The sequence below is a fragment of the Ammospiza nelsoni genome, chromosome 6, assembly GCF_027579445.1.
Source record: "Ammospiza nelsoni isolate bAmmNel1 chromosome 6, bAmmNel1.pri, whole genome shotgun sequence".
Taxonomy (NCBI): Eukaryota; Metazoa; Chordata; class Aves; order Passeriformes; family Passerellidae; genus Ammospiza; species Ammospiza nelsoni.
In genome coordinates, this window is record NC_080638.1 from 8,160,624 (window position 1) to 8,618,123 (window position 457,500).

Here is a 457,500-nt window from a genome sequence, read left to right on the forward strand (position 1 = left end):
GTTGCTCAGCAGATAAGGCAAAATGCTCTTATGAAATGCCCACGCAGAGGTGTTGATAAGGCTGCCTCTCAGGAATCAGCATTCCTCTCTGACCACTGGATTTCATAAACACAGGGAAAACAGCAGTTTGTAGCCTGTAGCATATTCTAAGCCTGCAGAAAGAAAAAGAAGCTTAATTCATCATCATAATTGCAGTTTCTTGGCATAAAAAAAGTCCTGTGAAATGTAACACTAAGGCTTGTTATGGGATTTTTTTCATTTAGAAGAAAACCCTACTGACGAGTGTGATTTGTTGTAAATGCCTTTTTGTCATTTCAAGAGCTCTTCTATAGATATTTCAGACATGGTTCCCCTGAAAAAGCCACCAAGCTGTGTTTTTTAAAGGAAGGCAAGAACTGGAAACAAGACATGCTTTCAGGCATCTTTGTGTTTTGGTGCTGTTACACCATGTGTAACAATAGGGGAAGATTTTTAACATAAGTGAGAACAGAGAACAGAAAATAAAAATGGAAATTAAATAAAAACAAGATTGTATCTATTTAATAAATGCAAAGTTTGGGTCCCTTCAATCCCAGTAGCCAAAGAAAGGATAGAAAAAGGAAAGTCCCTCAATTATTCATAGATATAAATCAGCAGCAAGCAATTATTGCCTTTGGTTATAGGAATTCAGTTGGCATTGAGCAATTAAACCAGATGTCTTTTTCAAAAAGAAACTATATAACTTTGACAAGACATTAGCACCTATCCCCTCCAATTATGTCTTATTGGATCCAAGCTGTCATCCAGGAGAAGATTTGTGCTAGAGTTGTGATCAAATAAAATATAGTGAGTTATAGTTGTGTATATGTGGAATGTGGGTCCCTATACAGATATATCTCCCCTCTGCTGTGGTCTAATTATTGTTTCATTTCAATAAGGTTCAACAAGGCATCATTTTAGGAGAAAATTAATTTTGTCCCTATTGTGGAGGTCTTACTCCATTTTCCTTTCTGACTTGGAAGAATGTCTAAGTATCTTTAAACTGCCATAAGAGTATTCCATAAACACATGAAGGGAGAGGAAAACAAACAAAACAATCTCTCTGCTTACTGAGGGTGATAACAAAAGAAATTAAGTTCAGTTAGTCATTTAAATTCTCCAGTATGTTTCTTTCTAATGTGTTTGCAGGAGGCTTGCATTTCTTCATATCTTGGAGTAGCTTATGCACTCTTATCTAAGCTTTTGTTTTCACCCTCAGTTTTTTCTATATCCAGTTTTAGTGTGCTTTGACACTCCTTTTCAAATAAAAATGAAAACCACTGGATTCATGCATTAAATGAAGTGTTCAGCTTCTGTGCACTCCTGTCTGTTGGGAGTACACTCATTGAAGACTGTGGTGGTCACAGACATCACACAATTTTAATGTTGAGTTTATATCTTAAGTTATGCTTTGTAGAATAGGTGAGTACCCCTCCCAGAACCAAAAGGCTTGCATGTTATCAGGCATTTGGGCTTACATGTCTAATCCAAAACTATGAGATTATAAACAATGCTAAAGACTGCATTTATGAAACTGTTGGAAAATCAGTCTCAGCTTGACAGTTAGATCCTTTGGCACATTGATTTTACCTTTGATCCTGCTTAGGACCACAAGAAACACAGTGTCAGCCAGCCACAGCAGATATCCAAGCACCTTCAGAGCATCTGATGGTCTGTGTCATGCTGAGAGAAATGGGAAATTGTGACTGCACAGCTAGAGATTTATAATTCTGGTATAGTTACTGAAATTGTTACTGCACAGCTAGAGACTTATAATTCTGTCTAGGGTGTTTAGGTTGACTAATGAAAGGGATGACAGGTCACAAGGAGCTTCCACTGTTGGTTAAACGACACACAAAATAGGCCAGATATGTCAGAGGGATGTTATACCTGGTTCTAATGTAATCCTTGAGGACTTTTTCATGGAAGTTTAATTAATACCCCTGGTAAACACAGGGCCCGGCAAAGGTTATTTGAAATATCTACTTCTGCGAGCAACTATATGCCAAGGGATGCACATTCAATATGTTCTTGCCTGAACTATTTCAGAAAAATGTCATTTGGGCTTTGGGGATAGACTGCTGCCTCATTAAGGTTCGTGAAATGGGAAGGACAATGAAAAAAACAATGCACATTTTTACTCTTTGGTCCAAAGTAGAAGATCTTTAAAGTATAAGTTGAACCTACTGAATTAACAAGCATCTTCCTGAAATTTGATTAGTAAACCCTCACTAAAGTACTCCAACAAACCAAACAATAAATTAAAACTAGTTGAATAAACAAGATCAAAATATCCAAATTCAGAGTGATAAAAACCTACAAATGCAATTCAGAAAAGTGTTGTGTTGCAAAAGATGATGCTATGGTAATAAACACTAGAGGATCCCAGGTAATTTCTGACTGTGACACTTGGGTGACTCACAGCTCACCCAAATTGCAAGGCTGTGAGCTGGCTCCCTGAGGAAAGGTGCAGTTAATGTGGCTGCAGTCCCACTTCTCAGAGAAAGTGAATCTGCTGGATTGACAAACTCAAATCAGGGAATTCCATAGCCTGGCAATGGTGTAGACCTGCCCTAGAAGTGTGTGTGCCCAGATAGCCAAGAAATCAAACACAGCAGCCTTCTGCCTCACAGCACTTTTCATTGCCTTGGAAGAATCAGCCCAAAGCTGTGTTCCTCCTGTGCAGGGCATCCTCTCTTGTTTCTACTCTATTCCCTGGCACAACAAAGGTTAGAAAGATTTTTTTGTAAATTTGATTTAATTTTATTTTCCTTTTGGAGCATATCCTTTCAAGAAATAACTGAGCATTCAAGAAAGCAACACTTTGCATTTAAAATATAGCTCTGGAGGGGGAAAAAAAGCAACACATTAAATCCTCCTCTTCTCTAGCAGAGAATACAGCTTTGGCTTAGTGAACATCTTTTATCATTCAGATATGCTGTTGCAGCACTCAGCCATGCCAAATATTTATTCAAAAGGAATTCCTTTTGATTTTCCTTTTATTCTGTACCTCATAGAATGTTCCAATGCAGTAATCATTATCTAAATGATTATTCAGATGGATAGTGCCACCATTATCTTAATTGTACATCCAACCTTGCTGCAATCCTTGCAACCACATTGCTTATTTCAAAAGTCCATTTTTAGTTGTTGCATGGAAATAAAAATCTTTAACCTTGGGATAGAAGCAGCAAAGGAAAAATCTTACATTAAATATTTAAATGGTATTTAAAAGAGTGAAGAGCAGGGGGAGGAGCAAATGATGTTGTTACTAGAAACCACCTTCCATCAATTGTAATGCTGAATGAACAAATACTGTAAGATGCTAATAGATATGCAAATTACCAAGCTAAAAGTTTAGAATATTTTATTTGAGATCTTCCCTAACTTGTGTAGGAAAGGACATTTCTATTATATATGTATATTTTATGTTTATTTGGTATATATTGGGTGTTACTTGAGTATTTATTTATTGGGCATTGCTGATGGTTTATATGTATATTTTATAAAAGGATCATATATTAAAAAGTATATATTGCTCCTAAAAACATATTAGTTGTGAGTTAACAGCATATTTTGATGAAAAATCCATCTACAAGAATAGAAAAACAGGGCTGCCCTTAACAGGCCAGAGCTGTGTCCAGTGAGGATGAGTGCTGTAAGAGAGCGGGTTAGCTGGGTGAGGAGGGAGATGGGGTTTGTTGGCTGTGACAAAGAAGAGGATGAAGAAGAAGAAGATGATGATGAAGAAGATGAAGAAGAAGAAAAAGATGAAGACAATGAAGAAGAAGGAGAAGACGACAAAGAAGAAGAAGAAGAAGAAGAAGAGAGGAGTCAGTGATGTGAGGTGATGCACATGAGAAATCACCAAGAAGGTATGGAACTTTTGCAATAAGATGACAACAAATAAAACCTATGGAAAAAGCAAAAAAAAAAAAAAAAAAAAAAAAAAAAAAAAAAAAAAAAAAAAAAAGAGAAACACTAAATTAGTGATGTATCCATTTCTTCTGAAGGTTAAGCAACTCAAGGCAGCAGTTTCAGCTGAGGATTGCAGAGAAATACCATCAGCTGAACCCAGGTGAGCTGCACCTCAAAGCCACCAGATTTTGGCTGCAATACATGCACACAGTTCACTGCACCCTTGTGGCCAGCTGCCTTGCTCTGCCTTGGGACTGATTCCAGTGCCTGGCACCTGCCAACACTGGTGATGCACGGGCACAGCTCCTGGGCACACTGTGGGGTGTGCCTCCACTTCTGACAGATAAAGACAACACAAATAATTTTAAAAAGAGAGGGGGAAACACCACTGTTTTCTCAGGATCTGCTGATGGAATGTGTCTCCTTTAGTCCTGGCAGGATGCCAGAAAATCCATCTCCACCCATAGGAGCAGTCCTTTGAATGCTTACATATGTACATATATGCATCCCTAATATCTCTGTCATTCCTGTCTCCATACACAATAACACTCTGCAAGTTAGTGCATTTTTCACCTGAATTCTGTACTCCTGAATCTCCTTTCCCATTGCTTGAATAAACCATCAGATTTGTGCAAGGACCTACAGCACTGGACTGGCAGAAGGCACTATTGTAAATCTGGTAAATCTGTGATCATGCAAATTCTCATTGAACTCCAGCAGGCTGACAGTGCCAAATTGACCACAATCAGAAATTAAGGGCAGCCACACCCAGCCCCTCTGATTACGAAGGACCAGCTGGGACACAAGAGGATTTATTTCCTGCCACATTTCCACACCCTTAATGCAGCAGAAAAATGGGTGAAAAACAGTGCAGAGAGCATTGTGCAGCCCAGCCCCAGAGGACACCATTAACCCACAGGTGATTTGCTCTTCATTAGAGGGAGATTGCCTCTGCAATGATGTGGTCTCATTTCTTCACCCTAACTTCTACTTCCCTTTTCATACAACTCCACAGAAAACTCTGACTTTAAAGAAGGCAACATCTGTGCATAGCATTTTGTCATTTTCTTTAATTTTCTGTCTTTTCTACTACCAATCACTACCAATGCTGTCTTCTTCTCAATTGCTCTATTTTTTTTTATCTAAGCCTATACAAGCTTTTTTTATGGTAGTGTTCTGTTCATTTCCCTATTATTTCTTAGCTAAAACTTTCCAATTATTTTGTCTTTAGTTAAAAGACTTCACTTCTTCAAATTCACCCTGGGCAACTTCATTATTTTGCTTTCCAGCTATCTATCCAGTGTCAATTATGGGACCATTTTTTGCTGTGTTACTGAAGCAATGATAGTCCAGTTCCCTAACAGAGTGATAACAGCATTTCACTCACATTTTTTTTTAATTGCTCATGGATTTCAATCTACTTTGTGAAATTCATTTCTATTTTAAACACAATGAAGTAGAAATGTGATGAGCTTTTAAATGAGTGGAGGCTGGGAATACAGACATCATTGCCCCTCTGTTGGCTTTGACCTCATTTTGCTGGCAACTAGAGCTACCCACTACAAAAAGGATTCAAAACAAATGGCTGATTTTTGTTGATAAATGTGCCCAATTAGCAATATTTTGAAGGCACTTGACACCACTGAATGAAAGAAGTGATCTTGATATCAGAATATTGTGCCTCATTACACTGAGAAGGATAATCAGAATGAGCACCTATTTTATGAATTATTATTTCTCATATTATTTTTTATCTTTAAAATGTATAAGTTGCCATTAAAAGCACACCTTAACCAAAATAACAGCTTTGGATATTTTGGAGATACTTAGGTCTTGAGCTGGAAACAATATTTGTGTGTAATAATTGCCTAATTAATCAAACCTAAAGTTCAAGCCTAATTTCCTTGAAAGTCCAATAATCCTTTTAATCTGGACTGTCACTTTTTAGACTTCCCATGTGGTTTTCATTGAGAGGCTCTGTGCTGCAGGGGGATGGATGATGCTGATTCACGCTCCCTGGCCCGTGTGCTGCACTCTGAGCTAATTCCCATTCCCATCCTTTCTGCAGGAGCCATTTATGGCAGTCAGCAAGGAAGGGCAGAGGGAGATCTTGGGGAAGGGAAAACTGGGAGAGACCCAGCTGTGTTTCCCCAAGTCCTGAAGCCTTCCTGTAGAAAAGGAGGCAGAGTCATGTCAGTCATGGGAGGATGTGACTTCCCACATGCCCATACACAGAGGGGCTTCCTGAACTACCATGGGGCTCATACAGCTGGAAGTCTAAATTAAATACATGTTCAAATTATTATTATTATTATTATTATTATTATTATTATTATTATTATTATTATTATTATTATTATTATTATTTAGATTTTCAGATATTTCTTTAAAATGTTGCTAAAACCTAAAATAAGGACAGTATGTTTTTCATATAATAACATAATATTATATTTTTATTATATATTAATTATATATGATTTTCAAATAATACTATATTATACTTCATATAATGCTGTATGGTTTTTCATATAATACTGTATGTATTTCATATAATACTATATTTTTACAATATATATAATATATTAGCTATATATAATTTTCATATAATACTATAATATTATACTTAATATAATATTGTATGTTTTTCATATAAAACTTCATATAATACTTTTTTCATACAATAATGTATGTTTTCTCATAGAATATCATAATATTATATTTTTATAATATATATTATATTATATATAATTTTCATATAATACTATAATATTATACTTCATATAGTACTGTAGGTTTTCTCTCATATAATACACCATATAATACTTTTTCATATGATACTGCATTTTTTCATATACTATATTATTATACTTCATATAATACTGTAGGTTTTTTCATATAATACTGTTTTTTCATATAATACTTGGGGTGTTTTACCTTTTGAACGATATATCTCCAATTCCAGAAACTCTATATTATAAATACTATACTAAGGTAGCATGAAGTTTCCACAGGTGTTAATTTCAGTTTTTCTGAGATCCTTTTTAGAACAAATGGCATTCAGAAGATATTTTACCCCATGGCAAAAAGGAAAACAAGATAGGGGAAATGCATTTGCATTTTGGAAATTAATCTGCTTCATAAATATACAATAAGAGAAAGTTACTGCTCAAAGTCACTGCATCCTGAGTAGTCATAAGAGCTCTTTAGAAAATAAGGAATTTGTTGTAAGTTTTCTTATCCTTTTGATTCTAGTGTCTAATGAAAGAATGGTAAATTTTCATTATGTGTAGAAACTGGTGATAGAGTCAGACATCTGTGACAAATCATGTTTAGCCAGGACAATGTGCTGTTTTAAATGTGAGAGGGATACAAAGAACAGCTCTCTGCTCATGGCTGCAGTGCATTGCTGCAGCCAGACCATCAACCCAAGAAGGGGTTCTTCATTCCCTTCTGAGTTTTTATGAAGATATAAATATATGTATTTATACATCTTTTTCCATGTTCAGAGTCTCATGAATGTATTGAAGCTTTCCAAAAGTCTTTCTGTTGCTGATAATGAGCTACTTTTCTCTCCCTTTCAATGCAAACCAGTTTGCAAGAAGATTTAGCTCAGAATCTACCCAAGTTTCTCTCTTATTATTCTAAATGGAGATAACCAGCTCACTAAAATTATCTTTCACTGAGAAACTTGGAATAATTTAGGAGAGAGTTGAAGACTGTGTCATTACTCATATCTGGAGGAGTTTGTATTTGAATATTGCCAATTAAAGGTGCCCTTAGAAATAGCTGAAAGAGGAACGACTCCTGAGGCTTGTGTTGCTTTCTAATTATATCTTACTCAGAACTCCAAGTCCCACAGCACCCAGCACTCACAGGAGTTAGAAATGGCATGCACTGCTTAGAGGACTTTCACCAAACGATTTTTCTGGCTTGCACTGAATTTCTGGTGATTCCATAAATTTGGCTATTTCATCAATGTTTCCAGCATTTTGTGTAGTAAACAGCTTTCGTAAACTTATACTGGTATTTCTGTCAGAAATGTTTTCTGCTCCAAAACCAATGCTTCACCACTTTTTAATATCATTCAGTGGTTTCTAATCATCTCTCTTTAATTGTATTTTTAGCTTTCTGAGCTCTCTTTTAGGCCTTTTTTACTTAGTCACACTTATTCTGTTATTATTAAGTAATTCCTGGCTCCTAGTAAGTTTTGCTGATCTTTGAATAAACACGAAAGGTTCAATAGCAGCTTTATTGATGCAGGAATAGTAGAGAAGAAGAACCAGCTATTTTTGTGTTGGAGATACCATGGTTTGACTGAATTTTCCATATATCAAAACGTTCTTGTAATATGTGAAGGGCATCCCACATCCCTAGGAAAATTCCTCTGGATTCCTATCCAGGCAGGAGAGGAGATGGGAGTTTGTGTTGCTGGAGTTGTCATCACCAGTTCTCATCCTCTGGGATCTCTTAGCAGGCATTGGAGCCCAGGGCAGCCTTTCAGGTGCTCTCAGAGCATGGCAAAGGTGGGAACTGCTGGATCCACTCTCCTGCACATCCTTCTGTTCCAGCAGCTGGTGCTTGCTTAATAGTAGAAAAATATGCTTTGAATATTCCCACTTCAGTCAGTGAGTACATTTAAACTGAGGAGAGTTCCACTCTGCTTCTTCAGTGAATATTCTTCCCTTCACATGCCTGACTAACTACAAGTTCCCTACTCACTGAATTTGCTTTTCCATGTGTCTTCCACCACAGTTATTCCCTTTGCCTTGGCAATGTTATGGCATTTTGTTTGAGGAACTTGGTTTAGGCCTCAGCTCCTGCAGCTTGAAATATCAACACAGACATAGGCCAGAGTCCCAAAGGAGAACCTAGGATTACCAAAACATTAAATTTCCATAAGATGATAGTTCTATAACCAGAGTTCATGGGGCACATCTTCTCCTTGGCTCTCTCTGTTGCATAAACACAACTCTGTAGGGAACATTGTATGTTTAAGGCGATTTTTTTGTCTTCTCATTTAATTTTCAGCCTACATGGTGTCTGTGCAGACATGGGAGGAGCAGCACTGCTGAGCCCCACCAGGAAAGGGGCTGTTGGTCAGTCAATGGGACAATTCAAAATTACATTTTTTCATGGATGCTTGTTCTTCAACCAAGAGGTACCTGCAGTATTTCAGGTGTTTCCACCCAGCACAGACTCCTCACACATACAAATTTCATCTGGCTGGAGGCTTTGCTGTGAAGGCAGCACAACTGCATGGAATTTCCAGCAGCATTCCAGGCTGACAGGCAGGATGCTGGGAGCTGAACATAACTTCTGATCTGCTGACCAGGTTGGTGCTCACTCTCAGCTCCATTGCTTCTCCCTTCCACAAGTTCTCCTGGGTACTTCATTACTGAGTTCTAGGGAAAAGAATAAAAAAAAAGGCATGCCAGAGAAAAGCAGAACATTTATAATTTAAAAATAAATAATAAAGTTGCTGGAGGCTAGAAAAAGCATGAAAGTTATTAACTATGGTGGTAATATCTGTTTTAAATGGTAATGAAAAACAGCCTGCTCTGAAAGAAAACTATTAAATAAAGGCTAAAAGAACATTTTAAATCAGGCCAACACCACTGCTATTACCTAACCTGCCCAGAGTTTACCTGAGGACCTGGTATTTTGTATTCTGGCAGACTCAAAGTTCATGGACTCCATCTGATGCTCTGCTCTGACCATTGGTTTTGACAGTCACACAAGAATAAAATTTTTCTGAAAGGATGAGCAAACCCATTAAACACAGAGTGGGGACTGAAACCGGGAATTGATGGTGTTCTATAAAACGGCTCTGTACTGGTTGCAGTTGTTCTAACACTGTTAGAAGGAGCAGGATCTGGTCTTTTGCCCTGGATTTTGTTGCAGGGCAACACCAAGTATGGGTTTATTCAGCCTCCAAGAGGCATCAAAGAAGTGCAGCACCACTATTTGCTGCCTTTATTGTTGTTTTGCCTCTAATTTTACACACATGGTTGGTGTGGGATGGTGCCTTGTCCCTTTCTTGTCCTGTGCTGCCCCAGTTCTTTGCTGTGTGGGACAATCCTGGGGGTTTGCTGGTTTTTGTGGTCTCCTTCACGTTTTTCAACAGGTTAAAGCCAAATGGAAGCATCTTTAAGTGCGACACAAAGGAGAGTTACTGCTGGGGACAGGGTCAAACACATGATTATAAAACCACAAAACTTATTTTATACCGTGGTTATTAATTTCAGAAGTCACAGACATGTTCACTATCTCTCCAGCTGCTCCCATCCATTGTTTCCAATTGACCATCCTTTCCAGCCATCCAACACTATTTTAACACTGTATTTTCAGCTGCAATATGATGTAAAAGCAAATGCCTGACTTTTTCCTAAAAAAAAAATAAGGGCAGGAACAACAGATAGGAATTAATACTTATAATCTTAGTGAGAATTATTTTTCCCAACCATCTACCTCCTTAACCATGCTCTGTTTAACAAAATGTGCTTCCTAAACTTCATGGCCTGCTGTGTCCTAAGAACACAAGGTGTACAGGTGTCATAGGTGGCTGTATTTTGAGCAGGGGAGGAATGGCAGATATCTGCCATCTATGCAATGCTACATGCAAGGCTCTTCTCTGTAGCACAGAATTCAAACCACATTTTTCAACCATAAGGAAGAAAGCCAAACCTTGCTGTGTTCAGACCTTCTTGTCTTTAGCCAGGGTTTAGCAGATACATTGGAGATGATTCAGTTTCAGTGGAACTGTGCAGGGATGCAGAGCAAAGAGGAGCCCTCTTCACTGCCTCAAGGCAGAAATGGATGCAGCAGTGAGAATAAAGGTCTGTCTGGAAAGGACAAAATTGTTTGATCAGATCAAAAACATTTTTCAGAAGAAAACTCAGAAACCAGAGAACAAAAATAAAAACTCCTTTTTTAATCATCCAAAATGAGCTGAGTTCAGCTTGGCCTTTAAAAGGAAGGAGTAAGTAGCTAACTCTGCAACCAAGACACGAGGTATGATTCTTCACACCTTCAGTTAACCACAGCATGTTCATTTGTGTCAGCTGGAACACAAACAGGCCTCCAGCCTACAAACTGCAAATCCCAGAAGGAGCTGCTGCTTAAGCTGGTTTAGTGTAGGGGGTACAGTATGGGTGAATGAAGGTAGTATAGAATATAATCTTATCCCCTAAAGAGTTGCAGCTGGACCAAGTACTAAAGATTAGGAGCAGGCTGATGTTAACAGGCCACACCTGTAGCCAATAAGAACAGTGGCATAAAAGAGTGGATTGGTAAGAACTGGAGTCAGATGGTAACAGCAAGGAATTGGAGTCAGTGCCTAGAGGAGCAGCTGCCTACAAGAAATATGGAACCCTTGCAATGTACTGACAATAGAACTCTTGTATTATAATGACAACAGTTTAGTGCTGAATTAATTAATTGTAGATGGTAAATAGCCAATGAAGAAATGCAAAGATTTAAATCACATTTAAAGTCACACCTGTGCTGATGTTGGGCAGATGGGGGTGTACTCCAACTCAGTGATCCTGGATTTGCATCCTCAGTGTCCTGGGTTGACTTTATGATGCTTTTATCCCCAGTCCTCTGTTCTGTTTATGCTGAATAATAAGTTTTGAACCTTTAAGCCTTGTTCTGGAGAGTGAAGGGGGGGAGAGAAGAAGCAGCAGTTTGTTTTCAGACACTGCACTCACTCCTCCACATTCCTGCTCCTGGACTGTGTTGTCTGCGGATGGACAGACAGCAGGACAGAGCTCTCCTTTGCTTTTAGTTAGTTTAGCTAGCTGAGGCAGAGAAGTTCCCTGGACTGGGGTTTTTTTCCCTTTTCTTTGGCCCTGTTTAACCTGCTCTGGCCTGAACACCCAGGGCAGCACCGGCAGCTGCACCTGAGGCCCACCAGGCCGGGCCTGGCCCGCGACATTTCCAGCACTGAGGGACTGATCAGAACCTGAGTGAGCTGAGCTGCACCCCAGGGAGGGACTTTCTCAGTCTGTCATCTCTCTTGGAGTAACAAGGGGTTTTAGTGTTTAATATTGTTTAGGTTTTATTGTTTAATAAACAAGTTTTTTTCACTTTTCTCCAAGGAGGTATTTTCTCCCAGACTAGCTGGGAGAGGGACCGAATGAATCTGCTTTCCTAGAGGAGCCCCTTGGGGGTTCTCTCCAAAATTTGCCCTGAACCAGGACACTCAGCCATGAGGATAACCTGACTCTTCAGATGATGGCATACTCTACTTGCCAAGCCTCCAGTGAAATTCTGCTGCACAGTAGCAAAATGTCATCCCACTGAGAGCACAGCTACTCACAGAAACAAGGTTTGGTTCCTGTCCAATAAATAGATTCTGCCTTCCACTTGCCCTCTATTTCCTTCACAGCTTCCTTCTTTCTGCACTGTTCTCCAGCTTTTTTCCTTGGAAACCAAGCTCTTCCACCTCCTCTTCTACTTTGGGCCACCACATTCCTGCAGTGGGAGCAGGGGCCTAGATATGAAAAAATAATTCCTCCCAAAGGAGGGAGTTACCTGCAGGTGCTGTGCTAATGAAGGGCTGGGGCTGACAGAATTGTAATGCTTAAATAAAAGCAGAAAAGGCATACAACCATGTGGCATGGGGAACTGGGTCGCTTTATAGAAATAAAGGAGGGGATGAATAGGTGAGACAGTCTCTCTTCACTAGACATGAGCTCACATATAGGCCATCCTTGTGCCTCCCAGCAATGCCACTGGCTTTCTTTCATAGCAATTCATGCATTTCAAAGGGCCAACAGCATAAAAGGATTCCAAAAATAGGTTAAAGCCTGAAACCAAAAAGCAGCTGTTTCATTAGCAACAAGAGAGACAGAAGGGCAGAGAATTGTAGGACAGAGCTCCCTAAGTGTGCCAAATGACTTCCATTTCATGTATTTTATGCTATCTAACAGACATTCTTCTGGAATTTGGACACATTTCAGAGGTACAGTAACTGATATAGCTAAAAACCCACTGTGTGTGCTCTTTTTTCCTTACACCAAGAAGGATTACTGAGAATCAGAGTCCTGGGACATGAAACATATCAGCACTCCCTGTTATAGGAGATCCTACAGGATCCTCTTGCACTGGAACAGGAAGCTTGCATCACTGCTGTGCTCTGATGCAACAGCTGGACAAAGTATCAGTGTCACAAGGCGGATCCTCTGCATCCCTGGACTTCTCCCACAGTGGAGAAATACTATCCATGAAGATCCACATTCACCCTTTATCCAAAGCCTCTGCAATTCATTGCAGGCCAAGTTCATCTGCTATGAATTAAATTATCATCTATCATCTTGGGATGACAGCCTGGAAACAAAATGCAAATGGTGAGAGAACGAAGAGTGACTCAGTGTCCTCAGCCCAGGCAGGATTCACTGGGCTAGGTGGCAAGAGAGGATACAGAACCCCATCCTCTGTGTGTTAGTGCACAGATATTCCAGTTTAGAACAGGTACTCAGACTGAGTAGGAATGGCAGATCTCAGAGCTCATGACATCATTAGACCTGTGCCAGAGAGCTTTGTTTCAGCAAAGGGTAAGTGGCACTGTCTTATTTTCTGAAAAATCCCTTCTCCAGGATTTCTTCTGGGAAGCTGAGAAGCCTCAGAGAAAAAAAGAAAACAATATTATCTCACTTGCTTCTCCCTTGTTTTGCTGCTTTGGAATGTGGTTGGAGATTTTTTTATCCAACATGTGAATTGTTTTTATTTAATGACCAATCACCATCCAGCTGTGTTGGGGCTCTGAAAGCATTCCCAAGTTTTCATTATCATTCTTTGTAACCTTCTGCCTGTATCCTTTCTCTATTCTTTAGTATTGTATTCTTTAATATAATGTAAGTGCATAAAATAATAAATTAGCCTTCTAAGAACATGGCATCAGATTCTCAATTCCTCCTTTGTCCTGGGGACCCCAAAAATACCAGAGGTAAGGAAGGTCAGCAGCCTCAGAGGAGTTACAGAGAATTGCCAGGTCTGGCTGCATCAAGAGCAGCCCAGACACAGAGCCATAAGGAAAAGGAGGGCTGGGACAGGGCAAGGGAGGGGAAGGAATTTGCCCATAAAACAGCAGATACTTGAGAAGGAAGGCAACTGAAACTCCTTTTCTTTTTCAGGCTAGATGGAGCTTGTACAGATGGAGACCAAACTACTCCTAGACAAGGACCAATGGTACTTGTGACAGTACAAAATGACCACAGCCAATTCAAGTGTTCAGCTGCCAAAGTCATACCTGAAAATATGCTGCTGTCTGGGCAAAGAAAGCAGAAATGCTTTCTGCACTGCCTCTCTCACTGTTTGCCTCAGTTTCAGCCTTGGAAGACACCCAGTGCTTTAAAGACCTAGGCAGATGGGGTAGAACTGATCCAAATAAATCAATTAAGAGGTCCACATCAGAGCTACTTGGATTAGACTCTCTCCTGAATTGTTAATGGACATCATGCAATTCATCATGCACTAAAATAGAGAGCTAAAATAGGACAGGTGACTCATGCCTAAAAATAGATAATCTCTTCCATTAACTGATAAGGGAAGCCTGGAGTGCTCAGTTCAGCTGCAAATGCATATAGAGCACAGGTGTCTGAGGTGGAGAGGAGTGAATCCCATCCCAGGTTGTTGCCAGTTGCAGGAATGACTCCTTTTCCAGCAGTGCCTGCAGATCCACAGGGACAAAGCCCTGGCTGCCTCCCCTGCCTGAGCACAAAGCCCAGGAACATGACAGGGCTGAGACACACAGCACAGCTCCTGCCTCTTTAAGGTACTTGGGGGAACCCAAGAAATTCCTCTGACTGCCCTGGAGGACTCCAGACAGAGAGCTCAGAGACCTTGGCACAAAGTCACAAACACCTGTGCCTTTGATTTTAGCCCTTAGAAAAAACAATTACCAACCTTATATGAAGATTCACAAGCCATGAAAGTTTAAGTAGAATGATTGTTACAAGATAGAAAAGGAGAATTTTGAGTTTTTAAAATGAGAGTTCAGAAGCCAAGATAGAGAGCTTTAGGCATGCCTTGTCCTTCTTCTTTCTTCTTCTTAACCTCCATCTTCTAGGTGATGTTGAGAGTTTTAGATTAGTTTAGAGTAGAGATAGACTGTCTAACATAGGTAAGAATTATTAGAACATTATTGTAAATAAAGTACATGTAATTTTTAGTATAAAAAGATAACACTGCCCTGAAGGTGGTCAGTGTGCTTCAACCCAACCTGCTGGAGAGACCTCAGCAGATCAGAGAAAGAATAGTACAGATAAGCATAAAATAAACCTTGAAAAGCAGAACAGAAGAATCCTGACTCCTTTTTACAGCTGCCAAGCTAAGAAAAGAGATTAACACATCTCATGACCACAGAGACTGTGAGAGGCACCTTTGAGCTGCATGCCCCTCCTGGAGATCACAGACACTAAAACAAGGCTCTCAGCCCTGGCTGCACACCTGCAGCACTGCAGAGGAGCTCAGTGCCATGTGTCAGGTGAGTGCCCATGGAACACGGGGCTCCTGTTCCTCCTGCCACTCCCCGGTTTGTCAGAACGCAGGACATCACTCTGGGTGTCCTGAGCAGCCCAGACCCTGCCAGGGGGCTCAGAGACCCTGGCACAGAGCCCAAAATGCCCCTGTGGGTTTGATTATGACCCGTGGAGCAAGTTACCAACCTTAGATGAAGATTTGCAAAGCCACGACAAATTAAGTAGAATGATAGTGAATTTACCACAAGGTGAAAAAGTGGACTTTGAGGTTTTTAGAATAGGGGTTCAGGAGGCAAGATGGAAGGATCTAAGCATGTCCAGCCTTTCTCCTTCTTTCACTGTGATCCTGTGGGGAGAGGAGCTGTGGGAATAGGGATGCTTGCCTTGTGTGGGTGGGGAAGAAGAGAGAGGGTCCCAGTGTGTCAGGCCAGGTGGCTCAAGGACAAAACCACCTGGCGGTGACAGGAGGGTCTTTACTGGCAGGAAAGTCACCTTTGGGGCTGAGAAGAAAATGGTGCTCTTGGAAAGAAATGATCTAATAACAGAAGAAAAGACTGAACCTTGCAGGGCTTGAAAAAAATCATTGGGAAGACTTGCATGAATTTGAAAGCTTCATTTACCCATGTCACCTCCAGGGGGGCTGCAGTGGGGAACTGAGCTGCCAGAAAAGAAGAGGAAAATGGTTTGGACTGCCCAGCCTCATCCAAAAACCATTCCTGATTCTGTGTCAATTCCAAGATTAGCAGGGTTCCTTTACATCAAATCCTCCCACATCCCTCTAACATCACAGCATTTTTCTCATGATCACTGCTCCTCCATGGGTACCTAAGGTCTGTTTTTACTGGGTGACAGAATGACTCCCCTGCTCAAGGCACAGTGAGTGCTACTGAAAAAGCCCTTGGTTCACTGTTAGCTCTGCCCAGCCAAAATCCTTTCCTTCAGGGAGGAGATGCATGATATTTTCACTGTTAATATTAAAAGCAATATTAAAATATCGAAATTTTGTGTCTACCATGATACTTTTGGATGTTCACACCTGATAGACAATCTGTATTAAAAGCTGTATTAAGGTTTTTATCTGGAGTTACTATGAATAATAAGCTTTCCTCCTCAGCATGCCTGGACAACTGGTTGTCAGAAAACATGTATGGCTACTGTGTGTCCTCTTTACCCACATTTCCTATCACCCAAGATAAGCAATCTTTCCCTGACTTTGTCCCAGAGCAGTGCTGCACTCATCCCAGACAACCCTGATGCTGGCCAGCCATCCCCTGCCACCATGCAGAGGGAGCAGCTGCTTAACTCACTGTTTATGCACCCAAAGCACCTGTGGCCACGATCACAGATCCACTTTTAAGTACCAGAATATAAAGAATTTAGTCAAAGATATTCTGGAGCCACCAATAACATAACATTGCAAAAATGTGAGCCTTTTGGGTGACTATCCCAGTGAGTGCTGTGCAGATTCTTGGTAATTAGTCCTACAAACACCACCATTAAACTTTAAACTAATATTAAGAAAATGTGCAGCTGAGCATGCTAATAACAACACCAGCCAGTTTGTTATACTGAATGTCTCCATAAAGATATTCTTTATAACACCTTTGGCACAACTGGGACCTTGCATAATTAAATTTGATTTCACTTTCTTACAACTCTAAGCATAACTGGAGATTTCTAATTAGCTACAATTATTCTTTTAGAAATGTGTTTCTGTTGAGTATAATCTTGTATTCTTCTAGCCAAATGCCATGTATATTTATTATTATTATTATCTCCTACTGACAGCTTTTTTACTGAGACACTTTGACCGAGATAAATAACTAAATGCCTCCCAACCACAGTTCTTTGTGTGGCATCTGCTTTGGGTGATAAAATAATTGACTAAGTGAAAAATAGCAATTTATGGAGATAAGATAATTTTCCATTCTACTATTTTAAGTAGAGATAAAAACGCAGGCTGATTATCTTCTAAATCTAACATTTCCACGCCCCACCCTACCAAAAGCTGCTACTAAAGTGTCCTCATTAATGAGACTTCCTCCCCTAATTGTGTTTCCCTTCTGCCCAAAACAGCAGACAAGCAGGCTGCAGTTTCAATGTCTCCAATGCCTGCCTGGCTGGCGTGCCCAGAGCATTCCTCATGGCATTCAGTGGGAGATGCAGCACCAGAAACACCAAGAAACCCAGCCCATCACCAGTCAGATGTGTCCCAGCAAAGGGCCAGCCCTCTTGGTGCAGTAACCCACACACCTGTGTGCTACCTGTGCTCTGAAGCCATGGGCTGCCAATTACAAAAACAATTAAGCACAAAATGCCTGTTTTCTGCACAGTTGTGCCCCAAGCTGAAAAAGCCCAGATGTGTTCTCTCACAGAGTTCATTCAAGCAAGAGGGAGAGGTGGAATTACCAGCTAAAATGGAAACAGACAAAAAGTGATAAATTGGAGAACAAACCAGCGGAACTTATTTACTTCTTGAGAAATTAATGAACCCCATGAGCTCATAGGTTGCAAGGCAAATTAAATAAATGTCTTTCCCTTTTAAAATCTGGGGAATTACAGCAAGTGGAATTGACTTTATGCTTGTCTTCCCCCTAAATTCACTTCAGGCAGCAGTCTGGTGAAACACAGAAGGGAAATGGCAAGAGAAATCTACATCAAAATGAAAACAATATTAAGTGAAGGAGCTGGAGCAGGTCAAGGAACAGTGCATAACTTTAAACATTATATGAGTTATTTTGTCATACTTACCATTTCCTTTCTTTAAATTCATAGATGTAGGCCACAGTACACTTTAGGAGCTGATTCTATCACAGAAGATTTTGAAAGGACCGACCAGCAAGTTAAAAGTAAATAAAGTTAGAAAAGCATTTGTACTTATCACATATAGTGCAGGGTCTCAGTGCTTTCCAGGTCAGTGCTGTATCTGACTCAGTTTGCAGTTTTCTCATCACCAAGCATTCAGAAATTCTATATGTAACACATACATCATGTTACTAAAATAAATAATGAGTTCATTTTACTTACTTACAGATTTTGATGTGTACAGGTTGTTTATTCTCCATGCTTTCCACATTCCTGTTTCTGGACAGAAGCCTTACCTTGGGGGTGGGGGAGAAAGAAGCTAAAGTTTGAGTTACAGCATTTCAAGAAGCACACCAATGCCTTCACCCCAGCATTTTTACCTTAATGATAAAATTATAGCAATTGTCAAAAATTTGAATATTAACAACTGAATAGGTTTTTGTAGGCTAAGTCTCAGTCTCTTTTCTCCAGAAATATACCTGACAAAATTGGTATAAAGAAATAGTATTGAATAATGTAAATATACTATAATATAAATATAATAAAAATTAATATCGAAATAGTTAAAATATTGAAATTTCATGTCTACCATGATACTTTTGGATGCTCACACCTGAAAGACAACTTGTATTAAAAGCTGTAAAAATTTAACTAATACAATAAAATTTTTATTTTTAAACCTATTTTGATACCAAAAATGACTTGATTATGGAATCCAGCAGAATCCAGCTCACACTTTTAATATGCCAAAACCACTTATGATAGATTAAACAGGAGGTTTCACTTTTGGCATATAAAGCTGTGTGTTCTAGGTCACTGACAGTAACCCTCTGCCATAAAGCAGTAATAAGCTTTATAGTTTCATTAAAATATTACTTTTCCTTTTGTGTATTAACGATGGTTCCTTATGCTGTTCTCTTTATCTCTTTGTATTTGGCACAACTATTTCATTATTGATGTAAAGCAGCAATTCAAAATTCAATTATTAATTTTCATGTAAATCTTTCTTGTGTAAATAATTGATGGGAAAGATGAGCAGAGCCGTTTGGAGCCAGCAGTTGCTATTCCTTCTGCCCCTTCTCATCTCCCTCTGTCAGCCCCCTGGAAAACAAAGCTTTTGGGGGAGGTAACTTGAATTCCCCAGCCTTGTATCAGTCCAGATGGGGAGTTATCTGAATCCAAATCTCTGCTCTGTCCCCCAAAGCTGTGCCTTCCCCTGCCTTGCATATGGTGAAGGACCTGCCTTTGCACCAACTCCTCAATCGCCTGCATCATGAAGAGGCTGCAGAGCTCCAGATAGCTGCCCCTGCAGGAGCCTCATTTGCCCAAATGCCTATCAAAAAATGCAAAAATTTAGGAAAAAGGCCAGGCAGCAGAATGCTACTGCCCTAGAGCATAAATTGTGCTTGACAGTGGGAACTGAGCTGTGCTCTGCTCCTTTGCAAGGATATTTATCTGCTGGCCTCACAGATGTTACTTCGGGTTATCCCAAACTACTCCCATGGCACTCAAAATGCACCATCTCCATCTGCATCCAAACCCTCCCAACCCTGCACTTCATCACCCAGAAATTCCTCTTTCCAAGCCTGCATTAAACCCCTGACAGCCCCTAAACCCAAGGGAGAAGCTGTCTACATCTACCCGGGCATCTCCTGAGGAACACCAAGTCTTTTCCATGGTTTTAATATGTGATTTTCACAGCAATTAATATGCTAAACAAAATCATAGAATGACCTCCTTTCATAATATTTAGGTTTTAAATTTCATTACAATCTAAAGGAAATACTCTGGAGTAGAAAACAGGGTAGTCTGAGAAAGAAATGTCAGCAGCTTCCTCCTACTTTGCCCTGCTAATATTTTAATATATAAGTATTTTCTTTAAAAGTTAAATAGAATTGTAAGCTGTAAGAGGGAATAAATGTTATAAAGATAGAAATCTCTATTGCCATTTATGTGATAAGTTAAAAAAAAGCAACCCTCTTTGCCTGCTTGGGGGTATTTTTCCCTCAGAAGTCACTTTTTAATCTGATTTAAATCCAATTAAGTCTGAACATCTAAAATGAAGAGCAAGTCTTTGAATTTATGTATAACTGATTTAACTAATCACTGCTTTACTGCAGAGCTACTAAGCAAACAAACTATGAAAAATAAATGTGAAATTAGATCCAAATCGCAGACAGCCTTGATTTTGTTTTTAAAATTAATAAATAATCATCCTGCATAAAGCATGGGCCTCTGATTTCTACCAGCCAGTCAAAGCTGCAGTCATTTTAAAATTAACGGTGAAAAATTATTTTGTAGTTGAAAGGAAATGATTGGTTGTTTTTTAACCTCACATTTTGGACAGAAAGCGCTTGAGGAACCTTCCTCCAGACAAACTGAGGACAGCCAAGCAGCTGGGGAAGTGCAACTACTTCAACAGCTCTGTCTTGATGTAGGATGTGTAGGAAATACAGCCCTTTGGGACACAAAAACTTTTAGGAAACACAGCCCTTTGGATACACACAGCCTTTTGGGACACACAGCCCTGTAGATAACACAGCCCCTTGGGACACAGAACCCTTTGATCCTCCCCTGAGAGCTCCCTCCTCACCTGCCAGCTGGTGCTGGATGCTAATCAGCACCTCAGGCTGCCTTCTTCAGGTAATTAGTCCAGGTATCCCGTGCTTTACTCCAACTGCCTCGTAAATCAAGCAGCTTTGGTAACCCAGTGATATTGCAGAAGCGTGTCTGAGTCTGGAAATCTCAGTTCCCACCACATCTTATCTGCAAGCTGAACCAAAATTGTGTTACTGTCATTGTACTGCAGCATGGTGCACGTTACAGAATTCATAATTGTATAACTACGGGGAAAAGAGTAACTTTAAAGCTCCCTGGCATACAATATCTCCCTTTAAAGTTGTTTCCTGTGTGCAAGCCCCTGTTTGATCAATGAGAAGCCCCTGGAACACTGCCAGGAGCGTGTGGCTCCGTGCCTGGTAAAGCAGCTCCTCGCTGTGCATCACAGGCTGCAGAGCTGCAGGCACAGCTCCTCCCAGACAGATTAGTGCAAATTAACGTGTGCATCCAGCAATTTTGCTGACATTTTCCCTTCCCCTCTCACACACATCCTCCCAGCCGCTGGAGCTGGGCATCTCAAAGAGCTCAATGCAGAGCAGCTCATTTGTGAAACACCTATCAGCTGTCTATCACAGCTCAGAGCCAGCTGCTAATGCTGTTTGCAGCAGCTCAGAAACCCTGCAGCTATTCAGCCTGGGCACTAAGAGCAAGGATGGCAAGCCCAAAATGACAGCTCTTAACTCATTGCCTCGTTCCTTTCCATGAAATAAAGCTTTTCCTCCTCCCCTTGTGAACTGTGCAACAGATTGAAAAGTTTTCAGAGAGCAAAAAGTGGGAAATCTCACACATGTGCCTTGGAGATATATCTTAGGTGTGCATATGAGAAAAGAAACTCACTCACACTGTGTCTTAAGCCCCAGCAGAGTTCTGTGCATCCACCTCAGTGCTGTGGCAATGGGCAGCAATCAGCTCCTGCTGTCATTTCTCTGTGCTTTTTCCCAAGGTTTAAGGGAAAGCATTGCTCAGCTAGAGGTCATCTTCAATTTTTATAACACTTGTTTTGATAATCCAAATTTTACCACAGGTTAAAAGAAAATCTCCAATCATTCTTAAGCCACTTGAGGATTCTCTCATTCATTCCACAACATACAAACGTTCCAATTTCTCATCTTCTTTGCAGTCCCTTCCTAATAACCCTTGGCACTGAAGAGGATTAAGGAACAGACGATTTTTGCAAATCCCATGACACTTGCCAAGCATTAACTGAATGCAATTAAAGGTCCAAGCACCTCACTTGGACTTGCAGGTATTTATCTTCCTGCACAAACAGCACTGAAGAGCTCACAGCCAACAGCAGCAATGCAAGAGATTGCTATACAAACAAAGTCCAGGTGAGATCCCAGGGTTTTGTCAGGGCTGGATTTTAGTCCTGCACCTCTCCATTCCAGGAATCAGCCAGCCATAGGAACTGGTTTCCTAAATCACCTTGGTGCACTGTGAGCGGCCCCAGCATTGCCCTTTTACCTGGTATCTTTGGAAATATTACAGTCCAGTTAGCCAAGGTGCCATGAGGAACACATTTCTGTCCTTTCTTTTAACAGTGATATATTACGTGATTTTTTTCCCCCTAAACATTTACAACCAGAAAAATTGAAAGAAAAACATACCATCAAGAGATTTAAACTATTTCCTCTCGGCTGTGGAAAAGGGTGAATTAGTTAAAAGGCAATAAAAAGTGATGGATTTGTGGGAGAGCAGAATTAGCTATGATATATTTTAAAGTACTTTTGATATATTTATTAAAAGTCAAGATGTGCTTCAAAAGAAATCCCAGTACACTTCCAAAAAACTGCATGGCTTAAAAAAGATGCACTTAAGAAATGAATTAACACTTTTTTTACAAATTTGCATTGGGATTTATCAATGTTGTACCAGTAGTATGGAAGTTTTGGCTGCAGCATTCTAATTAGTACAGATCTTATCTAAGTTTGAGCACTCTAAATTCACAACAATAGATGAGATGGTTTATTACAGTATTATTATTTTATATCACTTGCTTTCCTGCAAATTGGCTACTACCAGGAAAAGTAAAATATATGGCTGTCTAATTTTACAGTATTTACATTTTACAGTATTTAGAATGGAATAGTTTTCCCCTCTCCTGCCTACACTGCAGTCCCTGTAGGAAATGCAAAGAAAATAGGGTGGGCATTGCTGATGGCAATGCACCAGTAAGGTGGCATTCATTAACTTCTCCTGCATAATTAGATTTGGGTATGTCACCTTTTCAAATATAGTGTAAGCAGTTGATTAATTCTATTTCCTACTTATAAGCCCATAAGCAGACTAAAGGAAAACAGATGGGGGAGGGAGGAGTGCTGAGGGAGTGAGGCAAGGAAGAAGGAAGCTACAGTTTAAGAATTGCTTGAGACTACAATAGATTAGAAAAACAAGCTAGGGAAACTCATACACACACAAATGCACTCCTGTTATTCAGGCTCAGCACATCCTCCAGAGGACAGTTTAATGGCCACTATCTACCCTGACCAGATGAAGTCCCTTCTCTTAATCCCCTGTCCTCCTGAACCTGAATCCACTGCTATTTAAGTTTGCCATAAAATATTTTCCTTGCTTTGCCATGCTATTACCTAATCAGTGAGTATATTATATCCCAATAACTTGTATGTGTTCCCTTTGCCAGGAGCAGAGCACAGGTAACTCTGCCTTCCTGAGCTAGCTCTAAACCCTGCTCCTCATTCTGGATTAATATCAAGAAAAAACAGCTCCTTTCTCCTTTAGCAATCCCAATTTTTTTCCTCTTCTCCCCATTATTTACTCAATGCCTCATTAACCTTCACAATGCCTATGCCACTGTGACATTTCCTGGAAAAATCCCCTTGCCAGGATTCTTCTCCTGGGAAGCTGAGAAGCCCCAGAGTAAAAGGAAAACAATAATTATCTGATTTGCTTCTCCTGTGTTTTGCTGCTTTGGAATGTGGTTGGAGAGTGTTTATCCAACAGGTGAATTGTTTTGACTGTCCAACTGTTTTGACTGACCAATCACTGTCAGGCTGTGTCGCACTCTGAGGAGAGAGTCACAAGTTTTGATTAATATCTTTTAGCCTTCTGTCTGTATCCTGTATGTATTCTTTAGTATAGTTTAATACAGTATGAGTACATATATACTATATATACTTATATACTATAGTATATATACATATATATACAGTATGGTATATTATAAGTATATATATGTATATATACACACTATATTTAGTATAGTTTATTATAATAAAGAAAGTATATTATAATAAAGAATATATTGTACTCTTTAATATAATATAGATCATAAAATAATAAATTAGCCTTCTGAGAACATGGAGCCAGATCCATGTTCATTTCCTCCCTTCACTGGGGCTCTTAGAAAACTCCACAAGCCTGTGCCAGGCTGCAGGAGCCACTTTTACCTGTCAGACACAGGAGCCTCACCTGGGGATGCCCTGTGGGGCAGAGGGAGCCTGGTGTGTGTCACTGACTTGCAAGAAGACTGTTTTCTTCAAAGAACAACAGCCTGAGTGAAAACCACCTTGTCAAGATATAATGGCCTCCCTTTCCCCAGCCTGAACTGGGGAAAGCTATTAAAAACTACTAGAATATAAAAAGGGAAAATATTTATTGCATGGTTACTTATACATGCTACATAGTCACCTTGAATTATGATAGTGCTCCTGCTTTTAGCTGCATTTTTAACCTTAGCTGCATTTTTAACCTTCTTTCTTCAAGCCAAAAGAGAACAATAAAGAAGATAATATTTCATTTTATGCTCAGTTTTTGCTAAAAATCCTGTGATTTCGAGTTCTGCTAACACAGAACATATTCAGTATGTATTAAAAGTATTAAAAGTAAATGGTAAAGCAACAGGGCTCTGACTACCTCTGGTATTAGGAGAATTGTGGACTTTTGGAGTTTTTTGACAGAGATAGAAATTATAAATATCAGCAAATATTCCTCAGTGCTTCAACAATGCTTCCTCTGAGCAATTTGTTTACTGCTTCAGGATATCACACAGCCATATATTTCACTTTTCCTGGTAGTAGCCAATTTGCAGGAAAGCAAGTAATATAAAAATAGCTATTTACTCAGTAACAAGCAGTACAGTACATTATCACTCGACATTGATGTTGTTAGAGGATAGCAAATTGATAATCAGTTCTTATTCTGTAACTCTGTAAACCATCTGCTTCTATCATTGCAAAGCATGCTCAGCTGCAGCAAAGCCTTCACTGCCATACTAACAAATAATTTGCTTTATAATGTCTAAAGATAATGTTGTATCAAAAGCTTTCTAACTGTCTCACCATTTAAATAAGTGGATGGTTGGGGTATACAGAGAGGCATAAATTGTAACTCCCTGTTACACCCTTGCCAGAAGAGAATTTTGTTTACCTTTCAAACACGTAGTTTGTGATTATATGGTCTATTATGTTATTAGATCCTACATGGCAATTTTATTAGCACTTATCAGAGCTCTGGAGCAGGCTCAGCATGGGAGGCTGACAGCAGCGTGCTCCAGCCCCACTGCAAAGAGCTGCTCTGCTCTGCCCCGCTCACCTGTGTGTGTGCCCCAATCCATGCAGCCAGGATTGCCTGCAGAGCCCTTCACCAAACACCCAGAGACCCCAGCACCCCTCTAAGGGACAGGCTCATTGAATATCTGACACCTGGGAACAACTGTGCTGTCATTGTGCAGTCCATGAATGCTCAAGAAACGTTCTGCTTTCATGGGCATGAGGGGTGAGAAAGGCAACCATGCACAAAGCTCCAAGCCTCCAGCAATCCCTTTTAAGCTGCCACTGGAGCCATTGGTTTCCTCTTTGAGTTGGCTGCTCACTGGAAAGAAATGGGCAGGGCAGGCTTGGGATCCCAGTCCTGCTCTGTTTCATTCTCCCAGTGCCTAGGGTCAGGTTCTTTTCTAAATAAAATCAAAAGGTAGAAGTAATTTCCAACCCTGTGTGTCCACATTCTAAAGACAAATTTTAAAAAATCTAATTGTATTTTAGTATGTTGACTTCTTTGGGCTAATTTTCTTTGCTTCCTTGGCTTAGGAGCATTTCCTATAAATCACTTCCACATTTAGTGTCACCAGCTTCATAAATTCATTTGTCTTTGCTAAAAGCATCCTTGCCTGTGCTGGTAACACCTGGCTCTCCCACCCATGTGTTTCTCTTGCATGCTCCTCTTCTAATTTAAACTGCCCAATGACATCATATTTCCAACATTAATTAATATTAGTTTTATTTGCTTGATTTCAGCTCCCCTTTTCTCTCATGCAGAAAGCCATAGGAATATTTATAACCTAGATCACTCAGTGATGTTCCATTACATACTTGATAATGGCTCTCCAGTTCCTCAGCTGCTACCTCTTCTTTGCATTTGGTGCCAGCCTGAGATTAATAAACCATTTATTTCTGCTATAGGCAGCACTCTCATGTCATAAAAAATGCAGAAATCTCATTCTGAACTTCCTGCTTACTTGGCATAATGCTTTATTTTCCTTTTGGTTCTCTCTCTTCCATTTGCAAGCTTTGTCTTGATGATTTCTTTTGCCTTGATTACCAAACATCACCCCACACACATAGAAAATTTCATCAACCAGGATCTTTTTTACAATTCTGCAATTGTAAAGGCTGCAATTTTTGACCACCTCTGATTCCTCAAATGGAGCAGAACTTATAAAAGCAGCAGACCTTGTGACTTGTCGCGCATTTTGTGACCATCTTGGTTCATCTTGGGTGTAGCCCTGGCTGGGCTCTTGTGCTGCCCCAGGCGGATCCATTGAGGACTTTTAATAAAACCCTGCTTGTTGTATTTGTGGGGTGCCCCGTGGCAGGGAGGAATGATGAATCTGACTCCATGTTCTCAGAAGGCTAATTTATTATTTTATGATCTATATTACATTAAAGAATACTAAACTAAACTATATAAAGAATACAGAAAGGATGCTTACTGAATGCTAAAAAGATAATAATGAAAACTCCTGACTCTTTCCAGAGTCCTGACACAGCTTGGCCCTGACTGACCAAAGAGCCAAAACAACTCAAATGAAACCAATGAAAAAATCACCTGTGGGTAAACAATCTCCAAACACATTCCAAAGCAGCAAAACACAGGAGCAGCAATCAGATAATTATTGTTCTCATTTTTCTCTGAGGCTTCTCAGCTTCCCAGGAGAAGAATCCTGGGCAAAGGGATTTTTCAGAAAATATGATTATTTTTATGATTATTATTATACTAGCCTCTGTTCTAGATCAGCCTTCTCAAAGCACCCGTTCAGTCTTACTGACAAGCACAATCTAAGTTCAGCACTGACAATCCTGAATCACTGAAAAATGTACATTTTCGAACACACACGTTTCCCTTAAACTTAGCTCCTAATTTTAGCACAGCTAGGGTATAATTTTTGAACGTGTAGGACTGACATTTCTCATTGCTATCCTTGCACTGGATCAACTAATCTGAAATAGATGACATCCATCTATTTTCACTTGAAATAGTATTACTCACACTAGAAAAGCTCCTCTGTAAATAGTATCTCAAACATTTGACAATTGACTTAGGATGAGATGGCTACTCAGAGGTGAAAAAGTCATCTGGGGTAATTTCTTTTTTCCCCAATTGTAGAGGATATATATGTGCACACCATAATCCCATCTATCTTACAAGAATGCTTTAATTCAGGAAGTGAAATAGCTTTGAACTTTCATGCTGAGCAATACTTAGAGACAGGAAACCTTCAGCTTAATTCCCCTGAACTCCAGAGGCATACGGAACTGCAGCCAACCTTTGTGACTTACACCGTCCTGCACACCCCAAAATACTTCTGGAGTCACTCCTTCAAATACAGCTCCCTTCTTCCCTGAAACAAGATACCATTAAAAAGCAAGACACCATTAAAAAAAGGATGCATGAAAGGCAGATAACTGGTTTAGTCTGCCTTCCTTTAATAATAAAAACCAGGTATTTTGAGACTGAGGCCCAGATGATGCATTAATTCTAGCTATGGGTACTATGAAGCAAAGTGACATGTAAATGAAAAAAAGATAGTTACAATTCCAAATTTCCTTTTACTAGAGGCATAAAACCAAATATTTCCTTTGCTTAGTCCTCGTGTTATCTGCTCAGATTGTAAGACTGCAGTGATGAGAGAGATCAGAAAAATAATAATATATATATATAATTATAAAAATTATTATAATATAATTATTTATAATAAGATATATATTCTATAATTATTTATAGTTATATATAATAGATAATATATATAATTATATATAATAATATATAATATATTATATATTATACATTATATATGATAATATATATATAATAAATATTATAAATAATAATATATAATATTACTTCTCAAGGAAAGTAGAGCATAAACTGCAAAGAAGGGAGCAATCACTTTTTGTTAATTAAAATACTTCAAAATTCAAAAGACAATTGAGTGCTACCTGCCGACATTGTTAATTAGCCCACTGAGAAAAGAACTGCTTTGCTCTACCCTTACTTATCATCCAGCCCTGGGAAGCTCATCCTTAACCACTGCTGTACAAAACACTAAGAAAAGCTGATACATCCTGGCATTTCTGCCATGTTTAAGACATCAGCAGAAGACACCTTCCAAACAGACTTTTCCTGATTTTTTGGGGGAAGATGCAGAGGAATCAGGCTGGCTGCTGTGCTCTGCTTCAGCCATGAAGGATGGACACACAGCTGTGCCACAGGGCTGCTGCCAGGCCCCAGCACATCCCCCTGAGCACATCCCACCCTGGCACCCCTCCTCTGCAGGCACTGGGGGCTCATGGCTTGAGTTCTACAGCCCAGACCCTCCAAAGGCTTCCCATGCTGTCACAGCAGAAAAAGAGAAAAATACAGCAAAAGTGCCTTGCCCAAACCATAGAAGAGACATTTCCCCCTGATTTTGAGAAAGTGCTGGTAGCAGTTTCTAATATTATTTTTGTATGGATACCTGCACAAGAACTAACTTCATTTAGCAGTTCTCAAAGCTGTCTTCTGTCCTGCAAATCATAAATTAAATTTGTGTGGCTAATGTGCGTAGCAATGATATTTTATGAAAAATCCTTTCCTTAGGATTTTTTTCTCCTGAGAATCTGAGAAGCCTCAGGAATACAATGTGAACATTGATTATCTGCTGCTGTGGAATGCAACAGGTGCAGCTGTGATTGGTCTCATGTGGTTGTTTCTAATTAATGGCCAATCACAGTCAGCTGGCTCGGACTCTCTGTACAAGACACAAACCTTTGTTATCATTCTTTCTCTTTCTATTCTTAGCCAGCCTTCTGATAAAATCCTTTCTTCTGTTCTTTTAGTATAGTTTTAATGCAATGTATATATAATAAAATAATCAAGCCTTCTGAAACATGGAGTCAGATCCTCGTCTCTTCCCTCATTCCGGGACCCCTGTGAACACCATCACAAATGTGTGCACTAATCAGCTAACTATTTAATACAAATGTGAGTAAATGGACAAAACTGTGTTCAGGTTGAAAAACCACCTCTCCAGCTGCATAGGTACTTTAAAAATACATATTTGGTTTTTTCTAATCCTTACCTTAACAGGTAAGTTTATAATTAAAATTAGTGCTCACCTGAACATAGTTTGGTGATTCTCTGATTCTAATTTCATAGACATTAAGTAAGGATTTCCTATTTTGAGTCTAGAGACACAGCAGTAGCAAAACACACACATTCTATTACCTGGATGAATATCTTGCATAATACTCAGGTAGAAAAAAAAATCTGCATATTTAATACTGCCAAAGGGAAACCAGTGCAAAGAAGGATTGGATTACATCAAGCACATTTCCAATTCTTGCTCAAGGAAAAGCAGATTTAGAGTTAATCAAACAGCAATCAATCAACTGCATTATTAGAAGACAGGATTTTTCAGCTCTGGTTTAAATTAATGGAAAGACCTTGGTGTCTGTGCTGTGTTTGAGTGATGGTGTGATCGGCTGCAGGACCTCTCAGCCTGTCCTCCCTAGAGTGGATCTGCATGAACAACCACCAGGCCCTCAATCATAAAGAGCTTTGGGACAGGGAAATGTGTAGGGATGACGTGAGGAGTCCTTTGAAAGAAATGACAGAGGAGAGAAGGGCAACCAAAGCCCACCATCAGCAGGGGTGTGTATCTCCTGTAGAGCTGGCCAGCCCTGCAGAAGCAGTGGCTGTAAGCACTGACAGCATCACCTGAGCACCAGTGAACACCAGAGCCCTGGCCAGGTCACCCCGGGCCCTTCCCAAAGGGATTTTGGTGTTTTCCCCCACCAGGGTAGAGGCACGCACCAGAAAGAAGCCTGGATCAGTCCAGGTCCTGTGGCAGCTGCTTCTCTCTCAAACAGAGCACAGGAAGGCTTACTCCCCAAAGCACTCAATTTCAATCAAAACACTTACACAAAACAATCTCATGTAAAAATTTAGGAAATCAAAAATTCAAGTGTAAGGCACTGCTGAAGCAAAGATTTGGCTCCCAGTGAGAAATCCACCCATCATACTGCACACCTGAAGTAGCAGTAAAAAAACTTGAATGACAGATAGGTGGTTTTGGGAATCTTATTGTAGGTTGTTTGTTTGCTTGTGGTTTTTTTTCCACTGGGCATGATTTTTGGCATTATATATGCATGTGCTGACAATCTCCTGATGATGGTTTAATTTTCAAAAACCACTGAATTTGCCCTTTTTATCAGCTTATTGATACACATCCTTTTCACATAAACCTAAACCTATGCAAGAGGGACTATCCACTGGTAGCAAGCAGCAAAAATTAATCCTGTTAGCACCTGCAAGTAATTTGAAGATTACATGCAATAGCAGCAGCTCAGTAACAGCTCCAAGGTCAATGACAGCTGAGCCAGAATTATTGCTGACTTCTACCAGAGAAGAATTGGATACGAAGCATTCAGACACCCCAGACTGGATCTTTTAAATTTCTTTTTATTTTTTTTTAATTTATACTCCCATGAATCTTCCTTACACCAATTTAAATTTCAATGAGCTCCAAAGATGTACCTTAAGAAGAAGAGGAGCTTGTTGGCAGGCACATTTTTCCACTGGCAGAATATGTTCCTCAAACAATTATGTCTTATCACAACACTCACTTAAAATTTTACATCAAACTGTATCATGGGGCCCTTTTAAAAACCCCTCATTAATGATGATTATGTAAGTACCATTAGATGAGAGACATTCCCATATTGCTCGTAGGAGTTATGATTTAATTCTGCTAAAATCTACTCTACCATTTGTGTAATCACTCCTGACATTTTACCTTTTGTTTTGTAAAACATTATTGTCTGTCAGAGGAAAAAAAAAAAAAGATGATATTTTGGTTGTCATTGAAATCTGATTGAAAAGATGTTATTAATTAAATCTTGTACATAGTTATACCTAAAAACTCACTGACAGCTCTTGGGGGAAGATATATTACTGGAAGACAGTTGTTATTTAGGTTTCTGAGGCAACACCAAGGCACTAAGAAATCCCACGCACACTCCTGTGAGTTGGGCTGATATTGTTCAGCATTTGTGGGGAATAATTAATTCAGCTTTGCCCTTCCTAGTGGCCAGCAGGGTTCAGAGTGGTCCATGACCCCACTACAAAGGAATCTTTGCACTTGCCTTAACTCAGGAGATGAGTCTGCAAACACTCAGAAACAGAGCTCAGAACTCATTGTCCTCACCAGACATAATACCAGGTTCTGGTTTGGACAACCTGGGCTGAGTTTTCTACCAAAAGGGGGAGGACAAGGACATTTACCAGACCTGGAATTTTCATTTTCTGTTTGTCACTCATTGACTTTTTTTTTGTCATCAGAAGGGTTACAGAGGAAATACTCTTTCACAGGATAACTAAACAGAAATAGCTAAAAAATTCCAATTGTCTCTAGCCAGAGCTTTGACCAAGTCCCTTAACCAGCAGCACAGAGGTTAGTGGTAGTCCTCCTCAAGTTAATACTACACTACAAATATGCACTACATATATAAAATATCACTACATATATAAAATATATACATTCTCCTGAGCAGAGACATTGTCTATCTCCCAAACAAAGAGAAGAATTTTCTCAAATTATTATAATAAACATTGGGTTTTTTTCCTAGCATTTAATTTTAGTGTCCATATCTTTACAGGGAATAGAGAATTTCATCAAGAAAGAAGTTTTGAAAGTTCTTACTCACCTTGGTCACACAGGGAATTAAGTTTTCCTCCATAAAGTGCTCTTTGAGCTGGGGTTGGGGCTTCTGAGTGCTCTGAAGGAACATGGGATGTGACTAGTGATCAAATTACTTCATGAGGGAAAGCTCATCACAGTCAGGGCAACTGCTTAAAATGCAACATAAACAGGTCTGTGTCAATATTTTGACTTTGTGTAAACAATTCAAGCTGCATCACTCTGGAGATAATGACACGTAATGCTGTATAAAATGCTCTGAAAGGGTTTTATTACTGAATTAATTTGCATTTGAGCTCTGGAAGAAAATTGGTCTGCAGTGGAAAAGTGTGAACTTCTGTGGTCCTGTTAAATATGATCCTAACAAGATCTGGAGCTCCAGAAGCATCCTGGGAAAGGGCTTCACTACTACAAGGTAAAAGGGATAAGAATGATTTTCAGAGACTGCACTGTCTTTAATCCATTTACAGAGCGTCAGAAATTCAATATGACAGAGTGGAATATATGATTCTGCCTGAATATAAATGACATATTTCTTACCACTCTGATGCTATACCTCTGGGCAAACACTTTTTCTCCTTTTTTGCAACATCATGAGCTCAGGCTGGAAAGGACATTGATCAGTGTTTTAGAATCCTGCTAATAAAACTAAGGGAAAGCAATCTGTACACAGGAGTTTATTTAGATGCCCACAGACTTTAAATCATTCCCCTTCATATCTCAGCCCACTGGGTATCTTATCCAACTGAATTACCATTGGGTTTTACAATGTGATATACAAAATGAGCTGACATGATTTACAAACATCCTTTGAGTATCATATAAAACACAACTCTTTCCCTTATTATACAATCATCAGGGCAATGCAAATAGACTCAATACATTATTAGCTGAAAATGATGGGGCCTTTTAAGAAAATAAATTTAACTTTACCACACAAAGTTGTTAACTAAAACAAAACCTGGTTAAAAAATTGGAATAAAGTTATCTGAATGACTGAAAGTAATTTTATATTCTCTGTCCCCTTATAAATGTAATAGTACTTCATTTAACTACTAATATTTTCACTGTATAGTCACACTTCTTTCATAGTGATCAGTTTCACATTTTCTTCATGAAACTATGAAAAACTCACAAATGTAGACTTTCCAAACTGTAGCCACTATAGTTATTTCTGCAATCTTTTCCATATATTCAGTGTATTTAATTAAATAAACAAAAAGAAAAAAGAAAACAACACTACACAAATGAGCAGAACAAAACACAACAGCACATTAAAAATGTGACATTTAAGCTGTAGATGCATTGCCATAGAAATATATTTTTGTTCTAATGCCACAAACTTTCTAGCCTCTTGAAGAAAACTCAGACATTTGCTGAAGAGAATCTAAGCTCTAACCTCCATATAGGGCTAAGAGTCTTGGTTTCAATTCCTGTCTAAACTTAGGTCCTCAACAGCACAGTAAATTTAAGTATTTTTGAATGTCATAAAATATGAAAAGATAAAACCTGCTTCTGAGCTGTTGGTAATGGAAGTTACCAGGCTTTAAGGTCTCCTGCTGCTGGAACAGGTGCCTCTGCACTTTGTCACTATGGCAGCAGTAACTGAGGATGACAGACATCATTATTAAACACAAAAGAGGAAAAATTCTGAACTCATCAATGATGTTGCAAATGCAAGCAAATTCTAACTACTCAACTTAAACTATATAATCTTAAGGATCTCTGGCTGTTTTTAGCACTGTATAATCCAGAGGAATTATACTCAACACAATGCTGATAATGACTTGTGATTCCTTCTTGAATATGTGTTGAATTGGCAGTGGGATGGGGTTTTAGTTCCATTTCTCACTGTAGAAGTCTTGTTGCTGCTCTGCACATCTGAAGAAGAAAGTGCTTATTCTGCCATTTCATTCAGTTCATGGCATTTAATTTTATAGTTTAAGACAGACTTATTTTGATTACTTTCATTATGTCCATACCTTTGAATGCTTTAAAATGTTGGATAGCTGTGAAATATAAGTATTATGCAATCTGACTGTACATACATACATATTTTCATAAATACATCTAACAGGGACCTTGGAACCAAGTATGTGATATCATGGGACAAAATCACCACAGGCTGTCGTATTTGTAAAATCTAGATTCAAAATAAGAAGAGCTGAATTCTATCAATGTTGTCAATACACAAATTAAAACAAAAAATACAGCATTAGTTTACCCATGAAATAATTTAAACATATTTGCAAATTTCTTGACAGGAAAGGTGTGTAATTTACAACACTGAAAACTTGTAGCAACCACTGATCTCTGCGCAGCACTGGAAGTCACCCGACAAGGCCGGCAGGGATGAGCATAATGACAGCTCCCAAAGGCAACTCCCACACATCTTCCTCCTTTGGAGACTTTGGTAAGTGTCTGGTGTATAAAATGCCAACGCACAGGCTTCCTTCAGGTGGTAACTCCAGCAGTTTTCCTCCCCTGGCACAGTCCAGTCTGGCCAGGTCAGTTATTGTTGAGACACTCTAAATCCACCGAGCAGCAGACATTCCCGTTCTGCACGGACAGACAAGCACAGCAGGTCACAGGGAGCAAAGGGCTGTGGCATGCAGACACAGGGGCACCCCTGACACACCTAAAAACACCTCAAAACACCTCCCCCAGCACCCAGGGTGTTGACATTGCTCCCAGCAGAGTGGCTCTCTGAGGAGGCCAACCTTGCCAAATAGCACTGGACAGCCACAGGAACTTGAAACCTGGATGTGATACCCATAATAAAATACAGCAATGGCAACAGATGACTGGGGTTTCTCTCATGCAAGACGTTAATGGAGAGAATTTTGATGTGATCCACACAGGGAAGCTTTCAGCTTGTCTGAAATTCAAAGACAGGTCAGGTTCTTGGTTCATGGCAGATATGGAGGGGATGAGGGCAACATAAACACCATACAGCTTTGGAATTTAATGTTAAGTATCTTTTTCTAACCCACAGTCATTTATAAAGCTATCTTATGTAATAAAATAAATTTAGCAGCTACTAAACGCCCAAATGAGCTTTTTTTTTTTTACTTTTCTTTTTTTTTAATCCATCACAAATCTACAGAAAAAAAAGCTCAAAAGAATGGCAGAAATGCTACCTTCAATAATTTAAAGCCCTGAGGCAATAGCTTTCTCTCCTAGAGTGAACAGAAGAACATTTATATAACCCTAAACAACATTTTCATAATTCTGATATTAGCACAGTGGGGTCATCACTGCACAAAGCAAGGGAAATAGACTGCACTCCTGCATGAGAGCCATTGGATTAAATACATCTTGGTGAGATCAGGGGACAGAAACTGTGACATGCCCTTCCCATCACTACTGTGGGAGTGCCTTTATCTCTGAGCTGCAATGCCTTTTAACTTGTGTACTTGCTGGTGAAACTTTTACAGCAGTGTTTTTGCTTCAGCTTACCAGCTCTGTAATACACATTTTCATGAACATCCACACTAGGTAATTACTGAAATGTTACTCTTGACTCATACTGAGAATGCCTGAAGGGCACTTCAAGAGAATGTCTGAAAGTTGCACTAAGATAGCAACGTATCTGTGCTCAACATTCTCAACAAGGAGAGAACTGTTTTGCTTTTACTCTGCCAGACAGAAAACACATGGGTTCTCTGCTGGCTCTCAGGTCTCATTTACCTCCCCAAAGATTTTAATGTGAGCCTCCAGGGGAAGAAAAGGACCCCGATTTTATCAGGTACATTCCACGACCATTCCACCGGGCCCACCATACCTTGCATTTGCAGGTTGTACAGGGAGATCCCACCATTGTCCATACAGCACCACTGAGCCTTGTGATCCCATAGCCATCTGGACAGGTTTTCCTGATGTCATAGGTGATGTTGTCAGCCAGGCAGGGGTCACTGACACAGTGGGGACAGCACTCTCCCTCTGAGATGGCTGTGTACTCGCAGCTCAGGGTCGGGCACTGAAGGGGCCAGCAATCCACCTCTCCTTCCTATAAACATTGAAGCAAGTGTCATTGTACCTGCCATTTATGAACCAACAAGAAACTTTTTACCCTTTGAAAGCATTGTTTTCCCAAAATTGCAACAAACTGAATGGTTCAGAACTCAGTTTGCTTGATCTCACAAATACACGTTGAATATTGAGCTGAATTTTCCTAAATGTAGCAGATCGTAATTTGGTTGATTTCTGACTAAACAACAACAGTCATCATTGTAGCATGAGCACTTGAGTTCTTTGGGGCTTCTGAAGGCAGGGTTAAATACTGGGTACTAATATTTTCTACAAACTATAATTTTTGCTGTGATTGCCTTGCAGACTCATGCACTCTTTCTACTCCTGGTCACATAAACATCTCTGCAGGATCACAGCAAGTGTTTAATAGCAAATTAAAACTGCAGATATAGAAAATTAACACTGCAGATAGATGTAGTTTAGTATGTTGGAGAAGCACTGAACATTGATTGAAGTAGCAACTGCCAATATCAACTTTATTATCAGCTCCTAAAGGAATTGTTAGAGCAATACCATTTGTGTTCCACTGACTTACTTTATTCCATCATTTATTTATTTTTAATTTTATTATTATTTTTATTTGAAAAAAAACTGAAACAATTTAGCAGATAGAGACATGGAGAAGACAAAAACATCAGGTCACTTCTGCACAGTGTTTCTCTGCGTGTCTAAATTTATCTTGGAAAGTTCTTCAATAACTTGTTTTATACTGCTCTGTAAACACTTCAGATGCTGAGAACATCACACACTGCACAGAACCTTACATACAACACTGATTTAGGGCATCACTGTCTTACAGGTTTGGTTGTTATCCCAATAATAAAATTAGGCAAGAAACTGCAAGCCACAACCTCAATACTTACTCTGTGCATTATGGATAATTACCTCATGACAGCAACTTAGCTTTGAATGTAATTTCCTTCCTGATTCTCAGACACCTCTTGATTAGTAACATATATAAAGACTGTGTTATACAGACAGCTAGAAATAGAAAACTGATCATTTTAATGAACTTCATTGATGCACTAATTAGCATATCTATGGGAAACCTAAAGCTTTAAGGGAATAATCTATAGTGTCTAATGAGAAAACAAGTGATTGTTATTCTCTATGTTTTTCTAGTAATTTCAGTCTTATTTGGTTATTTTTTTCTAATTTACACAGTGTCACCCTGGTTTTTTAAGATTTTCTAAACCTTCTGATGTTGACATTCTTGTAGTGAACTTTCTCACACACTTGCTGTAAATAACTCATTGTTTTGCATTCCTTTATGGAGGAGGAGAAAGTTGATGGACTGTTGGTTTGTCCAGTGTCATTGGAGAGGTGGCACTGACATTCTCCAATCCAGGGTCACTTTTGGAAATCTATAAATGTTGGAGTCAGAAAATAAACTTCCCTTTTCCTTCACCTTGAGAACAGTGGTGTGCACTTGTGTTTTTTCATGTCCTATAGTGACAATACAGTGGCACTGGCACTCCATGTTTCCAGATTTACAGAATTCAAACAAATAAATAAATATCTAAATTTATTATTCCTTTTGACAAGACAGATATAATTAAAAACTGAAACTTCTCCAACCAACTCCATCACATGCACAAAAGGTTTGAAGAAGTCATTAAATATCAGACAACCTCATAAAAGTTCTCAAAAGCAGACTAATGCTAAAATTAATATAGTGTTGAGGTTTCCAAGGTTTTTGTCAAGCTCTCAATTTTTCTCATTAGACCTGATTATTCAGCAGTAAGGCAAAAACTGATGATGTAGATTTCAGCTCTCTGGGGCTCTCTAAATGCTACATTATCATCCCAATGCACATTCACTGGTGAGCAGTACCTGAAAGGGACCTTCCCACTGAGGAGTTAGACACTGATCTCTCCATCACTTAATCATCACCCAATCCCTGGAATTAATATTATGGATTCTGAAATCCATAATATGGATGGGTGGTAGTTTGAGGAATTGCCCTTTTATGTCTTAGCCCTTCTAAGGTTTGTGCTATGGACACAACTTATTTCTTGGCATTGGCTTCCCCCTCCTCATAGGTGGCAACCTTCTGGGGTGAGGTCAGGAAGGGAAACCCAAACATCATTTCATAGGGTGACAGCCCCAGATCTTGCTGGGGTTGAAAAGCGCGTGACGGAAGAGCCAGGAGCCTGCCTCCGGGTGTGTGCTGCTAAAAGCCACAATCCTGCTTGCCCTCCCCACCGTGCTGTGCTCCTACCAGGCAGCGGCAGTGCTGGCAGCTGTAGGTCCAGTTGTCCCCGCTGCGGTAGAGCCGCTGGCCGCTCTGGTGCAGGCACTGGCTGGTGACGCGCGTGTCGCACTCGGGGCAGCAGAACAGGTCGGCGCTGGGGCTCCCGCAGTCACACGCTGTCCTCCGGCAGAAAATCCTCCCGTCCTGCAGCACACAGGGCCCGCCATCAGCCACCGCCCAGCCAAGGGCACGGGGCTCACGGCAAAGGGCACGGCTTCGGTTAATCAGGAAATGTTAATTGCTTAGTGCGCTCCACGCCAATAAGGATGGGCTGGCACCATGATGCTTTTTGAAAAATCCCTTCCTCGGGATTTTTCCCCTGAGAAGCTGAGAAGCCTCAGAAAAGAAACATAAGCAATAATTATCTGATTGCTTGGAATGTGGTTTGGAGGTTGCTCACCAACAGGTGCATCTTTGATTGGTTCCATGTGAATTGTTTTAATTAATGACCAATCCCCATCCAGCTGTGTCAGACTCTCTGGTCTATCACGGGTTTTTATTATTCATTCTTTCTCCAGCCTTCTAATGTCTCCTTTCTCTTTCTTTAGTATAGTTTTAGTATATAATAAAATAATAATGTAATATAATATAATATAATATAATATAATATAATATAATATAATATAATATAATATAATATAATATAATATAATATAATATAATATAATATAATATAATATAATATATATAATATCATATATCATATCAGCCTTCTGAGAACTCAGAGCCAAATTCTCATCTCTCACCTTGTCCTGGGGACTCCCAACACCACAGCAGTGGATCTTGCCTGTTATAATACAACAAATACCAGTACTATCCCAGGTTCTGTCAGTGCATGGATCCAATTCTGGCTGAACCTGACAACACATTTTTTCCTGTCTCCAGCCAACTGAATTTAAAAGCAGTCAGTATCTCAGTGAAATACAGTGAAGCAATTTTATATCTCATTGGTTACATCAACAAACTCTTCAACCAGTTGCCACTCTAATACATATAGTATTTATTTAGCACTATTTTGACTGAAGGTACCACTGTGAGGAAAATAACTTGAATAAAGGTGATCCCTTTGACTGAATCAGGGCAAAATATAGCATAATCACAGTAGCATTACTTGTTATTTATTCTGACCTCTGTATCTCTCCCACATCTGGGTCTACAGTACACTAGCTTAAAAGATAAAAGAACTTATAATTCATTATAATTTAGTGCATTATAATTTAGGCACACATTACTCTACAAGCTTTGTTCAGCCTTGTATCAAACCAAGGTAAGTATTCTGTACTAGTGGCTAGATTGCCACTTCAGCTGTGGGAGCAGGGATAAACAATCTTTATCTCCTTACTCATCAGTCTGAGTAAATCACAAGGCAGAACGGCAGGAGCCCATTTCCTTGGCTGTGTGTTTGGCCAGGTCCAGCTGCACATCAAAAGCCAGCCTAGCCCAGCAGCTCTGTCAGGATGAGCAGCACCAGGCATGCAGGGCTGTGACAGGAATCCAGGGACCTTTGACCGTGGCAGTCTCTCTCCTCTTCTGTGCTCATTAATAATGGCTAACAACAGCCCATCTGCTTAAATGCAATTCAGTTTCTAAAACTTCAAGATCAGTTTTCAAAATTTCCCTTTTGGCTGGTGACACTGCTGGTAACTCTGTGTTTCCCTGAGCATGTTCTATGTTGCCTCTACTCTCCATATTTCAGAACACTGGAAAAATCTGATGATTTTGCCAGAGAACTTTTGGTAATCATAATATACTGCTACTGTGTTTAGTCTCTAAGCACCTGTGTTTTGTGTACAACCTCATCAGCTCTGGACATTCCAAAAAACATTTTTATCCCTATACTGCAGAGGCAGAAAGCCTCATAAGCTACACTATCTCATGTGCATCTTTGCAGTTCAGCAGTAGCCCTGAGAAATTTGAGAAATAGATACAGAAAACCTTATTTTCTTCTTTCTAATAACATATACCATCTCATTACTACCTCCTCCTTCCCACCTTACTCACTGAATCAGTTCTACATTCTTCAAAAGCATCAGAGGTATGCTCATAAAATTGTTCTTATCAAAGCAAAAACTGACACAGAAGAGAACAGCTGTTAAGGCTGGTCCAAGTTTTCACAGAGCCCCAAAGCCAGTTTGAGAAGAAATCAGGCCCTGCAAAAACCAAACCACCAAATGGTTCTCACCCTCAGGAACACACATCAGCCTGGCAGATCCCCCTGCTCCCAGTGGTGTGTGCCTCTCCCAGGCCTTTTTTACAGGCAAGGGAGGGCTGCCTTAACCAGAGACAGACTCAAAAGCCCAGACTGCACAGCCAGGCTTTGCTCTTCTCAAGAGAGCACAATAGCTTCCCATCCAAATTCTAGCCTTAAATGTGATGGTCTATTAAATCCACAATCGTTCAAAAAGATGACTATACAAGACATGTCTAATGTACTAAAAGAACAGTGTTAATTTATAGGTTTGAGAATTTATGATTTTGTAAACTTTATGTACATTTCGATGAACAAGAATGGTTTGAAGACACTGGGTCCAGTGAAACACTGAAATAGCCTGTGCTTCAGTAATGACACTTTGCTTCATTACATAAATGAAGCAATATAATTTCCTCTATTCTATAGTTTTCTTCTTCACAAATAGCTTTGTAGTTCATTTAGTAAGGTTAATGTATTTCCTTTGTACCAGAATGCAAGTTAAAATATTTTAAAGCTGGTAACTCTGTGTTTCAACCTGAATATATCCACCTGTCCTTTGCCAGAGTAACTACAGCAAAACAAAAGCCAATCTTTTGGGTAAAACAAGTAAGCAGGATCATTGCAAAGTAGTATAAGGAATGGTTTAGTTACATTCTGCTCTTTTCCTCACTGCAAACTGAGCAGGCTGCAAATATCAAGCAGGGGCAGTTTTCCATGCAACTGCATGGAAGGGAGAGGTTTGAGCAGTCTGGTGTAGTGGAAGCTATCAGGATGTATAAAAATGTATTTCATTAAACACAGTGAAGACTTCCCATTCTGCCTGAGATGTGATATATAAGGAGTTCTTCTTTTCCTTAAGCTGTAGACAAGAATTTGCTCTTGAATCAAGCAGCTACTGGAATGAAATGAAATGCAAGTGTTAATTCACAGAGGGAAAAAGTGAAGTGAGGAAGACACATAGTAAGAGTCATAACAACAGTGTCAGGCTCAGTTTAAACCATGTACTAGTTAATAATTTCTTTATTTTCATATACTAGTAAGAGCATTCAACATAAGATATACATGCAATGAGAAATGGTAAATAACATAAATTGCAAGTGATCTAAAATGTGAATACTAATAGTTATAATTCTGCAAAGGCAGACCAGATGTCTCCACATATATTAAACTGCTTAGCCTACTGACTAGAAATCCTTTCATAAGCTTGCCAGCTCCCCCAGATTACCATAAAAGCTTGATGTGTACTCAGTAAAGTTGTATACTTCAGTTTCTAAAGGAGGAGTTTTAGGGAGCTTGAGGCTACTTGAAGTAAAAAATATAGCAACTCACAAGAACATATTCCCTACTGAGCCCAAACTAGCAGTGAACTTTTTAGGTTGTGCTCACTCTGAAGGCTTAATTTTCCCTTCTGCTACACCACTGCAAAACAGAGAGGATGAGGCCTTCAGCTTCCTGAAACTTCAAAACTCCTCCTTCCCTCTGATCCCCTCTGCTTCTCGGGCTCCCAGGCACTGAGATATGGAGACTGATAGGCCAATTCCATGCTCCATCCTCAGCTCCTCACAGAGGCCAAAACCTAATCTTACCTGATCTCATGTATGGGCCTATAGTGCTTTGCCGTGCCTTTGGACAGCTTTACCCACACTGTGAACAAATCAGGTCAAAGTGACCAAAAAAGACCAACCACTTCTCAGATTAGGGTGCTTCTAAAATTCTTCTGATTTCAAAGAGAGCATTCCTCTGTTCACTAGTGAAAATTGAGAAAGCAGAGCCAAATGTTCTTCTAACTTGGTTATGATATGAAGAAAAAAATTTAAAAAAAGGGCAAAGTTCAGGGAAAAAAAAAAAAAAACAAAAAACACAAACCTACAACAAAAAATTCCCACCCTGATCTAAACGTTAATTCTTTAAGGTACCTCCATTGGTACCAGACCTGGCTTCTCCAAACAAGCAGAGAGAGCTGCACTGCTCAGGTGGAAGACCTGCCAACACAGCCAAGGAAAAAGCTGGCCTTCAGCCTTCACTTCACCCCTCTTCACTTGGAGGAAACTAGTGCTTGTGCTGGGTCTTTTGACCTTTCACTCATGCTCCCACCTTTCTTCTCACCCAGTTAACTCAAATGCATTCCAAGCACAGGGAAACACAGCCAAGAGGAAGTGGGCTGACTACACTGCTGAGAGGTGCATATTCATAGAAACAGAAATTAAAGTCAGTTTTCAGCATTTCCAGGAAGCATGCTGGAACCTGCACATTGTGTTAAAAGGTAATGGGTAATGGGTAAAAAACCCTCTCTAAGGCACACTCTGAAATGCTCTGGCCCACAGGGCGACATGGTAAAAGCTCAGCAGGGCTGACCACCAACAAGTGTCTGGTTGAGCAAATCAAGAAAATAAAAGCCTTCCCAGAAGAACATCCCCATCCCAGCTTCAGTGTCCAGCTTCCCTTTTGCCTTGGGCTTAGGCTAATACTTCTGCCACCAACAGCATAAATAGGGTTTCTGACACGAGCCCAGAGGATGAAAGGCCCCTGGAGCCCTGGATCTCACCTTGCAGGAGCACACGGAGCACCTGTCCTCCCGCAGGGTCCACACCTGCCCGTTCCTCTTGAAGCCACCCTCGTGGGGACAGTCTCCAGTGCAAGATGGCCCAGAGGGACAAAGGCAGTCAAAGCCTCCTGGCAGGTTCACACAGGCTGAGTCATTCCAGCAGGTGTGGATCTTTAAGGCACACTCATCGATATCTGCAAAACAGCAATATAAAGGTTTATAAAAGCTTTGGGCACACGTTTCTTGGGTAAGCTTTATTTCTGAATTAGGTAATTATTGCTTATTGTTGTTGCTGGATGAGGGTGCATTCCTTTTTATAGCTTCCATATTTACTTGGTAGACTTAAAGCACTGATGGTTTTTAGGTTATTCTTCAGCATTTACTTTGATTCCACAAAGAACTCTTAAATAATCTCATCAGGCTGAATTGTAAATGCTGAGTCTGAGGTACCTTGGTGAAACCATATATCAGTGACAAATTGGAACCTTCGGATAAACATGCATATTCATTTCCCAGTGACTGGAAACTAGCAAGCAGAGTGACTTTCTGTTAACGAGACCACTCTCTGTTCTGGGTTTTACATCAAAATAGAATTGCATTACTCTTTATAATTTCCTAGCACAAGCAACACTCCCCATAATAAAGCAGTCAGTTGCATCCTTTCCCCATTGCTAGAAGGTGTAAATGAATTGGCAAAAAAAAGGAAAAAAAAAGAACTTGGAGGCACCTTATACACAAAAAAATATGTCTTAAAGCTATGCAGTATGATTTAGCAATGACACAAAGAATAGGTGACAAGAGAAAATGATTATACACCAGAGAAAAACGAATTACAGTATCCCAATAAATTTGCTCTTGGAGGGTAAAATATAATTATGCAATATGAATTTATCTAGAGAGTTCATGCAGTGTTCTTTTTCTTGCAATGAAAGCTATTAGATTTTTAAGCACATTGCATTACTAAAAATTGGTGTTTCTTTCAGACAATAACTTTGGATTTTTCTTAAACAATATATTGGCAAATTGTCCAGATGAAATACCAGTAAATGGTGGGTCTCTTTTGTTCCAACATGAGCAATGAAAACTGTAATCAACAGTGGAAGGAAGGGTGGAAAATAAAATCCTTTAGAAGTATATGATGGTTTCTATCATGATAGTTCCAGAATAGCATTAGATAAATCCGGAAATTACAAGGAAGAACCACATTGCTAGGGTGAAATTTTAACTGTTCGTTATCACTCAACAGTACTTTTAACTTCCCTCTAAACCAACAAAGTCAGAACTTACAAACAAGAGTTACCTAAAGTCTAATTTAGGTAGGATGTGATGTCCAGTGGCTTTACTTTTAGGACAGCTGCTACAGGTTCATAATTCATCACCTCAAAGTGTCCTATCTTAAAAAGACTAAGGATTCTGTCATTCTGCTGAAGGAAACTCTTTACAACAACCATATCGCTAACTTCAGTCTGGTGTGGCTAGTATAATTCCTGATTTTAACTCACAAATACTCCAGGAACAAGTGGAAATGTGCTCACATCCTTGGATTTGATGAAATGTGAAAATCAGCCTGCACAACCGAGTCAAAGCTTTGGGCTGCCAGAAAATGACTTTTCATTGTTGTGCTCATAGATCCAAAGGGAAGCTGGAGGTTATTTATTTCACTGCCTTCCCAGGGCTTCACTCCTGGGCTAACCTGTGGGCCAGTCCTTTGCACAAAGGGTCCCAGTGGCCTGACAGCCTGATTCAATTGCTCATCACTCACACTTGCCTACAAATGGTGCATTTTGCTGTCCTGAAAGTCTGAACTGCCAGGAAAGAACATTGTTGCTCTAGTGCACAACTTAGCCATAACTGAGTGCTTGAAATATTCACTACTGGTGGTGAAAAAGATGCAGCACTAAGAGAAATTAAAATTTGTAGTTCATTGTTTAACATGTGCCACAGTACTGCAGGAGGTAAAAAGCATGAAGACTGACATAAAGAGAACTATGAATGAACTGGTATCAAATGAATTATAACCAAACAGCTACTGTAAAACTTAAAACATTCTCAAAGATTTCCCATTTTCCTTTCAATATACTTTGACTTGTATTTTTTGTTGAAAACAAAGGTATAAATGAAGTATTCACGTTGCCTTTGGTGGTTTCAACAAGCACCATCAATACTGCCTTCCCTCCCACATTAAGAGCTCCTTGACTATAATCTGTATAGGATGGAGTAGAATAACAGTGCAGATCGGAAGGGTAGCTTTCACAGCTCAAAACTAAAAGGATTTCACAGATGAAGATAAAGCCATATTGCCTACAGAGTTGCATTTAATTGCTTTACTTATGGCACTGAAATCTAATTCTGTTTCCATGTAATTTAACAGATTTATGGAAAGCCAGATGTTAGCAATTATAGAAACTAACATTATTCATGTTTTCAGTAGTACAGACCTGTTCACACAAAGCCAACTTAATCTCTAATGTGCATGCAGAAGGGGAGAACCCCATTTATGTACCTCTGCTGCTGGTCCCCATTCAGCACACATAAAAAGGATGTCCCCATTAAGAGCAGCCCAAACTGGTAAATGGGTGATTCTTGATGAAGAATCAAGCAAAGCATGAACATAAATTCCTAATTGCTATGCACCTTTTTGGTTCTTTCTGAAATAATAGTTTATTATTCTTTTTATGGTATTTATTATTTAAAAGTTTTAGCCATTAGTCAGATATAAAAGGTTTGGATTGGACATGCACTCATTTCCAGCAGAACTTTTAACAGAACTAACTTTTTGAGAACATCCCTTTGGCAGTTTTTTTGTCGATGTTGATTGCATTTCCTAAAGCCAGAACAAACAGACAATGTTCCTAATAACTTGGGGGAAAAAAGTTACAAGCATGACATGTTTTTGTCCCTGTCTCTCCTTCAGCCTAAAACCAGACCGGGGGCATGGGGAAGGAAGAAGAGCCCAGCCAAATGCTCCCACATGGTTAGTTCTCAGTTAGGTGCAGAAAGTATTTTATTTAATGAAGATCAAATGTCCATATGAGGGTGAGATCAGCATGTAGATGGCTATGCAAAGCATGAAAAAAAGTACTTGTACTTAGTGTGAAATTTCTACTCAACAATTGGAATCAATGGTTATTCTTAGGTTATTCTTCAGCATTTACTTTGATTCTACAAAGAACTCTTAAATGATCTCCATCAGACTTAACTGTAAATGCTGAGTCTGAGCTACCTTGGTGAAACCAAATATCAGTGAAAAACTTCTTCAACTTAGGTGTTGAAAAGTTAACCTAGTTCAGCTGTCCAAAACAATAATTTAGTGAGTGTGAAAACTTTGATGAGACTTTTGCATTTAGCTTATTTTTGTAGTGTTCAAATCCTTGCTTAGCTGAAATTCTCCACGTCCCATCACATTTCATTTGCTTTCCCACACCTGTGCTTGGAAATGCAGGCCCAAAACTGGAATATTTAAAGATGGGCAAGGCAAAACTGCACACAAATCTCATTTCCAATTATGCCAACACAAAGGAGGAAAGAGATAAAATATTAGTTTATAAATCAAGCAACTTTGAAGAACACTGGAAATAGCAAGGAGACTCCTTATTCTTTCCTCATATATAAAGGACAAGACCAAAACATCTGCCTTTATGTCTGGAGGGATCAATTCTTTCATGTATCCTGTCAACCCATGGAAATGATCTGATTTTCACACTTGAAATAGGATTTTGCAATTTTATTTATTATATACTGAGATTCTCCAAGGCAAAAACTACTAATTAACCCCAATAAAAGTGGCAGAGCTTTCCTTACCCTCTCCAGACAGTTCCTTCTCAAGGAGAGGTGAGGGTATAGTGGTAACACCCATACTGAGGAGAAATTTGCTTGTACTGCAAAGTTTTACGCAATTTTCTATCAACAACACAGCAGCAGCAAAGGGATTGCTGCCAAGACCTCACAGAAGTGATCAAAATTTTCACTCTTCAAACTCTCCAGCCAGTGTTTCTATGAACAAATGCACAGCCACAAGTGACCCTACACATTTTAGCAATCAGTCACATTTTGTGGATGAAAAAAGAAAGAGAAGGAAACCACCCAAGAGGTGCTCATTCCCAATATATTCCCAAAGTACATGGATAGCTCAGTAATGTGGGCAGGCAAGGAAACAGAATCAAAATGGAAGCAAATAATCCCCTGAGATGCAATTTCCTTTTCCATCCTTTTTGGCTGTAATGAGAACTAATTTGCCTCAGATATTGTGAGAGGTCCCACGGCCACTGCATTTGAATCAGGTAGAAGACAAGCATGACTGTACATATCAACACAAGTTCATTAACTTGCTTTCACTGAAATTTGAAATCAATCCCCAGCTACTTCATTTCTTACTTTTCAAGGCTATCCAGGTTTTAATTGTAAGACTTTTCCACAGCACCTTAATAAATGTGTGCAAGCAAGCCATGCAGTGTGGAGTTCTGTATCATCATGATAAGCTGTTGCAGAAGAAAGAACCACACTAATGTGCTAATTTTAACTGTTATGGTACATTAAACCATTACAGTATATTGTTAACGTGAATAATGTAAGCTGGGCTCCCAAACCAATGTATGTACAAGTTACCTAAACTCTGTTTTGACAAATCATTTTTCACAGACAACTTGTCACTTAATGATTGTTTTGCCTTCTTTCTAAATCAAAGTTATTTGGAGTTGTCCTTGAAAAACTATCACCAAATGGATTCATTGTTAGCTAGAAGATATTTTATGATAGTACTTTTATTCTATAGAGACATAATGGTCTATTAAAGAACAGCGCATAATAAATTAGATCCTGAATGAAGAATTTACTAAAGCTTTCTAAAAATACAGAAATGACTAAACACAATTACCGTGAAGATATGTAACACAATTTTCTGCCAGAATACAAAAATTAGAATTTACTAGATGGAAAGTAAATAAGATAACCTTTATTTTACAGGATAAAATCCACTGACACCAACTCTGATACTGTGAGCTTTAAGAAATTCTATGAGCAGAACAGAAGAAAGCTGTGAAATAGCAGGTTCTGTTTGGCCTTGGATATTCTGTACCACATGCAAACCTTCCTGCCTCCACAGCACTTCCCTACCAACAGATAGGAAAGTAATTCTCAGGCATATGGGAAGATTTTCCAGGGATGGGTCTTTTCCTTTTGGTGTGAAACAGAAAGGGGGAAAATAAAATCTAACCTCCTTTGCTTTTACTTTCTAACCTAGATAAGAGACCCCACTGCAGCATACCGTGGAATACATGAAAGCTTCAGGAACAGATTTAAAGCCCATTCAGATCTGACCTGCCAGCACTGCTGCACCCAGCTTTTGTGGGGGACTAATACTTGTGGGGTTTCCTTTCATGAGCTCTTCAGTCCTGCCTTTTCCCAGCTCTCCCTTCCCCAAACCAGCAACTCTCACCCTGCAGTGAGCTCTAGTTACGCTACCTTTCAGGCTGGAATAAATGGTGAATCCCATGGGGATTTGGTGGGAGGAGGATCCATGTTAAGCTTCCCTACAAAATTTGTAGTGGTTCCTAAAGAAAAAAAAAATAAACAAAACCTGACAGGCCCTGCTGCCTTGGTGGTTGTTCCTTCTGTGAGTGCAAGACCCAGTGCAGGGACCAAGAAACACAAATCATCATGAAAAATCAGTAAATCTGCACTCCAGGGTCTGAACAGCACTCTACAGACTGAAAGAATCTCACTCAGAGATGGAGATTGAAAACTATAATTTGCTTTGGATAGATAGTCACAAATGCTGTATCACATGACAGCCCATCATTCTCTATGAAGTTTTATTGTTTCTTTACTTCAGATTGCAGCCAAGCTCCTATTACAAAATTTAAAAAAAAAAAAACAAAAACAACCAAACAACACAGCAGCTGTAGCCTACAGGTTTTAATTGCCAGGCAAACTTTGGTAGCAACTTTGTACAGCAATTGTCTTTTGTCTGCAAGCAGTTTTTCTTAATAATGCATTGTGAAAGACCAAGGGCTCACAAAACCACTACTGTGGGAAATCAAATTACATTCTCTTAATTTGAGCCTACTCACCATCACTATATGAAGCTGACATCCCTGATAAAAGCTGTCTTTGGTTGATATTTTGAGCAATAAAAGAATTTTCCCAATCTTGAAGGGGCCTGGCTAAGCCACACATCCTTATTATCCAAGCTCTGGCACAATATTATGACCTTCTGTGCCACATCTGCTGATTTACTCAATTGTCCCTCACCAGGAGACAAACTTCCCTGTTTTCTCTTTGTCAATGAGAATTTAGCTTTCAGAAGCACTGAGGTATCACACTTCCCAAGCAGATGCTATTTTTCTTAATGTTTTGCAAGCACTGCAGAGATAGTGCAAGCAATGACTCAGCTCCATAACATCCACATAAAATGGAGGGAAAAGGGGTTAACCAAAATGTACAGAAATGCATCCAACAAAAGCAACTGGCTGCCTGGGCTTTGGGCAGCCTGTCAGAGCAACTCCCTCCCACTGTCCTGTGATATTTAAGACTCTGTGTAATATTTGTTGTTATTATTCTGTAGAAAGGTGTTTAATCTTGTTTCGTATGTTTTTAGTCTATTTATTGTCCTCCAAGTTTGTCCTTCAGGGAGGAAGAAGAAATGTTTCAAAACACACTGAAAGCCTATGGCTCATACCCACCTCATGTACACAAATTCAATAGACAATACAGCAGGAAAAAATACTGTTGCTAAGCAGATGAACCCTCTTTTATCTGAAACAGAGTGAAAGACACCAGTTCTGACTCTAAATGTTCCACCATGCAAACAAGTTCTGTAATGTGACATATTAGCTAGAAGGTGCAGTGTTCTCTCTCTGCTGTTTTACCCAATTCTTAGTTGCATTTTGAAATAAACATCAGGGTTTGAAATTTGTCAATATGGCTTAACAGAATCTTCCAATTAATTTTTAAATTATTTCATTTCATTATACTGGTGAGGCAAACTGGTTTATTTTACTTCCTCACTGGTACCCTGCAGCAGATGGTTCAGAGAAGCTATTTCATTAAAATAACCCCACTAATTTCTCATTCTGTTTACAACACCTCACAGACTTCCAGCATGCTGCGCAGGTGAAAATGAGGGCAGTGTGTTTGCATGGCATCTTATTCCTCCAGTCTCCATCAGCACATCTGGGGCTGCTTTTTGCAGCGCCCAACCCTTCAAAAGGGATTCAGTGCAAGAAAAGCTGGCCTTTCCAGAGCTGAGCCTGCCTGGGGTCAGCCAGAGTCTTGCCTGCGTGTCTGTCTGTCTTCTGACATCAGCCTGGCTCTTGATCTTCTGCTTCCCAAACCAGGCACACGAGGGATGGGGCTCCCCATGTGCGTGGTACAAGCACCAGAAATGATAAAAATGCCTCTGACCCCCAGCTGCCTCAGGGCCTTCTGAAAGTTATGTCATGTTGCTCTGACTTCTCACAAAGAAGCTGTTTTCAACATTGCTCCATTCATCACTCATTTTACAACATTCAAATGAACCAGAGGAGGACTCTTAACATTTGAGAATTCATTTAGAAATACATGACTTTCATCTATTTTATCTATGGAATCCTGAAATGCTGTCAAATTTGCCATTTTTTACACAGACACCCTCTGAAGAAGTTCACTGCTGTGATTTTACTGAGCTCCCCACCAGCTTAGGACAATGTGTAAAAAGCTAACTTAGCTGGACAATCTACAAAATATTGCTTTGAAAATCATTATCATTGCTCTGCATTTTTAAATTATGACACTACCTTATCCTTAAGGACTTCTAATAGCCAGAATTCATAAAAGATGGTAATGTTTTTACAAGAAAATTTATGTATTTTGTTACAATTTTTACATTTTAATTATAGATTTTTAAAAATCTATAATTAAATCTATAATAATCATATAATTATATAACATATAATTAATATAACATAATCTATAATAATCATAGAAAACACCCTTTGAAGTTATGGACATGATAAATTAAATTTACAGCATTAAAAAAATAAAAAGAAAAAACACAAAAGGAGGAAAAGAGCTTTAATAGAAATCTCATAAATTTGACTGGAGATGAAGTAACTGAAATGCCAAAGAAAGGACACAGTAACACTGGGAGCCAGTTGATCTCTACCTCACAGAAGTTACAATGGGGTCCCTTCTAAAGAGTTTTAAACTCACCTGATTAAATACAACAGAAATAAATTATGTATAAGGCAAACAACTGAAAAGATGGGGAAACTGTAAGGCAGGGGAAAGGCAGAATTACCAATAAAAAATTACCAATAAAACCATTTTCACCATGGTTTTATTGCTCTAGAGCCAGTGAGGGCACACAGACTGCAGGAGCCAGCATTAACTGCTCATGGAGCCCCATCCTTTGTCCTCCCATAGAAACACTACAAACTCTCTGCACTCATTAAAAATCCCTCTCTGTTCATGCTCTTGGGACCTTATTCTGCAAATATGGTGCATAGAGAATTGGATGTTATTTGTATAATCCTAAAAAATTAACGATGAAGATGCTGAAAAATGGAGAACGAGCAAACCAAAGCAACACAGACATGCCACAGATAGGTTCTTCTATCACTGGGTTGAAACCTTGAATTGGAAACCACCTCTTCCCCTTTTGTGGGCAGTTATGACCCAAGGCCACTTTTACTCCAGGTTTCCGAGCCCTTTGCTCTGATAAAGGGAGCAGAGCAGTGGGTCAGGCTGGGGATGCCCCTCCTCGCTGGGGGTGCTGACAGACAGACAGACACCTCGGTTCCTGATCCCTGCTCAGGAACGCCCCAGTCCCTCGGGAAGGCCATGCAGAGGGATGAAAAGAAAGGCTCTCTGAGGATGCTTACCCACACAGGACTCCCCGGCAGGAGAATAGCTTCCATTGTCATGGAAACCGCTTCTGCACTCACAGTGGTACCACCCCGGGAGGTTAACACAGCGAGAATGGCTGTGACACGCAATGATCCCCTCTGCACACTCATCAATATCTGCCTCAGAGAAAAACACAAGCCAGCCGGGAAATTAATTTCCTTTGACACCAATACTGTAGGTTTGTTTTTTTTTAAAAAAAAATCTTATTGGTTTGGAGTTTTGTTTTTTTTAAAGATTTCCTTTAATAGATGGATCAAGGTTTATTACAGTTCCAAACAACAGACATTTAAAGCGTGACTCACAGAATAACAATAAAAAATAACAATAATACATCATGTAATCTGTTACAGACAAGACATCCTTTTACACCATGATTTGCTGAAAATGCAAAGCAAACGTGCAGATTTTTGTTCCTTGTTTGGTTTTTGGTGTTGGGGATTTCTGTTTGCTTTTTTACCTCAGAAATTACATTTGTCTGTGCATTTAAAGTGCTGCAGAACAGGCTTTCCACTGAAAAGGCAGTTTCAGCAATATTCCTGCTTTACAAACTGCATGTGCCAGGACACCTTGGAAAGAAAAAGCATTTTTTTCAAGATTTGTGTTTCCAGCATTCAGCTGAGATATTGGCAGCTCTCTGGAATTGAAGGTGCTCAGACCACTTCACAAACCCTGGTTAATCTCTTTTGTTTATGTGATCCAAATAAATACCCAGTACAAGTGTAACAGCGTGTGACAAACAGAAAAAGCAGTCCACGTTTCAGCTGCAATAAAACATTTAGCTGGAAAAGAGTGAGGCAAATAACAGCAAGTCTGTAGCAATGGAAAGATCCAGCATGATGAACACCCTGCTGAGTTTCAATAAATGGGATGTTTTCAGAAAGGGGTTTCTCAAATTTCTGTAACACGTTTAATAGAGATTTCTTAATTGCCAGTAACCTTGGCTAATCATGGCTGGCACCTGGCTGCTTCTCCCCTTTGAGCATTTTTCAGCACATTTTGTAGGGTTGTAATTAAAATTAGCAAATTAATTATATGCTAACCTTGTGGTAATTTACGAAGCCATTATATTTTCATTCCTCTATTCAGCTCAAGCTTTTTTTTTTTTTTTTCATTTTGGACAGTTTTCAGCTGGGTAACTTATCAATTAAAAGGAGACTCAAATTATTCCCAAATAATTCCCACTTTCATCCACTGAGATTTTTTTCCTGGCACACTTTAAATGTGCATAAAAAAACCAAAAAAACTTGGTGAAAATAGGTTTGGAAACAACATTTAGCTCCACAAGCATCAAAGGACAAATGACTCATGATCCTGATGCAAGACTGAGTTAAGGTGATTAACTAACCACAGAATGTAGCTTCTATCTCCATTTCCAAAATACATACACCAATATGGTTTCATGGAATGCACTGGAGTCATGTTGATGTTCATGGAAATCGATTTGAATGAAGTACCCTTCAACACAATCCCATTTTCTTACATCTTACAAGCAATACCATAGAGAAGTTCGATTTTTCCTCATTTCAGTAACAATATTTATTCCTGTTGAAATAGGGCTGAGAAACCTAAAAAATGCCATTTTCCAAGATTCGTGTTTGCCCTCGCTCAAGCATGAACCAAGTTATCTACATAAAAGGATCATAAACACTATTTATTTCTAGCTTTATTCAGCTCCCATCTAACAAAAAAGTCAATTTTTAAATGCTTTAAGATCTGTCACTGCTGTCACCTTTTCTGTACTTTGTACCTTGTGGAAGCTAATTTTAGTGTTAAAACACTGCACGAATGTAGCTGTCCATCAACAGTGAGTGCTGCTTGCAAACTCAGACACTTCCAATTCATTACAGCAAATGGAATTTATAACCATGATCTTTTCACATGTCATGGCTGATGAAACAGGTTTAATCCTATTTGGAAAGTGAATGACTTTGCTACTGCAGGTCAATAGCAAATGAATCCCTCCTCTTACTTTCCTTTCTTTCCCAGTGTTGGACTGGAGAATGTTTCTGTTTAAAGACCGCTTTCTTGTGTCAGTCCTGTACTGGGCTTCAATCTGTTCAATCTTACATTTTTAATTTACAAAATTAATAGAGAGCTCCTGAAGTTCATTTCTAAGCTTAAGCCCTTTCAAAAGTGTACGATTTAGGCTCATGGCAAAGGACACTAACTGACTAGCAGTCAGCTTTTCAGAAAGCCTGTCTGCCAGCGTACCAAAACTTTCCTAAGGCAGCACTTCACTCAGTGGAAGAAGAGCCATTAGGTCAAAAAGTAAAATAATACACAGAACTCCCTGCAGACTAGATGACTTTACTGTGGCAGTACCATACCTGTTCCAGCTTTTGTTCCCTGATCTGTAGGGAGACACTAACCAATTTCTTCAACCTGCAGAGCTAGGAAAAGAAGACTTGCTTTCAGTTTTACAGGTTCTTCCTTTACTTACTCATCTCCTTAAAGCAGTGGGGCTATGCCAGCATTGTCCTACACAGGCTGGGGGCAGTGGGCAAAGGACAAGAGAAGCTATGTGGGCTTTTTGGGAAAATCTGCCCTGACAGATTTTCAGACACCATTGGTGTGGAAGCAACAAGGAAAAATCTCTTCAAGCTCTACTTCACCACTACCAAGGTTAAGCTCAGCACTCCTCCTTGCTCCCCAGCCCAGCCTTCTCCTGCATGCTGGATCCAGGCTGGGAGCACGGTGCAGAAAGGAGAATGGGGAATCAATTCTCCCTCTGCTTCTGCAGCAGGTTAGGATTCCTTTGGGAGCACACCAGCAGCAGCACCATGAGATGGAACGTGCATGAAGAGCTGTATCAACGAGGAAAACCCTTAACAGCATCTCTGCTTATCCAACACATTCCTGTTCCTTGCACATAAACACTTTTTAAAGGGTTGGAAATACCATGATGAGCTCTGCAAGCTTCTCCTATCATCCTTGTTTGCAGCATGTGTACAAACACGGGTCAGTGGGAATAGGAAAATACTGTGGATGTTTTAGAAATTGAGATTTATGATGCTCAGAATACCAAGAGGGAAAAGCAAATAACAGCTTCATAAAATGGTGTGTCACACACCATGACATTATTTAGTTCAGTTAATAGACCATTTCCAGCTGGACATCCTAAGTCCTCAAAACCCTTTTTTTGAGCATTTTTTCTGCACAGAGAAATGTTGATAGAGATAAGAGCCAGTTCAGGGAATAAGAGATTAATTCACTTCTCTTCATCATTGCTTTTCCATCTTTAGATTCTAGCACCATATTTGCATATTTGCCTCAGGATAAAAGTCTGGTTTGGTGTTTTGCTATAGAATTTGAGTTAGAAATACACACTATTTTTGTATGTTTTGTGTGTGAAGATGCTTACCAGAATGTGCTATATGTACTTTCTTCTTAAAGGTATATTAAGCTGAGATGAAAGTGTACAGTTCTGACCTGTGAGTGAGAACAGTGTAGAAATTATATTCTTTTTCAAAGGAGCACATTAAAATCTGATCAGAAATTCTGTCACTTCACACAGACCAGAAGAAATAACTGGTGGGCATCTTTTGGCTGTGCTGCCATGCTGCAGGTGTTGCTTGCCCTCAGTGCTCCTGGCAGCAGGATGGGCAGTTTTGTCTGGGCTTTCTGCATGTCTGCATTAGTGTCTAGATAGCCAAAAATAGAGTGCTCATGAGAAAGTACCAATTTAATGTTTCCTTGGGAAGTGGAAAGTTTCATAATCTAAATTTCCCTCTGCAGTCTCTGGCTAAATATCTGCACTACCTTTCCATTAAGGGTAGTATTTTTCATTTCTTGCTCTAAGACATGCTGCTTTTACCACCATGACAATGTTTTTGCAGGTTTTTTTCATTCAAGCCTTGTTATAACATCCATGTAAAAGGAGATCTCATACAAGCCATCCTGTTGCCTGCTTTTTCCCCACTCAGTCATTTGACTGCCATTAGGGGACAACTGTTAATGGATCTGGAAATACTCCATTATAGTGGCTCTGCAAATGCCCATAAATAGCACATGTTTGCATTGGAGAATAAAGGCACCAGTTGGTTTCATATAAGCTCTTGCAAGATATTAATCCTGCCCTTTAAGGACAGGTCTGTAATTTTTACTTTTAGCAGCTTCTTGCATTATTCATATAGGTATTTATGCAGACAAGATAAATAGCATAATTTATCTCAAAATAAAACACAATGGCTTCAAAACCCTGTGAAAAAGTAAAATTAAAATAATTCAATCTTTTCTAATGCCCCACCACATTTAAGTCACTGTGTGATAATACTGAAAGGAAGCCTGTTCAGTGTCATGTAACAGCCAGCAATCTACAGTTTCAATGAGACAGAAGAGCTTTACTGTAAAAGTGTCTATTCATCAAACCATTACTGTATTCTTTTTCATGCAAAAAATATACATTCCTTATCTTTAGTTTCCACTGACTAGGAGACCTATAAGCAGGAAAAGTGTGTACTAACAATAAAGGATCGTACAGGTATCAGGCTTCCTGAATTAAAATTCTACCTTGAAAGCTGACTCCATTGCTTCCAGAGCATTTCAGCTTTGTTTCCCACATCATAGTATTTTTCAACATAAAAACACCAGAAAATGCACCTAGACAACTGAGGCATTAGCTATACTTAAAACACAGCCTCTTCTCATCTCCTACTCCAGCCTAAGCCTCACTTCCACAAGACAGAGATAGCAAGGAAGGGATGGCACTGACAGCTCTATGCAAACAGTGTCCCTGCTGCACAGGGTTCATTCCACTATTTCAAATAAACCCTGAAAGCAAAGACAACTACTTTGGATGAGAACAGATGAAAAAATCTCTTGCTCTCTAAAAAACTCCAACAAACCCTCCCATCTGCCTACCTCTTCAGTTTCACATAAACTTTTATAAAGACTGAATTTTATCCTTTATTTTTATCCTGTGTAGTTTTTATATCATTAAATCTCTGTATTAGCTTTGACAGCTCACTACAAGAGGGGCCTGCCTGTATTTTTAAACATATGCAAATGTTATATGCATAATACAAAGCACAAATACAGCACCAGCAGCCACCCTTAAAGTCTGCTAGATGTTGCCAGTGCAAGGAAGAGAGGCTAAAACAGTCCGACCTTGTCACAGGTTTGCAACCTGGTGTGCCTGGAATAGCAAGGATCCAGCTGGAACTGCAATTTAGCTGTTAAACAAATGGTAACTTAGAGAACACAGATAACTCTGTAATTAAGTACATTTGAATAATGACTGGTGGCTGTTGCTCAGCCTCATGGGGCCACTTCATTCTTAAGACAACAGAGATACTAAAAACCAGGATGGACAGGAAAGGCATCTGTCTGAGAACTATCTGCTGGCATTTTTAATCATCACTTTTTAGTGTCACAGCTTTAGGTATCTCAGGTGATAAAGACTGCTCCCACCTCTGCCTGAAGCCAGCAGCAAGCTTTGGAATAACTGCTTAGGAAATTTTTCCTTGACATTTAGCCTCCTTTTTAATTAAGTTCATTTTAACTCATTAGGAGACTCTGGGCAAACAATTAACACCAAATAACATATTCCTCTCTCTTCAGTAGTCATGGCTGTTTTCACAGACTGATTTTAATTGCTTTATATTTATATTGGCCTTTGCAGCTCCTTCTCAGGCAGGAATAGTTTTCCCTGCATAAATGGTACAGGCTTTGGTCCATTTTCCTATTTTGAGGATACAGTGGTAAACCATAAAATTTTTAATTTGTAAGATAATGAATGAAACTCACACTCATTAATAATCAAACCCACACAAACAGTTTAATAGTACTATATGGCTTTCAGGGATGAAATGTACGCTCACCATCCTTTATAATTAAAGAACAGCTGTAATTTGCTTTATTGTGTAATTTTGGACTGGTATAAAGATTTTTAATCATTTGAAACTCACGTGTAAATCCAGAATGATGAGCTCACCAAGAATAAATGGAATTAAACCAATATCAGAATAATAACACAGACTAGTTGTACCAGCATTTTTTAAGATTAATTCTTTTAATATATAACATCGAATTTATGGAAATTCATTTTAGTGCTTTATATACTTAAACAGTCCAAGGTGATGTCTTTATAATTTTTGTGCATCTCTCTCTCATAGCCTCATATTCATTGATTTCCATGCTAAGTATGCAGCACACTTGGAGTATGCAACTGAAAGATCCTGGTTCATTCAAATACATCTCACTTCACAAGAATGGAGCTGAAAGAATTTTTTCTTCTCATATCTAAAGATTACTGGGTGATGTAGGACATAACTGGAATGAGTATGCTTTGGCCTGCGCCACCCACGCCGCAGACGGCACCACTACCCAGGGGTTTCGAGGAGAACCTGGAGTGGCAGAACTTGTGGTCACCTCTGGCCACACCTAGAGTGACCAGCTGGCATTTGTCCCGTTCCCGTGGCTGCAGAGCAGGCTACAGGCCCATGTGAGCATCAGGAAACACCCTGCAGTGTGGGGCTGCCCAGGGAGGCTACAGCCCCATGTGGACATAAATAAACACCCTGCAGTGTGGGGCTGCCCAGGGAGGCTACAGCCCATGGGAACATAAATAAACACCCTGCAGTGTGGGGCTGCCCAGGGAGGCTACAGCCCCATGTGGACATAAATAAACACCCTGCAGTGTGGGGCTGCCCAGGGAAGCTACAGCCCCATGGGAACATAAATAAACACCCTGCAGTGTGGGGCTGCCCAGGGAGGCTACAGCCCCATGTGGACATAAATAAACACCCTGCAGTGTGGGGCTGCCCAGGGAGGCTACAGCCCCATGGGAACATAAATAAACACCCTGCAGTGTGGGGCTGCCCAGGGAGGCTGTGCAGTCTCCATCCTTGGGGATACTCAACATCTGGATGTAATCCTGGCTCCAAGTGCCCATAGCTGAGCAGTGGGGTTGGACAAGGTGACTCCCAGAGGTCCCTTCCAGCCTCAGCCATTCCTCAGCCTGTGATTCTGCCTCAGAAAGAATGCTCACTTGAATGAAAACTGATGAACTACACGGGCTGCAGCTGCAGATTGTTTCATCAGAGCTACAAAAAGATGAATGAAACATCTTATAAAAGAGGACACTGACAAACAGCATCCTCCACCCAACTTAGCAACTGCCTGCAACCCAGTGCACTGCACAAAAGGAATCATTCAGGTGACACTGCTCTGTGTATAAAAGCTTCATGGATGAGCCTCAGCATTATTACCCAGTGCCATCAGACATCATGCACAATCTCTAGGTACAATGCATAAGCAATATATCACTCCATCCAGCACTTGAAATGCTAAGTTCAGTGATAGAACATAGTGATAACATCAGTGATAGAGATAGCCTATTATTTTATCTAGAACATCCCATGACAGAGAATAGATGTTCCCTTCCATAAATTCTTTGGTGATTTGCCTCAACCAATTTTAGAACAACTCACATGATGAGTCCTCCCCCACTTCATTGAGAAGATAATATCACAGCCCAAGAGCGCACAGTGGTAGGAGGTTCTTTTGATTAGTTTGAGCCCTTCTATAAATGACTATATCAAAACAGCACTTGTAAAAAAATTTCACTGCTAACAGGAGGCAGCAGCTGATGAGAAAATAATAAAGAGCACATTTTCTTCACTGTGGCTGGGGTGGCTAAATGTCAGTCATTCTCCTTGAAATTCCCATGTATGCCATTGTGCCAAAGGGCACACGAAGCAAATCCAAATTACAGGTTTAGATTATAATAGTGTGCACACCCTATAGCACCCCTGAGAATTTAATAATAATGAGAAATAGTCTCAATTAGTTTTTTAAAATCTTGAACTGATTAACAGCTTCAGAAAAGCATTTTCATTCATACAGTAATAAATTCTCCCAAGGAAGCAAATCCCCAAACAATCAGTATAAAATGAGCTCTTGAAATCATAAGCAGAATAATGTAAAGCTCTCTGCATCCTTAATTAGGGATGAAAATGGTTCATGAAGGGCTGATCAATAACGTACAAATGATAAAAATGCATACTTTTGGAGAATGTGTGAACACAGTTTCATAAAAAGATGAAATCTGTGGTGGATCTTCCATATAGCACACTGAATTGCAACTGCTCTCATCAAAGGAAGATCCCCAGCCACTTAGGAATAGATATATATATTTGTTTCTGATAGTAAGAAGGGTGAAGAAAAAAAACCCATAATGATACCAAATTACAGAAGCCTGAAAGAGCTGCTTAAGAGAAATCAAGACTCTTGCAGCACTTTGCCTACCTCCTTGTGTTCCCCGCAGTTCCATTTCCCCATGTTCCCAAACATATCACACCACAGGCACAGTCACAAAAAGCACTTTGGTGTCATCAGTTCCATGCACAACCCAGGAAGTTTGAGAAACACAGAAAAAGTGTGTTAGAAACACTTAGAAACTAAGTGTTCTTTCCCAGTTAAACCTGGGCAGTGCCATGTCACTGTGATATTTCCTGAAAAATCCCTTCACCAGGATTTCTTCTCCTGGGAAGTTAACAAGCCTCAAAGAAAAATGTAAATAATAATTATCTGATTGCTTCTCCTTGTGTTTTGCTGCTTTGGGATGTGGTAGGTGATTCTTTCATTGGTTCCATGAGAATTGTGTTTTCATAATGACCAATCACAGCCAACTGTGTCAGACTCTCTGAGGAGTCATGGGTTTTTATTATTCATTCCTTTCTAGCTTTCTGATGTCTCCTTTCATAATCTAATCTAATCTAATATAACATAATGTAATATATCAGCCTTCTGAGAAGAAGAAGTCAAATTCTTACCTCTCACCTAGTCCTGGGCACTCACAACACAGCAGTGCCACATTGCACTTCACTACATAATCAGAGTCAACATGTTGCAAAAAAATCTACAGAAGTTTACTAAACCAACACAACATATCCACTGGCACCTTCAGAAGGAAGGTGAGAATTCATCCCAGATGCTCAACTGTTCTGTGCATCCTCAGGGGTCAATGAGCTGAAGCAGACTTTACAATGCCGACTGCTTAATGTCTTCTGTTTTCTTCTGCACCTCACATCAGAATTTGTTCCAGTGCTAAACTTATGTGTTCAATGTAATACATTTAAAAATGGTAAACACTTATATATACTTTCAATCAAGCTAGAAAGATTTTCCCCAAGAAGACTCAAAATTCCAGAAGTCTTAGAATCTTTCTTAGGGTGAACTTCCTATTTCATATGCACTTCTAAAGCTAATTAAGGAGAGAGAAGTATATCAGTGTCTGTAAACGCACAATGTTGCATCCAGTGTTTCTTCCAGGTGAAGCACTCAGTCATTACTGTTACTCTTCTTTTTAAATAGTGTAATGAATATTTCCAAATAAATAAAAAGTAACTTTTTCCTTAGTATATGCTTTTTGAAAGCATATGCTTTCTCTTTCAATGTTAATTACAGATTGAATTTTTAACTTCACTAAACCATTAGTTGTGACTTTGATCAGACCCCAGTTCCCCCAGCCTGGGTGCTGCTTCAGACATCAATAATTCTAATTAAACCAACTCTGAGATATGACTACATCATTTCTCTAAGCAATTAAAAATGTGCAACTGAAATAAGTAGAAAATCTTAAAAGGAAAGCCAGTGGACTCATTAAATAAATAAATAAATAATAATAATAATAATAATAATAATTGCACTTCTACATTATCCTTCATCCTTGGATGTCAAAATACTTCTTAATAGCACAATCTTTTTTTAGGAAAAGAAAAATATAAAAAGCCTCTATTTATTTGCCTATCTGAAAGGGGTTTAATTATTCACGATGAAGATACAGTCACTGCTTGCTGCATGAATAAGACCTCCACACACTAAAACTACACATTTATCCAAATTGATTTTGTGCCCTTCATTTCATTAAATTAACAAAGTTTTATTATACCTAAGTTGAATTCAATGGTTTTCAATAGCATTTCCAAAGGAAGGGCTTCCTCATAGCAGTTGTTTTTACAATTTGAAGACTACAATATAATTTACTCTCTTCAAATGCACTAACCTATAGAAGAAGTGTCCTCAAAAAATGTATCTACAAGAGCTGGAACATGAGATTTTACTGCACTAGGAGGATTACCTTGAACTTTGCAGGATCTCAAACAGCTACATGGGCTCAACATTAGTGCTTGAGGGCTTGGGGTGGCTGGAAAGCCTTGGTGAATCTGGCTAGATAAATAAATTTGGGATTAGAAGCAACAGCTACTTGGGGTCTAACACAGGTATTACAACTGTCCCTGTGTTTAACTGTCACCATCATATTTTGTGAAAAATCTCTTTGCTCAGGATTTCTCTCTGGGGAAGCTGAGATGCCTCAGAGAAAAGGAAAACAATTTTATCTCATTTGCTACTCCTGTGTTTTGCTGCTTTGGAACGTGGTTGGAGATTGTTTATCAACATGTGAATTGTTTTGACTTAATGACCAATCATGGTCAGGCTGTGTTGGGACTCTGGAAAGAGTCACGAGTTTTCACTATTATCTTGTTAAGCCTTCTGTAAGTATCCTTTCTCTATTCTTCAGTATTCTTTAGTATGGTATTCTTTTATATAAGTTCATAAAGTAATAAATCAGCCTTCTGAGAACATGGGTCAGATTCACCATTTCCTTCCTGCCATGGGACACCCCAAAAACAGCACATTCGATCTTAAAAAATTTCTCTGCATTTCTGTTTATCTGCAAGCCAATATTTTTGATACTACAAAACCCTTTAGTAGCTCTTCGCACACACTTCAGACAGTATGTAGATGAAAGAATAAATATACACAATGCCATCATTTCACAAAGAGATTTCATATATGGATATAAGTATATGCACAGTCTGTGTTTCAGAGCTTCATTGTCAGTGAAATGAGGTTGATCTGCAGCACAGGGAATACCGAAACATTAAAAAAATCCCAGCTGTCCTATGCATATTTATGCATTTAGGAGCAAGACTAAATTCAAGGGGGGGGAAAAAAAGTCAGTGTAAACAGAGCACTTATCCTGTCCCTTTAGATTTCTGTCCTTAATTGAATCTTTCTTCAGAGAGTGTGGTCTCCATCCTGCACAATAGATCCAGAGCAGAGACTGGGTGAGGTGAGCTACTCCAGGCAGTGTGACAGCTGTGACTCATGTCATGAACAAGGACAGCAGCAGTGGTGGCTCAGCCACGACCATCAGAGGATGTGAGCAAGAAAAGGGTTGTAGGGGAAATGGTTCCACGGTAGAAAATTCCACCTCAGCTAACAAATGGCAACAGACAGTGCAAATCACTCTTAGGGCCACGTGAAATCACCTAATATGTCTCAGTCTGTAAGATTTAAATCACTCAAGAGCCAGTAAAAACGATGCTTACTGCCTGACAGTGACTTAGGACAATGGTGGCTCTGAAAGAGATGAGCACTAAGTACCAGTAAAGCTTGTGGCATACAACTGGCAAGGACCTGGGACGACCAAAGCAGAATATAAAACATCTGGCTTTCCAAAACAAGCTTTTCACAGACTGTGAAACACCAGAGAAAAGGAAAAATGAGAGATGTGCATTTTATTTGGTTCTTAAAATGTGCCAACTTAGAAATCCTATAGACTGTCACCCAAATTTATGAAATATAGTAAAAGAAGATGCCTTTACTTATCCTTCAGTTATCGAACATATTACCCCAAAATTCACCAGTCGTTTAGATGTATATCTTATTTTCTGTAACATCTGGTCAAAATAACAATTTTGTATTTTCCTTTAAGATGGGGTCATTTATTATACCCCTATGGATACTTTCTTAGTAAAACTACATTATTTTCCACTAACTGAAAATTTAGTCTTACAGATTTTCAGGTTTAGGAATAATTTTAGTCCAAACCAAATCATCAATGAAGAGCTGGGTTGCTTTCAGGCTATAATTCATCTAACACCTCCTTCAGATGCTTCCTCAGGAGAAGCATCACGCTCAGAAACCCCCACTTCTCTCCACTCCCTGTAACAAGAGGTTTAGCTGGCTACCTCAAGGCAGCCAGCCATGAGCTCTCTCATTAGAACAAGGTAAGAACAACTCTAGCTCAGCTGGCAAAGCACGAATCTGCATGAGAAAGGCTCAGTGAACTGTGCTGAAGGGTCTGCAAATGTAAATTAGGTGTCAGAATCTCAGACTAATTCAGACTGGCTGGGGTGTCAGATCTCTGGACCAAGCTGCTGCATCCAGCAGGGTCCATAGTGAGGGCAAATTGTCACTCTGATTTTTTAAGTTTTTGTAAGCCTTCTTGAAGGCTTTACATTCTTGTAACGAACTTTCTTACACTCTTTATGTAAATAACTTGTTGTTTTGCATTCTTTCACAGAAGAAGAAAAATTTAATAAACTGTTGGTTTGCCCAGTGTCATTGGAGAGGTGGCACTGTCACCCTCCAATCCACTGTCACTTTTGGAAATCTATAAATGTTGGAGTCAGAAGGTGTCAGAATCTCAGACTAATTCAGACTGGCTGGGGTGTCAGATCTCTGGACCAAGCTGCTGCATCCAGCAGGGTCCATAGTGAGGGCAAATTGTCACTCTGATTTTTTAAGTTTTTGTAAGCCTTCTTGAAGGCTTTACATTCTTGTAATGAACTTTCTTACACTCTTTATGTAAATAACTTGTTGTTTTGCATTCTTTCATAGAAGAAGAAAAATTTAATAAACTGTTGGTTTGCCCAGTGTCATTGGAGAGGTGGCGCTGTCACCCTCCAATCCACTGTCACTTTTGGAAATCTATAAATGTTGGAGTCAGAAATTAAAAATTCTCTTTTCGCCTTGGAAGAGCTGCATGTCTACGTGGTGTTATTTCATGTCCTGTGGTCCCATCAAACCAGAGCTGCTCACTCAGAGCTGCAGGAGTGGAAAACCACCCAGTTCCAGTTTAGCTGTGTCCCCTGGAGGTGTCCTGCCCTCCTTGTGCAGGAGCAGCAGGAACAAGCGCACAGAGCTCACCAGCTGTGGGGAGCAGCTCCACACACCCACGGGAGGCACTTCCAGAAGGCTGAACAGAAATTTGAAAGGCTCATCTTCAGGGCATGGAGAGTAAGCCATGGGGCTGTTTTGGCCTCTTTAATGGTCCAGTGGGAAGCCTTGGACAGAGGAAACAGTTTAAAAGCTATGAAAACAGGGTTTCTAACAGTGCTTTAAGGGAGATATATTTTACGGTAAGCCTGCTTTTTATTTTTCTTTTACCCATTTTTATATCTTCCTGCTTTCTTCCTTCCTTTTTATATTCTGATATAGAATAAAAAGTTCACGTGACAATATAAAGAAAAGTTAGCACAAGTAAGAGTATTCCATACACTCAGTAACACAAACTCTGCCATTTTGCATACCATGCTTTGAGCTTTGTCCTAGGCTGGCTCTTTTTTGGTTGCTTTGACTATTCCAGAAAAGTACTCCTACCCTTTCAAAGTCAAACAACCCACACATGCTCTGCTGGCAAAACCCTGATCAAGTTTCTTGCTTTTTGCACCTGCCAGTGATCATTCACCACCTCCTTTGAATTCATTTTTTTTCCCACTAACACCTATGTAACAGAGTTTTTGGCCTAAGCACACATGGAACATTCCTCCATTTCCAAGATGGGACTAGAATCTTCTGAACTACTTTAAGAGTTTTCATATTTTATAATCTTTTCCTTCATTTATATTGCTTTTAGTCAAAGGCGTCTCTTTTAGCTCTGTTAGAATACTGAAAATATTAAATGAGAACTGGGTTTCCTAGGAAGAACTGAATATTTATGTCTTTATTTTTCAAGTTCACTATGATGCTTTAAAAATATTAAAAAAACAGAATTCCTTCCTCCATTAAAGGCCATCAAAATAATAGATAGTGTACAAAGAAATCCCTTTTCCAATCTCTGCCAGCCCTGGAGCAATGTACAGCAGCTATTTCCTGACACATGGTTACACAGGCAAGGACAAAGAGAGGTGTCCTTGACCACAAACATTAGACCTACTTTAAAAGTCAGAATTTTCCAGAGAGAAGTTTTCCAAACACCTAACCCTGGCTGTGTCAATACCAGAGACCATCTGGTGGTGAAAACCAGTTCAGCTTCTGATTTCAAACTGCTGTGCATTCACCTTGACATAACAATTGCAAAGGTACCATTTTCCCTAATGCAGTTCCCATCCTGATGTGCAGATACAGAACCACATTTGAGCTCCATGGACTGCAGTTTCAGGAAGGACATGCAATCCCTTCCAAACAGCTCATGTCAGAAAAAATAAATACAAAAAGTCAGGATAGAAAATTTAATTCTGAATGAAAATTCCTTTTTTTTTTTTTTTTTTTTTTACTACATCAAAGCATGTCCCATTTGTTGCAAAGGTGCAGTTTGGCACTTGGATCAAAGCATCTCCTGGCTCTGTTGTATTAAAGCTGAGGTGTCAAACTGTTCCACTGCAACCCTAATAAGAAATGCTTTGATGTACTTACATATAAATGTGTGTGTCTGTGTGCAAAGCATTTTAGTAATTACTTAGTAACCTATAATATTTTAAAACTAGTTTACCCAGCTATAATTTCTCATGATGGTATGTCACTGAAGTTACCCCAACCATTACATGACTGTTACTGACCTCTTATCAGGCAAGATGGAAACAAAGTCTAAAGCAACCTTTTGAAATGCAGACATTTCCAGGGGAGGGGTATTTGGTGTGTCCATCAGAGAATGCTGTGCAGGGGAACAATGACAGGGCTAAAGAAGATCACTCAGGTGCCTTCTGATTAAATTAGAGTTGTGAGACATGCTCATCCTGAGCCAAACACCAAGAAGAGAAGAAATGGTGCCTTCTGATCAAAGTAGAGTTGAGGGACATGCTCATCCTGAGCCAAACACCAAGACGACAAGAAATGGCGCTTTGAGAAGAGCTGGCCTGGAGCCTGCCATGAGATGCCCATCAGCACAAGTCCACAGAACGATCTCCTACCCCTGGTAAATTGTGTCTCCACAGGTTAATATCAAATCCTACTGATCTCATTCCAAAACAAGCACTTCCAAAAGATGGCAAAAAACCGGGATCCCCAATTCCCTCCCTGGACAGCAGAGTCCTGGCTCTGCTTCCCAGCACCAGGAGCAGCTCCTGATCCCTCCCAGAGCACAGACTGCTTCCCAGCCCCTCCCAGCTCTGGGGGACCATTTGCCTTCCCATCAGGGCTCTAGAACAGGGCACATGTTCAGCTCCACTGGGATGTGCAGAAAGGGAAATCAGAACGCTCAACTGAACATGGGTCAGCCCTGGATCTCTGGGGAGAACTGTGTCCCTGATTTTTTAAGTTTTTCTAAGCCTTCTTATGTTTACATTCTTGTAACGAACTTTCTCACACACTTTGTGTAAATAACTCATTGTTCTGCATTCTTTTATGGAGGAGGAGAAATTTGTAAAAAAAGACAAGAAAGTCAATTTCAGGCTTCAGATTAACAGTCTTGAAAATTCTGTTAAAAATAAATCCAATATCATAATATTGATAACACTATTGATAATAATTCTCCTAATTTTTTAGTTCTGCTTCATAGTTCCAACACATGACTAGAGCTGAGGGAGAGCAGAGAACATTCTTGGTTTAGCTCTACAGAGGACTCCCTCTGAAGCTGCTGAGAAACAAAGATCAAGTTGACAATTTTTCCTTCTAACTTGAAACAGTTTTTACCATTTCCAAGAAAACTGAATAGACTTTCACATCAAATTATTCAGTTGGATTGCTCAGATACACATTATTGTTCTCATTATTCACTACCTTCTTATTTGTTTGCACCACCCTTTTCAGCAAAACTCAATATAATTTTTCTTCTGATTTTAGACATCCCCTTTGGTTCTACAGCTCAAAAAATTCTGCTTCTTGAACAGCATAATGCAATTACTTCATCTTTTTCTCTATTTCTGCATAGCTTATCTCTAAAGCTTGTGCTCTCCATTTATTTATAATTGCTTACCATTTACTATACTGATAGTTAGAGACAATTTACTGATACACATTAGCACAAGGACAGAAAAACAGTTGTCTATGTCAATAACTTATTGCAAATATATCTGAGGAATGTCAGAAAATAACTGATCTATATTCTGAAGCACTGGTTGTCAAATGCTGCTTCTGCTTACATTAAAAGGATTGATAAATCATGTATCTCATCATTACCTTTTAAAAATTTATTTTATGATGATTTTAAACGTTCATGTTTTCTTTTTTTTATATTACTTCTTAACACAGTATGCAGTCTTTGTGCAGAGATAAAGGATTTTAATTAATTTTGGTTTCTCAAGATAATTTGGGCTGTTGCTACTTGTTACAGCTTCTCCAATTTGTACTATAATTTCATGGCTTAACACTGATATCTGTGCTAGTACCACTGTTAAGCCATGAAAAAGAAATATATACCAACAGCAATTCTGAAGATGAAGTTTTAATATTCACATTCCTGAAGAACTTCTAGAAGTTTTTTCAGATTTACAGGACAAAATACTACAAAACATACCAAAACTTATCTTTTGACACATAAACATTTTCTCTAAAAGTAAATTCCAACTTAGCTGCATCAAGAATTTGTCACTCAACATGTTATAGGTACTTGCTGCAATATACATTTCACAGACACAGAAAAACGAGCCTGGAGTGATGAGGGAAGCACCTCCAGTCATTTAAGTTAGTGGCCTAGTCAGGACTAAAATCTATATTCCATGGATTTATTTCCTGACAGTAGACATTAAATTACACCAGGCAGCAACACTTCGTAAATATGACAGCTTGGATCAAGCTTAATAATTAATATATGACTTGAAACTCTATTAAGCAGCCTGAACAAAATTTGTTATCCAGAAAAGACTGAGCAATTTCATAGAGAGAAGAGAGTACCTTTCATTCCTGCTATTTGTACTAAATTAAATGCCTTGTCTTTTCTAAATATAAGTAGCTTCTTATTTGCATTATAATTATACTGTGAAACTTTCTGTGGATAATGAAGTAAGTATAGGGCACAGCATTTTGGCCCTTTAATCTCTTGGGAAGCAGAAAGATGGAAGCAAGGTGGCAGGAAAGAAAAAAAGAGAAAATGAGAACAAATGGTTAGGTTACAAAAAGCATGTGTGAAATGATGATAACAGTTCAGACCAGCCCCAAAGAGCTGATAAAGACATATTTCCATGTATTAGTACTTCTCATAAATAACAAATTTCAGCTCTGAAATGAACCTACTTGTAAAACTTGCTTTGAAGACTGTTCCATGTCTCACTGCTTCAGCTCCCACAGCCACAAGCTATTTCATCCACACAGAAAGGACCACACTTCAGGGTAACTAGGAACACCCTCTTTTCCCAGCCCACTGGCTTTTCTCAACATTTTAAAAATGAGAAAAAAGCAAAAAAGGAAAGCATTCGGGCACTCAAGTCCTACAGTGGCTGTGCCACTGATCTGCTGGTAAGGATGGACATATTATTGGAATTTATATCCTGCAAAGACTGTTTGGGGATGGGGATGGGGAGAGGAACATCACTCTCAATCCTTGAGCAGGATGTGAGAGACAGGGAGGTGTAGCCACCCCTGGATTAAACAATTATTGGTCCTGAAGGCCAGGAGAGACAGCCCACCACCCTCCTAGGAACCTGTGTCCATGTTTATCACCCTGGCCTGACCCTGCTCTGGGAGGAGGGGAGATGTGCCACACCTCCAGCACAGGGAGTAATCCTGAATCAAAAATTTGAGATTAAAAATATTAGTAGGCATTCTGTAAGCCACGTACAAGCACAAACAGAAATGCTCTGCCCTATGCCTCTGACCAACAGCAGCAGCTACAGCTGGGTCAAGGGTGTGCCCCCAAGAGCCCAGCTCCAGGGCAGGATTCTTGGAGCACTCCAGTTAGCTGGGGCTCAAAAAAGCTTATTTCAGAGTTTAGTATCAATGGCTTTAGCATGAAGTGCAGGGCTGGCTATCCCTGATAAGGTAGATAAATTGGATTCATACAGAAGCAGAACTTGAGGCCTCCACGACATTGTACATGTGAATGTAGGAGCATTCACAGACACACAATTACAGAATTTAATGAGGGGCCACACAGTAGGACATTGCATTCTTCACAGCCTCACTACAAGTGACTAAATTGCCCTGGAGAACCAAGCTTTTCCAACCATGTCATCTCACTATACTCACCAATAAAAACAGAGTAACAACACCCTTAAAGTTCATGGAAGCTTACTGATTAAAAAAAAAGAGAACTGGGGAAGGTAATTTCTTTAAACATTTGCCTCGGAGCTCATCTCGTGTTTTTATCAAAGACATGAAAAAGGAGGCACAGCTTTGCTTGGTTAGACTGGTATAGCTTTGGAAAGCACTGCCAATGCCAGGAAATACTGGAATTTCATTCTGAAAGAAAGGAAAAGTCTTGCCTAATAGAAACGGAATGAAAAGTAATGATATAATGTACTTTGTGGTTCTTACGCTCAAGAGCCTAGCAATAATAAGTGTTTCTACTAAAAGTAGGGAAATTACCAGTGAGAAATTACTGGGGAGGATGAAGATCATGTTAATCAATCAGAGGATGACAGAATAAGGAAGATTAGCTTTGTTGAAAAAGGCAAAAGCTATCTAGAATTTATCAACAGAAGCATTTGTAACAACAACATAAAGCTATTAATGCCATGAAACAAGCCACAGTGATGCTTATCTCAATACAATTCTTCAGCTCTGCTCAAGGATTAAAAAAAAAAAGGCAAGAAGTGAAGAGAAGCACTAGGACATCCAACAATCTGTTTTATGAAATGCAGTGTTCCTCACTTATTTTGCCCGGCAAATTCAAAGCCAAGAGGAGATGTTATTCCTTTATGTAAACTCATTAGAAAAAGTAATAAAAAGGGTGTTTTTTTTCATTTAAGAAGAAGAATGACAAGTGGCAGAACATGAATACAAGTGAGTATTAGCTGTCAGGAGTAAGTCTTGAACAGAAATCAGTGGAGGACTCCTAGCCATAAGAAAGCAATGTCTGAAATATCATTTTAAACTGAGGGGCAAGATGGTAACTTTTTATTTTTAAAGAAATAGCTATTTTTAGGACAGATCTGACAAATCCACAAAGAGGAGTATGTGACACAGTCTCCCATGGAAAGTGGGAAGAAAATTAGATCATCTGAAAGCTCCTTATGCAGCTATAAAATGCTAGAGACCTTCTTATTTTATTAATCGTATTTCTTAATATGCAATAAAATTCTAAAGGAGACATCACTGTTTATTCTTCATGATATGAGATACCACATGGCAAACTGAGCCATTTTCCCTCTCCTGTCTAAACAAAACTTGTCTGATTTCCATTGTAATTTTATCCTTTGTTATCAAATCCTGGCCATCAGGTACCAAGAACCCTTGCTTCTTGCCAGACCAGCCAAACCATGGCCTTCCTTCAGACAGCAGGACTGAGGAAAGGAAAAATAATGATGATTTAACATGTATTTTTCAAAAATGTTTGTTGCAAGTGCAACTTCTGCAATGCTGCTGGGAACCAGCCAGATCTAGCTGGATATAAACCTCATCCCCTCCAAGGAACTACCTTCCCCTTCACATAAGACCCAATAGATCCTAAGAGCTAATTTAAAAACATTACAATTTCTTGTTCAATTGTGCAATTAAGAAGAGAAATGAAGATTGAGATTAGGAATGGCAGAAGATCTCTAAACTTTATATTACACAATTAACATTTTAAATAGAGTGGGTCAAAATAACCAGGCTTTTTAGTTGTTTGCAACATTGGAAAGTAAAACAGCCATGCTTCAGGTCAAACAATGCTTCCTTTGTTTTTTAGCATTACTTTAATGTTTTCAAGGGTTTGTAAAAGCTGTTTCACATGGAAAATGGGAAACATTTGCAGAGGTTTCCAATGCTGCTCCCAAGCTTACAAACAGATACAAAATCACACCAGACTCTCACATCTGGAATAGCCACACAGGAAATGTTGGTGTGCTGTCAATTACTCTCTCTCTGTGTGCAGGGAGGTTTATTCTCCTGGAAACAGCTCATTTAATCAGCAGTACCTCTGACTACTGAAATTAATGAAAGTTCAGGGCTCAGGGTTACAAATGATCATCTCACAATGCTCATTAAGAGGACTGCTGAGCAGCAGTGTCATACAGAAATATTCTGATTTATTTAGCAGAAAGTGGGTAAATAATGCAGGCCAATTCTCAAGAAATCGGTAGAGATGGAATAGAGTTGAGTCATTATTCTCAAGGCTGTTGTTCTACCTTGAACATTTCTGCTGGCCCAGCTCCCCTTCCCTGACCATCCTTGCCAGGAGAACCAAGCAGCAGAGGAAGAGCTGGAGCAGATCTCAGCCGGAATGTGATGCCAGAGTGAAATCACAGCCATCATCACCTTGTGTATCCTCTCCTATATTCACATTCCTGAAGGTCTCACCTACTGTATTGTGTCCACCAAAAAGCATGTAACAGGCTTAATGGCAACGTGGATCAACTCAAGATCCAGAGGAGAGGGCAGCAAAATAGATAAGAAGTCTAGAAAACATGGATTCAAGGCATTAAAGGGGAGGGGAGTAATAGACAGGTGAATATAAACTGAAGATACAAAAATAGGTCATAATTCTGAAGAGGACTGAACTACTATGCTAAATTACAGCAAAACAGATTTAAGATATTAAGTCTCAGGTTCCATATTCTGTCACTGACTTCAGCAAACTCAGGGAGTGAGAAAATTCTAATTTCCTTCCACATCTCTCATTGCTTTGGTGCTCTGGTAAAGGCAGCTGACTGGGGAAGAAGAGGAAGCAATAGAAATTCCTGAATTCAGATTGAAGAAAGGAGGAGCCAAATGCCCTAGATACTGGGTTTAAAATTCTTTCTGACCCACTGGGAGATACATTTATACATCCTACTATGAATTTAAGCACAGTTTGATACTTGTAAAAGCCTTTCTAATCCTCTTCCTGGCAATAACTCAGTAGCCTACCACAGCCAGCTTGACAGGATTCTTTTCTATTTCAGCTCTTTACCTTGGTTTTCCCAAGGTGTCTCACAGATCACAAAGCATCTGGAATTTTGCTGAAGAACCATCCCAATAAAGAGTTTTACCTCAGAGAACTAGAGTTTGCCAGCTCCCAATAAAAAGTTTTCCCTCAGAGAACTGGAGTTTGCCAGCTCCCTGGAATCAGCACCTTAAAAATTTCCTGAGCAGAGGATGACACTTTGTTCAGCCAGATTCACAGCTGAAGTATTAATTGTGTCAAGGAGAAACACTGGGAGTTGGAGATGAGGATTTGAATCCTTTCTTCCTGAGATAGGGTGGTGGGGTAACTCTAAGAAGGGGGTTAGTCTTCAATCTTTGGCTTACAAGACCAATAGAAGAAAGAAAAAAATTAAGTCACAGGTTCCAAGGAAATGTACTCAACTCCAATTCATTACTGCCAACTAACTCAACAAAGCTACACTATGGTAAAACCAGAATTGATTTTATTCTGATCAAAGGCAGCAATTGGATTTTATTCTGATCAAACACAGCAATATGTTTGATCCCATTTTAAGGCAGTTCTTCACATTTTTTATTTGGTAAATAGCAATCTTAAGGGTATTAAATGCCAAGTGCCACAAAGCATACATACATAGAATGGAATATATAAATTACATCACAAATATTGAAGGATATCTCCATGACATTCTCACTGAAGAAACTCACAGCTCTGTTATTGCCTAGAAAGCTGCCTGTTAACTCCTAGGTAACATCTGATTCATAATTAAAATAACACAAGCATATTCCATTTATATTTTTAATGAATCTCCAGAAACACTTTGGATATTGGCTAGCAAGGTGATATTGTGGTGGAAAGAAACACAAACTCTTGTACATGAGTAGCAATGAGTGAGAAGAATCAGACAAGCCAGTGAACTTTAACAACAAACCTGGCCAGCACAGAGGCAGTGTGGAAAAAGGTAAAGAAGAAATCCATCCCCCATATTCCCACCTACATTTCTCAACTGCTAGAAGGCCACTTGGATTTTGGAGTGCAGCAATCCTGTAAAGGTGGAGTTAAGCATGAGTTTATGCCCATTCTCATCACCACTCCTATGAGGAACATTTGAGAGTTGAAGTTGCCCAGCCTAGAGAAGAAAAGCCTCCTGGAGATCTTGTTGTGGCTTTTCAATAATTGCAGGGGGCCTGTAAGAAAGATGAGCATAAGCCTGTTGTGATGGGACAAGGAGTAACAGTTTTAAACTAAAAAAGGGTCAATTTAGATTAGGTAAAGGGATAAAGTTTTCTATGCTGAGGATGGCAAAATGCAGGAAGAGGTTTCCCAGAGGTGGTGGATGCCCCAGCCCTGGAAACACTCAAGATCAGATGGGAGAGGGCCCTGAGCAACCTGACCTAGTTGAAGGTCCCTGCTCATTGCAGGGGGTTCGGACCAGATGGGCTTTAAAGACCTCTTCCAGCCCAAACCATCCCTTAGCTTCCCAGTGAAAGCACTCAAGCCACACTATGCCTGCCAAGCAACCCTAGGCTGGTTGAAAAGGATGCCTTTTTTGAGAGGAGGTTTAGGAAACGCCTCTTGCTGCTTCTCTACTGTTATTTGTCTCTTCTAAGCACTGCCAGGAGGGGAATTCAAAATTCTTGCCCCTCCCTCCCACCTCAGAGAGGCCCCAGATGCTTCACTTGGCTCAGAATGCCACTGCCTCTCCACAGGGGAATGGTGGGGAGCACCAGTCCTGCCGTGGTTCTTGGCTTGGCTGAAACAGAGCCCCAGCTCTGCTCGTGGGAGGGGAAAAGGAGGAGCGGTCCCAGCTCCCCAGAACAGCCCCCAGAGCAGCACATCCAGAGTGGCTCTCTGCAGAGCAAAGGAGCCAAACCTTGTGAGGTGTCACTTCCAGCTGGGCTGGCCTGGCCTTACAAGAGACAGAGAGAAAATTCAGTGTAAGACAAGCCTGAAGCACAACCAGCTACTGGGGCTGCTCCTATAAAAGAAGAATCACTGTTATGATCAAACCATCAAAACTTCTGGTTACAACTTGGCAGTGGTTTGTGTATGAGCAGGTGATACCTTAAAAACCAATGCATTTTCTTCTTTTATTATGGAGGTAAAAAAGGTGGAAGTACATACTTTGGACTTTGGTATGAGTGAAAGAAAAAAGGGCTCTCAGGCAGAAATGGACCTGAAAACCAGAGGGTTTTAATAGAAGTGTCAGTCACAGTCTGTAATTACTTCCACTCCAAATTATGACACAGGAGCTGACTGAGATTTTTAAAGCAACATATGCAGCAATACCAGGTGGCTAATCTGCAGATTACCAGGACCAAGAAAATTAATTCAGGAACTCGGGATATTGCCATCATTTATGCCTCCTGCTGTTCATGAAGTGAACTGAACATATTGTAAATGAGACTCTTGCTTGGCCTTATTTTAATCACTTCTAAATTGGATACGGTTCTCTTTTCACCTTGTCCTTTTACAGTATTACCTAGTCTCCTAAAAATCATCATAAATCACCTGTGAAGGTTGTGCATGAGAGTGCTTTCACTCATAAACCTTGTCAAAATATGCTGCAGGGTGGTATTTTGAATTAGAATATAACCACTGCCTTTTAATCACAAGACATTTTTCTAAGAAACTGTTTTATGTGAAAGAACAGTGCTCACATATGAATTAACAGCTGAATTTCTATCATATCTCTCCATGTTGATTTTGTCAATAGAGCTACATTTTCCTTCAGCCTATGGCTGAATGGTCCTAAATGACAGTAAAAAAAGCCCTGATTTTCCCCAGACATCTGGCAAGAGCAAAGGAGTGGGAAGGTCAGCTTTCATGGATGTTTCCATGGGCAACCCACAAGTGGATGTAGGGAACCTTGTGGAGATACTGATTTTTAACAGCAGTAATGATAGCACTGCATTCTCCTGTAACGAAGCAGCACTTCTGACCTTGCTCCTTTTTGACACCTAAAATGTGTCACATTGTTCAATGCAGGCAGTTTTGAAATACTCACAAAATCAGAACCGACACAATTTCTTGTAATTAAAGGAGTGAAAATATTGTGCAACATTCCAGGCCTCAGATCAGGTCAGAGCTGTGGAACATGAGCTTTGTGACCTGCCCAGAAAGCAGCTCTGCCCTTTCTCTGCTGCCTGCTCAGGACTGAATTTCTGTGCAGCTCACCAGAGACTGCCAGCCTGCTCACACCCTGAGCCTGAATGGCACTTTGAAACAGAAATGGGCTGAGCAGGGAAATAAAACTGCACTTAGTCAGTGGCTGGGCATTCTGCACAGAGTGCAAAAAATTCTGTTGAAATTCTGTAGAATTTTCAAGCTAAAAATACACAGACAGCATATAAAGAGTGACAAAATGTACTGCCAAATCTCTACTATTATTAGCACACTTAATAGCCTACCATTCAGCTGAAGTGCCTGTGTTGACCATGGTTTTCTAGGGAAGTATTTGTATTTCTCCAGCACAGGAGCAGATGAGGTTTGAACCCAAGCTATGCACCCACACTGAGCAGCAGCTCTTACCTTTCCCTCAGATCTGTGGGCAGATGGAAACAAGGGACAGAATGCAGAACTGCCCACCTCAGGGAAGGCAGCACATTCTTCACCATTCCTTCAGCTCTTCTGGTGCTCAAGTGCTTTGTTTAGGGCTTCATTAGACTCAAAAATCTCCCCCCCGAAAAAGAAAAAAGGTGTTTCATAGAAAAGGTTAAATCACCCTGTGTTCTCTGGGTGAGAGAGCTACCCATAAAAGAACTCCATTCATACCTGCCATGAACAAGAACAACAGTATTAACTGAAGAATAACATTTTAGCAGCCAAAATATTTAACTCAAGGCACTGGGAGAAATGATCTAATATTCAGAAGATTACATATGTCTTTTGATTAGCACAGTCAGTACTCCTGTTTCATATCCTGGACAAGAAAGACCAAATCAGCATAATCTTACGGTATACATTTAAAAACCTGTAAGGCTTTTTTTATAAAAAAGAAATGCAAGTTTTGGTTTTCCATAAATCTGAGATCATTCTCCTTCCTCAAAAAAAAAGTATGTAACAATGATAGAGTAATGTGACATGGCAAAATACAGCCTTCTTTTCTTTGAAGGAATGGAATTCATCTGCAATGGTTATCAACAAGGAAGTACCTGCTGAAACCCAGGACCTACAGATCAAATTGATATGGCCATTTTTCTTCTCTGTTACACTGTCTCAGACCAGATAAGGAAAAAACAGGAGAGAACACACGGCAGTCAGGGAAACACACAATAATCTTCAGCAGAGGATCAAAACAAGCTTTGAGAAAACTAACTCTGGGCTTCATTTTCTCATAAAAGAAATGCATTTGTTTCCCAGTGTGCTTGAGCAGCAGGAGATCTATGAGTGAACCAAAATAATGTGCACCTCAAGCCCCAAAGTGCCATTATTTATTTTAGTCACAGAGTGTAAGAAGCTGTCTTCACAAAGCAGCCTCTTCCCACCCTTCCCGATCAGACTACTTGCTGCATTTTAAGAACAGACACACAAACCCACATGGAGGATCACATCTAATTAGTTCTTGTTGAGTTGCATGTAGCATTCCCTGAGCATTATGTGGATTTCACACACTCTGAGACTCTAGTTCAGCTGTCTGTTGAAGTTGAAAATATTTAAGGTCTCGCTCCCTTTTTTCCCTTTCCATACTGATCCTGTAAGACAAGACAAATGCCAAAGAAAACCACTGTTTAGCTACAGAGATTAACAACAACAGTCAAGGGCAGAGGAGGTGGGAAAGAGAATGAAAGAAACCTCCAATGTCCTGGCTCAGCAAGAATAAAGCACAAATAAAATCAAGCAAAAAGGGCAGTAAGAGCTATCATCACAAGGTTCTTCATGCAGTCCCAAGCAGGCCACACTACAGTTGAAAGCTGTCAATCACAGTGCTTTAAAGTTGATTAGGAGCCTCCTTTTATCAGTCACACCCCAACCCATTCAATCTTTTCTCCTAAACCTGGAGAAAGCATCTGTTTTCTCTCCTCTCTAGACAAGCCCATCTTCCTGCACCAAGACAAGAGCCCACAGAAAAGGGAGCCACAATGAAGACTGTTGTTTTTTCCTTATCTTGTTCTTTCCTTATCAGCTCCAGGAAAAGCCATGGCCTGGCTTGAGCTCTAGCTCTACCAACACCTTCCTTTCAATAAAGCCAACAATTTCAAACAACAGCTGAGAAATTCACAATTTCCAGTTGCTCAAAAACCACTCTCACAGGGCAGCTGACTGCCATTGGATTTATGAGATGCACAATTTCCAGGTATGTCCATAATATCCACCACAAAGTTTGCAGTACAAAGAAATGGGGATAGAGGTTAAGAGACCTCTGTTGACAAGCAAATTGCATATTTTCATTTCAATTTTGGGACTATTTTTCATCTATATTCACAGAGGAAAGTAGGAAGAGATAAAAAAGAGCAATTGTACTTAATGCTTGTATCAAAGGGTTTTAAACAACCCATTTTTGTTTGTTTGCCTGTTTTTGTGGACTGAAAGACAAAAGCAGTATTTCAGAAGAGTAGCTGCCATCATACTCATGGAGGTGCATGATCTTGTTTCAAAGAATTAGACAGTGAGAACAGTTCCAAACTTACTGTTCTTATTCAGACTCCCAGCAGTGAAACCACTGATACATTCCCTACAGTTTATTCCTCACAGCATCCTGTTATAAGTTAAGGACAGACAGTAACATCTGTCTCTCACACAATAAGAGGGGCTGGACAGCAGTAAGTGTTTTTGGAGAAGTATGTCCCACAGTTTTGATGTCAAGAAAATACTTGAGCATTCTCACGTGGGTATTCTGTAGGTGGAGGCTCTTTTGTTTGGATCTCTGTTATTTCTCACTCACACAAAACCCAGAACAGACTGTAACAGGCCTCAATGAACAGAAGGGGTGACATTAAACATGCCTGAAATTTGCTGCCCCCTCATTGTTACTCATCCACCTGTTATATCAGAGGAACTGAACAACCAGAAAAGACTCTTCTCTACCAATATGGTGGAAAGAAGAGGTCACAAGAGTTTTCTTTTGGAGAGAAGTAAAAAATCTTCATATTTGAAACCCAAAAGTTTGCTCCAGCCTCTCTCTGCAGCCTGGTTATTTAAAATTCTTCCCCTTTTGAGCAGAGATTTATTCAAGAATTGCTTCAGCCAGCTTGAACTGAGCAATGCATGGGCAAGGACAGCTGGTTTCTGTCCTCAGTGCACAAAACGTGCCATGAAAGATGGCTCAGGTGACAAGAAGCATGTGCAGGACGTCCACCTGCCACTTGTGCACATTATATTCACTCCTCACCATTTCCAGAGGTACACTGCTGTCAGAAACCTCAGATCTACTCCAAACAGCAAAACAAAGGTCTCCAAAACACTGAAGAATAAGGAAAATGAATGCAAGCAACTGCCTGCACTCCTTGAAAAGGGAGATGTGAAACAAAGTATGTGTTTCTCTCATAAAAATATGCAGTCAAAAGAATACATCTTTTTCTGTGAAAAATTATATTCTTTTCAGAAGCCTTGGAAGTCAATTATACATTGTATTTTAATATTACAAACAATATATAGCATTTGAAAGCATGACTAAGTAATAATAGATGTCAAGAGCAAATTACATGGAGGAAGAAAATCTGCCAAAATAGCTTGAAGTCAAAGAAAAGGCTCATCAGAGGAAATTTATGCCTTTGAATTGTCAAATCTTGAACATTCCCTGCAGAAGTATCTCCAGCACAAAGTGCTCTCCTGGTTTCTGTGCAAAAAGCAACATGGGCAGTGTAATCTGAGGGTGTAACAGGTCACACAAAGATGTACACACACAAACTGCCTTTGCTTCTGACATCTTTTCCATGACATGAAATCCTTCATTATTGCTATACTTCTGCTGCAAGCAGCTTTCAGCAATGAAGACACCAAACAGGGAGGTTAGGTGCAGGCTGGAGCTATGTGTATCCCTCAGAGGGAGCTGTGAGAATCACATTCTATAAAATAAATTGCATGACAGTGTAAACTAAATTTAACCCAGGTGAAATGAATAAAGCAGAAAAGGACTGAATTAAATGAAGATGACAGAGTGGAAATGTTTTCTATGAAGATATAGATCCATAATATATTCATAGCCAGAGGCATTAGGACAGTTTCACACCAGTGGATTTTTTTTTATTTTTAAAGCTCTTTGCTAAAACAAATAATCACATCTACTCCTTGATTTTTAGAGAAAATACTCTCATTTTAAATATTAATAAGTTGAGGTTTATATTGAATTTTAAATTACAGTAAGAAGTCCAACATAGGTGTGGTTTGTTTTTGAAAAATCTCAAATTATTTCCATGGTATTATTCACCTGATAATTGTTACAGCTGCAATATGTTTACAACATGAAGCCAAATTTGCAGTACATAAATTTAAAAAACCTCACATCTAAATGCTGTGATGCTGTCAGAGAAAATTAACAATGAAATAAAGAGCTTGATCTATGAAGCATCACAAGAATAGAACTAGCTATGCTACATTATCTACCCATGACCCACATCCATTTAACCAGAGGCAAAAGGAAAAAAATTAAAAATTCAAGAGCATCTCAATTATTTTCACCATTTGGTTACTATTCCTTAAGCACGAGACCCCCTCCTCAGCTCCAAAGAAAAGGAATTCATGCAATCATTGAAAGGGATTTTATATTCTAATTATCCAATTTATATTATCTAATTATCTCTGTAAAATAATAAGTCATGGAAAGAAGATAAAATATGTAACTAGAAACTGTTTTGCACCATATCAGGACACTGTCTTCTTGCAGAGATGACTTACTCCTTCAGAGGTGCAATTAGAGAAATAAAATTGTGGGAAAACAGCACAGGTCTGGTAAAAGCCATGACACAAACACTGCACCCAATGGTGCTGCCCCCTGCACCAAGAGTGACCAGACACAAAATACGAGGAGTTCTCTTTTCCTCACTCATTTTTACTTGATGTTGCAGCCCTTCCATGCTCTGCCAGGCACCCACTCCCACCTAGGCCACTCTAAATGTACACATGTGCACAAGAGTGTGCCTACACAGATGAAAAAACAGAATTAGAATAATGAAAATTCAATTTTTCTTCCACTTCTTCACTGCTGTATAAGAATCCTTCCCCATGGGTGCTACTCAGAGTCACCTGCATAATTCTACAGATCTACTATATGTTGTTCCAGCACAGATATCCATTATTATAAAACACAAGAAAAATACATTGAATATGTGTAACAATTTATGGCTGGATTTTTGTTGCTGGGTTTTTTTCTTGCTTATCTCCATAGAACAAGTGAACACAAAAATCACAAATGGTGGTTTAGAATCAGTAATGTACAATTTAGACACTGAAATCCTTGTTTTCTGAAAACAAGCAATGACCTACACCCCACAGTACACACATAATGCTATATTAGTCCTGAAAGCATATTTTAGCAGTATTTACAGTTACACTGAATTTAGATTAGATTATCTCACTTTCAAATTAATTTCTGGAAGTAACAGAATGCTCACGACAACACTGGGTATTTTTGAGAAGGAAGTAGAAGAAAATTAAATGAGAATTCATGAATACTATGATTATCCGCCAACATTTACAAGCAATTGTGGCAGTCCTTCCTTGGGTATTCTTAAAAGACATCACTTGAGGCACATTTAAGCTGTGGTGTACATGTATTACATATCCACAAAATATATAGGTGCAGTAAAGAGGTGCATGTGATTTTCTTTCTATAAGTAGGAGGAACCATATGCAGCCAAGTCAGCCCTTAATAACAGAGCAATCATTTCATCTTTAGAGTATAAACTCATCTTTTAAGGAGGCTTTACCTTGGCTTTTAATAACCCAAAGGAATAAAATCCTCTGTCTGGCTGTTTTAACACAGCTGTGTCCTTGGAGATGACTTTGCCAAAATCTCAGGATCTTTACCCACAGAAAGGAACCCTGTTGGGACCCAGGACATTGCTCTGGCTGCCCTGGGAGATTCCAGACCCTGGCAGGGGCTCAGAGACCTTGGCACAGAGTCACAAGCACCTGTGCCTTTGATTTTAGCCCATGGAAACAATTACCAACCTTGTGTGAGGAGTTACAAGCCACAAGGGTTTGAGTAGAATGATAGTGAATTTGTCACAGGGTGAAAAAGTAGAATTTTGGGGTTTTAGAATGGGGGTTCAAGAGGCAGGATGGAGCAATCTGGGCATGTTCAGTCTTTCTTCTCCTTCTTGTCCTCCATCTTCTGCTGTGATGGTGACACTTCTGGGTTGGTTTAGGGTAGAGACAGACTGTCTAACATGGGTGATGGGTATTGGAAAATTATTGTAAATAAAGCACATGTAGTTCTTAGTATAAAAAGCCAACACCACCCCAAGGGCAGGGACTGTGCCACAACCCAACCTGCTGGACAGACCTCAGCAGGTCAGAGAAGGAATGGGATAGATAAGAGAAAATAAACAACCTTGAAAAGCAGAGCTGAGGAATCCTGACTTCTTGTTTGGTCGCACGGCTGGGAACAAAAATCTCTTTGATACCTCAGGAGCCATTTCAGCCACACAAAACCCAAGAGAACCCAAGACTTGTGATGAGTTTATACCAGGTCTTGCCAGGTTCATCCCTTGCCTTACAATGCCTGTGCCTGGTGTCTTGGGGAACAGCTGCAGCAGATTTCCTAAAATAACTGATTATTAGGGTCAGTAAACAACTACAATATCCCCTCTTTTTATATGACAAATACTTAAACAGTTGTTTCCAACTAGGAAACAATCTCCATGGCCACAAATTACTATTGCTCATCATATTAGTGCTATTTTATACAGCACCACAAAAAAAAAGATCCTCTTGTAAATTAATAACATGACAATTAAGATAGATTGTTATGGTTGACCTGCTCAAAACTGGAATCCATTAGAGTTTGTTTGAATTACATAATTTTCAATGTATTTTTTCTTGCTTATCCTCTCTACACTGGGTTATAAAGGAAGTGTATCATCATACCAGATGCAATGCACTTTATAAAACACATTCTACAGCAACTCCTCAATCAACTTTCAGGATTTCAAGAGGTTTTTGGTTTTCCCCCTGCTTCTATGCTGGAAAAACAAACTAACAGCATGTACATTCAAAGACTGTATACTTTCCTACACAGCCTAGAGAGAAGATGCTCTGTGCTAAGTTCTGCTGCCTCACTTGTGGCAGCATTCCCAAACATACAAACATTCCCATCACATGCCAGTAAAATACACACACAGAGAAAGGCTGGAATGACACCCTCCATTCCAAAGTTTTGTTTCTGTGCTTACATTCCTCACATTTCTGCATGTGCATTATCTGGTATGTAAGACTGCCAACATTATAATCCCTTCGCTCTGTCCACCTTAAACATTCTATAACACTGTACACTACTACAAAGTTTTTTTCCTGGGAAGATTAAAATTCATCCAGCCAAAATCTTCAGAGTGACAAAACCAAGATATTCCTATCCTTCTATGTCTCATCAGGGTTTATTCATTCACTAGAACAATCTGGAACTTGAGGATTGAACAACAGCTTCATCCTGAGCCCAGAAATTTAGAATCATCTACTGCTCTGGGAAGGAGCCAGCTATAACTCCTATGGGTTTACTTTTTTTTTTAAATAGACAAACTACAACCTTATAATATACCCCAATATTTATAAAGCTTTATAAATATTGGGGTATATTATAAGGTTGTAGTTTGTCAGATAAGTGACTCATATATTCTGAATCAAATGTTAATTTCAAAATGTTTTCTGAATACATATTGCCACTTAATGTTCTTTTTATTAATTGCACTTTTTGGATTAATTTTCCCTGGCTAGCATTACATTGAGCTGTATTTTACATCATTATCAGACAATTGAAACATACCTGACTACTCATAGTGGGAGATAACTTTCTGTGGTAAAGACTGACAAAGCCTTTTATCACTCTGTCAGATAAATCAGGTTCTCACAAAATCCCTTTCCCCAAATTTAATAGGTCAAGGTTTTCAGCCTGCTTCAGTACAACTAACAGTATCAATGAAAAGCTTATGAAACCAGAAATCCTATGGGTCTTTACAGGTTGATGAAATATTTTGATTTTTAACTTATGCTTCTGATATGGTCAGTCCTTCACATTATTCTTAAAATCTATATTCAAAAGTAACACATTCTAATAGCGAAAGGAAAAACATTTAGGGACTTACTCCCTGGTTTGGTTGGACAGTCAGTCCTTCACATTAGGTATCATTCTTAAAACCTGTATTCAAAAATAACACATTCTAATAGTGAAAGGAAAAACATTTAGAGAGTTACTCCCTGGTTTGGTTCGACCCTTTTCTTCATGACTCTAAAAAAGCTATTTTTCCTTCAGTGGAAACCAGAAATTGGTTGTTGCACATACAGGCAGTTATTTTTAGCTTTGACTGACAAAATTCTTCCCTCATTTTACTTCTCAATTTGTCTTAGAAAAAATGTCTATGCCCTTTAAGTCTGGCACTTAATATACAGAAGTGTAAAGACGAGTGGAACATGAAATCTAGAAATGTGAATATATTGTATATAAGTTTCTTTAACTAGACTGAATTTAGCATTCATGAAAAATCACATTAAATGCAATGAGGAGACATGTCTTCCATTTTTCCCCAAGTTAACAGAGTAGCAATGTCAACTATATCACATTTCTCGCTTTGGATGTTCCTTCTCCCTGGAAGAATTTCCTCCAAAGGAGCTATTTCAATTTCTTTCACAGTGAATCAGTTCCCTGTTGAAGCCATACAGCAAATGGACTAAGTGACTGATTTAATTCTGTGGATTGCAGCAAGAAGATGTGATAATGGATTTAACACAGCAGTTAATTTATTTAACACACAGTGAGGAAACTTTTAGCACAACTAGGACAACCTACAACTGTAACAAAAAATGTGTCTTTTTATAGTGGCTGGACAAGGGAGTAGTGGACTACCTCCTTCTGTAATGTTGTATTTAATTCTTTTCACATTTGCAAATTATACATATAATGGAGAGGTTCTGAAAAAATCTCCCACAGTCAATTCAGTGAGACAGACATTAAACACAGAGAAATTCTGCTCAGTATTGATCAGATTCTGCATCCTCAGTGAGCCACCACCATCCATCTACACATTAAACCTGCTTTCATCTTATTCAGTAATATATACACCTAATAAATATAACATTAGGTATATATAATATACATCTCTGCTGAGAAAAGATAAGGGGAGAGGAGATTGGGAAAAAAAAAAATCAAATCTCTCTTCAAAAAGAAACCTATGGCTCAAGCCATCTCTAAAGGGGGCCTTAGGATCAGCCAGGCACTATCACACCATATCTGACTCCCCAACCTGGAAATTACTCATGGCATCACTGAGGGACTTGTTACTGCCATCAGCACACACACCTCAAACAGCATCAGCTGTGACCTCCATCAAAGCTGGAGATTTCTCCATAAAAGAACAAGATTTCAGATGGGAGAATGGAAGGAAACTTCTGAGGGATGAATAAAATCTTTACTTTCTCCACACAGTTAATGGAAAGAATTGAAAACTCTGTGTTGGATATTCCAAGCGTGAAAACCAAAACAATAAAAGGTGGGGGACAGAAAGGCTTTTTTAGAAAATTGAAGTCCCATCTCAAAAAGCACCATCCACTCACTTTAGAATTCACAACCTGCCAGGGTAGTAACAGACAAGAACCAAAAGTCTCTTGAAATACAGAGATTTTCCCCCCATTTTTAATTTATTTTGGACTGACTGATAGGCTTGCCAGAGCTCTGGCTGTCACAAGAGGGGGACAGGACAGCTGTCCTGGAGAATGAGCATCAGGGAAAAAGGCCCCTGTCTGCTCACACTACTGAAATGGGTGACCTGACTGGATGCCAGACATGCTCCAAAGCCTCTCCATCACTTCCCCTCTTAGCTGAATGGGGGAAAAATACAGCAAAAATTCATGGGATGAGAAAAGGACAGGAGCGATCACTTACCAAATACTGTCATGGGCAAAACAGGCTAGAATTAGAGATATTAATTGAATTTATCAATAAAAAATAAAATCAGAGCAGGATAGTGAAAAGTAAAACAAACCTTAAAAACACCTTCCCTCCATCCCTCCTTTCTTCCCAGGCTCTACCTCCTCCCCCTCAGCAGCACAGGGACATGGGGAATGGGAGCTATGGTCAGACAATCACAGGTTCCTTCTGCTGCTGGGAGAAGCATCCTGCCCCTGCTGCAGTGTGAGGTACATCCCATGGGAGACAGCTCTGCATGAACTTCTCCAGTGTTTGTCCCTCTTCCACAGTGTGAGTCCTTCCAGTACACCCTGCTCCAGCATGGGTCCCTCACAGGGTCACAAATCCTGCCAGGAATAGCAGCATGGGCTCCAGGTCCCTGCTCCAGCATGGGCTTCCCACAGGTTCACAGCCTCCTTTGGGCATCCCCTGCTCTGCTGTGGGCCCTGCATGGGCTGCAGGTGGGTCTGTGCATCCCTGTGCCCTCCCTGCATGGGCTGCAGGTGGGTCTGTGCATCCCTGTACCCTCCCTCCATGGGCTGCAGGTGGGTCTGTGCATCCCTGTGCCCTCCCTCCATGGGCTGCAGGTGGGTCTGTGCATCCCTGTGCCCTCCCTGCATGGGCTGCAGGTGGGTCTGTGCATCCCTGTGCCCTCCCTGGCTGCAGGTGGGTCTGTGCATCCCTGTGCCCTGCATGGGCTGCAGGTGGGTCTGTGCATCCCTGTGCCCTCCCTGGGCTGCAGGTGGGTCTGTGCATCCCTGTGCCCTCCATGGGCTGCAGGTGGGTCTGTGCATCCCTGTGCCCTCCCTCCATTGCCTGCAGGTGGATCTGTGCATCCCTGTGCCCTCCCTGCATGGGCTGCAGGTGGGTCTGTGCATCCCTGTGCCCTCCCTGGGCTGCAGGGTCACAGCTGCCTCACCAGGGGCTGCAGGAGAATCTCAGCTCCAGCTCCTGCAGCAGCTCCTGCCCCTCCTTCACCCTGCCCTGGGTGCCTGCAGGGCTGTTCCTCTCATGTTCTCAGCCTGCTCTTCTCTGACTGCAATTACTTCTGCACAATACATTTCCCCCTTGTTAAATCTGTTTCCAGAGGCGTTACTCCCATCACTGGTTGGCCTGGCCTTGGCCAGCAGCAGGTCCATCCTGGAGCTGTCTGGTCTTGGTTCTGCTGGACATGGGAGAAGCTTCTGGCAGCTTCTCACCAAAGCCACCCTGCAGCCTTGACAACCACCAAAACCTGGCCCCTCAAAGCCAACACAACTGCTGGCCTCACTTTCTGCAGGGGCTGACACAGCTCACAGACATTCTTTAGCCAATCTATGGTAGTGAGAAAACAAGCAAACCAACCAACACCCCAGAAACCACTAGGTCTCCTTCTAGGAAACAGGCAGGCTGTTATACAGAAGCTGAGTGGCTGCAACACATGCAGGAGTGATGCAGGGGATCCTCCCTGCTTTTCTCAGCTCCAAAAGCACCTCTGCCCACCAGCTGTACAACCAGAGGATGTGGTAGGGCTGCAAGAACCTGTAAAAACCTGGCTGAACTGTGCTGCCCAGTTCAGAGATAGCTCTGCTTCCAAGTCAGGGCAGTGAGAACAGTGGAGGAGCTCACCCTCACACACCCAGACTCCACCTAAGTGTCATTCACACTTAAAACCACATAATCACCATCAAAAGCTGTAAGGATCCATAACCTCTCACAGAAACATGGCCATCTATGACATTTAGCCATGGGTGCCACTCCATGTTAGCCAGACAGCTATTTCAACTGAGTGACTTCTCTGACATTGCCAAAGAAGGCAGAATTCAATTACACAGGCTGAAATAGGATACAGGTTCAACTGGATCTTTGATGACCAGCAGTGTTTAGGGCTTTCATTTCACGTCTCATTCAAAAGATAAATGAGTACCATTCCAAAGATGAGATTGCCAACAAACAGAGAATGTTTCTTCAGAAAAAAATCAGCTAAGAAAGGTAATTTCACTCTTTCACACATAAACTTTACCATTCTGTTTGTCTCTGAAATGACTGATGTACTTAGTAGATACTACACGCTGAAAGAAATAATTCAGATGTTGCACATTTTAAGCAGTAGGAAACTCCAGCTATTGAACTGCCTGAATTGCTAAATCAGAAGTTCCTTTTTAAAAGCAAGAAAATGATTGATGTATTTAGGAAGAACTCAATTTCTACAAATGTGAAGGACTGAACCGATTTTTATCATAGCATTATAAAAAGTTTGAAAATAACTCTGACATACAGTTGCTGGAGGTTGAGCATGACTGTTATTTTAAAGTTGCTTCAATTATAATGGAACTAGCAAAGGAAATATTCAACCACAACCATACCAGTTTCCTGTTATGCTTCATACCTACCCTACCTTAAGCACAGTATTATTTTAACATCTTGTATAGTCTTTCTCTGGGGAATGAGGGCATGAAAAAATGCCTAACAAAAGCAACAGGAATCTGCAGAGTGAGTAAGTGAGCACTGAACCTGGAATGGGCTTTAATGCCACACTGACGGATTAGCAAGCCTCTTTCAAACACAGCAGGTATTACTCCATTGATTTTACTCACTTATTCTTAATATGTTACCAGGTATGGTATGTTGGATTATCCAGAAAAAGTCCACTGTGAAGGGAAGGTTTTGGGTACGTTAGGTACTTTCTGCATAAAACTGACACATCACTAGCAAAAGAAGGATAGACTACAAAAATGTTTCATTTGATACACAAAAAGCCTGGGAGGGAAAAAAGAAAGTTTCTAAGGTTCCATATCAGCAAACCTTCCTATTTCATGTCTTCTCTGCAAATAGATACGAGTACAATCCTAAGGATAAACTTGTTTTCTTGACTCCACACACTGCATGTAATTGAGCAGGTTCTGCCAAGAGTCACCTCCTTTAGCTGTGGCTTCTTTGCTGCACTGTAGTATTGTACAATTTGTGAGCTCTTCCTGGAGCAGACTGTTGGAAACCATGGGTGCTACTCTGCAAAAACAGATACTCTGACTGAAATTCAACAGAATTGTGGATGTTACAGAGGAGATGCCAGTAAAGAGGGGATGGCACTCCATACAGCACAGGTTTAACTCACATTTTCACCCTGACTCCTTAAAGCAAAATAATTGGATTAGTTATCCTCATTGTACATAAGCTACAATCTACATAAGTCACCTAAGAAAGTGATTTATCCCATTTTATTCACCTCCCAAGGATTACATAAGTGGGGACATGATCTCTTCCTCCAGATGTCAGCCCAATGCTTTTGTGGTGATTAATTCTGATCAACATGGGAAAAGCTCTCACCCAAAGACCTGCATATATAACAATAAACTACACAGGAAGGTAAAATATTCCATAAAAAACCTAACAAAGCACCACTAGCACAAAACCACCACCCCAAACCAGGTTAGTGTTTTTTCCTGGCTTGTAAAATCAAACTATTGCATATACATGTATAAGGCAGAGTAAACTGCTGAGTTGTCTCCTTGTGTGAGGGTCAGCTGGGTGATGAACAGTGCTCTTGGTCTGGGAGACTGACACTGAGATAAAACAACTTTTTCTTCCACTGACAGTTACTTGTTGATTTGCAGACAGATGTCCCCTTGATCCTCAGAGACGGTCTTACTCAGATTTTTCTAGTAAATATTCTTTGATCTATTCCCTGGTATCTTTACAAATGACAGCTTTGTTTTTTCCATCACATTAAGATGTCACCCTTGCCATTTTGCAGTAAACACCGCTGGGGCAAATGCTGCAAACAGCTTGGCAGCAAATGGAGCAGGACAACCTCAGCCACCTGGAACATCTGCCATCCCCAGGTCTGTCACACCCTCAGGAGTGACACATCAACCACAGCCACTGTTCTCTGGAATAAGCTGAGCATCACTTGCTTTTCACCCCTCTTGTCTCACTCTATCCTGGCTTTGCCTCACCTTGAAATTAGGGGCTTTAGGAAAAATCACATGCAAAGCCTTGTGCCCACAGCTGCACAGCTGGTTTGTTTCCCAAAATAAACCTCATTTCTTATTGCACAAAAGATCATAGATAGAGAAAGGCAGGGAGTTTTGACATTTAGCTTACTGTACTCATGGAAAAATCTCTTTCTCTGCTTTGCTTTGGTTTTTGTTTGCTCTTTTTTAAACCAGGCTCCTCGACTTTAATAGATACACACCTAAAGATTAATCCAGTTTAAGAATCAAAGAAACTGCACACGTAAATAAAATTCTCACATTTTTCTAACTGTCGTGTCCACAGGAATAGACTACAGGGGGTTTTACCCAAAGGACTGCAGAATACAATATATTCCAGAAGAAGTGATTTAAGAGACGAGAACACCAAGACATTCTGCAGCTTCTTAGACAACAACTGCACATACTGCCAAATATGATGGAACAAATCAGATAAAGACCTCCTCATTCCCATGATATGACATCACATACTGAAGATGTAAGCACAGCAACATTTCATTACACACCTGTGAAATCAGTGAGGTGCTGAAGAATCCATATATAACAACCACTACACAGCAAGTCTTGATTTACTTGCTTGCAATATAATTAATAGAATTCAAAGCACATTTCTCAGCCATAGTACATACTGAAATATTATCTCTCACCCCAATATTAGACAATTCTTTGCAGGCCCAGCTCAAAACAACATGAAAAAATAACCCTAGTAATTATCACATCCTGAGATCTGCTGCCATATTTTACCCTTGCTTCTGTTCACAATCAGCAGGTAATTCTTTGACATCTCTCTCTATTTCTATGTGACGTGAGAACATATTTTTCAGTGCTTTACAAAGCCTAAACACACATGTACTGCTATCACAGATACATCCACCTCCATGAGCTCCAGCACACACAAAGCCCCTCCACTGTCCCAGAAACATGCTCCCATTTATTATGTACCACTTTAGACAGCAGCTGTCACAAGACAGGGGAGAAAAGCTATGGTGCGCTTGCGTTTAATCTGTTTTGGGGGCAATGCTGTCCCATTGCCAAAAGCCCTCCTGCAGCTCCTGGAAAAACACTGCACTTTCCTTTCCATGCCCCTAGTTGGGAGTCCACTGCTTCAAACCCTTCTGCAGCTTCCAGCTCATCACCCAAAATGATAATTTGTACAGACAGACACTGTAAACAAGTCCCAGCACTGGTCAGATCCCAGAATGTTCAGATGCATCTCTTGGACCCACACACAGGACTCCAGCACACGCAGGCAGGTGTTCAAGGAATGCCTGCAATTTCCAGGCATTCAATCATCTGTTTACTCCTGTCTTTGACATTGTAGGTTGTCCTGTCTATCCCATCCTCACCAATGGTGACTACTACTCCACAAATACAGAATAACTGTGAGCCTGTCCACAAAACCAGCATTAAAACTCCACTGACCTGCCACCCATCTACAGACAGAAAAAAAACAGCTCAATGAATTATCCAGAGTTTTTCTGTTGTAAAGGTTGCAAAAAGATGAGATGGATGCAAAATTGGGGCACTTGAGTTCATGCTGCCAGCAGTTCTCACAGAGTATATTTGCACTCCTCTCTGCACATTAAAATGTCTCTCAGGGGCTTTTAACAGGGATCCCTGCCAAGGATGCACCTGGGTTCAAGCCCACAGTGTTACACACAGTTACAGATGCCTATCTGCAGCTCAGCCACCATGCTGCAATCACACAGCAATGTCACTAAAAATTCCAACAGCAAAGGTTTCCCACACAAGTATCACAACTCTGTTTAATACGATCAAATGGTAATGATCACAGAGCTCACAGATTTCAGCCCTGGCAGAAGAACACAAAATGAACAAAAAAGAAGTGATTAGAAGATAAAATCAGATCCTAAATATTACAAAAATTCAGTTAGAAGCATCAAGCACATACTTGAAGAAACAGCATTATAAAGAATGGGTGGAGAAAGGAATTACTTGACAGTATCTGTGAATATCAATTTGCAGTTCACCTTCAAAAGGAAAGGTAGCCCTAAACTGTTATGATGATTTCTCACGTCAACCAAAGCGAATGGCACGAGGTAATTCTTCTTAGCAGCATGCTGAATTATGTATCTGTACATAAGCCTTAAATGTGTATTTTAATTTCACCTCAGTAAATTACTGGTATAAATCCTGCCCTTCTCAAATATCTCTGAATTTTTAATTAACTTAATATCATAATTTCAACCAGGCAGTCAGAAACTATGAGTAACATATGATTTATACTCAGAAGTAAACACACCTGCTTTTCAACAACATCTCTAATTACTGCCTCATTTTACCCTTTTCATGGCATTGAAGCCAATTTGGGTCATACTGTTTTTAGCTGGTGACGAGTCCTTTCAGCTCACAAATAATGTACGAGATGTTGCTGTGTTGTCAGTTTGAAGGACATTTTCGAATGTACTGTGGCAGATTTAATACATGACCAAAACACATCACTTTACTTCTGACATGCCTCACTTCACTACGAGCTTCCACCAGCCAAGGCTTTGCCAAGAACATTTAGGCTTTGGTTTGAATCATTGCTCCACCACTTTATTGTCTTAGGTCTGTCGTAATTGAGGGAGTGGGACCATATACTGAATAAAACAAAGTGCTTATTTTCTAATGTTAAAGAAAACAGGAGGACAAACAGACATGGGGTTAGAATACTTAGTGTGCAAACCCAGGGCACCACAGGGAATATTTCCCTGTCTGCTCTGGGTGCCCTGACCCCCAGGGCAGCACTGACTCTGACCCTCATCCATGGAGAAAGTTTGCCAGACTTCAGGACAGACTGGAATCCACAAAAGTGTGAAATAGATTATAGAGAGCAGTGTGGGTGTATCACTGGGTGAGAAATTGAGGGTTTGGGATTTTTAGTGTGTTGTGGATGGAAGCAAGATGGAGGGCACAGAGTGTCATCCTGGGTTTCTTCTTCATGCTTCTTCTTCCTCCTTCTCCATGGGTTTGGGTGGCATTTTGTGATTGGGCAGGAAAGTCCCCATTGCAGCTCTTTGGGATCAGTTTTTGGGTTAAAAGGGAAAATAATCCAGGTGTCAGTGCTTAACTGGATAGTTTAGTCTTAAAAGCCCTTGTACCAAGAGATTGTTGGCCATTTTGTGCCTTCTAATGAAAGCTGCTGAACTCACAGTAGTGAGACTGTTTCACTGATAAGAAATAATAAACACCTGAGTCTGAACATGAATTACTGTCTCAAGTGCCTTCAGTCCATACCCAGAGAAACCCACAACTGGAACCCCCACAACTCAGGTGTCCTTTGGGGGAGAATGAGGAAAGCCTTTCCTGAACTGCCTCCTGCTCCTGAAAGCACCATGCCTGCTAGGGGTGATCAGTGAAGCAAAAGGAGCCCTGCTTCACAGGTGGCTCATCACCTCTCTACTCTGAGCATTCAGTCTGGCCAGGACATGCCCCTTCAGAAGGCTGAAGCTGTTCTCACAGATCTGATGTGCACTTAGCCACTGAAATATGCATATGACACAAAATGTATCTGCTGAAGTTTTTAAACCCTCCAACACAACTAAAATGTGACAAATTCTCATACACCAAGCCCTGCTCATTCTCAAACCAGCCTGTATGTCAGATTTCTCAAAGTTAGCATCATTATCTTGATTTGTAGCATACTAGTAAACTCTATACATCTTCAAAGAAAAAAAATGAACTGCTTCTGGCTCCAGTTGTATAGATTTTATTCACAGGAGCTATAGCCTTCTGACATCTACCTCTAAATTGCTTGATAGAATGAGAGCACCACACCTGCCATGCTTCCTTTGCCTGGTGTGCTAACTCATATTGTAGATCAAAACAATACAAAAGCCATGAAAAACACAGGAGTCAAAAATGGTTATGTCCTCCATTTATCAATTTTAAACCATCACTTCAACAGTTTAGAGAATCTGTGCTCTAGATGTGAAGGTCCCTTCACAGCTCTAAGAAAAAAGAATGTTCTGAGATCCCTGGGTGAAGGAATCCCAGGCAGAGGAGCTGAAATGTGGCCTGGGTGGGCAGGGCCCCTTTGGGCAGTGCTGGCAGTTCCATACATCACACACAGAGCACATCTCCAGCATCCTGCATCCCTCTGGGTGTGCTGATGCCTCTGAGCAGCAGATGTTTGAGGGAGGAATGAGCAAATTCCACATGGGTTAGCAGCAGGAGGGATTAGCAGCAGGGCAGGCAGGGCTCTGAGGTGGCAATGCCCTGCATTTCTTCCCTGTGATACTGCCAGTGCTTACTGCTGGATGGCAGGAGACTTGGGAGGGTTTTTCCTATTTAAAACAAGGCTACAGGCAAAAATAATTAAGTACTCAGACTTATTGTAGGTGAGATGAAAATATTAATGTCTTAGTTCATCCTTAAATAGTCATAAACAATGCTGACAACTAGAAACTGTGGGCTTTTAGTGTACACTGATGGACTACATCCACAGAAGTATTTAGCAGTTTTCAGAAACTATTTGAAGCAGATTTATTGACAACTGGGCTTAAATGACTTTAACAAACACACAAATTACTGCACAATCTCTGGGTTACAAGTGGTTCCACTAATTCAACTGTGACAGTTATTTTTCTGTTTTCATTTATTTCTTCCTTAAAACATTCACCAATTATGATCTCCTCCACACTACAGTAACAATCCACTTCATATCCAAAAATAAATACATGGAATAAATACATAGTAGCAAATATGCAGTGCAAAAACATCTCCCATCCTTGAATTAGTTAAGTAATATATGACCTCAATAAATGCAAACCAAAATAAAATCCCAAATCTGCAAAATAAAGAAAATAATAAGAGTCTTATATGAGTTTGATAAGATCCCTTTGTCCTCATTTAAGGTAGAAAAGGAACCAGCTCTTTGTGAAACAAACTGAAAGGTAGAACTGTGAGGCTGTCAGAAGCAGATTTTGAAAAAGAAAAATCTGGGAACAGACAAAATCTAATCATGACTAGTGAGATATCATGGAATAGGCTGTGATTCTATAAAAACTGTGACTTAGCAACAAATCAAATATTAATAATTCAATAACTTGAAGTGAAAAGCAATCATCTGAATTCTGGTCTAATTTGCACAACAAATTTAGCAGAAGCAGGAAACCTTGAGCTTGCACCACAGGAAACTGGTGGAGCAAACATTTTTCATTTGATGTCCCTTCTCATTAACTAAAAGTGCATGCTGGAAGCAAAAGCAGATACATCCCTGATAAAATTCAACATGGAAAGTTTCAGACAAGACAAACTTTAAGTGCAGAAAAGGCAGAAATGGAACAGTTATATCTTCACTGGAGAGAAAACATCAAGCAGAATGAAAGAAGGAAAGGAATTACTTCTTCCACATACCACACTTCTCATTACCAAAGAAGTTGTTTTTCAGTAAAGCTTTACCTTTCTCACAATGACTTCCAGTGAATCCAGAGGGGCAGAGACATTTGTTAGGAGCTACACAAGTCCCACCATATCTGCACCCTTCTTCACAGAATGCTGCAAGATAAAAGGAATATGTGGGTAATACTTCATTTTTTAAAACATACATTTGAAGGGTAATTAGAAAAACATCTACATTGTAAGCAATTAACAGAATTTAGCATATTTAAATTCAGTCCACCTGCAAACACAGAGAGAAGCAACTCTAAAATAACAAGAGAAAAAATCTCAGATTACACCGTAGGCAAACCCCCTCACCAATAAAAGATTAGTAACCATCTGGAAGAAGAAGAGAGGAAAAAATATATCATGTGTTTTTAATGGGGCTGATCATCTTTCCATTATATTGAATATGCAGATGACAATTAAAATGCTCTGCTAATCCACAGAAGCCAGGCAGGTTGGATGGTGTTAAATACTGTGTTCCTCACTTCAATCAAATACTTCACTGAAATGTCTGTGAACACATACTATTTTGCTTTTGATTTTTTTATTGCACGGGCTAAAGTATGTTTTGTGGAATTAAGAAATTAAATAGAGTGAGGATCATGACTGAAAAGATGAGAAGGGTTCAAGCCCAGTAAAAATGTGATGTGATTTTTGATGGAGCAATGCTGAAGTTCTCCGTAAGTGTATGTGCCCAGTAACTGGGATTTCAAACAGCTGATGGGTCTCATCTTTTCCTGCCAGCACTGGGTGATGTTCCTCTTGCTCACAGCCAGGTTGGCAGAAAGTCCACTGAGTGTGCAAGAAGGGCTGCTCACTGTTTAAAGTTATTGCTTTTATTTCTTTAGGGGAGAGAGGAGAAGAGAAAGAGAGAGAGAAAGAGAGAGAGAAAGAGAGAGAGAAAGAGAGAGAGAAAGAGAGAGAGAAAGAGAGAGAGAAAGAGAGAGAGAAAGAGAGAGAGAAAGAGAGAGAGAAGAGAGAGAGAGAAAGAGAGAGAGAAAGAGAGAGAGAAAGAGAGAGAGAGAGAAAAGGCATCAGGACACTTCTGCACCTTGCACTGGTACCCTGAGTAGGACCCTTGCTACACCTAAGAGTAGCCCCTACCCCTGACTCACTCCCTCCCCCTCAACACTGAACTTCCCAAGTGCCTGAGTGGGTCTGACTGCACTTTTGAGAGGAGTTGCAATTAATATTTAAACAGCAGCTCTCTGCATCTAAGCTAATAACAGATTTGCAAAGTGTTTCCTGCAAGCTAAAATCACAGATGGAGTGTTGGCAAAGAGATGTTACAAATGCTATGAAAAGGCTTAAAGTGCTAAATAACAGAAGAAATGTTTAAGATTTATTTTCCACCACACAAAAAATAAAAATAAAGTGAATAGATTTCTAGGCATTAAAAAGAACCTTTTGCAGTTGTTAACCACTTAGAGGCAAAACCCCACATCACTGTATCTCGTGACTGAACTGACAGACACATCTGCTTTACTGTAAATACATAATTCATAGCATGCCATGCTGTTTTATGGAGGAGAAGAATGCTAAAGTGTTTTAGACAAGATCACAGCAGAATATTGTAAGCACCCCTGGAGCAAGGCAGTGGTGTGGAGAAAGAACAGTCACACTTCCTCCCCATCAATGCACACACTCCATATGGGAATCTTCTAAAATATATCTATTTTGAAACCAGCCAATTTCTGAATGAGAAGAAGAGAAATATGGTGTAAGAGTAGTTTGGAGGGGGTTTTTTTGCATATAAATATTTGTAAGAAAGTGTAACTGTGCAGAAAGCTGAAAATACTGGTAAGAAACACAACTCAAAGTATACAAAAACCATGATGAGAATCAAAAAATTCTTTCCAGAGCTATTGAAAGCATATTTACTCATCTCTAGTCTCAGCATTCTCAGAGAAGGTGCAAGTTAAATTCCACATCTACATGTTTTCTGGTTTGAAATTGCGAGTAAACAGAGACTTTTGTGAAGTAGTAATACATTTCTGCACAACATCAAAAGAAGCAGAATTTGTGGCAGAGCAGATATAAAGGAAAAATAAAAAAAAATATATTGGCAAAAAAAGCTAATAGCTCATCCTTAACATATCCCATATTACACTGGGAAAGAACCACATGGGGCTCTTAAGAGAATTCATAAAGGGGAAAAAAAGATTATGTTTATTGCCTATAAAAATCATGCATGTCCACTGAAAGTTATTAGTGCTGATAGGGACAGGCGGGTAAGAAGGGCTCAGTGAGAGCTCTCGTGCACTTTCTTTGCCACCATAATGGATAGTACCAACTTAGTACTCTGAAACATCTGCTTCTTACTGTAAATCCTGTTAGGAGGTCAGCAGAGCGAGGTGCCATGTCCTTCTGTTCTCTTAAAAGGATTTCTAGCAGGGGAAGATGATGTGCCAGGGCTGGTGATGTGAAAGGTTCCCCTTAGAAGCTGTATGTTGTGTGAGTGTAGCAGCCAGACTGACAGCCACAGGCACAGCCAGGTGTGCATTCACATCTGGGGGAAAGGCTGGCATGCCTCTCATGGGCCAAAACTCTTCCCATTCCTTCCTTCAACTGTACCTCCTATATGTGTACTTGTCCCTGACATATTTTATGAAAATCCCTTTGCTAGGATTTTTTTCCTGAGAAGCCTCAGAAAAGAAATGTAAACAATGATTATCTGATGGCTGTGGAAGGTGGTCTGGAGATGCTTTACCAACAGGTGCATCTTTGATTGGTCCCATGTGAATTGGTTTTAATTAACGGCCAATGACAGCCAGCTGTGTCAGACTCTGAATCTGTAACGAGATTTTATTATTCATTCCTTTCTAGCCGTCTGATGTCTCCTTTCTCTTTCTTTAGTATAGTTTAATATATTATTATCATATCATATCATATATATTATAAAATAATAAATCAGCCTTCTGAAACATGGAGTCAAGACTCTCATCTCTTCCCTCGTCCTGGGAACCCTCAAACACCACCACACATATTCAAATGTGCTAGCACTTACTTGTCAATTAATTCCAAGTGTCACTGTCCTTTATATTTCCCATCTTAGCAACTGACAGGGAAAAAAAACAAAACCAAAATATTTGCTCTGGGATGCCCTAAGGAACTTCACCACCTCAGGCTGCTGTGAGAAAGGCCTTTGTCCTGCCCAGGAGTTACCCAGGCACCAGCTTGTTCCACAGATGTTGGAGGATGAAGCTGAGGAAGAAGCTGAGAAATAGCTGCAGGAGAAAAGAATCCAACTCTCCTTTTCAATTTTTGTAAATGCTGAGAGATCCTCTGCAACACAGACTAACTGTGCTTGTCTTTGTCACTCAGGCTTTGCTGGATTGATGGGATGTGCTTCATCCTCCCATTTTTATGCAAGAGGAGAGAGCCCCAAGGAAAAGTGCCAGCACTGTCGTGCTGTTCCCCAGATGGTTCTTGTACAAACCATCTCATTCTGCATTGTAGAGGCTTGCAGGATATAGAACATCAAACCCACGACTCTCAGAACAGTTAAAAATCACACTGAAGGCTGCTGTCCTTAACTGCTAAAAAAGAGCTCACAGTACTGCATGCAGTACTGATGGCACTACTCTGAATTATAAAAATGCTCAATACCTCTAATAATAGGTTTCAATTACATTTCAATATACAGTTCCAGTTGCTAGCAATTTTACCAAACTTCATTTATCTGAACTCTTTTCTCTAATAGCCCTGCCTTTGGCTGCTGCCTTTTAACACATTTTCTCAAAATTAATTCATTTCCAATAATGAGATTTTTTTCCTTTACAGTTAGCAGAAGAAATTAAGTAAAATCCTTACATCCCATCTGCACCTTTGCCTTATGGACAAGAGGACCCAACAGGGAGCTGCTCAGCAACTGAGGAGGAAGCCAACTGGAGTGCCCATGCTCTCCTGAAAATACTTGCTTTGGGGCTTGTGCTTTCTTACATCTCATAGGGGCTCTGTGATGCAGATTTCCACTGGGGTTTGGACCCCTCAAAATCAGGGGAGGTGGAATTACCAGTACCACAGAACCAGCAGTTCTAAATGTTGATTGCAGACTCCCTCCTACTCAAAGTTAACACAAGAAAGACAAATCATGGCTGGATCAAATATTGCTAATGTATTCCCATGAGTAGATCCTGTCTCTGAAATCATTTGCAGGCTGGAAACTTTGATAAGAAGGATAGGGGTTACTGAATTTACCATAAAGTTTTTATCAGGAAAATTAAGTGAAGATGCCATTAGGGCAAAGTCTACACAAGTAAACTTCTATTGTTTAGAGGCTTATTCAGTATTCTGTATGTGAAAGAAACAATCTGTTGATTTCAGGAGGCTTCTGCCAAAGTCAACATATCTCTGTAATGCCAACAGATTTCTTCCTCCAAAATAAAAGCCTTTATTATATAAAGATCTTTCCTAAAGAGACATAATTTCTCTGTAGAGGAGGAATTTTATTTCTGATGCACAAGCTGCACTATTCTGGTTTTTGCAGGGCAGCACAGTGCACTACCTCACTGGGCTATCACAGGAGAGCAGATACTGTAGCACAGAACCCTCAAGTTGAGCAAATACCTCTCACTTTTCACTGCAATCCAGTAGATACTACAAAACATTTATACTTGAACATACAAAATTGTTTTTGTAAAAGAAAATAAATAAATAAAGCCAAATAATTACCCAACAAATTTAAAGGAATGTTAGTTTATTCTGAAGAGATGCAAAAGTCCTTCCTTTGTATCCTTCCCAAATATTACCTTCCCAAATAAATATTATTGCATTAAATAATGTATTACCTTCCCAAATAAATATTATTTTTTGATTTGCTATATGCCTGTGAAGTTAAAAAATGAACATTCAGGAAAGGCAAGGAAGGGGTCAGGCGCAGACTGCCTGGGTAAACAAAAACATGCAGTGTTGGAAGACAGACAGGCTGGTGTAAGTGTACAAGGAATTGGATAATCAGTTGATGGAAGGAGCAGAATTTCATTAGCTGATTGGATTTACTCAGACAAGTACACCGAGGGGTGCACTGGTAACAATCCAGCTGTGTAAGCTGAATACCAGAAGAGTCAGATGGCACCAGTTGCTCAGGTGGCTTTACAGGACAGCTGGGAAGGTGGAGAGAAAGCCCACAACTAAAATAAACTAAAAGAAGGGAGCAGTAGGGGCTCTGCCCTTTCTCTCTGTACTCAGGTGTGACACCATCATCTATAAAAGCACAAAACTCTTTTTGGTTCAGTGAGCTACATCCATTGGACACAGGGTGTGACCATTTCACACACAGCCTGTCAAATGCCACTGGAGACCTTTCACAGCTGGCTGCAGTCAGAGAAGGACAAATCTGCCAGGAATGAACCTTGGCCAAAAGAATGGTCCCGGAAAATTTTCTTCCAACATGTTGCAGCATGAAAGGGAGTGTGGGGCAGTCTGGCACTCAGGATGCAAACACATCTGAGAGGGGAAGACAAACTCTCTCTGGGCAGCTCTCACTTTTGTGAGGGGCTTGCCACCCAATTTATGCTTCAGATTTGATGAGCAGTCTGTAGGAGGGTTATGCAGTTTGGAAAGAGCCTATAAATTTCAGATTTTCTATCAGCTGATCATAAAGCTGTTATTCCTGAATTATTTTAATAGAAATTTCACATAGAAAAGGTACTTTGCAAATGTAAGTAGGATAATTTCTGCCTAGTGTAGTCACAATTCCAAATCCTGGCAGTACAAAATTTGTAAGTGTATGAGAGCTAAATTTGAAAAAAGATCAATGAATTCCAAATTTAAGTTGGGAGATGAGGGGTTTTCAAAGTACTCAAAAAAGCATGAAGGAATTCCTTCAAATTTGGCAGGCAACACACAGTGAAAGACAGAAAAAGGGCAAAATAGAAAATTCCCTAGCAGGATTATGAAGAATAAAAAACACATCAGGAAAAGATTATGTCAAATATAATAAGCATACACACATACTGTATGTTAGTTTGTGTGTCCATGTATGCTACATAATATTTATTGAAGTGGTGAACTATTATTTCAGAGTTTGTCAGTAGGCTATTTCAGCTGATAAAGCAGTGAATCTTTTCAAGTTTCCAGTGCTCTGTCACACAGCACTTGCACAATAAAGATTTAGGTGAATTTGGAAGGCTGAGCATATCTCTCTAAAGGCTCTAAACTCTGAGCCCCTTCTTTGCTGTGGTGTGATGCTAAATTCTCTTGCTGCTCGGTGTTTTGCTTGACTGATATGTAATCAAGCTGTGGCCATTTGTAGGCAAGCAGCAGGCCATTCATCTGGATGCTTTCAGGGTGGGCTCAATTGCTCTTTAGCTAGAAATGCTGAATTATTTTGAAAAATGAAACCTAAACTCCTGAAAATTAGTACAATGAATCACAGTGATAAATACTAATAATTTCCTTTGTACTACCCCACTAATGGAGCTTACTTTTGAATGTGCAAGTTACCCACCCTGATTAATACATTTTCACCTAAAATCTTTTCTAATGAACAAACAAGCTATATTTAATTAAATTAATTCAGAAGGCCTATTGAAGGGACAGACAGAATCTGTCCCCTTCTGCTCTCTTGGTAAAATGGCATCCATGAAACCCTTATTAATGTCAACTTTATTTTATGGCTCTGGAGAAAGATATGTGACAATTTTGAAAAATTTATTTGAAAAAGATCAATAGAAGCAGTAAGGGACAAAAGCAATATAATAAAAATTGTCCTGTGATATATTATGCTTTTGAAAGCATCTCTCCCATCCCCAGATAACTGTGCTAAATGAATATTCTTGTTGCCATTTTACTGCTCTGCTTCCTCAAGGCTAGACTCTCCAATATTTTTAGTGCACCATTTTAAGCCAACTGCAGCTGTCTCTCTAGCAACCTAATAATAAGCATGACAAAACAGGGCAGAATACTTCTTCCACAGACCAACCCAACATCATCTTTCAAAATTCAAGTCAACAGTTTAAACTGCAAAATCAAACTGAAATTTACTTCAAGAAATGACATGACACATGGCACTACTGCAGTTTTTCTTTGCATCACATAAATGTGCTTATTGTACTTGCTGTTTGTTTTAACAAATGGGGGTACAATATTTCATATTTACAAACATAACAGTTTCTTTAGAAATCAGTAATGCTTAAAGAATCCTAAGTTAAGGATAAAGAAGCGTGTTCCAGAAGCACAACAGTGTGGCATTTACATTTTCTGAAAAATCCCTTCACCCAGGATTTTTCTCCTGGGAAGCTGAGATGCCTCAGAGAAAATGGAAAACAGTTTTTATCTCATTTTCTTCTCCTGTGTTGTGCTCATGTGGAATGTGTTTGGAGATTGTTTACCCACAGGTGATTGTTTCATTGGATTCTGCTGTGAGTTGTTTTGGCTCTTTGGCCAGTCAGGGCCAAGCTGTGTCAGGACTCTGGAAAGTGTCACGAGTTTTCATTATTATCTTTTTAGCCCTCTGTAAGTATCCTTTCTCTATTCTGTAGTATAGTTTAGTGTAGTATTCTTTACTATAATATAGTATCATAAAATAATAAATTAGCCTTCTGAGGACATGGAGTCAGATCCATCATTCCTGCCTTCATTGGGGCACCCCTCAAATACAACACAACAGAACCATTTTCTCGTGCTTGATCTATTACCACAACTTTGTAAAGACCTTAGCTCAAATTTCATTGAACTCACTGAACAAAACCCGAATTCAAAACCAGCAAATGCAATCTGAGCTCTGCTTGGCCCTAGTACAGTATATGGAATATACAGACAACGTTAAAACCATTTTTCAGCAACATATATATTACAGATCTCTCATCCCAGAGTTCCAATCCATACAAGCACACTCTGTAGACACATTCAGCAGAAGAGCAGCTGGATTACCCCTGATGTAACAGGAATACACTTTTAAGTCCCTTTCCTTGCCTTGGCTTGCAGCACTGACAGGCATCCTCACCAGTAAAACACAAGCCTGGTTACCAATGAGAAACATTCCCTCTCAGTGTGAGATTTACTCAATATTGCTAAATAAAAAATCTATCCAGGCGCTCTCAAATAACTGTGTGTTATGAAAAACACTGGAATGTTCAATAAGCTATAACAAAAATGCCTACAATGTTAATAAAACATTGGATTGAGGTAATTCTCTATATGAGAAACACTATCTTTTGAAATTGTAGAGAAACTTTAAGAAAGCATTTTCAGTCACGGCTAGAAGTGAGGATGTTGACTGTGTGCAATCATAGCCTCTAAAGTCTCAAATTCAGCAATATTTTTTTAAGGTTGCTTGTACCTTATTGCAAACATAATTGAATCTGAAAAAAAATCCCTTGTTTTGATAGCTGCACAAAATATGCAATAGGAAACCAAGGAATTATTGATAACATTTAACCATCTGAAGGTGACATTACTGGGAGGAATTGGATGAAAATGAGAAATAAAATGGCAATGGGACTTTCAGGTCTGGATGAGGCATGTGTAAGGACAAGTAACCTACAAATCATTTATAAAGACATTAAGAGACCTTGAGGTGTTTCTTTTTAAACAAGCACACTAAAATTCAGGTGCTCTCTCTCATTGTCTTTGTAGCTAGTAGCAGCTACAGTGGTGTCTCTGAAAACCTTTTCTAAAGGGCCTTTTCATCACCTTTCAAATCTCACTCATTCTGCCAAGATGCTCCACTCAAAAAAATTTCAAAAAATTTTTCAAAACTGGATCCCATTGGACTGACCAGCACCAGAAGGACAGGAATTGTCAGCCCCAGAGATCAGAGGCCTCTGCTTACACAACAGGAAGGACTTCAGCAGGTGAAACTTTCAGAGCTCCCCCACAACACCCTCCAGCCCTCACTCCTTATCAGGAGAGATGCCACCTCAGATACAGACATTTCCCCATTAAGGAACAGAATTAACAGTTAATCTCAATTTACAGAACCTGCCTCACCTTGCAGTCTCTAACAGATAGAGGTCTGAATTCACTAAAGGGGCTGCCAAGAAGGCAATCAAGAGATGAAAAGCCCTGAATCCCATAAGCAATGCCCCAGGGCATTCTGTCTCAGTTCAGATCAGGTTTATATAAAGGAAAGAAAGAATAACAGAGAAAACCATGAGGAGGGGTTGGAAAGGTGGAAGAAGAGAGAGTCAAACACAGTGCTAAAACATATTACACTAAATAATGAATTCTCCCATATAGGTATGGATAACTTTTGCACTTCTGCATCTCTTCTGACTTTTGCAATTGATGAAAAGAGAATGCAAAATAACCATAAACTGGATCAAAAAGAGAATGCAAATAACCATTAACTGGAGACAATTAATCTCAGTTCCTATCTGCATTTTTAAAGATAAACGTTTTTGGTAGCTAAAATATTACCACAATAGCAGATTCTTCTCAAAACTTACAAAAGCATACTTTTAGTAATTATTTTAATTTTCCCAGTGGCAAAAGGCATGTTCATCTCAATATCAGGATTCACCTGATATAATCTTACCAAATGGGTTCTATCCATTAGAAAAGAGACCAAACTTCAATATTTTGCCTTCTCAAAGAGACACCAGATTTTTTCAATAGCAAAAAACAAAACCTGGAAAAGTGATATTGTTCTCACCATTCCAGAGAAATTCCAGTTAAAAGCAGAGATTGATTTTGCTCAAGCTTGTGTGACAGCAGGTGTTATACACATCACCATCAGTTTTATAATCATCATAATATGTTGCTTTTAAATAAATCCTTTGATCTCAAGCCTTTATACATGATGAACAATTAAACTTTACAACCCCCCAGTGAGGATGATGCATTAAGAGCCTGAACCTGCCAGGCACTTCTACAGAACAGAGTTAACTACAGAAATATAATTTAATAAAGAATGCATTTAACAAGTAAGAGCAGAAAAGCAAATATAATTTTTGTGTGTATAATCTTTGAATCAGCCAAGAGTATTTCAGAAACCCAAGGGGCCACCCCCTCTGCTAGTGTCAATTAGGAATCTATACCAATTTACAGAGAGTCTAAGAATTTACCCTCTAAATTCTTGGAGCTGCAAGACTCCAAGGAGTGCATCACTGTCACTGCTTGTAAGACCAAACTGCTGACTGGTGTCTTTGCATGCACAGGTAATCATGCAAATATTTCAGCTGATATCCAGAAAACATGCAGAACTTTGACCTGATTTTGCCACTATTCCCTGTCTTTATTTGTATTTTTCTGTAAAGAACTGAGTAGTAACATGGCAGGCAACAGCAAACCAGCATTGGAAAATGATGTACAGATCCTTAGTTGCTTTTTACAGAGCAGTGACACCTTGGTCACCAGTCTGACTTCAATGATTCTGCATTGTGCCCGTGCTCACAGGGGTCTGAGGATGAGGGAAGAGACGAGGATCTGACTCCATGTTTCAGAAGGCTGATTTATTATTTTATGATATATATTATATTAAAACTATACTAAAAGAATAGAAGAAAGGATTTCATCAGAAGGCCAGCTAAGAATAGAAAAAGAAAGAATGATAACAAAGGTTTGTGACTGGGACAGAGAGTCTGAGCCAGCTGACTGTGATTGGCCATTAATTAGAAACAACCACATGAGACCAATCCCAGATGCACCTGTTGCATTCCACAGCAGCAAATAATCAATGTTTACATTTTGTTCCTGAGGCCTCTCGGCTTCTCAGGAGGAAAAATCCTAAGGAAAGGATTTTTATAAAATATCATGGCTACACTGCATCAGTGCACTCTCTATTTTGCCAGACAGGCTCCAGCACAATGTCTTGTCCTTCGCAAAACTGAAGTTATGAGAAATCCCTGCAGCTAGCTCAAGCGTGCCTTTAGACTGGACAAACTGGGGAAAATTTTTTCACTAAAAGGTTGTCAAGCATTGCAGCTGGCTGCCCAGGGCAGTGGTGCAGTCACCATCCCTGCAGGTACTGAAAGGACAAGGATGTGGCACTTGGGGATATGGTTTAGTGATGGGAGGGCCAGTGCTGGGTCAACACTTGGACTATCAGAGGTGCTGGAACTTTCCAGAAGCACAGTACTCAAAGCTTGGGGTGTCTGGACAAAATTTTCTTTCCCAACACATGCAAAACACTCCAGCTAGTGTTTGTTTGCCTCCCAAACTGATAACGGCACTTCAGGAGCACCAGGGGACAGATGCTGCCTAGGTTTTTTTTAGTACTTTGGAATCATTTAGGATGATATAGTTCAACATCAATTTGAAATACCTTTCTTATGCATTAGTCTGCTAACAGTACACAGTTCAGTCTCAGTGTAGGAAAAATAAAGCACCATAAAAGACAGCTGTAATCCTTCCATAAAGTACAGTGTGCCTTCCTAATGGAATATGATTTCAAAACAGATTTCCAGTTCTACCTTCTTAGGGGATCTCGTTACAATGTTTAGTTTGTGAAAACAGACTATAGAAATACTTCCTATATATCTTGGTAATGCAGCATTTAATTTTATAGTGCATAAAATGCATTTCTCTTAACAGATGTATCCATTCCCTGATATCATGACTAAACTGCTTCATATCCATAAAGGCTGTGTGGGGAACTGGGGAAGCTTTGGCATTTATCTTTGTTGTTGTGGCACACACTTCTGCTTGGTTCTAACATCCTGCTCCCCTGAAGAACAACAAATTTAATTCTGAATACTCTTAAGAGATTTGATCACTTGCATGCCATATATATTCTTACATATATTTTTTGATTATGCACATGAATGTCCCAGCTATGCATTCTAAAGTCTGTAAGAATTACAAGACTGTTTGTAGATAAGAAATTACTTTAAAAAAAAAATTGTGGTATTTTCTGGGGTCCCCCATAATGGGAGGGAAAGATGAATCTGACTCCATGTTCTTAGAAGGATAATATTATATTATATTGTACTAAAACTGTAGTAAAGAATAGAGAAAGGCTACTGACAGAAGGCTAATGGATAATAATGAAGACTCATGACTGCTTCCAGAGTCCGACACAGCCTGACAGTGATTGGTCATTAAATCAAAACAATTCACATGTTGGATAAACAATCTCCAACCAAAGAAGCAAAACACAGGAGAAGCAAAAGAGGTAATATTGTTTTCCTTTTTCTCTGAGGCTTCCCAGCTTCCCAGGAGAGAAATCCTGGGCAAAGAGGGTCAGAGCATGGAGCAGGCTCCATCTGCTCACTGGTGCCAGGCAATGAGAGGCAATGGGCAGAAAGGGGTGCACGGGAAGTTCCACCTGAAGATAAGAACAACTTTCCTGGGCATTGTATATTGGAGACTGAATACTGGAGCAGGCTGCCCAGAGAGGGTGTGGAGTCTCCCTCATGGAGATATTCAAGCATTGCCTAGTTGTAATCCTGGGCCCTGTGCTCTGGGATGACCCTGCTTGAGCAGGGAGGTTGGAACAGATAACCTGCTGTGGCCCCTTTCAATCTTGTCCATCCTGTGATAGTTTCCAATTACATAATGTGAAGTTGAAAATATGCCTAATTAAACCAGGTAGGAGATAAAAGCAAAGCACCACAAGTACTTCATTACTGTATTGTTTCACTCATACAAATTCCAGCAGACTAAAGCAATTTTTCAAATATCTTCCTTTCCATTCCAGTGGGGAAAAAAAATCACTCGTGAGATCTTAAACTTTAAGTGTTCTCACACAAGTGGCTATGTACAGAAGTAATTTCTTTTTAGACACTTTTAAAGTATGATTTGACTTTAAAAAAATATATATGCTTTCACTGAGCAGCATCAAGTGGACATTTCTAATGTACACTGGCAAAACAATTCAAATTGTGGGGAACAGCTCTGTGGAACTTTATGCACTCTACTGTTATATTGTTGCTGTTCTCTTCTTTTTTTCCAAAAAAATCTCCCAGTAAAATTACCCAGTGTGTTCTACACTATGGATAATAGTGCATATCAAAAAGAAAATAAATCTCTTACAGTGTACATAATCTGTCATTAATAGCAAACAAAACTACTGCTGCTAGATAGCACTGGAATAACATTTTCTGTTGCTGTATAAACAGAAAACTTGAAATAAAAATAAAGACTGAACAGAAAGCAAGCTTCTGCTTAAAATTACTATCACTCCTGTGCACTGCAGCTGACATGCTGACATTTCAGGAACTGACATTTTATTATTAGACCAGAAATCTGATAATTTCACAGCCACCAAATGGGCTTGAAGAAAGTAATGGGCAGCAGCACCCAACATGTACAGAGAGAAATCTGCTGCACAGGAGTGCACAGCCTGGCAGGCTGGTACTTCTGAGAGGTAATCCAGAGTCTGAAGTCATCTATTTAACCACCAAGGAGTCAGCAACAGGGAAAGACAGACTCCTCAGCCTGCCCTGCCTGCAGTGTACTGCCACAGACTATTGCATCCATCTAAAACAAACCTTTTAAACTGTGGTCTGCAGGGCACATTAGCCTGCACAGTCATTCTCAAGCTCCAGGGGGCTGGCAGAACACCAAAAGCTCTAGGGCAAGATAAAGACAGTGCATTTTTTACAGTGGAGTGTCAGATACAGGTAACACTGGGATGTTGCTATTGCCATGAAAAAGCTCTGCTTTCTCAGGGTCCACAACCCCATTTGCTCAATTGACCAGTGTCAGGGTGTTTAAATACACATTACATTAAGAAGCTGAAAGAAGATACTTAAGAAAGAATTGATTTTTGTTGTTTCCAAAAGACACATAAAGGAATAAGATACTTCTATATCAGTTAAATATCAAGGGAATTCAGCCTAGGTAATTCACCTGTTTGCTTATTGTTGAATAAATCAACAAATCCAGCATCACATTATCAGTGACTTAGTTCTACCTCTGTTGTGCCACTGAGGAGGTGCTTCAGTGAAATGGGAATGTTCCTCAGAGCTGTGTACAAAGTTTGGTGAACCAAATGAGATTATAAGATTTGCCATTTGCAAACTTGTAAGAAATCTGAGTCAAATTAAAAATCTTATGACAGACCAGGAGCAAGACAAATAAACAAGGTACCCTCTGGAACAATAAACAGTCAAAACATTGAGGGAAAATGATCCTGTTCACTCATGAAAAAGCGAAACCTCACAGGGAAATAACAAAATGTAACAGCCCCCCAAATAATTTTAACAGAAAGATAAATAAAGGTAGTTTCTCCAAGCTGAAACATCTTAATCTATTCTCCAGCATATAAAAGTCATATATTGAACCTTGGTGCTTCAGTAACATGTATGTGCCAGATAAGTCTGTAGCAAGCACTGCTTTACATTGATAACTACAACCTGCTGCTGGCAGTGTGTTTGAGCAGAGGGCAGGAACAGTTGATAATGTGATCTAAAACAATTCTAAATATACCCGTTTTATACCAGTATTAGAAAAGTGTTGCAGTAAAGTTCACGTTTACATTTGATTATTATAGCAAATACTTGCCTGAAAAAACCCCAACCCAACCCCACCAGCACCACTAACAACAAAAACCAGGCCCTACACCAGGGCCCAGAGAGCCAGTGAAGCATAAATGTAACACAGGAGCACCTTGGTCCTGTGCTAAGATCGTGCAGGTCAGGTTCAGAGGGGTTCCCTCCTCCACTGTCCTAACCCCCCCCGGGGGGTTTCAGTCTCCAAGAAAACAATGTGAAGATGCTTAGTGCTGTAAGGAAAGCTGAATGGGATCTCAGCTGGGCTCTAACAGCACTGCCATCACATCAGCAAGTCTTTCTAGCTCCTTGCAGTATTGAAGAGGGGTTTTAGGGATTTTTTTCTGTTTTTTTTCCTGAAGACAGTCTCTACCTCTATTACTATTAACTTGTGGGTAACAATCTTCATGAGAATATCCATACTGGGGGGAAGAAATCCTGAACCAAGATATTAGTAGAAGAAACAGTTTGAAATGTCTCCAGGGTGAGAAAATAAGTCCACGGGACAGCTACTCAACATACAGTTTTTGTTTCCACTTGGCCAGCCTCTGAGATTTGCCATTTGGAGCAATCAGAATCTTTGGAGGAACTCCAGTTTCTTTAATACACTGAAAATCCATCCTGTTGTTTCTCTTGTTTTAAATAGGCAGAGGCAAATAGAGCATCATCAAGTGTCCTAATTGATCCAAATGCAGTGCAAACTAAATTAAGGGGGTTGGAAATGCTGGAAAAATTAAACACAGCATTATTAAAGCTGGAAACGGTTTAATAAAGCTGAAAGCAAGATCATAACAACCTAAGGCAATTTCTGATATTTCTTTACTTCTCTTTAAATAGATGTCTTCCTGTAGACTGTTATCAGCTCAGCAGGAGCCTTTCCAGAGAGGCATTTTTCTCATTCTGTGCATTTTAAGTTAGGTTTCTATGAAATTCAGCCTGTCTGTAAAAGCTGCTGCCAATTCATATTAAAATCATAACTGCAGCTATGTAGTGATAATATGAGAGCATGTGAGCTGCAAATTCAATCCAAGCCTTTATCTGAAATTCAAAATCTGCTAGCTTATCTTGCAGATAGGGAGTTACAGCACACAAAAGCAAGAACCCATCTGAGCGAACAGAAAGAATCAATCCTCATTAGAAGGATTCTCCTCTACATAAATTGATGTTGGAGTCCTTGGCTGGCAGCAAGGCACTGATTCCACCTTCCTTCTCTGAAAAGGGTCCCTCATCAGTGGAAGGTGTGGAAGGGGAATTGCTTGAAGGGAGCACTGCTTGGTAAGCACACAATAAATGAGATGAGAGAGGATGGAGCACCCCAGGTCCAAAGGACAAGTGGCCAAGGGGCCTCTGAGTAACATCTCCTGATCTATTTCTGAACAGTGCCAGAGTGAAGGAATGCCAGCTGGGCTTCAACAGGAGGGACAATCACGAGCAGGAAACTGGGAGCTTTGCTTAAATGCCATGTGAGAGAAGGGACAGATGCATTTTATCTTTCTTGTCTAGAAGTTCCAGGAAAAGAAACACAAAAGAAAGTAAAAAGGAGCAGAGAAAGAAGAAAGTAAATGAAACAAAACACTTGGGATGTGTGAAAGTGTGGAAGAAGTGAGAAAGTGGAAAAACACCCAGAAAAATGACAGCACCCCTAGATGTAAATCTCATTGACAATCAATCACCAGGAAAAGGGAATGCTGCTGCTGCACAGGAATTCTGACCACATCTTTTAATATTTAAATTTTAAAAATCAAAAGAGAAGTGCCTGCTGACTTCAAAAGACAGAAGAATCCCATAAAGGGAAGTACTAGCTTTCAACACCTAAAACTGTACAGAAATTAAAAGAAAAATCTGTTATCATTGGAAAAAGCACCAAAGTCACTGTGTCATTACATATATGATGCACAGAAGAGTCTGAAAACAGATTCTGATGATTAAAAGTTAACCTTAACAAACACAAACCCACGGTCCTGATTCAGTTTAAAAACCATAATTCTTAACTGTACAGATTGTGATAGGATTTCTGTAAAATTAAGAGTAAAGATACTGTCCCTCTACTTGTAACACAAATTGATCATTCACTCCAACCATTACAGCTCCTCAAGATACTTTGTAGCAAATTTGTCACACGTACATGAACTCAGTGAACCATCAGTGCAAAGGCACTTCAAGTCATTGAAAAATAACATTCTGCAGGTCTGGTGAAAACAAAGTGTATCAGCCCAAGGCACTGAAACCTCTCCCAGATAAGCATCTGAGTTGGCAGAGCAGTCCAAGGCATAATGCTTTTAACTCCAGAAGGTTATTTCATGCTGTTGTCTTCCACACTGATGCCACTGGCACATCCCCAGCACTGTTACAGCACTGTTTAGTTACAGCTTGGCCTTTTGCACATTTAACGATGGCCACAGATGTAAGGGGAGGCAATTTGAGTGGTACAGCTCTGCAATAAAGCCAACATCATCTATTTCCAATATTCATCACAGCTTCTCCCCAAAGTCTGCTGCAGCTTTGACAAGTGCATGCATCCTCAACAGACATTTCATGTCTAATGTAAGTCAGCATTGAGACACAAACACCAAAATGTTTGAGTTGAAAGGAGAAAGGTTAAATATTATCCACAGAAATCTACAATCCAGCTCATTCTGTCCTAGAAGAATTGAGGGGGCAGGGGCGAATCTTGAGCCATTAGACAAGAATTATTACAAGTAAGAAAACAAGGCTTATACAGAATTCTGCTTGTTTAGGACTTCCAAGGTCACACCTAGAGCAGCCCTGCCCCAGCACATGGCACACATCTGGGGCCACCTTGCACATAAAGTCACGTGAAGAAGAGGACACAGAACATACCCCTGACTGCACAGGGATTGTCTTACCATGAAAAGACGAACTAAACTCAGGAATAAACAGCAGCAAATTCTTAGTCCCTAACACACTGAAACAAACAAAAACTCCCAACTCTCACAGTAAGATGAACTTTAGTGAAACTGAACAAAATGCTCAGTGGTATGGATCTTGGCTGGTATGCTGCTATAAACTTCTAAAAGTAGGAAAGGAGTCACAAACCACAGTTCAGCTGTTCTAACCAGACTGCTCACAACCTCTTCTGCTTACTTCCACTCTGACCTTGCTTCAAGAGTTAAGGCTTTCTAATAGGGGCTCTCATTTAAAGAAAATTTTTCTTTCTTCCAGGACACAGCTGCTGCCCAAACAAGCCAATCATACTGTCAGCAGAAGAATGAACTCAAAGCCTGGCAGCAGCAGTGCTCCCAGTACTGGAAGAGATAGGAGCTGAAGAGAGGCTGAAAGGGCATCTCTGAGACATTCATTTACTACAGAAGTTCTAACAAATTTACCACACATCATCTTAGCAGTTTCCATTGAGGTTACCAGCTGCTCTGAAAACGAGAGGAGTCACTGGGAAGTAGCCAGAGCTCTGATGAAATGCTTCAGTTCCTCTCCATGACCAGAATACCCAGGACAAGCACCATCTCCCCAGCAGAAGTATTGACCAAGGCAATCAATAAGGTTATTTAAAAGGGGCTTCAAAAATTGATTTTTTTTCCAAGGGTCCTTCTAATTTGCTTCTGTGATGTCTCTCAGGGAGCTACATTTTCTTTACCAAAGTGGTAGAGAAATTACACAGAAGGACAGTCACTCAGATATAAAGTCAAATGGATTCCATCTTATTGCCATGGAATATAAGTGGAATAAAGGAGGTTATAATCACTGAGTCTCTATTATTTTTTGAAAGGTGCCCTTACTGAACAGGTGCCTGAACATTTTGCATTCATGGTTTGTCTCACCTTGGCTAGACTTGAATCTTTTGAGAAGATGGCACCTGGAAATACAAGAAGCCATCAGTGTGTGGGTAACCCTCAGGATTTGCTGTTCCCCACACAACTTCCAAGGAGCTCATTGTCCAGACACAAGGGGAAGACTCCAAGGGTTAAGTTAATATTACAAACCATGGAACTTGTAAATGCTGCATAGGCAAAAACACAATTAACCTGTAGAAACTATTCCTATCACAAAATACTCCTAGTAATTCTGCAGAAAGGCTGCTTATCATCTTCTCAAGTCCAGACCTGAAACTTAACTGAGGCTTTTCCTCATGCTCCCAGAAGGAAATGCAGGGAGTTCCCAACTTGTGACAGCTTTGCAGGGCCAGGTCAAGGTCGGTGTGGAGAGGAAGAATTTTGATGCTATTTGGCCAATTCCTGTCACTCCTGCCTCAGCCCTGCTTTTCCTGCTGCTTTTCTCCCATGGTTTTCTCCCAGCCCATCCATTTGTGAGCACTACACACCCAAGTGCTCGTATTCCTTCTGCTCAGGTCTGTGATGGAGCTGCCATGGCATTGTGTGAAGCAGAAAGGAAAATCTTCCTCTAAGATGGATACTGTGTTTGCATGCTTTGAGCTCTGGAGGAGAAACTGTATTCAGAAGGGTGACTGGAATTATACGAAGAGATTTGGCTTATCCAGTCTCTTAAATAGCAAAAATGCATTTTTCTGAACACTGACATTTTTCCCCAAAAGATGACGGAATCCTCTTTGTTAACCCAACTGCAGCTGCAGAAAGCACCGCTGGCTTTTAGAATTTCTGTACAACAATTCTGAAATCTCTTTTCCTGTCACTCTGCCGCAGCTACATTCCATTTAGCAGATATTCACTTGATGGTCTCTTTTGCAAGAGACATTCATTTACATCTATTTTACATGAACTAAATTTGGCATTGACTGCAGCAGACCAGATGCTTAAATGATACAAGAGCTAACTGCAGTGCTCATCTTTATTTACTGCTCTGGCTTGAGCTGTATAGCTTTCTAAGCATTTGTATATGTGCTGCTGAGATCAGAACTGTTTTCAGATTAATTTAATTTTTGATCATTCAGGTCAGGTCACTGACTTTGATTTTGGTTTTAGATTATATAGTTCAAAATAAATTTCATGGAGAAGCATAAATTTAATCCATACATTAAATTGGTATTTCAGGTACAAACAGGAAGGGTGTAGGGGGTTTGTTTAGTGAGTTTTTAAGCTTTTCTCAGGCCATTTGTCCTCATTTCTCTCTTTCAAGGCTGGTGCATATGATGCATGTATAAACGCTAGATTTTATCAGTAGATAAGTGAAGCTTTTCTGATTGAAAGCTTTCTTTCAGTGAAAGCATTTTCTTACAATCTTTTCCCTAGCCTTTTCATTTACCCACTTGGATACTGTGGGTATCCAAGAGATCCATATGCCAATCCTGACACACAAACAGTAACAGCACAGACTACAACTACCATCACAGTGATCAGTCTGAGTTAATACACAGAGCACACCTTCAGGGCAGAGCCAGAGTTCTGTTACATGTGTCCTTGTGCTCCCTCACCCACACATTTATTTGTGCCATGAAAACAAACCTCTGTACCTCTGAACTTCTAGCTTCTGCCTGAAATAAGATATTAATGTTCCTATCTCTTCATTTACTGCTTACCCCAAATAGCTTCACTCTCATTTTTGACTCAGTGCATTAACTGCTAGGTTGGATTTCTTATTCAATAATCCAAGTATTAAATGCACATAGAGATTTTCTGGTTTTGATCCTTTTCATTGAAATGCTAACTGTGTCTTTATTATGTCTTTAAACACCCTGAAATAGAACAGCTTACCTAAAAAGCCCTCCCTTTTGTACCTCCTCCTTAGTAAAAGACCTTGACCTAGTAAATACATCATAACTTATCAGTGTCAGAAAACTCTTCCCTGTGTTTTGGAATCATGGTCATGGTCTGACAGATTCTTGGCACTCTCTTGGTCTGGCCAATCAATCACTTCAACCCCTGATTTGTCATCTGTGGTGGTGTTCGCAGGGGTCCCAGGATGAGGGAAGAGATGAGAATCTTGACTCCGTGGTTCAGAAGGCTGATTTATTATTTTATGATCTATATTATATTAAAAGAAAATTATATATTAAAACTTACTAAAATAATACAAGAAAATAATTTTATCAGAAGGCTTGCAAGGAATAGAAAGGAACGATAATGAAAGCTCGTGAATGTCAGAGAGTCCGAGCCAGCTAACTGTGACTGGCCATTAATTAGAAAGAACCAACATGGACCAATCACAGATGCACCTGTTGCATTCCACAGCAGCAGATAATCATTGTTTTACTTTTCCTCTGAGGCTTCTCAGGAGAAAAATCCTGGCAAAGGGATTTTTCAGAAAATATCACGGCGACAGTCATCAAGTAGGAAACATGACATGCCAGGGAGCCATGGAGAAATTGTACGTGCAAGGGTGGATCAATCCACGGTGCCTATGGACAGGGACAGGTCATTCCCACACCCAAACCACCTGCCAGAAGGACATCACCACAGGTGGGTTTGCTCCTCCATCGTGCCAGAGGATGGGGTGGTGCCTGTGGGTGCTGCTTGGTGCCAGATGGCAGCAGGTACCACCACTCGTGCAGAGGATGCCCCACTCCCCTTCCAGGGCATAAAAAACTACAACCTTACCTATAAACACCTTTCATTAGCACCACAGAGACCTTTAATGCTGATGCCCCTCCTTCCATTCATACACAGACAACTCCCATCCAGTTTTGCTCAGAAGTGCAGCTATGGCACAACTGTGGCAGCACAGGAAATCACCAAACCCTTGCAGCCCATCTCAGCACTTTGTGCTCCCCAGGCTCTTCCCCTTTGAGATCTCTGTATTAAATAACTGTATGTGGAATCAGTCATTAAGAATTCTGGTATTATTACATTTTAAATGCTCAGGAATTTTCTTACTTTCAAGCTCCAATATTCTTTAAAATTTTGTATCATTTGCTCTTGTAACTATAGTGTCCTTTACCACTTTTCTTCTTCTCCCTTGATGTTTATCTCTCACTGGATTTGTCCTAGGTTCAAATAAATCTTCACAAGCTTCATGCTGCTAATGCTAAAAAAAGCAACTCTCTTTAATCCATTTTTATCAGATAGATTCTGCATTTCTGCACACATGCTCACAGTCATCACTGAACACGTTCCCCATTTAAAATCATCTTTCTGGAACAAACATGACAGAAGTACATACAATATCTTCAATGAGATCTTATATTAATTTTTTGTACAGTATTAAAGCTTCTTTGCCTCTAGTAAAAGTATCTCACCTTTCACTGAGCTGGCTCACAGTAGCAGCTCACTCTCTCACCTAAAGCAATACACCAACACCACTTCACTTTCTATGCTACTTTAAAATGAGAAGCCCCAGCTGTATAGGAAGATTCCCTGTAATCAGCTTCTAAGACTTCTTAGGCTATTACAGTATTTAAAGTTGATGATTACATTCATCCACAAGACCATATAATTCTTCCTGGAGGAGAACTCAGGGTGGAAGTCCTCTTAACTCCTCCTTAAGTCACCATTAATACAGAAATTGTTACGATTATTGAGGCCTTTTTGGTATTTTGAATGGTGACCTACCATGCTACCCACTAGCTTTCACACTGAGTTCTCAGTACTACCCAATAATTGAGTAACAACACCTTGCAACACACCCAGCTCTGCCCTGACTAATTCAGCACCGGCTTCTGCTGAATTCCAAAATTGAACGAGGCCCACAGTGGTTTTGGCCCAGTCAGCATTGCTGAAATAAGCCTGTTCATTTTGGTGCACAGGAGCATCAACATTCCCAGGAAGGATTTTGCATTTAGAGACTGCTCCAATAACTTCAGAGACCTCATCAGACTTTGCTTCCTGGTCATTCCAAAAACTGCATGAAGGACTTGTCCCAGTGAGAGCTGCTCACAGGGTAAGCAATGTCAGAAATCAGGGTGGCTGTGAAACCTGCTGGGAACCAACCAGGCCACTGCAATATAAGCAGCAGATACTGAGCAAGCGTGTTTTATCAATGCCAAATTCCCAAGTTGTTATTCAGGGCAGCCACAAACACATCTCCAAACCAAGGCAACATGCTTTCATGCTGAAAGTTCCTGCCTCAGTTCGGGAGCAACCCAAGCTTTCCTAACAATGCTCTCTGTACTTGTTTATTTTAGCAGAAGTTGCAATAATGAGGGAGCCTATTGAGTAAATTTTCTTTCCTACAGCATCATTTGTTGACAGAGATTGCTTTTTAATATTATTGTCATGCTGCTGATAGACAACAGAAGTCTGGATTCTTTTCAGTTCCATATAGACTATACCACCAACAAAAAGTGCTGCTGTCAAAAATCTATCATTTCAATTTATGTGTATCAGCATGCAGCAATACCTAATTTCAGGGCAAAAATCTCTTCATAGGGAAAGTGAATAAATTTTCTATTATTTGAAATTTGTAATCTACAATAAACACAGCTACTAACATGTAAAACCATGATAATGAGTGACTAAGCAAAACAGATATTGCAAAAACAGGAGAAAAAAGGGATAGTTCAACTTCAAAGTTCCAGATGGGGAGAAGGGTGAGGTACTCAAGACTGTTTTTGCCTCATTCTTCAAAGGCACCCTCTGTTCCCACATCTTTCAAGTGGATGTACAGCAGGATGGGGACTGTGGGAGCAAAGTGCTCCCCACTCTAAGTAAAGATCAGATTCATGAGCACCTGAGAAACCTGAATGTACCTAAGTGTGACCCAGGGAGTGCCCCCAGAGTCCTGAGAGGATGGGCTGATGTAGCTGCCAAGCTACTCTCCATAAGAGCTGAAAAGTCATGGAGTCAGGTGAAATCCTACGTGACTGGAAAAGGGGAAACACCATACATGTCTTCAAAAAGGGCAGAAAGGAGGATCCTAGGAAGTTCCAATCTGTCTGCCTCACCTGTGTGCTGCCAAGATCATGAAACTGATCTGCCCAAAAGCTGTGCTGAGGCACATGGGGGACAGGGAGGTGATTTGGGACAGCCAGCACAGCTTCACCAAGCACCAGACCTGTCTGCCCAACCCAGGGGCCTTCTGTGGTGGGGTGACTACACAGTGCACAAGGGCTACAGATGCCATTTATGCAGACTTCTGTAAAGCCTTAGAGAGAGTACCCCACCACATTGGAGAGAGATGGGTTTGGTGGATGGGCTGTCATATGGATGGGAAAGTGGCTGTACAGTAATATCCAGAAGATTGTGGTCAGTAGCTCAGAGTCCCTACAGACATCAGTGACAAGTGGTGTCTCTCAGGACATAGTGCTGTTATTTAAAATCTTCATTAATAACACAGGTTAAGGGATTGAGTGCACCCTCAGCAAGCTGGCAGATGACACCAAGCTGAGGGTGCAGTGACACACTTGAAGGATGGGTAACCCAAACTTGAAGCATGGATAGCAATCCAAAGGGACCTGGCTAAGCTCAAGAAGAGGGCCCCTGGAAATCTCACCTGGGTCAGGTTAGCCCTTGGTATTGATGCAGGCTGGGGATGAACAGATCCAGAAGAGCCCTGTGAGAAGGATTTGGGGGTGCTGGTGGGTGAGAGGCTGGACAGGAGCCAGGAATGTGTAAGTGCAGCCCAGAAAGCCACCTGTGTGCTGGGCTGCACCCAAAGCACCGTGGGCAGCAGGAGAGGGAGGGGATTCTGCCCCTCTGCTCTGGTGAGACCCCAGCTACAGTGCTGCATCCAGCTCTGGGGTCCTCAGCACAACAGGGACATGGAGCTGTTGCAGTGAGCCCAGAGGAGCCACCAAGGTAATGAATGCAGCACCTCTCCTGTCAGGAAGGGCTGCAGAGAGAATTGGGATTGGCCAGCCTGGAAAAGAGAAAGCTTTGGATGCGCTAACTGTGGCCTCCAGTACCTGAACAGAGCCTGCAGGAAAAATGGAGAGGGACTTTTTCAAAGAGCAGGGAGTGACAGGGCAAGGGGGAATGGCTTGGATTTAGATTAGATATTAGGAAGAAATTTTTTACTGCAAGGAGGGTGAGGCACTGGAACAAGTTGCCCAGAGAAGTTGTGGATGCTCCATCCATGGAGGTGTGCAAGGCCAGGCTGGATGGAGCTCTGAGAAACCTGCGACAGTGAAAGGTGTTCCTGCACATGGCAGGGGGTTGGAGATAGTTGGTCTTTTATGGCCCCTTCCAAACGAATCCATTCTATGGTTCTAGAAACAGACTGAGCAGTACCTCTTATCCAGAGGGGAAAAAAGCCAACACAAAACCCCACAATAATATAAAATTGATACATTCCTGCACTAAAAGTCTGGCTAGATCTATCTTTATGTTGATTGCACTAATTAACTCACTAACAACATCTTCAGATAAGGCACTTTTTTACCTGAATTTCTAAAATGAAAGCGATAGAGCACAGTCTGTAAACATGTCCAAGACTCAGATGCTATAAATGGGAATCATTTCTCCAGCAATAAGTTATTATTACAAGAAAGCTTTGAGCTATGGACATTATCAAGGACAAAGTTTTAACCTTGCTGTAACCCCCTGAAATCTCTGTAGGATTCAATGATGGAGTTTTAAAAAAAGAAACATCATTTGTACTACAGTGGGTGGTGCTGTCACAACCATGTGTAAGCTTTTCTACCAATTTTGTGCATGAAACATAATTATTTTACATAATGCAAGCATAAATTATTCTCCATTTACAACTGCTAGATATACACAACACAAAGGCATTCCGCACTGGTAAAGATGACAAGAATTAATCTGAAACAAAGCCCAGATCCATGAAGAAACTTTCAACAATTGCAAGCCTCTCATTAAAAAACATATTCTAGGTCAAATTTTGGTGATCTGCAAGACCTTACTCTTTAGGTGATTGCTGCAACAGGAGGATGCAGAAACCACTGCACCTTACAAACGTGCAAATGCCAAAAATTCAGCTGAATTTCTGACCTTTTTTCCCCCACAAACTCCTGAACTGCTATTTGCTATTCAATTGCAGTTTAAACCAAGCCAACACAGGAAGCAGTAAGGTCCTAAGGTTTATGCTACTATCTTAAGCTACAGTTTATGCTACTATCACTAAAATGTGGGGTTTATAAATATTGGCTCTACTTGTTTTTCAGCAGTCATCTCCAAAACAATACCTGCACTTCCAAACAACCACTTTTTGTTTCCATGTGTCTGTCCTGCTCTCCAGAGATGCACAGACTGCTGCTGTCCAAGCCAAACCCAGAGACCCTAAATAGAATAAAACTGCTCATTCAATTCCGTGCTCCCAGGAGGACCTTATTGTTCTTCTCTGGCCTTTATTCTCTTCCCACATGTCCCTGTAACAAACAGACTTAATCCAACACAAGTTTTATCAGCATATTGCCTCCGTGGAGTATGAGACTATTGTTACATACTGCAACTAAGAATGGCATTTCATGGCCCCAGAGAGAGGGACAGTATGAAAATGACAGTGCAGAGATCCAGAGGCAGCAAAGAGATCTCTAAAGCACACCATGGTGTTGGGGCTTATCAGTTTCCCCCAGTGGTACACTGCTGCCTTCCACGTGTTTCCCACAACTGAAGAAAGCCCCTCACAATCCTACAGGCACGTCAGCCATTCCCCATCACCTCCTGAGAGCTCCCGTTTGCTCTCCTCCTCCACCCTTCCCTTTCCTGCCCAACTCCACCAGCTGTATGAATGCAGCTGAAATGCTGACACCCCACCTCATGCTCTGTTCCTGGGGATTTTTTTCTGAATAAAAGATGTATTAGCACCTTCATGCAACTGAGAATCCTGACCTATCCTAAACACAGACCTTCCACAACTTGAAGGCCAGAAACAGGAAAAAGAACAAGCTGAACTTGGTTTATGTGAGGAGTTGCTGAATTTGTGCCATTTTCATCCAGACTCCAAGGAGGAATAAACACAATCTCTCACAACATAAAACAAAAGCATCACTTGAGAGGGGAAAGCTGCCAAGATACAAAACAAACCCCAGGGAGATCTATCCCAGTGGTCTGAGCACCACAGATAAGTGAGTAGAGCTGTCAAAACAGAGAGAATTGCTGAAATGGTCTGCATTTATCACCACCATCAGCCATGCTGGAGTGGTAAACTCCTTTCAGGAGAGATTAAAATGCAAGAATGAATGCTGAGACTGATCACTGAAGTTCATACTGCAGTGTGTGTTATCTTTATTACTGTATTTTCTTATCAAGAGTAATTAGAGTAACCTTAATAGCACTTTCACCAATCTAAGTGTGCATTTCCCCATATTATTTCTTCATTTTCACTTTGAATTTGTGTGCTTTGTATCATCTGCTTTATCTCACACAGCATCTTACTCTGCAGCACTGCTAAACTTGTTATCATGCTATAAAAGCCTAGCAGAGGAATAATTTCATCCATATATATATAGGTCCCTGGAGCTCACCAGTCCTGAATAGCAACTGGAATTTCCCCAGGACACTCAGGGATAACATCTGCATGATTCCAAATGTTCTCCATACTGGACCTTCCATGTTCATGCTTGACATCAAAGATGGGACAATCAACAGCACAGAGTGAGCCCATGACAGCTCAGAATTAGGATAAATTGCTATTGGATCACACAGATACTGGCTGGAGTCCTGCCAAGAAGCCTAGCTTTGTACACTATTAAAATTCATTTCAATTCTTACAGGTCAGATACTTAAGCTCACCTTTCTTCCAGCTTCCTCAGCTTCTACCACTGCTTTCTTTGGTTTTGCTTTTTTTTTTTTTAATATGGTATTATGTAGAAAATGTAATTTCTTGCTCTTGGTCTTCCCAGACTGTAAAACTTAAAAGCTTTCTACTTACATTCATGCATTTTAATTAAAAGAAAAAGTGTAAAATATTAGACTTCCAGACATAATTAAACCTAATACGCTGTTCCAGATCAGAAACCTTAATTAAGTTTCAGTATTTCCTATTGCTAATAATCACCCAGTCAGCAAATACCACTGACAAATTCCTCTCCCCTCTTGCCTTTCTGCCCACAAGGCATTGCTGCCCCAATACTTAATTGGAAATTAAACATTTTTTCACTGTACAAGTTGGCCACACTTGTACTCCCATTTAAAGTTCACAATTAGAGATGCTTCTAATGTTGAAAAAGAAATAATCAGCATAAGAGAAAAATATATTTCTTGAATGTGTAAAATTGACATTCTGTGACCAATTTTTGTAGCAAAGAATTCAGGAATATAAGTTTCCAAGCAGAGTATTCACAAGTTTCTTGCGTGCAAAGTGAATGAAGAACCAAAGATGAAAATGCATGAGACAGACAAAGGTTCACATATATTGGAAGACACAGACACTAACATTAAAACAGACTGCAAAAATAAAGTAATCCATATATTCCAGTATAAAAATAACAGTGGAAATAATTGACCATATTTCATAAGTCTGCAGCTGGTCATTGAAGATTCACCTCCTGGAGTTTATAGCCTCCCTTTGCCAAGGGAACAGTGCTTTCCCTCCTTAAAGTCAATGTTATATTCTACCTACACCAAGCTGAGGACTTCTGCCTTTAGCACTGTCAATATAGATTTTGTTCAACCAGCAAAGAAAAAAAGAAACCTTTTAAAATAATTGTCTGTTTAGACTGTGGTGGTGTGCTCAATTCAAAATTGGAAGCACTTTTCCTGATAAATTCTAATCTAAGAGACACTAAAGGGACATTTCTTCCTAACAGTTCAGTATTTAACTATTAATTTAATTTCACAGCATGTATTTTTCAAAAATCAATAAACCAAATACATTGAGCAGCAGAAAAGCATGCCTAACCCCCAGCATTAGATGACAGCAAAAGAAATGCTGTCCTAGTGGCAAAGTAACATTTCATGTTGCCAGCTGGGCAACTTGGGGAGAAAAAGTGTCCTTAATGTGCTTCTTTTTAAAAAATGCACTAAAACTGTTAATATTCTTCATATTCTGTGGCAGAGCAAATCCAAAGCCCTTGCTTTACAACTCACTTAACTGGCTGTTCTATCAATATAAAGGACACCCTCAGAACTCTCCACAGGTCCTGCCCTTTCAGCAGCGGCTCCCGAGCAATGATGGCAGCAATTTGGAAGTCAGAAAGAAATGAAAGAAAAAAAAAATTTGTTACAGGCAATCCAAAATAACTCCAAGGGCTAGAACCTGTCCACTGGCTCTGTCATTAAAATCAGGAAGAGAGGAGCCAAGAAGGGACACAGACAATTGCGTTGTTTGAGTCGCTCTCTGTTCTGCTCCTCAGCAGCCCTCAGGCCGCAGCCATGGCTGCAGGCAGGGATAGGCATCAGTCACGCCCTCGTTCCCCTGCCCTTATGAACTGGTGCTCCAAGACACTGTCAATGATTTGTACAAAGCTCTCCTGGTTCAGGGCAAATTTGGGGGAGACCTCCCAAAGGGGCTCCTCTAGGAAAGCAGATTCATTTGGTCCCTCTCCCAGCCGGTCCGGGAGAAAATACCTCCTCGGAGAAAAGTGGAAAAAACCTGTTTGTTAAACAATGAAGCCTAAACAATATTAAACACTAAAACCCCTTGTTGCTCCAAGAGAGATGACAGACTGAGAAAGTCCCTCCCTGGGGTGCAGCTGAGCTCACTCAGGTTCTGATCAGTCCCTCAGTGCTGGAAATGTCGCGGGCCAGGCCCGGCCTGGTGGGCCTCAGGTGCAGCTGCCGGTGCTGCCCTGGGTGTTCAGGCCAGAGCAGGTTAAACAGGGCCAAAGAAAAGGGGAAAAACCCCACAGTCCAGGGAACTCACATATGGTTGGACTCAATGGTCTTAAAGGCATTTTCCCACCTAAATGACCCTATAATTCTACAAAATCCACCACAAAAGCTGGTATCAGTTTGGGAAAATTTGCCAAACCCAGAATATGTTATCAATGTATCATACATATGCAAGCATAGGAAATGTCTCAGTGAAAAATAAAAGAAAACATTAATAAATGCTTCTTTTAGCATTGTTTAAATGCAGAACTGCATAATGAGATTAAGAAATATGATCCACATCTGCTGAGCATCAGACTTGAACCTTCCAAATGCCTGCACTGACTTTGCATTTGGAAAACAATTCCCATTAAGGTTTGTGTTGGTTCAAACTTACAAGATCTATTTGTTTTCACGTCATTTTATACCCAGTACTCACTTCCCTGCATCCTTGAAATAAGGCAATAAAAAGAGATTTCATGTCAGCTACGCAACATCACGAGTGAAATGCAAATAACCCTGCTAGCAGAAGATATTTTTATTTGATCCATCACCAATATAATTATCACACATACATGACAAAGCCTCATCTGACTTACTGGAAGAGAGTTCACATTATTATGGTTTAATGAGAAATACCTAACACAACTGAAAAAAGTTGATGATTTAACAGGGGACTTTAATGAAAAGGTGGGTAGGCTGGGTTCAACAATAATTCTGGCAATTACATTGGCATCTTAATTGCATAAAAATAATACTGGAAACATGACAGAAAGTGTTATATTGACTGCAGGTCACCAAATGCAAAAAAATGAATCTTCAAGATATTACCATGTTAAAGCCTCTGCATGTATGTACAACAGTCCTCATGAAGAAATGTCACTATCCACAAAAATGTGGATATTGCCTGCACAGGCACCAACCTCAGCATCCTCCATCCCCTCCATGTTTATAAACTGGCATGTTTCCAGCTGTAGGATTAAAATAACTTCCCTTAAATGTTCACCCTCCTACAGCCTATGGATGAGAGAAGTGCTTAAGTGGCACAGCTAAGTACAGATAAATGTTGCTTTTGCTGGATGTTGAAGCTGCTAATACAAAGCCCATGGGTGCAACCTACGACACTCCAGAGCAATGAGTCCTGCTGAGCATTTCAGCACTGCAGTGTGCTCCAAATAAACAGTGGGAACTGTCAAAAGACTACATACATTCTTTAGTTTGCAGAAGTATCTTCAGGATTTATTTTTCTCAGGATACCTGCAAAATTTCATGAGAAGTAACAGGCTACATTCTTGTAGCAGTTTGACATATCATCTGTCAAATGTAATTGTTGAGGCAAGAGCAGACTGTCCCCATGCATTACCTCATTAACATGTTCCTAGCATGCCTGTCTAGAAGAGATGGAGCCTGACTGGACCTGTCTAGTATGACCTAGGAGACAGTTTATGAGGTTTATCAGGGTCATGGTGTCAGAAGCACATTAAGGTTTAAATAACAATCAAATAACTATATCCAGATGAAAATACCACATTTGCTAATGTTTAGTCACATTCTACAGTGCAGTTTATTTGCACTGAAGGCCAGCATATTTCTCACCAACTGTTAGAACAGAGCAATATAAAAGAATTTGAAGCACATACAAAAGATGCATTTCAGACCTTAGTAACACATCATAGAAGTACCCCAAATCATATTTCAAGATATGTATCATATTTCTGTTTAATGTGCAAGCTTCAGTTTCAAGTGCAAGACACAAAGAAATAGTGCTTACAAATTTCTAACATCTACCTTTATCAGTGACAGGTAATTACCCTCGTTTTTATGCAACAGATTCCATGAATTAGGTGTAACTTACACTGTCACAAGGTGTAATTCTCCCCAGCAGACAAACCAACCACTGACATAAGTAATACACAAAGGAAAACAATGGAGGGAAAATTAAAAAGAAAAAAACACTTCATGCCTCAAAGGCCATGTGGACAGAATTTAGGTAACTACATCTGAAAATGCTATTGCATCATTTTAGTAATGGTTTAAGAATGATATTGCCCAAAGGGTGTTTCCACTAATACACTTGACATCACGAGCTGCTCACTCACTCTCTCCTTCCTCTGAGGCAGGATGGAGAAGAGGACTGGAGGCATGAAAAGCAGAGATCGGGGAGTGAGGTAAGGCCAATTTAATGGAAACAGCACTGAGATGAGAAAATGAACAGTAGCAGCAACAATATTAACAGAAGAGAGTACAAGAGACAAACAATTCATACTCCAGTGCTCACCTCCATGGAAAACCCAACTGCAATGCCCTACTCTGCAACCCAAAGGGACCCCTTCCTCCCTTCCCAGAAAGTGATGTGAGCCAGTATGAAATAACCTTCCTGTCCTAGCCAAGCCCCCTCCTGGCCACTGTAAAAATTAACCCTGTCCTGGCTGGAATCAGGATATTAACCACCTCTGACTCTGTACCATCTATGTCACACACCCATTTCCTACACCTTCCAATTAGCTGGATATATATAAATATACACAATCACAGGTATCATTTCCATATCCATGCCCCTCCCTCCAAGGTGTCTGTGGAGCTCATTCAGTCCATGGCTGTGGGTTCTACCCACCCTGGATGTCTCCCAGGACAGGAGGGCTGCTGCCCCAGAGCTCAGGTTGGTGTGAGTGGAGCAGCCCATCCTCACTGCCTATGGCAGCCATGGCACACAGGGACAAGTGCCAGCAGCCAATGTTATATGTATAGTTCAACAGCACAGACTGCTCTTAGCCAAAATCAAATCTTTGTGACTACTGGTTACAGCAAGTGGCCATAAGATGGTAAGTACATTGCCTGTTTGCTACTCCAGCTGCATGCAGGTGCTTATTTGATTCTTTTACTTTCATCTGATGAACACTTAATGCAAGGGACACAAACACTGGGTGGATGAAACCTTAACATCTGAGCTATTTCTGAATTTTAGGGCTTTTAGAGCTGTAGAAGTATAAATAAATAATGGAGCACTAAAAATCATTTGGCAATAACCATTAGCAATTGCTTAGAGATTCCCACTCATTTTTATTTTGACTTTAACTACTTCTCTGTGAGGTCACTGAAAATCAGTTTCTAAATCTTCCTCTGAGCCCTCTCAATTTGCCAAGGATTCAAAGACAAGCAATAGGTGGACCTGGCTACTCAGTTCTCTCTTCAGAAATTATGGGTTCAACCTGCCCTTGATACCCTCAGTGGAAGATGAATGCTTGTTGTATGTGTTTATATCAAACACAGCAAAGCATATTCAGCATGAAACAGAAAAACTCAGTGCTAATTACATAAGTAGTCTCATTGGAGTCAATCACTTACTTTTAGTTAGACACATACCTTGCTCAGTGAGGTGTAAAATTACCACATTAACAATTGTCTCCCTTGCCTCTCTCCGAGGGCTCAGGGAACACTGAGCTGTGCAGGCAGGACTGATTTGATTGCCTCCATCTTTTATTGAGAAATAAAGTCTGTCAAGGCAATATCAGATGACTGTTGTTTCCTTTGTTCTCTTCAGAGGGAGGAATAATGGGTGTCAGGAAAAAGTACAGCCATGTGTCTGGGTAATAAAAGTGGCACATCAATGAGCATGGGCAAACCACTACAATTAACACAGGGGGATGGATGCTGCCTGCTTAAACTCTGCAAGAGCTCCAGCAGCTCCACACCCAGCTGCCATTTGTTCCCATCCCAAGGCTTTCCACCAGCAGCAGCTCCTCCACAAAGCGTTCAGACACTGTGAAATCATATGCTCAAGGGAATGGGTGGAGACTTTTTCATAGTATGAGTGACTGCTGAGAACAGTTATTCAGTCTGTTCATCAGTGGCAGCAAATGCATCCCACAATCTACACCCTCAAGGCTGCAATAGAATTACAAGACTACAGAGGAAGACAGGCAAGATGGATGTGCACAAAGGTATGGATGTGTACTGCTTTCACAGTTTTGAAAGACAAAAGGTAAGTTTCTCAATTTTACATAATTTTAAAATTTCAAACCCTGCTTGATGTGCCCGTGTATAATAAAGTCATATAAATAAATATTTTTAAAGTTCAGCTTCAAAAATCCAGATGGACAATTCCCCTCCTTATGCTCACAACCAGACAAAAGAAAAGGGAGGTGGATGGGGAGTGGGGAAACTTAAGGCACCATCAAGGTGACACACTAAGTTGTTTGAGTATTTATTGACAGAAAAACAACACAGGTCACACAGCTCTGGCCCTTCAGGAATACTTATATAAAAACTCTTCAGTTTTATGACATGCAAATTGTTCATTGTTACTTTTGGATGACTGAATTTTAAATTATGTTGAAAAGCAGGACACCTTCAATTCCCACTTCTGCTTGGTTTACTTTAACTTCTAATTCCTTTTGCACATCATGTGTTCTGAGCTATTTTAATTCACATTATTCTTGCAATTTGTGTACTGAGTTCACCTAATAATTCATTTTGATGATACAATCTTCAAAGCATCATTTGTTGTTTTTTTAGTAGGTTCCAGAATAGATTGTTTTTCATTGCAACACTTCTTTCAGGTACCATTCTGAGTATAGAGTTTAAACTTGCTCTTAGTCTTGTACTTAGCATATGCTCACTTAGCACAGCCACATTCATTATTTTTATTGTTGAACACTTTAGATAAGAGCTCCATACACACACAGGGGTGCCTCAACTTTTCAGCATGTTGCAGAGGCTAAAACACCAGCACCACTGTGAAACAGCTGAACTGGAGAATCTTTCCAAACAAAATTATGCAAATTGTCCCATCAAACATCCTGCACAGCTTCCAGATTTGCCATTCCCAGTGTTCAAAAAATAAATGCAATCTTCAAAACTAGCAAGCCAACCAATGTAACTCACACAAAGTGAGCCATACCTACATACAGGGCAATCCAAGCTTTATTACTATAAAATACCATTTTCAGTAATGTGGTCAAGTAAACAGTTTGCAGTAAGTTTCTTCTCTGATATCTACCAGAAGCTGCACTGTAGAAAAAAAGTCCATATATTCCTCAATATAAGTAAAAGGTAGTTGGGGTGTTTTTTGGTTTTTTTTTACTGGCCAAGGACCCCCACCTTGGCACGAGAAATTTGAAGAATATGCCCTTTCCTATATCTGTGAAAAAACTCAGTTTGTAAATGTTTAATCACACACTATTAATCTTACAGCATTCATCATGTTTCAAAATGGTGCTTGAGCCAGGAGAGGACAAATCAAAAGAAGAAAGAACAGAGGGAATGAGAAGACAAGAGTCTGCAGGAGCAGCAGAAAGGAAAGTCAGCTGTAATGCACTCACCTGGGAACCTGGGACCAAGCCCATTTCCCCCACATCCTCCTCCAGAGTCAACAACACAGAGTAATACCCTACTCCTCAAGCCATGGGAAAATGTGAGGGTGAGAGCTTGAAAACCTGGACAGCTGCTCAAACTAAATCACTGCACCACACCAGAGAGCTCTGCAAGGGCAGACAAGCTGCATGCTCACTCCACTGCTAGCATTTGATAAAAACTGTTTATACTGGTTTCTAAAGGACCTGCTAATGTCTTAAATTCAGTACAAATACTGGGACAGTACCTAACAGAAATAGGGTTAGTTCACACAACGAACAATGAAAATAATAAACACAGAACATGTATTTTCAGGACTTTGTCTCCTTGGCTGATTTATGTGTCTGTACTGTGCACTGAATGAGGCAAAGGGACCAAAAACCTCACAACACCTGTGATTTTATTAGCACGGACTGTATACATGGGACTGAACACAGAATAAGTAATCTAAATTTTACATATTCACAAGTGCTTGATTTTGGAGTCCTCCACTTTGATTCTTTAGGTATTTTAAAAATTGTTTTGATAGTTTCCATGGAGAAATCACAGCCCACTGGTTTAAGACCAGACTTATCACACTGGGAACAGAGTCTGAGTCCTGGATCAGGAACCAACCATGGATGTCACATTTGACAAATCACTTAATGGCTTAACTTGGATGCATTGCAGTGGGGGAAATTATTAGGAAGAGGAGGCTGAAAGAAGTTTTCTGGATGGTGCCTATTCAACTGCTATGGCAAAGACTAGCCCCTCCAAAAAAAACTTTGGTACAAATAGAACACACATAAATATTATCCTCACCCAAAAGAGATTGCTGTAATAATAATTTCATCTAGAAAAACATAAAAATCAATCAACCAGGTTATTTCAGAATGCCTAATATCCCAGCACCCTCTCTCCAACTACACCCAAAACAAACATCAAGAAGAACAGGGAAAGGATCTGATGAATAAAGATTACTCATCACCCTTCTCAAACCAACTATGTTGTTCTCCCTATTTGGGCTGTTCTTCACACATACAGCAGTTTCTCTGCCTACCATCCTCACCACCCTGTGACCAAGGACTCCCCAGATTAATCATGCGCTGTGTGAGAGGCTATTTTTTGGCACTAAGGTACCAGCACAGTGTTACCAAAAACTGTTGCCAAAACTAACTGCAAAACCCTTATTTTACATTTGAGTGAGATATTTACATTCAGTTTTCAAAATTGTTTGCTCATGCTCTAAAGGGAGTAGAAACAGTTGCATGTTATTGGGCTTCTCCTTGCCTTTTGTGCTTATGTGCCTAAGATGCTTATTCCATAAACATGAATGCTGACATGGTTGGACACTGTAACTGATTTCACAAAGAGGGAACTCTGCTATTGTACGGTGCTCTGATTGCTGCCCTGAGCTGAGCCCACGCTGCAGTCAGCTTTGTGCAATGATATATTTCAAGATGCTCTTAATGAACTGGTTTTTCTCAGCCACCATCAAAAAAACCCATAATTTGTTCCAAATAACTGCATGTGAAGTTCGCAGGGCAGGCCAGGAGAATCTCAGACATAGACAGGGTTTCACTCATGAGGATTACAAGTTTAGGGCAGTCAGTACTGTCCATGTGTCTATTGCTCTCCTGTTAAAAAAGCAGCAGAGCACAGAGAATGAGTTCTTTCAATAAAGGCTAATGATTGATAATTTTAGATTTCAACACTACAGGAAGAGAAAGAAAAGTATGAGGTTGTGTAACACAAATGAACCATTCCAGTAGCATTAGAAAGCTGCATCTTGACTTCAGGAGGCTCCGTATTGGGCTCCTCAATATTTTGGCGACAGTGACCTGGGAGGAGATGTGTCTGCTGCAAACAGGAGTTATTGACTAAGGTGATCTCAAAATGAGTACAATGTACAGAGCAGAAATTAATTGTCAAGCGACACCTTCACATTTTTGCTTTTGTTGAATATGCTCTTAAAAAGCACTGACTCCTTCACAGCAAACAAACTCCAAAACTCTCTTCACAGCCAAAAACTCCAACTCTCTTCTAGACCAGCTAACCCTCGCTTTTATAGCACTCTTCCTTACTAGTCACACCTGTGGCCAGTTAAGGACTCTTTTCTAGCATTCATCCTTGTTAGACACACCTGTGGCCAGTTAAGGACTCTTTTCTAGCACTCATCATTATTGGACACACCTGTGGCCAGTTAAGGGCTCTTTTCTAGCACTCATCCTTGTTGGACACACCTTTGGCCTGTTAAGGGCAGGGCTGTTCCTAATCTTTGGTGATTAGCACAGCCGCAACTCCTCAGGGGTGAGATTGCCTTCTGCACTATCTTTATTTTCTTACATTCTATCCCCCCACACCTTTGCACTTATTCATATGGGCAGAAAAACCTGTCAGATTAAGTTTCAAAATATTTCGCAAAACTATAGCTTTTCCTTTCTTTTTTACAGATACAACAGCTCTCTGGACTAGACCGCTTCTCCAGTAAGCACAAATCACTGCTACACTCCTTTTAAATTAGTTATAAATATACAGCAGTAAGAAAGTCTGTGACAGCAGAGAGATCAGGATCTGGATTCTGACAGGTTACATGAATCATTGGTTTTAAATGAGCTATTTCCATAACTGATGTGCATTCTAAATCACCTTGAAGAGTCTCATGCACACAGCAGAGCACTGTGCCCCCAGAGAGGCTGTGACACTGGGCTGCACACTGCAGATGGGCACAGCTCAGCCTTCAGTGTAATAACAAATAAAAGGGGGTCGAGAGGCACCCACCCAGCAGAGCTGCTCTGTCACTCCCTCTGGACAGGGGAGAGAAAATAGAACCAAGGGCTCATGGGCTGAGGGCAGGACTGAGAGAGAGATCACCCCCTGAATACCTTCATGGGCAGAACAGACTCAACCTGCAGATACTAACTGAATGTATTACTAATTACTGAATATTTATTACTAATTACTGAATTTATTACTAACAAAATCAGAGGATAATGGAATAAACCTTAATAAATCTTTCCCCCAATCCTCACTCCTTCCCAGGCTCCATCTCCTCCTCCCCAGCAGCACAAACACATGGGGAGTAGCCCCCAACTTCCAAGGCCTGCTCACACAAACCCAACACTTACAAATATCTGAATTTCAACACCTCACACAACTAAATCTATGCAATGAAACTAAGAACAACACTAGAAAGAGTTTAAAAAGTACATGGCAAATTTACAAAGTGAGTTGATATAACTCAAAATCCAAACACAAACATAGCCATTGCAATGACTGTACCACATTTAATAAATATCTAATCATGAACAAAAATACAAAGATTCTTATGTTAAAATTTCAAATCCTCGTTTTTATTAGTACAGTGGATTTAGGACTAAAGAAAATGTAGAGGCTTCAAGAATACTGTCTTGAGTCTTTGTCCAGTTTTAGAATGAAAAAAAAATTATAATAATTCTAATTGCACTGCTGTACAAATACATATTGGTTTAAAATTATTAAATCAATTACATCTAGAATGCCTCACCCAAAAAGTGTGACTAGCCCAGCATCTTACACTAGCCATGGCATTTTCCTCGTGCGCCACATGACACCAAAATGCAGGTGAATGCACTTGCCTACTTTTGCAGTGATTTATTCATTATACATTAGATATAAAAAATAGACAAAGCTCAAGACTGTGAAGAATGAAGATAAAAATCTCAGCATGAGTCAAAACTCCCATATTCTTTCATGAGACCGGTGAATATTACACTGGAGCAGCAATTAAAGCCATAATAAGGCACATCAACCATTCAGAGCCTTATAGCCACAAAAATTCCAAGGCTATAGGAAAGCCATGTTTGTTTCTTTCCATCTTGGCCTAAATTTTATTCATAACTCACTCCAATGCTTCATAAAGGCTTCCAGCAGACACACCTGCATGCAAAAAATATAAACCTAAGAGGCAGCAGGAGTGATCTGATCTGCTTTAATATCAAGTTATCAGCACGTCTGACTCTCTCCCACTGCTGACATTTAAAGTTAATCTACCTTGCCTTTGCTGATGTCGGTATAAAAGGGACCCAGAAAGGCAGGCTCAGTACAGAAATAACCAAAGAGAGTGGGGTTTTTTTCTTCTTTAGCTCTTACTAAAAATACTCTGGGGTATTTTTCCTATCAGGAGAAATTCTATAACACATAAAAAATATCTTATCTTTAATCATGTGTTTACTACACCGTTACTATACTGCCTACACATTGGAAGACACACAACTTCTTTCATGGACATACCTTTCAGATTATTAAATATATTTCAAACAAAAATACCTGCTCTGAAACAAAGAAAACAGCAGTGCATGACAGCTCTCAGAGTGCCATTGGCTAAAGCAACATGTCCACCCATTTATAATTTGTGATTAAAGCAATGTAAAAGAGGCCAACTTATTGACTGATATCAAATACAAGCAATTGTTAAAGTCTGAGAGGTACTCTTGTTGCCAGGAAACATTCCATGTGTATTATGAATAAAGACTGCCTATGATTATCCCCACTACCATAAAAAAAATAAGAGTGATATTCAAAATCTGGTTGCTTTTTATATTAAGAATCCAAAGAATTTATTCCTGAATTAAGCAGTAAGTCCACCAGTAACAATCCCACTCCTAAATACACATCCCAAAGCAAAAATCCATAAGGACCCACAGTGCAATTAAGAAACCAAATTCCAGATTACACCAGAGTTGAGTCACTTAGAAATAGCAGCTCTATTCTTTAAGACTCCACCATATATTGAGTTTTAATCCCTTAAGTGTCTTCTGTGTAATGTTGCAGAAAAATGTAGCAGGGAAAAAAAATCATAGTCTTTGCCCTGGCAGAAACAGGCCATTATACAGCCTAAATATTAATTAGAATAAACACTGTTTTGATTTTTATTTCACAATACCTGATGGTTTTCTGCCCAAGCATCAGTCACATGGCACACATTTGCTTTACGGTGTATGATTGTAACTAAATCCACCTCATTTAATCATTCCAATAAATCTGCACCTCAGTAGAAACCACTAAATGAGATGTTAATAGCACACTAAATATACCTGTTAGACAGATTGTACATGTAAAATGTGAAAGTACAGTGAACATTATTTGCACTTGATTAAGTGCTAGGCTTCTGTTCATTCTCCACGAGAAAAATTAGCAAACACACCTCATCCATGTTTCTGAGGAACTTCTCTTTAGCATCTGAATATGTTCAAGGCCACTTTTGTCTTTCTGACAGTATATAAGGATGTCTGTGGGTAGAATTTATGCTTTAAAACAAACATTTTCAATAAAATAGCAAGAGTTAGGACAAGGTATGTATACCAACTACATCTAAATCTCCTTGTACAAAGGAAAACAACTAATTGCAACAAAACCTGGGTGGCAACTTGCACATTGTTCCTGGTAAAGTATGATGGGTGGGGGCTTATTTAAGGCATTTCATCCCAAATGCTGTCAATTACTTTAAGAAACCTTATGATGCTTCCTTGGTTCTTTTGTTCGGCTTCAGTCTGTGGTACAGGGCACAAGCTCTGCACTAAATTCTGCTAAGCTGTAGGATGTACATCCCACAGCAAGTGTTCCCTGCCTGCCCTCTCACTGAGCCACAGGAGACTGTGGGGCACAAAGTCCTTTATGCATTACACAAATGGAACATATTACTTCAACATGGCACTGCCACAGCATGTGGTGCAAGGCTGCCAAGCAGAACTGGAACTTAGCAGGACAAAGAGCAGAGAATGACATTTTCCCCTGATAGATTTTCCAGCCTCCCAGATTCAAGCCTCATCAAGATTACACAGAGAAACACTGCAACAAAACACAGAACAAGAGCCTCTAAGGTCTAAAAATGGTATTTATATCTGTATTCACTAGCCCTGGCTTTTCAGCTGAGGCCATGACAGTGAGTTTTACTCATTTTATAGATGCCAGTGTTTTATGTTCACACACACAGTCCTATCCATGGGTGAAGAGTTATTCACAAACCTGGTTGTTCCAGGAACCCCAAACTGGAAACTGAAACTTCTTTCCTCTCACTGCTGCCACAAAGCACTGACTCCCCCAAGGTCCATCCTGACAGGTATACTTCAAAGCACCATGCTGTACCAGGTAGGCACCATTTGTCCACCACAGCTCTTTTTTAACTGGAGCACTCAGTTGCTAAACCAATTTTTATCACTTTTCCCTTCCACTTGACATGCAGCCTTAATGCTGCACTATTACATCCTATCCTGAAGTTTAGTGAAATTGCTCCAATTGTCCTTATTCTACCCCCACCCATGAATTCTATACTTCATTCAGAGAATTCAAGTCAAAGGGCATGACATGTCTTCCACTACCCATCTATAACATTTCCTATGTCCCAAATCACTCTTCTTTTTATTTTTTCCCAAGTTTCCTTCACAGAAAAGAGCCATTTAACAAATCTGTAGAATCAGAATCTCTCTCTTTTCAAGTAGTTATACCTCTGTCCTCTGCTTTTTATGCTGTAATTTTTTTCCAGAATGGATCTCTGCTTTACTTACCATTTTCTAAAGAAATCCTGGTATTTAATCTACCTGATTCTGGGCCCACTGCTCTGTCCAGTTTACTGATGCTGATGGCACAGCATTATCCTGCTTTGTCATTTTAGCTCACCTCAGCTTCATTCTGCTCTCGGCTATTACCCAAATTTCACTTCTGCCTGAGATGCTAAAGCTTGCTTCTTAAAGTGAAATTGAAAGTATCCACAGGAAATCTTATTTGTCTCTAGTTTATTGTCTCACTGTCTACATATAAATAACTCTGTGTTTGTAGAGTTTTTATTGCATTCATCTCCACTTCTCTCTTTCCATTTTCAGTGTCACTTAAACTATGGCAGTGTCTCTTTTAATGCTGAAACCCCTTCAGGTCTTGGTCTGTGCCTTTTCTGCACCATCCTCCTCCTTGACCATTTCCACATCTTTGACACAATTTGGTCTTTAATTAAACAGCCCAGTGTCCTCCATTTACAGTAATGCAGTTCCTTATGCACAAGATATTTTGTTAGTCAAGACGTGTGATTGTCTGATTATACAGGTTTGGGAGTTTTTATATATTCTATTTCCTCTTAAATACTTGGGGTTTGTTTGGTTTGTTGGTTTTTTTTTTTTTCCATAAATCCCAGCAATCATTATATTCGTGTCCATATTATTTCTGCTCCTTTTTATTTTTCTGTGCTTTTCACAAAAATGGCAAACAACACAAATTCCTGCCAGAGTAATTGAGTTGTATTTGCCAGTAGCCCACAATACAATTTAATTCAACTACATATGTATTCTTTTCTAAAACAAATATAACAGTATGCTGGTTTATTTTATAAAGACTATCAGTGTCGTATTCACTCAATCCAAAGAGCATCATTAGTCTGATTTTACTTTTTATAACACTGCTAAAATAAATTGTTGAAATGGAATGCAAAATCATGCACAAAGTCAGTCCTTTTCTCTCATCATAAAACCATCATTTTTATTATTAATCAGATTTCCTACTGAACCACAGAGATCTATTATTTCAGCAGTAGTTGGAACCACTGTCTTGTGTGCGTGCACATCTCCAACATGTAAACATTTATAAAGCACTTGCAGATGTCTCAAGGAGAACAGAAACATTTATCTTATCTTCAGGTGGTATTACAGCAAACATATCACCTTGACTTTAATCTATGTTTTTCCAATCTGTGTTGCCTGAAGATAAAGCCCTAAAATACTACAAGCCAACAGCAGTTTATAGCTGTCCTGACATGCTCACACCTTTCTCCTTGTGCCAGCATTTGTGCAAGGAAACCCTGTGGCAGGTGAGGGATGACATATCACTGGTGAGCTCAGTAAAAAAGAGGCAGAAGTGCTGTTTCTGCTCTCATGGGCAAAATGGGAACATTTCTTCAATTAGCATCCAACTTGTGAAAACCTCATAGAACCACAGAACTACAGGCTCAGAAAATCAAACCCAGTACTTCATATTGTGTGTTTTATAATTCACTAAAATGCAGATGATTCTAATAGTAACTCGTTAGCAGTAATGACTATTCCATGAAGTGCTGGATTATTCTTGTCCTTAGTGACTTCAGTAATTATTAGGCTGCAAACCCCTTTCTATAATCTCCAGTTTTCTTCCCAATTTATGCTTCCTAGTCAGAATGCAAGAACACAAATCCCTGTATTTCCATGCATAGCTTTCTCAAAAAGGCAACTGTAACTACACTTGAATGTGCAATTCAAGGCATACTAAACATATATGCATATACAATATGCAATATTACTATATACAAAAATACATATTTTAGTAGCTCAGGTTTCAATAGAACTTTGAGAGTAAAAACATTATCCCATTTCTCTAGTGCAATTACTAGAACATTACTAGATTAATAAATATGAAGTAGGAGTTTCACTTTGAGTTTTTGGCACATTAAAGGTATGAAAATGAAGAAAACCAGTGTGAAAACATAGATTTTATTAACTAATCCAAACATCCCAATTTCAAAGAAATATAATTAATATAATAATGTAATAATAATAATAATAATACAGTCAGGCTGTTCAGTACCCAGGCTTCCCTGAAACTCAGGTTGTCTGTGCTGCATTTCATATTTACTGTAAACCAGGAGTACAGTGAGTTTCTCCCTGGTATCACCTGTTGATCTTCAATACAGACAGGCCAAGGTTTTTTAACTTGCCCAACACTTCCAGTACATTTTTCTACTCTTTATTCAATCCTTCACTAACCATTTTAGTTTTAAGTGCAGGGATGTTCTGGCATTCATGGAAAGTACCCAGATAAAAGTCATATCAAAACCATTCTGATGGTTGCTAATTCAGCAGCTGACAGGACAATCTTGGTGAAGGACTTCAGCTTGAAACAGGAATGATACCAAAGCTCATTGTCCTTTAAGGAATTGTTTGGCCCATTTACAAGAGTCTGAAAAATTAATATTCAGCCTCTTGTGCCCAAAATTGTACAGAACATTTTATCCAGTACATACCTCAGTTTCAATTGTTGTCGTTTAAAACAAAAATTAAAATTTAGTTTTCTATTACTGTAATTCTGTTCAGGAAGTATGAAAACCCAGAAAAGACAAAAACCAGCTTTCTCTGAGACAAATATAATTCATAAATGCATGAGTTACAACTCAGTAGCCCTCACTAATCCAGCCCTCCTCTGATCTTTCATGAGATATTTGCTTCTCTTTCTACTGAAAGAAAAACATAAAACCAATCCTAAATAAAGGACATGCCATAAATGAATACTTCACAGAAAGCATGGCTGGCTATCATTATTTCTTGTTTACAAAAATAAGAAATCTTTAAAATACACATTTAAAGATTTATATGTTAAGAAAGTTCATGATTCTGATGCAGCCAGTCAAATAATAACCACACGATGCTAGCATGAAATGCAATTATCCTAATTTAAAATGCATCTCATTAAAACTTAAAAGCCAAAGGTGACAGCACATAGCATCCAGATTTTATAAAACATGAACAACACTCAAAAGCTGCATACTGGCTCAAATGACAGTATTCAGTGCAGCAAATATAAAGTTCTTTTCCCCTTCCATTCCAAAAATATTTCCTTCTTCCTAAGAACTCATGCACAAACCAATTCCCATCATTGGCCAGAAATGTCTGAAAGCACAGCACTGCAAAGTGCAGCCCTGCTCAGTTCCCAGAGTGCAGGTGAGTGGCGGCAGATGTGATATATGGTAAATAACGAACTGGCAGGTGTGTGGTGTCCCACGGGCACACACTCACCTCGGCACACGGTCCCGTTGCCCACGTAGCCGGGCTTGCAGGTGCAGCTGTGGCCCCTGATGGTGTTGGTGCAGATTGCATTCTCATCACACCTGTGCTGCCCACTGCCACACTCATCGTGCTCTAAGTGGGGAGGGGAAAAGGAAAAAAAAAAACTATTTACAAGAAGCATTTACAACAATTTACAAGATTTATTTATGTTTTATATTTTATGATTTATGTGGGGTTTTTTTATGTTTTATGTGAAAAGCGCCAATCACTTGTTTTTAAAATTTTAAAAGTTTAATAGTAATAAAATGGTTATAAAAATAGTAATACAATTAGAGTAATAATAATTTGGACAATTTGAATTAGGACAATATGAGACAATAAAAACAAAGAGTTATGGGTGGTCCGTGTACCTTTTCTGGGCAGCACGAGCCCAAAAAAGGACCCACGTTAACAGAAGGTTAACCCTTAAAAACAATAACATGTTGCATATTCATACACCTCATACATGATGCATAAATTCCATTCAAACACAGGATTCTGTCTGACCACCCTCAACTTCTTCCTCCCAATCCTGACAGTGCCTTCGAGGCAGGAAGAAGTTAATTTCTTCTGATAAGGGAGCAATAAATTCTCTTTCTCTGAAAGATTCAGGTGTCCTGTGGCTGCTATCTCAGTGTGAGTCCTTTCTTTAAAAAAAGTATCTTACATAGCATAGTTTCTACTTTAACATTTTTTATAACCTAAAACTATATTTAACACATTACTTAAGAGAATTAATACAGCATAACTTTCTAACATAACACATATAATATTCATTTTAATACTTGCAAAAAGCCAATCATAAAATACATGCATTTTTCACGTTTTATGTTTTTCTTTTTGTGAGCTTTGCAGTGAGCTGATGTGGCATTTGGAGAGCAATGGGAGAAGCAGGATGCTGCAGTGGCTGAGTGCTGGGGGCTTGGCATGGGAGTCAGCTATGGGCTTGCTCTGTTCAGAAATCCAGTATGAGCATGGCAACAGGAGATTATTTAGGGTTAAAAACAGAAAAAAAAAAAGAATGGGTGAGGAGGCAAAGTAGGGCTGTGACAAAAAGCTATGAAGAAGATTATCAGGGAAGAATATATGCTGTGAAGATTAACCTTTACCTCACTGTCCATCAGCAGCAGCAATGATCATAAATACAAGCTAAGTAACACAAGAGGGGCCCTACCAGGCTGCCCTTTAACTACACAGTTCAGCTGTCACAACTGCTTGCTCTAATTCATGTTGAACTGACTCTTGCTCTAATAGCATGTAGTAACATTTCACATTTTTACAGCACCAATCATACCATGGAGCCTCGAAGGGGTTCCCAGACAAACAGGCCACATTTTGCTTTCATCCAGCAACTCCAGCTGCTGCCCAGAGACAAATTTGTCCCAGCTCCTGCACTTCACTCTCCAGCTGCCTTTTTGTTCTTGTAGAGCACCAGTTAGAGGCGATGAGCTACCCGACCCCAAAGCTTTCTGCTTCTTCCTGTAATTATAAGAAGCTTCCCTCATACAGGATTGCACAAAGGAAGTCTGAATCTTTTACACTTTTGCACCGGTGCCTTTACACTTTTGCACCGGTGCCTTTAGTTTTCTTCAGTGGAGCCAAAAGAATGTAATGAATTATCTTAAAACCACATAAGAAAATCAGAATCTGGAACCCTTCTTTGTAGCCTTCATTTATGCAACTGCCATCATCAGGCTGATATCCATATGCTGAGAGGTGAAAGCTGTGCTTTCCTGGAATTGGGATTTGCTTAAGCTTTTTACCAGTGCATCAAGGTGTTCGAAGGACTAGAGACTAAGTGTGGCCTTCTACAGATCACAGAGAGGCAGTGCCTCTAAAACACGAGCAAATACTCATTTTTGCAGCCTAAACAAAGCCCTTTGGAAGAGTCTCTCCATTGAGAACAGCAGCATTACAGGCTCTGACAGGCTGCAATTAACCTCTGCAATGCTCTCACTCTGCCACAGTAAAGAACAACAGCCAATTTCAAGATCATTCAAGACATGTAAGATTTGGATAGTGAATTCTAAAGAATCCACTAAACCAAATACTTCTGGAGCACTGTTGATAACTATTTGCAGAACATATATCCAACATGTTTTCCATTTTTCAAATACATTTGACAGCAAAATGATATGGATTGCAAGTATTTTCTCTTAAATAGCATCAAAGCAATACATCAGCCTCTCACTCTTTGCTTTTAGCAAGAAACACACACACTCTCATATGTGCCTGGCTTCAGCTGATAAACTCATGCTTGAATTTATACTTGTTAGTTTATGCTGGTCCCTAGCTCTGCTTAGTAATTCACTGCAGCTTCTTGCCAGTTTTCAGAGGCCTTACATATTCAGAATGCAGGGTTCTTGAAAGGCTGCCTGTTCTCCCCTTCATCTTTAAGGAAGCTGTACCACAGGCTGATTCTTTGCTGCTTTGGTCTCATGGTGCTCAGGCTGCTGGGTCAGACACAAAAAGGATCAAGCCATCCTCCAAGGAGGCATTCCACAGCAGCTGAGCCTGTATTATGCTTTTTATGAAAAGAGACACCCTCTCCATAATCTCTCCCTCCTCTTCCTACTTCTAATTGCCCTGAGCTTTCCTGTGTCAGTGTTCTCTGTAATGAGCGTGCCTTTGCAATAGGCCCATGTGTGTACACAAGATCATTCCTACTCCAGCAATTGCCAAAATTAGTCTATTACCTTCTCAGCACTTCAAGTATAAATAAAGACCTCACAGGGTGCCAGATGTGTTTTTTTCCAAAGTACACAAGAGACAGGATAAGTCTGCTATGTTGTTCTAGGACTCTGACAATGTAAATCACTATTTAGCATTTCTGCAGACACACAGATGCTGGAAATGTCAAAAGATTGAGCACTGGCAGAGCAGCTATCCCACAGTAATATTTTGTAAACAGAGGTCAGTTGTATCTAATCTGATATCATTTAAAGAGTCAGCAACAAATCTGAACATGGGAACCTGCCCTTCATGAGACATCCTGGCACTGCTAGCACAAGGAGGACTAAGGGAGCTTCATCTGCATGAGAATCCCAAGATTTCTTAGCAGCAATATGGCTGCAGGGATGGGAACTTCAAATGAAGTTTTCCCTGGAGTAGAGATGTCTATAGCTGATGGTGCTACAGGCCTAATAAGAATGAGAAAGCATTGATTTCCTGCCAAGGTACAAAACTCTTTTCATCCAGATGAAAAATCCTTAAGAATCTCCCAGTACTAAGTTTTCCTGGGTTTTATGTGCCCTCACAGGAGCTCATCCTTTGGAACACTTGTGTGTTCACAATGGGAAGGGAGCATGGAAATGCTCATGCTCTGTTTTAACTCAAATAAAATTGTGACTCATTTGCAAAGAATACTGCTTTCATACACACACTGCTTTCCAAAAATCCCCATTCAAGCACATCAAACAGAGCCTGCTTTTGCTTTAATGTTACAGAAAATACTGCCCAGACACCAAACAAAACTGGCAGAGAAGGACCCTGCCCAGCAGGAGAAAGGAGTCACAAACAGCATCATTCCAAAGCACCAAAGGGGGCAGAGGCAAGACAAGAAGCCCAAAGTTGTCCTATTTTGACTATTTCCCTTGTAGCTGGAAATGAGAAGCACAAGAAAGGGACTCCAGCAAAGGAAAACAAAGTAACTTTTAGTTTCTTATGCACACATATATGTGTATGTAAACAAATGAGCTGCCATGCTCAGGAATGACACTGTCACCATGAAATCTGACTGAAGTCATCCATCTCCCTGAGCTCTATTTGCTGTACAGTACACACCAAATGAGTGCATGATCAAAGATGAAAAGATAAAAAGAACAGGCATACTGAAAAGGACAGAATTCCTTGATCCAACTATCATCCAGCTGGATTATTAATGTTTATTTCAAGAACAGCCACAACAGCAGCACCATTCTTTTCTTACAGGCAAGTCAATTTGTTTATGAAATTTCTGTGACCTGCCTTCAACATCAGCATCTCTGTTTCTCAGGATTGCTGCATCCATTTTATGCTTTATGGCAAAGCCACAAGCTCAGTTAGCTTATTGAGCCTTTTCCCCCCTCTCTATAAAAAAAGGATATTACAAGATTTTGCTTTTTCCCTAGCATTTATCATTCTTCTGAAATCCTCAATACTGAAGATTTTACAGAAAATTAAAGGATATCAATCTTCTACTGCAAAAAAAGGGAAGAGTCAAATGTCCACTGCTCATTTCCTTTGCACTTTATTTATTCTTCCTGTAACTAGAGATGAGGGATGGAAGGATACATCATCTCTGATGCTTCAACTCTCCTGGCCCTATTTCCAAGCTACTGCTAAGCCAGAAATATATAGATAATATATAAAAACTTAACATTTTCTTTCTGGACAAAAAAATGCCTACAATTTTCAAAAGATTTAATGATTTTTTTCTAAAATGTTAGAGAGGATCTTCTGAGAATTTTCTGAGTTCAACACCTAGGTCAGGCTATGTTGTGAAGAAATGACTATGAAGTTCATTTCTCCTTTAACCTTCACCTGAGAAAGGCCTTTGTAAGAAATTAATGCCTCCAAAAGCATTTGTAAGAAATTTGAACTCTAGAATTTGTATTGTTTGTGCTTTGTCTAAAATATTGAATTGAAAATTAGAACTCTATGTTGAAAATATACAGCAAAAAACACATAGTGAAGATAAGAATCTTTTGGTCAAGAGTCATAAAATCAGGATAGTTTTCCTTTGTGCAAAGGCACATAAAGGATTTCAAACCTATAATTTCTAAAAGGTATACTTAACACAGGATTTATTTTTAAGCAAGAATGCTGAAATTTTTATCTTCATTTTCTTTAAATAAAGATGCTCTTCAAAAAAAGATGGGATGGAATTACAGGAGACATTCTATTGCAGGGTCTTTCACTATAGCTACTTTCACTTCTCATTACAAGAAAGGCCCCAATTTAAACTTGCTTACAAGATGGAAACAATTTTCTTATTGTAAGAATTCTCTTTCATTACTTCCTCAAAGCCTTCATACTTCAATAATACAACATTCATCTTTGGAATACACTGTGCAAAAATGGTGACTATCCCTTTATTAATATTTTCATAGCTCTGAAAAGAAATCTAAGTTGTTCTGTAAATTGCTGAGATAACAGCCAGCTTGTGGGGCGCAGAACCACAAATGCAGCAAACATTTCTATGACCAAGAGATTTAAAGGAGACAACTCACAGAACAGCAAGGTCATTGGATGCCACCATTTTTTATTAACACTGATACCATTTGTAAAGAGTACATGGCCCAATGTAAAATTAATTATCTGGCAGCCATTAAGCAATGGTCTTTGAAAACTCAGAAAGGAGAAAGTCATCTCTCCAAATACTTGTGAAAAACCAGTACTTCTAAAAAACTAATTCTTTGTTACACGTCATTAGAATTCTATGTAATAACTAAGGCTTTTAAAATGATAGATTAAAAAAAATTAATTTAGGCAGAATTGTGGATTTAGTGGAATCAGGATTTCAGCTCATAAGAAGTTGAGAAGAAACAAAAGAAATAGCTTTTAAACAGATTGAATAAAAGGAAGCTTTACTCTGAACACACAGGAAGAATGTCCCACAGAAAACCAAGGCAATTAGAAACAAGATGCATACTTCAAACAAGAAATTACATTGGAGATAGATGGTAAGCTGGTGAATGATAATAGTTAATTGTGAATTCAGAAAACTCTGGGTAAAAATCCAAAATCAAATGTGTTATTCTACTCAAGAGAATCAGAGAAACAAATTAATTTTATCTATACCCATTCCCAACTTCAGCATCCAAGCTCACCCTGCCCATTTCCACAGGGAAACAGAAGAAGGAACAGGGTGCAGAACAGAAAAGTCCCACTTTTTCCTTCTTCCCACTGTGTCCTTCTGCAGCTCTGTCCCTATGAGCACTTAAACATCCAAAATGCTGGCTGAAGCACCCCCTTTGCCATTCTTTTAATAAGAAACCAAAATGCCTTTGTAATTTATGACACAACAAACACCTTCTGGTGTTAAACATGAAATTATTTAGGCTGCATTCTAAAAGAGTAGGCACATGCTACTCTTGGGTAATTAGGAAGAAAAAGTGGGATTTAATTTGAATATGAAATTCCAAATGTGCCTGCAGTTGCCTCTTGGAATCCAAGTCCTCACAACCTGAAGGGGTTGTGCTCTACCACATCCCCTCTTGCCCTGAAGTTCTCCATGAGATCCCTCAGTGTGGGAGATGGGAGGCCAGAGGCACACAGGGGATTCCAGACACCAGAACATCATGAATTTATACAACAGCATAATAATATTTATCAACCTATTCTCAATGCCTTTCCCAAAGGATCTCACTGTTCTGCTCAGCTCTGACCAGCTGACACTTTCAGTATCTCTTCTCTGAATGGTAATGGCTAATTTAGAGCATTTGTGTATGTGCCTATTTTTTTCCCCCCAAGGGAAAGGTACTTTATACTCTGATCCTCTGTTCTGCCTCACTACTTGATAAAAACAACTGCCAACAGTACCCATTTGAATTTCCATGAGATGAGTTCACTGAGCAGTGAAGAAATTCTAAATTGTTGTAATAAAAAAGTTTATTTTTGACTAAATCAAGATGAATAATAGGTAGCCTTGCTGACAGCAACATTGCATTTGTTTTCTGCAAGAGGAGAAGGAAAAAACCATTGATCTCTTGCTAGCACACTATAAAATATTTGCACATATACCTTAAATGCCTATATTACGTTTTGTAAGGAAGTGAGAAGAGAGACATTTGGTTTTACTGTTTTCTGAATACAACCATAAAAAAGAAAACAAGAAATCAAAGTAAGAAGTAGAAAAGCTGAAGAAGTGAAATCTTGAAAATCCTTGTTTTAGATTTAGACACATTTCACCCCAATCAAAAGCTCACCAAGGTTAAAGAAAAACAGCACTGAACAAACTAGATCAAATGTCTGAAAATGCAAGAATCACTGGAAGTGTACATGGTTGTTTTATCTCTACAGTTAAATATTATTTCCCTAGTCTTTGAGGTGCATTTAAATTGAACAGACATGTCAAATTAGTAAATAATAATAAAATTATCAAAACCAGTTAATAAATTATGTGAAGAGTCACAGTATAAAGGGTAATCTTTTACATTGAATTTTCATGCCCTATATAATATAAATTTATATATATATATGTAACAGTATATAGTATAATTGTAGTATAATATAGTACATACAGTATATATATTATATATATAGTATATATAGTATATTGTATATATAGTATATATATTATATCATTTAATATAGAATATAGTATAATTAGTATATATATATAAAATATCAATTAGTAATATTGATATACACAGACATTTCAAAGCAGATTATTATCAGAGGCTGATAATAAAATGGCAGTCTGCATGACATACTCAACTGGATACTCTGCTGCAGTTTTGTGGACTTATTTTTGAAAGCCAGATAATTCATGTCATTAGCAATGTACATCTTTAATCCCCAAACTTGCCAGCAAACTTTGAGCACAATTGTGGAGACAGGCGTTGGATGTAATTCAGACAGGATCTACACAAAATATTCATTACAAGAGTTTGAAGAGCTGCATATTGCATACTTAGAGATGCAAACAAAAAATTCCATAAGGGAGAAACCACACTTCATTGTCAAAAAAATCTTGTGTTAGCTTTTTGATGGCAAATCCTACCATCAAAGGAATGAGCTCTTCTGCAAGAACAGTTTGGCACTGAGCAAAGAGCTGACATCTGCAACCACTCAGAGTCTGCAGAGCGAGGCTGAACTCCACAAACACCAGATGACTTTTCAGAACTAAAATTTAGTAAGGATTGCACATAACTACCTTACAGACCCTGAGTAATTCCTAAATTGTGATAGAGTGCACAGGAGCTTCACTTCTGGTCCTGCAAGCTCAGAATTAATCTCTCAAATCCTTCCACAGGTTGAAGGAAGTATACAACCTATTGCTCCAACATAAACCCATTTTTAAGACTAAGGGATATCAATTATTAAGACAAAGCCTCGGAGGAACAGGAAATGATTCACAAAGTCAACAAAAATGTGATACTGTACACATGGGAAATGTGTTGAAAAGCAAACAGATATATTCTCATCTGCAAGAACAAAAACATCTAAACACTGTTTCTCTTTACCAGATGTATGTATCAGAATAACCAGTTTATATACTGTTACCTCTAGAGATATGCAGTAACCTAGTGTGCATGTCTTTCTCTAATTCACTTCTTTATTTACTTAAGGAATCCCAAAGAAATTCCAGATTTCATAAGAGGCAAGGAATGGCCTTAAGGTGCAGTGGTCAGAGCACATGTCCATGTGCTGGGGTTCTGTTCTGAGCTCCCCCTCACACAAGTCATCCTGACTGAATTAGAAAGCAGAACAGGGGTTTTAAATTGGAACATGCTAAGCAGTGTGATCACCTTGATTACTACTATGGGATGTTAAACTTCTAATACAATCCCTTGCTTTTTCATAAACTGGTTAAGCATCAAGGCACTGGACTTTTATGAGGCATCTTGATTGCACATATAATATTGTGTATTTATAAACCACTAGTTATTCAAAATTTCTCTATGCAGTTATTGCTTTTCTTGACATAGTTACAAAGTTGGTAATTTCACATAGAAAGCAAATAAAGCCTTGAATTCCATGTGGTGTGCCATGCTGAAAGAAAGCAGCTCAGCAGCTCCAACTAGACTGCAGCATGGCATTATATTGATAGACAAGAACAACACTGTGAAGTTCTCAATTTCTCTAAATCATAGGACATTCACTTAGAAAAATAAAGAAATCACACGCGATAACAGTATCTGAAGTGCCTGAGACACCAGCAAGTGCCACTTGCCTAATTTACAGCTTTCAGGACAGATGCTTGTTAACATTCAATCTTAAAATACCGTGCTTCATTTATTTTGCTTCCTTGTTGTAAAAAGCTGAATATGTTCCAAGCACCTGCACTGGGTCAGGAAAAAAGCCCTCAAGCAATATGCTTCATTTTATTTATATAGCAATATAACAAATGTAACAGGACAGGCTGCTTTTTATCCATAAAATTGTGAAAGCTGCATACTTCTGTCAAGTTGGTATCAGAATCTAATCTTTCAGGTGTTTTCAGTTCAACAATACCTGAAAGCTTTACTCTGCAGAAATCTCCAAATCAGTATTACAGAAAGAATGTAATAGACCTTTGGATGCAATTTTTAGCCAACATTTCATCATGGCTTCATGAACTCAGATTGGTGATAAAAGTTCTGTAGAGCTTCAGTTTCCAGCACTCCACAATGCTTTAACTACCATATGAAAAAGAATTTCAAAAAGCAGCAAATAGCCCATTTCAAACAAGCACAAAATTCCCTTAGTGCTATTGCAATACAGAAAGGTGGCATTGTTTCTCAGTGAACTTGTACGTGTGACAAATGTGGCAATCTGCTGACACATGAGCTCATAAAATCACACGTGGGGTTCTGTAGCAGAGCTCAAGCTAATCAGAGCTCCTGATTATTCATGACAGGACATGTATTAATTCTCTGCACCCATCAGAGATGCAAAGAAAAGGCTTTAGGAGTGCTGGAGTGGTGTAACAGGTGATGTGAAAGTCAAAAAGATTTAGCACACTCCTGATTTTCTGGTCACAAAGTTAGACATAATTGAGCCGTTAAGTTTTCCTTTATGTTTTAGCTACTGCTTTTTAAATAGGCAAATGCTGCCAGTACATTCTAAGCTTTTAACCGAGCAAAGATGAAATCTTGCTTCTTACTGAAAGTAAACAGGAAATGTCAAATCATACAATCATTTAGGCTGGAAAAGACCCTTAGGATCAGTGAGTCCAACCATCCACCCAGCATTGCCAAACCTACCACTAAACCATACCCCCAGGTGCCACATCTCCCCACCTTTTAAATACCTCAATACCTCCAGGAAAGTGACTCAACTCCTTCCCTGGATAAACATCATCATAAAAATACATGAAACTGACAAAAAAAAAAAAAAAAAAAAAAAAAAAAAAAAAAAAAAGAAAAAAGAAAAAAGAGAAAAACCCTGGTGTCACATTCACATATTCTGAAAAATTCCTTTGCCCAGGACTTGTCTCCTGGGAAGTTGAGAAGCCTCAGAGAAAAGGAAAACAATTCTTATCTCATTTGCTTCTCCTGTGTTGTGCTCAAGTGGAATGTGTTTGGAGATTGTTTACCCACAGGTGGTTGTTTCATTGGATTCTGCTGTGAGTTGTGTTCACTCATTGGCCAACTGGAGCCAAGCTGTGTCAGGACTCTGAAAAGAGCAATGAATTTTTATTACTATCTTTTTAGCCTTCTGTCTGTATCCTTTCTGTACTCTTTAGTATAGTTTAGTTTAGTATTCTTTACTATAATATAGTATCATAAAATAATAAATTAGCCCTCTGAGAACATGGAGTCAGATTCATCATTCCTTCTTTCATATGAGGGCAACCCAAATTACAATACCCTGGTTGTAATTACTTCAAGGAAGCCAGTGAGTACTGATTGACATTCTCAAAGTACTGATTGACATTCTCAAAAATGGATGTTGAAAAAATCAATTTTAGGTATTTAGGTATCTAAATTACTAAAGGGTTTATTATCTCAGAGTGCTGAAAATCTAACTTCCCCCAATGGATTTAAATAGGATAAATGGGTTCTCAGCACTTTGAAAAAAATTAAAAACAGAAAAAATCAAAACAAGTAAGGTTAATTCTTTATGTCACTCCTGTGTGCAAATCTTCAGTAACTCCTTTAGCCTCACAAAAATACTGCAGAGCTTTAACATGGAATGAAGTGATCAAATTACCCCTCAAGATGTGAAAATTCAGCATCATATATACTCTCAACTCACAGAATTAATTTTTATTTGAAAGCAGGAATAGAAACTAGTGCATCATCATTTAATCTGTTTTTCCCTGGAGATATTCTACCACAACAGTGATCACAATAGGCCCATCCTTGTCTTATGAGACCCGACAAGATCACAACCTGGGCTCCTTTGGCTGCACCTACACCCTCTTACATCAGCAAAACAGTGCACAGCTTGAGGATCCTGCTGCTAAGACAAAAGATGGATCAAACATAATTTATATACCACACATTGTACAGGCTTCCACAACTAACTTACCAGAGGAGAATCAAGTAGAACAAAAAAAGGCAATTCAAATACAGGATTTTACATGGGACCTGATGATGAGGCAAGAAAGGAGTATTTTCCCCAAGAAACTTAGAAGATAATTTTGGGGATGAAGAGGCAGTAAGTTGAAGTACCTAAAACCACCAAACACCACTGAAAGCACTGCAGAAATGTGCTGGAGGTTCACAGCAGGAGCTCCCAGGGCATGAAGCCACATTCACTTCCAGGCTCCCTTGTCTGTGTTACTGCCCCAGAGAGTGCTGCCCAAAATCTCTGTGCTAGGGTAGCACAGGTGACAAACTGGGGCTACATTATCACAAATCCCAAAGGAAGCCTTAAATTCAGGGTTAGAATGTTTCTCCAGAAAATGTGACCTAAGTCAAACAAGAGAAAATATGAGAGATGAGACTCAAGTAAGGGTGAACTTGGAAAGAACAATTTTCATTTTCACAAGGAACAACCTCCACAAAACACTTGTACCTATGCAAACCACATGGTAGTGTGCTGCTTAAAATTTAATTCCAGCACATGTTTCAGCAAAGAAAAGCAGGATTACACAGAGCATTTCAGTTCATAAAAGGGAGAAATTATTCTGTTAGCTAAACTCAGCACAGGTCTTCCTGTAGAGCATGCTCAAAGGAGAAAGCACAATCTAGGGATGAGAACATCTAGCCCAACCTGAATTCCACCCTCCCTCTCATTAACTGACTGCTTGATGGAGATACTTTCATGAAGAAATGGTCACAAAGGTGTCATGTCACTGAAAAGCTCATCTAATATAATTAAATGGTTCACCAACAGACAAAAAGAGATTATATTTGGAATACTTGAACCATTTGAAACAAAAGATTGGAATCCAAGAGAAACCAGACATTTTTCACTGTTGGGTGACAGGTAAATATTTTGACATGCTGTCGCACCACTGACATTTAAGGGCTGGCTTGCAAGGACAAGCACTATAAAATAATCAAGAGACAATTTGAAATGGGTTGCTGATAACCACAAACAAGGAATGCCTGGAACAAATCTGATAAAAGCCCATTAGGAAAAGGATAGATGTAAACTTCCTGCCACAGGTTAAGCATCAAAAAGACAATCACTGGAAAATTACTTGGAGGAAGGTGTCAGGAGGTACATGCCCAGACATCACCCTTCACAGAATTTCAAGAAATGAAAAGATCAAACTAATTAAAGCCAGAATCAGAGAACATGCAGTGTTGGAAGGGACCCACAAGAATCATCCAAGTCCAACTCCTGCACAGCACCATTCCCAAGGGTCACACCAAGTGCTGGAGAGTGCTTTCCTAATGCTCCCTGAACTCTGCCAGGCTTGGTGCCCTGACCACTTCTGTGGGCAGCCAACCAGAGAAGCTGGGCAGTTCCAGTGGCCAGCAGCCTCTGGGGGAAGAGCCTTGTTTGCACATCCAACCTGAACCTCCCCTGACACAACTCCAGGCCATCCCCTGGGCCTGACACTTGTCACCAGAGAGAAAAACAAAGGTATGTCTTACACATCAAATCACATTCCTGCTCTAGTACTGTCCCTAATCCCTGCAAAGGCATTTGGTGCCTTCACTCTTTCCCAGAAGAACACCCCTATGGAGAGAAGGAAAGGCAAGGTTCCTTGGTCCCCTGCCTCTCCTGTCCCACAGACAGGGGAAGGCAGGAAAGGGATATAAGTATGGCTTGCACATAATTTTGATAAAGACTGTAATTTCAGTCCTTTTAACATCTCCCATTTAGGGGCTCAAATCCAATTACAGTCATTAACAATCAGTATCTCATGTGTCACTTCTTTGACAGATGACAAATGTCTACAAGTAACAGCAAATACTGTCACAGGAGAAGAGGAAATTGTCTTTCCATCAGATCCCTGAGCTGTGCTGCACAATGCTGAAATCAGCACTAAATTAGCATTAGAGTAATTGAGTAACTTTGCCCACAGAGGACCATGGAGCTTTTTAGTTTCACCTATTCCTCAGAAAACCTGAGCACACAGAGAGCCTGCAGCATCACAGTGACAAATTCCCTGGGGGAAAGCTCCTGCCACCAGCTCCCATGCATACAGATGGGATGGCAGGAGCCTTCAGCAGAACAGTCACTCCAATGCCACAGAAAGAGATCATTCAATTAATATGTTAAAAATTAACAGCAATTTGAATAATTAAATATTAATAGTTTAATTTAGAAGGAGAAAAAAGGATTTCTTCTGATACTAATTTGACCCTGCGTCCTAGGTGACAGCATGAAAAAGATGCCAGGTGAATAAAATTAGTGTAACAAAACAATTGCCTGGAACCACAAATTGAATTTCAATGGGATACCTCATGCTGCTGCAACCCAAGGAAGTCATCTTGTGAGGCACACCTCGCTGGATTCACATGCAGCTCAGAAAATTAGGAGGACAAAAATGCATTTCAAATATTTATTAGAAGCAAGATAAGGTCAACCAGGAATAATCTTATAGCTGAAAATTATACATATGCAGTATAGTTTCTTTTTACTCTCCTGTTATAAGAAAAAAGTCAGAAAAAGCTTTTCTAATTGATAGGGTATTCTAAAGAGTATTCACATTGAGAAAGATGAACAGCATGTCAGCAAGTCTTGTCACCAGTGGCCACACCAACACTGACAAAACTGTATTTTCCAAGAGCTTTTGGAAAGCAGCTACAAAGAACAGAACAAAAACCTTCAGTGCAGTTAACCCTGTAAGAGGCCTGAATTACAATGCAAAGTTCCTATCCCTACTCACAACTGAATTATTCAGAATTCCAGCGAGGTCTGTGTGAGCCTTTGGAAACAGCCCAGCAGAGCTCAGCAGATCCCTGCTGGAGCAATGACACTGGGGGAATACAAGGGGAAAATGAGCTTTGGGAGACCCCTCCTCTTCTTTTCAATAAAAACTGTGAACAAATAACTATGGCATAATGCAGAGAAAACATGTCTCACAAATGGAGTGTGTTTCACATGGACAGAGGGCACCTTGAGACCAGCCTGCAGTGAAGAGCCAGCCAAACAAGGCATCTCCCAGACTGGAATTTTCCCCTAAAACTTCACTGGTCCCCATGGGAAAGGGGCACATTTGCGCTGGGTGAACCAATCACTAGCTCCAGACCCACAGCAATTCCCATCTTTTGTTTCTAACCTAAAGAACAGCAAGTATCTTAGCTTGTGATTCTGTTTTTCATTCATTGTGATCCTATTTTTCATTATTTTTCTGAACAATTAATGGGCAAGGTTCAGATTTTAGGCTTATTGTCTTTGAAACCCTTACTTGGCATTATTACAACCCGTGACATTGTGCTCCAAAGTTTTCAAAACCCTTTGAAAGGGAAACACTTATTATTCTGTGATGCTCACTGAGTGCCATTTCTTGCCTGAAATGTAGGTTGTAGTATAATAATAACAATTATTATTGGGTTTTTAGAGAGATGGTTGTTGAGTACAGCAGCATTATCTCCTCATCTTGGACAGTTCTTTCTCATTTTCTGTGTAGGCTGGAAGAGATCGCCACATCTTAGATCAGTGCTGGTATGGTCACCACTGGGCCAGGCACAGAAATACAACAGGGATTAAAAAATGATGAAGAGCAATAATGGAAATAAACCAAACCAAACCAGAAAATGGGGGGAGTCTTGAATCACATGTACAGAGGAAGAAAACTTGCAACTCAGACTTCTATCAGCTGTACGCAGAAGGAGAAGGCAGCAGGGGAATAAGATTTGAACTAGTTTCACTTGCCAGTGAGAAAAGATACAGGAGGACAAAGACGTGGAACATAACACAATAGCATGCTAATAGCTTTAGATTCTCTGGGAGAAGGAAACAAACAAAAAACCTCACTGAGGAGAAACAAATGTAACTCAGTTCTGGAAAATAATTAAGAGTTAATATTGGCACTCAGAAAGAATGAACTCTACAGAAAATTTATTGAGATTAGGTAGAACATGACATTTAACAGGTTTTTTTCTGTAAAGCCAGGAAGTGTATGCTTCATATGTTAAATAAATAATTTTTAAATAATTTTATTATAAATTTATAAAATAATAATTTTTAAAAAGCAAGAATGCAACACTACAAGAAAAACTGTAATTTTTACCAAGTTTCTCATATTCTTTCCATATTATATGAGATGAGCTAGCTTTTAAATGGTGGAGGAGAACCAGGAGCATCATGGTCCGCACCAGATCACAAATGTCAAGAAAATACAGAAAAAAAAGTCAATGTCATAACACCAAACTATTCTAACACTCCTCGGTGCATCTACCAGACTGGTTTCAATCACAGCAAGCTCAGCTAATCTAATTAGATTAGATATTTCATAATAACCTGACTGCCTTTCCAGAGACAATCTCATTTTTATCATCTCTAAAGCAATCACATTTTTATATTAAGCTTAAAATGTAAGGACATTGGAAATAATGTATTGTGGCCATTTGAAATAATACCAACAAATAGCATTTGAGGGATTTAAACAGATAGCAGCAATTATCCTCCTCTTTGTAGAGCATGGAAGTGATAAAAATTATTATTTCTTCAATATCACTACAATATTCATGTATCTGCTTAACTTTCTTCCTTGGAAGGTCCCATTTGTTTTCTTTAGAATTGAATAAAAATATTTTAAGGATTGTGATTATTCAGTACTTATGAGAAAATTAATAGCAGCTATGACAAAGGTATGTGAAATGAGTAACAATGTAAAATACTCTTACCCAGTATTAATAAAAATGCTCTCTTGCTTAGGGAGATTAAAGGGGAAAAAATCAGGGGGGACAGATAAATAGAAACAGTAATTTTACAGAATAGGTCCAACTGATAAAATACTTTAGGCAGTATTGAATTTAAGTCAAATAATATTCAAAACAGTAGTCCCTTAATGAAAATGAATAGCACAAATCATCCTGCCAGCTAGAATTTAATTATGAAATTATTGATTCTTATGGTTCAAGGCACAAAATCATCATTAGATGAAACCAAGGGAAGGGTTTCCTTCTATGATATATTATAGTTGCAGGGAGGCCTGTGTTTTCTCTGAAACAACCAACTCTGCTGACAGAGAATAAATACAAGGTCAACTGCAGGTGAAGGTGCCAGGTTCTAATAAAAAGGCAATTAATTTTATCTGACAGAAGAAACCCATGGAGTTTGCTATCTGAAGAGATCTTGGGCAGGAGGGTGTCCAGGATTGCTGTCTGCAGCAGTGAGCATCCCAACTTACACCACTTTAATTACCTGCTCTTCCTGAGTTCAGCTGATAAAAGGCCACATTTACACTCGGTTTGGTGGTGGGATGGAGGGAGAACGGGCAGCTGGCCCTCCTGCCTTCCCCTGAGCCAGCTCCTGCAGGGGGGCAGGATGGCTCCCAGCCAGAGCTTGCACCCCATGCTGCTGCTGGACGGGCAGTGTGGGTACCATGGACCAGCACACACACACCCCTGAGGGCTAAAGGATCTAAAGGATGGGATGGATACCCTGCAGCTGCCGCTCCTTCAGTTCTCTGTGGCAGGAACACTTCAGTAAAGGATGCTCAGAGGGCTGGGGCACCTCCCCTCTGAAGACAGGCTGAGTTGAACCAGGGCTGTTCAGTCTGGAGAAGACCTTGACTCCCTTCCAGTACCTCAGAGTGCCACCAGACAGCTGGAGAGGTGTTGGAACCCAAAACATTCCTCTGACTGCCCTGGATAGCTCAAGACCCTGGCAAAAAGCTCAGAGACCTTGGCACACAATCAAAGACACCTGTGCCTTCGATTTTAACCCATGGAGAAAATTACCAGCTCTGTGTGAGGAGCTACAAGCCACAAAAGTTTAAGTAGAATGATAGCTAACTTGTCACAAAGTGAAAAGGTAGAATTTTAGAGATTTAGAATATGAGTTCAAGAAGCAAGATAGAAGAATCTTAGCATGTCCTGCTGTTCTTCTTCTTGTCCTCCATCTTCTGCTGTGATGGTGACACTTTTAAATTAGTTTAAGATAGAAACAGTCTAACATAAGTGATAAGTATTGGAAAATTATTGTAAATAAAGCACACGTAGTTCTTAGTATAGAAAGCTAACACCACCCCAAGGGCAGGGACTGTGCCACAACCCAACCTGCTGGACAGATCTCAGCAAGTCAAAGAAAGAATGGAATAGACAAGAGAAAATAAACAACCTTAAAAACCAAAACAAAAATATCTCAAGTTCTTCTTCAATCATGGGGTTTAGAAAAAAAAAACCTTTAATACCTCAGAAGCCATTTCAGCAACACAAAACCCAAGGCAGAGGGACTGTGCACCAGGACATGGAGTGACAGGACACAGGAGAATGACTTCACACTGAAAGAGGGCAGGTTCAGACTGGGTGCCAGTAAGAAATTCTTTCCTGTGAGGGAGGTGAGGCACTGCAGCAGGCTGTCCAGGTAAGTTGTGGATGCCCCATCTCTGGAAGTGTCCCCAGCAGTGTTACACTTTTAGCAGCAGCAACAAGAAAAAATGTAAAGGAGCCTACATCATCAGATGCCATATAGAATTCAGTTGATCTTGGAAAAGTTTGAAACCCCAGATCCAGAGAAAGAAGAGCCACCTGGACTGTGGATTTTGAACTTCCTCTGAGGAATAGAGTAAATCCAGTTTCCTAAGTGTGGAGTGAATCAGTCAAAACATTTTTGTACATGCCAGCCAGAGAAACAGGGAATGTGGTGTACATACATTTAACTACCCTCCTATCAGAGGGTTTGTGAAGTAAAAGGGTACTGAGCAGGCACTACCAGCACATTCAGAAAAGTCATTTTAGATGTTGTGCTAGAATGGAACTACCTTTGCAATGTCTTTGCTTTAGTGCAAAGCCATTTCTGTGGCCCAATTATAATAAAGGATGCAGTTCAGAATTGGATAAATACCAAGGAATCTATCTGAGACCAAGTCTCCAAAGATCAGAGGATTCCTCTGCCCCACTGGGGAGTGTGTGTGCTTAAATATGCACATCCTTAATTTACTGTTTGAAGAATTTGCTGTGTCAGACCTTCCACAGAACACCACTTTTAACATTTGTGCTATTTTGAAAGCATAAGGCCAACAACAAACCAGCCAAAAAATAGCATAAAGGACAATAGTTGGTAGATAGCTCGGCATTATGAAAAATTCTATTCATTAAACTTTATGAAATAGAATCCTCTGTTATGACAAGCACAAAGCAGACTAAACCAAATCCCTAGGATCCTGAAAACATGGAAACTTTTCTTCTTCATAAATAAATAGGAAAAGCATATTTTTCCCTTAGAGGCCATTAAGCTGCCTCTCCACTGACATCCTTATCCTTTACTTGGCAGCCCTGTTTTCTGGCCCCTTCTGCAAAGCCTTCCCCAAAACACCTGATTATCTCAGTCTATGAGCACGAACTGCATTTTGTAAAAATGAACTTTATTTGTAAACTCTGACAAGGGAAAGAAAAAAATCTAAGCCCACAGAAATTGCAATAGACTGTTCTAATGGGAGCACAATTAGCAAGACTGTGTCATTCATTTGCCCAGCTCTGTCTCACTTCTCTGACAATGAAGAATGAGAGCTATTTCTGTGAGAGCCATAAAAATCCCCAGTTTGAGCAATTATTACATGCAATCATGTAACTAAATAGGAAGTTTCATACTGGGAGGCAAAAAGCCTACAGTGGAAAGGATGAGAATATTAACTACAAAGTGATAGATCAAAGCACCTCTCCTTTCCCCCATCCCTGTACTATTCCCAAAGGCTGTATTTCTTAAGGACCAAGCAAGTCTGCCTGCCAGTGTCAGCTCCTGCACAACCTTTAAAATTATTTCACAAATACGTCAGGAAGGCAGCACTACCAGATTCATGGTTATTGACTAATGTTTACAAACACAGAAATAAATGTAGGAATCCAGGATATATATCTAGTTATCAAATACACTGACATTCACCTGCAGTATTACCCACACTGTATCTCAATATTCTTGCTCACAGACAGAACATAAAGGTCCTCCAAAACCAGAATTAGGCTCTCCATAAAGAGACAAATCACACTTCACACCTTCAGAGCCACAGGCACTCTTCCCCATCCCCTTAATGTACATTTTTCTCCTGAAAAAAAGCATTTTTAACTTATCTGTGAACATGCAGAACCAGCAAAGCAAGAGTTGGATGACCTACAATGCATTTCTAAACAGTGCTCACACCAAACCCCAGCCACTTGAAACAAATTACAGGTGCCCATCATTGAACCAGGGTCCTGAGGTCTTTTCAGTATCTCAGATTGCTCAGAAGGTGATCCTTTGATCACCTGTATACAGTAATAGACATTCAAGAATCAATAGTTGTTAATAAAATATTAGCTTTCTCCCAATCAATATACACACAGCTATGAAATATTCAGCACAGGTATAAAAATGAGATCATAGCAAAATGAGAAGTGTTAATATATTGTTTCATGGTGTATAAAGTGCAGATTTAGATTTGAAAAAGGAAAAGCCCAAGACATGCTAAAGCCTTTGTCACACATATTTCTCACTGTCAGAAAAGCCCATCAGATGTAAGAACCACAAACTTCATGGAAAATTTTCTGTTCAGCTTAACAAGTTTTCTGGAATTCCTTTGTTTCATAAGTAAAAGCCTGACTCTGGAAATCATAAATCCAAGCAGCAAACACAAAGATACAACAGCAGAGCAGCAAAGTGCTGCACATTTCACAGACATGTCACTCCTAACCTGCCAGACTCTTTTCATCCACCACAACACACTGCCCTTCAGGAGATACACACCTGTCAAATCCAAATAAATACACTGCAAGTTCTTGGCCTTCCTACAGGTCCAGTGATTGCATCCCAGAACATTTCCACCATTCTTTAAATTGAAGTAATGGGAATTTGGCACATTTCCAATGTGAATGGACTCCTCTCCCTGTGTAGGGGGTTTCTCTGGGAGAAATGCACACGTATGTGCCACACCCTGCAGTGACTCCTTGATCACTGTCCCAGACTGCAAGGCAAGATGGATTTATTCTATTTGCCATCTGTATGGCAGTTGGCTTCTGTTCAGTGGGCAGTTTTCCTTATCTCTTCCACAACTGGGGAGACACCTGCTGATAACAGCTATTGAATGTCACTGCATGGCTGATAAGAACTACAGCATCCCATTGGGAGGAGCCAAGAATTCCTACCTGGATGTAATCTGGAGATTCTGGAACACCAGCCAAGCATTGCTACCCAGATATAATCTGGAGATTCTGGAACACCAGCCAAGCATTCCTGCCTGGATATAATCTGGAGATTCTGGAACACCAGCCAAGCATTCCTGCCTGGATACAATCTGAGATTCTGGAACACCAGCACAGCTTCTGCACTGGATTTCCCAGAGGAACAGCAGCTGCCTCCTCTTCCACTGGATCTTCAGAGGAAGAGACTGCACCTTTCTCCAGGATCCCTGCTCCAGCAGAACCACCCCTGACACTGCAGGAGGGCTGAGCCACAATTCCAATGGGACTGCCACCAACACCCTGACCCACAGGGTGTCAGGTTGGGTTCTGACTGTCACTGTTGGCTCAGTTCACTGCATTGTTTATTTTATCCTTTTATTTTCTTCCCTAGTAAAGAACTGTTATTCCTGCTCCCATATTTTTGCCTAAGAGCCCCATAATTTAAAATTTATAGCAATTCAGAGGGAGGGGGTTCACATTTTCCATTTCAGGGGAGGCTCATGCCTTCCCTAGCAGACTCCTGCCTTTCCAAACCAAGACAGTCACACAGGAGACACACACTGCAAGACACACACAGGCATACTGTGTGAGAGAGAGCATTGGAGCATTTTCTCCTGACATTTTTCAGCAGCCATGTGCTCACTCTTACTCAAATCAGACAAGCCACAGAATCTAATGGAGCACCAAAATCAAACACCAGAGATATTCTGTACTTGACAGCTCTTCTTTGTATAGCTGAATGATGTTTGGACAGAAAAAGAGGACACAGCAGGGCAAATAGAGAACTACTCTCCAGCAAGGGCAGCACTGGGCGTGGCTCCACCAGCCTTTGGCAGCAGGCTCTAACACAGCCTGGGAATCTGGGAATCAGCATGGGAAGTGTAAGCCACATTTATCCATCTGACTTGCCAGCCTCACACACATTGCATCTCCTCTTACCTGGGACCATTCTTGAGAGCATCTTCCTTGACACACATGAACAATCTTGCTGTTCAATGTGAAAAATATTCCTGTAAAGACATTCTGAAATTCTGGGGACAAAGACCCAGAATCTTTTCAAAAGAAGATGTGAAGTTAAGAAGAAGAGTTAGAGTATTGCTGTACTGCTCAGCCCCAAAACTAAAAATAGGCTTTTAGGTTTCAGATGAGAAGATTAAAGCATAGTCATGAAAGGTATTTCAAATATTAAAATGGAGTGCAAATAGAAAGGTCAAAGTGTTCTCTGTGTTCACTGAGAAAGAATATGACAAGAGGTGACAGGCTTAAACTGTGGCAAGAGAGATTTAAGGGAGCCATTAAGGAAACCTTTCTAAAGGGCTGAGGAAGGGGGACACATACAAAAAGGGAATTAAAGTGTTTCCCTCAGTGAAATTGCCTGTGTTTTTTAAGAATAGATAAGACAAAGGATGTTTCAGAGTCCATGGATCCTGCCTTGAGGAATGGTGAGCCTGATGCCCTTCTCTATGATTCGGTTACTTCCTTGATTTAGAAGGAGAGTTCAATTCTGTGTCTGAAGAACAAAGAGTTTGTAACAAATGGTATCTAGAAACAGAATAGAGATTGGGAAACTTTTTACATGTTTGGACAAAGGAGATGACAAACCCTGGCAGTTATATCTCCAAAAAGATCAGAACTTGATTGAGTAAACTCCTTCTGAAAAGCAAGTTGCACTCCTGAAGGCATTCACCCTTACTGTGGGAGCAGATGACTAAAACATGAGAGCTTTTTGCTTCCAGCCACTGGCATCGATCCTGCAGCTGCTGCATGTTTGTGAGATAGCACATTCCCACTAAGAAATGAGTGTGGTGGCTCCCTTTCCATCCCTCACCTCCCTGACTGTTTGTAGGAATTGCCACATTTGGGAATTCTTATGCCATAAAAATGGATTTAGTCCTATTGATCAAGGAGAAATCCTGCAGTAAGAGAACTCAGGACAAATGCTGGCCAGGAGACATGGCTTGTCCTAGATGTCTCTTTAGATAACTTCATTCATTAATCCTGACTGAGTATTAAATATATAATATTCTTTTTTTCTGCTTAATGCTTAAGTTTATGCATAAGCATATGAACACACATAGGCAAAACAATTTAAAATACTGCATTTTTATGACAGTTTATACGCCAGCGCTAAGAAATAATGTAAAAATGCTAATTATGCCTAAGTCAGGAAATACAACCATCAGCATGATTTGTGGTCAGCTGTTTAATTAATTTTAGTATTAATAAAGTTACAGAAAATCAATGTGTCAAAAGGACTTGAAAGGATTACCAACTACTCTAGACAAATTAGCAACATTTCCATGCCTAGAGCACAGGAAAGCACAAAGATGTTTAATTAAACTATTTGCCAGTGAGGAATTTAAATCACTGTAAATATTGCATTTTTACTTTTTTCCCTGATATTGAAAGCACTTAGGAGGAAGTAATATTCCCTTTTCTGATGCCAGTTTTTTAAAGGAAGGAATGTAAAAAATGTTGCAGTCAAACGCAGTAAGCCCACAAAATGAAGGTGAAGTCAGGAACAAAAGAATGTAACATGGCATTTAAAATTAGAGGACTGGGGAATAATTCAGCTCCAAAGCAACAAAAGATGCTACAAAACCACATGGAAAAAGGAAGGAGAACATAACACAAAGGCCACATGGTTACTCAGGGCTCATGCACACTGTGCTTCAATGAACTGCTATTGTTTCTTGTGAAAATGTCAATATCTATAAAAATAAACCTCACTGTTCACTGAATTCTTGCTGCTATAAGTCTGTGTTTTTCCCGTATCTAATTTATCTGACTCTTTACCAGACTCCCCAATGCTTGCCACTGTGTCTGCATGAATTTGGCCAAAACACTCCAGCTCTCTGTGCCTCAGCTTCCCTTTTCCAAAAGAGCAATTAAATACTTCTCAGGCTTCAAGGGATGCATTGAGGAGCCACATTATCTGTGTTAGTACAGCATTCTCTGACAACACAGAGGAATCAGCCTTTTTAGTATTGTTAAAGACACAGCTTCCCCATGGCAATAGTGCAGCAGTTATCTCTCTGTGGGACTTATCTAAAGCCAAAATGAATGCCACTGAAAGCTTTCTCCTGTGTTAATGGGGTTTGAGCCAAAACCTCTGTGGCTGTCAGTCAGCTGGTGTGCAGCTGCTCAGCCTTGTTGTGCTGGGTTGATTTAATACACTTCCAGTCTTCTGCTGACTTGTCCTGCAGAGCAAAGAAATGCTCTCTGATGCAGGCAATGCCCACCAGCACACACATTACCTGCTGCTCAACTCGGCCAACAGCCCTCCAAGGGACTTGGAACAAATGTTCCTGCATTTCCAGGCACCCCAAAACTAAATCACATTTCCCCTCACAGGTCTGGGAACAGAGCTGCTATTGACTGCTGCTCAAACAAAGGAGTCCTGCTTAGCACCAGGAGCTGGGTCCTGCCTTGCCTCAGAGCACCTGGCATTAAAGGACTCAGCTGAGTAGAGATCAGCATAAAAATACCTTCTGTCTGCTGAGTTAACACAAGCAAAGCATCCTCCATTCAGGATGGCTTACAACCAGTGTCCAGGTGCATCTGGAAATGCCTGAGTGCTGTCCTGAAGATGTGCACTGATATGAAAGGGCTCCCAGAAAGACCATGGTGTGTGTTCAGGGTGGTGTGACACAGTGGATTCCAAAGAAGGGAACATATTTTGGTTCCAAGCAGAATCAGGGGGGTCCAGATCTATCTGAGGTGCTCAGCTCCAATCTGTGGTGGTGTTCACAGGGGTCCAGGATGAGGGAAGAGATGGGAATCTTGACTCCATGTTTCAGAAGGCTGATTTATTATTTCATGATATATTTTATATTAAAAGAAAATGATATATTAAAACTACACTAAAAGAACAGAAGAAAGGATTTCATCAGAAGGCTTGCAAGGAAAGGAGCAAAATGATGACAAAGGCTTGCGACTGACAGAGTCTGAGCCAGCTGACTGTGATTGGCCATTAATTAGAAACAACCAACATGGGCCAATCAAAGATGCACCTGTTGCATTCCACAGCAGCAGATAATCATTGTTTTTCTTTTCCTCTGAGGCTTCTCAGCTTCTCAGGAGAAAAATCCTGACAAAGGGATTTTTTCAGAAAATACCATGGTGACACCAGTCAAACCTATTGTGTTAAGTATCTGACCCCTATTGTACAAACAGTGACATCATTATAACCCCAACCCAATTGATATTTTCAGCATTTTTCTAGGAAAGTTTGGCAAGCTTGCTGATGACACCAAACTGAATGGTACCTGTCAGAGGGAAGGGATGACATTCTGGAGGACCTTGAGAGGTGTGCACCACAGAACTTCATGATGTTCAACAAGCCCAAGTGCCATGTCCTGCACCCAGGCCAGGGCAATCCCAAATGCCCTCTCTCTGGGCAAAGAATGGATTGAGAGCAGCCTTCAGCAGGAGGATTTGGGTGTGTTGGTGGAGGAGGAGCTCGCCGTGAGCCAGCAATGTGCACCTGCAGCCTGGAAAGCCAACCACAGCCTGGGCTGCATGAGGAGCAGTGTGAGGAGGAGGTCGGGGGAGGTGGCTGTCCCTTCCCTCTGCTCTTGTGACACCCCAGAAGGAGCCCTGTGCACAGCGCTGGGCCCAACATGAGAAGGACAGACCTGTTGGAGAGTCCAGAGGGGCCCCCAGAGATGCTCAGAGGCTGCAGAACCTCTCCTATGAAGACAGGCTGAGAGATTTCAGGTTGTTCAGCCTGGAGAAGAAAAGGCTCCAAGGAGACCTTCCAGCACTTTCCAGCACCTAAAGAGGGCATGTAAGAACTGGAAAGAGAGTTTTTACAGGGAGATATAGTGACAGGACAAGGGACAATAGCTTAAAACTGAAAGAGGGAAGGTTTAGATTAGATATTAGGAAGAAACTCTTCACTGCAAGGATGATGGGGCTCTGGCACAGGCTGCCCAGAAAAGCTGTGGCTGTTCCATCCTTGGAGGTGTTCAAGGCCAGGTTGGATGGGGCTCTGAGCAACCTGGTCTAGGGGAAGGTGTCTCTGCCCATGGCAGGAAGAGGTGGAACTGGATGATCTTTAGGGTCCTTTAGAACCCAAACCATTCTGTGATGCTATAAAAAATTGTGTGGTTATTAGGCAAGTGTATGGGATTTGTGAGGCCAGATTTTGGTAGCAGGGGAGCTACAGGGGTGGCTCTTGTGAGAAGCTGCCAGGAGCTTCCCCCATGTCCAGCAGAGCCAAGGCCAAACAGGATGGACCTGCTGCTGGCCAATGCTGGGCCAGTCAAGAATGATGGCAATGCCTCTTAGATTAAAGCAGAAAAACAAAAGTTAGTGCTCAGATGTAATTGCAGCTAGAGAAGATCAGGGTGAGAATATGGGAGAGGAACAGCCCTGCAGACGCCCTGGTCAGGGCTGAAGGAGGGGCAGGAGCTGCTGCAGGTGCTGGAGCAGAGATTCCCCTGCAGACTGTGGGGCAGCCCAGGGTGAGGCAGCTGTGGAGAGCCCCAAGGGTGCAGAGATCCACCCGCAGCCCATGGAGGAGCTCATCCCAGATCTTTGCCTGAAAGCCCCTTATTTCAAAATTATAATAATTTGGAGGGAGGGGGTTTGCATTCTCCATTTCAAGGGAAGCTCCTGCCTTCCTTAGCAGACACCTGTCTGTTCAAACCAAGACAGTGAGTGATCTCTCCTGGTCTTTATCTCAACTAACTTTATCTCTGCTATATTTTCTCTCCCCTGCCCACTGCACAGGGCAATGACAGAGAGGCTTTGGTGGGTACCAGGAATGCAGGCAGGGTCACCCCACTACAGCCAGATCCTAATGACATCCTTTAGAACAGCGAGATCTAAAGAGAGCTCTTGCACAAAACAAACCTGAAAGCTATTCCACCACAGACCTGTCTGCAGGGCCTGCTGCCCCAGAGTGCTGTTTTCAAACAAATCCATCAATTCTCCAAGCCCACCCATCACAGGAGCAGCTGTAACATTTCTTTACTGACCTCCCTGAACACCCAGGACCCTGCGCAGCACTTTGAAAGTGCAAGTGCCACACCAAAAATAACAATGTTGCTTTCTGGAATGCTAATTCACTTCACAAAGAAGGAATAGTGGAAAAGAAGGTCACTGGATTAGATTTCAGAAAACAGCACTATCTTTCAGAGAGTGACCATATTATCAATTGCCTGCCCAAAGGCTTTCATTCAGCTCTTTCACAAACACACACACTGACTCTGGATGTGAGGCCAGTGACCTGCCCTTGGAGATTGCCACTCCACTCTAGCCAAACTTGCTGCATTATTAGCATTATTATGGGGTCAACTGCCCCACCTTGAACCTGACAGGTAAAGCCCAGCAACAAAAATACAAAGGCATCAATTTTAGTAATAGCAAACAATTTCAGCATTTGTTCTAACCATAGCAGGGACCTTCTGCAGCCTTTCACAGACAGGGGAGGGGAAGAAGGGAAGAACAGAAGAAAGGGTTTTCTGTTTTTTTCCCTTGAAAATGAGATTTCTCAGAGCTCTTACATTCTTCTATGCTTTAAGCACAACTTTTCTAATAACATGATGGAGAAGGGCTTGTTCTGAAAAGTGCAGTACATTCAAAACTGAATGCTGTCCCAGAAACCACACAAGATGGAACTGAAGGGACTTATGGGATAACCAGCCAAAATCATTAGCTTTTCTTACTTCCTCTTCTCTACCCATACTGTAAATCAAATTAGAATATAAACTCAAGACTAAGATTTACATTCTAAGACTATAAGTATATAAGTATACTTATATACTTATACTATATTCTAAGTATATAAATAATATACTTCTAAGACTTCAAAATAATATATTTCTCTGTAACATCTGTTTTTTCACAGAATTAGAATACTGAACTACGTGTTTTGAAAATACTTCCTGATTCTCTGGTGGATAGACTTATTTTTTGCAAGTAACACAAAAATATTTTAGTGACTCATTGCTGTGAGAAACCAAAGGTTAAAGAAATTCTGGGAACGTCATCACAGCAAATGAGGACTGAAAGAGGGTAAAAGCACAGTCCACTATTGAAACACCATGCAGACCAGTAAAATATGGAGATGGATTATTTTCACAGAGAAAAACATTTGCCAGCATGGCTCTGGTGCATGAAGAGGGGGATGCTTGCACAGTCTCACCCCATTTTGACAGAATGGGTACTCCTGACATGGTGGATGGACAGATAACTTTCCATGAAAGTTCTATTTCTACTTCTGGAAAAGACAAAACCTGGACAAAATGGGCTGAGACATTCTCAAGTCCAAAGGAGGCTTCTTCAGTTAGAAGAATGGCCATGAATAACACATGGAAATAGAGAATGAAAAACCTCCTGGCACTCCATTTGAAAAGGTCTTCAAGCTTAATTACATAATCATAGTAAATTAAAAAAAAAAAAAAAAGACAAACAAAAAACAAACACAAGCAAACAAGAAAATCCCAAATCAAACAAAGTACAGTGTTCAAGCTCAGTAGTGACCACATAAAATGAAACTCACTCTTAATGACTGCAGGATTTGAGACAGTTTTTGGTGTTCCATGCAGACACAAGGAGAAAATTGCAAAATGAGTAATTATTTTTTTAATAGCTACCGTAGCTGTTAAAGGCCAGGAATCTTTTCTGTGATCATTGTCTTCATAGAAAATGCCAACCTTTTGCAAAGAGAGATGAAACCTACCCACACTGTTTTCTCTTCCTAGCAAGCAGCATGATGTATGTGGTCATTACAGGTAACTTATAGCTTATTAAGATGAAAAAGCATTAGCATACTTGATTGAATGGCAGTGAGATTTAGGCAATATGTATTCCAGTTTCAAACAAGAGAAAATCATATGCATGAATTTTTAACATGACACCAGAGAACAGATGAAGCCCATCAAAAATAAAAGTATTATATTCTTATTGTGTAATTTGTAAGGATTTTAAAAGCACAAAATGAAATAATGCACTTCTGAAGCAAACTCCCAAACTGCTGTGTTATAGGAAAGCAACCCAAGAGAACTTATTTTTCAACAAGCAACCAAGGTAAAAACATGTGAGAATCAATCAAATGCTTTAAATCAGTAGATTCCAGCAAATGAGAACATCTGGAGCAGCAAATCTTCCTGCCAGTTTCAGAATGGACAAGACTGTGATTTACTAGAGAACAGATAAACAACCTGTCAGTGCCACAGGAAGAGACTGAAAAGCAGGTTCCTATTCCAGGGTAGCTCTTCTTAATAAAACCATCAACAAGTTAATTAACATTCAGTGCACAAAGCCCTAGGAACAGGTAAGCAGAAAACCACTGATGTTCCTTTCTTGGTGAGCACAGGCTGAAGTTATTGCTAGGCTGACTAATCTGTCTCATCATCCCAGGTCTTTTCCTTACATGAGACTGAACACTGATTATTTATCAAAATAGTCAGCACTTGATTTTCAGTCATAGGTGAGAGTTTAATATCATGGTAGACTTCATCCAGAATAATGTTTTAGTCACTCTGTTTGTATGAGTGCATTTTCTGTGCAATCAGCACATCTTCCAGCACAGCAGCTCCTTATTGATAACCACAGAAGTTTCTACTGCACAGTTGGAAACTACTATGCAAAATTTGTTTCAGGAAAAAACTTTCAGCAACATCAAGCCTGTACAAATTAGTTTAATTTCACTAAGATCCAGTGCTCTAAAGAAAATACTGGAAGCAGCATATATAAAATTCAGCAATATCCAAACGAATTTCATTTTGCTCAATTCAAATTGACATAGCATTTCAGCAATCACTCCATTTCCTTTTACAAAGATAAAACCCCCTCAATATCAAATGGAAACATTTCATTCAGCTTAAAAATTGTTTCTGATCTACACCATCCACATAGAGATTTACACCTTCCATACTCTCCACCTTTTGAAAGCTTTGAGAGCCGGAGTATCAGCCACCAAGCATATCAGCCACACTCAGGATCTGCTCAGCTGCAAATGCCTTTATACCTTGATGAACTAGACTCAGGCTGCCCAAAACAAGAGATCTCCTGCTCTGTAGAAAAACTCTGCTTTAGGCTCAGCAGTGTACAAAATACCTGCAATGCCATGCATGTGCCTCAAGCACTTTCATCTGAAACTTCATCTTTATCCTGAGCCCATCGGAGCCTTACCCAATACACACACAATTTTATTCAAAACACCAACCCATCTCAGGCTTTCAGATTTGTCTTCAAATACATGGTTCAATAGCAAGAAGATTTCTCATCTATTCGGTTTGAACAAAGAGTAACAAAATTTTAAAGACCTGAGTAATAGCTACAGTCTATGGTGCCTGCTAAACATTTGTTGTCAGTATAAGGGGAAATTACTTAAGTATTTGCTGCCTGGTTTTCTTATTGCTTTTTTTTTAATCGTTACTATTACTGCAAGAAGTCTGTTTAAGCATAATGAGAAATACAAAGACAGGATCAGTGCTTCTATTGCACAGTATTTATCTTAATTCTATTTAATACTATAACAAACACTTACTTCTAAATACAACAGGCAATGAACCAAGTTTCTCCTGATCTATGCAACACACTTGCTGTGCTTTTTAACGACCACGTCAAAAATGAAGTGGTTTTTGCAAGACAATAAACCTGCAAGAAATAGTTCTCTCTCTCTCTCCATTATCTGTTCTTTTACCTGCTCTGGATTATTTGTGTGCATGCACTTTAAGTGAATGTTCTCTCATTACTGTCAAGCAACTTGTCTTGCTATTTCACACTCTCTGGGTGTATCATCACAAATACCTTTCCTTCTCAACCCTTTGCATGCCTAATGATAGTGCCCTGCTGGAAAGAAAGGCACATTAGGAAATTAGTTGAGCATAGATGGAAAAGAAAGAGTCAGATTATCAAAAGCAGTCTCCCTGTCACTGTGAAGGTTGATACCTCACACAGCACAGAATTTAAGGTTTGAATCTGTCATGTCACATTGTAAAAGATCAAGAGAAAGTGAAAAGAGACAGATTACACAGAAATAATGACTCTTTGGGCAAAATAAAAATCAGCTTCTCGACAGCTGTTTAGTATCAGCATCTCTGAAGAGGTGGGCAGGACTTTCCTACAGTTTCATAAAGCATATAATATTAGCTAAAAGACATGCTGTCATCACGAAAGTCAACGTTTCCTATGACCTTCCCTAAGGATAACATGCATTACAATGTAGTTATTCCAGGCTGAAAATCATTCTGATATTGAATATTCCTGTTCTATCTTTCCACTTCAGAGAACAGCTCACCCAACACCATTCTAAACATGTGTCAAGCTGATTTATATCCATTTCAATAAACCTACCTAATATTTTCCTCCTTTGCATGACAGGTGTACCATCAAAATAATCCCAAAATCAGACTTTCTGGAGCGTTGTCATTGAAAGATTTTATTCAAATAAATATTGGGATGAGCAGTTCAGCAGCTTCTCACATTTTTCTGAGACTCCCAGAGAAGGTCTCTTAAAAACCCCTAAATGGAAATGAGGCCCTACCTACTTTCCACTGGGAATTTTTGGAGCTCATTTTGCAGACAGATACCTTTAAAAACACCAACTAGATTCATTGTCTAATGCTACCCACTTGCTGTCTTTTCTAAACAACATGTCATAGTTCCTGAGACTTTAATTCTCAGCATTAACAATTTCCAAACCACCTAACAATAACTGGATTTAAGAACTTTACACATTTCAGTTTTCCTTTTGTTGCATGTTTGTCTCAGCTCTGTCCAGAAAGCTTCTCCTCCTGGGTAACTTCTCATGTTTCAATCCACTAACCAGTTTTAGACCACAGCTGATGAAGTCTTATGTCACCATCATATTTTCTGAAAAATCACCAGGATTTCTTCTCCTGGGAAGCTGAGAAGCCTCAGAGAAAAAGGAAAACAATAATTATCTGATTGCTTCTCCTGTGTTTGCTGCTTTGGAATGTGGTCTGTTTCAACAACAGGTGGTTGCTTGATTGGCTTCATGTTTTTACTTAATGGCCAATCACCATCAGCTGTGTCGGACTCTGAGCAGTCAGTCACGAGTTTTTATTATTTGTTCTTGTCTAGCCTTCTGTCTGTATCCTTCTCTTTCTTTAGTATAGTTTTAATATAGCATTCTATCCTATCATGTCATATCGTATCATGTCATGTCATATAATATATCATATCATATCATATCATATCATATCAGCCTTCTGAGAACATGAAGTCAGATTCTCAATTCCTCCTTTGTCCTGGGGACCTCAAATACCACAGTTTTCTTTCTCCTCACAGCACATATGATCTCAGCCCCTACCCCTTGCACAGAGGCAGACGTGGGACAGGCAGGGACTGTGTCTTGGCTGCAAGAGCCTTCAGTGGCCTTCTTCAGCCACCTCCCAAGCTAACCCCAAAGGGCCCACACAGGGGAAAGGCACTTCCTACCACATTCGCCCACCCTACCCGTGCCCAAATGTCATCGCGGCAAAGGGCCAGCTGCTGGGTGGCCTTTGGGACTGGACAGAAGGTGGGAGTTCCCCAGGACAAGCGCTGGGCTGCAGCTGAAGCTCACCTGTGCAGGAGAAGTCGTCCACGCGCACGTAGCCCGCGACGCAGTCGCAGCGGTAGGAGCCAGGCAGGTTCACACACACCGTGTTGGCGTGGCAGTAGTGCATCTTGGCAGCACACTCATCAATGTCTGCAGGGCACAAACACCCAGGGAAGCTGCAGTCAGGCTCAGCAAAATGAATAACGTGGCATTACAGAAAATAAAGACCATTTGCAACGCCAAAGGCCATTGCCTTTGGCAGTTTAAACACATTTGTTTAAATTTAAACATATTTGTTTAAATGTTAGTACTGAAAAACAAGGCAAATTTAGTAAAAAATATTCCTTAAAATAGTTTTAATAAATAAATAAATATATTACGTAAAATCTATAAATAACAGATAAATCTATAAATATATCAATAATAATATAGATAATCTATAGATAATAGATTATTACTAAAAATATATAGATAAATATATATAATGTTTCTAATATATATAATGTACTTAATATACATAATGTATCTAATATATATAGATATATATCTAATATATATAGATATAATGCATCTAATATATAGATAATATAATATACATCTAATAAAGTGACATATAATATATATCTAATAACGTGACATTACAGAAAATAAATTCCATTTACAATGCCAAAGGCAATATGTTTAAATGATAGTATTGAAAAACAAGGCAAATTCAGTAAAAAATACTTCTTAAAATAGATTTAATGAATAAATAAATATATTATATAAAATCTATAAATAAGATATAAATATATAAATATATCACTAATAATATAGATGATCTATAAATATATTATTATTAATAATATATATCTAATATATTATATATAATGCCTAATATATAGAGATATAGATCTAATATATTATCTATATAAAGTATCTAATATATAATATAATATTTATATATAATAAAATTACATATAATAGATATCTAATAACATGACATTACAGAAAATAAATTCCATTTCCAATGCCAAAGGCAATCTGTTTAAATGCTAGTACTGGTAAACAAGGCAAATTCATTTAAAATACTTCTTAAAATAGACTTAATAAATAAATAGATTATATAAAAATCTATAAACAAGATATAAATATATAAATATATAGTTAATAATATAGATATTCTATAGGTAATCGATTATTAATAAAAATATATGTATCTAATATATATATAATGTATCTAATATATATAGATATATATCTAATATATTATATGTAATTTATCTAATATATAGATGATGTAACATATATATAATATAGATATTATAATATTTAATATATATCTAATATATAGATAATATATAATACATAAGATAATATATACATAATATAATTTTATCTTATATAGATAATATATATAATATATAGATTATAACATCAATAAATCTATAAATATAGACAAATCTATAAACAATAGATTTAATAATTAAATAAATAAATTTCAGTAAGAAAATTCCTTAAAACTCCTGTGTCATAGCAATGTGTTCCTTCCCACTGTTCTTCATGAAACACTATTTCTCTTTTTTCATTCTGGAAAAGCAACACATACATTTTGGGGTTTTTTTGCAATGTTAAAAACCAAAACCTGATGCGGTTTTCAAGCACATGAAATCCTGTCAGAGTGTGCGCCACTGAAGATGCTAACTCCTCAAGGCACCGTGACTCCACACAGCGTGGTCCCAGCGGCAGGGCTGCTCAGATGTGCCACGCAGGGTTTGCCAGGGCAGATCCCGGGGCCCAGGTGAGCAGTGAGCTCTGCACCCCTCCAGCCTCACCCAAGGGCTCTGGCAATGCCCTGGACACGCAGCTGCTGCAGGAGGGACTGGCCAGGGCTCTGCCACCTCCCCATGTCACACAAGGAGACCGAGCCAGTCTCCTAAGCCCATTTTATGGTTTGCATCATGTCAAACCAAAAGAGAACAGTATTAAGGAGCAGCAAAATCTTGACCTCATGTTTCTGCTTAAGCAATCTCTATTGCTGCTGCAAATCCAAAATCCAAAACTGTTTTCACAACAGTGACTCAAACCTCTCATTTACGTGCCTGTTTAAATATCTCAAAGCTCTGTCATATTGTAAACTGTAACATCTTTTCCCTTCCTTTTTGACAAAACCAGATATTACACTGAAGAATTGTCTTTATTTTTTTCTCAGCAGGATGGATTTTCTGCTTAGCAGCACAGATTTTACATGAAGTAATTCATGGTTTTCAAAATATTAATTCTAGTGTTACATAGGTCCAGCACAAAGAAAGATGAATCAGAGACATTTTTTTCCTCCCATTCCTTTCCTTTTGTTATTGATTGCTCACACTCTGGAAAGCATCAATTGCCAGCACAGCTGAAGAACCCCCTTGGCTGATGGAGTGGTCACCCCACAGTGCAGCCTCCTGTCACACCCCTCTGCACCCCATCTACAGCATCCCTTCTCCCTCCACACAGTGCTTTTGGAAACAGCACCAAAACATCAGCATTAGGTCCCAGAATGGGGTGGGGGAGTTTAATTCTGCACATGCTGAGCTCATGGTTACCTAAAACCAGGTATCTTGTTTAACCTTCCTAAAGTGAGGCAGCTGCAGTTGAGATGCACCCCCACTTTCCAGGCCCTGCAAATGAAACACATGCCAGCTACACTCACACTTTCTGCATTACAGACATCTGTCCAGCAGGAGCTACCAGCTAAATCTCTTCATGCTGGCCAGCAAACAGCTGGCAGCTGGCAGCACTTTCTGACTGCTGCCAACTTGGGATGAATTAGAAATGATGGCTTGGAGGCAAAATACTTTGTATACCACTGCAAACACCTTAAACTATCTCATTCTTGCATTTCTCTTGTTTCAGTTGCAGTGCCACTTGATGAAATGAATTTTAAAAAGTCAGGAGCATCAGTATAGGAAAGATAAAAGCCAGGAAAAATCCTCCCACATGTCTTGTTATCACACCACTGAGTGCGTGAGCCACTTGGGAAACTCTCAGGTGTTGACGTGTGTTCACACTGATCTGCTTGCAGACTATTTTTAATAGGCTTTTGGAGCATAGCTTTGAGGAGTTTTGCTCTTGCATATCTAATAATTTTCCAGCATAAAAGGAAAAGGAATGAAAAGAGGTCTGCAAAGAAAGCAAGAATGTCAAAACAGCAACCAATTCACCTGAAAATTAACCTTATGCACTACCCTTCATCTCCTGCTCCCTCACTACACTTCTCTTTATTCCCCCAAGGGGAAGTGAGAGGATTAAAAGTCTCAAAGGTGAAGGAATTCAAACTTAGATTCATTGCAAAAACAGCCCAGGTTGCTGCAACAAAAAATATGAGAATACCCAGAGATAAAAAGAAAATTCACTGCCTTTATGAAAATATTGCCATGAGAGAGTATCTCAAAAGGAGACTAACGACTTCAAGTGATGACTTGACTATAAATAGAAGAATTGAGAAAATCTGGCACTGGGTCGCTGCAGAAGTTCCAGAACCCAGGAAGAAAAAGCCTGAGCCTAACAAAGGAAGCAGAAGTAAAAAAAAAAAAAAAAAACCAAAAAAGATCTGTCTCTTCAAACTTTGTTCATTTATTTGTCTTTGCAATCTTTAGGGGTTACATTTTCCATAAACCCTTTCAGCATTTCAGATTTTCTTTTACCTTTGCAGTATTAGCCTTTCACTAATACATGCATTTTCTTTAGAGAGAACAATATTGAGAGGTCAAAACTGGCAACAGAATTTTCTTATTAAAGCCTGTAGGGCAACACTAAATCTGTTGCTCTGGACCAAAGTGCTACAAATACTTGTAAAAGGTTAGGAATTCATCACAAAAAGCTTTGGGTTTTTACTTAATATTGTTAGAATAAAATCCATAAAGCACACAGTGGTATATATCAGCTCAGCTGTAATGGAGCTCAAATTGTGATTCATGTGTATGGATTGCTTGTCGCATTTGAAATATTAAAGCTCATCTTCTACTGGTCTTTGGAGGTGACAAAAATACATGATTTATGCTTCTCTCTAGGCTGGTGAAGTAGTTTGTTTTTCTTTTAAAAAGGTATACTTATGGTCTTTAAAATGAGACTTGACACAGCATAATTATCACGCTCATATCAGCAGCTTCCACCTCCATCAGCTCACACTCTGCACCAACAGAGACACTTGGGCTGCAGCTTTCAGCAAGGTCTGGGCTGGCCTGGCAAGGGGCTGGGACACCCCTGGGCTCAGTGTCTCCTCAGCAGCCAGTGAAACAGGGCTCACCATCAGTGCAGAGCTCTCCTTACACACCCTGTAGCTAATTAGCCATCTCCATGACCCTGCTGCAATAAACAGAGAACGTGAGCTCAGAGGCAATAATAAATGAAAATGCCTGTCACTGGTTGTGCCAGGGCACTCTGCAGTGCTGTGAGCACACTGGGATATAAAACACAAGGACACTATCTCAGAGGAGCTGCCTGCTCAGCACCTGAGAGGTGAGCACCTCATACCAACCAACAAAACCAGGTGGGAGGGGAAGGCAATACAAATGGTGTTCAACCATGGAAACCAAGCAAAGAGGTTTTCTCATCTGCAAATGTACTTCACTAACTGTCCAAACCACTTAACTCTCTCTATGCTTGATTTAGAATCCTATTATTACATATCTGTAATGTTTAAATATGACAACAAGACACCAGATCTCAACTAGAGCATCTCTCTACTGTTTGTCCTCCCCAATAGTCACATCAAACCAAACTAATTTCAGCTGTAAAGAATTTCATCCAATACCTATGGATGGCAATGGGAGTTTTGTCCATTCAGCCCAAGGTGAAATGGAATTATTGTTTTTTAAACTGTTAGTCCTGTAATAACCATAGGGAAAAATTTTAAAACAAAGCACTGTCTGCCTCTGGAATTGTACACCACTCTTTCCATGCACTTAACAATAATCCTTTTACACACCAGTTTTGTCTTCACCTGTTGTCTGGGGCTTCCTTTTCAGTTTAACTACTGAAAGACAGTAACATATAAATCAAAACAAAATGAAACAAACTATGAAGTGTTCTAGAGCAGCAACAGATTATGTTTTTTATCATAATCAATTATTCTATTTGCAGCTATCTCCCAGTTACTCACTTTACAGCTGGGGACTATACCAAACAAAATTAGAATTTTTGGGAACTCTGTAGGGAAGCAAAGGCAGAAAATCAAAAACAGGGAAAAAAACCCCAGCTTTGCAGAAAGCTCTGATGTCTGATTCATGATTATTAATGTGGGGGAAGATTCCCCTCCCCTCTTTTGATTCCAGCCAGCACTATGAGTTGACTTGAATAGTATTAGACCTGGTCTACATAATCAGAGTTTTTAAAAATATGAAACCAAACAGTGTTACTATTTAAGTAATGTCAAACCTTAAAGTATGTTCACAAGCTGATGGAATCATATCAATGAAGTGTCCAAAACAGCAGAGCACAGCAGTACTGGAGCACGAGACAGGTCCTAAAATTTCAGCCACCCTGTGCTTATGCTAAAATGAACACATGCCATTTTCACTGCACTAAGATGCTCCTTGGTCATTATACCTGCTGGCTCTCCAGATTCTCCCTGATCCTGCCCTCCCTGCTCTCCTTTCCACTGTCAAACTCACTTGACTTCAGCTCCACTTCCCTTTCTATTTTCCCTTTTCATCCTGCCTCTGCCTGTCTCCTTTCTCACACATCCCATGCATCTAACATACCCCACACCTGGTTTTTATCTTTAGCACAGACTTGGTTTCCCAAATTGTGCCCCAGACCCCTCAGCGAGCCATAAAGCAGCAGACACAGCAGTTCCCCATGGGCTGGCAGCAGCTCAGCCTCCCCCAGTGCCTGAGTAAGAAGAGACTCATTACTGGCAGCAAATGTTTAGGCTAGCCTTAAACCTTTTACCAACAACTGCTTAGCAGCTTCCTTGGTAGCAATCCATCTCCTCCAAGGCAGGGCAGCAGTACAACTCTGCTCGGGGATGGAGCTGCTGCCCATTCAGAGGCAGGCCGAGAGCCCAAGAGAAGAGCAGATGAGCCAAAGAAAAATGTCCCTTTCAGCAAGGCTGAGAAATATTAGCCTAATGTCATTAAGGAACTAACTAGTGAAAAATGCATTCATAAATTAGGGCTGGTGCAGCATCACCTGGGAATCCAAAGGCAATAGAATAACTATCAATATAATAATATCAGGAAGCATTATCACTTTGACTTTTAGAGCATCATTAAAAGGGTGCAGCCTCTTCCTCTGCACACAGCAGAAAAGTGCTTTCCATTGATGTACCCACTTTATGATCAGTGCAAGAGTATCAATATTCCAAATCTGCTTTCTCTCTATTTAACTGCTGCTCTAGGGATGGAAACTGTACAACTATCAGGTTAAACAACTAAAAAAATAAATATTTTAAAGCACACATTCATGTGCAAATCAGACTTGAACAGTCACACTTTCCAGTGCAGACCAGTGCCAAAAAAAGCATTCCCCCAAAAAAGAAGGACAAAAATAAAAATTCAGGTAAAGGTTTCTGTTTTTATTTCAACAGTATTAAGCTTAAATACTTTCACCATCCACACTCAAGGAAGCAATTGATTATTCTCAAAAAGAGATCACAACATTTTGCTACCTGTGTCTCAGCTACAGTAGTGAACAGCCCAGGAACATGGGTGTTTCCTAAAATCTGTCCAAGGGAAGCCTTAGATGTCAAAATATTGCCTAGGTACAACACAATCCCTACTCCATCCTTGTTATTGCTTACAATAATACACAATTCATCAGCCTCTTTACTTGAGGTTATGATTTCTTTGCTGAAAAAATGAACATTTTAAAAAAATTGATTTGCATAACCTGAATCTGCAGTGATCTGACCAATTCCCTGACTCTCTGGAATCAGAGAATTCCATTTATAGTCTTTTTTGGTTATCATTCCTCAAAACAACACAATCCTATCTTGAAGGGCAGCACTCAGCCCTTTAAAAACCTTGCTGTTCAGACAAGCCAGTGTCCCTCTCAGCAACTAGTTTTTTCCTTTTATTACACTACTAAATTCTGCCCTTCTCTAAGGAAAACTGAAAATTTGCAGTTCCACTCTCCTTTGTGCTTTCCATCATTACACTGGAAAATTATGTGCACTGGTTTGGTGGCATGGTCCCAAAGAACCTTGAGATCTCTTAGGATAAAACCAGTTTATTTAAATTGAAGCTCTCCTAAAAGATCATTTCAATCAGCTCAAAAGCTGCCATTGATGTGTTAATGTCAAAGAAAAGTAATGTGGTGTTGTTTTTAACATAAAGGAACTGTTTTCTTAACCCTAAGTGCATTCATTTGATAAATACATTAATAGAAAATGTTCACAGACTTAATACTTTCTTTAAAATGTTTGCAGCTATAGCTCTTAGGGATGGTTGATAATTTATTCATAAGGTATCTCTGACAGTTGCAAATAAGTTATTTTAAAAAATAGGCAGCCAGAATTCACATATGATAACACAGCTTAAGAGAATGCAGATTAAAAATAATCACAGAAAGCAGAATGAAACATTTGGGGAAACAGGTTTTGGCTAACAGCAGCAGCTCAGTCATTCGCTCCAACATGCCAAAGCAACTAGGAAAAACAAGTCAAAATTCTGTTGTTCTGCTGTAGCAGCTGCTGTGATGTTTAGAACTAAGTGAAGTTTAAAAAGATTGCTTTATCCGGGATTACTCAAGCCTTTTCATTTTTTCCTTCTAATTACTCTTTGAAACTACACTGATATTTCTGTTTAGAATGCACAGCAGCAGAACAGGCTACTAAGAAGTGTGCCTGAGTGGGTGTAAGGATTTTTCTTTAAAGACACTGCTGGATTTGCTCTTCCCCTCAGTGGCCTATGAGAGACCAAGCAAGCCCTTTCTCATTTTGGGGTCTGCCTGGCCAGCAGCACTCAGGACTTTTACCCAAGGCAGTGCCACCTTCCTTCCCTGCTCTCCAGCTGCTCCCTGGCCCCTTGCACTCCATCAAGGCAGATCAGTGATGCCTCTGAGGACACTGCTGGGAGGGATTCTTGGATTCTGAGGAACACTCATTGCATCCTCTCATGGACATTATGGCAGACATGCTCTTTAACACCCCCAGGTGTTTGAACATACTCAGGAAAACCAGCAGCTACTTGAAGTAAGAATTTTGTATTTCAGGGAAACGACCTGGTGAAGTAAGAATTTTGTATTTCAGGGAAACGACCTGGTGTCCTTCAGAAAGGAAAAAAAAAAGACAATGATGACTGCTGCCTCTTGAACTGCATTAAGTGCTCTGAAAAGAGCAAGATGTAATGACATGTAGCCTGGGAGAAATACTGAGAAACTGCTTCATTCTGAGCCTTCAAACTGACAGGGTGGGCTTAGATTGGACATAGGGAAGAAATTCTTCCATGTGAGGGTGGTGAGGCAAGAGCAGCACACCCAGAGGAGTCGTGGTGCCCCGTCCCTGGAGGTGCTCTAGCGGAAGGTGTCCTTTCCTGTGACCATGTTCACAGGGATCTTAGGAAGAGGGAAGAGATGAGGATCTGACTCCATGTTCAGAAGGCTTGATTTATTATTTTATTATATATATTACATTAAAACTATACTAAAAAAATAGAAGAAAAAGTTTATCTCAGAAACCTAGCTAAGTTAAGAATAGAAAGGAATGAATAGCAAAGATTTGTGACTGGGACAGAGAGTCCAAACCAGCTGACTGTGATTGGCCATTAATTACAAACAACCACATGAGACCAATCCCAGATGCACCTGTTGCATTCCACAGCAGCAGGTAACCATTGTTCACATTGTGTTCCTGAGGGCTCTCAGCTTCTCAGGAGGAAAAATCCTAAGGAAAGGATTTTCATGAAAGGATGTCTGCAACACTTTGCCATGGCAGGGCAGCTGGAAATAGGTGCTCTGTGAGGCCCCTTCCATCCCAAACCATTCTGTGACCCTTTGCAACTTCTGCTGCTCATTACAACCAGACCACTTGAACTAAAGTGGAGGTAATCCCCTATAATCCCGTATAATCCCACTGAGGCTGGCCCTACAGGAGCTGGTGGGAGTCAGAACTTTGCAGGAGAAGCTGTTTGCTCTTTGTAGAGATTTCAGGGGTCACATGAAATACAGCTGTGGCTGTATCTCCAAGAACTGCACTACACCCTAGACCTGCAGAGATCTGGGCTCTCTCTCCCCACAGTCAGAGCCATGGTCCTGGCAATAGTGCCAAGCACTCTGCAGCAGGGGACAGCTAAATTCAGTGAAAGGTACGAGAGAAGCTCAGAAAAAGAATGCCATTCAAATAGAATGCATTTTGAAAGCTTCTCTCATAAAAATATTGAATGAGAAATAAACCCATGTAGCTGTAAGTCTCATAATGATGTTAGGGTTTTTTTCATACATATTTTATCTTAAAACGGCTCGAAAATTGCTGTTCTTTTTATTATTTTTATGAAAGATATTGTGTTCAATATTTCACATTGTAAATGCTTTCATCCATCAGCCATACTTTTCCAAAGTTAGTAAATAATCATACTTAGACATGTTATCTTTTTTAGAAGAGAAGTTTTCTTAAGGCTACTCTGCAAGTGCTAATTTAGGAATAAATAAACATTTCTACAAATGTGATAAACAAAATGTTGGTGTTCCTAAGCGTCATCCTTGTAGGTATAATAAATGCTTGCATAGGCATTGTGACATGTAGCCAATAAAGAAAATATTGCTTAAATTCACCATAATAATCACATTTGGCAGTGCAACAGAAATTAAACAGCACAGAAAACATCAGAAACCACTGGCTTTCCCTGTCCTGCCTCAGGTATGGTGTATATCTTTTCTAGAAAGCAGGAGATGTTTTGGGAATCTCCCAGCAGCTGAGGAGAAGATAGTGGGGGAAAAAAGGCTTATCACACAAATCCTTTCCCCCCAAGATGGTTTGGTAAGGCAAACAGTAAATGGTGAGCTATCCTGTCACCCTCTGCCAGCACAGCACATCTCTGGGCAGCTGCAGGCTTTGGGGCTTGCTATCAGGGTTTGCCATCAGCTGCAGGTTTTGGGGCTTGCTATCAGGGTTTGCCATCAGCTGCAGGCTTTGGGGCTTGCTATCAGGATTTGCCATCAGCTGCAAGCTTTGGGGTTTGCTATCAGGGGCAAGTTTTGGGGTTTGCAATCTGCTGCAAGCTTTGGGGTTTGCAATCAGGATTTGGACACCTCCCCACCACCCCCCTGCTGAAACCTGGACCAACGGCAGGCTCTGATCTGAGCCTGTTCCCTCACAAACCCATGCAGACCAGCAAATATGTCAATATGTGGGAAGCCCCTTCCCTTACAGAAGTGGTGCTCACAATTTGCTTCCCTGGGACACAGAGGGACCTAATTGCTTTCCCCTGGCTAGAACCCAGGACAGAAACCTCACCAAATTACCCCAGGGAAAGAGGTGGGAAGAGTTATATGTAATAAATCTAACTGGACTACTCTCCCTCAGTAGTACTCTCCCTTAGTACCACTCTTTCACCCATTTTTCTTCTTCAAAGGCTCTTAATGCACAAAAATTCATTCTAAACCAAACTACTGCATGCTTAGCTGTAAGAGTCACCATTACATAAGTCTACTGCAAATAAAAGGTTATGCTGCTACTGCTCACAAATATATTACTGCCCATTAGAAAACAAAGCAAAATAATCACCTCCTCCTCAGGAAAATAGCTCTGTTCCCTAGAATGACTGCTCCTTCTTTACTACATAAATGTACTCCCAAAGCCAGGCTTGCTTTAGCTTTGATTTCACTTTTGAAGGAAACTCCTGGATCTCAGCAAGCACTGATGAAACAAATTCTGCTATCCAAAAAGGCATGCAGGATTTCTGTAACAGATTCACCTCCTTATTTAGTGTTATTTTTTAATCTTTCCAAACACTCTGAGAGATACCAGTGGATGCTTACACAGAGGGAGGGTGGAAGGGAAGAGATGAGGGTCTGTTTTTTTTCTAATCTTCCATTTACCTGTATTAGCCAAGCAGTACAATACATTGGAATAACTCCATCCATTTTCATTCAGCTCATACCTTACCTTTTCAACCCCCTCCATCTTATTTTACTAATGGCTGGGGTTGAACAATGGATTATTATTTCAAAATGAGCAATTCTTTCTTCATGCCACTATACTGAGAGTGATTATCCTAAATATCTCATTCCATCAGCATGTATCTTATGCCATCATCAACCATTTTTCTTTCACTCTCTATTTTTTGCCCAATACTCTTAGCCAGTTTTTCTCCTTCTATATACATCCTGCCATATTGACTGGCTTACTCTTTCAAATCCACACAGATGCTATCTTCAAATGATAAATTGGAGAAGGCTGCCCATGTAATTGATCTAGAATCCCTGTGCCCACAGCAACATTTTATTGTGGCATTTTGAAGGATGCTGTAGCTCTCTGAAAAATTAAATGCTTATGAAAACTGCATGGAGCTTTTTTGGGGTGGTGTCTTTATCATGCTTGAAAAAAGCCCCTGGACAACTACTAGTCTAGTATTTTATAATGGCTTTAGGTATATACTGTTATAATAAATGAGACAGATAATATGTTAGTAGCAAAAATCATTTCAAATGAATACTCCACAATTTTGCACTGAAGTAATTTTTTCACTCAAGGACTATTTGTGCAGAACAATATTGTCCCACGCTGCCAAGCACCAACTGTGCCCTATCTTCTCTATTTATGGCCTTCATTTTCCTAATCATTCTCTTAACATCTTTTCAGCAATTCATTATTCAGCTGTTTCCATCACATCTTGTTCCCCTATCCAGCTCTGCTAAAAAATCCATGAGGAAGCACTGAAGTGGCAGAGTCATCATCACCACTGCTGAACTGGCAGCACTGCCTCCTCACTGCCACATCATTCTAACCAGGTGCTTCCACATGATAGAGGATTTACTGGTTTATTTTCATGGCTCCAGATTACTCCCTGTTCATCAGGTTCCACAGAGGATAGAGACTAATATCATATTCAGATAAGGAAATTATGGATCATTGCAAAACAGTTCCTTTCCAGGATCCCTCAGAGCCATGCTAAACACGTTTCAGTGTTCCACATCCTTGCTATGCAATCTAGTGTTATTGTCTGTGCCTTTTTAAATTTAATTTCATCTATAATGTAAAAATAAACAATGAAACATCAGCAGAATAAAACCACCTAATTTTAGATATTATAAATATTTTTCCCTTATAAACACAATCCTAATTGACATAAGTGAAAAGTGCAAGATGGATCTCTCATCAGCAAATATGATAATCAGGTGTGATTTATAGCACTGGTTACTAAAAGAGGCATTTCTGGTCTGGAGACTGCAACAGTACTGCATTCCTTAGGCATAACCTGGGGTGAAACAAGTAGGAGGGGGTGGGGGGGAATCCAACAGCTGATCATAAAAATATTCTTTACCTGCAACCTAAAGTCCTGCCTCAACACTTAGGATTAATTTTATTTTAATTGCTTTGCTTTTGGCTATGAAATTGAACTGGTAATTTAATGCTTTCCCCTTTGCTAACATTGTCACAGGCTTAGCTGCAGTTAAAAAAAGAAGAAATTGGAACACTCACGTCCTTAATATTTCATTTTTAGTAACTCTTCATCTAAATTACTACATAGCCCATCATCACAGGGTGTTTTACAATCCATGTTTTAGATACATTTCCTTTCTCAGTGTCAGCTGCTGAGGAATACACTCACAGGTTCCCTTGGGTTCCACCAAGGCAAGTGATCAGAGCACCAAGAAAGGCTGGAGCAGAGGGGTGCAGAGCCAGTCACTGTGAGGGATGTGCAGCTCCCTCCATGCTGTAATGGACACCTTGGAGGGGCACCTGCCCTCCTGCAAACAGCTTCCTGAGCCTTCAGAAGCAGGGTTTAATCTGCAGGACACAGCACACCTTTGGGAGTAGAGGTTGGGAACAGAGGCAGCATTAAGTTGCTAATTGGAATAGTGAATTACTATTTTATTGCCAGCATCATTACATAAATTTCAGAGCATGTTATCAGCAATAAGACTCAATTCCAGTATGGCCATGGCTGGCTTTTACCAAAAGTTCTTCCAAAATCCAGTAAAATTCTCTGTGAAATACAGGACTGCACAGCAGGGCAGTGCCAAAGGCATACTTTAACATAGGTTAAAGTAATCCCAGGGAAGGTTAGCAGAAAGCCCAGAAATGAATAATTAATTGTTGAAAGCCCAGAAAATGGGCTTTGAACCAACCTACTGAATAGCCTGTGTGTGTGTGTACTTATTTGTACACTGCAGAGGAAGGTGAATCAACAAAGATCTCACCCTGAATGAAGAGAAAGAAAAGGAGGGTTGAATGAGCATTACTCATTCCAATTGCTGTGTTCTGACTCAAATTTTTATGCTAGATTAAACTTTATTTAATAGCAAAATAGTAACTCTTAAATTGCTGTTGATGAAACCTTCATGTATTTTATCTCTGCAGAGAACCATTATAAAAACCATGTGAGATCCCATTATCAATATAAAGATGGAAACTTCTATAGATATCTAATGCATTTTCACCATCTTGATTAAGAAGCAAATTCTGGCCTGATTTCATTGGTAATTCTACATTAGTTGTAAATAAATGATAAAAAAAAAAATAAAGACAGCAAAACTAGACAAGCTGTGGATAGAAAGTCAATACCAAAATCAATACAAAATACTCCTCATCCCAATGGTTTCCAGTGCTTTCACCTCCCTCCACATGTATTTCAAGCTATTGTTGAGTTTTTATTAACAGCAATGTAACCTCACCACATTGTGGCACACAGCACGAGGTCACCCACAGAGTACACACAGAGTAAAGCCAGACAGGGTGCCATGAAAACACATTCCCACTGCTGGGGACTTCGACAAACATGAAGGGATAATTGTCAAAGCAAACCTACTCCACAGCATTCATGAGATTATATAATAAAGACCCTACTTTGAAGAGTCTCTGAGATTTTTCCTGCACCAAATTCTAATTTTTGTAAATGAAAAAGGTACTGAGAACACAAATCTCTCGTCAATGCAAATCAATGCCTACACCAGCATAAAAGAGGAAATATGAATTTGTAGCTGCCAAGTGTAGAAGAGAGCTAGCAGGCACTGGAGGGACCTGGTCCCCCAACACACCCAGTTGCTGCAGAGTACTACATGAAGCTTAAATCCCAGACAAAAATGTGTTTTAAAAAGTAACTAAGACTTTCTACTTTAGTACATTAAGGCACGCTGTTCCACCAACCTGTGCTCTGTGCACGTGTCCCTATCCTGAATTTTGCTTTCCTCCACAGCATCAAGCAAATAATCACCTCCAGAAAGGCAATGACCACAAAAACCTCCACTTTACCCACAAGAGGAATAACAGAACTTCTAGGATTGCTGCAAACAGGAGTGAGGGGAGAAGCCACTCCCTCTATTTCCCTCCTTATGATGGATGTCTGTCCTTTGACGGAAAGCAAAGGGAGCATCTCAAAAAAGGTTCAGACTAACAATGCTGACAAGTAAAAGACATTTCCATAATGTTGGGAAAAGAAGAGATGAAACTGAGCTTAAGAGGGAAGTAAGGGCCTGGATGTTAACATACACATACACGTTAGAGAACAACATGGACAGGCTAGAGCTGCTGCTGATGGGCTGGAACACAAGACCAAGATGACTGTAAAACTGAAAGGAGAAAAGCACAGAACATTAATTTTCTGTTGCTGTCAAGGCGGTCACGACACAAAGCAGAGACCATAAGCAGTCTCAGATGGCAACTCTTTATTATTGAGCATAACTAACTTTTTATACACTTTCTAATTGTTTATACTTCTTCTACTCTATTAGCCACAATAAGTCAACATAACATTATTAGTAAAAAGTTACAGTAACTTCGACTAACTTTCTAAAACTACTTCGTCTAACTACAAAGTTCTCTAATCTTTCTTCTCTGTCTCCTGAATTACAGCCTTAAAAAACCTCTTCATCAACTTCTTGCTTCTCAGCTTCTTCTCACTCCTTTACCTAACAAGCTTGCCCTTAGCCTTTTCCACACTTTTCCACAACAGTCAAAACCCTTGTATCACATTCAAGGTGGTCATCCTTCTCAAAACAAACAGAACAGCTCCTTCTGCTGAGAAAGTACAGGAAGGGAATTTGAGAATTTACGCCACTGTCACGTGTACCGCATGCCTCTGTCCAGAAAAGAAACCCTCATTTCACTGTACTGAGTTTTGGCAGCAGGGGGTAGACTCTGTGACAAGATGCCAGAATCAGCCCCCATATTCATGGAGCCAAGGCCTGCCAGCTGCAGGACAGACCCATCACTGACCCAAGCTGAGCCCATCACCAACACCAGCAGCACCTCTGTGAGAGTGTCCTTAAGAAAGGGTAAAAACCTTGCACGAGAGCAGTTGGCAGAGAGGACTGAGAACATGTGAGGGGAACAGCCCTGCAGACACCCAGGGCAGGGTGAAGGAGGGGCAGGAGCTGCTGCAGGAGCTGGAGCTGAGATTCCCCTGCAGCCCCTGGTGAGGCAGCTGTGACCCTGCAGCCCAGGGAGGGCACAGGGATGCACAGACCCACCTGCAGCCCATGCAGGGAGGGCACAGGGATGCACAGACCCACCTGCAGCCCATGCAGGGCACTCACAGGAGAACATGTGGATATGCCCTAGAGGAAGCTGTGACTTTATGAACACCCAGCAATGGGGCAGGCTCCTGCTGGGAGCTGTCCCCCCATGGAGAGGAGCCCACACTGAAGCAGGTTTGGTGGCAGGACCTGTGACCCCACAGAAGGGGCCCACACTGAAGCAGCTCACAAGGAACTGCAGCCCATTGGAACAGTTCTCACCTGCAGAAAGGGCCCCATGCTGGAGCAGGGGAGGAGTGTGAGGAGGAAAGAATAGCAGAAACAAAGTGTTATAGACTGAGGATAACTCCCATTCCACATCCTCCTCTATTGCCTGGGGCAAGCAGGTAGAAGAACCAGGAGCAAAGTTCAGACTGGGAAAGGGGAGGCTGGAGAGATTTAAATTGGTTCTTATTTTTTTATTGTCCTACTCTGATTTGATTTGCTGTAAATTAAATTTATTTCCTCAAGTCGAGTCTGTTTTGCCTATGATGTTAATTGCTGAGTGATATCTCCATGTCCTTACCTTGACCCATGAGCCTTTTGTTATGTTTTCTCTCCTGTGTTGTTGAGGAAGGAGTGATAAAGCAGTTTGGCACTCACCTGGCAGGTAGCCGAGGTCAACCCACTTAATTTACTTATTGTACACTAAGAATTTTATTTCCTTCAGCATTAAAAAAATGTAAGCAATTTTATCACCACGTTTGTTATGTCTTATGTACTAAAGAATGAAGAATCAGACACACATTTATTATGGTAAGGCAAAATCAAAATTTTTCAAGTTTCCACTCCACTTAAGACCTTAAGAATGGTGCTAGTAACTGTCACTTAACAGCTGATAGGTGCAATTTTAATTAATTAGGCATTGTTTTTCATTAATGTGAGTGAGGTACTGAAACCTTTTGAGGCATAAACCCATCATTTAACACAACTTTTTTGAGTCAATTCACTTGACATTCTGTGAAATCAAAGGAAAGGAGTGACTTCTATCTAGACTGCATTCCTGTTTCTGGGTATAATAAATGTCAACAAAAAATTAGTAATTCACAATAACAAGACTTGTACGCAGAGCACACGCTGCTTTCTCACACAGCATTGATATTCAAGATTTAAAAAGACTTTTTAAAAAAAAATCATGCACAATAAAGCTTCTCATCCTCCTCTAGTGCTCTCATAAACCCAAATAACAGAAGTGAAATAATCTACTGACACAACAGACTGACCAGCTTAACAGAGCTGAATATGTGTATATATATATATTTTCTCTTAAACAATTTTCTCTTAAACAATCAGTTTCTATTTACCTTCCAGTTTTTCACAGATCTTAACAACTTTGTTCTGTAGTTCCTCCCTCTTATTATCTTGACAGCCCTAAAACACCTCTTTTGTCCAGTCCACAGCCCTGAATGCACCAAAAGCTCTTCTCTGCTCATGCACAGATCTGAAGACACGTTCAGCCCATCTATTCAACCAACCCCTACTTATCTGACTTCTGTTCTTGCCTCATAAATCAGTTTCTACAAGCTGTTCATCATTTTTAGAGTGCTTTCTGAATAGCTTTCTATTTATTAATTTTACATTTTCTAACCCAATGTGTCACATGCTCTGAACTCTGCTTCTGAATCATCACAAAGATTTTGGAAGGGTAAAATCATATGCTGCTTTGACCTTGTTAAACTATCCCAGAACTGTTAAAACAGTTTTAGAGAAAGCATGAAGGAAAAAAACTATACAGGAATAATGAAATCACTGGCCATAAAGACTTCCCAAACAAAAGAAGACAAATATAAATTTCTTATAAATACAATTACATAGCACAGAATGGACACTGATTCTAGGTTATACAAATCTTGATGTTTTCCAATAGGTACTAGATTCTTGTATTCTGATAAATGCCCCATAAATGTGCCATCACTTAAAATAAAAGGAAAACACATCATCATGGATGATGGGTACAGGATATTTTCCTTGGCTTAAGGACAAGACCCTGCTCATGAGGTGCACTAGAACACCTGCACACCGATTTTCAGCTGATAAAAACCCAAATATTCGACAGCCATACTGTCTAAAAAACTGGTATTCATGCACGTACCCATATATAAAAATTCAAAATAAATTAAACCAGCCCCTAGTTTCCCCCATGCAGATCCAGAAGGGGCAAGGTTCCTTGAGCATGCTGTGTTTATCCTGCTTATTCAGGAATCCGTAACAAAACACAAGGCAGATAAAAATTCCAAAGCACCCAACTTCATTCAGTCACAGGCAGTTCTTAAGACTTGACTGGTAAATACCCAAAGCTTATCCAGGGTATCATTATCCATATGCTAAAATCTGTATTTGGTTCTATGTTAGAAAATTAGTGTGTTATAATATCACATTTTAAAACATCTGATTAAGCATGTTATTGATGTAATAACACAATATTTTAATAATAATTCAAATATCTAATAACATGAACAGCTTGTTTCCGAGGTGACCAAAGTGAATCACACTTCTTACCAAATTTCCCTTAGGTACAGCCAGCTTATTACTACTTTGAAAAAATATTTTTTTCTCCTACTGACAGCATCCCTCACTAGCTGTCTTCTGCTGTCAGTGTTGCAATTCATCAATGTTGCTTTTAATCTGCCATTTTATCTGGTGTCTGTGTAAATAAATACTGATCCTTGATGTCTTACAACCCACCCAAAAGGCCCAGACATCTTGAAGACATAAAGGAATTGATGGTTTGACAATATCTTGATGCAAGCTGATGTACAATATGAAGAAATATGTATTCTGGCCTGAAAGAATAGTCTCTCTGACTATTCTGCTGGACTTCTGAATTAACCATACACCACAGAGGACATTTCTTAACTCGAAAGCACTTTTTGGACAGATATAATTGTCATAGTTTCAGCAGAGGTAATTGTAAGCAGTTTTGTGTCTGAAAGTAGAAAGCAGAGCGGAGAGCAAAGCAATGAAGGCTGCCATGAGAAGGGGCACAAAGGGCTGCAGAACACAGCAATGATGTTCTTTGGAGAGAGTCAGGCTCGTCAGCATGGCATCTTCCATCAGCTGGACAGGAACATCCATCCAGCCAGAGATGTTAGGTGTTAGATGTTAGATCCAGCACTGCACCTCAACAGCTCCCCTGCAGTGTATTGTACCCACACAGGCAAGCCAAGATGCGCACAGTCTGGGGTTTGATACCATTAAACATAAAATCATGCCATTGCATCATCAGAGAGAAAAGCTGCACAATTAAAAACTATTTGGTTCACTCCTATGAGCCTCCTGTTTGCCCCAACCAGCACAGACACAGCATAAAACAAAGGAACAAAAGACAAAGTGTAATAACAAACCCACCAGCCAGCATTCTCTCCTTAAATAAATAAAGCCCTGACAATCAGCCTGTCACTGACACATTTTATGAAAATCCTTTCGCTAGGATTTTTCTCCTGAGAAGCTGATAGGCCTCAGAAAAGAAATGTAAACAATAATTACCTGATTGCTTGGAATGTGGTCTGGGGATGGTTTACCAACAGGTGCATCTTGGATTGGTTCCATGTGAATTTTTTCTACTTGATGACCAATCATGGTCCAGCTTTGTCAAGGCTCTGGTCTGTCACGAGACTTTATTATTCATTCCTTTCTTTTCTAGCCTTCTGATGTCTCCCTTCTCTTTATTTCTTTAGTAAAGTTTTAGTATATAATTTTAATATAATATAATATAATATGATATGATATGATATCATATCATATCATATAATAATAAACCAGCCTTCTGAAACATGGAGTCAAGATTCTCATCTCTTCCCTTGTCCATAGTATCATAAAATAATACAATAGCTTTCTGAGAACATGGAGTCAGATTCATCACTCCTCCCTTCACCAGAGCACCCCACAAATACAACACACATGGAATCAAAGAACTGCTTGGGAAATCAGCCTGTAACTCTCCCCTGATGTCTGACAAGAGCCTAGACCATCACTATGGACTGTAAAAGCATTTCTGAACATCAGTCTGTCCCTGCTCACGTGTCTCAACCCTAGTACTCAAGGAAACACCCTATCTGCAATGTCTCATAGAGAGTGACAACTTCTGAAAGCACTTCAACAAATGGTTTTTACACTGGAAACTATTTCACATGCAATGACCAGTCCTTTGGTAAGGTGTATTTGCCTCAGCGTTCAGATGCGATTTTCACCATCAGCCTCTGAAAGAAAAAACTGTGCTCATTTATAGAAAAAGAGGGAGGTCAAGACTAAAAGCTTCAACATTGTCCAGTCCTTCACGCTCACACACTGCCATTATTGCTTTTTTTCAGTGGCAAAGACAGATGGGGAAATTTCTCTCTTCACAGCTGGCGAGTTCTCAGATTCTTAAGCTGACAGCAATTTGTGTTTAGAACACAGACTTAATCTTGGATCTTAATCTTTTTAAGTAAATGCCACTATACACATATGACAGCAGTCAGGGAGCAGCAATATCCTGCTTTATTTCTCCACCTGTGTATTTCCATAGCTTTTCTTCAGAGGCTGTGAGGTTCACAGTCTACTGCAGCACGTGGTACTACAGCTGTGGCAACAAAGTGTGAAAAGATCATTATATTACACTAATTTCTACTTACCTGTTAGTTATGCCAAATGTGCCCATGAAAAAGAAAAGAGAGAAGATGTAGAGGCACAAATAAATAAATAAATACAGGCACAATGAAAAAGTATTTATTCCCTACCAAGCTTATATCCCCAGTTTGTACTGTTGGGAACAGTGAGATTGTCAGTCATTTTCAGACTCCTAAATATTTTAGAGAGCTTTCCAAAGACTACAGATATAACTTGGGAGTTTCTCCCTAAGGAATGAAAGCAGACAAATTTGGTACTAGAAAAGCAGGAGATCAGGAATGCAGAACAGGAAGCTTTTCAGGAACAGAGAGGTCACAGAACTTGACTTGCTCACAAATCAAAAAAAAGCAAGTAATTCCAGTACTAGAAATCACTCATTGGGGTTTTGGAGGGTGTTTAGCAGAGATTGATGACTTGTTTTTATTTTAAATAAATAGATCACATGACAACAATACAGTTTTGACTTACCAGAAAGTATTCATTGATTTACAGCAAATTAAGAAAGCAGAGCTGAGTTAATAAAAATAAAATCTTTTTTGAAGTGTGCGGTACTTCTGAAATGGCACTTTTCAGCTTTGCATTGCAAGGGAACAAGTGCCACACACAGACAATGACATGGAGAGGTCTGAACATGGACCTCTCCCACCAGAAGACCATCCCAGAGTTTGGAGAAGCACAAATAGAGGCAACATCAAAGTCCTGTTTGAGGGGGTGTTTCCTCTCTTGGGATTTTTTTGTTTGCTTGACAACACTCCCCAAACATTTGCAACTCTTCATCCTACTTCTGTCTATTTCATAACATCTTAATACTTGTTAATTACTCTATAACTTGTTAATAACTCTTTAACTGTTAATTACTCTATGAACAGCTGAAACACTGGCTACTGCTTCTGAAGAACTAATTTAAATGTAGTAGCTTGAGGTACATTTTCTGATACCTTTTTCAGAGATACTAATTCCAATGCAAACATGTGGATCCCCAACAGGTTTTATACAACCAAACAAACATAACTCAAATTCTAAAAAAGAAAAAAAATTACAACCACCGCTACTAGAAGTGGGAGTTTGGCCTTCTCATGGCACCAGATTGCAGCTTTTAGAGCACACATGATTCAAGTAATCTTTTAGTTCTTGTTTCTCAGATTTTTTTTTTTGAGCCCACAGAGTCATCCAACATTCCAATCTCTCTGATCCCCCAACCTACACATTACACTGCTTGCAACATCAGTGAGCTTTCACTAAATGGGACAATAAATTCGCTTAGAAAATACTGCATTTCAAGCTCTTAGGAATCATCCCTTTCTTCCCCTCACCCTGAGCCTCTCTTCAAGCCAATCTTGCCCCTGTATTCTTCTCCTTCTTGTCCAATCCATAGTTAAGAGTGTTACTCAAAAATGTGAGACATTCCCTAAAGCTAATGCCTAAAATGTGACTGTTTAAATTCCCTTGAGGAGGCCAAATGCAGGGCACTTGAGCAATTTCTATGATCAGGTATTTCTCTAGAAATTTATTATGTATTTCACTTTGGAAATAAAAAATAATATTTAAACATTTAAAGTTTGTCACTAACTCAGTCTTCAAAACAAGACATGCAGAACAACTGTGGCAAACTTACACACAACAACTTGTGTACATACACTTGTATGATACACAACCCCAAGCAGAAAAATCAGAATTTATTGAGACAGCTTCAAAAAATATCAGCAGAAAAATCAGAATTTCTAAGGAAGACTTTAAAAAAATAAATGAATGAAGCAGTATGTTGGGACACCAGCATGCAATGAGAAAAAGAGCTGTCCTGGTTCTGGGAATGAGCTCCCTTAGGCAGGCAATTAACTTAAAAGGATAATAAGAACCAATGGGTTTTTGTCTTTCTGCCACACTTGTGTAACAGTAACTGATTTTCAAACTGTGACTTCAGAAGGGTTTGGCATGTTTTACAACAGGAAACAAAAATTATGCACTAGAGACATGGAGCTGTTACACCCTGGCTAGCCATGGCCATCCACAGAATTGCACCAAGTCAAATAGTTTGATGGTGGATACAATAATTACACAGAAAGAAGCCATTATAATTCTTTTTCTACTGCACATCAAACAGGTCTGTATATGATTTCTCCTCACTTATCTCATTTTTTTAATGTGTTTCAGCACTAAAAAGCATGCCCACTATATATGTGATGTTTCTCTTCAAAACTACAGGCAGTTCAACCAAAGAGGTTCTTTTGCATGTCCAAAATTTAAAAATTTTTAATCTTGTTACTAAAAATTATTTTAAAGCTAATTAAGGTGCAATAAAATTTGATTAACTATGGTTATAAATCTGAACTAAAATGAAGACAGTTCTAAATCAAATCAAATGCCTTATTAAAAGTTATAACATTAGGCAGTCATCAATCTCCAGAAATAAAGAGTAGAAAACAGAAAGCTATATCATGTATATGTAGCCTGGAGTAATTAATCCTGTCATCGTGTGCTATTGACTGGGAGTAAATCAAAAGACAAAAACAGACTGGAAACCTCATCTTTTTTTATAGTAATTTTTCTAATGTCAGTTTGCCATTTTTTAACTCATGCTGTAAATTCTTCAGGTTTGTTCTTCACCTCCAACCACAGCTGAGCCTCACTGGAGATAACATCAGGGTGAAGAATTTAAAAGCAACAGAAAATTGGACCCTATAGAAAATCTGGTTAAATTAAGAAATTAATCAAATGGTTGTGACCAAGTCATCTTTTGACAAGTTGATATATAGCAATATATATAAAAATAAGGCTACAAAGAAGGTCTGGGACTTAACAGAGCCAACTGTGAGTGCATAAGAAAGTTAACACAACTGATAATCCTACACTGAGCTCAAGAATATAGAGATATAACTTCAACAAAAGGTTGAAACTGTTTGGAATGAAATTAAAAAAGAACATCAAGGATAAGAAGCACTTCAAAGAAGATATCAGGAGTAAGCAAAAAACTTACAAGGACAGAAAAAGAGATTGATTAACAAGGTAAGGCAGGTGTCCTAAATTAGTCACACAATAAAAATAGCACCTCAGCTCAATCTTTCAAAGAAAAACAGACTGAACAGTGAAAAGCTCATTTCACCTAAGCAGAAGAGATTAAAATGCAGAGAAGAACTAGTTAAGGACTTATTCTTATATAGATTCAATGAAAAGTTAACTGTGCATCCCCAAACCTGGACAAATGTTCCATTTTCTCATAAGAATAATGCCACAAGGACAGGAACATTTGCAGCATACTAAAAGAGCCAGAAGACAAAAATACAAATTCACTGGCAAATTTTTTTAATGAAATTTATAACCCAATGGGAACTAAAGTTTTCCCCATGTACCAGTTAGTTTCATAAACCTTTACTCAAAAACTTTGTTCTGTGGGCATCCCTGATGATCAGTGCTAAAGCAGAAATAACACCAGGGAATACTAAACATAGATGCACTCCAAGGAAGGAGAAGGGATAAACACAAATTCATGTGATTGTGACACTGACTGCAGCAGACTTTGGAAGAGGCAGTGATGGAGGGCATGGAGGTAGGCCTGAAGTAGCATAAAAAGGAATATATTCTCATCAGTAATAGACCACCTGAGAGACATGATGAGTTTCTTAGTAAGACAGATGACTACTTAGACAAGGGCAGTATAGTACAACTAATACATCTGTGTCTGAATTAAGCATCTGGCAGTGTTCTCTAAGAAATCTTTATTTAAAAGGCAGACAATGAGGAGCAATATAAGAACACATCCTAATATGGATAGAAATCTATGGGAGGCACAGAGTCCATGGGAGGCACCACAAGAGTATGTAGTGAAAAAAAAAAAAAGCAGTTCTAAAGATGGAGAAATATTACTAAGCATTTCTCAGGAACCAGTCTTGGGATGGATCCTGCTTAATCCATTCATTAGCAACCTTCATCCAAGGACTGGATTATGAAATGCAAAGATGATATAATTATGAGCATGGAGGAGGACAAGATCATCACACAGAGAGAATGAGATGACCTTGTGAGGTATAAAGGTGAATAAGATGAAGTCTAAAAGCAAAAACTACATTATGACAAGACAAGCTAATGAGGATCTCTGCTTTAAACTGAAGGTTCATCAGATTTAAGAAATGAAGAAGAAAGCTGGTGGATAGAATGATTAAGAGGTACCTATTTGTTATCTACCAGCTGTAAAAAGGTCTAATGAATTTCTGGGAATATCAGACATTTTCAGTCAACTCACAGGGTGACACTGTGATGGTTTTATCCCCATTTCTGTGCTCTGCTTTTTGCTGTGTCATGTTCTGTGCCTTCAAGACTGGCTCTGAAGGGTGGGTTTGTTTCTGGAGGAGCCTCCTTGGGAGGTTTTCTCCCAAGACAAAATTTGGCACCCAATGTGAGGCTTGAGAGAGAGGAAAAACCCCTGTTTTGAGTGCATTTTGTTTGCCACTACTCTGTGTTGGTATAAAGCAGTTAATAGCCAACAAACAATCCTTCACACACAGGGTAACAATGAGCCTCTCACAGCAGCTCAAGAGTTACTGAGCACAAAATGGGAACCCATTCTATGATTTTTAGTGATATGCATTCCTCCAAGCAACAGCTTGCATTATGTGATGCAACAGAACACTTTCACACAGAAATATATCCCATGGCAGCTGATATAAGGTTTGTCTCAATAACCTGTTCAGCCATCAAGTGTCACCTTTTTGGCTAATGGTTTATATCAAAGGAAAGAACACACCTCATAATGTACATAACCAACTGTGAAATGCTGTTCAGCAGGGAAATATCCCTCCTGTAACGCTGCAGTGATTACCTTATGCCTTGAAGCATGAGAGCTGATGATCTTTATCTTACCTTTCATAACTAAAAATGCTACTATTGGTCATAAAATTATCCAAGCACTTCAAAAATTCAGCCAGAATATTTGATTTGATGACCCTCTGCACTGGGGACTAGCACAACCTCACTAGGTGTTCAATGTCTGCCAAGTCATTTGTTTGAAATTACACCCTTATTTTCATATTGCAGAACAGGATTAGAATAACTTTTTGTGTAAGTTTCACTACAGCATCCATTAAAAAAAAATTGTGAGTAGCTAAAGCAAACCTTGCTTAAGGGCTTGAGTGTGACTTTTCCTTATGCTGCATGTCATAACAAACCCTCTCACGCAATAGATGCCAACACCTTCCCACCCAGAGCAGGTGGACTGGCAATGTGGAGGATGTGCAGAGACAATGGCTCGTCAGGCTTCCCACAGCAGCCAGCACAACCCTCACAATTTGCTGCAAGTGTGTCAGCACTTCCCTGCTGCTTGCAGAGCCCTGAGACGCAGCAACAAGGTCTCAGGAGGAGAGACAGGTCCCTGGGCCACGACACCTCTTGTGATAATCCTGAGCTTGAGCAGCACTTCTCCTTCAGACAAGTGCCAAAAGGTGCAGTTTAGCCTTAAGCCCTTTCATTTGTATTCCATTTTATCAGATGCTGAGGTGTGAAGAATACCAATATATTCATTGTCAAAAGACATCTTCACATCTTTTCCTTTACTTATTAAGTCACAGCACTACCCAAGACTCTTGTCTGAAGAAAACTCTTTTTAAGTAAAACCAAACAAAAAAAAAAACCCACACAACTATCTTTGGGCCGCTCAGAAGATAAAAAGAAAAAAAAAAAAAAAAAACACAACAAAACCCCCAACCCAACAGAATCAGTTATTAAAGAGCAAGTAGCTCACTTGTCCTCCTACCCACCCTCTCTGCACACACAGGACTGCTCTGCTTTACATCCCAGAACCTGACAAGGAAAAAAGAACAGATTCCAAACAGAATTAAAGCAGGTATTCTCAATAAGCAAAGCACATTTTTGAAAATTAATTTCTGAGTAAGATTACGTCAACAATGCCAGCTAGGGTCAATGGCTCAATCACACTTGCATATCAGCTACCAAAACTGTTTCTAAAATGAGGTTCAAAGATAGGAGGTTTATTTTTTATACTATTTTTTTAAAGTACCACTAGCTCAAAAAAAAAATCATTAAAAAGTAATGACATTTCAGGGGACAGAAAATGACATTTTATCCCCAAAATCTAACCATTCTGTGTAGACTGTTCTACAAAATGAGCATCTGGCAAAAAGATCAAAAAGACACCATTTCTTTGCCAGTAGTAACATATTTAAGAGATTGCTTGCTAGCAAACTGCCATGGCAACAACAGCAGCACCTGGGGTACAGTGCTCTCCTGAGAAACAGCACGCCTTCCCTGGAGAAACAAAGTCATTTCGCAACAGTGCAACAGAAAAGTAATCTTTAAACCAGATAAGGAGCTCCAGTGACTGCAGAGTCACTGAACTCCTGAATCAGGCCTTCAATAACTATTTCTTTACCCAAAAACATCCATATTAAACATCTATATTAAAAATAGTAGCTCTAAATACATCACAGCAATATGCACGCTTTAGACTTACACCTGTCACTCTCCACTTCTATATCTGACTTCCCTTAGAATGGCACAACTGAGGGACAACCCAATATCCTTCCCAAATGTTTTTAATAAATGAATGTCACTTCACTAATAATGAATGTCACTTCAGGGTCAAAAGCAGAGTGAAATGGGTCATAATGAAATGCTCAAGCCCCTCTTCCAGCCAAGACACTGAGCCTTGTACTCCCTAAAACAGGAGCCAGGAGTGTTTGTGCCTCCCTTCGTAGCTGCAAATGGAGCCTAAATTGAAAAATATAAGCTAGACTTCTTTCTGCAATTTAGAAGTTTTATACCCAGAAATAGCCTAATTCAATCTAATTACCAAGGGACAGAGGAAAGAAAAGAAAAAGGGAAATATCAGCTATAGATCTCTCTGCATGTAAGAACATTTTTATGCTATGAAAAAATAAAAACACTGGAATGAGAGTTTTTGATGTCAAATTGACCAATAGTGCACTTGCCTTAGCTCAGCTCTTTTCTACAGAAGACTGCACATAGTGATTAAGTCAACTTTTGAGAAAAAGCAATTCTAAACTCATGTTATTCTGAAAAATAATTTTATATAATGCATTATTTTTGAGTGCACCCTATCTCAGCTATCATTTTAGAAGACTTGCATTATTGTATTTTTAGATACCACCAGTGGCAGGGGAGGAGGGGAGAGGGTTGAAACACATCACTCTAACACATCATCCTTTGCTTTTTCTGCCTTTTCTTCTGTTCTGCTTTCTCAAGGCTATGGGAGAAAAAAATTACACAGATCATCTCCACCAATAAAAGGGAAAACAGAGAAGATAAGCAACACTACTGACAACGGCAGACACCTTATTTTTCTGATATCAAAAAAGCTTCCAGTGCTTTTAACTAGCAATTTAGAAGTGTCACTCACTGACATTCAACTTTTGTGTTTCCAGCAGGCACACTTATTTTCATGCTAATACTTTATTAAGATTTTTTTTCTTTCCCCCCTCTTTCACCTAAACTTTAAACCCTTTCCTGGAATCACTGTGCAGAGGGTAACAAAGACAAACTGGGACCCAAGAGATGAACCATTCCTAGCAATGCCCACCTCCCACCTCCTTTTAGATGAAGCTATTGCTGGTGTGTTTTGAAAAGGTAAAACAATAATTTTCCTACCATGCATTTTGGAATAGCTTTCACTTATAATGGTTAAAATATTTCTTAGCCTTTTTTCCTTCCCTTGGTCTTCATTTAAAACCACAGCTCTACATTCTATTAGACACCTGCAGGTACCATAGATTAAAGAAGATTAATCTATTCAGCTAATGTGTTGGCTGATTCTCTTACTAGTGTCAAAAACCTACAATTAAATATTTTCCTTCAACAATATTATAGTATGCAATTCTTGAATCAAGCAGTCATAAATTAATTTATAAATGGAAAAAGCTTAAGCCACACAAGATGGTGAACACTGAAAAAACTATTTATAGGAACTGCTTTTCATGTAGTTATTATTTTAAATTATTTTTCACACGCATAGTCCAACTTCTGTTTAACTTGCAAGCGTCCTATCTGTCTCACACAATATTAAATATGTCTGACATCTACAATAAAAACTACTTGCTTGTATAGAATATAGAAAGGAGTATGCAGACAAAATTTGCTAACAGACAAAACAGTGCTAACCTGGCAGGAACTATGAAAATGTTGGTGCATTTAAGAATTTGAAGGTGTTCTGACAAATTGGAGACACAATTCTTCAAAAGCAGAATGCAATTTGAAAAGGGCAAGGTTAGACACCTACACAGAAATAAGAAACTGCACTGATACTAAGTGGGAGCAACAAATGAAATTGATAAACCAGTTCCTTTTCCAGGAAACAGCTTAGAAAACAAAACCAAAACACCCAACATCTCAAATACAAGGGTTAAAAAGCATTATTTCGTGCTGCTTTGCAGCAGCCTTTCATGCATTTGAAGATGATTATGGTGCACCCTCCTCTTCAAATGCCTAACACCACCAGCTCTGTGAATGAAGATTATGTCAGCTCAACATCTGCTTATTCCTTGGACTTTCTCCAGCAAATCCAAATCTGTCCAGATCTGAAGGAAATGCTTTAATTGATGCGTGGCAATGCAGAAGGGAACAAAAAATTTACTATGTTTGGTACTTCCTTCACAATGGAGCTTGCCTAATTTTGCAAAAATATGATAGTGACTCATTGGACCCTCAGATAGAACAGTGACTCTCTTGAACACTCTTTTATTTTCTTTTTTGAACCATCCTAAGAAATGGGGATTGAGACTGCAGCACAGGTCAGGTATTATAAAAGGTCTTCTCACGATAAAAGCACCAAAGCACTGGAGCAGCTTACCACATGGAAGCTGCATAGTTTCCATTCTGGGGGAGGGTTTTAAGACAATGTTAGGCAAATTTCTGTCAGGAATCATTTTGTTATTCTAATCTACTGCTGAGCAAGCAAAATGTACTGTACTGATCTCTCAGATCAGTTTTCTACCTTTCAGCACTGGCTTTTCACATAAGAGCATTTTTTAGAGATACAGAAATATAGGAATGAAATGACAAGAGAAACAGGTTAATATTATTTCTCATTTGTCACAGCTACATGGCTGTGCCAGTACATCTGAGCATTCTAATCCTTAACAGGGGAAAATCAGACTCACAACCTGTTCTTGAAATCTTGTACATCTCATGAAAATTTAACCCAAACATACTAAAGGAAAAGCAAATGCAGAAGTAACAGCACTGACCTGAAAAAACAGAGCTTCTATGTAACATTACATAATCACAAACAGATTTATTTTTTTTTCCCTTAACACAGAATTCTGTCTTTAAATTCTCCTTGAAGAAGATCCAAAAGATCTCCCTGAAGAAGATCCAAAAGGTCTTTTGAGGTAATAATTGCAAAAAATCATGGATAACTGTATTCGGCTCCTCAGGACCTAACTCCAGACTCTCAAGATCTACCTTCAACACCAAGAGATTCTGATGTGTGGTGGAACGTGTACTGGAGTTTCCAAAAGCTCAGATCTCATTATGGAGGTGAGGCCACACAAGTAGTGAAGGGTTTGCTAATTTGTGAGAAAAGATACAAAATCTTAGGTGCCAGTGATGGTTCTGCCTAGACACCATTGTAATGGGTAAAACACAGAACAGACAAGAATTCCAGGCTGTAAAATTGTCCCCAGTGCTTTATTACACATGATCCACCAAGAAACTGGAAGGAGTTCTAAAAGACCTTGGACCTCTGCAGGTAGTAACAAAATACAGTTATAAATCTGGTCCTTGGAACCTGCCAGTAAGAGCATTGTGTTCTCAAAGGGAATGAAAGAATTCAGACAACCAAGCTTATAAACTCTCTGAGCCAAAGAATTTTCAATTTTACTTTTGGAGCCTTTTTTTAGGTTAGGATATCAAGCCAGTAAATGAAGCATGAGCTATAAACCAGCTGAATATTACATGATGATGACTGATGAATTTTTTTTTCCCTTTTAACATAACACCACATTCCAGTGTCTTCTATTTCAACATGTTTCTACTTTCTTTTGTTTGCTGGTTCTGATATCACCAACCAGAATACTCATCCACCCATCAGATCATCAAAGCAGGTAATTAAAATCTTGTCTTTTCAGACAAGAAATTCCAGGACATAGAGAATACAAATCTCTTATTTTCTCTCACTGGTTTTAACACTTTTTCTCTCACTGGCACTTTTTATGGGCTGTATGACCAAAGACTGAGACAAAAATGAAGTAGAGCACAGGGCATGTCCTTAACTTTTGCACTAAGAAAGCAACTGGACTTTGTACTTATTTCCCATTACCATCTTCTTTCATTAATATGAGAAAAGATGCCAAGTTACAAGGATCTCAAGGATTTTGCTACAGGCCTTAGAAGTTAAACTAGCAAACATGAACAACCTCTCTCATTGCTCATCACTCATTTATCTGAGTCTTTCATCGCTCATATATAAAGTGGAGGACTCCCCCTTGTTCTTAAAATGGATCTAAGTGTTACATAAAGTTCTAAAAGAAATTATGATGCAGTTTTACTGGGATCTCACATTGTGCACATAATTTAAGATGTTAAATTAGGACTAGTCTCAAGTGCATTCATCTCTCATATGGAAAAAATAGTTTGTGCATCAGCTTATAACATAACACAAATATAAATCACATCTATTGAATGTATGGATAGGTACATTTATGAAATCTTACTGCTGGATTGTTCAGATAACACCTCAGTAAAGGCTTGGCTTGCTTCATCTTGGCTCCCCACCTTTAAGGATATAGACACTCACTTCCCTAAGCCAGTACCCACATTTTGTTCTTTCTTGTGAACTGGGCAAGAGTGACACACTGTGAGATCTTCAAATAATTATGGAAAGCTTACACCTTGTGGTATTAAGAAGGACAATTCATCTCATATGCACATATCTTTTCCAAATATTAAAATTTAGTCACCTAACATAGCTGTAGACATAAAAACTGGGACTGGGGTCCAAACAGCAATTTTAGCTGGCACAACTTCCATAAAATATACAAGTGTCTGGTTCCTCAACCAAAATCTATCACCCTGAGGTGGATGCCAAGGTCCATGTGTAAGAGCAGGACAATCCACAGCATGGGATTCACATCAGTGAGCCTGCTGAGCAGAAACCTGACCATGTTAGCTGACAAAAAATGCAATTCCAAGAGTTTAGCTCAAATCCCACCTCTGCTGCAGGCTCAGAGGTCTTGCTCTATTTGACAGGGAGACACCTCCACCTCACATTTTCCTGAGAACACAGGTACAAAGGGCCAAAGCATGTATGCTCCTAATTCCTGCTTAAGCCCTTAAAACACCCACTAAAGTCAGGAGAATCTCAGGATTTAAATTGGAGATTAAGAGCTGAAGCATCTTTAGGGACTGATCCTCCATTTCAAAAGGAAACAACCTTCTATCTTCTTTGTTCTGGTTCCACTGTATAGCAGACAAAGAAACAGCTTCTTCCCTTTGTGCAACAGCCCAACCATGAAACGTGTTCTGACACACCGAGCACCCAGATCACTCCTCCACTTTGTAAAGGATTCACACTGCCATCTCCCTGGCCACCATCCCAGCAATCAGAGCAAACACCTGCAGGTGAAGTATGAAACATCTGGAGTTTGCTCAGAAAAGGGATTCATCAGGACACAGTGAGATTTCCCTTGGAAGGCCAGTGGTCAAGACAAGGCAAAACAGAGAAGAGCTAACAGCTGGTCTCCAACAGGAGAACTGTGCATTTTCTTTACCATGTGCTTGCTTTCATACCTTGCTGAAACACTTTTGCTCATACTTAACTACTTGTCCTCTCAACTGCAACTTTTACAGGATGCAAAAAGTTTTGCCCTAAGAGGGCTGTGAGCTCTTGGAGAAAGAAAACCAGTGACTGCTTAGCTGAGGATTCTAAAAACACTTTTGCAGAAGTTTGGGGTTTATATAAAGATCCAGACCCACATGTTTCAAAACACTGATGATGAGGGGAAGGAACATAAAACATAACTGAGAATTACTTCATTCCAACTGCCCCATCAGGAAGCTGTCATTAGACATGTCCTCTTATTATTTTAATAACAATTTCTTCTTATATAACACATTCCCACTTTACAAAAAGTTTTCTGACCTCAGAAGCAGTCTGCCATGACTTGTAAGTTCAAACCAACATTCAGTGACCCAGCCTGTCACCTGAGATGTGATGATTGCTGTCATTTAAAGTGCCATAATAAATTCCAGGTAGCTTGATTCAAGTCTGCCTTATTGACTTATAAGAGTCATGCTCATGGAGTGTTTCTTTAATTTTTTGTCACTGCTCAATGTCTGCAGTGGCCATTTATACCCTTAAGTATGGCTTCCTTTTGTGAAAACCTATACTTCACCTGCTTAGCAAACAGCAGAGGTGGGATTTATATCTGTTGTTGGTGAGCATTGCTCCTGCCTCTGTGGCAATGGACAAGTCTGTGAATCATTACAGCTTTATGAAGTTGGCTCCTGGGACCCTGGGAAATGCATTCCTGGGATCCAGCAGGGATAATAGATAAATAGATAACAGATAAACTGTGGCAACCCCACAATGCTGCACCCCAGCAATCAGCTGCTGCTTCTGTGGGCTCACTCTGAGCTCTGCTCCCACTGCAAGGGGAATTTAAGGAGCCCTCAGGGAGACCAGGAAACCTTTTCAGTAACTTTGAACAATAAGACATTAGAAAAATAATGTCAACGCACAGATAAGGGGGAAAAAATATCAAAGGCTCAGGAAAGCACCCCTATTGTGTTTAAACCACTTTCACACCACACCAACCCAGAAGCAGCAAGGCAAGCACAGCTGAAATCTGAATATTTAACTATTCACTTCTAGTTCTAGTGCCAGTAACTGAAACTGCTGTTCTAAGCTTCAAGAAAAACATGCACTGATCACAGGATGCAGTAAAGTGCTCAGAAATCTCAGTGAAAATCAAGGAGCCTATTGAAAAAGTAAAAAGTGATGGAGAGTCTACACAGCTAACATCTCCAAACAAGTAACAAGAATCAACCCCACAGTGAGAGCCTGGGATTTGCATCAAATTTGATGAGACATTTAGGAAAAAACAGGACTGGCACCTTTTGAAGGCAAGATAGTATTTACAGTAAATGAGAATTTAGTAAGCCATGCATGAGTTACCAGGCTTTGTTCAAACAATGCAGCCTCTTAGTACAACAAGACACCAGAAGGGAACAAACAAAAAAATCCAAATATGTGGTGTATCAGTACATGCCACACAGTTCAAGTGCACTTATTGCCTCCTCAATGCACAGTTCAGCTGGCACAGTTTTGATAGAACTCCTATTGTATGCTTTTCATGCAAAAAATTAATTACTTCTATCTGTCAGGCATCATAAGCCCCACTGCACTAAAATGAGGTTTTGTTTGTTTGTTCCTCTGATATTTTAATTATTGCAACATGATTACAACAGACTAAACAACAGCCTAAAGGTACAGATGTAGCTCACATCTAAAATACACTCGTGTATAAATATGTATGAGCACACACAGCTATGGACGACGCTTCTCTCCATAAACAAGGAACTCACATCATCACAGCCTGGAACACTTTTGTGGCACCTTCCTGCTATTAACATCCTCCAAAATTGCTCCTAATCACAACAAAGTGGCTTCCAGGTAATGAATAAACATGAACAAACATGAAGAAACACATTCTTTTACAGGGTGAAAATGTGATGAGGTACCAGGACCCAGCACATTTCTCTGGCTGCCCAGGAGGATTGAGACCCTGGCAGGGGGCTCAGAGACCTTGGCACGGAGTCACAAACACCTGTGCCTTTGATTTTAGCCCATGGAAACAATTACCAACCTTGTGTGAGGAGTTACAAGCCGCAAGGGTTTGAGCAGAATGATTGTTAATTTGTCACAGGGTGAAAAAGTAGAATTTTGGGGATTTAGAATGGGGGTTCAGAAGGCAAGGTGAAGGAATCTGGGCATGTCCTGTCCTCCTTCTTCTTCTGCTGTGATGGTGACACTTCTGGATTGATTTAGAGTAGAGACAGTCTGTCTAACATAGGTGATAGGTACTGGAAAATTATTGTAAATAAAGTACAGGTAGTTCTTAGTATAAAAAGCCAACACCACCCCAAGGGCAGGGACTGTGCCACTGATTAACCTGCTGGACAGATCTCAGCAGGTCAGAGAAGGAATGAAACAGATAAGAGCAAATAAACAGCCTTGAAAAACAAAACCAATGAATCTCGACTTCTTCTTGAGTCATGGGGCTGGGAAAAAAGAGACTTTAATACCTCAGGGTCATCTCAACCACAGAAACCTAAGAATGAGCGAAACACAGGAAACTTGGTGAGAGATACTTGCAGTCATCCAATGGAAATGCACGACACCAACTGTGAAGAACAACAACTGATCATACCCTATCACTTCTCCTCATCCTTCCACCTCACTATTCACATGTCATTCAAGCCAATCTGATGGTTAAATATTAATCACAGACTCATTTAAATAGGGAAAGACCTTTAAAACCACTGAGTCCAGCTGCTGCCTTAGACAACCAATACAGAGTCAGTCACCTCCAGCTGAAAAATCCCTGCCTTCCAACTATGCATATGTGGATATTGAAAGTTGGGGGGGAGAAGGTTGATCAGCCATTTGATCAGGACTCTAAAACCTCAATCTTTTCCACTTTAGAAAGAATTTTGGTACCGAAATATGAACAAACCAATTATCAAAATGGGTAGGATTATAAAGTGGCAATTTAAAGATGGAGAGTTTCAAAAAGAAGTAATGCCTCATCTTATTCTGTAAAGAACAGGCTGGATTTCCAAGAGTTATGATCATTGAAAAATCCTGTCCAAAAATATAATATAGTAATGAACATAATACAGTAATTCTCAGTAATGAAGAGATTCAGCTATTGCAGTAGAGTTAGACTAGATCCAAACTTATTTTACTACTTGTATTATTATTGCCACTGATGTTGGGGTGTCCTGTGTATGACTGTCAGGCCACAGCCTATGGAACAGGCTCTGGGAAAGGAGCAGCAATAATTGTTCTCTGCACAAGAGAGTGGAGAGAACACCTGGAGTTTGTCTACTGAATGTGGATGATGAGCCTCCCTCCCTTTAGAGCTGGTGGCTGCAAGTGGAGGGTGGTAAAAGGTGTAATCCTTTCACAGGTTAGTGAAAACAGTGTTTAAGCTGACAAAATTCCTCTCTGCCCAAAAAGGAATATCAAATATTCTTTCTTGAGCAGGAATATCAAAAAACAGCATCTGATGCTGCTGCACTTACAACATTCCAACCTCAGACTGTAATCAGTTTACCTGATGATCCAGTCTGTCACTCTACAGGACAAAATACCTCCTACAGCAATCTATGTTATTTCTCAGGAAATAACAGCGCCAGCTTTCACGCTAGCTGTAGGATAGTTATTCTCATGTCACAACAGAATATTTTCAAAATCATCTCTTTAGGTAACATTCTTCTCTAAGACTGGAACCAAGAAATTGTACCAATCAACCAACATTTTTCTTCCCAAAATTTTTTCCAACTAATTAATTTGAAAAGACAATAGAGAGCTCATGTTCCCTTTATCCTTAAACCAGATTGAGGGTATAAGGCCCCTGTCCCAACCCTCCAGTCTCAGAAGGATGATTTCAGCCTCCTTTTTCTTTTGAACGGTCAGGAGTTATCACCTGTAACAGGAACTCATACAATTTCAAATAAAGAAAATAATTCACTACAACATCCCTTGGTTTTCCCTCAAGATTTCTGATTTTCTTGTAGTTTCTAATTTTGGCACTTTCTGGCTGTCTCAGGTTTTCTGAGCTTCACCAGTTCTTGAGAATTCTATACACCTACAGATTCCACAGGGGTCAGAGGAAGGCTGTGAAGAAAATAAGGGAGAATTTACCTGGTTTAGTAGTAATATTGAAGGAAGAGCTCTCAAACCAGTCAGTTGAGATTTAATTAAAACACAGGAGAAACTACCAGGGAATGATTTATATTCAAAGGGGATTATGGCTAACACTAAACTGTTTACAAAATCAATGGGAACCCAGCACAAAACAGATATAGCTCAGGGGAATACACATTGATTAGATGCCTCTGTCCAAGATGCAGTCCTCTTTTCCATGTTCCTCATTAATTCATTTCAAGATTTATGTGAATTGCAAAATAGATGTTCCAAGCTGTACCGAGCTCCAGTTATTTATATTCTGTTAAATAAGGGGAAAAATTTTCTATTCATCTGAAACTAAAATTCATTTGTCTCCAAACATTTAATGAGAGAGGATGGTTCAGCTCATCTCCAAATTCATCATCTGCTGCACATTATTGAATACCCAAAAATGCCAATACTAACCAAGAAAGGACTGGCACAATCTGTTAGCTCTCAGACTGAGTTGACAATTTCCTGGTGTACCCAAAACACAAACCTGGGTAGTCCTGATGGCCAAAACAGTGTTTGGTTAAAGCTCTGCATCTTCACAATATTCAGTGTTCCGTAGCCTTTTATTTAAAATTAGCAAGGGTCTAATTGCTAAAAAGGACGCTGGTGCACTGCAGCTCCAGTTTTGTCAAGCCTCAGCTGCCCACCAGCCACGAGGCAGGTCATGTTTGAGCCAAATTTGGTATTGTTTGTACAGAGAAATCATCAGATGATAACCACACACTGTGGCAGTGTCAGGCTCTGAATTGATTTTCATAGAAAAGAGCAACTGAAAATTGTGCCTTGCGTTCTCCCACAAACTAGATGCACTTCATATTGCCACTGACCTTTTCAACAGCACTGATTGAACTAACTAGACTGAAAGTTAGAAAGCAAATAAAGTCACCAAAGGGATAATGGGTTAAAAAAACCTCCAGAAGAGAGCAGAAGGCCTGACCTTCAAAGGTTAATGTCACTTGAGCCCAAGTAAATGGAGGAAATGTTTCATGATCACAACAGTGGTTCTTAAACAGACATTATATAATTCCAGTGAAACAAAGTGCTTCACCAAAAAATGACTCACATGCATGAGTGATGGTCATAACTCCTGGAAATCAAACCTGTTTCTTACAGAATAAGATGAGGCATTACTTCTCTTTGGCACTCTCCATGAACTGGTGTCTTAAGAGACTGAACCAATGGGTTACACAGATCCCAGTTTTTAACAATGATCTCCATCTTCCCACAGGCTTGCCCAGTTTACCATTTTGTCAGTTAAGTGACAATAAAAGTCCATGTGAGTACTGCAAAATTCCTCTTGCTTAAGAAACCCACAGTGGAAAACAATGCCCAAATTCTAGGTAGGGCTTTGTGGAGAAAAACTAATCAGGATCATTCCTACTCCTGGAGGCAGGAATGCATCAGCAACAAACACTGCCATGGCACCCTCAGGTGTGCCAGCTAACAGCTCAGACCTGTCACTGGGGAGGGAGCACCGAATCAACCCTGCACAAAACTGGTTTATTGCCTCATGGATGGGGGACCCAAAAGCCAGGAAACACAACCTCAGTGTTCTTCTCCTGAGGAACAGAAAAAGTGGGGATGGCCACAGCTGCTCCTTGAACAGCCACCAGGATGGCTGGCAGGTCTCAGTGCATCTCCTGCTCTCTGGGAAGCACTAGCAGGCACTGGGTCCTGCTGTCACAGACATGTTCTATGAAAAATCCTTTCCTTGGGATTTTTCTCCTGAGACGCTGAGAGGCCTCAGAGGAAAAGGAAAACAATGGCTGTCTGCTGCTGTGGAATGCAACAGGTGCAGCTGTGATTGGTCTCATGCAGTTGTTTTTAATCAATGGCCAGACTCTCTGGTCAGTCACAAGATTTTATTATCATTCTTCTTTCCTTTCAAGCCTTCTGATGAAATCCTTTCTTCTATTCTTTTAGTATAGTTTTAATATAATATATATCATAAAATAATAAATCAACCTTCTGAACCATGGAGTCAGAGCCTCGTCTGTTCCCTCATCCTGGGACCCCTGTGAACACCACCACACCTGACACCAGCACTGGGCAAGCAGAGTGGCCAAGCTGCCCTGTGGTGGTGTTTGAGGGTCCCAGGATGAGGGAAGAGATGAGAATCTGGACTACATGTTTCAGGAGGCTGATTTACTATTTTATGATATATATTATATTAAAGAAAATTATATATAAAAACTACACTAAAAGAATAGAAGAAAGGATTTCATCAGAAGGTTAGCAAGGAATAGACAAGAATGATAATAAAATCTTGTGACTGCTCACAGCCTTGACACAGCTGGACTAGGATTGGTCATCAAGTGAAAACAATTCACATGCTGGTAAACAATTCTCCAGATTCCAAAGCAGCAAAACATGGAGGAGCTGAAGCTTCCCAGCTTCCCAGGAGAACAGATCCTGGCAAAAGGATCTTTCATAAAATGTGTCAGTGACACTGCCCCAGGAATCCACCCCTGTGCCCAGGCAGAGCCAGCCCAAGGCCCATAGGCATTGCTCATTGCAAACTCTCTGCATGTTCTCTGGTTCTGCAGAACACAGCAGTCTCTGAGCTAACACTAACTCACTGTCAAATAAGATGTTGCTGTGTATTCCTATAATTATCTCAGTTACTAATAGCTACCAAGATGTACAGACACAGCCTCTGGTGAAAGCTTGAAGGGATAATATAAGTCATAAAAATTAGGGAAACAAAATAATAAAATGAAAAAGAGAAGTAAACAATCCTAAGGAAGATGAGAGCCAAAAAGGAGTTTGCATTTTTGCATTGTCAATTTTATCCATCCCAATTATTTTCAAGCACTTCCTTAAACCTGTAAGTGGAGAGAAAATAACATTCTACTATTAAACACAGTGATCCCTACAGGAACATGCCTCTTTCATATCAGGCATGCACAGCTTCAGCAAGTGAGCTCAGGACAAGATAGAAACAACACAAGATACAAACACTGCAAACATTTTCAACAAAAGCAATAAAAACATTAGGTTATTGTAATGCAGTTAGTCAGAAAATATCCATAGCAGGAAGGAAAACCAAGATTCTAATTTAGAAATTAAAATTTTAAAGAAAGTGATATGGACAGATACTGAAAAAGTTTCTACTGAACACCTAAAGAGTATTTTGAAATTTACCTTTAGACATGAAGAACAGATACACCAACTGGAAAAATGAGAAGTTATCGTTTTTGGAAAAAAAACCACTGAATGCTAAAACTATTATAAGAGTCAGCAAATCAACAGGAAACTAACATTAATATACGGATTACCTTTGTAGATGCTGTACATACATTTGTACTGATTTCAATTATTTAAATCAAAGTCTCACTACCTTTTTTTATAACTCTTTTTATCAGCCTCCAAAAAGTTACAGGTACACAGAAGCAGATCATTAAACAGGGGTATTAGAAAAATACATTTTTGAGATTTTTTTAGAGGCAGCTACCTACTTAAATGGAATTGATTTGTCTGTCAAAAATCTTACAGACTAAGAGGAATTCTCTTTCTAAAAATTAAATATGTACATGAATATTTTATAGAATGTCTGCCCTCAGCTGTCAATAACACTTAGAAAATAAAACTGCAAAAAACCCAACAACTTATTTCTTGCTGTGTAAGCAGTTTGATTACTTTTCTACACTTACTTTGGCGGATTTTGTGGTATCACTGTGCTATTCCTCGTGCAATCCTGCACCCAGTAAACTTCACACTACCCTGGCAAAACAACACAGGATGCTGCCACCACTATTATCCCAGATTCCAGGTGGTAAAGCAAACCAGACAAACCTGCCCAGATACACAGCACTAAACACACAGATCTTTACTATGATCAGTAGCCAACAGCATGGCACTGGGTTTCATTAACCCATCTGTCAGATTGTACCCCGTACAATTCAGGAAAATGCAACCCTAACATGTAAGGACATTTATTGATTTGGGGACACAAGATCCCCAATCTCTTCATGTGAACAAAAATTTCAACATCTTTGGAGCAAGATTTTCATCGCCATCCTGCAGGAGTGAGGATTTTTTTTTTCCTTTAATAGCAATGATTATAATTTGTTCAAATGTGAGTTACTAACACAAGAACTGACAGTTGCAAGCCTGAATTCCTCGGGAGCCATAATTATTTATGACACTTTATTACAGCAACACCAAAATATATGGTTACCTTATTAGAAATTAGAATTTATTTTCATATAAATCTCAGCACAACATTACACCAAAAGAACTAAAGTTACTCCAGGGGATGGCAAGTAATTCCACTTTCCAGGTTTCTGTAGCTGGAATATGATTTTAAACTAATTAACTTGTAAATATAAAAGCAGCTTTGATAACAGAAATAATCTATCCAGAGCCATATGAGGCACAAACATCACTTCCAAAAAACTCTTGAATCTTCTTAGGATAAAAATTTTAGTATTTTGCTTGAACTCTTTCTGTTCACTGGCAAGAACATAATCTGTGCCTGGAATTTACCACCATCCAATGAACTTGAGGGAAAGGCTCTATTTTGGGTTTAATTCAGTCTCCTCCACCAGCAGCTCATAGCACAAGGAATTTGCAGTCTCACTCATTAAAGTCCATATAGCCACAAGGGCAGGACAACTGACAAGTGCCTGCCTTTGGATTATCTTATAAAAGATGATTTTGAGTTCGTGTGATGGCTAAGGGTATAATTTTAAATAAAAAGTCTCTCTCTATGGAAACAGTAGGCAGGACACATATATTATTTGTTTTATATCACCAGGAGAAATGACTTTCACTGATAAATAGGATTACCTACATAGTAAAAGTTTAAATTTGACACTGTTAGGTAACTGAAATCTTAAAAAGCAGGTTAACAAGTGTCTGTCAAAGAAAACCTTTTAAAAAGCAACCTGGCATGGAGTTCCATGTTTATAAAAGGCATGGGGGGGTTGTTTGGGATTATGGCATTGCAGGGGGGGGTTGGGTTTTGCTTTGTAAATCCCCATGAGAACTTTGTTCCAGCTGAACCACTGCCCTCTTTATCTTTGAGACAGAGATGATAATTTGACTGTAACATTTTCAGATTCTTCTCCTGCCCTCCCCTTTTCTATGGATTCTGCATAGCGAAAAAAAAACCATCAGTGCATTTAGCATCAGTATTCGTCCCAACTCCTTAACTTCATGAAATCACCTGAAACCTGCCCAGTTCTGCAGATGTATCTGTATCCTCACACCTCTGCACAGAACAGAAGTTTATCACAGCACACAGAACATGTGCAGGACACAGACATCTTGTGATGCAGGTTTTCTTTCAGCAAGCACAAGGATTCTCATTAAAAGCAGATCCAGAAGTCAAGTCAATGGAGCCCATCCAAAAGCACAGTTGTACATCATTGCCACACAGAAGGTTTATATGGCACCACATAATGCTAATGTCACCTCCCAAGCCACGGTGCAGTGAAATTAGAACAGCTGCAGTGAAATCAAGACAGAGGAGGAGAGGAAAACTCAACAAAATTCACCTTATTTTATAGAGCAAGAAAAACAGCAGCTGTGGAAACTCAGTGGATTGCCAGCAGACTTCTACTCTGAGGGCCATATGTAGGACTGGGTTTATTCTTTTTCAGTTCAAATGGCTTGAGAAAAGTTCTGCACACTGAACAGTTATTTATGCACAGAATGTGGTGAGTCAAAGGATTAAATATTAGAGGTAAGCTTTATAAAGCTCTCTCATCTTCAGAACTGTAACAGAAGCCCCACTTTATGATGAATGGTTTTTTTGTTCCACTATGTTTTGCAACAGAACTAAACTTTTTTTTCTCACTAAAGCACACTGATAGTTATGTCTTTGCATTTGGAACTAAATCGTTAATCTTAAAAGGTTAATTTTTCCTGATTTCTGCAATAATGGGAAAAAAACCCCAGCATCTTCTGTGTGTTGTATTTTTTTTTCTAACTGACTTTCAGAAAAGAAACATTTCCTGACAAAACCTACACTAATGTACCTTCAGAACAGATATTTTCAATATATTTACGTATCTATCTTTCTGTAAGGGATTTCCTGACTACATGTGGTATCAAGCTCAAAGGAAAAGAAACTGGAAGCAATAAAGACCACTGTATGTGTCTGGAACATACTTGCAAATTACAAGGAAATTAAATACGGTATTATTTTTACAACAGCTAGCAACCAAGTCCTGAGATTTCAAGCACACCAGGCAGACATTCTGCCAAGCCCCCATGCTGCATGCTTGGATCCATGCTCAGTGGAAAATGAACACTCAGTTTTCTCCCTAAGCTTTCATTCGTCTTTATTTCATCTCCCCAAAATCTGCCAAGCCCAGTAAAATTATCATAACTCTTCCTCAGAGCACAAAGTAGGCAGATTTTCTGGATTTGGCTAGCATTTCAGAGCTTCTGTGACATCTTTTAGAAATGAGCAATAATTTGTTAACAACAGATTAAATAACACTTTGGGAGCACAGAAGGGAAAGAACGACTGAGTCATGTTCCTCCTGAAAGTCATATGTGCTTCTAGAGCGTTCCATCAAGATCAAAAATTGCATAGATTTTCACAAGTGTCAATGTATTTCATTCATCACTCTTTAAGCTGATGTAACAGTGCTAAGGTGAGGGTCAGGTCATACAAGAATTATCCTAGAGAGCATACTTGGGTACAGAGGGAAAGAATACAACATAAAATGAGAATATTCATCTTGCAGGTCCACTTCAGTGACTGGATCTTTCCGTGTGTGACACCTGTCACCACAGACCATTCTCTGGTGACACTGGCTGAGCACGTGCTGTGTAACATGACAAAACACCTTGTGCTATGCCAATGTACCCCTTCCATGAGATGCTTCTTGGGGGTGCAAAGGATGGCTCAGGTTAACACTGATTTTCTTGTTCCGTGCACCCTTGTCAGTGAGAAGAAGCATGCATTTGTCCTGCGCTGTCTACCCCAGATAGATCAGATTTTAGCAGCCCTCACAATGGATCAGATCTCAACAGCACCAAGGTAAAAATCAATTTTGTACCAACATAACTTTGCAGGTAGAAAGGGGCTGTAAATGTTTCAAGTGAAGAAGGTAATAAAGAATGGGGAGCTGAAATGTGGCAGAGAAATATTATTCTTTTCCCCTTCACTGTGAAATATATATGGCAGGAATTCTTTTCAGAAGAGATGGCCCTTTGCCTGTTATCTAAAAAGTGAGCACCAGCATGCTAGCTAGCAGCAACCCTGGCTCCCAGCTGATGAGCCTTGATTTTCCTTTATCATCTCTGAACTCCAGACTCGCCACGTGCTGACCCTTTCCTGCCTCTTGGTTAGTAGTGCTGTGCTATCATTTGCAAAGTAGGCACAGACTGCAGTGTTTTCAGCTCTGAAGAAGTGCATAGGAGTACAAGTATCTGCAGGTCTGCTGCACACATCACAAACACATCTGGGACAATCAGCATCACACAGCTCAGACAGAGTCCCCATTTTGGTGTTGGCTCTGCCACAAGTTGCTGCCCATGTAGTACTAACACACGTGCAACTTCACATTTTGGTGATGATTCTGCCACAAGCTGCTGCCCATGTGGCACTAACACATGTGCAACTTCACATTTTGGTGATGATTCTGCCACAAGCTGCTGCCTATGTGGCACTAACACATGTGCAATTTCACATTTTGGTGCTGGTTCCGCCCATGTGGCACTAACACACATACAACTTCACATTCTGGTCCTGGCTCTGCCACAAACTGCTGCCAATATGGCACTAACACATATATCACTGCTGCTCATGTGGCACTAGCACACCTGTCACTGCTGCTCACGTGGCACTAACACACATGCAATTTCACATTTTGGTCTGCCACAAACGGCTGCCCATGTGGCACTAACAACAAACATGCAACTTCAAAATTTCATGCTGGTTCTGCCACAAGCTGCTGCCCGTGTGGCACTAACACATGTGCAACTTCACATTTTGGTGATGATTCTGCCACAGACTGCTGCCCATGTGGCACTAGCACACATGTCACTGCTGCCCACGTGGCACTAGCACACCTGTCACTGCTGCCCATGTGGCACTAACACACGTCACTGCTGCCCATGTGGCACTAGCACACATGTCACTGCTGCCCACGTGGCACTAACACACATGTCACTGCTGCCCACGTGGCACTAACACACATGTCACTGCTGCCCACGTGGCACTAGCACACCTGTCACTGCTGCCTACGTGGCACTAGCGCACATGTCACTGCTGCCCACGTGGCACTAGCACACATCACTGCTGCCCATGTGGCACTAACACACATGTCACTGCTGCCCATGTGGCACTAGCACACATCACTGCTGCCCATGTGGCACTAACACACATGTCACTGCTGCCCACGTGGCACTAGCACACCTGTCACTGCTGCCTACGTGGCACTAGCACACCTGTCACTGCTGCCCACGTGGCACTAGCACACATGTCACTGCTGCCCATGTGGCACTAGCACACATGTCACTGCTGCCCACGTGGCACTAACACACGTCACTGCTGCCCACGTGGCACTAACACACATGTCACTGCTGCCCACGTGGCACTAGCACACATCACTGCTGCCCATGTGGCACTAGCACACATGTCACTGCTGCCCACATGGCACTAGCACACCTGTCACTGCTGCCCACGTGGCACTAGCACACCTGTCACTGCTGCCTACGTGGCACTAGCACACCTGTCACTGCTGCCCACGTGGCACTAGCACACGTCACTGCTGCCCATGTGGCAGTAGCACACCTGTCACTGCTGCCCACGTGGCACTAACACACATGTCACTGCTGCCCATGTGGCAGTAGCACACCTGTCACTGCTGCCCACGTGGCACTAGCACACCTGTCACTGCTGCCCATGTGGCAGTAGCACACATGTCACTGCTGCCCATGTGGCAGTAGCACACATGTCACTGCTGCCCACGTGGCACTAGCACACATGTCACTGCTGCCCATGTGGCAGTAGCACACATGTCACTGCTGCCCACGTGGCACTAGCACACATACAACTCCCCATGCTCAGTGCAGGTGTCCGTCTGTCCTGTTCTGAGAGCTGCAAGTGTGCACACCCTGCTGCAGCTGCAATGTTGCAGTCCTGCAGGCCTGGGTTGGCCAGCTCAGCTGCATGAGTGCCAGCATTTATCCATGCCTGTGTGACAAGGGACACTGCTTCAACACTTGTGCCTGAGCACCCACAGCTGTAGGCAAACCTCAAACCACGTCTTGTATGCAAGACAAGCAGCCAAATGTCAGAAAAATCAGAAAAAGCCCAACTTTTCTGGTTTTGAGTAAAATATATTGCTTTTATATAATCCAGAGAATCTCCACTTATCTCCTTCATTCATCACAAGCTTCATTTACTTGTTTGCTTTCAGAAACAGTCCTCCCTCAATACATCTGTTATTTCAAAAATGGAATGCATATAGTAAGTGGTTATCTTATATGTACATCTTGACATAAGAAGCTTCTAAGTACTTGAAAAGTACTTGCTGAGAATGAATAGTGAAAGTCTCTCAGGTTTAAATCATTTATTTTACAAATTTGTTGATGCCAATTCTTCGATAAAAGTTAGAATCTTTTTAATTCTTTTTTCACTGTACTGCTAATGTGACTATGCAAAGTTAAAAAAGAGACAAATGCTTATCAAAAAGCAGAGCAGACTCAAACACAGTACTTCAGAGATCTAACAAAATGGAAATGATGCCAAACTCCAGCAGGATAAAACTGTGAGTGAGAGCAAGTAGAAATAAAAAATCATATGTAAGGTAAAATAATACTAGACATCACAATTGACATGCACAACTACTTCACGTACACTGGAAGAGATGAGAAATCTGGAAAGCTCCAAGTTAATGATTTGGAGCACTCTAAACTAAGGTGCCACTTACCAGCACATATCACAGGTCTGAAATAATTTAACCTTCCATCTCAAAGGAAAAGAGTAATCTTACACGTCCGGAGTTTAAAGGCTTAGCAAAAACAAACACAAATTCAGAGCTACAGCTGAGCATGAGCTCTTCCTTGCTTCCACAGGTGTTCTGGATGCTTAGTATTTGTTGCTCAGGTGTTTTGAGTATTTAATCCTTACACACAGAAATTCAAAACAGTAAAAGAAAATCCATACTATTCAAACTCCTGCTAAACTGTACCTTCAGACATGTGCCTTTGCTCTCATTTGTTTAAATCACAGCTTCACCATGCACGTGAGATTATTGTACAGCCAGCTATGAAATGATTCTATTTAGCAGATTAAACACGTAGATGAGAGGAATGAGGTTAGAGAGACATAAAAAGGAATTCTGCAGAAAGCTGAGGAAGGAGGAGTGGAAGGAAGCATTTCACAGGGCTGAAAGGAGTCACCTCTTGGCTAATCAATTTGTCACTCTGCAGCTCCCTTGCTCAAGGGCCTCTCTCTTGTGTTACCTGCAGAGAACTACACTCCTTCTAGCAAATATATCATTTCATAAAATGCAGAAAGCAACACTCCCCTCTATCCCACGGTCTCCAGCAGCAAAAGCAGCTGTTTGTTTTGTTGCCTCGTGTTTCACCCACACAGTGGGTCAAAGTCAGGGATTTAATTTGCCCTTCCAAAAATTCAAGCAACATAGACCCAGGTATATTGCAATTCCTGAATTTTTTTTATTTTTTTTTTAAAAAGCTCTTTTTTCCACCATCACTACCACTAATGTACTGCCAATATCTCCAAAATCGCTTGGGTCAAGATGTTCAAATCTTTTCCACAGAAGAAAGAAGGGATAGTCTGTATCTAGGTAAATAGAAATACTAAGCACTGTAATTATTTAAAACAGCAAAGAAGAACCCAGCTAACACTAGATTATGCATCACAGCTGATGAACAGCCTGTCCTCTGATGCCCAAGAAGTCCCTGCAGTACGTAAAAAGCAGTTGTTCAGTTGTTTGTACATAAAAAGTTTCTCTCTATACACAAAATATCTGCTGCCTACCTGTAAGAACACATGTGGGAACTGTTTTTCCAGTGACTGAAAGTGAATATAACAAACCATTCAAATTAATGTTTGCAGAGAAATTACTAAATACCATAAGATTTAAAGCTACACTTTACTGACTATATTTATAAAATGCTATTTCAAGCCATCCTGTTCACTTGTATACACTAAAAAGCCTTTTTATGAATGCTGGATCATTTAAGCACAATCCACACACATCTTTTTTTATTCTTACATCCTTAGTTGTCAGTATTTCAATTCTTATGCTATATTTTGACATCTTGTCAAAAACGCCATCCCCTTCCATCACCAGCACTATTGCAAAAACAATCAAGGGAAATATTTTTTACAGAGTAGCTCAAAAACTTCCTACGATGGTCAAAAAGTAAAATATTGCAGCCTGACATACAAGAGTATTAAAAAACCCAACCCACAGTACAAAGGCAGGAAGGAATGTGGTACACATTGAATCATCCATTTATTTTTTAAGAACTACTTCACAGCTCTGAATAACAAGCTCTAGAAAACACTGGGAAACAAGAAGGAGAGTAATACTCCACTGCATTCATTCCTGTGATGGCATAACACACGAACAGAAGTACCTCAGCTGCAATCTTCTCAGAAATAGGTCTCTTATGTACCATAGGAAAGCCATTTCAGCAAAGCACCTGTCCCACAGAAATGCTTGAGGAAGGACTGCAGGTCATCATTTTTATATCCCAGCCACAGCACTCCCTCACACTTACCATTCTCACAAATGCCTGCACAATTCCCACCTCCTACATTAACGCATCTTATGAAGACACTGTTCTCTAAGAAACATTTTAGAAGGTAGGTGCTATTATCTGAATAACAGTGGTTTGAAATTTGTCCTGACAGCGTGACCGTGGTGCACAAAGACACAACTGCAGCAATGCAATACACCTACAGACAGGGGGGCAGCACCACCTGGAACCCTCAATTCATGGGCACAGGAAAGACCCTGTCACATTCACCACCATGAAACTGAACTTTGCAATGAAATGCATTCATCTACCATTTACTTCATCTTGCATACTCCATATTCATATGTAATGAATGTTATTTCATATTACATATTACATATTCATGTACATATTTATTTCATGTTTCTGAATAAGTTGTTCAGGGAATGGGTCTTTGAATATTTTGTTTACCTTCACAATATGCTGAGTCCCCTTGGACAGAGAGATAACCGTTCTTGCATTCACAAGTGGCTTTTGTGTTCCAGTTTTTGCACTCTGAGTTTTCACCACACCTGTGCCCCTCTGCACAGAAGTTATGGCCTAAAATACAAGGAACATGCAACAGGCTTTTAAAACATGTTTAGTTCAGATATTCAGCTATTTACATTGACTGTATCACTCAAAAACTTGAGCATTTTACATTCCAAATTCTCTCTATAAACATAGTTGGTGCACACAGACTTTTTTTTTGATTTCTCCATCAATTCATTCTCAGAAAAACCATTTTCTTTGAAAAGATATTTGTATGACTGGTTTTATTCAGGAAAAAAGACAACTCCAAAGCAGGAAGCAATGACAATTCATTACTGTTCAACTGAACCCACGTAGCATTAAGTCTCTGATTGTCAGGAAATGCAATGCTAATAAAATAACTTACATCAAAAGGACAATGAAGTGTAATATAAGAAAAAAAGCCCTCAAAATTCTCTTATTATGCACAGCCACGTGTGCTTTTAGTAGACCAAAATGAGACACTGCACAAAACTGTAGCGGTAGTCAAAGCAACCTCATACACTGCCTTGTAATTCTGTCAGCAAAAACCAGCTCAATTGTTTCTACAGTTTATAATTATTCCATGCACCATGTTCTATCAAGGGGAATTTTTATTAATCTCTCCTTTTTCCTTCACACAAGTTCCCAGTAATTTCTTTGTGAACAGTTTCTCTAATTCCTTATTTCTAGAAATAGGATGAACTTGCCCACCTCCTTCTGTAAAGGTACAAGTGGCTGAAATTCTTTCTTTATGATTTTCAGTATTTCTCAGAGACATGTCAACATCTTTCTCTGCTTAAGTCTAAAGTGAAAGTAATTGTAACTTCATCTCTAAAGGCACTCCACTGGAAGTTAAGAAATAACTTACAGAATTTGACAACAGAAATTTTTTTTCCTCCCTTCACTGATGTATATTCTATGGATTTTCCCTATAATATCCAAGAGTCTATTTCTATTTGTCTGAGATCTATAAGCAGTCATTTTGGTAAATCCTATTTTCTATCCATTTTCTGTCCTGGAAGGAGGAAAAGCAGAAACCCACACATATCTACTGGTATTCCAGCTTGTGCTGATCTGAACACCAGAACTGTTTCTGCCAGTTACACCTGGTCATAAAGGAGCAAACTAAAAGTTCTCTTTCATTGATCATAAACTTCCTAAAACCCCCTAAAAACAGCTAAGAAAAAACACAACCCAGACTTTAACATCTAAATGCCAGATTCAGGTCTCTATTTATGTCCCTTGCTTTGATATCATATTTTAATGTATTTTTAGTTGTCTATCCCTTGCTTTGATATCATATTTTAATATATTTTTAGTTGTCTATCCCTTGCTTTCTATTATATTTTAATGCATTTTTAGTTGTCTATCCCTTGCCTTGATATCATATTTTAATGTGTTTTTAGTTTTCTATCCCTTCCTTTGATATTATATTTTACTGTATTTTTACACACACACTTCAGTTGTGTACTAATTGAACAGTCAGGTGGTGCCAGCTTAGTGCACTCCAGATTTATGTGTCTCATCATCTAATGTTGAGTTCTGAGGTAATTTTTTAAAAATGTTAACACTTGTTAGCAGTGTCAACATCCAATTCTACACTTAAAGTTCAAATTCATTTTACTAACAGCCAAGGTACCTTTCCTTGTGCTCAGCTGGTTCCTTCTTTCATTGTAATCCAGCATGAGAAAAAGAACCAATTCCCTTAATGAAACCTTCAGTTATCCCTTCTAGTCTTTACTCATTTCACAGTCTGGTAAAAACAACTCAAGTATTCCAGATCCAGCCTTGTGGAGCCCAGGTACATTTCAGACTGGTAAAATAGGGTGCCAATACACTGCCTTTAGCCATTTATGCAATCACAGTACTTGACTTCTCATTTCTGCCTTTATAACTATAATTGAAACTGAACACTGGAACCCATTTCCTCCAACTCACCCCTTCAGCATCTGATTTATGGTACCCATGCAGGATTACTATTCTACTGGCATTCCAGATAATATACAAGAGACAGTAACTTTTATAATATTTTCTTTGTTTCCCCTAAGAGTATGACATCCTGGTCTGCTTCCTGCTTCTTTAGAATAAAAATTCTCCTTTGAGGTCATATGCACTATGAGCTTGATTTGACTATTATTGGGTCAGAACCTCTGTAACATAGCAGTGTATTGAGCTGGGCAGTATGAAAATATCACATGGATGGTTACTCTGTCTCAGGCTATTTGGTTTATATTTAGTTCTATTTCCCTCTCATCCAAACCTGTAAAAAAAAATTTCATCTCTATCAGTATGTTTTAGTCACAAGTGTGCTGGTATGTAGCATCATGCAACTTTCTGCAACAAAATTCTGTTTCCAGGCTCTTTTTATCCCAGTGAATCAACATTTTACCTCATGATCAGCCCATGGCAAATTTAAGACAATTAGCCAAGTTGGTGGCTTCTCAGAGTTAACTCCAATCACAAGTCCCAGATCAACCACTCCAACAGCACTTTTTCCCAAGCACAAGCCCGTGAATAATTTTCCCATCACAGCCCTGTGAATCCTTCATTGTTTATTTACCATCTCTGAAACCTATCTGTAGACATGATGGCTACCCCACCTATCCATTTTTTGCCACTAGAGCTGTCACCTGTTTTTAAAAAAATCTCTGGAAAAATCTGCATTGATTTTGTTTCCTTTATCAACTCAAATACAGTCTCCAACCAGAATCAGCTTTTCAAGCTTGAAGACTATGAAAAGAGCATTACATTAAAAAAAATCTAAAAAATTATTTCAATGTCTATTTTATATTGAAATAATAATTTTAATAATTAATTTCGATATTTAGTTTTTAAAATTAAGTTTTAGAAGTAATGTCACTTCTGTAACTTGAGAAAATAAAGCACCTTTTCCCAAGCACAAGCCAGTGATTAATTTTAACATCACAGCCCTGTGAGTCCCTCATTGTGCATTTGCCATCTCTGAACCTTATCTGTAGATATGATGGCTACTCTACCTATCCATTTTTTGCCACTAGAGCTGTCACCTGTTTTTAAAAAAATCTCTGGAAAAATCTGTATTGGTCTTCTTTCCTTTATCAATTCAAATATGAACAGTCTCCACCCAGAATAAGCTTTTCAAGCTTGAAGGCTATTAAAAGAACATTACATAAAAAAATCTAAAGAATTATTTTAACACCTATTTTATATTTAAATAATAGTATTAATAATTAATTTCAATATTTAATTTTAAAAATTAAGTTTTATAAGTAATGCCAGTTCTGTAACTTGAGAAAATCAAGGCTCTAAAAGACATTCCATTTTTCTCCTGTCATTAGGAATACACAATCATAGAACATCCACTATGCTCTAGACTGTCTTGGCATTTATTATCACCAAAGACCTGTGAAACACTGATTCCTCCCTGTTAAAACTGCTGTGTAGAAGTGACTCCACTTCACTTTCCAACAGCATTTCAGCAAAAGTGTTCAACACCTCTGTGAGTGGATAGTGGAAGCCATTCCTGCTAAGAGCACACATGGTGCTACAACATTTCATGTCACCAAGCTTTTACAAAACAACTGTAATTTAAGCTTAACCAGCAGGAAAAAATATACTTGAGAGAACAGAAGAGCAAGGGTTCACTGTGCCTCTGTCTGAAAAAGTACACCATTGCTTGCATCAGAGGTCTGTCCGGAGATACTTTTTTTCCCAGCAGAAATGCAAAATTAGCACTACAAAAGAGCCAAAAGATGATTATCAAGGATGTGTGGTTCTTGGATTTCTTAGACATTGGTCCAGATTCTCCCCAGCATGAGTTTTAGAGCCAAATATCTGATTGTTATTAATTCTTTGGTGTGAAATGGCTGATAGGATTCCTTAAAAATACCTCCAGAGGTGCCAAAAGCACCCACTGATGCTGCAGTGGGATCCCTAAATCCCACATGGGCAGGAGATAGCAGAGGGCATGAATCTCCACTGCCCAGCCAAAATAACAATTCATTCAGAATATTCAGCAAAGTCTTATCTGAGATAGTCAGCTCCTCTCTAAATATAAGAATGGCTTAAAATAGAATCATCACAGCAAGCAGGCAATTGGAGAGGATTTAACAAAACCACAGAAAATCTTAAACAGTTCTGATAATCTTAACGAATTTCAGGCCAGCACAGATGACAAGGCAAGCATGAATTAAAATTACAGATGAATGCATTCAGAACAGATGCCAGAAACCATCTTCCCTGCACATACACACACAATTCCTGCACAACAGCCCTTCAAAGTCATCCAAAACACAATTAGGTACCACCAGGGGAATGAATGAAATATTCAAGAGTGTGTTTAGATTTTTATAGGCCTGATGACCTCTGTTCGTTCCCCAGACATTTCTGATAACATTGCTCTCTTCCTTCATCAAAGCTGCTGAAATGTTTGCTCTTTTTCTTAAAAAATATAAATTTCTTTCCACTCCTTCATTCTGAACATAGAATGACCATTAATAAATGTACTAAGACAATTAGGAAAAGAACCAGACACACGCTAGCAGCCATAAAACCATCACGGTTTCTTCTGCAGCATCAAGAACTGCACAAATGGGTAGGCCTTAGTTGCCCCAAGTCAGATATCTCAAATTAAAAATTTATTCCATTTTGGGATGTTGGGACCCAGGACATTTCTCTGGCTGCCCAGGAGGACTCCAGACCCTGGCAGGGGCTCAGAGACCTTGGCACAGAGTCACAAGCACCTGTGCCTTTGATTTTAGCCCATGGAAACAATTACCAACCTTGTGTGAGGAGTTACAAGCCACAAGGGTTTGAGTAGAATGATAGTGAATTTGTCACAGGGTGAAAAAAGTAGAATTTTAGGGATTTAGAATGGGGGTTCAAAAGGCAAGATGGAGGAATTTGGGCGTGTCCTGTCCTTCTCCTTCTTGTCCTCCATCTTCTGCTGTGATGCTGACACTTCTGGGTTGGTTTAGAGTAGAGATAGACTGTCTAACATGGGTGATGGGTATTGGAAAATTATTGTAAATATTGTACACACAGTTCTTAGTATAAAAAGCCAACTCAGCCCTGAGGGCGGGCAGTGTGCCACTGACTGACCTGCTGAATGGACCTCGGTAGGTCAAAGAATTTTATCGATAACAGAAAATAAACAACCTTGAAAAGCAGAACAGAAGAATCCTGACTCCTTCATCGGCTGTTGGGCTGGGAAAAAGAGACTCTCTAACCCATCTCCGGGTCATCCTGACCACACAGACTCTGACACTGGGACACCTGAACATTGCTCCCATCTTTCCAAGCAACATCTCTCAAGTTGTGGCTCCCGGAACAACTTTTGCAGAGCAGCACACTAAGCTGCATCCAGGTTTTTCATACTTGGTGATTTGGCTTAATTATTGATTGTAAAATGCAAGAACCCAATCAAGACTTCAGCTGCAATCAATACATTTTAGACCCATATCTCTTCCTACTTTTTTTATGGTCAACACTGATGTGCCTCTCCTTGCTTCTGAGGGTTTCCTTCTAACTTCTGGACAATGTTCTGTATTTCTTACAATAGCCTTAGCTGTTCATATCAAAAACTGTAAAACCCCTGTTCTCTTGCTATTCAAGATATCCTCCATTTCACTGTTTTATACTGAGAAATCTCTAAATGTGAAAACAAAACTTGTTATACTGCTTCTGTTAAAGCACCAGCAAATGTTCAAAAATCCAAGGTAGTTCCAATCTCAAAATCTTTTCTACTGTTGGGATTTAACCCCATAGTTACAACATAATTATGTAAGGTAAATCTGAGGGAGAAGTCATGGAAGAGTGTTAGAATTTGCATTACCAATTATGTCTTTCCATGATCTGAATCAGTTTTTAATGAGTCATGTGCGAAGCAGCACTTTGAACAGCAGCTTTCACACCTTCAGAGACTGTGGACAGAACTCAGTTGTCTGACATAAAACAGCAAATTCATACATTCTTTCAAGCTGCTCTATGAATGCAGAGCTTATTACACAGTGCTTATCTGTGTGCAATAGAATAATGGTAACTACACAGCCTAACAAGCTTAAAAAGATTTCTTCTTTTTCAGACAGAAAGCTATTCTAAATCCTAAGTAATGCTACAACTATGTTTAGAAATAAACTAATTCATATTTATCAACTGCCATTAAATCTTAATAAATCTAAAACCTTGAAATAACTCCTACCTCACAGCAATAAATGGGAAAAATTCAATTTCTGAAGAGTCAAACCTCAGTTTCACAGCCAGGCAGGAAGAGATGAGAAACATGCACAACTGAAGAGCCTTCTCACCCTCTAAGTGAAAAACTAACAACCTTCCCAAAGCAGCACAAAGAGGGGTGGCAGAAGCCCCAGTTTTAGAATTAAATGCTGCTCCCTGCTGTAAAATGTATATTTCACCTCATCAATAAGATTCTCCCTTTCCTCCTAACGAGTATCAGCAGGCAATCTAAATCCATCAGTCCCACCATACTGCAGGACAGCAAATAATTCTTTTCTCTAGAAACAAAACCAGTGTCACTACTTCATTATTTCATCACACTCTTTCTTTTAAGAAGAGCACATCTGAAGTTGCTAAGGCTGTTAAGGCTATTTTTACATATTTAAAATTGTGAGCACAACAACATAAAAATTCTCTCATGAAGTTTTATTTGAATCACTCATGCAAAAGAGAAAAGAAATCCACTCTTTCAAAATTATACACTGTCTTTGGCAAGGAGAAAAACAGCTAAAGGGAACAATAAAACACTTTCATTACACTATTTTTTATATTAGTTCTGTCCCTGGGCTATAAAAAATGTAGCAGGCATGCTGTAAGGAAAATGAGTGATTCTCAAAAGTAGCAAAAAATGTATTTTGTGACACGAGTCTTTGTGAAACTTGAAAATTAAGTAAATTTTCTGTAAGCCTAAAAGACAGTTTAATAACACCACATTGTCCTGCTGGAAAGTATAAAGTGGCCACATAGTTAAAGTAGACATTTATATTAAAGCACAGAGATGAAAGGAAAAACTGGATATACTCTACATGGCAGCCAAGGATAGATGCCATATACAGATGTGGGGAGGTCCATTTATAAATTCAGTTCATGAAATCACACAAATAAACTGTCATTTTAAAGCAGAGCTCTTCCATACTGCTCTCACCTGTATACCTCACACAACCACTTCCCTGAAATCCGGAAATTGCCTCTTAGCAATGTGCTATTACCTTCTGCTGCACTATAAACTCACGGGGCAAGCCTGAAGAGGAGCAGGCATTATTTGCTGGCTTTATCTTCCCTACCATTTACAAACAATAATGACCATCCAGGAAGGCCACCAGCTCTGCACATAACAGTATTCAACTCTTTTTGTTGCTGACTCACAATTTCCAGCTCCATAAACACCTCAGATTTATGTTTTACCCTGAAGAAGCTATGGCACTCATCTGTTATTGTGGCAAGTATTTCAGAGGGTACAGTCTCATACCACAGCATCATGAAGATTCTGTATTTCTGTGCTTTTCTTTCCTTCTGCTGATCCCCTCATATGTATCCCTTCATTACATGGAAATTCCTTTCCTCCAGCTAGAAAAGCACAAGATGAAACCCTTTCAACTTTGCCCAATTCAGCAAATATATTCTATAATTCTACAGAACATGAAATTCAGTAGAAGGCTTCTGTTTCCACAACTACAAATACTAAAAACTCACAAATTGCTACAAAGCCCAGAACCCAGCAGTCACCAACATGCACTGACAAAATTAACACAGAAATAATATTCTTCTTTAACACTGCTAGTAAACATTTGCTAAATATTCTGTTGAATAACTTAAGGCTTAGCTAAGGACTAATGTGACAAATTACCCGCATCATCATTCATAAAATGTGGAATTTGCATGTGATGCGCAAATGGTCTGTGTGGCCTTCCAACAAATAATTTTGCTTATTCAGGACAGCAATTATTACAATGTCTTCCTTACTTCTTTGGCTTAGACAAAAAGAAGCTGAACACAGTCTCTGAAAGAAGTCAGTTCTGCAAACAAGAGAAGCCATCTATCCTTTCCCAGTAAAGGATATGTTGGAACAGAACAGGATCACAAACTGTGGCCTGCTTGCTATAACAGAGAGCACCTGTTTGCTGGATAAAACCCATATCAAATATGGAATTTGTAATAAATATCCATTTTTAACAACAGCACATGATAAAATTACATACTACCACTTGGGGTTGCATGCAATTGAAGTCAAGCAGCATATATTCTATTTCAAGATATAAAAGCAACTTATGAGTGCTAAATTGAATTTATGCCTTTGTAAAGTTGACAAAATTAATCATATCTTTAAGCATCATTTTCAAAAGAATTTTAAAAAGCCATGATGAAATACAAAAAGAGGAGGTATTGTTTTAGCAGTCAGCTAAAGCAGAACTGAAGTGAAAGTTTAATGTGTCAAATTGAATGCATCATGTACCTGTGTTCTGGGAAGGGAAAATACAATTTCTTCCCTTGCTTCTAGAGACCATCACATAAATATACATATTCATCTTATATTATAAATAATGAAGCCAGTTTGGGAATGAATATCTAAAAAGAGGACCTATCACTAACAATAATATGGAAGTGAATAATTATGGAACTTTATCTTCCATCAACTTTGAAGCTTTCGTATTTCTAATCCTTTTAAGTAATGAATACATTCTTTTTCAGCACTGCACTACATCAAACTGGGCCATCTGTTAAGAAGTGTCATTAAGACATCCAGCCCTCTGAGGGACACAGAAGCAACATTTACTGCTTGCTTAAATAGTTGCAGATGTTTCTAGAAACCGCTAAACTAATTAATGTGTATATTCTCAGACCATGACCCAAGAGGGAGTCTCAAGCATACTGGTCCCTGCAACCACATGCATGTGTTTTTAAGTTCAAGGCCTCAGTAAATATTTAACCATGTATATTTACTAATTAATATTTATTGGCAGAGGGAGAGGTTGAGAGCCCCTTCATCGCCATCTGCAATGGCACTGCAGGAATTTATCCACAGGCAAGACAAATATTGCAGCAGACCTCAATAACCATCTAAGCCTCCACGTGTCTCATGCTCATTTGGCACCTCCTGCTTGAATTTCTGAGGTGCATCACTAAAGGCTGAATGTGAGTCCTGAGAGACCAGGCTCCCCTTGAGCCCATCTGAGACTCAGCACCAAGGGAGAGATGAGGAACAGAGATACAATACCCAGGGAATGGTTATTCACCCAGCAATGCACCGATTAGAACACATTTTTTAAAAAAAAGCTTGCTCAAGCCTTAACATTGTGATACCTGCATGTTCCTCATTTAAGGGGATTTCCTCAATTAAGGTTTTAGTTATTGCCTGTTCAGTCTGCTCCAGCCTACAACCAGGACTCACGTGGCTGAAAGGAAGAGGAACCTGCGTCTCAATATCCTCTGTAAGGAGGAAAAATGAGGTTCTGGGCTCTAGCACTCATTTTTTCATTTTTGTTTTGCATTGGTACTATTTCATTGTCCAGCTTAATTCATAAATTAGTCCTGAGAGTGCTCAGATCTAAATCAACCTCCTTATATCCATCCAACTAGAATCTTAATGCTATTTTTGAGATTTTAAAATAAAGACCTTGAAAAAACACTGTCAAATGCCTGCAGTTGCAGGTATAAGGAACAAAATATATTTCTTTTTCAAATACAACATCCTTTTAATAGGATGTTTTAGGAGATAATGGTTCCTTTCTCCTCCACCTCTTCCTTTTCTCCCTCCTCCTGCCAAACTCAGTTCAATTACAGCTTTGTATCTGCTAAGTCTTCTAACCAAAGGAGTATCACAGAGTGGTTTTAGAATCATGCTTATAGAGGTACTTAATATCTTAGTAAAAAGGAATTGCTTTTTTCAATGTATTTCCTGTTGAATCAACAACTTGTATTCCTTCCAGGCTGGCTTACCTCTACAAACACTGCAGCACTGGTTCTCTGGAAGAACATGATCCTTTTCTGAGCAGTTCAGTGGTGGACAGGTCTCTGTTACTTTGACTAAAACTCCATTCTGAAAATAAACAACATTTTTTTAAAAATTACATTAGTGAAAATACATGCAGTGGCAAGGATCACATACTTTTCCATCCACAGCACTAGTAATCCCCTGTAACAACACTGGTAAATTAGCAAGAAGCAAGTTAAGTTCAGTTGTTCCACCATAACATCAAATCTGCAGTAATCTACTGTGCATTTCTCTGCATTAAAAAAAAAATTAAAAGGCAAGGCATTTCACCTCAAAATTCTATGCTAGTTTTACCAAATATGTAGTCTCATATTTGGTAAAAGCCTCATTTGGTTAAAGTCTCAATATGTAGTCTCATATTTGGTACAAGTCTCATTTTACCAACATGTAGTTATCTTCTTTTCAAGTATTCGAAGGAATTTAAGAATTTCAATCCAGCTTAAATATAGTCTTCCTGCTTTCTGCAAATCTGAGTTTTATTCCTGTTACTTCCCAGTCCACACACTGCATTGATAAGTTATTCAACTCCAATTTACACAGCAAGACCAGTATTTTCAAGTGTTGTGTTGTTCTGTCGTGTCCAAGAGTCTGCTCTTTAGAATTACTGATCACCTTATTTCCAAAGTTAGATCCTTCAGAGAAGAAAGCTCACCTTGAGCAAGCCCCACAGAAACTGCTGTGGAAAAATCAAGCTAAAGACATTGCTATGATTTTAATTTCTAGATTTAGAATAAGACTATGATAGGAGGTCTAGATGCTGATAGAAGTTTTCTGTAATCACAGACATAGAGCCTTCATGGAGAGATTTTTCCACCAAATTTTACTCCATCTTCTCTCATCCAGCAGATCAGCCTCACTTTGTCTCCAGACCAAACAGCTCTACAGCACTTAGTTCCCTGTTTCTTAACATCTTGTCCCAAAATAGCCTCCTCTTTTACCTTATCCCCCTCTCCAGCCTCCTCCATACCATAATTTACTTGTTCAGCACCCCTTCTGCAGCTATGCCAGCACTGAAAACTAGCAAGTGGAGCAAAAATTAACAACTGGGATTTCTGCTCACTAGGAACTACAGTAACTACCCCACACGACTGCCCACACCTGAGTAATCTCATTTTCCAAGCTATGAAACTCCACTAAGAAAGCAGGCAGCCTGCTATGTTGCCAAAACCCCTTTTAACATCAGTCTAGAACACTTTTCATGGCATCTGATGTCAGAACAAAAAGGTGGAATAAGAATTTCTGCCTTCCTCAAATGAAGAAATTTCACTTTCCAGCTATCATGAGCGCAGAGATAAGTTTACAAATACGATCCAAACATATCTAGGGCTGGGAAAGCAGAGGAAAACCAATAACAAAAATAGACAAAATCTCATTAAAGCGATCATTCTCATAATCTGAAGGACCAGATGTGGTGTTTGTGAGGGTCCCCAGGATGAGGTGAGAATCTGACTCCATGTTCTCAAAAGGCTGATTTATTATTTTATTTTATGACATTATATTAAAAGAATGCTATACTAAAACTATACTAAAGAAAGAGAAAGGATACATCAGAAGGTTTAACAAGAATTATAATGAAAACTCATGACTGAGTCAGAGTCTGACACAGCTGGACTGGGATTGGTTATTGAGTTAAAACAATTCACATGAAACCAATCAAACATTCACCTGTTGGTAAGCAATGTCCAGACCACATTCCAAAGCAATCAGATAATTATTTACATTCTGTTTCTGAGGCTTCTCAGCTTCCCAGGAGAAGAAATCCTGGCAAAGGGAATTTTCAGAAAATATCACGGTGACAACCAGATACATGACTTTGAAGAAAGGATATTGAAATTACCTGTGAGTGCACCCTGCATGAAGAAACACCCAGTGCAGAAGCTTGCCCTCACAGCTACACAACACTGGGCACAGCACACTGTAGCACAGGCTCACACAGGTAAAAACCTCTGCTGGTCACCAGCCCTGCCACCTCACCTCACCAACTCAGCTCTGCCCCTGTAGGCTCCAGAAGGAGATCTCACCTACACGCTCAGGAAATGCCTGCTGAGTCCACAAGGCACAGATGAGGTGCCCAGCAGCTTGCAGAACCTCCAGCTGGGGAGTGCAGCTGAGCCAGGGAATGCAAATCTGTAATTCTGGAACCGCCGCCCGTCACTGCCCTGACATTGCAATCTCCAGGCTAAGCAGGGCCATTGCCTTCACTGGCAAGCTGCACCAGTTGCTGTCATGAATAATGCTAAAATAACCCCCACAGGCATCTGCTTTTCTTATTTTTGTGAGAGAAAGCAGCTACAGAGGGCACACATCATCAGAGCAAGAGCAGTAGAGTTAATGGAGGCGTTCGGTCTCCTCCTGATCTCAGTTCCACAGGGGAGAGGCAGGAATCCCCCACGGCTGTCCGTGCAACTGCAGGATCAAAGGTGATAAAAGAACCAGACACGGAGCCATCACTTACCATCCTGTTATCACACAAGCAGCTAGAGCAGCTCTGCCTGTAACTCATTGCCTATTTAAGCTCAGACAGGACAATTACGGCAGAAAGAGTAAAGTACGTCAGCACACCACAAAAAGTGTTGACTGACAATAAATCTGGCCAGAGAAATATGGCAAGAAATGGTATGAAAGTCAAATGAGTGTCAGGATGAGTCAAAAAGCTAAAGACAAATTTATTCCAAGCTCACCGCTTCTTCAGTGACTCACAAGGAGATTAAACTACACAAATTGAGAATTCCATTAATTTAACGACAGTAAGATTTTATTTCCTTAAGTCTTCTATTTTCTGCAGAATTTGCATCTTGGGAAAACAAATTAAACTTATTTGTAATTAAGTTTTAAAACAATTAAAACATTTCCATGTTGAGTATTCTTTGGGTTAAAATTAATTTGTTATAAACTAGTACAGATCCAATTATAAGAATTATCATCATCAGATTTCAGATTTTATCCACTGAGATAAGTAAGAAGAGTTCACACTTTAGAATTACTGCTTCAGGCAGCCTTAGAAAAATTATTCCTTTTTATATTCAATTCACATATGTAGTAGTCATAGAATGTGAACAGAAATAGATGCCAAAAAGACTTTTTTTTTCTGGAATATATTTATCAAGCCTCAGTTGTGACATACAATCCACAAAGAATGAGATCTGGAGTCAAAAATTTACAACAACATAATTAAATTTCTTGTAATTACCAAGGTAAGTACATACAAAAAAGGATTGGATGTAAGCCTAATCAGTGACATGCAGTGAAAATCTGAACAATAAACAGCACATCTCACATGATCGGTTTCAAAAATTATTTGCAAGATTTCAGATAAGGCTATTTTGGTGGGGTTTTTTTCCTGTCTGAATTTATCTCTGCCCTGGTTCCAGACAAGACAGGGTTGATCTCTGCAGCAGCCAGGAGGGGCATGGCCAGGACAGGAGGCTGTCCTACAGCACCTCACTCTGCGGTGAGGCTGCTGGGGCCCAGAGGGAGCAGCTGGGTCTTGTTGTTCCCTGTGAAATGATCACCTCTTCCCTGTACCCCTTGTCATTACTATTATTGCTGTTACTGTTTATTTTCTTATGTCCTTCCTGATTCCAATAAACTGTTCTTACCTCAACCCATGATCTTTACCTTTTGTACCTCCAGTTCTCTCCATCCCACCCAGGGAAGTGAGAGTTGTGGTTTCAGGGAGAGCACCACATGCAGCAGTATCACTCCTAAGCCCAACGAGCGGGTATTGATCACTCTCTTAGGGCACAGCTTCAAACAGCAGCCTCAGCTGTCACCCTGAAGAAGTACATCATTGTTGCAGACATCTTTTATGGAAAATCCTTTCCTTAGGATTTTTCCTCCTGAGAAGCTGGGAGCCCTCAGGAACAAAATGTAAACAATGGTTATCTGCTGCTGTGGAATGCAACAGGTGCATCTGGGATTGGTCTCATGTGGCTGTTGCTAATTAATGGCCAATCACAGTCAGCTGGCTCGGACAGAGAGCTGAGCCACAAACCTTTGTTATCATTCTTTCTTTTTCTATTCTTAGCCAGCCTTCTGATGAAATCCTTTATTCTATTCTTTTAGATTAGTTTTAATGTAATATATATCATAAAATAATAAATCAGCCTTCTAAACCATGGAGTCAGATCCTCGTCTCTTCCCTCATCCAAGAACCCCTGTAAACACTGTCACACATCGTTCCTTATCTTTACAAAAAACTTTTTAGTCAACCTTCCTGAAAGCTGTGGGCCCTGTCCATCTTGTATGGCACTCTGTGACTGCCTGCTCCCAGCATTAATGAAGAGGCATTTATTTTTGTACCCTTTGCTGTCAAGCATGTCATCTTGTTTATGAACAACCATCATGTCATTCACAGGCAGCTGATCAACTGCAAATTCTCACTCCAAAAAAAGTTCCCATTGACATTCAATCGCCCACATCACCATAGGAGTGAAACCCAAAAAAAAAAGCCCTAAACAAACCAACAAACAAAAAATCAAACACTTATTGAATGCAGAAAGGTGCAGTTATCAAAAGCTCATACACACTTGCATTTTCTGGCCTTCTCACCAAAAGAGAGGGATGGAAAAGCTGGGAGAGATCAGCCATGGACCATGAGGATAAATAATAGACTGGAGCTTCTCACAGGAGGAAAGGCTGGAGAGGAGAAGCTCAGAGGGATCCTGCAGACACATGTGAGTACCCAAGGGTGCCAAGAGGAGGGAGCCAGGCTCCTTTGAGCAGGGCCCAGTGACAGGAGCAGGCCCAGGGCACAAAGTGAAACACAGCAGGGCCCATGTGGCATCAGGAAACACTCCTGCAGCGTGGGGCTGCTGCGCACTCTCCATCCCTGGGGACACTCAACATCTGGACGTGGTCCTGGGCAGCTGGCTCCAGGTAACCCTGCTCAAGCAGGTGAGCTGGACAAAGTGACCTCCAGAGGTCCCTTCCAGCCTGAACTGTTCCGTGGTTGTTAGAAATACCTGTGTGCTCCTTTTGTCATTGTAGACTCATCTAAAGAGTGCTTGTGGGCAGGATTCCAGCTGGGAATGGTTGTTCATTAATAACATCTGTGCTTATGGTTAAGAGGATGTGCATCATAAATATTTTTAGTCTGGATTAGTTTTGAAAAAATTAAAAAAAGGTCTCTCTGCCTGATAAAGAAAATCTTTGATCTAGCTGGATCCATCAGCAGTATTATTTTTTTTTAGATGGAAAAATCAATACAAGTTAAAAGCCCCAATTTTGGATCAGTACCTATGCAAAGAATAAGGAATCCATCATCAAATAAAAATTTAAATGTGAAATTTCAATTTAATCTTGTTGACATTACTCCACTTACAAATATATCCTCCTTTACAGGCACAAAGATTTTTAAGTTATCTTTATCAACACTATTACATTGACAGTAGATGTGTACCCTCCACTGTATTCCTTCATGGATCAGCAGCTTTTGAAATTTGATGTCAGTGTTTCAAGTCTGGAAAATTAAACCATATTAAATTTTGTATGAGAAAAGTCCCTCCTTTTCTCATACAACACCTTGTCCACACAGGACAGAAAACAATGACACAGCCACAGTTTGACTCATCCCCATTCATCCTTCATCCAGGGAGCGTTCCCACCTGAGGCAGCAGACAAGTAGGTCAGGTTTAGGAGGTCATGCTGAAGACATACTGAATGAACCTCCTGCACAGAGACACACCAGCCCACAGAAACACATGCAAGCATCCTCTTAAAAACTCTCCCCAGGCCAGTGAGGTTTAGTATTTTGTTGAAGTACACTTGTGAACATAACTTCAGATTGTGGGGGTTTTTCTGAAGGCATGCATCAAATGATTTTTTATGGTGTAACATTCACAGATGCCATTTTGAATATTTATCAATACTGTCAACTGAGATGCAAATACCAACTCCAATGTTACTGTAATTAACATTGCCATATCATTTTCCTTTTAACAATAAGCAAAATACAAAAGCTGGTTTCATTATTTTACTCATTTGATGGTTGGTATTTGCTTTTAATCTTCCTGAACGTATTATCATACTCCTAATGATGAATATAACACTCTTATTTATAGCACAGAGATGTTCCACAGACACAATTCAGATTCACCCTCTCTGGTTTCACTTTAACTTGAAAATACTCCTGTTCTCATTTTATACACGTACTTCCACTCTCAAATAAGCATTCTATGTCATTTTATAAATGACAGGCATCTTAGTCTGCCTTCCAAGGCAACAACCTTGCCCACCTATTTGTACAGGCAGTGCTGAGCACCCCATACAGCTCCACAGGAACAATAGCAAAGTAATTCTGCATAACAAGCTGTTTTCACAACATCTGCAACCAACTATTGTCCATTTCCATTAGTGAACAGAAAATTGCTACTCTGTACACTGAGCTCCAAGCACAACAATAACCAGATCACTGTAATCTTTTCCAATGCACACTCACCAACACCCCCCTGAACAGATCTAAGGTGATCTCCATTCACCTGTGCTCTTAAATACTGACTGTCATAGCCCAAATGTCATGAATTTGCCAAAAAGAATTCAGTCCACTCCAATATTCTGTAATTTACCTCAGTTACTAGAAGAGCTATATATAGTTTGAACAACAGTAGGGAAAATACAGAGTATCTCACACAATGTAACAAGAAGGTTGCTTCAGATTTTAGCAATTTGGCTGAAAAAAGTAATTTGCCCAAGAGGCTGTTACTTTTTTCTATAGCTCATGAAAGCAGAGATAAGAGAAAACATTCTTCCAAATAATTTTGCCCATATTTCTCTTATCCTGCAAGGGTCATATTCTTGCCTTGTTTTCGTATTTGTGGCTTTCAGTGACTTCCAAGGTCACCTTTTTTGAGACAACAGATGTCACATTTGCATGAAGGAAGCCTAAAGAAATGCACTAACTTTTCACTGTCACTTCTGAACACCACAGATACATATAAAAACAGGAAAGGTTTATACAGCTGAAACTTACTCGACATTCCCTGCAGCTCTTGGTTAACACTCGCTGACCTTCTGCTAGCACCTTGCCTCCATAGATACACTTTGCTGTAATTCAAGAGGAGGAGGGAGATTAAAAATTCATTAAATCAGTGTTTAAGCAGCAAATAAATGCAAGGTATAACGAAGAAGTAAAACCAGTATACACACACACTGAAAAAAAATCAATACATTAAAAATACGATTCATTTTGCTTTCATCAGAAGTCAGTATCACATATAATTACAAACAAAGTAACCAACAATAAATTCATTTTAAGAGAAAGTAGCCTCTTTGCCCAAACTAGAGAGAGGGAATAGGAGCATAAACAATATGTCCTGGACTAAATAACCTATCATTCAATAGAAAATGTTTTCACTACCAACATCATGTAGAGTAGTTACAGTATTTGTGTTACTAGAGGTCTTCATGACTCACTTCAAGAACTGGAGACATTTATTAGCATCCAGTTCATCACAAGAATAATGTAAGCACAGATTTCAATTAAGCCTTCACATTTTTTGTGGGCCCAAAGGTGAACCCTTCATCTTACTGGAGGACTGCACGAACAGATTGGATTCAGTGAATGACTACTGAATCAACAAACTGCAAAAATCTATTTCAGCAAAATATTTTTCAGGCACACATGAAATGTGTAGGACTTTCCCAGAAAACTGAGAACTCCTACTGCAAAACTCCTGCCTGAAGTTTTGACCCTTCTGCCAAAGGTAAGTGGCTCCACAAATGATCCGACAGACTGGAATATTCCTCGCTCGCTTCATGGCAAAGTCACCTGGCTTGGGACTCCTGCCACCATGAAGAAGGCAACGGGCATCAGGGCCACAGCAGCAAACAGCTTGGTCAATTATGACCAGAATTACCACAGTCCCCATGCAACTACAGGTCTAAATTCCAATTGCAGAGAAGGACAGTAAATCCATCAATTAAAGAGAGCAGCTGGACTGTTACGATCTCACACAAATCAAGGATCCACCATAAAAGCGCCCTGCATTACAAAGCAGATCGATGGTAAACACTGATAAAATAACTTTCTGCTGTGCTATTTCAGCTCTTTTTGTACTTGGCCACTAAAAGTCTGACCTGTGACCCTGAAAGGAAAGCTAAAAGGTGTGAATCCTATGCTGCAACTGAACAGTGCTTTAAGGTTTTGAGAGTCAAGGCACTTGCACAGTGCAAGTGTTCAGAGCAGTCTGTTCTCAATAGACACTCTAGGACTGTTCTACCTGAATTTCCCTCCTGTTTTACCTGAATTTCCCTCCTGCCCAGGCAGGGGAAGCACTCAGGTGCAAGTGTGTCCCCCTTACAGGTGATGCCAACAGTTCCACAGCAGCAACTGTCACAGCCAGATTGATTCCCAAATTTTAAGCAGAAGAGACTGACAGATCAATCTTCATGAACCTTTAGACATAAATTTGCTTCTAATGACTCTTTGTGAAAATGCTCATTGCTTAAAAAAAAAAAAGATTTACAATTTTCAGGCTAACTCAGTTTTCATCATCACTAAAGCATTTAAAAAGAGGTGTCTTCCTTTTGGCATCCTAGTTTTCTCTGTTTTTCAAAAGCTGCCCTAGTTTTTATGCCTTACTTGTTGTGATCTCACTTCTAAAGAAAACTTCAGATGAGGAAGCTTTGTTTAAATTAGGAATCCCAGTAACTATTTTTAGGAGAATTTGAAATAGAGACATTTCCTTCTTTCTGTCTGTTTTCCTGACATGACTGCTTTTTACACAGGAAGGGACACACTGAAAAGTTAATGTACAATTCAGAAAAATTATATCTAAAGTTATAGTCTTTTGCCAAATATTATTTGAAATGCTAACACAAGGTGGCAGGGATCAAAACTGAACTGCCTAAACCCCTTAACATATCAGACATTAGAGCTTTGCTCATTAACCCTTAGCTAAGATGGGAAAGTGTTCAATAACCCAGCCACTCAATAATCCCTAGAGACAGCAAATTACAACTGATGGTTCTATCAGAGCTAAATAGAAAAAGCACAGAGAAAATAACACCTGCAGTGCAGCTCTTTGGAAAACCTCTGCAATTACTACTATCTACCTCGAGGTGACCAGCTGTGGTCCTAGCACATCATTTTGTCAAGGAGCTGGCATTTACAATCAATTTCAATCAACTTCCACACGTCCCTTCCCATTGACTGACACGCTGAGTTCTTGTCAGAATAACGAGTCAAGTTTGTGCCAATCACTGACAAAAGGCAAGTTTGATTGTTCATCTTCCCATTACAAATAACAGGAACAGTTCACTCATGAGGGTATACTCTGATTCTACAATTTTGTGCCTTACAATTTCTTTGTGTCAGATTTTGACTCTTGTGCATACATCCAGTTTCATGAAAAAAACCCCTAGACTTTCAGTGTTACAAATAAAAATATTTTGAGACAAATAATACAGGCCAGCATGACCACTTTGCCACCCAAGTACTCTGTTCATGAACATCTTTTAGTATGCAAAATATTCATGCTGACATACAGCCCAGAGAAATGAGATTACATGAGAAACAAGAGCAAGTGCAAGATCACAGCTAAAGGATATTTGTACATGGAACTAATGAATTCAATGACTGAAGAAGGGTGACAGAATGCTAAAAATGTGTTATTATTTTCCTAATAAATCCTAAAATAATTCAACATCCCTGTCCTAATAAATTATTGAAAAGCTCATGCATGAAGTTTACTCATCTTCCAGAACAGATCAGGGGAAAGAGAATTTGTGCTTCTTAAGGTATGGCTGGCATTAGTATACAGCTAAAATTTTCATACATAAATTGCCTTTGTTCCTTGTACTACTATTAAAGTAACAAATATTGAATATTCCTTCCGTGAATGTTACTTAACAGCTTTCATTCCCACTAAAAGGAACTGAAAGCTGATAATAACACCAATCACAAAATGTACTTAGCTTTTCTTTCTTCTCATTAATTTATTTGGAAATTAATTACAGTAAACTACGGCTCCACACAGGGATATTAAGCCAGGGTCTGATATACTGTCATGTTTATTTTAAAGAACAGCCTTTTAACTTGAAATAAAAGACAGGCAAAAAGATAACAGCTTGGTTAGTTACTCATCACAAAAGAAAGTTCAGACCACAGGCTTGATGCTCCTCAACACATCAAGAGGAGATACCAACTGGAGCCAAGTCAGCCTTCCCAGCCCCCAACAGGATGAATATAACAATAGGTAAAAAAAGTACCTTAGAAATTGGCAATGCTTGTTCATTTCTCAGCAATTATTCATTTTCTTCCTAAATCACGTTTGCCACTATGGCTTGTGTTACCTGAACTACCAGGAGCTCTGAAAACCATCCCAAAAGGTGCCTGGGGGCAGGACAAGAAGGCAAAGCAGCCAGGTGTGTGTGCTGTACTCACCCTTGCACACCTTGCAGCACTGAGAGTCCACGTGCACGGGCAGAGCATCGGGGGGACACTCCAGAGGGGGACAGGACATCCTCCTGCACTCCACAGCTCCTCCCTGAGCAAGGGGGCAGGACAGAAATCAGCTGCATTTTATACACACCACTGAGAACAACTCCAGTAAATGAAAACACCATTCTGGATCACAAACCTATCCTTCAGCAGCAGATTTAATCCCACCCAACTGCAAAATGAATCAAAGTGCAGCTGAAGGTGAACTGCCTTCAGTATTTTGATACGTATTACTGATTTTGCCCCCAAACCCAGAGCAAAACACATCAATTGGAAAACATAAGTCAAGAACATAAGCCCTACTTTCTGTATGCTGTTCCAATCATCTTTGGGTTTTTTAACAACCAGGCTTCTATTTTCCTGAGCAAACAAAGGCTCTCTTCAGATATTTATCAAATAATTTCAAAGATACCAGTTTTGCATACTAATCCTCTTTCCGTCCCTTGTATTTTTCAGTCTGATAAACGTTGAAAACGAATCTGCAAGTTGTTACCATGCAAGATGCAACTAAGCATCTATGAATACTATTAAGATAATGCCTCCTTTTTGAAAAAGCTACTGCAGTGAAAACAATTCCAAAGAAACACAGACAATGCCACTCCTTCACCCCAAAACCACAAAGTTCTCACAGCTATAATTAAAACAAGGAAGAAAGCATTGTCAAGGGAAGGCAGATTTTATGTATGAAGCTTACAAATAAGTAATGTCAAAATTTTATTTATTTTACCACTTCCCTCTCTATTGTCCATGCTGCCACCAGACGCATACTAAAAACACAGGAACTCTCAGAATGAACATTATGTATTCAAAGGCCATTTTCACATTTTCATTAGATCCTATCCTTCAAACTCTCCAGAAACTCTTACTTTGCATGTGCAATTCCTGCAGTGATCATCTTCAACCCATGAGTCTTTGTCTCTGTAGATCAATCCATTTACTTGACAAGTCTTCTCACAATGACAGTCTTCCAATTGACTCAGCCTTGTTTCTGCATAATTTAACTATAAATGAAAGTAACTTGATGAGATTTCTGCAATTCAAACACATGATTTCAAAAAGCAAAAACCAGTACATTTATTTTTAGCAAAACCAACTTTGACCACAACCTTTGAAACAGTGAACCAGGAAATCAGCAGGTAAAAACTAATCCTACTGCCCCAATTTTGATGGAGTTGGTACATGGTCATCCAACACTGTGATCAATGGAGAAACCATGCTCCTGGAGCAAACCCTGAGCTTGTGGCTAGCTCTGAACACTCCTTGTTGTTACAACAGAAATACAAGCTTAACATTGAGCAGTAAATATGTGCATTCCTTCCCTGCCTGTACAAATAACTGAAAGATGACAGGCCTCTGTTCAAAAAAATTTTTTTCCGGCAAAATAAATACAAGAAATTTTTAAAAAAATCAAAACCTACCGGGAAAATTTTGTGATTCATGAAAGTATTCCTGGCTGTATAAACCCATGATAAACCAGATTGCCCAGTCCATAAATGAAGTCAAGTGCTTGATTTTTCTTGATTTTAATTAAAGCCAAGTTTGAACCCTCTTGACTTTCAGCAAGGAAAGACAGTAGAAATTTCTGTGCTGGAAGTCTCCATGTAACAAACACATCTGAATACAAAGCACACCCTAGTGGAGGCTCATAATTTACCAAAAGAAGTTATATTCCACTCAAAGAAATGCAGGAGATGCCCAGACTGATTTCAGCAGATTGTTAAAGCCACATGAATTATTTTAGCCATTATATTTAGAGGAACTAACAGTACTCTGGCCCAGTGGGGAATGCTGCAATGTAACACAACCCTTTTCTCCTGCAGCAAATTAACATTTTAGCCAGACTGTAACACCCTGACATACAGTGTGCCTCTATTTAAGGACACAAAATTAAATCAACTCAACATATCTACTGGAGACATTCCGAATTCATTCAAATTATGACAAAAATAAAATAAGCTTTAAAAGCTAGGATTTATTAGTCTTTAAAAGCAATGTCTTCACAAAGCACAGGTAGGAAGAGGAGGTAAGGGTCGTTAGCTTGCTACAAGTCACAAATGCTCCTTTCATAGCCCTCTGTGACAATCTGCTGGACCATTCACAGGGGCCCTGTGTCCCACCCTGAGCCCACCAGACTCAGGAGAGGAACAGCCCAAACAGGATGGTGTGGTGCTTGTGAGGGTCCCCAGGATGGGGTGAGAGATGAGAATTTGACTCCAAATTCTCAGAAGGCTGATATATTATATTATTAGAGATATATTATATTATTAGATTAGATTACATTATATTATATATTTTATATTATGTATTATATATAATGTTATATTGTATATTGTGTATTATATATTATATTAATTATATTCTGCAATATTATACTATATTATATTATACTATATTATATTATAATATATTATATTATATTATATTAGTTATGCTATACTAAAACTATTCTAAAGGAAGAGAAAGGCTATATCAGAAAGCTTAACAAGAATGAATAATAAAAATTCGTGACTCCTCAGAGCCTCACCACAGATGGACCATGATTGGTCATTAATTAAAAGCAATTCACATGGAACCAATCAAACATTCACCTGTTGGTAAACAATGCCCAAGCCACACTCCAAAGCAGCAAACACAGGAGCAGCAATCAGATAATTATTGTTTTCATTCCTCTCTGAGGCCTCTCAGCTACCCAGGAGAAAATCCTGGGCAAAGAGGATTTTTCAGAAAATATCACTGTGACAGCAGGGAGCCTCCCTTTCTTGCTCTCATTCTGCACAACTTGCACAGCTACTAGAATTACTGGAGCCTGAAACCAGTAGCTGGATGTTTCCTTCCCAGCTCTGAGTCTCTATAATTTTAATTTCTATAAACTGCACATACATTGATGGCAACACATTGATGGCAAACAACACTTGCTCCCCTGTTCAATGCTGTGATGCAGCTGGAACCAAACACAGACTGAGAGAGAAGCTGAAATCTGGGTACAGTGGAGCCTAAAGGCAGCAATGAGACACCAAGACACTTTTCCAAACCATGGTGTCCATGCTGTGCATCTCCTGGAGCAGGATCAGAGGCTAGGGATGCCGTCCATGAGCAAGCCTGTTGTAGTGTGCTTTCTTTATTTGGCATTCTCTGAGCACCTGCCAGGCCACACAGCACCTCTGCAGGCAGCCCTTCAAAGCCCTGACATGCAGCATCCCCACAAAATATACCTGTGTCTACATTAGTCACTCCTGCCTGTTGTGGTTAGGACTTCAAAGGCAGATACAAACCTCCAGACCCCCTATTTTTAATTTTATTTTTTCTACCAAGTTAATTTCCTTTCCTGTAGCCTGCATTTTGCCTGGACAACAGGAAATGACTGCAACAAAACAATCAGGGGACTGCTGTTACAGAAAAGGAATTTGCAATGAAGGATTATGCCAGCACCACTTTATGAAAGTGCAGAGTCTTTGCAGTACAAATACTGTGTTATTTGCTTCCACTCATAAAGTACTAGCAAGCAAAAATATAATTAACATCAGAGAAAGCAAGTTACTCAGTACACTGCATAATTGGAACTTGCTCATACCACCAGCAGGGCTCAAAATAATTGCCTCTCTTTCATAGTACAAGCAGAAAACTGAACTAAAAGCTTCACATTTTTCATTTGGATCCAGCCTGTCCAAAGCATGTCAGCTGAGTAAGAGGACTGCCAGCATAATGCAGTCACTCTCAAAAAAAAACAGTTTCCCCTTTCCTGTGGGGAAGGGAAAGAGCATTTGAAGAATCATGAAGCATTAAAAAGAATCATTTTTTTACACAAGCAGCACTGCTATGCAAATCCTGGTTTGGAAATTCCTACAGTGACTACATTGGGAGTAAGGGCATCTACAGGTTGGTTGCATCTGCACTTAAATCTAAGCAAGCAACATGTAAGTGCTGTTTCAAGAGAGACAATTAACATCCCTCTACCACAAACCAGATGGTTCACTCTCCTTCTAACACAGATCAGGGGTTTGGTCACCTCTAAAACACAGTTTCCTACCCCAAAACTTCAGCACAGCCTTGTTGAATGGCCTTGGTTTAACACTGAGGTTGTCTGTATTGTAGGAGCAGAACCTAAAGAAAACTTCCAACATTTCAAACAAACCAAAAAAAAAAAAAAACCCCAACATTATAGATTTCCATACACCCTAGTCATGATCCAAAGCTGGGGGGGAAAGAAGAAAGAAAAAACCACAAACCCAAGCACACACCACATCACCTGGAGCTGATGAAAACTGATACAAACACTGATAAAAGCCATTGATCAAAGGGGCTGTCAAGGGCAGCACAGTCAGCAGGTTCACAGGCATTTTCATTTCATTCATCATTGAGCTTAAGAAACAACCACAGAGCTATGTCCACAAGACTACTGCAGACAGCAAGAAAAAAATTGGCTCCACTGTGAAAATTTAGATTCATTTTCATGGTATAAGAAATGGCATCTAGAATAAATACTTTCATCTTTGTCTTAAGGAAGGAAAGGGGCAACTTAAAAAAAGCTTAGGTACCTACTTTTGCAGTCATTTTTGCCAGGAGTTCTTGCAAATCCATGATTCCTTGCACCAGACTTAAGAAATCACTGCAGGTTGGGCATGCTCAATAGAGAAAGATTAAAAAGAAACAGAAAAGAAGGAAAGACACAATAACCCATAAATAAACAACAATCTATCACACTAGATTTATCTGAACATAAAACGCAATCTGTTTATACAGAATTCTTGCCTTCTGGAAGTCAGCACATGCAAAAATAACAAGCCTGAAAGTATTATTTTTAAAGCAGAGAAACAATCTGTATGAAAAATCTAAACTAGAGACAATAAAAAGATTGCTACTTACTGCGATTCAGATTAGGACACTGTGTTATATATCCATTAGGGATAAAGATGATTTTCACATCTTGAATAACACCCTTTGCAAAAGAAGACAAAACTGGTAATACAGATTACAAACATTCACTTCAATCTGTACAACCTCTTTCACAAGTCATTTCTTCAGTGGATACACAAAAAAATTACCAGCTTACTCTACTTGTGAGGAAAATAACTGAAGGTGAACAAAATAGAACTCCTCCTATGTCTCTGTGTGTTTGGAATATTACAGTGATAATACTGCTTTCTCTTTTGTAATCACCAAATATAAGCTGCTTAAACCCTTTAAGTGGGGTGAGCCTGCTGAAAAAAGCAGTGCAATAATACAGTGCAGTAATATCCGTTGCTCAAGCCGATGACACACTTTTCCAAAAGACAAAATAAAACACGGCAAAACTTTTTTTTTTTTTTAACCAAGTAAGACTGTGAAATCAAACACTGAAAAGACAAGTACCTGGTGCCAGATGTAAGTTCACACTTGGTTCCATGAAGCCCCCTAGCTCTGTATCTCAACAGTGGGGTAACTGTGGCACCAGGCAGAATCAGCCCAGGCAGGCAGAGATGCCCTGGGCAGGACTGGCAGGAGGGCACTGCAGCTTCTCTGGGGCTCCTGAGCCACAGCAGGACAGGGACAGCCTCTTTAGGGCTCCTGAACACCAGCAGGACAGGGACAGCCTCTTTAGGGCTCCTGAACCACAGCAGGACAGGGACAGCCTCTTTAGGGCTCCTGAGCCACAGCAGGACAGGGACAGCCTCTTTAGGGCTCCTGAACCACAGCAGGACAGGGACAGCCTCTTTAGGGCTCCTGAACACCAGCAGGACAGGGACAGCCTCTTTAGGGCTCCTGAACCACAGCAGGACAGGGACAGCCTCTTTAGGGCTCCTGAACCACAGCAGGACAGGGACAGCCTCTTTAGGGCTCCTCAACCACAGCAGGACAGGGACAGCCTCTTTAGGGCTCCTCAACCACAGCAGGACAGGGGCAGCTTCTCTGGGGCTCCTGAACACCAGCAGGGCTGGGGGAGGCAGGACCTAAAGGTCCTTCCCAGGGGAAGCTGCAGATACCCAGTGCCCCTGCACACCTGGGCCCTGAAGCACCCCAGACACTTCAGACAGTGCAGAAAATGCTGAAGATCTGGTTTGTTCTCTTTAGGCTCAGGATGAAACATGCGCTGCATCTGTGGCTGTGCAATGTTCTTACTTCACAGGATCCACTGCTTTAATAATGTCATGGCCACTAAGGGAGAGGAGCAAGGGAATCAAGGGACCTCTAGTGCTGACATTTGCACTTCCCCTGACAACAATCACATGTTGTGACACAGCTCTACCTCCTCACAGACAAAAATTTCTTTAAACTGAAAAGAACTTTATCATGGCAGCAGTTATTATCTAATTAAATTACTGATTTGCCAGACTGTGCTTTAATTTTCAGTTAAATTGCAATACGGTGAATTTTGCAGGGCAAGGACATCATCACTTGCTCACATGCCACCCATAAATAGAGGCCTCAGAGAGTCCTTAAAGTCTGGCAAGGCAAGTCACATTTCCATGCTCATGTGTTCAAAGAGCAGAATGTAATCAGCAAGCACTGTTTCCTGCTTAGTGTCTCATGATCAAATATTAACTGAAAATATTAGCAGAGATAATCAGATCACCCTGTCTTTCTTGCAGCAGTATACACATTTATTAACCTTTTCACTTATGAGAATAATGAAACCATAAGTAATAAGTAATACTGTAACTGGAAATGGAACATCCTGAAAGCCATTTTGCACACTTTCTGTCAGCAGTCATCAGTGAGAAATTAGAAGGTGAGGCATAAAAATACACTTCAACACTTAAGCCTCTGCAGTGAAAAGCTCAACCCAGAGTAAATGAGATTACAGAGTTTCACCACACCATATTGCCTAGCTAATGAGACACCATCCAGAAAGAAGTGACTCTCTTCTTCAGCCTTTTTTTCTTTTTAGGTGCATCTTCAAATGTGTTTGTTGCATCAGTCACACTGCTCAATTGTCTTTTGGACAGATTTGCATTTAGACATAGCCTGAAGAGGAAACACAACTATTTTATGTGTCTTAATTTTTGGCCACATGAAAGCATATTACCATGTAATAACATACGAATATGAACTTCACTAACATAGATGACTTCTAGGTCCACAAAACATCTGAAAATGAATTATTATGATCAAACAAAGAAGTAAACTTTCCAAGGGCAGAAATTTTGCTGATGTATTTTTTTTAATAGAAAAATTTCATTGTAGGCAAACACTTATTAAAGCCATAATTATTGTAACAAATATGAAAAAACTCGGGTTATTCCTGCTTCAGCATTAAGTCTGGGCTGCCAAGAGCATGGATTTGTCCCTAACAGTGTGATGTCAGTAGTCAAAATCTTTCCAGTTTTTCCTTTCCCAAGCAGACACTACCTTTATGTTATCAATGAAAACATTTGGCTAACGACATCCCAAGCTTCAGCTCAGCATCAGGACTTGCTAGCTTGAAGAGCCTTCATCTGGTGCAGGCAGATTACCAGCTACACAATGAAATTCAGGTTCTGCAGCACTAAAAACCAATCCCATCCCATGAGGACATAATGCAAAAAGCCTAGTGAATTGCAGATATCCACCACATAGAACAGTCCTCCCACATTCTGTGGAAAGGCTCATATATTCCATGAGCTCCCCACTTGTGCATTTTCATTTCCTCCATTGCCTTTCATCCTCTTTAAAACCTATTTCTCCCACAGAGATAATATCATCTACACAGCTGTTCAAGTTGCCCTGGCCAGGGCTGGGAAGGCTCTACATGGTGGCACCAGCAGATGTGCCTGAAACTCCTGTGCCCTGGCAAAGCCATGCCAGCAGCTTTGCTATAAATTTTATATTTATATATATTTTTAATATATATCTATAGTTTATAATATATATTATATATTTATATACATATATGTAATATATATAAAATATATATAATTATATATAATTTTATATATAATATACATATAAAATTACATATATATATATATAATTATACATATATTATTATATATATAATTATAGCCATATGACTACATAAATTATACACATGATACTGTGCAATAAAAACAGCAATATGCTTCTCAGGCACCTCATATACAATTCCCAGGCACAAGCAGGATCAATAGAGCCTGCTCTGGTAGTTATGAAAACTACTGTCTTGCAACATAAATCACCTTCTCACCAAGGCATTAATAAGCTCATTTTTGCACTAGCTCTTTGGAGGCACCCTTAGGAGGAAGGCTTCTCCTCAGCAATAAAACAAATTTTGCAGATAATTCTGATCCTGCCAGCAATCAGATCCATCCTAGAGAGTGTTCCATAGATATCTGGCATCAATCTTTTTCTCCCTTTGGTTGCCTTTTCTTAAGCTTCCTTACGTGATGATAATGGTTATCATCAGCCCTTAGCCCTGAAACAAATGCTGGGTTTGTTTGGCTGTCCTGGCTCTGTCCAGCACAGGGTTAATTTTTGCAGTAGCCAGGAGAGAGCATGGCTGGGACATGGGAATTATTTTATATATATTATAATTTACATACAATTTATAATATGTAATATATATATTATATATTGTAATATTATATTATATATGTTATAATCTTATATATATATTTTTTTATATATATATATAAAAATAAAAATTCTACAGCACTCACACCACTGCAGGAGGCAGGGGAAGGGACTCTGTTCCATGGAGGAGGAGTTCATTATGGCCAAGAAAATGTGGAGGAGGGAGACATCAGTACCATCTATTATCAGGAATGTATAAATAATTCATTCTCCTATATCTTTTGTTAATAATGTTGTTGCTGTTACTGTTCATTTTCTTATCTCATGACTCCAGTAAATTTTTCTTATCTATACCCATCATCTTCACCTTTTGTGCTGCTAATTCTGAACTCCATTCCACCCCAGTGAGAATGGGGAAGGGAAGGAGTGAGAGAGAGCAAGGTGTGATTTGAGAGAGTCTTGGTGGAGGGTACTGAATTGGGAAAGCCATTCATAAACCACAACAGCCTTAATTTTCTATAACCCCTTATTCTAACCACTTAGGTCCCACCTGGATCCTCCACCTTCCACTACATACATATATAAATACACAATCACAGGTATCATTTCCATATCCATGGCCCTCCCTCCAAGGTGTCTGTGGAGCTCATTCAGTCCATGGCTGTGGGTTCTACCCACCCTGGATGTCTCCCAGGACAGGAGGGCTGCTGCCCCAGAGCTCAGGTTGGTGTGAGTGGAGCAGCCCATCCTCACTGCCCGTGGCAGCCATGGCACACAGGGACAGTGCCAGCAGCCAATATTATATGTACAGATCAACAGCACATTTTCTCATCCAAAAATCAAATCCCCTTGTGGTACACATTGTGTTTCCCTATCTCTCTGCCCTACCCACCAAGTGGACCCAAGTCCTTGAGCAAAAAGAATTCCTTGGAGGGGTTTGCCTTTGCTTGAGTTGCTCCAGTCTGGAGTCACCACCAGCATTCTTCCTGCAAGTACTGTCACTTTAGCAGAGTCCTGTAGTTGTTCAGGGGTGAACTCCCAAAGCTCTGGAGCAGAGAATTTCTCTAAATACCAGCCCAATTTCTCCAACATTCTATGACACTCGTGATTATTCCCCCTCAAGGCAGATCTCTGAATAACACTCCTAGAAATCTCTGTCCTGACTCTAAACACAGTACTGTAGATCATATTGAGAAAACATGGCAGACATAGCAACAAGAGCATACTTTACTTAACATCCAAATGAAATTACAAATTCTCAAAAGCTGTTTTAACAGGCCTGAAGGAGGAAAAGGGGGTGAAAAGCTGTTGAAAACACACCTTTTGCCTCCTTGGTTATCCAGTAAGACTGGCTCAGCAATTCTTTTCTTCTATATCAAAACTTGCTTCCATCTCTATTCCTTCATCAGTCTCTACATTCAAAAATCTTCCTGCCAAGCATCCATATCTGTGAGACTTCCTTGCCAAGCTTTCATCCTTCCCAACACCCACTGCAGAAGACCCTTGCGAGGGGCACATTAGGGAACAGACACAGGGATAGGCACCACATCCCCATGAACAAGCCAACACTGTGGCCAGTGCTCCACAACTCATACCACAGATGCTTACAGCAAATAAATCATCCACCAGCTCTGACTCTTGTTATTTCCACCCCTCCTGCCACACTTTAGCCACCAGTGAGGGCTGTCCTGGTTAGGGAATGGCACTGCCCAGCTCAGTGTCCCCTCTCCCAAAGCGCAGGCTGTTCCCTCTCCATCCCCCTTCCCGCTGTGGCAGGATAGAGTTGAGAACTGGAGGCACAAAAGATGAAGATCACAGGTACAGATAGGCACAATTTACTGGAATGAGTGGTGAGGTAAGAAAATGAACAGTATCAAGATCAATAGCAAAAGGTACCAAAAAAAATTATTCACGCAACAAGCTTGCTTTTCCTTGCACACATTTTCATGGCTCCAGCACACATACAAAAATGCTAATTCTTTTTTAATGCTCTTATTTCCCTGCAGATCTCTGTTTACATTAAGGAAAATATATCTACTTTTTTATATGCTAAAACAGTGAAACAAATTGCTCTGAAAAAGAAAGGGAAATCCTGCTGAGCATATAAATATATGGAAAGAGATGTGTACTCTTTACAAACTGGCAAAATCCCAAGTTTTGCAACAAGAAACGTAAAAAAGTAAGATTTCTGGAACTCTCAAGCAGGATAAAAAAACACAACCAATTATATTTCTGCCCTGAAGAAAGTTAGTAAAATATTCAAGCACACATAAAGCAAAGTAAGGTACTTGTCTGCTTTCATTATGATCAATAAAAATGGTCAGCTCATTAGCATATCATTAGCTACCCTGCTGTTTCCAAAGTGTTAAGACGTAGAAATATTAATTTACAAACATATAATATCCCAGAGTTCTGAGGCTCTGACTGCCTGCATAAAATAAGAATTTAAGATGGGGACTCCAATATAACTTCCTCCTTTTCCTATGTAGCTATAAACATATGTTTACCATCTGTGGAATAGTGGCAAGCAGCTGAGGTAAAAAACCAACAGCTGTAGGATAAAATAATACTATCAATTTCACTTCACACTGACAGCTCAGCTGCTGGAGAATGAAATGCACTGTAGGTTCAGAGCAACCCTCAGACTAACATTTAAGTCAAACGTTGGCTTTTACCTCTGTTTCACAATTAAAATTCCTAGCTCCTGTGCTGAAATAAGTTCAGTGTAATCGTCCTAGCTTGTTGGAAAACTGGGGACATCTCAGAAAACAGGCAAACTGTAAAATTGTCTTAGGAGCTGAGAGCTTCACATGGAAAGCGAGTGGGTGGTAAATCACCTTGGCAACAAATCCATGCCCAGATTGAGGATAGGCAGATTGGCCTCTTGCTGCTCTATGGACTCCTTTCACAACAAACACTCATACTGTGCCTTGTTAGCCAAAACTGGAATAGACATCAGGAACTTTCACCTTGTAAACAAGCTGTTTACAAACTGTCCACAGTTCCTACCAAATTTCATGTATATCATGTTTCATGAACCTAAGCCAACTGATTGGAAGCACCTTGTTGACTATTATTAATTTCCTTCCTCACATGCCATTTCATATCGCTTACCTTAAAGAAACCATGTTTCCTGTTTCTCTGTCCGAGCCATAAATTGCTTTCAGGTGTCAAATTTGTTTCTGGGGGATCAATGACACGTTCATAAATCCTGCAGAGGGAAGACATTGCATTTACTTGAATTTTCTCTCTCCTCGGAAAACTTCCTTGACAAAATCAGGTAACAATAAAAGATGAAAAACAGAACCAAAAATAAAACCCCTAAAATTTTTCATTAAACACAATATTTATTACCGATTGTGGTGAAGAAAGTATATTGCAACTTTAAAGTTAAAAAAAATTAAAATCACAAATGTATGAAGACTCCATAAAATTGAAACTCTCCTTGTGCAGCTGTGCAGCACTAGACTAAAGAAATAACAGCTCTAGAATCCACCACAGTAGGGCAAAAAGAAATAAAATAGGTCCATCTTAGACTAGGGATGTCTTTAAAAATCTACCCTAGAGAAAAAGTGCAATCACACACGAGATCCAACCAAATCGAACAGCCCCTTGAGGCCTTCAGACTGGTTAGAATTTTGAACAGACTTCACAAAAGAACTTTATGGCACTCCACTCCCCTCTTTTCCCCCTCTACATCTGTGCCATTCCTTGCACATAAAACTTTCTGCCCTTGTTACTGGATTTCCTCAGGCTGGGTGCTCACATGTGGTGCCTCTTCTGCACATCCACCTTGTGTCTGTCACCAGCACAGGTCTGGCACAGAATGGGACCTTTCAATGCAGGCCTGGTATCTAACAGCGACAGCAAGTGATATGAGGTCCATAACAACCTTTATGTACTGCATAAACTTGCACATGACTGCAACAATCTGCATACCAAATCTCTAATATTACCTGATGGAAAAATTGCTGTAACACAATTTAAAAATTAACGAAGTATTTGGAGTTCTAAACAGGTTTTGCTTGGGGTTTTGTTTGTTTATTTTTAGAAAAACTGTAATGAAGTTTCCTTAACAACTTTCCCAGGAACACAGACCGCTACAAGGACATCATTGTTCCAGAACATGAAAAATTCAAGGCCAGAGTTACTGATCCTGGGTTCTCATGTTGCTATGTCACATCAGAGGGAGCCATGAACTTCCTGCTTCATAACAAAAATAGCATGCTCAATAAGAATTATGGAGGAGATGATGAAATCTATTTCTATTACTGGCCAGTTTACAGGGAGTATGCATTGCTATGCAATGACAGCACTGTGACAGCCAAGGGAAGAGAGTCGGAGTCTGACATAACCCCTAGCTCAAAGAGGTGGAATTATCTGTGGTGAAAAAATTATCTGTGGTCAAATTGTTTTTCTTTCTTTAAAGCTATGGCTTTAAAACAAACCTGAAAAACAGCCACTAAAAAAACCAGAAGTGTCGCTGTAGGACACAAACACCACTGTTCTCAAGGTGAAGAAAAAAGGGAAGTTTATTTTCTGTCTCCAACATTTATAGTTTTCCAAGAGTGACAGTGAATTGGAGGGTGACAGTGCCACCTCTCCAATGACACTGGACAGACCACCAGTCCATCAACTTTCTCCTCCTCCATAAAGGGATGCAGAACAATCAGTTATTTACAGCAAGCGTGTGAGAAAGTTCACTACAAGAAAGTAAACATCAGAAGGCTTAGAAATCTTAAAAACCAGGGCGACACAGAAGTTGATCAACTGAACTTCCCTTCACACTTCCACTCCACGTGTTTCTGCCAGAGGCTCGCGTAGTGCAATCAGTGATTTTTCATGTTGCAGGTTGCCATGGCTATTGGGTTTGTACTGACTGCCATGGTGGCTTCTGTGAGAAGCTGCTAGAAACACCCCCATGTCTGGCACAGCCAGAAACACCCCCCCATGGCTGGCACAGCCAGAAACACCCCCCGTGTCTGGCACAGCCAGAAACACCCCCATGTCTGGCACAGCCAGAAACACCCCCCGTGTCTGGCACAGCCAGAAACACCCCCCGTGTCTGGCACAGCCAGAAACACCCCCCCATGGCTGGCACAGCCAGAAACACCCCCCTGTCTGGCACGGCCAGAAACACCCCCATGTCTGGCACAGCCAGAAACACCCCCATGGCTGGCACGGCCAGAAACACCCCCATGGCTGGCACAGCCAGAAACACCCCCATGTCTGGCACGGCCAGAAACACCCCCCGTGGCTGGCACAGCCAGAAACACCCCCCGTGTCTGGCACAGCCAGAAACACCCCCCGTGTCTGGCACAGCCAGAAACACCCCCCGTGTCTGGCACAGCCAGAAACACCCCCATGGCTGGCACAGCCAGAAACACCCCCATGGCTGGCACAGCCAGAAACACCCCCATGGCTGGCACGGCCAGAAACACCCCCCGTGGCTGGCACAGCCAGAAACACCCCCCGTGGCTGGCACGGCCAGAAACACCCCCATGGCTGGCACGGCCAGAAACACCCACCGTGGCTGGCACGGCCAGAAACACCCCCCATGGCTGGCACGGCCAGAAACACCCCCATGGCTGGCACGGCCAGAAACACCCCCCGTGGCTGGCACGGCCAGAAACACCCCCCGTGGCTGGCACAGCCAGAAACACCCCCCGTGGCTGGCACAGCCAGAAACACCCCCGTGGCTGGCACAGCCAGAAACACCCCCGTGGCTGGCACAGGCAGTGCCAGCTGCCTCCAGGATGGATCCGGCACTGGGCAAGGCTGAGTCCATCACTGATGGTGGCAGCACCTCTGGAATAACCCTTTGAGAAGGGAGGGAAGTCACTGAGCAACAGCAATTGCAGCCAGGGAGAGGACTGAGAACACAGAGGAGCAGCTCTGCAGAGAGCCAGGGCAGGGCAGGAGGAGGGACAGAAGATTCCATGGGGAGGCAGGTGCTCCCTGGAGCTGCATTCCCCATCCCCTCTGTGCCAGCTGTGGGGACCAGGCAGAGGAACGTCAGGAGTGACATAAGCACAGGGAGAAGAAAAGGGTGGGTGGAAGGGATTTGGTTTTACTTCTCATTGCCTTACTGTGATTTAACCAAACCAACTGAACTCATTTTCCCGAGTAGTCGGTTTTCAGCTGTAAAGGGTGAGTGATTTCTCCCTGCCCATACCTAGACCCACAAGCCTTTCATTATCTTCTTTTCTCCCTTGTCCAGTTGAGGAAAGCAGTAATGAAGTGGCTTTGTTGGGTGTCCAGCCAGTGTCAAATCCACCATATCACACTATCGGAAAATTCATTTATTTGCAGAGGCCTAGAATAACATCCCAGTATTAAAGAAATTCTAGAAAGATCTACAAAGTTATGTTAAAGTACAGAGTCCTATATCTCACCCACTTTTGCTTATCAAAAAAAAAGGAGGAAACCATTTGTCAAGATGAAATAGAAGCAATATATAACAAAACCAAAGTCTAACACTACTTATATTTTTTAAGAAACAACAAGAAACGTCCCAAACCTAAGAACAAAAAATATAAAAATTACAGCTTAAGAATGTGAGCATAGGAGTCAGACTTCTTGTAATATTCATAATTTCATTGCTAAAGTTTATTATAATTATCATCAGCCCTAACTCATCACATTTCATGCACATGATGCATTCAGAGCTCAAGGAAAATTCTATCTCTACTATTTAATTAGGTCTATCTATAAAATTACCACGCTGAGCTGTTTTACCTGCCCAAACAGCAGAGCAAGCTGATATTCTTTTAAAGCAGGTTCTAACAAGTGTCTCTGCCATAGTGTAGACAATATGCAGAAAATAGAGAATCTTTAAAATAATCATTGTATTCCTGAAAGGAGATATATTTCAATACTTGCATCCTAATACACACATACACATCTTGCTCTGCATAGAGGGAGAACTTCTCTAGAAATCAAGCTCTGTTGGACAAGGAGACAGCTCCCTTCCATGTACTCTATATGTAGCAATATGGTTGATTATAAATAAAACAAAGCAAAAAAAAAAAAGAATAAATAATATACCTTTCATGCTTACCCCTACAGATTAATCAATATAAATTATTTTTAGCATCTTTGTAATGTGTAAATACACAATGGTATAATGGTATATATCAAATATAGAATGGTAGAACAGTCAAATACCCTCATTCTATCCATGAGTAGACTGAAACACAGACAGATTAACCAAGATCACAAAGACAGTGTCTCTGCCCAAGATCTAAGCATTTAGACTGGGCATGACTGAAGCTGAACTGCCTCTCATACTGGGTCCCACTCCTTCTGGAACAAACATGACATGGAATTGTCTCTTGCAGTGAAGATGATTTCTTACACACAACTTTTATAAGCAGAAGTTAACACTTTATGTCCACTTTTGTGGAGATGCAGCTCTACATCATACATACAGTATTTGCCATGCCAGATGAATTTTTGAAACTGCTGAAATATTTAGCAGAACATGAAAATAAACTTTGAAAATAAACTAAATGTCTGCTCACATAAGGATACATCAGCCAATATGGACTGATCAGGAGGCACCACTGCCTAAAATTCTGAACCATAAAACAGACTGCAACTCACAGCCACTACAGAGCAGCACACCAAATCATGATATTTTCAAATTCTTCCGTGTCTAAAATACGAGTGGGTTACTAAACCAGGAACATTCCTTCTCCTGTTTGCAGGCTGGATATGAAAACCCTGAGATCAGCTCAGTTGGTTAGAGCATGATGCTTAACAACACCAAAGTTGAGGGCTTGATCCTCACACGGGCCATTCATTACAGAGCTGGACTCTGGTCCTTGGGGTCCCTTCCAACTCAGAATATTCTCTGAAATTTGTGAACACTCACAGCCCTGAACTGCATTAAACAGGCTTTGAGCAGAGATTTAGACTGTGAGGGTATAAAAGCCATGGGGTTCCTTTGTTTGGGATCCCTCCTCAAGAGGGAAGCTCTAAATTTCCATGTGGAGAACAGGTGTTGAATTCATCACACCCAATTTTAAATGTCTCAAAAGTTCATACCTACAGTGGAGCTAGTCCTCTAGACTCGTTTAATGAAGAGACATGAGTGTTTCTAGGGTGTGATTCATCTTACAGTAAATTATTCACTCTCTAAAGGCCCCTCCAACAGCTGCACAGGAGCCCTTCCTGACATCAGGGTGAATCATCAAAACAGATTTTTGCAATTCAAAGCCTGATGCTCAAAAATTACACTCTCCTGCAACCATTCATTACCCTGTATACATCCATCTGGATCTTCAGATCCTTTAAATACACTGAAGGGCATAGAAAACTTCTGTTCATGGCAGTCTTTGAAAGAAGCACCCTCAACTTGTGTAAAGAAAGGCAGAGAAGGCAGTTCCCTGTGTTCTGCATCAATCTTTTCCCTAATCAAATTTGCAGAGGTGTGGACCACCTTTGACCCTTGCTATCATCTCCAGCTGAGCCTGCAAAAACACAGTACACCTCTGAAATAGCAAATGAGGCCTCCAAACACAGCCCATTGTATAAAAACAATCAGCTACTTCAAAAAGTTTCTCCAACATGTTCTCTGAACCCACCTGCACAGAGAAATTGATTGCTTACATCAGTTCCTAGCGTTCAGATACAGTATTGGCATTTGTCTTTATCTCTATACTCCCACAGAGATTAAGAATTTATTTTTAAAATAAATACTAAGATATCTTTACATATTTCTCTTTCAGCCCATTTTCTATATGCTTCCCAATGAAAATGTGTCAATACCAATGTGATTGGATTTTCTTGATAGTGTTTACAGATAGGACACATTACTTGACATGTATTCAGTTCTGGAGCAACTTCAACTGAATTATTCATTCAGTTTCCAGTGTTTTGTTTCAGAAAAATAAACTTCCTGAGGGAAATTTTGATTTATTTTTTTGGTGCTATCTCCTCTGCCATAATATAGGAGTTCACAATCATTTAACAGAGGAAAGCAATCTAGATTAAAATCTTGGGGTATGAGGGAAACCTTTTCTTATTAAATTTTGAATATACAATAGTAACTGCCGACCATTTAATCAAGTTGTTGTTCAGCTTTGGGAGAAAAAAAAAATAGGTGTCCAGTAATAGCTTATGTCAGGTAAAAGCCTCAAGAGTGCATGCTCAGTTTACATTCTCTTCAAGGTCTGTCACCCAAATGATTTCATTGATTTTCCAGTATAATCACAGAGACAAAGTTAATGTACTCTATTTTTCGCTTTAATTATTCCAAATACAAATCCATCTAAATAAAATTCTGTTTAAAAATCTCTTTTTTTCATTCAATAAAAATTCAAAGTAACTAACAAATAGGAGCAAACTACACAAATGCAAGTGGAGATGGTCACAAGAGCACATTTTCACTGTCAGGTTTTGGGGGTTTACTCTCCACACATAATTGTGTAAGGGTGAATTCACAGAGATATTATCTGTCTGTACAGGACTTTTGTTAGAAAATATATTACACTCCTCAGTTTCCTACAAACTTATCCATTCATTTGGTCAGAATTTCTTAAGCACTAAGCTAAAACAAATCATTCTTATTGACCCAAAGCAGAGGATTGGACCCATTATATGACACAGCAGTGGCCTCACAAAGGGCAGAAATGCATCTGTCAGAGTTGCCTTTATGGCAACTTTCATCTGGAGAAAATCTACCTGAGGTAGATCCCAACACCTTCACAAACAAGGTCAATATTATGAACTTTACTTGCAAATGACAAAACAGATACAAATGGTTCCTGACAGTAACAGTGCAAAGAGTGCCTAAGCCCCAACAGCCTGTCTGCAAGGCTGCAATGTTTGCCCATCTTCATGTAACAAAAACAGCATTTCTGAAAGTGCGAAAAACCCAGAAAATAGGCTGACTCAGACTCTAAGCAGAAATAGAAATTTGGCTATTTGCTTAGGATTGTCACAAGTTATACAGAAAAAATAAATGCCAAACCATGAGGTCAGCTGTACCTTACATGTATGGATCCAGAGTAGGGCTTTTAGTGTCAAGACAGCTGGTTTGATACCCAAATAGTGATCCCATTTCTCAGCTTAGGCAACTGCTGCTTTTGACTAGGACACACTCATTTTCTTCAAAGCAGCTGGTGTGGTGCCCCATGCAGGATTTGTGACCTGTCTTGGTTTAAGGCAAATTTGGGAGAAAACCTCCCAAAGGGGCCCCTCCAGAAAGCAAACCCACACACACAGCCCCTCTCTCCCCAGCCAGGTCAGGGAGGATTCCTTGGAGAGAAGTGGAAAGAATCTGTTTGTTTAACAGGCACAGCAACCCCCAGCACACAGAATGAACAATACCAGGTGACACCACTCTGTCACCGCTCTGAAAAAGATGACAAATTCAGAAAGTCTCTCTTGGGGTGCTCGCTCTGTTCTCAGTCCCTCCAGTGCTGGGGCAGCTGCTGCCCAGAGCAGGCCCCAGCTAAACACCTGCCAGCTGATGGGAGATGGGAATTAATTCTTTGTTTTGCTTTGCTTTACCTGGTAAACTGTCTTTATGTCAACTTGCATCCTTCTGAATCCCTTCCCCATCCCACTGCAGAGGCAGCAGCTGTGTGCTGCTCAGATGCCTAACACCACTAAACCACACAGGAACCTTTTCCTTTTAGATAAAGCTGAGTTCAATAAATAGCATGTGGCTCCTGGCCCTGGCATTGCCCTTAAAACTTGTATATAATCCACAGGTAGCAGGAGCACACAAGAATATTTCTCAAAGGTTTTGGTGAACATGATAACTTTTTGCCACATTCAGCGGAACTTAAAGGTGGTGTCTAGGTCAAAAGAATTCTTCCTCTGAAGTGCTGAGGTGAATATCATCTGCATATACAGATTTTTTTTACAAAAATCAATGTGCTCAACTTCTATGGATTAATGTGAATTCAGGACTTTAAACATCTCCATACAGAGCTGAGAGCTACATAGATCAAATGCCACTTTTCAAACAGATATCTGACTCTCCAAAGGCATTTTAGCATCTCTTTATCACTTGTGAGCAACTATCACTACCTGGCTACCAGAGCAAAAACCACAAAGCAGGAGGGTTTTTATGATGCACACAAGTATCCACTACAGTCAAGGAGACAAATACACTTATTAAAAGAGGACAAAACTAAAACTCACAGGGTCCCTAAAAGACACCCTTTAACCTCAGCAAACTTTGAAGCTCAGGTTCTAAACCAGAACACTGAATAAAGCAAACTGTTAACAAGAAAGCTAAAAGCACAGCACACTCATTTGTTACCATACCAAGCATCATACCAAAAGCCCATCTCACATGAACCAAATGTTCAGAGTACATCCCAGATGCAAAATATCATCAAAACAAGTCTGAGCAATTAAAAGCAGATTCTAGAAATAAGAGGAAGAAATTAATTCAATGGGTTCTTTCAAGATATAAAAAGAAGAAAAGCTCCTCTCCCACAAATGAAACAAGAAACCCTTAGAGCAAGATATATCTGAGATAAAAACTGTATTAGAATATCTATGAAACAAGTAGTAGCCAATTAAGCCTATCTTACAATCAGAAAGCAAAAGAGGAAGAATACACATCAAAATGTGCACAAATAAGGTCTTGCAGCAAAATGAACCCCAAAATAAAATGCTATCAGAACAAAGAGGTAAAACTATGATTAAATGGCTAATGCCATCTCTATTTTGTCATGAATTAAAACCATGATTAAATGGCTAATGCCATCTCTATTTTGTCATAAAAATTAAAAAAAAAAAATCAAACTAAGATTGCTTTTGGGATTTGTCCCAAGGTGTTTATTGAGTAAGAACTGGCAGTTCTGAAACTGCTTCTATTCCACCTGCCTGCCACAGAGTGCTGGTCTCTGGCCCAAGACCTGCAGAACAGCGATCTTCACTCTGGCAGTTACAGAACCTGAGGCATGATAAGCTTTGGAGCAGCTCTTCTTCACAAAATATATGCAGCCTTTGTCTTTCCTTTTGTTTTCCCTTTGTCTCAGGCTCCTCTCAACCCCAAAGTTGATTTATCTAGTACAGTAAGATAGGTGCAATTGTGAAAAGAACGAGGCTTTTGATTTCAACTCTTTCTGCACTGCTACAAAAGCTAAATTTAAAAATCAGTCAATCCACAAGAAACCTTTTTACTAAACAGCTTCTTCCCCCTTCCAAAACCACATCTGCTGAGAAGTTAATTGCTTTACAGGGTATCTTGTCACAGGATCATCTCATCAAGGGGCTCATGTCATCACTGGAGGATTTGTATGTAATCATAAAATAACCTCATCCATATTCCAGAGCCAATTTGCTGCAGAGATGGAAGGCAAGTGCAGGCTGAGGATGGAGCTGTCCTGCCCCTGGTGCTGCCCCAGCTCTGTGCAAAGCCTCTCTGCTCTCCCTGGAGCTGCCACTCCTCTGGAACACCATGGCCTCATTCCCTGCTCCTCAGCTCTTCCTGCAGGTGCTTCCAATAACCCACATCTCCCTTTTCCCGTGGTGTTTTCCAACTGTCCAGTTTAGTCTTGGTTGTTTGAAAGACAACACTGCAGTCCCTCCACAAATAACTAATTGGCCGTGACTGGGGAGGTGTATGAAACAGACAGTAAACACAGAACAAGCCATTATATTGGTCCTAAAATTAAATTTAGATGGAAACTGCCAGCAGACAGGCAGAAAAGCACTCTGCAGGGACAGCACATTTCTCACAACATCTGACACACTGGGGAGGTGAAAGCATGGTTCTGCTCAAGTCAATGAGAGTTCTCACTGCAGCCTGCACTGGGGTGTTCCCCAGGGTACTGCATGGCACATCCTTCAGACAAGTTTAAGGTAAGGAGCTGGTGTGACAGAGAAAAATTCAGCTTGGGCTGAAAAACTCCAAGCTGCCTCAGCTAGCACAGTGGCAGTTATTAGTTATTTGCTTTCACTATTGATGTGCTGAAGAGGATGCCATTAAAACTGCAGCCCAATTAAAAGTGCAGCTTCCACTGATTCATTTACTGCCTGGTCTCAGACACAAGGACAAGTTACAGGACTGGCAAATGCATGTTACCTTACTCCTGTGCCAAGGATTAGGGTACCAACCTCCTCCTTATTGCTTCTTCCATGCATCCTTTCATTGGCAGGACAGATCACACAACAAGGATTCTTCATACCATTAAAATATTTAAAGTGGAAGAGGAAGCCACTTTAATGCAATATTTAAAATATTAAAATATTATATAAAATATTAAAATATTATATAAAAATATTTAAAGTGGAGGAGGAAGCTACTGCCCCAGAGCCCCCTTGGTGTTCCCCAGCCCTGCCACCTTCCACCCCTGAGCACCCCACATGGCTCCAGCTCCTCACAGCCAAGGCACAAATGTGACTGATCCTGCACCACTGCCCTTTAGAGAGCTGTCAGTTTTGTGTCACCCAGTCATGAAATAATGAGAACTATCAGGTTCTGGGGGTATTAGGAAATTCAATCAAGCAGACTCTACCTCCCTGCAGCCAGCTGGAGGATTTTGTCAAGACTGGATTCCTAAAATAATTACCTTGTGGGTAACAGTGCTAAACTGCCAAAGAAAGACACCTCAAGTACTAAAGCACTCCACAGAGCTCTGGGCTGGCTTCACAGCTCTCAGCAGCCTCAGCCTGGCTTGCTCAATCGCCCTCTCAAGCCCCACCACACTCAGGAGGTTTCAGATCTTTTGGAAAGGCTCTGCACTATTTGCTACATGAAGGCTCAGGTCTCCAGTCTGCTGTTGAATAGTTCAGAGGGGTTCTCACCTGTTCTTTGGCAAAGATCTAAAAGTATTTAACTAGAATTAAGCTATCATTTTCTCAATTCAGCTCCAATATTATCCTATGTGACTTGTAGTTCTAAACTCCAGAATTAAGCTAACCACTTCAAATGGAAGAGTTCATTTATTTCTTAGATCTCAGTTAATCTGTCTGGCTGGAGCAAGATAACTGTTTTTACAATCTGAAAGAAAAAAGCTCAAAACATTGGCTTTATCTGGCTGACTCTTAAATTACTATGATCACCCCTCTGTCCATATGACCCCCACATCAACAAATAAAAAAGAAATAGAGCCAAGTAACAGGAGACTTCTCCTGAAAAAAAATCATAGAAAAATTTCCAAGTACATTTCAAACAGTGCAAGCTAAATTTTCAGAGACTGCTCTTGTAACTAACCACACCAATTTAAAGACTTACTGCTTTATACGTGTCTATATGTATATTGGACCAATATACACATATTTGAGAATTTGGCAATACAACTAGTCACACACTTCTGGAAATTACTAAACCATCTGAGGCTTGCCAGTCTTGATTTAAGATCATTTCCCCTGCCATTATCCATCCTCTCACTCTGACACATCCAAAACATAAAAGTACAAGGAATGCAAGATGGCAATGGTAAAGCATAACACAATATTCCTGTCCTGTTGAAGCCACCAACCTGTCTACCAACATTGACAATTCACCAGAAAGCACCACAAGTCCCTGTGGCATTCACATTCTCTGAAAAATCCCTTCACCCAGGGATTTTTTCCTGAGAAGCCTCAGAGAAAAAGGAAAACAATAATTATCAGATTTGCTTCCCCTGTGTTGTGCTCATGTGGAATGTGTTTGGAGATTGTTAACCCACAGGTGACTGTTTCATTGGTTTCATCTGAGCTGTTTTCACTCTTTGGCCAATCAGGGCCAAGCTGTGTTGGGGCTCTGGAGAGAGCCAGGAGTTTTCATTATTATCTTTTTAGCCTTTGTAAGTATCCTTTCTGTATTCTTTAGTATAGTTTACTATAGCATTCTTTAATATAATATAATATCATAAAATAATAAATTAGCCTTCTGAGAACATGGAGGCAGATCCATCATTCCTTCTTTCATCGGGGCACCCCTCAAACACAATAAGTCCCCAGTTCTGACTGGGGGAGGGGGGACCAAAACCATTGCTGAATTTATATTGAGCAGTTTATTGGGATTTGCAGGGACCAAACTCTGCCCCGAGCTCCTATGGAAGACCCTTAATCAAACTCCTGGAGAAGATTCTGCTCCTCTCCTGACACCAGCAGCGGCTGGAGCAGCTCCCACAAGGAGCCCAAAGCAGATTCCATGCTGAGCAGGAGCTTGTGAGGCTTCTCTGCTGAAGCTCAGTGCCCAGGTACCTGTGCAGGTGATTTCTGCCTCCTGGGGGTGGCCAAAGGGTCTAAGACAGGTAGGAACAGATAACAGATGTGGATTGGGATTGTTACCTTTTTTTCCTCTAGTACTTTTTCAGCACTTTCATAAATACTGATGCGTTCTCACAAATCTCTCAATGCAGTATACAAAGGAGTTCAAATTATTTTGGGGGGATTAAAAATAAATTTTCATCGTAATTGAGGGCTGGATTAAAACAGATGATTCAGTCTTTGGTCACACCCATGCCACCATTCTGCTGATGCACTAGCTATTCAGTGAAAAACCCTAGCTATTTAAAAGCTCCTTTAAAAAGAAAATAATGCTGACTGTATCCTCAACATTTCCTTGCAGCTAACTGCAGTACTGCGATGATAGAGACTGATGGCAGCTGATGTGGTGTGCCAGCTGCAGATCTCCCTCATGCTAAGCAATTCACAGCCTTTCTGCCAAACAGAAGAAAAACCTCGTGGGTGACAATGAACCAGCCCACAACACCACAGTTCTGAAGCTGGGGGCACCCATGATGCACAATTACACCACTCTGCCCAAGTTGCCATTTCTCTGACAGCTTTTGCTACAGCAGAGAAGAGAGCAGAGAAGCAATCTGGGTCACAAACTCATATTCAAATAGTGAGACTAAATTACCTAGCTGCACAGCACTGTCACCACACCATTTTCTCTCTCAAGAGAAAGTGTTTTACAGTAACTAAAGCAGCAAATCCCTCTTTTAAATACATCCCTTAACCTTCTTTAAATTTATTACGCCTTAATTAAAGTCACAGAACTTTGTTTAGATCAGTTGAAAACCTCAGGTTGGCAGCCAGAATATCTAATTTATAAGAACTCGGACGTCTTGGATTCCCATCTTTGGAGGATGTTACTTTAATTTATTTATTTTTCCAATTAAAAAGTTCTCACTGCTCATGCATTTTTTATTCCCTAATGCGCTGTTCTAACATAAAAGAAGCAGACAACGTGTTTTTTCAGTTGGAGACTACTTCCAAGCCTGCTCCAGTTTTATAATCTATTCTCTTATGCTCTTACCAACCCCCTCCATCAAACAGCTAAGATATCCATCAAAAACACAGGCTGTATTCACAGCAAAAGGCACTCCAGCACAGATTTTCACTGGAAGAACATTAATTTTTTCATCAAAACACCTTTCTCTCCCTTGTATGCCCACAGAGTTCAAGTAAAGGAAGATGGATATTGTTTGAATAGGTGAGTACCTTTGTAGCAATATGGCTGATGATAAATAAAACAAAAAACAAGAATAAATAAAATACTTTTCAGGCTTATCCCTCCAGATTAATCAGCTACACTGAGAACAACTTAGAATTTCTATTTTCCAAATAGATTTTCAAGAAATAAATTTTGATACAGTACCTGCCACCTCCTAAATTGTAGGTTCCATGCTATTCCCTCACTCTTCTCAACACCATTAAATGCAACATATTTCTGTGCTGTTACTGCCACAGGGGACAAACATCTCAGTGGACAGTCAGGTGCCATGGGAAACTATACAGACTCTACAGCTAAAATTCCCAGAGAACACAAACATCAGATATTGCAGGATTTGACAGCCTCTTGAGGTTGCAAATCTCCTGACAGCACAGGTATGAACAGAGGCCCAAGCTGAGAAAAAGCATGGCAGAGTTAATTTGATCATACTCACATTAATAGAAATATCTATTAGTACTACTGGTTATTTAAGGACAATGATGCAGTTGCTCTAGCTGAATCAAACATTCACCAGAAAATCCTTGACAACCCCTTTTTGCCTAGAGCAGGGAGGCACAGATCCTACCAAAGGCAGCAAAGTTAATTTCCATGTCACTTTGAGCACAGGTTTTACTTGTGCATCAGTAGGACATTCATAATTAACGCGGTCTTTTCATTTTTCTAAGCCTTCAGAACCTTACTAGACTGTGAAATGCATGTTAGCAAGGGCATCCACGGCTTCTCATGTCAGTTTTCTGAGACACCCCTGGCTAGCACAGAAGCTCTTCAAGTCAGTCAGGAGAGTCCAGTGATGCTCAGCAGGTTTGTAGCCTGGACTCCAAGGTATCTTTTTTCTGTCCCATGGAAATGGGCTGAGAAATCTGAGGCTGTTCAGCCTTGGGAAAGCTCCTCGCTCAGATGACCTTCCAGCACCTTCCAGTTCCTAAAGGGGCCACAAGAGAACTGGAGAGGGACTTTGGACAAGGAAACAAAGTGACAGGACAAGGGAAAATGGCTTCAGATCAAAGTGAGGTGGGTTTAGATTAGATAAATAAGAAAAAATTCTTCACTGTGAGGAGCTGTGGCTGCCCCATCCATGAAGTGTTAAGGCCAGCCTGGATGGGGCTTGGAGCCACCTGGGACAGTGGAAGGTGTCCCTGCCCATGGCAGGGGGTTGGAACAAGACCATCTTTAAAGGCCCTTCCAACCCAAACCATTCTATGATTTCTGAGCCAGCAGTCCCCAAGCTCTAACATCAAACTCAGCTGCAATTCCCACTCCTTGTTCTTGAAGGGGCACTAAAAGGAGCCAGTGAGAAGCAGCAGGAGCTGATTTCAAAAGGAGCTGTACTTGGGCAAATAAACCTCCTTTGATACACATGCTTCCCCCTCTACATGGCATCTCATTAGAACAGGGACAACTGCACTGTTTTAAAGGTGATGCTTTAAAGCACTACAGGTCTTTGCTATTTCCCAAGTACTTTTTTCCCTAGCCTACCAAGGTCTGAAAAACAAAGCTGGCTTTGAATTGAATCCAAAAGATAATCAAGTACAAATGTCAAAGCAATTTCACAAATCAGAGTAATGTGGGTGATAGGGCTGGGAAGTGGAAAAGGAGATTTGACTATCTGTTTATAAATTAAAGGCTTCTTCTCCAATGCTTTCTGATCAGCTGCAGTTCTTGGAGGCCAGAGTATCACAGTATGAATCCAGTAGCAGAACTAGGATGTGACTGGATATTTTTCCCAATGCCAACACTTGCAATGCACTCTGAGGTACAGATTAACTTAGGTAACACTGCATTCACAAATCCTTTGCTCACAATAGCCTTCCAAATATATAACACATTACCACAGTCCTAAACAAAAGAAATAATACATTTATGCAAATTCAGCCAAGTCTGTAAGGAAACCATGATGCCAGCCCCTAAAAAAATACAAGTCATTAATTCTGGCAGTCAGGTTTTGTTTTCTTTTCCCTTTTTGTTTTGCTGGCAAACAAAGTAAACAAAAAGCTGAGAACTTTAACTAGATAGGTACACAGGAAGCTAAATTCTTGTTCTGATGACTGAAACCTCTGCAGGAGGTGGGACAGGTGAATATACTGACTGCACTCATATCCTGGTTCCTCCTGTTCATTCAAGTCTGCAAATGCATCACTTCTCATTGTGAACCAGCCTAAACCAGTGACATTTACAGGGAGAGTCCACAGCTCTTCACATGGGACTGGGCTCACACTTCCAGCTGAGCTTCCCTAACACTAACATGAAGAAGGCTGAGGGTTTCCAGTACTGCTCAGAAGTACCCCCATTGACTTGCTCTTCATTTTCAAAGCTTTGACATTTATTGCACTGTCATGAGAAAATGCCATGATAAAAAAGATGTTGACTCCTTTTCTGAGTGCAAATATAAAGGGTTTTAAGATTAAATCAAAGTAACACCCACATTCACAAAATTCTCTAATTAATTGAACAGTGATGCTTCAGCTGACTCAGGAACTTAGACTTCCTGGCTTTTTTCCCTATCTCATTTAAACTTCCACTATGATCTGTCCTCAAGTCATGCTTTCAGAACTACTTCCATTACTCTTCCACAGGAGGTGTCATAAAGCACCACAATACATAAAATACACCACAATGCACAGCCAAACACAGACACCTTGGTGTGGATTTATGCTGTGAGCAACCTGAGGATGTAGCACCTTAAGGGACACGGGTGGATGGATCAGCCCTGTTTAGGGCTACCTGACAGAGATGGCTGGACACATTTGTCACCTCATATGACAGCACAGCTCACTCCATAATTGTATTTATCTATTTGTGCTTGTTACTGTAAAGAAAATCAGGTCACAACCATGGCTCTCTGCAGTTCTCCTGTCCCTGGAAAGAATTCTACACCAGTCATTTTGCATTGTCTTCATTTTAAATGCTGTACAAGAAAGCAGCCAGCTAAACAATCTGCTAAAAAGGGTCTTCCCAAAACACATTTGCTGTTTAAAACAAAAAAAAAAATCAAAGTAGATAACAAAAAACCTGTCCCAAAACCCAGTATATCAATAAACAAAGAAAAAAAGCATTCTGTTGAAAGCAAAGAAATAGTATAACAGATAAATAATGGGAATATAAATAAATCAAATGACTGAAATTAAGAGAATCTTTGCAAACTGTAGATTTCATGCCTCAATGAACTTAAAATTACTCTCAGCATTTAATTGCTTCTAAGGTCCAAATAAGGTCCAATAAGAAACACTCCTTCAGATTAGATTTTTCAGTAGTTAATGGAGTTGCAGAAAATGGTTGTAACATCCTCTCAAAACAGTATCTCATAATTACTTGGGTCAAACTTCAAACTTTTTCAAATGTTCCTTTAACTCCTATAATACTCATCTAGCTTTATTCTGCCTGTCTTTACAAAATGAAGACTTCCAAAAACATATCTGCTATCATAACCCAATCATTTTATGTGCCATGATCCCAAAATGCATATGCTGATCCTCTCACTGAATGTGAAGGGTTTTTTTTCCCCTTCATTTTGGTGCAATAAGATACAACAGTAATGGTTTGTTTTCCTCATTCATAAAGACAATCATCAAATCCCAATTTCAAGCTCTCTGAATTTCTTCCTCATCAGTTGCTAAGTCTGAAGCCTACAATACATTGTGAGATCAAGTCCCAAGGCAAGAGAGATTCTAGGTTTGCTGATTTTCATTCTCTGAAATCCTGGCCATATGCCATCTCACAGCCTCCACAACTTCTAATGGAAAAGACAGAATATCCTTCAGAAAACAAAAAACTCTGGTTCCAGTCATGCAAAAAGAAGCTTCCAGGTTTCTCAGAAGTTTCCAAATGCAGCAGCACATGGAAAAATCAGTAAAAGCTACATTGTCTGATTATGCAAAAGAAAATAAAAGTGTTTCTGATGCATCTATCTATCCTTCAGGCTCTCAGGTATGCTGAGTGAAGCAGCTCACAACAGAACAGACTGCACACCCATCCATCACACTTAAATGCAATCACTGGCAAACATAACTGCTCAGCTACTGCCTAAACTACAGAGATGCATTTAATACTCCCCCATCAGCAATCAACCTTTTCCACATTTGTTCATAATCACAATGAATTGTTCCATTTTAATACTTTGTTTTCCTTCTCTTATCCCACGGCAGTTTAGCATGCTTCTGAATGAGACATTTTCCAATTAGATTCCCATAACTAGAGATTACTTTTCAAAGAATTCCAGATGACAGAAAGTGTTTGCTTACCTGTTGCAGTCCACGTGGAGCAGCAGGTGGGAGGCACTGAGGGACACAGCGATCCTGTGCCACTGCCCATCTGCCAGGCGGTAGGGGAACACCTCTGTCCTCATCTTCCCGTGGAACCTGTAGTGGTACCTGATCTCATCCCGCAGGCCACTGCTCTCCAGCTCAAAATAGCTGCATTGAAAACATGGAGAATCAGTTCCACTTCTGGGAAGTGCCCTCTGAAAGAGACTGTCGCTTTCTTCTGAACTGATAGGGCTTCTTTAAACAAATACCACAATCTAAAGAGGTTACTCAGCATGCAGTAGCTACTAATTAATTTTTTTTAAAAGGAGCAGAGAGACAAGGCCATACATTCAGAGCATACAAAACCAGCAATACTAATTACTGAAAACAGCTCCAAGTACCACTTGTTAGCCAAGGAAACTGAAGTCCTCTTTTCACCCATAGAAAAGTACAAGAAACCAAGCCTTATTCTTTTCACCAAAATATTTTGTATGCCTGCAGGCTTTGAAAGAAATGAAAAATAAAGAACGGTACATATATCACTACCACAAACAAATAAAAAGCCATTAAGGTAAGAAACCACCAGGTAATCATTAAATTTGTATTTACTACTTGGAAATCCAGTTAAAAAACCACAACTGTTTATTTTTAGGACTCCCCTACATGCAATTGTGCTTAACTCATTTTCTGACTTTTATTGTTACTGCCGTGATCGTTCAGCTTTACAAGGAAAGGACAAAACCTCTTGGCTGGATTAGGTGTCTCCACATCAGGCACAAACCATCCAAGAATCAAAACCTTCACAGAGCTGTCAGACTCACAGGAGGGCTAATGAAGTGTGGGGTTATTAACTGGCTTCACAGGGATGTGGGGGGAGCCAGTTCTTTCTCCAGGATGAATTTATACACTGACAGTATAAATAGTGAAGTCTTCTCTTGGACCTCCCCAAGTATTTGCATCATATCAAATCTTTTTCCTGCTAAAATGAAGCTGTGTCTACAGAAACAGGTGATGCAGACCTCCCTCCATGGTAGAAATAGCTCTACAAGAAAGTGAAGATGTCAGATTGTCCAGCCAGTCCTTTGCCCCATCTGCCTCCACAGTGTTTTGTTTTTCCCTGTCGGCCAGCACCAATTTAACATGGCATTTGAGAGATAGGTGCTGATTTGGGGTAGGATGGGAAAAATTACAGTAACGAAATCCACTGCCAAAAAATAAATGTAACACAAACCAATAAATATTGGAGTGCCAATTTTCATTTTCCCACAAGCCTTTCACAGACTGCTTGGCCCTACCAGCCTATGTGCACAAGCATTACATGGGGGCTGTACACTTCTTCAAGATTAGATCTTACCAGTGAAGCTGAGGGTTTCCAACATAACTGGGAAACAGAGTTTCTTGGGAGGAAACTTAGGTGATAAAACACATGTGCAAGACATGACAACAGGCTGGGAAAGGGAACACAAAGACAGTAAGTCTTCACCAAATGTGAAATTCAAGCCCTCCTCCATACTGCCTTGTCACTGTATTTTTCATGCAACATAAAAGCATTATTGGGTCATATGAATCAAAGGCTCGAGTGACAAAGTAAAACACACAAGGAGGTAAAGGTAAAACCAATGCTGAATAAAAACACAGCAGGCATAGGTAGCAACAAAATGCATGCAGTACAGAGTGGAGAAAAAGGCTGCTGTTGTGAAAGAATGGTACAAGGAGAGCAGAAAAGGAGGGGTTTTCTAAATACTAGGGCAGAATGTTGATTAACTACAGCCAACACCCATTAAAATACCTAAATTACATTCACAGGAAATCTGGGGAAGATTTATTATTTCGATGCTCAGTAACAACATTGCCAATGTGCAGAAGATGCTGCTGCTGGTGTTCCCAAGCAAGAAAAGCACTATAAAAGTACTGTCAGTGATGTCATACTTAAACATTTTGTAACTTCTATCTGCTGTCACAGCACAAAAGGAAGTGAGACAGGAAACTGAAAAAAAATTAAAATGAGGGAGAAGTACAAAACATTCACACACAAAGTATTTGTATGTATATACATAGAGATATGTGGCTGATCACAGAGGCTTAAGAGCCCAAAAACAAGACAATCTCCTGTTGCAGGAAGCAAATTGCTTCGTGGGGTCATTCTTCATAATCTCCAACAGCCACAGAGCTGATCGCTCACCACACAATGATTTCTTTGTTAATGTAAAGGAAACAGTGCAGCCCTGGAAAGGTCAGTCAGATACTGCACTTAATCACATCAGTGCTCTATTATTTGTACAGCACAGGGAATTACAAAGCTTCTCACCTGACAAGCTTTAGTGTCAATAGTTAGCTCAGGACTGAGAGCAGCTTGTTGCTTAAGAATCGAGCTTCTTGTCAGCCTCCTGACTAATTTATATAGTACAGAACAGATTACTTAAAATTTCATGTAATAGCTAGTGCTAACATTTTTATATATGTGCGCCTAATGCTGGAAGTGCCACGGGACTGTATTAAACACCATGGTTTAGCTCTTCAGTGGCAGGAAAAGGAAGGTGACAGTAGACAAATTCTGCACCTTTTCTTCACTAGCCTTCAACAAGTGCAAATCACAAACAGTTACACTCAGAGAGACATCAGTGAACAGCAGCCAACATAAGCCCAACAGCAGAAACCCCAACACATATCTCTCTCTCTTGTATTTAAAAAACTAAAGCAATGCAAACCAACACTCTTGTGTTGATTTTTTTTAAAGATGCAGAAATTCACACTGAGACCTTGATTACACAAACACTTCACAATGTTCTGGGTTCAGAAGTTGTCTTTTCTCTACCAGAATAGAAGTCACGTGCAAACAGTTTTCTCCTTTTTTATCTCCTTCCACTAGGCTCAGGGGGAAAGAAGCCTCCTCCAAAGCAATGGCACAAAGGCCACCATTCACAGTGCACCTGCTCTGCTTCAGAGCTCTAATCTGCAAATTGGGGAATGGAAGACAAATGAGGGGAAAAACAAACTCAGGCAAGTAATCATCAACCGGTGAGAAAATAATTAGTAAACACAGAGGAAATAAATGGATTTTTTTTAATCACTATCTCATCTTCAACTTCAAATGTCATTGTACATTTTTTTATCCATGATAAAACAACAGATAGAAATGGGGAGGGAGCAAAATTAATAGAAGGTACCATAGAAGAGACAGGAAAACTGACTGATCTCTACCAGGTGTTTTGAAGGTACTTTCCAGTATTTTGTCAGGAATTACATGAAAACAGAGGATTGGAATGAATCAGCATTCCTGGAAAGACTGCAACACCTGGGACCATCTGAATCTGAACATATGTATCATGGTTCAGTGTGAACTTCCAATGCTGCCATGAAATCCACACCAAAAGCCCAAGAAAGGTCCCTGAGAACTGCGACAATCTCTGATTGTGCATCACACCTGCACGCAGCCTGTGTCAGCCTGCCCCACAGTGAGGGCGCTGCCACCCTCCTCCAGACCTTTTTCAGAGAAAAAAGGTGTGACATAGTAATCTCCTTGTCAACTTCTTAGCACTGAGTGATGGTTCCTTGTGTTATTTGTTATTTCTCAGCAACAATTTATACTTTCATATATTTTAAATAAGGCGTGATCAGAAGTTAACATGTATTTTGACAGATGAAATTCTCAGAACACACGTATTAAGAAAGCTTGATTTTTATGGAACAGCAATACAATTTGACCTTGGCTGAAATTCTCCCACTAGTAGAATTTCCCTGTTTGCTAAGCATGTAAATTACTGCTGGCTTCTTTCGTACAATTATAGAATTCAAATGCTTTTTATAGGTCTATCTGCAGTCTCTCATTCAAACCCCAATGTATAAGAGAAAAACACTGCTAAATTCAGACTGATTTTATGCACATCAAAAAAAGTTGGGATATTTTAAGGTCATACAATGTGCTTTCTGTGAAGGACAGTATTATTTCACAATTGATTCAAGATACTTTACAATTCTTTCTGCCAGTTTTTGCAATCCCTACGTACCTCACACAAAACTATTGTTTGGAGAGGATAAAGCTTGACACAGGTACATTTAATGACAATTTTTTTCTTCCCCCTTTCTTTTAGTCACCACCACAGTGAATAAACTGTACATTTGACTGCTCATTTCACTTCCAGATCAGGAGAGAAAGGTACACTTTCAGTTGTAAACACCTCCTGTGGATGTAATGACCAAAAAATATGGAAAAGTCACTACCAACATTAATAAGTGTGACTGTGTTTGCAGGGGTCTGAGGATGAGGGAAGAGACGAGGATCTGACTCCATGTTTCAGAAGGCTGATTTATTATTTTATTATGTATATTATATTAAAACTATACTAAAAGAATAGAAGAAAGGATTTCATTAGAAAGCCAGCTAAGAATAGAAAAGAATGATAACAAAGCCTTGTGGCTTGGACAGAGAGTCTGAGCCAGCTGACTGTGATTGGCCATTAATTAGAAACAACCACATGAGACCAATCACAGCTGCACCTGTTGCATTCCACAGCAGCAGATAATCAATGTTTACATTTTGTTCCTGAGGCCTCTCAGTTTCTCAGAAGGAAAAATCCTAAGGAAAGGATTTTTCATAAAAGATGTCTGTGACAAATAGGAGTATGTACAAAACCTGAAGCAGAAAACGCAATTTCTATAAAGTGAGTTGGCCTAACCCACCATCTGCATTAAAGAAACAGATTCACCTATTTACCATCTCAACCCACAGAAGAGATCTTACCCTGTGGCAAACACCACCACATTTCATTCAGGGATTTCACTGCTGTTAGATGATGCAAGTGGCCAAAGGAACGACAGCCCACAGACTATGGATCCCAAGGTAGGGCCCAACAAGAACTGTGGAATTGGTGTCCTCCAGAACATCCTTAGGGCACACAGCACTTTATTTCCTGATCTTCACCAACCCAAAATCCATCACCAAGCACTGAAATATTGCACAATGAAGACAGCAGCACAACTGGGTAAGCAGATTAAATGCTCCTGTAAGAGCTCCAGGAACTAATGCAGAACTGCTTTTTGCATTCAATTCTGGCAACCTTCCTCCTTATCACATTCCAACATAAATAAAGCAGAGTTATCATTCTGACTTTACAACTTCCATCATCCTTGATCAAGTGCCAAATGAAGCCCCACACCCTCTTTCAAGGAGCAGCACCAGCGCTTAGAGCAGATGCTCTTACAGCTACTGAACAGATGTCCCAGAGCAAAGCAGCAGGCACAGATGGCAGCCCTGCAAATATGTACAAACTTGGGCTTGCCATCCAGTCAAAACACTGTGCATCTGCTTACCATTGTAAGGGAGAAGGTCACAAAGCCACAGGAGTTCAGGGATGGAAGCCCCATCCACCTCACACATGCTGCAGCAACACTACGATGTGGGGCCTCCCAAATGCTGGGGAAAAAATCATTGCCATAAAAATCAGTGTTATTGCACAGAAACTTCTGGAAAATATCTGTGAGTCTGGCCAAGGCACAGCTTTTAATTTTTTTCAATAACAATGCAAATTCAGGAAAAGTCCAGAGACAGTCAGTTTGATGTCATCAGCTATAAACTGGAAATTCGGCAAGCTTCTGAAAAATCAGTATATTTGGACTTGTTTGTGCACATAGCTTTTTCATTTCACAATAGCATGGTGCTATTTCATGATAAAAATGGCTTCAGGCAAGGCTGTGCTTCTAGCATCTTTTTAGAAACACTTCTTGATGTATTTAGAGACAGGCAAAAAATCTGCATCCATTATCACAGAGATCTCAGGATTTTCCATCTCCAGGGATTCTGTGATGAATCACAGACCATTATTCCTTTGGCCTTTTGCTGCTCCTCACCACCAAGGGAGTGAGTGCACAGTGGGGCACACTGTGCTGGGTGTGCCACGTGGCTCACCCTGGACAGGGGCATGAAATAACTGAGATTTTGTTTTAGCATCCTCAGTGCAAAGCAAACCAGGCCAGGAGCACTGGGCTCTGTGCTGCAGATAAACTGGCAGGCATCAGCCCAAGGCACTGCCCCTGCTGGCGATGAAGCCATGGTGAGAAAAAGCAGTGCCTCTGAAAGAAAAGATCCATCTCCTCACAGGAAAGGAAACACTCACTTTGCAGCTGTCACCGCAGCTCTGAGTGGATGCAAAACCAGAACAAGTTACACCTGCCAAGGCAAATATTTCAAATATTCCAGTCGCTTCCACGGGTGCTGTTCCTGTACCCTAGTTACTATGAAGTGACAGGGCACAATCCCAAGCTCTGAAGCATTAAGCATTGCGAAACACTGGATTTTGAAGAAATGCTCTTAACAGGCTCAAGCACACAGATCTACTCCTCTTGAGGAACAAGTCTGGTGCAGCAAGAGTCTTGTGTGCCATGACTGTCACTGCCACAGTGGCCCTGGATGGTGAGACAGGGAAGTGTCCCTAACATCCATACTTACAAACCGTTCAAAGCTGCTTTTTACAGCTGGTTTGAATAAAGACAGACCCAGAGGCTGCACAGCAAAACCATACCTGGCAAATGAAGCATTAAAGACTCACTGCTGTGGCAGAGATTGCACACTGATATCACCAAAGTCAGGCTGACATCAGGCAGCACAAAAGGTGTCATGAATAGAAGCATTGCCTGGGACAAAGAAATTGGTTGCTAAAATTCAGATTAACTTTCTGCAAAGGGAAACACAAAAGCTGAATCCCATATATTGCATCACCTACTCCATTCCAAAAGTATTCCTTCTGTGCAAGCAAATCCAAAATGTAATACTAAACACTTTCAAACCTCTCAAGTGAAAGCCTGAAAGTGCAACATCACCGTGCTACTGACTACCTAAATAAGGTTCTATGCTTTCATTTCAAGCAAAAAGAACTAAACTCAGTCAATTAAATTACTTTCTTTTTCTATTCAGGCCACTCTGAGGGACAAGAGTAATTGTGTTCTACCAGCTTAGCTTGAAACATTTAACAATAAAACCTCCTACACTGACATCTTCTATTAGTACAGAATATTTATTAACATTTTGTCTTTTGTTCTACCCATCTTATACATGGCAGCTGGGCATGCAAGCTGCAAGACATGAAGGATTTATGATGTTTTTGTGTACCTGCAACTAGGCAGAGGTCACCCTAATACAAATTTACTTTCCTCTTTGATCAGATAAAGAAAAAAGTAACCCCAACATCTGCCTGCCAGGTAAAAGACAGCTGGAGTCAGAGCTGGTACAAAGCAGCTACCTATTTCCATGGCATGTGTTGTGAGGATTGACCTTCAGCATTTTTGTTTTCATTTTATATGTCTAAAAATCTACCTTCACCATGGCTGCAACCTGCCTACTGTCTGAAAAAAAAAAAAAAAAAAAGCCTGGTTTCTCTCCTAGTCCTAATAAACCAAGCAGGAAGTTCCACACTGCACCTAAAAATAGAGCAGCATGTTAGCAGGCTTCAAAGGTAGCCCAGCCAGCAGGACAGAAAAGAGTCTGGCTGGAGTAAGCTGCAGTTACAACTCCTTAAATGTACCTCAAAAAACACCAGGAGGAATTGTTTTCTTACTAATGAGATCTGTCACCTGAGTAAAACTACTCAGTAGAAAAGTATTTGAAAACAAATTACTCCAATTGTGATGTCCCTAGAAGAAAGGTTCTTCCCTCTATTGTCTGAAATTCAGCAGCCCTTCAGTGATTTCTTGCATTATGACAAATTCCACACGTTTGGAATTTGTCAAACATGGAATATGCCAAAATCATCTTAGGCCTGGACTGGTCAGTATTCTTTAGACACTTCAAGCTGGTTTATTAAGACTTTTCTAATCAGCAAGAAAGGACACTTAATCAGTGGAACAATTACCATCCCTTAATGAAGAGCAGGCTAGAACTAATAAACTATAAGGATGTAGCAAATCAGTACGTCCTTGTATGCCTATTTATACATTGCCAACTTGGCAAAAAACCCAAGGTCCATGCATCCCTTAGCTGAACTACCTCCATTGTAACATAAAATAATCACAGCCAGGGGACAAAAAGCCACCCGTCCAGGTGAACACCCTTCCCTCAGGCATGCCCAGAAGTTAGCTGACATTACAAAACCTGCATGGAAACTACTGACCAGTAGTAACTACTAACCAGTACTTGGAAAGTTACCAAATCTGGACTTCTGAGTACAAATAACAGTGTGGGAAGTCCTGATGGTGTGCTTGGCTTGTGTGCAACCACCGAGTGCCCAGGCTCATGCAGGTCTGAAATAAATAACTGATGTCTGTCACTGACATCTTTTTATGAAAATCCTTTCCTTAGGATTTTTTCTCCTGAGAAGCTGAGGGGCCTCAGGAACAGAATGTAAACAATGGTTACCTGCTGCTGTGAAATGCAACAGGTGGATCTGTCATTGGTCTCATGTGGCTGTTTCTAATTAATGGCCAATCACAGTCAGCTGGCTCAAACTCTCTGTCCAAGACAGGAGCTTTGTTATCATTCCTTTCTATTCTTAGCTTAGCCAGCCTTCTGAGAAGAAACCTTTTCTCCTATTCTTTTAGTATAGTTTTAATGTAATATATATCATAAAATAATAAATCAGCCTTCTGAAACATGGAGTCAGATGCTCATCTCTTCCCTCAACATAAGACCCCTGTGAACACTATCACACATGTCTCTCTCAAGTGTGTAATTATTGACTTGTTGCACACTGGGTAACAGACAACAAACACATTTCTCCTGGACTCTCTGAGGAAAAAAAAATGAAAATATTTTCCTTTGCCCTCTCTCAAGGTCCAGTCCCTGATGCCCTCAGTCCCAGGGGGCCTCCATCTTCCCTGCCCACTGCCAGAGCTCTGGCAGCTTTTTTCACAGCCAGCATCCATCAGGGCAGGCACTGCCACCCCTTCCCTTTCTGGAAACAGTGCCTGGAGTGAAGAGAGCACATAGGCATCGTTTAAAAACAGCACATAAAACTGCAAATAAAACCCAAAAACCTCCACATGTCACCAGACCACCATCTACCACACAAAGGAACATTAATAACATGGTGCAGACATCTAACTGTCTTATTAACCAGGGGAGTTCACATTCCAAACCAGCAGCCCAAACTCAGCAGACAGTTTTCAGAAAGTTGCGTTTAGTGTAAGTTTGAGACATTCTGGTTCTTTTCCTGTATCAGAGGGCCATAAAACAATCAAAGAGAATAACTCAGCATGTTGTGTGAGGCTCCTGGGGGACCCACACGTCCTGCTCCTGGCTGACCATAACATTTCTGCACTGTCCAAATTCGGGTTTAAAGAGTTTCAAACTGTCAGCCATTCTCCCCCAATTGCCAGCATGGTCCAATGGACGTGCTCAACAGCTGGTTATGAGCAGCATGTTAATGCTTCAGAGAGACAACAATTGTCAGCCTGGTGTCCATAAAACACCTGCTCTCAGCAGGAAGCCACAGGATGGAAGGTAACTCCTCCAGTAGTAACTCCTCTCTCACAATGCTTACATCAGTGGAAGATTTATAGAACAGTTCTTCCTCACTTTACCCTTTCAGGTACTTTAACCCCAAGAACAGAAGCAGGTGAGTACAATTCTATTTGCATTTGCATCTCTAAAGGCCTTCTGAGAAGGAAAACATGTAAATGCCTCACATATTTCACATCACCTCATTCAGAGGGGTGCAAATAAGGCTCAGTCTTCACCTATTATCTTTACAGCTTTCCAGTTTAGCAACTCCACATATAAATATTCATTAAGATGTGCCCTTTACCCTAAAAGAAAAAGGTTAATGGATACATCTGCAGAATTTTCCCTTCCCTTTCTGAATCCTGGGCATCTTGGAATCCAATATGCAAATACCCATCTTGCAGAGAATAATCTAAAACATAGCAGGGAGTAAATCCAATTTTTCAGGTTTCCTACTAGGGTCAGAAGTCACTTGCAGAGGCTTCTCTTCATCAGCGAGGTTTCAGTGAATAATTTAACCAGCTTATTACTCCTTTGTGTTTTTAATTAAACACAGAATGGCCTGGTAGCCTTCCAGCTGTTATTTGTGAACATACAAATGTTGCTTTCTATCTGCTCCTCAACAGCCTCAGGAGCCATTCATGGTGTCACCTAGGGGAAATATCCAACTGGAGTCTCATCCTATTTCACCTCCCCACCCAAAACTGACCCACAAGGAATGAAAGTCTCACTGTGAGCCTGACACATTTAGCAGACTCCTCCTGAATATTTATATCAACACAGCTTGCTGCTACATAGTGAAGGGGCAGATTTTGGACTCTAAATCCATTTCACTGTAGCAGTACAATCAGCTTCAGGTTTCCAGATATTTGGCATGGCATCAGGTTTCTAAAGTTAAAGGTTACAAGCATATTAAAAAAGGTGGGGGGGGGACAGGAAAATTTAGGAAAAAAGTTTTTAATGCTTCCTGTAACAAAATCTTTGAAACAATCATCTTATGACTTAGCCATTTGTTCTGTCATAGTGAGCTCTCCCATTGTGAAACATTCTTCAGAAAGAATGACATATGGGATCCTGAACATCCTGGACATATTTCTCCAGATGCTGATCTTGGCCAGTGGTGGAGAAGAACCATCAAGAGAGATTAAACTGCTGAAAGGCAATGCTGACTCCATCTAATTTATGCTCTTGGGCTCTGGACCATGCAAGGCCAGAGCAGCTAAGGAGCAGGCAGACACAGCTTCAGGTGAAACTCTATTAAATCACTGTTGAAATGAGGAATTCATTGTGGCTGGCATTTTAAATATCTTGATGGCCTTTTCTAAGTGTTTTGGTGGTCTAAAGAGTCAAAGGTTGGGAGCAAAATAGCTCACAAAGCTCATCTGGGAAGAACTGGCTAGCAGAATTCACTGATCAAAGCAGTTTCCACCTTCTGCATCCCCAAGTAACATGTCTGTCCATTCTATATTATTTTTATTAGCTCTAATTTAGGAAGGAAAACATAATCCTCAGATTTACCACTATATTCCACATAACTATACACACAGACTGCACAAACTATCAGACTCTCCAATTAGAATTTCTCTGCATTAATTAAGATTTTGATTTTCCAAGATTTACTGTAATACATTTGAAGCATGAAAACAAAGCCTTCATCATCATTAAACTGATCCAACAAAATGCTAACAAAGATGCATTATTATCATTGTCCTGTCCATCAAATGATGATTCAAATTAACAACAAACCTCTAATTGCTACGAAATATCCACTTAGAGTAACAAAATAGTATATCTAAATTACTGACTTCAAAATAAGTTTTATTAATCTTATTTTATTATCTTCAGTTTAAGAGCTCCATTCTATTGGAAAATAAAAATCTGCTAAAACTTACTGAAGAAATGAAATTTAAACCAGGCATTCTATGCCTTACTACCTTAGCCCAATCATCTCCACTACATCAAAAAACAGAATATATATACACACATTTTCATTGCTGGGAATAACACCTATTTCTTATCTATTAAATCTGTGTACAACAAAAGACATTTCCCATAGAGATATGAACCCCACAGCTAACAGAGCTTCTTTTTGTCACTTGTTGCTGAAGGCTTGAACTTTTAATTTGGCCACTTTTGGTATGTTGGTAAGTTAAAAAAAGCAAGCCTTTAACTATAATATCACCTATTTTGCACAAAGAAAAGAAATTGAGAAGAGTTCTTGGGTTTTCCATAGCCAAAAACTATACTGGGTAGGGAACAATTGCACCCTTACACTTGTTCCCACACATCTTTCTCCTGATGAAATAAAGATACTCTTTATTGTCCTCTTTGCAGTGTCTGTTTTCATGGACATGGGGAAAATTGAAAAAGATTGACCAAAAAAATTGATGTCATCAAGAACAGAACCATGATAATTATCAGAAGCAACAATTAATAAAAGGTTTGCCCTGTGACATGTCTGCACCCACTTCAGTTCCCATGCAAAGCTATGGAGTGAGTGGAGCTGTTAGAGAAACATCAAAAATTATCAACCTGAAAGTTCTGCTTTTACATTGATCTAATGTAAGCATGGTGCTCTTCAGTAGTGCCCCAAATCTTTGTTCTCTGCTTCTCATCCATGTTAAAAAATACTTTCTTCATTGTCATCCACCTTATTAATTTCTGTCATCACAGCTCTGGGGTCTGAAGCAGGATCCTTACCAAGGTCTGAGCAGCAACCCAACAAACAAACAGTGGCTCTAAGGGATAAACAGTGAGTCCAAAACAGAAGGACAGCCACAGTAAATCCACCTGAAGTAAAAGCAGTCAGGAGCAGCACCAGACATGCCTGTTCTAACTCCTGCATGGAATCACAGAGACTGAAACTTCCTGTTACTACACAGAGCTACAAAGGTTCAACTGAGACCAGCAGGCAATCCTTCAACTCTATGTATTTTTAAGCAGATATCATAATTTTAAATATTACAGATAACCTCAGCACCAGAGAGGACAACAGCAGTGTATTTTGCTCAACCAAGATTACTCCTGCAGAGCACATCTCCCCACGAGCCTCTGCCTGTCAAGATAGAGGGCTCAAGGAGCTGCATTCAGTAGATGCCATATCTAAAAATCCACGTGCTTGCATTGTATAATCACCACTGCCTGTCTAGTTTGACCTTGGATTTTGCTAAGTGCAGGCATGCAATAGCATTTTTCTGTTCCATGGCTGTCCTCAATGTCCTCTTTCTCAAATAAATAATAAACAAACTCTTAACATGGCAAACTGATCCTGTTAACCATGACTTCAAAAGGCCTGAAAAAGCTTGGAGAAATTGAAAAGTAATGCAAATGGAATGATAGAGTAAGAGAAGGAGATCAGGAAGAGATGGAGGGAGGGATCCCTCTCTAATGTAAAACAATATTCTTCTAGACTGAGACAGTGGCCTGAAAATTGTAAAAAGAAATAAAGTAAGAGAAAGAGCAATAAGAAAGTACAGGTGACAGAAAAGTGCAGCAAACTCATCTCCTTAACTGGGGAGCCTTGTCTGGACATCTCTGCTGCTGCACTAGCAAAAGGCACCACTGACAATTTGGCCATGATGAAGTCACTCCTCCTCCTTTCTCAACAAAAAGGCCAACTGGGGTAACAATTGAGTATCAAGTACATGATTAAGACAAATACCAGGAGAACTTTTTTTAATAGAAGTGCTGCAGAATAATTGGTATTAGCTTTGAAATGGGAGCAACCAAGGAATGGCCCATTACTTGAATTACAACAGAAAAGACCAGCACTGGTCTTTTATGTGTCAGACCAGACATAAAAGTCCTTCAAGACGGAAGAAATTACCAAAAAAGCATTCACAAAGTTACAAATAGCAGACTGTTTGATACAACACACACTCTGAAACATCACAACATCATTGGAATTGCATTATGAACCATAATAAAAGTACACCTTTTTCTTTTTTGGCCACAAACCGATGTCTACCACTAAAACAGACAATCAAAGAGACCTCTTTTTCCTCCTACACTGACAACCAGAAACAAAAAAAAAAAAGGGCAGGAGGAAGAAACATACATGAAATAGGAACATAATGTATTTATGTTGGGAAGAAAAGATACACAGTATTGCATGGAAGCACAAGTAGCTTAATTGCTTAATAGCTCAGCTACTGAATCTCAAAGAAAATGTATTCTTTTATAATGTAATAAAACATAGTGAAGCAAGAAAAGTGCAAGTTTAACTTTTATGAAAAAGCAAACTCCAAAGCACATATAATAAACTAGTCAGGAAAATTGCATTACAAGGTTTGTAACTTCCAAAGTGCATTGCATCTACACTACATTGGCTTTGATCTTTCTGTTTAAGTTATTTTACAGATTGGGATACATAAATAATGAATTCCTCCTAGAACAAAAAAAAAAAAAAAAAAAAGAACAAGAAAAAAGTAGCAAATTGCAAACTGTGAAGAAAGGCTCTAACTTGCATGTTAGATTTTACATCTACCATTTCAACACATTGTCCAAACAGAGCACTGAGCATTCAGAATCTTTTATGTTGCTGCTGCAAGAGAGAGAAACAAATTGCTCTTACCTGTGCTCCAACTCTCGGATGGACAATATAACTCCAGAAGTCGATGCCTTTTGTTGCAGAGTGGCCAGAAATGTGAACTCACTTCTGTTCTGGAAGAGCTGTATTAACTTCTCACTCACGTAGGGTGCTGCGTGGATTTCTCTTTCTGTATCTAAGAATTTTATTTTTAAAAGGAAACAAAAAAAAAAGGGAGATAACAGTCTAGTAAAAATGCTAAGTCAGAAAGATTCAGATTACATTTTACATTTTCACACCAATATTTTTTATTTTTGAGAGTCATCTGCCATGGTGCACCACTGCATTTTTTCCAATGAAAAAACCCAAATGCCATCTCTGTCAGCAGGTCCACTTGTCAATTTGACAAGTTCACAACTGGTCAGCTACTGATTTTCTGATGGATTTTTTGATGGGATGCTGAGCCATTTGTGTCTGCTGCGAGCAGATTAAGTTGCTGTAAATAAGGTGTGCTGCAGTCAGATAAACAGGGCCCTAAATTTGAGATCTCAGGCACTGCCTCTCCCAACACAATTCAGCAAGCCCCAGTTTCAGTTTTCACCAGTGACTCTGTTACCACATCTCCCTCGTACATCACAGGAAATGTGTCCTTGCACGGTGTAAGGCAGAGATGTATTATTGCTAATAATGCTATATGGCTGTGCTCCTGCCTGGGAAATAAATACAAGACACGCTTGCAATCCACGGCTGTTTCAGGGATTTCTCACTTTAAAACAAGCAAAGTATGACAGCTCATACAATATTTATTAAACTACAGCCTGACCAGGCAGATGCAGAAACATTCCAGCCTCGCTAGTCCTGACGATGGCCAAGCAGCATCACACCTTCTCACAGCTCATCTTCTAAGATTCAAATGCATCATCCCCCCACCACATTCATCTTTAACTCATCCTTTTATTCACTATGCATCATCATTACAAAACACAATTAATGACAAAGCAGAGAAATCATGGCATTTCACCTTCCTGCCCATTGCCATGTCTCTCATGCTGGGCTTTATTCACATTTTTGCAAGACCTGAGCCACTTGCAGTTCCTGGATGTCATAACCAATTAGAAACCCAGTGTGCTTGCTTTCCAAAGGTTTTACTGTGAAGCCAAAATGCTGGCACAAAGTCTCAGCTGGTAGAAAACCAGAGAAACGCCACTGAATGCTGAGAATCCAGCCCAGCATGCATGATGTAACACACAAAGGAGTGATGAAAATTACAATTCAGAATTTCACTGTAGAAGGGAAAAAAAAATCCCCAACACTTTAAAAAGGCTTCATTGTGTCATTAAATGAGGCTTTGCAGACAGAGAGGAGAGTGAGTGGCTTGGAAAACAACCTAAAGCCTCAAACACACCACTACTGGGGGAATGCCATGGACTGAAACCAAACTCCAAGGAAAAAGCATTCAAGCATGTTTGGTAATTGGGTGTCTCCATTTGTCCTGTGCAACCTAAAGCCCTCCAAAGGAGCTTGCACCCCCAGACTTGAACTCTGAAAGGCTCACTGGTGAAAAGTACTGTGGGATCTCAGCACCTCAGGATGGAGGTGCAGAGAGGCCGAGACCACCCTTGGGGGGCTCGGGAATCCTGGAATGTTGCCAGAAGTGTCTGGTGGCAGGATTTTGATCCTACACAGGAGATGAGACCTGTATGAGGACTGGGAGGAATTCACTGGGTGAATGGTGAAGGGATAAGTTAGTTAAAGTGTAAAACACAGGGTTTAGGATTTTGGTACAGGGGGGTCTAAAGAAGTAAGATGGAGGAATTGGGGCGTGTCCTGTCCTTCTTCTTCTTCTTCTTGGCCTCCATCTTCTGTGGTGGTGGTGGCACTTTGGGATTGGTCATTACTAAAAGTGCACCGGTTAATAAGGGTAGAAGGTATTGGGGAGAAATGATAAATATTGTACACGTAACTTCGGGTATAAAGATAAGTGACCGCCCCGGGGGCTCGCAGTGTGCCCATGGCTGACTTGCTGTGCAGACCTCTGTCGGGCTGAAGGAAAATCTTTTAGATAAACAATTAATAAACACCAAGACCGAGACAAGATCAGAAGTCTCTCCTCGTCCTTTGAAGCGTCGGCTCTTTAAGGCCATCCCTGGGCCTTTCCAGGCCACCTAAACAGCTCACAGAAAACCTTACAAAGTACCAGTTAGACATCCAAAATCACCAGGCATCATTCAAAAATCTTTGCTAGGGGCTCGAATTCCCCTGATAAATAAATACATAGTGCCCACTTTACAGCAACAAACTATTTGTCTGTCCAGTGCCACTTTTACCAGGGCAGAGGATAAAGCTTCCAGGAGCAGAAACCATCTCCACTGCCATCCTATAGTGGAACAGAGGAAAAAACAATCCAGCACAGAACACCAGATTTTGTCTTTATCTATTAGCTTTTTCTATCTGCACCATTATCTTCACCTAGCAGGTGTTATTACTGGTCATAAATATCATGCAGTTTCTTTTTAAAAAGCTGATACAAGAGATACAAAACTATGTCTCCCACAGACCCATAAATTCACCAATATCCAGTGTGCTATCTTCAGAAACAGACAACACACTGGTACTGTGTTCCAAGGCACAAGTAAGACTCAGAGGTAAAATGTCCAAGACCTGACAGATTAAGATTATTATCATTGTTTGAAGGTTAAAAACCTTCATATCTTACTCTTTTTTTTTCCTTAAAGGTGTTACAGTTACCAGAAATAAAATACGACTTAAAAAAGCTTTCAAAAATTCTTTCACATGAAAGAATCTGCCTCTCACAGGCAGTGCTGTCAGTGGAACATATATGTTTAAACTTCAGTCAAGCCTTGCAAAGTACAACAGTTTCTCATTATAGGAAGGCCCACATCCCACCACCCATCCATCAAGTTTTATACAAAAATATAGGGCTCCTTTCTCAGAATCATCCATGGTTCATCAGCGCACTGACTATTCCAGTTCGAAACATACTTGGAAACATTTTGCTATTCTCTACCACCTCTTCATAAATAAGAGTATACCAAAACCACATGAAACACCGATATTCATTCTCTGCTGATTAAAATCAGTAAGATCCACAGTTCTGAAATTCCAGAGTGTTGGGTGGAAACCACTGGGTAACAAATGGTATTTACAAAGTGCTTGCAACACTGTGCCAGTGTAATTGGTACAAAGGGAATTACATAACCAGGCTTTTAGAAAATTAACACACATCTAGCACACAGGCTGGGATTCTGGAGCTGAGCAGAGCCTGGGCTTGCAGCTGGAACCCCAGGACTGGGAAGGAGAGGTTTTGAGGCCAACACTGCACTGTCCATCTCCTGTCCCATGGCACAGCCCCCACAGCAGCACTTGCCCTCACACACAGCATCCCCAGGAACACTGGGTTTGTGTTCTGCTTGATTTCTGCAGAAAACACCATACAAATGAGCTGGGAGTACAGCCCATTTAGAATAAGAGCCTTCTATTTTCAGGTAGACTTTCACACTTCAAAATAAAAAAAAAAAAAAATAGAAAAAAATGAGAATACATACACCCCCTCACCACAGGTGCATGAAAGGTAAAATACTTTTTATGCTCTCTATAAAAATAACTGTCTGCTTGTAATGAAATGTCATATTTCCTACATAATATAGAACAATATAGGTTTATACAGCAATCTTCAGTGAAACATCACTTCATGCTTGAATGATAATGCAATCTCAGCAAAATAAATAAACAAACACAGCTACGACTTTCATATGCCCTTCTATGTGATTATATTTTCTTAATTTGAAATAGTGACTGTCTGGAGGGTTTTTTAAAACATACCAGGGTGTTTCTGAAATTAATCAAGGAAAGAAAGCAAGCATGTTTGCAAGTCCAAGAGACAGAAATCATCTCAGAGCATCAAGTAAAGGCAACTTCCTACCTTCAGCAGAACAAAGGCACAAGACACACCTTTGTCAGAGAGAGCATATGTGTAGCTTGATTTTAATTCTTAAGCTGTGGGTCCAAGGCAGAAGCGCCAAACACAAACCAAAGGTCCAGTCTGCCAGAACAGAAAACAGTAACCATCTAGGTACTGCCTTGTCCCCTCCCTGGCACCATCTCCCCCACCACCAGGGATGCCACTGTAGGGCGATCGAACATAAGTAAACAAAGAAAGTATTAAATGTAATTTACCCCCTAAAGACTTGCAGCTGAGCCAATTATTGAGGATTAGGAGCAGGCCTGATTTTAACAGGCCACAGCTGTAGCCAGTCAGAAGAATGTTATAGAAGAGTGGATTGGTTGGTTGAGGGGAACTGGAGTCAGTTGGTCACTGCAAGGAAGAGTTAGTGCCTGGAGGAGCTGCCTACCAGAAACATCGAGGAGGTACAAAACTCTGGCAATATGGAACCCTGGCACTGACAACATGCCACCTTGCCCTGGCCTGGACGCCCTGTCTCCTGAGAGCCCATTCAGCCCTGCCAAGCCAAAAGGAGCTCCAAGAGGAACCAGCAGCCAGCCAGGGCTGCCCTGCCACAGGGGCTCAGCACCCACAGCACACACCCTGAGCCACACAGAGAGATTTCACCCACATCGGAGCTACTCACAACACTCACCATCAGCACCTTCAAACGAAGCCTCAAATTTAGGGGTGTTTTCACTTTCCCATAAAACCAAAGGAATGGCAATGCTGCTCTGGGGCCAGGCTTTACCTCACTCACACAAACCATTCAGATACTTCAGTGCACACTAACCCTAAATGCCAAATGGAATTAGGCACAACAATGTGAAAAATGCATGTATTTTATGATTGGCTTTTGGCAAATATTACAATGGATATTATATGTGTTGCGTTATAAAGTAATGCTGTATTAACGCTCTTAATTAGTGTGTTAAATATAGTTTTAGGTTATAAAAATTGTTAAAATAGAAACTATGCTATGTAGGATACTTTTTTTAAAGAATGGACTCGCACTGAGATAGCAGCCACAGGACACCTGAATCTTTCAGAGAAACAGAATTTATTGATCCATTATCAGAAGAAATGAACTTCTTCCCACCTCAAAGGCGCTGTCAGGGTTCAGAGGAAGAAGCTGACACTGCCCAAACAGAATCCTGTGTTTGAATGGAATTTATGCATCATGGATGAGGTGTATGAATATGCAACAGGCTGTTGTTTTTAAGGGTTAATCCTCTGCTAATGTGGGTCCATTTTTGGGCTCGTGGTGCCCAGAAAAGGTACCTGGACCGTCTGTAACTCTTTGTCTCTGTTGTCTCATATTGTCCTGATTCAAATTGTCCAAATTATTATTACTCTAATTGTATTACTATTTTTATAACCATTTTATTACTATTAAACTTTTAAAATTCTGAAAACAAGTGAATGGCTGACTTTTCACAATAACTCAGGATCAGCATCAGTCCTTACCCCACCTGATTTAGACCCTCAAGTCACATCTTCGTGTGTGGATTCAACACTCTGTGCATCACCCTCTCTAGCAACTCAAAAGTGAACCTCAGGCTTCTGCCATTTGTAACCCTGAACACATCAGAAGCCCCAGTTAGGAGAAATTCAGAGTTGGCATCAGCTCCATTAATTAAGTGTAATAAAATCACCACCACACAGAAGGAGACAAAATGAGCTGGAGAACGAAAAGGACAATGCTAGGAAAGAAAGCAAAGGTCTTGCCAAGCCTCCTTTGACAGTGACAACAATCCACAGCACAAAGGGAAATACATGACCATTTGGGATGGAATTTTAAGTGATGAGAAATGTGCACCCGTTGTTAAAAGCCGTATCCCAATCCATCTGGGGAATAATTTTTCTTTAATAGATGCTTCCATTAGTGGAAAAATACTAAAATTCAGTTCTGAATCAACTCATTTTCTAAAGCAATAGGTACATTTTATCATTCACTAACCTGCTTGAATACCTTTTACTTCTTGGCAGAGAACATACTGCAGAACACATTGCTTTATTGGGAACTTCAATCATTTTTAAAGCTATTTGCTTCAACATGCTTTCATTAGAACCACTGAACAGTCACTCTGGACAAGCAAGTGGAAATTAATCCTGCAACAGCAGAGAATCCAGATTTAAGCTATACCAATTAAAGAATTGAATATTACCGTTTTTTTGCTTTTACCTTGCTATGGGCAAAACCAAATAAAATGAAAACTGTATTTAAAAAAACAAAACAAACAGAAAATCATGCCGGTGCCCTACTTTTTCTTAAGTCACCAGCTTTACAAAATGAAACCAAGATTAGAAGGATGATCCAAAACTAGCAACACTCAGTGTAGGCAGCTCCTAACAGTTGCTGAGGATGAAAACACACTACAGCATCACAAAAACATTCTTGTTCACTGAAGCAGGTGCTTCACCAAAGCCTCTGAGTCAAGTGGGATCCAGGGCACCAAGCCCCTTCCTGCACACTGGTCTCACAATACAAAAAAAAAAAAAAAAAAAAAAAAAAAAAAAAAAAAAAGAAAAAAAAAAAAAAAAAGGAAGAAAAGAAAAAAAAACACAAAAAACCCACAACACCAACAGTGCAAAACACTAGTGATAAATGCCCATTCCCACTCACTTCCACCCTTCTAAAACCACTCCTCAGTCCACACAAGCCACAAACAGATGCAAAAAGCCCCAGAAAGATGATTACACTAATTATGGGGATCATCTCCAAAAAAGAATCATTTCACTGCCAAGCAGAGAAATGCTCCAGGTACTTGAGCCTGCCTACCTACCAAGGGCAAAATGTAGATGTCTGCAGGTGCCACCAGTCTTTTGGTTTGAGCTATGGGGATAAATTCACAGAAATTTCTCTTGATATGATAAGAAAATAGAAGGCTTCACCTGCCAGGAACCCAAAAGAGAGAGGTCAAAACATCACCCCCTTCTCTGAAAAACTCTGCTACCAGGGAGGACCAAAGAGGGCATGATGTACTCTCATAAGCACGCCTCTGCTTCTGAACATTCTCGCCACCATGAAAAGACACTGTAAATGTTTTTGCCTTGCTAGCTCCACTCAGAGTCAGTAATAAACAGTAGGAAATCATGTTCAACAGCACAGCTTCCTAAATTATGATTATTCATTGTAAATCACTTTTTACGTGTTGCTTCAAACAGTGTTTCTCAAGAATAAGATCCATCTGCAGTGAAATGCTTGGTGATTTTAATATGCAAGCCTCCTACAGAGATGATGTCTCATTTTAATTATTGTTTCGGTTTAATGGGTTTTCATTAAATTAGAGGATGGAGCAATTACCAGGGTGAACAGCTAGTGTCACAAAGGTAAGTTCCCATGACTATACAGCAAAAGCAGTTCCACTAGAGAAGGTGGGAAAACTGTTATTCAATGTAAACTCTGCTTTTGCATCATGCAAAACTACCCCTGGCTATATGTGCTCATTTATTGCTGTCATGTTGATATACATGTTTGTAAACCAGTTTACAAATAGGTATCTCCTAACAAAATTCACCTAGCATTTAAAATTATATGTATCTATAAATAAAAATCCTTTCAGGAAGCCACTGCAAACCCAGCCCTAAAACTCCAGTTGCCAGGAGCAAGAGAATTTTGAGTCACTGAAATCAAACAGAGAATACTTAACAAATCATAGTTTCTCCTCAACCACTAATTTAGCTGATTTAGTGGCTTAGTATCAGACTCTTCACTTCTGGAAAATTGCCTTGACTTGAGCACCAGCTAGAGTGACCACACTCATGCTAATTAAGTAGATGTCAGAGAGTCTTAAGTCCTTTGTTTGCTTTATCGGCGTTTCAAACTGCACCTGGCAGCTGAGTGCTCTGGAAGGAGCAGAGCAGAGCACTCTACAAGAGCTGCAAATGAACATTTGCCAAGAGTGAAGGCAGCCCCCAGTGCTTCTGCACCCCCAGCCTGTGCTGGTGAGGGTGCCCAGGATGAGGAGAGAGATGAGAATCTTGATTCCGTGTTTCAGAACTATTATTATTATTGTTGTTATTGTTATTATTATTATTATACAAATTTATTATATTTTATTTATTTATTATTTATTTATTATTTTATTATGTATATTATATTAAAAGAAAATGATATCTTAAACTATACTAAAGAAAGAGAAAGGAGACATCAGAAGGCTAGAAAAGAATGATAATAAAAAACCTGTGACTGACCACAGTCCTGACACAGCTGGACTGGGATTGGTCATCAAGTAAAACCAATTCACATGGAACCAATCAAAGATGCACCTATTGGTAAACCATCTCCAGACCACCTTCCACAGCCATCAGATAGTTATTGTTTACATTTCTTTTCTGAGGCTTCTCAGCTTCTCAGGAGAAAAGTCCTAGTGAAAGGATTTTCATAAAACACCACAGTGACAGCAGCCAGCCAAAGGTGCCTGACATGGCTGGGCAAGCACAGTGGCAAAGCCTGTATAGAGAAAATGCACATGGGTCTCCTCCCTCCAGGGCTTCCTCCTTGGCTTTTCCACCCACACGGGCAGAAAAAGCAAGGGAAGCTCTGGAAGGAGAGCAAGGGAAGGAGAGCAAGGGAAGCTCTGGAAGGAGAGCAAGGGAAGCTCTGGAAGGAGAGCAAGGGAAGCTCTGGAAGGAGAGCAAGGGAAGCACGGGAAGGAGAGCACGGGAAGCACAGGAAGGAGAGCAAGGGAAGCTCTCCAGCAGCACAAGGAGAAGCACAGCCTGTTCCACTGGAAGCCCAGCTGGTGACTGGCACTGTCACACCCCAAGTGGCTGCCATGGCCCAACATCAGACACCTGCAGGCAGCCAAGGGCCTTGGAGCAGCTTTGCTGCTGCCAGCACCAGCCACCCCTGTGCTGAGGCTACACGTCACCTGTTGCTCAAGGCACCCACTTGAACCTTATTTCAAGTATTTTAAGCAGCTGCTGAGCTCGTCTTCTCAAGTAGGCTCTGTTCCTTCCTCAAGGGATTCATGCTGAAATCAAGACTGTTTACAAATGGTTGATCCCTTAAATTAAACGCTTCGTTGAAATGCTCCAGAAGTTCACTATCACTAAAAGCACATAATCTGCTCTTAAATCATGTGAGTTAATCAAATTACATGTGTTGTCAGTTAATTAGTTCAGGAGTTGCTGATTGTATCAATTTTTCCACTGTTTACCTACATTAGATAAGGTTATCAGGTTACTGTTCCTGTACAGATTGCTCTTTGCCAATCTGGAAAATAACATTTTAACAAAAAGAACGTGGACTTACACCAGCAACCCTGAACAGAGCCAGTGGCAACACTGGGAAAATTCAGGAATCGCCAAGAACCATTCCCAGGGTGCTATCCATTTTGCTGGAGAAATACTGGCCACTCCAGGGACCTATTTCAAGATTATATTAAATACTAATGTCACGCACAAATAATGAGCCACTCAAAAATATGGCTTCATGCAAAAGCAAGCTAAACAATTTTTTCCTCCCCTTCTAGAAAGCATTTTCAAATATGCTTGAAGTCACACAAAAATAATAGAGATTACTTTTTAAAAATGATAATATATACCAAAACTTGACAAAATACATTCTGCTTTGTTTAAAGGAAACTTAAGGTGGTACCAGAAGGTGAGAAGCCCCTAGAACAAAAAATCAGACACAGAAGATAAGTTTTGCAAAAAACTGTTAATTGTAGGTTTGGTCTTATTTCCCCCATTATAACTCCATGTGTGTTTGTAATCCAGAAATAAAATATAAGCTTAATAGAAGAGAGAGACTGATCCACTTACATTTTTGAGCAGTATGTAATAATTCTGATTTCTCATTTAGCACTCTTCTTTCTTCCAGGTAATAATAAATACTAGTCATAATTTATGGCAACAATATTTAGGAAAAAAAAAAAACAAAAGTACTTCTGAAGTGCTTTATGATTCCTAAGTTTACTATGAATTTAACAGATACAGTCAACAAATAACCCATTTCAACAAAATTTTAAGATCCAGCTTCCACAGGAGCAGGAAACAAGCAGAATGCTAAGTTACTCTGACTTTGTTGAAAATCCCAGTCTAACATCAGCAAAGCCATACAGAAATTAGAATTTGCCTCCCTGGTGAAAACCTGCACTCTTAAATGTGTAAATCAAAATAGTACTTGAAATAGTTCATTAAAAGGGAAGTTTCAGCAAAGCAGAAATCTGACTTTGTTTCTTCACTGTGGAGAGAGGTTACACTATCCTAATGCAGCTAACAGACCTGGGTACACCCACACACGGGTTTTAATTTCCAGTCATTTTATCACATGAATAATCCAGCTAAATGCAATGAAATTATCCTTGGAGTTTGAAGCAAGCATTTGCTGGAGTGCTCTCTTGGTTCACAAACTCTCAAAGACTTGACACTCTAAATAGTTTTTTAATTACTTTTAAAGCATAGGTCATGTATTGCTAAAAAGTTATGATTTCAGGGGTTTTTTTTATACTGTATAAATGATTTATACAAGCATTAAACAACACATGTTTCATGAACTAATTCTCCCTTTTGTTTTCTTACCCCAAGGAAAAAAATCACTTCCATGTTATTGCTAAAGCAAATTAAATCCTGGGTGTCTGTTTTATTTATTAACTGCATGATAATAACATGAGGCATAATACATTTGTGAGAGCCCTTCTCTACTGAAGGATAATTTCTGCTGTCAGCCTCTTTATGTTTATATTCAATATTCTAGATGTCTTTGTTTCTTGGAACGTACACAGGCACACATTTATATTTTCTCCCAAAATAAATATGAACACCATTGGTGAAATGTTTCACAACACCCACAACAAAGACCCATAAATAACTAACATACTTAGTCATTCTCCAGGAGTTTTACATGATTTGAGAGATTTCATAATTTCTTTTAAAAAGTCACAATAATAACTGTTTTATCTTTTTACACCATAATTATGATTTGGACCATTGCTTTTCTTATTTCACCCAAGCATACCACAACTCATGAATAAAATATGACAACTTTGATAGCATCCATTGCTGTGGGTTCATCCGTAACAGGAAACGTGATTGGGGTACTAAGAGCTCCCTTTTCTCCATAAGCCTTTGTTTCTGAAAATAAGCTTTTATTTAAATAGATCTGCCTCGTCTCCCTCCCCTTCTGCATTTCTTGCCTTTAGCAGTAACACCAGCAATAATGTTTACTTTTATTTTTAATGATCACATTTTGAAGCGCTTAGGATGGCACGAGGCAAGGTGGGCAGAATATCCCATCTGAAAGCAGCCATTCAAGACATCAGAAAACATTAAAAGCAATGCCAGTACCAGAGAACAAAAAGCTAAAGCAGAGGACATGACTTAAAGATGAGAGAAATATGAGCGAAACTCTTTTTTTTCCTGGCTCCATAATTAGTTACAATGAAGGAAACCTAAATTTCTTCCACCATTTACCAAACAAGATCACTGTAACTAACACTGCAGTGTCCTCCTACCACAGCTTGTCAGTACATTCCTTGAAAAGGAAGGCTGGGATAAAGGCAACACATGAGGCCTCCAAATCATCAGTGTTTATCAAATTATTCTACAAATGTCACGTTTTAAGGCTGTGCTGCTTGGCTTTCCAAACAGCACGATGAGCATCTGTGGAGACCTCCACAGACCACGAAAAATCATGACACATGCACACACAAATCCCACTCCCCTCCCACACATCTTGGCTTTATTTTCCCCAGTCCCCAGGAAGAGGCTTTAAAATTTCAGAATTATTCACAATGAGCTGAAGTACAGAGAGAGAAAGAGAGGCAGATACGAATGTCATCTGTGGCCAGTCCATCTTAGAAGCAACAAGTATTTGAACTCCAAGATCCAGTTTTTATATCTGTTTCTCTCTCTTTATGTTCTGTATATATTTATGTTACATTCCAGTTCGCAAAAGGTTTTTAAAAAATTAAAATAAAGACGTAAAAGAAGGGGGCTACACAATACAGAACTGAGCTTTACAACACAAATTTATCCCCTCTGGGAGTGTCTGTTCCCACAGATGCCAAATGGAAACCTCACAGCTTCAGAGGAGGAGTCACCTGTATGTGCCGGGGAAGACAGGCTCTGAAACAGCCCCTGCAGCTGCAGTGATCCTGTAAAATTCATCCTATTTACAGTACAGGGGACCCTCAGCAAGCTCCACTGTAATTTAAGAAATGTTACCACAAAGGAGGGAGGATGGGGGACAGAAAAACTGCAATGAGAGGCTTTTAAGAAGCAAAACCAATTCTAAGCTGCTGTACTTACTGCTCTAAAATAGGGATTCACAGATCCCTGTCATCAGAACTACAGGACCAACCATGCTATTTTAGCAGATATGCATGTGTAACTAAGGACATCATCCCATGTTGGAGTGGGCATCAGGTACCAAAATCAATTTTTGCCCATTCTATTAAAAAAATAAAAACCTAATGCACTCTGTATCTTTCAATAGGCAAAAAAGGCAAGACAATCACATGATATAACACCACAAAACCAGCACAGTATGACATGAATACTTCATGCCATTGATGTGGTGAAAATGAAAAAATAACAGAAAAAATGTCCCCCCTTGTGTACCATTTATACACCTGCACCACAGGTGGCAGGATTGTTCTAGAATTTGGCATAGGTTGAGGTCTCAAGTAGCAGCTAATCTTTATTCTTGATAGACAGCTCCAAGACAGCAGGATTTTTCATCACAGGAAATGGTCCATTCCTGGCTCCTTCATTAGGTCTGGTTGTATATGCCTTTGTGTACCTCTTTAAGGTACACAGTCTTAAAAAGAAAACCTGTGAAAGTAATTTCAAATAACACTTCTTTTTAGGCAAAAGATGTAGCTGTGTTTAGAAGTAATGTAATCAAGTAGGCCGAATGTAAATATTTTGCTCAGTTATTACCAAGTTTCTACTAAAATTGGTTTAAAATTTAAGATATCACCACCCTTGGGGTCAAAATACACAATAACAGGCTGCTTCGTTTCACTGCCTACAGTAAGAACCCAATTCTTGAGCAGTGCTTTTCCCATCCTCTGCACTTCAAGCAGCTGTAGCTCAGCAGTGCCCTACAAGTGCTCCAGTTGTGCCCTCTCTAAATGCAGCATCTGTCCAGCAGCCCAGAGCTGAATATGAGGTGCAGGATTCCTCACCCAGGAGCACTCAGGGACTGGCCCCAAGGCAGCACAACCCAGGTGCCAGCTTCCCACAGCTCTGACCAGCACCTGGGCCCACCTGACAAGATGCTACAGAATATTCTCACTCCACTTTAATGCTTGTTTAATAAACAAGGAGCTAATTACAGGACGGTACGACTGAAGAGTATCCATATGCCAAAAATCTTTGCATGAAAAAGACAGTTTTTGTCGTGTTCTTATTTTGATGAGGATACAAGAAACTCAAACTGTTAGTCCTGCTTTTATCTGAGTTACTTTCACTGTAAGCACCACATGGTGTACAACACCCTTCCCAGCAGTATCAGAAACTAATTTCTGCATCCCCTCTCAGCCCATTAAAGAGTAAAGAGCTTTTCTTCCTTTTCTGCTTATCTTCATGACAGGACTTTGTCAACAGGTTGCCAGAAGCATTCAAGGCTTTTAGCACACTACAGAAGTACTTATCCCACCTCCCCTCTGCACTTTCCATCGTGGCAAATGAAGATAGATAAGCAGCACAATTATTGTCTCCCAGGAAAGCAAACATAACTGTCAAGGACAGAGGCAATATGTGCTCAGAACTCTCTCTAATCATGACAGACATGATGGGAAATCCAAAAAATGTCAAGGAACAGAAGGCAGCATGACAGCATTCAGGATGGGGAGGGGAAAAAAGGTAAAAGTAGAAATTGGTCACTGTTGTTTAATGTGACTAGGTTTCTATTTTAGTCTACACTTGCTTGGAAGCAGGGGGCAGGGGTGTTTTAAACAAGAGAACACTGAAGGAGAAACTCTGAAATTATTCACAAGCTATACCTTCATATCAGTATGTTGGATAGATTTCACACCTAGACAAGGGTAAAGCAGCAATTCTGTAATGCCCAGGAGAGAGGGGGACTCTCAGAAGGGACAGCCAAGAGGAACAGCCCAAATAAAGCAGCACAGAATGCTACCACACCTGAATGTTACCAAGGATGAGGCAAGAGGCTGATCCACACCTCAAGGTGTTTTTACTGACAAATAAAAAGGTTTTCTATCTGATGGCAGCTGCCTCTCCCTCATGAACTCATGACCCTTGCACTCTGTTGGAAAGGAATTATTATTATATTTGGAACTCATGACCCTTGCACTGTTGGAAAGGAATGTCTGGCGTATTTTGGGGTTTTTTTCACCAGGTATTGCCCACCATCACTTGAAGCCTAGGACAGGCAACATGGGGTAAAACCCCAAATTTACCCACCCCTATAGGAAGCAGAGCAGGGCTACACAGTGGCACATCAATGGCAAAATACCTCACTCTGACCTTTAAAAAGTGAAATAAAAGCTCACAGGTTCAAGAAGCTTGCAGGGTTTCCACAGAAATAAAGCTCTGGTGAGCTGCAGGACAGCTCTGTGAGGGGACACACTGCTGGTTCTGGCCTGCCCCATGCCCAGGCCAGCAGCACCTCAGGCAAAATGCATTTTAAAAGGGAAAAATAAAATCTCATCCAGCTGGAGGGGGGCAGTTGCACAGACATAAACCCAAGTGACAGTGGGCAATACCTGGTGGAAAAAAAAAATTAATAAAAATAGCCATTCCTTTCCAACAGTGCAAGGGTCATGAGCTGCTTTGCCAAGTGTCCCAAAGCAGGTGAAGGAGGGGGCTGCCCAAGAACCCTGGTGTTCCCACCAGAGGGGATGTTTGGATACACCATCATGGGAAAGATACCAGAGCTGCTCTCTCCCATGACACCTGAAGGCAGAACTAAGATTTCCAGCCACCATGCTGTGCCTTCGTAATTTTTCTGCTGCTGTGAGGTTTCTGCTCTGTAAAAACAATACTACTGATATTTAATATTTGCTATAAAGGTAGCAGAGGAGATCCCACAAAAAGCAATGACTCTTGTCTCATTATCTCACGTAAAGAGGGACTGACGCCCCAATTCCAAAATTAAAGTTTATCTCTCCTGCTCACTGGGGCAGGTGGTGGGAGGTCTGCAGTAAGAGCAATGACATGTTTCCTCCCCAAGCTGCTCTCTGCTCCCTCTCACCCAGCCCCTGGCTCTGTTCTGAGCTCTGCAGCTCACACACCTTGCACATCACGCTGCCACAACAGAGTTTAACACTTGGAGAGCATTAAAACCTTGGCCATGGCACCCAGGCTGAGGGTGAGAAGCTCAGCACTGTGTCCGTGTTCACAGGGGTCCCAGGATGAGGGAAGAGATGAGGATCTGACTCCATGTTTCAGAAGGCTGATTTATTATTTTATGATATCTATTACATTAAAACTATTCTAAAAGAATAGAAGAAAGGATTTCATCAGAAGGCTGGCTAAGCTAAGAACAGAAAGGAAGAAAATAACAAAGGCTCGTGTCTCGGACAGAGTCCGAGCCAGTGATTGGCCATTAATTAGAAACAACCACATGAGACCAATCACAGATGCACCTGTTGCATTCCACAGCAGCAGATAACCATTGTTTACATTGTGTTTCTGAGGCCTCTCAGCTTCTCAGGAGACAAAATCCTAAGGAAAGGATTTTCCATAAAAGATGTCTGTGACACAGCACCAATGGACAAAGGCAGCAGCCATAACCTGGCCCTGGAATTCAGTGAGCACAGCTCAGTGCTGAGCTGCTGCCCCAAACAGATTGCCAGGGCACAAGAAGCATTTCCTGAACACTGTCCCACCAGAGGCAGAGGTATTTTGTTCCTGATTAAAAGGGGTGTGTGCTTATCCCATTCCCCCTCTATACTCCTGATCACAAGATCAGTTTAGGCAGTTGTTCTTATCCACCAGCCTAAAACATGGCAAAGTTGGCCAGCATTCAAACCTCTTCTAGTTCAGCACTGCAAAACCTGACTGAAATTCCTGAAGTAGAATCTGGAAACACTTCTACTCTCTAAGTGAGGAATTAGTCTAAAAAAAGCCAGGATTTGTGAAACACTGAAGGAAAACACCAACAGAGAGGAGTGCACTTCTTCTGGAAGCTCAAGGGTCTCCTGGGACTCACCTCCACCCGCCTTGGAAGTGCAGCTTTGATCTCTCTTTTGGCCTGAAGCAGGACACTCCTTTTTTCCCAGGAACTCAATGAGTTTCACTCTTTTTCTCACAAAAACATTGCCTTTCTCTACGCTGTAAGACACTTGTTATTCTTTCACCTTTGCTGTAGGAGCCACGAGTGTACAGAAAAGCACTCAGCAGTGTCTGCTACAAGGTGGGAATAAGGAGCATGACTGAACCCTGCTGCAGCAGCTCCAGGCCAGGTGTTTCTCTTACATCCAGTGCCTGTGTAACACAAGGCAAGAAATGGCCAAGAACACAGCACTGCACATCTCCAGACTTTGAAGTGTACTCAGTGGTTTCTTTTGCTAAACATAGCACACGTAGTAAAAAGACCATTCCTAATTTAAAAGCTAAGTTGAAAAATAGTGCCAGATTGCCAGTAAAGGAAACAGCAAAGCCTTAATAAACTTTCAGGGCTGGGGGAGAACTGTTTCGTAAATAAAGGTTTTAAGTCTCTGTTAAATCCAAAGAGATGTTGCAGGAATAATTAAAAAGAAATAGGCATAGCTGACAGGTTATAAAAGGAATAAAATCTTATTTCCACAACACAAACTAAGCATGGAACTAAAGTCAGACTGGTTAAAGTAATCACATCTTAAACAGCCAGGCTAAAGACTGCTCTCAGTCTACCTAGAAACAGGATGACCAGTTTTGCCTTATTTTTGCCTCCTTGTGCCCCAGTTATCATCAGAGCTTTCCTGTGCCACTGAATTCAAGATCCTGGTAAGCCAGTCAGGACAAGCCCTGTTCTCTGCTATCTGAAACAGAGAACAGGACTGAGCCCCAGCAAGGAAGCTCAGGGTTCCTTAATGCACTATTTACAATATTTATTATTTGCATTAATTGTATTATCTGCAGTTTACAGTATAATCCTGTTCTGATCCTGTTCATTTCTCATGCCTGTAAGACACCATTTGTAGATGTCTCTCATTCCATGTTTGTCAGATGTCATTGTAAGGCACGTTATTGGGTGAAAAGTTTCTATTTTCAGTATATTTCTTTGAGGCAGGTTTTCTACCCAGCCCCACAACCATTTCCTTAACTCCCCTGGCCTCCTAGCTGAAGATGTGGGTCAGACATCAGAGTCTTGGGTGCCCCATTCCCCAAAAGCACCCATCAAGAATCTCCACTCACCCTCCTGTGCCCTTTCATGCTAGAGCAAATCATCTGCCCACAAAGACACCCTCTCCCATGTTTGTGTGTGAAAGTTAATAAAAAACAAATAATTAAGACACCAGAATGTTATGGATCTTAAGAATCAGACTGTTTGCAGAATTGCAATTATGAGTTATACATTTCCTCTAATGCACATTGTCAGCACTTACACTGCTCTGGTTTTTTACTTCCTCATCCCCCTTTCACAGAGAATGGAACTGAAAAATTCAAATAATGGAACTGATCAATCAAAAATCCAGCTGAAATACTCTAACAATCAAAGCCCATGCCCAGCAGGACAACTCAGATGACTACACTTAATTATAGGTTTCTATGCTTTTCTGAATTAGGAACAGATTTGCTTGCCAAAGGCAACCCACATCTCTCAATTGCCACTTTGGTTCTACCACGCTGTCACACAATTTGCAACAGAGCTGGATTTGTTTCTTAGCCTATAAATCTGTTTCACCCAGAAATCTGAGGTTTGGCTGTTCATACCAATATTATTAAAAAATCAGAATACTCCACCAGCTTTACTAGGACGGTCTGTGACTGAAATCACCAACTCTTCAAAGAAAATCCTTTCTGCATCTTCTCTAGGGTAAATTAAATCATGACACCACTCCCCAAAAACTCTGTAACAAACAGTATGTCATTTACCATAAGAGAGCTATCACTGATGAAAAGTCAAATTAAAAATAATATTTTCCCCTTTTTTTGTGTATACCTTCATATCACTCCCCTTTTTCATTTCAAGAATGCTCAAAACTTACAGAGCTTTCTCTTTCAAACAGTTTAATTCACAGAAAAAGAACTGCTTAGGAGAATATTCCACATTTTCCTGGACTTACCCTGGACACAAAACTGTCTGGATTGGGGAAAAAAATTACCATTTCTCTACCTCCAAGATGCAAACTTGCTGGAACACACAGAAGAACACCCTCAGTTTGAACACCTCCAGTATAGCCATTTTAGCAAATTCATCTCACAAGACAGAAGATATTCCACAGAGAGCTTTTCTGTAAGCTCAGAGCCCCCATACATGCTGTCAAGGGTGGCAGGCAGAACTGCCACTGTGAAAATGTGGTGAGGACTGAGCAGAGCTGTGCTGAAGCACCACCTGGAACAGCTGCTCCAAGAGGATAGAGTCCTTTTGAAACTCAGTGCTAACTTCCAGGCCTTCTCTCCTCTGGGAGTGTCATGTTTGTGAAAAATGCATGTATTTTATGATTGGCTTTCGGCAAATATTGAAATGAATATTATATGTGTTGTGTTAGGAAGTAATGCTGTGTTAATTCTCTTAAGTACTGTGGTAAATATAGTTTTAGGTAATAAAAATTGTTAAACTAGAAACTATGCTATGTAGGATACTTTTTTAAAGAAAGGAGTCACACTGAGACAGCAGCCACAGGACACCTGAATCTTTCAGAGAAACAGAATTTATTGCTCCCTTATCAGGAGAAACGAACTTCTTCCCGCCTCGAAGGCACTGTCAGGATTCAGGGGAAGAAGCTGGCACTGCCCAGACAGAATCCTGTGTTTGAATGGAATCTATGCATCGTGTATGAGGTGTATGAATATGCAACAGGCTGTTGCTGTTAAGGGTTAATCCTCTGCTAACGTGGGTCCTTTTTTGGGCTCATGCTGCCCAGAAAAAGGTACCCAGACTGTCCATAACTCTTTGTTTTTATTGTCTCATATTGTCCTAATTCAAATTGTCCAAATTATTATTACTCTAATTATATTACTATTTTTATAACCATTTTATTACTATTAAACTTTTAAAATTCTAAAGACAAGCAATTGGTGTTTTTCACAATGTTGGACCAGGGTTTTTTGTGGATCTCTGTGGAATAAAGTATTACTTCTATTTTAGACATAGCAGTCTCCCATACACTCCAAGTTCTATCCTGGTTTTACTGTATGACAAGATAAAACTCAAAGTTGAGTGAGTTTCTCCTGGTTGCAGCCAAAGGACATGGCCCACAGCCAGGCTGTAGCTGTAAAGTCACCTCTGCTAGTAAAAGGGAATCCCTACAGCTGCCAACACACTGCTGACATTTAACAAGTCACAGATAGGAACAAGGAGGGAAGAAGACAACAGGGCAGCTCCAGATCTCATCCCAACTGACAGCAAAGGCCTCCAGTGTTCCCATGACCCAAGGGCTGATGAGCTTTGCTGAAGGCAGCAATTTTCCTGAGCCACCTTCCACAAGTTTCACACTAGAGGCTCTACTCAAGCAGAGGGCTATTCCTGTGTGCATTAGCAAAAAGCATTTCTGCTCCAGGAATTAAAAAAAGCTTTATGAACCTAACTACAGTCTTCAAACTATTTATTAATTTCATAGTGTGAATGTTTGTTTATTGCTTCCCATGAGCATCTATCCTTCAGCTCATCCATTCATATGGATTTTCTAAATTCCACCTTTCTTATACCAGTCTTAAGTTCTCAAACTACAGAGGGAGAAAAGAACAGAATATCCAAAACATCTTCACCATTAACCTTTCAAAGCTACTTTCAGTATCAGTGGTCTCAATCCAAATCCTGACAAACACATCTCAGACTTCTTCCCTACAGCTCTGACCCCCAGTCTGTGAAAACTCACCACAACCCACATTGCAACTCATCAGTGTGGTTGCAATTAGCTGTGTGGAACAGCAATTGGAATTATTAACATATTTAGGCCACTGAAGTCCTTAGAGGATTGACTATAATGTATTATTTGTCCATAATACACAAATCTGGACTCAGGGTATCAAGAGAAAAAAAACTGATATCTTTAAATGAAAAGAATCAATGCTGCTCTTCTGGACACTAATTTGGGAATCAGTGAAAATTAAGCTACTTGTTGTATCATAAAAGACAGAAGACAAATCCTGAGGTGGTCTCCAGAAGCAGCTCTGCTCTGACACCTGAACTGGCTTTGGCCAGATAAAGAATGAACCAAGATTGCAGACCCACTTCCCTTGTTATTTACAGCAGAGTCAGCCAGCACTGCAGATCCAGAACTGAATGAGATCATAATCATCTGCCTCTAAAAACAGCTACAGAAGACAGATAAGAAAAAGGGTCTTCAACATTGACTAAACCAATTAAAAAAAAAAAAAAAAAACCAAAAAAACAGGAAGTCTTCACAATAAAAATGTTTCCAATAGTGCTTTAACTCACATGTTAATCTCAAGTCATATAAATGTCTTTCCTGCCTAATTAGCACATGGTAGCAACTCAGTGCTTCCACCCCCAGGACACTGTCCCTTAATCTAGACCTTATCTAAATACATTGTAAAACTACATCCAGAATCTCATTCAGTAAAAATACAAAAAAAGAACAACATAATTTTCAAACACTTCACAAACTTTATGTTAGAATACTTAATGAAGGGGGGAAAAAACACAAAGTGACTTATCTTGCCCTTGATACTTAAATACAGAATTTGGCCCCCTTAGCAGTTTTCACAAAGTTGATGAAAGGTTTGTTACATTACCAATCAGTGTTGACACATGAAATGCCTTCTCATAGTTACACAGCTTTAGCTGTGTGTCTCTCTGCATGTATAAGATCACAGAGAAAAAAATCCCACAAGCCCATCCACTGGAACCACTCTGACATATTTAGTGAGAAATAAGTATCAGGGAATATTGAAAACATACCCAAAATTCCCTTGCAACTACCTGACAGCACACACACAAAAAATAGCGTCTGTATTTCAAGAACTAATTCCAAGAAACAGACATAAAAGAAAGCAATAGTTAGGTAAGACCACCATTACAGGGAACCCCTTAAGCATCAAAGCTCTCCTGAGCTCATGCAGACTGAGGCAAGATAAGAAAGCTGAGGATATTTCTCTCACCTTGGAATAAGAAGGCTTTGCTGGCATTGTGCAGTCCTGACACTTGTGTTACCCCCAGGGTTGTATTCACCAGATCCAGCTCTGTGATGATATCAATTTGTAAGTCAGGATCCATTCCAAATCCTACAGCTGTTGGAGACAGAGAGAGTTAGATCAATTTTTATTTCAAATCAGGTAATGGAAAGAACAGAGAAGAATATCTAGCACAGACATTTCTAGTTCCTTCCCACTCACACACTGTACACAGTAATTACTTATAAGACAGTAACTGAGAGGCAGCAAAGAGAAGATATTCTATTCCAAGTCTTTCAATTAAGCTATTTCCTTCTCAGAGATTTTACTGTGCACATTAAAACGTTCTAGAACTGATACATTTATCCAGTATCTTCAAAAGGTTCAAGAGTAATAAATAAAGACAAGCATAACCACCTAGGCCAAACCATGAGAGAGATTTGCAGCATTCATCTGTTAGCTACATTATTTCCAGGGAGATGTAAGGGCTGAAAACTCCTCTCACATTTCCTACCTGGCTGTGACCAACTGAGCAGGCCCACAGCTCATCACATAAACCTAATCCATATTCCCAAGTGGACCAAAGGAGCATGGAGCAGATGTGGCAGCAGGGCAAAGAGCACCCTCCTGTAGGCTAAGAGCCTTGGGTAGTAAAAGGGAATCCAGGTATTCGATTCCCTTTTTGTTTGATACTCAAACACCAAGGTATTTGACACTGCCTCTGCTGCTGCCAAAGCCCACATCCACTCACTCCAGCCAGCTGCACCTCTGGGCTGCAGGAGCACCTGTTGGGAAAGCAGAAATCTAAACCTGACATTCATAAAAGGCTTATGCCCAGGAAAAGCCTGGGTACCCTCAATCTACTAGGGACCTGATGGGATTGACATAAAAGACACAGACTCCAAAAGTTTGAAAATGCTGCGTTGAGGAGTACAGGGCAGTTTGATGGTCAGTACACCAAATTCCCCAGTGTTTCTCTCAACAACAGTAAGAGTGATGTGAGATCTGTGCCTGACACACAGGTCAAATAGCTCATGTGGAATCCAAACACTTTATTAATTACATTTTTCACTAAAAAAGCCTGGGTGCCCTCAATCTACCAGAGACCTGATGGGATTGACATAAAAGACATAGATTCCAAAAGTCTGAAAATGCTGTGTTGAGGAGTGCAGGGCAGTTTGATGGTTAGCACACCAAATTCATCAAAAAACAGCTCATTTTTTTAGGGATGGGAAGAGAGCAGCCTGCCCTCAGTGTTTCTCTCAACACAGCAGTGAGAGTGACGTGAGATCTGTGCCTGAGACACAGGTCAAATAGCTTGTGTGGAATCCAAACACTTTCCTAATTACATTTTTCACTAACATCATTAGTAACAAGTCCAAGAATGAAATCCTGACACAGCTGAAGTCAATGCTAAAAGTCCCATTGACTTCCATGGAGCAAGGACATTACCTGTAAAGCACGTCCAGATTGATTTCCACTAAGTAGACTTCACATTCAGGCCTAAATTGATTGATTTGTTATTCCAGGACTACACTTCTGGATCATTTAAGCAGCAAGTACTCTAGTTTGATTCTTTGAAAGGCTCTGAGAAATTACTGAGGTGTACAGAATGAACAAGAAGTTACATATACTACTCATAAATCTTCTGTACTCCAGAACTTTCTCTTTTCCTCAAGGATGAAAAGTTGATGGAATAACTTGTTGTGCTAACATAGAGGATTCTACTCCACAAGGGACTGAGTACTAAAAAATACTGAAAATACAGCTTTAGGAGGTCTCTAGCAACCTTACTCTACAAGGAAAATTAAGATCTAGAGGCATCGGATGGAACTGAAGCTCCAAGAGTGCTGACACATCCACACACCCAGTGCTTACATAAGGATATGGGGATAAACACATTTTTGTAGAAAATTGGAATTGGGAGAATATTAGAGAACCCAGATAAACTTCTCCAAAGGTAAAAACTTCCCAGATAATCAGCAACATCATCGGGCTTTTTGTACTGTCTTTCACTTTCAGCACAGGCACTGAATGACCGCAACTGACAACATCCACACTGGTGACTACAAACACCTCCCTCTCCTGGAATAAAGACCAGAACCAAAACAAGAAAGCACTTATTATTCTTCCAACGTTTTCATTCAGCAGAAAAGCAGCACAATGTAAATTGTGTGAATTTACCTAGCAGCAAAGACAAGTGTTGGCTGTCCCTATGAGAAACAGAGTATGCTGTCCCTCATTAGGAAGGGCTTACATCTATTCAGATCAGCAATAATCTACTGATATGAAGGGAGGTCAAGTAGGTACTAAAACTTGCTCAACAGAAAGGACAAACTGTTCAGTAAGACAAATCTCAAACCCATTAAAGTAAGTGAAAGCTCTGTCACAGCCATCAACAGGGTGGGGACAGAAACCACAGCGAGCAAGTATAGGCACTCCCATAAATCACAGCAGCTCCACTGCTCTATTAAAGCTGTTTATTCCACCCTGAATACCCAAGGCTCAACAAGTATACATCACTGTAGCTCCACAGGCTTCGATTTATGCCGGCAAAGGGTCCTGTGTGACAGCTTCAGTGTGTTCTCTTCCAGCTTTTAAAATACTTCTGAAAACAGAGACCGTTTCTTATGTCACAGTAACTATTTAGCAAGAGCCTACACTGCTTTAAATACCTAGTCATTTTCCTGAGCTGGGTCTTCAAACGGCAGCAGGCACTCAAATGCCGAGTTAATAATTAATAAACAACAAATCAGCAGCTTCAGTATGATAACCAAGTCTTCCTTTTCCCCTGTGGTCTCCCCCAGTCTATCAGAAAGATACCACATGCATATCAACAACACTTGCATCTAGTATTTCATGCTGTCTCTCTCCAGTGGAACAAGTAGCTGGAAATGCCATCTCTTTCTGAAGTCAAAATTAAGCATGAAGCAGTCTGCTCTCGCTGGAGAGCTGTGCAATGCCTGGGCCCGATTCTGGATGATGTTGGTTTCAATTCCTATTTAAAGTAATTGGGCCATTCCCCTTAAATCAGTGGCTTACACAAGCAACAGTCCAAATGCTTCAGGCAGGTGGGCGGGAGCAGAAATCATCTCAGGACTTGGTGGATTCTGCCCAATGTGAACTGAAGGCACTACAGTAGATTAGAGGATTAAGCCATATAATTATGAATGATGTCACCAGGAAATCCCTAAAAGAAATTAATTCTGCCTTACAGCTCTGACAGCTTTTATTCTCTGCTTCTGCCTTTATCACTTACACCCAAGCACCAGCAATCATGCCATGCTCCATCTAGCTAATGTGCAGCCATGCAACACGTACAGCACATTTATAACAGCCTCGACAAGTGTAACGTGCTGTTTGGGGATGGGAAAACTTTTACTTAAAGCACGCTCAACACAACCAAGCCATTTGCACGTACCCACGTGAAACCAGTAAAATAGTAAAGAAGAGTCTCTAGAACAGGCATTTTGCTCTCTCCTCTCACAACTTCGATGGCAATTGTTGCACACACAGAACTTTCCAAGTAGCAGAGTTTTGGGTCCTGCTGACCATTTAAAATCTCGGTATGCACTAGCAGGGGTAACACCACTGTGAAAGGGACAGGTACTATTTTTTTCCAACTATTTTTATGCCGCATCTCTCTGTAGATTTTGATGAGGTTATAATTACTATAAGAATTCAATTACAAAACATTAATTCCTTCGCATTTTGATAATTGTGCCGGGCGGTTTCCCTGAGAACAGCTAGAAAGGAGAAAGGAGAAACGTGTCCCTCAGCAGCTCCAGCCGAGGAGGAGCGCTGCCCGGGGACCAAGAACAAAGCCTTCGCAAGGAACAAGAAGCGCTACTTGGGTCGCGCAAGGCTGGAGAGACAGCGGAGCCGGCTGGAATAACGCGCTGCCAGCCGCATCACGCCCATAGCGCCGCGCCCCGCGCCCGGCACCGCGGGCAGCACCGCGGGCAGCGCCGCCGGGACACGGACACGGACACGGCCCCGGACCCTCGCCGGCCGCCGCTCCGCTCCCGGTCCCCGCGGGGCTCAGCCCGCTCGCCGCTCTCGCAAAACTTTCCCACGCCCGCCCCGGTCCCCGCGGAGCGCCCGCCCCACCGAGCCCCACAGCGAGAGCCCGGCTGCGCCCCACAGAACCCGGCTGCGCCCCGCGGAGCCCCACAGCGCCCGGCTGCGCCCCACAGAGCCCGGCTGCGCCCCGCGGAGCCCCACAGAGCCCGGCTGCGCCCCGCGGAGCCCCGAGCCCTGCCCGGCCCCTCACGGCCGGGGCGGCTCCCGCTGCCACCGCCGTCGCCGCCTCCCCGTAAAGTTTCCGCCCGCCACCGGCGCGCCCCGGGCGGCGGCCCCGGCCCTCGCTCCCCAGGGAGGCGGCTGGGGCGGACCGCAGCCCCGCCACGGAGCCCGGCCCCTCACCTGCCCCGGCGGCGGCCGCACACGCCCAGAGGAGCAAGAGGAGACCCATCGGCGCGGCGCGGGCGGCGGCGCCCGCTCCCTCGCTCGCTCTCTCCCTCCCCGGCCGCCGGCAGCTGCTGCGGAGCCGCACCGAGCCCAGCGGAGCCGAGCGCAGCCTCCGACGCGCGGAGCGGCTCCGGCAGGAGGCGGCGGCGGCTCCGCCCGCTGCCCAGGCGCGGCCCCGACGCCCCCGCAGCGGGGGCTCCCCGCCCGCCCCCCGCCGTGACGCGCACCGGCCCCCCCGGGCCTCGCCAGCGCCGCCGCCCGGCCACGGCTGCGCTCCGAGTGGAGCGGCCCCGCCGGGAGCCCCGCACTGCGCACCGGGCCCGGTCCCACAACGGGAACCCCTGGGGCTGGGAGCCCCGCTCTGCAAACCGGGCCCGGTCCCATAACGGGAACCCCCCGGGCCGGGAGCCCCGCACTGCAAACCGGGCCCACTCTCATAACGGGAACCCCCCGGGCCGGGAGCCCTGCACTGCGCACCGGGTCCGGTCCCATAACGGGAACCCCCCGGGCCCGGAGCCCCGCACTGCAAACCGGGCCCGGTCCTATAACGGGAACCCCCCGGGCCGGGAGCCCTGCACTGCAAACCGGGCCCGGTCCTATAACGGGAACCCCCCGGGCCGGGAGCCCCGCACTGCAAACCAGGCCCGGTCCCATAACGGGAACCCTCCGGGAGAGATTGACCCCCAGGGCACACTGCCCTTCTTCCCGTGCCTAAGAATGAACCCTCATTAAGTATTTACTCTGAGTAATAATTTATGCGTTGCATGAATAAACAAACAGAAGTTCTGCGTTATGATACAGAAACCTGCGCCGCTCCTCGGCTCCTTGCGTGTCCTTGCTCAACTCCCTCAACTGTGCTTTAAGCCTCTAACGTGTAAAAGGAAGGTAAAGTATTTAAAGATACTCATGAGCCATGAGAATCTGCTGTGATAGCTGTTCTAAAACCTGTCTTTAAGTATTTCTTCGCTCCAGCCTTTTAATTTGGCTCGGTACTTGGCAAGGATCACGCTACCACATGCCTCTGTTACATGCAATACTCTTCCCTGCAGAACACCTGATTTAATTTTGAAGGACAGTTTAGTGGCCCCAGATGACGTTCTCACCCTACAGAACAAGAGCAGAGTGGGATTTCCAGTCGATCAACAGTTGCAAGCTCCAGGATCATCCTCTCTTCTGCTTCCCCTCATCGTGATTTTGTGCTGCCCAGTGCAAATTCCAGCCTTCTTCAATGTTAAACAACAAGCTGTACATTTGGACAAAGTTAGGATGACACCATAAAAATCATGCCCATCTTAGGGGTGCAGTTGGATTCATCCACATTTACATTGGCAAGAGCAAACAGTCTGACTTGGTTGCCTAATTACTTAATTAGTGAGATGTCTGGAAACAGCTGTTCCTGGCTTCCAGCAAGGTAATGCACTCCAGGAAACCTCTGGGGTGGCCACTCAGAAAGCCCATCAGTCATTTATCTCCAGTGTATCGAAACAACTTTTTTTTTCCTTCAAATGTAACTTTGCAGCTTCTCCCCTTTGGCTGCAGGGTGCCCCACCACCAGCCCCTGGGCGAGAGGAGGGGCACACACATGGTACGCAGGAGTGTGTGGCTATGCACAGATATTCTATATAACCATAGCAACAGGAGAAAGAGGCAATGGTACCTCAGCCGGTGGAGACACACCCTTCTATTCCATCCTGGTGACATCAGGGTTCTGCGCAGCAGTTACTATCTGATTTTAGAGGTTTCATTTTGGGGAACAGGTCTGTATGTCCAGTTCCTGTTAGCTTAGATCTGTTGGGGCTTACCTGGCAGTAAAACCAGTTTCTATCTAGACACCAAATTGAATCTAATTCAAGTTTTCCATTTTCCACTTGATGCAGAGTCTTAAGTGGATATACAGTTTAAACTGGTCATAGGTAGATTCTCAAACTGATCTGTTCAACCTAAGCCTGGATTAAATGCTGTTTATAAAAAAATTACTGTGGGTACATGCAAAAATTTGTGCCATTTTACCAGTTTAAAGCACAGTTTCAAACGCATCTTGAGCAATCTCATGGAAAAGAATATCCTAACCATTGCACAAGCAGCTTGGTAAAAAGTGCTCTGGAAAAGCTGGTCCCACAGTTGTAGCTCCTCCTGTAGTCCAGCTCCATGCCCAAATGATCTCACATTTGGAGAGCATTTGGAGAGCATGTATGTTCAGCTGTTCATATGGAGAAAGGATAGGGCAAATGGGTTGAAAACAAAAAATCCCCTTCTTGCAGCCAACACTATTCTTACACCTCCCCTAATGGCAATAAATCATCTCCCTTTATCACCAGAAAATCTGACTTTCTGATATGTTCTTATGGGAAGTATAAATAGCTGAAAAGCCTGACTTCCAAGTAAGAATTAAAACTGTGTTCCTGAGTATTCATAGGCATTTAAAAAAATCTGAAGGTACTTGTGCAAGAGTGAAGCATTTGTCCTGGAAACTGAGCTGGATTTCAGCTCAGATAATATTGCTGTGAATATTGTTCTTGCACTATCCACTGGGCATTGAATGCATCTTGCTTTTGTCCTAAATTATTGTGGAGTTGCTAACTGCGTGGTGTTAAACTGTTAGTCCCGCCAGCCACAAAGCTTGTGACATTTTGTAGTTTGAGGAAGGATTTATGAGTAGGCCCAATGTCTGTCTGAACAGCTGTGGGGCTGTCTGCGTGCCACAGCTAAAATGCAATTAAAGGCGTTGCTGCTGCAAGGGTGTCTGAGTGCGTGTGCACTCGCCAGCTACACTGCAAATGCTGGGAAACAGCAGGGCTTCCACCTGGGAGAAAGAGAAAAAAGAGAAAAGAGAAAAGGAGAGAAAGAGAGGGAGAGAGAGAGAGAGAGAGAGAGAGAGGAGGAAAGGAAAGGAAAGGAAAGGAAAGGAAAGGAAAGGAAAGGAAAGGAAAGGAAAGGAAAGGAAAGGAAAGGAAAGGAAAGGAAAGGAAAGGAAAGGAAAGGAAAGGAAAGGAAAGGAAAGGAAAGGAAAGGAAAGGAAAGGAAAGGAAAGGAAAGGAAAGGAAAGGAAAGGAAAGGAAAGGAAAGGAAAGGAAAGGAAAGGAAAGGGAAAGGGAAAGGGAAAGGGAAAGGAAAGAAAAGAAAAGAAAAGAAAAGAAAAGAAAAGAAAAGAAAGAAAAGAAAAGAAAAGAAAAGAAAAGAAAAGAAAAGAAAAGAAAAGAAAAGAAAAGAAAAGAAAAAGATCCACCACTTGTAGCTCCTGGATTCCCTAATGAGGCTCGCGTCCCCGCAAAGCTTGGCTCCACGGGGACACTCGCCGTCCATCGTAGCAAAGTTTGCTTTGCTGCCAGTAGAGGGCAAGAATCAGCAGCAGCACTCACACCTGAGCGCTGGGAAGAGGAATAGGTGAAAAGGAAGGGGGGATTACTGTATGCCGTGCTTGCCTTAACCACTGACAAGTACTTGGAAAGGACTATACAATCAGTTCAGCAGGCTAAAAGTACCCATTTAGGGTTTACAGCTACATAACTAACTAACAAACCCATCAGAGTGAAACCTTAAGAAGAAAAATCATTTGTCTACTTCATGGAGCAATATTTACTGCTCTATTTTTAATTATTATTTTTAATTCCCAAATGCACAGTTAGCTAATGTTCGAAGACTGAGAATCTAAACTAAACTTTACAACTGGTTAATCAATTTGATATAAGATGTACCCTTCAACCTCCATGCTGACTGTAGGAATTTCAGCACCAAAAGAGTAAAATTATTTCAGACTAAACCCATCTGTAAGCAGTGTAGTAGAACATGTGCCTCTCTTCCAGCTATTAAGGGACATGCATTGGTTTAAATTCTGGCCATGGTCAGTCCATTTTAACTTTAACCAAAGTTAAAATGGTCCTTTTAACTTTAATCCAGTTAAAAGGACATGGATTTGTATCTGTTCCCATGAGTTTAACGATTTGGTGCAGTAGATGCCTAATGGTGACAGCAAATGATTGTCCCTTATTCCCAGAATCAATGTGTTGTATCATTAACTTACACTGGGTGACTCTGGGAGTCTGACACATTCCATCTGCCTCAGTTTCTCCTCCTGAAAGGGCATTCATGGCACTCAGCTTTCTCTCAGGACTCTCACAATGCCCTCTGGTAACTTCAGACTTCCCCAAAATGAAATCCACCTGCACAGGCAATGTGCAGAGAATGATTGTAGCCTTCCATCACCAGGTCCTAGCACTTCCTTCACCCATGCATGCACATTTCAGAGAAACAGAGCAGAGTGGAACATCCTGCCCCTCAGCTACAGAGCAGTGTTCAGGCTCAGACCTCTCCTGGAAGGAATCCTGTTCTTGGCACGAGTATCTCCTGTGACACCACTTTCGGTGACACGTCGGGACATCGTGCTTCAGCTGCTGTATTTGGGGAAAGTTTCTCCACAGCTCGTGGCTGCCAGCAGTGGAACAGCTTGGACCAGAACCATTTCCATGGCGGGCTGGGAAGGGGAGAAGCTGCTCTGCAAACCAGTGTTGTGGCACACGGCCTCACCACATGGCAGGAATTCAAACGCAAGGTACAATAACACCAGAAACTGTTCCTCACACTTTCCTTCCTCACTTGCTCCTGCTTTCAGCCTCCCATTTGCATCTCCAGCAGATATGTACCTCTCTTGTTTTTAACAGTCTAACAACCCTTGGGATAATTGAATTGATAGGATAAGAAGGATTTAAACAAATCCAGTTGGCCCTGTGTTAAGCAATCAATAGTTCCACAGGGTACAGAGCACTCAATAGTTAAGGAACCAGCCATTTAAATGGTGCTTGTTTCTGCAGCTGTGCAACAGCCCCCTTTCCCAGGAGGGCTGTTTCCAGTTGCTGCTCAATGTTTCTAACAATCAAATGGATCAATTCTGAAGACACCTTAAGTCTGTGTGTTAAGTAAGAATGATGTTCGTGGTGTGTGCTGGGGTGGGGAAGGAGGTGGTGGAAAAAGAGACATTTCATTCACCAGGGAAGCTGATGTCATTTCTGTTTTAAAACACTGGACATTTATTTAGAGTCTTTAGAGCCCATACATTATTGAATAGTTTTAATTTATCACATTCAAATATATTAGGCAAATATATAATACAATAAATTGCATTTTTACACATAAATACAAAATCTGAGGTAGGGCCCTCAAGAATAATGATTTCTGAAATTAACAACATACAGCAACATAATATGTACTACATGAGGTACATATGATGCATTCTTTGTAACAATATATCTTTTGCACATACAGCTAATGAAAAATCGTCATGATCTGGTTAGGGTACAAATCTTTATCCATAGGCAGCAGTACCCCATAGAATGCCTGTAAATATATATATATATATATATATTATATATGACATTACGCAAGTAATTAAGATTTAACCCATCAGTGATGGGTCTGTAATAAAGTGCCATAGGACACAGGGAGCAAATTCTCAGCTGGTGTAAATTGTCACAGCTCCAGACAAAGCTGTGACAATTTATACCAGCCAAGCATCTACCTTAGAAGGTAATACTACATAATATAAAGGACAGATAACACCATGTTTTAGTCAATTTTCCTAACAATGGAAGGTAGCTATAAGGCAAATGGTTACCTGAAGATGTATTTAAATGTTATGGGCAAATAAAATATTGCAAGCATTAAGATTCAACCTAGCTCTCACATTATGATACACCCCTCAGGAAAACCTTCTCTCTTTGGTGATAGGCTGCCTGAGGGTGCCAAAGGCAGGAATCCCCACGCCTCTCCCCTCCTGCCCCAGGTCACCCACCTGAGCTCCTCAGGAACACCGAGCTCTCACCATTTCCCAGGTACCTTATGTGCACACCACCCAACTGCAAACCAAGGAACGAGTGTCTCTCACAACAGCAGAACAGAGGAGCTTTCGGGCATGCCTCTGGTCAAAAAGCTCTGCTGCCTGCAGCCCACAGTCCCTACAAGTCTGTCCTTGGTTGCAAGGAGAAGTGGAGCTGCAGAAAAAGAAACCAACAGGAGACCAATGACTGCCATACGTAAACATTGTTTTAACACAGGCAAAAGGAAATCATATTATCCAAACAACTGTACACAATAAAAAGACCAAAGGTATTTCAAATCAATCAGGTGTTGGGATCTGATGGTGAGAGACAGTCACACAGTGTATCAGAAGCAATGATCTTCAGTGTGCAGGCACGTCTAATGTGGTCATTGGAGCAGAAATGAATCAAAAGACTACTTGGACTCAATTGAAACATCATATAAAGACAATCCAAGTCTTTCTCAATTAAAGGTCATTTTGTTAAACCCTTCTTTTGGAAACAAAGTGCTGCCTTGTCTAGCTGAAACACAGGTTTTGAACGTTGCATATTAAAAACACGAGGAAGACCCCAAAAAATCTGAAGATGGCAAGCATTTGCATTAGGTATAATCTTTAATGCATACAATAATGCATCTCAGCTCATCCAGAAATTCAATTTAATTTCAAAGAAAAAATATGCATCATAGTTTCACCAAATTTAAACATTTTTTACTCACAAGATAGATAGATCTGAAAGTACATACATCACATTTTTACTAATATGGCTTTTTCCCCTCCTTGTTTTTTCTTTTAAAGATCTTTACTGTTATGCTATTAGTTACTAAATTTATTTTTAGAAAATTATCAAAGTGCATGCAAACTTTCCTTAGAACATGGTAAATGAAGTGCATTCCCAAACTTTAAGGTTATTTCTCATTTAAAGAAGACACTGCTGGTTAATTTAATCTCAGCTTTCAGATTTGGACAGTAAAATACTTCAGAAAAAGTTTCATGTGACCAAAATAAAACCCTGCCTTTCACATTTAGTGAAAATTTTACATCTTCTGTGATTTTTGTATGCATTTCTCCCCTTTTCCAAAGGTTTTTGGAAGCCTAGCAATGGGGTCAAAGCTGAAGACAAAGATCAGCTAGCAAAAAGTCCCAATCATCTGTTTACAGAGTTTCAAATTCAAGCCTAATCCTGTGCTAATGACTTAGCAGGCACAGGAACAACATCTAAATTAAAAGCAAGCAGATTAATTACATAAATCATGGAAAGCAATTCAGTAGCAATTTCATATGCAGTCTGGTTTGGCAATCCAAGCCAAAAGATCTCATATCCCAGCAGTATTCCTTCAAATGATATCTCTGTCACAGTTCAGGTGGGCAGTGGCTGACATCCTCACCCTGAGGGAGCTCCATGGCAATGTGCAATCCCAGTTCCAAGGCATGCCTTGAGACTAAGGGAAAGGAGTCAGTGCTCCCAAACCATTGGACTGTGTTGTCTCTTTTCAGAGGACCAAACCTGCAGATATATGTTGTTGTTGTTTTTAAATTACAGTATTAGCGAGGATAAATTGGCTCAGACTCCAAAAATCAAACCATGATGGCCGGGAATATTGGTTAAGGGAGACCCAGAGTGATTTATCCCGACAGAAACACAATTCCCAAGAGAGATGCTGACTTGGGTTTTCCTTTTGCATCCAGGGAAGGTCCCTCAGCCCCACCCAGACGTGGGAACCAAATTTCCAGCTCATCCTTATGGACCTTCAAACAGAGCACAGCTTCTCAAACCTGCCTCTGCCAGGAAAATAAAAGCTGGAGGTAAGAATAGCAAGTCTTGTATTAAAATAGCAGGCAAAGCTGAAGCAAGGGGAGCAGCTTTAAGGCAGAGAAGGCCACAGGAGGGTCCTGTCCTGCTGCTGTGTGGGACAGGGACCAACAAGAGCCCATGGAGCAGAGATTCAGGGGTCAGTGTAAGATATTGTGGAACCTGCCCTCCCTGCCCTGCTTGACAAGCCCTGATAGTGCTTCATTGTTCTGAGTGAGGATTAAAGATTCCCAGCAGTGCCTAGGACTGGCAACACTAATTGCCCCGTGAAAGAGGAAGTTCAGCAAAATGATTATTAATATATTTCATATACATATATATATACACACACACAGAGGAAAGGAGTTACAATTTGTGGAAGTGTTACTTTAAGGTTTAGCTTTTTGTTTTCTTCAACAGGATGAAAACAGCACACCTACTGATCTATGGACACACATGAACTGAGGATTTACCTGAGACCCTGTAGTATGAAGACAGACAGACAGAGAGAAAAACGGGATAGAAACAGTCCCCTGAAAGGAAAGAACATTTACAGGCTACTACAGCAGTGTCTGTGGGGAGGAAAAAACTGGCTAAACTACTAAGCTCATTATTTCTACACTGATTGGTAAGATATTAATAGGGACATAAAACATCACTAGCACACACTACATGAACACAGATCACCGTTAAAAAATATCATATATGTATGTATAGGATATAACAAGATAATAAAGGTTAATTTTTGCCAATTATTGAAGATATATTTTTCTCCCTCATTCTAGTGCATTTACAATAAGTTGGGCTAATTTTCTATTTAGGTAAATAAATGTACTCTTTAAAAGCTCTATTTTTTACTCTGTCCAATAGGTAACAAAACTATTTAAGTCTAATATTCATATGATTGCATATATCTGATTTCTAAAATGTAGTGATTTAGGATGCTATGCAATGCTATGATGGCCCTCTACTAAATTGCCCTTTCCCCCTCAACTCTTGCATTTTCTACACCTAATGTTGCACCTGTGTGGATAACTGCAGTGGTTAATTACTGAGGATTTGAGCGGTTTTATTTAATGAAAATGTTTTAATGAAAAAAATACTCTATGCATGTTTCAGAGAGAGTACTGCTTTGAAGAATTGACGTGCTATATATATAATATGTAGACAAGTGGGGTCCTGCTATTTCCCTATTGGCTGAAAGAGAAGAATACACCATCTAAGGGTTACAGGTTATATAAAGGTGCTTAGAGGCAAATGAACGGGGAGTCACGAAGTTGAACAGCACATCCAATAACTGTTTTCAGGTGGTAACTAGACTACACTTACCATTTTGTAAGGATACAAAGTTAGGCACAAATTATATGATGGCTTTTTGAGGAGATACTGTAAACAAAAGCAGAGAAAAAGAAAAATATATTCGGAGTATTGGAGCGAGATGAGTAAAATCACAGTTCACTTGGCGAGGAGCAAGTTGTCAGATACTTTGTGTAACTGAGGCATTCCTAGTTGAAATGACAGATGTCAAATTATCAAAAGAAACATATGAGAGGACTTCAAACAGTGATGCCCATACAGCTCATTCTGACACCATTTCCAAACCACTTCTAAACTCAAATGCAGTTTAGTCTCTCAACTGATCATTTTTAAACACTTTGTTCTTATTTTTCTACAAATGGATTATCATGTTTTGTTCTCACCCCATGCATTGCTTCCTGGTAAGCTGTTTCAAGGTCCTCCACTTGTTTAAATAGCATAACAACCCCTCCAAGTTAGTACAAATCATAAAGGAGGTGTGCAGACACGATGGGTCAAGGTTGGCTGTCAGTGTAGGGAAGCAGCCCCCTTGCTACAGGAGCCTTGTGCTGGATTTACATCAGGACTACAGGAGATCCCATTCTTTGCTCACTTCCATCCTATTTGAGGGATGAACCCTCCTTGGAATGCACTGGTAGCAAAATCCTAGTCCCACCCCAGCCACCTGCTACAAAGGGTGCTTGTGGGAAGGGGGTCAGACTGCACACCTCATTTCCTCTAAAGACTTTTTGGTTTGGTTTTGTTTGTTCCTGCATCACCTGACAACACCTGGCTGTGCCACCTGTCACACACAAGACTTTTGCTGCGTCCCCAGGTACAGAACGTGTCACAGGCATCACCCACCCCTGGAAGTGGTCTGGTTAGGCCTCCCCTATGGCATGCAACAACAAAGTTCTGCTTTCCTAAGCAACCACTTTCAGGCACTGTGGGAAAGAAGAAGCGGTGGGTGAAAACAAAAATGGGAAAATAAAATCAGAGAAGGCTGACAGTGTGATTGCCACCCTTTAGTAATAATCATTAGCACTGTGTCCCCAGTTCCATGTCCTTGGCTGGCAGTTTGAGCCCCAGGGAGGAGGTTCCCAGCGGATCAATCATGTTCCTGTACCGTTCGCCGCGGTGCTTGGCCAGGAAGGGGCCCCAGTCGGGCTGTGGGGAGCACACCAGCTTGAGCCTCTGCCAGGGAGAGAAAAGAGAGTCTCACTGGGTGCCAGGGGCAGGATCAGAGCACAGCAAGGGAGCATGGGCTCACTCAAGGTTAGTGATGGCAGCCTGGCAATGCTCTGCTGCTCTCAGGATCTCTGCTGCTCAGTGACTCAGATACGTACAAGCCTCTTTTCCCAGCCCAGCAGTCGAAGAAGGAGTCAGGATTTTTCCACTCTCATTCTCAAGGTTGTTTATTGTTCCTTATCTATAACATTCTTTCTCCTGTCCTGCCGAAGTCTGTTCAGCAGGACAGACAGTGGCACTCTGCCTGCCCCCAGGGTGGTGTTATCTTTTATACTAAAAACTGCATGCACACTATTTACCATAACTTCCCAATACCCATCACCTGTGTTAAACAGTGAGCTTCTACCCTAAACCAATCCAAAAGTCACCCAGAAGATGGAGGCCAAGAAGAAGAAAGAAGAAGGACAGGGCACATCCAAATTCCTCCATCTTGGGACCCCAAGCCCCCATTCTAAAACCTGAAAAATCTATTTTTTCACCCCATGACAAACTAACTATTATTCTGCCTAAACTCTCTTGACTTGTAATTCTTCATATAAAGGTGGCAATTTGCTCCATGGGTCAAGAACAAAGGCTCAGGGGTCCTGGGCTCTGTAGGAAGGTCTCTGAGCCCCCCAGGCAGGGTCTTGAGCCATCCAGGGCAGCCAGAGGAATTTCCAGGGTTCTAACACACTGCTCAGCATCTGTGTGGCACAAGGTTTCCAAGACTAATAGGGGATCAAGTGGCCAGGTTTTAATGGTACATTCTACCCCACAGCATGTGAGGGGGGCTCGGAACCACTGCCACAGACTGTGAGGCTCTCTCACTGAAGGACATGTGCACAATTACTCAGCCCAATGGTCTAAGCAGTGGGTAAGTGCATTAAAATAATTGGATTTATAGTTAGCATATTTCCCCAAAGTAAACAAATTACCAAAAAGTAGTATATCACTAGGAAAGATTTTAATTTTGAGATGACAAAATGTTTTGTTTCTATCTGCGGGAAAAAAGAAAGAGGAGAATGTCAACCTGGCAAACAACAAAAATTTTCTGATCTTTCCACTGAGTTCTTTATTGAATATATAATTTGATTGGTGCATTCACAGATAAAAAGGAAAGAAAACGTATTTTTGATGACTTAAGAGGGAACAATTATATGTTTATTACCTAATAAAGTGGATCAGACTTCTCTATCAGTTATTTTAATCTCTGCTTAATTACCAGTTTGCAACTTTTACCTCCCAAATCAACCATAATAATTTTATACAGCAGACTCAATATTGAGGAAACACCAGACTACAGCTGAAAGATCTTGAGCAAAACCAGATCCAACTCTTGGGTGTTTCTTTGGGTGCACACCTGGAAACCCAGTAAGGGAAGCACCCTGGTTTTGGGGCAATTTGTGTGCCAGTTTTAGACATGAGAAGTTTTGAAGCATTTGTGTCAGTGGGAGAAGCTGATGAGCCAAAGAAGAAGCAAATCTAATCCACATTAGGTCATTTCCTAATGCTGCTCTACCCAAGAGCTGGATGACCCTTTAGACAAGTGGCCTCATTGCTGCTTGGATGCTCTCCCTAGGCTGTCCCACCACTGTGAAAATTCCTCTCCTACAACATTCCTTTGCTCCATGGGTAGCAGAGAAGCGTGGTCTTTTCCCTTAGGCATGTGTAGTGTGACATATTGAGAGACCAAAGAGATTATGCTATTTTAGTACATTTTCTCTCCTTTTCATTTTTTGAAGCAAGAAACGGCCCCGGTGGGATTTGCAGGGAAGCTGAACTGTAAAAGCAGCTACAGAAAGGGGAGAGAGTGTCTGTTCCTTCTCCCAAGGTGGCAGCAGCACAAGCAGCAGGCACTGATGAGAAGGCAGAACTGAGAAAGCCTCAAAGACTTAAAATAAGAGCACTGAGCTTCTCCAGAAAGCAGGGGCAAGGCAAGGAAGGGATGAAATGCTGACACTGCTCATCCTGCCAGGGACTGAGGGATGGGAACAACCAGGGAGAGGGGGTGACAGGCAGGGACAGGACTCAGGGATGCAGAGAAGGAGGTGGCCACCACATTTCTGAAGCAGTGGGGGAAAGTGTCAGGAATCCAATTAGCAAAATAAACAAAAGGACCTTAAATTAAAAATAAATTGCCACCTGGAATTATTTTAAGCCCAGGTGCCAGAAAGGATCAGCCAATTCAGGAAGAAAAAAGAGCAGAGAGGTGAAAGCAAAGATTGCCAGCCGGGTTTTGTAATGAGTAGATTGAGATGCATGAAAAGCCTTGCTGGGGGACTCCAGGACCCAGCTTTGCACAAAGGCAACCCCTGATTGACATCTGCTCGTGATGATTCCCCTCTCCTGGTGCTGATTGACCTCTCCTGGTGCTCACTGACCTCTCCTAGTACTGAGTGCCCTCTCCTGGTCCTGACTGAATCTCCTGGTGCTGAGTGCCCTCTCTCCTGGTGCTGATTCCGCTCTCCTGGTGCTGATTCCCCTCTCCTGGTGCTCACTGCCCTCTTCTGGTGCTGATTAAACTCTCCTGGTGCTGATTAAACTCTCCTCGTGCTGATTAAACCCTCCTGGTGCTGATTCACCTCTCCTGATGCTCACTGACCTCTCCTGGTGCTGAGTGCCCTCTCCTGGTCCTGACTGAATCTCCTGGTGCTGATTTCCCTCTCCTGGTACTGATTAAACTCTCCTGGTGCTCACTGACCTCTCCTGGTGCTGAATTCCCCTCTCCTGGTGCTCACTGCCCTCTCCAGGTACTGATTAAACTCTCCTGGTGCTCACTGACCTCTCCTGGTGCTGAGTGCCCTCTCCTGGTGCTCACTGACCTCTCCTGGTGCTGATTAAACTCTCCTGGTGCTGATTAAACTCTCCTGGTGCTGAGTGCCCTCTCCTGGTGCTGATTCCCCTCTCCTGATGCTGACTGACCTCTCCTGGTGCTGATTTCCCTCTCCTGGTGCTGAATTCCCCTCCCCTAGTTTTGAGACCACGCTCCCTGGGCACAGCACACACCTGCAGCTGAGGCTTCCTGTGGCTGTGTGCTGCTTTTGCAAAAAGGCCAACGAATCTAGAACAACTTTCTCCCAATAAAGCCATACAAAACCTGGTAAAATTTATCTAGAGCTCATAAAACAAAACACTCCTCAATTCAGGACTGTGTTTTTTGAAAAAATTAGGAATAGAAGGTCCACAATTTAAATCAACTGAGCATCTCTTTGCAACACAATAAGTGGTTTACCAGAAAGTAATCTGAGCAGTATTGGACATTCAATATCACAAAAATCGATGGGAAATGAAAGATACTGTCTCCTGTGGCCATATTTTTAAACAGCAAAAAGACAGAAGGATTACCTCAATAAATTTTCCTGGGGCTAGATGCATTTTTATCACAAACATCACTGGGATCCAGATGACTGAGCAGGCCAGCATCAGCCAGCCGAGCACCATGGACCAGCCTGGGTAGTGGTAGGCTCCATAAGTCATGGGTTCCCACTGGTAAAAGCTGAAGCACAGAATAAACTGGGAACAAGAAAGGAAAGCAAATATGTTTGAGTAAGCAAAACAAGCTGTGCCACAAATTGTGGGTATCCACACTCACAGAGTTGGTGTCTATGGAATACACATAAAGCCACATCCACCTAAGGCAGGGTGCTGCCACAAGCTCTAATCAATGGGTCAGAGCCTGAATCTAATGAGTTTCTAGGAAATCTTGCAAAATCCCACAAAAATCACTGTATTTGTGCCAGAATAATTGAAATAGAATCTTGTCCCTAGAGTAACATGCCTTATTACATGGTCTATTGGCAGTTTTACCTAATGTGATTATGGTAAGTTCCCCATTTCACTTACTGTGTGAACAGCAATACATCTGCTTACATTTGTGCATAATTCAGTAACTTTTGGAAAATGCCTGTGCTTGCAGTAATTGCACACAGAAGATTTATAGAAGTATAACGAGGTGAAGGCACATATAAAAATGATCAGCTTTAGTTCCAGAGATGTGGAGTCTAATGAAAGTCTAATATTAGGCTATCCAAATGTATCAAATATTAGCTTTACAGAGGCAATAATAGAAAAGAATTCATTGCTTGGTTTTGCTTTGTCTGTTTCCATTGCTTAAAAATTGAATGATGACTGATCAGTGTCAGTTTATTTCTCACTGTAAGTTCACTAAATATTGCATTTGCAGGGAACAGCAACAGAACATGCAAGTTTAGAGAGTAAACACGGTCAGTTCCAATTTGTTTTCCTTAACAAACAACATAATTTCCTATTTCCTGGTTGTGATTACTGACAGGAGCTACCAGCACAAGTCTGACTAGTAAAAGATCTGAGCAATTTGCAGAAAAGCCTTACAATTCCCTTCAGAAGTGTGAAATAGGGTCTAAGGCAGCATCTTGAAAACAACCACTGGAAAAAACACAAAGAGCTAAAACAATCCCATGTGCACACGCCTTCATCTTTAAAAAGATCCCCAAGAGGAGATAAATACCATTGATGTCATCCCAACACTATAAACTGGACTATGTCTTCAAACTTTTTCAAAGTGATCTGCAAACTTCAAGCATACATTGTCACAATCAAACTACAGGTGGATAAGATAGATTGCTCTGGTTTTCACACAGAGCAATGCTGTAGTGCAGTGCAGACAGCAGGTAAAGAAAATCTATGCAAGAAAATTCATTTTACCCATTGGAGAAATCGTTCTCACTGTAGAAAATGTCATTTCTTCACAACTCAGGATTCTGTGAGCTCACCAAAACTCACTGGTGCCTTCACACAGGCATTCCTGTCTGTGAAAACTAAACCTTTTCCAGTTTTCAGAAAAAAAATGTCCTCATTTGTGAATGAACAATACTGAAAATAAGTTGTTAACTTCAGCCAGTGCCTTTTTCTTCCCCCTCCAGAGGAAGATTTGCCAACACTTACCCTGCACTAAAGGACAGAATCTTGCTGCACCTGGGGTTCAGGCTTGAGAGCTTCCAAGGGGAGGTACAGGCACTCAAACAGAAGATACTGGTAAAGAAGGCTCTGTTGTTTTGTGCTGATTTGTCAAGCTGGAAGCTTTTGAAATGGCTAAAATAATTATTTCATTCTTGTGCCAAAAAAAATAAATATATATATATATGATTGCAGATTGTATCTGCACAGAGGTTAAAACGTAAAGGAAGCACTGTGTTAGAAACCTAGATGGCAAATGTAGATACAGATATTGGATTCGGTCCCCTGGACTTGAAAAACTTTCATAGCAATGGAGAAATTGAGAACGTGACATTTTTTTTTATTAAATGGAGACCTAAACGACATATTTTTTTATTAAATGGAGACCTAAACGTGAAGCAAATTCTAACTGAATTTGAAGGAAGGTGTTGGGGAGGAAATAAAAATGAAAGGAAAATAGGAAGAATAATAAACATAGACCAAAGTCGCTCTGGTTTTAGATTTCAGGGCTCCTTTCCGGGCGCTGTCCCGCAGCGCCACCTCCCGGGCCCGGGCACTGGGGACGGGACAGTCCCGCTCTTCCTCCTCCTCCTCCTCCTCCTCCTCTCCCTCTGCCACTCTGCTCCACCTCAGCCTTCCCAAAGCATCCCTCTTACACCAGCTTCTGTGGCAATAAAATGGCTTTTGTCCCTAGCTCCGTCTGACAGCGCACAGGAAGATCTTGGTTTTCCCTGTGCATACATAAATATCACACACACACACAGAGATTAGATATAGATATAGATACATAGATATAGATATATAGATACATAGATATATAGATATATAGATACGTAGATTTATAGATATATAGATATGTATTAAATATCATATAGATATATAGATATATAGATATATAGATATATAGTTATGGATATATAGATAAGTATTAAATATAATCTAGATCTATAGATATAGATAGATATACATATCTATATAGATATGTATAAAACATATTGTATTTACATTATATATTTATAAGTATTATATTTATAAATATATTTATATTTATATTCATAAATAGTGTATATTCATTCTATATTTTAAATATTTTTAAATTTTAAACATATATTTTAAATATTTTTAATTTTTTATATTTTTGTATATATTTATATATATATATTTACATACTTATATACAATAATCTCTAATGCTGCAGTGCAGTGGTGTGCCACAGCAGCATTTTGCATGGCCAGGAAAAGGCCACCGTTTTCCTGGAGGACTCACCATCCCTCCCCACCAAAACCACCATTCCTTACGCTGTTTCTTCTACATGCCCATGGCAAGAGCACATGTGCTGTCATCCAAGTTCTAGCTGCTAACAACAAGAAACATCATGCATAATGAACAAAAACCAGCAAAACTCTTTGGAGAAGATGTTAATTTTTTTTTTTTTCCTTACTGTTAAAATAGTTGGGGTCACAAATGCCCAACAGACTCTCCAGAATTTACTTGGCTGGAATCCAATCATCATTTCTATATCTTCACAAAATCTTTGCAGTCCTGTGAACAGCAAAAGAAGGAGCAGTTAGGTGTGAAGGAAAGCAGCTGCAGTCTGCAGCAGAGCTCTGGTGCCCTCCCTTGTGTCCAACTATGAAAACTAACTCCAAATTTTTGTTTGAAAGCTTCCTTGGACGATCTAAGTACACAGTAAAAATGGGACTAATAGAGTGGGAACCATTCCAATAAAGTATTTCCTTAGGGATTAAAGCAATTGAGCTTTTACATTGAGATGAGGTGTTTAATATGTTTTGTGTTAAAGCATTGCTGATATGTACTGGGTAGCTGCAATTGTTTTTCTGTTTGTTTTATTCCCCTGTGAAGATCAGCCTTATTAATATTCAGGCAATATTTCAGCTTCTCTTTACCTGCTACATGACTGGATCACAGCTGTACCCCTCAGCACTGAAACTGGTGATGTCCTGCTCTTTTTCACCTGATGCATAATTGATATTTAAAATTCCTAAAGAGCACCTGTAAATATTTTGAATTATATTCAATGTTGTCTGAACAAAAAGCTCAGCTGATACGTTAACCTTCATATAAGGTCACTTTAGTTAACAAAAGATGCAAGATTGGGAAATGGTATTTCAGCCATTGTGCAGCTCCTCCCTGGCCGTGCCATGTGCCAGGAAAGGTGTGCTGGTCAGCAGCTGCTATTCCTGCTGGTTATTACTAACTTAGTCATTAGCAATTTCATTATCAGTGATTTATCCAAAAGCTTAAAGAAACCCTAAAACTGATTACAGCTTTCCTCATTGTAATAAGAAGGGAGAGGTCAGAGCTCATCTGTTCACATAAAAGTTAAAAATTTGGGCCAATTTAATCTAAATTTTGCAAAGCATTATTCTGCAGCATTTTGTCTAACTTGCATGATGTGGGGAAAGCTTAAATACTGGAGAAAAGGCTTTGAGTAAGGGAAGAAATACTTGTAACCAAAGTAATAAACTTCTTTATTCCTTATTGTATGGAGTCAGCTGCTGCAGCTGCTGACTGTAAGAAGGGATAATCCCAGCCTTGATCCTCCCAGTTGGGAAGCCTTGCTGTTGATGTCAAGGAGAAATAAATCTATGCACCTGATTGTTCTGAGAATTAAGGAAGTGAAACCCTAACACTGCTCCATCATCTGTGCCCTGTGGTGCAGGAGAAGGCAGCAGGGCTGGGGGAAGCTTGGCAGCCCCTCAGGGCCAGCTCAGGCACCCAGCATGGGAGAGAAGGGCTAAAGAACCCTGCAATGACAGGGAACACAGAAGGAAAATACAGAAATCAAACAGGAAAGTGGCACTGCAAGGACTGTATTTAAAACCTGCATTGGATGTAAGCTCAGAACACTGAGCCAAGGTAACTCAGGGGTCACTTTTTTCCTTCTGTAATTTCTTTCCTTCTTTTTCCCTTTTACTGACTGCCACAAGTTTTCTTCTTCAGAAAGCCTCTTACATGTGTAAAACACATGTAATTTTTATGACCCATGGAATCACTGTACTTCAGCACCAGGCTGACTGATTGAGTCCTTCTCTGTTTTATAATAGAAGTTGGAATGGAATGGAATGGAATGGAATGGAATGGAATGGAATGGAATGGAATGGAATGGAATGGAATAGAAGTTTGTCTGGACAAAGTGTGCCCTCCAAGGTCATCGTGTGGTGGAGCTGGAAGGAGGTTTTTGCTGCAGTTGAAAGATTTGTCCCTGTCTTTTGTTTATCTGCAGTGAGTGTGAGGGAGCTGCTCACACAGCAGCCATCCCTGTGCTCTGCTGGGAACAAAGCTGGGCTTTAATTGCAGCAGCACAAGGTACAGGCTGATGGGCATTTCCACAAAGTTTAAATCTCATTTAAAGTGTCCACTTCACCCACACTTGCTGCTGCAAAGAAGGGATACCTAACTGGATTATTACCAAGGGTTTCTGCCTCCAAAATTCATGCTGGTTTCGTGAAAACCTGCACAGATTTGTTTGAAACTCCAATTTAAAAAATCAAATAAGGAATTCCTTTTAGGAATGGTCAGTAGATATTCACAGTGTAAAGCACTCTTAAATATTAGCAATTCAGGAGTCAAATGTATATAACAGATTGAGGGATTACACATTACTTATCTCTTTCCAGTGGAAGTTCCACAGAAGAAATGCACAGGATATTTTAGTTTACAGAACACCAACTTTTTTTCCCAGATCTCAGTAAATCTGATCTCCCTCTCAGATCAGCCAGGCCTGCTGAATAACTCTGGGCAATAAACAACACATGATATTCCATATCTGATTTTTCCCTCTCTAAAGTAGAATGATGTATTCATAGGTACTGACATATAAAATCCATTTAAAAGGAGACTGCAAACCTAGCCAGTCAACTACTTCACTATTCTGCTACAGGTAAAATGTTCAAAATGACTAAAGCTTCCTACAAATACACAGCAGCAGCTTCCACTCACTCTAACAAACCTTCCCAAAAACAAACTGACAAAAACCAGTTCTGCATGGAGCATAAACAAAGTTTCCATCATGTATTTTCAGTTTCCAGCAGTGCTTCGCTCACACACAGGGATTTTTGTCTTTAGCTTAATGCTACAAAATGCAACAGTGGGAATTATGCTGGTGATTAAATTAATACCTCACCTCTAAGCTGTTCTTTACTAATCATTCCTCATAATCTAAACAACTGGAGAATAAACATCTAAAACAGTAAAAAGGTGCATTTGATTGCATCATGAAGCACTGACTCTACTGAAAAATAAGTGATCACAAGGAAATAACCATGTGTCTCTTTTTAATTTAAAAATCTCAGCAAGCTCAGCAAGCAGAACATGTAACAAGCACTAAAGACAAATTTATTTCACCACAACAGCACCTGCCACTGCTTGTGCCAAGCTGCTTGCCATGAAGAGTACAAGTGCACAGAGAAAGGTGGCAGTGGAGTGTAAAACAGCAGTTCTCAGACCTTGAAAATGTATTATGCCAATTCTAAGCACTGCTTGAAGGGATACAGCACAAGCAGCAGCTTTGCTTGTATTTACAACACACAAATCACAAATGCACAGATGTATTCCTGTGCCCAGTCCTTGCTAAAGCAGCTTTAGCACAGTAAAAGCAGCTCTGTCAAACAGGTAATGATTTTAATGTCTTTCCTTTTTATTTAAACAAAAGGAAGCTCCTTAGTCAAGCAAAGGGTTAATTCCTTTGAAACAGATTGCAGCCAAGGTTTTACCAACATCTGTTGATGAACAATCAGTTGTACAGAAAGCATAAAAAGAATAATTGGTAATTTGTCAAACCTTTTCCACATCCGATTACACTGAAGTAATAACTCACTAAAAAAACCTTCTCCTCTATTCAGGCCCTTCCTTTGCAGAGCTATTATTATTTCTGCATTATTTTATGTTGTTGATCAGTGTTAATGCTTTAAGGGATGCTGGAATTGCTGGGCAAGGCAAACACTGGCCAGAGCAGTTTTTTCCTCCAAACCCACTGAGATGTCATTCCACAAATGCTGTTTGCAGTGCTTCTGCCACACAGTGTTCACAGGAGGAACAGAGCCGCTTCTTGCTCCCTGTTTGCCTTCATCCTTATTTGAAATCATGCAGAGCAAATAAATTTCACAGATTTCAGTAGCTTTTAAAATATTAAAAATATTTTAAGCACGTATTTTTTCTCTTTCACACTAATAGCAATGGCTTTAAAGGGGGCAATATTTGGCACAGAGCAGGTGATGCTGTTGGTGCTGGTGGCCATGAGGAGTGAAAACATCTAGCACAGCATGGCTCAGGCCTGCTGTCAGCAAAGTGAGGAGGAGAAGGAAGGCAAAAAATCCCCAGCAAACCCTTAAAATCTTTGCAAGTCTCCCCACTCGTCACTGCCTATGAAATTGCATTGATTTTAGAGAAGCTGGCTTTCATTTCACCTCTAAACCAGCTCTACTTGAACTGTTTACATTCCAGGGACAAAAAAGCAAAGAATTTTGTTCAATCAAAACATGACTGGCCTAAATCAACTTTTCTTTCTGTGTTTTGAGTATTTCCATAATATTCTGTAGCATTTCCTCACTAGGTCACGTCTGGCTTAGCAGCCAATCTCTCAGACATACTCACTGAATTGGATGTCAGTGGAGGTTAAAATACACTGCTGAATTTCCATGAAACCAGAGAAAACAAGGAAGGGCTGATTCCCTGTCCTGTCTATAGCATTGATTTCTCCAGCAAGAGCACCAAATTCTGCATGATTTGGAACCTGTACTATAGTTTAAATTCCCCATGATTTGAAACCCATACTATAGTTTAAATTCTGCATGATTTGAAACCTGTACTATAGTTTAAATTCCCCATGATTTGAAACCTGTACTATATTTAAAAGCACTTATATTACAGAGTGGACTCCACAACACAGGCAGGTACAAGTATTCAGTGAAAAGGGCCAGAACCCAGAGTCAGTGGCTACACAAGCAGCTTCAGCAGAACATCTTGGATTTTTATGCCTAGCTGATTAAACTATGTAATTATTCCTGTCCACAGCAACAGCAGAAACAGCCTTCCATTCCAGGCATAAATTAATTCTTTATGGTTTGTGGGAAGATCTTCACATTTCCAAGAATCAGTCTCCTGAAAACACTGGGCAAGTCTAGGAGCACATCAGCAGCTGGTATCAATTGTGGTAACTACAGCAGCTTTGTGATGATTGCACTGTTTCACACTGAGGATCTTCCTCACAATTTAATGTGCATCAACAGGGATCAGCATCACTGGTGTGACCACTGTGGATAATTAATCACCCTGAGTAGCTGCACAATCTTGAGGCTACATTATGGACAAATAGGAAGGAGGAAAGTTGGGTGTGCACATGGGGAAAAAGCCTTCAGAAATTGTTAAACGCTGTGTTGGGTTTGCAGGGACAGGTTTTGGCTTCTGTGAAAAGCTGTAAAGGCTTCCCCTGTGTCTGGCAGAGGCAATCCCTGGAGGCTCCAGGGCAGACCCACCACTGCTAAATCAGAGCCAGTCAGGAAGGGGAGCAACATCTCTGATAACGGATTTTAAAAGGACAAAAAAAAGTTATTGCACAAAAGTTATTATTCTCAACAGAGAAGAGCAGGCTGAGAACATGAGAGGAACAGCCCTGCAGACACCCAGGGCAGGGTGAAGGAGGGGCAGGAGCTGCTGCAGGAGCTGGAACTGAGATTCCCCTGCAGCCCCTGGCGAGGCAGCTGTGACCCTGCAGCCCAGGGAGGGCACAGGGATGCACAGACCCACCTGCAGCCCATGGAGGGCACAGGGATGCACAGAGCCACCTGCAGCCAGGGAGGGCACAGGGATGCACAGACCCACCTGCAGCCCATGCAGGGAGGGCACAGGGATGCACAGACCCACCTGCAGCCCATGCAGGGCACAGGGATGCACAGACCCACCTGCAGCCCAGGGAGGGCACAGGGATGCACAGACCCACCTGCAGCCATGCAGGGAGGGCACAGGGAGGCACAGACCCACCTGCAGCCCATAGCACCGCACCCCATGGAAGAGTGGCCCACATCACAGACATTCATGGACAACTGTTGCTCATGAAATGGACTCGTATTGGAGAGGTTCATGGAGAGCTGCCCTGTGGGAATCACCCCATCCTGGGGCAGGGGAAGGACTCCTCTCCTGAGCAGCAGCAGCAGGAACAACTGTGATGAACTCACCATAACTCCCATTCCCCATCTCCCTGTGCTCCTGTGGGCATGAGATAGAGCTGGGAAGGAGGGAGGGATGGGGGCAAAGTGTTCTTAGGTTTTATTTTCATCTCATTATCCTGCTCTGTTTTTCTTAGCAATAAATGCAATTAATATCCCCGAATTGAGTGTGTTTTGCCCATGACAGTATTGGTTGAACAACCTGCCCCAGTCCTTATCTCAAACCATGACCATTTGTTATATTTTCTCTCCCATGCCCAGATGCAGAAGGCAGTGAAGAGAGCAGCTCTGGTGGGTGCCTGGCATCCAGCTAGGGCCACCCTAAAATAGTAATAATAAATAAATAAATAAATAAATAAATAAATAAATAAATAAATAAATAAAGTATACGTATCTATTTTTAAGATAGATAGATAGATAGATAGATAGATAGATAGATAGATAGATAGATATAGATATCGTACATATAAATCTCTATTGGCTCAGGAGGTCTCTGTCCCTAAAACTGTTGAAGCACAAAAGCACCCCTGGAAAAATGTCACTAAATATTAGCTCTATTCTCATACTCATATCTTTGAGCTGTTGGTGGAAAATGACTCGAGACTGCATGAAAGTCTTTTGAATACATGCATTTAAAGGGATCCTGAAGTCCTGCCATGCTTCTGTCCAAACTAAGAGTGTTTTGGGGCTTTTATTACAGAGAAAAATCACTCCTTTCCTCAAGAATTTCCCTTATAATTCTCTAACATGTTGCTTTGACAGAGGCTGTCCAATAACGTTTGTTCTTACCGTAGATGTAGGAAACTCCAACAAGCTCAAAGATGGCAATGATGACAAGAGAGTAGGAGGCTGCATAAGTGTCCACAAGCTGCAGCATGTACATTCCACCCTGGGGAGAGAAAGAGAGAGGATTACCCGTGGCACTGAGGCAGGACAGGAGCAGGAGCCAGGGCAGCACCCACACCTCAGCTGGAGCCAGGCTCCTCCTTCTGGCTCAATGAATAGCAAACCCAACAGGAAAAAAGCAGAGGGCACACCTGATTCTGCTACCTAGCACAGCTTGGGAGGACTTTGAATTCAGTCCTTCGAGATGCAGGACTGAACTGTGATCAGAACTCCCACCTGCGGTGTCTCAAACCACATAATACCACAACAAAATCAAAATCTTCATTGGAAGCACAACTGCCATAATAATGAGTCCAGTTCATCTGTTTGGAAAGGATTTAATATCCTGTCTACACGATGGAGTTAAGCAGCACAATTCAAGTGAATAAAGGACTGAATCCTTCCCAGGCTTTAGGACAGCCTAAAAAAGCTGGGCTGGTAGGTGGTGAGGTAAGGGGGAAGAAAAGAAAGAAAAAGGGGTGGAAGGATGGATAAAATCTTAAGATTTTGTCCATCTCATCTTGAAATTATATATCATGCTGAAGGTATTAGTGAAGAAGACACTGAAGTTTATCAGTAGTAGATGGGAATTCCAGTATTAACTCCACAGTTTGCAGAGACCATCAGTATGTGTCTAGTCTCAGAGGAAAGGCACTCAAAACAGGCGTGCATATTCATATCACATTCAAAATTGGGGGTTTTTTTTCTTTATTCATAGAATGGGTTGGGAGAAACATTAGAGATTATTTCATTCCAACCCCCCTGCCATGGGCAGGGACACCTCCCACTATCCCAGGTGGCTCCAAGCCCTGTCCAGCCTGGCCTTGGGGCCTTGGGCACTGCCAGGGACCCAGGGGCAGCCCCAGCTGCTCTGGGCACCCTGTGCCAGGGCCTCACACCCTCACAGGGAAGGATTTCTTCCTAATGTCTGATCTAAACCTGCCCTCTGTCAGTGTGGGTTGAATACTTTATTTATTACTATTACTGTACTATATATATATATATATATATATATATATATATATATATATATATATATATATAGTACAGTAATATATATATATACACACTATATATATACAGTACTATATATATATACACACTATATGTACACTACGTATACATATACTTTATATATACATACTTTATATATATAAAAAGTATAGTAATAGTAATAGTATTTATTTATTACTATTATTGTTTATTTATTACTATTACTGTTTATTTATTACTGTTACTATTTATTTATTTATTGCTATTATTACTATTACTATTATTACTATTACTAATTTATATATTTATGACTATTACAAAATATTTATTTTTCGGAGATGTTTGGCTAGAGAAAATTTTAAAGACCTGATTCTCAGAAAGGCTTGAACAGCAATGTCTTTTAAGAATATCTCAGCCAGAGCATCCTTTTTGTTTGTTTGTTTGTTTGTTTTTAATAACGTTTTCAGACACAGAATGTATCACTTGTGGCAGAATTCAGAACTCAGCCGAACATTTTGCAGCCTGTGCAGGAGAAAAGCAGCCAGCAGAGGGGGACTGGGGCCAGGCAGCGGTGCTCAAAGGCAGTGTGGTTACCTGAGTGATCATAGGAAAGCCCATGATGAAGAAGGACACGCAGCAGCCCAGGGTGAACAGAGCCTTGTGTGTCCGCAGGTACTTGGGGAACTCGTCTGACACCGAGGTCACGATGGTTTCGATGGTGGCAAACTGAAACACAAACCAAAGGGTTCATTCCAATGCACACACAGCAGAGAAAACATCAGAATTTGAACATTATTTTGAGTCCTAGGTGGTAAATGCTCAGATGGCAGCACCAAAGCTCTGCCAAAATGATTTCAGCCTTGATGACCTTACTGCATTCCTCCTTTTTCATGAGTCACTGCTCACATGTGTCACAGACATCTTTTAAGGAAAATCCTTTCCTTAGGATTTTTCCTCCTGAGAAGCTGGGAGGCCTCAGGAACAAAATGCAAACAATGGTTATCTGCTGCTGTGGAATGCAACAGGTGCATCTGTGATTGCTCTCATGTGGTTGTTTGTAATTAATGGCCAATCACAGTCAGCTGGCTTGGACAGAGAGTCTGGGACAGAGCCTTTGTTATCATTCCTTCCTATTCTTAGCTAGCCCTCTGATGAAATCCTTTCTTCTATTCTTTTAGTATAGTTTTAATGTAATATATATCATAAAATAATAAATCAACCTTCTGAAACATGGGGTCAGATCCTCATCTCTTCCCTCATCCTCAGACCCCTGTGAACACCACCACACACATGGGAAATAGCAATCAACTGCACAGTCCTCCAAACAAATAAATAGGAAAATCAAAAGGAAAAGAATGGGACACAAAAGCAGTTTACCATGGTATCTAATCCAAGAGTTAGGAGCATCAAAAAGAATATTATAGCCCAGAAGGGAGAGAGGGGGAGCCTTGTTAAGGCTTCTGGGTAAACCACAAAAGCAATCCCAGGACCTAGAAATAAGACAAATAAAGATTATCAGATTCAGTCTTTCCTATTTACAAAAAAGTTTAAACATTGCAGAGTTTAGCATTACCTGATTGATTTCTATTTACACTGTAAATTTCAAATCACTTAGTCCAACTTTCCAAGCAGAATGCATATTCAACCAGTATACAAACAAACTGATCCAAAAGTTTTTAAAAATAGCAAAAATTGCACACTGCAGCAATGTTTCTGTGATCAAATTCCTGCCACCTCCCTGCCAATTAGCAACCCATGGCAAACATCCACACCTCAGTGCTGCAACATGAATGGAAATGCAAATACTCTTCTTCAACTCGTTGCCACGCTCTTAAATGAGGAGAGAATATAAAATATATGCCCAGAGATCTGACAGCAGACAGAAGGCAACAACTACTGTGATTCTAAAAAAATCCACAAGAAAACCCAAAATAATGCAGAGCGCAAGAAATAAGGAGATGGATTCTTTTAAACTTAAATCAGGAATTTTCCATCCTTTTGGTTGTTTGTCTGGGCTTTTCTTTTGGTATTTTTTTTAATATATATATTAGTCTTTAATTTCTATTGATCATAAAGAAAAACTATTTTTGTAAGTGCTTAGATCTTTTATATATATATATATATATATATATATATATATATATGTGTGTGTGTATATATTGGGCTTTAATTTCTATTGATCATAAAGAAAAACTATTTTTGTAAGTGCTTGGATTTTATATATATATATATTGGTCTTTAATTTCTATTGATCATAAAGAAAAAGTATTTTTCTAAGTGCTTAGATCTTTTTTTAAAATACATATATTGGCCTTTAATTTCTATTTTTCATAAAGAAAAAGTATTTTTGTAAGTGCTTAGATCTTTGTATATGTATATATGTTGTGGTTTCATTTCTATTTTTCATAAAGAAAAAGTATTTTTGTAAGTGCTTAGATCTTTATATATGTATATATATTGGGGTTTCATTTCTATTGTCCATAAATAAAAAGTATTTTTATAAGTGCTTAGATCTTTATATATATATGTATATGTGTATACATATATATTTATATATATATGTATATATGTATATATATGTGTATATATATGTATATATGTGTGTATATATGTGTATATATATATAGGTATATATGTATGTATATATAGGGTTTTAATTTCTATATTTCTATTGATCATGAAGAAAAACTATTTTTGTAAGTGCTTAGATCTTTTTTTAAAATATATATATTGGGCTTTAGTTTCTATTTTTCATAAAGAAAAAGTATTTTTGTAAGTGCTTAGATCTTTATATATATATGTATATATGTATATGTGTATACATATATATACATATATATTTATATATATGTATATATGTGTGTATATATATGTATATGTGTGTGTATATATGTATATATATGTGTATATATATGTATATATGTATGTGTATATATATGGCTTTAATTTCTATATTTCTATTGATCATAAAGAAAAACTATTTTTGTAAGTGCTTAGATTTTTATATATATATATATATATATATATATATATAGGGTTTAATTTCTATTGATCATGAAGTAAAACTGTTTTTGTAAGTGCTCAGCTGTGCCTGGGAGCAGGGGCTGCAGGGCTGTGGTGGCAGCCTTACAGCAGGTGGCAGCTCCTGCCCGTTGATCCCAGCTCAGGGATGCCCCTCCAAGCTCTCTGGGATGTTTCCTGTGAGATACGAATGCCACGAGCCAAATGCCTCATGCCGAGAGAACGGGCTCCCCTCTTCATCTCTCAATTAAAGATTTCTTCTCGGCTGTTGGAGGTAAGGGCTCCGTTTAAACTCGCTGCCTGCATCTAGAAGTTTAATTAAGTCTCAGAATAACGAGTTCCCATTAATCACTCCTCTAGGAAAAGTTAAATTATAGAATATAAGCATGTCTCCAGGTCAGCCCCTCACACCTGGTAGCATCCAACCACAGGAAATAATCACAGGGAGGCAACCTCCCATTCCTTCCATCTTCCAAGATTTGGTGGGTATGAACTCTTTATAAAAGTGCATTAAAGCCAGGAAAACTCCAAGTGCTTTATATGTCTTAAAAAGTAAAATTACCTTGAAGTTTCATTTTAAAGTATAACATCTTTCAACTACACTATATATAAGGAATAATATTTTTCAGCTGTAGCTCTGTTCTTAATCAGAGACTAGAACAAAAAGAAGTTGTGCTGTCTTTCCCTCCAAGTTTCATTTGTTCACCAGATAAACTAGTTTTTCCTAAAAAGAAAACTCTAAATGAAAAAAAAAAAAAAAAAAAGTACTATGTTTTTCAGATTAATAATTTAGGAGAGGAAAAAAAAAGAAAAAAATTTAAAACCCTTTGTATTTCCGTTAACATTTTCCTTCAAGGTTTTGAAAACTTGAAGGGAGATTACGCTTCATCCCTGGAGCTGCTCTAGCAATGACTGGCACTCAGAGCCATGGTTTAGTTGGTGTGGTGGTGCTCAGCTCTACCAGTTCAGTCTCTCAGATCCCCACTAGTGACCATCTCTCTTCGCTAACCAAGGTGTTCCAATCAGCCCTTCAGAAATGTTTGACTTCTCTGTGGAGGCATCTCCTTGCTCCCCGCAGTTCAGGAGCACAATCCACCCCTCGTGCCAGATTTCTGTCACCCAAAATTCCAACCACCAGAGGTAACTTTTCCCTTGGAGAGGATTTGGCAAACAGCAGCAGAGAACAATGAGAAGGCCAATAACCATCGCAGCCTACCCTCCATCAGTCATTTACACAAAGGTTTAAAATGAGTCTCAGTTTCCTTCCTTCTCTTACCAAACAAGTCATTAAGAGGCTTTAATTAAAATCTTGACTTCCAGACTACCTTCTCCTGTGCAGAAATGCCTACACATGGCTTAGCAATCCACAACAGTTTGAAGCCATCATTCCCACCTCCAATACCAATGATACTGGAGTGATCATATATCAGATATCTGTGATCATCAACAACAGAGCTGGAAGTGCCTCGGGTGCCTGTCTGAGTAATGAAATGCCAGTGAGCCCTACCTTGGTCTGCCACAGCTTCAATATTCACTTTGAGCTCGTTTGCCATGAAGCCAATGACTGAGAAGATGACAAAGCCTGCAAATATGCTTGTGGCACTGTTGGTACACGTCACTATCAGAGTGTCCCTGCAAAAAAGCACAAGAAGCCTGTTGGGATACACACAGGGAAGGTTTTGTGTATGTATTTGTATTTCAGGGGTTTCTCATCAGCACACACAGCTTGTGGGGGTGCTGGTGAAGGCACATTTTACACTCCTCAGGAATCAGCTCTGCAAGCTTCCATCACCCACGTGCTGTGCAGGAACCACAGGCCCAGCACATCTGCCCTTGGCCTCTCTGAAGAACAGACAGACATGGTGTCTTGATTTCTAACACATTTTTTAACTCTTTTCCCTCACAGGACATCTGCTCTCCACAGTGGGTACAGACTAACCACTGCTGACCAGGTGAGAGGATTTTTGTCTTGTCCTTCTTGTGCTTATACACAAAATTCCAGGGTTAGCTTTCTGTACAGAGCTTGCTCAATGACCTTCCTGTCTGCACAGGGAGGATTCCTTGGTACCTTTTTCCATGGTGGTTATTATCAAAGGAACCTCAAGAAATCTACAGCTGAACATCTCACTATGCTGGGTATGTCAAGGCTTGACAGCAAACCAGCCCTCGTGAGCCCCATCCATAGTTATTGCATCCTTAGGGATGTAATGGGATCTTTCCGTAGGATTTCTATGGGATTTTTTTTCAATAGGATTTTTCTTTAAACAATATGCATGTCCAGAGAACTTCCCCATAAACTCCTACGTCTTCAGAAAAACAAATCCCTCACTTTAAATGTTTAGGGGGTTTATGTTGGCTAGAATTGTTTATTCCTACTGCTATTGTTTTGTCAGGAAGAGAATGAAACAGAACTTGAGAAGCTGTCAAAGAATCTCACTGAGCTGGCAAACTCCTAGGACATCCAACAGAGCATGTTTAAACGGGAATTATTTTGTTTATTCTTTGGGTCTACAGAAAACAAAAATGATAGTGTGCTGTTTGGAACCATCACGTGTTAACCTTCTTCCAAAACCTAGATAGGTTTAAAATATTTCAGGTATTCATTATGAAGTCAATTTATGTAAATGTACGGCAATTATGGATTTTGGACTATGTTTAAAATCAATGTGTAACTGAAAATTACAATTGATGTATTAAAATGTAATTAATATAGAAATTGAAAGAGAAAATAGTCATACTGCATTTCAATATTCAAGGTTTTGTTGTAAAATTTAAAATATTGGGAGTAACTAAGCTTTTCTAATTATTTCTACTTTGGTCTCTCATATCCCTCCCTAACAGGTAAAGCATCTATATGGTATTAGAACTGTGATATTTTTATACTTCATTACCATGTATTCCCTTCAGTATTTTCATTAAGATCTTCCAAACTCCACAAAAGATTGTTAAGTTAGTGTGGAAAGGTAGCATGATGCTTCCTCCATTTTCTTCCCTGATATTCTGATTGCAATTATTCATAAAAAAAATAAAAAATAAAAAAAGAAGGCTCAGCAATAGCATTTTCAAAAACAGAACCCAAAGGATTGCTGGGTGGGAGTTACTGTGTATGCAACACTGTTAGCTTTCATCCATATTTTGGGATAATTTCATTCAATTACTTTTGAGCACTAGTAAAATATTTTTTAAAATTTCTTTTTAATATCCTCGTCCACATTTCTTTTTTAAGTTAAGTATTCTGAACTGAGAAGCCATAGGAGGTGGCAGTGGAAATCCCAAGGAGAGTTTGCTTTGAAGTCCTGACTGGGGAGAGTTTTTGGGCATCTCTTGGGGGAGTCCCTGTGCACGCTGCTGCTGTCCTGAATCTGCACCTCTGGCACCACAAGGATTGGCAAACTTGGCTCCAGACTGACTTTAAAAACTGTAAAACAGCAGGGAAGCACTCCACTAGTGCCACTTGCTGTTGTGTTTTCCAGCTGCAGACATTTGAGCCAGCGGGCTTTTGCATGAAAAATTATACACTGTGACTTTTTCCCATGAAAAAAATAGCTCTCAAAGAAGTGATTTTAGATTTCATAGCATGAAATAACTTTTTGCATGTAATGGGAAAAACTGGGAAAAGAAAGAACATTTAGGAGACGTAGGAATCCCATCAATGGAAGTTGCAAATTGAAGTCCTGCATGTTTCACTCTGCTGATGGGCAGTCCTCCAGCAGAGCTGCCAAGTGATTCTGTCTCATTTTCCTGACACATCCCAGGCTGCCCTTCAGCCTCAGCCCCCTGATTCTGAAAGATTTATTATTAATAAAATAATCCTCTGAAGTTCCTGAGCCAGCAGGAACTCTAATAAGCCTAAATGATCACCTTGAGAATAGTAGATTAGGATCTGGGGAGAGTTAAAAATACACAAAAATGGTTAAATGTAAACGAAATGCACACACACACAAAATAGGAAAGGAAACAGAAGAGAGGAAAAGAGAAAAATACAAGAGAGGAAAAAAGGACAAAAGGGCAGCAGAGAATAAAAAAGAAAAGGGAGAAAAAGACAAGAGATAGGGGTCTTGCAAACCATATTTCTGGAAGATGAAGGATAACTGGTTTTGGACAAACCTGTTCAATAACACAGATGTATTTCACTCTTACACACCTGTAGCAGTTATTGTGGAATTTGTTGTATGAAGAGAGGGTAATTAGACCTCCCCATGCTGCAGATAAGGAGAAGAAAATCTGAGTGGCAGCATCCTTCCAAACCTGAAAGGAAAGAAAATGAAAGAGTGTTAAACCAATGGATGTCAACAGAATATTTAAAAGCAAAATCCTGCCACTAAATACATCAGGCTCATTTGATAAGGAGCACTGTTCTTGTTGAGTCCATCTGAAAGGACACTATAAACCTTGCTGTACATGGGAGGCACAAATATAAAACCCATATTGTTTGATACTTATCCGTTCAAATACATTCAGAAACAAAAAATACAAGTCAAGAGGGAAAACCTGCATCAGATACTGATGTTTTCCTAACAGTGACCCTAAATAACACTTTACCCATGTAAGATGAAGAACAAGTTTCCACAGATGACAACGCCACTTCTGCACATGGAAAATGCTTGCAGCAGACCCCAAGAGATCTGGGATTTATTATTACTATTATTATTATTATTATTATCATTATCATTATCATCATCATCATGCCTATGTATTATAGATTATTGTATATTATATTATATTATATTATATTATATTATATTATATTGTAGTATATTGTAGTATATTGTAGTATATTGTAGTATATTGTAGTATATTGTAGTATATTGTAGTATATTGTAGTATATTGTAGTATATTGTAGTATATTGTAGTATATTGTAGTATATTGTAGTATATTGTAGTATATTGTAGTATATTGTAGTATATTGTAGTATATTGTAGTATATTGTAGTATATTGTAGTATATTGTAGTATTATATTATATAACAATATATAGCATATATATGAAATATATATCTTGATATAGAATATATTATTTATCCCCCAGCAGCTGTGAGTGCAACAGCAAACCCACCATAGCATCAATGAGCTTCTCCCACTTGGGTGTGATGAAGTACCAGATGCCATCCCCAGCTCCAGGCAGAGTCACTCCCCTTATGAGCAGGATGATGAGAACCACGTAGGGGAACGTGGCTGTGAAGTACACAACCTGCACAGGGCAGAGAAGAGGTTACTGAGAGAGTAAAAAGTGAGGAGGGGAAATGGAAATGCCACTGTTGCCGAAAGAAGGCAATTACTCAATCTCAGAGACAGCACTCAGGGGATAAACTAAGAAAACAGCGGGGAAAATTTCCCTGGAAATCTGAAATTTTACAGCTCTTCTTGCTGCTGGGAGTAGGAATAACATCAATAACAGTGGTAAGAGTTGGAATTCCAGATGGAGAAGGGAAGAAGATTCCTCTCTCCATCTGGAGAGGAACAGTAGGGATTTAAAGCTAAAGGGAAAATCCCACTTTTGATCATTTCCCAGAGGGAACTATCCCAGTTCAGCGGAAATTAAATGTGAAATGCCATTTAGTAACACATTTCTGTAGTTTTCTTCTATATTTTTCTGTATTTAACTAAAAAAAAAAAAAAAAAAAAAAAAAAGCCTGAAGGATTTTTATTACTGTTTGTACCTCTTAATAATTACATATCACCATGATGATAGCTGTGGTCCAAATTCAAAAAAAAAGGAAAGTCTGCAGTTAGCTAGACAGACCTGATCATCATGGAGTCTAAATACACAACAGTGGCTGTGTGTTTAATGTTCTAATAATTATCTGGAACACAGCTCAGATAAAATGGTTGGATTATAGACAGGTAAGCTTTACACTTAGATATTTGAAATTATTTTGTGTTTAATGTTTTAATAATTATCTGGAACACAGCCCAGATAAAATGTTCAGATTATGGCCAGGTAAGCCTTACACTTAAATATTTGAAATTAGTTTTTGTTTTCACATCAACGTCTGGTCCTAAACAAAACAGAATCATACCAACACATGATGGAATTGTATCACAGAATGATTTGGGACCTGAAAGATCATCTCATTCCAGCCCCTGCCATGGGCAGGAACACCTTCCCCTAGGCCAGGATGAGCCAAACCCAGCCCAGCCTGGCCTTGGACATCTCCAGGGATGGGGCAGCCACAGCTTCTCTGGGCAGCCCTGCACGACCTCACCACCTTTACAGAGGAGATTTTCTTCCCAATCTCTTCAAACTCTGGGACCAGCTCCAGAAAATTATTCCCATCTCCATTTCCACTGTCTTTATCCCAGGAAATAGCCACTTGTGTTGATCACACACACACACACACCCACACTGAGCTTTTTTTAAAAATTCAGCTCTGGTTTTCAAATATGTTGCTCAGCATCCTAATTTACATCCCAATTTCCTGGATTCCAGTGAAATGAGAGATGACTGCAGAATATTTATGAAGAAATTAATAAATCCTTCCCATGCAGACTAGGGAAGGCTGCAAAGTACCATTTGTGTCATCCCACTGCTTAGTGCAGCTGAAGAGTTCATTTTAAATTTATTGAAGGTTGGAGAAAAAATATCAAACAAAAATAGTTTCTGTTTTGACTGTAAAGGAAAAGACAGAGAGGAAAAAGGCATTTCAATTAATACTTAGTCATTTACTGAAAATATTTTCAGTGATTCATCCCTTAAATGAGAGTGTGAGTCCCTAAAACCCAGCACCCTGCTTTCCTGTGAGTGTACAGTCACAAACATTGTTCTTACTTTTCCTGATGATTTGATTCCTTTAGCAAGGGAGGCATAAACAATCACCCAGGCTAGGAAAAGAGATAATGCCAAGGGCCATCTAATCTCGCCAGGATATTCAATCCCTGCTGAAATCTTCAATACAAAGTACCTAAGAATAAGAAGGAAAAAAAAAGAAATTAAAAAATTTCGGAAAAAAAATAATGGAAGAAACCACAGGCAGCAACTCAGTGCAAATTCCTTTTTTGTTCTGCCTCAGTGTCCCCAGCAGTTTCTCTAGATGGTTCCAGTGATTCTCACCATGTATTATTTTATTTATCTGCATTGCAGTAGTAGATAAAACTGCCGGGCATGGGCCAACACCCCAGCTGTGCTAAACACCACAGGAACTGAAAACAAGTAATCCAGCATTTCCGTTCAGCTCTCATCATTCCGAAGCACAAAAAGAAAAGAACATCATTTGCTGCCCTTCACTACTGCATTTCTGGTTTTCCAAGCCATGTTCCAGTGGATTTTACAGAAAGAGCAACATAATTTTTCTGAACAAAGAAAGATCTTACTTGAAGTATTCTTCACTCCCACTGACAAATGTTTTGTTTCCTTCCCTGGTGAAGTTAACCATGGTTAGATTTGGATAGGCACTCATACAGAAAGTAGAGTTCTTGATTTGTATTTTTGGGTGGTCGCCAATGATGCAGGAATCTAGGAAGAAATGAGGTGAGGGAACAGAAAAATAAAGCGCACAGATTAGTTGTTGTTGTTGTAAAACGACAAGAATGCATTAGATCGCACCTAATTACTTGAGCTTTTGTTCAGTTGTGACACCTTTTCCAAAAGGTCGTTGACTAGATTAACTTCCTTTCGTTTTCATGCCATCGTGTGTTTGGGACCGTTTGCAGAAACGGGTTTTGTTTTTTCGTTTAAGAGAAGCTTCTCTAAAGACAAATAATTCGTCTTTAGCAGGCACGCCAGGCTGCCAGCTATGGCATTTTGTTGCCTACAATGAGTTTTCCTCCGGGGGGAAAAAAATCGGCATTTTTAAAGCATTTAAATTAACAAATCTAATCTATGCTCAGTAAGGAGAATTTTAAATAAAAGCAGAGGGAAATGCCCATGGGACACAGATCACACGGACTGTTGTTCCCCAGGGCCGTCCCTGGCATCTCCCAGGGGCGCAGCTGAGCTGCAGAAGCCTCTGGAAAACACCACGGCCACGAATTTCCAAACCAAACCCAACCCACCACCAAAAGGAGAGTACAAGCGCGTCCCGCCTTACCCAGCAGAAGTTTGTTTTTGTCCTTGCAGTCGGGCGTGTTCCAGGGGTTGCTGCAGGAGGCCCAGGGCAGCACGGGCACGAAGGAGGCGAACAGGTAGAAGAGGGTGTAGCAGAGGATGATGTTGTAGTAAATGGCTATCAGCACCGAGATGATCAGCATGGCGATGCCGCAGCCTGCGGACACACGGGGCGACAGCACGGAAAGCCATCAACGCGGGCGGCTGCCGAGCAGCGAGGCTCCTCTGGTGCGGGACAGACGCGGGGACAGCGACGGGGACAGCGACGGGGACAGCCCGCTGCGGGAGGCAGGGATGGAGGGAGGGGTGGATGGAGGGATGGATGGATGGATGGATGGATGGATGGATGGATGGATGGATGGATGGATGGAGGAAGGGATGGATGATGGATGGAGGGATGGAGGCAGGAAGGGATGGAGGGAGGGATGGAAGGATGGATGGATGGAGGCAGGGATGGGTGCAGGGACGGATGCAGGGAGGCAGGGATGGATGCAGGGAGGGATGGAGGATGGAAGGACGGACGGACGGATGGAGGGAGGGATGAAGGGATGGAGAGAGGGGTGGAGGGAGGCAGGGACGGATGCAGGGACGGAGGGTGACCCCGGCATGCGGCGGGGCGGGCCCGGGCGGCTGCAGCCATGCGGGAGCCCCAGCACGGGCCATGCTCCCGCCCCGGCGCTGCCCCGCTCACCTTGCAGCGCGGGGATGGCTTTCCACACCGACACGGGGCCCTGACTAGCAAACTGCCCCAGGGACACTTCCAGGAAGAAAATGGGGATCCCAGCTAGAGCCAACATCATCAAATAGGGGATGAGAAACGCACCTTGTGAGGGCGGGGGGAAGAGAAGAGAGAGCAACCTGAATCACCCCGTGATATGGGGACAACTTAGTCAAGACATTTTTCTAACTTTTTAAAAATTTTTTCTATTAAAATGTTTCGGTTTGTTATCGATTCCCGCTGCCGACAGCCTCGGAAGGGGCGGAGGGGGGAAGAAGGGCGTCAGCTTTCTACATTTCCAGCGTTTTCTACAGACAGGAAATCCTCATTATTGCTAAATGAGTCTTTAACACCTCCCACTTGGAAGTGTCTGCGTATAAAATGAAAAGAAAAAAAAAGCTCACAATGTTAAAACAGTTCTTTAAAATTGCCTCTCCCCTCGCAGGAAAGGGCTGTCACGGGCTGTACAAAACTGCTTTCCATGATCACAGCACCGCTCCCCTCGGCTGAGAGCCCTTTGGCAGAGGGAAGGGGTTTGCAGCTGCAGGGCTTTAACCCAGTGACATCCACGGACTCTCCGTTTCAGTAAGAGCCTCTGGTGGGAGAACCCTGCAAATCAACTCCTTCTTCTTCTTCCCCTTGTAACCTGCAAACGGCATAGCCCCTCTTCCAGCTTCTCCTCTGCTCAGCCCACCGACATTCACTCTATTTCAAACGATCCTTTTTCAATCGGATCGTGGAGAGATTTAAAACTATTCCCCCGAGGCTCAGGAAATAACGGGGTGTCTCCACTCGGGATCCCGACCCTGCAGTCCCTCCTGTTTCCCCACGGCCCCGGTCGCGGGTTCGCAGCCCGTGTGTGACCGAGGGAGGGCAGGGGGATCCGGAGCCCTGCCCTGCGCTCATCCCGCCCCTCCGCCCCCCTCCCTCTCGGCCAGCGCCAATTGCAGGTGTTTGTTTAAGGAAAGCGCTCCCTTTTAAGGAAATCTCCTCTGTCAGGGCTTTCCTGCTTCCAGAGGTGACCACCAAAAAAACAAAAAAAAAAAAACCAACCAAAAAACCACCAAAAATAACGCCAACAAAAAAAACCCCAAACCAAATCAAACAAATAAAGCAAAACAAAACAAACAAAAAAAAACCACAAAAACCCCCCACCAAAACAAAAAATTACGCGAACAAAAAACCGCAAATCAAATCGAACAAAAAAAAACAAACAAAAACCACCAAAACCAAAAATAACGGGAACAAAAAAAACCAAATCAAACAAAAAAAAAAACCCAAACAAAAAACCACCAAACCCAAAAATAACGCAAACAAAAAAACCCCAAACCAAATCAAATCAAGCAAAAATTAAAAAAGCAAAAAACACCAAAACCAAAAATAACGCGAACAAAAAACCCCAAACCAAATTAAATTAAAAAAAAAAACTACCAAAGAACACCAAAACAAAAAATAACACACACACACACACAAAAAAAAAAAAAAAAAAAAAAAAAAAAAAAAAAAAAAAAAGAAAAAAAAGACGGGGAAAATAAGCAACAAAAAACCCAAACCCAACCAAACAGAAACAAAACCAACCAAACAAAACCACCCCAGACAAATGTTTCCCCAGGGTGTGTGACGGTCCCAGGTGCCCCCGCAGCCCGGGGCTGGCTGCCCGGCCATGGGAAGCCGCCGGCCCCGCTTCCCTCGTGTTTCTCCCCGCCAAAAGGCCGGGACCGGCTCAGCCCCGCTCGGTAGCGCAGGTAGAGAGACAGGAAAAAGCCATCATACCTCCCCCATTCTTAAAGGCCAGGTACGGGAACCTCCAGACATTGCCCAGCCCCACCGCGTAACCCACCATGGAGAGGATGAAATCCAGCTTGCTGGACCAGTTCCCTCGGGCTTTATTTTCATCCCCCACATCGTCTTCCTAAAAATGGGGGAGAAAAGGTGGGGGGAGAGCAGAGAGAGAGATGGGAGAGCAGCCCCGTTAGCACACACGGGCCCGGTGTGTGGGCGCCCCTGCGAGCCCCGGGCCCCGGCCGCGCACAGGCCTCTCCTTTAGGGAAAAATGCGCGAAAAAGGGGTTTAAACACGGCCCTGCACAGAGCGCTCGGGGAGGGTCTCCCTGCTCCTGATCCCCATCGCCTCCCCTGGGGCTGGAAGCGCTCGGTGGCCTCTGGAGGGTCCGGAGGGAGCGCCCGTTCCCGGCCCAGCCAGGGGCAGTGGGAATGGCTTTTACTGCCCCTGGAGGGTCAGGAGCAGTGAAGGCTCCCGGCCCAGCCAGGAGCAGTGGGAATGGCTTTCACCGCAGGCCTGCAGGGTAAATGCGGGTGGGCAGCAGGAGAGGGGCTGTGGGGAGCGGAGAGCGGCGCCTGCTCGGCCCCGCAGCATCCCCTCCCTCCCGGGACCTCTTGTGGCATTGCTCCGCTTGATTTCCCCCGAGTTTTGGTTACGGGGTGCGAGGCACGCAGCCCCCGGGGGTTTGGGCAGGCGGAGGAGCCTGAGGAGGGGAAGGGCAAGGCGCCCTTCAGGCGTGGACAGGAGCAGCGCTCATGTGAGGATGTGCGGGTCAGAGCCGCGCTGCAGCCGCAGGCAGGGCTCAGGAGCCGGCCGGGATGACACGGGATGCTCGTTCGCAGTTCTAGTACATCGTGAGCACCCGCAGCACCGCAATTCATCCTCAGCGCTGACCGCTGGATCCCAGATCCTCTCCCCGCTTCTTCCTCCCCACTCCCTGCGCCACGGGCCCATGCCCGGCTCACGGCCACCTGAATTCAGAACTTCCACCCCAAATCGGTGCCGAGCGGCGAAGCCTCTCCCACCCGAGAGCCTGCGAGGAGACAACTCACCCCCTCCACTGTGCCGGGGAGGACGGAGGTGTTGCCGTCGGCGCCCAGCACCACGGTGCTCTGGCTCAGGGTCGCCCAGGCGTTGCTGTGCTCCAGCGAGCCCTTGCCGAGGCCCAGGGCAGCGTTCCCGTCCGTGCTCTGCAGAGCGGGGATTTTGCAGTGCGGGATCGCAGCCGGCCCGGCTGTCCCTGCCCCGGGATTGCCCGGCGCGCAGGGGAGGCTCTCCGCAGATTCCCTCCGGACGGCGGAGTTGGCTTGCGCCGGGGTGCTGCTCAGCTTGCAGACCCCCACTTTGGTCCTCTCCAGCTCGCTGGGTTTCGCTTCCTCGGAGAGAAAGGCTTTGCTGTCGTTGGACAGTGACCGGGCAAGGCTGGCGGCGGCGGCCGCTGGCACAGGGGCGTTTGGCGGCTCATTTTCGCCTCTCGCAACTCCCGCACCTTCGTTGGGTCCGGGAGCCACCGCTTCAGGGTTATTCACGAGCTGCTTGCTCATATCCCTTTGACTGGCGTAATCCTAAAATGAGAACGTCACATATTTTACCAAAAGGAGAAGAAAGGGGGGGGGGGGGGGGGGGAAGTGCTGGCGCTGCGGAGATTACACGAATTTTTTGCCCTCGTGCAGGAAACGCATGCGCCAGAAAATCGGGATACAGGAGTGTTGCAGAATTTCAGGAGCCTCCTGCTTGCCCTCCCATTCCACGTTAATACTCTGGGGGGAAAAAGAGCGCGGTACACAAAGAACCCTCACCACAAACCCCCCCAAAAACCCCCAGCAACAAACTTCAAACAAAAACCAACACTGGCATCTGCAAACCCGTAATTCAAGTTTAAAGAAGTGTTTCTACAGCACTGCGCCGCCAGACCTCGTTAGATTTCACATCACGACTGTAGGATGCTCCCTTCCCTATCACCAGTGTAGAAAGATTCTTTAATTTTACGCCCCATTTCCTTTCTGTCATTCAACAATGCACATCGGCCTTTTTTTTTTTTTAATATATATGAGCAAGAGACAAGCTGCCCTGTAGGCAACCGGGGATGTTAAAAAACAAGTGAAATAGTGCTGGTGAAGATTTCTGAGCTGGCTGCTACGCTTCAAAGCCCGCCAGCAAGAGAGTGAAATGCTAAAAAACCCAAAAACATAACCGCACTGCCACAGTGGGATTAACGCCACTAACAGTAGCTTTCCCCCATTCTTTTTCTTATCTTTCCTATTCACATAATGCTGAAGATTTTATTTAAGCTTCATTAGATAGATTACTGACGACACTCAGACACTCACCTCCACCTTTCCCTCCAGTTTAAAACCACAATTTAAAATTTATCTTCATTTTATACATTAAGCAACCTGAAGGCGAGCCTCACCTTTCCCATCAGTTTAATGTTAGCTTCACACACACCCTTTATTTTTTCAGTGTCTCACAAAACTCCCCATCACCATTTCCCCACAAGTTTTTTCTCCATCGTAATCCCACTCTCCCGGCACCGGGGATGCAGGGGCTGGGCCACTAAATGCGGGCATTTTGGGGTGCCCCCGCTCTGCCCTTCCCGCGGCATCCATCCCTACCCTCAGCACCGCGGACAGCTCCCCTTTCCCAGCGCTGAGAGAAAAAACCCCGCACTCACCATGTCTGAAAGAGCCCCAGATGGAGCCGGCAGAGGTGGAAGGAGCAGTACGGGCAATTGTCAGACTGGGTTTTGCCCAGTTCACAGCAAAGCTTTCTATACTTCCTTGGGAAAGACCGGGTTTGCGTCAGTGCATAGCAAGGTGCCCTTCGCGTGACATTTTCCTGATAATAGGAGTTTGATAAATCATTAGGCTCGGTTTGGGATTTTAAAGGGACACGGGGAGCCGGGCTGGCTGTCACTGCCGCGGCAGTGGCATTGCGTGCTGCCTGTGACTCATGTGGGGGCTGATGGCCAGCCCCAGCACGGCACAACTTTGGGAACATGTGGGAAACACGTACTGCTGCACCCAGGGCAGGGAGAAACGGGGACAGACCTTCCATTTCTGCTCCTCTTCCTCCTCCCTCTCACTGCGGCGAAACACAGCTCCCTTTCTAAAACCTGCATTTCCGCAGTTCACAGAGCAGGTGTTATAATAGCTCGTTTGTACAGGTTATCAATCTATATTATATACACATATCATACCATATATATCTATATATATATACATACATATAATCAATATATATATATATACATATAATCAATATATATTATATACATATATCATATATATATGTATATATATACAAATATACATACATATAATCAATATATATTATATACATATATCATATATATCATATGTATGTATACATATACATATATACGTACAAATATACATATTATCAATATATATTATATTGTATATAATACATACAATTTATATATATGGATATTAAAATAAAAACATAAACATTATCGGTTTTGTGTCTAACCACATACCTATACACGGAGCGAGAAGCTCACTATGTATAAAGCACCGAAATGCATTTAGATTGTGTCTTTCTCGGTCTCGTTGCACGAAATTGCATTGTATCGTTTATTTTTACTGCGCCTCATGGGGGAAACTCCAATTAAATTTAAACGATACACATAAGAAAACAAGGTTTTTCTGTCATCAAAACTGTCTGAAGAGCATTTCAGTGTGAGCAGAGATGACGGCATCAGCCCTGAAATTGCTGGTGCTCTTCCCCCACACATCAAAGCATTTACGTTCGATTATTGGGGGAGAAATTATTCATCATTAAAAGTCAGGTGTTGACTGACAATCACGTTTTTGCAACGAAATGTTTCACACCTGCCCACATCTTGTACGTGTGATTTGCTGCTTGAGGGGCTTTCTCAAAGATTTGTTGAGCACGAGATGATTTTGTTCACTCCGACAAAAAAAAAAAAAAAAAGGAAAAGAAAAGAAAAGAAAAGAAAAGAAAAGAAAAGAAAAGAAAAGAAAAGAAAAGAAAAGAAAAGAAAAGAAAAGAAAAGAAAAGAAAAGAAAAGAAAAGAAAAGAAAAGAAAAGAAAAGCGCATTGGCGAATCGGGATGCTCCCTACGCAATCTTCCCGGTTATTTCAGCGTCAGCGACGCTGCTCATCCGCATAGCCCGTGCTGGTGTCAGCTTCTCCGGAGAGTATTTCACACTTTGGCGTAAGCGGAGCGGGGGGCAGGACCCGCCGGCACACACGCCTTCCTCCTGCGTCCTTCAGGCTTCCACGGCTTGCCAGCCTTTGCTTCGGACGGCGGAGTAAATAAAAATATTTAAAAGTCAATAAGGAATTCGCGCAGGCGGTGCTGCAGAGCCGCTGGCTGCGCGGTGCCACCCGGAGCGGGGACAGGGATGGGGACAGGGGACGGGGACACGGACAGGGCAGCTTTGTTCCTGAGCTTCCCCCTGGCAGGCCGACACTGCGGCGGCAGCAGCTGAACCTCGCTGCCGCAATTACTGCCAGCCCCACGGAGAGCGGGGCCAGCAAAGCAGAACGGCCCAAATCGCTTTTTGCCGAGGGGATCGGCCAGCCCCCAGCTGAGGAACGCTTCTGGCTCCAGCAGAGCCGCACATCGCGCTCGCTCGCTCGGCTGGGATGTTTTCCCTCGCACATCCCCGAGCACGGGGCTATCTATACCATGGGTATATAATTACCGTGTGCACGTACAGCTATTTTACACGCACTGCCCGTGCATGGTTGCACGTTCCTGTCTGTAAATCACCTTTCTCCCTCTGTTCTGTCACGCAGAGCAGCAGCCCGGGCTGGGGGAGTGTCCCTGCCCCAGATAACGGAGCTGGGTGAACTTTAGCATCCCTCCCGAGCCAGACCATTCTGTGATTCCGTGCGCTCCCCGCGGGGCTGGTGAGGAACCGAGGGGCGCTGGCAGGAGCTGCCTTTGGCTTTTTAGCTTTAGGGAGGGGAGAGGCTGGCGGTGCTTGGCAGCGTTCCCTTGCCGAGGCACCCTCAGCCGCAGAGCGATCTGCTGCTCCTCAGCTTGGCCGTGCTGACCTCCGGGCACATTCACCCCTCTAAAGGCAGGATTCAACGCCACAGGACAGGAGCCCAAGAGACGTTTTGGTCGGGAAGGCTCCTCGACGTCTTCCAGAGTCGTTGGATTATCTTATTTTGTTTTTCCAAAATTCGGATAACTCACTCTTCACGTTCTCCTCCAAGTTATATTTTTGTTTTCTCCATCAGCAGTAAAGGTGAAATCGAGGTTTCACCCCCTGCAGAAGGGAGTCGATCTCCTTTGCTCTCTGGGAAGTCAGGAGCGCTTCTCCTTCCCCTGTACCCCGGGAAAGCTCGGCAGGGGCACGGCCGGGGCTCTCCCCGGAGCCAGGGATGCATTCCCGGCCAGGAGGAGACCCTGGAGCCACCCTGCTCGGTTTGCAAACATTTCCTTTGTCCCGCCGGCCTCGGGCCGCACAGCCCAGCCCCGTGCCGCCCCTGCCTTCCCACAGGGAATTCGGGACGGAAACGCCTGCGTGGGTCCGAACTCCGAGCTTGGATTTACGGTTCATTCCAAAACCCAACCGAATCCCTCCAGCGTGGGGGGGTTCATTAAACCAGCTAGTTTAATTAACCAGCTAGCCGCCGTCGGGTTCATTGAAATGATTTTTCTGAGCCCCTTGCCACCGTGGCTGCCTGCACCGCAGGCGAAGGGCCCTCGCAGCCCTCATCAGGGGCAGCAGGGATTCAGGAGTAGCAGGAATTCAGGAGCAGAATCCCTGGCGGTTTCTCCAGGGGGGGATGGCGGTGTTTCCACCAAAGGGGAAGGGGGACATCGCTGCTGCCCCCGAGCGAGCCCCGGGACCCCCGCGAGCGCTGCCCCCCGGGACGGGGCTGCCCCACAGCGGCCCCTCCGAGCAGCCGAGCGAGCCTTGATCGCTTTGTCAAAGATGGAAAATAGCGATTGATTGATTGATTGATTGATTGATTTCTCTCCGCTCGCTGGCCATCTCTCCTGCTCCCTGCCCCTCACAAGCGGGGGCACGAGGGGAGGCTCTGGGGCTGTGTCCGGCCCGCGGCCCCGCCGCTGCCTCCCCATCACCGGCACTTTCTGGCCTTGTGCCGCATTCGTGCCGCGCCTCGGCGCAGAAAAAGCCAAGTCACGACAGGAGCGAGGGGTGGCACCTCTCCACAGCCGCCCCGAGCACGCCCACGGGCACCCGGGCAGGTTTAATCCCTGCGCTAAAATCCCCGTCCTGGCATCCCTGTGACGGAGCTGAGCACGGCAGCCGTCGACCTGAAATCGTTCTCGTCCCCTGCCGCCGGAAAGTTGGCCTGAAAGGGACGGAGGGAGCCACAGCAAGGACCAGCACCCTCTTCACGGCTGGGTTCTCCCACGACCCCTTTGCGCCCCCCGCAAATGCCACACCCCAAAGTGCCACCCTCCAAAGTGCCACCCCCCCAAAGTGCCACCCCCCCAAAGTGCCACCCCCCCAAAGTGCCACGCTCTAAAGCGCCACCCCCCCCAAAGTGCCACCCCTCTAAAGCGCCACCCCCCAAAGTGCCATCCCCCAAAGTGCCACGCTCTAAAGTGCCACCCCCCAAAGTGCCACGCTCTAAAGTGCCACCCCCCCAAAGTGCCATCCCCCAAAGTGCCACCCCCCAAAGTGCCACGCTCTAAAGTGCCACCCCCCCAAAGTGCCACCCCCCAAAGTGCCACGCTCTAAAGTGCCACCCCCCCAAAGTGCCACCCCCCAAAGTGCCACCCCCAAAGTGCCACCCTCTAAAGTGCCACCCCTCTAAAGTGCCACCCCCCAAAGTGCCACCCCGTCCCGGGAAGCAACTCCCACAGCACAGGAGGGCAAGTTTCCTTCTTCCCTCCTCTCCTCGGGCTCTTTTGTTGTTGTTTCTGTGGCAGGGAAATCTTGGCAAATCCAGGGGAAAACTCTTCGGCTGAAGCTCTCCGTAGGGACGGCCGCTCACACTCCTCTCTCCCTTAAACCCAAAAGGAAAATCCGATGGTGAGGGTGAGGATGAGTGTGGGGAGCCCGGGGATGCCTCTGAACATCCGCTTCAGACCCCCATGGACAGCCTGAAGGCAATTAGAGCAGAGGTGATAAACCACAGCTGTGAAATCACCGATTCAGGACCAGGTAGATCTGGCTTGCAGTAAAATGTGCTTTTTACATGATGATGCCCCTTCCATCGGTTCTCTAGAGCTGCATTATCCCGGTGAATAAACCTGCCCTCAGCCAGGAACTGGGGATCCTACAGGGAAATTACAGTTTTGAATAACAACAGGGAGAAGCTGATGTGTGTGTGAAAAGGGTTATGCCTTTTCTCACACCCAAAAACAAACCTGCCCTCACCCAAGGCTTGGGGATCCCACAGAGAAATTACACTTTTGGATAACAACAGGGAGAAAATAATGTGAGAAAATAATGCATGAAAAGGGTTATGCCTTTTCTCACACCCAAAAATAAACCTGCCCTCACCCAAGGCTTAGGGATCCCACAGAGAAATTACACTTTGGGATAACAACAGGGAGAAAATAATGTGAGAAAAGGGTTATGCCTTTTCTCATAACCAAAAATAAACCTGGCCTCACCCAGGGCTTGGGGATCCTACAGAGAAATTACACTTTTGGATAATAACAGAGAGAAGATAATGTGTGTGGGAAAGGGTTATGCCTTTTCTCATAACCAGAAATGGTCTTAAACCGTTGTGATGTAGAAATCCATAATGCAAAGCCAGGAGCAATATTGTACTCACTCAGCTGAGTTACACACCAGCAAAAGTAGATGTCAATAAGCCAGACCTTGCAAGGGACACTTCAATTTCCCTTTTAATTCTACCTATATGCAAAAAAATCGTGCAGCCTTAATTCCAATGAATAGTTTTCCCATGCAAAGAGCACGGCCCCTCTCTGAAGGCAAAGATTCATCTCACCAGGCTGCAATATTTTACTTCTCTCAGTTAATTATATTCAAACAATGAAGAGACTGTAAAAAATCTTTCAAGTGATAATTAGCTGTTATTTCCATCCTGTGAAACGCCTCAGTCTCATCCCGATATTTATGAGCTCTCCTGCACACTTTCCAATTGCCTTAACTCACATAACCTGCTGGATGGCCCTGGATTCCCAGATAATTATCCAAGTCTGGTACCCTGTAGTACAAGGAGTCAGTTCCCTGAGATGTTTAACTTCTTCTCTGGAGACCACTGTAAATAACAGAATTAAAAGAAAGAGGGATCATGAGGGGGGAGAGCAGAAGCATCTGGAGGGAGTTTTTGCACCACTGGCCAGGCATTTATGCTCCTGACAGCTATTCCCCCACATATACACGTTTCTTCATTTGTCTGGACATTTGCCTTAATCACAGGGCGCAATCTCAGTATGGGAAATAATAACCACAGCTTTGAACTTTCACTTTGCAGTAGAACAGGACATTAAAGAAAAAAATCCCATCTATTTAAGGAAAAAATGGTAAGTGGATACTGTTTAGAGCTGTAAATAGATTTCCATTATTTACCTGTAAGCAATCAAGTCAAGGGTATTTTTTCCTTGTGCCACAGTGAACTCCAGACTGAGCTTAGCTCAACCACTGAACAAGTCTCCCCTCTTCAGGTAAAATTGCACCTCTCCTAACATTGCAGTTTTGTCCCACGGCCTGCAGCTCAACTCTATCCCATCTCTTTCCACAATTCCCTCTTTTTTGTTCTATACAAACAAGAACCATTGTCACAGACATCTTTTATGGAAAATCCTTTACTTAGTATTTTTCCTCCTGAGAAGCTGAGAGCCCTCAGGAACACAATGTGAACAATGGTTATCTGCTGCTGTGAAATGCAACAGGTGCATCTGTGATTGGTCTCATGTGGTTGTTGCTAATTAATGGCCAATCACAGTCAGCTGGCTCGGACTCTGACCCAGTCACAAACCTTTGTTATCATTCCTTCTTTTTCTATTCTTAGCCAGCCCTCTGATGAAATCCTTTCTTCCATTCTTTTAGTATAGTTTTAATGTAATATATATAATAAAATAATAAATGAATCCTTCTGAAACATGGAGTCAGATCCTCATCTCTTCCCTCATCCTCGGACCCCTGTGAGCACGGGCACAGGCTTTGCTGAAACTTGGCATGTGAGCATCTCCAGGTGCCCTTGTTGCAGCACAGCAACTTTTTGGATTACAGCTACCAGCATGGTGCTTCACTGAGGGACACTATGAAGAATTCTATTAGGCGTTTTTATTTCCCTTCTCCTTTTCTTACTCTCTCTGTTTAAAGTGTGTGACAGTGTTCACAGGAGTCCGAGGGTGAGAGAAGAGACAAGGATCTGACTCCATGTTTCAGAAGGATTAATTTATTATTCTATTATATATGTTACATTAAAACTATATTAAAAGAAAGGAAGAAAGGATTTCATCAGAAGCCTAGCTAAGGATAGAATAGGAAGGAATGACAACAAAGGTTTGTGGCTCAGCTCTCTGTCTGTGATTGGCCATTAATTAGAAACAACCCCATGAGACCAATCACAGCTGCACCTGTTGCATTCCACAGCAGCAGATAACCATTGTTTACATTTTGTTCTTGAGGGCTCTCAGCTTCTCAGGAGGAAAAATCCTAAGGAAAGGATTAGCCATAAAAGATGTCTGTGACAAAAGTGTTTTGAGACTAACCCCTCAGTTCTCTTCAAGCTGATACAAAAATCTGAGAGAAGCCTTTTGTTCTCTTGTGCTGCCTGCATTCTGACAATAACATCTCTCCAACAATCATAAACACATCCCCCTCTAATTGCAGCCGGGCAGATGGATGGGAAGACATTTAGTGAGATGATTGAAGAGACTTTCTGACAGTGCAAATACTTGGATTTCCATTCTGACAGTGCAAATACTTGCTTTTCCATTCTGCAGGGCCCAGTCAGATGAGACAAGGGGGGCTGAGCTGCCTTCTCCCCACTCTGGTCCCAACAAGGGAATGGCCATGAGGGTCAAACCCCAGACAAGTTGTTCCTGCCCAGATAACTGCACTATAACCACCTGGACCAACCAATTACTTCAATGTCAGCACACTCATCTCTCCTGGGCCAGAGGAGATTTTTCACTGCTTTACAGGAATTGTTGCAAAGCTGACAACACAGAGATATCTCAGATCTAGAGGATGGGTCCCATCTCTTTCTATCCAATTTGCTCATCTTTACAACACATCATTATTCAACTTTGAGCAATAACCTTTAGACAGACAAATTAAATTGGTTTTGATGTCTGGAGACTTTAGCCTGGAGAATTTCACAGAACTTGGCCACATATTCCTTTCTCCAACTTTCTGCTGGGATTGACAATTATTAGTGGTTGTTCTTGAGGCACAGGGGAGACAAAGCCAGCCTGGTCAGCAGCAGGCAGAGGAGCAAATTCCAGGTACCACCCTGCACTGATCCTGGGAAAAGGCAAAGAATCCCCAAAAAAGAGAAGGAGCATACAAACACACACCTCATCTTTGAGACAAATTGGGAGCAGGTGTGAAATACAGGGAAAGAAACGCAGACAACAAAACCCCCCAGAATCAGACTGGAAAGGGATGAACTCTCCAAGGACATGAGGTAATAATAATGTGCAAAACAGAATTGTTTCTTCTGCAGGGTGATCTGAAAGCCACCAGCAGCTCCTGGTGTCAGCTGACAGAGGCAGCAGGGCTCCATCAGGGCTGATCCAGAAGCTCTAATTATTTTTTTTAGGCTATCAAGGCCACCACAACCTGCTTCAAAACTCAGATCTGGATACAACAGGCAGGAGGACTTGAACATATGGCTTCACCTTGGATGGTGTCAGGCAGAAAAGGGGCATGTGCATGCCCAGTATTTGCCTTTGCTGTGATGATCACTGAACATACAAGCATGGAAAGCTCATATGTGAGGCCAGAATGGGATTAAAACCCATGGCAACATGGGATTATAATTATAAAAATATATAAAAATATATAAAATTTTAATATATTTTAAAAATTATATACATTATTTTTATATAAATATTCTATATACAAATATATATATTTAATATTAATAGTATAAATATATAAGTAATATAATATATAAATAATAAATAAAAGACAAAATACATAAATATATATAAAATATATAAAATTTTTAAAGTATTTTACAAGTAAATATTATTTTATAGAAATATATTTATGTAAAATATATTAATATTTTGTATTAATAATGTAAGTAAATATATAAACAATATATAAATAATAAATAATAATATAAAATATATTAAAAAAACCCTGTTGTTTATTTCTCTCTCTCAGATCCCACAATCAGAGCAAACCTCAGTGCCTGGAATGCAGTGCAGAAAGATGAACTGTCAGCTGCTCCATCTCTCCTGGCCCTTCATCAGATCCCCTGCAAAAGCCTCCAGGTGACAGCTCATCCCTCTCCCTTCCATTCCCTGCTGCTGGGCATGAAAAATGGCTTTGCATTATGAGCTGCAACAGGAGTGAGGAGGGAAGAGAAATATGACCTGCAGAGGTGTCTGTGAAGCACGGGAAATGTAATGGGATCTGGAGATGTTTTCTTAAACCACACACTGCTCTGGGTTGAGGTAATTACTTTGCCAAGGTGCAGGGAGGTGCTTTACTGGCTTTTATTAACTTTTCCTGTCACCTGCACTCTTGTTATCAGCTAGGATTATGCATTCCCCTCCTTAATTCAGCTCCATGTCTAGAGAAAGCATAAATGACACTTTGCTAACCCCATCTAAGGTTTTATTCCTTACGGAAGACGGGTAGCGGTGAGGCACTCTGGAAAGAGACCCTGTATTTAAAACATTTTATGCAAAAAGCACCTGCTGGATCTCCCCAGTGCCCCGGGCTCCCTGGCTCTCCAGCACAGCACCTTTCCAAGAGCCTGGTGTGAGGTGAGCCTGGCTCCTTAGGGCACAGCTCACCTCAAACAAACCAGAGTTTGGTGCTGGATCACTTCCCCTCCTCCCCAGATAACAGCAGCTGCACATGTCAAACACGGAATGCACACGGGGAAGGAGACCTGAAAATAAGGATTTGTCCTCTTCCAAGGGATCAGTACACCTCAGCACCTTAAAAATACAGCCAGCAACATCAGAGTGTGCTGAGGATTGGCAAATGGATTGGCAATGAGCTGCTGAAAGCAAGGTTTATTGGTAATGCATCAGCTGGGCATTCTGACTGATGGGAATGGCTTCATTTTGCTCTCAGTGCTCCAACATGAGGCACAAACACAGGAATTCATTAAAAACACTCAAGCACCGAGTGGAGCAATGACAGAACTCAGGCAAAGCAACCACGTCCTGGCCGGCATATCAAAGATTAGCATTTTATCAAAAAACCTAATAAACTCCCCTCTAAGCTCTTTGAAAGTCTTCTCTCAACTCTGCAGACTGTCTTGAAAATGTCTTGCTAGGAATAAATCCATGTGAGCAGGGAAATGGTGGCACTGGGGTGACAGCTCAGCATTTCTTGCTCACCCCACTGCCTGAAGTGTTCAGATGGCAGCTACAAAAGCTGTAGGACACAGAGTCACAGGGTTCTCTGGTGTGGAAGGGCCCTAAAGCTGCTCTGGTTCCTGTCCCTGTGCCAGGGACACCTCACACTGTCCCAGGTGGCACAGAGCCCCATCCAGCCTGGCCCTGGGATCCAGGGGCACCCTCAGCTTCTCTGGGCACCAAACGATGGCACAATATTGATTTTGTGGAGGTTTTACTGCTGACAGCTCTCTCGCCCTCTTCCTTCAATGACGTCTCAATTACTGCAGAAGTAATTAAGTGTCACATGCATGAATAAATCAGGCATGGAACATCTGATTCAGAAAACAGTTCTGTGTGAGAACCACAAAATTCCATTAAGGGCTGGGCTCAGCCACAACCCTAACCCCATTCCTTAGCCAGATGTTGCATTTAGGTTTTCACCTCAGAATTAACCAAAACAATGGATTCAAAGGTGACCAAAAGCCATGAAAGATGGAATATTTACTCCTGCCCTTATCATCTGCTTGTGGGGCTTTTTTAACATAGGAAGGCAAGAAAAAACATGACATCTTTTAATATTAAAACACAGATCAACCTGTTCGGAAGAAATGACATTCAGGAAGTCTGTTTTAGAGGAAACAATCTTATCTTTCATTTAAGGCACTACAAAGGAGGTTGACTTCACGTTTTTGAGGAGCTTGCATTCAGAAAGGCAAACTTTGTAAAAATATAAATCTCAGTTTCATCTGAGCAATTGAAAAAAAAAAAGAAAATTAAAATCCCTAGTCACTTCAGAAAATTTTGATCAGAGCTGAATTGATAACTAAAGAAGGAGCTTGTCATACCTCCATATGCTCTGTTTTTGACACCATTGAATGACCTTGGCTAACCAAACCTCCTCTCCTTCCATCTTCCTCAGCTGGCAGTGAGCTCCCTGCTGTGGTCTGCTGTCATTGCCAGGGATGTTAGTTTGTTCCAGGAGAGAAGTTACAAAGATTGGAGATGCCTGTCCCCATAGGCTGCTCAGCCCAGGTCACTGTCACCTAAAGGAGGTCACAGTCCCTGCAAACCAATGGTAACAGCATTATTTGTACCTACAGGAGGTCACAGTCACTGCAAACCAATGGTAACAGCATTATTTGTACCTAAGGAGGTCACAGTCACTGCAAACCAATGGTAACAGCATTAATTGTACCCAAGGAGGGCACAGTCCCTGCAAACCAATGGTAACAGCATTATTTGTACGTACAGGAGGGCACAGTCACTGCAAACCAATGGTAACAGCATTATTTGTACCTATGGGGGTCACAGTCACTGCAAACCAATGGTAACAGCATTATTTGTACCTACAGGAGAGCACAGTCACTGCAAACCAATGGTAACAGCATTGTTTCCACCTCTGGGCACACCACACAGCATCTGTTTTTCTCTAAGCCAAATCCATTTTTTGGGGTGTCCACAAACACAAGGGCTGGGACTGTTCTAAAGCCAAAATGCTGCCAAAATTAACATCAGTGCATGCATCACTATGAGGCAAGAAACTTAACTGTGCACTGCTTTTTCTGCTTTGTGTTAATTCCCAAGCAAGCAGCACTGCACAGTTGAACATCTGAGCCACAGAGCCTTCTCCTTCTCCTCCTCCTCACATCCAATTTTCCAGCTGAGTAGCCTTTGCCTCAAGAATGTCCAGTGCGGTGACAGGAGTCAATACCATTAAGAAATTCCCCCTTTTCAGTGCTCCTCTCTTTGCATAACCCATCAGAAGGTTAAATCAAAATTCAGTTCTACTTACTGAATCCTACTTGTATTTCAGGCTTAATTACCCAAACCATCGTTACCCAACGTGGATCAGCACTCCTTGAAGGAAATCCCTGTGCCCTCCAAGACCTTTGGTCTGCTGCTGTGTCTCCCACCAGGTCACTTTTCCTCCTGTCCCTCTTCCATCCAGGCAGTCTGCAGCACTCAGGGAAATAGCAGCAGAAGCTAAAATTCTCAGCAATACTGACTTCATAATGAAAAGCACTGCAAAAAGGGAGGGATGGTTCTAAAGAGTGAGGCCAATATGTATTAATTTGTTTGGGCAATACTGCATGAATGATGTCAGTTTTACAGGGTTTTGTTCGTTTATTTGTTGGTTTTTAATTCTAGCCTATGAATATCACCTGCTCAAGTGGTGCAGTGATCCCACTGGCACAGATTATTTTCCAGTGGCACTGGCATTATGTCCAGCAGAAGGGTTTTCAGCAGTGGAAATTGCCCAGATGTGGGTATCCTCTAAGCACTTAATTCTTTTAGCATCTGCCAGCTGAATCCAAGGAGAGTAATTTTATTTGGCTTTATTTAGTACTACTTGTGAAGGGCTAACTCCAGCCAGTTTGGGTATGCTCTAAGCACCTGGATCACTCACACCTTGCACATCACTCTGGGCTACAGATGAGATCTCACTCAGTTAATGCCAGCCACTCTGGGAAAATCCATCCCTTCTATGGGAAGGGATCATGTATCAAGATGACAGAAAGGTAAAAAAAAAGCCCTGAAAAAATGGGTATCCCGTTTCATCTGTTTTTCCTTGGAAGAAAACAAAGCAATTTGAAAAGGCCTCTCAAACCACCATGTGAAGGGGGATTATTTTAGCATCTGCCAGCTGGATCCAAGGAGAGCAATTGTATTTGGGTAGTAGTTCTTACTTGTGAAAGGCTAACTTCAGCCAGTTTGCTTTCCAGGGGACATATTTGCTCTCACTCTATTTGCTCTGATGTTTTGAGTAGCACCCAAGTGGAAAATAGAATTAACATGTTGAGTAAGCTTTATTCTTCTTTAATTTGTTATCACTGCCATTAACAGTCTTTTATTTTACTTTGGTTAATTGTTAGAGGAACAGCAAGAGGAATGTTATAAATCCAGAAATTGATTGTTTCATGGTAGTTTTTCCATGGGATGAGTGAGGCCTTTTCATTTAGCATGGAGGGGTTGGGGTTCAGAGAGCTCTGGGACCTGGAGGCATCAGTAATTCAAAGAAACCCAGGAGCACCCTTGCCATTCAGAAAGGGAGAGAAATCTAGGTGCTTCTATTTTGACATATGTATGTCATATTTTGACATATGTATGTTTTGTAATATGGCAATTAGCAAAGATGGTTACAATTCTGAGCCAGTTGGGAACAGACATTTACAAATTACATTCAGGTGCTGAAAAAGCATGAGCTTTTAACATATCCTATTAATTCCTGTGTGCATAGTACCTCACCAGCAGGAAGGCTTCTCCTTCTCTCTTTGCTTCCCAACAATATAATTAAATTAGTATTTAGCAATACCACTTTTCCCTGTGAAGTTAATTATCAACCTGTGAATTTAATATAAGGTCAAGAATTGTATCAAACAGTATGTGTTTAAACTTCATTACTAAACTGGGAGGACTGAACCATCTTCGGGTTTCTGCCCAGTTATGTAAAAGCAATTCAAACTGGATGTTTTCTACACCTATTTAATCACCTAAGTCCTTCTGCAAATTTGTCTGTAGTTCTCATAACATTAAAAGCCAGATTTCCCTCTAATTTCCCTTTCCATGTAATAAGGTATTTGTCTTTTAATTAGATGTCACTACTTCCCCAGCTTTAACATCTGTCAATGCCTGGAGAAACAAAGTAACGTAAAATGTCTTTGCCATTCCTTTCAAAGTTTGTGTACTCAGATAAACACCCATGACTTTATTTTTGGTTGCCTTTGAAAACTCCCAAATGCTGTTACTATGCAGTTAATCCATGTAGTAAAAGCAGTAGTGTCAGAGACATCTTTTAAAGAAAATCCTTTCCTTAGGATTTTTCCTCCTGAGAAGCTGAGAGCCCTCAGGAACAAAATGCAAACAATGGTTATCTGCTGCTGTGGAATGCAACAGGTGCATCTGGGATTGGTCTCATGTGGTTGTTTCTAACTAATGGCCAATCACAGTCAGCTGGCTCGCACAGAGAGCTGAGCCACAAACCTTTGTTATCATTCTTTCCTATTCTATTCTTTCCTATTCTATCCTATTCAGCCTTCTGATCAAATCCTTTCTCCTATTCTTTTAGTATAGTTTTAATGTAATATATATCATAAAATAATGAATCAGCCTTCTGAACACGGAGTCAGATCCTCATCTCTTCCCTCATCCTGGGACCCCTGTGAACACGGGCACAGCACCAGCAAATTGTACTTCTAAACCTGGTTTCTAAAACTAAAATCATCACTTTTTTCACACAAGTCTTTACTTCCAACCCTTGATTTTCCAATCCCCCTCGTCCTCTCCAGCCAGCCACAGCAGGGCTGTGTCACTCCACACACCTGGGGGAAGACACACTGCTGCAATTTCTCCTTCAGACAATTTCAACCATGGACAGAAAATGCAGAGAGTCATTACTGCTGGGAACTTCAGGCACTATTAAACACAGAGCAGAGAAACATCCTTGAAATAAAACCCTTCAAACCTCACTAGCAGCCTACATTTTTAGTCAGAAGCTATATTTCCCAAACCAGCTCTCCAAACCCTCTGTAGAGCTTTATTAGAAATCGAGGCTTTGCTGTTCTCTGGATCTGTCTCATTACAGCACACCCCACAGGACAGAATTTAGAAGGTCAAACCAAGGTGTACACACAAAAATCCTATTAAGAGACCCCAGCATGGTGCTCACTGAAGAGTCATTCAGAAGCTTCCAGGTTTGTCAGTCTTGCTTAGCTGCTCTCTCATGGGCAGAAGCAGCAAAATCATTTTACAGCTTAGCAAAACATTTAAAAGCACTGCAGAAGACAGGATTAAAAAAACCCAAAAACTAACATGCATGTAAATAAGCACTAGAGCTGTGAGCATCCATATAATTTTCAGGTGGGTTATTTATCTTCAAGTACACAGACTTTGGGCACAGATTTGCAAGTAGAAGGCAGGCCAACCTTCAGGTTTTATCTGAATATTAAAAGAAGTTTTGCGAATCATGATCCATCTTAGCTCCTCTGACTCTGGGCTAAGTATAATGCAAATTGCTTCAGCATGAAAGAGATTGAGAACTACTGGTAAAGAACACACCTTGGGAAAAAGGTTAACTATGGGATTAAACATTAAAAACTTCAGAATGCTGGACTTCATAACTAAGCATGGCAAAAACATATTTTCCAAAAACAACCCCCCTGAATGCCCAAAAACCACTCCCACACACAAACTTAGACGACACTACTAATACCTAACACACAGGTTTCCTGGTTTTGCAAATTTTCCCATTAAATTTGTAGTTGCCAGTTGCAATTTGGGTCAAATGAATCCCTACATGCACACTCCCTCCCTTGAACAGTCAACCCCTAAGTGTCCAGTGCCTCTGTAAGAAGCCAAACCAAACAAACTCTCCCAGCTCCAGCTGCTTTTGGTTTGTTGTGTTTTCCCCAAAGCTGCTAAGATACACACTTCCACCCACCTATGGCCCAACAGGTTAGTACAGAAAAAACTGCAGGCACAAATAAATGAGCCATCACAGGATAGACAGAATTTCCAATTACACAGAACACAAGGAAAGCAGCAACTGCATTATATATCACACTGGGTTCATTTATTTAGACAAATGTAACTGAAATGTGTACAACTTTTAAACTGCAGCAGTGTAGTAAAAATACCATCTTTGTTGCCCCAATCTTGCAGCTGGAATTCAAAAATTATTCCCATTGGGATTTTCCAGCTACTGTTGAGGTGCACTCACACATGACTAAGCTGCTTCTTTCACAAAAAAATACTATACAAGGATTCTGCCAGTGGAAGAATAAAACATTTTTGAGAGACCATATTTATTGTTCCTTACAGCAAGACTTGAGGCTCATTTTTCCTCATCTAGCAGTCTCAGGTAACCCAAACCCATCTTTCTTGCTTTCCTCACACCACGTGAAGCAGCAGGATCTGATTTTGTTGTAAACCTCAGCTCCAGGTAACTTTTCCACATTCCTGTGTGCGCACACACACACAAACACAGGAGTTCACTATTTTTGGGTATTCCAGGAGAGTTATCAGCAGCCAAGTGCAGCATTTGAGCGGAGCCATCCCAGCCATGGCCAGGGTGTCACTGGAGGCTGTAGGTCTGCTGGGTGTCCCTCACTGAGAGGCTGATGCAGAGGGAGCGCGGATCCTTCCTGTTCTTGCGCACCGTGACCTTCCCTCTCAGGGCCTCTCCTGGAAAACAAGAGGGAATTGCTCTGGTTACAGTGTTCAAGCACTCACAGTAACAGCAGAGATTCACTGCATCCATGTTGCACAAGGAGCTGTTCTCAATCAGAATTTTAAAAGTCTAGAGTTTAAGTTTTTGAAGCTCTTGACACGAAACCTAAGTCAAACTTAACTGCAGTTAAACCTGGAGAGGTGCCAAGTTGTGGCTGATGCTTCACTTCTCAGAGGTCCACCCAAACTACTGATGTGCCAAATGTTTCACTTGTGGCTGGGGAAAACCACTGTAGCCCTGGGATATATTCACCATCCTGGATTAAAGCCATGCAGCCACAAAAGCACATTCCCTCCCTGCTGTATGGGCCATGTGCTCAGTTTTTGCACTGCATTTCATTTAAATTCTGACCATGTACTTTCTAAATCTAACAGGAAACTACCACAAAAATCTCTGTGGCATTTCAAGTATATATATTATTAATTGCAGGAAGGCGTCAGTGTCATAACATTTGAGAGGCATGTCCTTCAGTTACACGCAGACCTAATACATTTACACAAAAGGCAAAAACCTAATCTCAATTTCTTTTCAGTCCTTACTAAAGCCTTTCATTTAAGGAATACCTGTAAATCAGGAATATGCGACCCAGGAAATATAAACACAGACACTTGTAAATGTCTACATTTAGGAAGTTCACTGCTGAGCCACCTCATCCCATCATTTTAAACCTGCAGGAGCTACATCCTCACAGAGGACTCTGCTGAGCACATGAGAGCAGGTTGTGAGCCCAGTCTAGAGCAGCAAGTTCCCTGCTCCTCTCCCATCAGACCTCCTCTTCATCACTCACACTGCTGCTACTTTTCTATCTATCTCACTGCATCCAAGGCGTTTTCCAGCTGCTCATTACTCACTGGGATTCTAAAAGCCACTGTTAACATCCTGATAAAAAGCTTCCTTATTGCAAAAAAAGAAAACAAATAGTAATTTCAAACTAAGCTGGTTTCAAATTCAGGAAGCATTTTGGAGCTCTCCATTTGGCACAACTGGCATCTGCAAACAATAAACTGACAGAAAGTCCCAATTGTAAATTATAAATGCAGGAAATTTTGTTAAAGGTTGTATTACAAATATCAAAAAGGTTTATCTACAAGAGTAACTGTAGTACCAAGGGTCAGAAGAAAAAAAATAAATCTGATCATTTTGGGTTTTTTTTCATCATGTAACAGTTAGTTGGAGATACCACTACAAGACTGACATAACACAATGCAACTTGCAGAGAATTGTGAAAATGGTTTCACAGATTATTTAAACAGAGAAAGGTTTGCCAGAGAGAAGGACAAGATAAAGGAAAAAAGGCATTATAGTCCCACTCCAGCTACGAAATTTAGCCTGGTTTGAACACATTGATCTTCAAAACTGCTACAAAATTACCTATTTATTTTAACATCCTGTGATAACAATTCAGTAAGACTAAAGAGCCTCTCTAAACTAAAATTCCATGATTTCAATTAATTCACACTTCAATCTTCCCATTTCAAACATTAATAAAAAACAATAAAAATGAAGCAGAAACTTAAACATAATTTCATAAATAGCTGACTTCAGAGAACAGAACCTTCAGACTCTGTTAGTAAAGACAGTTAATGAAACAAAGCAATCCATTCATTTTTCCCAGCTATTCCTCATGCTGCAGCCACATTAAATGTGCTTTTTGGAGCAGCCTTTTCCGAGGGCTGAAGCAAACAACAGCAGTAGCTGAAAGGCAGTTCTGAACAATTAATCAATGTCATGTAGATAGAAAATGACTGATGTTTTCCCCATTCTCTGTCCTAGGAGCTGCCTGGAGGAAGCTGTCTCTGGGACTCAGCTGCATCACCTTGCTCTTATCACGTTCAGCTGAATGCAAGTAAACCACACAGTGCCACTGCAGTTTGATTAGGACAAAGCTGAATCCATTACCATCCCCTCCCTGCATTTTTATTATCCCCCAGAGAGGCTTGAAATTTTCCCCCAAACAGAAAAAGGAGAAAAATTCAGGAGAAGTGCTATGTAAGCTTGGCCTGCACAGGGAAAAAGGCATCCCTGTGTCCATCCTGACTCCCTGTCACATACTGCATGTCTGACTGCAGGTTCTGCAGGGCCTGTGCTCTGCACACTTGAGCCAGTTTATCTGGATTGTGGCTTTTACCACCGTAAAACCATGAGCAACTGCATCTGTCACTTGTGTCTGTGCAATACAATCACACAGGGGCCAGCCTGCAGTCTGTGAGCCAAGGCATCTCCCAGTGCAGAGATCCTGCAGCATCAGGACTGTTCATGGCTTTTCAGTCTATAAAGGATTTGATCAAAACCAAAGATTCTTGGTTTTGATCAAATCCTTTATAGACTGAAATCTAAAGACTTGGTTTTGATCTAAATGCTTTATAGACTGAAATGAAATCCACAGTCCCTTGCATGCATATCCATCACATCCACTTAAAGCTTGGAGTGACCCAGGGCAATGAGTTTGTAACACGAGGAACTACCCTGCCTCTCAATACAACTTGGTGTCTCCTCTCTCTCTGATCCCAAAAAAGACTCAAAAGAGTTGCCAAAGGCAGCCAGCAATCAAGGTCTTTTAGGTTTCCTTCTTTTCGTTCCCTGGAAAAGTTTTGTGAAGCTAACAGTGGGACAAGAACACAGCACTCAAACCACTATTTATTCTAAACACCATTAAAATTTAAGATTCTTATGAAAGACCTCACTGGAATTGTTTCAAAGAGCTGCTAGAAAACTGCAGTGGGCTTTGGGCTGAACACACCTAAAACTACTGCTCTGCTGGTGAAAAGCACCTTTACAAATCCCCTACAATGCAAAGAACCACTGGGGGGGTTCTGCCTTCCCAGTCACAAACCAGCAGGATTTGATATGCTCTGCACAGCATGGTTGTCCTTGCTGGAAGCTGACAATTAAACCATGATCTAGTTTAAATAACTGATGCAACACTGACTTGTAGCATGCAACAGAAAAAAAAAGCATGTCTCAACAGCATTACTCTGGGTAAAAAATGGTTTGCATATTCCACCCATCTTCTGACAATGGAAAACAAGGGAAGACTGAAACAGTTTGCAGTGGGACCAAGAGCATTTCCCTTAAACTCAGGAACTTACCCTTATCTTCCCACTCACCCTCTTGAACTCAGGAACTTGCAGCAGTGCACAGAGTGCCCCCTTCCCCTCTGGGCACTTCTCCCACTGAATCCCCAAGCCAGTGAGATGCAATGCAAGCAGCAGCCACTGCCCTTTGGTATCACCCATCTGTGGTGCCCTTCCTCTGGGCTGGCTGCTCTCATCAGCTGTTTGCCTTCTGCTGCATCACTGCTCACCCTCTGCTGGAACTATCCTGAGGCTCTGTCTACTCCATGCACGTTCTGAGTATATTCCCTGAGGATTTTTTTGTACCAAATTGACACTTTTCAACTGCTCAAGAAAGACGACTGCGGGTTCTTTAAAAGCATTTTCATTTTCCAGAGTAACCCCAGTGTGGCAGATACATATATCCATGATCCCTTTAAACACAGGACACTTCAGGAGGGCTACAAGGAATCCTGTGCAACCACTTGACAAATTTGATACTTCAGAGTATGAGCAATGTCAAAATAAAGAGAATGTCCATAGCAGTGTTCTGGTCCTCCAATTTTCTGCATCAGAAATGCTTTGATACAGAACTTTTCTCACCAAAATTCCAGTATGCAGCTATACAAGTATAAGAGATATGCCCATATCTTGCAAGATACTCATGCATATATTTATGTATAATTTATGCATATATTTATGTATAATTTAAACCAGGAGCAAGGCTGCTGCAAAGAAGTGAGCACTGCCAGCTGGGTGAGGCAAGCCAGGTTTGTGTGGCTGCTTGAGGTAAGCTGTGTGCTCTGCAGAGATCCCCAGACAGCTCAGGCAGCACACAGAGCTGCCACAGGGAATGGTGACAGCCAGGTCCTCCACAGTGCAGAGCTGCAGTGCCCAAACTCACTCACCTACAACTAGCTTAATTCACCACTTCTTGTACTGAGATTCCCAAACTGTATAGTCTTGTCCCAAGCTTTCTCTCAGCACTGTGACAAAATTCTGAGAAAACCAGATTGTTGTTGCTGTTTGAACCATATTCCCTCACAGCTGAAGAACTTGCAAAGGGAGGTACCCAAAATAACATCTGTGCCATCAGTCCATCCAAGTTTTCCTGTCTAAATACGGGATTTCTAGTACAGCCATGAGAAGAGATTCTCTCAATTTAGTGCCCTAAAACACACACCTGAAAATGTTCCTGAAAAGTCAGCATGATAATTTTAAAATGGAGATTTTGATAAACACAACATAAGACTTGCCAGACTTAGTGTGACCTCAAAATTCAGGTTTTAACATTTACTAGATTTTAAAAGCCAGCATCATTTTTGGAGGTGCCACTTGCAAATAAATGCGACAGACTCCTACAGACACCGTGTTGCAGCTGTAGACAGGCAAAACAGACACTAAAATCTTAATTAGGAGCCAAATTATCCAACTGGGATGCACAATATAGAAGTATTTCAATATAGGATCAAAACATTCAGACAGATTAATCGTGCTAGTGTTGTTTTCCTACTTTTCATAGTGCTGTCTAAGTAGACAGATCAACAGTCTTTCAGTTTGTAAATTTACAAACAGCTTTCCAATTACAGAGACGAGGGACTAAAGATAATCAAGGATTTTACACGAGCTCAGTCATGTGAGTTCTGCTCCAGCTTTGCTGTGCTAGCCCCTTTAACACCACAGAAAAACAAATCAAGGTTTTATTTTCACTGCAAGGCAATAGCAAAAGCACACAATGTTGACAATAGGCTGTTTTATTGCTAATAGCATTTGCCTGCATACAGAGCTGGGTTTTAACTTAAGGCATTGTTATTGAAAAGATTCTGTGGGCCCTTTAAAATAATAATTTTTTGTAAGCATTTGATTTATGTAGTAAATTCTTGAGACAACCAAATGAGAATGTCATCATTTTTTGTTTGCTTAGCAGGAGTATTTCAACAAACAACAAAAGGAAGGGACTAATTTTTGACCATTGAGGAGAAAAAGACACTGCTTTGGATCTCAATTTCCATCTTCAAAATAAGGACATGTTCAAGCTATTAAAAGGGCTCTAGGAGAATGTACTCTGTAGGGAGCCTACAATACATCACTGTTTTGTCTGAGAAAACTCAGGATATATTGCTTCTTTCTCCAATTTAATTTTAATTGCTTGCCAAACAGTTAAAGCATATCCAACATGCTGATGCTATTTTGTTTCACTTGGCTGAAAATCAGCTTCAGGTCTCTTGTCACCGTCCATGAGGAAGAAAACTGGTTTTTCAGAACACATGAGTAGTAAGAGGCTATCCCCCCCTCACACATTATATCTGAAGAAGTGAACAGCAATTAGCCATTAAGTATATCAGTTTGCATATTCCCATTATATACAGCTCTACCTACCACAGGTATCACACTGAAACTCAGTGGCAAACAATCAGTATTAATTAGGTGTGGATTTTATTGCCTCGCTGTCCAGACCTTTGGAGCCAGAATGAACCTCTCCCACCTCATCCCAGAGATGCACAAACATCACACCTGGAGTGCAGGAGCAGCAAAGGAGGCAGGATGAGCTCCAAGACCCATCCTTTGGCTTGCAACTGCTCGATTCTGCTATCATTAGAATAGATCAAACATTCCGTCCTTTTTATGGCTGAGAAAATAGATCTATTTTTACAACAAACACCCTGGCATCAAACAGCTGAGAAAATTAGCTAGTTCATACTGCAGAACAAAACAATTTTGCCATGGCATAAAGGAGCATTTTCCAGTTAAATACCCAGTAGGTTTGGATATCTGTAAGCTCAACCTCTTTTACAGAGCAAAACCAAATACAATCAGTGCTTTATAACCACTCCAGGCATGGCCCCAGAAGCCATAAAGCATCTGATAAGGGACTTTTAGCCAGCCTTACTATTTTACTCAGAACTAAAAATCTGAGGGAACCATTTTTCTTCACTGGGGAAAAACAGCCACTGCTCTGTCTGAAAGATGCTTTCAAAACAAGAACACATTTAAAATGCGTTTTCCACTAGCAAATTCTTCTTTCCCTACCTATTAAAAAGCTACAAGCGAACGCCATCAGGGTAACACTGGCCAGATTAGTGTTAGACTCAAGTTGCATTATTTCTGTTTATTTTTACACATTTACTAGAAAGAAAGAAGAGTTTATCTTGACCAATGGCATTCTGGCTTGGATGTGCAGTAGTGCAGCCAGCAGGACCAGGGCAGGGACTGTCCCCCTGCTCTGGGCACTGCTGAGCCCCACCTTGAGTCCTGGGGTCAGTTTTGGGCTCCTCTCCACAAGAAAGGCTTTGGGGTGCTGGAGTGTGTCCAGAGAGGGAACTGAGCTGGGGCAGGCTTTGGAGCACATGTCTGATGAGAAGGGGCTGAGGGAGCTTGGGGGGGCCCAACCTAAAGAAAAGAAGGCTCAGAGCTCTCTACAGCCTTCTGGCTCTCTACAACTCCCTGCAAGGAGCTTGGTGGGAGCTGGTCCTCTGCCAGGTCATGAGCAACAGGACAAGAGGAAATGGCATCAGGTTGCACCTGGGTTGGACATTAGGAAAAATTTCTCATGGAAAGGGTTGTAAAGTACTGGACCAGGCTGCCCAGGGAACTGTAGATGTGTCACTCAGTGACATGGTTTAGTGGTGTGATGGGAAGGATGAAAGTTTGACAAAGAAGTCTCACAGATATGTGTGCTTGGCAGAAAGATTTTAAATGTAGGGTCTGATGAAGGAATAGAGATGGAAGCAAGTTTTGATGTAGAAGAAAAGAATTGCTGAGCCAGTCTCACTGGATAACCAAGGAGGCAAAGGGTGTGTTAGTTAGAAAGCACAGGCAAACAAGTCAGCAAATGTGGCAACTAGGAAAAAGGTCTCAGACTTTTCCACTGCAAGAAAACTGAAAAACAACTTCTGGCTTAAACTGTAATGTACTGACTGTTAGTGACTGGAGAACAGTGACATGAATATGGTAATTATAGCAGTTATGATAGGCTATAGATAATGGTTAAGGTATAGATTGGTTCTACTGCATTAAGATGCTCAGCAAAGAAAAGTCTGTAACGCATTGTAACCTACAGAAAAGTCTATAATGCAATGTAACCAAAACCAAAGGGTGTCCAGGCCTGCCTGCAGCTGGAGCTGACAGCTGTAGGCACAGCTCTGTCACCCACCACCCTGGACTGCTGTAACATCTTGGATACAATAAATTGCATTTTGGAGACCCCTGAAGTCCTGCATCTCTCATTCAGTCTCTTACAGTGGTGTCCTTGGAAGTGCTGGGTTAATGACTTGACTCAATGATCCTAAAGGTCTTTTCCAACCTTAATGATCCCATGAATATATTTAGTCAATATATTTAGTACATATTCTTTGATGTTCCTTCAATTGCCATGATGTATTTCTGAATCTAAGAATTTCTCCAGAGGGCTGATGAACACCAGTAAACACAGGGATGGATGGATGGAAAGGCTTCAAATGATGATGTTTAATCTAATACAGCTACTTTTGCCTCCAGTTCATCTGCACTGAGGAAAGCCCTTCTGAAGACAAGGCTTCCCTAAAAGCTCAGGCACAGTGGAGCTCAGTTCAACATGCCAGGCTCAATGAGGAGTGGTGCAAATTCATTAACAAGTGGGACAGGAGAAACAGCTGGAAGTGCACGTTGAAATAGGCTGCAAAATGAGCTTGAACAGTTTGTTTAGCTGAGAAAATGGAAAGACTGAAAAAACAAAAAAAATTGGCTAATGACAAATTATCAAGATGAATATTCACGTCACTATTTAGACAAAGAGAAGAATATAAAAAAGGAAGATAGGGAAATCTGTACTCACAACAACATGTCTTGAACAGAAAGATTTTTGGAACAATGAAGGAGAAGGATCAAAGTCAAGCGATCAAGAGAGGGAATGGTTTTTCTAGAAAAATCATGTAAATTAACATACATTCCTATGTAAGTACCAGGAAGCACCTTCTGCATGGGCTTATGTCATCAACAACCAACAAATATCCCACAGAAATTAAGACTGGCATTACAAAAGAAAAGGAAATTACATCAGGAGTTTCTCTCAATCTTCTTGGGCACTAGAAGCAAAAGGCAGACAATCCTAGATGTAAGTGGTAATTTCATGTAAGATATAAAAGCAGACAGAATGGGAAAGGGGAATTTAAATAATTACAAAGAGTAGGAGACAGGCAGCAAGAAAGAGAAACAGCTGTAACAAGATTTGTTATGGGAATAACGTTAAGAAATACGAGCTAATAAAGAAGGAAGGAGTTACAGCACAAGTGATCTTGAAGGTCAAGTTGGCCGGGTTCACACAAGCAGGGCACATTGTTTCTGCAGTTGCCTTCAGAAAGTCACCACACCTCCAGTAATTTCACACAGTTGAAAAATGTCAAATGATCTCTGTAATATGAAATAATGTGCATATTTTAATAAATGTCACTGCACTTTTTAAAAATCACTCTATGACATTGAGATTTAATAAGCAGCAGCAAGGAGATCTTAGTCAGGCTTGTCTAGAAAGAGAATCTGCAGAGAACACAAGCCAAGTAGGAATGCACCAAAGCATGGGTGCACCCCAAGAAATTACAGGACTTCAAGTGCAAATAAAAACTGTTTAAGAATAAAAATTCAAAGCATGAAAGACAGAAGTGATATGTCAGGTATCACAAACCTCAGTGCCTCTAGGAAAGAAGCTCCTGGTAAAAAGTTGTCATGTCTGGTAGCTGGAAGAGGGAACTTTACAGTTCAATTGAGTGCAGAAGCATCCACACAACATTTTCTATGCTTTCCCCCCAGTATGCCTGATCTATTTACAAACTGCTCAGGTCAGAGCCTCACATTACCATGAGTTTATTAACTGCCCAGCAAAAATGAGCCCCATTCTGAGGCTCCTCCTTTGGTTCTGCTAGTGTGTAAAGAAAAGGGGCTCCCAAAGACAACTGATTCATCACTGGGTGAGAGTTCAACAGTAAATATCTGGTGGCCAAATGGACACAAATAAAATAACAGCATGAAAATGTAACTGCTCCATTTCCTCGGATTGTAAAAAGTCTGTGAGAGTCTGAAAGAAAGCTCTACAGGAATAAGAGGTTAAGGTCTGTTCATCTGTGGCATGTCCATCCTCTTGCATGGTCATTCAACGAGTCATAGATATACTTGTGTCCTTGCTATAAAACAAGGAATATTTGACTACTTGCACAAAATGTGCCTTCAAGACCTCAAGAACAGAACTAATTAAATCACTAACAAGCATCACTTTATAGTTTTCAAAACCTCACCTCAACAGTTTATCATCTGAATTTTGCTTATCCCTGATGACAATGAAAACCCTTCTACTTGCATCAAATTCAAGGTGAAACTCATGACAGTACTTAACCATTTTATAAAACTTTACAGTGTACCAAGCAAAGCTATTCAATACTTCAAGTTCATGGCTGTGAGTTCTTTAAAAGTGTTTTCATTTTCCAGAATAACCCCACTGCGGCAGATACAACCCATGCATATATGCATGATCCCTTTAAATACAGGACACTTCAGGAGGGCTACAAGGAATCCTGTGCAACCACTTGACAAATTTGATACTTCAGAATATTAGTAATGTCAAAATTAAGAGAATGCCCATAGCAGTTTTCTGGTCTTACATTATTCTGCATCAGAAATGCTTTGATACAGAACTCTTCTCACCAGAATTCCAGGATGCAGCTATACAAGTATAAGAGTTATGTCCACTGGCAAGATACTCATGCATATATTTATGTATAATTTTAAACCAGAATTTTGTACGCAGATGCTTCCCTGGTTTGATGAGACAAAAAAATTCCTTTAACAGCAGCTGAAAGATTTATTTACTAGCTCTTCCTGAACTTGAAATTTATGTAAATTTTGAAGTATTTTGTATCTAGCTTTAATGGTAACAGCACTGTAACACAATTATTGTTGCAACCCAACTGAATTTAGATATACCTGCTTCTACAGGAATTGGCTTCTCCAGGAGAAAGATTGTCTGTTTCCAGTGTGTTTTGGTACACTGGGGACCCGTTGAAAATAAGACCTGCAATGGGAGAGTTCAAGAGTTTGATTAAAAACAATCTTTTTCATATCACACCACATCAATCAATTACTAAACACAGATGCATATGCAGGCTTTGCTACAGCAAAACAGACTCACTGCCAAACACCTTGACACAAAATAAAATCTTCATCTCTCAAAGACATTTTTAAAATGCATAACTCCAAATGCTCACCTTGTTGTGGCAGTTCTTCTCAAAAAATACATCAAAGTAACCAGCAATTGCCTATAAAAAGAGGTGAAAATGTAAATACAATAAAGGAATAACAATGACACTCAAGAAAAAGTCTGTGATTCATATATGCACTTATTGAAGTTTCTACTTCTTGTCAAGTGTTTACCAAGAGGAACAAGCTTATATTTATGCTTTCAAGTATGCTAGAAATCCTAGGTTAAAAAAAAAAAAGCTGCCATTATACTTTTGCTCCATTTGAGAATATTCAGCCCACTGTAACTGCATTTTATTACACATCAGATCTTAGTATGAATTTCCAAAACAACCCACTCACCTTAACTGCAACCAGAATGATATGTGAGAAAACAGCCTTTCAGGTGTGCAAACCCACAAGCACACAACTCAGACCTCCTCCTGCCCATGACCCTCAGCAAACTCACACCAATATCCCTCCCACGAGGGATTCTGCAGGATTTGTTCCCTCCCTGTGTGGCTAAACAGGAATTTCCACAGAAGCTCCCTGCGGACAGAGGCAGAGCACAACCAGGCAGGGAATCCTTTTCTTCCTTACTACACACACAGATGAGGAAAAACACTCACAAATGCTTCCTGCTGGCCCTTCCAGCAGCTAACAGATTCTAACAGCAACGCTTCATATGATTCCTTCTCTGCTCCTCCTGCCATCCCACTCCTAGCATCCACAGCCTCTCTCTTCAGTGCCTAATTCATTAGTGGCACTTTTCTTCCAGTTTGAATAGGAAAAGAAATCATGGACTACTTTGGGTTGGAAGGAGCCTAAAAGATCATGTTGTTCCCAACCCTGTGCTGTGGGCAGGGACAACTTCACCAAGCCAGGTTGCTCCATCCCCATCCAACCTCACCCTGAACACTTCCACAGCTTCTCTGGGCAACCTGTGTCAGTGCCACACCACCCTCACAGGGAAGAATTTCCTCCTAATACTAATAGATATAAAATGTTCACACACAAAACACTATATTGACACTATCACAACTCAGTCTTTTAACGCTGGACTGCCTTCCTGACAAGAAAATGCCTTGTTAGAGTCCCAGAAACCGAAACAAACACCTGGAAGATGCTAATAAAACATTCACTTCAGTTCCACCTGTGAAATCCTGTCCATGCTCACCTTTATTTGCTTTGTCCTGTCCTGTGAAAAGGCTAAAGCACATCAGACCCTGGTCCCAAGGCAGTTGTGCTTTTCTATCACACCAGCCTGAAGAAATAACCCAAAGAGAGTTTTTGAGTGACCACAGTGGGCTGAAGTTACTCAGCTGGGGACTCTCTCCATCCCTGCCATGGGAGGAAGGGTCTCTCCCCTATCAGCTGCATCCAAAGGAAGGATGTACCAGTGCAATGATGGCCAGCCTGTCCCATGAAAACTCACTGCCAGCAACCCACTGGAACCTCTCTCTTACTGCACCAGGGCTCTTCTCCTAGGCCAGCACCAGGAAACTGCCTGTTCTGAAGGGCTAAAAAGGACAGTTTCTATAGCACACCCTTCATACAGATTCACACAAGATAGTGATGGAAAAAAAAAAGTAAAACATGTTTACAGAATTAGGGAATAGAGTTTCATCACTATGTAATATATAATATGAAGAAGTCAATTCTGGTATTTTTCCTCTCTAGTCTAAATCCAAAACAGATGTTGCCAACACAATGAAGAATCAAATGCATTAAACCAGTAAAACTGTGCTAAAGTACCTGCTTTTCAACAAAGCACTCCAGACAAGCCTGGCAAGTTCCAAACTCCAATGTGGCTAAAGGATTAAAATACAAAACAAGCCATGGAGACACTGAGAGCCCTCCATGACAAATGAGCATCACACAGTGGAAACAGCAACTCTTCCTGCCCTTTAGTAAAGTCCTATCACTCACTCTGAGAATCTCATTCCTAAGTGAATTGAAGCCTTGTCTCTAATATGTCTTTTGAGTAAAGACTGAGAAGGTTTTGACAAAGTTCTATTGACCCATCAGACTACTTTTATTGATGCACAATCTTTTCTGGACATTAGTCAGAGATCTAGCAAGTCATAGAAAATATTTTTCAACCATCAGCTCAATACTGCTGATATACTTCCAAATAAGAATTAGGATGTGATTACTGCAGGAGAACAAAGTTGTGACACCAAAAACAAATCGAGGAGAAAAAAAAAAATCTGGCTTCCAGAGAAAACGAGCCAATCCAGCTACATCTTGGATCAAAAAGCCAAGAGCTCCAGCAGACAGACCTAGCCAAGGCGGATGCAAATGTTCATACACTTGGTAACAAGAGGTGACAGAAACACCCTACGTGCTACCCTGACAAAAGGCTCCAGAGAACTATTTTTGGGGGTCAAGTTCAGGTTGAAAAGTTACAAGCAAAGAAAATGTTCCCTGCTGCCTCTGCTGTGTTAAGGGAAACAGGATTTGTACCTTTTGTAAATTACTAGATAAATAACTATTTTATTCTTTACAGTATCAGTGGTTTCCCTATCTGAAACAACCCGAAACACCGACTTTGAATAGCTAATCCAGAGTAGTAATAATAACTATTACACATCAAAAAGATCACCTTAATCAGAGCTCCAGGGATTACAGAGAACAAGAGCTCTACATTGACCCATTAATTTCTTCTTGTTATGTTCTAAAATGGATAGATGTCCTTCAATATTGAACACTGAAATATTTGTTGAGCCAGAAGAAACCAAAAATAGAAAAATATTATTGCTCAAGATACTGAGGCTCCTGTGAACAGGTCTGGGAATTTCTCAAAATGCTGTCAAGTTAATGTCAAGTTAAAACTGGGCAGTGGAGGCACCATCCCTGGAGTGACTGGAGTCATGTCAATGTGGCACCTGGGGACATGGATTAGGCTGCACTCAGAAGTGCTGGGTTACAGGTTGGACTCAATCATCTTGAAGGTCTTTTCCAATTAAAGAATTCTATGTATGCCTCCAGAAAAGTATCAAAGGGCACAGAGGCACAACACAGTTCTAATTATTTGTCCTCTCAGCATTCTGCAAAAAGCTGGATACAAACCATTAGAATTTCTGCTTTTACATGAAGCAGTGGGAGTCACAGAATATTCTGGGTTGCAAGGGACTCACAAGGATCATTGAGCTCATGGCCCATATGGGATTAACCCAAAGCCTCAACCCTGGCATTGTGAGCACTGTGCTCTGACCAACTGAGCCAATGGTTCAGTCTTCCCTGAAAGAGCTCTGCAAAACTAAAATCTGATAGCATCACAGGGAGTCCAAAAACCCCTAAACCAAAACATCACCAACACTCTCCAGCTGTACTATGTAAACCCTGTACCACTTCAGAAACTGATGTGTTGCTAAAAACTGACACAAACCAAAGCTGAAATACTTGGTAACAAAAAACTAGCTGTAATATTGTGGGTTTGCTTACTGTCTTCTTTTAAGGAATTTATACCTTCCCTTCTTTCCTTCTGTAACTTGTTGATGTTTATGTTGAAATGTACAGTTATGTATCTTTTATGTTTAGGTGCATTTCAGAGAAATACTTCTGTAAAAGTGAAGTTCAAAATGTTTTCCTTTCATTGACTTTTGAACAGTATTCCAAATTACAGCAGCTATAATAATCACAAGCATCTATTACATATGCAATACCACAAAGAAAGAGATTTCCAATATCTACCACTTGAAGTACAAGTCAGTCATCCCCTCTTGTTGTGTAATTTATCACACGCAGCAAAATATAAGGAAAAAAAAATTACACTAGAAGCAATCACAGACATATGCATATTAAAATGAAATATAGGGGTGGCCAGACTTCCATTAAACATCTTTTTTACAAGTCAAACTAAACATCTTTTTTAAAAGTCAAGCTAAAGAAAAATAACTTCTCCATAAATTCTAAATGATGCTTTACAACTACTGCCTTTGATTCTTTTTCCTCTTGTTTTTTATTTTTTTAAGCATAATGATAGCTGTTTTTTCTACTACTGCAATTTCTCTCATCTTTTTGTGACACCTTTGACAGCTCATTTACAACTTCACCTACAACTAATCAGTAAGAACTTAAACCTTCTTTGGAAAAATCTTTCAAGTGCCAGTCTCCTGAATACCATGAAAGAGGAAAACAAAAAAATGACTTCTAAACTGGTAATAAAAAATTACAACTCCAGCCTGACACATGCTCAAGCCTCAAAGGACAGTAAATATTAGAAAACACTACCAAAATATTATTGTTCCTGTTCTCAAACAACTTGCCAGGAGAAAAGGCAAGCTATGAGGACAAAAACTCCAAAACAAAGCCAATGTATTTAGCCAGGGAACTAAGGTGGCCAAATAAGGAATGAAGGAAACATTAAGGATTAGATATACATTAATAGATATACACTACTGAGGCTGCAGAGCAACATCCTACAAAGGTCACCAAGAGTTCAAAAGCTAGGAATAAAATATTCCTCAAATTAAAATAGCAGCCACAAACTCCTGCTTGATTTTGTCAACCCACCATTCTGATGAAGAGTTCATGTAGCTTAAGGTCTTCATTCATTACTGAGGGTTTCTAAAGTGTCCATGCAAACACATGAAAAACCTGCTATTTAAGCAGGTCCTTCCAGTAAGATTCACTTGTCTTCTCACTGGTTTTCCTCCCTCCCAAAGAAATTATTTCAAGACTATTTTTCTCCCCATTTATTCACGTAACATGTACCAAATATAATAAAACCAGAAAAAGCTTTAACATACAGTAAATGAGTATGCATTATTTACAATCTTCAACTCAGAGCCTTTAGCTGAAATGCAAAGAAAAATCTAAATTTTAATTCAAATACATCTGAGTACAAAGACTTTTTCCTAAAGAAAATGGCTGGCTGTACATGCAGCATTTTAACAGGACAAAACAAATGAGACTGCTCCTTTCCTTATGAGAACTCAAAGGCAGCCTTACCAATTCACTTAGGAACAAGGAAATTAAAAATTATCATCATCACTATCACCTACAGTGAGTAATTTATCATTCTTGCTCCTCACCAATATCATGTTCCAACAGTGAGTGGCTACAACAAATACAATTAGACAGCTGGCCACAGAAGTGGGAGATAATGTGCTTTTGAGGGAGTTTATCCAAGCATGGAGATGGAATGTTTGTCATCCATGCAGCAGAGCTGCTGCGCTTTTATCACGGGGAAAAGAAACCCCTGGCAATTAAAACCCAGCAATTTTGTGCTTTAAAGATTAATAATCTGGATGTCACTGCAGAGAAGGCTGCAGATAAGTAAAGAGATGAGAAGGATAATACCTGCTTTGTAACATGGTAGAGCAGTATTTCCTTTACTCAGAAATCAGGCACTCAAGGTGGATTTAACTGTGGTACCCACACCAATTTCCAACTTTAGCTTAATAAATTTAGTTTCTCACCGAAGGTTGGAACCAAAGATTCATACGGTAATACTTCTAGTTGGCTCCCAAATGGAAGATCTGATAGTAAGAAATGAAACTGCCAAACACTTAAGAAAAGATTTTTTTTCCTTAGTCAGAATTATTTTCTCTAGTCAACTCAACTTCCTTTTTCCTCCTGAAGGTTTTAACATATCAGTCACGTCCTCCAGTTCATTATCCTTCCTTCACCCCCTTCCTCCCTCCCACTACACATACCCTGCTCTTTGACAAAATCTCCTGGGAGCAATGAAGGGATACTGCCATTTTCCTCTCAGGGGATATTGTTATTCAGCTAGGAAAGATCAACCTTGATGGACTCCCAGGGGAAATGCTTGCAAACAAAAGAGAAAGTTTGTCAATTGATTTCTGTACTGAGGGTAATCACCATTATATTTTATCTCAAAAGCTCACACAGTGATCAACTTAGAATACAATTAATGGAGTATTTTTCTAGCAGCATCTACTAACTGATATTAGCCAGATGTCTCATTAAAATCAACAGTGACAAACTCTAGCTCTTTATTAGGAAAATGCACTTCTGGAGGCTAATTGATGGGGCTTTTTCTGCTATTATCTTTGTAGGACCAAAATCAAGTCAACTTGCAATAAAAGTACTTTGGAACAATTTCAAATAATTATTCCATGCAACCATTTCACACTTTGAAAACCTTCAATCTTTGAAAGCTAAGATAATCATATATAAAAGTAATGCTACAAAATGCTTCTTTGTGGCAAAGCATGCAAGGAATGAAGAAAAAAAATTAACAGAAGCAATATATTCTCAGAAAAAAGCACTAAACTACCTCACCACCCTGTCTCAAAATTTCTAAAAGACTAACCAGCACATAAAAGACCATACTTAGAATGTTTCTTTTTGCTCAATAATTTTTTTATTTCTTGTGTATTAGAATTTTTTGGGAAGACTTATTTAATTTCTTGAACATCTGGAAGAAAAAAAACTATTTAGAGCCTTAATAATTTTTTAAGGCTATGACTCAATGTATTACAGGAGCATCTGAAATACACTCAAGATGCACCACCAGTAAGACATGAGATTAATCTCTGATGAGCATGACCTAGTACTCTGCTAGGGGTTTTTTTGGTCACACAGAAGTATGAGAGTAGTTTCAAATAGGTGGAAGGACAAACAAATCAGATGTGTCAATGTTATGCTCTTGGTTTTGTGAACTGCACAGCTTCTCTATTTTACACACGCTCACCACGATGGCTGGGCATTCATGTCCTTAGTACATTTCATCCAAACCCAGAAAACAGCTGAGGAAAACTAAGGACAGATTTTAGAGGAATTGAGCATTGTTTTACATGGGCAGATAGTGACAGGGCAAGGGGGAACGGTTTTAAACTAAAAGAGGAGAGATTCAGAGTTGGTATTAGGAGAAGTTCTGACTGTGAAGAGAGTGAGGCCCAGCACAGTTGCCCAGAGAAGCTGGGGACGCCCCAGCCCTGCAGTCCCAGGCCAGGCTGGGTGGTGCTTGGAGCCACCTGATCCAGGGTGGCACCCCTTGGCCATGGCAGGGGTGGAACCAGGTGATCTTTAGGATCCCTTCCAAGCCAAAGCACTCTATGGCTTTGCCACAGAACCATGAAGGGCAGCCTCTCCTGCCTGAGGGACCCTGGGGGTGTTCCAAGCCATGACTAAAGCCAGTGTGGTGATGAGCTGCTAACAAACTGCAATCGTGGCTCTGACTCCTGTCAGCCTTTCCAGCGTTCTGTCCTGTTAGCAAAGACAGACAAACAGGCTGCTGGAGGAAGCAGCAGACCCTGATAAGGCTGTTATTTCTAAAGATGCCAGCTGAGAGCTTAGCTATTCAACTCTTATGCTGCACACTCCAACCAGAGGAGCCCACAGCCTTTTCTCTAACTACCTGCTGAATTACTCCCCATCAGTGCAAAGCCTCTGCAAACCCAAGTTCAGTGAGAGCAGCTGTGCACTCCACGCTGCTGACACACCAGTGCAGGAAGGTCTGCCTCCCACTGCTCTGCATGCACACAGGGCATGGCAGGGAGCAGGGAAAGCCACCCACACAGCCAGGGACACTGCAAACCCCCAGCTGCTCTGCAGGAGGGTCCCCGGAACAAATAACAGAACCCTACGTGACATGTACCCCAAATAACATGTGCCCCTACATCTGCTTTGGTCATCTTTTAATGACAAAAAGATGTCTGGAAAGATGTCTTAGAAGATGTCTTAAAAGGATGCCTAAAAAGATGTCTTAAAAGATGCCTAATATAGACTTCCATTTAATAAACCCCAAAATGTTACTGTGTATTCACCTAATTTGGTGATAACGACAAGTAAATATGAAGTATTTGTACACACCTACTAAATAACAATGATAATGATTTGCCTGTTTCTAAGGACAGATTATTCAACAGACAGCCCTAGTTCTGATGGTAAAATTGCTCTGCTATCAGCAATGTTGATGGCAACATCAGGAATAAGAGAACCAAATCTGCTTCCACACTTGCATGGCTGAGGAAAAGCTGCTTTGAAATGAAGAACAAGTATATAAAGATGGATTTACAAATTGCTTTATTTACAAAAAATACTCCACAAAAATAGCGAAGATATTTTAAAATCTTCATATCTAAAAAAACCCTGAAAAAATCTAAGAGACAAGTACCAAATCCTAGAATTTTGGGAAATGTAAGCAACTTTCGCTTTTTGTGCAGAAAATGAAAAGCCAGTAGAACAACAGAACACATGCAAACAAGAAAAACATCAAATATTTTTAAAAGACAAATTGCAATCTTAAAGCATCTCCTCAAAAATTTCAACATAAATAATAGACTTTTATTGTTCATTTACTGCAAGGTTAGGCAGGCTGATATGATGGATGAACTGCCAACCTTCAACTAAACTTCTACAATCCATCATAGAAACTGTGGAAATTTCACTCAAAGTGTCAATAAACCTAAATGATGAAGTGCAAAATACTTTACAGCATTCTGATCATTTTTTAGAAGCTGCATTTGCTGCAAAATTTCAGAAACACTACTCTTACCCCACTTCCCTCCCCTTCTTGGAAGTCATAAAATGCAGGTACACATCTTGATTTATATGCCAATGATGCCACAAAATCACAGAGCAGAAATGAAGTTTTTGTAAGAGCTTAGTGCTGGGGAAAACAGTGTTTATAAAATAAGCTATTTTACTTTACCCAAACATCAGAAAGATGACCAAAATTTTGTAAAGACTCCTGTTTAATCAGTTATTCAAATATGGCCAAATTAATAAAATTAAACCAGGGCTGCAGAGGAGCTTGATCTCAAATCTGACTCTGCCCTGAGGCAACTAGATTTATCCTATGATACATGAAACAGGAGGGGTTCCATTTGTATGCACAGTAAAATATACAGACTTCCATTTAATAAACTCAAAAATGTTATTGTGTATTCACCCAATTTGGTGATAAATGACAAGTAAGTATGAATTATTTGTACACAGCTACTAATTAAAAAATGATAATGGTTTAAACTGTATACATGGGAAAATTCCACTTTTTGACATCAACAAGCTCTTATGCACACTGCTACTCTGCAAAAATGTTTGCAAATGCAGCAGCATGACCTGACATCCAAACCAGGAATGACATTGCCTGATGTAGGCATCCAAGAGTTTGTCATCACCCCAAGCAGCTTCTATCATACAGAAACATATTCTTTGTGTCCATGTCAGAGGAAGCCTGCAGCTCCTCTCTGTATACTCATGCAAAATCCCAATAAACCAGCTGTAGCAGAATTATCTCAATATATTAGAACTAAATTAAAAATTACCCCTTTACACTTGATTTTGTGATGTGACTTAAGCATGAAACTCCCAGAGGTTTCACAACACTCCAGAGGGTAAAAATTTCAGTTTCTACTCTTGATTTCAGAGCATAATGCTCTTTTGTCAAATTTGATGATGGGATTTTAATAAATTATTAGAAAGCATTTAGAATTTGTATTGCATATAAAAGAAAATTACTGTGAAATTGGGCCATCCTGTCTTTGCTTATAATGTAATGTTTGAAAGCTCACTGCATTACTTAGGCAAGCCAACACCAGACTTTCTTGTATTTCAGAAGATGGGCCAGAGAACAGAAAGATCCCAGTGCTCCTTCCCCTTCCCTTTGCTCACCTACCTGCATTGCCCCATAACACCATTACTGCAGTTTTACATCCATCTCTCTTTAGAAAGAGCTCATCTGACACCTCTGCACTGCAGAAATGAATGTTTCAAGGCAAGGACTGATGATAAATGAAGGATAATTAATGGATTGTCTCTTAGTCCAGTGCAATACCAGCCATGGATGAAGAAACTGAAATTGTCTTACCGTACACTGTGTGCTCATTGTAATGCTCAGGGTGAAATCTGAAGAGAATTCCAAGTCTGGAGTGGATGCAGTATTGCAGTCAATATGCTGTCAGAAAGGATAATAAAATTCTGTCAGTAAAGGTGAGGAATGGCAATTAAGATCTCCCTTCAGACTAAGGCTGTTCAGTTGTTCTCATTATGAGACAATTTTTATAAGGCAATACTATTTCAGCTTTCCAAAAAACAGGAAGAGACTAAACAACTACCTAATCCCATGTGACATAGCACCTGAAACTCCTCTTCCTCACACACCCAAATCAATTTTCATGCTGCCCTGTCTTTCTTTAGGGAATGTTTTGCTTCTTGAAAAGTTACATTATGAACTATATAGAATAAGCAGCACTTGATGTGAGCAAACATACCAAAGTGCCTTCTGTAATAATCATAATGATGAATGGGAACATTTTTAAACTTTCCCTACAAAATATAATCCATTTGTTCTGTGGGATGGCTATTGATTAAAACAATTTATCTATAATGCCACTGTTCCTCAACTCATTAATTTTACTACTTTGTACTGTAACTCCAGCAAACAAGCACATGCATTGATTTTAAGTTATTTTAAAAACCACGAGGGCTAAATGAGAACAAATTACTATAAAGCCATTCAGCACAACAGTTATGCTACATGCTGACAAAGTGTGATAAGCCCCTCCATCTGAGCTGGACAGTGACTGCTCATGACAGCATGGATTAGAAAGGGATATGCATGCACTGTTACCAGTAGAGCATTGCCAAAGTAAATTTGGCTTTGGATAGAAGAGATCATAGAACAGAACAGTCTGAATATGGGAAAAGTACCTTACTAAAAGCTCAAAAGTTGGTAAAAAAAGCAGTTAATACAAACCTTCCAGTCTTAGCAGCAAGAACCTCACTGCACTTTTATAATTTATAAATGCCAAAGTTAGTGTGTGCCATGTGAATTTTAGCCCCTCCTCCATAAGCCAAGGAAAATTTTCACCTGCCTCCTAAGCATTAAGTAACCTGCTCAATGCCAATATACCTTAATGACACTGGCTGTAGATATCAGTGTGTTTGGATCCAGCACCTCCACAACAGCTTCTGGAATGACAGCCTTCTTCATACAAGACATGTCAAAGCCATACACATCTTCCCAGAAAAGCAGCTTGTCCACGTGTTTATTCATATCCCCAACAGCCACGAGACTGATGGTGCACAAGTCAGGATAAACTGCAACAACACAAACAGAGCAGTGAAATTTTATTTACACACACAGAGGATTTTTTACTCCTTTGTCTAAAAGTGATAACATCTCAAAAGAATAAAAACAAAACTTTTTTTAGCTCTTGGACAAGACACTTTTTCTGCTGCTTTACTTTCTAGAGTCCCATTTGTCCACGGAAGAGGCTACAAACAAAAATTTAATTTTTACACACTAGTCTGGTACTTCCTATTCATAACAAAATATCTTTGTAGTTGAATCCCACTACTAGGAAATGACTGGAAACTTGATGTCTGAAGAAAATAGTTTGGAGCAGCCTATTCTGGTTTCTATACAGAGACTAACCTTAAATATATTCCATAACAGTAGAAGGACACCCAAACAGAAATTCAGGCAAGGGCTTTGTAATACCAGGAAACCTCTATGAAAAGATCTTATTTTCAGAAAAAAGCATATATTCTTATTCAAGAGCTTTATTCCTGTTTGCTGTCAGCTCTGGCTGATTCTTACCTTACGACCTAAACAATTATTTCTGTGTACTGGAAATAACCACTTTTCTGCCTGCATCTGAAGAGCTGGAAGTGGCCCAACAGACAGAAGAGAACCTCATGGATTCCCTCCCTTCTACTTTCAGGATAAAGCTATCATTTTACACTATTTTCACATTTGTGCTTTTCCTTCTCCCAAGGACATCTTCAGAACAAGGAGCTGTTTACAGCTTTACAAATAGTAGTGGAAAACTGACATTTGCCTTTTGAACAGCTGCCAAGAAAGTCAGTCAATCTCTTGGCAATCTCACCTGACTGCAAAACCCACAAAGAACAGCTGCTATCTACATGGCTGTCTATAACCCTAACAAATAGTAAAAGAAGCTCAATTTATGTTTAGGGAGGTTTCTTGTCACAAAGAAATTCCCATGTTTTGTTCATCAGAGTTTTAAAGCCTCCAAAGTCATATACATTGAATTCTTGACCTGATTTCTGAAAAAAACGTCACCTAAAACACCCTATTGAATTTAATCTTATTTTATATTAATACATGAAAGGAGCAGTGTTAATACAACTGAAGGCAAGTGTCTCTCTTCCTCCCCAGAATCTGGTGAACTGTAAAATTAATTTTATCTTCAGCTCTGCTTGAAATTACAGTTTATCAAAATGAATAAATCATTGCTATAGGATGGTAGGTCAGAAAAGCAGTATTTTCTACCTTGCAAAACACTGAAGACAGAGGGAGCAAATTGAAATTAGACCTTTCATACAGTTTTAGGCCAAAGGAAATATAAATAGTGATTGTAAAGAATAACCTTCTCTAAAGAAGTTTTTTATTGTTCTATGAAGACATTCAAGTAAGTACACTGCGATTTTTCTCACGTGCTGACTGTTTCAAGCAGAATAAATAACTACCAGCAAGCTGAGTTTGGAATCCAATTGGTAAACTACCATCACCCCTGCTCTGCAGCTGAGGAAATGGGAGCAGAAGGTGTCTCAGGAACAGCCTACAACTCACTCAGCAGTTCAAAGCTAACTGTAAGAATCCTAACAGGAAGAGTGCTAAACTGTCCTGTCCCAAACAAATCCCTTGGCTCCAGCTCAGCTGCCAGCTGTCACACAACCCAAAACATCACCATGTGTGCTGGTAGGAGGACCTGCAGGTACTTTCTGGAGCCACCACTGGGTGAAGATTGCTTCTGCAAGCTTTCCCTCCGCTGTTTGACAGTGCCTGTGTACAACACTGGGCTCTGCCCCACAGCACTCACACCCTCAACAGCAACCACTATGTCCAAAAATGAAAAGACAGAGTGATACAAGCAACAAAAGGGAAGGGCTAAGAGCCTTTCAGGGATTATTTTTTAGGGGAATGGGTTCCATAGGATGCAATGGCACAGTGAGAAGAGAGATGAAAAGACTGGCAGTCCTTGGTTACAGAACACACAGGAGCGTTGCAGTTCCACTGGAAATGAAAATTAAAGCCACAACAATATGTGATTACCTATTTTATAAAATTTCTTCTTCTGACTAGCCCTAATTTCATACACATTTTATAAACCAATGAGAAATTTAATCACCTCTATCAAGCATAAAATATTTGAACTGGATCATAATCAGTTTTTATTAAATCTTTGTTCTTACAGGAAATCCTTAAATCAGCAGTGGAACTCATGATCAAGTACACAAGAGAAAACATAAACACAAAATGTTCCAATTTAATTTGCATTTTCACTACTAATAGCAGCAAAAGTAGACAATGTCTATTCAGACTTCACAAAAAGAAATCTGTGTTCCACCAGCAGGGCTCAGGCAGAAGACTACAGAGATTCATTAATTTACAGACCCACCCATGTCCTATACACGGTACTGAGATTTGCCTGAAAATGTGAGCAATGCTATCTGAATCATCTAAACACTGTGGAGTTTTGTACATATTTAAAAGCACCTGCATAAAGCTGCATTTGCCATTTCCCCCTTGATTTCCCTGGAAATCCTCTGCTCTTTCTGTAACACTTGCCCGTGCAATGCTGACAGACTTGTCATTTTTTTCCCCATTAAGCCTATAATTCAGTAATTATTCCTCCTCGCAGGTGAAATGAGGAAAATGCTGATTGGCCAGGAGCAGGCACTGCTCCCAGCTCTCCCAGATTCATGGCTTTGACCATCTGTGTCCTTCTCGACTGGGTGCCCACGGGCCATCCGTCACCAGGGCAGCTCACGTGCTGGGAGAGAGGGATGGGAAACCCTCCAGCCCCAGCAGGGCCTCACAGGCTGCTGCAGGGGGAGAGCAATCCTCAGACACACAGCAATGACTCCACGTGAATGCCACCATCATTGTGATGTGCAGGAGCACTGTGCTCTGGATCTATTATGTTTTGAATGACGCCTTCCTTACCTTTGTCACCCCTCAATCCAAGCATGTGAAAAGATCTCTACCTGAGTAACAGCTCTAAAGAACAAACAGATGGGCCCTGGGCAGCAAAAATGTTATGTTCCCAAGCAAAGCTATTCCATACTGTACACATTACCCCAGACAGTGTAACACAATCCACGCCAGCATGGCAATAAGCTGAGCTGAAGTAATGATGATATGACTGACTGAACATATATCTGGAAATTTGGATTCTATTCCCAGCTCAGTCACTGAAAGATCTGGTCAGATTGCAGCTGCTGCTATTGCTTTTTTCAGCTTTCAAACGTTCTCTGTAATAATGACCTTGGGCTCAATAGTACCAAGTGGCTTTAGACAAAATTAAGCAGATTCAGGAGTTTCTCTGGTAAGGCTTCACCTCAGAGTGAACTCTTAGTTCTGGCTCATCTGGATGTGGGTGTGCAATTCAGCTGTGCTGCAGGAGAGTCTGTGGCACTGAGCAGCTTCTCATGGACCCAGGGCACAGCCTTTCACCTGCTGGACAAGCTGGCAGAGGAACTGCAAGCACCTTAAAGAAACTGCTGGCAGAACTGAAAATCCCATCAGTGCCTGTACAACACTCTGTGCTTTGTCATGCATTAAAGAAGGGCCCAAGACCATTGCCAGACCCCAAAGGATGAGTGCACTGCAGAACCAGGACACCCCATCTCTCAAAGGAATCTCTGGGAGCTACAAATAAGAGGAAACCCACCAACAATACAGTCTAAACAGAGGTCAGAAATTTCTGGCCCTTTTCAGAAGGCTTTGGAAGTAGTAGCTAAACATCAAATGTTTCCTTATGATATTAGGGAATGTCCCCGGATTTAATTGTACTGCAGTGTAAAATTATCAGCACATACGTACACAGAGTGCACCCCATGTTCCTGATGTGGCTGGACTATTACTGAAAACAAAAAAAGCTCTTATTCTGTCACCTTGCTCAAGTGGCTACTAAATATTCTAAGACATAGCTTGCTTGTATGTTCAGCTTTGTGACCAAATGCATAAAGCCCATTTTTCCTGCAGCAGTCAGTAGTACACAAAAACTCACTGCAACCAGAGGGAAGCACTGCAGCAAGCACTGTGACACAGTCATTAATCCAATCATTAGGTCAGCGTAGTGAAACTGTGTGCATGGTTAGCACAAAAGGGGAAAAAAAACCCAGACTGATGACTACAATTGAAAAGGTCAATATGAAATACAATACTGACAAAGGAATTAAGCACATGCAGAACTCATGCACAAAACTGCACCACATGGGGAATAAACACTTACAGGCATTTAAACACTGCCTAAGATAAAAATATCTAAGCTTCTTAAATGTGTAAAAACTCCAAAGCAAACACTTTTGTTTTGTCACAACCCTACCCTCAAGCCATAAAGGTAAAGACCATATTACCACCAGAATAAATATGCTGAACTGAAACAGTGTCATTCCATTCGTTATTTCATGTTTGAAAATATGTCCTGCCTACACAGCTTCCCTCCCTCAGGAAAACACCCTATCCACTTTCCCTCAAATCCACACTAGCTTACTCAAACAGCATCACACATTACAAGATAAAACTTATTTTCCTCTGTTCATAGTTATGCAGAAACTTGGATTTCAGGGGGGGAAAACAAGTACCCACATGAGTGGGAAGAAACAGGGAGGAAAGTCTGTACTTAAAAATAAATAGCCCCCTCTTCTCTTAAAAACATTAACTTGAGACCTTGGTACCCCATCTAATGTTCTCCTATTGCCCATACAGTAAACTAATGTCTTGAAGCTCCTACTAATGGAAACATTTTTCACTGAGACTGGCAACTTTCTCATCCATGCAAGCTTATTCTGAGTCTGAGTTCATTTAGCTTCCCCCAGAGCTAAATTTATTGAAAGAACCAAGCACCAACCTGAGCCTCCCTCTGCCAGGTACTTATCCTTGGCATAGATGACAGAATCCAGCATTGACTCGAAGAGAAGGAAATAACCCTGTTTAGAGAAAAGGGAAAGAATTTAGAAATCTTTGTGCTTCTTATACTTAGTCATTCTACAGAGAGGCTTTATCAACACAGTTTGAGAGCATCATAAACCCATACACCCAGAGAGTTTTACAACAACAGCACTGTCACTCCAAAACTTATTATATGAAGTATAATTGTTAATTTCCCAAACTGCAAGTATGTAGCATGCAGAGAAAATAAACACACTATCTACACCAACAATTACCCAACAAGAGCCCTACAACAAGAAGACATTGAATTCAACTCAAAGTAAGTGAAAAACTGCATGTATTGATTTTTTAGTAATAACTGTGAGGTTCCAAGAAAAATAAAAATAAAATAAAAATAAAAGCCTTTCCGCTTCAGATCTGGAAGTAACACCAGAACTATTGTGAGAGAAAGGTCAGATGGAATGCATCTCTGCTTCTCCATATTTGCAACCTCATGGTGGCCCGTATCAATCCCAGCAGTGCTCACTGAGAGAGGTGGAAATAAATCACGTACCAAACATTAGCTCTCTGGGTGTTCTACACCATCTAGCAGCACCCAGACTTGCAAAGTTTCCAGGATAAAAATGATAACAACTAGATCTGCACAGCGCTTTTTTGTGTTGGAATTAATTTTATGGCATAGGATACTGCCATTGGTGTTCAGAATAATTTATTGTAAACTTCAGTGACTCGTTTGCTGAAACAGGGAAACATTCCTTATTTGAATATTTGAGATACTAAAAAATTCAAATAGAAGTATCAAACAAAATTAGCATTTTACAGAGCAAAGCATTTATCCCCTTTCTCAATTACTTCTAAACATAAACAAACTGCACATTTATGATATATAACCCTTTGTTTTCCCATTGATATACTGATATTATACCCTTCCTGTCCTCCATGTCTGAGCATCACTGTTACTCAATACTGTAACATATTTCATCTACAGCCTCACAACACCAAACCAATTAAGACAAACACCAACAAAGGTTTTGAATTTTCATTTAGCAACCTCATTTTCATTTTACTTAAAACACGGCTTAGCCACATGGCATGATTTAGTTGGCAAGAACAAAATGGACAACTAAAGCCCAGACTTTGGACCTGCAGTAATTTACCAAAGAAAAGCTAGGAAGCTGCAGCAGAAGCGTTTCAGATTGGATGTTAGGAAAAATTTCTTCACTGAAATGGTTATCAAGCACTGGACCAGGCTTGCCCAGGGCAGCCCTGGAGGGATCTAAAAGTCATGTGAATGTGACACCTGGGGACATGGTTTAGTGCTGGGTTGGACTCAATGATCTTTAAAAAATCCTTAAACTTCAGAATTGCTTATAAGTGCCATTTTCTGCAGCCTTCAGAACAAAAAACCAAAACTGAAAACCCCAGAAACTTGAAGTAGGACATATTTGTAATCAAGGAACACAGTGTGTTCATGGCATAATGGCCATGTCATTTTCTCAATCTATTTCTCCTGGTAATACTTCTTCACTGAAAACTTTTCTTCCCAATCTTATCTGTTCTTCTGTTTCACTGCCCAAGTTCTGTACATCTTCAGAATAAATCCCAGAAGGAAGACTACTGTTTTGTGAGCAATTGCTGTTATTAAGCCTTGCTGAACAGCTGAAAAGGCCTGGAGCTGCAGTTGCATCAGGCAGGAATAATGTGATGCCCACAGCAAGCCAAAAAGCACAGCATGGAACCACAGCTTCCTTTTTTATCCAGTTAAAAATAGAATATGCTTAGCTCACAAAAAGTATTTATAGGCACCTTTAAGTGAAAATGAGCTGTTTTCATAGTATTTTAAAGGTAACCTCTAGGACATATTGAAGACTAGTCACTAGCAAGAGTCAGTAATTCACAAATGACATCTTTATGGATTAGGTCTGCAGTTCCTTCTTTCTGCCCACTACCTGTGCCTGCCAGGCTGTGCGTTTTGAGTGGAGAACACTCTCAGGAGAAATACAGAGAAATCCTCACCATTCTTTCCCTGACCTTTTCACTCTGGCACTGCTGGCTTTCCCCCACTCCCAGTTTTCTCTCTCCCCATCCATTATAGCATTCCTGTAAGTTACACAAACCATCAAAGGTACTAAATCAAGTAATTTACTACTTACACCAAAACACTTTGCTCAGTGTGCTGTGATCATCTGTAGTGTAAGTTAGAATGCAATTTCACAGCCTGCTGCCCTACCTGTAGGGGAGCTTTCTGGAAAGAGAATTACACCTGACATCTTATCCTGGGATGCTGTGGGGAACTCTTGCTTCACCCCCAAAAGTGGTCAAGGGTTTATTTTTCCTTAAGCATGTAGTGACATCCTCAAAATCAATCCCTGCAAAGAGATGTCTATGATCCAAATCTGTGAGCTGCATATTATTAGTACAATCTTGATAGTGGCTAAACCAAGACACATCAAAGGTGACCTTCTCTGTTAAAGACAACCCAAATGCAGAGAACTCCTTAAATTTTATGTTGTCCCATGACACGTTTTCTACTAAAGAGCTGGCCATTTCCTTCTCAGAAAGGACATACTATTTTTTGTATTTGCAAAGCTGAAACTAAATGTTCTCCAGCTACCAAAGGCCCAGATGTGGCAGGAACAGAAATACAGCACTGTAACTATGTTCAAGCACACTGCTCTGCCCTGCCTCATGTCAGCCCACTGAGCCCCCTGAATCCATCAGGAATGTGACTATAGCTACATTTCTTATATATCTCCTTTGTATCTGTATTCTCTGTTCCTAACAATTATAAAAGGCTCTTTGATGCCTTTATAGTTTGCATTTTCCCTAATATTCAAATATACTACAGCATTGTCGTATTCATTTTCATTTTAATTCAAAGCTACATAAAAATATTTAACCAACTGATCAAAATATAAGTATCAAAGTTCTTTTAGTTTCAGTGTTTCAGTATTTACATGATAATCTTTGTAGAGAAAAAAAGAGTTCAAATTCTTTAAAAGCATCAAAAAGTGGATTAGCATGTTTACAACAGCAATAATTAGCAGAATTGTTGGTGCAGCTGAAAAAATCTGTGTAAAGACAGAATTTAGAAGCATTGTTTAACTACTTGAATAAGCATTTGAGCTTCCTCTCCACTTGCTATCAAAGACGCATTTTATTATTTCCTATAACATTACTGAACCTGGTCAGGTTCTCCAGATTCAGTAAGGCCCAATCCTGAACATTTAATGAGATGAAAAACAGCTATCAAATCACAGGCCCAGAGACTCGGCTTTATCTTTTGTAATTCCCAGTGGTATAAAAAAAAGTGCATTATTGTCTTAAATGGAAGTTTTCAACTACAAGATTTCCACTGGCCCACACAGTAAAGAAGGTATACACCACAGATTAAACAGATTCTGATCTCTGACACAAAATTTAGTCTGGCATTCACAAATGCACAAAACTGATGTGGTCCACTCTAGGTCATGGAAAAATACTTTTTATTTGACAAAATTCCCTCCCAGCCTGCAGCCACACATAAGCACTTCAGCATGCTCTGCTGCAGCACCATCTCCCACATGCTAAGTTTGCCTTCATGCTGATCTCTCATGTACATTTTAATTTTAAAAAAAAGAGGAAGTAATTCATTACTGACAGAGCAAGCTCACAAATGTCAGTGTCACAGCTTGACTTTGTCATTCTGCACACCCTGTTGTTTCCTTAAAGCAATAAAAGTAAGAACACCAAATGGGAAGATGTGAAGAGCAGAAATGTGATCCCCATTACTTGTGTTGACAAAAAAAAAAAATCATGCAAGGAAATAACTGTGTATCTCTCACAGAAACAGGGGAAAGGAGGAAGGAGAGAGAGGATGCTTTCCAGTGTTTCAGACATCCTCATTTCCTTGTCTTTTCCCTAGATATTGAATGCCTCTGCTCACAGCCCATCCTCATGTATTTTCAAAATTATTGTTAAAAAAAGAGAAAGAAATACAAAGAAAGAGAAGAAAAAGGAGAGAAGAAAATATTAGCTATCTGACAAAAGACATGATTAAAAGACAAGTACTGGGTTGTATCCTAAGTGTATTTTAATCTGACAGTCCATCTCTTCCCCAGTTTTATCTTGGGTAACTCTGCTGCACATTCAGCACCATAAAGCACTGCATTTAAAATAACCCAATTTATGAGTCCATGCTGTACATTAACATTGTATTTGAGACAACCTTCTCAGACAATTGTCTCTCATAGCAGAGCTTTACAAACAAGAAATGCAGATATTCTCAAGTGAATAAAACTAGCAACCTTTAGCATTATAGTTTTAGCTAGAGAAAGGAAGCAAAACCAATACTGATGGCAAGAAGAATCTGCACACAGAGGCAGCTGTGCAAGGACATTCCAAAAAGCACTGCATACATTTTGGTTCTTTCTGCACTCATCTTTTCAATAAGCAGTCTATGAAGTTTACAATTACTCTACCTAAATATGGGAGCAATAATTCAGTCACTTTTGTATGTCATTTTCCTGCCCAGGAATACATGTAAGTCAACACCCTGAATAAGAAGTAAGGGATTTAGAATAAGTAAGGGATTTATCTGTAGGGGACTTGTAACACAAGCAACAAAATATGAGAGCCTGATACTAGCATACAAATCTTTAGTTATACATATTAAGGTTTTTAAAGGTTTCACATATCAGAGCTCTAGGCAGGCAGGATGGTGTGTTGGGAAGGATGAAAGTTTGACAAGGAAGTCTCACAGATGCTTGGCAGGAAGATTTTTGAATGTAGAGTCTGATGAAGGAATAGAGATGGAAGCAAGTTTTGATATAGAAGAACAGAATTGCTGAGCCAGTCTCACTGGATAACCAAGGAGGCAAAGGGTGTGTTAGTTAGAAGGGTATTTATGGCTTATAGCAAAGGATAAACCCACCCCAAACAAGAAAATGTTTTTACCAAGCAGAAAGACAGCACAGGCAAACAAGTCAACAAAGTTGCAAACAGAAAAAAGATTTCAAAATTTTCCACTGCAAGAAAACTGAAAAACAACTTCTAGCTTAAACTGTAATGTACTGGCTTTTAGTGAATGGAGAACAGTAACATGAGTATGATAATTATAGCAGTTATGATAAGCTATAGATAAGGTGTAGATTGGTTCTACTGTATGAAGATGCTCAGCAAAGAAAAGTATAGAATGCATGTAACCAAACTTCAGACACAAACTTCAGATGTCACAAGCTGAATTTAGAATGTTACAAACATGTTCACTATTTCATGAACACGCTAATTTCTTTCACAGGCTTAAATAAAATCACTGAAGGTACAGCTGCTCTTCAGTCAGCCCCTAAACCTGGAACACAAAAAAACCATATCCAGAAGGAATTTAAATTGGGAAACTGATTTTGGAAGGTGGTAAGTATGCATTTGAAACACAAATTTCTACAAAGACACACATGCACTCACACACACCTGCTCATTGTGTAATATTTAAGATGCTTCTCCCATTTTTCCATAATTTAAGGGAACAAATTTATAAATTAAAGAGAGGAAGTAAGAGAAGCAGTTTGTGGCAGTCATAGGTCACTTCTGCAATTAAGTAAATGATCATTAGAAACCATCACACCGAGATGCTCATAATGCAATGCTGTACTTTTTACAAGACACTGCTCTATGTGACAGCTTTTTCAGAAAGCCTGATCTAAAAACAATCCTGGGAGAATGCAGTATTTTTCCTCTCTCTTGCCTCATACTTGTTTTTAATTTTCTGATGTTCCAGACACAGCTCCACAAAAAAAAAAAAAATAAAAGCTTATTGTGTACTGATCTTAAGCAGCATTCTCTACCAAGCAAAACAAAGCTTTGGCTCCACCAAAGGTTTGATATTCACTAATCTAAAAGCAGTTTGTTTCCTAAACAGAAACAGCAACTTTCCATATTTTTATTACGAAGAAAAGCATAAGAATTTTCCTGACAGTCCATACAGATTCTCTGCATAAAGAGGCAAAATCTGACATATACTGAATTCTTTTTAACCCTCATGCTCACATATTAAGAAGTGATTTCACACAATATAATGTAGGGAAGGAAATGAAAAAGCAAATTCACACAAGAAAGGCAGACAAAGAAAAATCTTCATCTGCGTTAGACAACATAATGTTCCTTTGTGGACAGTGCTGGAACATTGTGTACCCTGTCCAGCTATCAATCTTACTTGCACAGCATTGTCCTCTTTATCTCTGTCATGCAGTAACCTATAAAAATCCTAACACTTCAAAATATTTAGAATACCTAATTAACTGAAGTGCACATGGCTATGTAATTTTGACATAAAAAAGGTAAATCAGCACACAAAACAAAAATATCCAACATTCAATACTTTGTTTCTCACAAGAGCTGAGTGTTGAAATCCTTTAGTTCATCTTAGAGGCACCTGATTTACAACATGACCTCAGCTCACCTGTCCAGGTTCTCTATAAAACCAAATCTGGGCTCCAGAAGGAGAAACGTGATTTTGGGAACATAAATCTTGGTGCACATATTAGGAGGCTGATCAGGAGTTTCTCTGAAAAAACTGTAATTACACTTCTAGTAAAGCTACCATACTGTCAGAAATCACCAACCATGACGTGATATTTTTAAATCACTGGTTTAAGCCAATGGCTTAAACTATCCTTGAAACTAGTGACCTCAACACTAAATTAAGCTCATGCTTCAAAGAACACACATCACAGCAGTGCAGGAAAAACTGCAGATTTCTAATTCCTAGTTCACTGACACATGTAATATTTAACAAATATATACAAAAAAGGCAAACCAATTTATTTGCATCTTTCCCTGAAAAACAGGTAGATACATATGGATTCACAGATGAGTGCCTGACCTCCCCACCAAAGGCTGTTGTATATAACAAAACAGCCAGTTTGTTAAAAAAAGAAACAAACCTCACAAAGAAACAAGTAACATTGAATATAAGCTTTCCTTCCCCATCTTAAATTTCAGGCAGAAAGGAATTTTTAAGTCCCAGCGGCTGGAAGTAACATGAAGAAAATCTGGGCATTGAAGTGCTTTTTGAAGGTCTGTGATGTGAGGATCCTGAATAGCAGAAGTTCACAAAAAAACAGTTCAAAGAGACGTTTCCTACCACATTTTTGATAGGCAACAGGCACTCCTATGTCACTATGAAACTCAGACTGGCACTGGGTTTTGTCACACAGATTTCTTTGTCAGGATTAACGGCAGGTAGCAAGGACAGGGGTGTAACAGTTACTGTTCACCACACAAACAGGTAACAGGCCAACAGCTGAAACCCAATGGATTCCAGGAGATGGCTCATTTAGACACTGCTGTCCATCACACTTCTTTTGTACCTTTGAATCAGTGTTTTTACTGCCATGCTGAAACCAGCAATGAAAGCAACATTGTTTTCAAACTCTCCCAGTGTTTGCAGATTTCCAGAGGCAGCACTTCCCCTCCTTATCACCTTTCCTGCACTGTCAGGAGAGTCCTTGGCTGAATTTGCAGACTGAAGGTATTTTACCTATCAGAAGGAGCTGGCTAGGTGACTAATACAATATTTGTCCATTGCTCCCAGCAGTATGATTTAGTGCTTTATAGATTTCCAAACCAACTTCATAACAGAAACCTGCTGCACCTACAGCGGCTCAACTGTACTTAGAAGAGCTTGAGCAAGAGGGACCAGGAATTGTGTCCAAGTACCACAATCAGGACTGCCATCCCATCTCTGACATTGTCAAAGACACTGCTGGAATCATGACAGATGCTTTGGTTAAAAAAATCCAACTTTTCAAATGAAATAAAACACATCTTTTTTTCTGAAAATAACTTGAAAAGAATAGCCATGCACCTTACCATCCACTCAGATATAATTACATCAACTTTTTCCAAAGGCAGATCAACTTCCTCAATTCTTCCTTTGACTAACGTAATAATCTTTTCAAGTTTATTTAATCTGCAAGTCAAAACATAAACAAATTAGTTTATATTTCCAATTTATGCTGTCAAGAGAGCCATACTGACATCTATATTTCACATTCCTCCCCTCACAAACTTTTTGGCTTAACTAATCAAGAAGCACTGGAATGTACTATTCCTCAGTTTTTTTTCAGAGGGAACATTTCCAAGTAGCTAAAAATTGCAGCAGATTTAGTGCTGGGAGAAGATGGCAGGCAGTACCTCTGTATACCTCCAACGTGCTATGCATGCAAATAGGCAAGCTTCAGACACCAGGAAAACAGGGAAGAGGACAATTTAAAACTGCTGCTCCTCTTTATTTAGAAGTTGCTTGTTTCCATTTCTCCTCCTCTGACCTCCACAGCAATCAGAGCCTACTCACCACCCCAGGATGGCAGGGGAAATTAACTTCCTCACAAAGCTGCTTTGCATGACTCGGTTTTTATTTAACCAAACCAGCTGCAAAGTCACTGAGAACAGAGCTTCCCCCTAAATCAGGGCTGCAGTTACTGCACAGTAAAGGCACCCTCCTCACGGGGATTTGGGCAAAAGCACCTGCAGTGTTCAGGACCTGCAGTGATCAGGGATGAGCTCACATGCACGTCACGGTACAGCCATCCTGCGTAAGGAGGGAGGGACTGGGACAGGACACAGCTTTTGAAACAACAACTGCATGATGGGGAAATCAGCAAGTGTGCAATGCTTGAAATGCACTGCTTCTCTTCTTGGCAAACCATATTAGCCTTTCTTGCACTTCTCTTTATCACCATGGCTGTTGTTACAGAGGGCTGAGAAGAACTCTCAGCACAGAAATTTATCTTCCCACTGCAGTTCTTATCGCTGCCCCTTCCCTCCCTCTCCTGATATCTTACCCTTACATTCTGTCTGGCTTTCAGTGCAGACCAGTAATGACATTAAAAATTCAATCCAAGAGACAATGGAAGAACGATTACTATGAAGGGAGGGAAAGGAAAAGGTCAAAGGGCTCCCTGAACACTTGGGCTGTTGCAAAGACAAATTAAATCCTCTACACAAGACAGTTTTATGTTAGAGGATAGCAGTTCATTACTAAAATCATATTCAACGGTCTAAACAGAAGTAAAATCAGAAGCTCAAAGTGAGGAATGTTAAAGAGCTACCACCCACAACAATAATTTAAGAAGAACTAAGAGATCTAAAGATAACTTACTAAATGACCACATCCAAGGACATGATTTAAAACAACAGAGAGAAAAGGATTCATTCACTACATACTTGTTTCCAATTATAATGTTTAAAAAACCCAAACCAACCAATGTAGTTTACACACTGTAGGAAAAATTGAGATGTTATTTAGGAAGTCTATTTCAACTTTCTATTTTAGCTTAACAGTGATGAATGACAAAAATCAAGTAATTCACTGTGCTTGAAATTTTACAGGGACTATTCACAGCAAGAAAAAGAAAAGGCAATCATTTAGTTTAAAGTAAGTTTATTTTTAAGGCTACTCAGGCTATGTATTCTGGTTCACTTACACACATGGGTGGCACTGTTTCCAGTAATTAGCATGCTAGAAATTAACCTGAATTCTGGGAAGGACAGAAGCATTGAGCACACACTTGAATCACAGGTGGAAGTGTGCCTCAACAGTCATTTTTTAAGCTACAGAGCTGTTCAGTGCTCCAATAAATATTTGTTATTCCACTGCAACTTTGTCAGCTTTATTCCTTTAGGAAAAGTAGCTTTAAACAGACAAATATAAATTGTTTTGATGTGAACTGCAGACTTTAATGTGAATTGCACCTAGTATAGGAGAAAGTACCTCTAAATGTGCAGCCTTACTGATTATTTGCTGCATACCTCAAGTGGCAATTCATCACTCTTAAGAGTTTTGATTCATTGCTTTTCTTAGAGGCCTGCCCTTCTCCTCCCCAAAGAATAATACATACTGACTGTTACTTCTACTCTCCCCCAAGTATAAATAACACTCAAAAGACTTTATGCACTTGTTGAAAGTTAAAACAGCCCCAAATTTGTCATCTAGTACATTAGATATAAAACACAATTTCACATCTGCAACCATTCTGAAGATGTCAGGAACTCAGAGGCAAGGTTCTCTCTAAGGAATGACTTCTAGTGCCAGAGAAGTATTTTAGTAAAACATTCACTTCAGGTTCAACATGGTGCTTTTCCCAAGCAGATATTTGAGTAATTTTACAGCACCCAAGTGTGCAGTGCTGCAGCACCAATGTGTGAGTGGTACCTAACAAATTCCCCACAGACAACATTACTTCACTCCCAAGTTCTTCAGTATCTACTTGGATTTTCTTCTCACAGTTGCTCTTACAAAATCATCCTAAATGAAAAAACACACAGGCTTCAGCTATCAACAGTGCACATTGACATTACACTCCTCCTACCTCATCCTAGGAAATCCTTTGTAAGTCTCCAGACATCATTGCTTGATTTTTACACATGCTCAGCCTCCCTAAATATCTTCCACAGGCAAATATGCGACATGTGGAGTGGATAAATGAACAAGGAGATGGGTCTGGGCCATGAGGTTCAAGAGTTGAGAGGAGCACAAATCCTCACTGGTAGCCAGGTACCAGAGGTGTCCCTCAGGGTTCAGGGCTGGTTCTGATGTTAATGAACACCTTTAGAGACCTAACTGGACAAGATGCACCCTCAGCACTGCTGAATTAGGGGAGAGCACTTGACAGGGTAGGCCTTTTATTTTCTGTAACACAGACAAATTATAGAAATGATTTTAAATTCCTATAAAGAAACAGAAAACTAACAACCACGACTTCTCCTACCTAATGATGTCCATGGCCTGATAGATGATTTCAGATTGGTCAACTCCAATCACTTTCTTGGCACCCGCTCTGGCAGCAAACATAGAGAGAATTCCAGTTCCACAGCCAACATCCAAAACCACCTGAAAGGGAGAAACAAAAGCAAAACAATCTCATTTTCCTTGCTATGATTTTTCTACACTTCTGTCTACATCAGTGAGATGGCACATTCCAACAGAAGGCATAAAGTCTTGCTGTTACATGCAGAGACATCCAAGTCACACTGCAGGTCTAACTCCCACTCTACCACCTTTTCCAGGCAGACAATGAAGCCCATGAATTTCAGGTGCAGATTAACCCAGTCCCATGGGAAACAGCAGCAAGCAATTATGTGGGAAACATCTAAAATGCTACATGAAGAGAAAAAAAAGGAAATTATAGCCTGAGCAATTTTCATCACTGAATCGCTAATAATTGAACTGAGAAAATGTATTCTAGCTGCAGTTTTTTAATTAAAAGTCTATTCAGAAACTTTATTTAGGAATCTTATGCCAGACATGGGCACACTGCCTCAAAACAGCTACGGCTCAAGATGTCTAAATTTTAAAATGGTCACTGGCACAGTTTTAACACCTGGAAATATTTTCTGTTTAGTGCTATTGATAATCAAAATAGAGTGAAAAAAAAATCTAGTTAAGATGGAATTTAGAGTTTTCATGAAAGAGTGAATTTCACCACTACAGCTGGAAAAAGTATGCCATAAGATCCATGGAAATGCATGGGGTTTTGTATATCACATATCAGCTACTACAGGAAGACTGAAAAGTTAAAAAATGTGAAGCAACTAGGAAAGAGCACCAAATTTATGACTAAGTGGTGTTGAGCTGCCAGCAGTTTTAGGCTTCACAGATATTTTACCAACTAGCATTTTTCAGACCTTGCTATCACAACAATGTATTTCTTGTAACTGCTGGAAATTCTCAACAGCTACAAACCTAATGAATGTGTTACAGCAGATTTTTAAGCTGAGTTCCAGGATTGTTGTTTTCACAGAATTATTGGAGCTGAAAGGCATCTCTGGAGATTCTGAGGGTGTATTTTACTAGATTGGCCAGATGATCAATGGTCTTGTTGTTAGACTCATATCTGATATAACTAAGCTTTACTAATGGTGTAAAAAAACTCACAGCACCAAACCCAAAAATGTTCTGAAGTCTGAAAATCAAAATAAGTTTTCTAAACACTACATAGAGCCACTCATCTCATGTACAGCATTTAAGCATGAACAAAACCAGAACTGTAAAGAACTTACTTGCCCATACATAAGACCTAAAATGAAAGTACAGCTTAAAACATGCTTAAGTTAACAAGAACACCGAGTCAGAATTACCAGTCACAGCAAGAATTTATTAGAAAGGAAAACTGATGTCACTGTCTTTGTCCTCACAGCACAGTCCTGTTAAACCTACCCTCACAGCTTTCATCACATCAAACATTTTCCCAAAGAAGGCATCCAATCGCTCACTGATCAATACCACATGAGAACTATAATCCCAAAAAATATTTTTAAAAATACAAAAAAATAAAGCAATAATGCACCCTGCTGCTGATACACTTTCCAGCTTATCATCTACTGATCACTCTCGCTTTGGCATAAGAAAACCTGGCATTTCACCTGGCCAAGAGCAGCAAAGCAAATACCGGGATGCTCTGCCCCTCAGGTGTGCCTGCCTTCCTTGTATACAACTCTGTCCATTCTGAGGATGGACACAGAACAATGATCCTGAAGGCAGCATGAACAAAACCAGCTGCTCATCCTCAGCAGTACAGAGCAAGGGAGCTGCTGCTGTGGTGGTCTGGGAAGCAGTGACTGCAGCACTGACACCACCTGTCTCTGTAGAGCCACTCAGAACCTGGAGACAGACCAAAAAACATCAGTATTGTGGCCTTTTACAGCAGCTTGTGCAGAAGGAACTTGTGGATAGAGTTATTTGTTCCACCTGCAACTCTTTTGTAGCCATGTTTCAAAAGGAGCCTACTCTGTAGCTCAGAAATGAGAGAAATCCCTCAACTGTCAATCTGCTGGAGACAGGAATAGAAAATAAAAATCAGTATTCTTGCAGCTGCTGAAATCTCCCACCCTCCAACATCACCTAACATTTCACCTATGGTAGTTAACAAAATCACTGAGCCACGACAGGTGGAAGTCACAGCCAAAAATAAACCACTGTGAAAGAATCATCTTGATGCGCAGTTGCATGAAAGAGAGCAATCACCACAAAGTGGAAAAAAATCAAAACAGACACCATGTTGGACAGCTGCCCTGGTCACTTAAAAACCCAGATGGAACTCATCTAGCCTTAGGCAGGGGATGGGATGGAAAGGAGGCACTGGAGGGAAAACACAGGCTGGAATATGTGTGAGAAGGGAAAGACAAGCAGAGTGATCATCAATTAGCCTGAGGACAAGGGTCTACAGCCCACATGCTCCTGCAGTGATCACATATGGCCTCTCAGCAAAGACCTGAGCAGCTGCACAGGTGATTTCACCACACCACAACACGCAGCAGCTCCACAGGCTCCTCTGCAGCCTGAGCAAAACTGATATCCTGCTTTCAGTGATAGCCTATCTTAAACTCAGAGAAACAGGAGGCCAGGGACTGTGGCCAACTAAATTCATTTCATCAATGAACCCTTAGTGGGAGAGTAGTTTAAAAGCCTATTTTATTCCCTGAATATGGAACTGATGCTTGCCTCAACATTTCAGTTGTCACAATGAAAACTCAAGCATGGCAACAGTGCTTTACTAAATTATTTTCCACTCAAAAATACTCTCATTGTAAAATGGACCACACTTCCTTTTACTGAGTACAGCCACCTTCACTACTCCTGCCAGGTAATCTGAATTGTCCCATTCTCATCTCAAACACATTTGACAGGTTGAAAACAAAGGCAGCAAGCAGGATTTGTTCCAGTTTTAATAGTTTATTTTGAAAGCTGAGACAGAACAAGCTAATTGACTGATTCTGAATAAAATAATAAACCTAGATACTCTGTTATCATCTATCAGCATGCAATCACACCTCTTTAGTATCCTAAATGCTAAGATGCAGACTTGCATCTAAAGTGAGTATAAAAATTCAGCTCTTTGAACAAGCCCCTCCCGAACTACCTCATAATAGTCCACTCAGAAAAAACCAAAAAGCATCAGTAGGTATTTTCCAGGGAGGACTAGCATAAGAGAGTTCTAGGAAATGCAGTATCAGACTTTTTCCTCAATTTTTTTGAATTGTTATTAAAATTAAAGGGAAAACAGCCTTTGGAATTTTCATTCATTAGTATAGCCTGAGAGCATTATACAAATACATTAACTTAAACTAAGTATCCTACACAGCTCCTTCAGCAGAAGTGTGTAACAGATGTCACTTCAAAGCCAGGTTTCTGCAGCAAACTTCATTTATTCTCTAGCAATGTCCCAAGAGAAAGCTGCATCATGTGGCCAGACACACAAGTTAAGCAGGACTCTGGTCACACAGGTGGGGCACACTGAGAACTCAAAGCAATCCAGATTCTGTCTTTCAGTTCAACCTCAACACACCATGACGGGTTTGGATGCACCATGATTTGAGGGAACCTTGATCAACAAACTGCTGCAAAAAGCATGTTCAGAAATCAGTTTGTGAGCCTTCTCCAGAGCAGCTGAGTGCTTTTACACCAGAGTAAGCACACACAGTGCCTGAGCTGTTTCCTGAGCATGGGGATCTCCTCCTGGGGCTGAAGCATCATTGACTCTAACAGTTACTCCATGGTTTGTTTTCAATGCTCCCAGAGTATCCAAAATTACTGTTCCACAAGGCCTCACATTTTGTGTAACTTCAGATCAGCCTTAACCTGCAAAAACCTGCAGTAATCGATTTTGGGGCTAAAATGTGAAACTACATTTCTCTGGGGAAAGTTTTCTTTCCTTTATTGATCTTTCTGCTTTGTTGGATGAGCTGCCCACCCACACAGTCACCTGGTGGCATAATTCTATGACACTTTTGCTTGTTCTCTCACTATAGTCAAAGAGTTCAGGAATGTTTAGTAGAAACAGGCTTGTGACATGAATTGAGGCAAAAAAGGGAAGAAAAATATTTACTTTCTTTTTTTGCTATAGTTGCCAATTGAAAACTAAGCCATACAAGGAATAGAAGGCATAGGCACTGTCAAACACTGAAATGCTTTCTGTCAGGACAGAACTGCTCTCCCACCTCCCCTGCAAAAGAAGGCTCAGAGGATTGGGATTGCTCAGCCTGGAAAAGAGAAGGCTTTGGGGTGACCTAACAGTTGCCTTCCAGTACCTGAAAAGAGCCTAGAAGAAAGATGAAGAGAGACTCTCCACAAGGGCCTAGAGTGACAGAACAAAGGGGAATGGATTTAAATGGAAGAGAGTAGGCTTACATAGGATACTAGGAAAATATTCTTCTCAGTGAGGGTGGTGGGGTCCCAGCACAGGTTGCCTAGAAAAAGTGTGAATGCCCCATCCCTGAAAAAAAAAAAAAAACATTCAAGGCCAGGTTGGATGGGGCTCTGAGCAACCTGGTCTAGTGGAAGGTGTCCCTACCTAGGGCAGAAGGATTAGAACTGCATGATCCTGCAGGCCCCTTCCAACCCAAACCATTCCATGGTTCTGTAAGCCCCAAACACAACACACTCATTAGAAAGAGCCAGCAGAAATACAAAAGGCAAGAGGATTATTACTGTACAGGGGTCATAACCACTGTAAGATCCATCACTGAAATCCCTCCTCACTGCAAATGAAATACCAGCTCACAGTTGCAAGCCCTTTAACAATAACCACCCAGTCTGGAGACAGGAAACAGCACTAATTAAAAAAAAAATCAGTTCCACACCAATTCTTTCCCAGCCCTAATTACACAGGGCTTCCAGGACATTTTTACTGTATCAGGCATACATAGAAATTCACTTAATCCTGGTAAAGAGCCCTCAGAGAGATTGCACATAATATCCTCGACAAGAGAGGCTCAACTTCACCCTGCCAGGATAATGAATGAGCTCCCTGCCACGGCACACAGCACAATGACAATAGAGATCAGCACTGCTCTTATCAGCACGCTGCACCCTCAGCAGCTCCCCACCACTGATACGGCCAGAGCGCATCAGATCAAATCCTGCCACTGGAACCTCCATTCCCAGAGCTGCAGAGCAGCCAACCTGCAGCTTTTCTGCCATTTGAGACAAAACAAACCACAGGAATGACCGGACTGCTGAGCAGTTTACCCACCTTGTCCTTGAAGATGTGCGGGTTCTGATAGATGAAGTCCCGGTAGCTCTCCGTACGGACTTTATCCTGGCAGCCAAAGAACAAAGAGGGTTCACTTTTTCTGCTTAGGTACAGCATAAAATTCAAAAATGCTGAACACCTGGCTTTTCAACCTGGCCTACAGATGCTTTGCACATACTGTACTTAACACAGCACTGCAATCATGACACTTCTGTATGATAATATTGCAGAATTTACTGCAGCAAATGAAGCCACTTGGCTCAGCTGGAGGAAAAATAAGGAACTATTTTATGGTTTCCTGATTCTGCCTTCTCTTTTGAATGTTTCAAAGACCTTAATACCTGTTCATCACTAACAAGGAACAGCAGTAATAGAGTGACAATATTACAGCAACTTAAATAGAAACCAGCTTAAATAGGAAATTGTGAAAATTTGAATCACATGCTCATAAAATGTTTTGTATCATTTTGTTCTCTAACACCCCTGCGACATGGAGATTTCTGTACAAAAAAAAAAAGTTATGCATCAAATTAACTTGGTTTTATTTCTGAACAAGCTGCAGATCTGCAATCCTGATGACAAGCTGGTAGTTAAAGCCCATTTGCTGAAAGTCCAACACAGTAAATAAGTTTGACTGAAATACAACAGGGCCAGAGAAGCTGCAACATTTTCAAGCCTAGAACAAAACAAATATAGTATCTTAGTATAAAAAAGCCTGCAGCATAGCTCAGATTACCAGCAAGGTAATCTGTTAAAACATTGATTCTCTTAACATGCATCAGCAGGTACACAAATTGACAGCCAAGTACAGGTTTTGGAGCTGCTGTCACAGTTCAAGTGTTACAGACAAAAAAAAAAAAATCAGCAATTTTTTTGTCTAGTACAAAAAATGCTGAAGTATAAAATCCTAGTACTTTCATTAAATCTAGAGGATTTTTCTACTACAGCAAGTTAAGAATTTCTAGAAATAACAGAGAAACAGAAATTTTCTACACTGAGAAAGAACGAAGTCTATTTTAATAAAAGAAGATAAACAGTGACAGGAACATTTTTTGATAATAAAAATTTTGGAGGCAAAAAATTATCTTGAGGCTTGGAAATCCTAAAATCCAGTTCTATGTGTAAGAGTACAATCACACACAAAACCCAAAGAAGCAGCTGGGGTTTATTTTAGAAAATTCTGCTTTAAAATCCTGCATAATTGTATTAATAAAAATCCTGCATTAATATTAATAACAGAACCATGACTCTTTAAAACCATATTGCTTTACTATGATGTTCAGAGCAACTATTTTTAGTACTTCACCTCTACTGCAGTATATATTAGGATTTGCTGGGAGGACCAAAAAAGTGTAAAAATAAACATTCAGTAGAGAAAGCAGCCAGCTGGAAAGCTTTCAGCCTTGCAGCCTGCCCCTCACATGGCTTCAGTACTGCCCCAACCCAAAGCAGCTGGAGCCACAGCCAAGCACCTTGGGATTCTATTCACCAATCCCCTTCTCCACTCAACTTTTCCATGTAATGCTTTCCTGGTTTAAGTAAAATGGTGAAAAAAATTAAGATGACAGCCAAGAAATTCTCAAACACAAAGGCAGAGTAAGGGAAACACAAGTGACTTGGCAAGTGTGAAGTAACAATGTTCTTGCTCCACCTCTCATGTATTTGCACAAAAATACCCCAAATTGAAATTCTGTCTTACCACTACCAGGCATAAGGACAAAAAAGGTTTCAGAAATGGGCTTACATTCAGACAGCAAGACTGCTATCTTAAAAATGTTCATGTAGTAAGCCACTGTATTTATGTAAATAAGGTAATCAGGAAAAACAACCACAGTGAATGCCTTGCATAAAGAAAAAAATCTCAATGTGCACACAATAAAAGTAATCCTTTTCCTATGTTTTGGAAAGTCAAAAGTCTCCTTAAAAGCATTCTGACAAACATACCCTTAAATCAGTAAAATACAATTTTGTACCAATCTCCTTGTGCAGAGATGCATATTTACTGTGAACTTTATGTGCCAACTGAAAGGCTTCCTCATCCTATACCTACATTATCTCAAATGACAGCTTTACACAGCTGCAAAACCAAACACCTATCTTTTTATCTTCAAGTTACATTTCAGCTGTATTTCCACACACCATACATTTCAGAAAACATTTTTCTAGTTCTGCAGCCATCCCTGTGCTTCTGTAAAATCTCCTCCCCTTAATAATAACCTCACAGTCACACTACTCTTAACACATACTCACATGTATTTCTGCATTGGGGCCACTGAATGATTTACAAAGCTGAAAGCTTTATATGCCAGCTGCAGGCACAAATTCACTGCACAGCTCTGTATTCTGCCTTGACTTTAGACAGGAATTTTTATTTATTTACGCCTTAAAATGATAAAACTGCTTATAACTCTCACAACTATGACATCTTCTCTGAAAGGAAACATTAGGACATTTTAATTTACAAGTTAATTTGAAGCTGTTGGGCTTTGTGCTTGTTTTTTCTTATTTTAAAGTTAAAAGGGCATACGTAAGTTTGCCTTAGAGAAGTTTTGAGCATAAACTTTTTTTAATCTTTAGCATATGAAAGGAACTGCTCCAGCATGTTCATGAACACGACAGTTTGTTGTCATGCTATCAATACACCTAACCATGTACAAGTAACATTTTCTGTTTAAAATGTGCAAGAGACAACCACAATATTTGAGAAATGGTCCTGCCTAACAAATTTCAGTTATAAGGAAAATGTAAAACTGGAGAAAAATATTCACTGTCTGGACCATGTTTTATCCTTCATGTTTTAAACAACAGGAAAAAGCTGCTTTTGGCAAGGTAGGGCTGTGGCACAGGTACTGTACTATCAACACAACTGTAAATGATTTTCTGTTCCTAATGCCTCCTGTAAACAGAGCTTACACAAAGGAAATAAAACTGAAAAATGATCTCTTAGTCCAAGTACCACCAAAAAACCTCTCCTGGACAGAAAGGGTTAAAAATGCAGCTGCTCTGCAGTATATTTATGGGCACACAGCCCACTTGATTCCACCTCTCCTCTTCAGTCCCAGCAAGGGGCAGTGGCGATGGCTTCCTGACCTTTAGCATCTCCTCGTGTATGCCATAGTGCCCATAGGAGCTGAAGTAAACGCCATCCTCGTCCTCCCGCAGGTCTGCAACGGCGCTGCACGGCGGGCTGCTCCTGACATCCGTGCTCATCACAAAGTCCTGAGCAAACTGCCTGTAATCAGTGTGAAATACACCCTTGAGACGTGTTTATGGCACCACGGGAAGGAGGCTGGGCAGGGGGAAAGGGCCCAGGAGAGGGCAGGAACGGACGCAGGCTGCCCTGGGGCTGGGCAGCACCGGCAGCAGCAGCTTTAGGCGCGCACATCCTCCCTCTGCAGGCTCCTCACGGCTGCTGCAGCACCCCGGCAAGCCCAGCTCCTGCTGGCAGCAAGCAGCTCCCAGCAGTGAAATACTGGGGAGCAGTTTCTGTTTCTAAGGCAGAAGTATCTGTTTTGAACTTGCTGGTATGAAAGCCAGCACTGCAGTGCCAAGGTGCTTCAGGCTGTGCAACGCAGATATGGACTCAACACAAAGAGCACAAAACTGCAGCCCACACGACACGGGGTAACCACTGGAAGGGAGAAGGAAGCATTTTAAAACTGAGGCATTCGGGTGAAAAGAAAAAAAGAGTTTAAAATTCAATTTATTACTTGAATTTTATGCTGCTTATTTTCCCTCCTCCCTGCTCTTGCATTCCTTCAACACGTAAAGAAAGGCTGAGAGAGTTGGGATTGCTCAGCTTGGGGAAAAGAAGCCTCCAGGGTGAACCCACTGCATCTCAGCTCCTAAAAGGGCTACAAGAAATATGGACAGGGACTTTGGACAAGGACAAATGGCTTTTAAACTCAAAGACTGTAGGTTTAGACTGGATATTAGGATGAAATTTTTTACTGTGAGGGCAGTGAGGCCCCAGCACAGAATGCCCAGAGAAGCTGGGGATGCCCCTGGGTCCCTGGAAGTGTCCAAGGCCAGGCTGGATGGGGCTCTGTGCAACGTGGGAGGTGTTCCTGCTTGGAACTGGATGAGCTTTAGGGTCCCCTCCATGTTCTCAGTCCTAAAAGCAGGCTGGATAACAAAATACACAAATCAAGGGGTTTATAATGAAAACACTATTAGACATTAACAAGCAGATCATACTACACCCACAAAGAAGTGAAAAAGGAAACACACTTCAGCCAGACGATATTCCTCCAAGGTCTAGTCCAACAGCAACAAAAGCTGCATCTTAGACCACTCCAAAGCCTCTGACACTCACCTTTAACAGCAATCACACTCCCTTAAATGGGACCTTCACATATAGAAACTGTAGGGAACAATCTCATTACCAATATCTTCCTTAGAGAAGAACAAAAGCAAAAATACTATTTCACTCCTGATATTTCAAATACTTCCCTGCTCAGCTAGTTTGGATGGGGAAGAGAATATGGTGAGGGATTTTGTATTGAAATTTTGTCAGTTTCAGAAACTTCCTATATTTTTTTACACAGAAATGGTCTGGATCTTTTTTTAATATTGCTCTTTACCACAGTACTTTGCATTTTCTTTACTTTCATACAAATATCTACATGATACAATTTTAAACTTCCATAAAATAGATTCTGTGACATACAATTACATATAATTAGCATTGTGTGAGATTTAAATGATTTAATTCAAAATTATTTAAGCCAATAGTTGCCCTAATATATGCATGCAACACAAGCACCAAGGAAATTCCAAAGACAGAGCTGTCCTGCTGGCTTCTTAATCAAGAAAAAGGATAAGTAAAAACAAAAGCCATCACCTCTAAACAGGCGACAGATTAAAAACTCAGCACAGACAAGCTGTGCTGTGAAGTCTCCAAGTTACATCTAACACTAGAGGTGATCTGATTTATAAAAATGTTACTGTCGTTATTTCCCAGAGGTTTACCTGAAAGGGAGCAGGTGATATTCTGTGCAATAACCTCCAGCACAAACCACTGAATTACAGCATTTAGACTGCTACAATGCAACTGACACATCTGTCCATAATTTAAAACCGTGCTGCTTCATCAGATCTACATCTGGCTATTTTTGCTGCCAGCTGACCCCTGCTGAATTGAAGAGGTTGCATTGAGAAAGAAAAACTAAAGGCTCCCTCTTACAAGAGCAGATAACTTGATATACTTACTTAAAATAAAAAATCTGTAAGCCTCACTGAAGTTTAGAGAGCTCAAAAGAAATTGCTACTGATAACCTGTGAGGGGTTTTTTTGTTTAAAATGAGTATGAATGGAACATAAAAAAGCAAAAAGACACACAGAAAATACCCCCAAGTTTTTGAAGCACAATGATAAATTTCTTCAATTCTTGCTGTTTATGATCAATTAAAGCATAATGTATGCAGAGATACCAGAAAAGCACTGTGTGGAAAATTCAAACTCATCTGAAGACAAAATGGATCCTTTTTAACATAAATAATTGTTCACAGCTAGGGGATTTGAATACATTTAATATTTTGGTGTATTTAGTTACTTGTAGCTCCAAATGTGTACTGTCAAAATGTACAACACACACTCAAACTTTACAACACAAGGGTTTTCTGATTAACTTCTCACACAAAAGAACATGAATTATTTTTTCAAGTCTCTTAAATATAATTTCAGTTCCTCAGTGCCCAGTCAGTGATCTCATGCTTGTAGGGGATTTAAATGAAGTTTATATTTCTGTGTTACCCATGAGCATCATCAATCCACATGCAGACATCAAGATTTAGAAGAGCTACAGGGATGTCCTGACTGCATACTCTTACTACCCTCATCTGATACCAAAAACAAAAGTAGCTGAAAAAAGCTGATTTATTAATTCCACTGAGAGCTTCTCCAAACTGCAAATGAACTCTACTGACAACTACTGTTTGAAGCCAACTCTGAACATCTCTGGAGTCCTGTATTTAATTTGCTCTCTCTCCTCTCCCGTGTGTGCATCCTCAGTGTTCAAATGCCTACCTAAAGAATTAACAGAAAGATATCTCAAGAAACAAAGAGCAGTCTGAAGGAAAAAACCTGAGCGATGTGCTTGCTTAGCTCTCCCAAGCATACTTTGTCCTTTCAATCTGTGCAGGTTTCTGTGCAGTTTTTACTAACCATCTACAGGAAATGTACTAACCATCTGCAACAGACAAGTCAAACCTACAGTCCCATCCCAAGGTCAGTTTCATGTTACATTCTGCTACTTCCTTCAATTTCTGTTTGTCTTCCAACACGAACATCTCATCTAAAACACATCAAATAAAAACAGCCCCAAACTTCAGTTCAGACACTTACTTCATCTTCTGAAGATCATCCTGTGCCCTAGCCAAGGCTGCTTCTGCAGCTCTGGCTCTCTGTTCTGCATGCTTTAACTGTTCCAGGAGCACCATGGTGTCACTTAAGCCATTAGAAGGCAAAACTTTCACAGGCTCACAAAGATCTTCTATGTCTGATAAAACAGGGAGGAAAGAGAATACCTACCAATCATGTTTATGATCTGTTTGCAGCAGATCATAAACACTTCATGCTAGTTCTGTCTTTGTACAAGCTGGTTGTTTTACAAAAGGTACAACTGAATTTGACAGGGCTAACTACAAAACACAAAAAGTAATTCTTCTGCCTAGGAAGAAGCAGCAAATATGTTAGAAGCAGGGTCTAAGTTAAGGCAATTAAATCCAGAATTCAGGCTTCCTTAAATACCACTGTTTGATTATTTCTAGAAGAGACATTTGGTTTAGACATTAATTAAATTAGATATAATTCGTACAAGGACTTTCTCAGACACATAAATCGAGTAACAGTGACAATGCTCACCAACTCTGACAATACCACATTTACCCCACAAAGCAGGAGTCATACTGAAGCAATTATTTACCAAACTGAAGAAGGAGATCATCTTCAAGTTCTGGTTTCAAATATTCCTCTCCTTCCCAAGGCAGTGGGCTGCTGAGAGAACTCAAATATGCTGCAGTTGGTTTCTAGACAGGAGAAGAACATGTACACTAAGTTTCTTTGAAAACACCAGCCCTCCAGTTTCATTCAAGGAAACAAGGAAAAGACATGTTCTTTCACACAGTGAAATATGCAGGGTATTAGTGAAGGACCTTTGCAGCAAAGGAATTCTGTGCCAGCAGTAATGCACAGCACATTGACAGATGCTGAAGGATACCAAGGAATTCTGTGCCAGCAGTAATGCACAGCACATTGGCAGATGCTGAAGGATACCAAGGAATTCTGTGCCAGCAGTAATGCACAGCACATTGACAGATGCTGAAGGATACCAAGGAATTCTGTGCCAGCAGTAATGCACAGCACATTGGCAGATGCTGAAGGACACCTGCAGGATTGCATGGCTCTCAGGAACCAAGTCCACTCAGGTATGTGGCTAATCAAAAAATCCAAGCTACTAATCCTGTCAGGTTCTTACATGAACAGTGCTGTAGGAACAGAAATCAGAAACTTCTGTTCTGTCTCTCCTGTTTGCATCCAGTTAATACTTGGTTAAGAAAAGTGAAGTCAGTTTTGGACTTCAGTTTTTGCCTGTGTTTACTCTACACAGTTATGCACTAAATAACTACTCGAGGATTTAAGATATGTAGACTGAAGTAAAAACTACTTAGTAAGATAAGATGGTATTGAGTTTTAACCTAAACTTTAAAGGAATAATGAAGGAACAAAGTCACAAGACACACAAAATATATGTAGGTTCCCATCAGCTTTCCAGACTCAGGTATAATTTTAGAGAGTTTTAAGTTCTGTAACTTGAGGGATCAGCTATTGCCCTTACTAAGTAGGGGTCTGGCCAGCTCACAGCCTCAGGAAAGGTTTTCACATCAACACACATGCAAGGACTGAGAAACTTCAGTTCTTGAGAAGTGAACCCATTTCTGAAGTGAGACAGCAGAGTCAAAGGCCCAAAGAACCTGAATAAAACAAGATGATACTACACAGCATGGAGACTTTATGCAAATCTCAACATCCACTTCTGAAAATAAAATTTCACATTAATTAAATATGTTTACAATTAAAACAGCCTCATATCTAGATAAACAGCTACTTTAATTCCCATGATTTCTTTTTCTAAAACTTCAATACAAAATCTCACACTATTATTAGAAATGGGCAAACTGAAAGCACATCACTATTCTCCAGAGTCAGAACACAGAAGTAATAGGTGGCACACCTACCTTTAATCTGGCAAAGTTTATTAGTTTAATGTATCCATAAAAATCAAGTCCTGAGTGGGAAAAAAAAAAAAAGGGGGAGAGCATTTGTATCACAGAAAAGACCACATGTTTTACAGTTATGTGACTACTAATTACCTGTTCAACTGGAAACTGTTTCAAACTTCCCCTTGGGTGTACACCACTATGCAGTGCACTCTTCCTATCTTAAGTTTGCCATCTGTGTTCTTCCCTTTAGGACTAACCTGTTGTTATCTTGTTGTATTTCATATTTCTAAAGTCTCGTACCTTCTTGGCGATACTTCTTGCGGGCAGTTCTTCATAGCTCTGACTTCTTCTCCTGCTTGTTACTGCTTCCTACTCAGGGCTCCTTCCAGATTCTCCCTGCCTAGCCAAGCTCAGCCCCTTTTATCCCAGTTATCTTCACTAGCTACAGCTGCAGCCCAATTAAGGACATCACAGCTGCAGCCCACCAAAAACAACCAGGGCTTATCAGGGCAAGGCCTATATACAGATATTCAAATACAATACAGATATTCAAATACAATACAGATATTTTACTAGGACTCCTACTATACTAACCCAGGAAATCCTCACCCTCAGGGCAAATACATTTGCCACAAATTAAGAATGGAACACATCCAAATGGGAACTGTGGACAGGGATTTCATTCATTTGGCAAGTAAGTACATCAGGACAGCCACTCTTATCTCCTTCCAGCTACCTTGATGGCATTCTAGGCTGCTGTGCTCCCCTGTTCATATTCTTAGCTTTCTGCTTAAAAGAATGGAAACTGATGCTACTCACTAAGAATACCTACCAATACTGATTTAAAATTGCCACCTTGGCAAAAGTAATAGGAGTTTAACTGTGTTCTCTCCCCAGGAACAGCAAAGATAAACCCAAAATACTTTTTCTTGGATTTTAGACAGAAAACAGACCAGACTAGATCTTAGGATATATAATGACTGCTTCAAGTGACAGACACCCTTAAACTTGACTAAAAAGAATTTAACAGACACGGGACGGAAAGCCTCCTTGTGATCACCTGAAGGACACAAGCCACAGGGCTCTGCTAAATGCTGAGCCCAACAGCATCACTGGTCAGGCAAGAGCTGCCAGCAGATCAGATCAATCATGCAGTGTCTGGTTCAGGTCAATCAAGTAGGCAGTGAGGAATCAGCACAAGCCAGCAAAGATCAATCTCACTTTTGTCACTGGCTGAGAGCTTTACTGGTAGAAAAGGCATGCAGGAAGCAGCCAGCATTAAGAAAATGTATAAGTCTTTTTCTACAATAGCTCATCTTATTCAATCTTGGAAGCTTCAACTGCGAACCAGGAGATCAGTTCTAAACAAAATAATATTTGCAATTTATTTTAAATGAGATACTCATATGTTGTATTCATATTGTTGTTACCATATTTCTAGAGTCCCGTACCTCCTGCGTGGTTTCCTCACACACAGCTCTTCACAGCAGTGTTGTTCCTGCTTCTTCACCAGGACTCCTCCAAGGCTCTCCCTCACCACCCCACCCCCTTTTATCCCAGCTCCCTCCACGGGCCACAGCTGCCCCCCAATTAAGGCCATCACAGCTGCAGCCCATTTACTATAACTAGAATCGGGGCAGGGTCACTTCTACAATACAGAGATCTCTTACTGCAATACATACATTTACTCAGGCCCCTATACTCATACACAAAAGGAAATGACAAATCATGAAAAAAAACTTACCATGTTTCTGGATCACATCACTAACATCAAACTGATGCTCTGTTTTGCAGTGAGAGAACACAGCTTCAGCAGAACTAAACAACCTGTAAACAACAAACTATTAAAAGTGCAATACTGACACATTAAGTTCTAACTTATGAGTGCTATATGCTCTGTTCTGACTTATTGGGTAATGCAGAACACATTTCCTGCCTTTGAGAAAGGCACAGGCTCACATGCCTGAGCTTTTAAAAACAAAGCTTTTACCTTGTTTGTCAAACATTCTGAGACAAAAGCCAACGAACACAACAATTCTGTTTGACAAAACCACAGATCCTGTTAATTTCCAAACACTGTCTGAGAGCAAAGCCTGCGTTAAACCTGAGATCTAAAACCCACACCAATACAAGCTGGGTGGAGCAGTTTGAGCGAAATAAAATCTCTCATCTCGATACTGGCGATGGGGAAGAGATTAAAAAGAACGGGAGAAGAGCCTCCACGCTGCTTCAGCACGAGGGGAGGGGATTACCACGCTACTCCCTCCTTCAATGCGAATCCTCAATCGCACGCTTGGCTCCGCAGAGCCGTGTACGCGATCAGCACGCTACAGAGCGAGTCCCAAAGCAGCGATTCCCGATCCCGACCCCGATCCCGCGGGCCGCGCCGGCCGCTGGCAGCGCACCCAGAACAGCGCGCTCCGCACGGGGCTCCGCGCTCCCCGTCCCCCCCACCTGGCACAGAAGAGGCAGCCGGTCTGCTGGGCCACGGCAGCGCCTTCCTCCTCCTCCTCCTCCTCCTGCTCGTCGTCCCAGGCGCCCTCGCCGTCGGACAGTTCGGGCATCTCCTCCTCCTCAGGCTCCATGGCATCCATGTCCCGCCGCCGCCGCCCCATGCGCGCCGCTTCCGGCCGCGGGGACGGACCGGGCCGCGCTGAGCGCCCCCTGGCGCAGCCTCCGGCCGCGGCCGCGCTGAGGGCCCGGGCCGGCGCCACCTTGCGGGAGAGAGGGGCAGCGGGACCGGCCCTCAGCCGCGGCTCTGTCCCTCAGCCGCGGCTCTGTCCCTCAGCCACGGCTCTGTCCCTCAGGCACGGCCCGGCCCTCAGCCACGGCTCTGTCCCTCAGCCACGGCTCTGTCCCTCAGCCACGGCCCGGCCCTCAGCCACGGCTCTGTCCCTCAGCCACGGCTCTGTCCCTCAGCCACGGCCCGGCCCTCAGCCACGGCTCCGTCCCTCAGCCACGGCTCTGTCCCTCAGCCACGGCCCGGCCCTCAGCCACGGCTCCGTCCCTCAGCCACGGCTCTGTCCCTCAGCCACGGCCCGGCCCTCAGCCACGGCTCCGTCCCTCAGCCACGGCCCGTCCCTCAGCGTGAAAAATGAATGGATTTTATGATTGGCTTTTGGCAAATATTAAAATGAATATTATATGTGTTGTGTTAGAAAGCAACGCTGTATTAATTCTCTTAAGTAGTGTGTTAAATATAGTTTTAGGTTACAAAAAATGTTGAAATGGAAACTATGCTATGTACGGTGTTTTTTTAAAAGAAAGGACTCGCAGCGAGATAGCAGCCACAGGACACCTGAATCGTTCAGAGAAAAAGAATTTATTGCCCTCTTATCAGAAGAAATTAACTTCTTCCTGCCTCGAAGGCGCTGTCAGGGTTCGGCGGAAGAAATTGACGATGTGGGGCAGCAGTGCCCTGCACCAGGGGCCAGCCCTGTCCTGGGGACATCAGCACAGCCAGCCCTGTCCTGGGGACATCGGACAGCCAGGAGGGCCAGCCCTGTCCTGGGGACATCGGCACAGCCAGTCCTGTCCTGGGGACATCAGCACAGCCAGGAGGGCCAGCCCTGTCCTGGGGACATCGGCACAGCCAGTCCTGTCCTGGGGACATCAGCACAGCCAGGAGGGCCAGCCCTGTCCTGGGGACATCGGCACAGCCAGTCCTGTCCTGGGGACATCAGCACAGCCAGGAGGGCCAGCCCTGTCCTGGGGACATCGGCACAGCCAGTCCTGTCCTGGGGACATCAGCACAGCCAGCCCTGTCCTGGGGACATCGGCACAGCCAGTCCTGTCCTGGGGACATCAGCACAGCCAGGAGGGCCAGCCCTGTCCTGGGGACATCGGCACAGCCAGTCCTGTCCTGGGGACATCGGCACAGCCAGGAGGGCCAGCCCTGTCCTGGGGACATCGGCACAGCCAGTCCTGTCCTGGGGACATCAGCACAGCCAGCCCTGTCCTGGGGACATCGGCACAGCCAGTCCTGTCCTGGGGACATCGGCACAGCCAGTCCTGTCCTGGGGACATCAGCACAGCCAGGAGGGCCAGCCCTGTCCTGGGGACATCGGCACAGCCAGTCCTGTCCTGGGGACATCGGCACAGCCAGGAGGGCCAGCCCTGTCCTGAGGCACAGCCAGCCCTGTCCTGGGGACATCAGCACAGCCAGCCCTGACCTGGGGACATCGGCACAGCCAGAAGGGTCAGCCCTGTCCTGAGGCACAGCCAGGAGCTACAGAGCTCACAAAGACTTGTACGTATGGTACTAATTAAACAAATAAGGCTTGCTTAGTTATAGGCAAATCCAGAGGGACATGAAAAACCTAAATTTGGAAACCGGTTTTAAATAAGACCAGAATGCCAAATTTGAAGAAGGGTCTAAGAGCAACTCGCTCAAACTCCTTCACAAATTTCGTCCTGTACTTTTTAAAAATCCTATATCCATTCAGATTTCTACAGGTATGAGAAGATACCACCAATTTTGCACACACTACTTAGTGGTGTGAACTAAGTGCTTCTCAAGGAATTCTTTTTCCTACGTAGCAATTCAGTACTACCCGATGAATTAGAATTAGTGCAAAATGCTAGCAAAGTGCTGCATTCCCTTAGTGTACAGAGGAAATCTAGCCCAGTCAGATGCTCCTATCTTATGCCCCTCAAGTAGGATCTGATCCCCTGAAAGAAACAGAAGTGATGCAGAATGATAAAACACAGTTTTCCTCTACTCTTGCCCAAGCAGTTAGGAGCAGAAATAGATTGAACAGGCACTCCTCTGTCAGCAGCAGCCAGGCTGATAGCAGCAAAAGCAGAAACAGCAGCTTCTTTGTGTTTGAGTGAGATTCTGCTCTCCCCCTGCCGCCCCCGAGGGCCAAGGGGTCACTGATTGCACAGTCTCTGCTCCATTGCACACCCTCAGCTATTGTGGAGTGCCCTCAGAGAGCACAGGCTGAATGTGCCTTCTTTTTGATTGTTCTGGAATGAAGGTTCTCAATAAATGTAAAGCACCTGTTTGTGTGGGTCACTGTATGTAACGTGTTGGGTGAGGACTGTATGAAATCTGCAGCAGAAATATGTAACTTACACCGGCACCTATTGAAATATGACCATCTTTGTTACAATCTCCTAATCCTTGTAAAGGGATTTGCATGGTACAGGAAGATTTACAATGTAATGGATTACTATTTCATAATCTGGGCCAAGGGGAAGAAACTTCAAATATTTGCTGGGTTTTTTACTGCATTTCAAACTTTTTTCAGTTCTGGAAACACAACGCTGGGGAGACTGTTGGAGGGTGCTCCCATACAAAATATGGTATTGACATATCACTTGTTTCATCTGGATTTCCAAGCATGTGTAACTTTATTGTCTACCTGCGCCACTTTTTTGTGGCTCCTGTGCTTGCCATAATTCAAAACCAAAGAAATATGTTCACAGAAATTGTGTAGGAAAAAAAAATTTAAACAAACTATTATTAAATGGCTATGACTTTAGCCTGTGTAAAATATATTAGAAAAAAAAAAGAGAGAGATCAGATTTTTAAAAATTCACATTAACAAAACAAATTACTTCCTAGTTGTGTAGTCAGAGTTGTATTTTTTAAATTTTAACCACTCAAGGTCACCAACAGAGCAGACAACAGCTCAGAACAATGAAACTCAAAACTAAAGACAATTTTTCAAAAGCATTTTCTCTCCAGAAAGTCCAAACTGTCCAAAATTTTGCTTTATACTCCTTGGATATTAAAGGTGGCCTGCTACACATAAGTGCCAAGAATGACACTTCCAAAAGCAGATACATTTATATTCAGCCCTCCCACCCCAGTTTGTTGTAATTTTTTTGATTCAATGATGGAAACTCTCTGTAGCCAGCAGTCCAAAAACAGATAGTGAGTTTTTCATTGAGCCTTTAAGATGTGTAGAGATCAAAGTTGTGGTTTTTCTCACAAAGCTGCCACTTCCCCACATCACACAGCAATGAAAAGCACAGCTCCAGAGGCCTTAGGTGCAACAGAACCAGGTGCAGAAACCTCACCCTTTGTAGAATGGTATCCCTGCAATAAAACATCAGTAATGACAGTTACCTCTTCACCCTTTATTGCCTTCACAGCCAAAGGCTGAATTCAGATCTGTTAAAATAATAAAAGCTTGGAAAGAGTTAAATGAAGTATAAATCAGAACATGTGAGTGCCAGTTTGTGTGCAGAGGGAATGAACTGTAGTCAAAAGCTATTTTTTATTCTTATACTAAGGAAAAGTTAGTAGTATTGAAAGCAGAATTGCTATTCTGAATGTAAATGCTCAGTCAGTTCAAAAGTCTCAGAAAATGATGACCATATTCCCCTTAGTATGCTAAGATAACTGACTGAGGCATTTTTTATCTGGGCAAAGCCCATCAGAGCATTTGTAGGGCTCACCCTCAAACCAGGCTTAGGTTTAAGATTAAGAGAGAAGGTAAGCCTAGACCTGGAGCTGAAGTGGGGCTGGAAAGGGCTGCCAAAGGAAAGTATGGGCTGCAAAACTAAACTTATCTGGACAGGGGCAGGTTTTGGGTTGTTGGGTTTTTGTTTTGGTTTTTTTGGGGGGGGAGTGGGTGGCAGGGAAGGGGTGTTATTTACTTGTTTAAGGGGATTTGGGGGTTGTTGGTTTTTTGTTTAGTTTTTAACAAAAATTCACCCTGGAATTAGGTTTAGGGTTATATTACAAAATGTGGGACTCAGCATGTTGCACACACATTTATATCTCTACAGAAGTGCCTCCATAAAATGGGCATTGTGGAGCAGCTTGAGGAAAATGGGAGCATGTCAGATGCTACAGGTCACAGGAATCCAACTGAGATCTCTCCAAACAGGTACTGTTACAAAAATAATGAGATACTTACAAAATCACTGATCTTCAGGGTTACATTGACTGTTTCTGTCCAAGGGGTAAATGCAGATAAAAGAATTCATAAGCACATTGAGGATAAGCCATTGTTCACAGAGATAGCAGCTGTAAGCATCTCAAACTTTTCTGTCTCATAATATTTGTGTTTCTACGGGGAAAATGTCTGTTTTCTACAGGGGAAAAACTACCTGAACTTAGAGTAAATGACTGTGCAGAAAAACTACCAAATATCCTATCCCAGTTTGAAGTAAAATGAAGCATTTACCTTAGATCACCTCTTACAATGAAAATATATAATCTTTTTTTCATCCACAGTAAGAAAACAAGCAAAGACAGGTGGCATTCTGTGAAGTTTTCAGTCAAACTAGCAGAAGTGTGAGTGCTGTGCATTAAAAACAATCCCCCAAAAGCAACTATTTGTCCCTTAACTTTTTTTAAGAGCATCTGCAAGATGCTTAGTGTCACAAGAGTGGATGTCAGGCATTTAGCAAGATTTGGAAGGAAATAAGTAGATGAGTTACCTGGGAAAAATAAAACCTTCTTGTGCAGGGATGACCCTCTGCAAGGTTATTTCTGAATTGGGTCCACCAGAGCTGACCAAAGAGTGGAATCATGAAGCATGTGAGAAAAAAGAAGGGAGGAAATTGTTTGAGTGGAAATGTATAAATCCTAAATGAAAGGAGCATTGGACATGTGTGCATAGCTATGTAAGGAACCAGGTGCTTAGTGCCTGCATTTCCAAGGGATTAATAAGAACAGAAATGACATGCAAGCAGAGGAAGACTATGAAATTGTGTAGATTATGGGAGAATAGGGACAACAGAAGCCAGTCATACTTATCAGGTCTATTACACATGCAGTGAAAATTATTTTCCTGAGTGTGCACTAGATCACAGCTGATCCCATTACTTCCATTTTGACAGATGTAACAAAAATACAAGTATTCATTTGTTCAACTTCACTTTCCCTAAGCTGGGATTGCCTCAGAAGAATGAGGAACAACATTGATGATCATGGGCAGCAAAACCCCAGTTATAAGTCAGAGATAGAAGTGTTCAGAAAGTAGACTCAGGCACAATACTACATCTGTTTACACTGCTTTTCTCACAAAATTATTTTTAGTTTTGCAACAAGGATGGAAGGAGGTGTTTATTCATCATGTTGCATTTGTAAAAAAAAAATGTTGTGGTTAACTGGGATGAATTCAGTTCATTGCTTCCAGCAAAGGATGTAATATTTTACTTTCATTTCTATGTCTAGAAATCCAGAGTTACTTTTACAATGATTATGACAACACACAGATTTGGAATATTTCAAGAGTTCAGGATCTTGAAAGATTTATTGCAACAGTTCAGTTAAATCATTGTAGAGGAAATATAAACACGGGATTTTTTTTCATGTTAATACTATTGAAAAGACAGTTACTATCTCTTGCTGTAAACTTCTAGTGAAAACTTTGCAGAAGATATAAGGCAGCCTGGGAAAATTATTTTCTCAGAGGCAATCTGGATACCTCAAAGATTTTTACACCTAGAGGTGTAAAGAATGTAGGGAAGAGGAAAAAGAATTTCTTACCCTGCACAAAAAATGTAAGTAAACAATAGCAAAATGTAACTGTGCAACCAAAGCCTTTTTAGAGCAGGTAAACTAAAATATTATAAGTCTAACAAGGAATCATTAGGTAGCATTAGGCTAATGTTTCCATTTCTGTGCCAGTTTGTTTCAGGTTCTCTCAGTCTAGATTTTTGTTGACAAAGTTTAGCCTCATTCTCAGTTCATTTCACTGGGAAAAAACCTCCTAACATAAAAATGGAAATATCCTTCACTAAAACTGCAAATTTTCCTGATAAATATTAATTCCTGCTTATTTAAAAGGTGCTTATTTGAGGTATTATGAGTAGTAGCTGTGTGTTAAATCTCCCATTCTTTGTACCAGCTTCTTTAAAAAAAATAAACCAGCCAATGAAAAGTGCCTAGACTGACGCTGTCTCCCTCGGTTAATCCAAGGCCAGCAGAGGGATAATTTGATTAAACTGAGACCCTAATTTATTTAGCTTTAGTTCTGGATCAACCTCTTCTTAATAGAGTGCTGTCGTCTCCAATTGTTTGATGAAAATTAAAGTGACATAAATCCCATGGGACTTTTCCAATCTGATTAGTCAGCTAACTTGCATCAATACTACCCCAGCCATCAGGCGCTGGCGTCCTTCCTTTCAGCAGCCTCACTAACAACTGACAAGTTCTCCTTGAAGCCTGGGCACCCACGCTGCCACTCAGGGCCCCACACTTAACCCATCATCCCTCCTCAATGGGGCCTGCTTGACAAGGTGCCCACACCTTTTTTCCATTGCTGTTCATCACACAAAGCTAAATATTGTTTTATTAGCAATCAATAGCCTGTTAATCCCAAACGATTTCACAAATCCACTGGGCTCTCAAGCTGATTAAAAACATTTGGGTTGTTTTTTGGGGTTTTTTTGGTTTGGTTTTTTTTTTTTTTTAGGCTGCTAAATTTTAGATCTGTACTCCCAACCCTCACACTCTGATATGGCACATTGTACTGGTAAGCAAAGCCCCAAAAGCAAAAGAGGCCTGTTGGTTTAATGTTGCCTTTAAGTAGACATTTGCAAATGTTTCACAGTTAAACATGAACAAGCCTATGCCACCAAACCCCCAGCACATTTACTGCCTCCTCCACTTTCAATCCATTAGTTTGAAACGTAAGAATACAAGAGCTCCTGAGCCTTCCCTTTTCTTTTTACAGCAATATGGTAAAATCTTGCTTAGTCTGTGGGCTGAGGCACTGAGGAGTGAGAGAAGTAAGCTTCTTTGATTTACAATATATAAAATGCCAGCAAAGCAGCTGTTGCACTGTTGGGCCATGCTGAATTCACCTGCAAGGCACACAGGCTGGGATGTTACCTGTGTGTGCCTGGTGGCTCACACACAGATCTGTGAGGCACAAGGGGAGCAGCATTACACACAGCTCCTCTTGGCTTTACTCCTCCTCACTGCCTGCCTGTGTTGAATTCACCTGCAAGGCACACAGGCTGGGATGTTACCTGTGTGTGCCTGGTGGCTCACACACACATCTGTGAGGCGCAAGGGGAGCAGCATTACACACAGCTCCTCTTGGCTTTACTCCTCCTCACTGCCTGCCTTGCCCTGGGGACATTGGGTGTGAGAGCTGTAATCCAATGGCACTTTACTCAGGTGTGCAGGACAATTCAGGGCTCAGGCAAACAGGCAGTGACCACAGGCACACACTGAGCCTCTGAAGCACCCAGGGACACACTGCTGGCTCGGTGAGCTGGCTTTGCAAGCCTGGGTTTTACTCTGGGTTTTACTGTTCTCACCCCTGCTGGATTGTTCCTGTAGATGTGCTCCCTCTGCAACAACAGGGAGGGAAGGGCTGTGGGCAAGCTGGTGCCTTGGCAATGTTGCACATACCCTGCCTGAAACAAGTCTTGAAATGGGTGGTCTTTAGTCTTCAGTAAAAGGCAGCTAACTCTAGGAAAAGTTCTTGTTGACACTGAAGGACTTCACTGAAAGTAAAAAATGAACAGACACACATTTTATGCTCTTTATGCAGGGACTTAAAATACCCAAGCTGTGTTTTAAGTAGAAGGGGAAAAGTTATTTCAGCTGATGAAATCCTCTGGAAAGTCTATTGAAAAAAAACATAGATTTCCTAAGTCATCAGCCTTGAGAACAGGGTCCTGGTTCTGAAACAGACTGCAGATGTAAAGTCTCAGAGACAACATTTCAGATCAGGGACTTCCAAAAATCGGCACAATTACTGGGAGCATATCTACTTGCAGAGTAATGTTAAAATTGCTCTAAATTTGGCTGTTCAGTAATTGTTTCAAATGATTCTTCCATATAAGTTCAGGTCTTTTACAGGCTCTTCTCCAACTCCTCTTTCAGCAGCTTCTTCTGTCAGGACCATCACATTTTGTCCTATCTCTACAGGCCCCACTAAAAAGCCTGTCCCCATCTTTCTTCTAAGGCCCCTTTAAGTATAAAAAGACTGAATTTATTGTGCTGTAGATGTAAGAATTTCAGCTTCTGAAATTCTTACATCTGCCTTGCTTCTGTTTATTGATCTCCTCCTAAGAAACCCTGTAAACATAATATTTTTTGCTGTCACATGGAGCGAGCTGTTGTTCCAGAGCTCTTCCCCAGAGGAATAATCTGAGTCATTACACATTCAGAGTAATTCCTCTAAAGTTTCACTTGGTGCTACAAGTCACCTGCCTCTGCAGACTGAGATTAGTGATGCTCATGCATTTTTACAAAACTGAGGTGATCCAACTTGTTCACTGGAGCTGGCAGCCAAATCCTACAGCTGAGAGCTGAGGCAGATGCTCAAGCAGCTGTTGTCCAAGTTACATGAGCAGCAAGGAGATTTCCTGCTTTGCTCAAGTTCTCCAAACCACTGCTTCATTTCTCTGGTAACATTCAGAGCGCGCTGGAGACAACAGTTGTGCAGTTTTGCTATCAATTGATCAGACACGGGTTTGGGTGGTATTTACTTGGTTTCTTTAATGACCATATTTGCATGCTGAAATTATGTCTTCTGAACTTCAAAGCCCCCAACTGAATAACTGTCAGAGTAGCTGGAGACTAGAAATCTAAATCCAGGGTAGAATTTGAGCCAACAGCCAATTTTCAAACAAATTCATCTGGATGCACAGTAGTTCAATAAACTTAGATTAAGTCTCTGGTCTATTTTGACTTCCAGCTTCCATGTTCAGAAATACCTCACAATGAATGATCCTTCTATCAATATTACTTTCACTTTTGTTCCCCAGAAAAAGTCTGTGACTGCAAAAATATGAAAGAGTCTGTCTTCAAAAAACTTCCAAAAATGTCAATTGCCACTTTTACGTTACCATTACAGTAAGGCTGGTGCAACCCTACTGACCTAATACTTTGCTGTGTTATCCCAAATCTGCCCTCCCCAGAAGCTCTCCTGATTATCTCTTATCAGCCAAGATGGATAAAGTTGTGTTTGGTCTCCTGTTTCCTGCTTTCCTTGCCTGCATACTTTATTTATTTATTCTGTTTGTGCAGGTGTCCCTCCTTGCCCTTGAAGAACCAACTCATTTTGAAGAGATATTACCAAAATACAGCAGCATAATAGAGGGAGGAAGGCTTTACCCAATATGTAGTGTAAGGTCCTTAAATGAGAAAGTGTGTGACCCTTCAGGGAACCTCTGATTTGTATAACCCCTGATTTGTAGGAAGCACTCCCTAACAAGCAACATCTTTCACAGAATCACAGAATGCTTTGGGTTGGAAGGGACCTTAACACTCATTCCAATCCCCCCTGGCACGGGCAGGAACACCTTTCTCTAGGCCAGACTGTTCAAAGTCTCAGACAACCTGGCCTTGGACACTTCCAGGGATGGGGCAGCCACAGCTTCTCTGGGCACCCTGTGCCAGTGTAATTTTCTGTGTATTTACATAGATGTTCCCATTCTGCCTAATTGCTCTTGCAGGCCACTCTGGTTCCTTTTAAGCCCTTTTAAGTTCCTTTTAACTGACTCATTTTAAAATGATCTGTTCTTCTTATTCCTGGGCTTTCATTAGAAGGTTGCTCCAGAGCCTGTTTTCCTAATGCTCAGGAACTATTTCATTTCTAGCAGAGCTGTGGATGGAGCTGCCTTGCTGGTGTGGAGCTGGGGGCCAGGACCCTTCACAAGTATCACCTCTCCAGGAGCCTGCAAGCCCACTCTGCTGCAAGCAGGATGAGGGAGAGGAAGGGAAGTGGTTTTAAAGAAAAAGGGATATAAGGAGAATGCTGCAGCTGGAATTGCTGCTAGTAAAGTCCGGGGTAAAGAAGCAAAAAAGATTTTTGCATAATATCCATAGATCTTGCCAGCTCCAGCAGCTCATGGCTGCATGCACATCTTTGTGTGGTACAGCCTGGCTGTGCCATGAGCCCTTTGCTGCTTCCCAGAAATGGATGAATCGTCTAAGCCAGCATGTGGGGAGATGATAGGAAATAACTGGGCAACTTCCATCTGTGCTAGGAGATTTTAGTGCTGGATGTGTTGTCAGGGATGGCTCTGGAATCTGATCAGCTACAGGATAGTCTCTTCAGAACTGCTGAAGCCTTTGCAGCCTGAACTGGCTGCCTTAAAAGCAGAGCATCCTGCAAAACTTCCACAATGTTTAGGCAAGGAATGCATAGCTGGAGAAAACACTCCAAATTGTTTGGACTATCCACTTTTTCTGTATGTTCTGGGTGAACCTGAGAGCAAAACCTGCTCTGATTAGCCAAAATAAGTTCGGTTCTGTGCTCTTCTAAGCAGGCAGGCGCAGGAATAATTGTGTTCCTTTTGTTTCTCGTTCATGGCATTTAAACGAGACGCTTCCTCTGTGCCGGGGAAATCACAAACTTCTCCTTTTCCGCTGTGAACGCAGGAGGGCAGTGCAATTCCAGCTTGGATCCAGGCATCTTCGGAGCATTAGATGGTCCTGAGCAAAGCTCAGCCCTAGTCCAGGTAAAGCCTCCAGTTCCAGTTAAAGGAATTTCTAATATTTTCTTCATTATTACACTTGGCAACCCACCTGTAGCTAGACTTTAAAAAATAAATTATTTTCCCTGTTTACATGAGCAGCAAATTGGTACTGCCAAAGAAAGGATGCAAGGCAGAGGAGGGGGAGGAAAAGAAGGGGGGAAGGAGGAGAAAAGGTGGGAAGAAAAAGAGGGGAAGGGAAAGAAGGGGAGGAAGAAGGGGGAGTTTAAGATGGGGTTTAAGATTAAAATAAAATAAACGAAGTTGCTGTTGCATTTATCTGTACCACACATAAACACGCTGCTGGACTCAAAGGCATCAAAAATGTCAAGTCAGCTACACCTCTAAGAACAGCTCAGAAATTGTACTTGCAGCATAAACAGTAGCTGCATGGTTTGAAAACATGTGAAATAGGTAAAGGGTATCTAGGATAAAAATACCTGCTAACTCTGGCAGATTTGGTCAGGTTCCTTCTGATGGGTCACAGCCTCTTCATTGGAATTTCCTCTGTGAAATGGATTTCCACTGCCAATGTTACTTTCACTGTATTCATTTCACAGTGGTTCTTCCAACCAGATTCCCTAGTGCAAAGGCATTTTGCCAGGTAAATTACTAACACCACCAAAACAAATTAATCACTGAAGTAAAGGAGTAGTTTGGTGCAGTAGAGTGCCTTGTTTTGTACAATAACTTGGTTTTTTACACACTTATTTCCCCCCCACAACACATTGAAGCCAAGTCAGCTCTTCAGAGCAGAAGTCTGTAGTTTGCAAGATGCTGACTTTAACCAGGCTCTTACCTGGATCCCATCACAAACCACAGGGCTAGGAACCACTGAGAACATGCAGCCACATGAGGTTTTATCAGCATGTTTTATTCCATGCACAGCACACAAGATCACACAGAATGCAGCCACATTGGCAGAGAAGATTTGGTGCTTCAATAGTTCTTAACTGGGAAAAACCAGTTCTGCAGGTCATCCACTTGTGGCATTTCCTAGCCTTTTTCTCTTTGATCCTTTTGGTAGGTGATATTGTTCCTTGGAGTTATAAAGAAATTGTAGAAATCATTGACTATATCTATAGTATTTGCAGGGAATGCCCTGACAAAGGAAAGGAATGATGGAGAGAACTCCATCTTATCAGAAGGCTAATTAATTACTTTATTATACTATATTACACTATATTACATTACATCTGAACTGGATCTGCCCAGCACTCAGCTGCACTCCCTGCACAGCATCTGTGACTGTCAGTGACAGTCCCACACACACCTGGATCCAACTGGTCAGTGCATGACAACACTCACCCCAGAATCCAGTCACCAATTCCCTTCAGGTAAACCATCTTCCACAAGGAGTCCCGCTTGTGAGCAACACAGGAGCAGAAAATGAGATAATTGTTTTTCCTTTCTCTGAGGTTCAGAGAATATGAATCCCAGAAATATTCTTGGGAAGAATTGTCGCTTGCTTTTCCCTGTGAAGAGAAATGTGGCTACATATATCTGCAACCATTGGTTTATGCTGTTGTTTTATGAACATTTCTAGATAACATCTTAGGGAGAGTAAAAAAATAGTACAAGACTTACTAGGAGAATATCACCTTTACAACCACCTAGTAAATCAATTAATAATAATAATAACAATAATAACAATAATAATAGTAGTAGCAGCTTCTGACAAGAGAGGAGGTACCCTGTTTCTCTTTGTGGTTTCACATTCCTACTGCACTAACACATTCCCATATGCATGAAAACCTAGTTTGTCTGAAAATGGAATGTGCAAAGAATGGATCAGCCAGGTTAGTGTCAGTGCTGTTTCAACAGCCTGGTGAAGAGGAGAGGTGGGATGGTGCTGCTCAGGGCAGGGAGGGGACTGCTCTTATCAGCAACACCTTTGATTTAGATTGGTGTAAACCCGAGGCCATAGCCTGAGACCAGCTTCCATCGAGTTCAAGGGAGTCACAGCACTCTGAGAGCCTTTCATTGTGGCCCTTTTCTCAAAAAGTCTTTCAAAAAAAGCTAAATCCATTTTACAAAAACAAGTTGAAAATATTGAAGTAATAACACACTACATATACCTTCTTCTGAAAGGATTCCTTTCAAAGAAAGGTGTACATGAGGTAAAAAAGAAAAAAATGGCTAAAAATCAAGTGGTAATAAAAGAAAAAAATCACAGTAAAATCAGTAGCCTCAGGGGAAAAAAAAAAAAGAAAAATTACTGAAATTGAGAAGATTGACTTCACAAAGAGATACATTAAGAAACAACTAAAAACATCTAACAAGACAATAATTTGGAACTCAGCTGCACTGATATAAAATATGGAACAGCTCCCTCTACTTTTCCTTTTGTAACAGGCTTGTCATGGGCAAAGCTGACAAAATAACCAAAACAGTCACTGGAAAATTATAAATAAATTCTAGAATGAAAGGACCCCCAGAATATAAGTTGTTTGTAAGACTGACATTCTTCAGTGAGAGCTAGAAATTTTAATCTACATTCCTATCAATATTTGTGTTATTCACCGCTGCAATGTATGTTGCTAATTATTATTATTTGTGTAGTCACTTACATAGCCAATTACATTGCAATAAATGAGTTCTAACCTATAAAATCTATAACAAGCTTTGAACTTAGATTAAAGCCATCTTGTCAAAGTGAAAAATTATACAAGAGCTTATACACAGCAAAAAGCATTCACCAAACCATTTGAAATTCAGGCTCAGCAGAATCTTATTTTTTCAGCAAATTAGGTTTTTTATTTCCTCAAAGAAAAATAATGAGGTCTGACTTTTTCTTTGTTTTGTTTTGGTTTTGGTTTTGTGTTTTCCCAGACAGCAAGCATAAAACTAAAGAAAATGTAATCAAGTTCACAGAGAATCTTCATTAACATTGATTTCAGTTGCAATTCTCTACTATGGGATTTTCTATTCTTCTGTGGTGAAAAATTGATGTTTTCGCTGTGCTGGCTTAGTTTTGGAAAACATTTGAAAAGTGGATTTTGGGCTGGATCATCCTTATGAAGTACCTACATTTATTATGACTATTTTTGTTACAGAAAACTCCACCTATTCATGGATATAAATAGCGGAAATCTTCATGTGTCTGCAATGAGCAACCAGTTATTGCAAATAATTATTTCCAAGAGGGTTATTGGATTATATGAAGCATTCAGAAGTTAGATTAGTACTAAACTATAGGAGAGTATTGAACTTTTACAATACTATACTTTCCTAAACTATAGGAAAGTATTTGAACTTTTACAGAGAGCAGCTGAACCAAACTACACAAAAGCAGCTGAAAAGTACTTTGTACTTTAGGTTGGGATTTTCTTGGTCATTCTGTTACAGTAATAATAACATTTTAAATTCAAATTGGGAGAGTGAGTTGTTCCTTTTTTTTCCTTTGAGAAGAAATGTGAAATCTAATGTTTCTCTCTGTTTTACTGGCCTAATTCTGATTTCATTTGCAATCTCTCTGAAACCCCTTCTGATACACAAGAACATCAGAAGAACTCAAACTTGCCCTTTTTTTAAAAAAAGCACTTTTAGAAGGAGATTATTCAAAACGACAGGATTGTACTTTTCTTTTAGTTTTTCAGGCAGAGCATTCCTGAAATGTCTTCAGGAAGATGGTTGGACAACTGGGAAGGTTATCAAATCATAAATGTCAAGAATATTAAAATAATGAGATCCTGTTTACAAAACAGTTTGTCTGCCATGCAAGGATCTCATTATTTTAAAGATTCTAGATGCATCTTAAATAATTCTTCATTATTTTAAAGATTCTGGATGCATCTCCTGCACAGCCACAGGACATGGCTGAGATAAAGGGGTGACCGTCCAGAAATATGCCTCCAAATCCTATAATCCATTTCTCCATAATTATTTCCAGCCACCAAAACGAAGAACAAACAAAGAAAGCAATCCGACCTCGGCAGAAAAGACAAAGTGAACTGCAGACAAACGTGGGATTGCATGTCCCTGATCAGCGTGCCCCCAAATGCTGAGAGGGGCGCAGGGAGAGCCAGCCCTGCACAAACACCCTTGGGACCACAAAGCCCCAGCAGGGCATGAAAGAAAGTGCCATATCCATTGCATTTCCATTCATCATCGCTAAGCTCCAAGTTTAGGGAAGTTTCATTGCCCATAAATGCTCTGATCATAAGCAGCTGCACATGATATCATTTAGAGCCTGGTTGCATAACCTGCATTTCCCCTGAGCTTTGTCCCTAAGCTGCTGCCTGACAGGCATCAGCCAGACACAACTTGTTGTTTTAAAAAAGCCTCTGCAGCGTTTTTACGTTTAGCAGCTGAACCAAACTTCACAAAAGCAGCTGAAAAGAATTGGTAAAAGGTTAGGATAGATTGACTGTTTCCAAATTGGAATACTAATGATGATCTTTAATGAAGCCTGACAGTACAATCTGTTTCTTATTGTTCCCTAAGTGCTGGCTACTGATCATATTCACTGGCTTTAGCTGACAGGGATAGACAGGGACAAATGGGCCCCACTGGTGAGCAGGACTGTGCACAGCTGATCTTTCAACAAGGATTAAATTAATTAAAATGATTCTCCCATCAGAAGAATCAATCTTTTGATTTGTTATCATCATAGTGGTTATTAATTTTGAATGTTGTCTAATTGGCGCCACTACTGTTTGGGTCAGCTGGCTTAGTAATCTTCTTAGAAAGCAGTAAAGAATACATAATTTTAGTAGCTGTGTCAGGGAGCAGGGAGCTGAACAAGGAAAAAAATCCCTGACTTGATTTAATACCTCTCATAATGTGTAAGAACAATGGAAGAAGTAGGCAAAGTACCTGCTAGACCCAACTGGTGAAAACTGACTTTGCTTTATTAACTTCACCTCTTTAAAATAAAAAATTAAGGCACTTTCTCATAAGGAGTCTTAAATAAATGTTTTATTATGGCATTGCTAATAAGCAGAATTGGAAATGCTTTATTCTCAGTGCAGAGACAAAATGCTGAGGGCTGGAGAGGGCTCAGAGGAGAGCCCAGACTGATGGAGCAGGTCTGCACCACACTGCAGAGGCAGAGCTTGTACAGCTGGGTGTATCTGGCCCAGCATTTCCAGCTCCACAAACCATGTCTCCCTTTTCTTCTCACAAGTCTTTTGATGCCAATGTCCAAAGCAGTAGGATCTGGTCTCTTACTCAAATTTCTACAGTATTTAAGCCCTTTAAAACACCAGTGGGAGTTTAGAAGAGGTCATGGAAGCACCTGTAGGTCAAATAAAATTTCCTATCTGCCTAGTTTTGGTATTTAGGCTGAGTGTGTTACCTCCACAGCTACAATGATGCCTAAACCATACCTGCAAAGTGGATGTGGGGCTGCCTCTTGTGTGTTGCTCAAACTGAAGTGACAGAGTAAGAGAAAGGCCATTCTCTGTGCCTTAGAACAACAGACATGTCAGTGAGGTGGGGACAAACCTGGCCCTGCCACAGCTGGGATGGTACAGAGCACACCCTCCTGTTCACCCCTGAAACATAAATACATAGCTGCATGGGCAACCTGCAGGAGGGATAAATCCTGAATCTTGGATATTCACACAATTAAAATCCCAGAGGTTTCTCCTGAAGTGATATCCAAGTCTCACTCAGATGAAAACAGGGACATAATTCTTGGGTTTTGTTATTTGTCTTCTACACATAGGAAATTGTTTCTGCCTTACTTATTCATGACAATAAATGCACAAAAGCAAGGAGGGGTTCATCTGGGAAGAAGGCATCCATTCCATCAGTGGAATAAGTGTTTAGATGATTCACACCCATATCAATTTACTCATCTGGGGGCTGAATGTGTTCCCTCCCCCGTCCCTGCAGCTGGCAGTGGGAGGTGTCACTCCCTTTGCAAATCCACCATCTCACCATCCCCTTCTCCTGCTACACGCTCCAGCCCCACAACCTGCTGTCTCATTGGAAAAGGAAATATGTTGCATGACAAATGAAAGTGCTCCAATCCTGCTTTTTCACGGAGTGAGCTGTTCTCCTCTAAGAAATCATCACAGCTTCTGTAATTCATGTGCTTTATCTAAAACTTCAGTTAAGCTGGAATAGTAGCACTTGAGTAAAAATCATTCCCACATATTATCTCTTTGGAGTCAACAGCAAAACCATCAACCCAGGAGCATTCATGCACTACAACAAATGACAAATAGGTCTTTTACAGTCTTACCTACATTTGGTAAGAAATTCTGGTTAACCCAATCTTGCTTACCAGCCCCAATTCCCACCATATTATCTTCATAACTCAACTAGGAAAAAGAGATTTAAAAACTCTGTTTCTAATTCCTCATCCTACAGTTCTTTAGAAATCATTCTACAGAATAGCAAGATATATCTCAACCAAATTACAAATCATTATAACAATAAATAAAAAGCTTTTACATGATGGAGTGCAAATTATCATTCAAGTTTGGGGAGCTGGACCTGGGTCCTATTTCACAGGTTAAAAACATTTATTCTTGTTAGATGAAGGTTCTTTTCTTTTCTCTACATGCATTCCCCCTACTTGTTCTGCTGTGTTTGGTTAGGCTGGGCACACTCATCTTACTCAGCACCATTAATAATTGTTTAGACAAGGAGTTAAGTTACAGATCATAAAATCCAACTATTGCTCCTGGCCTCAGAACTGATTTGAGATAGATCTATCCATCTATGACTTTGGATAGATTACATCTCTGCTTTGTCTTTGTTTGTTTGTTTGTTTGTTTGACTATCCTGTTCTGCAAAGTATTTTTAAGCAAATTAATCTAAACATCATTTCATGTTCTCCCATGAATACATTCTTTTAACCAATCACTCTATTTTTTTGTTATTATTCTTTTCAAAATGCATTTTAAGGTTGGGTGGAACCAAAGGCTACTGACTAATATCCAGTGAGACAAGAGCAGCTCCTAAACTTCATCTCTAAGACTAGTATTCTTATAACTTTTTTCATATCTGCAGTAAGAAGAGATAACCAGGTTAAAAGAATCTCATTGAAATATGCATTGAGAAATTTATTTCCACAATGAGAAGAGTCTGAGATTTAAAAAAACCCTTATTTTGCAAACTATGCAAAGTTATCATTGTTTGCTTAGTCTTTGAATCATGCTTGAAGCTCAACTCTTCTTATATTCTTTTTAGAGAAACAGCTGGTTTTGATTGGGGTTTCAGAATTCTCCTGAATATGAACGTGTGTGTTAAAGCAAGTACACTGAAGAACCCATTTCTAAATTCAGCTCTTGAAAGTATATGTGTTGCATTGCTATCCAGTATTACTTTCTCCAAAATATCCCTGAATATAACACTTCCTATTCTTCCTTGCAAGCATGATGCCTTTGATTTAAACATCACAAATGCCTTTTTGGCCACCATGAGGCTGCAGCTCAGATCTGCTGTAGAAAAGCCACATTGCAGCAGCAGCAGAGCAGCTGTTTAATGTCCTGAGTCAAGGCAGTGTTTTAGTGCAAGGTGGAATGAACATCTTCCCCCTCGTGACAGCTGTGGAATCCAATAGTGACATTTTTGTAAACTTAGCTCTAAAAGTAGATTCACTTTCACACATGCACAAAGCATTAGTCCTGGTAGCTGTACTGGTCCTTTAAGGCTGTGGAAGTGTTGCCCGATTGATAAATGACACAAAACTCGGATAAGTTTTGTGGGTGCTTTATTAAGGGCCCGCGAGCCGGTGGACTAGCGTCCCAAGTCCGAGCCCCGACTTCACGCACAGGTGCTTCCCTTTTATACATGCAATTCATAACAAGGTCTCCAAGAAACAGTTCCCCTTGCCTAGCCACAGACCCCTTGTGATACATTCCTTAGTTCACAAACAAAATCATAAATCTTCTGCTTATCCTATTCTAAGAACATTGTATGCTGCCTCCAGACAGGTTAGCATTCTTACTTTCCTACACTAGTTTAAATATTTATTAAGTTCCTAAGACTACCTGCTAGATTACACACGAAACTCTACACATACTATCAACGGCTGCAAAACTGCTTTTAACAAACCAACTCACACACAACTCATAACTAAACTGTAATTAAACATTTCGCTAAATTTCATTTCTTTTCCAACAGAAGTGCCTTCTTTTCTTCCCTAAACCACATTCAAAACCTCTGTGGACTTTTCCATATCCAACAAAGGAAACAGCTGTGCTGTCCACAACAGCCAACCTCTCAAAAACCCAAAAGATCCAGGTACAAATTCCCAAAAATGAGAGAAGAAACCCTGCAACCCAGATCAAAAGGAGATCCAACACCTGTACTCACTGCTTAGACAATTAGAATGTCTCTGGCCACCTATATTATAAACTCTCCCTCAAAAGAGGACAATATAACTTTAAGATTTGTTATTATTTCAGGTTTCCACCAAGTAAACTCCAATCCCTAGAGAGACATTACTCTGAACATTGCAAGATAGAAACCGCACACAGCCTTTACCTTTGATTCCGACCTGACTGTAAAATTACCGCTTGCTTTACAAGCTCTTAAAAAAAGAGAAGCCAGATCCTGAGGGGCATAACTACATCAAAGGAAAGCAACATGGGAAGAGAAAACTCATGTATACATGGAAAACAGAGCTTAAATAGAGCCAGGCTTAAGTATTTGTGGAGAATGCTCTCATCTCTCTCTGGTGACCACGATTTCCACACAACCTATTTGGATACTGTCAGATTTTCCTTAAGAGAACTCAGCTTCTAATGGTGGGTTTTAGTTTATATGGTGACAGGCTTTCTGGAATTCCCTGTCTCTGCACTCTTTTTGTTCTCCTAAATACTTTCCCTGCTGGAAAATGCACTGATTCCAAACAGCCATAATGGCTAAGTCCTCTGGCAAATGTTTTAAGTACCTGATTCTGAATAACACCTTGTCCAAGGAATTGGTCAGTTGTTAACCTTTAACCTTGTGTACTGCCATGCAGGAGGAATCCGCTTACAATTCTCATTGTAAAGATACACAAGGAGTAGCATTGAGGCAGTTTGACCTCAGGATTTTCTGAAGGTAACTTGGACTTAATTTTCTCACATCTTTTTGCATTTGCAAATAACTCCTTAAACAAGAATTTTAACAAACTCACTTTTCATTGTATTTTCATTGCTATTCTTTTATTTTTTTTCCCATTTTGTGATCCCATTTCAGCAGTGAGGGAACTGAGAATTCTTTCCAGAAACAATTTAGGATTTAGAAGTGCCTAAGAAAGAAGCTGTATTTACTTTCCCTGGGATGGGGTACATAAGCTGATTTTCCAACTGATCTTTCTGATAATAGAGGTATCCCAAGGGACCAGAAATCATCCTCTGGGAAAAGTGAAAAGCTTGGTACAGACCTGCCTTATGCATACCACTGGAAAGAAAACTCTGTGTTCCAGACAGAAGCCATAAATATGTTATGTAATAGAAAATTACTATCTAGAACAAATATATAAAATATAACTGTTGCACCCAGGTATGGAAACTCGCTTGAAAAAGAAGGCACAGCATTGAGAGAAGCCAAGGCACAATGGGGAGGATGCAGATGTAGAAGGGCCCAGAGCAGGGGCACTGATCCACAGTCTGCTCCTGGGTGACACCCTGAGACACAATTCAGGGCAAAACTCACTTACTCAGGCTAAAGTCATAGTCTGGAGCTCCAAAGTTAGCTTGGTTAGGCACCTCCTCTTGTCTGAGATATTTTACTCTGTTAGTGAGCAGAACACAGGATTTCTTTAAGCAGTATAGAATTCTTTGCTGATGGCCCTACAACATCCTTAAAGATAGTTCTGATAGGTTGGGAATAATATATTCTGTTTAGCATGGTGAAGGACTATCTTCAGAGTAAGGGACGATGAAAATTGATTCACTTTTCTGTGAATTTGTTTGTTTCCATGAAGTAATTTAAAAATTACTTTCATGTAGATAGATCCCAGATTAGATTACTCTACTAGATTTGATTTCTTGCAGCTATAGATTTATCTCAGCACCTGGAACTCAAGCTGAAACTCTCAGCCAGTCAGATGCATAAAACATTCTGTGTCCTGTTTACAAGGGCAGTTTGTATTTGGTTTTAATTTTTATTTAGTCTGCATATGTGGGAAATAAATGTTTTACAGTGAGTTCCTCTGTGGGGGTGTTCACAGGGGTCCCAGGACGAGGGAAGAGATGAGAATCTTGACTGCATGGTTCAGAAGGCTGATTTATTATTTTATTATGTATATTATATTAAAAGAAAATTATATATTAAAACTTACTAAAAGAATAGAAGAAAAGATTTCATCAGAAGGCTTGCAAGGAAAGGAGAGTGATAATAAAATCTTGTGACTGACCAGAGAGTCCGAGCCAGCTGACTGTGATTGGCCATTAATTAGAAACAACCACATGAGACCAATCACAGATGCACCTGTTGCATTCCACAGCAGCAGATAACCATGGTTCACATTGTGTTCCTGAGGCCTCTCAGCTTCTCAGGAGAAAAGATCCTAGCAAAAGGATTTTTCAGAAAAGATGTCTGTTACATTTCTCAAAACAGGTGTATTATTCATCAAACTCCCAGCTTCTATTGGCAAAAATATTAAGTAAAACATCGGGCAGAAAAACTTATTTCCTGAAATCTAGAAGAGGATGCTCTTCAAAATAAAACTGTTATGAATCCTGGCAATATCATTGTGTCCATTTTAGAGCCAAAGAAGCAGATTTCAAAGAGCATTTCAATAAAGCAGGTTTGATTGGAATGCTTGAAGTTGTAGTATCACTGATCCTTTGATTACAATCTATGTGGAAGTCAAGGACACTTAGCATTAGAAGGATTCATTTCCAAGAGACAAATGAACAGTATCTGGGAAATTTAACAGGTGTTAGAGGCTGATAATTCCTGGGCAGAAGTGAAGGCAGATATTCCTTTCTCTTCCAGCCTCCAGGATTTACCCTTCTGGGATGATGTATATTCTGTCATCCAATGGAAAGCAGCATGAGTGCATTCTAAATTCAGTTAAATCTTCATTTAACATTAACCATCACTATTTCAGCCCTCAGCATGTATTCATTTCCATAGCCCATGTGTTTCTCTCCACTGGAGCACAGACAATTCACACACACACACATTTCACACACACACACATTGTTATATTTTCTTGACCAATGAAGGTGCTACCTTTTTCTCAGATGCAGCATGCACTCTCCTCAAGGTGTCAAAGGTAATCATCTGTGTGTTAAAGAAGAAAAGAAAAGCAAGAGATAAAAAAGAAACACACAGAAAATGTATTGTGTAACTACACTCTTACAACCAATTCTTTTGCTCCCATTTGGCAGCTACTACCAGTGCTGTTAACTGATCAATTGTTTCTTTAATGCTTTAACACTATTTCTGATATGGTCTGTCCAAGTGCAAGTAGGCTTTTTTCCTACCATGTCTTTTTACTTAGGTATGATGCATTTCATAAATTTAATATCTGTCACCTTCTCAGCTCTCAACTAAAATAGAGCTATCAGCATTGGGAGGTGCTGCTGATCACTGAAATATTAAAAGAAATATTTTTTTTTCTGCTAAAGAATTTCTGAATCTTTCTGACAATTTCTGTTCATTGTGAACATTCAGGAATTCTGGGATTTTGAATAGGTCCAGACTTGCTAAACTTTCCTCACCTTCTCAGTGTCTGAAGTTACTACTTGCTTATCCTCATGACATCCATGCTTATCCTTATGAAGTGATTCTTTTGTTATCTGTAAATAGTGCAGCAACATTCCATCAGCAGGACTCCACTGGGCTTAATCAATACAATCCACATTCTCCTGATCATATCCTCGAGGTTATTTTAGAGGCAGGGAAAGGGCAAGGTGACAGACAATAAATAAACTAGAAATACATGCTCCATTTAAACCATTCCATTATGGCTGGATTTTCCCAGGGAAATTTTACACACAGGACCAGGTTTTCCCAAGGCAAAGGTTGACAGGCCACAGAAAACCTCAATTTGCAGACCAGGAGAACAAGGCAACCTTAGTGCAGGTGCTGAATGAGCAGATGAGCGAGACTCACTTATCTAGATCCCTCAGATTCAAGAGCTTGATCACTGATCTGAATTTTCAAATTTCAGACCCCTATTTGGTTTTCAAACACCTGAAAGTGAAAGGCAGAGAAAGGTTCAGCACAGAACTTTGCCCTGAAGATACACATTTAGTTAGGGTCAGTCAGAGCAAACACAGAACAACGGATACGTGGGCATTAAACCTAAGAGGCTTTGCTTATTGACATTCCTGGGCTCACTTTTGAATACTTTGCCCTTTAAATCTTTGTTTGAAACTCCCAATGTAGAAGATGACAATTCTGACTTAATCGACTGAAAGATGAAATCAGACCTTTGAACTCCTTAAAAGCTACCTGTGCCCCTGAATTTCTGGCTTTTACTAGAACAGCTCAATACTTTAATGAGGTCCTTCAATTTTAAATAGTATTTAAATGAAGCTCAAGGTACAGCTGGAGGTATTACTATTGTAATGAAAAGAAACCCCCACAACATCACATCTTTTTTGGCAAAATCCTCAAAATGGGTCTTAAACAGATATCTACATTAAAATACAACCTTTCCTCTGATGACTGGAAGAGATAAAATCTGTAATTAATTGAGCATCTTCTAATCAATTTTAGCACTTGTCAGATGATGTCCTTATGGATTTATATTACATTCTGTGTCCCTCCTAGGCAGAAGAAAGTATGCTTCTATATGTCCTTCTTCATAAAGTGGAGATCTTTGAAATAATTTGCTAGTCCTATCTTAGTTTCCACCAAAGTCCTTTTGGGAAAAAATGAAAATTGCTGTAGGCTTGGCACTTTTGTTTCTGTGTATGGAATATTTGCTGTTTACATAAAGAGTATATTTCAGATTTTAGAAAAACATATGCATATATGTTTTTCATATGCAAGCATGGCTATCAGCTAACAAAGTGTTGGCATCGTGTGCTCTGGTCTGTGAATAATGATGCATTTCCACTTTTCTTCACTGATCTGGTGAGTAAATGACCTCCAATGTAGGATTCTTTGCACAGTGAAGGAACTTTTTAAAGAAATATCACTGAATAATAGAAATTAAACAGCAGAAAGATGTACTGGACCGCTGAAATGGCCAAAACCCCAGAGCAATGGCTCATTCCCAGACGCAGCGTGTTTTGTTCTCACTGCAGATTTCTGGGCTGCAGGTTTTTTCATGGAAGAGAGTTGGCTGGTTGTGACCAAGGGAAAATACAGGTTAATCATAGTTCTGTGCTTTACATTTTATTCAAAAGCATGTGAGAATCTCATATAAATGTTAAGTAACTGTCAAATGAAGTTCCCCTTTGCCCTGCGGTGGCAATTTCCCAGGCAGCTGGGATGGAGGGGGAGATCCCCACGTCAGCCTTGGGTCCTTGTCTATGGCTAAAGACCAGACCAACCGGATTTATTAACTTCATATCGAGCAGCAAGAGGTGTGCCTGGACCCACCACAGCCCTAATAGCTGTCCTACCGGGCCACAAACCCCAGCACAAACGGCAGGGCTGCCTGCACGATCCCGGCGTGAATGGGCCTGAATGAGGCCGCGCCTAAGAGCCAGTTTACCAACACCTGTATTAGTGCAGCATCGCTGCGAGGAGCTCTGCTGCCAGACAAGGCCTAATCCCATAAGCTGCTCATTTGCATACCCTCATTAGCTGATTGGGGGCTGCAGGAGGCAGGGTGTGCGGCCTGGGTGGCTGCCTGGGTGGCTGGCGCGGTAATGAAGGCACGGCGCTGAATGTGAGGTTTATATGTATGGAAGGGATTAGCAGTGTTGGAGCTTGTGTGAACTCATGTTGCCATATTCTCTCCACTGGATCACAGTAATTGGATGGGAGGAGCAAGAGTGGATCCATTAGTTTTGTCTGTTTGCCCAGGAGCTGGGTGCTGGGGATTCAATTTGGCTTCCTTTGCTCCCCTGCCTTTGTGGGGCCTGGTGCTTTGTCTAGGCAGGCCCTTAGCACCTCTGTACACTGCCCACACTGAGGGGATTCAGCCACAAAGGAGAAACCTCAGAGACAGCAGCACAAATGCAGCCTGGACTCAAGTGCTACTTGAGGGCAGCACAATCCTGCCCAGTCCAGCCCTGGGAGAGAAAGTAAGAGATAATTGAAATCTATAAACACCTCCGGAGCCCTTTTATTATTTTATTAGTTCTCCACATTTGGGCTTAGCAAACCCCATCATCAAAGAAGCCGTGAGCTCCTTACAAGTAAACTGAATGGCTTGAAATTTCACTGACTTAAGAAGCAATTGTTGGGATTCTTTGCTGGGCTTGCATAATTCTAATGCAAAAAAAAATCCATTTCCTACATTATTTGTACAGCTGGAGTAATCACTTTGTGTGACTCATGATATAAAAAAAAAAATAATTGCAAGCCTGTCTCTCCCATAGTGCCAAAGATGCGCCTTCAGCCACAATACGAAGAAAACAACCAAATAGCTCTGGGAAGTTTGGTGCCAGTGTTAGGCTTGGCAGGGTGTTAAGGCACAAGTTACATGCAATAGACATTATTAACAGACATTATTTAGAGGGGAAGAACAATTCAGGCATTTAACATTGCTACATCATTTCCACAATGGTTTGGGGGATGCTTTCTTTTGTTCAGGATAGCTAAAACTTTGAAAAATTCCTATAAGAATGAAGCTGTGGGGCACAGGGAAGATGGGGCTATTCAAAATAGTAAAAACAATAACCCACAGGCAGCATATCCTTTCCCTTTTTAAAAAGCATTTTCATCCCCAAAACGTAACATCATCATTCTGTTAATTACACTTCCCTGAAATTTGATAGTTTGTTTTATACCACTCTTTTATTTTATGTTTTTATCCCAAACAATGGTAGTTGATTTTTGGAATAAGAGAAACTAAAAATTCCTTTAGTTAGAGTTGTGTGAAAGCTGGAAATATTCTGGCATTTATGGCTAAACTTTAGAACCAATAAATGCACAGTAGCAATACAGCATTAAGGATAATGTGTGACCTGTCCTTGTGTTACTCCAGGATTTCCTCACTGCAATAGTTTTATCAGCATGGAGTTATAATGACCCAGAACCTATTTATCAGGTAGTGATTCAATCTGTATTACTGATTCCATGTAAATCAGTGCATATTGGAATGGTTCTGTGGTCATTTATTGCCTGAAGATCATAAAGCAAGAACACCCTTCTGTATTTTTAAGTGGATGTAAAGGACAATGCTTAAATTCTAAACAGAACAACATTTCCTCCTCAATTCCCTTCCAAGCTGGGCTGTTGTCTGTGAGGCAGTAGAAAGAATTAAATCAGCAGGCTGTGAGAAACAGAGAGACATAAATACCAAAGTGCTGGACAACTTCAGAAACAAACTAAGGAACAGAACATTTTTTGTAGATTACAGAGGGGCCTTGTAGTACTTTCACTGGAGGAAATCCCTCAGGCCTGCTATGGATGTGCCTTTCCACAAGATAAAAACTGAAATGCAGAACACACACTTCATGGAATTTGAGAAAATAAACCACTTAAATTAGTTCAATCACTTGGGGGAAGACAAAAATCATTTTGTGCCCCAAAGTGAAGGGAGTTCAGCACCTCTTCAACTTAGCATGTTTTAGTTAAGAGCCACAATGTCTTTGGAGTAGATGAGGATGATGATTGCTGTTGGTGATCACACACTTCATTCATTGGATGGGTCTTACTATTAGGCTGACTCTCTGTGCAGAAAGACCAACAGTTTTCTAAAATGCCTGTACTGAGCTGTGGGAGAAGGCTGCCAAATGAATCGAGCTCTGGCTGCACTGTGCTAAATTCCAGAGCACATAATAATGCTCCCATTTGTTTCTTTGAGTCATCTTATGGTGCTGCATGCACATTTAGCTGATGTAGCCACACTAATGCATCATGCTGTTCTTGGAGTTGGATTCATAAAATATCTCATAAAAATAACCAGCTTTATTGCCAGGCTCACCAGGAATGATAATCCCACAGAGAAAAGCCATTAATCAGGTAATTACCAAAGAAGGGATCTGTTTTATGGAGTTTGTGGGTATGTGGTTAGACTAAGTTCTTTTTGCACAAAGCAGACAGCAGTTGCCTGCTGCTGAAATCCCTCAGTGCCCACAAGGATCAGATGTTAGTAAACCCAGTGTTGAGCCAGCCCACGTTCATCCCAGCTCTATCAGTGTACTGCACTGAACCTTCTCCTGTCACTTTCATTTAGCACACATGCAGACATCTCAACATCACTGCTGGCAACCAAAAAAATCTTCATTGCATGCTTAAGCTTAACAAGGTGCAATTCATAAACCAGAAAAAGGGCCTGACTCTCACAGAGCTGTCATCTCCTTGTCAATTCTGTTGCTGGTGAGTAATGAGAGAATGAAGTACAGAATGAGGGCAGTGAGTTGTTTTTCTCCTCACTTCAATCCTTTGTATATGAAGACCAAACTCACTTTTAAAGTGGAAGCATTTTGCGCGAAGATATCTGCTAATAATTTTAATTTCTGCCATCTTTGACAATTTAGTTTGTTTCTAGTCAGCATCACCATCCCATGTCCAACACTACCATGACATTTGTGGCAGCCACTCCTTCCTGCCAAGAACAGAGAGTACAGACTCTCTGAACTCAGACTCCCAAAGGCCCTTAACAACACTGCAGGAAGCTGGTTTTCCCTCGTACCTTCTCCCTCTACCCCCAACCCTCCAAAAAACCATTACAAGTATAAGAGGGGAAATACTATTACAAAATCCAGCCTAGGCTATTCTCCAAAGCACAGCTGAGCCCTGGGATTCTGGGCAGCCAAGAAACACCTTGAGAGAAAGCTCCACTGTCTCATGTGGGAGGAAATAAAAAAATGATCTGTACATTGGTTCAGAAACACTAACTCTCAGTTGCTGGAGTTATTCCAAACATTTGTCCAGCTTTCCATATTGCATACAACCAGGTACCCCTAAAGAGCCTGTGTGACGGTGTTCACAGGGGTCTGAGGATGAGGGAAGAGATGAGGATCTGACTCCATGTTTCACAAGGCTGATTTATTATTTTATTATATATAATACATTAAAACTATACTAAAATAATAGAAGAAAAGGTTTCATCAGAAGGTTGGCTAAGAATAGAAAAAGAAAGAATGATAACAAAGGCTTCGTCTCAGACTCTCTGTCCGAGCCAGCTGACTGTGATTGGCCATTAATTAGAAACAACCACATGAGACCAATCCCAGCTGCACCTGTTGCATTCCACAGCAGCAGATAACCATTGTTCACATTTTGTTCCTGAGGCCTCTCAGCTTCTCAGGAGGAAAAATCCTAAGGAAAGGATTTTTCATAAAAGATGTCTGTGACAAGCCTGTGGCTCACATGTAAAATGGGCAGAAAGCTCATTACCCATTATCTACATTTTCCATCTTTATATTGGAACTCTCATGATCAGTAAAAGAAGTGTACAGAAAAAAAAAGAGGGATCCTCCTAATGAGATCAGCAAGGTGTCAGTGGAACCCGTGTCATGTGAGGTGGCCTTTGGAGAGAGGCTGTGACAGCACTACTTGGAGCACAGGAGACCTCCCAGTTTGGGCTGTAAGTTTGGGCTAACCTGTACTGCCACAGACTTGTGGGGTGCTTGTGAATCACAGAAACATTTAGGTTGGAAAAGCCCTCTCAGATCATGGAGTCCAACCATTAACCCACCACTGCCAAGCCCACCATGAAACCACGTCCCCAGGTCCAGCTCATCTTTGGACACTTTCGAAGATGGTGACCCCACCACTCCCCTGGACAGCCTGTGTACCAAGGCTTGACAACCTTTCAGTAAAGAGATGTTTCCTAACATCCAAAGTGAACCTCCCCTAGTGCATCCTGTGGCCCTTAGCTCTTGTCCTGTCACTTGCTGCCTTGTGCTCTCTGTGTGAAATGCTGGGATGATTTGTGAGGACACCTTCACCTTCCCAGTGATGGGAAGCACCTGGCCCTAGCAGTTGTGTCCATCCAGCTGTGCTGGCCTCCCTCCCCTCAGGAAATGCATTCCTGCTGCCCAAGCCCCACAGCTGCACAGGATCAGCTGTGGGGGACACTCAGTGAGAAACATTTCAGCTGCAAAGCAAAACTCCAAGTGTCACCTCAGGATGACACTTGAGAGAACAGCTGAGGCTCAGCTGCACCTACAAGCCATCGCCAAGGCTCAAAGGCTGAATAATTCTGTGAATTGACTTTATCTCCCTGCCCCTTTTGCCTACCCAACAGTGTCTTGTAGGGCTCTGCATTTTATTCTGCCAGTGAAAAGGAACAGACTTCAATATACCTTTATAATATGGAAATAGATTTTGTGCCCCATTGTACCCCTACAATTCACCTTCACATCCTGGGACATTTTGGTGAATGACACCTGAAAGACTCCCAGCATTTTACTATTTATTCTACACCACCAGCATTGCATAACAGGTATACAAATAAAATAATGGAAAGGATAGGAACTATGTAACAGGAAAACCTGGCAGTTATCTATTTAAACAGAATTACAATGTCTGTAATCATGGTGGGACAACAATGAGCAGAAAAGATTGATCACCTTAATGGACTGGGGTTTATTCTTTGGGGTTTGGACCATAATGTGAGAGCTGAGAGTGCAAAAAGCTCCAGTCCAGTGAGCACCTTGCTTGCTGATTCTGAGGACACTGGACTGCATGATTGTTGTAGGTCTCTTCTAACTGCATGACTATTCTATGATCAGTAATACCTAAAGTGCAATTTCTAGTGGCCTAAGCACAAGAACAAGGCAAGTTATAAACCTCCCACACCTGTTATCACCTTCCCTGTGTCTGTGCTTGCTCCAGGGTTCCCCGTCGCTAAACACAGAGTAGTTGCTCCCTTGAGTGCTGCTACCACAGGGCAGTTGCAGCTCAGTAAGAAACATCATCGCTTCCATGGCAGTAATGAGTGTAATTGTAACCCTGAGTCTTTCACAGAGAAAAGCACATCCTTTTTTGGGTCATTAGAGAAGAACCAGAGACATGCTCATATTTAAAAACCAACTCTCATTTGGGCTGTGCATGATTATTTGTATCTGTGGCATCTTTTGTACCTGTCACAGGTCAGTTGTCATGGGAAGTGATTGTAAGTTGCTTTTTAGATCTTCTTGAAGAGAAGAGGTTAGAAGTTTGATCCTGAAATCAACACCTTTGCTGTGCTGGGCAAAATGACAGAACAAAGGGTTGTTCCTGACTGTCATAGGTGATTAAAATGAGTCCATGCTTTTGCATCACTTAACTGTCCATTACGGTCAAAGCACAGTTACTGATCCTCTATCAGAACCTCATTGCTCCTTGCTGTTCTTTCCCAGCTGCCACAGAGGTGGGAGGTGCAAATGGGTCACTGACAGCCCTGGACACAGCTCCCTCTCTCTTCCCCTTCCCCACCCTCCAGCAAGCATCAAACAGCATCAGTGACTCTGGAAGAGCTTATATTGGGGAGCCTGTGTGTGCCCACAGACACACTTGCATTATTTAACACACGTTCACCCCTTGTTCTGCCTGCTCTGTCCCCGCCATTTACTGCTAAACAGGTCCCTTATCTTTATTGATCACTTAATTTATCTTTTCTTAGCTCCCCTTGCTCCGTCTGGTGCAGTGTGTCCAAGGTATTGAGCTTAAACATCCGTCTGTTCATCCTGTCAGGGCTGGTTTGCCCCTGGAAGAATAGGGGGAGCAGGTGGTGTGACTAAGCAGAGCCCCGACAGAATAGGGGCACCATGGCTGTGTCCTGTCCCAACCTGCCAGCAATTCCCCACCCTCCCAACTGTTCCACATTAAAGCACTCAACTGTGCCTTTACAGTCCGAGTTTTACACAACTGTTTTACAAACCAGGAAGAATTTCTTTTGTGGGAAACCTTTTGTTGGCGGCGCAGGATGGGGAGGGGAGCAGGGTGGAGGGAGTGCAGGGAGCCGGTTCTGAGAGCAGGCGCATTTTAATGTCATTTTAATGTGTGTGCACAGACACCACGGATGTGCCAAGCTGTGGGGGAGCCAGCCCTGCGTTTCTGGGCTGCCTCTGAGCCCTCAGCACATCTTTCACAGCCACTAGTCTTCCTTTCCTTTGCTCCTGTTCATGCTGCTGCTTCAGTTGGTTAGACCAATTGAGACTGAAATCCAAATAAAATCGACTCTTACACTTTTTTTTTTTCCTCAATAAGAATAGAATGTGGGAATCCATAAAATCAGAGGTTTTGGGAAAGCTGCAAAAGGCAGGCCTCAGAGACAGCAGAACTGTGATCAGAGCTAAGCAGCGGCCATGAGATTGGTCAGCAGAAAAATTATTTTAAAAGTAGAAAAGCAAGGACAAATAGAACAATGGTCTGTGTATTAACACTTGTCTAGAATAACTCCCTAAGCTACAGAAAAGTTTATCTAGCAAGATATTAGTAAGTTTGAAGCCTAATAATGGAGCTCTGTGCATTGTGTTTTAAGGTTCACAAGCAGGTATTGTGTTTGAAATAAGCAAGCATTGTTTAACCAAAGGTACCTGTGCTTATAGTGGTTGGATGGAACTACTGTCAATGTGCTTTTGCTTTGTGTGATTGGGCAGAAAAACTTATAAAGTGAGTTGTGACATTGAGTTCTGTCTGCTGCCTGGGATGTGAGCTGGTGGCATCTTCCCATTGCCATAACCATGGAATGAGGCTGATGCTGGAAAATCAAACAGCTCAAGGCAGTTCCCAGCAGTCCTGTCCTGTTGGTGATTTGTGCACAGACCCTGGCTGGTGATAAAAGAATATCCATTTTTCACTGTTGCAAAATTACTAGAAGTCCATCTAACTGGACAGACAACCCCAAAGAAAAGCCCAGACAATGCCTCATTCCAGTTCCCACACTGTCTCCTGCTAGGGGCACTGTGCTGCTCCTGATCCCGTACACGGTGTTTCTGCACAGGATTTGGAGGGGTGCCTTTCCACCCAGATGTACAACAGAACTTGCATGTGAGGCATCTCTGAGGAAAGCTACTCTGAAATGTTTGGTCCATGGGAGAGAAAACAGGAATGCACAAAATGGAACCCAAGAACAGCAGGTGTTTGTTACAACTGTGAAACTGCTCTGGTGTCACCGCTAGAGTGCTACAAATAGCTGCAAACAAAAGATGAACCTATCAAGTTCTTGTTAGTTTGTTTTTCTTTTTCCCCTCCCTGTGAGAATTCACAGCCACATAATTCACAATTTTTTGAAAGCCAAACACAAGATTTGGGTGTTTTCCACATTTTTAAAGGACAATTACAAGCTTATGCATATTCACATTTTGCCCTGCAGGCTTTTTCCACAGGCTAAAATGTACTGAAAGTTCTTTTTCAGGCAAAATTGCAAACCAAGAGAGAGAGATGCTTTTGTTTTTTGAAAATATTGCAGTCAATTGCTCAAATCTTGTAACTACAAAGGCAAACAGGAAAAAAAAAAATACAGAAGTTGTCCTTTCTTCCTTTCAGAGATGTCTGTCTTTCTGCCCTTGCCCTTCCCACAAAAGCTGAGATCCTGCTCCTACAGGAGTCAATGGTCAAATTTCTGAATTTAACCCAATCTGCTGGGTCCTGCAGCAGCAGCAACCAGAGACTGCTGGTTAGACAGGGAAGGGTCCACATTTGTTACTAGATACCTGGGAAAGTGCTGAGATAGAATCCTATAAAAGCACTGTTGTCTTTCAGGAGCCTGATCCTCAGAAATATGTACGTGGTGGGCTTTTCAGTCCAATTTATATGAAGCATTCAGTTCAGACTCACGGGGGTTTTTAGCTTCCTAATCAAACACAAACCATAGAAATACCAAAAAAAATTTTTAAAAAAGAGGGAGAAAGTTTGTATTCAGAGAAAATCTGACTGTAAAGGCACCAGGACATGCAATGACTGGGTGCTGTCTGATTTTTGATTTGTGATTGCAGTCTCTTGTATTACTGCATTCCCATCGTGCATAAAGAGAACATGTATTTGAAGACAGCAGCAGGAGTGTCCTTTTCTGCCAGAGCAGGGTCCTAATTGTGAGGTCCTTCAAGTCTTATCTTTCATTTTCTCTCTCACTGAATATTTATTCAATATATGGTGAAGCAAGGGAGGCTCAGCTCACCCTCTCACCATGGTGCTTGGGGTGGTCACCTTGCGGAAGGAACACAAAGACTGATTTTTTCCAGATTCAGGAGAATAACAAAACTAGCACTCCAGAAATATGAACAAATACACTTCTACTAAAATATTAGATAAAGAGAGATCATTATGACGTATTTTCAGTCCAAGCTTTTTCTGAAATGCAGCAAGATTTTCACTTTTTTTTTGACAACCAAGATTATTTTACAGTCAAATTGGTAGACAGTGGTACATCTCCAAATGTTTATTCAGACCTGGAAATGATCATCAAGAAGATGGGGATCAGCATCACTAAGAATGAAACATTCTCAAGTGTTCTGCCTAAAAGTTTACACCACAAATGCAGTAGAAAACAGAGCTTGGTATTTTAGTATTGTAGGTACAGAGAGAAAGAGGGTACCTACAGAGATCTATATGGAATCTTTGTTACTTAAAAAGGTGTACCTAGACATTTTCTCAATAATTGATTGAAATCTGTGTTAAAGCTGGAGGGAAAGAAAACATCTCACATCTCTGCTCATTTCAAAAGTTCTGCAATTAAATGTGTACTTCAGAAGAACTCTGTCACAAATACTGCATTGCCTGTAAACTACCAAGCTGCCCTACAACTAAGAAATCACAATTATAGATCAGAAAATCCTTCCTTATTGTTCATTTTGAATATTGTATATCATGTCTCTACTACCATGTTAAGCCCTCTCATTTTGCTCCTACTAACTTAAATGCTGATTTCTCTCAAATTTATATATGAAACATCAATACCTTCAAATGGATGATGTACAAAATGCAGGCATAAAAGACAGGCAGGAAGCCCACAATCATTCTGTTTTACCTGCTCCTGGAGCTTGTTTTGAGTCTATTTGTGTACAAAAATATTTAGAGAATTAGTAAACCAGTTATCAATTCATACAGAGCACCAAATGTGTAGAAAAGATGTGGAACTAGACAGGAGATAATATGATGTTTCCAGTGACCTGAAATGCAAGTCTGAATTAGATCACAAATCATCTAATCAGATTGAAATGGGTCTCATGGACTTTGCAACTCTTGATGGATGTTTTTCTGCCTCACAAAAGTCACCCTACAGTTTGCCACATTTTGGTACAATTACATTTTCCAAGAGGCTTATTGCTTGCAAGGCACAGATGTTGTGGTTCAGGAGAAGCTGTGCTGCCTGCTTCTCTGTAAGAAAAGGTTACATGGCAGCTGCCAAAAGCTGTCTAAAATCAGCAGTGCTGTCTTTAAAAAAATAAAATCAATTAATGAAACAACCCAACACAGGCATAAAAGAAACTTAGTTTTATGGGACGGTCAGCTCCATGCACCTCTTTATTCAGAGGTACAAACAAGCTTTCTGCACTGGTATATTTTATTATTAAAATATTTTATGTGGATTTTGCTACTCCTGTGAAACAACATTGACACTTGCTGCAGCCATAAAATTTGATTTAACTTGCCTAGAAGTCACATAGTGGTATCCTTAATATATATAATGCCATCATTTCACTTCCCAAATGGATGAACAATATTATAAGAGGAGGGAAAAATAAAAATCATATTTAGCATCAACTCATCCCATTGCAAAAGCAATATTTGTGTAATTGTGCATAATAGTTTAAAGTATAATTTAATACATCCCTTTAACAACCCACAAATTATCACTTGACAACTAGAAATAATAGATCTTTTTGTTAAAAACAGAAAGCATGTGAAGACTAAAGGTTAAACAGGTCTTTTCATCATGATAAATCACTGGTTAATGAGCCTGGTATTGTTGGGTATTATCCTTGCTCACTTCAATGCCATTACCTTCTGGTTGTAAAGCTGACACTACTAATGATCTTCATTCTTTGAACTTTTCCACAATATTGACTGGTTGCATAGAGCAGATGTTACTTGGATTTGACTGCAAAAGTGGCAATTCTTCTAAGGCTGGAGCAGGCCTGAAAAGAATGATACTGCACACAATGTATTTTGATATCTCTACATCAAAGGAGATTCTTCTCTAAGTGTCAGTTCTCGCTCTTGCAATGTCGTGATATCACACAAAAACCAACCATAAATAAGAGATCAACATTCCTGATTTATCTTCAGCAGTCTCCCTTCTTTTGGCAAAGTTGGAATATGAACTAACACAAGAAAATTTGCATCTCATCTCTGTTGTTGTACCCCTAACTCCTCCTGCATTACAGTACTAGCAAGTAAATGAAACTGTGAGCTGTGCATTTCCCAGCTTTTCTCGCTGACCAGGAGCCATGTCAGTGAGCCAAGTGCTGACAAAGCAGGGTGCAGGAGGCTGCACACATGTGCCTGGGCATCCAAAGCATCACTGTTTGTCCCAGAGGGAAGGGGGCCCAGCAGAGCTGCCCTGAGGATGCAGGAGGCTGCACTCATGTGCCTGGGCACCCACAGCATCACTGTTTGTCCCAGAGGGAAGGGGGCCCAGCAGAGCTGCCCTGAGGATGCAGGAGGCTGCACACATGTGCCTGGGCACCCACAGCATCACTGTTTGTCCCAGAGGGAAGTGGGCCCAGCAGAGCTGTCCTGCGCAGGCACTAAGGACAAGCAGAGAGTTCCTGGACACCTCTTTGCCATGCCAGGCCTGGGTGGGGGACCTGGCTCAGATAAACTCACAGAGCCTTGGGACAGCAGAGAAAGGCTTCAGGGTAAGAAAGCAGGGACTCATAAGTGTAATTTATACCTGAAGCAAAGTGTTTATCCCCATTCCTTTCTCTTCCTGACCTTGCCCTTTTCTTACACTTCTTGCTCTGCTCCTGTCACTACTTGACTCTAGAAAATGTGGACAGCAGAGCAAAATTCAAACCTTAGGAAGGCAGAGGTAGTCTTATCTCAGTTTACATACAGTCCTGGACCAGAAGAGTTTTGCTGCATTCTAGAACAGGAATGGGGACAAATGAACTCCCCATTCCTTAAGTCAAACATGCAACCTTGCACATCCTTTGGAGACTTCTGTGCAGCAGCAAGCGCAAAAGCTCCCTAGTTCAGCTTGTATGAAGGCCAAATTCTTCCCCCTTTGCACCACTATGTCATGCCAAATGTGCCTTAAGGACTTCTAGATTCTTTTCTACTTTTCTGTAAGTAAGGGTGTATTTTTCTTTTCCTTCTGTGAGTTTGTGGAGAATGCAGAATGAGGATGTGACTGCTTTTACTGATAGCATTCTTGTCTGGCGTTGTCTTATGTGAAGTGAATGGAAAAAATTGAGCAATTTCTCTAAAGAAAGACAATAATGGTAAAAGAAAGAAAATGAAAATAATGCTGAAAGTCCATACTCAAAAATCCAAGCTACCAAAGGCATTTCACATGTACCAGTAACACCTCACTGGTGTGTAAAAAGTGTGTAATGAAAATTTAATCCTGAAGGTTCAATCCTTAATCAGCAGGAGAAACTTAAGAAACTTTTCAACAGCATTAATGTCACAATATGGAAATGTAAACATGAACAAAGTTGCAGCCCATCACCTCTGATTCCACTAAATCCTGTTGGACTGAGTCTGCACACAGTAAGTCTATCACACCAGCACCTGAGGCTATCTGAGGTACAAAGAAGGCTTCTCTTAAAAAATAGATCAACTCACATCCAGAATAAAATCCTGAACAAGTCAGCCAAAGCACCAACACAACAAAGATTTTACTTGTGGAGTGATTGGATACCATTCATTTATTTCATAGGGGGTGAGAGTGTGACGGGATCTCTAATAACCCCTCTAATAACAGGCTGCAACTGAGGAATTTCTCATCTCTAAGATGTCATCTCTAAAAACTCATCCTCATATGGGATCTGCCCTAGTGTCAGAGAAAAACTGTCTCTTGTCACTATTTCCAAAGTTACTGTTAGAGATTCCTAAATATTCACTTATTGTCCCACAATCAGAACTGCAGTCTTGCAAGATCCAGGCTAGCTTACACTATAGAGATATAAATCCTCTCCTACTCAGAGTTTATCAAACACATGGAATGATAATATTCATTTGGAGAATATTTACTTGTTAGTATAAGCAATTTGTTTCTATTTTAGTGTCTACAAAGTTGGATTTTAGCATGTAAAAATTAGTCAAAATACTTTGAAGGACATGTTTTTGATAATTTTTAAAAATTTCTTTTTAGTGTAGGTAATACCAACATTTTTCCCTTTTGCTTATTAGTATAAATGTTTCCCTCTTTATTGGGAAATCAAGAAAAAGAAGAGTGACTTCTGCTTCTGTGAAAAAGCCCTTTGAATCCAGTAGACTGTACACAAATGCTCCATGTATTTTGAGATTCTTTTTCAACCATTTCCATTGATATTGCTGGATGCCAGTATTGCAAACTGCATTCTCACTGTCTCTGTGGTTTTCTGAGACAGCCTGTATTTTGCCATAAAATGCTTCCATTTTTAAATGCTATTCTGTTTTTGTTTTTTTTTTTTTTCTTGTACCCGATGCAAAACCAGTGGCTGGACACCTGCATTCATTTGGGCATTGGATATAGAGATTATTGTTACCTGGTAATCAAAGCACTTCTACGCTGTTTGAACCATGAAACATCACTAGTGGTAAACACTCCAGTGCAAGCTAATGCAAATTAACCAGGGAAGGCTTTGTTAGACAAACCCCATTTCCAGCAGAGGCAGATGCACTGGCAGTCCTGGTTTCATGAAGGTGGGTAACCTCTTTAACCAAAGAAAGAGCAGCTTCTGACATCATTCAGGCTCCCACTCCTGTGCCCTGACACTGCTTCCTTATCTTGCCTCCCAAAATCAGAAACCCCAATAAAAGCAGTACGAGTATAACAATTCTAACAAGTAATCCATTCAATTACTTCTTTCACTATTCCTTTAAGCAGAAGGGCTTTGGTTACAAGGAGAGCAGCCCATGTAAATATGTATGTGTGTCTGTCTGCAATGCTTGTGCAGCACGCCCTGCTGATGTGCACATTCAGTTAATACACTGTCCCCTGTGCTAGCCTGGGGTTTATAAAATTCTGGAAACACCTCCAGCCTGGCAGCAGAACTGGCTGGGAACACTTAGAGCCAATGCAAAATTAGGGCATTTTCCCCACAGATCCATTCCTGCAGCCTCCTCTGCAGCCTGCCACCCCCTTGACCACATTCACCCCCGCTGGCCCTTTGCCTTTGACCTCCCTCTGCCACTGCCTCCGGGTTTGTATTTGTTTTCTCAGGACCTGTTATCAATCACTTTTAAGCACCCTGAAGCAGGACATTTAACCTAGGCATGTGAAAGTGCTGGATCCTGCCGTGCAAAGAAATAAACTGCTGTAGGCAAGATATAGTTTGTGTCCCTTAAGGCAGCAAAGCCAGGGAAAAAAAAAGTTTTGCGTGTTTTAGCTGCCAAAAAAATCCACGAAAACAAAGGCAAAATAAAGAAGCTGCAGTACATGATGCAGTTGCCAGAACTTGCATGAGGTTTGAAGTGCCTCACACCATTACCCACTTTGATAACCTACACACCAAACTTCTGCTTAGAGGAGTTCAAGTGCTGGTGTCAGCTAATTTCTCTTGTACCAAAATGTTGCATTTTATTTCCGCTGATTAGCATAAAATTGTTCCCATTGTCTCAGCCACAGAGGCACACAATGGTGCCAAAGATCCCTGCAGTGGGGAGTTTCTGTGTGCTTCCAGCTCCTGGCTTTGCTTTAGAATTCATTAGCCACAGGAACACCACATGCTCTGTGCTGGATTTTGACACATCAAGAAATACACTATTTTTTCACCAGCAACTCCCAGAAAATTTTAATTATTTGCTCTCAGCAGCCAGAGGATCTATTTTTTCATCACTGAATTGTGGTTGAAGCCATAACATTCCCGTGGAACTGTTTTTTTTCCTATTCATCACCCGTTTTTGGCCAATGTCTACATTTACCTGCCAGTATATTGTGTACATTATTATTTTCTCAAATGTGGTTTTCATTGAATTGTCTCAGTCATGAGAAAATTGCATATATGTGCGAAAAAAAGTGAACAAAAAAGACAAACTTCCCTTACAAAATGCAGTGAAGCATTCAAAGGGGCTTAAAAAACTACTGCCAGTAGCTATTATTTTACTTCCCTTCTCCTCCTTTCTCTTTCATTCCTCTCCTACTACATATCCACCTAGCTACTTGGAGTTTTCGTTATTATGGGGAAGTTATTGTTTAAAAAAGCAAAGAAATAATTTTTAAAAATTAAGAGAGGTTGAAGGAGGTGAAAGAGATGAAGGAGGAGCTCCTCACATGGGATTAGTGATGAGAAGCTCCATTTTTCTGCCCCAACAAATCTCGTTCTTGGCTCTGTTAGTTACTACTGGCTGCAGCTGTCCTGGCAGGTCACCCTCCCAGAGCCCTTGATGCAGCTGGAGGAGACAGGGAAACTGAGCAGGGGAAAGAAATCTGCTCCATGTGTAGAAGTCAGGAACTAAGCACCACAATGAAAGCAGCACTCCAGCCAAAACCCTTGTGGCTGATGGATGACTC

General features: G+C 40.6%; 3 protein-coding genes across 4 annotated transcripts; all 3 read right to left on the reverse strand.

Moving 5' to 3' along the window:
* Window positions 1-30,784: 30,784 nt before the first annotated feature.
* On the reverse strand, window positions 30,785-308,875 carry NELL1 (neural EGFL like 1). 2 transcript variants are annotated; one of them, XM_059474162.1, is made up of 20 exons: window positions 308,747-308,875; window positions 304,310-304,438; window positions 283,198-283,348; window positions 269,192-269,362; window positions 251,648-251,744; window positions 244,952-245,024; window positions 244,628-244,710; window positions 240,955-241,089; window positions 240,032-240,134; window positions 236,618-236,691; window positions 229,593-229,692; window positions 219,582-219,710; window positions 171,281-171,406; window positions 139,349-139,471; window positions 95,327-95,422; window positions 51,918-52,058; window positions 43,060-43,253; window positions 38,291-38,467; window positions 35,822-36,046; window positions 30,785-34,596 (listed from the first exon to the last, which is right to left on the reverse strand). In XM_059474162.1, the coding sequence occupies exons 1-20, from the start codon at window positions 308,793-308,795 to the stop codon at window positions 34,546-34,548; spliced, it is 2,427 nt and encodes an 808-aa protein (XP_059330145.1). In that variant the 5' UTR covers window positions 308,796-308,875; the 3' UTR covers window positions 30,785-34,545. The 2 variants fall into 2 exon arrangements, with proteins under 2 accessions (XP_059330145.1, XP_059330146.1); XM_059474163.1 differs by lacking the exon at window positions 51,918-52,058.
* Window positions 308,876-318,584: 9,709 nt separating this feature from the next.
* On the reverse strand, window positions 318,585-349,051 carry SLC6A5 (solute carrier family 6 member 5). The gene is made up of 16 exons (XM_059473855.1): window positions 348,968-349,051; window positions 347,534-348,046; window positions 346,473-346,611; window positions 344,673-344,804; window positions 343,965-344,138; window positions 343,249-343,390; window positions 342,707-342,839; window positions 340,994-341,128; window positions 340,081-340,184; window positions 337,444-337,568; window positions 334,293-334,405; window positions 333,510-333,641; window positions 331,827-331,926; window positions 325,292-325,392; window positions 322,261-322,428; window positions 318,585-318,882 (listed from the first exon to the last, which is right to left on the reverse strand). The coding sequence occupies exons 1-16, from the start codon at window positions 349,049-349,051 to the stop codon at window positions 318,727-318,729; spliced, it is 2,451 nt and encodes an 816-aa protein (XP_059329838.1). The 3' UTR covers window positions 318,585-318,726.
* A 15,467-nt stretch (window positions 349,052-364,518) lies between these two features.
* On the reverse strand, window positions 364,519-418,136 carry PRMT3 (protein arginine methyltransferase 3). The gene is made up of 15 exons (XM_059474073.1): window positions 417,984-418,136; window positions 417,274-417,356; window positions 415,545-415,594; window positions 414,233-414,335; window positions 413,653-413,806; window positions 410,398-410,539; window positions 407,308-407,373; window positions 402,046-402,167; window positions 399,146-399,245; window positions 391,257-391,335; window positions 386,285-386,472; window positions 385,241-385,327; window positions 375,483-375,533; window positions 375,202-375,289; window positions 364,519-365,151 (listed from the first exon to the last, which is right to left on the reverse strand). Exons 1-15 carry the CDS (start codon window positions 418,121-418,123, stop codon window positions 365,042-365,044), a joined length of 1,563 nt encoding a protein of 520 aa, XP_059330056.1. The 5' UTR covers window positions 418,124-418,136; the 3' UTR covers window positions 364,519-365,041.
* Between the last annotated feature and the right edge of the window lie 39,364 nt (window positions 418,137-457,500).

What these genes read in the sequence shown, in the direction of transcription:
- PRMT3 (XM_059474073.1), bottom strand. Translation starts at nt 418,123, where the DNA reads ATGGATGCCATGGAGCCTGAGGAGGAGGAGATGCCCGAACTGTCCGAC. An exon ending in CGCACATCTTCAAGGACAAG is followed by an intron (nt 402,168 to 407,307) that starts GTGGGTAAACTG and finishes TCTCCCTTTCAG; the next exon opens with GTGGTTTTGGATGTTGGCTG. An exon ending in TAATTATATCTGAGTGGATG is followed by an intron (nt 391,336 to 399,145) that starts GTAAGGTGCATG and finishes TTCTCTAAACAG; the next exon opens with GGTTATTTCCTTCTCTTCGA.
- NELL1 (XM_059474162.1), bottom strand. Translation starts at nt 308,795, where the DNA reads ATGGGTCTCCTCTTGCTCCTCTGGGCGTGTGCGGCCGCCGCCGGGGCA. An exon ending in TGCCGGGGAGTCCTGTGTGG is followed by an intron (nt 43,254 to 51,917) that starts GTAAGCATCCTC and finishes GCTGTTTTGCAG; the next exon opens with ATATCGATGAGTGTGCCTTA. An exon ending in GCCAGCACTGCCGCTGCCTG is followed by an intron (nt 36,047 to 38,290) that starts GTAGGAGCACAG and finishes CAATGTTTATAG; the next exon opens with GAAGGAGAGGTGGATTGCTG.
- SLC6A5 (XM_059473855.1), bottom strand. Translation starts at nt 349,051, where the DNA reads ATGCCCGCATTTAGTGGCCCAGCCCCTGCATCCCCGGTGCCGGGAGAG. An exon ending in TCCCCGGCACAGTGGAGGGG is followed by an intron (nt 346,612 to 347,533) that starts GTGAGTTGTCTC and finishes CCCCATTTTTAG; the next exon opens with GAAGACGATGTGGGGGATGA. An exon ending in TGAAGCTGTGGCAGACCAAG is followed by an intron (nt 334,406 to 337,443) that starts GTAGGGCTCACT and finishes TCTTATTTCTAG; the next exon opens with GTCCTGGGATTGCTTTTGTG.